General features: G+C 41.4%; 2 protein-coding genes and 1 long non-coding RNA gene across 4 annotated transcripts; 2 read left to right on the top strand and 1 right to left on the bottom strand.

Moving 5' to 3' along the window:
* The first annotated feature begins 148,018 nt into the window (after positions 1–148,018).
* On the top strand, positions 148,019–422,975 carry PIP5K1B (phosphatidylinositol-4-phosphate 5-kinase type 1 beta). Of its 2 annotated transcripts, none has more exons than XM_046664880.1 (15): positions 148,019–148,491; positions 249,668–249,752; positions 256,606–256,674; positions 296,671–296,801; positions 307,952–308,069; positions 316,523–316,675; positions 321,369–321,668; positions 345,520–345,731; positions 347,101–347,184; positions 347,304–347,352; positions 349,938–350,022; positions 361,596–361,751; positions 367,412–367,556; positions 409,564–409,681; positions 422,246–422,975. In XM_046664880.1, exons 3-15 carry the CDS (start codon positions 256,606–256,608, stop codon positions 422,246–422,248), a joined length of 1,623 nt encoding a protein of 540 aa, XP_046520836.1. In that variant the 5' UTR covers positions 148,019–148,491; positions 249,668–249,752; the 3' UTR covers positions 422,249–422,975. The 2 variants fall into 2 exon arrangements, with proteins under 2 accessions (XP_046520836.1, XP_046520837.1); XM_046664881.1 differs by lacking the exon at positions 148,019–148,491 and adding an exon at positions 153,405–153,423.
* Positions 215,008–216,390, top strand: PABIR1 (PP2A Aalpha (PPP2R1A) and B55A (PPP2R2A) interacting phosphatase regulator 1). Its single transcript, XM_046664882.1, has one exon. The coding sequence runs from the start codon at positions 215,011–215,013 to the stop codon at positions 215,998–216,000; it is 990 nt and encodes a 329-aa protein (XP_046520838.1). The 5' UTR covers positions 215,008–215,010; the 3' UTR covers positions 216,001–216,390.
* On the bottom strand, positions 308,077–313,245 carry LOC124241253 (uncharacterized). Its single transcript, XR_006889153.1, has 3 exons — positions 313,148–313,245; positions 309,743–309,826; positions 308,077–308,716 (listed from the first exon to the last, which is right to left on the bottom strand). It is a non-coding gene; the product is annotated as an uncharacterized LOC124241253 (long non-coding RNA).
* Positions 422,976–424,894: the final 1,919 nt, after the last annotated feature.

The following is a 424,894-nucleotide window of genomic DNA, read 5'->3' as shown; positions in this document are numbered from 1 at the left end:
ATAATTTTCTTTTTTTTTTTTTTACTGTGATTCTGCTTCCATTCTGAACTCCATACATCACCGCTCTGGGAGCATTATTCCCCTTTGATGCCTCAAAAATGACAAAGCATAACTAAAACCAATGACTTGGAATTTTACAAAGGTCTTATTGCTCTGGTTTGCCTGTTATTTATGCTGTGGTATGCCCTGTTTTCCCACAATCACAAGCAGCAAAATGTTTTTGAAAAGTAAAAATGAAAGTCGATGTGTGCTTGCTTCAGTGATGGTGAGGTAGCACAAACTGAGAGAAAGCATCCTGGTCTTCATCGGTCCTGAAGGGGCAGGGACCCCAGAAGAAGAGCAGTTGTAATGACAGGAGGAAAAAGCAGGCCAAATCTTCAGGACTGGGGAAAAAGAAAAAGAATCCAATAAAGAGCCAGTCAAACACCAAAAAATCACCCTAAAGAGTCAGCATGAGGACACCTTTGGCCTTTGGCTGGGCTTCCTTAGGTCCTGCTGTGTCTTCTGGGTCTGCCTTCACACCCAGGCCGACTTTCCTGTCATCCACCTCGCCTGCCACTTACCCAGCAGTGAGTGTGAGTAACAGGCCAATAATACTGACTCCATTTAGAGACGGAGAAACTGGAAGAGAAAGATGATTCATCCAGTTCATGGAGACCACACGGAGCTGATGGGAAGATGGGTACTCTGGGAGAAATATGGACAGAGGCCCACCGTCTACAAAGAAACATTGTGGGACCAGTGGAAGCCAAACCAAAGTCCTCTGATCCCAATTCCCATCCCCTCCACAAGAGATCCACCTAGGAAATGAGGTCTTGCTTTTATACCAATTTATTTATTTACTATTATCATTCTCCAAAAGAGCCTGACTTGGCAGTAGGTAATAACATGTTTGGCAACCAAACAATCTTAAGACATAATCCCTCTTTCAACACTCTGTTCCTTTGAGCATGACTGACCCAAGGGCACTGTTCTGAACACTGAGTGCAGCTGAGTTCCAAGCACTGTTCTGCCTTCTACGTCAGAGGCCCCCGAAACCCACCCTTCTTTCAAACTGGCCTGTGTAATACCTAAATGCCTGGGAACATAGCCCTCTGGACTCCAGTCCTTGTTTACTGGGCACATGGGCCAATCCCCTTCTCTTGAAAACAGGAAGAACATATTGCTCTGGATGAGGAGTAGATGGGGACTTGGGAAGAAAGTTAAGGGTGTGTAGATGCTGTTGCATAGGAGAGGCACGGGGCCAAGAGCAGAGGCAGGATGGCTGGGTTTCAGAAGGTCACTTTGGTTTAGGAAGTGAGGCTTTGTGGGAGGTCAGGAAGGTGAGCATGTGCGTAACGAGCGATGTCACCTGGATCTGATTTCATGGTAGTGATTTAATGAGTGGTTTTGGATTAGCCTTTCACACATTCAGGTTCACTGAGCACTGGCCACTTCCTCCTCCTCTCCTTCTTGTTTTCTTTGCTTTTGAATCTTCTTCCCTACCCCTTTTTTCCCCCTCACTCCCTCAGGAAGATTTAGATGAAGGCATTCTTAGGTTGGCAGAGGACAAACAGCTTCTCAGAAAACGTGTGGCATTGTGAGGTAAGGTGATATTAGACCAGCACGTAAGGTTCACACTCACCCTGGAATGAACCTAGCGAGTCTCTAGAACAGAGGACTCGGAGCAAGGCCAGAACTGGGTGAGGCCCATGAGACACTCGCCTAGAGTGTAAGACTAATGGGGGTGCCAAAAAACTTAGTAATCATAATAAATCATTTCTTCAAACAATGTTTTAAAAAATTAAGTTGGCTCATGGGCTGGCTGCCTGTTTCTGTAAACAAAAATTTTGGTGGGGAGATTGGGTCATGTCTGTGGACCAAACAAGAAGACAAATTCTGTTCTAGAGAGAGCTCAGCTTCCAACTTAATCCACAAATAAACCAGGAGAGATTTAATTGCTTTGTGGATCCTCAGAAAACTAAAAGGAGACCATACTTCTGTGGCCTCTTTGGATCAGAGCAGAAGCCTCGAGACAAGGCGGAATTTGATGGCCTGAGTTTACACCAGTTGACATGATGGTCAGTGACTTGTAAATATGATGTGGGTTCTGTGTCCCACCTCATGAAATTCTAAGATTGATCTTCTATTTCCTACCTCCCTAGTTTCTAATACTCTTGAAGAGCTTAAATGATAGCAAAATTATTGTTCCTCAAAGATTTGGTAGAACTCACTCATAAAACCATTGGGTCCAAGACCTTTTTTTCCTCACTTTTTTGTATCTTGTAATTTTTTTATTGAATTCCAGGTACCGTATGTAGGACAGTAGAGACTAGGATAAGGCGTATTTGTGTCATGCCTGGAAACGGGCACATCTCTTCCTATGCTCACCTATCAGTGTAGGAGGTTGAGTGAATCTAGTCAAGATTTGAGCTGAGTTTGGGTTTTGCTGTCCCTGTGGTTACCTTCAGTGCTACTGGTTTCAAATTCCTCTTGTGTTAACTGGTGCTTGGGGTGAGGGTTGCATTGCTGGAAATTTTCTTCTCAATGTTCCTCTCCCGCTCTCGAGTTCAGACCTTCACTGTGTGCCTGCAAGGGGTCTTCACACTCGCCCATTCCCTCAGCTGTAGTCTGCTGTTGCTTGTTATCAGTGCTTGCTGGCTGGGTGGTGGGGTCAGGGGGTTCCCTGTTTTCCTGGCCCACCTCAGTCTTAGGTAGGCTCTGTGGTCCTGGATCTTTGGGGTGGGGGCTTTCTCGGTGGTCCTAAACTTTCTCTAGCACTAGTCTTCTCCAATGACCTGGCCTCAGGATGGTTTCCTGACCCTCCCTAGATGTAGAGGGTTTTTTCTTTTCACTTACCCCAGACCCATGGGTTTTCACCTCTGCCCTGGAGGAAAGAGGGTTTGCTGTCCTTCTCTCCCCAACCTGCAGCTTAATGGAGTTCTGGTGGGGTTTTGACTTTCATGCAGCAAATTGGTAAAAGTCCATGAAGAATAGTCTAGAAGTGGGTGCAAACTCCTTGTGTCTACACTCTCAAGTTAGCCCACATTTGGTGTTTAACAATTCACTAAAAATTTCAGCTGAATTCTTCTTACCAGCTTGTATGACACTCCATATCTCTTCTTCCTGTCTCTATTCTCTGTGACTGACCACAGGTGAGCCAGGACTTATGTCCCAGCTTTCGTTGGAGGTTCATGTCTTTCCTTAGATTTCCGGATATTTGTTTTCCCTGTAACCTCTGCTCTCTGATGGATTAAAAAAATGTATGATTTTTCAGATTATCAGATGTTTTCTTGTTGTTAGAGTGAGATCAAAGCTCTTTCCAGCTTTCTATATCCTAGGCAGAAACAGAACATCCTTGGCACCATTTTTTTTTTTTTCTAGGAAGATTAGCCCTGAGTTAACTGCTGCCAATCCTCTTTTTTTGCTGAGGAAGACTGGCCCTGAGCTAACATCCATTCCCATCTTCCTCTACTTTTTTTTTTTTTATATGTGGGATGCCTACCACAGCATGGCATGCCAAGTGGTGCCATGTGCGCATCTTGGATCTGAACTGGTGAACCTCAGGCCGCTGAGCGGAACATGTGAACTTAACTGCTGTGCCACTGGGCTGGCCACCCGCACCATTTTTTTCAAATTGGTAAATTTTGGTCACTTTTTCAAAATTGTCTAGGAATTAATTTAAGGTTATCTCTTTTTCTTGGATCAATTTTTATAATTTATAGTTTCCTAGAAAACATTCCATTTATGTACTTACCAATTATATATATGATATATATGGCCTAAATCACTGGACGCAGCTGAAGAACGGATCTCTGAGCTAGAGGCCATATCAATAGAATCCTTAAAAATAAAAAAGAGAACCAAAACTGAAAAAAAATTATCACAGTAATATATATCATGTATATATGATATAATTGGTAAGTACATATATATATGTATGTATGTATATATGTATGTATATGTATAAAACTCATAATTTTAAAATCTCCTCTGATTCTATAGGTATGTCACCTTTCCAGTTCTTAACGTTATTTGCGTCTTTCCTCTTCTTCCTTGATGAGACCAAAGTTATTTTTCTAGTTTTTTCAAGCTGCTTGTTCATATATTGATCTTTTCCAAAAGTCAGCACATTTGGTTTTATTATTCAGGCCTTTTTCAAAAGGACTTTGTTTTGTTTTATGTTTTATATTTCATAGTTTTCTGCTTTCATCATTAGATCTTTAGTTTACTTTTAAAGTTTTCTTTGTTATTCTTTCAGTTGTATCTTCAGTAAATTAGGCCTCTACTGGTTTATTAGTTTTATGGTTTATGGTTTTTTAAAAATGTTTATTAGGTTTTTTTGGTTTATGGTTTATTAGGTCTTTCTGGTTTATGGTTTATTAGTTTTTATGGTTTATTAGTTTTATATTTCATAAATTTCTGCTTTTTATCTTTAAGTTCTTTAGTCTACTTTTAATGGTTGTTTTGTCATTCTTTTGTAGTATCTTCCATAGAATGCTAATTTAATTTATTGGCAATCAATTGTTTTCTAGTAAATATATTAAGGCTATACATTTTCTCCTGTGTGTCACTTTGGCCTAGATCACACAAGATTTTATGTTCTATGCTCTTATTGTCATTCATTTCCAAAGAATAATTAATTGCACCCAATATAAAAATGAGCAAAATATGTAAACATATAAGTGATAGAAAAAGAAATGAAAATAGCCCTTAAATAATGAAAAGATATTCAACCTTATTTATAATCAGAGAAACACTAAAACACCATTTCTCACCTATCAGATTGGTAAAAATTTCAAAGTTGACAGCACATTGTGTTGGCGAGGCTGTAGGATAAAGGTAGGTCCCTGCAGTGTTGTGAGATGTACCTCCAGGAGTCCAACCAAGTTCCCACAGTAAACACTGGGGAAAAATCCCCTCATGCTTCCGGCAGGGGGAGGGGGAAAAGAACCATTTTGAAATAGTCCAGAGCACTCTGTTCTTCTTAACAAAGTCTACCCTCAGGAGAAACTAGTCAATGGGAGCCTAGCCTGCTGGGCTTTTTCTGAGCCTACCCAATGTAGGAAAGTGGAAATACTCAACTTTAACTGACTCCGGCCTTTGATATGGGAGAAGGGAAATACCCAAATCCAGCCTTCTAGCCATCCTCTCCCAACCAATTGCAGGAGGAAAAGAGAGCTGAGAAACATTTGTGAAGCTAACAGCCCAGAAGCACAAGCTCACAAAAAGCCTGGGACCTAATCACTCTCATACTATAGGACTACAGGACACTTCTCCTCCCCCGACCTCACCACCATTACTAGAGGCCAATTTACTGCAGTTTCTTTTACCTGGTCCATCATACCCAGTTATCAAGAAAAAATTACAAGGAATAATAAAAGGCAAAAAACCTACCACTTGAAGCATCAAACTAGACATGGTAAGGATGTTGGAATTATCAGACCAGAATTTAAAACAACTATGATTAATATGCTCAGGGCTCTAATGGATAAAGTAGACAGCATGTAACAACAGCAGGCAATATAAGCAGAGACATAGAAATCCTAAGGAAGAACCAAAAAGAAATGCTAGAGATAAAAAACACTGTAACGGATATGAAGAATGCCTTTGATGGTTTATTAGACTGGACTGGACACAGGTGAAGAAAGGATCTCTGAGCTAGAGGACATATCAATAGAATCCTCAAAAATGAAAAAGAGAACGAAAACTGGGGGGGAAAAAAAGACAGAATAGAACATCCAAGGACTGTGGGACAGCTACAAAAGGTGTAAAATATGTGTAATAGGACTACCTAAAGGAGAAGGACAGAAGGGAACAGAAGGAATATTTGGAATAATATGGACTGAGAATTTCCCCAAATTAGCATCAAACACCAAACCACAGATTCAGGAAGCTCAAAGAACACCAAGCAGGAAAATGCCAAAAAACTACACCTAGACATATTTTCAAACTACAGAAAACCAAAGATAAAAAAAAAGAAGAAGAAAACAAACCAAGCTCCTTATCAGGTTGATTAAGTAAATTTAAAGTTCAGTATTTTAACTTAGTGGGAAAGACTCTAATGTAAAACAAAACCTACAAATAAATTCTAATAAACATTCAGTAGCCTTATTTTTAGTGAGAATATATTGTTTTAAAATTTTTATATGTATGCTGTATGATAAACCAAATAAGTTAATGTTAGTATGGACCAAAATTTTTAGCATAAGATGCAAATAAAAATCAAAGAAGTTAAGTAAGATCTGCACAATCTTAAATTTTAGCTTAGGAAAGCAGTGTATATTTATGATTTATTTTGCTGTTTCTGATAATTGCATATAACCCAGCACTGAAAAGACTTTTAGAAGTGATGACAACCCAGCTGAATGAGCATCCATAGCGCTCAGATTGTGGTCTCAACCTAGCATTTCCCACCAAAAAAAATCCAAGCATCTTTGTAAAAATGGCTGCTTCTAGGTCTCAGGCAGAAGACCTAGGAGACGTAGTCTTGAACCAGAAAGCAAGGAAGCTAACAAAAACTCCAGGATTCATGCCTAAGAGGTGCAAGAGCCCAAACAAAAGGGCCCCCACTAGCCCAGGGCTTCTCATCCTCAGCACCATTGACATTTTGAGCTACATAATCCTTTGCAGGAGGGACTGTCCTGTGCATTGTGCCCTGTTTAGTAGCAATCTTGTCCTCTACCAGCTAGATACCCAATCATAGCACCCCAAAATGTCTCCAGACATTAATAAATGTCTCATGGGGATCAAATTTGCCCGTGGTTGAGAACCAGTACACTAGCCCCACATGGGACAATACGAGCACCAAAGTTTCAGAAACTGAAATGAATTGAAGCAAATAAGAAACATAAAAATTCATAGGTGCCTAGTGTTTCTTCAGCACTGAAAAGCAGTCCTCTCTGACTTCTGAATGCCCTTCCATCTATTCCTTCTCTTCCCTCCATTAGAAACTCTTCAAGTGGCTGAAGGAGCCTCTAGAAATCTCTTTCTCTCTTTTGCACTTTGTTCTGGAAGAGTCCCTTGGTGCAATGATCCAGCTCATTAATTTAATATTCATCTGTGCCTGTTTGTATATGCAAGCCAATTTTTAAGTAACAGTGATTAGATTTTCAGTAATCCAGAAGTCTGATTCTTTCTTCCACGTGGCTGCTGTTCTGTTTCTTGGCTGCAATAATCATCCCAGTGTACGAAGGTTCTGACTGCAGGAGCCAGCTTCCAGGGTGTATACAGCAGAATCTTGCAGATGTGTAGGGAGATGATCTTGGTGTGGGAGTTTCCCCCTCTCCGGCATGCGGGGTCTAGGAACCTCTCATATCAGAAGCATTTCATTGTTTCCTTTTCTTGGCGCCTCTCCCCATCCCATCTCTTATTGCTGTATGTGTAGAGCTACCATATTCTGCTCTCCTTTGTCCAGAGTCAGCACTTCTGAAAGGAGATCACCCATGTTCACTGTTTAAAGCAGTTACTGAGGCTTTAACGTGGGAGCAAACACCACTGTTGCCAGACCTTCAGCATACGAAGGACATGGGTGGATCATGACAGGCCCAGCAGTTCATAATGCAATCTTTTAATGGATTGGCCAGATAATTATTGGCAAGTCTTCTCCCAACATTGTACTACTGGTTAACTCTGAGCTTGAAGTTCCTCTGGAAGACCAGTGTACAAAATATCTTCTACTTTTGCACTAGCCCTCTTCTGGCTTTTCTTCTGCTTTTATTGTGGTGTCCATCCAATTCTATCTTTGTTCTGTTTTCCAGGAAATCTTCATATTTTCTGATCTTTGATTGTACCTTTTCTTGTTTGGCATTTCAGTGGAATTTGGGGAGGGAGGAAAAGCAGACAGATGCACTCAGCCTGCCAACTTGATCCCCCAAATTTTTCTGAGTGTATGAGGACATGAGAGAGTGTTCTTTACAAAATTAGGATCCCGTTGTGTACGTAATTTTGTATTTTGCTTTTTTTCACTAGAACAACATATATTTTTGAAAACGTTATATTTAATGATTGCATGTTTTGAATGAGCCTTCCTAGTTCATCATACTGGAGTATAATTACTAATTTTCTTTTATTTCTTCAGTACTAAATAATAAGGTCCTTGAGGACAGAGAAAAATGTGATAGATCCTTAAGACCAGTTGAAATGTCTGGCATGTAGTAGCCAGATTTAATCTGATTTAATCCGATTTTTTTTTTTTTTCAGTTGAATAGATGAGGACCAAGGCAGAGTCTTGGAGTAGGGGGTGAGGGGGAAGCAGGGAGGGAGGTTGGTTTGGGGAGTAGAGAACACTAACTGTGTGCATTCCTGTCATTTGATTTGATTCCTTCTCTCCTAAATTTTTGCCTCTATAACAGAAGTTGACTCTTGGTTGGATTAGGAAATATGGAAGTTGCAATTTTCCTCCCTCTTCTTAAAGCCCTAGAAACAGAAAGCTATTTTTGGAACGCAATGTTTCTTTCAGCACATTTCACAATGTGTTTAAAATATTTCAGCCGGGGTGTGTTTCTAAGTTACAGGTGTACTGAGAAGGATAAAGATGGTGTTGATCTACCCAAGTTGCTATTTACTGCCTCAGAAGGATGAGTCATTCTCCGTTTATGTTGAGGGACTGAAGTTATGTCTCCTCACAGCCAGGAGCGTAATCAAGTTGTGAAAATGCCAGGACAGTAACTGTAAACTATCATGGGACTGTGACATTCAGATTGTTAGAAACCTTCGTTTAAGCCCTATTGGGACGAATAGTTCACTACGCTTGAACAAGCGTTAGAAATCAAACCGAGACGGCAAAAGACATCATACTCACAGAGGAGATTTATCGTCAAACCCAGGATTATATTTTCATATTTTATAAATATAATTGAGAGCCTCAAAAGCAGGTGATTCCCATTTTCTATCCACAAAAACTGGAAAACAAATTGAGAATCTTATTTTTTCCTCTTTCCTTTTTTCAATGCATTTGTTTATTTAATGAGTCACCAGTGTCTAGCATAGAGGGAAATTGAATAATTCATTAAAAATATTCCTCTCTCTGAATGAGAATGTGAGATTTAGACACAAATTATTATATCTTCACATAGAGTGGTCTCACAGATCTTTTAAAAAAAACAATATGGACACAAATTTATTTATTTTGTGAAAGATGAGTGAAAGAAGAGTGGAGAGGAACTGCTGTGTAGGAAGGAGTAGCAGCGAATACCTTGTTTAAATTGAAATACATATAGTTTTCCACACTTGGCATGGTTCAATGTGAAAAATACATCTAAAACAATTGTAATAATAATTTGAGTATCATCATTTAGATCCAGTGTGCAAACCCACATGTAACTGGTTCTATATCATACGCTCTTCATCATACATACGGTGCCTCTCTTGACAGCTGAGTTTAAGACTGGAAATTTTACTTGATTAATTTAAAATTGATAAAATTATTAATTGCTGCTTCTAATGGATTTTTTTAAAATTGTGGACTCATGATATTTACTGTACACCCACCATTTACAAGTCTATCCGTCAGGATGGACTAGGCTTTGCTTTGTAGCAAACAACCCAGTTCTCGGTGACTTTAAATTCCAAAAGCTTATTTCTTGTTCAGTCACCATGTCCATCATGGGTCAGCTGGGGCTCTGCTCTAAGTTGACGTCATCCCAGCTGAGGGAGGAGCTATGCTCCAGAACGTTAATAGTCACAATAGCCAAGAAAAAAGATGACACTGAAGGGTTTTGCATTGGTAATTAAAATTTTGGCCCAGAGGTGTCACACCCCACTTTGCTTACAACTCGTTGACAATAATTGGCCACCTGTCCCTATCTAACCATAGGGGACCAAGAAGTGCAAACCTACCAGAGATCCAGAAGACTCTATTGGCCAGAAATACTTGGTGAGCAGCGTTAACTCTACCTCGCCGGGCATGCCCCAGGGTGCTGAGGAGACACAAAGAATAAGACATGGTCTTTGTCCTTAGGAAGCTTACTGTGGGACATGCAAATAAGCAACCACAGCACAAAGGAGAGTAAGTGCCAAACCGTGGTCTGAGCACTTGTCAGAGGAACACAGAGGCAAGAATGATGAATTTTAAATGGTAAGAGTACAGAAGCCTTTCCAGGGGAGAACACAGGTGAGCTTTAAAAGCTTGAAGGGTTTCAAAACATTGAAGGCTATTTCAGGGAGAAAAGTCTTCCAACTAAGAGAAGTGCATGAAAGGGTTTGGCATGTCCAGGCAAAGATGGGTAGACCGATGGGACAGGAGAGGCAGTGGGTGAGAGGAGCAATGAAGTAAGAGATGGAAAAAGTCATTTGGGCACAGACCACGGAAGTTTCAAGGCCACATAAGGAAATAGTGTCTGTATATTGAGGTTGCTGCATTTTATCAAAACCACATCAGAGATGTTGTCTCAAATGAATTAATGTTGTTTCAAATGAATTACCAACTTGACATGTTTGTGATTCTTAGAAGGATATGTTCTCACACTGAGTAAAACAACAAGATCGTCAGAGCGGAGTGTCTGGTACATAATAGGTGATCAATAAATCAGAATGAATGAACAGGAAGAAAGTTGAGAAAGTCATTACATGATAATCCTTTGACAATTTGTCAAATTACTGAAAAGAACTGCTGGGTGAAGCCTCAGCAAAACGTCACTCCATTCGACACGTTTAATGACCTTTCATTCCTCCTTTCTTCAGCCTATGTTCACTTGTTTAACATTTCCTCTTAGGTTTGATCCTACAATTCTTTAACCAAATTTGTTTTTCTTTGAAATTTTTTTAGGCCCTCTATGTGTCTCTAAAAGTCTCACAGCCTCAAATGCTGGACAGGACTTGCTAAATGAAGAGTTTGCCCTAGTACTCAATATTCTCTGAGATCTCTGGGAGAGATCCACACTGCCTGCATGTAGAAGTTCTCGTGCCAAATATGCAACCCTGTGGTGTCAGTGAAAGGGGCTCTGCCAAAAAATTTAAAAACAAAACAAAACCCTCAAGTCCTGCCATTGTTATCAAAGAATACAGAACTTTCCAGCAGCCAAGTGACATTGTCAGTCCCGGGCTAGGATTTCACACCTCATAGGAATAGGGTGATGGTTTGGGGTGGTCACAGCTGGAAGGTTGCTGTGTTTATACTAAAACTCTGCTCTGCTTCCTCACGCAGAAAGTGAGAAGAGGACCTGTGAGAGTAAATTAAGCAAAACCGTGGAAAGCACGTGTGGCACTCAGAGATTTGTGATGGAAGAACAAGTGAGAAAAGGAATAGACAAAGAGCAGGGCAGCAGGAGGCGCTATGGCAGACTGCCATGGGAGTCTCGGCCGGCGCTTCTCACATCGCAAGTCCACGTGAATCACCTGAGGATTCTGAGAATAAGCAGATTCTGATTCAGCAGGCCTGGGGTGGGGCTTGGAATTCTACAGCTTTAACAAGCTCCCAGGTGATGCCAATGCTACTGGTCCCTGGACCACACTTTGAGTAACAAGTAGTCCAGGTAACTGCTTTTCCTAGCCCCTTCTTTGTTAGAGCCCTAAGGGGCAGGTATTCACTCTCTCCTGTGCTCAGAGAGGGTGACCCCTCCCCAGCCCCATGGAGAGAGAATGTTAATCAGCCTGAGCCGATCACGGAAATTCTACTCTCTTTGCCAGTGATTGGCTTGGGCCTAAGTCATGTGACCAATCCAGGTCAATGAGATAAAAGGGAAGGCTAGTTGGCGCTTCTGGGAAGCATTTCCTTGCTTTAATAGTGGGGCTAAAGGTAGAGACTTGCCACTTCCTGGCTTCGGAGTTGCCTGCTGAGGCTGTGATCCTTGGAGCTGCTGTATCCATCTCACAAGTGTGAGGAGAGACCTCACTGGCCCCTGGGTCTTTTCCACCCACCTCTCTATCGGGTCCTCTCTATCTTCTTTGTAGGCACCACCTTCTCTAGTTGAGTCCTAAACACCGCAATCCCTCAGGGGTCTATTTTGGGCCCTCTTTTCTTCTCATCATGCATTCTCTAAATTAGACTTTTCAAACTGTGGGTAGCAACTCACTGTCAGGCCACTAAATCAGCAGAAAAGGTTATGACCAGCACTGGAGAAAGAGCAAAGGTGGGGATTGTTTGGGGTAATTTGTTTCTGGTGTGTATGTGATGTAAAATACATTTCTTATGGTAAATCCTCACAAAAAAGTTTGAGAGCCACAGGTTTATGTAGTCTCATTTATTTCCATGACTCTCAAACCTCTGTCTCTACCTTTATCCCTACCTGCATATCCGTATCAGTTCCAGACCTGTATCTTCAGCTGCCTGCTCAACATGTGCACTCAGAAAGCTCAGAGAAATTCGCAAGCACAGCTCCACTTGTTATCCTCCCTTTCAGGCCTGACCCCACTGCCCCCACCCACCCTCACCCCACTGTCTACTCCAGACTTGCTTTTCCTCCTGTTTTTTGCATTAGGAAAGACACTACCATGTCCCCATCTAGGCAAACTAGAACCATAGGAGTCAGTCTTGGCCCTTCACACCCAACGTTCTCTCCAAATTTTATTTCACCTTTATATGTTTTTCAAAAAGGTATCTTTGAAATATCTTTCACCCCTGTCCATTAGATGCTACCATCCCAATCCAAACCATTGTCATCTCACTGCAGGACAAGAGCATTTTCTCCCTGACTTCCCTCTCCACGTCATCTGTTATCCCTTTCCAATTCATTTTTCACTCTACAGACAGAGAAGTCTACTAACCATGTCATTTCCCCACTTAAATTGAAGGGGAAAGCCACAGTCAACAACTGGGCATGGAAGGCGCTCCATAACTGGTCCCTGACCATCTGCTCTGCCTAGCCCTCATCACTTCCCACCTGGGGCCACTCTCTGCTTTTTCATACGTGCCGTACTGTCTCATGTTTGGGCATCTTGGAGATGCTTTTCTCTCCTTATCTCTTAATGTATCCAACTATCCTTTACTAATTGAAATCTCAGAAGGCTGTTACCTCCTTAGAGGTCTCCCTTGGCTCCTGAATAAGATTAAGGCCTTCCAACATAACACACAGCACAATTGTAATTATTTTCTTGGCCGAAGGTCTGTATTCCCTATGAGACTATGAGCTCCATTAGGGTATCTGCCTTGCCTCTTCCGCCTTGGTACTACAGCGCCAAGCCCAGGGTCTGGTACACAGCAACGGCTCAATCATTCTTTGTAGAATAGATAAAAGAATGAGGCCATGTTAAAGACATTTCTTTAAATAACTATGGTGGCCAATTGTGATGTTACATCTTTAAAAGAACACCTGATTGCCTGAAAGTGGAATGTTGCCATTTGAAATATTCTGGGAGGTTTGGGCCTGTTTAATATTCCAAAGAAGAACTGTCAACTCTGGCTGAACTTCACCTAACAGAAGCGTGTATGTTCACCAGGAGTCTGATTTTGCCACTCATCTGAGAGTAAGATGCTGGCTAATCAGATTCCTACAATGGTTCACTTCCAGTCTGACTTCTCTGTAGCTCTGTTAATCAGAACACACATTAAAAGATGTGACTTAGTGACATCTGAAGTAGCGTGATTGTCTCATACTTCTGCCAATTGTTATTTTTCTGTCTCTTCTGCTTCCCTGCCCGTGCCAGGGCTACAGACAGCCAGGAGCCAGCAAGGCCACTGACTCATGATAATAGAGAGGCCCCACCTATTTTATTTTTCATGCCCTTCAACACGTTACACCTCCATATGTCCCCGGGGGATACGACAATAATCCCCTTGGCCTTGGCCTCTCTTTGAAGTTGAAAATTAAAATGAGTTTTCTCCAGTTGCTTTTAAGTAACAGAGTTAAATATTACAGTGTGGTTGACCCCTGCCTCCCCACGTCTCCCCTTTGACGTGATCCTGACTTGTGCTGACCAGCCTGCTGATCAGACAAACATGGGTGAGCTGCAGAAAGGTAGAGGGAAAGGGACGTGTTATACTTTAATGAAAAAGCAACTTCCTGTTCCCCAAAGAGTTATCTTAGGACAGGCCACGGAGGCTCATGGACCGGATCCTGTAGAAACTACAAAGGCCAAACCTCGCCCGGGATCCATCTTCTCTTCTGCACCAACCAGTGCAGTAGACAGTGGAAGTATAGACTCCTGCTGGGGCAGCTGAAGAGCCTAAACAATTGGTTCTCTTTCTTAGCTAAGCTAGGCTAGCAAGGTGTCAGCAGGGGCTGAAGTCTGGCATCCTCCTTCTGCTGCCCCCGTGAGCTGGGACTCTGTCAGCATCTCCATCACTTGGAGCCCCAGCACTGATCATCAGGGAGGAAGCACAGGCTGTTTCGCTGCTATTCCATGCCACTGGCCAGATGTGAAGGCAGAACAGGTGCTCATTCCCCCATTAGCCACGGGGAGGCCTCTGCTGATGAAGCAAGTTCAAGTTGCATTCAGATAAAGTCCCTGGCGCTATTTCCCTTGCCCTGTCCATTCAGGCTTTGGGGAGACAGAAAAGGCTGAGGCGGCTGCTATGTCTTCTTGGTCTTAGGGAATGACATCTGCTGTGGGTCATGGAGAAGCTGCAGGGAAGTCACTATGCTCTTAATGACCACTTTGCTTCTGGTACCATTCGCTTCACCTCCACTTAGTATTTCATAGAGACCCTCCCAGTGATTCTCCCTCTCTTTAATTTGCTCTTACTCTTTCACTCTCATTTCTTTCCTCTCTCCTCCAGGTGAATTTTTTTGGGGTGGGGGGGCGGTGAGAAAGATTGGCTCTGAGCTAACACCTGTTGCCAATCCTCCTCTTTTCACTTGAGGAAGATTGTCGCTGGGCCAGCATCTGTACCAGTCTTTCTCTATTTTGTATGTGGGATGCCACCATAGGATGGCTTGATGAGCAGTGTATAGGTCCCTGCCGAGGACTGGAATCTGTGAACCCCGGGCCGCCACAGTGGTGTGCATGAACTTTACTACTACACCACCGGGCAGCCCCCAGGTGAATATTTTTTGGCGAGGTTGGCAGCCTTTCTATTTCTTCCCATGCTTCCTGTATGAGTGTAACGCTCTATACATCAAACTAAAGCAGGCTTGGCTTAGATTGGATTCCCTGGAAACAGACTCTGAGATGAAGGACTGCATGCAGGGTTATTGGGGGGTGCTCTAGGGGGCTCCCTGGTAAGGAAGTGAAGAAGGCTGCTTTGGGCAAGGGGACGAGATGACTCACAAAGGGGTTGCAACCCAGAGGCCTTAGCCAATCCTGCAGGGAGCTCTGGAGCTGCTGGCCCTCCAGAGCTGTCCCAAAAGGAAGCTAGGGGTCCGGCCTCTGTTTCCCTGCTCAGCCAGTCATTGGCCATAGGCTGTCCCTTGAGAAGAGGCTTATTCTTGGATCAGCTGGTTCTCTTCAGGGGAGTGGAGATCCGGGGCTGGCTGCAGTGTGAGCCGCCCATGGGTGACGTTCCCAGTGCCTGGAGAGGGGTGCCTCAGCCCTCACCTCGGGGAGTTCCACTGCATCTGCTACAAGGCTGAGTCTGGTCTTCAATATACATATTGTTCTTTTCACAATGTCTAAAAAGTGCGTGATTCCACAAAATAGATATTCGGTTTCTCTTAAAATCAGAAGAACTAATGGATCAGTCAGAGTCCAGTCAAGTAAAGAAAACCCACACAGGGCATTTCAGAGATTTAATAGAGGGGATTCATCAAACACGTCTTGAGGCCTAAAAGTAAAAACAGGGGACACTGAGCTAACCCTTATCTAGTAAGTGCAGGAAGGAGCCTCCATGCTAGGTTGAGGAATGAAGGGCATGAATGGCGTGATCAAGACCCAGACGCCCAAAGAAGGGGCGTCTGTGGAGCTGAGGCCTCTGAGGACGGGGAGCCACCTGGCAGCTGCTGGTGCCTCTGTGGGGGCACAGTCAGGCTGGTTCTGGGAATGGGAAGGCAAGCTGGAATCCGAAACCAGCTGTTGCTGCGGGGTGAAGGTAATTGCCACGGTGAGGCAGGTGGTTCCAGCAGACAAATAGGAGGGAGCAGGTCCCTTGTGCCCATCTCGTGCCTTCCAGGCTCCCTCTAGTGCCCCCTTCTGGCGGTACCCAAGGGGAAGGCGGTTGACAAAGGAGAAAGGCCCCAGCATCACTCCACAGAATACGGGAAAGTAGATAATAACTTACCAACCAGCAGACCTGGCAATTCTGCATCCACGGTCCTGCCTGGGAACAACTGAGGAGATGCACCTCTGCTGCTTTTTCAAAAAGAGACAGGTGCGTTCCGTGCCCTCCATCCCTCCCCGGCCAGGGGCTCACTCACCCACCCTCCCAGCTGAGCCCTTTGTGGGCCTTATTTGCTACTTGTATGAAAAAACTGTTTCCCCAAAATTATCCAAATCGTTTTCTGAGAAGCATTCCCAGAATAAGCATGGGCATGGGGTTTGGGGCCCAACACTTAACTCACAGCTGGTACCACTTCACGATGCTGTTTCTCCTGGGACTAAATTCCTCCCGGGTCTTCTCGCCCAATCCACAGGCACGCACCCCCCCGCCCCCTGGCCCCTCTTGCTGAGAAAAGTCTGGGGCTTCCCATTCTTGATTTATCTGCAGCTTAGTTGCACCCCTCAGCACGGGTTTTAACCTGGCACCTGAGCTCCTGTTTTGTTTTCCCATCGTTATCTTTCTCCTCGGGAGAGGAGGCTGGAAAGGCCAGGCCCTTTTCCACAGCATGTAGCCTAGCAAGTGCTGTCTGAAGGGAATCAAAATTCCCTTGAGACAGACCAGAGCCCTGAGTAGAACTATTTCCCCTTAGTACGGGTTTGTTTTTTTAGAGAATTGATGTAATCAGGGCTTGGCAAGAAAGTCACATTTTTCTGGTTTTCTAAGAAAGGCCACAAACGTTTTAGCGAATTAGTAGATAGCATTGAAGCCAACGATCGTTTTGGAAATTAAGATCCTGAGGCTTAGAGCATGGAAATAGGGGTTTTATGTCTTCAGGGCCTTCCAACTCTCAGAGCCTGGAGCTGGCCCTTTCAGGATAAGGAGGCTGATGGAGCACCAGAAGAGCACAGTGTGGTTGGAGGGGCCTGTCTGGCTGACTCTCACTGCTAGTCGGCCACACTCAGGGTCCTGCGCCTAAAGGCTCAGAGTCCTGACCTATGACCTGAGGGGGACTGGATTCTGTGATTTCCTTTGTTTTCCCACAGTTTTAAGATATTTAAATTTGAAGTTTCCTGCCTCTCCTTACCACCTACTTAGGACCCCAGCAGAGGAGCAATTTCCTGGGATCAACAGCCCTCCAAACATCACTACCTTGTCACCGCTGCATGTGAATTGTCACACCCACCCCACCCCTAGCCTGGCTCTGCCCCACTGAAGCAAGAAGATGCAAGAGAGCTCCTGTCTGTGCTTTATATCAAGCACAGGATGAAGACATGTGGCGTGTCTTTGACCCAAGAAGTGGCTACAGATGATAATGATTTTTTGGTACCTACTGTGTACCAGGCTGCGTGTATATGTTGTGTCTGAGGTTGTTCTCATTTTCAGATGGAAAACTGTGGCTCAGGACAGTGAAGTGACACAGGGCGAGGAAGGGACAAAATCGGATTTGGAATCCAGAGCACACAATAAGAAAATTGTTGATAAGTCTTTCATTCATTATGATTATATCAAGGAGAAAGTCTCACTCTGGCATTAATAGGTATTTTAAATTTTATCTTTTATTTGTTTTGTTTTGTCTCTATATTTTGGCTTTAATATATTTTTAACACCTCTATGGCACTTGCTTCTCTCCACTCCCCCCTTCCTCCTAAGAAAGAGAGAGCAAATCTGTGATTTTGGTAGGCAAGACAATCAAGCTAGAAGTGAATAACGTTGTTTTGCATTTGTTGTACCCATTTTCATAGTTACCCCCTATTTACGGCAAGTGACACTGACTTTCCATTTGGAGTTAGAGACATGAAGTTTCCTTTTGAAATAAACTTAAGTTTAAAAAGAAAACTACCTCAAGTTAAAAAAATAATTCAATACCTAATAGCAGAGGTAGTATGTGGCTGTAGCAAATAGCACGAAGGGATGACTTTGTATAATGTGGGTCTCCGTGCCTCAGTTTCCCCAGGACAAGAATAGTACTTAGCTCCCAAGGTCGTTGTGAGGGTTAAATGTGCTACCCTGTGTCGAGGGCATAAAGTGGTAACTGGGACACAGTAAGCACTATACAAATGCTAGAGAGCGTTATTATTAAGCAAATGTGTGACGTTTAGAGAAGACGGTCATTTGGTTCTTGGTTCTTGTGTGTCACCTGAGGAAAGCATGCTGGTAATGCAATGACAATGAGGGTCAATCTAACTTATAAACATAGATTCATTGGTAAAAGCTATACCTAGTTTCACACTGGTCCGTAAAATTGCGGAGTTTGGGGGAAATCTTACTGTGATTTATGGTCATTAGCACGCATTTTTTTCATTTTTAATATTGGAATTGTGTTTATTACTCTATTACTTTATTTTTAACACTCTTCCCCAGCCACCTCTCCTCCTCATACCCACGGGAAATTGAGAACAGTAGTCAAATTATGGAGACTGCTTGCATAATCATTTATCAAGTACAAAACTTAAGAAAAAGTCCAGAGACTTTCAGAGCACATATTTTATTCACACGGGGCATAATTATGAGGAGGGAAAACTTTAATGACGTCTTCGAAAACACGCAAGTGTCTGTAAATACATAGTGAAATCTATGCGTAGAAGGGAACCTTTAAAAGAGCTTCTGGGACATATTTTAGTGTTATCACAGAGTTCCAGGAGGAATTAACTTTCAACAACCCGCCATGTCATTTTGGAGGGTGAAGGCTGGTATGGGATGTTGGCCTGGAGGCTGAAATGAAGCTTACCAGGGCTCTCGGGTGTGAGCTATTTGGTAGTCAAAGCAACAATTAAGTTCTCAACATAGAAAGTAAAGAACATACTCCATGATATTTGAGGTATAAGGATCTGAAAGGACACAAAAGGAAAGGCATACAAAGACTGCTCAGGATTATTTTGAGGGCAGGTACCAGATCTTGCTTATCTGTAAACAGATCTCTGGCATCCATCAATATCTGATGCATCTGTACTGAAAGAAGAGACAAATGAATTCAGAATGTGAACAGGCACACAGATGAGTAGCATGTCCATCCTAGACCACGCCAGAGCATAAAGCCACTTGCACTCACAGCCTCCATCCTGCTTCCTATCAGGAGATCTGGCCTTTTGTCGTGCACACCTTTCCACATATTTCTCGAGCTGAGCCTGGTGAGTGCTTCTCTGGAGGGAGAGTAAAGAACAGTGGTTAAGGGCCCAGCCTCGGGAGCCAAGCTGCCTAGTTCAGTTTCTGGCACTGCCACTTATTAGCTGTCTGATACTGAGCAAGTTATTTAACCTCCTGATGCCTCAGTTTGCCCATCTGTAAAATGGGATAATAGTGCATTATAGGGTGATTAGGAGGTTTGAATGTGCTAATAAAGACAAAGTGCTTAGAACAGTCTCTGACATATAGCAGGTGCTATGTAATGGACTGATATCACTCTCTTCTGCAAATCTGTGCGAGCTGTCCTTTGCCTGCTCAGTGGTCCCCAGACTGTTCTTCCCTTCCGAAGGTCGCCATCTTCTACCCCCACATCATCTTCCTTTACGTTGATGCTGATATCTCTTCTACCTGGTCTCACCTTCATATTTCCCTACAGGCCTGAAGAACCAAGCCATCCATTACACTTGGAGATATGGTTGAGAGAGAATGCAGAGCGTACCTTCTCTCTCTGGCATGCGCTCACACTCATTTTAGGGTTGATTCCTGAGCTGGCTCACTACTTGGTTCTGGCCTGTTCATGTGCCCAGAGATAGTTCTGCCCAACCACCCACTTGAAGACTCCCCACAACTCAGAATCAGCTCCAGAGAAAAAGGACCATGTTTTTCTTCACCCTAGGCTAGGGTCCACCACTGGAGTGCTCGTGTCCTGCTCCTGGATTGGCTCCTCCTTAGGATGGCTGAGAGTTGAAGCATCTCTTCCCTTCAGGGCAAGTATTACCCTACCCACAGAGATGAGGGACGGCCCCCAAAGCCCAACAAGACAATTCCATTGGGGTCTGACGTAGAGGTCGTCTGGAAGTACAGTCATAATTGCATATGGCCCCCATCAGCCACACCATGCTCCATTGAGCTCCTATTCAGCCACCTCCTCCTCACCAAGGTTTCCAAAAGTCTTGGGTCCAGCCTCACCCAGGGTTGCCCTGAGCTGAGAGAGCTCGGGATTCCAAGAGGCCCGAATACTGTTCTAGGATTCAGAGTTCCCTGTTCTATCCAGGACTGTTTCAGCTATATTACAGTTTAGGAAGAATTTGAGCATCCCTCTGGGAACCTCACTCTATTTATAACACTGTTTCCACGGAAAAATGCGTTCCAAGTGACAATCGATTTAAAACAGAATGCTTAGAACACAGCCTTTTTGTTGCTGGAGGACTGCTGGTAATTGTTTCTTCACACGTAGAGATTAAGTTGAAGTCTTTTAAAAATGCATCTAGTATAAAGAACGGGAACAAGGAAAAAGCAGGTGGTGTTTCTTGCATTTTTGGGGTGAGTTTTAAAAAGTGATTGTTTTAAGAAACAAAGTTTATTTCAAAAGGTAACATTTACTGAGTATTTACTGTTTGCTGGCCCCTGTGTTAAAGGCTGTTTGGGGGCAATCTCATTTAACCCTCACAACAACCCTCTACACTAGTAAATAGAGAATCTGACCCCAGGTCTGATGCGTAGCTTCTGACACCTTTCAAGCCCTACCAGGCCTCTTGTCCTTCTGCCCCACAAGCTTATAAAAAAGCCCAGGTGTTCCCTCCTTTGGCACCGGTGGGAAGTTCAAACCATAGAAACCCCAGCTGGAAGGGGGCACCCCCATCCCAGCCCCTCACTACCATAAACCCCAAAGCCAGTCTCCTTTCCCTGAAACCCTGAGCCATCCTTGGACCTGCTTGGGAACCCACCTTGCTCTCTCCCAGAAAGCCTCATTCTATGAGTTATAAGCCTTTTCAAGCCCTCTTGGTGTCTGTGTGGTATCATCAGTCTTAACATTCAAACCAAATTTGCAGGCAGGAGTCCATCTTATCTCTGCGAGGTGGCTCCAACAGGTGGATACAGCATCCTCTATTTTACAGATGAGGAGACCGATGGCTCAGAGAGATTAGGTTGTGTGCCCAAGGTCATAGAGCCGGATAACAGTATCATCTTAGCCCCTCCGCTCTTTTTCTACTTCAGGTCACGTGAGTTTCACCATTTGAAAATTAGTAAATTTGCAATGAGGGTTCACATGTATTTCACTCAATACTGTAAACTTCTAAAAAGAAAAGCCAATTAGTAGTTGTCTTTGACATTCCTCCCCACAATAACTAAGAGATTGCGTTTTAGACAATGGGGTCTCAACACCTGCCATCTGAATAGCTTAAGATGAGTGGGTGTTACAGAACGAGCAATTCCACCTTTGCCCTAGATACTGCACTACACATCATTACAAACAGGCCAAGACTCTCCAGCAATTACCATGGAAACTCTCTGGAATTCTTGTTCTCCGTCTTGTGCCATCTGTCTGACTAAAGGTGTAACAGAAAACAATGATCTGTAATTTCTCATAGGAAAATACCCCAAATTCACCAGGAAAGAATATTTTTTTAAGCCATCTGCTTTCTCTCTAAGCTTTTCAGTAACTTCTCAACAGCTAATAAATAGAATTGTATGAAGTTTTTCATGACTGATTCACCATACATGGCAACTGGTGCTAGAAACCCAGTTATTTGGAAGGTTAGGATTGAATGGAAAACTGTGAATCAAATAAAATCAGCATGAATTACAGTACCCACAGTTGGAACAAGCATTAAAACTAGTCTCTTATTTCTGTCTGTGAACCGGAGGCAAGTCTTGCTGCCTTTAAATCTTGGCCCTGACATCATCTTTCTCAAAAGCCTTGGGCAAATAGATTTACAATTTGCCCATGAACAGAGCTAGCTAGATAATGGCTTCCATGTGGAACTGTCAAAAGATAAAGGAAACCATGAAGGAGTTTGAGGATGAAAGCTTTACGTAATTATGTGTCAAATATGGTCATTCCTCTGAGGAAATAGATCAAAGCTAGGAGGTGAAGTGGAGTTGGAAGGCACCTCATTCAGTTCACAGGTTTTCAATCTGTTTTGAGGAATCCCTGCATTCTCTCCAATTTCCTTCCACTGCTACCAGAGGTAAGAGGTGAGCATAGTCACCTCTGGACTCACCTACCCAATTTCCCCAGAGCACCTCTACATTTATCTGATTTTCATCAGGATTCCCATAAAACTCATTTCAACAAAGGACTTCATGGCTTAAAAATAATTTGAGAAACCCCTGCTATAATCCAGCACCTTCATTTTATAAATGAGATGAGAAGGTTAAGTGATTTACCAAGTCCTCAGAGATACCCGGAGGTGTAGCTGGGACCAGAACAGTTCTGATTTCTCCTCCTTTTCTTCTCCAGTAGAAAACTGTCTCTTCACTGAGGCCTCTAAAACCTTTTTGATGAGTCTAGGCCACGTAGTTCCCTGACGGCAATCTAGTCTCCTCTCAGGGGTCTTTTGGGCTGGAAATATAATGCTAGTGTACATCTGTCACTCAAAGATGGAGTTCAGGACTCTTCTTCCCAACCCTCATCCTGAACTTCATTCTCTTGTCTACTAACTTCTTCTCTGATTTTATTTTCATCTAGGCAATTGGGTTTGCTGCCTAGCATGGCTTTTTCCAACAACAACCTATTTGCTCTTCAGGTAAATAACTAAGTAAATGTTTATTTCCTAAAAATTCCCAATGCACTATGACCTAGAAGGAATAAAGCCTGCAGAGGCATATCAGTGAGGTGCTGGGTCTTGATATCTCTAAGAAATGGTCCTGCATGTGACCCACTTCAAAGAAAATGCTATTTTTATTTGTAGAGTGGGAAAATCACAAACTTCTCTCTTTAGCATAAGTTAAATAACTAACATTATGACATTTCATCAAAGTCTCTTAGGAGAAAAATTATAATAATAAAAAAGACAAGTCAATGTTGTTTTTGTTAAATGGAACAGTCTCTAGATCATAGAATTGGAACTGGAAGGGACCATGGAGATCATTCCTCCTTCAGGAGAATCAATGGTTCCCAGTAGTGATCATTTTTACCATCTTCAATACTGCTGCCTTTTCTCGAGAACTTATTATGGACCAGGCAACTGAGCTAAGCTCTTTACAAGCTTTGTCATCTAATCTCCATAACCACCCTGGGATGATTATTTTCCTCATTCTTCAGATATGGAAAGCGAGGTTCAGAATAGTTGAATCAGGGCCACAGCCTTGCACAGCTACAGGGAGCATCATTCACTTTGTCTTCAGTGTAAATTACACCTCCTGGAGCACCACGCGGTAGCCTTGGGTTAAATGACTCCCAGCTTCACAGAGCTGGTAACTGGCAGATTCAAGAATCACATCAGGACCGTCAGGATCCAAAGCCCATGTTCTAACCACTTATACAAGTGTCTGCTTCAGAAATCCATGTGTGTTCAGACTCTACAAGTCTTCTATTGATAATTATTATTACTATTGATAATGATGAGTCAAGAAGAAAGTAAATTGGCTGTTAAATATTGAGCATGACTCAAACACAAGACAAGTGCCCAAGGAGACTTTATTCATACTAGTTTTCTTCCTTTTGTTTTTCCCCATATATTGAATAGTTTTTGTTTCATGTTATAATTTCTTTTTCTATTGAGGTAACATTGGTTTATACCATCGTGTAAATTTCAGATGTACGTCACTCTCTTTTGGCTTCTGTGTCGGTTGCATCTTGTTCACCACCAAAAGTCTACTTGCCATCCATCACCATATATATGTGCCCCTTTACCCCTTTCACTCTACCCCAATCCTCTTCTCCTCTGGTAACCACCAATCTGTTCTCTGTATCTATGTATTTCTTTGTTTGTCTTCCACATATGAGTGAAATCATATGGTATTTGTCTTTCTCTGTCTGACTTATTTCACTTAGCATAATACCCTCAAGGTTCATCCTTGTTGATGCAAATGGCACGATTTTGTCTTTTTTATGGCTGAGTGAGATATATATATATATATATATATATAAAGCCACATCTTTCTTTTCCATTTATCCGTTGATAGGCACTTATGTTGCTTCTGAGTCTTGACTATTGTGAATAACGCTGTGATGAACGTAGGGGTGCATATATCTTTTCAAATTAGTGTTTTCATGTTCTTTGGATAAATACCTAGAAGTGGAATAGCTGGATAAGATGGTATTTCTCTGTTTGATTTTTTGAGAAATCTCCATACTGCTTTCCATAGTGGCTGCACAAGTTTGCATTCCCATCAGCAGTATATGAGGGTCCCTTTTCTCTACATCCTCTTCAACACTTGTTATTTCTTGTATTTTTTAATAGCCGTTCTGATGGGTGTGGTGATATCTCATTGTAGTTTTGATTTGCATTTCCCTAATAATTAGTGATGTTGAACATCTGTTCATGTGCCTGTTGGCCATCTGTAAATCATCTTTGGAAAAATGTCTCCTCATATCCTCTGCCCGTTTTTTTATTGAGTTGTTTGTTTTTTTGTTGTTGAGTTGTATGAGTTCTTTATGTATTTTGGAAAGTTATTTTTTTATTTTTATTTTGAAAGAATTTCAAACTTAGAGAAAAGTTGCATTAAGGGTAAAGAACTCCCAAATACTTGTTACTCAGCTTCACCAATTATTAACATTTTGCTACATTTGCTTTAGCATTCTCTCCCTTTCTGGGTACTTGCTAGAAATGCAAATTCCTGGGCCCCACCCCAGAATTACTAAATCAGAAATTCTGGGGGTGGCACCCCACAATCTGTCTTAACAGCCTTCCAGGGGATTCTGAGGTTCGCCCACATTTGAGAGCTACTGTCCTTTGGAAGAAAACTTGGGAAATTATTCTAAGCACTTGCTGTTTTTCTCATAAAAGGAGAGAAGTTGGGAAAAGTTGGAAAGTGTAGCTTAGTGTTTCTAAGATTGACCACGACATGAAGAAGCATTGTTGAATTTTTCTCCACCCCACTGAATTGATTCTCATAAAGGGTCTCTACAGGCTAAGGTAAGTTCTGGGACTTAGTGTTCTAATTAAGAATCAAAAAGGACTTTCTGATTTATTGCCTGGAATGGATTAATTTCTGTGTACTTAACTCCCCTGAAACTGTTCTAACTTTATTGCTCACACTCACACAAAAAAATCTTACAGAAATACAAATATACGCGTTATAGAGAAGCTTAATGATTATATAGAAGACTATGTTCACCAAAGTGGCTTATTGTAATTTTCAGAGGATGAGAGTTTGAATGAATCTACCCCTTCTAAGAAGCAGTTTAAAAAGGTTGTTAAACATTGGGGTAACAAATGAAATCATCAACCATGTAAAATTTCATTAGTCTTTACAATCACAAAATCATATTTCTCCCTTTAAATAAATAATTCAGAGTTTTACAACCTGCAAAGTGAAGATTCCCAGCTTCAAAGCGCCCGCGAGCGCATGCGCGCACGTGTGTGTGTGTGTGTGTGTGTGTGTGTGTGCGTGTATTTGCAAGTGGAGCCTGACAGGTTGACATGGTTACAATAATTGTTTCTGTAGCCTGGGTCGGTTACCAGCCATCATAAAACAGGCTGATTATGATTGTGTATACAGAGCAAGAGATAAACTTCCAAAGAAGGAACACTGAAAAGCATTTCTTTGTGCTGTTAAAGTCTGAGTCCATCTCTGTGAAGCAGTCCTTTTACGGAGATTTCTTCTTAGCTAACATGACAACTAAGTCCCATTACAATAAATTGCTTAAATTTCAAAGCCTACATGATGATCCATTTATTTCAGAGAAGTCAATAAAGAAGAAGAGGAGGAGAGGAGGAATTGGGGGCAGTTTCTTAGACTGTTTTAAAATGGAATTTGACCCGTATTTAGAATTTGTATGGGGGGGGCAGTGTTAAATGATCATTTCCCGGGACTTACAAGCTGTGGAATTTTCATAGTGTTTGTGTATGTTTATTCTGAAACTTAGAGACCCCCATTCACAACATCTCAGACAATAAAGATGGAAGAACAGATAAACAAAGGACATACCCTAATATATTGTGGGATTTTTTACTCCTTTCCTACAGGCAAATCAATCTTTTGGAAAGTAACCATTCCAAGAATCTCCTTGTAATTTTGATGCTGTGCCTCCTCCTCCCAGCAATCTTAGCCATCAGTTGTGTTTATAAGTCTTCCGACCTCCTCTTCAGATGACCCCATTTGGCTCTCTCCCCTTAGGATTCTCTTTGACATTTGGCAACCCCTTTCTCTTTTCTCCTGACTTCAAGCCAAGATCCAGCATGTGAAATCCTGCCTCACGTATCACATTTCTGAGAAGCGATCAATGAAAATTTAACAGTATAACTTTTATGGCAATGTAACTGCAAGGGCTCTGAGCTTGGGATCCAGAAACCTGAATTTGGGTTTGGGTTTGGCTACTAACTAGTTTATAAGCTTGAGCTCATGCGAAAGCTCACTGTGCACAAGCAGAACGGCCTACAGCTAGGATTTACAACTCTGTACTGGGGGGCTTTGGGGACAAGAAGAAGAAGAAAAAAGATTGGCAACAGATGTTAGCTCAGGTGCCAGTCTTTACAAAAAAAAAAAAAAAGAAAGAAAGCTCATTGTCCTCATCTGAGAAATGAGGTGGTTGGAGTAGATGAACTAGAAAATGCCCTGCCCACTCAACTTCTATGGTAACCTTTTCTCCCCTCCAGCTTTATTGAGATACAATTGACATACAGCACTGTGTAAGTTTAAGGTGTACAGTAAAATGACTTGACTTACCTACATTGTGAAATGATTTACCACAATAAGTTTAGTTAACATCCATCATTTCTTTAGATACAAAAAGAATAAAAGTGGTTTTTTCCTTATGATGAGAGCTCTTAGGATTTACCCTCATAACAACTTTCAAACATACCGTATAGCAGTGTTAACTATAGTCATCACGTTGTAAATTATTTCCTCAGTACTTACTTATCTTATAACTGGGAGTTTGTACCTTTCTACCAGCTTCATTCAATTCCCCCACCCTCCACCTCTGGTAACCACAAATCTGATCTCCTTTTCTATGGGTTTGATTTCTTTCTTTCTTTCTTTCTTTTTTGATATAAGTGAAATCATATGGTGTTTGTCCCTCTCTGACTTATTTCACTTAGCATAATGCCCTCAAGGTCCATCCATGTTGCAAACAGCAGGATTTCCTCCTTTTTATGGCTGACTAATATTCCATTGTATGTATGTGTGTATATATATATATATATATATATAAAACTCACAATTTCTTTATTCTTTCATCCATCATTGGATACTTAGGTTGTTTCCATGTCTTGACCATTGGATATAATGCTTAATGCTACTGTGAACATGGGTATGCAGATATTTCTTCCACATAGTGTTTTCATTTCCTTCTGATAGATTCCCAGAAGTGGAATTGCTGGATCACATGATAGTTCTATTTTTAATTTTTTGAGGAACTTCCATACTGTTTTGCATGGTAGCTGCACCAATTTAGATTCCCACCAACAGTAATATAATATTGAATTTGTATCCTGCAACTTTACTAAATTCATTTTTTAGTTCTAATGGTTTTTGGTGGAGTCTCTAGGGTTTTATACATATAATATCACGTTTGTCTGTGAATATAGTCATGAGCTGCATAATTATATTTCGGTCAAGGACAGACTGCGTATATGATGGTGGTCCCTAAGATCAGTACCACCTAGGTGTGTAGCAGGCTGTACCAACTAGGTTTGTGTAAGAACACTCTATGATGTTCACATGATGACGAAATTGCCTAACAACACATTTCTCAGAACGGATCCCCATTGTTAAGCAATGCCTGCCTGTATATACTTCTCTATTACTTAAAGACAGTTTAGAAAGTAGGGCCAAGTGTCACAACCATTTTAGAGAGTGAGAAACTTGACACAGAAGAAATAGCTAACTTTCTCAAGGATTAGTTTTCTGATAGTAGAATTGTGAAGGAAGGGATTTTTCATGGAGCTATCCTGGAGTTTCAGAAGAAGTCAAAGATTCTACAGCGGGCGTTGTAGAAACTACTTGGCTACACGCAGTCTTCTGGGGCGAATTGCAAAATGTACACTCTGAGTTAAGCTTTTAAAACTTCGAGTCCTTATTTAATAAGTTTCAAATGTTTGTTTGGTGTCATATGAGAGACATCCCTCGAGGGATGTGGGGCTGGCTCACCTGCCTGCGAGCTCTCACAGCTGTGCGCACGCACCAGGCTGTGTGGTCTGGGGCATTTACTCCCTAAGCAGTGCATAGCAAGCCTAACTACTTCCTTCATGAAACAGATCATTCATTTAAAGAAAGTGGAAGTCCTCTTTTTCCTAACACTGGCAAAAAAAGTTGTGCAAACCCATTCTGCGAACAGAAGGTGTCACCAAAAAAGACAGCGTCAAAAGAAATGCTTCTAGTAGAATACCAATCAATAAAACTGGCCTGCCCTTTTTCCCAGACGCTGGTCTTTGCTAGGAGATGGGTGTTTCCAGGTTGGTTAATCAAGTAAACAACCCCATGCTACTGAGTTAACCAGTCAGTATTCTATGTCTATAGACAACAAACATCCTGGGTAAAATGCCCAGATCTAATGACTCATAGGCATTCAGATTATTGAATTATTACTGTTTGCAGAGATTTAAAGAATAATAGCTGCTCATTCCAACAGCTTTAGGGCTCTGTAACAAACCAGTGGGGGTGATTTTTACAATTGTACTCATTAGAGCTGATTCATTGCTAATCTGCCCCAGCAGTCTAGAGGCTATCTGTGGTAAATCACCAAGAAGCACCAAATAAACATATTTTTCAAAATCAATGTTAACTTTGGGTTCTTTGAGTCCTTGTTTTTGGCCTAAGCAGAAGGGAGAAACCGTTGTGCAAAACTGTGTTTTGAAATGTTTCTTTTCTAATTGTGCCTTTATGTACACAGTTGGACAAAATGTCTGGTTCCCTTAAAGAAAAAACCAACAGCCATCACCCTTAGAGAAAGAACCAAAGACAGGAAAACAGCTTCTTTCATTTTTGTCTTTATTTCCTTCATTTAATGTTTAATGACTCATTGACCACATAATATACTGGATGCAAGAAAGTACAAAATGACATAAACATAGTTTCTGTTCTCAGAAAATACAAATTTGGCTGGGAAAGACAGATGGATAAATAAATAATCACTAAAATATATGACAGAGAAATTTATTTGAGGAAAAAATGATTCTGAGGAAATGAAGCCTTGATCCAAAGGAATGGGAACAGAGAGAGACAAGGGAGTCATCATAGCAGGGGGGTTGCTGGGATCGGCCAAGCAGAGACTGGGAAGAGGGGGCGGGAACAGAGAATATTCTCCTGGGAATGGCGATCCTATCTAGAGCCCCCAGGTTTTCTGTTTCCCACAGACTAGGAAGGATCTACAGGATAAAGAAGAGATGAACCACTGCTAAGCCTGAGGGTCAATGTCATGTCCAAGCTGAGGGGAGAGAGAGAGAGAGAGAGTGAGAAAGGGAAGCCTTTGGTGAAAGGCCAAGACCCCAGTTGGGTAATAAAGAGGTTAGGAATTGGGAATGAGCTTCTAGAAATATTAAGAAGGAACTAAAATGCCTTCAACTCTTTTTTATCTTGATTTTTAATGATGACCTGGCATGGGAATGGCAGTTTTTGTCCTTTCATAATAGCAATTGGAAATGGAAGTTGGGTTATCATGTTTTTCAGGCTTACATTCAAATTCAAGATTCTGAGGGGACTTTTTCTATTAAAGATTCATTTCTAAGTTACTTCTTGTGAAGCCCACCAAAAGAGGACCCTGGATACACCATTTTAAGAACTCGGTTTAACCCTTAAGCTGAGAGCAGGTTTTATTTTGATAAGGTGGCGTTAATAGTTTGACACTAATACACAATTCACTGTGACCATGTTTGGACATAAACATGTAGGACTTTTATGGTCCGACTGGAAGTTGCCATTGGGCTAAGCCCTTACCTGCCACTTAGCCAACGTATTGCCCTTTTACTCTGTCCTAAACATCTTGTCCTTTATTCTGTCGTTCCTTCTGGATCTGTTCTCTTCTTTTGCTCTACTCAACCACCTTTGTTTTTAGCCACATCCCCTAAAGTCATAGGGGGTTGGATTCCTGCCTTGCTGGAAGTCAAGGTCTAACTCTCATCAACTGGGTTTGGTGGTAGATAGAGTTGTTGGAGGGTGGGTAGTTGGAGGGGAAACATTATAGAGAGGGAAATGTCTAGATAGAGTTCTCAAGGCTGAGTCAGTCACTCTAGGCACCAGTCAGGTCTAGGAAAATAAGCCAGGCCTGTAACAGTCTGAAGGAACTGCCAGGCCCACTAGCAACACCCCTGAATGTGTCTTCTCCAGATTGGGCCTCACCCAAAGGGTACTGGGGACACTTCCTATGGCTCGTTTCTTAGTGCTGCCTCTGCTTATATGGGTTTGGGAGAGCAGCAGCAAGGCAGCCTGCAGACAGTGGTCCTCAACCCGACTGCACAGTAGAGTCTTAGAGAAGCTTTTGAAAGATGCTGATGCCCAGTCTCCACCTTCAGAGACTCTCAATGAATTGGTCCGGAGAAGAATTAAGAACTCATTTATGGGTATACTTTAAAAACACCCCAGGTGATTCAAATGTGCAAGTAAGGTTGAGAAGCCCTCCTCTGGGACACCAACACTACAAATTTACTTTAAAAGCCGTCCATGACAGAAAGGGTGGTCTATATCAGAGGTTACACACTGGTAGCCTGTGGTTAGAATTTGGACTGCAGATGTGGTTTTTCCAACCAGCACAATGTTAAAACAAAAAACAAGTAAGCAAATGAACAGAAAACTCTGAATTTGAATGCCTTTTCAGGAGGCCTGACACTCACCAGACTTTTGGAATTTCCGTCACCCGAGTGACTTGTAGGTATTTGATTATGCAGCTCCTAGTCTGCTGAGACAAATGGACGCACAGTCAGCTGTTTTCCACTCATAATGAAGAACACTGGTGGTGATGGTAATGGAGGATGGTAAAGGGGTCATCAGAAGTGTGCAGATAATCTACCCCAAATTATGACTCCTTCCTCCCTGGAACTCCCAGTCCCTAGTGGAATAGCCCACACTATTTTTGTGGCTAGAATGGGGCTCCAGCCCCAACTACATAGCAGGCTAACCGCAAGGAAAAAAGAGTTCTCATAGGATGGGTCAATTTTAAGGACATTAACTGGACCACGGTGCTAGGAGATGATGAAGGGGAGGAGCAGAGTTCTGAGTCCACTCCAAGGAAGTCTCTCTTTGGACCCTTGGTTGATGAGTTGAGTCTGGGCAGGGCCTCCAAAAACGTTGCTGCAGGCTTCCACTAGCAGCATTTGTTGGCAATGGGGAATATTCCCCAAGGCCGGGGGCAGGGATATTGCTTACATGCAGCTAACAAGACAGCATGGATGGACTCAAATGCTTGTGGCTTTCCTGCCCACTGCAATATTTCTGAAGATGTAGAAAATCTCTTTCTCGAAAACTACTAACACCTTTTATCTCAAGCTTTCAACACAAATAATGGTACTGATTCATTACTAGCCCATCATTTCTATCAGAGATGTTTGCTTTCATTTTCTTGAGACTAGAGATTCTGTCACACTCTTTTCAATCTGCTGCCCCTGCCCCCACACCACTCTCTCCAAATGCAGAGCAAGGCATATCAAAGGTGTCCATGCATGATTGACAGGTTGAGTTTATTTTCAGTTCCATTTTTTATACTTACAGGTTGGGCTATAAAAATCTCAAAATTCCATTACTACTTAGTGGTTAATGCTCAGAAGTAATAATAGCGTGGATTAGCTGTACATTTTCAGACTGCAAACGTCAGCCCAAGTTTGTGGTCAGAGCTTCTATTTCTGCTTCCTTGAAAGGGTGTTACAAGGGTCAGCTCAGTTCTTGTCCTAATCCTTTAAATCAATGTCCACCTGTGCACAGAGGAAAGGACACATGAAGCAGACAGACCTTCTGGATTCCAACATGGTGGGAAGGAAATGGCCTGGGTTCCCAGGCACGCTAACACCTCACTCTTCCTGAGGTCACTTATCCTGTACCCTCAACTGCTGGGAACATAGTAAGAATCAAGATGCACTGCTTTTTGTTTCCTTGTTTGTTTCTAAGACTAAAACACACAAGACTTTTACTACAAAATCTGTATATCAGGATCTTATTTTGGGTATGATTCCTATGGCTATTTCTGCCCAATCTTCTAGACCGGATGACCCAGGACCTATATGTGATCATGCCTCAAATATACACATTTCTACTCCAGCACCACCCATGCTTGGGGTTCCTTAATAGGACATAAGAAAGAAAAGTATCTTTATTTGAACATCACCACCTCACCATAGGCAAACATAGTACTTCTACTAAATAACTACACATTTCAACTAAAATAAACATCATGAATGAAGGTCATTTGGGTTCTAATCTTTCCTCCTTCCCCTGGGATAGTGGGTAGTGGCGTAATTCTCGGTTTATGAGCAGTGAGGACAGAGCCACCATCTTTGAGTTTTGGGGCTTTCATATGTCCATATGTTCTCTTCATCATCGTGTAAGAGATCTACTGCCATAAAAATTATTTCGTAGACTTTGTATTACTGCTGCTGACATACCTGCTCCTCCCAGGGATAATCACATTGATCTCTTCTTTCTCCCTCCTCATGTCGTCTTCACAATCACCTTGCCACGCTGCCTTCATTATGGACCTCCAGGGTCTCTCTTTCTCTTTGGTCAGCTATTTATTAGTGGCAGACCTGGGTCATGTTAGACCCCTTCCTATCCATTTTATGCTAGGTCCATGACCTCCTTGGTCACATCTTTCTCTCAGGTGACACTTGTCATGCACTGGTTATTCCGGTTCTTTAGAAGGTCTGACTCTGGCAATGGACTCAGTCCTGCTGTCTCAGTTATGAGAAGTTCTATGGCCCAGTGTCATGGACAAGGAAAAATCAGCTCTCTAGCTAAACTTTGGTGAAGATTTTCTTCACCAAAATCGAATCCACAGAACTCTAGGAAATGGGATGTAAATATAAATTTACATTATAAATTTAAATAAGTTGTATATAAATTTATAACATGGATACAAGTTTATATTACATTTTTTTGTAATATAAAACAAAAAATGATGCCCCATGTATCTATACAGAGGAATTTGAGGGGCTTAAACTCATTCATTGATTCACTTATTTACCACACATTTAATGAGAATGCTAGGGATCAGATAACCTTCCCAGATCCCCACAGATTCCTTGGTTCTGTGTGCCCAGACCCCGCTTCTGTGGGCTTCCCTGCCAGCTACTCACAGCTTTGCCCTTCTTCAAAGCTTTGACCGTGACTCCTGAAGTTGCCCGTTTAGGGAGTTGAAGTGCCTGGGAGTTTATGACCCGCCGTGCCCTCAGTGGCCCCTGCTACCCAATGACTGACCGTGCTGTGGGAGGGAACGTGCAAAGCTTGCCTCAAGAGGAAACAAACTCCGAGGTGCAATTTATGCTCCAGTGCTCCCCACGGGATCCGGCAGAGCCCGGGACTTTCTCCTGACATTGCACCATTGCTTGACTTCTTCCCTGCCCCCCACTCCCTTAGCAATTTCTCCCAGGGGCACATCCTTAATAAATCATGTGCTCTCACATTTCTGGTTCAGGGTCTGCTTCTAAGAAAACCCCGTCTAAGACAAGCACCTTCTGGGTGCCAGACACTGTGATTACGTGCGAACCGAACAGACCACAGTGAAGAAATGAACAAAATAAATAGGCTTTAAAATGGCATTAGCATCATGGTTCTCTAATGAAATATATGGTGTGTCAGTCAGGATCCTGAAAGGAAAGAGAGGGCATATTCAATCTGAGTAATTTAAGGACAGTTTTATAAAAGGACTGTTTATAAAGGTGTGGGCAGGGTATAGGGATATCACAAGGAACAGCACAATATCCCAGAGCTGTACCAAGAGGGTACCCTTATCCCTGCCAGAGACAGAAGGCCTCTTGACCAAAGCTGTGGCCTTGGTCAAGGGACAGAAGCAGTCCAAAGGGACCATGCCAGGAGCCCAGGGAGAAGGGCAGTGTGGTCTGGATGGGTTGACAAGCTTTTCAGCACTTATGGTGTGTAATTGTCAAAAATTACTTGACTCTAGGAAACCATATTTATGGACCAGCTAATGACAACTCATGGAACACTGTTGTTTTGTGGGACGCAGTTTGGGAAACACGATAGGGGAGCACTGTTTGAAGATAATCCCCTTAAGAAACACATCTGTTTATCTAGGGAATTTGCCTGTTTCAAATAACCCCTCCCGGCCCTTCCCTGCCCCCCTCCTCTGTCCAAGTTATCAAAGTCATTAGGTCTATTCTCATGCAGCAAAACCAGCGTCACATCTAATATGACCACTATATCGAGCTAGCATCCACCACCCTCATCCAGAAATCCAGAATTACCTGGTTTGAACCTCTCCAGGTACCAGACCCTCACTTCTGACCTTGTTGTGTGTGCTCTGGATTACAGACCCAGCTTGCCTATCCTCGCTGTGATCTTTGTTCCCATCTTGACTCTGGTTCCGATTCTCCTCCAGTTATGCTCCTCTGGGCATTCCCTGCTTACCCTCCTTTTATCCTTTCATCTCCTCAGGGCTGGTCTGACATCAGCAGATAACTTTGTGGGAAGCCCCAGGTACAACTTACCTAATAGAAAAGGCATTTTCTACGGCTCAGTCTACTCATAATATTTTCCAGGATATATTAAAAAACCGTTTTCTGTGAAACGGCGACCACGTGCAGTACCCTGCCCTCCCCACCACTAGAGGGCAGTGTTTCCAGCCCAGGGAGCAGAAGCCAGGCACCTGTGAGGAGGCAAAAATCAAAACGGCTGCTTCCAAAACTCCCAGCTCCCAGGATCAGCTGCCCATCCCAAGACGTCTTCTACGATTTCAGTTCTTTTAACACCTTCCTACCCCCTGGGGATGGATTACAGAGGCACTAAAAGATATGCGTGTATTCAGAGAGGAGATTATGTGTTTTGCAAAAGAGGGAACAGTTCAGGTGTTGGACTGGCGTCTATTTAATCTATTGCATAAAGCAGAGTTCTAATGAGCTATGTTACTTCGTTTCTGGTTCCGCTACAGATTAGGCAGAAGGATGGGTCAGCAGTGGCATTGGAGACAGGCAGCAAGATGGTGAGGGAACTGGTAAAAATGGGAATAGAAATAAGACCTCAGAAAGCACTGCAGTCTGCGGGCAGTTCACATGCAGACCATCAGCTTTGTAGGGGAAAAAAGTAGAATCATAGCCAGATTTCAGCCACTTCCCACTTTATTGCTCTTATTCAGGAGCACAGAGTCGATTTTTACAGGGAAAAATTCTCAGTCCCAGAGAAAACAGTTAATGTAGTCATTGTACTCTGTTTAAGAAGGCAGCGAACACGTAATGCACTTTTTGAAAATGTTCATCTTCCCGGTTAAATAGTCATAGTTAACATTTGCTAAGGACAATGAGCTGAGCGCTGTCTACACACCTCACTATTCTCCTTAGATCGTCACAATAACTCTGCAAAGTAGCAACTATGGTTATCCTCACTTTACCAGAAAGGAAAATGGGGTTTCGAGAAGTTAAGTCGGAGGCCCGTCTGCCACAAAGCATGTGGCAGAATCAGGACGGGAACTAGCTTTGTCTGATCAGATCCCAAGCCTTTAATCACTGTTTTCTCTCTGCCAAACCTGACAAAGGTTTTAATGGGTCAGGAGTTAAACCATCAACTCTCTGGAGGGTTCCCTTCAGTCACAGACCATGTCTGATAAACAGGGCAACACTGTCCTTAAACTGGCTAATTCCGAAAGGATGGTCCAACATAACAGAATAAATAGAACAATAACAAAAGGTTTTTAATCAAAAAGCATGCAATCCAATCATCCTAAAGGCATGAGAACTGATTCTATTCTGCTTTTAAGAAATCTCTGAGGGAGAAGAAATCCAGAAGCTCTAGCGGAGGTGACTCCGTGGTTTTCAATCCGTCGGGTCCAGTTTTTCCTTGCTGGTCCGCTGGCTTCGCCCCTGCATCCTGTGTGTCTCTGCCATCTCGAAAGTGTGGAGGCCGCCTCCTCCCCTGCACAAGAGGGCGCTGGGTTTCCCGGGACCGGACGCAACTAGCGCTGAGGGACCCGACGAAACACGACATGACCACTAGAGGGAAGCAGTGAGCTCCTTATGCTTCATTCTTCGTGAGATTCAAATTTGTGTTTGTTTATAATGTCATCATTTTAAAGATGCCTTTACCTAAAAGACGTACTTGATCGTGCATATGGTCCCAGAGAAGACGTGCTCTGCAAACCATGGGGCCACACTTCTGCTCAGCATTTTCATCTCCTCAGGGCTGGTCTGACATCAGCAGGTGGCTTTGCGGGAAGCCTCAGGTACAGCTGACCTGGTAGAAAAGGCATTTTCTACGGCTCAGTCTACCCATAATATTTTCCAGGATGTGTTAAAGCCATTGAAATTTCCCCTGTTTCAAGAATTCATGTCGATCACAAACAGCTGCAAAATATCTGATTCATGTCATTTCTTTTTTGAGGAAGCTGGAGTTAAATACAGAATATAGAAAGGCAAGAGGAGGGCACAAGTCTCAAGTACCCTCTTTTGTACACGGGACTAAGAATGCATTGCTTGAATGGATACACTTAGGTTTTCATACAAATAGTAGTGGAGAAGGTTCAAGATGTTCTTCAATATGGAATAATAAACAGTATTTTAAAAAATGATGCCGAGGGCTATATTTATTGATATGGAAAGATAGTCACAGTAGATTACATTTTCTAAACAGGTTCTAAAACAGTATGAGCCCATCTCTGTAATGTATATTTATATACATACATTGAAAAAAGTCTGAATGATGTATTACCCCTGGATTGTAGAATTATGTGATATTTCTTTTATTTTTTCCTCCTGTTTTTAATCTGTATTTTCAAGTTTTTCTACTTGACCATATATTATAAGTATAATTTTTTTAAGTTTGCCAGAATATAACCTTTTATATCCTTTGCATTTACGAGTTTGTTTGGGGAGAGCCTTCCAATTGTTATACGCAGAATGTTCTCACAGTCGCCCATTTTTCGTCCACCTGTTCTTACCCGAGAGCCACAGGGCTGAAGCAAGCACCGGCCCAGTAGAATTGCTGCTTTCATGTGATGCTGTCCTTGTGGTCTCTTGCTTTCAGAATGAAATGCTGTGTCTCCAAACTGTGCATGCTCCAGGCTCTGGCTCCCCACCCACACCCAGTCATCTTACCCTTCCTGTCTTATTTACTCCCCAAGCTCCATCCTCAGACCAGACCTTCTCTTCCCTGACCCTCCCCTGCATGTGTGTAGCTCCAGGCTTTGCTCAGTTTACCCCACCACCTGGTCCACCTTCTCCTCTGGCCTCGGATGTCAAAATCATCTCCATCCTTCAGGGCCCATTTCAGATGCCTCTTCACTCAGAGCCTTTCCTGAAGCCCTGGGGGAGGGGGAGGGGGGGGCGGGGGGGGGGGGGGCAGGGAGCTCTCCAGGGTCTCAGGGAGGGAGCAGACAGTGCGCTTGTGGTCCCTGGCTTTTCCCAGGATGCTGCTGAGTCCTCCTCACGAACAGTAACCACACCTGCAAACAACCCACCCCCACCCCACTGTTTCAGTGGGTGTTCATAAGGTCAAGTGACATATTTTGGCCAAAGGTACAAACAGCAAACCAAACTAACACGTTCCATTATAATCCAGAGATTGCTTAGGAGTGAGAATTTCAAAAGTGTATCTGAGTATGCCTTTCCCTCTGGAGTGATAGACAAGGTTTTCCTGGAAATGGCTCTTGGCTGCTGCTACCGCTGCTGGTGTAGGACAGCAGGAAATGATGGGCTGGGCACTGTCACATACGTACCAGGAGGAACACCAACACCCTACAAGCCACTGTGGAAATGGGGCTGGTCTCGGGCCTGGCACACCTGCCCTGCACTGGCTCTGTGCTGTCCTGGCCGAGGGACATGGCTCCATATGCAGCTGGAAGACAGCTCCTGCTAGCTTCCTGCACCTGCCCCACCCCAGCTGACGGGGAGAATTTCAAGTGGCCCTGGGGCCCTCCCATCCCTGTTTTCTGGCTCTGTCCCACAGCCAACCAGTGATACTGCCCTTTTCTCCCATTGTCCAAGCTCCTCCCAGCCCTCCTCTCCTGGGCCTCCTCTCAGCCAGGCAGTGGGGGGTCTCACTGGGACGTGAGCAGCCAGGAAGGGCATCACCAGCACCCTGGGTTAGAGGGAGGCGGGTCCTGATCCAAATGGACGCTGTTGCCGTGGTTCCTCAGGCTCTGCCCTGCTTTCCCTCTCCTTCCCACAGTGTTCATGCCATAACCCCTGCCTGGAACCTCTGCCTTGATTCCATTCCAACACCTCCCCATCTCCCAAGGCTGGCCAAGCCCTCTTCCCTCTTCTTGACAATTCCTGCCCTGAGTGCATCGATCCCCTGGTACTCAGCACTGCCTCTTGCTAGCGTTCATTTAGTCCAGGGCTCACCATGTGAGTGAGCACACAGGCTTTACCGTGAGCCTGCCGGGTCCCAGGCCTGGCTCAACCACTTGCTGGCTGTGTGACTCTGGGCACCTTACTTACCCACAGTTTCCCCAGTTTCCTTATCTGTAAAATGGGAATAATCGTCATACCTACCTCATAGGGTTGTCATAGAATTAAATGACCTAGGCCATAATTCCTGCTACATAGTAAGAACTTCGTAAATGTTCACTTTTCTCTGGATAGCATGTATTTCTCAATCTAGTATATTTTTATTTAACTTTCTATAGTTTATGTCTTGTCTTCTTGATGATATTACAGGTCCTTTAAGTGTTATAACTGAGCTGTCTATCTACATGCCTTTTTGTAGTCTTCATAGCACCTAGCCAGTAACCTACACACTGTAGATGCTTAATAATTACTTACTGTTTGACATAGAATACAGTAGGTGATAGTGGTGTCTTGTGGTCTGCGAGATAAACTATACCAAACGGGAAATCAGGGGAGTCAGTGTACTGAACTCTTAAAGGCATCCTGTTTCAGGCAGACCATGCTATAGTACAAACCACCCTAAAACACGGTGGCCCCAAACCGATGATGATTCATTGTTTCTCATGATGCTGTGGGTAGACTGGGGGTTCTGTTGGTCTACAGCATTCCAATGGAGGGTCAGTGGGGCTGGAAGGTCCAAGATGGCTTCACTCATGTCTAGCAGTTGGTGCTGGCTGTTGGCTGGGCGTCTTGGTTCTTCTCAATTCAACTTCACATCCTCCAATAGGCTAGATCGAGCTCCCTCACAGCATGGTGGCGGGGGGGGGGGGGGGGCGTCTCAGGAATCTGAGAGTGTTACAGTGAAAGATATATTACCATCAAGGACTAGGCTCTGGAACTTGCGGCGTCACTTTCACCATATTATTTATCAAAGTAAGTCACAAGCCCATCCCAGATCCAAGGAGTGGAGAAATAGTCTCCACCATTTGATGGTAGGAGTAGCAGAGCCATGTTGCAGAAGAGGTACAGACACAGGGAGGCCTGATCCATCAGGGGCCACTGTTGTAACCATCTACCACACATCCTTAGTAAGAGGTTTGGTAAACTTATGAGATGACAGTCTCAACAACCATTCTCCATTGTGCTTTATAGTTAACAAAGGTATTCACGGCATGTGCTATTTTGACCTTCATAACAACCCAAAATTCCTCTGAAGCAGGAAGAAGAGGCATCACCATCTTTACAACATAGAACAAAAAGCTGAAGTGACAGGGGCTCTCTCAACTCACACAGCCAATAAGTAACAGAATTGTACTAGTATGGCAGTTTCCTTTGTTAGGAGTTATGAAATATTGGCCATACAGAAAGTGTGGAGAATAATACAAACACCCACTGGTGTAACTACCACCTAGCTTAACGACTAGAATGTTAGCAGCTCATTTGAAGCTCCTTGTGCGTCAGTGCCTAATCATATCCCCTCTATTTCCATATAACCACTCCCTCTGGGATAACAGCCATCTTGAATTTGGTGTTTATCATTTCCGTGCATAGTTTTTACACCTTATAAATATATATTTTTTCATAAATAATATGTATCATATTTCACTGGTTCTAAGGCATACATTTTTTCCCACATTTTAGTATCTGATTTAGATTTATCACATTTAGTATCTGATTTAGAAATCAGGATGCTCTTACGATTGATGACATCTTACAACAGCTGTCAGCCAGGTGGCAATTGTGCCATGGCTGTACTACCTGCATATCCTCCAACAGGAAAAAGTGGTAGGAACAAACTTGTACAAAACTGTGGAGGCAAGAGTGGGGTGCTCTTTTTACCCTCAGGAGCCAAACGGTCATGAGGAGAGAGTTGAGGATGTGGTCAATCAGAAACGTTTAGCAATGTTCCAGGAGCAGGACTCTAAAGGAGGTTAGCTAGACCTAATTCCAAAAATCACTTAAGATCCCAATGCCAATGACTTACAGTTCTCTAATGGGTTCTTTTCAGAAATGCTATATCACCAATCCTCTAGTTGCATAGAGGATTTATTGTGTGGGAAAACACAGACATCAGTGACTTTGAGTCAAAAGGATTCAGCAGAGCCAGTCTTTAGATGTGGAAAAGTTTGGGGAACACTTGAACTGATTTATTTCACTTATATTTTCCTTTTAAGAGTCATATGTGGTTTAAAGAAAACTCTACCTAATCAAGTGTAAAGTATCAAATTATAAGTGAGAAGAAAGCATTTTGTCAGAATTTAATTCTCAACATTTTTTCTCTTAATGGTGCACAAAATAATGGTGTGTCTTGGGTCCAGCCCTGTGACATAGTGGTTAAGTTCAGTGCCCTCTGCTTCAGTGGCCCAGGTTCACGGGTTCAGATCCTGGGTGAGGACCTATCACTTGTCAGCCATGCTGTGGCGGCAACCCATATGTAAAGTGGAAGAAGATTGGCACAGATGTTAGCTCAGAGCTAATCTTCCTCAAGCGAAAAAAAAAAAAGGAATAGTGGAACAGATGTTAGCTCAGGGCTAATCTTCCTCAGCAAAAGAAAAAAAAAATAATGGTGTATCTTATAAACTTTAGGTACAGGGTGTCAGGTTGTACCTGTATTTCTACAAACTATGCTTGTTTACTCAACATTATGTTGTTGAAATTTTTCAATTTGATAAATCTAGCCCCCAGTACATCCATCTTAACTACCATATAAAATTCCATTGTATAATTATAGCATGTTTCATGTATTCATTCTCCTCTTGATGGGCATTTAGATTGCTTCCAATTTTTTATTTCAAAGAATGCAGTAATGAGATCTTGTACATACCTTCTTGTGAACAGAATTTCTGGATCACAGAGCACACACATCTTTGACTTTCCTAGACATTTCCAAATTGCTCTGCAAGTGTTTGTCTAATTGACGTTCCTCCTAGCCACGTAGGAGAGGGCCCAGTCCAAGAGTGCCTTAACTGGATTCCTCAACTCCTCTCTGACTCCCTCCAACTCACTCTCCCTACATAGTCCAAGTGACCACTAAAACACACAGCAGATCAAATCTCAACTTGGCTTAAAACCCTCAGTGGATTTCCACTGGGCTTCCTGACAAGGCAGCATGGCTTACCTGGCCATGACTCAGGGTCGCAACAGAAGAGGCTGCAGACCTATCTCCTGCCAGGCCCACCTCCAGCATTACAATCCAGCAACTTCACAATTCTTTTGGTTTCTAGCATGAGACACGTTCTTTCTCTCACCCCTACCTCTGTACATGCCATTTCCTCTCTCTGGAATGCCCCTTCCATTAAAACCACCCCTGCCCCATCCAACACCCAACCTTCCTAACTAATTCTACTTATCCTTCATGTCTAAATGTAGCCATCTCTTTCTCCCTGAAGCCTTTTTTGACACCACCACCACCACAACCACCACTGGAGTAAGTGCCTCCCCAGGATACTCTGTAGCATATTTTACAGGAACTCCCCCATTGTAGCATTCTCACATCGTGCTGAAATGGCCTCTTTGCTTATTCAGATCTCCCCCTAGACTTTATGCTCCCCAAAATAGGGGTGGAGAGATCAGTGTCTATGTTGTTCACTGCTGTCTTCTCACCAATAGATAGTTTAGATAGTGCTCAATAAATACTGTATTTGTTGAATGAATGAGGGAATGAATCCAGTCAGCACTTGAACCCAGGTCATTTGACACCTAGTTTCTTGCATTTTCTATGATGGGTTCCCATGCCATCCAAGACAATTCTTCCTAAATCAGCAAATTACCAGCAGAGGGCCAGGTGGACTACACAAGGCATTTCCTCCATGGATTTCCCACCACGAGTGGGAAATATAAGAGAAGAAATTTGGAATTTGGGTGTCAAATTATAGAAATTCCTTTAGGTTCATTGCAACTGAAAGTCTTGGGTCTAGGCACAGCACAGTGTGTTTGCAGGACAAATCTGTACTGCGTAACGGGGGAGGGAAGGAAGGAGCGAGCGCAGACAGACCTGTTTGCAGGCACCCACAATGTACAGCTTCGGTAACGGAAGGCACATCTGGAGATGTTCGGGAAGCAATTAGCCATTCCATAAATAGGATGGAAACAAAATGGAAAAGGTTGAAGCTGACATTGAGAGATTAAAAACAGTTTGGGATTATTTTGAAAGAATGTGCTCTAGTTTTTTGATATGTTTTTTAAGACAAGAAATGAATTTGCCAGATCCTGACAGCCCTCTCCTGCAACTCAAGAACACACAAAAACATTTTGGTTTTAAAACATCTGTACCAACTCTGGGTTTGGGGCAGTACGACAAAATTCTGGTCCCATAAGATTAGTACCATATAGCCTAGGTGTGTAATAGGCTGTGTCATCTAGGTTTGTGTAAGAACACTGTGATGTTTGCACAATGACGACATTGCCTAACAACACATTTCTAAGAACACATCCCCATATTAAGTGACATATGACTGTACTGATAAATGCTACAACCTGGATGAACTTAAAAAACATTATGCTAAGTGAAAGAAGCCAGACACAAAAGGTCACGTATTGTATGATTCCGTTATATGAAATGTCCAGAATAGGCAAATCCATAGAAACGGAAAGCAGATTAGAGTTTGCCATGGGCTGGGGTGAAGGGAAGCCAGGAGGTGACTGCTTAATGGGTACAGGCTTTCCTTTCGGAGAGATGAAATGATCTGGAACTAGACAGAGGAAATAGTTGCACGACACTAAGAATGTCCTAGATGAGAATGAACTGTACACTTTAAAACGGTGAATTTGATGTTATGTGAATTTTGCCTCGATTAAAGAAAAAGTTCCCAGGTGATGCTAATACTGCTGGTCCGGGGACCACACTTTGAGAGCCACTGGCCTCAGATACAGGCACAGAGAAGGGAAGAGACTGAAGAAAGGCTTCCAAAGTGGATGGACACTTCTACGTAATCTACCAAGTAGGTCTACGGCTGAGAACTCCGGAAGTCTGAAACAGGTCGTTATATTGAAATCTTTGTTCTCCATTTGGGCTGAGACCCAACAACTGGCAGCCACTTCCACGTTCCAGACTGAAGCCTGGACCACCTAAGCAAAGGAGGCAGCTGAAAACCAGTTTTGCCTTTCTCAGCTGATCACTCACCTCTGGCTTATAAAGAAGGTTTTGTAGGGTGAGGGGAAGCTGCCAAATGGAGAGAGAATTTCTTTGGACGTAGGCATTGGTGTTCTGTGCAACTGCATGCGCTGGGGAGGGGATGAGAATTCTTCCCTTTCACTTCACATCTGCTCTGTCTCCAGATAGTTTGCCATCCTAGGGCCACTAATCTTGTCAAAGAACTTGAGAAGGTAGAGACCATTTCATCCCAACTGCAATATGTAAAAAGAGCGTGGAAACTGGAGCCAGAAGAACTAGGTTTTGCTCTCAGTTCTGCCTCTGGTTAGTTGACTGCCTTGTCCAATTATTTACTTTTTCTGTGCTTATTTCCTCATCTGGAAAATGGGCATAAGAATAACCCCTTCACAGGGCTCTTGGGAGCACCAAACAAGATAACTTTTCCTTATCACTGTTATTATTTCCCACAGTTACAATGTCGCTCTGCTCTTGTCCTCATTGATGCAGTCCCTTTGTCTCACATCCTCTGAGTGATGCCTCTCCTCACGTGGAGGGGCAGTTCTTGATCTTTTATAGCTACACGTGAAAGACGGCATTAACGTGTGCCACAACAAAATGTGTATTTGTGTATTATTCGAGAAAAATCAATGCTGCCTTAGAAGCCATAAATGGGAAGTATGGATACGTAGGTTGGTCACCGAGGGGACATGATAGTTTGTAGAACATGTAGATGCCGAACGTAGAGAGGAAAGAATGAAAGGACCAAGAGGCACCTGATATTCATGATGTAATCAATATTCATGATGTAATCGATATTCATGATGTAATCGATATTCATGATGTAATCGATATTCATGATGTAATCGATATTCATGAAGCCTTAAATTGACCCCATATATCATGATTGTCGTGATAGTTTCACGATTGTATACATTGGCCAAAATTCCCAAAACTGTCCACTGAAAAGGATGAATTTCATTGCATGTAAATCATACCTTAATTACAATATAAATACTTCTAAGCCCTTCCCCCAAATATTATAATTCATTTGTTCTGGTGTGGAGCCCAAAGATTGTTTTATAAAAGCTCCGCATGTGGAGAGTATCTGCTGCTGTCCAAAATGGAGTAACAAGACGTGGATCTTCCCTCCCACGTGAGACAACTCAAAAAACAGACAAAATATAGGAAACAGTTTTTAAGGCACTGGACATTCAGGCAACAAAGGACAGTGACCCCTGTAATTTGGGGGTGATAAATATGTTTATTATCTTGATTTTGGTGATGGTTCCATATATACATATATTAAAACATTAAACGGTTCACTTTTTATGTGAGTAGTTTATTGTGCATCAACTATACTTCAGCAACGTCTTTTGTTTGTTTGAAGTTCCCCAGGGTGATGTCAAGTTTATAGCCAGAGTTGAGAGCCATCAGCCCAAACATGTGCACTTACTTGGCCCTGGGATCTAATGACATCATGTGATTCTAATAATTTGAATTCAGTATAAGCTGATTGAAGGACATAAAGTATTAAAGTTTATTAGAAAAAGCACTTTGCTGAAATGGAGCTCATTTTGGATGATAAGTTTGCACGGGCAGGAATGATAGTTTTTGATAATGATTCTTTCGATAGCTCACTGTGAAGAAAGAGAAGCTAGAGCTTCATGAAGAATGTTGAAAGATTAGTACAAAACACGTCAATAACGACTCCTAGGCAATTTGGAATAGGTATTAAAAGCCTTAAAATTGTTCATAATATTTAACCCAGAATTTAAGCTAAGAAATTACTGCAGCAAGGCTGTAATAGCAAAACATGGGAATGAACTCAGTGTCCAAAAAAAGAGAAGTAGTCGCATGAATTGTGGCATGCCAGGAAAAAGAATAGTACAGGTCCATTTCAAATAATGTTGTAGAATATCTGATGACAACAAAAAGTCCGTCAGATAGAATGCTTTTGGTCACAAGTAACAAAAGATTCAAAATAGCATAAACAACAAAGCTATTTATCTCATCATCTAACAAGATGCCCAGTTTGGGGATGGTTGCAAGGTTGGTTAATTCAGAAGCTTAACAGGGAGCAACAGTGCTGCTTCTGACGATCTTTCTTTAATTGGCTGATTCCCTCAGGCTGGCTCCCTCACTCAAGTTTGCAAAATGGCTGCCGTTGTTCCAGACACATCCTGGGTTTGAAAAGGGAAAGTTTGTTTTTGCAAGTCGGTTTTCTTGTTTTTTAAGAGCAAAGAAACTTTTTCCAGAAGCTCCCTACAGGCTTCCCCCATGTCTCTTTGGCCAAAATAATGTCACACGCTTTTTCCCAAGCCAATCTCTGGCAAGATGAGTGGGATTATCAAGAATGGCCTAGACCAATTAAGTTTCATTCCCTCAGGCTGGAGAAGGCCCCAGCCTTCCCTCAGGCACATGGCTGTCCTATATCTGAACAAAATCAGGGTTGGTTGGCAAAGCAGAAAGGAGAGAAATGACTGCTGGCTAGGGTAACCTCAGGTAACACAAACAGCGACTGTGACATAACTCTATTTTTAGAAATAAAAATGAATATAGATAGGCCCAGAAAAAAAGAATGCAATGCTCTACATTTTTAAATGTTATCTCCAGTTGGTGGGATTACAGAGAATATTTGTTTTTCTTATTTCTGCTTTAAAAAAAAATTTTTGTAATTCATATGTAATACATTTGACCAAAAAAAAAGGCCCCAAGAAATATTATTTTAAAATAAAACATTTATAGCCCTCACTATGGCTTTTTGAAAAGCAAATAATAAGAGCCATTATGTAAGATCTAACCCAGGGCGTTCAGCTGAGGTTGGCATCTGTCTGACGCAGCCTCCACGACGTGGGCCTCTTGCACCACAGGAATATCACCAGGACCCAGAGGTGGTTTCTGGGAGATTTCAGCAACTCCCCCTGGGGGCCTAACCCTGCTGCTTGGAAGACTGTGCCCAGTCAGTTCTCTTCGCAAACCAGAGGGGAGGGCAGCACAAACCAGCATCTAAGTCAGTCCTCAGAGCCTGGGGGCCAAGAAGGTACCATAGACCAGACTAAGGACCAGGGTTAGCAGAGAGCCTGCGCCACAAGCAGGGAGACAGGCATGGAGGAATGGAAATGGAAGGTGTGAAAAAGAAGACCAAGAGCAGTAAGGCCACTCTACGCCCCTAGACTGCATGTCCGGTAACTTGGCATATAAGCACATACATGCTGTGGCAAAGACAGACTGGAACTCTCTCCTGGTGTACTATTCTAAGTGTCACCTATAGTCACTTCTCAGTCCATACCTGGGATTCAGAGGGATGAAGGAGACCAAGAATGGCCAAAGTTGACCAAAACCAAGGAAAGACATTCAACAAACAGCCAAGATGTCTCACGACAATCTGCATTCAGTCACCAAAGCTCTGAGCTTCCCTCAAACCCAGCCAAACCTGGCCTTCCCCACACAGCCCGATCTCCACCTCCAGCCCAGTCTTGGGCACACAGAGCAAGCAGTGACCTTGGGGAGATGAGAGAGGCAGCCCAAGCAGACCAGCTTTAGAGTAACACGGACCTCCGTGCATATCTGACTCCACCAACTCCTAGTTGTGCAGATTTGGATGAGCTCCTTCACCTCCCTGTGCCTCAGTTTCTTCACCTGTAAGTTGGGGGGGGGGGGGGATAAGGCTGTTTAGGGCATTAAATGAGCTAGTTCATGCAAAGTGCAACAAACCTCAGCTCTGCGTAATCAGTGAAGAGGCTGGAAGAGCAGCAGTTCCCTGCACGTGCACCTCCAACAGCTGCCCAGGAAATCCTTCCCTCCTGCTCGCCTTGGACTCTGAGCACCGAAGTCAATCGAGCGCTCTGAGGCAGGAGTCTGGGGGGATCAGATTCACGTTTCTGAGTGGAAGTTTCAAGGGAGGCAGATCACAGGGCCTTGCTCTTGCCAGAACAATGAATGATTCTTTGAAAATTATACCCAGCTACCTTCACCTGCTCACAGCTGGACTACCTGGGGTCAGGGAAGTGAGCTCCGACCCTGGAGAAGAACAAATTGTGCCTCAGGGGCGGAAGGGAGACAGTAAGTTGAAATCACTGATCCAGGCATCCATCTTGACGGATTGTGTGGGTGGCGGTGCATGGAAAGGAGTGGAGAAGGAAGAAAGAAAAAGCAGCCAGAGGCAGACAGTGGGGCCAATCCTCTGTCTAGGTATAGCTTCGACTTTGGTTTATCTTTTCTTCACCTCATGAGAGCTTGAGGTGAGGTGGAGAATAAACTCTCTATAATGAAAATTTCTGAACCATCGAAGTGCTTCATTAGTTCCACGCCAGACCTCCTATGCCTGCGCTGGACACACACGGATCTCTCCAGTGGGAAGATTATTCTTGATTGCTTGTCTGGACACTGAGTTCCGGTTCAATAACTATTGAAACTGTCCTGAAGGGGAAAAAAAAAAAAAATGGGGAGTGTGAAAATGAGAACACTAAATGTTGTATTTATTTATCCACATTGCATGCACTGAAAGAAGATCTCTTACCAAGCTTGCCAGGCTGTAAAAATGCTCCATGATAAAGCATGGCCAATATGTCAGAGCCTTTGTACGCCCTTTTTTCAACGTAAAATGTTTTGGTGTGTTTTAGCATGTTATCTGAGAAAAATGATGCGTTTCTAAAAATGAGCTGTCTTTTTCAAGGTATTTTACAAGTTTTCTTTTTTTGGCGGGTGAGGGGAGGAAGATTGTTGCTGAGCTAAAATCTGTGCCGATCTTCCTCTATTTTTTATGTGGGATGCCACCACAGCATGGCTTGATGAGGGGTGCTAGGTGCATGCCCGGGATCCAGGCCTGTGAAGCCCAGGCTGCCCAAGAGGAGCACGAGGACTTAGCCGCTACACCACCCGGTGGGCCCCATAAGTTTGCACTTGATAATAGTGCCTTTGAGATTTCAGAGATCATACAGCTAGCGAGCTCAACCATCCACCTACAGATGGGGAAACTGAGACTCAGAGAGGACTTACCCAGGGTCACAAAACTTGCTAGTGGCTGACTCAGGACTGGAACCCAGGGCTTTATGTAAATATTTATGGATTTAGGTATATATTTATTAGGTTTTAAATCGTAACTAATCTTTATTTTAGAGTAATACATGTCTATATTTTAAAGCGTCAAATAGCACTACCCAATTTATCATGGAAACAGCCTTCTCCTGACTGTAGCTTCTCAGAAGTAACCACTTCTGACCTGTGCCTCTGTGTTTTAAATACTCTGCTCATAGTGCATTTCTTTCTTTCTTTCTTTTTTTAAACACTGGCACCTGAGCTAACATCTGTTGCCAATCTTTTTGTTTTCTTCTTCACCTCAAAGCCCCCTGGTACTTAGTTGTGTATTTTTAGTTGTGGGTCCTTCTAGTTGTGCCATGTGGGATGCCACCTCAGCATGGCTTGATGAGCGGTGCCAGGTCAGCACCCAGGATCCCAACTGGCAAAACCCTGGGCCTCAGAAGCAGAGCCCATGAATCTAACCACTCAGCCACGGGGCCGACCCCAGTGAATTTCTTTTTTTTTTTTGGCTTTTTTTTTTTTATTATTAATGTTATGATGGATTACAAGCTTGTGAAATTTCAGTTGTACATTTTTGTTAGTCATGTTGTGGGTACACCACTTCCCCCTCCGTACCCTCCCCCCACCCCCCCTTTTCCCTGGTAACCACCGATCAGATCTCCTTCTCAATATACTAATTTCCACCTATGAGTGGAGTCATATAGAGTTCGTCTTTCTCTGACTGACTTATTTCGCTTAACATAATGCCCTCGAGGTCCATCCACATTGTTGTGAATGGGCCAATTTCGTCTTTTTTTATGGCTGAGTAGTATTCCATTGTGTATATATACCACATCTTCTTTATCCAATCATCAGTTTCTGGGCATGTAGGCTGGTTCCACGTCTTGGCTATTGTAAATAATGCTGCGATGAACATAGGGGTGCAAAGGACTCTTGGGATATCTGATATCAGGTTCTTAGGATAGATACCCAGTAATGGGATGGCTGGGTCATAGGGTATTTCTATTTTTAACTTTTTGAGAAATCTCCATACTGTTTTCCATAGTGGCTGTACCAGTTTGCATTCCCACCAACAGTGTATGAGGGTTCCTCTTTCTCCACAACCTCTCCAACATTTGTCGTTCTTGGTTTTGGATGTTTTTGCCAATCTAACGGGGGTAAGGTGATATCTTAGTGTAGTTTTGATTTGCATTTCCCTGATGATTAGCGATGATGAACATCTTTTCATGTGTCTATTGGCCATATTCATATCTTCTTTTGAGAAATGTCTGTTCATGTCCTCTGCCCATTTTTTGATCGGGTTGTTTGTTTTTTTGTTGTTAAGCAGTGTGAGTTCTTTGTATATTATGGAGATTAACCCTTTGTCGGATAAGTGGCTTGTAAATATTTTTTCCCAATTAGTGAGCTGTTTTTTTGTTTCAATTCTGTTTTCCCTTGCCTTGAAGAAGCTCTTTAGTCTGATGAAGTCCCATTTGTTTATTCTTTCTATTGTTTCCCTCAACTGAGGAGTTACAGTGTCCGAAAAGATTCTTTTGAAACTGATGTCAAAGAGTGTACTGCCTATATTCTCTTCCAAAAGACTTATTGTCTCAGGCCTAATCTTTAGGTCTTTGATCCATTTTGAGTTTATTTTGGTGTTTGGTGAAAAAGAATGGTCGATTTTCAATCTTTTGCATGTGGCTGTCCAGTTTTCCCAGCACCATTAGTTGAAGAGACTTTCTTTTCTCCATTGTAGGCCCTCTGCTCCTTTGTCGAAGATTAGCTGTCCATAGATGTGTGGTTTTATCTCTGGGCTTTCAATTCTGTTCCATTGATCTGTGGACCTGTTTTTGTACCAGTACCATGCTGTTTTGATCACTGTAGCTTTGTAGTATGTTTTGAAATCAGGGATTGTGATTCCGCCGGCTTTGTTTTTCTTGCTCAAGATTGCTTTAGCAATTCGTGGTCTTTTGTTCCCCCATATGAATTTTAGGATTGTTTGTTCAATTTCTGTGAAGAATGTTCTTGGGATTCTGATTGGGATAGCATTGAATCTGTATATTGCTTTAGGTAGTATGGACATTTTAACTATGTTTATTCTTCCAATCCATGTGCAAGGAATGTCTTTCCATCTCTTTATGTCATCGTCAATTTCTTTCAAGAAAGTCTTGTAGTTTTCATTGTATAGATCCTTCACTTCCTTGGTTAAGTTTATCCCAAGGTATTTTATTCTTTTCGTTGCGATTGTGAATGGGATAGAGTTCTTGAGTTCTTTTTCTGTTAGTTTATTGTTAGTGTATAGAAACGCTACTGATTTATGCACGTTAATTTTATACCCTGCTACTTTGCTGTAGTTGTTGATTATTTCTAATAGTTTTTCTGTGGATTCTTTGGGGTTTTCTATGTATAAGATCATGTCGTCTGCAAACAACGCGAGTTTTACTTCTTCGTTACCTATTTGGATTCCTTTTATTTTTTTTTCCTGCCGAATTGCTCCGGCCAGCACCTCCAGTACTATGTTGAATAGGAGTGGTGAAAGTGGGCACCCTTGTCTTGTTCCTGTCCTCAGAGGGATGGCTTTCAGCTTTTGTCCATTGAGTATGATGTTGGCTGTGGGTCTATCATATATGGCCTTTATTATGTTGATGTACTTTCCTTCTATACCCATTTTACTGAGGGTTTTTATCATAAATGGGTGTTGGATCTTGTCGAATGCTTTCTCTGCGTCTATTGAGATGATCATGTGGTTTTTGTTTTTCATTTTGTTGATGTAGTGTATCACGTTGATTGACTTGCGGATGTTGAACCATCCCTGTGTCCCTGGTATAAATCCCACTTGATCATGGTGTATAATCTTTTTGATGTATTGCTGTAATCGGTTTGCCAAATTTTGTTGAGGATTTTTGCATCTATGTTCATCAGTGATATCGGCCTGTAGTTCTCCTTCTTTGTGTTGTCCTTGTCAGGTTTGGGGATCAGAGTGATGTTGGCTTCATAGAATGTGTTAGGGAGTTCTCCATCTTTCTCAATTTTCTGGAACAGTTTGAGGAGAATAGGTATTAAGTCTTCTTTGAATGTTTGGTAGAATTCTCCAGAGAAGCCGTCTGGTCCTGGACTCTTGTTTTTGGGGAGGTTTTTGATTACCGTTTCTATTTCCTTACTTGTGATTGGTCTATTCAGATTCTCCATTTCTTCCTGATTCAGTTTGGGGAGATTGTAGGAGTCTAGGAATTTGTCCATTTCTTCCAAGTTGTTCAATTTGTTGGCATATAGTTTTTCACAGTATTCTCTTATGATCTCTTGTATTTCATTGGTATCTGTTGTGATTTCTCCTCTGTCATTCCTGATTTTATTAATTTGCGCTTTCTCTCTTCTTTTCTTGGTGAGTCTGGCTAGGGGTTTGTCAATTTTGTTAATTCTTTCGAAGAACCAACTCTTTGTTTCATTGATCCTTTCTATTGTCTTTTTTGTTTCAATATCGTTTATTTCTGCTCTTATTTTTATTATTTCCCTCCTTCTACTGACTCTGGGCTTTGTTTGTTCTTCTTTTTCTAGTTCCGTTAGGCGTCGTTTGAGGTTGCTTACGTGAGCTTTTTCTTGTTTAGTGAGGTGAGCCTGTATTGCGATGAATTTCCCTCTTAGGACTGCTTTTGCTGCATCCCAAATGATTTGGTATGTCATGTTCTCATTTTCATTTGTCTCCAGATAATATTTGATTTCTTCTTTAATTTCTTCAATGATCCATTGTTTGTTGAGAAGCGTGTTGTTTAGTCTCCACATTTTTGCACCTTTCTCTGCTTTTTTCTTGTAGTTGATTTCTAGTTTAATAGCGTTATGATCAGAAAAGATGCTTGATATTATTTCAACTCTCTTGTATTTATTGATGTTTGCTTTGGTTCCCAAAATATGGTCAATCCTTGAGAATGTTCCATGTGCACTTGAGAAGAATGTGTAACCTGCTGTTTTTGGATGAAGTGTTCTATATATATCTATTAAGTCCATCTGGTCTAATTTTTCATTTAATTCTATTATTTCCTTGTTGATTTTCTGTCTGGATGTTCTGTCCATTGGTGTTAATGGTGTGTTGAGGTCCCCTACTATTATTGTATTGTTGTTGATGTCTTCTTTTAGTTCTATTAAGAGTTGCTTTACAAATTTTGGTGCTCCTGTGTTGGGTGCGTATATATTTATAAGTGTTATGTCTTCTTGGTGGAGAGTCCCTTTTATCATTATATACTGTCCCTCTTTATCTTTCTTTATCTGTTTTGCTTTGAAATCTACCTTGTCTGATATTAGTATAGCGACACCTGCTTTCTTTTGTTCATTATTAGCTTGGAGTATTGTTCTCCATCCCTTCACTCTGAGTCTGTGTTTGTCTTTGGGGCTGAGGTGTGTTTCCTGGAGGCAGCATATTGTTGGATCTTGTTCTTTGATCCATCCTGCCACTCTGTGTCTTTTGATTGGGGAGTTCAATCCATTTACATTTAGAGTGATTATTGAGACGTGGGGGCCTACCACTCCCATTTTGTGTCTTGTTTTCCAGTTTTCTTCAGTTTCCTTTGTTTCTCGTCCCATGGTTTAATCTGTTCTGATGTAGAGCTGCTACTCTCTGTTGTTGTCCTTCTACTTATCTCCTCTGCTCTTGGTTTTGTAGCCCCTTTCCTTTTTTGGATTTTTCAGGAATGAGGGTTTTCCTGAGGATTTCTTGAAGAGGAGGTTTTGTGGCAATGAACTCCCTTAATTTTTGTTTATCTGGGAAAGTTTTTATTTCTCCATCGTATTTGAAGGATATTTTTGCTGGGTAGAGAATTCTCGGCTGTAGATTTTTGTCCTTCAGATTTTTGAATATATCATTCCACTCTCTTCTAGCCTGTAAAGTTTCTGCTGAGAAATCTGCTGATAGCCTGATGGGGGTTCCTTTGTAGGTTAGTTTCTTTTGCCTGGCTGTCCTTAATATTTTCTCCTTGTCATTGACTTTTGCTAGCTTCACTACTATATGCTGTGGAGTTGGTCTTCTTGCATTGATAAAGTTTGGAGATCTATTGGCTTCTGTCACCTGAAGATCCATCTCCCTCACCAGATTTGGGAAGTTCTCAGCCATTATTTCTTTGAATAGGTTTTCTGCCCCTTTCTCCTTCTCTTCTCCCTCTGGTATACCTATAATCCTTACGTTGCATCTCCTAATTGTGTCTGATAATTCTCGGAGAGTTTCTTCATTTCTTTTAAGTCTTGCTTCTCTCTCCTCCTCTGCCTGCAACAATTCTATATTGCCATCTTCCAAATTGCTAATTCTTTCCTCCATATTATCGGCCCTACTGTTCAGAGCATCTAGATTTTTCTTAATCTCCTCTATTGTGTTCTTCATTTCCAATATTTCTGTTTGGTTCTTCTTTATCGTATCAAACTCTTTTGTGACATAGCTCCTGAACTCGTTGAGTTGTCGGTCAGAATTCTCTCTTAACTCATTGAGAATCTTAATGATGGCTGTTTTGAAGTCATCGTCATTTAGGTTATATATCTCATTTTCTTTGGGATTGTTTTCTGTGTATTTGTTGCTTTCTTTCTGTTCTGGAGATTTAATGTATTTTTTCATATTGCTTGATGTTGTTGATTTGTGCCTCCGCATGGAGATAGAGTTTAGTTGCTCCTTTCACTTGTTTCAGCTGCTGCGGAGGGAGGAGCAGCTGTTTATATTTCACCAACCAGGAACCCTGTCCATAGTTGCTAACTGGGCCTGGGCCCCTCTTCGTAGCCACAGTCGCCCTTTGGATTCCCTCCTCTGCCCTGGGGGCCTTCACAGGGGGGCTTCAGGCTGCAGGTGCCTACTGTTGCAGCCCACCTAGATGTGCTCTCTCCTTGGGGTCTGCAACGGTGTTATGGGCTTTTCCAGCGGCCAGGGGTGGGATCACTTATATTTGTCGCTCCGTTGCTGTCGGCACCCACCAAATCTCACTTGTCCTCTATAGGTCGCAGGAGAGCTATTGGCATCTTCTACAGTCTGTGGTTAGTACACCTAGCTATGCTGCTTTTGCCCTGGGGTCTTCCAGCCTTGTGGCTGGCGGCTGGGTGCCTTCTACTGGTGCTGTGCAGAGGCTTTCCCTAAGGCTGCTGTGAGCCTGTAGGGTTTCCCCCTAGGCTACTAAGCTGGGTCTCTGGAACTCTCTCCAGCCCCAGTCCTCTCCGAGATCTCCGGCAATCCCTAGCCTCACGGGGTGGGCAACGGCAGCTGGGGGTCGCCCCGCCCTCTGGGATTCTCTCCGGGCCTCTCCCGGAGCCGTGAATGCTCAGCGTGGCCCCTCTGCTAACGGCAGAGAGAGAGTTTTGTCTGCTGCCCGGGTGGAGCCCCGGCGCTTCCCCTCCGGGTCGCAGGACCGGCCTTTGAAAGTTCCCCCCGCCCCGGTCTTCTCCGAGATCTCTGGCAATCCCTAGCCCCACGGGGCGGGCAACGGCAGCTGGGGGTCGCCCCGCCCTCAGGGCTTCTCTCCGGGCCTCTGCCGGAGCCGTGAATGCTCAGCGTGGCCCCTCTGCTAACGGCAGACAGAGAGTTTTGTCTGCTGCCCGGGCGGAGCTCCGGCGCTTCCCCTCCGGGTCGCAGGACCGGCCTTTGAAAATTCCCCCCGCCCCGGTCCTCTCCGAGATCTCCGGCAATCCCTAGTCCCACGGGGCGGGCAACGGCAGCTGGGAGATCTCCGTGCCCTCCGTGTCTCTCTCTGGGACCCTCCGGGCGCCCCGAGCACCAGGCTGGATCCCCCCGCCAATGGCGGGGAGAGACTCTCCCCGCGGGCTCAGGTGTGCAACTCCAAAGTTTCCCTCTGCGTTTAGGAGTAATTGCAGGGGGTTTAGGTAGGGTTCTGGTCACCTGTTTCCACCGTCGTTCCTCTGTTGTGTTCTCGCTCCTGCCCTAGACGTGCGTGGATCCTCTGGGGGCGTCGTTGGAAGAAAGCCGCTTGCAGGTACCAGGCTGCCCGTCGGGGTCGGAGAGCCCTCACCTATTTCCACATCCTCCCGGAGGAAAGTCCATCCGCCTTCCGATGTATAGTCGCGTGGGTGTCTCAGACGTCCTGAGATGCTGTCTGGATATCCTTTGTCAAGCGATAAGTGTCCAAATAATTGTAGACTCGAAGGGCGAGAGACAAAGAGGACTACTCACGGTGCCATCTTGGCTCTTCTCGTGAATTTCTTGATTTACCAACTTTAGGCATAATCTATTGACTTCCTAATTTGCAAGATGAAGATTTACCACTTCCCTGATTTCTGCTCCCCTGTCCCATCTATATTTGGCAGTTATTTTTAAGTTTCTGATTAAATCAACAATCAGCAAACAAATTATTACAACCATGTAAATATTCTTTGCTGCTGAGTCAAGTCATATATTATGATTTCATTTCCTTTCTTTTTCAAAATTTTCTTGTTCTGGAAGTTAAAGATTGCCCTATATTTTTTCATTTCCTTGGTTATCCAGATACTGTCATAAATTCTTTTCAAATTCACCAACAGAATGTACTCTCCCTCCAGCACCATTTTCCACATACAGCAGCTTTCCTACGAGTTTAATATCATTCCTGGTTAGGTCTCCTGGAGCCTCACCCTCGTGCTCCAGGCTGGCCAGTTGCTCGCCAGGCTCTGCCCAGACATCAAAGTGGGGATGCTCTCCACAGGATGCCCTCCATCTTGGATTGGGTCCCCCTGTTTCCTAACTCCATGTGTTCTTCTTGGATGAATAACTCACTCATTTTGGTGGAGTACTTTCTGAGAAAGGGTGCATGGGATGTAAAAAATGTTGTGAAAATGGCTGTATTCTACCTTCATACTTAGCTGATGGTTTGTCTGGGTATAGACTTTTCCTTCAGAATTTTGTAGGCATCGCTCCTTTGACATGTAGCTGCCAATGTTGCATTTGGGAAGTCTGATACCACTCTGACTTCTATTTTTTTTATATATAATCTATTTCTGGGATGTTCTCTTTATCCCTTTGCAGGGGAAGAATATTTTGAGCATCTACTGCATATTAAACATTGTATTTGAAGCTTTACCTGCACTTATTTTGCATTGTCCTTACCAAAAACAAAAAACAGAAAAACAAACCTGATGTAGAAATTACTTTTTCTCTTTTCAAATAAGGGAATTGAGACTCAGAGAAGATAAGTAATTTCCCTGACACCTGGGGGCCTGGCACTGTAGGTTATGCTGTAGTGACAACCCCAAAATCTCACGGAAGTTTCTCGTGTGTGTCACATGTCCTACGTGAGTTGTCTGTGGCTCTGCTTACCATGGGCACTCAGGGACCCTGGTTCTGGAGGTTCTAACTCAACATGCGCTTCCAGGATTAGAGCAGCAGGGGAAGGGAACATGGCCAATATCATAATGGTTCTCACAGTTGCTGCCTGGAAGTAACATGTTCCGTTGGCCTCTCACATGCTATACCTCCCTCTTAAAGGCAGTGGTCATATGTCTGTGAGGGAATGTCACCGTGACATTTTTCCAGAAATGTATGTTTTCCAAATCCCAAGTCCCAGTCAAATTCAGTCAAGCAATTGGGAAAGCAGGAAAAGGTTATGATTCTCCTGCAAGAATTAAACCATAAAGATCAACAGAGCCGTTCCTGGTTTGAAGGACTCACTCCTGTCAAGTTGAAAGCAAGGCTAAGAAACACTGATGCGCAGGATCAAAGGTTGTGGCCGACATTCTCAGGAACCGGGACAGGAGCACCCTAGACGCCAAAACCATCTAATTAGTCTGTCTTGCTAGCATCTGTTGCCATGTTATAAGTGTGTGTTCACGGCCCTGCTGGGTGAGCCATTCTTGGAAATAAAATAAATATCAGTAAGCTTGTACACATAGTACACTTCATACAGATCCTATGAGCGATGTTGTAAAAAATAAGTTTTGGAAACAAGATAAATCCTTACATTGGCAATGTCAACACATGCTTCTATTTAGTGCTATGAACTTGGCTAGGAGATCTGAATGTTACTTTATCTGAACACAACCCAGTAACATTCACTGGTGTTTTCCTGTGTTTGAATATTCTCACTAGGCTACAGTTCTTTCTAAATGCTTTGACTGAAGAAATGCAAGAAACAGATGATGTGAATATTGTTGTGATTTTCGACAGGATCAAAAATTGAACAAAAATCTGAATTAGCAAAAGCAATATCAATTTCAGCAGCACAATCAAAGCCATGGCAAGCAGACAAGAAAAATAAATATTTTTAAATTTCATCATTAAAAAAGAAATGAGCTGGGGCCAGCCCAGTGGCACAGCAGTTAAGTTCGCACGTTCCGATTCAGAGCCCCGGGGTTCACCAGTTTGATCCCGGGTGTGGACCTACACACCGCTTGTCAGGCCATGCTGTGGTAGGCGTCCCATATATATATATATATGTAAAAAAAAGGGACACGAGCTTATATAAAGCAATATATACTCTAACGCTCAACTGAAACATGCTCTTGGATGCACTCCTGACAATTGAATAAACATCAAAGCAAAAAAGGAAATTGCTTAGGCAATTAATGCTTTGTGGGATCTAAATTTTCTAAAATGTAATGGTAACATAGAAATATTTGTAGTATATTCAATTTTGATAACTTTTATTTGGTATTTATCTGGAGTTACTGTCCCCTTCTTTTAATATTTTCTATCAAATGTCTATATAAGGAAGAGATTATTTTTACATGTTATTGAAATATAAAATCTTGTCACATCAATTCATAATAATGACAAACCAGGCTTTCATTATTATATCATTTTTTACAGAAAACTTCTGACAGTATAACCCTATCACAGAAAAATGATTGTGTTCATTATTATGGTCACTCATTATTATTTAGATATTTGTAAATAAAATGTCATGAAAAATACAGAATAATTTATGGTTTCAGAATTCCTGGGAATTCTGATTTCTTATTCCCATATCCCAAAGACTAATGCCTCAGGAATTTAGAAACACTAAGCAGTGGGAGATATAGAACTACCAAGTGCCTGAAATGACCATAGCCAGAAGTATTCGGTGAGTAATATTAAGTACCCCCCAAATGGTAGAGCCAGAATCCAACTCTAACTTTCTTGTTCTAGAACTCGTGTTCTGTCCTCTACCTGACACTTTCTCTATTGTCACTGACTGCATATTAGTATTCATTTGTTCATTCATCCATCCACCCATCCGTCCATCCATCCCACAAGCATTTACTGAACCCCGTGTGTGTGGGAATCATATTGGCCTAGCACAGAGATGTTCAATAGGTATTTGTTGACCACCTGACTACCAGGCACTAAAAGGTACTCTACCGTGAAACAGTGGTCATCCTAAAGGAATGAGACACGAGATAGTCCACTTTTTATTGGGCAGAAAAGGTAAATAAATTATAGAAAACAATGGGACTATTTGGATCTAGAGTATGGCAGATGGCTGCTGGAGTCATACCCAATACTGTAAGTGTGTTCACGGGAGGAAGGGAGAAAAAGGGGAAAGTCCTGAAATGGAGACAATGGGCTTCTAAGAGAAAGATGAGAGGTTGCTAAGACACATAGCACACTGAGTAGTAAAGTGGACTTTGATATCTGATAGTCCTATGAGACGTCCCATTCAAATCCTGATTTTCTGATCTTAATCAAGTTGCTGAAGTGCTCTGGGCCTCGATTTTCTCATTTGTAAAATGAGAACAATAATATTTAATTTCAAAGCTGATTATATGAGTTAAGTATATTTATATTTACTTATGATACATATCAAACTCTTAGCATAGTATCCATGACCTAGTAAAATTCTCAATAAGAGGTAGCTATTAATCATATTTTATTATCATTTTGCCTGATCCTCAATATTCTTGAGAATTTTCTAATACTTATGAGTAATGTGCCATACAGAGTTTTAGAAGTTTCTTCAATGAATCAAGAGTTCTTTCCTAAAGAGAAACCATTTAAAATATGGTCTGACTTTTGGGAGAAAAAAATAGCAGGAGCTCTCATATTTCGTTTTTCAGTCAGTGATGGGAAAGGTTTTTCTTAGCATGTTTGTCCTGAAACCATGGATACGGCATAAAAATAAAAGAACGTGTGGCTGCCCTGGGATTTGGGATGCACGTGGTAGTCAGAAAGCATAAATAAATGTATCTCATATGTTTCCAATATCTTTTCTTTCTAGATAAGATAAATGTGGAACCCATGCCTGCTCAAGCCTGTTGTGGGGTCATGGTGCGCCCTCTGGTGGTCCACCTTTTTCAATGGCTGCACCTGCCCAGATGAGCAAACTAAGGGACTAACTCCTGGTGAGTACTTCTCTCTTGAATTAAGAAGGAGGATCTACAATTTGGGGGCAGCTTTCTATTGTCAGGGTCCTGGAAATAGCCAGGTCAAAGGTGCTCCCATAATTTCCTAAGGGAAGATTGCTTTGCATGTGCACATTGAGGCGTTGCATATGTTTTTTCAAGAACACACTCCATATGTATGTCACCTTGTGCCTGTCTTGATCCGTCTTGCCAGACGTGAGGCCAGTAAGTAAGAGGTGGTGCCATGATGAAAAATATCACAGTTGAAGTGGACCAACTCTAAGCTGCAGGGGCCTTGTATACCATGTTAGGGAGTTGAGACTTATCACTTTAACTACACGATCCTTATAGCAATGGGGAGTTACTGAAGGGAGACACATGATAAGATTTATACTGCAGAAAGGTCACTCTGGTGGAAGTGAGAAGAATGCATTGTAGTACACAAGATCTTGGAGGCAGGAGGACTGTCAGGAGACGATCGCGGAAGAGCAGGTGAAAGATGATGGTAGTCTGGACCAGGTGGTACAATAAGGCTGGAGAGAAGAAGATGAATTATTGGAGATGTTCAGAAGTTATCATCATACAAGACTTGGTTGGTTAATTAGATGTGAAGAGTAGAGAAGAGTCAGGAGTAGAGAATGCTGCCCAGATTTTTGGCTTAGGTAACTGGGTAGATGGTGGTGGCATTCACTGAAATTGGAACTCTGGAGGAGGCATAGCTTTGAGGGAGTGACGTCCTCAAAGGAGTTCAGTTAGGGACATGTTCATTTAGAGGAACCTGTAGAATCTCCAAGTAGAGATGCCAGGTCCTCTGCTCATCTGACGCTCAAACCAAAGCTCTTTCTGCTGCACCATGGCTGTCTCATCCTCCCGGCATAGCTCAAACTTTAGATGGCGGAAAGAAGGTGCCGTCAAGGACCTTTAGTCATATTAGCCCAAGTAGTTTGCCTGGAGTATCCCTAGGGGAACACAATCGTTCAGCCTACAGCAATTCCTGACAATAATATTAATATGTATATGTGTAGAGAGAGAGAGAGAAAGTAAATTCGGTAAAATGTCAATTAGGAGAGGAATGACAGAGAGGGATGCAGGGAAGAAACTTCAATATTACAACATTCCCTTTTCCAAAAGCATCTACCACCATAGTGATATTGTAATTGATTCAGACAAGGACCATCAATGGATGCTAAAACCAGTTTGTTTGTAAATGAGCTATCTACATGGTCTAAAGGATCTCTCTAGAGATAACAACAAAGGGAAAAAGTTACCTCTAGAGTGAAGAAATTTAGGTGACATCATCAATGTCTACTCGTAGATTATTTATTAGTTATAAAAATGGAAAGATTCCCCTAAAGTGGAGAGATCACCTGGATACCACTTTAACCACATGATCAAAGTTACTATCACCAAGAATGGGACAAACTGACAGCAGGTGCCTCCTAATGTGATGTCCTGAGAAGGACACAGCATGTGCATAATTTTAATTTCATCACAAGGAAACACCAGAAAAACTCAAATCGAAGGACACGATAGGAAACCACTGGCCTGTAGCCTTCATGAATATCAATATCACAAAAGACGAAGGTCAAGGAACTACCCTGAAATAAAAGAGAGTAAAGAAACATGACAACTAAGTACAAATATGCAATCTTGGATTGGGAAAATGTTATAAAGGACAATATTGGAAAGAATGGCAAAATGTGAATATGATTGAGCTCAGTAAGTTCAGTAAGAGTATTACCTGCATGTTAAATGTCCTAAATTTGGTCATTAGACTCTGCTTGTCTTCTTAGGAGACGCTTGTTCTTAGGAGAGACACGTTTAGGTGGGAATTGTCGTGATGTCTACAACTACCTCCAATATTCCCTCTCTTAGTGCCTGCAGGCTACTATAACAGAATACCATAGCCCGGGTGACTTACAAACAACAGAAATTTATTTCTCACAGGTCTGGAGGTTGGAAGTCCAAGATCATTGCTCCAGCATGATTGGGCGAGGGCCCTCTTCCAGGTGGCAAACTTCTCTTTGAATGCTCACATCAGGGAAGGGTCGAGGGAGCTCTCTGGGGTCTCTTTTAGAAGGGCCCTACTCCTAATCACCAGGGATCTGCACTCATGACCTAATCACCTCCCAAAGGCCTCACCTCCTAACACCATCATGCTGGGGGTAAGGATTTCAACATATGAATTTGGGGGGATGCAAACATTCAGCCTATAGCAACTCCTGACAATAATATCAATATGTATATATGTATATAGAGAGATAAAGTAAATATTGTTAAAATGTCAATAATTGGTGAATCTGGGTAAGAGAATATAGATCTTCGATGTGCTCTTTTTGCAATGTTTCTGGGTTGGTTTCTTTTTTCAAGATAAAAAGAAAAGAAATACATCTATCCAACCCATACACAGTAGGGGATTCTGAACACCGAAAAATCTAACCAATGTCTCTTTTTTTAAGGTCAAACATAATACTGTTGTCTTTCATAGCCACTAAATTCCATCTTGATGAAATATCAAAATAGGAAATGGGTGAAGAAGTAATTTCCTGCCCTGCCAGGCTCTTAAGAATGTACAGTATTTGCTGTCAATGTAGAACCTGCAGTGTTTAGAGAAGGATTTGTTTTCTTTTAAATCGTGGTACCTAAGCTGAAAGCGCCCAAGGTCCAAAGGGCAGTTGGAACATGCATTGCTGCCTGCAGGCATTCCTGTCCACCAGCCACGTGTCCAGTGGGTGGCCTCGGGAACCAGCCAGGCTGCGTGTTCACCGGCTGTTCCCGGTGGGGGTGGGAGTGGGAGTCCGGGGGCCATTTGGATGCTCCTGTTCACAGGGATCCCTCTGGATCTTGCTCGCTGCCCAGCTGAGCATGCGCAGGAAGTCAGGCAATCAGAGCGCTGAACTGGATCTTGGAAGCGTACAAATCCGACTCTCGCCCATTTCCCATCTGTAGCCTTAATCTCATCTACAACATCCTAACGAAGTGGTCAACCAACCTCTGGTGGAATGTAATCAGTGACTAAAACTCCTGGACAGCCCCTCCATTTTTGAACAGCTAAACTCATTTGAACATCCTTTCTCTTAAGAACAGGTATCAGAACAAAATGTCCACCTCCATTTTTCAAGGCGCCTAAAAATGAAAAAAATGTCAAAGCACGTTGACTAAAACGGTGGGACACTTCAAATATTTACAGTCAATAATTAAAATTATATATGACTATTTCAGATCTTTTAGCAAGGCAGCTCTGTGTAACATCATTCAAAATAACAGAAATTTACATTTGAGGGCTCTTCATCACCTCCTGAGATATGCCCATTTTATGGCTGTATTTTTGAGAATACAACAAAAATAGAGAAAAATATATGTACACATATAGTATGCATATGTACATGTACAGATGGTGTGTTTGCACGTGCATAGATGGGGCCGTGGGAGGATAGATATCTCGGGTTGTTCTGAGGAGTGGCATTGGGCAGGGAGACTGGGACAGGAGAAAACGAGGAGGCCTTTTACTTTCCACCTTATATGTTTTGCTATTGTTTGAATAATTTTTTTTTTACAAAAGAATGTGCTATTTTTCTCTTTAAAACATTTCTCTCAAATTTTAAAAAACAGCAGAAAAGAGAAATCATTTAAATTGAGCTGCAATCTGATTGCCTGGAGTTTCCATTTTATACTGCCCTTGCGGCAACTCAAAATAAGCCTGTTCCTTCTTGCATGTGGCAGTGAGTCAGTTATCTGATGCCACCCCTTGGGGCCCCCAGTTTTCTCTTCTCCAAGCTAAATGTTCCTGTTTCCTTCAGCTGTCACTCAGTTGACAGGGTTTCAAGTCTCCTTGACATCCTGTCACCCTCCACTGAGCTGGAGCATATCAAGTGGGCTCAGAGAAAAATCCATTTGGAAGTTCCGATTGCAGTTGGTCATCTGTTGAAAATCAGCAAGTCCGTGGTTCCCTGGGTTGTGCACTAACTTGGCCTAATTCTGTGGGGTCTCAGGTGCTCTGTTAAGTGACCATATCAGTGATGGACAAAGGCAGGTCTGTAGGGCCCCATACAGTTCTTATCAGAAACCACCACAGGCTCTCCCAGCACTTCCAAAGCCTGGCTGACATATCAATGCCAACGGCGGACAGGAACAGCAAGGGTGTCGCATGATATCCTAGTTGCGCTTACCCAGAATAAAATCTCTGTCATAGCTTGAAGATGCTAGTTCTATGTTCACTCATCATGACAGTGACCACACCTTCTGTTTGCCCAGCTGAATCTTGGTTTAATGCCAATTTGCCCTTGCATAAATTTTAATAATGCCTCCTTTTAGTCTTAAACTTGTTGCAATTTGGATGATGAGCTATATGGTCACCCCACTTACATCATATATCTGATAATAATATTTCCTTCACACAGAAATTTTCTTAACATTAGAAAAGGAATTTATCCCTGGCTTCAGCTAAATCCAAAGCATTTCTGAACGTTTCAGATGCATAGACGCCAAGTTTCAAGAAGAGAGACAGCTGCTAAGATAGTTTTTCCTCTCTGAAGTTACATAACCATCTTTGAAATGGCGGTCCCCAAACTTCATATTGGGAAGCCAAGAACCAGATTCCTTGAGACAACTGATTTAACTTGTCCTAAGGTTAACAGAGAAGCCATGGTACATTTTATCTTTCCCCTCCTACTTAGCAATATGCATCCCTTGAAACTCCATCCTCACCTCTCCCACCCAGGAAAATTTAGTCTTCCAGGAATCAGGAGAATTAACAATGGTATAGCCAAGAGGTGCACATTATGTCAGCATGTACCAAAGATGAGCACACATGACAAAAGTGGTCAAGAGTATTGACTCTGCCACTTACTTGGGCAGGTTTCTTAACCACTCTCTGCCTCAGTTTCCCCAGTTGTAAAATGAAGATGATGGTGGTACCTACCTTATACAGCTGACAGGAGGTTCAAATGAGTTATTTTAATACAGTACCTGGCATGTAACATGTGCTACTTAAGCATTTGGAAAATAAAAAGTAAATGAAGCAACTTGACCTTGATTCCATGGTTTCAAACTGGAGTGGTCAGAGGAAAAAATATAAACATGAGGTGTGTGAAAGGATCTGCTGGCGAATTTGAGAATTAAACTGGGCTCTGTTTAGGAAACATAACCGAAGAATAGAGTTTTATCAGCTGAAGCATCCCACCCATTGGAAACATGGAGGAAATTGTCCTTTCATAGGTTAGTGGTCTGGACACCTGCCTGCCTGCCATTTCCTCCTTGTCAATAAAGGCTAAAGTAGATCAACCTCATTAGTGCCAGGAGACACAAACAAATTAAATGGTTGCTACACCGAATCCTGTTCGAAGGTACAATGACTGAGGGGGAAACAACTGCCATTCCTAGTTATTGCCACTCCTTCCGTTTTCATGAAACCCCAATGAGTTTTTTCGGGGCACAAAATTGGAGGGCCTTTCTCTATGATTTTCACCTATAATCGATCATCAAGGTTTGTACATGAGCAAGGTTGGATATTTCAAGGAGCCAGCGTTCTCACTGTGCTCAACATATCAACAGCATACAAGGTACACTTGAACCGAGTTTTTTCTGAGTCTGAGTTCTTCTTCCGTTCTCTTCAGCTTTCCATCACATCAGCTGGTGTTTCCCCCCTTGGCAGTGGGAGCCAGGCACTGCCAAAACCTTCCTCTCCAGATCTGCCTTTCCCATGCTCAGTGGTTAATTTGTCTTCCTTTCTCATCATACCTTCCTTGTATGCATTTGCTAATTCACAGATTTTCCTACAGTCATATGGCTGTTCTGGGAGGTTTCAAGGATATTATGAGTCAGTTTCATTAACTGAACTCTCAACGTTGAAGTAGTCGATCTTACTTCCCCTTTTCAGGTATATCTCTCATGTACTGCCTATGGTTTATTATAAATTTTCTTCTTATTTTTTTAATACATTGTACTTTTGTGAACGAAAAATAAAAACAAGAAAAGATAACTACTTTTGCCCTGAATTTAGAACCAGACTCCAATTCTTGTTCCAGACTGTCATGACCACAAGGAAATGAGGAATATCCTCTTAGAAAATGTTTCCCTCATGATTTCTTTCAGATGCTTCAAAATAGTCAGACGTTTCAAGTCTTTCTCTGAGCAAAGTCTGGTTCAGGTTGTATATTTTCTCCATGCCTGGGGGTGGGGTGGGGTAGGAGGAACAAATAACATTAGGAATCTATTCTAACTGGGGTTGCCAGACTTGGCAAATGATATTTGAATTTCAGATAAAAATAAATATATTTTTAGTATAAGTCTGTCCCATTCAAATTGGCAGTATCTGTAATATATACTAACAAGTTATTTCTTGTTTGTCTGAAACTCTGGTTAACTGAATGTCCTGTGCTTTTTTTTTTTCTCTTTTTTGCTATCCTAATTCCAACCCGCCAGGTAAAAGGCACTTGTCAGTGGCCGCTTCAAGTGTATCCGGAGAGAGAACGCTCTCGTTAGGGTCTGACAGTTGTGGAGGGTGAGGAGGAATACTTTCCGCACAGACTGATTTGTGATTTGTAAGGCTTGAGCCTTGAGCATTCCCCAGGGATGGAGCGACATCTGTTAGATCTCTATGATCTTCCAGCCCACTGTCCTATCAGCATCTGGGGATAGGGATCAAAGAGGGGGAAGCTGAAGGAAACCCTTCGCTGCCATGTGCTTTCAGAACAGGTCTGAGGTTTTAGAGCTAAAATATAGTATGTTGGGACAAAGAGTGTCAAACAGGAGATAAAATAATGTATCTGGTAAATTGGAATTATGTACATATCGATTAGACATAAATGGACAATCTCCTCTCTACCTGTCATTTTACAGATGGGAAAACAGAGACCCAAAGCAGTTTCCTTTTCTCTCTCTCTCTCTTTTTTTTTTTTTCCTGAGGAAGATCTGCTCTGAGCTAATATCCATTGCCAATCCTCCTCTTTTTGCTTGAGGAAGATTCACCCTGAGCTAACATCTGTGCCAGTCTTCCTCTTTTTGTATGTGGGATGCCACCACAGCATGGCCGCTGACGAGTGGTGTAGGTCCACGCCTGGGAGCCAAAGCCAGGCTGCTGAAGTGGAGCACGCTGAACTTAACCACCAGGCCATGGGGCAGGCCCCTCAAAGAAGTTTCCTTTTTGGAATGAGATGGAAGGGGTGTGTGTCTGTGTGCATGCGTGGACGCATACGTGTGTGTGTGTGTGTAATAGTAGTGGTAGGGGGAGGAGGAAGTGAGGGAGAGGGAAGGGAGGGAGCGGAGAGCTGAGGCAAGAATACCTGAAGTCCAGATAACTTTCAGTTCCTGCCGCAAGTTTGCATGTTTCTATAACTTTTAACACCCCTGTTTTGCCCTGGGGATGGACCCTCAATCAACGGACTCTCATTTCTAGTGGGACTGCCAATCCAGATGTCACATTCTTTGCGGGCAAAGCAGTAGGCAGGTGACCACTCTGAGATTTCAGTCTTCCTCTAAGTGAGCCTCTAGGACTGAAAATGCTCTAGTTCCTTTGTCCTGAGAGGAGAACCCTAAGGAGATCACCCGTTAGTTCCCATTGCCCAGACAGCTGGAGCAGCCGTGGGTCCTGGGCCTTCTGAGAATTAGTTCTTCAGATTTTCCCTCAATTCATTATGGTAAATCAATTGCATTGATGGTCCCAATTAGTGGCCTCCATACCCAAGCCCCTTGCAGGAGGCTGAGTCCTCTGAAGCAGTGGAGTCTAGTTCTGGATCTGGAATGCCTTCTGATTGCTTTGGCCAGTGGAAGGCAGAGGAAGTGAGGGTGTGCCAGCTCAGAGCCTAGGCTTCAAGAGACCTGTGTGCTTCCCCTCTCCTGGAACCTTGACTCCACTATAGGAACAAGATTGACCTAGGCTCCTGGAAGATGAGAAACCATTTGGAGGAGAGACCAGGGGCCTCAGCCAACTTGTAGAATTAGAACCCCCTAATGGACATGCAGCTGCCCTCAGATACATGGGGAAGACCGGCCTACATTACTGAGCTAAATAAATTGATTTTGTTAAGCCACTAAGTTTGAAGGGGTTTGCTATGCAGCAAGAGCTAACCAATACTGCTGTAAACTTCCACATCCTTCCAATAAATTCCTTTTCTTGTGAGCCAGAGTGAATTTCTGTGGCTGCAAACAAAGAACTCTAATGGACATTCTCCATTCTTTTACCAGAATAGTATCATACCACATATCCTCTTTTCTAATCTACCTTATTTCGCCTAGTAACTGATTTTGAACATCTTTTCTTAATAATAAATTGGGCACAGTAAGGAAGGAAAATCTACCAAATGCCACTTCTAAGCCTCAGCCTAAATCAGTTTCCATCATGACATCATGGCCATTGGCCAAAATGCCATTCTTAGATAGGCCTACCATGATCTGTTCCATTCAGCAGCAAGTGCCTTTAGCCTATTTCTCAGCGAGATAATTGGACAGCGCGACGATTTTTCACAGCTTGATGACCAGGAGAAGGACAGAGTCATGCCTCAGAGGTGCTAGAGAACATTGACATTTCCAGTCACTGTTTACCTCTTTGGAAAAAGAAGGCAGTAATTGCACTCAAAATGTTCTATTCTTTTCAAGTATATAAGACTGGATGGAGAAGACAGAAAAAGAGATAGATATTCCCTATAATGACTTTATTTTCTGAACAAAAACTGAGTCATTGAAGCTCTCCAGTCCTTTTCTTGCTGGTCATCCTATCTCCATCATCTTCTTGTTTTTTTGACCAAATGGTAGCTTTAACTCGAGTTATTATTTGTTTGGAAGAGTAGGACAAGCGGAAGGCACAATGCTTACCTAGTAATCCCAGTCTTTATGCTAATGGAAATACATTAACATTTTCCAAGGAAAGCAAGTGTTTGTCAAAATGGATCCCCTGTAACTCTCCAAATGTTTCTCTGGGAGGGAATTCTCTGAATGCTTTTCTACTTTGGTCCTTTCCAACACGGTGCACACCTGGAAGTCTATTCTTGTCTTGATGACTTTGTCTTTGAATTTGATTTTCTGCTGCTAGTAATAATAGCTAGCATTTATAACACTTCCTATGGCATTTACCTCATTTAATCCTCACAAAACTCTGGGAGGTAAATATCATTATTCCCCTAAGGCCTAGAGAAGGTAGATAAATAGTGCAAGAGCCCATGGGTAATAGGCATCTGGGCTGGGATTTCAGCCCCCGTTTGTCAGACTCCCAAGTCAGAGGACTTGAACTTGATGTTATGCTGCCTCAATCACTATGGAGTTTTAAATAAGGACATAAAAAAACCATATTAAATCATCAAAGTATGGGTTACATACTTTGATGCCTGTTTAAGTGGGAAGCAGTAAGTAGTCTTAATGAGTTGTCTTCCAATCCTAAACGGGTATGATGTTGAAATCGTACCTGATCGTCCCTGTCTCTTTCTACCCTAAGCAATTTCCTCAGGCTTCCACACAAGCCTGAGGGGGCAGGAGAACACACTATCTCTCTGAATGAGACCACAGGGGACCCTGGTACAGAACCTCATGTGGGAACTTAAGAAATGTCCACAATACTATTGCAGGCAATTTGCTTAGGTACTCGATGGTGAGGAAAAATACACAATATATAGAATAAACTCTCTCATTTTTGGAGTGGAATTGACCTTAACGGGTAAATACTTATGGAAAACACAAGAGCACCTACAAGAAAAACCGGAACTAAGAATTATAGCACATTCTGTACATCAGTGCTGTCCAACAGAACTTTCTGTAATGGTGGAAACGTATTGTATCTGTGCTGTTCATGATGATCACCACTGACCTCATATGGCTATTGAGCACTTGTAATGTGGCTGATGTGATGGAGGGACTGGATTTTTATTTTAATCAATCTTAGTTAATTTTAATTAACTGACGCTTAAATGGAAATAGCTACATGTGGCCAGTGGCTACCATATGGGACAGTACAGCTCCAGATGACCATGGACATGTGGTCAATGAGATAGGTGAGGGTGGTTGGAGAAGGTTTCACCAAGATGTATTTTTGGCAGTTTCAGAGTAGGGTAGGGAAGAAAGAAAATGCAATTGAATGGAAATGGAAAAAACGAAAGGGAGAAAACAAAAGCTGTTTCCTAGTAGAACACCAGGGTTACAAATTCAAGTGCCTACCTCATGGACCATGAAAGTAACCTAACCAAGGGAAATAGGTTGGGACTAAGAAACAGTAGGATGTGGTGGGAACTATGGAGAATTAGAGACCCTACCCCCATCCTAAGCGGCAGTCACTAGTCAGCTCCAGCCAGGTATTGCCAAACAGAAATGCAGACCCAGTGTTAACTACCTTCTTAATTTTTGAGAAGTCAGAAATTCAGATTTTTAAGTTAAGTCATCTAATTTTAAACGTTGGCTGTGTAGTCTAAATGTAGTCAGTGTAGGCTAAATGTTTTTAGCAGAAGCTGTTGGTGCCCCACTCATGTCCTCTCAGCACTTGTCTCTGCACGCCAGGCTGCCTGCTGTATATGGTTTTAACTCTCTCTGAAGACATTGTGTACACAATTGGCTTTCTTGCAGGGCAGGCCCAGAATGCTGAAGAGGCAGTGGTCTTGGAAGCACTCTCTACCAATGACAGATATGGAGGGAGTGCATAAATATCCCAATCTCCTCACCTCTCAGTTGGGATAGATCTGAGGCATCTCCTGTATTGTCTCCCAGAGTTCCCATGTGAGACCAAGCTCCAGCTGCCCACAGCAGAAACTGATGGAGACTGTACATTCCTTGGTTTCCATTCCTTCCTCCTCTCTCTTGCCCACTCCTCTATTATTTTTCCAGGGATCACTTTCAAATAAACAACTTGCACCAATCTGTAAACTATGGATACCAATCTGTATCACAGAACCTGATTATGGAGGGACCTAAATAAAGACACCATTGTAACAAATTCAAAATCTCAGTGGTGAAGTCAATGAAGTTTTAATTTTCACTCCCGTTACAGCCAATGTGGGTCATGGTGGAGACTGTCCAATTATTCAGGGACCCAGGCTCCTTTGCTCATGTGGCTCTGCCTCTTCTATGACTTTTCTTTTCTGCATTCAGCTACAGATGGAGAAAGAGAGAGAGCACTGGGAGAAGAATTTTCACTGGCAAGGCGCAGAAGTGCTGACGAGAACTTTTGCTCACATTCCATTGGCAGAACTCAGTCATGTGGTTCTTCCTACATGCAGGGGAAGCTGGGAAATCTAGTACAACCATGCAACAATTACAAAAGGAAATAGCAGTCTCTGCCACTGCAACTTATTTAGATTTTGCAGAACACTGTTCAGGTCAAAGAAACCATGTCTGTGGACCAAGGTCAGCAAAGTCGGCCACCAGTTTGGAATTTCTTGCCCACAGATTATTCCCTAAAATTTAAAAAAATTGCTAGAAAGTCACCCAACAAGTTCTTAACTTACACAGAAACAAATGTGGCACATTTTATCCAGTTGTATGATAAAATAAGTATATGGAAATCCAGTCAGTTCTTCATTGACTAATTTTATAATTCCAGGGAGAAAATTCTAATTTCATTTCTGAAACTTCTTACATAAACAGTGGTTCTCAACAAGATAGCTTTCTCTACTTCCTGCATTTTTTGTGAAGTGATTATCTATCTGTAAATAAAAGATCATTTAAACATAGTCTTACTCCCACTTCATCTTTGACCACTCTCCCCCTTGCTGTTTACACTCCAGTCATGCTGCTTGTTTCTCAAACTTGCCAGACTTTTTCCTACCTCCAAGTCTTTGCAGATGCTCTTCCCTAATCCAAGAGTGTGTTCCTCCTCTTTCCTCTTCTCCTTTCCTCATGCATTTTTTTTGCTAATGAAGATTTGCCCTGAACTAACATCTGTTGCCAATCCTCCTCTTTTTGCTTGAGGAAGATTCACCCTGAGCCAACGTCCATGCCAGTCTTCCTCCACTTTGCACATGGGTCACTGCCACAGCATGGCCACTGACCAGCAGTGCAGGTCTGCACCCAGGAATTAAACCCAGGCCACCAAAGTGGAGCGCACTGAACTCAGCCACTAGGCCACTGGGGCTGGCTCCGTCCTTTCCTCATTCTTTACCTAGCTGGCCCCTCTGTATCAATCAAGTTGCAGTATAAATGTTCTTTCCTCAGAGAAGCTTTCACTGGCCACCCAAAATCAAGTCAATTTCCTCTGCCCACTGTTGTTCCTGCTCATTCCATTTGTGACAATTCGGAGCCATGTCTGCATATTTCACATATGTCTTCTCCAGAGACTGCTTAGTTCAGCACCATACCCACAACACTTAGCACAGTGGCTGGCACATGGTTGGTGCTCAAAATAGATTCGTTGAATAGATAAATGAATACCGAGAAAAGTTCATTGCTTTAAAGAATTTTGTAAGGATACCTTTTATAATTAAAATAACATCTCCCAATCTGTTTTGAAAATTTAGTTTAGCTTTATTGGGATTGAAAAAAGAGGAATATTTAGACAACAAATGCTACCTGAAACAATGAAATAAAATAAAAATTCTTTCTTTATCCCAGAAATACTTGAACCAGTCTCTTCTAAAACTAGCCTCAAGAAAACTCAGTGGGATCGTTGATGTCAACAGGAATGGAGGGATGAAAGCTCTTTGAAAAAGTGGAAGAGGCATTGCAATGTGAAGGGCTATTTCCTAAAAGCATAATTGGCCTAAATAATCCACCGAGTTGCTAGGGAGAAAAAAAAAAAGTAGGAATTAACCTCGCTTCTTCCCTTTTCTTTACCCTGTGTGTTCCAATCCATCTGCCATCATCCTGAGTTGTACTCAAATGTAGCCCCTTCTCCCCGCAGAGATCATGGTCTGTATGGAAGTCAAGGAAGGGAATTATGTTAAAAGATGGTGGAGTTTCTTAGCAAGAGCGTTTTCTTCTCCATGCCTACACTAAATTTTGTCTTCCATTGTTCTAAAATGGCCCCAGGGGGAATAACACAGAGATTAGGAGTCAGCTAGTCAGACCACTCAATTCCAGGTCTAGCACTTGCCACTCATGATGTGGGGCAAGTCGATTAATCGGGTATCCACCCTAATCCCTCTTGTGTAAAAGCAGGATATTGTCACTTCCTTCATAAGGTGGTGATAGCCGCGAGTGAGTATTGCAACATGTGGACACTTCAAAAAAAGAAAGAAAGAAAAAGAAAGGAAACCTTACCTTGAATCTACTATGAACTAGTTATATATTTAGGGATCTTAAACTCTCTGGGACTCACCTATTTTTTCTAAAAAACCAGATGAAGGGGTGCTGGATTGTAGGACTCCTATTGTGCTTTAGCGTTGTTGACATTCTACAGTTCATGGTAAGTGAGAAAAGATCTGGGGGTTCTGCTTTTGTCCAAGATTGTGTCACCCCAAGCCTCCAAATGCATAAAAAAGACTTCTATCTAAGAAGCACAGTAACTTGTTTAGTTAGGAAGGTGATTTTAGTTTCTGGTTTTGTTTGGGAGGGATTCGTTGCCAACTGGTGGGATTGGAAAGTGTTTTCCCAGTAGGAGGCAGATTCGGAAGTCTGGCCTGCTAAGACTCTTTTGGAAGCTGAAACTAATTAAAATATTTAGTTTAGCTCCCGTAGCTAAGACACAGCAGGGGAGAGAGGCCAGCATTCATTTTTATGAAGGTGTAATTATATATACTAGCCACTTGTGTGCCCCATTCAGCACCTGCCCCAGGGCCACCCCACCTGCTCAAACACCTGCCCAGTCTGTGAGTATTCAGTAGAACAGTACTTAATGCCTGACCTAAGGGCACCTTGGGTTCTCCACCCCCACCCAAGACAATAGAGCCTTATTCCACCTTGCATTACCTATAGACTCTCCTCTGAGTGAAGCACTTCCTAGTTTCACCTTCAACGACATCTGTAAAGCTGCGCAAAAGAGAAAGAGAGAAGAAAGAGAAAAGCTAAAAGATAAAGTAATTGAGCATCAATTCTTTGTGTGGTATCACAGGGGTTGAAAAAATACAAGAACACTGAAGAAGTGTAAAGTCACAATACAAGACAAAACTAATGTAAACCTTCACTGTTTTTGAATGGTGAAAACCAATGATGATTGAACTTTACCTGAAAACAAGTGTATCGGGATGAGGCTGGGAGAAGATCAGGAACTACGAACGCCCACTTTGTCCACACATGGGCAGATGCTTCACTTGCATTACCACATGACTCCTCCCTACCCTCCACCAAAGGTGTTTTTACGAGTGTTTTACCAATGAGGAAACTGGGACTCCAAGAAGGTCAGTGACTTAGGAAGTTCTTAGCGGCTCAGAACATAGACTTAGTGGTCACATGGACCTCCAAAGTTGGTGTCCCAGCTCCACTAATGACCAGCTGCGTGACTTTGGGCAAGTTACTTAATCTCACTAAACCTCTGTTTTGTCATCTGTAAAAGGGATGTGATAACAGTTAGTCAACTATCTTTCTTGTGAAGATCCAGTGAGTTAACACATGTACGTGCCCTGCACACCACCTGTCACAGGAGACATGCTGACTCAAGGTTCTCCATCATCATCCTCAATGACCACACACGCCTGGTGGGTGGCAGAGCCAGGATACCAACTTGGACTGTTTTGTTCCATTCACAAAGCTTCTGTATGTTCAGTTTTGTAGGGCAGGAAGACATTTCCTCTACCTGCTCTGGGTCCTTCTGTCCACACAATGAATCAAATTCACATGAGACAGAATAACAGGAGAAAATTAAACAACTCTTTATAACATGTATACATGGGAGAGACTCAGGCAAACTGAGCAACTTGCCCAAATGGTGGAAGTTCTCATCTTAAATACCACCCTCAGCTAAAGACAAAGGAGAATGTTGGGGGCGGGGGGAGTAAGTTATAGGAGATTACCAGAAAAAGTGCAGTAAACAAATGTAAGGTTATTATGCAGATTTAAGTCCTTGCCTTCTGTTTTGATAAGAGTTTCTAGAAATAAGGTCATCCCCCTTCTTCCTGGTACAGAGAGGGAGACACGTTTACAGATAAGAGATTTCCTTTACAAACGTAAATGTCTCTTAGAAAGTGTAACTTCTGCTTTTGAGAGTTTCTCTCATATCTGCAGTTTTTAAAAGTAACTAGACCCAAATAATCCTCATGCCAAAGAGACATATCTTGGGGTGGCAAATTCCAGTCCCCCACAGTTTTTAAAAACTAAGTTCAGAGAAAATAATCAGAAGTAGAAGAGGATAGACAGGGAGAACAGGAAAACTGGAAAGAAATAGACCAGTCCCCTTACCTCCAGAACATACCCTATGTGGGTCCTTTGACTCCCATCCCAGGTTTTAGAGAAAAATCTGTTTGATGAGCTGAGATGTATTTTGTTTTTATCAAGAGACTGTAAGCCTTCTAGAATTCCCAGGCTTGATGGTGAAGAGAAATTACAATGTACGTATTATACTGTTGCAAGTCTCCAAGACACTTCTCACACCCCTTCCCCTCTCTCTCCTTCTCCACCTCTTGACATTGGCCTCATTCTTCAAGGGTCAGTTCAAACACCACCACCTCTCCATGATTCTGGTCTCCCCTTTCCCTGGATGCTGAAACATTTATTTTTAGTTACATTTAATTGATTTTGTATTTCATATGGACTAATCTCCCTCAAATAGATTGTGTACTTCCTTTGTCTACCCCATAGGGTTTGATACTAAGTTGAAAACCTACAAGGCTCTAAACAGAGATGCACTTTGTTGTAAATTCTTGTTGCAGGGGCTGGCCCTGTGGCCGAGTGATTAAGTTTGCGCGCTCCACTTCGGCGGTCCAGAGTTTCACCACTTCGGGTCCTGGGCGTGGACATGGCACTGCTCGTCAAGCATGCTGAGGCAGCATCCCACATACCACAACTAGAAGGACCCACAACTAAAAATACACAACTATGTACCAGGGAGCTTTGGGGAGAAAAAGGAAAAATAAAATCTTTAAAAAAAAATTCTTGTTGAGAAATAGACTGATTACAGCATGTGAAACACCCACTAGCAGTGAGGACCGAACTGTGAACTTGGCACAGAACTTTAAGACTTGATCCCCATCCTCAAGATACTTCATCCCTAAAGAGAACAAAACTCCCAGCATTTTATAACTGGGAGACACCGTGGCAAAGAGGTTAGCAACAAGGGTTCCAGAGCTACTTAATTTCCCTTGCTTTTCTTAACAGTAAAATGGACGTAACAGCAGTCCTTGCTCCATGGGGTCTTTGTTGGGTTTAAACAAGATAAAGCGAGTTAACCTCCCTGCAGAGTCTAGCATGTTCTGAGAGCTCAAAAATAGCTATAGGTAGGTTCAGGAATGAGAAAAGCAATTGTTCGAATGCCAGGGTAGAGCAACAAACATCTCATGCTCAAGAGGCTCCGTGGATATATTCCAGGGACAGCCCGAGCTGCCGTTAAATTATTTTTAAGGCTTTTTATGCTAAGTACATAGCTCACAGTAGGAACAGACACTTCTTCCCATGCCAAGTTTCTATGCAGCAGGGCAGGGGAGAGGGAAAAAGAGCTGAAGAATTGGAGGGAGCTCGCTTCTGGGCTTGGGATGTCCCAGATGGGAGGTGACTCTGGAACTCAAGGCCATTTATTGTCCTCTCCTACCTGCAGTACAGGGATGGGTAAATGGGAGACACATGAAGCGATGGAGTTCCAGATAGTGGACATGAAGGAGTTGTGTTGCTGTGTGCTCCATCATAAGGGGAATGGAGAGCTGAGTACACTGAGCTGCAGTGGAACTGTGTTTTACTTTTTCCAACAGTGGTCCCATTTCAACACAGGAAATGTTTCCCTTTTCTAAGACTGCTTTGAGGAAAACAAGCAGGCAGATTTGATATTACTGAGCCAGAATCATCTGGCCTCCGACGCATCTTGTGGAACAGCAGCCTGGTTCTGGTAGCAGTTGTGTCCAACATTGACACAGAGGAGGGGAGAAACCAGCTCTTTGGGAAATGGTTTTGGTCCACATTATTGTGCTCTACTAAGGGGGCTCTGGGAGTCCTTCGAATAGGTATTGACTTGGCTTCCGGCAGTTGCTCGTCCTGTTGGAAACACTTACAAGCTCCCTCAGCAATTGCGTTTAGCAAAGGGTGCCACAAATAGCTGAAAGGGGGTTCTGGTTTGAAGACCCTTGTTCCAAATTTAACCTGTGTTTTTGGTGAACTTGGAGGGTGGCGGGGTGGACACCTGCCAAGAGGGTCTCAGGTTGATCCTATTACTATGCATCCTGCAGCTGAGGAGGTTACAGTGCTCAGTTGCACGTGGTTGAACTACGGTTTTGAATGTGATCATCCTCCTCGCCTGAATGAAGATGAAAGAGAACCGCCTGCGATGACAGATTCAACAGATGCGTGTGCTGAAATACCGAGAGGAAGCTTTGCAGGCTCAACAAGGATGAGCTGAAACTCTTTTAAGAAGGTGATAAGGTAGATGTCCTAATAACCACTACAGAGAGCATCTCCTGCTTGCTTCCTCTGTGCGCTGTGCTCCAGACCGTAGCTGCATTACCTCAGCATTCTGGCCGGCATCCTGGGAGGTAGGGACTATGATCTTCCTTTTAGGTTGAGGCAACCGAGGCATTGAGAGGCCAGGCGCCTGCCTAGAGTCACACAACCGGAAAGTGCAGGGGCAGGACTTGGGCACAACTGGGCCTGTTTCCAAAGTCTCCGCTCTTTCCTCCAGGCTGCCACGCCCAGTCAAGAATCCAGGCTTCATTGACACCAAGACACATTGAGCGCCTACTGGGCGTAGAGCAGGACACAAAATCCCCAGCGGGGACAGAAAGGAGTATAAACCCAACTGAGCCTGCAAAATAGTTTTTTAAAAAACAAGGAACTGTTTGTGTGGTTACTAATTGGATAAGAATGAGGCCATCTCCCAAAGAAAATAGTAATCCTTCCTAGGGTGGAGACCACCTCTGCTTCCCACCCAGAGTGCTCCACTCAAAAGCCTATGCCTAGAAGGCACTGTAAACACCTCCTGATGCTGAAGGGAGGGGCAGGGTGTCGGGGGAACCAGTCAGGTCTCGGGGCTGAAGCTCCTGACGTTAAGGTCCCAGCCCTACCCTGAACTAGCTCAGAACCCTGCACAGGTTACCTCACCTCTTTGAGACTCAATTTCCTAGTTTATAAAAAGGGAATAATAAAAATGAAAATGCAATGTATGCCCTGGCCTACTTCACAAGGTTCAGTGGAGATCAAATGAAGTAACTATATAAACATTTAATAAAACACTCTAAGACATTTCTTAACTGAGCTTGGTTCCTTGGAAGTGTTGCAGGAAATCAGGGAGGAGAGATCACTGAGGGCTTAGTGCTTAGAGGTGACCTCATAGATGAAGAGGACAAAGGAAGCTATAGAGTATTCTGGATTCAAAAGCCTTAAACGGGTCAGCTCTCATTTTATGGTAGATCGTAATCAGGTTTAATGCCAGGCGGGCGAAGGATGGGATCCAGAATTCTGTCCAGTTCTGAATTCAGTGAAAGTAGCCTTGTCACCTCTCCTCCCTGTGAGCTTTGCTGGCTTCCTCCTCTGCATGGCTCTCCGCACCTAAGGAGTGACATTTCCTGGAGGCAAGGTAGCATAGTGGTCAAGACCCAGGGTCTGGATTGGAGTTCTGATTACAACAGATTTCTTCACCGCTCTAAACCTGTTTCCTCAGCAGAAAGGAAAAAAAAAAAAAAAAAAAGGAAAAGAAAGATGATACTAGTACCAACTTTATAAGGTTATTGTAAATATTTAAATAAAGTAATTCCTATGAAATACTCAGCCTAGTACATGGGAAATAAATATAGGTTATTGTTAATATTATTATTACATTTATAATTATAACTACTCTGTAGTTCCTGGTCTTCTTCTGCCAGCCTCATGCCCTAATACACTTGTTTTCAGTTAAATTTCAATATCCTTCAAAGAGATTTTGAGGCCTTGGGAAAGGTTAGTAAGATCGGTGAACCCAAAGTCACTCAAAAGTTCTAAGTCAAGAAGGCAGAAGCATCACATTCCCCAGGTCCAGGATTTTCCCCAATAATTTAAATCGAAAAACATAAATTAAGGCAGAGATAACCTGCCTCGAAAGATTATGAAGAAGTGACATCAAAGGAATTTTATATTCTATAGCCCCTCAGTTGAGAGCATTGGAAAGAGGAAATTTTCTTGTGAGGCAATCACTCATTTACCTTAAATTTTCAGGCTTGTATAACCCCAAAGTCAGCCCCCTGGCACCCTGGGACAAAAGCACCCTGAATAATTACATGTCTTCTCAAGTTTCCTGATTCAACCTCTGCAGAACATGAATTCCTTCTGACAAAAAAGCTGAAGTGAAAGAAGAAGGAATTACAACAAAAAATGTCTATTTGTGTTATCTCTAACTTTCTTTAGGGTTTATAGGTTTGGGGAAGTTTTTCTTTTTTGGGTAGAGTGGAAGGAGGGAAGAAGAGAGGCTAAAAAGCATTTCTTAGATTTCCAGAAATAGTGATAGAGAATCCCCACCCTGGAGGCTTCGTTTCTTTCTAGAAAAACAACACTCCTGGTGTTTCCCAGGAGAACCCAGAGACAGACGTCAATTATTCCATCCTCCATTTTGCTGGTGGAGTCACTGGAGCTTAAAAAAAGAGGAAGTAAATTCATGCGCATATCCTCTAGCTACGGGTCAAATTTCCCTGAGGTCTATTGAAAATGACTGAAGACCTGCCCTTCGGAGAAACTCTGGGCAGCCATTTTGTCTCAAGGAAGCTGCCCAGATCTAACGTGCTGGATGTCTTGGATGTGTATGGCATTTCCTTGAAATAAGCAAACCTTTCTGGAAAAGATCCATAGGTCAGAAGGAAGAGAAGTGCTCTGTGGTGAAGTAGAAACAGACATTGCCTTTCAGACCTGGCAGATATTTGCCCTCAGGCTGCACAGTAAAGGCCTGGAAATCCCAGAATAGCAATTGGAAGTCCCACCTGGTATGTATTTGCCCGACCATTTTTATGGTAATATTGACACTTGTCCTTCTGTTTATGTAGATTAACCTTAAATAAACTTGTTCCCTTTTTGGGTGGCATTTCTGGTTTCATTTCTCTTGATTTTTCTTGCCTTTCCATTTCATAATCATTTCCATTCCGTCTATGGCACTTCAAGAAGAGAAAACCTTTAACTAAGGGATAATGCTATGATCGCCTTCAAGCCACACACACAGGTGTTAATCTTGGGTGGAAGGATGCCTGGCTCCCTGCTCAGACTGGTTATGTCTGAATTGACTTGTCAATCAGCATCTTTTCTGGTAAGGCTTGTAGCCCAGCATGGTAGTAAGAATCCCGCAGCAGGCCGAGATAACACTCTGAATCCTGTCATTACCACTGAATAGGGCATGATCTCAGACCAGTTACTCAGCTCCTCTAAACCTCAGCTTCCTGATCTCTAACACTGAGACTACAATAGCATCCACTCCACAGGGGTGTTATAAGGATTACACGATTTTACGAAGGTTCAGTAAACCCTAACTCCAGCTACAACGTTTTATCGAGGTCTTGTTGAACTAGATGCCTGAGAGAGAGAAGATGAAATGGAAGTGCTTAACATTTTATGACAACTTTAATGTGATCTGCACTTTTCCCAAGGATTATAATGCTTTTGTGACTTCAGTTTCCCTAAGACAATCTACTTCGGAGAGAAGAAGGGCAAGATATTGTGCATCCTGAACTGCAATATCTTACTATTTGACCCCAAATCCTTGTCTGTCCTCCAATTTTAGTTACACCTTCTCTTCAACCTCTTTAGGGTCACCCCATGACCTGTGCTTTGGATCCCATACTCTCCCACCTTTTTTAGGAAGAAACTTTAGATGTATCCATTATCCCTTCTCTCCTCTCAGCTAGGTCTTTCCCATTAGTATTTAACTCCTTTTAGGCCCCTCCATATTAGAAAATAATCTCCCTGGGCCATATTCCCACTCCTGTTACTCTATTTCTCTCTTTCCCTTCAGAATCAACCTTTTAACAAATTGTATATTTATTGCTACCATTTTTCATACCTGATTCACTCCTTAGCCCATTATAACTGGTTTCTAGCCCAAACATTCCTCCAAGAGTCCTCACTAAGATCCCTAATGGTCTCCATGTTGTGAAATGCAGGACATTTTCAGTCTTCATCCCACTGACCACGCATGGGCATTGGACACGGTCTCTCTTGCTTGGACTTTCTTGGCTCTAGGACATCACCTCTTTGTGTTCCTTCCACCTCTCTGGCTTCTCCTATTTCATCTCTGTTTTTGGCTCATTGTCCTTCGCTTTTCATTAAACGTCAGATTTCCCCACGTCTCCATCCTAGACCGTCTTCTCGCTTTGTGCACTCTCTCAGGGAAACCATTATCATTATGATTCGATTATCCTCTACATATCAGTGGGCACCACCTTATATCTCCGGCACAGACTGCTTCTCTGTGATCCGAGACCTACATGCCCAACTACCTATGACATCTCCATTTGGAAGGAGTTCCTCCTCAACACATCCAAGACCAAGTTCATGATCTATCCCAACAAATCTGCTCCTCTTACTTTGTCCCCTATCTCAGTGAATGGCACCATTTTCCATCCAGCACGTATCATCCTTGATGCCTTCTTCTCCCTCACTTACCACACCTAATTTATCACAAAGGCCTACTATCTCTTTCACTTCCAAAATATCTCTGAAAACAATCCCAATTCCAGTATTTCCATAGCTATCACCCTAATCAAGGCTGCTGTCACATTCTCTCTGTTTTACTGGAATTCTTCCCCATGCACTCTGCTTTCCCAGCCCCATTTCTTTCACTACACTGCAGCCAATCCTGTCATGTCCTTCCATAGAACTTGTCACTGACCTCCTATTGATCATAGGAAAATAACCAAAGCCCTAATATGGTGTGGCAAAGACTGCCTGTCCACAATATCCATTTTCCCCTTCTTCCTTGCAACAATCTTATATTATCAGGGTAGCAATGTATCTCACATACACACACAAAAAGACATTTCCTAACCTCCCATACAGAGAGGTTTAACCTATAAGATGTAAGCAGAAATGGAGTGACTAGGAAAGTCTTTCTAACCTTGTCCTTTTAATTCTTCATGCCTGAAATGTGGATGTGATGACTGGAATGCCAGCAACCTTCTTGAGAACTTGAAGATGGAAGCTAGAACTAGAGATGGTAAGGTAGAAAGATGAAAGAAGCCTGCATCCTGATAACTCTGTGGAAACACCATATGAGACCTGACTGTCTACTTCTAGGCTTCTTGTATATGAGAGAACAGAACCCTTATTGGTTTAAACTCACTATCATTGGATTTCTGGCTCAAGGAGTTGAACTCAATCTCTGCTTGATACACACAGGATTTACAAGGCCCTACATGGCCTGGTCTCTGCTTGACCTCATCAGTTTCTTTTTGCCCCACTCTTACCCTTATGTTCTTCAGTACACACTGGCCTGAATTCAGTTGTTTAAATACACCATGTGGGCCTTCCTGCACGGGGCCTTTGTATACTGTTCTTTCTGTTTGTAGGACTTTCCTTCTTGACCCTTTATCCTCCCGCCTGACCTAATTTACCTCTACTCCTCCTTCAGATCTCAGTTGCACCAGAACTTTCTTAGGGAAGTCCTCCCTGAACATCCCTCTTTCCCTCTTCACTCCCTCCCTCCACCAATCTAGAAGAGGTTCCTTGGTTATGTGCTGTCATAGAACTATATTCTTTTGCTTCAGAATACTTTTCTTAGATTTATTTATTATCCATTCATTTATGTAATTATTTGATAAATATCTGTCTCCCCTGTTAGATTTAAACTTCATGAAAGCAAGGGCCATGTCTGTTTTTGTTCAACATTTTATTCCCAGCATCTGGCATAGTCCTTAGTGTGTGTGTGTGTGTGTGTGTGTGTGTGTGTGTGTGTGTGTATTTGGTGCCTAATAAATAATAAGGTGAGTGAAAGAACAAAGACCCCAAGTCCCTTTTTCATAATCTGTATCAGGCCCCCTCATTCCCTCTTGCCTCAACCACTCTCTTGCCCAAACTCTCAACCACCTTACACTAACATTTTCATAAGTTTTATGGCTTCAAAACACCTTTATACAAATTATCTCATCCTCAGTCTCTCCAACAGCTCTATAAGATACTTAAAAAGTGGCAAGTCTTTTTCCAAACAAGACTTTCAACATAAAGTCAGTCCTTACTAATCCGTTTAAATGGTTACCTGAGTGTGTGACCTCATTCCCTTTCATTTAAATCTTAAGCCTCCACAGTAAATTGCAATTTTGAGAATTTTTCCACTGGTCTGTGGCCATCCAAAATAAATATTTAAACTAAAATAAAAAAACCAGCTAGGGAAGAATCTCTTAACATTACCTCCCAGTCCTTTCAACATTGTTTTCTGTATCCAATTCGATTCTCCTGGCCTGAGATCCCGGGTGACGCTGGTGCTGGTGCTCTGCTTCAGGCGTGCCTTGAGAACCACCGCTTTAGTGGCTCCTCAGGGAAAGAAGATGTGTTTCTTTAAAGGAGCCAGGAGTGGATAAAGCTGCTGCTCTGCATTTTTAACAACAGCCTACAGAGCATGCCAACTTGGGTATAATTTCTAGCTCGCCCAGGACAAAACAGTAGAGTTGTGATGATCCTGAGAACCACTGAGCCCTTGTATATCACGCAGTGGGTAAGGAGGAAGAGATGCCATCAAACCCCAGTGGGGAAGCCCTGAGTTGGTGGGTGGCTTGCCTGGACTCGTAAACCTACCTTTCTCCCCAGACTACGGGTCTTAGGAGAGCACAGCAGGATCTCTGTGTGCTGATGGGCAGCCTGTGCCTCAGTCTCCATTTCAGCAGCTCCCTAGCGCAGGCCAACAAGAACTGCTCCTCGAAACACAACTAGTGTGAAGGAAGCAGGATGGCGTCTCTGACTCCACTTTAACCCTACGCATAAAGTGGAATTGTTTCCTCTGTGATCCTAGCCATCCACCCTAGCCTGATACCCTTGACAATCTTAATATCTGTGCATTCTACAATTTTTCCCCACCAAGAGGCTCATGTTGTTTCACACTTTTAACCTCCATTTTCTTCCTAAAATGGTCTGGGGAAACTGGTTTGTTCCTAAAGTACGGTTGTGTCTACTTTCGTAATTGATTTTCAAAACTTGTTTTGGGTGTAAGGCCCGGACCAAAATAAAGACTAGTAAGGTTTAGCTGTTTCTTTCATTCATTCAACAAATCTTTGTTAAGTTCCAGGCTACGAAACCATATATCTGATAAGGGATTAATATCCAAATATACAAAGAACTCATACATCTCAACAACAAAAAAACTAACAACACAATTAAAAGATGGGCAAAAGATCTGAACAGACATTTCTTCAAAGAAGATATGCAAATAGCCAACAGGCACACAAAAAGATGTTCAACATCATTAACTATCAGGGAAATGCAAATCAAAACTACAATGAGATATCACCTCACCCCTATCTGAATGGCTACAATTAACAAGACAGGAACAATAAGTATTGGAGAGGATGTGGAGAGAAGGGAACTCTCATACATTGTTGGTGGGAATGCAAACTGATGCAGCCACTATGGAAAACAGTATGGAGATCCCTCAAAAAATTAAGAATAGAAATACCATATGATCCAGCTGTTCCACTGCTAGGTATTTATCCAAAGAACACGAAAACACGAATACATAAAGATACCTGCACCACTATGTTCATCACAGCATTATTCACCATAGCCAAGACTTGGAACCAACCTAGGTGCCCATCAAGGGACGAATGGATAAAGAAGATGTGGTATATATACACAATGGAATTCTACTCAGCCATAAGAAACGATGAAATCCAGCCATCATGACAACAAGGATGGACACTGAGGGTGTTATGCTAAGCAAAATAAGTCAGAGGGAGAAAGTCAAATACCATATGATCTCACTCATAGGTAGAAGATAAAAACAATGAGAAACAAACACATAGCAACAGAGATTGGATTGGTGGTTACCAGAGGGGAAGCGGGGAGGAGGGAAGGAAAAACGGGTGATTAGTCATAGGTGTATGGTGATGGATTGTAGTTAGTCTTCAGGTGGTGAGCATGATGTAATCTACACAGAATTTGAAATATAATGATGTATACCTGAAATTTATATAATGTTATAAACCAATGTTACCGCAAAAAAAAGTTCCAAGCTATGGGAGGTTCCACGCTAGACAATAGACACACAAAGAAAGAAAAATGCCTCCAGTGCTCTTAAGAAACCTCTCTGCAGCCTCAGTTTCCTCACCTAAAAAATGAAGATGATAATAACTCTTATCTTACACAGTTGTTGTAGTGCTTAAATTAGATAATATACATTAAAATTTTAGTAGAGTGCCCAGTGCATTGTAAACATTCAATACAAGCTGGATGTTATTAAATTAGGTAGAAAAATAACACCAATGTTTCAACTGATAGATAAAAGTATATTATGTCGTTGTCATGGTTTGAATAAAAAAGTACTTAAAAAGGAAAGTGTAAGATTGTATTACATCTCCCATCGCCAACATTACCATTCTAATGTTTACTTATGTTATTACCCCTGACTTTTGCTTAAGGTGGCTTGCATATTGCCTATAAACCAGCATAAGTTGTATCTTTACAGCATTACTGTTGCTACATATGTGATTACTACTACTATCAAGTAATAATAACTACTGACATTTTTCTTTTAGGAAGATTAGCCCTGAGCTAACTGCTGCCAATCCTCCTTTTTTAGCTGAGGAAGACCGGCCCTGAGCTAACATCCATGCCCATCTTCCTCTACTTTATATGTGGGATGTCTACCACAGCATGGCTTTCGCCAAGCGGTGCCATGTCAGCACCTGGGAACCGAACCGGCAAACCCCGGGCTGCCGAAGCGGACTGTGTGAATTTAACTGCTGCACCACCAGGCTGGCCCCTACTAACACTTTTTGAACACTTACCATGTACCACGCACTATTCCTAAATGCTTTGCAAGTATGATCTCATTTAACCCTCAAGACCACATTAGGAAAGAGATAGTATTTTCCATTGCCCTTTTGCAGATGAGAAAAATGATACCCAGAGAATTTAATTAACACAAATACCTCACACATGGTATGGCTCTTACTAGACACATGTATAATACTCTTCAGATACGTGCATGCATGTGTGTCAGGAGGAAAATTATCAAGCACGTAAGTGTTCCAAGGCTCATAGTGAAGAAGACTCTGGTTCTATCTGCTTCATTTCTTCTCCTCCCCCCGCTGAGGTAGGTCCCAGCTTGCCAGATGGCCCAATATGTTGGGCTTTTGTACTACAAAATGGGTAAGACAGATGGGGTGAGAAAAGAATAAGAGAAACTTGAGTTAGAGTTGTGGAGGAGTTTGAAGAGTGTTGAGAAAAGAAACACGGGTGTTGCTACAGTGTATGTCTGAAATGGATGAGAGATAAAAGAGGAATTCTGAGAGGTATGCACTCTAATGTGTTCTCAAAAGACAGGTAAATATCTCGAGTTATTTTTGAATGATCTTTTTGGATGCCAGTCTGGGTTTCTTTGAGAGACCGCTTTGAAATTGGACAACGCGTATGAGCAGCTTTTAAACATTATCGGTGTATGTTTAGAACATTATAACTTTCTCAAAATTCTCCTGATTTTGTGTGTTTGTTTGCAATATAACACTGCTAGTGACAACAAGTTTTGAAAAACTTTGTTCTGCGGTAGTGTTTCTTGTATTTCTCATGGGTCAGAACACCTAGAAATTACAGTGCCCTTTGCAGAATGCTATGAAATATCGATATGTCTAATTCCCTCATAGAATGACTTTAACAAAGTCATCAGCTGGGCTGAAAATAGAGTAATGAAATTTGAGAACTGGAAAGTACCTTAAAGGGTTGGAAACTCTCAGGTTCGTAGAAAGGTTTACTTCTGGCAACAGAGAGTTTATTACGTAAACTGTGTAGGTCTCTGCTCCTTCGCGGAAAAGAGTAGATACGATATCCTTAACAAATCAAGTTGAGTTTTTCTGTTACTAGAAGTTTCCTACCAATTCATCCTTTTTTAAGTAGTAACTAACAAGTAATTCTGGGTCCACAAATATTAGAAAAACACCACGAGGAAATTTTTTAAATTGAGAAAAATTGATATTCATTAGCTATGAGTTCTCTGCAATTTGTGGATCCATTATTTCATATTGGTGGTAGAACATTTTGGTTCAGATCACTGAAAACTAGTGTTCTGTGGGAACAACTTATGAGAACCACTGAACTAAAAACAAAGATAGTTACAAAGAGATCAATTTGAGAGTTATGCCTTTCGAAGTCAGGAAATAATGTACCTAGAATGCTGTTTAATCATATACATGTTTTGAGAGTGGACATCTAACTGTGAAATGTAGTTAAGAAACAATATTTCCACTCTCAAGAATCCCTTTAATTATTTTCCCCACAGGAACCAGAATGTCTAATGACACTATCAACTGTCAATCAGAATACCTAATCCACACGATACACCAATATTTTTCCAATTAAAGGTTGATGTTTTGACTAGCTTATGGATTTAGATATTTAGATTAATATGGACTTAGATGAAGTTTTTGGAAAAAGTAGAATTAGACCAGGGGTTTCTGTCTCTGGCATTCTGCCAAACTGCATAGCCAGAAAACCCTTTTAATACAGACCAGATAGAAATCTCAGATAAACTACAAAAACGTTCTCTGAAATGGATAGTGCTTGCAAAAGAACTACGTAAATAAAAATAAACAAGGAAATTATCAGTGGTCCAAAATGAAGAGGAAATTGACAACTAGACTGACAAGCGGATAGACCAACACCATGGAAGCTTGGGAAAGAAGGGTCCTGGGAACTTAGGGTCTTATGTTTTCATGGCTTTGGACTCCTGCAAAGTGGGGAGTTGAAAATGAAATTCCTACGTAAAGCCAAGACCCCTGAAGGGCCACAACTCTGCCCACTGGTACGAGGCCACAACAACCAGGAAACTTCTTGGCTTCAGTCTAGGTATTGGCAGGAAAAAATATATCTCTATATATCTCCCCTAAGAATTTTTAATCACAGGAATGTCCTCACATGGAGTAGGCATGGGTTGCGATTTCGAATTTACATGACACACGACTCAGGGAGCCTTAAACTGAGAAATAAAGATCAAAGAGGTCTCTGCTGGGTCACAGTACTGTGTGCACGCGCAGATCTTCTCTAGAGGGACACAGAAGGTGAGACTCCCAGAGTTTCAGAAAATGCAATTGTCTGTTAGTGACTATAAAATAAATTTTTAAAATAATTAAGACTTAAAAGTAAGAAAAACATATGAAAAGAACAACTATGAAAAATGAACAAGCTGAATTGAAAATTGACCAAAAAAATTTCTAAAAACGTAAACGTAGTCAACGATATTGAAAACTTAAGGGAACAACAATATAAGTAAATGCAGAGGAGAAGAATATTACAAACTGGAACGAGGATCAGAAGAAATTACTTAGACTGTAGCACAGAGAAAGAGGTGAAAAGTATTAAAGTGAGGATAAGAAATAGTGTTTCCAGAATAAGAAGGTCTAATATCCATCTAACAGGTGTTTCAGAGGGACTGAATAGGGAGTAAAGAGAAGCAATAGTCAAAGCAAGACACTTAGATACAACATAGTATAACTGTGGAATATGAAAGGCAAAAATAAAGAAACCAGAGATGCTCTATTAACTGAAGATGCCAAGAAATAATGACGAAATTCCATCACAGTAAGCACCCCTAGCATCCATTTTTCTTGATGCAAAAATACCAGTTTGCACCAAAATTAACCAGGCTTCCTTGGAGACACAGCTAATTCCAGATCTGTCCAATAAATATCCAAAATGAACCTGGAATATCTTGTCATACAGACCACAGGAACTGTCAGGTTACAATGACTTAAGAGCCAACCTGAATAAGCTACCATTGACCAAGATGGGACAATTTAAGCAAGAATAAGGATAATAACTAAAATGAGGTAAAATAAATTAAATGTGGTAAAATCCATTGCTTCATAACTAGTACTTCAATGATCACCTTGGAGGATGCCAGGGTATGATGATAGATATACAGATCAACCACATTATTTTGAAAACCAGTAAAACAAAGAGAAAGAATCCATCATTTACCGTAACTTTCCTGTGTGAACTGAAACTCAGGGTAACCAAAAGTATTTACAAGAGAATTTATAGAAGAATTTAGCTGATAACTGAAAAAAGAGTAATAGCATTAGGATATCATTATTTTACACACTTTAAGGAAATAACGGATCTAGACAATGCTCACCCAAAACTGCTAATATCACAAAAAGAGAGACAACCAGACATTACGTACCTCCTCACAGAAACACACAACACCAACCATGGAGGGGTCTTGTAAAACAAAACACAGCAAAACAAAACAAAATAAAACAAAAACATGATCTGATCAACCTCTAGATTAACTACCAACTTATAGGAAATAGAAGGGAGTAGGGAAACTTAACACCTTGTGAGTGCAATCAGCAAAATCCAGATTGTGGGAAATTCTACAAAACAAACAAACCATGTTCTTCAACAAAAAAGTTTCAAAAAAAGAAGAAAAAAGGAGGAATCCATAGATTAAAAGAAATTTATGAGACCTATGAACCAACTGCAAAGAATGGGTCTTACTTGGTTCCTGAATCGAAGTCTGAGAAACATATATAATACAGTCAGAAAAATGTGAACACGGACAGGATAGTTAATGATATCAAGGTATTATTACTAGCTTTAGGTATGTTAATTATCTTGGTTATGTTAAAATGTACACACACACACACACACACACACACAAGGAATTCTTACAGTTTCCAGCTGAACACAGTTTGTTGCCTTTTTACTTAAGAAATCAAAGACACCTAGGAAATCCAGAACAAGGTAGTCAGAATTGATGGGTACTAATTTGGTGGAACAATGTATGATAACCAGTGAAAGTAGTTATTGCTTATGTTCAGGAACAGCAATGAAGAGCTGATTTCTATGCTACTTGGGAACATGATTACTGGGGGGAAATCTCCATTTAGAATAGGTCTCTCTCTTGAACATCAAAACACACTTCAAGTGGGTTTTAACAAAACTGTGCTTTTTAAAAATGATAGTACATGGGAAGAAAGTGAACCATTTGACATTCAACTTGATATCCTTTCAAATAATGCTCAGGAAAGCTATGAAGGCGTAATAATAAACCTCTGGATGAATCTTTCGCAGGAAAAAAAGAGTATAAATTATGTTTTCACACATTGAAGGAGATGTCCACTTTAGGTCCATTTTATTTCCAACATCGTATAAAGTACCAACTTTAAGAAACTAGAATGATTGAAAATATTACATTAGGGATATCACGATGGGAAAAAACCATTTAAAAAGTATTCACGTAAGCGCCTGCAAATTGCAGAAATTATGGGACTTAAAGGGTGGAATTCAGAGTTAGAAAAATATTGAGATTGACTCTTCAAATTATTTTGGGTTGATTTATTAACAGTCAGATGTTTAAGTTGTTTTCTTGATTTTTCCTTAAATGCTCATGTCTTATAAAGATCTCTTTTCTTTTGGAATTGAAGTGCTTTTTATAGTCATCAGAATGCACATACACATGATGTGCTATTGTTCAGAAATCAAAAAATAATCTTTAAAAAACAGATCTGTAATTACTCCTGGGTCAAAGAAGAAATCATAATGGAAATTAGAATTGCTTAGAATTAAACGTAGGCAATGAAATTAAAAGCTCAAGGGAATAGTACTACAACTAAATGCAGCTGAAAGGAACATGAAGTAATCCAAAGGAAAAGGGGACCACATAATCAAAAAGAGCACAAATTAGTAAAATTAAAAACAGAAATATTGCTGGAGTTTGAGAGAGCCAAATAAATGACTTTGCTGTTCTCTCACTAACTCTGAATCCATGAGACATCAACAACGAGTCATAGGTATGAAGATTGTGATAAACTTTATTGATGATAAACACTTGGAGGGTGTGACTTTGAGCAAGAGTCAAATGGGTCTACCAGTACTCCCTGCCCAGGCTCCATTTGTAGAACTTGGAACTACACACTAGAGAGAGTGAGACGCACTCACCCAGGACTGTTATCTTGCACTAGTCTGGAGAGTGGAAAGAGATCCAATTCCTAGTGCTTAGTATGTTTGCTGGTCTACACTCACCCAATCAAGAAATGAGAACCAATGCTATCACCCAACAACAGATACCGAAGTTCACCTTCATGCATAGGCGTAAGGAACTGGGTGGGGGGGGAAAGAAGTCAGGATTATTTAGGGAAATCTGTTCATACCTAAACCACAGGAGTGAGGAACAAGTATTTCCTCCTGTTAAACGTAATAGAGAGGATCAACGAAATCAAATATTTTAAGTTTAAGAAAGTAGACATATTTGGGGAAAAATTGAAAAAGTATGAAAAGGAGAGAGATGGAGCACAAATAAATATATTAAGATGAAACAGGGAATATAAACTAAGATAAAGCAGACATTAAAATAATAAAAGAATAACATGAAGTTTACACAAATAAATTTAAAAATTTAGACAAAATGCATAATTTCCCAGGAAAATATAATTTTGCATAACTGAGTCAGAAAGAAATAGAAAACCAAACAGACATAACCATTAAAGAAATTGAATCTATAATTACATTAAAAAATCTACCCCAACTCCCCAAAACAGAAGAGAAAGCAGAGGAGGAGAAAAAGGAGAGAGGAGGAGGCAAAGAACCATAGCCAGGTTAAAATTATTTTAGTGGTGAGTTTGACCAATTATTGGAACAGGTAAATCCAATCTTGTACACACGGTTCCAGACAATTGGGACCACCCAAATTTTTCTCAAGGATAGCTTATATTTCTTCTCTGAGGAGGAACAATTCCGTTTTCCTTTAATTTCTTGATTGTGCTTTGATAACTTTTACTTTCTTTTTGTAAAATATTCGAAGAGAGGAGAACAGGCTGTAAAAATATTGTTCTTTCATTTAATGGAAAAGTGGCCATTGTGAAATGGGAGATTGAATACACATGTTATATATATATGGGAGTAGTCAATATTAATTTTAAAAAAGGTAGGAGGGGACCACTACACATCTATTAGAATGGCCAAAATCCAGAACACTGACAATACCAAATGTTGGTGAGGATGAGGAACACCAGGAATTGTCGTCCATTGCTGGTGGGAATACAAAATGGTACAGCCCCTTTGGAAGACAGCTTAGCAGTGTCTTGCAAAAGTAAACATACTCTTACCTACAATCCAACAATTGTGCTCCTTTAAACTTAAAACTTATTTCTACACAAAAACCTACACAGAGATGTTTATAACAGCTTTATTCGTAATTGCCAAAATGTGGATGCAGCCAAGATATGCTTCAGTAGGAGAACGGATAAATAAACTGTGGTATATCCAGATAGTGGAATATTATTCAGCACTAAAAAAGAAATGAACTATTAAGCCATGAAAAGATATAGAGGAAACTTAAGTGCATACTAGTAAGTGAAAGAAGCCAATCTGAGAAGGCTACATATGGTATGATTCTAACTATATGGCAATCCAGAAAAGAGAAAACTATGGAGACAGTAAAAAGATCAGTAGTTGCTAGAGGCTGGGGGGAGGGAGAGATGAATTAGCAAAGCACAGAGGATATTTAGGGCCATAAAAATCTTTTTTTTTTTTTGAGGAAGATTAGCTCTGAGCTAACTACTGCCAATCCTCCTCTTTTTACTGAGGAAGACTGGCCCTGAGCTAACATCCATGCCCATCTTCCTCTACTTTATACATGGGACACCTACCACAGCATGGCTTTTGCCAAGCGGTACCATGTCCACCCACCCAGGATCCAAACCGGTGAAGCCCGGGCCGCCGAGAAGTGGAACGCGCAAACTTAACAGCTGCGCCACTGGGCCGGCCCCCAAGGGCCATGAAAATCTTTGTGTGATACCATAATGATGGATACATGTCATTATACATTTGTGCAAACCCATAGAATGTACAACCTCAAGAGTAAACCCTAAGGCAAACTATGGACTTTGGGTGATAATGATGTCTCCATGCAGGTTCATCAGTTGTAAGAAATGTACCACTCTGGTGGGGGATGTTGATAAGGGAGGAGGCTGTGGATGTGTGGGGGCAGGGGGAGATATGGGAAATCTTTGTACCTTTCATTCAATTTTGCTGTAAACCTAAAAATGCTCTTAAAAAATAAAGTCTATTAAATTTTTTGAAAAGAGGAGACAATGCACCCATAATTAAGGTCAATTCATTTGAGTACCTGTTTGAGGCAAAGTTCGTGGGAGGAACGGGTGGAAATTCTATGTTACCCCGTCAACCAAGAAAAGCCAAGGAGTCCCATTCTAAGCTCACTGACATAAATGATCACATTTTTTTTCAAGAGGAGAAGATGACCCTTTATAGATGTTAATTCTGAATTGCCATCCTGCCCGCTGTTTCTTTTCCAGCCCATATTGTCTTCTGCTTGGGAATTTTGCTGCTTGAGAAGTCCTAAAGATTCCTAAAACATTGTCCATGAGCAGCCTTACCCAGATCCATCCTATTTACTATTGGCCTGATTGTGGTGTCATTATGAATTCTCATCAGTGTCCCTTTCCTTTTAATTCCCCAAAGTCATGAACTATGGGATAAAGCGTGTGTAGCAAAAAGTCACTGATTAAGAACAGTGGTCTTGATCTCGCTCTTGGCCACCTGTTTATTTGCTTCCAGACAGCCTGTGACCCGTCACTGTGAGGGGGGCCAGTTGCCTGGGTTGCCCGCTCTGGGTACCAGCAGAGATGGGCTTGCTATGTGACTCTGAAGACCTTATGTCTGTTTAATGGGATTTCTTTTCCTGCTTTCTGTCTAGAACTCATCTCTGCAAAGAGTTCCATTTTTTGGTTAAAGGCCTCCTCCCCTATTATATGTCATCATTCCTGGGCAGGGAGTAACACCATAAACCATACAACTGAGTGGCAGACTAGGATGAGCTTAATTTAAGATGGCACTTTGCAAGGGGTGGAGTTGGGGGGCTGAATGTCACCTGGGACCAGCCACCGCCTCCTTCCCCACAAGGTGCTCAAAGGAGATTGATACAAACAGTAGGCAGAGCAAGAAAAAGTGATGCTTTCGTTTAACTTCCTCAGTGACGACGTGCTGGGCTGGGCATCAGGGAGGGCTTCCTCTGAGACCCACCCAACATGTCTAAATATGAACATCAGAACCTATCATTCCAATTAAAAGCCGTACACCTCCAACGTCAGAGGAAAGGGAATTCAGGAACGCTTAGAGCTGGCTCCCTCTTCCTCACTCCACTCTTCTCCCCAAACCTCTCAGGTCTGCCTGCTGCACAAGAGAGAGAACGTCTAAAGAGAGAAGAAAAGGCTGATGCTGTCCCAAGAAGCCCCATGTAATCTTACCATTCCACCTGGAAGGAAATTCGTAAAGAGAGACACACACCGTTCCGTGGACTGTCCTAGAAGCCCTCCAGGGTCCCCTAGAATTTCACCCCGTTGTTGTCGGGGATGCTGATCAAAGCAGGCTAGCACATCCTCTCTTCAGTGTAGAATAAAAGTTGGGAGAGAAGAAGGGAATAAAGATCTTCTTTTCCTAAAGGTCAGAATTTACCTCCTATGTCATTTACACATTAATATGAATTAATTAATTAGAGGAAGTTGGCAAATAAACATACACTAGGAAAGGGTGAGAGGAAAGAGTGCACCCAGGGTGAGGTGAAGGAACGTGTGGAGGTTCTGCTGTGCTGACCTGTGCGAAGTCCCAAAGCTGGTGGTTGGCAGAGGAGGGATTTCTATCAAGTCCCTTTAGATTTCAAAGATTATGCCCTTCCTACCACCCTGTGTAGCAAAAAAATGTCTAAGGAAGGCTTGAATGCACCTCAGCTACCTAAAAAGTTATCACACTAGGAAGTACTTGAAAATAAATTCCTGTGTTTGGATCTAACTTAATTCTTTCAGGGTACCCATTCTTGAGAACTGCCAGAAGAGGATGAATACATCACTTTATTTGATTAAAATAAACATGTTAAAATAAACATGTCAGAAAAATTCTTGAAAGAGCTATTTTCTAATCCTTCACACCTATTTTCTCTTAAAACACAGGATTAAAAGAATGGAATGTGTTGTCACACATTACAGTTCAGCACAGCATATTTCAAATGCCTGTTCATGATACAAGTTGTTCTGTGTTGTCAGCTGACACCTCAAAGAGATCTCAAATGGCTACATTGAGTTCTGAAGAAGCTGATAACTCTTCAAGGATTTTTGAGCCTCTCAACAAGGCAAGCCACCCATATTATTGAAAAAAACATTTCTAGCCAGCCCTGATGGCCTGGCATTTAAAGTTTGGCATGCTCTGCTTCCACGGCTCTGTTCACGTGGAACCACACCTCTCATCTGTCAGAAGCCATGTTGTTGCCACGGCTCACATAGAAGAACTAGATGGACTTACAACTAGAATATACAACTATGTGCTGGGGCTTTGGGGAGGGGAAAAACAGTTATATCACGTGATGCCAGCAGTGTGTAGAGAACAGTCAAACGGCATACCATGTCATTTATTTTCAAGAGAAAGAAGGACTGACATAGAGTTTATTATGGAAAGGAGCCACTGTGCTGTCCTATTGTCAACTGAGAAATATGTTTCTCAGAATCACCTCCCCTGTAATAACTCGGAGAGCTAGCCAAAAGTGACATTGTCCAAGATTTGGGAGGTGAAAATAAAGCAGCTGCCATTACTCTGAAAGTAGTTGTTGACTAGAGGTGACAAGCGACAGCTTGAAAAGGCCATTGTTAGAGGTCTGATTGCTTCCAAGAGAAGTTAGTACCATCCTACTCTGACGGGAACTCAGATTCCAAAATGTCATTTCAAAGATGGCATAGATTCTTCAAAATCACACTGGTGGAAGAGTCAGAAGCTTGTCCTGGTACAGTTAGTAATAGTGCACATTTATCGTTTGCTATGTGCCATCCTGCTCTGAGCTTCATATTAAATACCTCATTTAGTCTTCACAACAACCCTATGAGGTAGGCACCGTAATTGACCTCATTTTACGGATGAGAAAACAGAGGCACTGAGAAGTAAGCAACTTGCTCACGGTTGTACAGCCTGTCAGAGGAAGGCCCAGGCTGTTAAGTTTCACTGAAACTCCACATTTCTAGATATGTGATTGTGGTCCAGTCACTCCACACAGTGAATCTCATTTTCTTCACATGTTAAATGAGAGAATTGTACTGCATGGCCTTTAAGGTCCCTTCCAGGCCAGCTGTTCTATTATTCTACTTCCTTCCTATTAGAGAGTGACATTCTCCCCAGGAAGAATTTGATGCCATCCACTTAAAATTCCTTCATCAAAATCACCTCTTAGCTACCAGCCCAGGAAACTCGTTCCAGCTGATTTCATCTTGCCTTCACCTTTCCGTCTTTTCATACAGTATCAAAATGCAATGGAAGTCAATGAGAAAGAGTGATTCTATACACCAGTATTTTTTTTACACAGATCTTCTCAGAAAATTATTTAAAGTGAGTGTCTGAATTTTCTTACAACCTTGGCATGCCTTTGCTCTTCCACATTCTGGAATATAACAAAATTCGTAGATTAACTCCATGTCCTGTCACTAAGTACCCATCGTGTGACTTGTTTTCAGAGATTCAATACCTCTAATATTCCTGATTTTCATTTTGATGCAAAGAAGGAGTTGTGAAACTGTGCTGAGAACGAGGAACAAAAGGAGAAGAGCTGGCGTTCCGTATCACCCTTGGAAATACTAACAAGGCATACAACTTGGGAAATACTTGGCATCTTTCAAGTTCAGCAGGTTTCACAACACTTAAGTGGGCTCAAGGATGACAACTGCTTAGTGAACACTTTTCTATACACTTGTCAGTAAAGACCATCAGAAGCTATTTGCTTTCAGCTGGCAGGCTCAGCAATATACCTTCACTGTCCTACCTCAAGGCTCTATCAACTTTCCAGTCCTCCGTCAAAATCTGGTCTGTTTGGGTTTAGATTGTCTCTGCATTCCACAGGACATGACACTGGTCCACCACGTTGATGATATCATGCTGTTTGGACCTGGAGAGTAGGAAGTAGCAATTACCCTAGACAACGTGGTATGACATGTTCAGGCCAGGGGGTGGGAAATAAATCAGACAAAAAATCAGGGGTCTGCCACCCAGGTGAAATTCCCAAGAGTCTGGACCATGTCGAGATATTATTCCCAAGGTAAAGGGCAAGTTGCTACATGTGGACCCTCCTACTACTAAGAAATAGGCATAATGGGCCTCTTTGAATTCTGGAGGCTACATATATCTTATTAGGGAGTGCTACTTTGACCCATTTACCAAATAACCCAAAGGTTGTCAGTTTTGGTGGATATCTAGGCAGCCATACAAGCTACTCTGCCACTTGAGCCATATGGCCCAACAAATCCATTGGTGCTTGAAGCATCTGTGGCAAAAAGGGATGTTGTATGGAGCCTTTGGAAAGGCCCCTATACATGGATTACAGTGCATATCTTTAGAATATGGGAGTAAATCTGCACCATCCTCTTCAGGTAATTATCCTTTTTATCGTTTTTTTCTTTTTGCTGGGAAAGATTTGTCCTGGGCTAACATCTGTTATCAATCTTCCTCTCTTGTTTTTACTCTCCAAAGCCCCAGTACATAGTTGTATATTCTAGTTTTAGGTCCTTTAGTTCTTCTATGTGAGCCGCTGCCACAGCACAGCTACTAACAGACGAGTGGTGTGGTTCCATGCCCAGGAACCAAACCCAGGCCACCAAAGTGGAGCATGCCAAACTTCAACCACTAGGCCATCAGGGCTGGCTCAACTATTCTCTTTTTGAGAAATAGTTTCTATCTTGCAACTAAGTCCTAGCATAGACTGAACACTTGACCATGGGCCACCAAGTTGGCATGTGACCTGAGTTGCCTGTCACTAATTGGGTATTGCCCCACCCATGAGTCATAAAGTTGAGCATGCAGAGCAGTACTCCATCAAGTGAAACTGACTCATGCGTGTCCTGAAGGCAGAAGCAAGTTGTCTAAACAAGCAGTTTAGAATGGCTCCTGCCCTTGCTATCTCCTTCTTTTACTGACCTGCATCCACATCCTCATGATCTATTCCTTAAGACAGTTTATTTGGAAAGAATTATTTAGGCTTAGTTTCAAATTATCTTACCCAATATTCTAGCATTACCTGAAAGTGGACAGCTAGCTGAGCACTACACCCCTATGCAAAGGCAGTCCTTAAGGACAGAGATGACAAGAAATCCTCCCAGTGGCAGAACTTTAAGCAATGTGTTTAGTTTATCTTTTTCTGGAAGGAAAGATAATCAGGAGTATGAATCACCAATTCATGTACAGGAGCTAAACAGTTAGAAATTTGGAAGGAACACGGTTGGAAAATTGGTGACAAGGAGGTCTGAGGAAGGGTTACGTAGATAGATTTCTCCAAACGGGCACAGAGTATGAAGATACTTGTCTTCATATAACGTTCTTCATGTAAACGTTCACAAAAAAACAGCCTCAGCAGAGGAAGATCTTAATAACCAAGTACACAAGGCAACCTATTCTGTGTATATCACCTTCTCCTCCAACAACTCCTGTCTGCTTAATGGGCTGATCAACAATGTGGCCTTGGTGGCAGGGAAGGTTATCCACGGGCTCAGCAACTTGACTTACATTCACTGAAGACAACATAGCTACAGCTGGGTACCAAATGTGCCAACAGCAGAAATCAACACTGAGCCCTGATTTGGTACCATTTCCCAGAGATCCAACAAGTTATCTATTGGTAGGTTGACCAAATGCCTTCCATCATAGCTATGGATTTACTATTCCTATTCACAATTCTGCCAAAAGCACTACTCTTGGAATTACAGAATGCCTCATCCACTGTCCTAGTACCCTACACAGGATTTTCTCTGACCATAGACCTCATTTTACAACAATTCAGCTGTGGTAATGGGCTTATGCTCATTTAATTCACTGATCTTACCAGGTTCCTGAAGCAGCTGGCCTGATAGAATGGTGGGCTGGCCTTTGAAGACTCTGTTATGGGGGTGACATCAGCAAGATGGCAGAGTAGGAGATCTTAGCTTTCCTCCACCCGCCCCCCGCCGCCACCCTCGCCAACACACATAACAGTTAGACAGCTATCCATTAATGAAAAAAGCTTTGGGAGGGCTGAGGAATCCAGTTAAGAAGCAGCAGCAACACAGTGAAGAAAAAAAAAGAGAGAGAAATAAAATAACCATATGAAAAGGATAATAAGAATAGTTATATTTTGCCTGTGTCACCCCATCCCCCAGGGCAGCACAGCTCAGTGCCAAGAGAGAACTCCCCAGACCATGAGTTTCTCATGTAAGGGAATTGAGAGTAGTGTGAGTAGCCAACTTCTTTGACAAGAGTGCCAAGAATACACAATGTGGAAAGGTAGTCTCTTTGACAAATGGTGTTGGGAAAACTGGATATTCACATGTAGAAGAATGAAATTAGACCCTTATCTCATACCATACACAAAAATCAAATCAAAATGGATTATAGGCTTAAAGATAAGACCCGAAAGCATAAAACTGCTAGAAGAATACATGGGGGAAAAGCTTCTTGACATTCTGGGCAACAATTTTTTGGATATGACCCCAAAAGCGTATGCAACAAAAACCAAATTAGACAAATGGGATTGCATCAAAGTAAAAAGCTTCTGCACAAGAAAGGAAGTAATTAACAGAGTGAAAAGACAATCTATGGAATGGGAGAAAATAATTGCAAACTATATGCTAATGAGGGGTTAATAACCAAAATATACAAGGAACACAAATAACTCAATAGCAAGAAAACAAATATCCCAACTAAAAAATGGGTAAAGAACCTAAGTAAACTTTCTCAAAAGAAGGCATACAAATGGCCAACTGGTGCGTGAAAAGGTGCTCAACTTCCTTAATCATCGGGGAAATGCAAATCAAAACCACAATGAGATACCACCTCATACCTGTCAAAATGGCTATTATCAGAAAGTCAAAAGATAACAAGTGTTGGCAGGGATGTGGAGAAAAGAGAACCCTTGTGCACTGTTGGTAGGGATGTAAATTGGCACAGTCATGGAAAATGGTATGGAGGTTCCTCAAAAAATTAAAAGTAGAACTATCTTATGATCCAGCAGCCCCACTTCTGGGTATATATCCAAAGAAAAGGAAGTCAGTATCTCAAAGAGATACCTGTACTTCCATGTTTGTTTAATCATTATTTACAATAGCCAAGATAGGGACATAACTCATATGTTCATTGACAGATGAATGGATAAAGAAAATGTTATAGATCGTGGAATATTATTCACCCTTTAAAAAGACGGGAATTCTGCCATTTGCAACAACAGGATGGATGGGTGAAATTGAAGGATGTTATGCTAAGTAAAACAAACCAGATGGAGAAAAACAAATACTGCAGATCTCACTTATATGTGGAATCTAAAAATGTCAAACTCATAGGAAAAAAGAATAATGGTTACCAAAGGTTGTGGGGAGGAGATTATGGGGAGACATTGGTTGAGGGACACAAAGTTTCAGTTATGTAAGATAAACTAGTCTTGGAGATTTAATGTACAATGATGTGACTATAGTTAACAATATTGTATTGTATATTTGAAATTTGCTAAGAGAGTAGATCTCAAGTGTTCTCACCACACACTCAAAAGTGGTAACTATGTAAGGTGATGGCTATGTTAATTAGCTTTATTGTGGTGAATTTTTCACAAAGTATACATATTTCAAATAATCAAGTTGTACACATTAAATATATACAGTTTTTAATTGCGAATTAAGTTAGAAAAAAATAGATTCAGTTATAGTATTATCTATGTGGCAACACTTTTCAGAGGCAGGGTAATATCCACCAGGATGCAATATGTGTTTGAATTATCAACCAATGGATGGAAATGTTTCTCCCATAGCCAGGATTTATGTGTACTGGAATCAAGGGGTGGAAATGGGAGTGGCTTGTCCCTAGAGATCCATTAGTAAAATGTTTGCTTTTTGGCCCCATAACTTTCAGCCCTGTTGGTTTAGAGGTCTTAAATCCCAAGAGAGAAATGCTTTCACTGTGAGACACAACAAAGGGTTTTTTTTTAATGTAATTTATTTTCATCATTGTTGGGAAACAGACCTGTTTCTCCACTGTTAAGGACTTTACATAAGAACATCTTCAGTGAGCATTCTGGGGGTTTTGTTTTGTTTTGTTTTGGTGAAGAAGATTGGCCCTGAGCTAACATCCATTGCCAATCTTCCTCTTTTTGCTTGAGGAAGATTGTCCCTAAGCCAACATCTCTACCAATATTCTTCCATTTTGTATATGGGATGCTGCCAAGACATGGCTTGATGAGCAGCATGCAGGTCTGCGGCTGGGATCCAAACCCGCAAACTCAGGGCCGCCAAAGTGGAGTGTACATAGTCAAGCACTATGCCACCAGGCCAGCCCACAACAGTGGGTTTTTAACTAGAATCTGAGATGCTCTTCTGATCATTTTACACAACTCATGCCAAAGGACAAATACCTGTCTCCCCCCTCCCTCCCACCAAAGTCTTGATTTTACTGGCTGGGGTGGTTGATCCTGATCACCGAGGAGAATTGGAGGCAGGGAAGGGCATGTCTGGATCACAGAGGATCCTCTAGGCTGCCTTTTAGCCATCCCGTGTCCTGTGACAAAAGTTAATGGAAAACTACAACATCTAATACAACCAGGATTGCTAACGGCTCAGACCTTTCTGGAAGGAAGGCTTGGCTCACCCCATCATGCCAGATGATGACCTGCTTACTGAGGGAAGAGGAAGTATGGAATATGTCAGTGAAAGAGAGAAATAATAAATATCGACTATCACCACATGATCAGCTGTAGAAATGAGGAGGGTAGTACTTATGCCTGTTTCTTCCTTGCTTTGATATGAACATATTTGTAATATATATTAACCAGCAGATTTTTATTTTTCCCTCTCCAATTCTCCTACTGTCTAACTTAGGTTGTTTTAGTAGCAGTTGACTTTATATCTCAGTATTTAAATTAATCAGATGGAGTGTGACTCAGCTAGAAGAGGATTGAACATCATCCAGTGATGGACAAAAGTGACACACGAGCCTCTGTGCATCCTCTTTTGGCAAAAGGGTTTGCAGTTTTCCACTGTATGAGGGACACCTGCATCATGTTATATGGAAGCATGATTTCACTGCTGTCTTTATTTGAAAATGTAGTTTAAAAAAAAAAAGATGTGTATATGCATGCCAGGCTGATGAAGAGTGCATTGTGGTGGTTTGTGCTGGATCAGCTTGATTAAACTTGGAGCTACATTTCCCAGAATAACATTTTGGGTATGGTTCCAGGTTATGGTTGGCCAAAAAAGGAACTTGTATGAAATTTAGGCAGCAGAAGTGAGGCAGTAGCCCTTAATCTCTAATGGTCATTTTCTTGTCCAGTATGATAACCGATGGGGGATGCAGAGGTGCCCAACAGTTTCCAGCTGGAACTCACTCTCTTTCGTTGCATGTCCAGTTCTCCTTCCCAACCTCTGGCCCTGCTGACCCACCTTCAGATGCTTGGCTGAGGACTCCCAGAGGTGGTGCAGCTTCCTAGAGATCCCTCCACGCTCCCCCTTCAGTAGCTGAATGTACTTAGCTTTTCAAAATGACCAGATGTCGGTGCTTTTTCTGACCCTCCAACTTTTCACGGCTCCTCCAAGAATGTAAGGTCTATTTTTCCACAATAAATCCTTTATTCTCTAACACTCACAATAACTTGGCTCCCCACCTCAACTCTGATACAAATGAAAAAGAAGCATCATGTGCAACTTCTGGAAAGTATTTGTAAAGGGAAGAGACTTTCCCTTCTTTATCTACTCCTTCTTCCTGCAGCCTAGATTGCAGAGGTGATGGCTGGAGCTCTAGTAGCCGCTCTTGGACCATGAGGGAGCAGTTACAATCTAAGGATGGAGAAATAGCAAGAGAAGGAAACTAAGTTGATGATTGTTGAGCCACCATCTCAATCTGCTTGCCTGTGGCCTTTGTTTACATGAAAAGAAATACATTTCTGTTCAGGATATTCTAATTTCAGGTTTTATATCAGTCATAGCCACTCTAATTTCAAATTATCTATCACTCATAGCTTAAACTTAAAAAGTCTACCTGAAATAGTACTTGATGATCTTCTTTATTCATTTTTATTTGCTGCATGGTGTTCCATCAGATTAATATACCATATTATATTTAACCACTTATCCCCGTAGATGGGCAGTGAGGTTTTCTCCAATGTTCTGATATTATAAATAATGATGCAGCAAATATCTTTGGGAATGCACTTTTGCCCTTCCTTATTTACAAGTCTCTTTTTTCTACCAATCTACACAGCTCCTCAAGGAATTTTACTGTCCCCATCTTAGTACCCCTAGGTGCCTGGAACACTATAGCCCTTCAAGTATGTTTGGGCACAAATGGATAAATGAATACAATGGATAAATAAAAACAAACGGATAAAGTCTGCATGGCTCTAGTCACAGTGTTGCAATGCTCAACCAGTCATAGCCCTTCCCAACTGCTGGTCCTGCTGACCAAGTTCTTACCTAGGAAGCCACAACCTACAATCACCTCGAGCCCAGGAAATACTTACACAACCCCAAGAGGCAAGCTAATTTTTGTCTTAACATCAAGTCCATGCCTTTTATGCTTTTATCCATCCACCCATTTATTCATTCATTTCTTCAACAAACATTTATTGAGCCTCCCTATAATGTGTCAGGGATAGTCTCTGATGCTGGGGATGCAATAATGAAAAAGAATGAAAAAAATAATGGAAAAGTCCTTGCACTCAGAGAGGTCACAGCCTAGTGAGAAGATCATCAGGGAGGCTACTAAAATGCGAAGGCACAAACACTCTGATGGGATAACGTTCAGGTTGTGGGTAGATAGGAGGCCCTTCAACACACTCAGGGCAAGGGAGAGGAGGATGTAGAATTCTTCAAGGGCTCAGCTCCCCAAAGTGGTGGAGGAAGATGGAGGGTATTCCCAGGAAAAGAGATAGCATGTCCCCCAATTGCCTGCACCTAGACTTTGCTTTCTTGAGTCGTGTTCCTGATCCATGGTAACTCAGAGACACACAAGGTGATGGTTCACACTCCCAACCTCACTTCCTGCTGTTTTTTACCTGTATTGTGTTCTTTACTCCCTCTTACTGCCCCATCCCTCTCCCTATGCTTGAAGTCACTTTGTCTCCTAACTTAGAGCCTGTGTTGGTTTCCTAGGGCTGCTGTAAAAAGTACCATGAACTAGGTGGCTTAAATGACAGAAATTTGTCGTCTCACAGTTCTGGAGACCAGAAGTCTGTGATCAAGGTGTCAGCAGGGTTTGTTCCTTCTGAGGGAGAACCTGTTCTCCGGCTTTCTTTGGCTGGTGGATGGCATTCTCTCTGTGTCTTCACATCGTCTTCTTTCTGTGCATCTCTGTGTCTAAATTTCCCCTCTTTATAGTGACATCGTCATATTGGTTTAGGGACCACCCTAAGGACCCCGTCTTAACTTGATCGTCCGCAAAGACTCTATTTCCAAATAAGGTCACGTTGAGCGGTACCGGGTGTTAGGACTTCACCATCTTTTTAGGGGGACATAATTCAACCCTTAACCTAAGCTCTCAGCTCCTGTCTAATTGTTCTTGCTCTGCTCCCACCTCCTGCAATGTGACAATTAGGAAAGCCATCACTCAAAAGTCCTGATATTCATGCTTAGGACTTTTTAAAAATTGCATCTCGTCATTAAGGTCCTCACATTGTTGCTGGTTTATTCTTAATGAAATTGACTGCCTCCTCTGTGGGCCTTAATTATAAGGCACAGGAAATGAATAACAGAGAATCCAATCTAAGGTGGCAGGGAGGCCATCTCCATTTAACTTCTTGCAGATCCCCATCGTGTGCTTCAGTCTCATAAACCATGGAATCAAGCACATGAGGCCACTGGGTCAGGCCTTACAGCTCACTGCTGTCAGAAGGAACGTCTGGAGTAAATAATGATAGCTGGATCACGTGCACAGATGGCGCTGTGGTAAGCTGTGCAGGCTGGGTGCAATCTCAGCGTGGAGGTCTGCTACAGGCTGCCTGGGAGCGGGCCCACTTCAGTATCTGCTCAGAACTTTAGGCCTGAGAGCACAAGCAAGCTGTCCACTGCTTAAACAGAGCAGCAGGCTATTGCAGCTGGAAGGGATGTTAATAGACCTCTTCCAAAGGCTCTTAGCTTGCATGCGTGGATGAGTTTCTCAGGATCTATAGCAATGTAAATGCCCCACCCACATCCCCTCGGCCCATCCAGAGATTACCTTCAGCTTCAGGGAACAATTCCTGTAAATCTGGAAGCCTTGTGCTCAAACATCTGTCTCTTCTGCCTGAGAGCTTTCTGTGGCTACAGGAGCACACTTGCCCATGGCCATAGCAGGGTGGGACAGCTGGAAAGTTCACACCACAGTTCTAAAGGATGTTCTGCACATTGTATCCGAGGACCTCCAGCAAAACGGAGCCTCTGTTACCCACCCACAGTGGTACCTGCTAATTAGCACGTCCTTTATTGGGTTTCCCCCCTTCTCTGTTTTACTTCCTCATCCTGTTCCCTGGGATTGCCTCCCAAGCAAACTACTCATACCCAAATCCTTATCTCAGGGTCTACTTTTGAGATAACTCAAATTAAACCAGGGTTTATAAACCCCCGAAACTATGTGCAAAAGTATGCATGCCTGTGCATTTTTCTGGGAAAGGGTACATACCTTTCATCAGACCCTCAAAAGTTCTTACTCAAAACCCCAAAAAGGGTAAGAACCACTGCTCCTCATTTCATGCATGAGAAGAGTTATTTCTTTCAGGTCTAATCTAATCGCTTTCAGTCTGGGAAACCAAAGGGAATGGAATCAACATTTCAACTTGTTGACAGATCAGCATCATGGGAACCAGGATGGCAAAGAAAACAGCATCCGTGTGTGGGAGTTCAGAACAGGAAAGATCTTTACATACAGCCTCAACTGCTGTTTCCAAGGTCGGTGATTGCCTAAGGCTAACCTGATGCGCGCGCGCGTGTATGTGTGTGTGTGTGTGTTTTATTTTATGTCCAAGGTAGAAGGGCCAATCACAAAAAGTCAAAAACTGTATGATTCCACTTATATATAGTACCTACAGTAGTCAAATTCAAATTCCTATACTAATGCCACCAATAATTAGATTAGAGAAACATATTTGGTCCAGATTTTGGTAATTCAGCAGAACCAACAAATTTGAAGAGACTATGATAACTTTTCAGAGTATATAAAGCAATATAATATTAAAGTTGCCTTTTACTTTTGGTTAAATATAAGGTCTGATTACCCTGAATTAGCAAACAAAACTTTATTGTTATTGACATAATTTTGTACAAAATACTTTACAAATAGGCATTATTCACATTGATATTTATAGAAATCAAAAAACAAGAGTGCGATAAATGTAGATCTGGACTTGTTGACTTTTTTTTACGTTTACCAGTTTATTATAACGGATACAGAGGAACAGCCCGATGAAGAGGTACATAGGGTGAGGTCTGTAAGGGTCTGGAGCACTCCTATGGAACTGGACTGCACCCAGCCTTCCGGCACGTGGATGCCTTCGCCAACCTGGAAGCTCTCTGAACCCCGGCCTTTTGTGTTTTTATGGACATGATTGATTAAATCATTGGCCATTGGCAATTGATTCAACCTCTAGCCTCTCACCTCTCCCCAGAAGTCAGGGAGTAGGGCTGAAAGTTGTTTGTCTTTTTGCTACTGAACCTGACATCGACAATTTAGTTTTGGCTAAACAATAACTTCTATAACATTAATTTAATATTATAAATATGAAGTCGATTGGTTTCTTGTCTTGGTTTGCATTTAACATATACTTTTTCCCCCTTTGTCCAGTGTGTGAGAGATACTAGCACAATGAGAATATACCTAGGTTTACTTGTAATTAAATAATATTATAATAGAAGTGCTTAAATGAAGCCTAGGGAGTCTATGAGACTTCGTTTTATTAGAAGGGCTTTGTACTTCACTCAGGCTAGAGAAATACTGTATTAGAGACTCAGTGGAAGGTGATATCAATGTAGTCTCGGTTATCAGCTTGGGAGACCATTCTCTGCGGGACTCTCATATTTCTTCACATCTTGTGAGCAGAGGCACTGACGGCCTTTGTTCTGCACAATATCTCCAAGGATGTTTGTATAGTGAACACTGTTGGCAAATAGAACAATGTCTCTACGAAGCAAAGTGCAGATTTGCTCACAGCATTGGAAGATAGAGATGGTAAAAGGGAGATGTGCTTACTGTCCGTTATAAAAGATTCAGATTTTCTAAGCTCTGTGTTCCTCTCCTGTAGTGCAGCCTGCCGTGTATGCAGGTGTCACCTGGCCCTTTTCACATTACCCTGTAGGCATCAGGGTAATTGGGAATTGGCACAAAAATGCTGGTACTCTGGCTACTACTATTGCTGTCAGTAAAAAACTATCCTTTGTCTCTGATCTAGGAGTTTCATGTCTTCTGCCACATCCATGAAACTGTAGCTGGTTAAATTGTTGGCTTGCAAGTTGGGCAAAACCTCAGGCCCTTCAAGAGTTCCAGACAATCAGATACAATTAGCTTGTGTCTCTAATACAATCAGTTTGGCCCTATGGAGGAAATGGAGTTTGAGCAGGACCTGAAGGGTGAGTACGATTTAGCTAGGTGGATGTGAGACTGGCATTCCAGCTGAGTGAATGTCACAAAAATTTAGAATGGGAATTGGCTGTGGTCTGTGGTAAGGAGGTGAGTTGATTAGCCTGACTAGAATAGAAGGCTGTGGCTAAGAAGTACAGAAAATTAGATTAGAAAATTAATTTGGGGCTATATTGTCATGTGTTTAAATGTTAGGTTAAAACAAATCCTATATGTAATAGAAAACTTTGAAAGTTTCTAGCTCTCTTTCCCCCAAGTCACTGATTTATCTATTTATTTACTTAAGTTCCAAGCAGGGAGATGACATATTGAATGTCAAATATGATGCTATAAAAGAGTACAGTAGGATGTAATAAAGGTCACAGATTTCTCATCCTGACTCTGCCACTTACCAGCTGTGAGACCTTGAATAAGTTGCTTCTCTGAGTCCAGTGTTTCCACCTGTAAAAGGTGGAATAACACTCACTTTAGCTTAGGGAGGAATTAGAAAGGTTGTAGATAATGTCTCTAAAATGCTAGTGCAGTGCTAGCACATAGGGGGTCAATAAATGTTGAAGATGTTCAACTAGCTATGTGCAGAACGCCGAAGCAGCGAGGGCGCAGGTCTCCTCTGTTGTGAAGCTATTACAGTTCTATAAGGACAAGATCATGAGGACCCCACCTAAGACAGTGATGGTGGTAACAGAAAAGACCCTGAATAAATGAAAAAGAACTTGGGGATCAATTGGACGTAATGAGAGCTAACATTTATTGAGTGCCTAGTACCTGCCAAGTGCTATTCAAAGCACTTCAATATAAGAACAGTTCTCCTAAAAATGCTAGAAGGAGATACTGTTATTGTCGCCATCTCACAGTTGAGAAAGCTGAAACTCACTGAGATGAAATAACTTGCCTGAAATCAAAAAACTAAGAAAAAGCCAGCAGAGACTCAAACCCAGAAGGCACAGTACCAAGGCCTGTGGGCTGAACTATCATTCCACACTGTCCCTGGCCGTGAGAAGCAGCAAGGGGACAGTCAGGGAGGACTCTGCTCTGTAATCCCAGCATCCCTGCCACATCTGGTTCTGATTCTTGCTGTGTTTCTTCAAATGGTGTTTTTTGCCTTTTAGTAGGCCTTGTAATTTTTTCTTGATAGCCGGACAGGATGTACTGGGTCAAAGGAACTAACGTAAACAGGCCTTTAGTAACATGGTGGTAAGATGTTGAGGAATGGGAAGCATTCTATAATCCTATGAGTAAGTCTCAGTCCTTTAGTATAGACTGCACTGTGAACTTCACAAGTGTTTTGCAGTTTTTTTTCTCCCCCCTTAGGTGGGACATGATGGCTAGAATGGGCTGGAGTTGGGTATTTCCCTTCTCCCAGGACAGTTAGGCTCTGATAATACCCCAGCAGGTTAGGCTCCAGTTAACTAGTTTGCCCTGAGGGCAGGCCTTGTTAAGAAGACAGTGCTCTGGTGTATTTCAAAATGGTTCCTTTTTCTCTCCTGCTGGCGGGAGACAGAGGGGATTTTTCTGATATTTACTATAGGAACCTCATTGAGCTCCTGGAGGTAAATCTCACAATGTTGCTGGGGCCCCAAGTGGGTTCCCCCAGAGTTTTTAACTCTCAGAGTTGTCTGCACTGAGTCTCCAGCAATTCATCGATTACAGTTCAGGTTTTCCTCCCCAGCAATGTGTCCTGTGAGGGCTTCTGTTCCTGAGTCTTGGCTCCCTCTATTCACCTGTCCCTCCGATCTTGGGGGCAGTGGTTTGCCTTGTGTTCCCCCTCTGTTATGGATCCAAGAAGAGTTGGTTTTTCAGTCTGTTAGCTTTTTACTTGTTGTTGGGTGGAGTGGTGATTTCCAAGCTCCTTACAAGCAGAACTAGAAATCAGAAGTCTTCCTTACCTGTCTGGGAACTGAGGGGGGAAGGAGGAGTGGAAGTTTACACTGAGAAATGGTGCTGTGTGTCCTGACACATTGAGGCTGTGGTGGGGGAACATAGAAGTGGAGGTGGCCTATAGTGCCCATGCGAGAGGTTGGGTCTCAAGGCAGAGATGTGAGAACCAGTTACCACACAGGAAATGCTTGAGCTCTTCCATCAATAGCATCCTCTTTAACGTCAAAGGAGCATGACCTTGCTCAGAGACTGACTAACATAGCTGACGTAGGAATTGGAGAAGAGATAGGAACACCTGGCACCTCTCATACTGGGGTTGGAGGAGGTGGTGTTGCCAGCACATACTGTCTTCTCCGAAGGCCACTCAGGCCCCTCCTGCCACCACTGACTCTATATCTCAAGAGCAAGAAGGTAAGACCATGGTCTTTTCCCTTTAGCCCTTTAAGCCCCATCACTGCACTGTCTGCCATGTTGACTGCTCTTCGTTTCTCTATGATAGACATCATGGTATAATGAAAAAGCTCCAGAGTTGGAATTAGACGGATCTGGCTTGAAATTGCAAGTCTGTAACTCACTAGCTCAGACATTTTGTGTAAGTTAATTATAAGTCATTTAATCTTGGACATGACTTTTTTAAGCTGTAAAATGGGAATAATAATACCTTGCTCACAAGGTTGTGGTGAAATAACTATGAAAAGCCTTTAGTAAGTGTTGGTTCTCTGCCCCTAACTACTCTATCCTCTTCTTCACCCTCCCACCCCACCCCATTCCCCACCGCCGGGCTAATTTTAAGCCATGGCCACAAATTCATTGACACCCTTCCCATGGAAAGGTGGGGTCTATGTCCTCTCTCCTTGAAGCTGGGCAGGCTCATGACTACTTCAACCCATAGAAAAGGGTCAAAGTGTCATTATGTGACTTCTGTGGCTAGGTCATAAAAGACGACACAGCTTTTGCCTTATTCACTAGAATACTTGCTCTCAGAGCCCTGAGCTACCAGGTAAGGAGTCTGACTACACTGAAGCTGGCATGCTGGAAAGCCATATGTAGATGCTCTGGTGGACAGCCACAGCTGAGCCCAGCCTTGCAACCACTCCTATCTAAGTACCAGGCAAGTGGGAAACCTGAAGTGGACCTTTGGAACCAGCCCAACTGCCAGCTAAATACTACTGAGTGACGTCCATTGATGCTGCGTGGAACAGAAGAATTACCCAGCCAAGCCCAAATTTCCAACCCACAAAATTGTGAGACAGAATAAAATGGTCCTTTTAAGCCATTAAGTTTGGGGGTAGTTTGTAACCCAGCAATAGTTAACTAGAACAAACTCTTTTATTTCAAACCCTCCAATCCCCCAGCCTCCTTACCTGAAACTGCCAACTCTGAGTATATTCTGATTTGAATCCCCTTCTTACTCACATCTCATTCTGTAACGTGTGATCTGGGGGCAATTCATTTTGTCTCCCTGTGCCTCCTTCTGTCCTTCCCTCAGTAAGACTTTCCTGAGTGTTTCCACTGCGTTGGATTGGGCATGATCCCCTTCCTCTAGGTCATGGATCAGCAAATTTGTTGAAAAGACCGGTGAGTATACAATTTAGGCTTTGCAGGCAACTACCAAACTGCTGTTGAACCACAAAAGCAGCCACAGATGTAAACACAGATATGACTGTATTCCAATAAAACTTCACTTACAAAAGTAAGTGGCAGGTAGATTTGGTCCACAAGGCCATAGTTTGCTGACCCCTTCTCTAGGTGCTTAACACCTGGCTGGGAACATGTTATCTCTACAGATGTCTTGCTGGACGACATGTTGTACGTGCCAGCACTATCTAGAGGCCAGAGAAAGAACCTCCCGCCACCCCAGCTCAAATGGGACCTGGGATAAGCGGAGTCTTGGCTGACAGAAGGATGGATGTTCAGATGCAGAGATCAAGGCATGAAAGCATGTGGCCCAAAAGCACAAACAAGGATGTCAAAGAGGCTGATTGAGCAGGAGATGAGAATGGGCCTGGAAGCAAAATGAGAGATAAGGCAGGAATGCTTGAGGAACTCATTTTCTAAAATTGAAAGAATGCTTCTTCAGCTCACTCATTTTTCTCTCCAAGGAGTTGTAGGACAAATCAGATAAGGTAAATGGCTGTGAGCTCTGCAGATGCCTGCCAGGTGTTATTGAGGTTATCATCTTTCCTTTTCAGAAAAATAGCTCCTTAAAGTAGACGTCTTTGGAAGAGGGTATAAAACCTCTTCCCCTCCCTCCAACAGAGCTGGCATTCACTGGAGGGAACCAGAATAGCATGTAATGTTCTAACAGCTCTTCCAGCAGTGAGACTGAATACACATAAACTAGTCCAAATTTGTAACTGCTGCGAACACGAACAATGACACAATGTCGTTCTGCTATGAGGTTCATCTGGACAAATTATATGCAAAGAAGGGATATGCATACTCCATCACTTTCCTGATTTTTCCAACTTCGACATTATACCTTCATGACCAAAAGAATAACTCTGGCTTCACTTTTATTCTTCTTTATTTGGTAGCTTTGTTATAAAGATAGTGAATCCAGATTGAGATGGAAATGGAAAATGTAGAGGAGATACAATACAGGTTTTTCTGGCTATCTCAGCTTTGTATCTTCAATCAGCTCAGTTTATCTCAGTTAAAGGGGTTATTGGGAGGTGACATAGGGAAGTGAAGAGGGAAAGTTATCTTCTCAGAGCTGCAAAGCCAGGTGGTGGCATGAAGAGCCAACGAAGCGTGGGGTCAGCAGTAGCAATATTCCTCCATCCTAAGGTCGGGGAACCCAAGAGCAAATGAGCTGTGCTTCTGACTCAGCTCCTCCGTCCACCTACTGCCTATCACTACTCTTCTCCCTGCATCTTTTGCCTGGGGCCTTTGTCTTATAGTTTTCTTACTGTCTTCTTCCTCAGTGTCTTTTGGCTTATACTTCTGTTGCCAACTGCTGACTGTCTCTTTCTAGGTCTCTCATTAAATCTCCATATGAGAAAGGGTGTGATTAGGGCAGTCAGTCCTATTAAGAGTAGAACACATCTGTGGGAAGAACAATGAAGGACTACCAGACAGCCTGTAAGTGATAGCTTAGGGTCCATTACTCATCCTTGGTTCCATGAGGTGGGGCTGGGAGGTGGGGATCAGGTGGTACAAAGCCTGATAACTCAGCTTTCCTCACAGACTCCTCTCCTAACCCGGTTCAACACACCCAAGCTCCAGTGTCAAGCCATGGCACCAAGAGGCAATGCTCCAGGACCTACCTACGTTGCTCCCACTCTCGTCCTGTGTCCATCAGTCTTCTGACTCTGAATCCTCTCTTAATTGTGATTCCACACCTGGCCACTTGTGTTTGTATCTGTTTTCTCTGGCTTTTGACTCTTCAATACCCTTCAAAAGCCTTGACTCAGCCTTATTCTGCCAACTCTCTCCATTTCACATTTCTTCTGAAATAAATCCAGAGCCAGTGGGTCCATTGGCAGTGAAGGGTACAGGCTAAGCTGTTGTAAAAAAAGACCCAAAAAGTATGGAGGCTTAAATAAATATGAGCTTACGTCTCCCATGTGACAGTCCAGAGGTATGTGGTCTATCATTACCGGCTATCATTAACACCTAGCTTCCTTCTCTGGGTCCAAGGTGGCTGCTCCCATTAATGCCTTTTGTCAGTTGGCGGAAAAGGGGGAAAGAGAAAAAAGAAAGCGCACACTCTTAGAAATTGCTCACATGAGTCGTGCTCCCATCCCACTGACAAAATCCTAGTCACATGGCCCCACCTTGCTTCTAAAGAGGCTGGGAAATATAGTCTCTCGATGGGCAATCGTGCCCCGCTAAAACCTGGAGTGGGAGTGGGTGCTTGAGTCATTGACAGGAATGAGGGAGAATGGATCCTGAAGGACCAGTGGCCCGGCCACAGGGAACAGCTTTTGGCCCACGCTTGGGGGCAGATCCAGATTTTATGGGGCCTGAAGCTTATGCAACTCTTCGGGCCCTTTTTAAAATAAAAAAACGCAAACTGATAATCACAAAATTATGAATACAGGACCTTGGAAGAAGCCCAAGCTAGGGAGGGCCCAGAAGGCTTAAGCTTCATCAGTTTCGTGGTAAACCTGGCCCTGCTCAGGTCCATTAATACATGTCCCAATCAAGCTCTCCCCACTCCTACAAAGGGTGGTTTAGCCCATTTCTATAGGATGGATTTTGTACACTTTCAACACCTGTGCCAAAGAAGGTGGCAGCATTTTGCTAATTGATAAGAAAACAAAACAAAACGTCTTAAATTTGTTCTTCCTGATGCTTTCCCTGTAGTCGCTACCTATAAAATGCAGTATGCTGGTGGGCGGTCCCAGCAAGGGTTGAAAAATGCTCTGCCGCTAATGGTGTAACTGGGTTACAGTCATAAAACCTGCTGCTGTGATTTCTCCTCGGGTGCAGTCTATCTCCTAGCCCCTGATTGGTGGAGAGACCTCCTTATTTATGGGCAATTATTCTGTGCGAACAGGATACCATAAGAAGCCCGTTTGGCAGCTGCTCATGGAAACTCTTACTGTGGCTTCATTTTCATATCAGTAAGTACGCTGTAGGAGATGAAGAACAGACTGAGGACTATGGCATTATCCTGCACACAGTCGATCAAGACCGGGCTAATTAGATTTTCCAGGTGCTTGGATACTGTGGGACTGCATTTATTACACAGATAAACATTTCCAGCCATGAGGACGCAAGAATTGCTACAGAAGGCTGCAAAATAAGTCTTTAGAAAAGGCTTGTTTTCTCTTGTTTTCACAGTCTCACTCTCTTTCTCTTTTAGGAAACATAATGAAACTTCAAGACAAGTGAAATGCTCGACTTGTGTATTATTAATGAGTTTCACAGGGTACAGCAGCAGTGTTCCCCCAAAAATGAAAATATACATGCTGGAGGTTAGATGAAATCAAATATATAAATACTAGCACATTAGGGAAAATATTCAAGAACAGTTAGCTGTGAGGGATAATGATTGCTATTCATATCTGTATTCGTATCATCCCTCAACTACATTCTATCTTCCTGACTTTATGTCAGAGACTTTTTTTTAAAATCAAGTTCTTCATTCATTAAAGCTACAGCTGCTTCTGGCTATTGAGAAGCTATGGGTCTAGTGGTAGGCGAAGGGCTCATACACAGGCAACCTACTCTTCAACAGCCTTAGCATAGCCTACCCACCACCCCCGAATACAAACACCAGTATCTGCGTATCTGAGAGCATTGTGACTTTGTGACTTCTTCTCTGTGAATATGGGCATCTGGGTATTTGCCTGGTCGCTTCACCAGCATTTCCTCTTACGTCTTGTGTGGCTTTTCCTCCAAGGTCCATCCTTAGTCCTTCCCCCCTTCTTTAATTTAACATTCCTATGTTGTTTTTTCATGCTTTATCTTCAACTCAAGCCTCTTTTTCCTCCCTGAACTTTGAATAGATTCTATGGGATATCTCCACTTGGATGTAACACCAGCGCTGCAATCTCAAACATTTCCAAATAAGAACTCATTTTCCCCCCAACCAATCGGCCCTCGTCTCATACTCCATATCTCCATGAATGGCTCTGCCATCCCACCCGTCTGGGAGCCACACTTGCCTCCTCCCTCTCATTTCTCTCACTCTCCAAGCTCAGTCACCAGGCTGTGTTGATTCTACCTCACTAATTTATTTCACATCTGCCTACTGCGCATGCTCCCCTGTGGAACCTTCAGCCAGAGTCTCCCTGTCTCTTACCTAGATTACTGAGCAGCTTCTTGTCTCCCTGCTTCCTACTGCCAGGGTGATTTTTCTAAAGACACATATCAGTTATATTACTGCCTGGTCTAACATCCTTCACAAGTCCCCACAATTTTTAGGCTAAAGTCAAAGGTCCTTAGCGTGGCATTCAAAGCTCTTCATCTTCTGTCTCTTGCTTACCTATTTGGCAAAATCAAGTTACATCAGAGCTCAGGAAAGTCAGTGCTTCTTTGTTCTCTGGAATTTTAGCACCCTACCCTCTTCCCTTGGAGGTTTCACCACCTGCAGGAAGCTTCCTTTCACCCACTGCACTGGTTTGGTGCCTCTTCTCTGTGCTCTCATAACCCACTGTGTCTCCCTGGCCCATGGTTCCTGCCACACTGCATGGGTACTGCCCGTGCTTTTTTGAGTACCCTACGCTTAGACTAAGCCCTTGAAAGGACTCATTCTTATCAGAAATAGACACTGTGTCTTGTTCTCTGCGGTGTCCGCATCTTTGCATGGTATGACTCATAATAGGCACTCAAGAAATATCTACTAAATGAGTGAATTTGGTAGAAGAGAATCAAGTATTAGGTGGATGTTTGGACTCAACTGGAAATTTCTAGAAATTATGCATATAAAATTCACTGGGTGGATTCTACTCTACCGTCTAAGCTATCACTTTTCCCTACTTGCAGGTCCAAGTTTCTTATCCCTTAAACAATAACTAAGTGTTTGATGAGCACCTACTGTGTGTCAGAAACTGCAAAGTGCACCAAGTATGTCTAGGATGTTGTCTGTGGCATTCTCTCTCCCTCAAGAATCCCACAGTGCAGGTTAGAGACATGGCTAATAACAATTACATTGCAATGAGACAATTACTATTAATATAATACAGTTGATATGGGAAGTCAAAGGAAGCAATGCTTTGTTTTTCAGAGAAGAAAATAAGGAAGAGGTTAATTGGAATCTTGAAGACTGAGTTGGTGTTTATCAGGATAATAAAGGGTTGGGCATGGGCCTGGGGAGTATGTTACAGAGGGAAATATAGCCCCTAGGTTGAGTGTATGACTGAATCCAGGGGTGGGGGTTGGAGAGCTCAGCTGGACAAAATCATGAAGAGCAAGGCAGATCACGCCAGGAAGTTTAGACTTTGCCTTATTGAGGACAAGGAACCACTGAAAGGTTGTAAACAAGTTTAATCCAATGTGCATTACTGAGGGATCATTTGGGTGGCTATAGGGAAGGTTCCAGAAAAAGAAGAGAGAAGAGGCAGCAAGAACAGCTAGAGACCACTGTAGTATTCCAGGCTAGATTTCCACAACGGAGGCAGCATAACCTCGTGGTTATGCATGTAGACTCCTGCGTTCGAATCCCAGCACTGTTGACTACTAGCTCGGGCAAGTTACTCAGCTTCTCTGTGCTCATCTGAAAATGGTGTTTGTAATAATAACTGATGAGATAGCTGTGCAGGGTTAAATGGACATTTTTACAAAGTGCTTAGAACAGTGCCCACCTAAAAGTATTCTATGAGGGCCTGAACCAAAGAAGTGAACATATAACAGAGGAGAAAAGTCCAAGAATTACTTAGCAAGTAAAATCAAAAGCATTTGGAGTATGATAATATGTGGGGGTGAAGAACACGGATAAGTCAAGGATGATCCCCAGGTTTCGGGCCTGAGCAAGGAAGTGGGAGATGGTAACTTTCACAGGAGGAAAGGCAGGGATCTTTTCTTTTTTTGAAGATCAAGAGTTGTTAGTGCATTTGATTTTATAAATGTCAAGTCTGAGTTTCTTGCAGTCCATTCAGTAGGCTATTGGGAATACAGATCTGGGCTCAGCGGAGAGATCCCCAGGCTGAAGATGGAGATTTGGGATCTGTCAGCTTCCAGGTGGGGATTGAAGCCAGGAAACTGTGTGGCCAGATGGCCTAAGGAGACAGTGCAGACTGAGAAGGGAGTTGAGGGCAGAGCTGTGGGGGACACTGACACCAAAGCAGTAGCTGGAGGAAAAGGTCCTAGAGAAGGAGTCTGAGCAAGACAAAAGAGAGGAACAAGAAGAGACTCAGAGTGCGATAAATCAAAGAATGGATAAGGCCACCTGTTGCTTAGCAATAACACGAACAGTAGGTGCCTGATCACACACGGTACCAGAGCAGCGGCTCCAAATTCCAAATTTTGTGAAAATTCTTGTTTGTCTGTAGCCTGGTCTATTGAGTCCAGCCTCACATCTTTGAAGCTGCAGATTTGTACCAATTTACTTGGGTAGTTTGTATCCCAGAAGCAAAGCAAGACTGTGATATTGTTGCCGCAATCCTTTGATTTTCCCTTTCGGGAAGCAGGCTGTAGGTAATTCCATTTTCTAACAAACACTCGTTGTTTGCTAAATCAAGAGCTTAAACACCTACGAGGATTAAATCTTTGACAGAGCAATTATACAAGCGATGGGGAAGGGGCCGTGTGATTCTTTGGTTTGCCCTTTTGGTAGTTCAAGAATTCAGAATCAAATTCCCCGGGGTGACTCATTTGAACCAACATTTAGTCTGTCACCCGTGAAAAAAAATGATCAGTAGGTGATACTTGCTCATGAGGAAATCAGTGAACACTATCCAATAGAATTCTCATAATTGGAAATTGTCCTACTGAGGATCTAACAGAAGCCACAATGAAAAATCCTCCACATGGAAATGCATCTACTGAGAATTTTAAGATTCTTCTAAAGATTTGGGGTTAGAACATGCAGTGTCAGCCTGTGTGTGTCCTTTTGACTTTCGTTTACTCATCATATGCATATATCAAACTGCCACTTTTGCCAGGCACTGTGCAGAGTGCAGGGCACACGCTGCACTCAAGGCAGCTAGCCCCAAGCCTTCATGGAGCTCATGCTAATGCAAGGACAACTCAAAAAAATAAGCAGAAAAATAAAAATTGTTTTAATTTGTAATAAATGCTGTGATGGACAGAAGGGGCTGAGCAGAAGGATTTCAGAGAGACCCTACTTTAGTTAGGATCCTTGACCTAGGGTCTCTCTTAGGAGGTGACACTCAAACTGAGCATAAAGACAAGACAGAGCTAACCCTGCAAAGAGTGAGGGGAAAGCATTCCAGAAAGCGGTAATAGCACATGCAAAAGTCTGCTTGGCGATTCAAGCAAGAGACCGGTGTGGCTGTGTTTAGCAAACAGGATTGGTGGGTGAGAGCTTTGAGAAGGATCGTGGTAAAGATTTGAATGTTTCTCTGAATGCCTCGGGGAGGGTTTACATGGCTTAGTGTTTTAGGTAGTTTAGCTTCTTAATGTTTAAGAAGTTTCACCCAGGACTTGGGTAAAATGTTGCAGCCATCCATATCCCACAATGCAGCAGAGGCCATTAAAAGGGCCGAGAATCTTTCTTGGCAGTTCCCACACTGGCAACAGGTGGTTATGAATCTAAATACCAGTGAAGGGCACTGAGCACTCCTTTGGAGCCCTGGAACGCTTCATACCTTATGTTGGGGAGATGTTTACTCTGGCTCTTGACAGGTTTGGGTGGCAGGTTCTATGGCCCTGAAGGAAAGCTTCCCTGACCTCACTTGTGAACTGGTGTTCAAGTCAGGATGGCTGCCCTCTATCAACCCACCTGAGAAAGGCTCACATTCAAAGGAAGCATCGAGGAACTGGGGTGGTGCTAGCAGTCCTATCGACAAGATTTTGAGAAAGTAAATGAATTTTAAAAGGGTGTAGGGTGCTCTGCCACTTGGTGACAAATATTTTTGTTGTTTTCAGCATACAGCTTAGCGGTTGGTAGGTACAAGCTGGCTGGCTGGCTGGCTGAGTGAGTGAATGAACTTGGCATGACTTGGGAGGCAGCCTGGTGTAAAAGAAGGCAGCTTGACTCTAGAGGCAGCCAGACCTTGCCACGCTGGGTTTTGGGGACCCTCTGCTTTTGCACCTGTAGTGTGGGGACGATGGTGCCTTTATGGAAGGTTGGATGAAGACTGGAGATAATGTATTGAAGCATCTGGTGTACTAACTAGCATTGATAATTTGGTTGCTGTTTTTATTATCATCATCTCAGGCTCCTCACTTAGTGCCTTTAGTGCTTATCCATCTCCTAAATCACCCAATTGGGGTTTCGTCCTGCCCCCTCTGGTTGCCAGCTTATCATCTCCTGAGCTGGGTTGTTTCACTCATCTCTTGTCAATCCCTAGTTACCCTTCACCCCAGCCCACAAACCCACCCTCACCCTTAAGATCCTCCAACTTCACCGCCATTCTTCCAAATAAGCCAGATTACTTGACAATTCCTTCTTGTCTAGATCCCTCTTTCCCTCTTTCCCCACCTTCTCATCCTTCAAGACTGGGTGACATCCCTGAGGCAGTAAGTTGGGGCCTAACATTTAAGTCTCAAATGAAAACAAGGAAGCAAACGCACGGCAGCCCCGTTCCTCGTCCTGTTTACCAAACGTGCTACTGGAGGCCTCCGGTGACCTAAGATATTTTCATGGTTAGTGACTCTCTGCATAGAATCATATTAGGTTTGGTTATTTTTCATATCCTTCCTCATAAAGCTGTGTTTCACAGCCCAGGGTTACAGGGGGAGAAAAATACCACTTCTCTTCCCAGAAGGAGGGATTCCCAGTTTGCACTGGGGAAACATGACTCTGTGAGTCATACCCTTTGTTAATCTAAGACACATCAATAGTAAATCGTTGGGTGCACTTCACCTGCTCACAATAAAAAACTGGGTGTGAAGCTTTAAGAGCCTAAGAAATGCACTTATAGTTGGTAAAAACTGAAGAGCTAGTCAAATAAGAAAACTCTTACATTGGATTATTAAGCTTATGAATGAAGCCAAAGAGAGGTGGTCCAGGAAAGGGGTCCACTAGACAACAGTGTAACCAGAAAGCCATCTTCCCTCTTTATCTCAGCATCCCTGGCTCTACAAAAGTGGTTCTGTATGAGTTATCTCTTCGTGAAGAAAGATTTGTAACTCATCCAGTAAACAAATTCCTTTCATCTTTAAAATAGGAATGGGAACCATGCCAATAACAGAGAAATTAAGTGACAGTAAGTGTACTGAGTACTTAATAGAGACCTCAAGCCCTCTTCTCCCATTGGTCTTCTAGAACATTGGTGGCCAACCATTGACCCTGCAGACAGGAGATTTTAAGCCTCTTCTCCAAAGGGAATCTGGCCAGGCCAGGAGGAATGACTCTAAGATGCTGGCATCAAAGTGCCCCCAGAAAGCCTAGCCAGATCACCCTAGAGGGATGCTCAGAGTTACCAGTGCTACCCAGGCCCTCAGAGATTCCAGTCAGCATATTAGTACCCCCATTCTTCATCAGGTTCAGACAACCAAGATCACCAGACAACTTAGGAAAGCTTCCAATGATCAAAAGGAACAAATGAAAACATAACTAGGAAGAAACAGGCTATTCAGGGAGAAGAAAACTTCATCTCCATAAACCACAATAAATATCCCCAGAGAGACAGAAGATACTGCATCCATAAAATCAGAACAGGATGCTATAATAAAGGAAAATTTATAAAACAAAAAGAGCTTTTGGAAAAAGAGCTTTTAATGGCAGAAACGAAAGTAATTCAAAAGAAGGAATAGAAGATAAAGTTGAGAGAATCTCCCAGACAATAGAGCCAAGTGACAAAGAAAGAAAAAGATAAGAATATAGAAGAGCAGCCCAGAAAGTTCAACAATTACATGACAGGACTTTGTGAATGAGGGGATAGAAAAAACAGAGGGGATAAAATCATTGATGAAATAATTCAATAAAAGTGTCCAGAACTGAAGGAGATGCTTTCTAGATTCAAAGGACTCACAGTGTAGTGAGCGAGAATAGACTCACACTGATGGACATCATTATAAGTTTCCAAAAACACTGGAGACAAACATAAGATCATAAAAGCATCCAGAGAGGGAAAAAATAGGTCACCCACAGAGGAGCAGCAGTAAGAATAGGTTTAGACTTCTCAACAGTAACCCTGGAACCAAGAAGGTATGGAGCCACACCTCCAAAATTCTGAAGAAAAATGATTCCACCCCAGAATTCCATACTCAGCCAAACTATCTTTGTGAATGAGGGTAGAATAAGGATGTTTTCTGGAATGCACAGTCTTAAGAAATTTACCTCCCATGCACACCCCACCAAAAAAGGGAGTACACCAAGAACAAAGGAACAGAAAAGATGGGATACAGAAAACAGGAGGTCCAACAGCAAATGGGTGAAAACACCTCCTGGAGAGCGGCAGAGAGAGAGCTCAGGGTGACAGCTCTGCAGCAGAGAGGGCAACCAGTTCAGATGGAGCAATGTGACATGAAATGAGAGCTATCATCCTCACGATGCTTGCTGCCACTGTCCTCTCTCTAACTAAAGGCAACATGTCTGGGTGAAACTAACCTAGAGTCTTATCTGCACTTGGCCTGTCTCCCTTCCATGCCCTGCTCCCCGGATAAGCAGGGACACCTGTCACACTCCTGCAGATGTGTTCTGCTTTGCCCTGTTCCTTTTTTTTTCATTGTGGTGAAGTACACATAACATTAAATTTACCTATTATTAAAAATTTAACTATTTTAAGTGTACAGTTTAGTAATGTTAAGTCCATTTTCAGTTTTGTATGACCAATCTCCAGAACTCTTTTCATCTTACAAAATTGAAACTCTATACCCATTAAACAACTCCCTGTCCCCCCTTCCCTAGTCCCAGGAACTGTCCTTCTACTTTCTATCTCCATGAATTTGATTGCTCTACATACCTCACATAAGTAGAATTATACAATATTTGACTTTTATGACTGGCTTATTTCACTTAGCGCAATGTCCTTAGGGTTCAACCATGTTGTAGCCTGTGTCAGAATTTCCTTCCTTTTTAAGGCTGAATAATATTCCACTGTATGTTCATACCATATTTTGTTTCTTCATTCATCCATCAATGGACACTTAGGTTGCTTCCAACTTTTGGCTGTTGTGAACAATGCTGCTGTGAATATGAGTGTACAATAGTTCTGTGAGACCCTGCTTTCAATTCTTTTGAGTATGTACCCAGAAGTGGAATTGCTGAATCATACGGTAATTCTATTTTTTCCAGCTTTATTGAGATATAATTGGCATATAACTTGGGTAAGTTTAAGGTGTACGATGTATTGATTTGTTACACTTATATGTTGCAAAATGATTAACACCATAGCGTTAGCTAACACCTATATCATGTCACATAATTATCATTTCTTTTTTGTGGTAAGAATCTCTAAGATCTACTCTCTTAGCAACTTTCAAGTATAAAATACAGTATTATTAACTGTCATCCTATGCTATACATTAGATGCCCAGAACTTATTCATCTTATAACTGGAAGTTGGCACCCTTTGACCAACATCTTCCCTTTTCTCCCACCCTTGTCCCAGCCCCTGGTTACCACCATTCTAGTCTACATTTCTAATGAGTTTGGCCTTTCTAGATTCCACATATAAGTGAGATCATACAGTATTCGTCTTTCTCTGGCGCATTTCACTTAGCACTCAAGGTCCATCCACGCACTCAATAATATTCCATTGTATATTTGGTCCACATCTACATTATCCATTCTTCTTTCAATGGGCGTTTAAGTTCTTTCCATATCTTGTTTATTGTAAATAATTCTGCAGCGAATATGGAAGTACAGATATCTATTTTCATTTCCTTTGGATATATACTCAGAAGTGGGATCACTGGATCATATGGTAGTTCTATTTTTAATTTTTTGAGGAGCCTCCACACTATTTTCCATAGTGGCTGCACAAGTTTACATTCCCACCAACAGTGCACAAGGCTTCCAGCTTCTCCACATCCTCATCAACACTTATTTTCTGGTTTTTTGATAGAAGCCATCCTAATGTATGTGAGGTGGCATCTTATCTTGGTTTGCCCTATTCTTGAGAGCTGGGGGAATCCATGGTGAACTCAGGAGACACAGATTGGAGACCACACTCCCTTGACCACAATTCTGTTAGACATCTAGCGTCTAGGCCATTCTCCAATACTGCCAGATGCCCCCACCATGGTGATATGTATTGAGTTCACACAAAATGTTGATTTGTCTAATGGGACTATGAGAATCCTAGATCTTATTCAATATCAAACTTTACCAATGATTCAAAGCATCTAGACAAGCAACAGGCACAAACAGAACATTCTTTTCCTGGAGGGTGAAAAACCACTAGCTTCCAAAAGCTGTCCTTTTCTCCTGCATTAGGACACGTTTTGGCATCAGATCAACAGATGAGTTTTGAACAATGGATGCAATTACTCTCAAAGGAAGTTATATCTCTTTTGGAGCCTCTTGGTTTTGTAATTCATTAATTATACGGATAGGAAGTGCTTACCTGACTACCATGCCCCCCTCCCCATTCTCCAGCCAGCCATGCTCCTTAATCCATAAATTCTACGTTTCTTTACAATGACCAATCTAAACAGAGCAGATAATTTCTGTTGAAAACATTTTACAGGTAGAGTCTCCCCATGTCTTTCTCCTCCTAAATACCCTTGCCTGGATTACGGGGAGGTCTGGCTGAGGCACCCCCAGTAGGGAAGGGGTGAGTCACAGGCCTGTGTTAACCCTTTTTCTCCCACCTTATTCCCCAGGACTCAGATATGACCTTGCCTGCTGACTTGTCTAGAAAACGCTCCTATACACCCCCAGGGAACGTGATGGCAGACTCTGGTTCTGGGACTCTTCAGCTTATCTTTTCCTGGGAGTCTTCATCTAATAGAGGTAAGATCGCCCTGTCTTTACACAGCTGGGTTTGTGCTTGCTACTCTGTGTTTTAAAACTAAAACGTATTTTGTTCAGATACATACATATAAGTAGGGAATCTGTAAAGAACAGCAAGGGACTGATTAACCCAAAAGCAAGGTAAATGTTTACTTCAAGGTGGGAGGGAGGGGATGTGGTTAGGGATGGTTGCACACGAGGCTTCTAAAGTGCTGGCAATGATCTACTTCTTAAGGAAGATATTGCATACATAGTTTTCAAACTGTGCAATTTTATACTCTTCTGGGTGTATTATTCATTTTACAATAAAAAATAATTAAATAAATTTTAATATCCTGGAGATATCTTAGTAGCTAGAGACATACGCCGGTGAATTAGTATGGAAGCAAGCCCATCTTTGTGACCTGCCTGTTCCGTGGCATATTCCCAAAAGTCAGCATAGGATAGGGGGGTAAGAAAGAAAAAAAACCTAACCCAAGAAAAGGCAGGGCCCCTGGGATCCTGACAGGCTGCCCTACAACCACAGCTATGCTTCATTGGACAAGTTGCTTACTCTCTCTGATCATCAGTTTGCTCATCTGTAGAATGGAATACTAACGCCTGCCCTCCCGGTGTTGTGGTGAGAAGCAAATGAAGTAAAATATGAGTGTGCTTTAGACTCAGACTTTTGTTCTCTTATCCTGAGCACTCAGAATGTCCTGGGTCCTGTGGCAGGCGTTGGGGATACAATGGGGGATAAGGCTCGGGTGCTGCCATCAGGGAACTTAGAGACTGGTGGGGCAGAGAGGCCGGGAAATGCAGGCTCTGCGGGTGCTACCATGGGGGAAAGCAGAGGGCACAATGGGAGCGCAGAGAATGGATCTCTACCTATTAATCACAATTTGAAAATAAAACGGTACTCTATACTAAATATATGTAATGTATATTATTTTTAAGGGAATTTTTATACATTAGGGTTTAAATAGAAGCTTCTTTATCTTGCAAAATATGGATAAAGGCTCACCTTTGCCTCTCTCTCGCCTCCTACCTCCATACCTCCTGCTTACCCACCTCAATTACGATACTTTTCACTTTGTAGTACAATTGTTCATGTGTTTGTCCCTGTCACCAGATCATGGCCTCCTGAGGGCAGGGCTTGGTCTTATTCATCTTTATGTCAGAGACACTTGGCACATGAACTGCTGTTTCCCACGGACTGAGAATCAAGTCTCACCCTTCATCATGGCCTCTCCCTACCCGCAGCCCCTCTCTGCCTCTCTAGTCTCTTCTTGTACCACCCTCCCTTGCTCAGTGAAACTCCAGACACTCTGGCCCTCTTCCTGTTCCTCAGTCATGCACTTGGGGCCTCTGCACTTGCTGCTGACTCTCCCTGGAGTGCTCTTGTCTCAGTTTGTTCTTGTCACTCAGGTCTCAGCTTCCCTGCTGCCTCTTAAGAGAGGTATTCACAATCACTGTGTCTAATGCCACCCTCTCCTCTGACTTCTGGCCTGTCCCTCTGTCCTGTGACCTTCGTTTATTCCCTCCAAAGCACTTTCACTACCTGAAATTAGCTTATTTACTTGTTTGTTTGTTGTCTCCTCCATTAGAGTAGGGATCTTCTTTTTTTGTTTTTTCTGCTACATCTCCTTTAGCTAAAGTATTGCCTGGCATATAGTAGATACTCAATAGATTTTTTGAATAAGTGGATTAGTGTATGGGTACTCTATATTTCTATAACTGAGGTGAATAACTGCTTCCTGAAGAATTTTGCAATGAACAAAATGGACTCCAGATTAGTATACCAATCTGACACATTATACACATTCATCCAAAGAATGAATATACAGAATATATAAAGAACTCTTGTGAATCAATAAAAAAAACCCCAAACCAATATATAAATTGACAAAGGAAAAATTTTTAGAATTAACGGGTTTAGCAAGGTTGTGGGATTCAAGGTCAAAATACAAAAATTAATTGTATTTCTATATACTAGCAAGGAAAAATTGGAAAGCAACATTTTTAAAAGTACCACTTACAAGTTACACCAAAAAAAATACTTAGGTATAAATCTAACAAAATATGTACAGGATCTGTGGTGAAAACTGGAAAACACTGATGAAAGAAACAATGATCTAAATATATCAAGACACATACTATGTTCATTGTTAAAATGTCAGCTGTCTCCAAATTGATCTACAGACTTAACACGACACTAATAAAAATCTTAGCTGGATTCTTTTGTAGCTATCAACAAGCTGATTCTAAAACTTATATAGGAAGACAAAGGAATTAGAATAGTCAACATAATTTTGAAAAAGAGGAACAAATTTGAAGAGTCATGCCACCTGATTTCAAGAATTACTATAAAGCTCTAGTAATCAAAACAGTGTGATATTGGCAAAAGGATAGACATATAGGCCAATGAAACAGAACAGAAAGCCCAGACATTGACCCACATATATATGGCCAATTGATTTTTGACAAAGATGCGAAGACAATAAAGATAGTTTTTTCAACAAATAATGCTAGAAGAACTGGACATCCATGTGCAAAAAAAATGAACCTTGACCAATATCCTGTATTCTGTACAAAAATTAACTAAAAATGCATCATAGACCTAACCGTAAAACTTAAAAATATAAAACTTCTAGAAGACAATGTAGGAAAAAAATTCTTGTGGCCTGAGGTTAAGGAAAAATTTCTTAACTATGTCACCAGAAACACGAACTGATGAAATTGGCTTCATCAAAATTAAAAACCTCTGCTCTGCAAAAGACACTTCAGAGAGTGAAAAGACAAGCTACAGACAGGGAGAAAACATTTTCAAATCACATATCCAACAAAGGACTTATATCCATGATATATAAAGAGCTCACAAAACTCAATAAAAAGAGAACAAAACCCTATTTTTAAAAAGGCCAAAAGATTTGGACAGACACTTTATCAAAGAGGTTATATGGATGGAAAATAATCCTGTGAAAAGATGCATCTCACCATTATTCATTGGGGAAATGTAAATTAAAACTAAAATAACTCCAACTTTATGTCTACTAGATTGTAAATGTAAGTTTGACAATTCCAAGTGGTATGGAAGATATGGAGAAACTGGAACTCTGGTGCCCGAATGGTAGAACTATAAACTGGAACAATTTCTTTAGCACACAATTTGGCGCTATCAGTTAGGTTGAAGACTCACATACCCCATGATCAGCAATTCCTCTCTGAGATAGATTGAGAAAAACTCTTGAACGTGTTCACAAAGAAAGAAATATGTACAAGAATGTTAAGTACATGGAATGGTTTCCAAGGCCTTCCTGGGTTATAATCCTCACTCTGGCTCAAGTAAAATTCACCTATTTCTCTTATCTGTAGAATGGTTATTGGCTATTTTGTGTCAACATTTCTTGGTGTAGCTGTGGCAGGATTTCAGAGAAACCCACCAGAAACCAACTGGAATCTACACTGAACAGGCATTCAGGCCCAATGAGCCGCCCCCTCACCCCCCAGGATCACTGCATTCTTCAGGTGACCTTGAGGTGTTCTCAACCAGTCTACCTAGGACCTCTGATGGCTATAATGCCCCCACAGGTGAACCATCTGATGTGTTTTGAACTCCTTCAGCATCTGAGCCTGGTTGATCCTTGAGGAGAAAGTACTCACCTTAACGTACCCTGGGTGCACATCTACCTTGATACCAACAGAAACATTCAGAAGGATATATACAGTGAAAAGTAAGTCTTTCTGGAAAACAATGGAGCAAAGATAGTCTCTTCAACAAATGGTGCTGGAACAACTGGACATCCACATGCAAAAAAAATGAATCCAGACACAGACATTACACCCTTCAGAAAAAGTGACTCAAAAATGCAACACAGACCCAAATGTAAAAACACAAAACTACAAACCTCCTGAAGATAACACAGGAGAAAATCTAGATGACCTGGGGTTTGGTGATGACTTTTTAGATGTGACACCAAAGGCACAGTCCATGAAAGGAAGAATTGATAAGATGGACTTCTTTAAAAGTAATATTTCTGCTCTGTGAAAGACAACGTCAAGAGAATAAAAAGATAATCTTCAGGCTAGGAGAAAATATTTGCCAAAGACACATCTGACAAAGGCTATTATCCACAATATACAAAGAACTCTTAAAATTAAACAATAAGAAAACAACCCAGAGATACAGAAAAATACAAAGAACAGATTGGTGGTTGCCAGATGTGGGGTGGGTAGGAGGTGGGCAAAATGAGTGAAGGTGGTCAAAAGGTACGAACTTTCAGTTATAAAATAAATAAGTCCTGGGGATGTCATGTAGAACATGGTCACTATGGTTAATAATACTGTATTGTATATTTGAAAGTTGATAGAGTAGATCTTCAAAGTTCTCTCATCACGAGAAAAGAAAAAAATTTTTATAACTGTTAACTAGACATTGTGGTGATCATTTTACAACGTATAAAATATCGAATCATTATATTGTACACCTGAAATTAATATAATGTTATATGTCAATTATAGCTCAATAAAAATGAAAACAAATAACTGGGTTAAAAAATGGGCCAAAGACTTTAACAGATACCTCACGAAAAAAGATATATAGATGGTAAATAAGCATATGAAAAGATGCTCCACATCATATGTCATCAGGGAAATACAAATTAAAACAACAATGAGATACCATTACACACCGATTAAAGTGACCAAAGTCCAGAACACTGACAACACCAAGGGCTGACAAGGATGTGGAGAAATAGGAATTCTCATTCATTGCTGGTGGGAATGCAAAATGGTACAGCCACTTTGGGAGACAGTTTGGAGGTTTCTCGTACAGCTACACATATTCTTACTATATGATCCAGTAAATGCGCTCCTTGGTATTTACCCAAAGCAAGTGAAAATATGTCCACAAAAAACCTGCACATGGATGTTTATAGCAGCTTTATTCATAATTGCCAAAACTTAGAAGCAACCAAGATGTCCTTCAGTAGGTGAATAGATAAACAAACTGTGGTACATCCAGACAATGGAATATTATTCAGTGCAAACAAAACAAATGAGCTATCAGCCATGAAAGGACATTGAAGAATCTTAAGTGCATATTACTAAGTGAAAGCAGTCAATCTGAAAAAGTCACATACTGAATGATTCCAACTATATGACATTCTAGAAAAGGCACAACTATAGAGACAATCAAAAGATCAGTGGTTGCCAGGGGTGGGGTGAGGGGAGGGATCAATAAGAGGAGCACAGAGGAATTTTAGGGCAGTGACACTACTCTGGATGACACTACAACGGTGGACATGTGTCATTATACATTTGTCCAACCCATAGAATGTACAACACCAAGAGTGAACCCAATGTCAACTGTGGACTCTGGGTGATAATGATGTGTCAATGTAGGTTCATTAGTTATGACAAATGCACCATTCTGTTGGGAGATATGGATAATGGAGGAGGCTGTGCATGGGTGCAGGCAGGGCCTATGTGGAAAATCTCTGTACCTTCCACTCAATTTTGCTGAAAACCTAAAACTGCTCTAAAACATAAAATCTGTTTTAAAAATGAAAAAAAAAAAAGAACGTTAGCTACAGCATTATGTAGCAATGGGGGAAAATATAGAAAAAATGTCCATCAACAGGAGAATAGATAAATTGTGGCTTATTCCTTCAATGGCATACAGTATAGTAGTGGTTAGCAAACTATAGCCCATGGGTCAAGCCCAGCCCAAGCCCATTTGTGTAAATAAACCCTTGTTGAAACAGCCACCCTCATTCTTTGACATAACGTCTATGGCTGCTTTCATGCTACAATAGCATTATTGAGCAGCTGCAACGGAGACTCTGTGGCCCACAAAACCTAAAATATTGACTGTCTGGCCTTTATAAGCAAAGTTTGCTGACACTTGCTATAAAGCAATGCAAATAAATGAATCAGGGGTACATAGATGAGTCAGGGTTCAACCAGAGAAAGAGAACCAGAGGAAGATATATAGTAAGAGGTTTATTGCAAGGAATTGGCTTATATGCTTGTGGGCCTAGCTAGGCAAGTCCAAAATCCCTAGGGCAGGTCATCAGGAAGGGCAGGCTGGAACTGTCAAGTATGAGCTGAAGCTGCTGTCCACACACGGAATTTCTTCTTCTTCAGAGAAGCCTCAGCTCTGCTCTTAATGCCTTTCAACTGATAGAATCGGGTCCATCCAAATTACCTAGGATAATCATCTTTACTTAAAGTCAACTGATTAGGGATTTTAATCACATCTACAAAATACCTTCAGAGCAACACCTAGATCAGTGTTTCATTAAATAACTGGGGACTGTAGCCTAGCCAAGTTGACACATAAAACTGATCATCGCATGTGTCTATAAAGACAAATCTTGTAAATATAATGCTAAACAACAACAACAACAAGTTGCAAAATGAGGGGCTGGCCCAGTGGCATAGTGGTTAAGTTCACACGCTCCACTCTGGCAGCCCAGGGTTCATGGGTTCGCATCCCAAGACAGACCTACACACCCTCATCAAACCAGGCTGTGGCAGTGTCCCACATACAAAGTAGAGGAAGACTGGCACAGATGTTAGCACAGCTACAATCTTCGTCAAGCAAAAAAGAGGAAAATTGGCAACAGATGATATCTCAGGGCCAGTTGTCTTCACCAAAAAAAAAAAAAAAGTTGCAAAATAATACTTGAGGTATGGGTAACCTTTATGTAAAGGCTTAAAACAAGCAAAACAATTTAACAAAGTTGATGGATACATGGATATATAAAACCATGTGGAAGAATGAAAAATGGCTACTTTTTGATACTGATTGCCACAGAGGAGGAAGGAAAGGAACGGGACTGGGGATGGGCAAAAATCTTATTAAGCTCGACCATGGTTTACTGCATGAAACAAACAATTTCAATTGTTTATTGTATTATTTTTAGTACTTGTATGTATGTTTGCAATCTTTCACAATAATTGTTTTTTTAATCATAACGATATAACCTAGAATAAATGGATGAATTCCTAGACTCATACAATCTCCCAAAACTGAATCAAGAAGAAATAGAGAATCTGAATAGACCAATCACAAGTACAGAGATTGAAACAGTAATAAAAAACCTCTCAAAAAACAAAAGTCCAAGATGAGATGGCTTCTCTTGAGAATTCGACCAAACATTCAAAGAAGATTTAATACCTATCCTTCTCAAACTATTCCAAAAAATTGAAGAAGATGTAATGCTTCCTAACACATCCTATGATGCCAACAGTACTCTGATACCAAAACCAGACAAGGACAACACGAAGAAGGAAAACTACAGGCCAATGTTGGTGATGAATTTAGATGCAAAAATCCTCAACAAAATTTTGGCAAACCAAATACAGCAATACATTAAAAGAATTGTACAACATAATCAAGTGGGATTCATTCCAGGGACACAGGGGTGGTTCAACACCTGCAAATCAATCAATGTGATACACCACATCAACAAAATGAGGAACAAAAGCCACATGATCATCTCAATAGATGCAGAGAAAGCATTTGACAAGATCCAACACCCATTTAAGATAAAACTTTCAATAAAATGGGTATAGAAGGAAAGCACCTCAACATAATAAAGGCCATATATGACAAACCCATAGCAAATATCATACTCAATGGGGAAAAACTGAAAGTCATCCCTCTGAGAACAGGAACAAGACAAGAGTGCTGACTTTTGCCACTCCTACTCAACATAGTACTTGAGGTATTGGCCAGAGAAATTAGGCAAGAAAAAGAAATAAAAAGAATACAAATTGGAAAGGAAGAACTGAAACTTTCACTATTTGCAGATGATATGATTCTATACATAGAAAACCTTAAAGAATCCACTGGAAAACTATTAGAAATAATCAACAATTACAGCAAAATTGCAGGGTACAAAATCAATTTTAAAAAATCAGTTGCATTTCTATACACTAACAATGAACTAGCAGAAAGAGAAACCAAGAATGTAATCCCATTTACAATTGCAACAAAAAGAAGAAAATACCTAGGAATAAACTTAACCAAAGAGGTGAAAGACCTGTACACTGAAAACTACCAGACATTATTGAAAGAAATTGAAGAAGCTGTAAAGAAATGGAAAGATACTCCATGTTCACGGGTCAGAAGAATAAACATAGTTAAAATGTCCATACTACCTAGAGCAATTTACAGATTCAGTGCAATCCCAATAAGAATCCCAATGACATTCTTCACAGAAATGGAACAAAGAATCCAAAAATGTATATGGAACAATAAAAGACCCCAAATAGCCAAAACAATCCTGATAAAAAAGAACAAAGCTGGAGGCATCACAATCCCTGACTTCAAAACATACTACAAAGCTATAGTAATCAAAACAGCATGGTACTGGCACACAAATAAAGAAACAGATCAAAGGATCAGAATTGAAACCCCAGAAATAAAACCACACATCTACGGACAGTTAATCTTTGACAAAGAACATACAATGGAGAAAGGAAAGTCTCTTCAATAAATGGTGGTGGGAAAACTGGACAGCCACACGCAAAACAATGAAAGCAGATGGTTATCTTGCACCATACACAAAAATTAACTCTAAATGGGTTAAAGATTTGAATGTAAGACCTGAAACCATAAAACTCCTAGAAGAAAATATAGGCAGTATACTCTTTGACATTGGTCTTAGCCACATCTTTTCTAATTCCATGTCCACTCAGGCAAGGGAAACAAAAGAAAGAGTTAACAAATGGGACTATATCAGACTAAAAAAATCTTCTGCTGAGCAAAGGGAACCATGAACAAAATGGAAAAACAACCCACCAACTGGGAGAAAATATTTGCAAACCATTTATCAGACAAGGGGTTGATCTCCAAAATATATAAAGAACTCATACAGCTCAACAACAACAACAACAAAACAACCTAATCAAAAAATGGGCAAAGGATATGCACAGACATTTTTCCAAGGAAGATATACAGATAGCCAACAGACACATGAAACGATGCTCAACATCACTAATTATTAGGGAGATGCAAATCAACTACAATGAAGTATCACCTTACACCGATCAGAACAGCTATAATCACCAAGACAAAAAACAACAAATGTTGGAGAGGATGTGGAGAAAAGGGAACTCTCATACACCGCTGGTGGGAGTACAAACTGCTACAGCCACTATGGAAAACAGTATGAAGATTTCTCAAAAAATTAAAAATGGAGCTGGCCCCATGGCCAAGTGGTTAAGTTTGTGTACCCTGCTTCGGTGGCCAAGGGTTTCACCAGTTCAGATCCTGGGTGCAGACCTAGCACTGCTCGTCAGGCCATGGTGGCATCCCACATAGCAGAGCCAGAAGTATCTACAACTAGAATATACAACTATGTACGGAGGGGTTTCAGGGAGAAGGAAAAAAAAAAAAGATTGACAACAGATGATAGCTCAGGTTGCCAACCTTTAAAAAAAATAAAAAATAGAAATACCATACAATCCAGCTATCCCACTACTGGGTATTTATCCAAAGAACTTGAAATCAATGATCCAAAGAGACTTATGCACCACTATGTTCATTGCAGCATTATTCACAACAGCCAAAATGTGAAAGCAACCCAAGTGCCCTTCTACAGATGAATGGATAAAGAAGATGCGGTGTATATATACAATGGAATACTACTCAGCCATAAAAAAAGACAAAATCATCCCATTTGCAACAATATGGATGGATGTTGAGGGTATGACGTTAAGTGAAATAAGCCAGACAGAGAAAGACAAACACCGAATGATTTCACTCATATGTGGAAGATAACAAATACATGGACAAAGAGAACAGATTAGTGGTTACCAGAGGGGAGGGGGGTTGGGAGGTGGGTGAAAGGGATAAAGGGGCACATATATATAGTGACAGACAAAAACTAAACTACTGGTGGTGAGCATGATGAAGTGTATTCAGAAATTGATAAATAATAATGTATGCCTGAAACTACACAACCTTATAAACCATTATAATCCCAGTAAAATTACTTGGTGTAAAAAAAAAAAAAAACTACTTAAAAAATTTTTTTAAAGTACTTAAAATCAAAAAAAAAATCATAATGATTGCTCTCCTCTGGACAAGCCTGAAAAGCCCGTTCACACTGGGCAGTCAACTTTAAATCAAAACCACACTGGATAGCACCAGAGAGTAGAAGATTCTTTTTTTCCTAAATGCCAAACACCCCTTTGGTGACTGCTTCAGGGTTTTTTTCATGGATCAATGTGTCAGAGAATGAGCCTTACCTCCTGGGAGCCGAGCCTGGAAAATCACAGTGTTCATTGTACTCCAGCCTGTGCCCAGAGGAAAGCACGGAGCAAAGGGTGAGTCATTCTTACTGGTGCCCTGACCTTGGCTGACCTCCATAGTGTCGAGGTCTGTAGCCAAATGGAACTCCTGACTTAAGGAGTTAGAGATAAAGAGGCGGGTGGCCGGTCACATGACATGTGGCTGCTGATGGAATGAGACTTGTCAGCCCCCCCAGGGGGCTTTCACCAGGACCAGCCTATGCGTCCACCCACTAAGGATCAGGGAACTAAGAGTTCTTCCTGAAGAACGTCAGATGCCTTCTGATTTAAGAGGTGCTTATACCCAGATCCAGAGATTACAATGTGCCACATGCCTGCAGAAATTGATTGACATTTCATACAGCATGTTAACATAAGTCGTTTTGCAAAAATTAACTCCTTCTTTTACAATTATTAAGAATGCGTGAACTTTGTAAAAATTTGGAATATCAGAAAAGCTGGAGAAAAGAAAACAAAAGTCTCCCGAGAATCCCACTACCCAGTGTCATTGGTGGATACCTTCTAGTCTTTTTTTTTTTCTTTTTTGGTGAGGAAGATCATCCCTGAGCTAATATCTATTGCCAATCTTCCTCTATTTTTTTTTTTCCTCCTCAAAGCCCAGGACATAGTTGTGTATCCTAGTTGTAGGTCATTCTAGTTCTCCTGTGGGATGCTGCCACAGCATGGGTTGATGAACAGTGTGTAGGTCTGCGCCTAGGATCTGAACCAACGAACCCTGAGCTGCCGAAGCAGAGCATGTGAACTTAATCACTCAGCCACAGGGCCAGCCCCCATCTTATTTCTTTGTCATATATATATATATATTTTTTCCTACAGTCAATTCATCCTTCCAACAGTGATTATTGAGCACCTACCATGTGCCAGGCTTTATCGTAGGTGTTAGAGATATCTAAATGAACAAAGCAAAGTCCTTACCCTTATGGAGCTAAGAATGAGGAAGGGTAGACCAACCACAGAAAAGCAAATATATAAATACGCAAGACAAATTTAGATAATATGTGGTATAATGGAAAAATAATACCTAAAGATACTGAAGACTTATAACGTGCTATTCTAAGCTCTTTACTTCATATATATTAATACATTGAGTAAGGTTGGGGTGTGTGTGTGTGTGTGTTAGATGGAAGGTGGTTACCACAAATCTTTCAGTACCATGGTCAGGAAAAGTCTCATGGGGGAGATGACATAGGAATCAAGGTCTACATGGAGGGAAGAGGGAAGAAGAGAATCAGGGGAAGATTCAGGTTAAGAGCCTTCTTGGCAGAGAGAATAGCAAGCTTAAATTCCCTGAGCGTAAAGTATTTCAGTGTGTTGATAAAACAGAAAGAAAAAGACAAGTATGGCTGGAACTTTGGGGGACAAGGGGCAGAGTGGTCTGCAATGACACCAAAGAGGTATATTTTGTGATCAGATCCTGTAGGGCCTTCTAACACATTGGAAAGCCTTTGGAAGATCTTAAGCAGTGGAGTGACAAGATCTGATGTCCATTGTTTAAAAGATCACACTGCATAGTGTTTGGCAAATGGATTTTAAGGAGGCAAGAGCTGAAGCAAGGAGACCAGTTAAAAAGGTTCCTGTGGTCATCCGAGCAAGGGATGGTGGCCCTGTGGGCCAGGGTGATGGCAGAATATATGAACAGAAGTGGAGAGAATTAGGATTTTATTGAAGTGATACTGTTTTTGTAGTTCTACGTTTACCCTGCTTATTTTGCTTAATTTTATTTTTAAAAAGGATTTGAAAAATTCTTTTAAAACATAATTTAAAAATATATCAGCCACAATTCAGGATACCCAAATTGGAGAACAAGCAGGGAAGCCTAAGAATGATAAATCCTAAGAAGATGGAAGGGTGACCCCAGGACTGTCGTCCTCAGGGGCTCCAAGGAACCCTTGAGAGCAGCAGAACTAGGCCATTTTTTCCAGTGGTTTCATTCTCTCCCCATCCCAATACCTGCCTTCCCACTCTCATTTCTTTTCTTTTTCCTTTTTTTTTTCGGCAAGGAAGATTGGTCCTGAGGTAGCATCTGTTGCCTATCTTCCTTTTTGTCTTTTTCTCCCCAAAGCCCCAGTGCACAGTTGTCTATCCTAGTTGTAGGTCATTCTAGTTCTTCTATGTGGTACACCGCCACAGCGTGGCTTGATGAACAGTATGTAGGTCCATGCCCGGGGTCCAAACCAGCGAGCCCCATGCCACCGAAGCAAAGCGCACCAACTTAACCACTTGGCCACAGGGCGGGCGCCTCCACTCTCATTTTTGTGTGAGTAAAGGACTGAGGTTTTGTTGGAAGCTGTAACTCATGGAACAGTTGAGACTGTTAACTGACACATCTCCTGTACCTTTCATGCCAACATCCTATTTGAATTTGAAGCTCCGGGGCCCTCTTTTCTACAGCTCTGCCTACCCTTAAGTCCATGCAAAGTTGAAGGCAGCTGCAATTGGGGTTTTACCAAAGGCCATAGAGGCCACATTATTGATTGCTACACAGAAGCCATTCTCCAATACTTCCTCACCTGAGAGCCTGCCCCTTACTATGAAGAGTAACAATGCCAGGTATTTTTCCTAGCCTCTCTGGCAGCCAGATCACCAATGTCAGAGTATTTTCCTGGTCCTTAGATTTGCTCCCTAATGACCACAGGTTGGCTGCCTCTGTTTCATGACAGAGCTTCTTACAGTCTGGATTTTGCAGACTTTCTCTTCATGATACAACTTCACATGGTCTTCTGTTCCCTATATTTCCTATAAAATGGTAATCGTAAACCTCAACACATATAATCCTTACAACAACTCAGTGAGCCAGGGCTATTAATGTCCCTAATTTACAGTGGAGGCACAAACTGTAAACTCAGTTTACCATCTGAGGCACAGAAAGATAGTATACTAGAGGTCGTGTACCAGAAAATATAGGAGCCAGAGTTTGAATCCAGGCAGGAGCTTCTAACATCTATGCTGCACACAAAGAAATATATCAGAAAGACATTTATGCGACTCCCTTTGGTTGGACATTCTCCAGGAGTAGATGACTGGTTGGCTTGTAAGCCCGCAAATCAATTAACTCAATTAACAACAGTTACTGAGCATCTACAGCATGTGCTGGGCTAAGCTGTGGGAGACCAAGACGGGCAGGATGATGCTGGAGATGATGATAGCCGCCACACTAAGAGCTTCCTGTCTCCCAGATCCGGCGCTAGGTGCTGTCATACAGCGGTGACCGCCACAGTCAAAGGGAATTTCATTATGGAGCTCAGTCTTGGGAAGGCTAAACAACAGTGTGTGACATGCTATAATAGGGATTCTTCAGAGCTGTGTGGTACAATCCAGCAGTCGTTAGTCACGTGTAGCTATTTAAATTGAAGTTAATTACAATTAAATAAAATGTAAAATTCAGTCCCTCAGTCACACTAGCCACTTTTCAAGTGCTCAATAGCCACAGCTGGCTGGTGGCTACCTTTGGATAGCACAGATCACAGAATAGCGTCGTGGCACGAAGTTCTATCAGACAGCACCGGCTTAGAGTGTTGGAAAGCTCAGAGAAGAGACCCTCTGCCCCCCCCATCTGGACCTGGAGGGGAGGAGGAGTGTCTGGAAAGGGATTGGAGCAAAGTAATATTTAAGGTGAGACTTGAAGAATGAGTGGTTTTAATCCTTACTGTATTCCTTTGAGATGTTTTCTATCCCTATTTAGTGAACGAAAAAATGGACTCAGGAAAATTAAAAAACTTGCCCAAAGTCACAAGAAAAATGTGAGAGGGTACATTTGATCCCAACTCCATCCACCTGCTGAAAACACTAATGCTTGAAACACTAATACTATAATGAAAGGAACCACCGGCAAAAGAGACCTCTTTTGGAAGACATGGGTGACAGATTCACAAATACTGATTGAACCCTTTGTGCTGTATTTCAAAGCGTTTGGTTCCACACTGATGTAGTATGGGCAGTTTCCACAAACGGGGACCTCTTGCCACACAGAGTTTGCCATCTCACTGCGAAATGGGGGCAGAACACATGAATGTATTCTAAACGCTACAGGAATCCCAAGAGATGGTGATGGCTTGCTGTGAAGGCTCCTCAGAAAGAGGAGGAGTTAAGTGGGTCTTGAAAGACGTGTAGGCTGTGACTATAAGCAGTATTGTAGGTTGGAGGAAAGGCTTGCAGGAAGTCTTTGTGGGGGGCATGCAAGGCCAATGCCAAGGCGACAGGTGATACCTCTATCAGGTTGGGGATTTATGAAGATGAGATGACACATCCTTCTGCAGGCGTGGACTTTCAATGCAAATTCTTCTTGAATGGCATTTATGAGTGCGTCTATAAAAGAGATCCTTTCAAGGGCAGGGCAAAGTCATTGCTGATTTCCCCCTGATCTCAGAGAATTACTCATTTAACAGCAGAGTTTGTCTCTTTGCAAAAGGAACGTCTTCAGGAACACCAAGAGAAGTTTCTGGGGCCACGCTTCTTTGTTTTCACAGTGCACCATAGTGCTTCCCCTTTCTTCACACCTCTCTTCAAGTCCTCGAATGGAACCCAGCTCTAGAGAGCAAAGGACATTTAATCAGAGAGTGCAAACATTAGTTTTTGGGATTTTAAATCAATATACTTACTACATTTTGTTTATCTACTCATCAGTTGATGGAGATTAGGTTGTTTTCACTTTTTGGCTATTGTGAATAATGCTACTATGAAAACATTTGTGTACAGATTTTCACGTGGATGTATGTTTTCATTCCTCCTGGGTGTATACCTAGCAGTGAAATTGCTGGGTCATAGGTAACTCTGTGTTTAATCTTTCAAGAAACTGTCAGTCTGTTTTCCTTTTTATATTCCCAGCAGCAATGTATAAGGGTTCTAGTGTCTCCATATGCTCAGGAGCACCCATTCTTCTGTTTTTCTGACGCTAGCCATCCTAGAGGGTGTGAAGTGGTAGTTCATTGTGGTTTTGACTTATGTTTCCCTAATGGCTAATAATGTTGAGTATCCTTTCATGTGCTTATTGACCATCTGTATGTCTTCTTTGGAGAAATATCTATTCAGATCCTTTGCCCTGTGCATGTGTTATGTTAACATTATAAAATGTTTGAAAGCATAGTAAGCAAATACCAAGTGTTGGAGATGGTAGTCTCTGGGTGAAGAAAATTAGGTGATTTCTTTTTTGCTTTTCTAAATTTTTCAAACATATGTAACTTTTTGTCATTGTCAAATATTAACATTTTCCCTCAATTATTTATCTTTTTCTGATTTAAAAAGGTGGCACAAGAAATTTTTTAGAAAGTAGACACAATACTAACCTGAAGGCAACAGCAGCCAACATTTTAGCAGATTTCCCTCCAGGACATTTTTCTAAACTTTCTATACTATTCTGAGGTTGTGGTATATGTGCAAGTTCAAATTGTGCCTTTTATTCTTATCATGATATCATAAATAAGCCCCTGTATATTAAGTAACCCTCTTTAACCATTTCTTCTGCAAGTCGCTAGAGGCAATGCTACTGTATCTCTTGGTGTGCAGAATGGTCATGAGAGAGGACTTCATTCTTACAGTCATTATTTTAAAATTAAGGAAAAAAAATTGTCACATACGTACACACACTGTCCCCAACCCATGGAAAGTGTAAGTAAACCCAGTAGAACTTGGAGAGGATGCAGCCAGGTCCTTTGCTGCGATCTTACTCTCTCTCTCTCTATTTCACGTAGTATGAAGAAGCTGGGCAACTCTCCAAACTTTTCTACTTATATCTTCATAGTATGGCTTTGCCTTTTGGTTGAAAGTATTTGTAAATTCCCACAGTCTCGCCAACTCCCATATTTTTCTTTAAAGGGCATTTGTGCTAGAAAAACTACATCCCTCTGCTTACCCCGTCCTCTTTCTCTTCCCCTCATTATAATCCTTTCTCCTGAGATCACCCGTGCCATCAGGACAAGCTGACTGCACATAGAGCTATGACTTATGTTTCTTTTCATCTTTTTTTTTCCTCCCAAAGGCTCCAGAGTTTCCAGTTGCAGCAACTTCAAAAGCTGATTGCACAGATTCCACTTTCTCTCGTGATAATGGAATAAATAGCACTCTCCTCACAGTAAGAGCTCCAGAAGAGACTTCTTTTTACACTTGCTTCAAGTGTTCAATTTTCTGTAACAATATAGGCTGTTGACTCTTTATGTTCCCATGTATGTCCACAAACACTTCCAAGACAGCAATGCCATCCAAAACTACACACATACAACAGGTAGCTTCCAATCCAAAACACCAGGAAAAACACCAGGATACAAGCAAGGGAGAATAAATCTGACTACTGAAGATTCTCCCTCCTAAGTGTCCAATCATAGCTGTGCAAGAATAAACTCAAGAGGAATGATTTGCCTTTAATTCAGCGCACTGGGGAGAGCATATAGTGCTCACTGACACCCATGCTCTCTCTTCTTCCTGGGCACAGCACTTAGACATATTTTTTACAGACTTCTTGCTGGTAGATGAGACCATAGACTGAGTTCTGGCCAGTGGAATGGGGGTGAATGTGATGTTCGTCACTTCCATACCTGGCATCTTAAATCCTTTACTCTCTCTTCCAGTTCAGCAGGGATTTTGGAGGCCACTTGTTGAAGATAATGGTGCCACAAGATGGAAGGACACAGGGTCCCTAAATGACTGCATGAGGCCAACCCCACCACCAAACCATCCTGAACAGAGACATGAGCCAGAAATGAACCTTTATTGTATTAATCCACATTAATTGAGGATTGAAGGTTATATCTTACAGCAGCTTGCATACCCTGATTAATACATTTCCTTTTTCTATCTCCCACTGCAGCAAAATATTCTAGGTTGCTGTGACAGCTTGTAGACAGTGTCTTTAAAAGGGCATCAGAATAAGAGCTCCATTTCGCTAGCAAAGCATTCAAATTCAAATACCACCAAGAGGAGAGCCTTGCTAGTAAGGTTCTGCCTAAATGGTTGCAAGTCTAGGAAAGTCCCTAAGTTTTTTGAGAAATAAAAGCAAAAATCAACACTGTCTTCCCGGTGCTTTCACATAGTGACATGTCACAGAAGACTTGTGAAATCTTAATGCAGGCTTCATTGGTGACTAAAGTTAACATTCACTTCTCTTCAGCAAGTATTTATTGCGTCATTAGCATCATGCGTATCACCTCCCTTCAGAAGGCAAAGCTGGAAAACTGCAAGTCTTGGCCCTGGAAGCTGCCCCTCCAGACAAGGTAGGAGCTCGTCTCACTCACTGTAAGCACTCAAGCCCTTCCCAAGGTGGCTCCAGGAAGGTTTCAGCTATGCTGATGTCTTGAGTGGCCAACTATTGCTTCTACTTAGGAAGCTCGGGTGTCTTTGTTGAATTCATTACTTTCCTTCTTTTTCAGCTTTCCCAGTAGACTCCGTTGTTTCTTGGTATCCTTTTATTGTGACCCGTTTGACATCAAACGTGTTCACTATTGATGAGAAATTTTTTTAATGTTTCAAAGAGGTAGAATACAGAGTATTTCACATATTAAAACAAAGAAGGTTTGGGCATGAGAAACCTGTGTTCAGTCATGAAGAATCCAGGGCCCAGTCTGCAGATCACCTTCTGCTCTGAGGATAAGAGGGCAACTCTGGGTTTTATTCCTGGTTCTGCCTCTGGATTTTGTGACTTTAGGTAAATTGTTTCAACACCCTGTTCCAATAGATTTTGTGACGTTTGGAGGAACACTGCTGACTCATTTCTGCCTCCTTCCCCTATGTCAAGCTTTTAAACCAGCCTCTTCAACCAAATGGGGGTTTCTTTCTCTTTTATGAAGAGCTTGACTTTCAGGTTCGTTAAAACCCAAGTTCAGACTTGATATATAAAATGTGTGTATAAATTTTACACGCCTTTAGGATGCTTTCTGAAACGCAGCTTGGTTCTCTATGCTATTCTGCCAGTTCTCTATTTCTTTTCCTTCTTTCTCCCCTCCATTCTGAAATTCTCTCACTTCTTGTTCACTCTTCAAATCAAACACTGTTACGTTCATGTTGTTTTTGTATCTTCCGGGAAAGGTGAAAGTTCACCTAGAAAAGGCATGCATGTGAGTCTGTTTGTGACAAGAAAAAGATAAGGAAGAGAAAAGGAGTAACTGAACTCAACAGAGAGCAGACTGTACAGGAAATCAGACTAGAAGTTTTAATGGTGTATGCATTATTTTTTAAATGTGGAAACAACATAACATCAAAAAGTTTTAAATCTTTGAATTCTCCCACCCTAGCACAAAACTTTAATTGTTCTCTTTCAAGTGTTATTCGTGTACATGTTTTTTCACATAATTATAATCTCAATGCATATAATTTTGTATTTTGGTACAAATTTGTTAGGGAAACCTTTCTTAGCTCTTTTTCATATTTCGTAGATGAGTTACCAGGTATTTTGGAGAACTTTTTTAGGGTCAGACCTGTATGCCTGCTAACATTGGGCTTCCGGTTTTCACGTTGTTTCTGGCTGAAGAATAGAACCATCATGTAGTTTTGAGGACAGTTAGGATGATGCTAACTTCTGGGCAAAGAATAATGAGTTCAATAGGGCTTCTGGCTGGTAGAGTTGCACGTTTTCTAATTAAAACAAAAACTTGGGAAAAAAGTACTGAGGTATTGGGAATCACTTGAGAAGGGTTGAGATACATGGGCACCTCTTGTAAAGGGTTCTGGGGCCGTAATATTCAACCCCCTTGAAGCCTTGCCACTGAATGTGTTGCAGAAGGTGTGTAAGGATTGTAGACTGTTAGGCTTGTAAGTGACCTTTCAGAGCATCTCGTCCAACACTCTCAAGATACAGACAAGAATCTGAATCCAAGGAATCCAAAGCAAAGAGAGAAAGCAGACTTCACTGTCGCAGGGACATAGCTGGGATGAGAAAGCAGGAGGAGGAAACAGGTGATAGATAGGATTAAGGAAGAAAAGATGCAGCAGGAAAAGAAAGCAAAGCTAGGGAAAAGAGAAGATGGCACAAAAGAGAAGGAAGGGAATTGGGGGTGAGGTACTCAAGCCTTTGCTAAACTTAAGAGCAAACTTGAACTTAGAGCACGTAGTGCCCCAGGGTAAACTGGTCCTCTGAGATTACCATCTCGAGTTATATAGGATAGCCAGCTAAGCATTCAGCTTTTCTTGTCTGCTTAGAAATGAAGTTTATAGAAAGAGAAGGTGATGTGATGAACGATGATCCTTCAGGAGTTATGAAGGATGCAGGCCCTACTTTTCTACTGTGTGATGTCCATGGAGGCAATGCATGCGTTTCACGTGGATTCTTGGAGTTTTTCTAGTGGAAGAATAAATGGCAGATGAACTGCTAGAAGCTCCCGTAGCTGACCAATGCTCCACAAATTCCTTCAGGAAATCCCTTTCTGGATATTTATTGGACTTCAGTTTGCCCTTGAGATACCACTAAAGAAAAGTTAAATATGCAGTAGCGACAGAGAGAATCTCCATCTCCCTCATTTTGTAGAAAGGTCCAGAAAGGATGTATAACTAGCCCAAAGTCCCATAGCTTAGAAGAATATGTCTACTATGGAATAACAACCACCCCAAATCTAATCAGGTGAGGTGATCTCCCAAAATGGCTGCTATCAGGCCCTTTTCTTCCTGTATATACATGCTGCCCCTCAAATCAAAAGGTAGAGTCTATTTCCCCTCCTTTTGAATCTGGTTGGTCTTCTGACTTGCTTTAACCAATAGAATGAAGCAGAAGTAATGTTCTAGAACTTCCAAGCTCAGTCCTTAAGAGAACTGGCAGCTTCTAGTTCCTCCCTCCTGGAAGCCAGCTGCCATGTAAGAAGTCTGACCCCCCTGCTGAGAGGACCACATGCTGTGAGAAAGCCCAAGCTAGCCACGTGGACAGAGAGAGGTCATGTGGAGGCAGACTGAGATACCTGATGTGTGAGTAAAACCTCTCAGACCTTCCAGTTCAGCTGAGCTGCCAGGGGCCACCTGAATGCAGCCCAGTGAGTGACCCTAGCCAGTGCCGAGCTGAGCCCAGTTGACCCACAGAATTATGAGAATTAGTAAATGGTGGTAGTTTTTGCTGCTAGTTTTGGGGTGGCTTGTTATACAAGAACAGATAACTGAAGCAGTAACTTAAAACAGCAACCATATATTATTAATTCTCATGAAGCTATGAGTTGGGCGATGGTGCTGTTGATCTGGACCAAGCTTGGCTGATCTCATTTGGACTTGCGTGTACCTCTGCAGTCAACTGAGGGCTGGCTGGTCAAGGATGGCCTCAGCTGTGATGACTCAGCTCTGTTCCACAGGGTCTTTCATCCTCCATTGGGCTTCTTCTCCCGGGGATGGCAGAACTCCAAGAATGGAAGCAAAAGTACACAAACTTTTTTAAAAAATAGACTTTATTTTTTAGAGTAGTTTCAGGTTCACAGCAAAATTGAGAGGAAGGTACAGAGATTTCCCATATATGCCCTGCCCCCACATATGCACAGCCTCCCCCATTATCAATATTCCCCACCAGGGTGGGGCATACATTTGCTACAACTGATGAACCTACACTGACACATCATTATCACCCAAAGACGATAGTTTACATTGGAGTTCACTCTTGGTGTTGCACATTTTATGGTTTTGGACAAATGTATAATAACATATATCCACTATTATAGTATCACACTATACTAAAATTGTCTCACTGCCCTAGAAATGCTCTGGGCTCTGCCTGTTCATCCCTCCCTCCCCCAACCTCTGGCAACCACTGATCTTTTACTGCCTCTGTAGTTTTGCCTTTTCCAGAATGCTATATAGTTGGAATCCTACAGTACGTAGCCTGTTCAGATTGACTTCTTTCACTTAGTAATATGCATTTAAGTTTCCCCCATGACTTTTCATGGCTCGATAGCTCGTTTCTTTCAGTGCTGAATAATACTGGATGTGGATAAACCACAGTTTATTTATCCATTCACCTACTGAAGGGCATCTTGGTTGCTTCCAAGATTTGGCAGTTATGAATAAACCTGCTATAAACACCCATGTACAAGTTTTTGTATGGACCCAAATTTTAAAGTTCTTTGGGTAATTACCAAGGAGCACAACTGCCAGATCATCTAGTAAGAGCATGTTCAGTTTTGTAAGAAACTTCCAAACTGTCTTCCAAAGTGGCCGTATCATTTTTGCACTCCCACTGGCAATAAATGACAGTCCCTATTGTTCAACATCCTCCACAGCATTTGGTGTTGCCTGTATTCTGGATTTTGGAAACTTGAATAGGTGCATAGTGGTGTCTCATTGTTGCACAAAGATTTTTTCAAACTTTCATTTACATCAAGTCTGCTATTGTTTCACTGGCCGAAGTAAATCATATGGATGAGCCCAGAGTGGGAGGGGACTACAAAGTTGGAGGGAAAAGACTTGGATAAAGGGAGGTCATTATGTGGGGCCATTAACGCCATCAAATCTACTATAAGGAATCTATGCATGTTTCTCATAGAGGAGTATTAAATTAGCATTACTAAGATTCTGAACTAAGATCTGGAATCAACTGGAGAAATTATGTTTGAAATTAAGTAAAACAATTAGATGAGTATTTTTTGATTTTTAAATGTTTCCAGATTTTCTGGCCAAGTCACTATTGCTAGTGATATTGAGGTTGTTTTATCTCTAAGAGAGGGTAACTTTCCCAAATTCTTGTTGATAGATTTAGACATAGAATCAGGAAGAAATATCAGGTCTCATACTATATGGTCCCTCGTTCCATTAATTAATTCACAGTAATGATCTTAAGGCTCTTGTAGGAGTTCCTTGGAATCCTATTTAACAAAGTAATAGAGTTAGCTCTCTAAATAGCCAGTGGGCAGTCTGTTTGTGACTTCTCTCCGGAAACCTAAGGCTGTTAGCATCTGTGCTTTACAGAAAGGAGTCAATCAGGCTCTTAATAGGGAAGGACAGCTGTGTGCATTTGTATGCGTGGATTTGTATGTAACGTGTTTGACCACCTCTGATCCACTTTGATTTAAGTTGGGTTTTACCTGTTTTCACCTCCTCTGCCTTCCCAGGAAATATTGACAACTGACTTTGCATTTTCACTTATCACTCCCTCTCTGAGAAGCAGATTTGATTTCCACTCCTTGGACTTCAGAGCAGACATCTGAGGAGCAGAGAGGGGAGACAGGGACTACCATTCCCCTATCCCAGCCAGCCTGCTCCTTAGAGCAGTGCGGTGCTGCCCCCTACACAGTGACTCACACCAGGCGCATGAAGGGTTCTTTGATCTGTTCCGCTTTCTTCCATTGTCCCCTCTATCGACCCCATCTTGAACCTTGTTAATCCAACATTTCTGTTACTTATCGTTCAGTAATTGGGAGTCAAGGAACCTGTGTTCTGGCCCTCGGGTCACTTAATGTCTTTGGGTCTTAGTTTTCTTATCTGTAAAGTGAGCAAGCTGGGCTAAGACGTGTGTTTCCGCTCTGAGCTTTGAAGAGCCTAGGATGCCAGGATAAAACCAGACACCAGTCACAAGGTCCTAAACAAGTGAAGACCTAAAACTCCCAGTGATGGCCAGACACATCTGGGAGTAGTCTGGAAAAAACGGGCCTAAGAATAATAGATATTTGCATTACCAAGGAATTACTGCATTCCATTCTAAACTGATATTAAACCACAACAGACCTACCCAAAGTGCAGGGTGGGAGGTACAAAAAGACTTCAAAACTGAAACGTTTCATTTGCCGAGAACTAAGAGAATATCCTTTCAACGGCAATTCATTTTGGCTCACCAAGCCAGGGATATCTGAGGATAAGGACCATGAAATGTTGGTCGGTCTTCCTCAGACAGAATGTACCCCACGTTCTCCATCAGTGTGTTTGATTTTTAAAGAAGGGTAAGGTGGAAGGAAGCGATGAGGGTGAGAAATACCACTTGCTTCGATTCAGCTGGAAGAGATCCTCTACCTTTCGGTTCCTATTAAGAAAATTTTGCTACAGCTTCCAGAACAGTATTTTTCCAAGAGATTCCTATAAATCTAGCGCCTACCCTCTCTTCTCTCCACTGACATCAGGTGAGATACAATTTGTAAATGCCCCCAGGCCCACTCAGCACTATCAGTAAAATTTAGTTCCCACCCCATCACAGTCCATTCGCTCTTGACGTCCCTCCAGCCTTCTCTCTCCTACGACCCCCTCGCCAACCTACCCTGCCTGTTGGGTAGGTCTCACTTCCGGGACACACCTGCTCTCCTAGGGGAGACACCATCGCCTTGGTAATCCTCGCCTGTCCCTTCCTGGTGGAGGTGGCACCTGTGCTTAAGTGCGGGCTTCGCCGCAAGTAGAGTCCAGCGGGCAGGCAACCAGGCGTTGCCGAGTTCAGTGCCCTGAGGAACGGGGAAGCTCTATCCCAAACACAGCCCTACGTATCGGGGCTGCAAGACTTTGAGAACCGCCGGGAAGCCCTCGGCGAGCCTTGGAGGAACCGACCGAATCTGAGGCGCCCGCCCCACCCGCGCTATCCGTCCTGGGCACCCTGGGGCATGACGGAGCACAGTGTCCCCATGCCCCGACTCGGGCGCCCAATCCGACTGCGGCGGAGACTCCCGCCGCCGCTGCAAACCGGTCTGGCTTCTCTGCAGGGCGTGCGGGGATGGAGCAAGGGGGTGGAGAGAAAAGGGGAAGAGCCTGGCGGCCGGCAGGCGGGGCCTGCAGCCTCCCGGAGCCGCGGCAGCAGCCGCGCAGACTGCTCTCTCAGCGCCTCGCTCAGCCTCGGGCGCGCACTGCGCCGGGATCCGCGCCCGCGCCGAGCCCGGGGCGCCGCTGCTCCCTGGCCCCCCGCCCCCGACCGCGCCGCGCCGAGGCTGCGCCGGGCCGTAGAGCCGCTTCGAGCTGCCGGGGCTTGGGCGGCCGCTCGCTGCCCAGTCTGGCCGAAGGACGGGCGGAGAAGGAAGGGGAAAGCGGGGACACACACACTCGCCGCGGCGCGCGCGCGTTGCATACTCGCAGCCGCGCGCACCCGCCGAGGCGCGTCCGGGCCGAGTTTGGCCCCAAGGCTCGGGCCCGGCACCTGCCGGCTCCCGGCGCTGCGCCCCGCCCTCGCCCCCGCCCCGCCGACCCTCCCGCCCCTGGCCTGCCCCGCTCTCCCTTCGCGGAGGGGAGGCAACAACATCCCGATAACTTGCAGACTGTGGCGCAACTGGTCTCGACAGCGGAGGCGCCCGAATGCTGCCCGGGTGAGGTAAGTTTCCTGCGCGTCCCCGGCCCCTCCTACCTAAACCCTCCTCTGGCCTCAGGCTCGGAGGCTCTGGGTCTCTCATGAATCCTGACGGGCTCGCTACGCTCCCACTTTGTCCGTCTTGTGCTAGGGGTAGGGTAGAGGGGGTGCGCGTGGCCATGGAAGCGGGACCATCATTCCGCGGGGGCCACGGCTGCGCGCTCTCCGCGGGCAGCCACCCGATCCCCGGGGCCGCAGTGACACTCGGGGATCACTCTGGGCTCACTTAAGCAGGAGCCCCCTCCCTTTTAAGGGGAACCAGCTGAGTTTGGCAGCAGCAGGCGGGCTCTCCCACCACCCTCCCCGGGAATTAAACAGCGGCGAACTTGTTAGGCGCCCTTGGGATCTCCAGAGGGGCTTGCGAGTCTGTGTTCTGGTCATTTCTGGCGCTGGAGCCGGATTGAACAGATGCGGTAAGCTTCCAGCCTAAATGCAGCAACAGACTTCTGCGTCTCCTCTGCTTCGCTCCCCCAGCCCCGTCAACGTGACGCTTCAACAGCTGGGTCGGGGGGTGGACGTGTGGGGGGAACGGAGAGGGAGAATGCCAGGGTTTGATTTGCCAGGCCAGTGCCAGGAGTCGCCAAAACAGAAGACGACAAATGTCTGCTTATCTCTCATCTATGCAGATGAGCCTGTTGTCATTTTATCCCCCACGGCTTACTTGTCTCTGGTGCCCAGCGTGGTTGGGTAGAAACCTGTTCCAGAGAAGTTGTTTGGATAGGCTGATGAATTCATTCATCTGATCTGCGGAAATCAGGGCTCTCAACAAGGAAATGCTAGTTACTCTGATGCTTTTGAAAGGCAGAGTGTTGCAGACCAAAAATACCACTCCCTCCCACCCCCCCAACTATCTTTCTATGACATTCTCATCCTGCTGGAGACTCCAGCTCTAAGGTGAATGGCCGTTAAGGGACCAGTTGTGTCAGTCTCCTGCGAAGAAGTGGTCCTCTCATAGGTACTCCTGCGCGCCCATGTGGGAACCCCTATTGCCCGTCTGGTGAAGAACATCCACCAGACTTCTCTCTTGTTCTGTGGAAAGGCAGAATGTTCTGCAGTTGTCGGAAGGGAGAAAAGCCGAAGGGTTGGTTTCATTACCGCTCTAATGTGAAGCAGAATAGTGTTCATGGAAGCTTTTGTCAGAACATTTTCAGCTGAAAGGAGGCCCTGGAAAAAAACCCTTCTCAGCCAAGTCCGTGCCAGTGGGAAGTTGAGTAAGCATCATTCATGATCTGTGAGCTGAGGGAAGCGGTGCGTTCTGTGTCTGGTAATGTGAGTGGAGAGGTATGAGGACCCTTGAGAAAGCTGATCAGTCTGAGACTGATACGGCTTAGTTGAGAAGGAAAACAGTTAAGAACTGAATGATAACCATGTTACATTTTTGACCAAATTAAGACTAAAGAGATTTAGTAGTAATACCTTACATTTGCATCAATGCCTTGCTATTTGTAAATGCTTTCCAGTGTTCTCGTTTAATTCTGTTTCCGAGGGAGGCAGGGCAAAGATTATTAATCAGGTTCACAGGAAGAGCGTCAGGCCACAGGTTCAGGGACTTAGCGAGGTAACAAATGGCTGGAATTAGAGTCACAGCCACGTTCTCTGAAATCCCGCACACCCCCACTGTCACCACCGGATGCTGGTTCTGTACTTGCATATGGTTTTTACAGTGGCCACAGTGCTTCTGCGTTTATTGTGGTCTGCGCAGTCTCACTGTACACATTTGAGGAAACTGAGGTATAGACAAGTGATGGGAGTTTTCCATGGTATCGTATCTAACCTGGTGGAGTTTACAAGCCTAGAATGCAGAGCTCCTGTTGTCTGGTCCATTGCTTTGTGGAGTATGCCATTGTTCCATTTCTGATAGCAATGAGGACACATTCTGGATACTGCAGTACACTAGGGACTGTTAGCATGCCTGCTGGTGACCTGGGTTCTGGTCCTGGCACTGTATTTGGCTCTATGACCTGAGCCAAATCATGTCACCTCTGAGCCTCGTCTTCCACATATAAAACAAGAGGTTCATACTGAATTATCTTTCTCTTTCTTGTTTTAGCATTCTATAATGCTTATCATTATCTTTGTAATCCAATGTTATTTCCTTAGAGGAAGAAAGCTTTTTACCCTGTATTAACTGATTTAGCTAATTATCTATTCCACCTGTAATTTACGCCCTCCTCCCCTTGACCACATTCCACTTAATGAAGAGAAAGAAAATTCCAAGTACATTTTGCTTAGCATCTATATTTTTTAGGATTACTATTTGACTTGGAAATATTTTGAGGGGCTGAACTACTATAAAATACATGTCAGGGATTACTTGAATATTCCAGAGAGTCAGCTCATACTTATTTTTAGCTTTAGGGTTTGAATACAGTAAGTACTGAATACATAGCTGTTGAATGAATGAAGGATGTAAATGAAATGACTAAAAAAAAACATTCTGTAAAACATAGAAAGCATCTCATCCTGTAAATTCCCAACAGCTGCTGACCCATAAGATCATTTACCTGTAAGAGGTGTGCCTCCCGAAGCTGGCAGGTCCAGGTGCCCGTTGTTGCTCTCCTTCCTGAATATATCATATAAAGAAGAGGTTTTCTTTCTCGGAGTAGACAGTGGGCTCACATCAGCTATATCATACTCTTTTGCTTGCCTCCCCCCTTAAGTTGTTAGTAATGTGTAGCTGGCTGAAAGATACATCCCTAGAAATTGACTTGTGCCGTTTTATGAAAAAGTATGTCTTAAGATCGACAAACCAACCACTCTCTTTTTTGATATTTGAGTAAATTTCTGCAGATGCTAATACTAGCTCGAGGTTTCAGAGGGGGAACCTAATTAACAAAACCAACCTATTTCTCTTCCCTTTAAGAATCCTCTTCTTTCCGCTCCTTCTTCCTATATACACAAAAGTAGTTAGTTTATGTTTAAAAGAGGGATGACAAATAATTAGAATGTGTCTTAAATATTATTAACAGATCCAGCCATTGGGGATTGAGGTATATTTCTTTCTGGTAAAGAATTCAAATATTAACTAGTTCAGAGACTCGCACCTTTTGTAGGTGAGACAGGTGAGGCTTACAGAGGTGAATTGGCTTGTTCACGGTCACACAGATGTTTATCAGGAGGACCAGAGCTAATGTGGAAGTCTTAAGGTTCATATTCAAGGTTGTGCCAGGGTTTCTATGGTGAAGGTGCATTTTCTGACTTTTAGAAATCATAGGGGTCAAGAGAAAACTTCTGTTTATTAGTGATTATTTGTGAGGCATCACATTTTTAAATGGTTTAGTATTTATTTATAAATTTTCCTGTCCAAACAGATACCATTAAGGAGAAAATGTTTGTTCATTTTCGTCTATTCACTATACTTCTCTTGACTTATATATACATCACCAGACTCAGAATTAATACTTTGCTCCAACCACTGCTTGGAGAGGGGAAGCTATTTGAATAGAAATTCAAACGTATGCTGCTTTTGCAGGCTTCTCTTCCTGGTAAATAAAGCCAGAAGCCAAAGGTGGCCCTGTTATACAGCAGGTAAAGTCATAAATATGTATACATTTAATTTGCATTTTCATTTTGCTTGTACTTCTGTTGAATGGTGAGTCAGAACATTTAATATCCTGGAAAAGTATTTTTTTCCTATGGCTAGAGCCTTCTTTAGTTACTCTGTTAAACATCAAGTCCTAAATGTGTTTGTTGCAGAAACATGTTCTCTTTGTGTAAGGTATGTTAACTGGAGTTGGAAACAGTCCTTTTATTTTTTAGATGCTGCCCGGTTAGAACACTACATTATGTAGCTCAGCTGTTCATTTGTGCGCTTATCTAAGGCAGTTCTTCTAAATGCCAGGGAAATTGGGGTGGGGGGGGAAACCTAGCCTTTGTTTTATTTAGTTTTTTCCTTTTGAAAATAAACAATCTATTGATGACACTTTTGAAGTACTGTATATAGTAAACAATTGGCTGCCATTGATGAAGTATTTTATTCTACCAGGTTCCTTTCAGCATAAAAGAGTAGGCCGGGGAAAACAGGCTTGATTTTTGTGTTTTGCACTCACCATTGTATCTACTTCCATCTAGCTTCATCAGTGGCGTATAAAGGAGACGATGATGAAGGAGAAATACAGGAATCCTACCCAAACTAGGTTACTCTTGGGAAGATTTGAAATGTAGATAATAGTGGGGATATGGCTACATGATTAATCAGCTGGAAGTGCCTTGGGATTCTCATTTTAAGTTAAAACAAGCTGGTCTTTGAATGGACAGCTGTGTGAGGTGTGTCCTTGTAGGAAGTCTTCGGTGTTGTTTAGGGAGCTGGATAAACAACGGGCGAGCAGTTTGTTTTGAGGAGTTTACATAATCGGTGAGTAGTAAGTTCTTGACGCTTGTTTTCTCTAAGAAGTTTAGAAAGTCAGTTGTGAAATTGTAATGAAATAGAAGGTACTGAGAATGCAGTATTGCCCCCACGAGAAATGGGCATGTGTGTCTTTCGATTGAGGTTCCGGCAAGGGTTGGAATTGCAAGCACTGGGGGCCTAGGGAGTGTAATTACCTTGAATTGAGATGCAAGACAGCACTGTAGAAAGTCCATCCCTTTTGTAAGAACTAGGTGATGTTTAAGTCTTTGCCGTCCGGTAGCGCTGAGCAAGAGGTTTGGCAGGAGGATAGTTACAGCTAGCCATAAAAATGTGTTTCTTTGCTTCATAGACTGGCAAAAGAAACGCAGTAGATTCAACCTGTTGGGTAGTGGGTTCCAACATTCAATAGCCATTTTTTTCCTTTCTTTTTTAAACGGTGCTCACCATCATGATCTCTGCATCGTTCAGTCGTAACATCTGTTGATAAAGGAAGGAAACAAAATAGCAGCAATGAAAAGCAGCAATGCTGTGCCCTGCGTGAGGGACCGGTAAGCACATCAGAGGTGTTAAGCTAATGTTTGTCAGTTGAAAAGGTTAGGCATCATATTTTACTTATCTTCTTGGAACTTAGCACTATGCCTGGCAAATGGCAAGGATTTAATAGTTATGCATCCAGATGAATATTACTCTTCAAAACCTTGGGACGTTTCATAATTCTAATAATTCTATTTTCCAGACTATTTTAGAACTTCGGGCAGTCTGATAGACACTAGTTTCAATAGTTCATAGTAGTTCTTCATTTTTTATCATAAATGATATTTATTCACCAGACCGCCAACCTTCTTTTAGGCAACACGCCTAGGAATGATTCTTTTATTTTTCTTCCTTAGCAGAAAAAATAATCTAAATATGAAATGTGATATTCTTTTTATTATTTATAAGTGCCAGCTAAACATTTTTAAAGCACCAAGGGTGGCTTAATAGTGAGTTTGGCTCAGACTACACAGACAAGAAGGGACTTTAAGCTGCTCTAAGTTAATCAGTTTAAATGTCACCTCCTCTTGGGGCCCTCTCTGATCATCTGACCTAAAGGGGACCTTCTTCATATGTTTTCTTATCACAGTGGATACTTATTTGTTTGTGTATTTTGCTTGTTTTTCTGTCACCTCTGCCCAAACTCGCACTCAACCCAAGATTGTAAACTTTTGGAGGGTACAGGTCATGGTTTTTGAACATTGTTTTGCTAGTGCTTGATGCATAGCAGGTACCCCGTAAATATTTAAATGAGTCGATGAATAGTCCCATCTATCCTGTCAAGGTGAACTGGGCCACCAGTGAGGTCACTCAAGCTGACCTCAGGTTCACCTGTGAAGACAGTTCTTGAAGGCCAGCTCTGGCAACTCCATGAGCATGACAAGCAGGTCTTCTCAAAGGAGGAAGCATTGCTCGTTGAGGTGAATAAATTCTGGCTTGTGTATGAAGCGGCGTCTCAATTTAAAGAGTTCTTCCTTTTCATTGACTCAAACATGACTAGTAGAGAACAGATAAGCAGAAATTATCACGCATAAAACAAAACGTTGAAAACTGTTAAAATGGGATCTAAAATACCTAAATCAGAAACATATGCAATTCTTAATTAAGGCACCTTGGTGTTAACATGAAAAGCAAATCCTGTGACACTTCAGGTCAAAACTTCCCAACCTCAGCCGGTTTTTCTTTAAAAGTGAGGTACATCGATAGCCTGATACCAGGGAAGAGGCCAGGGCGGTGGTTCTCAGGTGTGGCCCCTGGACCACCAGCAGCAGCATCACCTGAGAACTTGTGAGAAAAGCAAGTTCTCATACGGTACCCCAGCCAGGTGAATCAGACTCGGGGGATGGGGTTCAGCAAGCTAAATGTCAACAGGCCTCCAGGTGATTCTGATACACACTCAATATTGGCAGGAAATGTTGACCATGTTGCTCCAAGTATAAGCCTCCTGAAGTGCTCAGTATTCCCGGGTGAATCCTGGGGTGTGTGAAGAGCACCGCCATCTGCCTGCTCCACCAGAAATACCAGGGGAGAAATAAAACCAGTCTTGGCTTTTCTCAGAGCTGAGGGGATCACAAGAGAACAAATTCATATGAGTGGATTGGTCATCTAGGACTTTAGATGATACAGAAAAGCTCTTGATGGTCACTGGCCCTGCCAAGTGGTTGGTACTCCCAGGAATGGGAGATGGATGAGGGCGTGTGGGTGATGAGGGATAAGATACTCTCCATGCATAACTTGTGTTTGCACAAGTTCAGTAAGATGCCAGGTGGGGAAATGATTTCGAGAGCTAGTGGTTGTCTAGGAAGAGGAAACAGTGGTTTTCTGACAATTCTTAGAATATTGCAGGTCAGTTCAACATACTAGATATTGATGGACCTTTTGGCCAGGATAGTACCAGGTGCTATGGGATATACAAACAAGGATGAACATGGCTGAGAACTTACTCTATTCCAAGCACTTCTCAACGGCTGTTTCTTTTCATCTTCACCATGCTCCTGACGGTGGGCCATAGCATCCTCACTGATAGAGAAGGAGATGGAAAGCTAGGCAGGATAGGTATGTGTTCATGGGCACAGAGCTAGTAAGAGATGGTTCCAGCCCTGGCTTTTGTGATTTTTGAAGGCCACATTCTTTACTCTGCTTCGTTCAGTTGCACCTCAAAATGTAGTTTTGGAACAAGAGTTTAAAAAAGGAAAACATAAGTGCATCTAAAATCTATATTTCCAACCCAGGCCTCTCTATGAGCTCTAGATTACATAATTGACATTACTCTTGGGTATCTCAGAGGCACCTTAAATTTTACATGTCTAGGGCCAGAATTGTGATCTTTTCTCTCCATCTCTGGTCCCCCATAGGGTTGCCTAGCTCTGTGATGGGCACCACTAGCCACCTCCTCTCACTAGGCAGAAACTTGGGAGTCATCCTTGACCGTATCCTTTTCATCCACCGCATCTAGTCTTTTACCCATTTTTATTGATTTTGCTTCCTGAATATCTCCCCATCCCTCTGCTTCTCATTGTTTCTGCTGGTTCTGTCCTAGTCCAGCTTCTCATCTCTTTGCTGGATTCTAACCATAGCCTCCCTTGGCTCCTGAGTCCACTCTGGCCTTCCTTTAATCCATTGTCTGGACTGCAGCCAGGGGAATTGAGATCGCTGGAGAGGACCCTAGACTCTCCTGGCCAGATCCTCAACTTCCACACCAAGCCAAGCCCTCATAGAAGCAGATCTTTCTGGTCCCCAGGTCTCTCCAGGTTGGTGGCCTTTTGAACCCTTACACAGCCTCTGAGGACTTGCTTTTCCAAACTGCGTCCTACTCTGATGTTCTTGCTCTCCTGGAGTGCGGTCAGTCCCGTGTTGATAACTCAAGTCAGCTGCTCTTGCAGGCACAGGATGAAGACTCCAGTGTGGTCCTAGGGACTGCCCAACCCACTCCGAATACCAAGTTTTTAGTGTGCTCTGGGAATCCCCGAGGTGCACGCACTCATTTTAAGAGGAACTCAAGACTGCTAATTAGATGAGAGGAAAGCAGCTGTTGTGGAAGTAGTTAGTTGGAGGCTAAAAGCATTATCTTTGATGTTCTAGGCATCTTGGGATAGAATAAGAGGCAAGATTATAGGATCCTGTAGAAACTAGTTAATATAAATTAGCCTAAGCTCAGCTCGCATTTAATCTTTGCACATGGCCTTTTTAGTTACTCAGTGTCACTTAAACTATAAGGAGAAGTACCAAAGTACCACAGATTGGGTGGCCTGTAAACAAGAGAAATTTATTTCTCATGAGTCTAGAGGCTGGAAGTTCGAGATCATGGTGCCAGCGTGGTTGGTTCTGGTGAGAACCCTCTTCCAGGTTACAGACTGCCAACTTCCCATTGTATCCTCATGGCAGAAAGAGGGCAAGAGAGTTCTCTGCGGTCCCTTTCATAAGGGCGTTAATCTCATTCATAAGGGCCCCCCATCTCATGACCTAATTACCTCCCAAAGGCCTCACCTCCTTATACCATCACACTGGCAGTTAGGATTTCAACATATGAATTTTGGGCGCATAAGCATTCAGTCCATTGCACAATCCTTTATGGCTAAGACAGTGCCCTTTAAGAAGCACATTCTATGTTGAAACCTAGTTTAGACATGAATATATAAATAATAAATATATTCAAAATGAAGGTTTTATGGAACAGTGCTTAGCTATACTACCTGAGAGATGCTCTGGTGTTTCCTGATGCGTTCCCTCCCACCTCCAACCTCTACCAAACACTAGTCATGATCCACCAAGTTAATTTTACTCCCCAGTGATGAGCTGAGACCTGCAGTTTGGAAAACACAAATCTATCTGTTGTCCCCTCCAGTGCTGCCTGTGCAGAAGCTCAGGCCAGAGTCCTGCATTTATGGAGGAGCTGACCACGACTCCTCATGCAGTGCTCTTTCCTCTCCTATGGGTTCATGGTGGGTTGTGAGTTAACTCCACAAGGTTCCCCCTCAAAGTTTTAATTTCTATCAAAAAGGCATATTGAAATTTGGAGATAGAACTTGGAGTTGAGGAAAAGTAACTCATAAGACCGACCGCCTTGTCTGTTATACAGGATAAATAAGCTACGATTATGAAACATGGCCTTTAAACTGGGGCATGTGTATATTTTTTCATATAATGCTCACCCTAAAGTTCATGCTAATTTATTTTAACAAGAACTTAAATGCTGTAAGAAAAAAAAAAAACCTTACTTTAAAAATATATCAAGAACAATTTGACATCATATTTTTTTCTTTTTTTGCCTGAAATTCATTAAGACATCATGCTCACCCATTTTAATTGACCATTCAAGCACGAAAGGAAAGGAGCTTAAAATGGGGAACTCTTGGCTGCTTAGAACTTTCGGACAGGCTGTCTTACTTCTAGAGTAAATTTCCTGATTGCTAAGGGTTTGCTTGCTCCTTTAAGTGTCAAAATTTATCAAAGCCAATTTTTGTATAGAAAATTTCCTTGAAGTTATCACTCTCGTGATTCTTTAATAGCTTATGTCGAATAGACTATGAGGCTGTGCCTTTTATGCTGTAATAAGGTGATGGCTTTTGGCTCCATTCAGGGGTGCAGGGCTCCTTGTCCCTATACCAAATGGCCCCACTTTGCTATTTTTGAAAATCTTATCTGCCTTTTATTGATTTTTTTTTTTTTTGGCCCTGTGGCTTTTAGCAGTGATAGCCCCTTCACTCATTTTTTGCTGTTGAAAATCTCTTGTGATCTTGGGAGCCAGATAACACCCATATTGTGTGAATTGTGTTTCACAAAGAGACTCATATGATGCATTGAAATTGAAATTCTTTTAAAAAAGGAAAAAAGCAGTTTTTGAAGGAGGGCCCCGAGTTCTATTTGTAAAGCAAGCAAGCTTAGTTCTTTTTCGTTCACTTAATTCGTTAGCCAATAAGGAGCATGTTTTTCTTATGTCCTGTTTTTAGGCTATTCAGATAAATAAAGTGCTACCTTTTAGGCTGAAATAGTCGTGGTTTCTTTTTTCTTTTTATAAAGTATTTATGTGTTTACTACATTGTGGTCTAAAGCACACTTTCCTATACTTTTTCATTTAACTTAAACAGAGTGGTAATTTATGGGTGTTTTGGTGTTGGTCTCATTTTTAATGTTTCCTGCCTTTAGAGGTTATAGATTGCCAGAGGTATTTCTCTTTTCCATTGGAGAAATTCCATAGAAAATTGCCTCAAGTTTCCTGGTATTCATCTTCCATTGGAAAACAAACTTTAATACCTACAATAATGCAAATAAGGTGAATATGAAAAATTTAACTTATTTTTAAGGAGTGATGTGAACCAGACTGTTCTTAGACTTGTGGATTCATAATATGGAAACAGAAAAACAGTGGTGTCATTGCTTTGGCAAGCTCTATTGAAATGATTCCCTTTTATTGTTTTTTCCTAAGTCATGGTTTAGACAGAGTGGTCAAGATTTATGGAAAGTGGAGTAAATGGGAAATCAGTCTTTGATACTAAGGGTTAAGAGAGAACATGACTTTAGTTTGTTTGTTTATAGAAAACAATGGAAATTCAGCTTTTAGGATTTGTGTACAGTTGGGCTTCGTTGTTTAGTTTGGCAGTTTCTCAAACTCCCTCTCCTACGTGGCAATTTATAATGTCAACGTGATGCATCATTCCATTTTGTGCAAAGTTTGTATAAGGAATAGTCATTTTCCACATATGTCAAAAGACTTCTGGAAGCGTTTTAGAACTGAGTGTTAAGTATCCTTACATGTGCGCCTAACAGCTTTGGAGATGATGGTCAACACGTCCTGATGTTACATTTTGATTGGCTTCTTCACGGTCTGCCTCCTTTACTGGAAAGTTCTTCCAGGGGTGGGACTGTGTTCTGTTCATCCTGTATTCCTAGCACCCAGAAAAGTCTCCAGCGCAAAGTTGGCTCTCAATTAACATTTGTCGAAAAAATGAGTAAATGATTTCTTAGGCTACAATCGTCTTCAACTTCCTAGTTTCCCTTTGCTTCTTAAAATGTCAACAGCCTAGCTTCTAGCCTGGCCACTACCTCAAGTTCCTTTGAGCCATAACCCGATGAGCAGCCTTGTTCACGGCCAAATTTTAGGTTTTTTTCCACCTCTTGCTTTTTGGCCTGTAGCATTTAGAGCAGTTTAACAACACACACCTGACTCTCTTGTCGCCACTCATCTGTTCTTGTGATTCCAAGTCTTACCTCTATGAAAAGTACCTCTATTGTGAAGTCTGTACTTGTAGCTGTCACCTTTTAAAAACCTGAATTTATCTCCTTCCCCGAATTCTAAATTTTTATTAAAGATGCCCTCATTTTTTTTAACCTACTTTTGAAATTTGAGGAGTCTTTTTATTTTGTTCATTCTTGTTTCTGTGCAGTTGCCAAGTTCCGAGGAATTAAAAAAACATATTCTCCGCTCTCCTCACTTATATTTCCTATGTTAATGCCTCTTCCTTGGACTTGTGGAGCAGCTTCCCAAACAGCTTCTGTACCTCCCTCTCTACCCCCTTTGAATCAGTTGTAATACCTGCTACCAAGATTATAATTTTGTCACTGCCATGTCCCAAAATCTTTAGATGCTTTACCATGCCCGAAATCTGAATGCCTTGGTTGGTCTGTAAGACCAGCCACAGTCTAGCCCTAGCTGACTGTTCATCATTGTCATCGTCATTGTTGTCCTTTGATAGTATAGAAGTGACAGTAACTACCATTTCCTGACCTCTTAGTTCCGGGCACAATATGTAAGAAGACATGAAGTCATAAAGGTTGTCAGTGTGTTTTGGAGCTGTGTAATCTGATGATGGGTAGAATGGAGGCAGGGGGAAGGAGATAGGGCTGGCGGGGTGTGTTGGGGCCAGAACATGGACATCTTGTTAGATATGCTCAGGAGTTTGAACTTTTCTTCTATAGGCAGTGAGGCAACAACTAGAAGATTTTCATGGACAAATCATGAGCTCATGTTTTATTTTAGATCAGCAACATGGGCTATAGTTTGGGAGATGAATGAGCCGGGAAAGGGACTAGATACAGGGAGACTAGTCACAGGAGATGATGAGGACCTGAATTAAGGTCATGAGGATGGGGCAGAGGGAGCAGATTTGAGATTTAGGAGGGAGAAGTTGGAGGGCTTGGTGACCACTTGCATATGAATTTTGAGGGAAGGGGAGGAGTAAAAGAAGATGACTCTCTGGCTTTTGGCTTGAGTAGGTGGAGAGATTGGAGAATGATGATCAACTGAGAGAGAGCACCAAGAAGAAGCAGCATATATGTGGTGGCAGAGGTGGGAGGGCTGTGATGGTGAGTCCAATCCTGAACATGCATCTGCGATACTTGTGGGATATCTCGGTGGAGTGTGGCTGTAAGGAGAGCAGTCTGTGATGGAGACACTGGCTGTGTTATGGTCACTGGTCTCTGGGCGGTGATTCAAGCCATAGGAGTGGATAAGATTGAGATACCTACAGAACATCCAGGTGGAAGATCTAGAAGGAAGCTGTATGAATGTGGATGCAAGGAGAGAGGCCCATGATGGAGACAGTGTTGTGATCTCTCACCAGTGGTTAAATCCATGGGATTAAACGAGACTTCACTGAAAGAGTCTGTAGACTAAGAAGAGAAAATGTCTGAGAACCAACATCATTCCTTCATCTTCATTTGATCTCATTTGCATGTCCATTTCTCCATACTTTTGCTCATTCCATCTTTTCTTACTAAATCTGTTTTCTTCTCTGTTTAAGGAAATGGCATCAGATTTTCATGACACTGCACATATCCCACTCTTCTGGAAGGCTTCTCTGATCCCCACACTCACTCAGAAGTGATTTCTCATGCACACCTTCCCTTTGGCATTCTTGCTCTTACCCTTCCTTTGGAACTTTCCCTCGAGGGTGACTTTTCATTTGTTCTCAGCTTACTTCTCCAAGCCGACTCAGTCAAGACAGCTGGGACCACGTCTTCTCCCATGTGTTTCCCACCCAGCCAAACAGCCCCAGTGCCTTCTACACACTAGCTGCTCCTACTACTTTTTGATTATTTTTTTTCTCCTTTAGGAGAATGAGTAGAAAGGTGAACAATTCAAAGTTCTATAAGGATTTCTATCAGTTGATGTACCTTGACCAAAATAGCAAGTGCCTGCTTACAATGTGTTTGTAGCCCGTGTTCTATTTCTCACTGAAAAAAATTTACTTAGCAGAAATGTCTACAAAACCGGTGCAGAATTCTTGTCCTTTATCAGTCTCACTATTTTAAACTTTCAGAGGAAGAGAATACATCTTTTGGCTGCCTCCCCCACCAATACCTACTATTGCTTATTGTGAGCAGAGTTTATCTCCTAGTTTCATTGAGTTGGACTTCCTGGGTTTTTAAGTGACATTTTGCATACATTTGCACAGGCTGAATTTGGATGCAGCAAGAGCTCTGGTCAGAGAAGCAGAGATTCTGGCTCATCCTGCATCTCCTGACACTTTGATGACCTCTGGTCAAGTGGCCTGATCTCTGTTGTGCCTTTTTTTTTCTTTTTTTCCCCCCATCTGTGGAATGAGAATCTATACACTGCCTCCTGGCCTCTATCAAAGGCACCTTGTGAGACCAAATGGAATGATGACCTTTGAGTTCCTTAGAACAAAAGCATCATGCACATTAGAGAATTTGTCATAAGAATTACAGAAGGAAGTCAGGCTCCAGAGCCACCTTTATAGCGCATGGGCAAGCAGATCTGAAGCAAAGAGTGTAGCATCTGCTGTCATAAGGTTCCCGTAAAAGAATTCTCCTCCCCTATCCCCAGAGGCCAAGGGTGCAAGTGGGATGCTTTGCTAACGTCTGTCTGATCAGAGTTCCAGAATTTAAACATACGCTCAACATGGATGAGGAGAGCAATGTGCTTTTATCTTTAAAAAGGGATGAATCTTGGATATGGAGGTTTGTTGAAGAAAGTGAAAAAACTCATGTTTACTTGTTAAAGAGAAGGAATGCTGGTGGGCAGCAAATAATTTATATGATAGAGTCTAAACTAGGACATGCTGCTCAATGTAGTAAACAAGTTCATTGCTTATTTAGTTTAGATTGTATGATATGTGGTTGTCGTTATCACACCTCCCACAGTACCTAAAGCCATGCCTCACATCCAGAGGTGGTCACTGTTTCAGTAGTGCCTATTTAGATGGAGTAGGAGAAGCTCCTAGAAGTCATCCAGAAAGCACTTTTAACACTTGTGAAATCTCGAAGGCTATTTGAGGGTAACTGGACATTCCTCAAATGCTAATGAAAACTTCAGTTATATCATAGAAATATTTATAGTTTGATGACCTGTATCACATGGCAGAGGGGTTTGGCTGCAGTTACTGACATAGGTAATACCTGATCAAAAATGAGGGGAACTCATAGAGTTTAACATCATTGGCATAGGAGTCACAACACTGGGTCTGTAGTCATGACATTGGATCTATAATAAGAGACAAGTCTTAATTCCTTACTTAGTCTGGCAAAGGGCATAGTGGCATAATCATAACCACACAGGTGTTGTTTCTGAGTCTTCTTCCCTTAGAGTCAGACTGGACTAAGCATGGCGGATTTGGTTATGCTTGCAGGCTAGATTGCAAATGGTAGCAACTTCAAAAGAGTAAAAGTGTAGCTGACAGAAGCTGGGATATGAAAGCAGAGAAGAGATGATAAACATGCTAATATTCTCATCTCCTAAAATGGGAGAGTAAGATATAGTGGTTAAAGTTGGTGGAATTCTGGAGTTGTCGTGCCGTCTTGCATTCCCACTGGTGGCATGTGAGAGTTCTAGTTGTTCCACATCTTCATCAACACTTGGTATGATTAGTCTTTTTGATTTTAGATATTCTGCTCTGTATAGTGGTGGCTCACTGTGGTTTTAAATTGTATTTCCCTAGTGGCTAATGGTGTTGAGCATCTTCTCATGTGTTTATCTACCATTCTTATATGTTCCTTGGTTAGGCGTTAAACTCATGTGTTATTAATTCTGGTAACTTTTTTGTAGCATGCATAGAATTTTACAAAGACAATCATGTCTGTGATTAAAGACAGTTTTACTTCAAAAAAAAAAAGGTTAGTGGAAACACAGATGAAGACTTGAGTACTTAAAATTACAAAGGTAATGAACAAGGGAATTGAAACAATAATGTATCAAACTTCAGGTGGAGGCCAGGGCAGTCTGAGGAAAGTCCCTGATATGAATCAAGAACAAGAGATTTAAGCAAGTTATCAAGAGTGATGGAGATAACCACCAAGAGACCAAAACAAAATTTTAGGAATGGTTGTCTTGGGAGAATGGAACTAGCGGCAGGAACAGGAAAATCATCAAGTCCTCGTACATCATTTGGTATATTACCTTGTTTGTACATGCGTTTCTTTGATAAAAATAAATCATCGGTATATTGGTAATTAGAACATAAAGATAAAAAGCAGCTTGAGGTAACTAAAATGGGTAGAGGGTAAAAGCTGATATTATAAGAAATAGTGGGAAATAGTCTAGGTTTAGAAAGTTGTATAAAGGAAGGAGGGCCCTAAAATGACAGTCATTGCTAATGAGTACCCAATACTGACTTGGGTGCTTATGACATTCCAGGTACTTTCTAAGCAATAAGTAGGCATTAAACTTGTTACATATTCACAGCAACCCATGAGGTAGGTATATAGTCATCATTTTATAAGCGAGGAAACGGTGGAGCAGAGATAGTAAGAGAGAGTCACACGGCCAGGTTTCAAAGCCAGGTGGTCCAGCTCCAGAGCCATCTCGCTTAGCCATGATACTGTGTTGTGTCTCTGTGTTATGATACTGTGTTATGTCTCCATGTTATTATACTGTTTTATGATGGTGGGTGTGACATGCCACAGTACGTGCAGTGCATGCTCCTTGATCCTAAGATGACTTGTTCTCCAAGGCTGTCTCCTAAAGAGGTCCTTTACTTGAGTTTATTCATAATTCAACAAATATTGGAGTGCCTGTTAACACCATTCCAGGTACTAAGATTATTCCTTTCTAGTGGGGAAGGCCAATGATAAAGAAAAATACCTGTCATTTAATGCAAGATGCTGTGGAGAAAAAATAAAGCAGGATAAGGAGTAGAGTGAGGGTAGTGGTGGTGAAAGAGTGTTATTTTAAAAAGCGAGGACAGAGAAGCCCTCTCTGAGGGCAATATACGTGAACATCGCAGCTCGGGCTGCTCTAAATATACCACAGGCTGGGTGGCTGAAACTGCAAACATTTGTGAAGGTGCCGACAGTGTGGTGTCTGATGCGGGCCCGCTTCCTGGTTTGCAAATGGCCACCTTCTCGTTGTGTCCTCACGTTGGGGAGAGCACAGGGAGAGGAAGCAAGCCCTCTCAAGTCTCTTTGATAAGGGCACCAATCTCATTCATGAGGGCTCCACTTTCATGGCCTAATTATCTCCCAAAGGCCCTGCCTCCTAATACCATCCCATGGGGGTTAGAATTTCAACGTAGGAATTTTGGAGGGATGCAAACATTCAATCTATCACAAACATAGATCTAAATAAAGTGGAGAAACGGACTATTCAATATTTGTTGAATTATGCTGGGAAAAGCATTCCAGGCAGAAGGAATAGTAAATACAAAGCCCCGAGGCAGAGCTCCTTAGCCCGTTTGAGGTACTGGGTAAACGGCTGGTACTGAGGGAGTGGAGGGGAGTAGTTGGGGTCAAGGCAGGTAGAGCCTTATAAACCTGATGGTGACTTTGGGTTTTATTTTTAGAGTGATGAGAAGCCAGTAGAGGGTTGAGAGAAAGGAAAGGACATCAACAAGAACCTCTCGTGTTGTATCTCATGAAGAGGCAATACTTCAAGAAGTTTTAAAGCTGGGAACGTTTTGCTGGAAAGTTTGAATGAAAGAACTGCTAGGGAGTCAGGTCCTCTGTGAACAAGGGAAGGTGTATGCAGTCACTACACTGACGTGTACCTTCCTGAAGGGTACCAATATTTAACAAAAGCCGTTATACTGAATATACCTTTTGATCTAGTAACTTCTCTTTTCAGGGGAAAAAAATTAAAGGAGAAACAAAATCTTTGTTAGATCAATGTTAATTTTAATAGTGAAAGACTAAAAATAACATTAGCATTCGGGGAAAGGATTAAACAAACTATAATAGCTCTTAACAATATATGATTATTTGCAGATAAAATACTATGGGAAAGCCTATGTAAAAATAACTGGAAAGAAAAAGATACAAATTAATGAAAGTATTTATAATCAAGTATGCTGATTAGGATGAGAAAGCATAGAGTACTTTTGTACAATTTGCTTTGATGATTTTGTTTACCTTTTTGTGTATTTGGTTGAGAGGAATATGATATGCAGAATATAAGAGAATATAACTCACATAAGAAAGGCTGTCATATGATGTAGAAAGTAATATTCAGGGTCAGCAAGATTTGGAGCACCTGATACCAATAGCCGGGAACTGGGCACCGGTGACAGTCCCTCTATGCTTCTGATAAAGCTGAGGATAGGACAGTGGAAGAAATATTCCTCAAGACTAATTGGAACTAACATCAGTTCCCAAAAAGTGAGCCATATCAGCAGATGAGATTTATTTTGGGATTAAAAAATTGCTTCAAAGAAGGTGGTTTTAGATCTATTATGATAACTCATACCCAATGACAATGTTTTTAAAAATTCCATAAATAAAAACACATTTCTCAATTATTAACCAATATCACACTTTAAGTACTGTCATATACAACTAAATCCCAGAAAAGCAGAGAATTTCAGTAATCCCACAGGAGTCATTATAATGGAATTTGACCTGGGCGATGTTGAGAAATAAAACTCTTGAGCTTGTCACATCAGATTGTATTGGAACTGGACAATAAATTCCTACGATGTCATTGGGGCCTTAAAATGGGTCCCACCCATTTTATGTATACATTAAGTACAAATACAAATCAAATAGAATGGAAACAGGAAAAAGAATAATAGATTTCCTGATTGTTTTGAATGTTTAGGATGTTGCTCCAGTATATTTCCTTTCTTCATGAGAAAGAGCTGTCCCTTAGATGGGGCCAGACTGGGGCAATTTTCTTGTAGTCTTAGTTGAAAGTTGCTCTTTCTTACTCATTCTTCAATCATTAACAAGTCGCCAGCTATGACCTCCGTGGTCATCACTGCTAAGGAAAGTTACCTTTAGCACAGAATTATGGATCCTTTTGATAGGTGTGATAATTTAGTTTCAAGGGTCATGTATCATGTTCAAACGTTGCTTTAGAGTCTTTGAGGTTGTTACAGAACTCTTGATGTCTAAAAGTTGTATTTCAATTTAACCTCAGTTTATGAATATCTCTTCTACCAATATGATTTCTGATCCTCCTCGTGTCCGGATGGAATGTGTGTGTTTTGCAGAGGAAAGTGAGGAGAGACGAACTTGACATTGCATTGTGTATGATGGACAGGATCTAAGGTGATCCAATCCCTTTGTCTTCCCAGCAAAGAACAGCCTCTCGAATGAGGCTGACGTTTCCCACTTCAATGGATTGTGAGAGGATTTAAGGAATATGGGTAGTAAGAACTAAGTAAATGCTACTTCCTTTCACTTTTTATGTGCAAAGCTTTTTGTAAGGTGCTGAGGACAAAAGGAATAGCATTGAGACTGAAGGCGTAGGGTGGGGAGGCAGTTGCAAAAACAAATGAGTGGTCCTTGCCCTCGAGGAATTTACCATAGATTAAGGGAACCAGGCCTCTTTTTCACTGTATTTCAGGAAGGATTTTATAATAAGCAAGTTGCAACCCTTTTGATAATGTGGATGAAAGGAGGTGAGGAAGTGAGTGAGATGACTTCCAGCTCTTCCCAGCTCATCTTCATCTTACGAGGACTCCCGCGCTTCCACCACAGCGTCTGTTAGCGGGGCTCCCATGAAGTAGTCCCAAGGTAGAAGTGCTTCTAGAAGCTTCTGAAATCTTTCCTGTGACACTGGAATAGTGAGGTGGCTGAGATTAGCATTTTTTTAATACCTCTCTTATGGGACTTATCAATTTTCCGTGTGTATTCTCAGTTATTTGCAGGCATATCTTATCTTCCCTGCTGAATTATAATTCCTTGAGGGGAAAAAGGGTCTCTTGTTTATTCTTTAATAAATAAAACTTTGTCCAAAGCAATTTCCTTTACCCCAAAGTCTTGTGGACTGATTGAATTACATGGATCACTTTTGTTTGTTTAATAGTGCGGTTCAAGAAGTATCTGAAATGGCGTATTCATGTGGTTTTTGGCATATTTGGGATTCTAACTTATGCTCTGCTGGCATTTTCCCTTCAGTCCGCCTAGGGATCAGCCACCATATGTTTTAGTCTTCATTCATATTGCTTTGGAAACTCAGAGCTGCGGCCACCTACTGTTTGAGAAAAGGACATCAGAAGAAGAGGCGCTGGTCCTGAATCCGACAGCTAAACCAGCTTCTGGTAGACAGAAGCTAGTGGGACCCCAAAGAAAAGTAATTAACACATCTAACAGATGTCGGAAGGCCAGTGTTTTCCTAGGCAAGGCTTTCTGGGAGTGCTCAGAGTTAAGTAGCAGCTAACATGAGAGACACGGCAAGAACACAGCAGAGTAGAGAAGTCTGCTTGTCCCTTAGGCAAAGTCTGGTAATTCTTGTTTGGATGGAGTGGGCATTACAATCTATTGCTGGCACAATTTGCAGGCATTCTTTAAAAGCTCATTGTCTGGTGATGCTGCTGGTGGTGATGATGGTGAGAAATTGGAGTGTTATAACTTAGATGCTTTGCACCTGCTGAGGAGTTCAGCACCTTCTTTTCTGTAATAGAAAGGAAGATTGTTTAATTTAGGTGTGGGCCACCGGGTGACTGTAAATACTCATGTACTTGTGTAATTGAATTGATGGTAACTTATTTTTAGAAGCCTCCTAAGAAGCTGATCATCCAACCACAAAATTGCCAGTGGGAAATGAGGAGCAGATGGCTGAAGAGAACCTCACTGTATGTTGTATGTGCTCACGCAGAATGGTGCTGGGTGCCTCTTACTCCTCCAGCATGGTGCCTTGTCTCTGCCCAATTTCCTCAAAGAGCGTGCCAGCCTGGCATTGCAGTTCAAACTGTGCAGACGTGCATTATTTGTTTTTCTCTGTTCATTCTGTGTCCATCAGTCCTTCTAACGGGTTGATGTGTGAAGAATGATGGGTGACCACAGTGCATCCGAAGGAATTTTTTTAAAGTACTGCCTCCCTTCAATCCTATTGTCTGTGCTGTATACAAACTGTGTGTGACTTTTAGGTTTGGGGGAGGAATAATTGAATAAAAATTTTGCAGTTTGGGGCCCACAGATCAAGGGTTTTTAATTTTCCTTCTGAGATCACCACTTATTAAGATACCTAGACTCTGTAAAGGATCATTTAACTAGTAAGTATTTCTTAGGAGGCAGTGGAATGTACTGTGGTGATTAAGAACTTGAATTTGGGTTCACATTCTGGCTTTGCCACTTCCATGTGACCCTGGGAAAGTCACTCAACTCCTTTATTCCTCAGTGTTTTCAGCTATGAAACGGGAGTAATTATGTGCCTACCTCATTGAGTTGTGAGATAAACACTCAATGGCAAGCGCTCAGGTATTTGCTAAAGTTGACTGAACAATTTGATTGATCAGTGCACAAAGTTTATATAGAAAAGTAGATGAAGTTCGCCCCAATGAGGAGTCTGCAGTGCAGTTGAGAAGATGTGCTCATGAAACACAAGCAGCAGTGCTGGGAGGGCAAAGTAAGATGGGGCTTATGAGAGTTCAGAGAAGGGAAGGATCCCCCTGTGTGGAAGGCCACAGGATTAATCTAGAAGAAAACAAAAGAATGGGGACATGTCCTAAATGGAAGGAAGGACAAGAAGAAGAAAGGCTCAAAGCTACACCCAACATATCTCTACTTCTTGGTTAAGAACTCGGCCAGTGAGGACTGGTGGTAGTAGGCAGTGAGTTCAGAATGTGTCAAGAGGAGCAGATATAGAATGTCCTGCTCCTTTTCCCGTATACCATACTTCTTTTCTTTAATGTGGTCACTCACACTTCTTCCCCTGGCTTCTTGCTCAGGTGGTCCTGAGACTCACAGGAATGGGAATTTCTTTCCAGAATATGGAAAAGAGGAGAAACAGGATTGATAAAGAAGGGAGAACGTGCTTATCTGTAAATCTGCAAACTGATGAGGAACGATTCTGCATAGCATTTGGTGAGGTTAAAAGGACTAGAAAGCCTATCAGTTTGATTGTTGTGGGGAGCTTCTGCTAACCAGACAGATGGAGGCTGAGGCTGATAATACCTTGTTGACACAAACTACAAAACTAGAAGAGGCAATAGGAGATGACCATCTCAGCTTCTGCTGGGTGGATAATTGGGCTAAAAAAAAAATCTAGTACCTTTTGGCCTTTTTTGGGTCACTCATCAGAGTACAACAAAGGAAGTTGCTATATTGAACTTAACACTGACCACTAAGGAAAAAAGACTTTATCATGTGGAAGATGGAGGAGCCTTTGAAGACAGTGATCATGATCTCTTGGAATTATTTTAAACAAACTTTTTTTTTTTTTAAGAAATGAATGTTGTTCTTTTTTTTTTTTTTAAAAGATTTTATTTTATTTTATTTTTCCTTTTTCTCCCCAAAGCCCCCCAGTACGCAGTTGTATATTCTTCGTTGTGGGTCCTTCTAGTTCTGGCATGTGGGACGCTGCCTCAGCGTGGTTTGATGAGCAGTGCCATGTCCGCGCCCAGGATCCGAACCAATGAAACACCGGGCCACCTGCCGCAGAGCCCGCGAACTTAACCACTCGGCCACAGTGCCAGCCCTGAACAAACTTTTTATTTTAGAACATTTTTAGATTTAGAGAACTCCTGAGAATATAGCACAAAGGATTCTTGTATGCCTCACACCCAGTTTCCTGTCATTGTCATACATTAGTATGGTACGGTTGTCCCAATTCATGAACCAGTATTGATACATTATTATTAACTGAAGTCCATGGTTTATTCAGATTTACTGTTTTTCCCTACTACCCTTCTTTTTGTTCCAGGATCCCATCTGGGATGTCACATTATATTTAGTCATGTCTCCTTAGGCTCCTCTTGGTTGTGACAGTTTCTCAGATTTTCCTTGTTTCTGGTGACCTTGACAATTTTGAGAATTACTGTCAGGTGGCTTATAGAATGTCCCCTAATTGAGAGGTGTGTGATTGTTTTTCTCGTGATTAGATTGGGGTAATGTGTTTGGGGAGATAAAGTGCCGTTCCTCTCACACCTTATCAAAGGTATGCATACTACTAATATGACATCAGCTGGGTAGTCAAGATCAACATCAACAGTGAAGTAATGTTTGTCGGGTTTCTCTACTGTAAAGTCATTCTTTCTTCCTCCTCCCTTTCCATTGTGTACTCTTTGGTAGGAAGTCACTATGTGCAGCCCACACTTAAGGAGTGGGGAGTTATGTTCTTCTTCTTTTAAGGAGGAGTATCTATAAAAATGAGGTGGAATTCTTCTGCATGGGAGATTTGCCTGTTCTCCCTTATTTGTTTATTTGCTCAATCACTCATTTACATCATTGTGGTGTCATGTTTATGTTATACTTGGAGTTACAATCCCATGCTACTTTATTTTCTCACTCATATACTTCCAGCTGTGACTCCTTTTTGGTTTCCTCTTTCGGTTGGCTCCTGCATCCCTTGATATCTCCCCGTCACCATGGAGTTTTGCTTGTTTGTTCTTGCACCCCCTTATTTTCTGACACTACAAGATGCTCCTGGCTCATTGGGTATATTTCCTGTCTTAGATCTCTTGGAATTTTTAACCATAGAGAAAACTCTGGCCGTAAGACATGATAGCAGGGCTTTAGGAGAGCAGATTTTAAAACATTCAGTGGAAATACCTTGGATCTCGTGGCTTTTAAGGGATATATGACCTAAAAGGGATGAGAGTTTCTGAAACCTGAAATTCTGATGACACAAATATGATGAAACTTCATGAGAGAGATGAGGAGACAGCATCTAAAGGAACTAGTGTGGCTTCAGAGGACACTTTCTGATTAACTTGGATTTTAAAAGGCATACACAGAAGACTTGTGATTGAACTGAGTGTTTCTAAAAATAGCATCAAAAGTTACTTGCTGGTTTGTTAAAATAATTTTGTGACTATACTAAATGAGGTTGTGTGGTTCACATCTAAACCAACTATATGAAAATGGGAGCACTTTTCACTTCTCTGAAGTCACCTCTAATCTTAATTCATTCACTCAACAAGTATTTATTGAACACCCGCCATGTGAACTCATTTAGGCACTGGGGACACATCAATGAACAAAGCTGCCGAAGTCTGTACTCTCGTGGAGTTTACATTCTAATTCAGGGAGATGGATAATAAATAGGTATCTTTTAGTGTGAAGGATTTCCATCTATAGCATGAAGGATTACATGCGAGAGAGAAGAGTAAAGCAGGGTTGGGGGATGGGGAGTTCTCGAGTGGGACAAAGGAATTGTTATTTAAGATGGCCAAAGAAAACCTCTTCATAAGGTGGTGACATTTAAGCAGAGATTGGAAGAAGCGAGGTAATGAATCCTAGAAATACAAATGACATACTACACACACTACACACTTAGACACAGACACACACGCACACTAACACCAAAATGATTCAACCGGGCCAGTAAAGAAATTTAACATAACAATTAACGTCATGTTGTAACATGCTCATATATTCATCCTCATATACTTACTGATAAGGTAACTATGTATTTGGAGAATAAATACATAAGATGTTCATGCTCTTTGTTCCAGGAAGCCTACACCTGCACATTTAGTACTTCAGGCAGAGGGAACAGTGAGTGCAAAAAGTGTGAAGGAGTGTTCTTGATGTGTTCCAGGAATAACAAGTTGGCCAGTGAGGCTGGAGTGGAGTCAGCAAGACAGAAAGTGGGAGGCGGAAAGGCCAGAGAGAGGGGGCGAGTGAGGGCGCATACCTGCCCTGGTAGGGGTGTCCTGCACACTTTTAGGGATGTCAGTCATGTGAAGTATGTATGAGTGGCTCTCCCCACAGCTATGCCCTGCTGTGGACCTGGGCTTTGTAAGTCCTTCTCTGCCCTTGGGCTTTTTCTTTGAGATGACAGAAGCCATTGGAGGGTTTTGAGCAGTTGAGTAAAGTAATCTGATTTCATATTTGAGAAGGACCACTCTAGCTGCTCTGGGTGCTAGGGGCTCAAGGGCAGAAGTGGGGAGACCAGTTAAGAGATCTTTTAATCTATTTGTACATTTCAATCTTAATCTATTAATCTTGATCTATTTGTATGTATGTTTTACATAGTAGTGATTGTGTACATACAGTTCTCCCATCTGCATATGTTAATATTTTTCTTCCCTGGCTATATAGTCCTCAGGTTAATAATTTTTAGTGGCTGCATAATAGTTTGTATATAATTTTCCAATTGCTGCTGTAAAAAGTTACCACAAATTTAGTGGCTTAAAAGGACACAAATTTATTATCTTACAGTTCTGGAGGTGAGAATTTCTAAAATTGAAGTGTCGGCAGGGCTGTGTTCCTCCTGGAGGCTCTGAGAAAATCTGCTTCCTTGCCTTTTTCTAGCCTCCAGAGGCAACTATATACTTTGAATCATGGCCCCTGCCAATATCCTTAAAGCCAGTAGTGTAGCATCTTTAAATCTCTCTCTCTCCATCTCTCGCTTCTGACCTCTGCTTTTGTCGTCGTGTCTCCTTCTCTGACCCTCCTGCCTCCCTTTTATACAGAACTTCGTGATGGCATTGGGCCCCCCTGGATAGTCCAGCATAAGCTTTCCATCTCAAAATCCTTAATTTAATCACACCTGCTAAGTTCCTTTTGCCATGTCAGGTAGCATATTCACAGGTCCTGAGGATTAGGGCTTGAACATTTTGGGAGGGGCCATCATTTGGCCTACCCCGGTTGGTGTTTTGTAGTTCATTTAACCATTCCCATTCTCGAATACTTAGACTGTGTCCAGTATGGGGCTATTATGTTATTCCCAAAAGACATATTTATATACTTGGAGCTTCTTTTATTTTGGAATGTGTCCCTTAAGATCAGTGTTCAGGTGTAGGTTTTCTAGAACAAAGGGCATGAACATCTTATGTATTTGCTTTCCAAATACATAGTTCCATTATCAGCAAATATGAGTATGTCTGTTTCGTCACAACATCACCAGCATTGCTTTCTTGTCACTTAAAGGTGTGTTTCCATGGTTTGCCACAAGATGATATTTCGTTATTGTGTTAATTTAATTTCTTTACTAGCTAGGTTGAACCTTTATGGTGTGTGTGAGTGTGTGGTGTGTCATTTCTATTTCAAAAATAGTGTCTTAGTTTGTTTTACTTTTTTAGTTGTATCTGGAGCTAGAAGAAGGGAGACAGAGGTAACCTATTGTGTGAGAAGGCGATAAGGCTGGCGTTAATCAAGGACATTTTTAGAGTTATTTTGCTTTCACTTCTCCAGTAAAGAGAATGATCTTCAAAATGAAAAAGGATTCATTAACAGGGATTTAGAAGATGGTGAAAGAGCATCTAGGTAATTTGAATGAGTTCACATCTCTAGGGCATACTTGATCATATCTCAGGGTGTTGAAGGCCTTAGCAGATAGCATCTCTGAGCCACTGCCAGTGATTCTTGAGAAGATCTTGGAGAGTGGGAGAGGTTCCAGAAGACCAGAGGCATGCAGATGTTTGGTGTAGCTTTTGAAAAAGTTGAATTCCTAAAACTATCAATGTAGAAATGCTCCCTTGCAAAAATTCTGAATTACCGTCATATAAATGATTTATGAGCCCATAGAAGAGATTGCATTGATCCCTAGGAAGCAGCATAAATTTACTAGTGTGTAGTGACCAGATCATCATATTTCCTTCTTAGGTAAGGATTTTAGATAGGTAGAGGAAGAGAATGCCATAGACATAGAAGCGTTTGACGAAAATCTCTCACAGGTCTCCTTATGTACATGATAGAGAAAAGTTGGAGGATGATGGAATAATTAAATAAATTCACAGATGATTCTGTTCATATGGCATAGCACAGTTAATGACTGAATGTCAGTCACTCTGGGAAGAAGTTTCCAATGGCAGGCCGTCAGGTTTTTCTTTGGCCCCCACTTAAGAAAGATCCTTAGAACTTGTATGGAAATCTAAAAAAGTCATATCTTTTCTGTGGCTGATGACACAAAATTCAATGGCTTAGCTAAACATGTAGAATAAATATTCACACTATGAAATAAATATTCACCAACTATGAAAATGGAAAAAACCAATTAGATAAATTTAACAGAAATACTGAGAATTTTTAAAAACTGAGGTTTGAAACTGAAGTTGATTTTCCTCCTTTTTTGGCTTTCCTGAATTTCCTCCAGTTAACAATAAAAACAATAGTACTTACAGAGTGAAAACGATCATTTGAGTTTAATTCATGTATGATGGGAGAATGCTGGGTCCACCTACATGTGGTTGATATGAGAACATGGTATAATGTAAAAATTGCTGGAATGAGAAGAAAAGATCTGAGTACTAACCCTGGCACTGCCACAAACTAGTTGTCATTTTGGGCAAGCAGTTGGCATCGCCTTTCTGGGTCTGAGTTTTCTTATCTGAAAGTTGGGGGCGGCAAGGGGTGGGGCGCAGCTAATCACTTTGCCCCATTCCCGCTCTCGTGTTCTATCAGGCAGTTACAAGTTCATCCTCATGTTCCTCACTGAGTTTGGCCAAATTTCTAGACTAAATGGAATGTTGCAGATTTCTCTGAATTAAACAGACTTTTTCAGGCCCTCTCTCAAAAGGCTTCCATTTTCTTTTAATCTGCAAGTTCCTTCAGATCTCCCTCCTTCAGGGTCTTGTTAGACCACCCTTGTTTTCAACCCTTTGATCCAAGATTCATTAAGCCCTGCACTTGAGCCCCTTCTGATCTTAGGAAGACCCAACATCTTTTCTTGTTTAGGGCCCAGGTCTGCCCTTTGGGGTTTCTGGATGAGACTGGAGCCTTTCCTTCACCAGCCCAAAAACTTCTCCATGGCTTTCCCCAAGGGGCCCTTGTCTTCAGCATCTCCATTCGCCATCAGCGTACCCCGGATCATCCTGGCAACCATCAACTCCTGATTCCTGACTCTTCTGCTAGTTTTCTCTCAAGCACCATTATTTTGATTTAGTTATAACCATGGTGAACATTTAATTTTGAATTTTAAACTTCATATTTCTCCCAGTTTGTATCTTGATGTTGGCACTTCTAGGGGGGTTGAAAATGTTTCATGGGCTTTAATTTACTCTTGTCTAGTCTACTTTTCCCCATCGGCAGTCATTGAATATAATCTCGTGTTTTGATTTTTGCTCTTATAGAACCCAATGTATTATACGTCTCCATACAATCTAGCCTTTTGCTTCTTTTGTCTTATTCACTTAGATTACATTCTCAGAGTTGAGAGTCTCTGAATGAGGGGTGTGTTGGTATGGTCCTTGTTCCATTTGGGGTGCCTTTATTTTGAGAGAACAAAGAAGAGAGATCACTTTCTCACATTACCATCTTTCCTTAAAACTTTAAAATATTTAAGAAGTCAGCATTTATGTTTAAACATTTGAACTTCAGTCTCCTTCTAGGCCTTTCCTCCATACCCTGTTCCCCTCCTCGCACTTCCGGGAGCGGTGTTTGGCAACCCAGGATATCTCCGGTTGCAGGACTTTCCAGCCTACTCTTACTAAATTTCTCCTTGGCCTGTTTCTACTGTGAAATCGTCCCAGTATCAGCATTTTCACAGCTCATTCCAGGCACTCCCTGCTCTGCTGTGCCTATGCAGGCTCTAGGCTTTGCCTTATCTCCATGTGACACGTAGGGCTAACTTCAGGTTCTAAGTCTAACTTAATTACTGCTTAACTCAGGTAACCGATGTATTGTCCAGACTCCTGCACACTCTCTGCCTGCCATAAATAGATCTTGGGTTCATGTATTATGTTTCTGGTTGGCGCGTTAAGTAGGAAATGAGCTACCTGCTGCGGCTGTCACCGGGGGTAGAGTCCTCTTTGCTTATCTGTAAAACTGTTCTTTGACTTGCCACCTGTGGCCACTCCTTCTCTGCTACTGTGTCCTTGGAGGCCACCTCCCACCCCTTGCCTGGAATGCTTTCCCAGCCCAACCAGCTCAAGATAAAAAGCGGGTTAAAATAGGAAGCCACTTCGGTGTGGCCCAAGGCGCTCTCTGTGTATGTGTTTGCACTGAATGTCTGAATTTTCTCCCTAAGAAATGAAATATCTTAGAACTGATCTTTTTGTCAGATTTAGATGGTGCTTTGTTCCTAACCAGGCTTCATATTTATAAATAGGAAATACTTAAAGTCTTTAGGATATTGGTACTTTTGAAGAACGTTTTCAGTCTGTCTGCTTTCTGTACGTGTTTGGGGCTGGAGAAATGTTAAGTAGTTCTAATACAGCATGATACGATGGAATGGAAGCTAAGTGGCTGATATATGTGTAATTAGCAACAGTAGAAGATGGAAGTAACCCATTTCTTCTCTATAGTCACAGAGATGCCCAGCATAAGGACAGCGGTGCCTTCTGATTTATTTTTTATCTTGAAAGTCTCTAAAAGTGGGCTTCTATGCAATGTGAGAGTAAAAACTATGTAACTAGGACTCCGGTTCTGTAGTCTGATGAACTAACCCAATCTCTTTTAGCAACGGAGTTGTTTGCATGTCATAAAACTATGATACGACCGTAGGCAAATATTTATTTAGTGAGAAGTGTAGGCGTGTACAGTAAGATTTGCTCCTTCCTTATGGAGTATTTCCTTATGGAGTTCATTAGTGCCTGACTCTAGGACACCATGATATCATGGGAGTGGTACAGACCATAAATGTCACAAGATCTGAGTTCAAGCCGTCTGTGTTCAAATTCTGTCTGGCTAGTTGTCTACTAGTTGTAAGATGTCAGGCTCATAAGTTACCTGAGGGGCCAGAGGTGTTTTCCCTACAAAATTAAGAGGCACTGGAGGAAACGTTGAATTAAGTCATTTCTAAGGATTCTTTTAGATTTAAAATCTCTAGTTAGTGTTTCTAAATGCCGTTTTACCTCTTTTTATATAATTATTAATTCAACCAAACTTAGAAAATACAGAAATTATAAAGAAAAAAATATATACCTTGTATTTCCGTAACACCGACAAAATAATTGTTCATATTTTGGAGTATTTCCTTCCAGTCTTTTTTCTAAAGAGATCTGTGTAAGAATATGTAAAACATAGGGTATGCGTATATTTCAAAATCAGAATCACGCTGTATATACTCTTTCGTAAAATGACTTGTTTCATTTACCATTGTATCATGAGTATTATCCCACGTGATCTGTGTAGTGCTTAGAGCTTCTATGCAAACTAGATTCCCTTGGCCATTTCTGCAGTTTCTTCTGAATTTTCCATGTTGGAGACAGCATTAAAGGCACTTGCCAAGCTGAATACACTGGCTTGTGGGCATTCTGTAAGTACAAACAGCAGCTTATGCCGTTCCAAAGAATTAGCAGGAAGGAGCAGCCCAGAGCACTGTGTGCCTTCTTATTGTCCACTGCATAGGCAGAGGCTGGCACAGCCAGGGGTCAGCGAGAGGGTCGAGGACAACCCCTACAAAGTCGCATATGCATGTGACCCCTCAGTTTCTCAAATGACCTCCACGAATAGTTTTAATTTGTGCACAGCCAGGTGAAATGGGGCTGACCCTGGGCCAGGTGGTAAGAGGGAACCTTGGTAACCAAGGCTTTCCTTTCTGTGCTCTGCTCCACCCCACATCTTGCCCCCTTGACCAGAGATAACGGGGAGCAGAGTTATCTCCCTGGTATCTCTTTTTCCTCCAGGGGCCGTTGCATTTTGCTCATGCTGCTGCTGAAGTTCTCTTCCCATATTAACTGGAAGTTTTTGGTGGCAGTTGTTGGGTGTGGGGAGGGGGAGGGTGGGTGCTGAGAAATTTCTCTCTCTCCACTTGCTACATCAGTGAATTTCAGAATTGGAAGGTAATCTTAGTTAAGGTTAGAAGAACATGTGAAGATGAAATATTATTGAACATGTAAAAATCATTTGTGCTATTTTTTGTTTGCTGGTGTGTAGTATTTCAACTATGTTATAAGTTATATTAGTTTTGCTGGGCTTGCCTGGAACTTAAACCCCAGAGAGCCTATATTAGGAAATGCTACCTTTAGTGGATCACTTGGTGCACTTTGAGGTGCCTTCTAATTCTAAAGTTCTATGATTTATAGCATTGTTCCTATGGGAAAATGCATTCCAAGTTCCAAACACCTGAGTTTTGGATTTCAACTCCTTTCAGAGTTGCAGACTTACCTATATCTAAAATCATCTTTAAATATGCAGGTAGGTGGATGTAATTCACTTTATGTGTAGATAACGGTAATAACAGTACTGTTGAGCCCTTTTTGTGTGTAATCAGAGCCTCCATACATTCCTGCGTTCTCCCACAGTGTTTCTTTGAGGTATCTCCATTTTTTTCTGCTGAGGAAGATTCACCCTGAGCTAACGTCTGCTGCCAATCTTCCTCTTTTTTTTTAATGTGAGCCGCCACCACAGTGTGGCCACTGACAGATGAGTGGTTGGCGCCCCCGAACTGAACCAGGGCTACCAAAGTGAAGCGTGCTGAACTTTACCACTAGGCCACCAGGGCTGGCCCAGAGGTATCTCCATTTTACAGATGAGGGAACTGAGGACCAGCAGAGCCAAGACGTGACTGCGAATCTGTGCAAGTCCTAATCTTGTGACGTTTCTTCTTTGGTGCCTGATGCTGCTCAGCCCTGTGCTAGCGAGCCTTTCCTCTTTGTGCTTTGCCCCCCAAGGTCCTTCCACAAGAGATGTGAAAGTGAATTCTTTTAAATGTATCTATTTTATAGCAATATTATTCCCTTTGGGAAACTTGAAACATCAATCTCTTAGGTAGGGTCACACACCATGAGGGATCTTTACTGTTTCTCAGTGAGGGTGAATGGGCAGTTGGCATGGTCTCTGGCCGGTAGAAAGAGTAGCCTTAGAAAAATCTTTTATACAAAATAACGTTAAGGTATCTAATTATAGGAGTCAAATACACATACTAAAAATCTTCTGTAGAGAATACAATGAAGTAGTCAACAATGATAGTCTCTCCCATTTTTTTAAACATATTCACAGTATTTACATAAATCTGAGTTAAAGTCTATGCCAGGATATTCTTTCTTTGTTCATTGACTTATCAGCATAGGACTTCATTGAACCCTCTTATGTACCAGATTCTTTGCTAGACCCCAAAGGATGCAAAAGTAGTTGAGAAACAGTTTCTGCCTTCATGGAGCTCAAAACGTAGTGGGCGGCTGGCACAGAAATATCTCTTAAAATTATCTAGATTTTAAATGAGCTCTCCCAAGAGTAGGACATATGTGTGAGGAGAAATCTATTTTATAGAGTATAGATTTGATAAGCTGTATTTTCAATAATATAAGAATTTGGCCAATGTGGGCTGATTTGCTAAAACCCACTGACATATAATGATGCTGAAACCGTTGACTTCTGCACATTTGCTTGACCAAAGTACCTGTTTATTGAAGAGGAGTTCTGTTTCATTTTACCACTCTCCATTCTAAGATGTGCTTCTCATGACGCTTAAGACAAAGGGAGAATGAATGGAGGTGGTGGTTGATGTCCTTGGGTTTACTGCTGGGTATGAGTTGAGGCTCTGGGCTTCTCAGCTGGGTCTGGGTGAAAGGAATTCTATTAGGGTGACATCTAAGGAGAAGACTCATGAGGCTTGAAGTTGGAAATTCAGTCAGAGCCTGTTTCACACAGATCAGAGCTGAATATGGTGGTGGTTCCTGGAGGCAGGGATCCCTACCTGAACCATCTTTGTGTTTCTGGAAGAGGAGGAGCGTGTAGGGGACAAGAACTTCTGCCATGGGCAAGAGCTCAATATCCTCAGTTGCTACAGCTGCTGAAGACTCTGCATGGCCCTGCAAAGGATGGAGGGTGTTGCAAGGTGAACCCTGAAACCACCTTGATCTTGGTGTTCAAGCTGGGGCATGAACATTTTTGGAAAGTACATTTTCCATGAGATGTGCTGCCACAAAGAGGTTCCATGCGTAATCTGCCTCGAACAAGAAGATTCCATGGGATACCGTCAAAAAACAACCTTATCTAGTCTCCCACTCTCCCTTTAAAATTTATTCAGCAGAAAGCATTTCCCCTGTTTCTGGATGAAAACATATCACATGACTATTCTGATTCCTCTTACATAACAAAAAGTCCCACTTTAATTTGCCAGATGCTGAAAATGTCTAGTATCATGTACTAGTCAAAGCTTCCAACCTCATTCCTCTTTACAACTGCTCCCCTTCCTCCAGCCGGGGCCTGCTACGGGGAGGAGGAGCTCTGGTTAGGCACTTGCTCACTTGCTTACTCAGTAGCTGTTGCTTCCGGCTTGGAGTGGGCTGGGGAGGACAGGAAGAGGGGCAGGAAAGTGTTTATTGGCAGGTGGTATCACAGGAGAGCTGTCTGTGTGTTGCAAGTATTTAGAATCAGTTCTTTCTCTGGTGGGACCTTTTGGTGTGTTCTTTGGAGATATCCCCTCATCCTGTCTCTGGGGACCTCTCACCTCCAGTGTCCTTGGGATGACTGTGGTACTCTCTCTTTTCTCCGTCTCTGGAAAGTCCACGATCCATTTGTACTCCTGTCTACTGGATTCCATTGCTGTCCTGGTGGCTCTTGTTGGTCAGAACTGGATACAGCCCTCTGCATCTGCTCATGGTGTCATCAGTGTCCGGTCCATGGGAAATACACATCCTTTGCTCCCACAAACTTGGGGCAAGCAGGCTGATCCCAATGCAGCTGTTATTTCCTTTGGCTTCTCCATCAGCATCCAGCCAGCCTACCTCTGTTCCTTCAGATTTCTCAGGCAAAAGTTGCCAGCAGGGTCACGGTGTCTCTCATGTTGCAGGAGTCTCATGCTCTCCAGCTGGTCCTGTTGAGGCCCCTTGCTAGGCTAGAAGGGGGAGGACAGGTACTCCCACGTCTTCCCTTAGTCCTTTCCACTACAACCGGAAGTGCTGCCTACTTGCTTCCATCATTCCCTCCTTTTAGCCGCCAGCAGCCTGACCTGGGCCACCCTCGTTCTAGGTGAAGAGTTCAAGATCAGTGAAGATGGTTTGGGCTATGTCCTTTGAAGAACTGCATCGAGGCCTCGCGCTTCCCTTTGGTGTCTGGTGTCTCGTCTATCTTAGTGGCTGAGGGGTTGACACATTCATTTAGCATCCTCTAAATGAATTGCATCCTTGGGAAGCAGTGCTTACCACATCCGCCACTCTTAGAGATTCACAAGACCCACGGCGTAGAGATCCAGGCCCCCTGCCCACTTGGCCCCAGCCTCCTCCCCTCACCTCCCCACTCCAGGGCCTGTGTTCAAGCTGTGTCTTCCCCCACACGCTCCCCTCCCTGCTCCCGCTTCCTTCTGTGCCCTGCCTGTGGGCTCCTGCTGAGCCTTCAAGATTCCCGAATGTTGCTGCCCCTGAAAAGACTTCCCTACCGCCCTCCAGCTGACTAGATCTCTCTCTAATTTTCTGCCACTGCATTCTCTTCATTTCCTTCACAGCACATATTACAGATGGTAATTTTTCCAGATAAATTATACAGACTCTTCAGTATCTTTGTCTCCCATCAAATCGTAAGCCCTATGAAGGAAAAGTCCATGTCTGTTTTATTCAGTAGTGTATGCCTAATTGGCGTGCACTACATATTTGCTGGATTGATGAATGAAGGCATGAATAAAAAAGTCAACTTTAAGTCATCGTTTCCCAAATGGATCTCTTCTTTTGTGTTAATTCTTAACATCTGGAGTCTTGGTTACATGGGAGCCATGGGTAGGGGTTAGGAAGTGCTGATAGAAGACAACTTTTGGTGTACTTTTCTATTCATTATTCCCCCCCCCCCCCCGTCCTTCACTCTTACTTTAGCTCATTCTCTCTTCTAAAAAGAACTTTGTTTGAGGCAGGCGGACGGGGTGGGGCGGGATGGGGCTGTCACTTTACAGATAACCACACCGAGGAGTAGAAGTCTGGTGGGAGATCACTGAAGGTGTTCATGGGCTGCATGGCCCACAGCTCAGCACTCCCAGCTGTCTCCTGGGCTTGTCCTCTTCTGCCTCCCCTGCTGTCCCTCTTGTCACAGCTTGCAGCAAGGCTGTGGCCTGGCCCACCACTTCCGAATCCCACAGAGATGGACACCGGCCCGGCCTCAGTTTAGATGGAAAGACTAGTTCCCAGCCCAGAATCCATCTTGCATGGTGTTGGGCAGGAGAATTTCTCTGGAGATTCAGCCCTACGCAAGCAGTGCATCGACAGGTGGCAGATCCCCTCCCTGTCCTGGCTCGTACAGCTGGAGGTTCATGGCGGGTGGGAAGGTCTTCCTCCCCAGGGAGAAGTAGCAGCTGGATTCTGAAGGACAGTGCTGGGCTTGACCTAGGCTTTGGCGATGGTCTCACCTTTCATTCTTCCCCTGGCTGATCAACAGACTGTCCTGACCCTGGATATGAGTCAGAGAACTTCACGTTCTTTCTTTAACTGGTTTTACTCCACGTGGAGCCTCTGGGACAGTCCAGACTCCCTGAGGCGACAACGTTGGTGGACTGGCCTCAGGAGGAGGGAAGCTTATCTCCAAGTGCACATTCTTCTGGTCTGTCCTATCTGCCTGTTATCAAATCGAAACTGCAGCCGTTGACGTGTTTTGCTTAATTACTGTCTGTCCATTGTACAGTAATAGCCCACCAATTTCTTTGATTAGTTACTACTCCCATGTTGTTTTGAAGTGCCCACTGCAACATGGCAGCATTTTACTTTGTGCTGCCTTGTCGGTGATATTATCATTGTTTACACTAATAATAATGCCTTACATTTGAAATGTGCTTCAGAGTTAACAGAGCCCTTTCATTTTATTATCTCCTCTGGCTCTTTTATAGGAAATCCAAGTAGGTAGCTTATTTTCAGAGAGTGGGAGGTAAAGCATTTATGCTAGGTATGAGTTGACTATACCTTTTGGCATAATATAGTTATTTTTTACAGCAAGTATTTCTTTAGTAGCAAAAATTAAAAAGGGAATTTAAAATTTTTATGACTTCCGGTTCTTTAAACTTTCTTGTCAAAGTCTAGAAAGCAGAGGAGTAGGAGGTGGATTCTGTCTAGGGTCATATAAAATAAATCATAATTTCTTAGCTAGGTGCCACTCCTCTAGGATTTGAACCAGAATATGATTTAACACTACATTGTAAAGAAATGGGTTGTCTACCTGAGAGTTTGCTTAGCATAGAGGCCTCCATTTATTTATTTTTATTTATGCTGAGGTGAAATTCACGACTTTTTTTTGTTTTGAGGAAGATTAGCTCTGAGCTAGCATCTGCCACCAATCCTCCTCTTTCTTACTGAGGAAGATTGGCTCTGACATCTGTGCCCATCTCTCTCTATCTTGTACGTGTGACATCTGCCACAGCATGGCTCAGTAAGCAGTGCGTAGGTTCGTGCCCAGGATCTGAACCGGCAAACCCTGGGCTGCTGAAGCGGACCACATGAACTTAACCACTATGCCACCCGACCAGCCCCTAAAATTAACCATTTTGAAGTGAAGAACAGAGGCAACCGCCACCTCTATCTAATTCTAAAACATTTTTGTCACTCCAAAATAAAATCTCATTCCTCCAAGCAGTCACTCCCCATCCCCACTCCCTGTAGCCCTAGGCAACCACTGATCTGCCTTCTGTTTCTATGGATTTAACTATTCTGGATAGTTCATATAAATGGAATCAAACAACATGTGTCCTTTTGTGTCTGGCTTCTTTCACTTAGCATCATGTTTTCAAGGTTCATCCACGTTGTAGCATCTCTCAGCACTTCATTCCTTTTTATGGCTGCATCCCCAGTATTTTTAATATTTCTTGGGTTATGACAGCCCCAGCCCCCACCCGCACATAGACCCACCTTATCCTTCCCTCCATTGGCAATAGCTTCTTCTCACAGTAGGCTTGGGGTTTTAGTCCATAATAACGTACAAATCCTAAAGGAGCAGGTGCAGTTAAAGCTGTAATTTGTTGCATGTTATTTAGGACTCAGGAAGACGGTTGTAGGCCTTTCTCTGCAAGGATTATAGGTGATTCTCTGTATGATACGACACCTGCTAGGGGACAAATGTTCGCTAAATTATGTAGAGAAAATAGTCAGTGCAGATTTTCTCAGTGCTTTCAGTGCACCCAGCCGAGGCGGGGCAATGCTGCAGCACCAGGAGTAGGAGAAGCCGGGGACAGTTCTCCTCTAGGGCCTCCCGAGGGAGTGCAGCTCTGCCAGCACTTGGTTTCAGCCCAGGAACGCTGGCTGTGGACTTCTGGTCACAGGACTGTGAAGGAATGGCTTTCTGAAGCGTTAAGTCACCAAGTTTGTTGCGATTTGTTGCAACATTATCAGGAAACAAATGTACTTCTTTATCAGGCAGTTTATAAACTGCCTACGACTGGCTGTTATAGTTAGTTTTCCTCCCTTCTGTGTTTTGATCCAAGGTGGTGTTTCTCAAACTTGGAGTACTGTGGTTTTAGCTCTAGAGCAACGTTTCTCAGCTTTGTCACTGTTGACATTTTGGGCCAGATGGTTCTTTGTTGTGGGGCCGCTGTCCTCTGCATTGTCGGATGCTTTGCAGCATTCCTACCCATCAGATCCTAGTAGCACCTTCCCTCCAGTTGTGACCACAACAACAAAAAAAATCTCCAGACATTGCCCGATATCACCTGGGGAACAAAATCACTCCTTGTGGAAAACCACTAACCTGGAGTATGACTCCTGGGTTTGATCCCAGCTCCATCACTAAGGAGCTGTGTGGGCCTGAGCAGGTTACCCAACCTCTCTGAGCCTCAGTTTCATTGTGTATAAAATAGTAATATCACCTACATCACAGGGTGGTTGTGAAGATAGTGGAAGTGATGTAATATACTTACAGGCCTCAGAACAGCGCCTGGTACCTAGTAAAGTGTTTAATAAATGAAAACTATTATTAACCCATGTTCTACCACACTAGTTTATCACACTGTATTCTGTAGTTTCTATTATAGAAATAATGGGCGTTTAAAACCTTTTCCAAATAGTAACTTCTATTATAAAGACCGGTGTTTGAAATTCAACATCCTTCTTTCATTGCCCTCCTCTCGCACTGGCGGCTCCCCAACACTGTGCCTAAGAGTTGGGGAATCATGGCTTGATTTGTCTGCTTGGCTTGCCTGTCAGTCGTGCTAACTCACTGAACTCTTCATATAATTCCCTGGGGAAGCTGTCACAACAGGAAAACTCCCTTCCATCTGTCAGTGATATTTCAATTATTCCATAATTACGGCTTTCTCCTCAGTGACGTAGCTGTTGAATTCACTTATGGATGTGTCAATGTCTCCATTCAAATGTGTGAAATATTTAGCAGCATTTAGCAGTTTTTGGTGAAACGTTAGAAAGTGTTTTGAATAGATACCATCATCTACTTTTGTAAGGACGAGTAATGTGCTCCAGCTGTGGTTTAGGCCGTTGTGTTTCTAAGCACTGGGGACACAGAACTGAATAAAACAAAGATTCCCTGTTCTCAGTGAGCTTATTCTTTTCCAGCACAGAATAATAAAAATATGCACTATGAATAAGTCAGTGGTATATAGGATAGTAGATGGTAATAAAACCTATGGGAAAACCCATAGTCTAGGGTAAGGGGGATTGGGAGTGCTGGGGATGGCACTGGGGACAAGGTGCGGGCTTGAATAGGGTGGGAACGTTGTGAATATTTGCACAGGGATGGAGGAGAATGTCTTTGATGTGGATTGAAACCAACGTTTGCTAATGCTCTTCTGCTCATGACGAGCAGTTGGAGTACCTGAGTCTTTCAAAGGTGCTGCGCCTCTGCTCCTCCTCCACGGTACGGCCTGGAAGTGTCTTGCAGAGTTAAGCTGTGTGGCTTTGGTTTATCCCAGCTGCCGTGGGAATTCTTTATAGAAATGGTTCAGGGATAATTATTGGCGGTGCAGTCTCAGGGAAGGAGCATGCCTGGCAGGTCAGAGTGTTGTTTTTTTTACGTCAAATAGATCATCTTTTTAATTCTGGCTCTGCACATATAGAGGGGATGACTTTGGGCAAGTCATTTAACCTCTCCATGCCCCAGTGTCCTTATAACCTTTGTCAGGATTAAATGAAATAATGTATTGAAAGTATAGACCTGTGTCAAGAGCATCAGAAACCCTCAGAAGGTGCCGGTATTTGTAATTTTACGATTAGCACAATAGAATATTTCTAAGGTAGCATGTAAATAGTCCTGGTAATTGTAAAGTATATTGTAATGGTCAGTTTCAAATATAAGCAAACATTTCTCTAATAAACCCTGCCTGCAAAATGGGAGGTCTACATGGAGAGCCTATGAACTGGCCTCTTGTGAGCTTGGGCCCCAGACACAGTTTGAGAACTCTGTGCAAACTTTCACAAAGGCAGATTGAAATGAGAGAATAGAGGCAGTGAATAATTCAGGTAATAAAAGTCCACGTGTTAAAAAATGTGATTAATTAGTTACCATGATAGTTCCATTGATTGACTTTTTTAGGTAATTGCATAGCTATTCACTTTGTGGATGGACACTTAGATATTTGTTAAATGATTCTGGAATAGAATGAGTTGGCCAGTTATGCCGAATGGCTTCCAAAGTTCCTCAAGGAGTCAAAGGCTTCGTGGGGAAATCGGTCAGGATCGGGAACGGAGCATATCTGGGGTGTATTGCCGCCGGCAGGAAAAGTTTTGGAACTAGTGGGAGTGGCACTAGCACAACATCATGAAGGTACTAGATGCTGCTGAATCGTTCATTTTAAAATGGTTAGTTTTATGTTATGTGAATTTCACTTCACTAAGTTTTTAAAAAATAAATTTCAACCTTGTCAGAACTAAAGGCCAGATTCCCCATCTGCCTGTCTATTCTTCTGAAGAGTTTTTAAAGAATATGATAGTCTTGCATTTTTATCTATGGAATCACTTTTCTTTACCTTACAAATGTGCTAAAAGTTCGATGTTTTGGTATATCCAACACTTTGTGCCTGTTTGCTTGTTTATCAAATTCAGTCCTCTCAGCTCTAAAATTTTGTGGTTCTATATCAGTTACATAGATAGAGGCCAAAGTTTTATCCCTACAGTACCTGTCATGGAATCTTGCCCATAGTAGCTGCTCAGTAAATGTTCATTGAGTTGAATGAATATTGTTTCCCCTTCAATGGAAGTGGAGTTGAACTGTACAATAGTAGAAATCTTCAAGTTCAACTTGCTCTAATATGAGTATCCTAGTTCCTGAGAGGTTAGGTCGATCACAATGTTATGGGCAAGGCCAGGATGTTGTGTTCTCCCCCCCCACCCCAATTTTATGGAGATATAATTGACATATAGCACTGGATAAGTTTAAGCATACAACATAATAGTTTGACTTATGTATATTGTGCTATCATTAGCAATAAGTTTAGCTAACATCTGTCATATCATGTAGATACAAAAGAAAAAGAAAAGTGCTTTTCTCCTTATGATAAGAACTCTTAGGATCTACTCTCTTAACAACTTTCGAATATACCATACAGCAGTGTTAACTATAGTCATCTTGCTGTACATTACATCCTTAGTACTTATCTTGTAACTGGAAGTGTGTGCCTTTTAACCACCTTCCTGCAATCCCTCTCTCCCATCCCTCGCCTCTGGTAATAACAAATCTGATCTCTTTTTCTATGAATTTGGTTTTTCCTTTTTTTTTCTTTTTTAAAGATTCCACATATAAATGAGGTCATACAGTATTTATCTTTCTCTATCTGACTTATTTCACTTAGCATAATACCCTCAAGGTCTATCCATGTTGTTGCAAATGGCAGGATTTCCTCCTTTTTTATGGCTATATAATATATAAATATATAATTTATATATATATCACATCTTCTTTATCCGATCATCCGTTGATGGACATTTAGGTAGTTTCTTTGTCTTGGCTATTGTAAGTAATGCTGCTGTGAACATGGGGGTACAGATATCTCTTTGACATAGTGTTTTCATTCCTTTTGGATATATTCTCAGAGGTGGAATTGCTGGGTGATATGGTAGTTCTATTTTTAATTTTTTAAGAACTCTCCATACTGTTTTCCATAGTGGCTGCACCAATTTACATTCCCGCCAACACTGCACAGGGTCCCCTTTTCTCCCAGGATATTGTTTTTAACTTAATATTTGTGAAAACGTGTAGGTAGGTCATTCAACCATAGCGATTGAAATATGATTTGGCACCCTTTTTTCTTTCCCTTTCTTTCTTTTTTAGAGATTCAGGTAACCTGATGCTGTAGAAAAATCGCATTTCTAGGAACGTAAGACCAGGATTTCATTCCTCCTTTTGCAACTAGTTACCAATGTATGTTTTGGCTGGTTCTTCTCCGAGTTTCTCTTACCTCACCTGTCAAGAGGGAAGCGTTGTGCTTTCCCTGCCCGAAGGGCCAGGGACAGGACTAGATTTCCTTTTGAGTCCACATCCCAATTTAGTGATTACTTGGTGGGTTTGTTTCGAGCTGACTTAAAGATGAGGGAGTATTGCAGCTTCTGTTTATAAATCTTGACTATTCTTCATATTGTTTTCATGATAGTGGTTGAGAAAGGATATAGGAGGAATGGATATTGCTGTGGAAGAGGTTGAAAAGGGTCATTATCTAGCGTACAGACAAGGATGCTATTGCATTTTAAGTTCAATATAACAAAACGTGGTTGGTTGAGATGAGAAAGTTTGAAGGGGGGTTGTAAGAAGCAGGATCATTAGCAGTGGGACATAAAATGAGGACAGCAACTGTGTCCTAAACAAACAAGGTAGGTTTTTTTGTTTTGTTTTTTAGTGGAGGAAACATATTTTTTTAAAAGGGAAATAACCTAGAGACAGCAGGCAGGAGGAGAAAATGTAGAAGAGGAAATGGGCAGGAAAGATTCAGTAAAAATGAAGTCCAGCGCCTCAGCTTCCTGGCTGGTGTGTCCCAGGTGACCCTTGCAGTCTGCAAGTTCCATTCCGTCCCTTCGTAAGTTTCCCCCCAGGAAGATCTGCTGTAAATCTACTTTGCCTAAAAAATTATGTATTTGTTAGTATAAGAGAAATACATTGCTCATGTAGACAATTTAGAAAACAGAAGTGGTGGAAGATAAAAACCTCTTATAACCTTACAATTCAGGGTAACCAATTTACTAATTTTACTACCCTTTGATCTTTTCTATTTGCATTCACTTGCAGATCTTTTTAAAAACAGAATCATAGAGGACATACTGCTTTAGAATCTGCTTTTTAAAAACTTCAGATGGCATGAGTATATTTCCTGTCATTAAATAATCTTCTGTAATATTTTTAATGGTTGCATTTTTAATGGACATAGCATAATGTATACAGATTACTAGTGTTGGAAATTTATTTTAATCATTAAATATTTTAAATATGCTTTAGACATCTGTGGTCATTTCCATGGGATAAATTCCTGGAAATGCAATTACTGGATCAGTGGGGGTTGCAAAACATTGTTTTTTTATGTGCATTGCCAAATTTCTCTGCAGAAAAATGATACCTGTCTAGAATTAGACCAGCAGTTGGAATGGCCAGTTCCCTCTTTGCTTGGAAACACTGGATGTAATCACTTTTTAAAAATCTTTGACACAGTGTAGAAAACGTTGTATCATGTTTCAATTTGCAAGTATTTGATTTTAGGTATGTTTGGATATTTTTGGACGTTTGTATGATTTCTTTTGTAAATTTTCTTATGTCACTTGCCTATTTTTAAAAGCAAAATTTTAAATTAATTGACAAGAGCTCTTTACTGGTTAAGGTTATTAACTCTCTTTCTGCCATATATTGCAAATATTTTCAATTTGCCTGCCTTTTGGTTTTGTGTTGGGTAGTTTTATTTTTCTCAAAGATTCACCTCTTTATGCTATCAAATCTAATAATATTTTTCTCAGTGATTTTGGCCTTTGTCATGCTTAGACAGTCTTTTCCACCCCGTTATTATATAACTATTTACCTTAATTTTCTTCTAGTACTTTTTCTTTTGCGAGGAAGATTGGCTCTGAGCTAACATCTGTTGCCAATCTTCTTTTTTTGCTTGAGGACGATTGTTGCTGAGCTAACGTCTATGCCGACATTCTTCTATTTTGTATGTGGGATGCTGCCACAGCATGGCTTGATGAACGGTGTGTAAGTCTTTGCCTGGGATCTGAACCCACAAACCCCAGGCCAGTGAAGCAGAGTGTGCAAACTTAACCACTATACCACCAGGCCAGCCCCTATTCTAGTAGTTTTGAGGGTTTGTTTTTAAATTTTATTGCATCTGAAATTTATTTTTGGGTGAAGTGAGAGATGAGGATCAAACTTTACCTTTTCCAAAATGAATACCCAGTTGACCTCCTCATTTAATAATCCATCCTTTTTGCATTAATTTGAAATGTCGTGTTAATTGTATGCTGCTTTCTAGACTATTCTTGAATGCTCTTAACTGGTAAGAACAGAACAAGTTTCAATTCCTATAGCTTTATCATACATTTTGATGACATGTTTTGATATCTGGTAGTGCTGTCTCTGGCTAATTACTACTTTTTTCCCCAGATTTTCTTGAGTACTCTTGATGATTTATTCTTCTAAAGGAACTTGAGTAGTTTTGTCACGTTCTAAAGAAACTTCTTATGAGATATTAATTCTAACTGCATTAAATTTCTAAACTTATTTGGTGAAAATTGTAATCTTTGCAATTAAGCTTTCACACTCATCACAATGGTACATTATGTCATTAATTTAAGTCTTCAGTGTGTCTCACACTAAGTTTTATGATTTCCTTTATGTTGGTTCTGTGTGCCTCTCTTTAAATATATTTCTGGTTTAGTATCTTTTTTTTCCTTTATGAATGTGAATTTTACCTCCATTGTATTTCTAGCTGGTTGTTTCTAGATATTAGGGAAACTATTGACTTTTGTGTATTGGCTGATTTTTTTTTTTCAGGTGGTTCTACTGGGTTTGATTAGTGAATTATCATATTTCCAAATAATGTTAATTATATCTTCCAGTTTCCATTATTTATAATTTTTACTGCTTTGGCTAACACTTGTAGAAAAATGCTAAAATAACAGAGGTGATAGAAAGCATCCTTGGCCAGTTTCTGACTTTAAAGGAATTGTCACTAGTGTTTCACCATCATACATGGTTTGTGGTTCTCTACTTGCGGTACTTAGGCAATGCCAGTGTCTTTCTTCTCCAAATAAGAATATGTTATTTGTGTGTGGGCTTCTTGATGAATAGCAGTTCAACTCTGAAAATAATTACATTTACCTAGAGCTCTATGACTGAAAGGTGACATATCAATCTAATAAATAAATACCTTCTATTTTAGATTCTAGGTGATTCATACCTCTCTCTCTGCCCTGCTGAACTTTTAAAAATCTGTAAGAAATGATTTGAAATATATCATACTCAAGTTAGAAAAGTGGGTCAAAAATTCATGTAATGTAAAGCATTAATGTTTCTTGCGGTATTGTCAAGACCTTAGATGTACAGTGTAATTAAGTGGGAGAAGTTGACACTCAGACTTCAAAGAAGTAAGTTTTAGTTTTATTTTGTCTTACTTTGGAGACTGTTTTCCCAAAGAATCCATTTTTGGTTTCAGTACTGATCCTATTTTTTGGATTGGCAGTGTGGCACTTTTGAAGGCACGTTTATGAGTACACCTCTGTTTCATGATGTCGCAAGCAGTTTACAGAATGTGTTAGGTGCTACTGTCAAAGAAGTGTGCTAATTCAAAATATATTCAGGTACCTTTACGTGGACCCTTTTTATTTTTTAACACTTTACCCTCATACCAAAAAAAAGGAAAATTGGCCTGTATAAGTAATACAAGTTTTTCTCCCCAAAAGTGTGGGAAATATTAAAAAGTCTAAGGAATATACTCCTACCAGTAGAGATGACCACTGTTGGCATTTATGGTACCTTCCCATGTATCTGTATCATTGCTCTTATGCTGCATAGATAGGTTTGCATGTTGTCCTCTATCTAAACATTATAATCACATGTGTTTTTCCTCAGTTGGGAGCATTAAATAGGAAAACTGGATTGTTGGGCTGTGGAAATCTGGAGTGAGGGTGATCCCCGCCGCCTTACAGGTGGCTGGAGTCCTGAGGATGAATCCCAGGATGGCCTCAGCATGCTGCACCATGGTCCTCAAACATCCCTGACCCGGGTTTCCTCAGAGGGCCTGGAGAGCAAAGCTGAGATTATTCTGCATGACCTCTGGGAGGCTTCGGGTCACCTGAATACAACACTCCTTTTCTCTGAGTAACCGGCTGGCCTCTGAAAGCTGACCTCACTCTCTGAGCCACAGTGTAGACTTTGCTTTGACATCTATGATCAGTCATCTGACACACAGGGGTGTTACTGGTATAGACTCACTCCTGTTGTGCATAAAGAATAGTGTGAAGAAGGATGTTGGATAAATTGTCTTACTCCAAAGGCCAAATTCCAAGAATTTTTTAGGGCCTTTGGCCATGTGACATTTTATGTAAATATTTTTAAGACCCCTGTTTGACAGATCAGCACGCCTCCCTCTGTGGTGTTATGTTAGTTCTAAAAACTTATAGCTGATCCATTACTGAACTCAAAAAATGGGAGAGCTTGAATTAGAAATTTAATGTGAAGAATTTGTGAATTGCTTGTATTCTCATTTTGTCAGCTTGACACATTTGTGGAAAAAACAGATTTCTAAAAATGTATAGTGGCTGTTGTGTGGTCTGTGTCCTCATCCTTCATTTACAGATTTTGTTTTACAAGGTCGTTTGTAAATTAAGGGCCAACCAACAAACAAGGGAAGTTTTCAGAAGAGTAATTTTTTGCTGTCTTTTGTCCTAATCATCCTTGTATTCTAATTTCTTCTTTGCATCCAACAAATATCTTCTATTTTTGCCTCTGTTTCCATTTTCTAGAATTTCAGGTTAAAATGCATGTGTATCTCAATCTATTCCTTTAGAACAGCATTGTCTGATAGAAATATAATGAGAGCCACACAGAGAACTTTAAATTTAATTTAATTAATTAATTTATTTATTTGAGGAAGATTAGCCCTGAGCTAACTACTGTCAATCCTCCTCTTTTTGCTGAGGAAGACTGGCCCTGAGCTAACATCTGTGGCCATCTTCCTGTACTTTATATGTGAGATGCCTGCCACAGCATGGCTTGCCAAGCAGTGCCATGTCTGCACCCAGGATCCGAACCAGCGAACCCCGGGCTGCTGAGAAGTGGAACGTGCGCATTTAACTGCTGCGCCACCAGGCCGGCCTGGAACTTTAAATTTTATAGTAGCCACATTTAAAAAGTAAAAAGAAACAGGTAAGACTAATCTTAGTGAAGTATTTTATTTTACCTAATGTATCAAAAAATATTATCATCTCAACATTTAATCATATGAAAAATCAATGATACATTTTATGTTTTTTCTTCAGACTATATCTTCTAAATCCAGTGTGTATTTTACACTTACAGCACATTCAAACACTGGATTTTCATCAGAAATACTTGATCTATATTTAGATTTCATAAGCTTTACAGTTGAAAAACTAGACCCACGTTGTTCCAAATATATTTAAAAATTTCCCAATAATGGAAATGAGCCTACATTTCAGTTACATACATTTCAAGTGCAGTTTTAGTTTTAGGCACAGCATTTAATCCTAGTTACCAGTAGCAGAGGGAATTGGAAGAGAATTGGCTTGAGAGGGAGAGAGAGAAAAAGGATTTGTATTGGCTCTGTGATTGATTAGCTGTGCAACCTGGAGTAGTGTACTCCCAAGGCCTTCTGGCCTGGATGTCTTCATTTATAAATTAATTATAGGGAATGGACCAGATACTCTTCTCTGAGGTCCCTTGGCGCTGGTAAAATGTTGTATGCACAAAGCCTCAAAATGCCACACCAGTTTGAGAGTATTTGAGACCATTTCTGTGAAATAGATAGTCGAGAAGTGTTAGGTTGCATGATGTCTGGCTTAGGTGGGGGTGGAGAAGGGAATGACCACGTCAGAGATGTTAATCTGCAGGAGCTCTTGGCGCTCCTTTTGGGGGACTAAATGTTCCCACGCTTTAGGAGTCATAGAAATAATTGATCTCTTCTCTCAGGTGAAATTGCCTGTGTGCGTTTCCTATTGCTGCTGTAACAAATTCCCGCAGACTTAAACAGTTGATAATTTATCTCCTAGTTCCGGAGGTCAGAAGCCCCAAATTGGTCTCACGGGGCTAAAGTTAAGGGGTCCACAGGGCTGCCTGCCTTCTGGAGGCTCTAGAGGGCAATCTATCATCTCCCATTTTTCAGATTCTGGAGGCCAGCAGCATTCTTTGGCTCCTGGCCTCTTTCCATCTTCAAAGCCAGTAATAGCTGGTTGAGTCTTTCTCCCATCACATCACTCAGACATCACCTTTTCTACCTCCCTCTTCTGTTTAAAGGACGTTTATTATTCCATTGGGCCCACCAGATAATCCGGGATAATCTTATTGTAAGGTCAACTGATTAGCAACCTTAATTCCATCTGCAACCTTAATTCCCCTTGCTGTAGTCACAACACAGTCACAAGTTCAGGGGATAAAGACATGGACATCTCTGGGGGACCATTTTTCTGCCTCCCCCATTGCCACGTCTCTGAGGTTTCATTGTTTTTACCAGTAATTGCAGAGCTAGCCATTTTTTGTCTCTCAGCTCCTTTTTCCCACTCCAGGTTAGGCAGCAGTCAGTTAATAGAAGGCAGGAGGCAACTGAAGAAATTAGGTCTATGTAGCAACTTCAAATGAACTGAAACATTTCAGTGAAGCCTGCCTCAATCTCTAGCTGTTTCTTAAAGGTAGTTATGTGTAGAAGGTTCTTTTACCTAGGGCCATGTTCCCATCCATTGAAGGATAGAAACTGTGTCCTTCTAAAGACAATAGGAATGTCTTGCCTAAGCTTGATTTTTTTTTTTTAAATCTAATCAAAGATATCATAAATGTTTGCCGAAGTTCAGTGTGCAGGTTTTTTTCCGCTGAGCAGGTGGTTGAAAGTTGTGGAATGTTGTTTTTCTGAATATAGAATTATAAAGTCCTTGTGAACATGCTCATTAAAATAGAAAAATTGGACTGTATTAATTTGCATTTCAGTCCACTCTTTTGGGTAGATTTTTATATCTGGCTCTCACTATAATCATTTGCATCTCTGGTGAAAATGCCACATCCATTTACAGATTAATTATGCCATTATCAAAGGCTTAGAGGAAAATCTAAATTCACCGTTAGCATGTAGAGAAAATGTACAGGAGGCTGATGTAGAGGAGATGAGGCAGAGATTTTCTGAGGGTCTGAATACCGAGTGGGAAAACTAGCACTTATCTTTAGGTTGACAGTGTTGTTTATGCTTTATGAAGTATTGGTTTGGAGAGTAATGAACTGGTTGGGAGGCCTCAGTGGTTAAGCTCCATCTCACATTTGTTGTGGGATCTGTCTCAGCCGTTAGTCACTTAGAAATGTTTATGAGTGCATGCTCTGTGCCAGATTCTTTGAAGGGCAGTGGGAGTACTGTCCTTAGAGCTGCCATACTGCACAACTCTAGGAGTCACCATTTACATCACTCCTTAGTCTATGTGAATGGCACCCCCTGGAGTTGTACAGTGAAACACTGTGAGGCCTTATGCCGTGCCCCTGACATTGCCCAGGAGAGAGCCTGCAGCCCAGTGGGGGACAGATGTACACACAGACTCTTACAATTCTCATGTTATGTGTGAGTGGCTACATGTGGTAATGGGAGCACAGAAGAGAGAGCAAATAACTTTTCTTAGGAGAGTTAGGGTATCTGAAAAGGTTTCTCAGAGGAGGCCCTACCTAAACTGAGTCTTGAAGAATCGGTACAAGATGGTCAGATAAGAAAAAGTCAGACAGTTTTCTGGGCAAAGCCAACAGTGTGCAAAAGCATAAGGCATTTGCAAGACCTGCAAATATTTCAGTATGAGTGAAGTATGAGGTTCGTGTGGGAATGTGATGAGGAAAGCATTGAGCGTTTCCGTGCCTCAGGGTCCCCGTTTAGTAAAACAAAACAACACTAGCTGTTTCGTGAGTTTTAAATAAGCCATCATAAGTAACATGCTTAGGACAGGGCCTTAGTTATAAAAAGCACTTAACAAATGTCAGCTGTTGATGATGATCGCAATCATGTTACATGAGGTTGAAAAAGTAGGCGAGGTCTGCAAAACCCATGCTAGGGAGTTTTGGCGTAACATTGTTGGCATGGGGAAATTGTTGAAGGATATTTTTTTAAAATATGATTTGCAGCTTTCTAGATTTATAAACTCCGTGTTGTCATTTTGCAAGGCTGATTAGACCCTGGTAAAATGATTCATACTACTCAAACTCATCAGAGAGACTGATGAAGAAAAATGCCATTTTATCAATTTATGCTCAAAATGGAAACCACTCAGCATGCTGTGATAATTATGGCAATGAGGCTGTGTATTTTCTTCCCATGAATTAACAAACCTTCTTGAGTTCCTGTGTTAACATCAAATGGTCCTGTAAGTGAGGATGAGGAGGCAGAGCAGATGCAGATGAATGCTTTGAACAGATGAATGTTTCAACAGATGATGCCAACCCAGTGATCAGACTCGCTCACTGCATGTCTGCCAGACAGAGGAGAGTTCTCAGTGCACTTGGTTCAGGGCACCAGCCTCTGCGGAAGTGCTGGAGACATTCTGATTTTCTCTTCTCTATCCTTTTACAGATACCCTTTTTTGACATACCCCTGGCCCCCTTTTTTTTTAAATCATCACCTTTGTTTCAGCATGCTTTCAGGAGATGTCACTGTTTTCCACTTTATCTTGATTCTCCTTAAGTTGGCTACTCTTTGATGATATTTTGGGGTTTACCTTAATGTCAACAATAAACCTTCTCCGTAGTGGTTATTTTTTCACTGCATGCAGGAGCTAAGTGCTCAGTTACTTTTGAGAATACTCAGTTAAGCCCATACATTGTGGGCGAATGCAGAGTACTATTAATTAAATAAGGTGGCCTTTCCATTTCTAAGTGTCATCTTATTTTCTTAACCTGTTGTTTTAATCATCTCTTACCCTAGATTTTGGAATCCATTATATTTGAGGACCTGTAGTTCAGTGAATGAGTTGGGAAGATAAGCTTTTTCTCTTGAAGTTACTGTGTTTGTATAGTAATAAAATTCTTTTATCAAAGTACTTTTGTAGGACTTCAGAATTTTAGTATCTTTCTACTGAATACTTTAGGAATATAAACATTTATTTCACTGGATTTTCATACTATCATTTAATGCTATAATGTTACTTTATACATTCTATCAAGCATTGCAAAATTAAGCAGAGTAGGCAATAATTTATCAAAACAAAAAGTAAGGGGCCAGCTCATTGGTGTAGTGGTTAAGTTCATGCGCTCCTCTTGGGTGGCACGGACTTCTCCAGTTCAGATGCTGGGTGTGGACCTACGCACCACTTATCAAGCCATGCTGTGGCAGGCATCCCACATATAAAACAGAGGAAGATGGGCACACATGTTAGCTCAGGGCCAATCTCCCTCAGCAAAAAGAGGAGGATTGGTGGCAGATGTTTGCTCAGGACAAATCTTCCTCTAAATAAATAAAAGTAATACTACTAACAGAATGTATTTTGGTTATGCTTGATAAAGTAATTCTTTTCTTGCTCTCACCTTTCTTATATGATCTCTTAGTACCACCTCTTAAGCATAAATATCAAAGTATCCCAAAAAATTGATTTTATGTTTCAAATTGTAATTAATTACCTTGACTTCTTTTATGATAGTTATTAAAATCAGTGAAGCATTTCACACATGATTGATGTGTGCCTTTTTTTTTTTTTTTTTGAGGGAGACTGGCCCTGAGCCAACATCCGTGCCCATCTTCCTCTACTTTATATGTGAGACGCCTGCCACAGCATGGCTTGCCAAGTGGTGCCGTGTCCGCACCCAGGATCTGAACTGGAGAACCCCGGACTGCTGAAGCAGAACGTGCAAACTTAACTCCTGGGCCACTGGGCCGGCTGGTCTCATGACATGTGCATTTTTAAATAAAACTAGAGTTTAAAAAAAAAAAAGAACAGAGTAGAGGGGCCAGCCCTGTGGCCAACTGGTTAAGTTCACCTCCTCCGCTTGAGTGGCCCAGGGTTTCACAGGTTCAGATCCTGGGCACAGACATGGCACTGCTCATCATGCCTGAGGCGGCATCCCACATATCACAGCCAGAAGGACCTACAACTAGAATATACAACTATGTACTTGGGGGCTTTGGGGAGAAGAAGAAGAAAATAAAGAAGAAGATTGGCACCTGAGCTAACATCTGTTACCAATCTTTAAAAAAAGAGAAGGCCCATATAAATTTGCTTTTGGAATATGTATTCTGATATTGTTTTTAAACATTTAAACAAAATGCTTTGATGGAATGCTACAATCACTGCTCGTTATCTGGAATGCACTTGCAGGTCATTTGTTCTTAACTGTTTAAAAAAAAAAAATGTTCACCGTGTTTCTGCTCCAAAGGAAATCAGTCACAATTGTTCATAATGGGTGCTTCTTTAAAAATGAAAAGGCTGAAAAAAATAAAAATGAAAGCTCTGAGAAAGATTGCACTCCTAATTTTTAATGCTTCATATATTACAGATGTTGACATTTTGGTGAAACAGAGCTTGCCTCTAGTGTTATTTTAGCGGTCCGTTCCATGGGGCAGTTACAGATGAGACTGTATGATAATGAAATGTTTATTAAAATGCTTATACTGTACTGAAAAGTTGGGTGTGTAGCTGTGCTGTACTGAATTCTGTGCTCTAGGAAAACTTTTTTTTTTTTGAGGAAAATTGGCTCTGAGCTAACATTTGTGTCCATCTTCCTCTACTTTCTTGTGGGACATCTGCCACAGCATGGCTTGACAAGTGGTGCGTAAGTCCGCACAACCAGGATTCGAACTGGTGAACCCCGGGCCGCTGAAGCGGAACGTGTGAACTAACTGCTGTGCCACTGGGCTGGCCCCTAGGAAAACATTTTATAATGATGTTCTGGTACATATTTATGTAAATACAACATAGAGAAAATGTTTGTTCTCCCTTACTTGGAATAAACTTGAAGGAAAATTCCAGCAAGAGCACCAGAGCTATTTCTAAAAATGCAAGGCATGTTTTTCTTTTTATTTTTTTAATTCTCTGGCAAAATACAATTTTAAGAAATAAAAATAATTTATTATGGCTATTTTGTCTATCTGCAGGTAATAGATCGTATAAAGTGAATTGCTGACTTATTGTGAAGGGCCAAGGAGCACATGAAAAAAATGACCAATTTGTTAACTTTTAAAATGCAAAAAAAAAAACCCCCAAAAAGTACCCCTTGTTCTCTAAGTTTAAGTTTAAGAAGAGTGATAATACCAAGGTTGGGCGGCTATGGAGAGCAAGCCCTCAGACTCTGTTAGGAATGTCGATTGATGTACATGTTCCCAGGGTGGTGTGTTCATCAGAAGCCTTCAAGGAGGGATCCTCTGATCTAGCCATTGCATTTCTGGGAATTTAGCCTAAGGAAATAATTGAACAATGGGGCAAAAAAATAATGACAATGATATTCATTGTAGCATTGTTTATAATAGCAAAAATTGGAAACATCTCAAATTTCCATCAGTAGATAATCAAATTATGGTTCTTTTATCCATTGAATACCTTATAGCTATCTAGAATGATGCTGTGCAGGAAAAGATGGCATAATATGGTATATAAGTTAAAAACTTGTTTGTATAATATGGTCTCATTTATGGTTGAAAAAAAGTGTGCACTAAGACTTGGTGGCTATATATCTAACAAAATGTTAAAAGCTATCACTGGATAGTGGATTTCAGGAAATCTGCTCTTTGCTGATTTTTTTTCTTTGCTGATTTTTTAATATAACAAATAGACATTTTTTCAAGCAAAAAAATATTTTTAAAATGTATCTATCTTTGGCACTTCTACTTTTAATAATCTGTCCTACATTGTGGTATAACTGGATGAGCATGCAAAGATCTTAAATAATACTCAACACAGCATTGTTAAAAACAGTTTTAAAAAAATTAACCTATCTACCTATCCCTTATTGTCAGGAATTTAAGTAAGTCATGGTATAACCATGCCTCACAACCATTAAAATTGAAGATATAAATCTGGATTTATGGATACAGAAAAGGCAGATTGTAAACATTTTGTGAAGGTAGGAAGGTGGGTATATAGACAGGTAAAAGTCTAAAATGTTATATGACAGTGTCAATGATCGTTATTTCTGGGTGATGGGATTATGGATAATTTTCGACTTTTTATTTCTATGTGTCTTTATTGTTTTAATTTTGTACAATGAACAAATATTTTTTATTACAAGAGAAAGTAAAAACCAACAAAATTAGAGACCCAAAAGGAGAAATAACCAAAAAATATCGTGAGGTATTATGTGAAATTCTCTGGAGATAGCTGAAGTGGGTGGCATTTTGAGGAAAATTTACTTTATCAGGGTAGCTGCCAGGAGAGAGAGCCTAAATCAGTAACCATGGAAGAAATGAAAAAGTTACTGTAAGATGCTCTCTAAATTCAAAATTCAAGCCGTAGATGACCTCAGTAAATTCTTCCAACATTCAAGGATATTAATATTATCAAGTAGGGTGACCATATAATTTATTGAAAAGGGCTTTAATTGGGACAATCAGTGTAAACCAGAACTGTCCCATGTAAACCTAGATGAATGTTCACATTACTGCTTCAGCTTTTTCTAAGCATAGAGCCAAAGGCAACCTTCGACGTTTTTTTAAGATGCCAAAATGATCTTCATACCAGAACTTCAAGAAGATAGTGTGGGGGCCGACCCCATGGCCCAGTGGTTAAGTTCATGAGCTCCACTTCGGCAGCCCAGGGTTTCCCTGTTTGGATCCTAGGCTCGGACATGGCACTGCTCATCAGGTCATGTTGAGGTGGCGTCCCGCATAGCACAACCAGAGGCACTCACAGCTAGAATATACAACTATGTACTGGGGGGCGCTTTGGGGAGAAGAAGAAGAAAAAGAAAAAAAAAAAACAAAGATTGTCAATAGATGTTAGCTCAGGTGCCAATCTTTAAAAAAAAAAAAATGTGAATGCACATACACTGCAGATCAGTCTTATGAATATTGGTGCAAAATCCTTGAATAAAATACCATCAAATAGAATTTAGCAGTGCATTAAATAAATACCATGATCAAGTGGGGTACATCACAGGAATGCAAGCTTGGTTCAAAATAGGGGAAGCTAATCTCCATATGAGATGGATCAAAAAAGAAAAATTATATGGTCATCTTAATAGGTGCCAAAAATGTTTTGCTAAAATTCAACATCCAATGATAGATTGATTGTGGCAGTGCTTACATGATTGTATACATTTGTCAAAACTCATTGAACTGTATTCTTTAAAAGGTTGAATTTTATTGCATATAAATTATGTCAATAAACTTAACTTTTATAAGAATAAATAAAATCAGTCTGTGGTAACAGAAAAATATATCCAACACACATTCCTGATTAAAATGAAAAAAAAATTTAAAACTTAGTACAACTAGACTAAGTAGAGTTTGTTACTTTTGTTGCTTTATTTTAAATATATAGTCTCACACCAAACCAGCATCATATTTTGTGAAACAGAAGAAGCATTCGCATTTAAATCAAATGCGTGATAAGAATGCTCACTTTCACTGAAATTATTACACCTGACTCAGAAAGTACCAGCCAGGAGATAAGAGAAAGAAATAATAGATATAAAGATTGGGATGGAAGTTGCAAACTTATTATTTGTAGATATTTGAAGTGCATACCTCGAAAGTAGAGAATCAACTGAAAAATTACTAGAAACAACAAAAGAAGTCAGTAAGATGTGTAGCTAGTTAGGACTGGTGCTGTTGGGGATAGAAGTGGGAAGAAGAAAACTGGATGCATGCGTCATGCACTAGGAGGTTTCAAAGGTGTCACCTACTGCCATTCATTGGCACGTGACAGGCACCAGGCCCTATGCTAAGCACTGCAGGGCATTCTTGCACCTGTAAGACATGGCTGCTGCCCTCTCTTAGCGTGTGGCCGGAGACAGGGGTTCAGTATAAATAAAAATGACAGAGGACATTATGGAAGGACTAGAGGAATGACAGTCCTGGGGAAAGAGGGCCAAGACTAAAGTAAGGAGAGAAAAGAATGGGTTTTCAGAGATCATGAGCTTGTGCCTCAGTCTAAGGCAGCCTTTATACCCTTTTGATCAGTCCCACCCAATATGTTAGCTTTCTAATTTTTAAAAAATTTAACATCTACAAATTACAAGAATTCACATTTTTAAAAATCTGGACTTTCAACCTCTCCTGAAAAATTAGAAGCTCTGGCAATGCTTGACACCCTTTTCTGCCAGGGCAACAGTTGGCTGGAAGTGAGCAGTGTCTGCCGCCTCCTTAAGATGGCCAAGGGCTCTCCGGTCTAAGTGCAAATGCTCCTTCTCTAGTGCTCTCTCTCCTTCGATCTGCCTGCCCTTGGAAGCATTTCAATCGTTGACAAAAAACCAAAGAGAGATACCGGGCAAACTTGCTGGACTCTTAGTCGTAAAGCAGTGGTCTTTCTAGGAGTTGACTGAGTCACCCTGTTGGGAAGAGTGATGGAAACATTTGAAAAATTTATGAAATATTTGCTTCATTAAATGCACAACTTGTTCATACCCAATAATACAGCCAAATTTCCCTCATCTTACTTTAAAATTGAAAATCTGTTATTTTTCAAATTCAGAGAGCCCGTCTTTGCCGGGAACTGGCCGTTGTCTCCGTCTTCCTCAGTGCGTTCTTCCTTCTGAATTCTGCAGTGTGTGCAGAATTCTTTTTAGCTCAGAGAAATCCTGCTGCTCTTTAACACAGCATTAAGATTAATTGGGCCTTTAGGTTTTACACATTCCAAAAGCAAATTAAGTGGGAAAAATGGCACAGGCTTTCACTGTCACTTATGCTGTGGGGGTTTTCTCCCCTAGCTTATATTCTATGTCTGGCTACCAGATCTGTTAGGTATTCTAGAAGCAATAGCATTAATTGCATTTTCCCTTCATTTTTGCAGAAGAAAGGTGGAAGTTGTTATGTTGTCAGTGATGGAGCAGATTAAATGTCAGAGGCACTCTGAATCTCAACTAGCTATTATTTATGAAGAAAGGAACAAGGTAGTTTTCCCAGATTCGACTGATCTAAAGCTAAAGGTTATTTGATAGACTTTAAATGAGTACTTATAATCTATTCCTTGTGCCCTCAATTCCCTCTCCTTGATGCACTCCAGGGCTTTTCATCTCAATTTTCTTTATATCACCTGTATTTCTCTTACCACTAGTCACTGCTTAGGATATAAAAAATATTTAAGAAATCCTGTCCTTAAGAGCCCTTCCATGACCCGTCACTGGTGACATTTTATTGCTTGCTTTCCTCTAAGTCTACGCAAAAGCACCTGGCACCCAGTCAGAACTTGAAAAATGTTTTCTTAATCAGCTGAATCTTTCAAAGCATAGTCTATCTGGCTGCCTCGTTTCTTACTATCTACTTAGGGTGCCCCTCCTTCACTCTGATTTTTTTGTACATTCTCTCCCTTTGCCTCTACTAGAGTCCTCTCTCCAAGATCACCAGGTGTCTTCCAGACACTAAAAATACCCCACAATCCTTATATTCTTAAGCGTGTCTGCCACATTTGACAAGTGTCTGATATCCTATGTGTAACAAGCAGGACTCATGGGATGTAATTGGAACTCCTCTTTATTTTTGCCTCTCTCTGGATGTTTGTTCAATGGCGAAAGGTCTGCTCTCACTTCTTAGTGTAAAGCTCAGGAACCTGGCTGCTCGCTCTTAAGCAATAAAATGTTCTACTGTCATTTTATTTATTTACTTTTTTGGTGAAGAAGATTGGCTCTGAGCTAATGTCTGTGCCAGTCTTCCTCTATTTTTTGTGTGTAGGACGCTGCCATAGCATGGCCTGATGAGCAGTGTGTAGGTCCATGCCCATGATCCGAACCACGAACCCCAGGCTGTCAAAGCAGAATGCACAAACTTAACCAGTATGCCACTGGGCAAGCCCCTCTACTGTCACTTTATGTCACTGTTTCAAGCTGGTATCTTAGATGTCAGATGCCATACAATTGGCGAAGCCTCCAACTTCATTTCAGCTCCTCTCTCTCCTTGGTAAGGGTCTGCTGCAGGCAAACATCTCAGCTGCTAAGGAGGGATGCCCTTCTCCTCCTCTCTCTCCCTGCCTTACACATCTTGTTGAGATTCTGACCTCTCCAGGTCAAAACAGGGATAGAAAGGAGCCCAGATAATAGAAAAACAAAAATTCTCAGTCGAAAGTCTTACTTAATTAGTACTATTGTAGGATGGCTTCTCATGCTCCAAATTGGCAGGTTAAAGTGGACTCTCTTGGGGTGATTTTTTTAAGAATTCTTCATAGACCTTCTCCTCTTCCCTGCACTTAGCTAAGAGCAATCTCCTTATTTTCTAAACTATTCATACTTCAATAAGTACTTGTGAGCAGTAGACATGTTGTTTACTGCAGTAGTTTCCAACTTTGGGAGCACATCCGATCACTTGGAGAATTTTTTTTTTCTTAATAAAAATGCCACTACCCTGCCCCAGGCCTGTTGAGTTGGAATCTCCATATTGGGACTCTTTTGTGTTTGTTTTTAAAAATTCCACAGATGCCTCTGATGCTCACTAAAGGCTGAGGGCACAAGATCTAGACTATATTATAGTTAATAATGTGCAGCTTATCTCTTTCCTGGACTCTAAACTCCCCTCAGGTCTTTTTCATCTTTATAATACCCTGTAAGAGCCTTGGTCCTAACAGATTTAGAGTGTGGCATGAAGGAATTTGAAATCTCAGGGTTCTAGCTGAGCAGCTTTGTTACCTGTATTTGTTCAGTCTTCAAAGTGAGCTGCATATAGTTCCAGTGCTCAATAAATATTGGATGAGGAGCTGGCTAGGTGGGCTGGTGCCTAGGAAGGAGAAGCGAGACAACAGTCTAGTTACATAAGATGTACTGCTTATGGTTCCAGGATCTGTTTTGAGGAATCTCATGTCTGGCTGTGTTCTAAGAGCTTCATGCATATTACTTCAATTAATGTTCACGACAGCCATTTGATAGATGGACCATTATCCTCATTATTTAGATGAGGAACTGAGTCTCAGAGAGAGTAAACCCCCACGGTCACACATGTGTAAGTTACAGTCAGCAGGTAAACCCAGGTTCTCTGACTTCAGAGCCCAAGTTCTTAAATACTGTTGTACTTTTCATTCAAAGGGAGTAGAGCTTGAGAGAAATGTGGGGAGATAGTAGGGTTAGCTACTTCCTCTCTTCCTCCCTCCCTCCTTTTCAGTCTGCTTTCCTCTCCGTAGTCTGCCCGCCTGCCCTCCTGCCCTCCAGAGAGACATTAATGGAAGAATTTTAGCAAAAGGAAGGGAGTGTACCTTGATGAGATTATTTCAAGAAATTCACTCTGGCAGCATTATTGTAAATTGGGTAAGGTTGGAGCCATCCTAACATGAGCAAGACTCAATTGAAGCTATTGCAGTGGTCGGGAGTGGGGACAGAATGCTTTAGTAATAGAGGCGGAAAGGAAGGGAAAGATCCCAGATGTTAGGCAGGTAAAATTGAAGAGATTTAGTGATGGATTAGGTGGGAGACATGAAGGAGAGGAGAGATCTAGAATATGTTGAGTTTTGATGTGGTTGTCTGGAGAGATAGTTGTGTAATTCATTCTCAGGAGAAGTGACAGATTTGGGGTAGGAAGAAGTGAGTTCATTTGTGGATAAGTCTGAAGGACCTGTGGAACATATGGTGGAAACGTCCAGTAAGTAGTTATATATTACAGTCTATAGATAGGTCTGCCTTTTCTAGGGATATAAATCTGAGAGATATCAGCACATTGGTCATACTTAAAACCATGGAAGTGAATACTATTGCTTAGAGAAAGAGTTTAAAGTGAAAGGGGAAACCAGTGAGCAAATGTTAGGAGGCAATCCCTACAAATTTAATAAAGTATTCTGACTCTGTCCTGGATGCCTTTTTGACCTTGAAGAAATCATTAGCTGTCTTTGAACCTCAGTTTCCATGCTGATAAAGGTTGCTGTAGGGGATTTCTAAAGCCCCTTTCAGGTTGAACATTCTGTAGTTCTAATCTTTTGCATTAGTTTTCATGACTGCTTTGGGACAAATAGGGCATTTATTAATTGCTTCATTTTGTAACCTCTGTAAGCCCATGCAATTACGTGAACCCTTCATCTGCTTTCTGATAAGCAGAATGATTATCTTGTCCATGTCAACTCCACCAACGTTCTTCGAAGATAACCTGGAGCACCATGAATGTGGCAGGTCAGAGGCATCCAAGAGTATTTCATGAGAGGCAGTGGGGATGGTGGTTAGAGTTCAGCCTCTGAAGCCAGACCCCTGGGCTCCAATTCCTCTACCATAACTGGTTATGTCATCTCAGGCAACTTAGCCTCTCTGTTCCTTGTTCATCTATAAAATGAGGATACTAATCCTAGAGATGGTATAGGGACTAAATGAGTTAAATATACACACAGTACTTAGGTGGGTACCTGGCACATATGCCCTCGGTAAATGCAAGCTACTATTTATGATGATGCTAATGACAACAACATTGTCTGGTGAAAAGTGTCTTAATTGTAAGGGCTGAAGGAGTCCATCTTAGACTTTTAATTTTGAAAAGGAGAGTAAAGAAGAAAACTCTGCACCACTTCCTAATAAGTGGAAACTCACAGATTTCTGAACTCCATGGGTGGTAAAAATTCATTTCCTACTAACAAATCGAGCTGCAGGTGGAAAAGGCATACTGATGCTGAATTACAGTAGCACTCAGTCCATGAATGAGTCGGTTTGGGGGCGGAGGAATTAGAGCGCCCTTGTCTTTAATACTCTTGGTTGCATTTACTTGTCATTGTTAGCCTAAGGTAAAGCCGGGTGAAAGAAGAATAAATTGTGAACTGCTGTCTTTCTCAGTAATAAACCTTGCCATCTTAAAGTGTCTTAGAGGTTATGTGGCTCTTGGCTGTGCAGTTGTCACCCTCTAAAGCCAAAAAAAAATTTCCCTACAGCATGTAGCTTATGAATCTTTAGGTCTGGGGACAGCAGCTGCAAACTTCTTTGGAACATATGACCTGCTCCTCAGAGCATCCCTACAAGGTATCAGCTACATGGAGGGAAAGACACGTCTTGAGGACTGGTAACATTGAAACTCTGTCCACTTTCTTCCCTTTTACTCTTCTCATTTTGTCTGAGAGAAGCCGAGTTCAACTTGTTTGTCAGGCAAAGGCAAATGAGTGTCCCTGTGCAGTTTATCATATGCCAGGAAGGACAGTAGCAGACAGCAGTAGTTCAAAACAGGGTTTAAAGTGAATAAGAATAAGCCTGTGGGATTAGTCCCAATTGAAAAGTTTCACGTGACCAGGGAGGGGAGCTGCTGCCATCGGGATTAACAAATGGCTTGCTGCGGGAATAGTATTCACTGATCCAGTCCCATTGTTAGTTACTGTTGGCCTCCCTACCCCATGGCTCCATCTCTTCTCAGACAGACTCAGAGAGGGAAATTCTTCGAAATGCGGCATTTCTTATTTCTTCTTCTCAGAAGCTGTCTACCTGATTGCAAAGCAGCCCTTCAATTCATATCTTTTGGACCACAGAAATGTATGCCTCTAAAAATGACCACGATGTCAGGAAAGAAGATGAGAGAATTTTGTTCCACAGAATCAAACTGAAAGCAAGAAAGCAAGGGAAGCCCTCTGGTGAGAGTAGTAGACAAGTGGGCAGGCTCATTTTGTGATCATTGCACTGAGGATTTTAATAGAAACCAGTTTGTATAGGTCTTTGCTGTTTGCGAGGCCTATTATGGACATTGTGTCATTTGGTCCTTACAAAGAGGTGGTGTCCCTACTTCATAAATGAGAAAAGTGAAGCCCAGAGAGGTTGACAGACTTGTTCAAGGTCACAGTGCCAGCAGTCTGATGGTCTGACTCCAGGTTTTGAACTTTTTTTTGCTGTCATCCTGTTGTGCCCTAATGTGTGGAGCCCTTATCGAAGTCTCCCAGACACTCAACTGGAACACACAGCTAGGTTTGCAGCTTTTGCATGTTTTAAAGTTAACTTTATACATTATCCATAAAGCCATCAGTTCTTTTTTCCTTCTTGTCAGATGGATTAATCCTTCAAGGGAAAGACAGCAGACAGGCAGAGAGAAGCATAAAGCCACAGAAAAGGACACCAATCATAACCCTGGTTTTTTGCCAAAGGGAAGCACTAAAAATGGACACTGCCTAAAATGTATAAAATCAGCGAGGAACAAAGAGTGATACCAACTCATCTTTCTATTCTATTCAAAAGACTTAAGAGAGCAGAGTGGGGGCTAGCTGGCTGTTTTTAATATCTTCCCTGATATTCTCCTTGAAAAAACTGAAGAAAGTCAGTACAATCACGTTTATTTGTTTAGTTGAACTTTGCTGAGAGTCTAGGCCGTAAGCTTCTTCCAACCAGGCCTTTGAGGCCCTATCTACGTTTTTACTTCCTCCATCCGGTGGGCGTGGGTCCAAGCAAGTGGTGTGATGGCTTTTAGCTGTTACCAAACATGAAAGGTGAGAGGGGTCAAAAGCCCCTTGGTAAACTTCTGCTTTGATTTTCAAATCCTTGTTGCTTTAAAGTTCTAAGGATTAGATGAAGCAACCTCGAGGGTAAATACATATCTGCACTTAGCTGGCTCTCAGTCATTGGAAAGTGAATGGTCCATAAGTTTCTGAGATCATCTACTATTTTTCTTTCATCATGATAACAAAATAAGTTCCTTGTGGCCAAAATTGTGTCTTTAAACACAATTCTCATTCTTCCCATGTGTAATAACAGCCCCTGCTGAGTTCTTTTGATGTTAGTTTAACTCTGGTCCATTTCATGGATTATGCTAGGAGGATATTGCAGAGCCAACTTTCAACAGAGTACACAAAGATTGCAGTTGAGAAAGTCAAAGGCTATAAAATAGGCTTCATGTCCCCCTTCATAGAAATAACTTTGAGGGCACCGTGGGAGCAGGACTAAGGGTTGCCAATGGTTCTGTTGGTGATCTGTAACAGGTCTCAGACAAGTATCCAGGGTTTATGTGAGGCTGCTGGGGTCTATTGGTGTTTAGAGCCCCAGGAAAATGTAACTTGAGGTGTGCGTCTGTCTCCATCCTTTCTCTTGTCAAGGCCAGCCAGCTGGTCTTCCCCTGATGCTGCTGTGCATCAGAGAGATTTGGAAACTCAACATCCCAGTTTAGAGTTAGACTTGTGGTTAATGTTTGAACAAAATATCTTCCTTCCAATTGAACCACATTCTTATTCTATTCTGTCCTCCATTTACATTCTGAGTTCCCATTCTCTTTTTCTATATTGATAGCATTTTGAGGTCTGACTTCATATAAAGTGTATACATTTCAACTATTTAGCTTAATAAATTTAAATACATGTACACCTGTGTAACCAGCACTCAGATCAGCATATGGAACATTTCCTTGTGCCCCTCCCAGTCATAGTCCTAAGGGTAACCACTGTTTTGACTTCTACCACCATAGATTGGTTTTGACTATTCTTGAACTTCATAAAAATGGAGTCATAGAGTATGTACTCTTTTGTGTTTGATTTCTTTCATTCAACATTATATTGTAACTCACTCATGTTGTTGAGTAAAGAATTCTATTGTATAGTTTATTCACCCATTCAACTGTTTATGAACATTTGAGTTGTTTCCATTTTGGGGCTATTATAAATAATAATGCAAGGAACATTCTTGTACATGTCTTTTAGTAGACATAAGCATGCATTTCTCTTGGGTATATATCCGGGAGTCATAGCACATGCATATATTTTCTTTTGGTGAGTACTGTCAAAATATTTTTCCTAAGTAGTTGCACCAGTTAACACTTCTAAGTTCCTATACTTTGAAAGTACAGTTTTCCTCTGCAATATTTTTATTCTAGGTTGGTGACACTGGATGACGTGGGATGTTGAGGTATTTGCCAGTCCATCTCAGATTATACGTGTAAATATACACGTCCATATTTGACATTTATGGATCCAGAGGTGGATATTTGCCTTGCCATATGCTTAGAGATTTAATAATGAGAAGTTGCCCATAGAAATTAAAAGGAAATTGTTAGTTTAAGAAAATATAGTATTAATCACAATAAAGTTTAACTATTGAATAGATGTCAGATTTTATGATTTAGGAATGAGCATGAATTTCAACTAACTGTGTTATTTAATTCATACCCGGAGTGAAACCAGAAGGATGAATTCACTCAGAGACAATTTCCTGAATCCTGCCTCTGGCGTTATTCATTTGCAACAGGCTGAATTGCATTTTACGGCTGCTGTTTTTTCTCATTTCTCTTTTATTCCTTTGAGAGGAAGCAGTAACTAAATATACTAAACACTGCTTAGAATCCTCAGCACCAGGCGTTTTAATTCTATCAAGTGTGTATCAGCATATGATTGAAAAAGAATGGAAATTTAGGGTTCACATAATGGTTAGTTCAAGTAATCTACCTGTGTGGGCTGGAGGGCACTATAATAATAATAATCTCCACATAAGAAAAAGAATTGTCCAAGTAGGGAGTACTTAAGAATCAGTCTAGAATAGCCTGTTAAGCTGGATTTTGAAATAATGGAGTTCTCTTCCCTTTTGCACAAAGCTACGTTAGTCCATTCATTCATTCACACAATGATGCAGCCACTACTGATTGACTGCTATGTATCAGGCCCTGTTCTAGATACTAGTGTATGGCAGGAAACAACACAAAGGCCTCGCTCTGCTGGAGCTGACCTTCTTAAGGATCAGAGGCAAGAAAACAATACGTACATATGTGCCATGTGGTGCTCTGGAGGAAAATAAAAACAGTAAGGGGCGTGGGAGTGAGTGTAGGCTTGGTCTTGGGAACTGCTGATGCTTTTTATAAGGTAAGGTCAGAGAAAGCCTGTCAGTCAATGACATTTATGCAGAGACCTGAAGGGATGAGGCAGTGTGAACATCCACTGGAAGAAGAGTAAGCCAAGTGGAGTCGGGAGGTGCCTGGTGGGCTGAAGGACAGTAAGGAGTCCTCGGCAGTTGGAGGGGAGGCAGTGAGGGAGAGAATAGTTGGAGGTGAGGTCAAAGGGACAGCAGGGACCCAGAACAGATAAGGCTCTACAGACCATTACAATGACTTACAATTACAGACATTACAATTACTTTTTCTCTGAGTGGGAATTCACTGAAGGGTTTTGAACAGAGAAGTGAGTATTCCAGTCTTTTTTTAAGGATTGCCTTGAACATTGGGTGAACTGACTGTAGAGGCAAGGGTAGAAACAAGGAAACAGTGAAGATCTCTAATAGGTGTGTTCAGGCAAGAACCAAATGGCATAGATGTTTGATTTGGAGGACTTATCACCATCTCTGTGCTTTATTACTAAAGATGATCATTGTTTATCCAGACACGGATGAATAATGTCAGCACAGTTGAGCCACATTAGTAATAATTTAGTAATACGCAAATTAGAAATATGCTATGGATATTATAAAGTAAGTTCTAGAGTTAATGCTTTTTCCTCTTTAATATTAATTTTCTTCTGGACGCTCTTACTCCTCTCTTCCCTGTTTTTATTTAATAATGTTGTACCATTCTTTCAGCTGCTCATACTTGAACTCTAGTCATTTGTGACTCCTCTCTCTTCATCCTCTGTACATCCAGGCCGTCAGGTGCTGTGGTTAGTCCTGTCTCCCAAATCCATCTCCTTTTTCTGCCATTCCCAACTTTAGATTCTCCTTTTATCCCAGAGTTAGCAATCAGATTCTCCTTCTCTAATCCATGGGAAATGCAGCAAAAAGAATATATGTTTTGAAGTGAGACCTTGATTCAGATTGGTTTAGCTCTTTGTTCTTCCATGTCACTGTAGCGCCTTTTTCACTTTTGAACTTCAGTTGTTCCTCTATAAAATGAGCATAACAATATCTAATTTATAGGATCGCAATGAGGATTAAGTGGGACTATGGAGGGTTTAAAGTGCCTGGCAGGTTGTAGGCGCTTAGAAAATGTTGGTTCTTTCTACCTTCTGTTCTTCCACTTGACTCCATCCCTGATCTGTCTGACAGGTCCTAAAGTGTAGCTCTCATCGTGTCATTCCTCTGGTCAAGAACCTTCAATGGTTCCCTACTGTCTCACATGTTAAATATAGGCACTTTTGCCTGGCATTCAGAGCTCCAATTCTCTCATTCCAACTTCCATTTCCAACTTTTTGCCCATTACTGTTGTTCTCCATGTACTTCATGTATTAGCCAAATTCACTATTTTCTTTTCATGCTGCCACTTCTACATAAAATGTCATTTCTCTGTTAAAATCATACCTACCCTTCAAATCCTGTCTCAAATACTGTTGCCTTCACAAAGCTGCAAACAATCTGGAAGTGGTTTATCCCAGTCCTGAAACGTCATTATACTTGGAGGAAGCAACATTGTGCCCAGTCTCTGGAGCCAGAAAGCCCAGATCCTGCTACTTACTGTCATCCTGGGACATAATCTCTGCATCTCAGTTTCCTCTGTAAAATGAGGACAATAATACTTACCTCTTGGGTTGTTGTGAGGATTAAATGAGATACTACATGTGAAGCACCTTGAATAGTGACTGGCACTTGAAAAGCTTAAATCAGTTTCTAATTAATTATAGGAGTGAATGATCAACATTATTTTATCATCAGGACCTGTATTTTACAGGGACCTCAAATTAAAAACTGTTTGAGATGCAGTGGAAAGAGACATGGAGTAGGAAGCAAGAGACTTGGATTCTAGTACTGGTTCCCAGCACTAAATAAGCTGTGTGATGCTGAATATGTCACTTAGCCTCTCTGAATCTTAACGTGAGCTGCAAAATGAGAGGAGGAACAAAAATCACTAAGCTCTCTTTCAGTTTGGATCGCCACATGGATATCTAACAGCCACTTCCAACTCAAATTGACCAAAGAACTCTTAATTTCCACTTCTCCAAACACACTCCTTCCCTATCTCAGTAAATGATACTACCATCTACCCAGTTTAAGTAAAAAAAACCTATGAGTTGCCTTTGAATTATGTTTCTTTCACCATCTAAATCTAAGCCATCTGCCAATCCTATTGGTGATACAACCCTAGTCCAGTAATCTCTTCTTTGTACCATTGCCATAGGTTCCTAATCTGTCTTTCTGCCTCCCCTCTTGCCCTCTTTCAGTCTATTTTCCACAGAGCTAAAGTGATACTTAAAACCTAAACCAGATAATATCACTCTCCTACTTGAAACTCCCCAGTGGCTTTTCATCATACTTAGAATGTGATCCAAACTCATGTACCCCTTCACACCCTTCCCCCCCTTATGCTTCAGCTGCACAGCCCTTTTTTGTTTTACTGCCAGTTCACCAAACTCATTTATTGATCTCTTTTCCCCCGGTAGAAATTAATCTCCTCATATTAGGGCCCATTTCCTAGCACAGTGCCTGGTGCATAGAAGGTATGCAGAAAAATCTTGACTGACTGAATACATGAAGAAATAAATATAGACCCATTTTAATGAGATGTCAAAGTGTCTATTAATTACATGAGCCAAGTATTGTGTTTTTATTTTTAAAGTGTGAGGACCTATTCATTTTGTCTTCCTTTAATCCTTCATACTGAATGAACATTATTGAGCACGATGCTTATGCTGAAAATATAACTGGAAATAAAATAATAGTAAAACATTTATAGGTTGGTTTTTTCCCCCTAACCCAAATAGTTCTTAAATTTAGCATTCTCTCCATCTCCTCTCCCACAGTACCACCTTAGTGCCAATCATCATCCTCTCTGGTCTTTTTCCTGGAGGTTCTAGTCTCCCAGTAATGTATTCTCCAGACTGCAGCCAGCGAGCTTTTCAGTCGCTATTATAATCATGCTTGAAAACCTTCAGAGTTTTCATTGTTCTCAGAATATATGAAAAGCAGAATGTGGACCACCTCACATCTTGTCAGCCCTCACTCTCCACTCCAGGCCATACTCCCTCACTTCCCTCCGTTCCTCCCGTCCCTCCTGGTTTCTGCCTGCCACCTGGCTGGGAGCCCTAGCTTCCCGCTTCCCGGACAGTTGCACATCACACCTGTTTCGCCTACTTCTTCAAATCTCAGGAGATTGTCCCTTCCTCGGGGAAGCCCTCTCTGGTTAGGCCACGCCCCATTCCCCATTATACAGCTCCACATCACCTCTCTTTCAGAGCTCTTGTTTTTTAAATATATACTCCCGAGTATAGCAACCTCATTAACACGCGTTAATGCGACGTGCGCGCAACAGCTATTTGCGGAAGAAAAGCATACAGACTAGCCGCCCAACCACTCCTCGCCCCTCCCCCTAGGGCTCCGGCGCAGCTGTTACGTATTAAACAGGCGCTGCGACGAGGGAGATCTCAGGGCGCCTGCGCGATGGGGCACGCATGCGCAGAGGGCCGAGTCCGCTGACAGATTCCCGGTGGCGGCGGCAGCAGCGGCGGCCCTGGACTGCGGGGAATGGGAGTTCTAGGTCTCTGACTGAGCACTGCCCCCGCCTCCCTGCCTCCGACATGGCTCAGGAGAAGATGGAGCTAGACCTGGAGCTGCCTCCGGGGACGGGTGGGAGCCCGGCGGAGGGCGGCGGCAATAGCGGCGGCGGGGGCCTCAGGAGGTCTAACAGCGCCCCCCTGATCCACGGCCTCAGTGACACTTCGCCGGTGTTCCAGGCCGAGGCGCCGAGCGCCAGGCGGAACAGCACGACGTTCCCGAACCGCCACGGCCTGCTGCTACCGGCCTCCCCCGTCCGCATGCACAGCAGCCGCTTGCACCAGATCAAACAGGAGGAGGGCATGGACTTGATCAACCGAGAGACGGTCCACGAGCGCGAGGTGCAGAACGCAATGCAGATAAGCCACTCCTGGGAGGAAAGTTTCAGCCTGAGTGACAACGATGTGGAGAAATCCGCCTCCCCGAAGCGCATCGATTTCATTCCGGTGTCACCAGCGCCGTCACCCACCCGGGGAATTGGGAAGCAGTGTTTTTCACCATCCTTGCAAAGTTTTGTGAGTAGCAATGGATTGCCTCCAAGTCCTATTCCCAGCCCAACGACCCGATTTTCTACCCGGAGAAGCCAGAGTCCCATTAATTGCATTAGACCAAGTGTTCTTGGACCATTGAAAAGAAAATGTGAAATGGAAACTGAGTATCAGCCAAAGAGATTTTTCCAGGGAATTACCACCATGCTTTCTTCTGACGTTGCACAGCTGTCAGATCCTGGTGTGTGTGTGTCTTCAGATACCCTTGATGGAAACAGCAGCAGTGCCGGATCTTCTTGTAACTCACCAGCGAAAGTCAGCACTACCACCGACTCTCCTGTGTCGCCTGCCCAAGCGGCCTCTCCGTTTATTCCCGTAGATGAACTTTCATCTAAGTGATTCGCCCACCCATCCTGAGACTCGGTTTTTTGGCAATAGAGAGAAAAATCAAGTTGGAGCAAGCACTGAACTTTGTCGATTAATTGGAGGCTATTTCCTATTTGACCCTTTTCCTTTTTTGGAATTTCCTGAATTGTCGTTATTCTAGAGAACTTTTATGTCAGGTTCCTGCGGATGCCCTTGAATTCAGTGTAGTAATATTTTCAGACGTTTTCCCAATAAGTGTGTTGAAGCATACATCTTTACGCTGCTAATGTGTCTAAATACATATGTTATCCCTTGATTTTTTAAAATAATTGAGAGCTCTATTTATTTATGGGATTATTAAGTTCTGATGCAAATATAAATGTTGAATTAATCAGCATAGTAAACTGATGTTTTAAAATTCCATACTTCATGCCCACACTAATTTTTAATGTTATTTTCAGTGATTGCTAATTTCTATTTGATAAAGAACAACAAGTTACCTATTTACAGCCATTTTTAAAATGTTAGTTATGTCAATCCAGTGGTTGTCTGTTTTACCCAGGAATCCTTGGATATTTAATTTTCTGGGTACAGAAGTGGATGGGAGGGGGAATGATAAAAGAACAAAATATAAGAGTTTGCAACAAATCTTTTAAAATATATAAAAGTAAACGTATTTAAGAAAAAGATTTTCTAATGAAATTTTTAATAATAATTCTAGTAAGTCCTACAAATATAACTACTATACAGAAAATGAATTTTTTTTTTTTTTGCCAGAAAGTGCATTCTCTTGGGTATAATCCTAAAGTGAAATGGGACAGTGCCTTGCAGTCTTAGCCCACTGTACGTAGGCTGAGGCCAGGTTCTCTCTACCACTGCAAACTTAAAAGTTTTTCAAGTGTAGAAAATGTGTGGGAAGCCCTGTTAAACTTCAGCAGAGCACCCAGGCAGGTAAAACCCTCTCAGTCTTTGATATGCTTTAAAATATCCAATTGTGCCTCAGTGAAAATCCTTGCCAACCAGGAGCCAGAGCAACTTTTGGCTGCTTTTCTGCTCTGCCCATCTGTCACCTTCCGGGTTTTCCTTGGCTCAGGAAGGAAGCAGCTGTTTCCTTGCCAACAGGTCCTTCCTCTCCACCTCCAACCAAACTAGGGCATCATCAGTTAGACAAAGGTACAGTGTGATTTGGATCTCTGACGGTGAGCAACAACAGGACTGGATTTGTTTCAGGCACCTCTGTGGTTAAAGCTACAGCTGGAGTTGACTGCCTTGAGGCTATCAGTTAATTAAGGGTCAATAACTTCCAAGAGAGAATCAGTGGAGAGTCACATAGGTAAATCATTATTTAACTTAGGTTTTATTAAAGGTAGAATTGTGAAATGTTCTTCTCTTTGCCTTTTACAATTAAGACAAAAATATGAAAATATTTGATAACAAAGGGTTTTTTTATGTTATACTTCCAATATCTTCCTTAACTTGATAGATAGAAAGAGGGAAAGAATAGTAGACAAAAGGGGAAGGGGAAAAAAAATAAAAGACTAAGAGAGACCAAGACAAAAAGCTCTGGCTTACTTTTTTAAGTTGTCGCCTACAGAGACTTTAACGATTCTGTGAAACTTTTACAACTATGAGAATAAATGGAACTGGTCAACTTTTGACAGTTGCCTCAAGAATTCAGTGAAATTACATCAAGGGTAAGATCGTATCCACAGGATTAAAATTCTCTGTTCTGGTTAATAGTATTCATGTGCTCCAGTCCTGACCTTGTTCCTCAAATTCAAAGCTATATATCCATCTTCCTGTTGGGCACCTGGACCTGCTTCCAGAGGTACTTTGACCTCAGCATCTCCAAAACAAAATTTATTATCTTTTCATTTAACCTGTTCTTGAATTACCTAAATCGATGCCATCGCTATCTAATTTCCTAAACTAGAAGCCATGGGAAGCATCTTTGACTTTCCCTTTTCCCTATCTGTCACATTCAGCTTAATCCACCAAGTCCTGTCTTCTGAAATGAATCTCAAATCTCTCCCCTTCATACTCTCAGTTGCCCCTGATTTAGCTTAAGTTCTGGCCGAAGTGATCTCCCAGCCTATTTTCTTACCTCCCTTTTGGCCCAGACTTCACACTGCCTCTAAAGTGATCTTTCTGAAATGTAGACTTGATTTTTTTACCCTCTTGCTTAAAACTTTATATGCTTCCCTATTTCTTACAGTTTAGGGAACGCTTTCTTTAGCCTGGCGTTTAGTAAGTTCCTTTGTGAACTATTCTCTAACACAGCTTTAATCCTCTCCTCATCCTCTGCCAATACACATCCTTCTTGCTCTGCAAACACTGGACTGCTTGATATTCTATAAATATGCCATGTACTTTCACGTGTTTGTACCTTTGTATAGATTGTTCCTTCTCCCTAATATGCCATTCATATGCTTTTCAGCCAGGCAGATACTTTATTTCTTTATATTGAGTGTGAATTTAACTATGAAATAATGTATACTTGTTGATTATAAAAAAATTTAAACAATGCAGATATCTATATAGAAAAAAATCAAAGTCTGCCTTTTACTATGTAAAATTTGTCTTCCCTTCCCATGGGTAATTTCTTTTAATAATTTGGTATATATTGTATAAGTTGTGTTACTCCGCATTTGATGTATATACGTATATAAATTCAGGAAACCAACATGTCATTGACATCTCTCTTCTTTTCTTTCCCCCATGTCTAATCATTCACCAAGTCTTACTGATTTTATCTTCCAGAGTTTTTCTCCTTATTTTCATCTCTACTGCCACCCTGCTCCAGCCTACCATCATTTCCCTCTTAGGCTTCTGAAACAGCCTCCTAAGCCCCATTTGTCCCCATCACATTGACTCTGGTTGGCTACCCATTCATTCTCCGTATAGCAACTAGAGTAATCCTTTTAAAATTGCAGGTCTGATCCTTCCATCATCCAGCTTAAAGCTTTTCATTTGCTTCCTGTTGTTCTTATGGTGTACCAAAATGTATTCATTCTGGCCATGAGGCCCTGTGGGATCTGGCCTTTGCCTTGCCCTCCCCTTGTTTTCTGTGCTCCACCCTACACTGGCTTGCTTGCTTCTTTTTAAATACATCATGTTCTCTCCTATTTTAGGTCCTTTTGCCAGATCCTTTTCCCCGAAGGTATAGAGAAACCTTTATTTCTGTAAGCTTATTTTTCTGTATAGGCCTTAAGTTTTAAATCAGATGAGGCTCTGCAAGTTTAAATAGACAATTTACATTATCACATTCTTGTTCATAACTTCAGTCATTACTATGTAGAATGTAAGGGCTTAGCTCATGTAAGAATTATCCTTCAAAATACATTTTTTTAAAGTGTTAGTATTACTAATCTATAAACTTTCTGCTAGAAGTCCCAAAGCACATATCAACATTTAAAGTACCATTTGTCGCATGTAGCAAACCTCTATGGTACATTTTCCTTTATTGTGTTTGTTAAAAATACAACGTAAATGGAAAACATAATTAATGGTCACCAAATCTGTAGCTGCTGGATGTCGGAACCTTTAAGTATACGTAAAAGGTTGATGGAATCAAGAATCACCGGGATCAGGTTGTCTTCCAGTGGTCCACATCTATTAGTTCAGTGGGTTACATAGCTACAGCAAAAGACCACTCTTAGAGATTTGGCAGTAAGATGGGGAAAGGATCAATGTTTCTGAGGGAAACAGGACTGCGTATTTTTTCATATGGACATGTTTATAGATGAGTAGAGAAAGTATGAAGGTCCAACAGAGAAGTGGAAGATGGAGGATAGTTGCTGGAACGACAAACCAAAGAAGATTATGTAACCTGCATTTCCTGGGTAGCATCAGAGAATAGAAGAAAGAGTTGACCTTGGAAAGGAGGTGTGGAAGCATTTTTTTTCCTTTTGAAACAGGAAGGAGAGTGAAAGCCTAGGCAGAGATAATCGGTAAATGTTGAGTTGATTTGCTGTTGCAGCACTTTAGGGGTGTGGAGGAAGGTATATGAAAAGTGGAAAGGATTTATATCCAATTGCTTCTGTTTTCCAGTTATTGAGGAGTCTAGGATATTTGAGGATGGGGCAGGAGTAGATTTGGAAGCTTGAGTGAAATAAAGGTTTAATATTGCCTCTATGAAAATCTGTAAAGGAGTGACTTAAGGGTGAATAGAAGGTTTATATGTTGGATGCCAGGTTGCAGTTCGATGGCAGGTACAAAAGACGTGGATTGGATTGACCTCGGTTGGGGTATTGGTTTAGTAGGTACTAGGTAAAGTCCAACGTGAAGCAAATAAGGATTCTGCTGAAAGTGCGGTTGAGTGACTGGCCAAGGCCTTGAGGATGGTAAGAGACATCAGTAGTGGGTGATGGACTACGCCACTTTTTGCAAGGTCTTACATCACAATCAGTCATGACCAACGGTAGGGGGAATTTAATCTCTACTGACCTCTCACTTTAGCAGTTTTGACCATATTTTTCATGGCTAATTTTGTTCAGTTAGAGAATCAATCCTAAATCAGCAAGCCTTGAGTTCCACTTACTCACTGTAGCCAAGACCGTTCTTTATGCCTTCCCTAACTTGCCATCCAAGTGAAAAATTTTCTTAAAAGTTGAAACAACCTTTATATAAAAAATTATAAATACTTGCTACATGTTAGGCACTGGTCTAGGTGCTAAACAAATGTGTTATTTCATTTAATATTTATCACTGTTATCTGAGATGAGTGCTATTATTATCTTCATTTTATAAATGAGGAAATGGAGGCACAGAGAGGTTAAGTAACTTGCTCAGGATTCTGAAAGTGGGAGGTAGGCAGCGTATGGTAGTGGTTCAGACACAGACTATGGAGCCAGGTGGCTGTGGTAAGGATTAAGTGGGTCACTATGTGTGAAGTCCTTACAAAAATGCTGGACAATTTCTGAAGAACTGTCACCTTATTGTTATTGTGGCGGTGGTGGTTCTCATTGTTGTCATCCGGCGTGAACTTGCTAAGGAACATTGTCTTTATCATCCTTGACTGATGAAACTCCTGCTTTCACGCTCAGTAACAGGCTAACAGTAGATTCTCTACCCTTCGAGGTAGGCTGCCCTTATCTAAGGTGAGTGTTCTCAGCGTTGGAGAATCTTCCCCTGAGCGGACACTTCCCTCTGTAACTTCCACCATTTAATTCAAGCCCAGCTCTCTGGAAAATGCAGAACAAGCCTTATCTCTCTTTTTTAGATGATAGCCCTCCCTTCACAAGTCAGAAACACTGATCTCTCTGTAATTACCTCTTCTTGCTTCTGGGTTTGAGAAATCTTGAGCAGTTTTTTCAGTGTACTTCCTCTGTGAAATAGAGCTATGGTTGCTTGGCAGCAAAGACTTTCACCAGATTGTGATCCCTTTAAGACTGTTTGCTTTCCCTAGTGGGAAGGCAAGAGATAGCCTAGTAACATGAGCCATTGCCAACAACAATAACAATGATGATAATAATAATAATTAGCGCTCATATTTATTGAGCTCTCAATATGGGCCTGGACACTGCATGCAGTGCCCTGCATGTGTGAGTTCATTTAATCCTCCTGACAGCCCTGTGAGGCGGGTGCTATGATTGTTCCCATTTAACCGATGGGAAAACCAAGTACATTTTCTTAAGTCTCTATTACTTTCTATTTTTTTTCCTTTTGAATTTAAGTCTTTTTTGTCTTTTCCTTATGAACAGACTTTTGTTCTTATTTGAGATAAAGCCTATTTTCCAGCATGCTAGTTCTGCCACTTCTATTTTAAATCAAATGATATGTTTATTAAAAATGATGGCTTTAGACATTATAATCATATTAGAAGAAGCTCTCAGGATTTTCTTTTGTAAGAGGTAAAACAAAGTGGTATAGAAGGAAATCATGGTTTACGTATATTTAAACATTTGCTATTTGAAATAAGAAATCCCCAAACCACAAACAAATTTTAGATTATAGTTTATTTCATTTTAAATATATATACATATATACGCTATGTTGTATTTGAGTTACACAGTATCTTTGGTTGTCCTTAGATTATCGTTCCTAGGGAAATGTAAACAGGAACCATTTTGACCCTCTTCTCCCCTGCCCAAAAACCCTGTAAGTTAAAAATATGTCATTTTTAAGAGGAAAAATAACAGCAGGATTTAAAGAATTGAGCCAAAATCTTTTATTACCTAAATAATAACAAGCTTGCTTTCTTTCTCTACAAATGTACACGCACACAGCTGACTGACTGTATTAGCCTTGCTCTGTGTGCTTGGAGCCATCTTTAGCTTTCCTCCCATTTTAGATTTCCTTTTCTCCTCCTCGGGTTTCTTAGGTAGGTAGATTGGACTTTGTAAATCACGTACACACACATGAACAAGTACTATTGGTGAGAGTGTTTCGTGCTTTTATTTTCCATCAACTTTCCAAATTCCAAGTGTTGTCCTAAAAGAGAAATAGGTGTTTGATTCTTGTACCTAAGATCTCTTTGTACCTGATTTCTCTTTGAACTTCTGGAATAAATACTTAGGGAGCTGTGAAAATCACTCATTAACAAGTTCTAAGGTAGTATGACTGAAACTAGAGAACAGAGAACCTACTGCTTTTATTTACCTGCGAAAGTTCAGTTCTCTGTCAGTGCCAGGGACAGTTCTGGTTCTTTTCCAGTTGCCTACAATGGTCTTCCAAACCAAACGAACATCTAAGGCTTGGCCAGCGAGGCATGTTATGAAAGAAGATAATTGAGAAAGATCTTTTGTGCCCTTGCAAAGTAAAATGGTTTCTTGAAGTATCCGTTCCTGTGATTCAGGCAATCCCTCCCCCTCTCTTTAAGGACAAAGAAGTATTTTACTGTTACAATGCCAAGAGGATTACCGGAACTCCAGAGCAACAAGTAGCTATTGAGTGTTGGTATCTTTTAGAAAGAAAAATATGAGATGTTCAGGAGGGAAGGGGAGTGGGGAGATGATGGATGGATTGGGTATTTCCTTTGTCAGGTGAGCCCTTTCTTGAACTAGAATCGTGAGCTCCCTGTTGAGTAGAGAGTGACACTGGTGGGGGCTTTCTTCATGAACATTTCTTAACCCTTTGTTCCACTTCATTTGGGATTTGGAGTTGAATCCAAATGTGTTTAAGAGTTTCTCTGAGCATCTTTGCCTTACTTAATGTTCTCTTCTTTTGAGTCTTCTGAAAAAATTGTAAATAATGATAATTATCAGGTTACTTTGAGTCACGAATTAAAATTCTTGGCGCACTTTACCTTACCAATTTATACTAGGTTTCTAACTCTGAATTAAAATTTTATACCCATCTATATAGTCTTTCTCAAGGCCCCCTTTTACCATACTTCTTGCTGCCAGATATTTTTAAAATGCAAACCTGAAATGGAACTTTAATGGCTACCCCTTAACTTCAAGATTAAGTCAAACATGCAGTATGAGTGAAAGAAGACCTCTCTACCTCCACATATCCGCTGAACTCCAGGACTCAAGCCCCTCTGAGCTGCCTGAGGTTCCCCAAGGCTTCATGCTCCCGGGTACTGGCTGTGCTTCGACAAGCTGTGTCCTCTGCTTAGAATGGCTCTTCCTCTCTTCTTTGTCTACAGTCCCTACCAACTCTTTCCGTATCTACTACTTAAAAACCTAGCCCAAGGGGCACAGCTTCTGGAAAGTCTTTCCTGATGGCCCCTCCTCTCCAGCCTTGGTCAGTTAGATGGCCTTCTTCTGTGATCCTTTGTACCCAGAGCTTCCTTCTATAGAGGCAATTAATGGGCTGAATTGTACTTGAGTTACACACAGTATCCTTGGTTGTCCTTAGATTATCGTTCCTAGGATTACAAACCATTTGTCTGGTTTCTTCTCTTTGCCCTGTGCAAAAACAAAGCTTTAGCCTTTTACTTATGTCCCTACTGCTTGTGCTAGCCCAGTATAGTTACTCAAATTTGTACTGAGTGGATGATTAATGGATGGATATATGGATGAACAAATGGCACAGATTTTTTTTTTTTTTTTGAGGAAGATTAGCCCTGAGCTAACTGCTGCCAATCCTCCTCTTTTTACTGAGGAAGACTGGCCCTGAGCTAACATCCATGCCCACCTTCCTCTACTTTATATGTGAGATGCCTGCCACAGCATGGCTTGCCAAGTGGTGCCATGTCTGCACCCGGGATCCGAACCGGCGAACCCCTGGCCGCCGAAGCAGAACGTGCACACTTAACCGTTGTGCCACTGGGCCGGCCCCTGGCACAGATATTTTAAGAGAAAGGAATGTAGTAAGATTCTTAGTGGAACAAGTCTATCACATGACCAGGCTCTTTATAGTTTGCTAAGAGACTGGAAATTCATTCACTAAGCAATTTCAATTAGAGTACCTGTTATGTGCCTCACACTGGCTGGTCTCATAGGATACATCAGTGTACAAAACAAAGACTCTTGCCCTTGTGGAGCACACATTCTGCTTATATTGTAACAGGGCAGAGGGAGGGGTGACAAACGTAATAAGTAAATTACATGATACATATAGTGAGCAACAGCAAGGAGGTCAGGGTGGCTGGAGCCGAGTTCTTGAAGGGAAAAATAGTTGGAGGGGCTTAGAGAGGTGGGTGGGGGTGGGGATTGTTGCAAACACGGATGGCATAGGGTCTTGTGAGCCACTGAAGGACCTTGGCTTTGATTATAAGAGATGGAGAGCCATTGCAGGAGTTTGAGCATAGATGTGGCATGATCTGTCTTAGGTTTTAAAAGGAACACTCTTGCTGTGTTGACGGTAGACAATGAGGGGCAGTGGTAGAAGCGGGGGCACCCATTAGGAGGCTTTCCGGGAATCTAGGTAAGAGGTGATGGCGGCTTGATGAGGGTCGTAGTGGAGGTGAGGAGAAGTGGTTAAATTCCAGATGTGTTTTGAAGGTAGAGCCAACAGATTTTCCTGACGAATTTAAGGTGGGAGTGAGAAAGAGAAATGTTAAGGATAATACCAAAGTTCAGGGCCTGAGGAACGGGAAGGATGGAGTTGCCATCAACTGAGCTGTGGAAATCTGTGAATGAAGTAGGATTTGTCTTTTCTGGGTGTGTGAGAGTCGGGGCATCAGAAGCTCAGTTGGGGATATGTTAAGTAAATGATCCTCATTGGACATTCAAGTAGAGATGCCAAGTAGGCAGTTAGATCTCTCAGTCTGGAGTTCAGGAAAGAGAGCTGGGCTGGAAGTACACAATTGGAAGCCACCTGCCTGTGATCATATTTAAAGTCAGGAATACGTGACATCACTAAGGGTCACGTGAATGTGTGTCAAGAAGAGAAGAATAAAGGGCTGCCCCTGTGGCGTAGTGGTTAAGCTCATGCCCTCCGCTTTGGCGGCCCAGAGTTTGCAGGTTCAAATCCTGGGCGCAGACCTAGCACCATTAGTCAAGCTACACTCTGGTGGCATCCCACCTAAAATAGAAGAAGATTGGCACAGATGTTAGCTCAGGGCCACTCTTCCTCAAGCAAAAAGAGGAAGATTGGCAACAAGTGTTAGCTCAGGTCCAATCTTCCTCACACACACACACACAAAGAATAGAAGAATAAGAACAGAGACTTGGAGCATCCTGGGACATTAAGAGGTCAGGAAAAGGACACTGAGAAGGAGCAACCAGGAGGTAGGAAACCAAGAGAGCAGGTTGTCCTAGAAACTCTGTAAAGAGAATGTGTGAAAGAGGATAGAGCGATCAAGTGTGTCAGTTGCAGTTGATCTGACAAGGAAGGTGAGGACTGACCATTGAGCACTGGATTTAGCAACGTGTAAGTTACAGGTCACCTTGGTAAGAGTCATTTCATTGGAGGGGTGGGCTGGAAGCCTGATTAGAGTAGGTTTAAGAGAGAATAGGATGAGCAGAATTGGAGAGAGCCAGATGGCTGAAGAAAAAGATTGAGGTCTTTTAGATCCTTGAGGATAAAGAGAAACGGAAGTAAGAAGTCATGCCCCTCCCTTTCTTATTGGTAAATTGTTATTAAGGGTTTCATAAGAAATATCCCTTTGCATATATATGATTATAATTTGGGATAAAACTTAGGCCAAATGAAACAATTTTCTTTTCTTTTTCTTGGCATTATTGCGGCGGGAAAAATCTGTAAGTAAATATTTTTATTCCAAACAGGAGTAAACTCTTCAAGCAAAAGGCTTTCTGATTCACTTCCTTCATGAATTTGTCTGGTTCATTTTATTCCCTTGTCACCTATTTCTCTTGATGGCTTTTTTCCACTTATAAATTGAAATTTAGTTCCACAACTGTGACACAATTATTTCTTTAAGTTTGGCCCAGTTTCTTAACCCAGAGACATTTTCCTCTTCAGTGAGTGCTGTGAATTTTTTTTTAAAGTAGTTCATTGTCCTCTTAGGTTTTATTTAGAGAGAGATCTTTCTGTCCTTATTCCTTTTCAAAATTATTGCTGAACGGTGAGAGAGGAGAGAAGCGGTAATGATAAGAAAGCAAGCAAGCTTTCTTTGCCTTGAATTGCTCCGATTTCATTCCAATCATAAAATATGGTCAAGTTCATTTTTGTGGGTTGGGCCATCTGTCCCAGTCCTTTATAGAAGAGGACTGAGGGACATCCAAGCCATATTTGTACCAAGAGGGAAGAATGCCTTCTCCTGGAACGACTTCTCTCTCCTGATACTGCATTTCTGCCTTCCAAGACTCCAGTCAAGTACTCCTCACTCCGTGGAGCCCCCTCTGCTTCTCCTGGCTCCAGGTAGCGCTGGTTTCCTCTGAGTCACTGCACTGCCTGCTGCTGTAGCCCTTCCTTTGTTGGGGGGCGGGGGGCCGGTGGCGGGATGCAACGTAATGGTTAAAGGCACAGCCTCTGCAGACTGGTAGAACTGCATTCCAACCTAGCCTCCCCACTTCCCAGCTTTGTGATTTTAAGCAAATTGCTTAATCTTTGTGTGCCTTGATCTTTTCACCTGTTAAATGGGGAGCAATTCCTACCTCAAAAGTATTAAGGATTAGAGGGGATAAGTCACGTAAAATTATTTACTATCAGAAAACTGATAACTTGAAACAATGGAGACCTGAAGAATCTATACACGTAATATATGCAATAATCCCCTATCTTTATGGCAGATTTCCTAAAAGAAAGGGACAATGGCTTTCATATCTTTCCTAATACCAATTCTTATCTGTAGAAAGAGCTCAGCCAGTGTTATTAATGGTGATAGATGGTGCTTGGGAAACGTGGAATGTTTGCTCATGGAAAACGGTGATATGGGTGTCATAATGGATTCATTGTTGCACATTAGTGAGTGTGTTAAGCTTTAGGAAATCTTACAGATGAAAACTCTTAGAATACACAGTCTAGGGAAGTGATGTTGCAATTTTGATGGTATATGATGTCAGTAAGCTTTCCTTTTAGTTTTCCTAACACTCATGAAAATTGCTGGGTTTTTTCCTTCTTATTCACATTTCACATTCCAGAATACAGAAATTTGCTTAAACTTGAACACAGTCCATTAAATTCTGTATATTTAGGAAAGAAACTTAGGTGACATTTACTTTTAAGCAACTTTTCATAAGTCATGTATTTTAATAATGTGAAAAAAAGATTAGATAGAAGGAAAGAACCAAATAGGTTAAAACAAACAAATTACACCTTCTAATGATAAAAGCAATACAGGTTAATTTTAGAAACTTTAGAAAATTCCAATAAGCAAAAAGAAGTACACTTTACTGAGATGCCACTGTTTACACTCCCATGTGTGTTTGTTCCAGGCTTTTTATGTGATTAAATATGCCTATGTAATTTTCACACAAAAATGGCATCATACTGTATGGTTAGCTCCGTCAACTGCTTTTTCCCTGTAGTATAAAGTGAATGTTTTAAATATCCTTTTGCATCATTTTACCCTCTCTGGCTGTACTGTAGTATAGTTAACCAACTGTTTTTGGCTGTTTAGGGCATTTTTAGTTTTTTCTCATTTACAAACAATGTTCTGATGTATATTTAAACATCTAAAATTTAAAGACGACAGAGCTTGCTTGGACTTGCCAATATAAAATAGCTGGTATGTTAACTTCAATTCAATTGTGTCCATTTTTAAAACATTCTTTTCCAAGTCAGTATTGGGTGATTTATTTGATGATCATGTTTGGAGCTCCTGTGTGTGACTGAAAAAAAAAAAAAGTATAGTTCTCTGAAAATAATGTGAATTTCAGATTTTTTTCATGAATCTAAGACAAACTTTTCCTCATTTGCTCCAAACTAGAGAGTTCTGATAATATCATCAGGAAAATGTTGCTCTGGAGTCTTTATCTCCTAAAGTAGACCTGTCTGTAATTCAGTGTTAGTGAGGTCGCCAGTAGCTCAGTTATACTGTTCTGTCGTTTCAGTGGAAGAAAATGTGGAGCATGTGGGTGCGTAGGTGGGTGGTGATGGAGGAGGAGGCCAGAGTTAGATAGATATCTTCCCCTCCTGACTGAAGGTCACCACCGTTTCCATCTTTCATAGCTAACAACTTGAGATCCCACATTTTCTAAGTTAGTCAAGATATCAAATACTGCCTCCAGCTGCCCATTGCAACATCTCAGAAATCTTGACATTAAAATTAGCATATTTCTGTTTCATGCATCTAGAAATGACCCGAAAATCCTTAATGACATCGTGTTTGTCAATCTTAGCGTTATAAAGTATGGGCACCAAATTTATAGATCCTAGGAGAAGGCATGATAGAGATGATTTAATCATTCATTTTTGAAATAAATGTCCCATGAATACCTACTAGTGCCAGGCACTGTGCTTGGGGCTTGTGTTACAGAGAGGAGTGAGCACGCCCTTAGGCTGCTCTAGGTGGGGTACACACACACACAAATAAAAAAACCAACAGTGCTTTGTCATACTTTATTGCAGTATATAACAGATTTATTTTCCGAGATGCTACAGGAATCCAGAGGAAAGAAAGAACAAAGGTGTTTACAAAAGAAGCAACTCTTTAGCAGGTTGATAAGTGGCTAGGCATTCTCCATGGAGACAAGGGGAATGTGGAAAGTGTCCTGCAATGTGTGCAAGGGACGGAGTATAGTCTAGGAATTTCCAGCAAACAAGAATTGCAATGTTCATTTAAAACAAATAATTAATTCTTAAGTTAAAAAAATTTTTTACTAACAATGTTTTCTTATTTCTCTATATTTCTGTTTGATTAAAAAACCTAATTGTTTGTTTATTCCTTTTTAGGAAATTATTCAATCATTTGATCCTAGGAGTAAATGAAATGGACGTGGCTTAATAAGGTGTTCTTGTAACTACTTGCTTATCTCAGTGACATACTGTTTTTCCCGCCTTGGATTTAATAGCTTAGAAATTATAGCTGCAGATTCACAAAGAGATAGAATAGACAAAGAATATGTAGTTTGAATTATCTGCTAAATTTTTCATGCTCTTAGTGATACTCCAAAGCATGATCAAGATCACTGTACACATCTGTTCGTCTCAGCATTGGAAAAGCCTTGGGCTGTGCATTCTGAGATTTCAAACAAAGTAGATTTATAGTGGAAAGGAACCAGAGGTTTAGACTAAATAGATATGTTGTAAGAGAGCCATAATGATCTTATTTAAATATTTTCCACATTAAATAAGGCATGTAGTACTGTTATGTTACCGACATGATTTTTTTTAATAAACGAATTTGCATCCATGATAGCTTTTTAAAAATTTCTCCATGGAGTTCTCCATAACAGCCAATGTGAATACTTGAAGAAAATAATCTATTGGAGCCCAGATTAAAATTAAACTTCCTCAAAGTGTAATAATTCCTTCATTAATTTTAAGCTTGTTTCATAAGCGAGGATTTTTTTTTTTTAATTTTAGGAAGCCTAATTAACAAAAGTCTGGAGAGTGAGAGGGGTGAATACCTAGTATGGGTGTCCATCGTTCACTTGGTGAATAGTTCTTGAGTACCTACTAAGGTCCAGACACTGAGCCTTCGTTAACAATTTTATCTCTAGTTTCAAACAGCCATGTTATTCCCCCGGCTTCCTGGAGTTTATATTATAGCCAGGGAAGATAGACCAAAAATAAATAAACAGAGAGAGAGACAAATAATGAAATCATTGCCAGTTACAATGAAGGTTAGGCAGGAAATACACAACGGGCTGAGACAAGCCCCTACTTTGGATGGGGTGGTCAGGGAGAAGCATCACAGGCTGGGAGTAGCATGTGCAGAGTCCTTGAGCAAGAAAGACCTGGTGTGTTTGAGGAATGGACATCAGGCTCTAGGGAGGCTGGAGCCCAGAGAGTTGGGGAAGAACAGTGTAAGATGACAATGAAGGGCAAGTTGGGCAGCGGATCATGCAGCGTCTTACAGGCTGTAGTAAGGAGTTTATATTTTATTCTAAATGCAATGGGAAGACATTAAAGGATTTTACACGAGGGACTAAGCTGAACAGATTTCCTTTTTATGATCATTCATGCCTTGTAGAGAATGGAAGCAAGGAGACCAGTTAGGAGGCTGTTGTATTAGTCCAGGCAAAAGATGCTGGTAACGGGGCTGAGAGCGAGCGAGGATGGCGAGGAGAAGGTGCTTATGAGAAATCAGCAGGACTTAAGGAAGGGCATGGTGAGGGGGAGAGAGGGAAATCAAGGATGACTCCTAGTTTACTGACTTGAGTAGGAAGGGGAATGGAGTGATATTGAATGAGATGGGGACGTCAGAAGGGGCAGGAGTAGAAGTGTTTGGCGTCTGTCTTTGTCATATTATGGGTCTAACATGCTTGTGAGAAACCCAAGGGGAGATGTCAGCTGCGCATGTGAGTCCAAAGCTAAGGAAAGATCTGGGCTCTGGCTAAAGTTATATTTGAGGTGACCACACTGCCCATCAGTATGTTGGCTTTAATAGATTTTTCAAGAAAGCATTAAGAGTGTAATTGATAACGCTGAAACTCGCTGTCTGTAGTACACACCCTCTCTTCATCAGGGGCTCAATTAGGGCACTTGTCAGTCATGAAGATGAATGAAGTCCTCTTTGGTGACCCTTCTGTTATTCCAAATACCTTACTTAGCATGGCATACAAGGCCTTCCCTGCAGAACCTTCCAGATTCATGCCAGGCCCCTCCCCAACACATACCCCTTTATTTCCACCATGGCAAATCACTAGTAATTTCCAGAAGACACCATGTTGTCCCACCTCCATGCCTTTGCAAATGCTACTCCTGTGCCCTGGAAACACTCATTCCAGCTTTTTCTACCTTGCTCTCTGCAAGTCATTTAAGATACATCTCAGGTATGTTATCACCTTCTGAAATGAGCCTTCCCAGAGTCCAGACCGCGTGCCCCTTCCGTGTGCTCCCCTGAGCAAGCTGTATCCACCCTATCTGAGCACTGATTACACTGTTTTATGACTGCCAGTTGACCCTTCTGTCTCTTAGGCAGTACTGCTCTTAAACCCAGGCCAGAGGGGCCTGCCCTGCACCATCTAATCTGGGTCTTATACTTGAAAGGGTCCCACTCTGGCCCTCCGGTGGCTGTACCTCTTCTCTGTGGAGCAACAAGTCTGAGAAGCCAAGGAGATGTGCCTAGCTTGAGCCCATGTACTCCTTTCTGTGCTACACCCCATGGAACCAGGCCCCCAAATCCCGAATTCTTTGGCCCAATGACCCTAAGCTTGCTTCGAGAGCCTGGGGCCTCTTTCCCAAGTCCATCCTCCTGAGGGAGAACCGGGCCCCAGTGAATATGCCCTTGGGTGTGAAAGATGATTAGCAGTGTCTGCGGGGTTGTCTACACACGTGTGCACAAAGCCCTTTGAGATGTGGGACAGGACTGCAGGGGGAAAGAGAAGGCAGCATGCTAGAGACCGAGGGCTAGCCCATTCTGGCCCCAAATGCTCAGGAGTCTGAGAATTCTAAATCCAAAGCCCAGCCTTCTCGCATCAGGTTCCTTTGAGGATTTGAGATCAGTGATGTTGATGGGGGTGGAAGTCCATGTGGGCAGCAGGGGCCCAGTTTAGGCTGGTGAGTGACGAGAAGCCTCACAGCATATGGTATGTGGGCCTCCATTTGTTCTCTTGCCTGGACCCTGCAAATGTTGGGAGTGGGCCTTTCCTTAGACTGCCAGCATTTGAGGTTTGGCCCAAGCCTTGCCCCCGGCACCTAGCACAGGCCTGCCCATGCACGAATGTTTGATAAATGAAGGAATAATCCCGTCCTCCATGGATCCTCTGGCCTCGGGATGAAGCAGGGGGAGCTTGAACCTCCACCACTCCTTTCTTACTGGTGGAGCGCTGACCTTGAAGACCAATCCCACCCTACCATCCGTGGTAGGTAGTCCATGTCGAGAGGGTGCAGGCTGCTCTGTGTGGTTCTACGAAGGTACTCTGCTGAACGGCAGACGAAGGCTGCCTTCCAGCCCACACTTAGCTGCCAAGCCCTGAACCTGCTCATGAAAAAGGACCTTTTTCTTTGCAACGTTGAATCTGCCCAGAAGAGAGATCTTTTTCTCATTTCCTACAGGCAGGTGGGCTTTTGCTAAATCAGAAGAGGTGCTTTTTTGTCATTCAAACAAAGGTATCCTAAGCTTTCCAGGGTTGTGGGAGGGTAGGAAATTTGGGTACCCCACTCCAAATTCTCCATTACTGTTAAATTCTTGAGGTGCTTGCGCTGTAAGTTTTCCATACGTCAGAATGTTTTGAGCTATTTTCTCTGTACCTGCCTCTCCTCCCCGTAAATCCCAGACAGGATACTGTTGATCTAAGTGATGGGTTTCCATGCCCCTTCCCAGTGCTCCCAGGCCTCTCTCAGTCAGCACCTGCTGCTACCACGTAGATAGATTGATCCCTAGGTATCTGAAGCCATCACTGTTCCCAGACTCCTCTGCCTGCCTGCTGATAAGGTGAATTGAAATTGTGTGTATGGCGGAGAGGAGGAGCTGGGTGCTTTCCGTGAGTCAAGACGGAGTCCTGGGTATTCTACTGAAAACTGCCAAGGGGGGCTCCCCAAGGAGGAACAACAAGCCTGAGCAGGAGAGAACCTGGAATTCCGGGGAGACTTAGTGGTATTAGCACCAGGAAAGGGCACATATTTTTCCTGTGGATTTTGCTAATAATCACCATAATCCTAAATCCTTCCTGGATTTCTCTCAGTTGGGCTGAATTTAAGAGTCATAGGTTTACCCTGTTCCTTGATGCTAAGAAAAGGGGGCGTGTTTAGTACGAAGCCGGCAGCACAGTGGTGAGCGTTGAGGCAGCCTGCCAGGTGTGTGAGATTTGAAATATATCCTAAAGCTGAAGATTTGGGATGTTTTTTCCCCAACTTTCAAAACAATAGGAATTGAAATAGTTTAATAATAAGATTAAGAGTTAACTCCTGCACACTTAATACGCCACTTGACAAGAAGTCTTTGCCAGAGTAGACTAAGTTTCATCCAACAGGTAAGTGAAAATCCAGAATTATGTTTTCGCTTAAAGGTAATGTTACTTTACAGACTGCAGTGCCATAGATGCCCCCAAGTAGGGTTTGAAGAGGAAGAACCACAGCTTGCTCCCAGAGAAGCCGAAGCTCAGGGTGGAGTCTTCACTGTTTAGGGCAGCTGCTACACAGGGCCTTCTTGTTTTGTTTTGTGACTTATGCTGTGTTGAATTCTGATGGAAAGAATGACGTCGGTTTGCCCCAGCGTGTTACGGCCCATTTCAGCCTCCTGTGCCGTTCTAGAAGCAGTGAGGAGATGGAGAGCAAAGTCAGTGTGTGAGCATCGCAGAAAACCAATTACTAGGAGATACGCCGAGGCATGAACTCTGGGCATCTCTGGATGGTGAAATGGTTGGCCGCTTTTATTTTCTTTGTGACTTTCTGTGTTTACCCAATATTTCTATAACAGATATGAGTTGCATTTATAATCATATTTTTTAAAATATTCAAAAAGAGAATCCATTTGAAGAAAGTGAGAGAAACTTGTGTGAAATGAATCTAAACCAGGAAAGAAAGGAAGGAAGGCAAGGATCTCTCGTGGAAGTATTTGGGATGCTAAATTGATCACCAGCCTAGTGTTTCATCTTATTTTGTCATTCTGAAAACTGAACATTCATTTATTATCCACTGCTAAAAGGGAGGAAGAAGAGAACATTAAGCCTTGACTTAATGTGTCAGGACTGAAAATAAGACCTTTTCTTGGGGCTGGCCCCGTGGCCGAGTGGTTAAGTTTGTGCGCTCCACTTCAGCGGCCCAGGGTTTCACTGGTTCCAATCCTGGGCGTGGATGTGGCACCACTCATCAGGCCATGCTGAGGTGGCGTCCCACATAACAGAGCCAGAAGGACCTACAACTAGAATAGACAACTATGTACTGGGGTGCTTTGGGGAGAAGAAGAAGACAAGAAAAAGATTGGCAACAGATGTTAGCTCAGGTGCCAATCTTTAAGGAAAAAAAAGACATTCTTTCGCACTCAAGGTGGCTTATCTAAGAAATGTGGCAGACCTACTCACACATACATTCATTAAACTTTCAATTTTAGAGTCTGTCCATGTGCTAGGTTGTGTGATTTACAGATTTACATAATGTAGTGGAAAGAAATAAAAGTTAAACTGATGATTACAGTATAGTCAGTAAGTGTCACCATAGGGGCAGGCCCAAGCCACCTGGGGAGCACAGAGGAGAGGCACTGAACCCTGACTTTGGAGGAGTAGGGGTGGATTCATAGAAGGAAGTGATGTCTGAGTTGCATCTTGAGGGACAAGGAGCACCCAGTGGGGAGAGAGGGCTCTGGAGTGAATACAAAGGCAGGAGGCAGGAGAGAGTGATGGCTTCTGGGAGCTGCAAGTCATCCCATATGGCTGCAACTGTGTCCGGACGGGCAGCGAGGAGAGATGAGTTACAGAGGCCAGGTCACGGGACGTCATGTGCTGTGCTAAAGACTGAGTTCCACCCTGAAGCAGTGGGAAACCACTGCAGGATTTTAAAAGAGAGAGGCATAGGCAGATTTGCATTAGAGAAGCATCCCCTTAGCGATGTCGTGTCCCAGTGAGGCAGACTAATTAGGAGGCTGAGCAGTAATCTGTGCAAGAAATGATGAAGTCTCAATTAAGATAGTAACAGGGAAAATGCAGAGGAAGAATCAGAACCAAAGAAGGTGAAGGAGATTGACTGGAAAGAACTTGATTGATGGCCTGGGGGCTAAAGAGGAGTCAGGATGGCCCCTTGATTTCTGGTTGGAACAGCTAGGTGGATAATGGTAGGACTCTCCCAGCCGGGTAGTGGGAGATAAACTGCAGTTGGAGCATATAGAATTTGTAGTGCCTGTAAGACACTTAGGAGCCCTAGGAATGACTGAAAATGGAGATCTGAGCTCAAGAAAGAGATCTCAGCTCAAGAGTTATTTGGAGTCATCACAAATAGGTTGCAGTTAAACCTGTTGGTAATAGAAGAGATTATTCAGAAGGAGTGAGAGAAAAAGAATACGGAAGACCATGAGGAACACGAATATTTAAGAAGCAGAAAAAGAAGAGGGAGCCTGCCAAAGACACTGAGACATGTTCAGAGAGGTAGGGGGAAAGCCAGGTATATGTGGGATCCTTCTCATGCTTGCTCTCAAGTCTGCCATCTGTGGGAGAAAGGGCAAAGAGCAAATGACGAGAGGCAGAAATGCCCATGCCACCTGAGTTTGCCACTTTAACAAGTCTCCCTGGACATAAACATCTCGTGGCATCTCATTTCCAGAATGTCTGGGAATACAAGTTTTTGTTTAACTAGGCGCATTGCCTCTCCAAACAAAATCAGGGTTCTCTTAGTAAAGAACATGAGGAAAGGGATTTGGGGTGGCGCGTGACAGTGTTGGCCATGTGGGGTAGCCAAGGGAGGAAGGACTCATAGTGAAAGAGGACTGGTCATTCATCAGTTCAACAAAGATTTCAGAGCCTACTGTGTACAGGGCACTCTCAGGTCAACGCTTCAGAGAAGTCCAGGAAGATAATCAATGGAAAGACTGCGTGGGTGAAGCAGTAAGGAGTCCGCCTGTGAGCTTGGGGTAGTTGTGGAGAGGCCAGATTGCTGTGCGTCAGAAGTGAATGGGGGAGAAGGAAGTGAAGGCAGCGAATCTTTGGAGGATTCACGTTGAGTGTCAGGGGAATGAGACAAGGTTGCATCCAGAGGAGAGCCTCAGGGTGAAGGAGAGGTGCCAGGAGATAGGGTCTCGAGAAAGAGTTAACGTGCTCATATTCCTAAGGTAGAGACCCGGATGAGCGAAAGAGGGTGAAGATCCAGGACAGAGGATAACTGACGGAGAGAGGGCTCTAGACAGGTGTATGTTGGAGGGAACACAGAACACACTTTAGCTGTGCATTAGAGAGAAAGAGAGATCCCCAGACCAGAAAGAAGGATGGGAATTGGTGCTCATGAGTTCACAGGTGGAAAAGGCAGCATATAAGGGGACCATTCACGCCTCTGTGTTCTTCTAGAGTAGAAGGAATCAAGGAAGTCCTCAGAGAAGAGAGACACTTAACTGATACCTAGGGTCCCAGAGAGGCTACTTCAAGTAGACCAAACACTGTGGGCAGGAGTGCGCTCTCTTAGACTTGAGAGGGAGCATGTGAGGTGCAGGGAGCAGTGTGTATAAAGGCTCCTGCCACCTCGTGTGAGGGAGGAGTGGCTGCAGCGGAGCAGTGAGCACCAGACTTTGCAGGGCCTCGAATGCTCAGTCTTCTTTGTAGCCACAAGCAGTTTGGAAGCAGAGCAGTGACAGGATCCACTCTGTCTCTCTGTGCTCTTCTGGTGAGAGCGGCTCACAGCGATGGTGACAATGATGATGAGGGTAACAACAATACTAAATTTCTGGAGTGTGTACTGTGTGCCCAGGACACTGTAAGTGCTCTACATGGGGGTCACTCTTCACAATTGCCCTGTGAGACAGGTACTGTTATTTTCCCTATTTCTTAGATGAGGAAGCTGAGACACCCAGATTAAGTGACTTGAGGAGGCCATACAGCTGGTGAAGCTGGGCAGTGTGATTCTGGAGCCTGTTCCCATACACCACATTGTCCCCACCTGTCCCAATTAGGGTGTAGCTCAGAGGAGACGATGACAGAAGATGGGTGATGACCTCGGCTAAGCCTATGGCAGCTTATTGATAGTATATTTTTTGTCTTAGTCAAGAGAGTTTGGCTGTAAGGATTAGAACCCCCTCTGCAAAGAGCTCCATGAATGGCAGATGTATTATGAAGATACAGGGGCCCTCCCGGAACCCAGCTGCTGGCTGGCGAGTATGGCTAGATTCACAGGGCTGGAAAGTTGTCAGGCAGTAGCACTATCTCTGTCTGTCTGTCTGTCTGTCGGTCTGCATACACAGGGTCTTGTCTATGTGTCTTTCTACTGATTAAACTGAAGAGTTCTTAGTTTCACTCTCCTATGACTTTGGCTGGCGCGGGCTCTATCTGACCTGACAAGGCCAAGACCAACACTACTTGACCCACTCTGTCCCTGTGTTGGGGAACAGTTCTCAATCTGGATCATTCAATGGTTTAGCCTGGGTCAGGCGTGCCTTCTCAGTTCATTCTACAGCTGGGCTGGAGATGGGGAGGTACCACCAGGGCAGAGAGACAGCTGCTCTTAGAAAGATTGAAACTTAGTCATCTTTGACTTAATGCCCTTCTCCTCCGACCCAGTCATTGCCCACGTTCTGAGGATGTTTTCACTGTCAGCACCACACACGGCTCCTTCCTCTCAGTCTCCAGCTCGACCCTGGTCTTCGAGGTTCGCAGCACCATGACCACTGCAGCAGCTGCTAGATTCACTCTCTAAGTCTGGTCTTCCCTTCCCCTTTCATCTTGTCTCCTCTTGAGCAGTATTATTTTTTAAAATCTTATTGGCCTCCTGCTCAAAAGCTTTCAGCAGATGTTCCCTAATTTGTCATGTCTGTGGTTGGCTCCCAAGGCCGTCTAACCTGGTAGTAATTACTGTCTCCAACGTGATTCCCCACTCTTAGGTCAGGAAAATTGTCCTCTCACCGGGCCTGTCTTTCCCAGACACACAACAGTCACCTCCTTCTACACTCTCGCTCTTCCCTCATGCCCGGACATCTCACCCATCATTAGAACTGCTTCCTTGAGACCCCTGTCACCTCCCTCTCCTCTGAACAACCCCTTTCAGCCTTGATTTTCCTGTTAAACTGTTGGTTTGTTGAAAGCAGCTCTCTGCCCAGCGTGTCTTAAACTTGTACACAGCCAAGCACATGTCAAACACTTGGGAAATGTAATATTCAGTGATTAAAAGCTGATTTATGATCTCTTGGCCTGGGCTTTTTGCTTTTTAATTGCATTTTTAGAACATTCCATATAAGCTCTCTGTGATAATTGAATACTTTTAGAGGCAAAGCCAAGTAAAATGTATTAATTCCTAATCCTGTGAAAGCCTTTCTCATTATTCCGTGTGCTTGCATTTTGGCTTCTCTTTTAAATGCCTTGACAGTGGCACCATCTTATTCAGTGTTGTATCCCCCAAAGGACCTTACCTAGATGAGTGCTGGAGTAAATGTTTGAGGAAATGAATACCCTCTGGGTGAGGAATATAAGTAATCATCTCATTACTGTTTTCCCTTGATCTAGACATTTATATTTGTGCCTAGGGTGAAACCCCTTTTCTGTTGACAATGAGGGTTATTAGCCCAGAACTATAGATAATTTGTGATTGGACAGGATTTTTCTCCTGCACAGTGGCTTTCTACTGTGAGCCGCATCATCCCTCCTCTCTAGCCAATGCCTTTCTTCTGGGATCCTACCTACCCCCTCTATGTTCTTTCAGAATTCTCCACAGTCACACAGCCCCCTCCACACCTGTTCAGAGGAAGTTCTTGGGGTAAACTCGAGCTGTCCTTTGTATTTGGGGCACATCGGAGATCTGTGTTGCTTTGGCTTTCTCAATAGAAGACAGAATAGGCCCAGAAACACTCTGCCAACTGCTGCAGGAGCAAAACCAAATAGATTTCGGTTATTTACTTCTGAGTCCAAACAGCTTTCCACCAGTCATAACTGGTTAATTCATGTATGGTTTACACAGTTATTGTTATTGTTATAATTGGATAATTCCTGAAGCATATGCTCTTAGGGAAAAAAAGGAAAATAACTTAGAAATAAAACGTGGATAGAAAGCATAATCTGGTAAATTAAAAAAGAAACTTTACAAAGTAATAAAAATACGATGTTGTGACATCTATCTGATATCAAATATCTAGCAAAAACTGGGGAAAGAAAAATGTAAGCATTATATACAGAGGCAAAAGTCCAGCTATGTAAGATTCTTAGTGATTATTCCAGATGTCTCTGGGAAGAGAGAAAAAAGTAACAATGTTAATTAAGGCTTCATGGATTCTTTTTCCACACGCCAAACGGAAGCCCAGGTATCTTGACTATATATGTATTTACTCTCCTGGCTCTCAGCCTTTCCCCCACCTTCCAACACTGCCACCAAACACACACAAAGGCATACTTTTCCTTTGTGTATTTAAAATGAAAATCGGGGCAGGAGAAGATTGGGCAATCATGGTGTTTTCATGAAAGCCTGTGGGTTACACAGGCCTGAAAGCAACACATCCCTCACAGTTATTTTCATGGGCTACTTTCTTCTGCCTAATGTTTGCAGTGAAGGCTTGCTTTGAAAAGGCATATGGATTCTTTGAGCACAACCTTTGTTGGGAAAATGAATTACACGAGTGGTTCATTTTATGCTGAGCCTTTGTCATCGCCATTTATAGCTATTCTGTTTATTCACTTTGCGAGAGCCATTCTGCGAGTTGATGAGTGTATTTCATGAGAGAATATAAGAGCCCTACAATTTGTTTTGATTGGTCTCCATTTGGATTCCTAGCGAGCAGGTGCCATCATTTGGAATTGGTTTTGGTGCTGGCTTGGTTATATAAATATTAGATACATGCAATGAAACCTCATTTAAATTATTTTCATCGGTAAGAAGAGGGAGCTTTATATTGAATGTAAGAACACCATGGTTCTATTTTCATAGCTTCTGAGCATACAAATGTGTAACCGACCATATGTCTGAACATATGTGTGTATAGGTGGCCTCCATTGTGCAAATATTTACCATACAGATTTTTCTGCATTTCTTTGAGAGTTTATGCAAATATCCTAAGGGAAAAAAAGCTTAGCCTATGATTTATTAATGTAACAAATTTTTCCTGGTCTGAAAAATATAGGCATTTCTACTTTGGAAACTACATTAAGGATTGTTTTTAGTTTGGTGTATTTTTGTTGCTTGTATTTATGCCTTAGAAAATAATCCATTGCATTTTTAAGCCTGTGATTGTTCCTGTGTATTTTATTATTGTTGTTTATTGCCAAAACCACATTAAAAGAGTATCAAACCTCTTCTTAAGTGCACTGGAAGAAGGGCTGCCATACTCCCCAGCAAAACTATTTACAAGGCTGACATTTTCCTCAGAATGACTTTCTAGGTTTTCATGAAAACATGTAAATTTTCACAAATGTGTTTTTATTCAGACAAAGGATTTATTCAGGCACTTATGATTATAGATGGAACGAGCCATCCGGAAGTCTGTTTTTAACCCTTTAAGTAACATCCTAAACCTTGAGCTGCTTTTGGATAAATTCTTAAAATGCGGGATTTATGAGCTCAGAATACACCCATGAAAATATGTTAAATATGCTCCTTCATGCTGCTGGGTTTTTCTTTACCCAAGATACCATGGTGCCTGGCATCTTCCTCATGCTCTCTCCCTCAACCTCGTGTCCTGGGAAAACTGCTCCAAGTCCATTTTCAGTGCTCCTCATAAATGAAGCTTTCCATGATCCCCGCAGGCCGAGTTGAGCCGTTCCTCCTCCAAGAACCCAGAGTAAGGCATATGTCACGTTGTGTCGTAGCTGTCCCCATGTCTGTCTCTCTTCTTCGAAGACTAGGATCTGTCTTTGTCTTTGTGGCTCCAGGGCGAAGCTCACTGCCTGACATGGAATGCTCAGTAATTGTTTGTTGAGTGAATGAAAGAGTGAATTAATCTGCTGGCAGATAATGAAAATGAATTAAGAAGAGCATAGTTTAAACAAAGATGATTAACATGCAGGCATGACCAAGACCCAAATTATTTTTTAATTCTTTATTGGAAACATTCTAGGAAACGTTAACGTCCGTAGCCTGAAAGGCATGAAAACATTTGAATATGGCTATCTTGTAGACGATCACTTCCCATAGGGCAAATTGCACTCTATAATAATCAGATAATTAATGAGACTCCTCCTCATTCCAAGGAGAATCTGAGGTGAGGCTCTACCTAAGAAACTTGGCAATGGCACCAAACCAGAAGCACTATCGAATAGAGTCAGCAAAATTCATGGTAGAAGAGAATTGGATGAGTCCTCAAGGTCACCGAGAGTTAATAGCAGAAATGGACATAAAATCCAGACCTTCAGAGTCCTCCTCCAGTGTTCTTCCCGTTTAGTTCTAGTGGCTTTGCTTCATCAGTGTTTGTTTTTATGGGAAGACCAGTAAGGACTCATGGCTGGTGTCCCTCACCTGTTGTGTCTACCGGTTGGCCTATCTAGTTGGGTAATGAAATAATTAGCTGTTTTCCCCCCTCATTTGGCCTTGCATGAGCAGCCAACTCATCTGTGGCAAATTAAAAACACCAACTTCTGTGGCCCTAGCTGGAAAATTAGAGGTTGAAACGATTGCTTACAAGTAACTCAAATATGGCCCCCAAGTGTAATATATCTAAAACTTTGGGTAAGTATAAAGTGTTAAAAAGTGCCCTTACCACCTTGGAAATTCAGAAGTGCGCTCTAGGTTGAGACTCACTGATATGGAACAAGTTTTACAGGAAATAATTATGTAAATTAATATTGTTGGCTAACCTTTTGATTATATTTACAAGTTTAAAAAGGCAGTGCAATATTTATTAGATAATCTTCTAATTGTTTTGTCAAATAACTAGGAGAGAGTGTGATGTGGTGGAAGGAGCAGCAGATTTGAAGTGAGACAACTCTGGCTCAAATTTCAGCCCTACTGTCTCTTCACATGACCCAAGGCAAATTGTCCCAGTCAAGCCTCACTCCTACACTTAATAAAGAGGCTGCAGTAGACCCTGGCGACTTCCTAGCCATCTGTTTAAGCCCTTTGCAAATCCCCAGAGTCATAAAAATAGAAATATTTGTACCAGCTCCTAGCCTATCTCCCAGTCCACATTACTTTGAAAACCATGCTTCTTATGCATGTCATTAACTCGTAACTGCTTTCCCACTTTCATTACAGTTTTATATTTCATTCTGAGGCCCATCCTTGGCTCATTTGTCCTCAGAGCCACTCCTTACTCTTCCCCTGCTCTGTATCGTCCCCTATAGGATGCATTTCTCAGGCTCCCCTTGCTAGATGGTTTTCAGTGGGCTGGCCGGTGGAAGCCACAGACAGGGATTGACAGGTGGAGGGGGAAGGGAGAATCCAGGATGTTTTCCCCCCTCTCTCTGTCTTGGGTGATGTTTGCAACAGTGACTGTCTTCTCCATGCCTCCAAACATACCGTTGCTTCTGGAGTTCCAACTTCTGCCAGTCAAGCCTCACCATGATGTTCTGGCCCTAACTTTTGAGGTCTGTTAACACTCCCTCCTTATGGTGTGCCTCTAGCCCTAAAAGCATTAATGGCTTCCTGCTGATGTGTTTCATCACCGTATTTGCTTAGCTTTCAGCTCACCCCATCACTTTTATAACTAATTCCATGTATTAAATTCCCTCTCTGTAATACACCCAGAATGGTTTCTGTTTTCTCTACTGGACCCTGACAACTCTCTTGAAGTAATAAATCATCTTTATTGCCTTTACTAGTCAGAGCAGCTTAGATGACCTCAAGCCTGTGAAGTGTGCTGGAAATACTGATTCCCCAGACCTACAAAGCAGAGGTAGCAATTTAGTTGTTTGGGTGCAAGGCTCAAGAATCTGAATTTTCAGAAAGTTCCCAGGTGGTTCTGATGCCCAGCAGTGGAATAGAGAACAACAAAGCTAGGCTGTGATGGAGGTGCTCGGGGGTCTCACTCTGTTCATTCATCCACTAAGGGCTTCACTTCTACAGCCCAGCCTTGCAGCAAGAGAGCCTGCCTTGGCAAAATTAAAACTGACTACATCCCATGAATGTTAGAGGATGATCAATTACAAGTGTTAAAACAGCACAAGCTAATTGGAGAATGCCAAGGGATTCTTTGCCGGATTAAATGAGATCGTGTATGTGACAGCATTTTGCACATAATTGTCGCTCAATAAATGATAGTACCTTTCCTTCCCTCAAATTGAATGAAAGCATAGAAATGTAGAAAGCTATAAAATAGTGCAAATTATTTATTCCTTAAGCTAACAGAATCCAGATACTAAATACCAGAAAGGGTAGATAAGCAATCAAATAGTCAAAAAAAATTTCATTGCTTGGCATGTATTATTGTTAGCTGAGCTGGTGTCTTGATGATCTAATCATAAGACACCATAAGTTGGCTCTGTTTAATGTCAGCAATCATTTAAGAAAATAAGTTCTAACTGGGAGTCTCGTGTCAGATTACATATTAATGCACTTCCTAAGGAGACCTGGGTCTTATGATTATGCCCTTACTTGGCCACTAGTTTCTACATTCCAGGCTCTTGCCAGAGACTATAACTTTAAGTGCTCCACTGTTCAATTTTTATCAAAAGATTGGTTATGAGAAATAATATTCATGGAGGACTGCCTGAAGGATATGCAGTCCCTTCATTTCTCATCTAGAGAGCCTAAATATTATTCATGGTTTAAGTCAAGTCATCAGATTTCCATGTAATAACTTCTTGTCAGTTTCCCTTTACTGGACAAGATTAATGAAAAAAGATACATCTATCCTTATGGGCTTGTTGAACTGTGTGTTAACAGAGAAAACTCTCATAGGTTTCTAGACAGAGAAAACCAGTAAATTACCAAGACAGGAGCATCAGACTAGCATGACACTACTCATCTGTAAGCCAGGAAGCAAGAAGACAGCAATACCATATTTACAGAGAGATGAAAGAAAAGGACTATGAGCCAAGAATCCTGTGCCAGCCAATAGGTCTTGTCATGTATGAGGACAAAAGAAAGACATTTTTGCATGGAGTGACTCAAAGTGGACCATCAATGTGCCACTTCTTGGTGACTTTAGGAGTGTTCCAACCAAATGAAAATTGAATCAGAACAAAGGTGTCAGGATAGGGGAAAATGAAGAACCAAAGAAACAATGATAAGCAACAAACTTTGTAAAACTTATGATCGAGTCTAAATAAATGATGACAATATGACTGTGGAACTATAAATTGTTAATTAAGATTTCTTAAGACGGAAGTGCTGTGTCCACTAAGGAGATATTTAGTAGTGTAGAATGGAGCAGTCAGGGAGAGAGTACTCCTCTTGTAGACAAGGTAGAGAGAAGAGATGTCATGGGTTGGGCCCTTTGGAAACAGTCACTGGGACAGTGTTTTGGGTACAAGATGCTGATTGGGGTCAACACCTGTGTTATGAGTTGAATTGTGTCTGGCAAAAAGATATGTTGAAGTCCTTAACCCCCCAATATCTGTGAATGTGACCTTATTTGAAAGTAGTCTTTGCAGATGTAATTAAGTTAAGATGAGGTCATTAGGGTGGGCCCTAATCCAATATGACTGATGTCCTTATAAGAAGAAGAAAATGCCATGTGAAGACAGAGACACATGGGCAGAACTCTGTGTGATGACAGAGGCAGAGATAGGAGTGATGCATCTGCAAGCCAAGGGAACACCAAGGATCAACTGCCACCCGCAGAAGCAAGAAGAGACAAGGAAAGATTTTCTCCAGAGCCTCTGGTGGAACATGGCCCTGCTGACACCTTGATTTTGGGCTTCTAGCTTCCAGAACTGTGAGAGAAGAAATTTCTGTCGTTTTAAGCCTCACAGTTTGGAGACTAATACAACTGTGAAAGGAGGAGGGAGGAAGCACGGTTGGGGAAGCAGAAGGAGAAGTCAAACTCCCACGCAGGACCCACAAAACCAGAGGCCAAACTGGTCATTCAGTCACAGGATGTGGGCAGCCCCAGGGAGGCCATGACCCACGGTGAGGTGGCTCTCAGCAGAGGCAGACCCCGAAAGGGCTGACAGCTGGAGGTGTGTGCTGACTACACTGTCGGTGGTGAGCAAGCTTCCCTCCTCGAAGAGAGATCTGGGTGTGCAGCTCCGTGTCCACCACAGTAGGCCAAGGGGAAAATATCTGGGCAGTGGGGGTGGCATAAAGTCATTTTATTTAATAGAAAAATATAGATTTTTTTTAATGATTTAAAAATAGAAAGATAACTGACAAATGTATGGGGAATAAAATTTTTTAATTAGTAGGAGGAAAAAATGGAATTATAAACTTGATTAATCCAGCATAGAAGGAATGCATAAAAATAAATGTAGTAACAGTAAATGTCATTAATAGTAAACAAGTATGATGGAAGCAAACCAAATATAATCTTATGACAATAGATGTGAATTTGTTGAAGTCCCCTTTCAAAAGACAAAAACTCCTAGATTGGCAAAAACAAAACAAAAATTCAGTTTTAAGCTATTTGTGAACTTAACCACTCGGCCACGGGGCCGGCCCCAAGCTATTTGTGAAGAAGACAGCTAAAACAAAATGACAACTAAAAATGTTGAAGATAAAGAAATGGACAAAGGATATGCAAGCATATACAAATAAAAGGAAAGCAGAAGTGGGGATGTTAGCATCACCTAATGGAACCCAAGACCAAAATTATTAAATAAGTAAAGATACTTTAAAATTAAAGAGTACAAGTCACAAGGACACTATTATATGCATTTCCTTTATATACTGGCCGGCATAATTACGGACATTTTAAGGCAAAAAAACACAAAGTGAAAATACAGGGGAATATACTGAAACTATAATTAGAGAATTTAAAATTATTTCTTTTATAATTTGACAAAGTAGAGAATGATATAGGGTGGTACTAACATAGTGATTTTTGTACCCTGTAAACAGAAAATGTGCATTTTCCTCTTGTGCATGGAATATTCACAAAAAAATCTGTTTCGATGGCTATAGGAAAAAGCTTAATAAATTTGGTGAGAAAAAAGATATTTTACTCATCCCATTTTGTGACCCCAGTGTGATAAAATAAGAAATTGACAATGAAAGAATAATAATCAAAATGTAAATTCTTGAAATTAAGAAAGCCTATTATAGATGGTTCCTGGATCAAGTTGAAAATCAAGTCCAAACAAATTATCTGGAAATAAATTAAACAGAGCACTTCACATCAAAACTTATGGAGAAATTATTAATATATTCAGGAATACTATATAGCCTAAATGCTTTTGATACTGTCTTGAAAAAAGAATGAAAAATAAACTGTGTTGCATCTAGGAAATTTTTAAAAAGCCAGAAGAAAGAAGATATTATTAATAGTAAAAGCTAAAATTAATGGAACTGGCACAAAACAAATAATAGAAAGGGAAAATATGACTCGTGAAAAAATATATACAACGTTAAGAATATATGTATAACATATATAATCCACATGCATACACTATCCACACACACACACATCAGGAATAAGGAAAAAGACATTGCCTGGATCCCAAAAGGGTTAGAGGAATTCAGTAAGAGAATATTATGTGCAACTTTATGGCAACAAATTTAAAAATCTAAAGGAATTGATGGTTTTCTAATAAAATATGTTACAAAAATTTGATCCAAAGAGAGGTTATAAATTCTAAGAAATTAATAATTATAGAAAAAATCTGAGTGTATATAGAGAATGCCTCCCAATTTCATGAAAAGTATCGATTTCTTAATACCAAAACCCAGTAAAGATGGGACAACAGTCATCCAATTTTACCCATGAAAATATCCTTTCAAGAATGATAACTCAAATCCAAGTTAGAGTTTATTCTAGAAATATAAGAATGATTTTGCATAATGAAATCTCTCAACATTATATATTGACACAGCAGAATAAAAGAGAACAATTGTATGATTATATCAACTCATGCTGAAAATGCATTTGATACAGACGTTTCTAATAAGAAAGAAAATAAAATTAGCAGGGCTGGCCCTGTGATGTAGTGGTTAAGTTTGCATGTTCTGCTTTGGTGGCCTGAGTTCACTGGTTCAGATCCTGGGCACAGACCTACACCACTGGTCAGCCATGCAGTGATGGCAACTCCCATTCAAAATAGAGCAAGACTGACACAGAGTTAGCTCAAGGCAAATCTTCCTTTAGCAAAAAGAGGAAGATTGGCAACGGATATTAGCTTAGGGTGAATCTTCCTCAATAAAAAATAAATAATGAATTAATTGATTAATTAAAATTAGGATATAGCAGAGAGAACTAACTATGCCACCAAAGAAACAAAAGTGTTGTGTTGGGTGGTGACTACTGTAGGCTTATGTTGTTAATCCTGGCACTACTGCTATTACTCGAGCTATCATTCAGCACAACATTGTTTTAGAAGTTCAGTAATATAATAAGAGAAGAAATAGAAAGAAGCTGTATAAATATTACAAGTGATGTAATTGAGCCTTTAAATCTTTTAAAAATTTTTTAAGAGGATTTGGTAAAATGACTGGGTAAAAGATAATAGGTGAAACCCTATTATTTTTCTTTGTATGAATTAATAACCAGTTAGAAATGCAAATAGAAAAATCCCAGTTTAAAAGAGTGACAAACCAAAATATCGAGGAATGAATTTAGTAAGACAAACACAAAAAAAATGTAATATTGTGGTAAAAGACGTAAAATAACATTCGAAAAAATAGAGAACTATACTTGTTTTTGCATGAGAAAACTCAAAATTCCAAAGATATCAATCCTTCCCAAATTCATCTATAAATTTACTATAATTCCAGTCAGTATCCCAACTTGGAACGGGGACACGTTGGATCAATCAATTTGGTTTTCTAAAAATATATAAATGCGAGAAAATTGCTAAACATAAAAGAAAAATAGTTGGTAAGGGGAACTTGTACCAGCAGATATCAAAGCATACTGTCATATTACTGTATTTAGGACAATATAATATTGGCTCAGGAATCAACAGGTAGATCTTTGGGATATGGTAGAGAGTCCAGAAATAGATTGAGTTATATAGGAAAATTAATGTATGCTAAAGCTGGTATATCTTTCCAGTAAGGAAAAGATAGATTATAAAGTCAGTGGTGTTGGGGCAATTAGCTGTCCATGTAGGGGAGCATGAGGTTAGATTCCATTTGGAGTAAAGATCCAATGTTAAAAATGGAACCGTAAAAGTATTAGAAGAAAATATGGGAAAATACGTGTATAACATCAGGTTGGTTATCTTACCAAGTAAGACAGTAAATCCATAAAGGAAAAATTAGCAGATTTGACTTTATAAGAATTTAAAATGTCTGCATGACTAGATACCATGAACAAAACCAAAAAGTGAACAATAGCTTGCAACTCATGTGACAGAGTTAATGTTTATAATATACTGGGAGATCTTACAAATTGATTATAAAAGAAAAAAGATAAATAGTACTGTATAAAAATAACCAAAGGGCATGAACTGGAATATAAATCACCAAAAACCTGTGAAAAGGATAAGCTCCATAAGTGGTGAGAGAATGTGAATTAAAACAACTGAGAGGCCATTATCTGCCCATCAAGTTGGCAAACATTTAAAGATGGCGAGCATCCAGTGCTGATAAGTATGTCAATAAATAGGTACTCTTCATGCCCCGTTGGACTAATTGCTTCAACCTTTTTGCAGAAAGGAATGTAGCAGTGGCTTTTCAAATGGTTAATATGCTTATCAAGTTTGGGCCAACTTCTAGGATTCTTTCCACAGAAATAAAAGTGCTATTACTATAAAGATGTTTGAATAAGGCTGTTTATTCCTGCTCTAGTCATGGTAGCCAAACCTGGAAACAGTCTGAATGTTCATCGACAAGTGAGTGGTTGATTTAATGATAGTAAATCCATCTTGTGGAATGTGATAGTTATTTAAAAATGAGTTAGATATATATATTTGAAAAAACATAAGATATACTGGTAAGTGGCAGAAATAAACATGCGTGTGTGTATACATGAGCAAGCATAGGGAAGATTTGGGGAGGGTATACAATAAACTGTTAACATTGGTTATCTCGGGGAGATACGATAGGACCTTATTCGTTTTTACTTCACACCTCTCTGTATTTTTAAAATTAGTTACCGTGAGCAAGCATCTCTTCTGTATAAAAACATAATTATAGCAAAAGAGGTTTGTTGAACTGTTCTTTAAGATTGTGTCATCTAAACAACCTTCATGAAAATCAAAGTTGATTTGTCACAGGGTTAATATTGGAAAATTGCCCACACATCTCATGGGGTCTCCTTTATGAAGACCCCCAGGAGAAATTTCCACTCCAGCCTTAATCCCCCATACCTGTGGTTCATTTGAACAACTGATTTGCTTTTTTCTTATGGACATTGGGCATTTAGGTAACTGATCATTTCTTCCTTTGCTGTGGCCACTAGGAATCTCCGAGTCGAACTGGAGACTGTGCAGGGTATTCAACTGTACAGGGTCACATGGCTTACATTCTATGCATACCCTATATTGCCGGCGTCATCTCATTCTCCACCTTTATTTTTCCGTCACACACATTCCTTCCTTTATTTTAGTTTTAACTGGTTACATTGTATGTATCCCTACAGCCACTCTGATCCTTTCTGGGAGATGAGGTGGAGATAGGTGTAAATAATAACCAGTGATTTTTATTTTAACAGGAACCTGAGAAGGAAGACAGTCTCAACAATGAATAGGCCACCCGTCGCGACCAACTACAGATGACTTGCCATTTCATTTACAAAGGTAAGAAAATGCAGTCTATGGTGACAATTAATTCCAACTGACTCATTATAGAGCTCTTACCTCTTTCATATTTATTTACACATGTTCTAAATCATATATCTAGTTCATGACCTTTAACTTTGACATTATCAAATTTAAAACAAACAACAAGCAAATAGAAACATGGGAAACTCTGTGAATGTCAGCATGCCTAAAGGGACAGAACCCAGGAGATGTGATCTCTGCTATTAATTACTGTGTGTAGTTAAACTCTTTAATAGCATTAGTGTTCTCTTGATTTTTAAATGCTGCAGTGCTCGCTGCAGAATGCTTGGAGAATATAGCAAAATATAAAAGTGAAAACGCAAAGCATTCATAATCCCATCATCCGTGGATCATCACCAGTACTTCTGTGAATTTCTTTCGTCCTTTTTTGTGTATGTAGAAATGTATATGATTATAATGTTTTTAAAAACAATGTTTTTAGTCCATACTTACCTTGGCTTCCATAGTTATGAATGGTGCACCTTAACTGGTGCAGGAACATAGCAAGTCTAGGAACAAATAGTAATGACCACTGTGACCTCTGTGATAGACATTTGCAGTTTACCAGAAGATCCCCAAGCATCTCATTTTCGCCATATACAAAACACCTGTAAATCCAGGTGACTTTTCATGCCCTCCCTTTGTTGTTATGGCCTATTTTGTGCTGCTTACAGGGAATTGGTTTTTTAAAAATAGAAGTTTACCTCCTTCTTTCCTCCTCTTCCCTACTGTCCAGAGGTAATTTACAAAGCAATAAAAAAGACCATCTCATCATCTGACCTTCATTCATGCCAATTAGTCAACCCCTCATTAAGGTTGTTTTTTCAAACAGCCTTCAGAGTTGCTCTTGAAGTTTTTCAGTTTTAAAAGCTGCAAAGTCTTCGAGGTGAAATTACTGAAATGGCATTCTTCAGCTAGGTCTTCATTCTCTTGTCTCTGTTAAACAGTTGAAGGCTAAGGAAAATCTTCCTCTTACCTGTTATCATTAGTACATGCTAAATTGGAGACACAAACATACCCAATATAGAAATGGGGTGAAGCTTTGTACAGACAATTCACTAACGAAATACAAAGAACCAAATAAACGTGACAAAAATGTTCATCCTTACTGTTAATCATGAAGTGCAAAATAAAATGATATTTTTGCCAGAAGTTAAATTGGCAAATATTTTGTGTTTGATTTTAATTGAAAATACTGCTATAAAGTAGATATGCTATTTTACCCAATAGTCACTGTTCTAGGACTCTATGGCAGCTCGGTTCGACATGCTGCTGGAAATATAAGAATACAGAGTACAGTTTTATTTGTAACAGAAAAATAGGAAGCATCTTGAATGTCTGTTAATAAACATTGAACTGTGATGCGTTTATTTGTTTGTTTTTTGAAGATTTTATTTTTCCTTTTTCTCCCCAAACCCCCCTGGTATAGTTGTATGTTTTTATTTGTGAGTCCTTCTAGTTGTGCTGTGTGGGATGCCGCCTCAGCATGGCTTGATGAGTGGTGCCATGTCTGCACCCAGGACCCAAACTGGCGAAACCCTGGGCCACCAAAGCGGAGTGCGTGAACCCAACCACTTGGCCACAGGACCAGTCCCTGCAATGCATTTTTATAATAGAATTATTCAGACGTTAGACATTGTTTCTGGGGGCCAACTCTGTGGCCAAGTGGTTAAGTTCATGTGCTCCGCTTTGGCGGCCTGGGGTTCACTGGTTCGGATCCTGGGTGCAGACCTACATATGGCTCATCAAGCCATGCTGTGGTGCCATCCCACATAGGAGAACTAGAGTATACAACTATGTACTGGGGCTTTGGGGAGGGGGGAAAAAAAGGGGAAGATTGGCAACAGATGTTAGCTCAGAGCCAATCTTAAAAAAAAAAATTGTTTCTAATTAGTGTTTAGTGATGCAGAAAATATTTCTGATATAAATTTAAGTGAAAAGGGCAAAATGGTATAGAATGTATGGTCCCAGTTTTGCTTAAAAAAATTGCATTTGGAGACGATCAAATGGTAAAATAGCCACATATTAACAATTATTATTTCTGGGTAGTTGGATTAAAGGTAATAGTTTTATTTTCTTCTTTGTATATTTTTTTCAAATATCTGTTTTTCTTAGGGAGAAAACCCAATATTTTAAAATTCTAAATTTAAAATTAGTTTTAAATTTTAAAGTGATTGAAAAATAATGAATAGTTATACATTTGATTAAAATAACCAGGAAGCCTTCCTCATATTTTTTGAAACTTGATTTCATTCCAAATGAGTTCACAGATAGTTTTGAAAGCTGGTTATGTCAGGAAAATGAAAATGTGGCATATTCAGTAGCATTTTACATTTTAAAAAATGGCTTCACTCCTACATGGAGGTTATTTCTACTGAAATACTTCCAGCCTAAGTCTTTTTCGTTGGTGGAGGAAGTTATAAGGAGTTGGTGATACTGCCATTTATTCCATGACAGCTATCTTAAGTTCCCAAGCTACTGGCACCTTCTAAAGAATCTATGTGATTGATGGTGTCAGACGCCTAAGTTATGTCTTTATCGCCCTCCTTCAGGGGGTCAGCTCTCTTCCCCAGCACCAAACACCCAGGCAGACGGAATCAGATGCTGCCTACATTCATCTAATGGCATCTTTTTATCTTCCTTATCAATTTATTTATTCATTCATTCTACAAATATTTATTAAGCACCTACTATGTGCCAGGTACAGTTAAGTGTTTGAGGTACATCAGTGAACTAAAGTCTCTGCCTCTGTGGAGTTTAAATTCAGGAGGAGACAGACCAAAAGAACAAAAATTCACTATAATCAATAAGGAAACTCTGTAGTATGTTAGTCTCTGGTGAGCGCTACAGAAAAAAAAAGAAAAAAGAAGACAAGTTAAGGGAGATGATGAGCACCGGGGCAGGGAGGAGCTGAACAGGTTGCAGTTGAAAATAGGCTGGTCAAGCTAAGCATCAAAGAGAAGTTGACATTTGAGCAAAGACCTGAAGGCGATAAGCAGGTGTCTGGGGGAGATGGTCTGGGCGGAGGGAAGAGCTGCAACAGAGCTCTTGTGTGTTTGAGGAAGACTGGGAGTGTCTGAAGCCCAGTGAATGAGGGGGAGCCAGGGGAGGACTCAGAGGAGCCGAGGTCAGGGAAGGAATGGCAAGAGGGTGGGTAAATCGCATAGGGCCTTACAGGCCGTTGCAAGGACTTGGGCTTTTACTCTGAGTGAAATGGAAAACCATTGCAGGGTCTTAAGGGAAGAGTGGCATGATCTCATTAGGTTTAGAGACAGATCACTCTGGCTACTATGGTGAGAGTAGACTGTAGGAGGACAGGGTGGCATCAGGAAGCCCTGGTAGGAGGCCGTGAAAGTCATCCCTGCATAAGAAGATGATGGCTCTGTCCAGGAATGTGCAGCAGGAGTGGTGAGAGGTGACCGGATTCTGGATGTCTTTCAGAGGCTTTGCTGCCACAGTGACTGTGGTATAAAAGAAGGAGGACTCTGAGATTTGGAGCCTGAACAGCAAAAGGTTGGAGATGCCATTAACTGAGATGAGGAAAGTATAAGTGAAGGAAGTTGGGAGAGAATGTCAGGAATTCAGTTTCAGATTTACAAAATTTTAGGCGTCTGTTTGAGATCCAAGTGGAGATATCAAGAAGACAATTGGATATGCAAGTCTGGAGTTCGAAGAGAGATTTAGAGATCCCCCAAAAAGCGAGTATGGATAGAGAAGAGACCCAAGGATTCAGTCCTGGACACTCCAACCCTAAGAGGTTAGGCAGAGAGAAGGAGGAACCAACTAAAGAGGCTGGAATGTTACCAAGAAGATAGGGGGAAAAAAATAAAACCAGGAGAGTATGGTGCTCTAGAAGCCAAGCGAAGAAAATCAATCGAGGAGGGCACGACATGTGTGTCAGTAATCTGATAGATCAGGCAAAATGGGGGCTTAGAATTAGCTCTTGGTTTTGGCAACATGGAGGTCATTGGTGACCTTGATGAAGACGTTCTCAGGGCAGTGGTGGGAGCAAAACCTTGATTGGAGTGTGTTAAAGAGAGAAGATAAGAAAAGGAATCAGGGATTGAGAGTAGAGACATCTTTTTCAAGGAGTTTTGCCACAAGGGTGAATAAGGAAGTGAGGGGGAAGTGGAATCAAGAGAAGGGTTTTTATTTTTTAAGATGGAAGAAATGACAGAATGCTGATGGGAATGAAGTAGAGTGAAAAATTGACGATGAGGAGAGAAAGGGGAGAATTGCAAGAGTAATGTCTGGAATGGGTGAGAGGGGATGGAATCTGCACAATTTAAATAAGCTTTTTATGTTTGGGAATTTTTCACGTTTGTCACATTCTTTGCCATGTTTTCCAACTTGTTGCTTGCCTTATGATCTATTTTGGCAGTAAGAATTTGATAATTTTGGATAGTCAAATCAATTAATTTTTTTTCACTTGTGATTCCTCTGCAACTTTTTGTTTTTTTTTTTTTTTGGTGAGGAAGATTCTCCCTGAGCTAACATCCGTTGGCAATCTTTCTCTTTTTTGGCTTGAGGAAGATTATCCCTTAGCTAACGTCTCTGCCAATCTTCCTCTATTTTGTATGTGGGTTGCCTCCACAGCATGGCTGATGAGTACAGTGGGTCCACACCCAGGATCTGAACCCACGAACCTGGGCCACTGAAGCAGAGCACACGAAACTTTAACCACTGGGCCATGGGGCTGGCCCCCCTCTACAACTCTTAAGCTTATAAAAATCTTTGCCAATTCAGGGATCAAATATCAGATAAATACCTATATAGTCTTAAAGTAATTGTATAATTTAAGTTTTTTTGGAGGGAGATGATAGAGGGTTTGGATTTTTTTTTTTTTTTTTTTTTTACCCTGAGCCTGATATTACAAAACTTTTCAGACATTTTAATTCCACTTACATATATTCAAAATTCACCAAAATATTATGAAGACACTAGAAAGACCAATTATTCTTTAAACGAATTAAGCAGATACAGCATGGGCAGCAGTAGTGTATGAAACATCTGTCTTTGAAAACTCCGTATTCTGATATGGACAAATTGAATGGACACGAATGGAATTGAAAATTGATCTAAGGGGATGGTTTGAGTGGTGGGCAGTAATAGGTATGGTGAGGTTGGCTCGGTGTGGTCCATTCTTTCATCTTCCTGGATGGTTTTTAGTCACATCAGCTTCATGGCAGTGGGGGTAAAATCAGTCATTTAGTTCCAGTGCAGAGAAATGGCTGGCAAATTCTAAGGTTTGGCACACACTTTGTTTATTAAAGGTCCAAAATTTAAAATGTGCTTCAAAGGCTTGTGAGAAAGTCAGAAGTTTTGTCCCTCTGTGGTGTCTAGAACTTTCTAGCCCTTCATGCAGTTTAACATAAGACCCTTAAATATGGTTCCCTGATTGTGTAGCTATGCTTGTTTACCGCAGAAGTAACTGGCTTTAAAAATTCACATGAATTAAAAGTTAAATGCAAAAATCTTATCATTAAAAAGTGACAGGAACCCATGTTTAAACATCTGATAATCTCCAAATGAAAAAATATTTATCTAAAAGCATTGGGAAGAAATCACAAAAGTATTCAATGGTTTTGAGTATGAAAAATACGAAATTTCTTCATGTCATAATTATAAAACAAAAGACAGCAGCATGGAAAATAATAATGCACTTGGAAACAGATTAATAACCTTAATACATAAAAATCAATAAGGAAACCACTAATATCAATAACCATAATAGGTAACTAAAACACCAAGACCCCAACAGATAAATGGACAAAACAGTAAAAAACTCAAAAGAAGAAATACAAACAGCTAAAAAAAGATATGCAAACAATGTTAACCTTCACTGCTAGTTTTCAAAGATGCAAATTAAAATCAAGAGCTGCTTTCTTTCACCTGTCAAATTAGCAAAGATATTTAAAATGATAATACTCACTGCTAAGCCTGTCATGAAACCAGTTCCCACTTGCTGCTGATAGTGTGAATGGGTATGTTCTTCTTGGCAAGAAATTTAGCAATATGTTGTAAGAGCTTTCAATTTTTCAATGACCTAGTGATTCTAGGAATCTAATCCCAGAAAACACTGAAGTTGGACAAAGAAAGAAGCATGAAATAATTATTGTTATATTACTTCTAGAAGCAAAACCCATGGACCACCTCAACTATCCTTCCATGTTAGCATTATTAACTAAAGTATTAACACACAATTGTGTTCACACAGTGGTGTAGCTTACAACTAGAAAAAATTATTCTTATGATGAGATTTTTATAATCAAATGGGAAAATGCTTATTACATAAAGTAAAAACTTCAAGTGAAAAATGCTGGGTAAGATGGTATCGTATTTTTAGTGTGAAAGTGCATGGAACAAAAGGGGGAAACAAATATACAAAAATCTGAATAATGGAGTTGCCTGAGGGCAGCAGAATTGAGTAATTTTTTCTGTCCTCATTCATGTTTTTTGGTACTTTCCAGATACTTTTAGAGGAATCATCTATAACCAGAAAATAAGGGTTATTTTTTTTTAAAAAAAAGCTTTGTAGAAAGCAACTTATCCACATGATATGGGCTTGAACTTACATAACATCTTTCTTATAGCATATGGAGTAAAGCATACTACCAAAATGATCTGGAGGCAAAAATTTACTTTTGAAAGATTGGGAAACAAAGATTTGTTTTTAGTATTGTGAGCAATCACGTCCTTTCTTGGCGACAATAACAATAACAACAAAACCGTGATTAACCAAAATAGATCCTCTAGTTGGCAATATTATTAGCATATTGTATTTCAGAGTAGAGCTGTAAATTCAAATAGGTATGTTTTTCTCTTGTAGATGTCGTCTGCTGCTGAAAATGGAGATGCAGCACCTGGGAAACAAAATGAAGAAAAAACCTATAAAAAGGTGAGTGAGTGTTTTATTCTCTTTCTTCAGCTCAGAAAGAATACTTTTACTGTTTGGAATGTTAAGATCGTCATAGGCCTTTCTTTCCTCCAAAGCAGTCTATGTAAGTTACTGCCTTAGTTTCTATTGCTGCTGCAGCTAATTACCATGAGCTGAGTGACTTAAACAACACAAATGCATTATCTTATGGTTCTGTTGGTCACAGGTCCGGCATGGGTCTCACTGGGCCAAGATCTAGGTGTCTACATGGCTGTGTTCCTTTCTGGAGGCTCCAGGGGAGAGGCCATCTCCTCCTCTTTTCCAGCATCTCAGGCCACCTGCATTTTCTGCATCGTGCTCCCTTCCACTTTCAAAGCCAGTCAAGACTGGTCTTTCTCAGGCTGTTCACTCTGACACTTCAAAGGACCCTTGTGATTACACTGAGCCTTCCTGGATAATCCAGGATAATCTCTTTATTTTAAAGTCAGCTGATTAGCAACTTTAATTTCCTCTGCAACCTTAACTCCTAACTGCCATATAACATAACACAAAAATCTCTTTCCAGACTTCCCAGCGTGTCTTACCTTACCATTCTTTGACTTTGAATTCTTGTCTGCCAGCAACCAATCTAATGTTCAGGAACATGACTGGGTACTATATGCCCCCAGGCACCATTGCTTCTGATTTTAGATTGACCACACATTTTAGCTTTTAAAAAGTTCTTGCCCTCTTTTCCTCTTAGGAGTAGGAGGTTTGTGTATTGAAGGTTTATTATATCTTAACTTTTCCTTTTGTCTTTTACTCTTGAATGAATAGCTAGCAAGAAGTTTTGTCATAAAGTACATGAGCCATCTGATCTGTCCACATATTCAGGTCATGGAACTAACATGATGTATTTCCTGTTCAATTTTCATGCGGGAAAATATGCCCCTTTTCCTGGTGTATCTTTTCTTCTGACTTTCCTACTCAGCCAAACCTAGAAATATAAACAGAGAGGTTGCCACTCAAAGTGATGATGTGTTTGGGGAACAGGAGGGTGAAGACTCAAGAGCTTGGAAGTCGTGTTGTATATCTTACAGAATTTGTGCATCTGGCTAAACGCAGAAATACGCTATTTAGAGCCAGCCCTGATGGCCTAGTGGTTGAAGTTTGGCCCTCTCACCGCTTTGGCAGCCCAGATTCATTTCCTGGTTGCAGAACCAAACCACCCATCTGTCAGTTGCCATGCTGTGGTGGCGGCTCACGTAGAACTAGAAGAACTTACAACTAGGATATACAACCATGCACTGGGGCTTTGGGGAGGAAAAAAAAAGAAAAAAGGAAAATTGGTAACAGATGTTAGCTCAGGGCAAATCTTTAAAAAAAATGATTTCTACTTAAAAAAAATATATACTATTTATTTTTAGACACAGGTGGAAAACCAAATCTTATCTCTTTTACCCAAAACTCCTTGTAAATTCAGTCAAGTATGAGACCAATGTAGAGATGGTCACATTGCCAGCCTGTTATTACTTCCGATCAGTTTCAGGCAATTTTCCCTATCAGCATTGAGGCACTAAATTCTTGACTGAATTCTGACCTATAGGTGTTCTTTATTGATATAAAAGTAATAGAAAGAATATCTTGGAGTTTGCTAAGTGTGCCCTGCCCAAGAATTTGGTAAAGTATGTTTTCAATCATATTATAGATATGATTCTATGATTAATATCTCTAACAGAATATTGAAATCAGCGATGTTGGGAAGGTTATAGAAACTAAAAGTCACATTCTAAGATAGCAAATAATTCTGAAAAATAAGAGAAGATGCAGGAAACTTAAGAGGAAAAAAAACCATAAATGATTTTTTTTAAATGTGTGATGACATAGGGATCTTTTTGATGATCTGATTTTAAAAGGAAGGTAAGTAGTGGAGGAGGAGGTATTTAGCTTCTCTGTAAGACAAGCACCGAGAAGAGAGCGCAGTGCCTAGACCTGAGCGCTTAGTAAACATGGTGTTGACAGGCACAGCAAGAAGGAATCACTAAGGGAAGGTGGTGCTTTAGTAGGTAAAAGCCAAGCTGAACTATTCAATTTAATTCTTCTCAATGAAGGCAAAAGATCTTCAAACTGGAGGTGTTAATGGTGGAGTTAGGAGAGATGATAATAACTGTTACATTAGCTATTGCAAATCTATTTGCCTCTAGGCCCAGGTGAACCATTTCCCAGATGAAAGAACTCAGAGCTGGAGTAGGGAAACTACTGAGTGTGAGCTTAGAAAAATCAGGAGAATGGGAGAGTTTCAAAAGGCAGGAAATAAGCACATATCATCCTTATTTTCAAAAATGAGGAAAAGATACATTCTGGAAACCAGATGTAAGTGAGACCATTGCTCAGCATAACTTGAGCATAGGTTAGTAAAGATATGGCTTATGTACATTTGGAGAAGACACACGTGTTTCACAAACCTGCAGAGCTTCGCAAAGATATAGTTTATGTCAAATTAACTACATTTCCTATTAAGAAGGAGTCATTAAATTAGTCGCAGATAAGGAGAATGCTCAAGTTTGATGAATCTTGAATTAAAGGCACCTGGAAGATTCTTGCAGCATCCTTTCAGACAAGGTGGAGAAGTAGGGATTAAATATTATGGTTAGTGTGTTTGTACCCAGTTGGACAGAATGGCAGTTTTGCTCCCTATTCACTTAGTCTCTACAGTATGGTACAGAAGTTGGCCCTGTATAGCTTAACGTTTTTTACCCATGACCTTAATGAAAACATGAAACTTGTGCTTTGGAAATGTGCAGCTGCCAAAACACTGAGAATGATAACTAACAGACTAGATGAATGTCACCAGGGCCACCAGGCGTTTCGTTAACTATTGTGCCTTTTACAAATACCTTAAAGTTAATTTTCTTCCCAGTCCTGAAGCACTGACCATGGGTATGCCCCTTTTTTATAAGGAGCTTTGATAACCCGTTAGTGTTTGCCTGTGACTGAAGCCAATCCATGGACCCCAGGTTAAGAGCTCCCTGATCTGCTGTGCTAGCCGTGAGAAGGATAGCAAAGAGTGTATAAGGAACTTAATGGTTGAGTGGGAGAGACAAGACACGAAGACAGTTTGACAACACAGCAGTCTATAATGAAGTGTTCAAAAGAGGAGAAATCGATATGGGTTAGAGTGAACAAGTTTAGCCTTTCTGTGTGAAGCCGCAGATTCACTGGGCAGCTGCCAGCAACACTCAGCATCATGAGTGCTGTGATTTCCATGCATTTGGGGGAAGCATTCTGTGTTCATGGAACAATGTTCTACTCTGAGTTGCAATTGTTTGCGTGTGATTATTTAGGCTGGCTGCCTTCTGTTCTTCCAGTTGACCATTTCCCTAATCCATTATCAGTTCTTGTGGAGCCCAGGAAGAATAGCTAAAATCAGCGGGTGAGGTCATGGTCTTCAGCTAATGGCTAAAATAAGAGTTTTGTTTTTAGCTGCTTAAAACAAACATGTCGCCCATTGAGACAGGCAGTAAGGGCCTCCTGGCTGTGTTTACAGAGTGTAGTTTTTCCATTCTCAGTTCATTTATCGTCTTCCACAAGAGTTGTAAACGCAGAAGCCTGCAGGGGCCAGGCAGGAAAGGAGGGAGTGAAATAACCAGAGGGAAAGTGATAAACAGGAGAATACGTGCCGTCTTAAAAGGGGGTAGGTGGCACTCAGCTCCAGCTAATAGAGCTATGCAGGAGTGCTCACCCAGGGTTGCTAGAGTTACTGATTTTTCAAGAAACCAAAAATGTGGATTCTGATGTGAAATCTCCCAACTTTTAAAGGTTGACAAGTGATCCAAAATTTTTCAAAAATATACTCTGGACAAAGCAACATGCTATTGATCATATCCGGCCCTCACACAGTGACCAATTTGCACCCTCTGCTCTGTTTGGGTAGAGAAGTGAGATAGGAGAGGAAGATGCGGAAGAAATGCATGCAAGACCTGCTCCCTGCTCCCTATGTCCATACAGTATATTTAAGAGGAAAAAGGATAGGCCCCTGTGAAAAAATTAAACAACTCAGATTGGTACTGAGTGCCAAGAGAAGTGGCATTTCACTTAATCCTCTAGCAAGTCCTGACGAGCCTGAAGCTCATTACAGTCTTATGAGGAAGAGTCCTTTTCTTGGAGTTGTTTGTTAGCAGAACATTTTGCTGGGATAAAAATTTCATAGATACCTCATTGCCTTTTGTCATGGCAGAAAATGCCGCTCCTTAGGCGACTTGACATTGATTTCTCTACTCATCTGTGTCAGTGATGAGGAACCTGGTGAGCAGAGGCACAGAATCAGGGGTGAACATGATTTGTCGGAGGGATGGGAGAGCCTGGCCTAGACAGAGCTCAGTGTCAGTGTTTGGGGAAAGTAACCGGCAATTTTGGAAGTATGGGCTGGCTCTAAATGACAGCCAGCCTTGGTTGCTGGTTTGAGGAGTTTGGATTTTAGGTTCTAGGCCAGCCCTGTCCATTAGAACTTTCTGCGATGATGGAAATGTTCTATAATCTGCGCTAATACGGTAGCTACAAGCTGTGTGTGGCTATTAAGCATTTAAAATGTGGCCAATGTATCTATGGAGGAATTTTTCTTTTTAAGTTAAATTTAAATTTAAATAAGCACATCTGGCTAATGGCTACCACGTTAGATAGCACAATTCTAGGCAGTATGGTACCACGACATTGGTTTGGAGATTAGCGACATGGTGAAATGACAGTACAAATCGCAGTGACGCCTGACCTGAATGATTCCAATCAGAGTAACTACTAGAAATTTTCTGCCATTGATGGAACCGGAGAAGTTTGAAGAAGAGGAGTTTTTTTTTTTAAGAAAGTGATAAACTTAGCAGAAAACAGGGCATCATTTCACTTTAAGAATGGTTTAACTCAGGTAAATTACCAATGCCAGAGACCTGAGTTTTCTCTCTTTTCTATGTGAAGAAATTGCCCACCCCAGCCCCACCCTTATAGAACAAACAGATGTCACTGTGGTTCAGTGGTTTATCCCAGGTCACCTAGCAGTTCTTTGTCAGGGAGATGATTAAAATCTCCAGCCATATCATGTCCTGATTTTGTGACTTGTCCATCAGAATTTATCTGTGTGTCCCTATCACCTGGGCTTGGGCTGACACAGGAAATTTTTACTGCCACCGTTTGTTTTTCTTCGTCTCTCCACTTTCCACCCAAAAGTTGTCATTCCAGGCCTGTCGCCCCTCCTCTCTGTACTTTTCCTTCCTTCCTGAGCCTGCCCACAATAGGCCCCCACTGGGAGATTCTGGTTTTGATAACTGCTGCAGGCTGCCATGGCTGTGGAGATCACCCGCCTTTGGTACTAGCACCCCAGCTTTGGGTGTGCCGTGAATCTCTAACTGATTTCCGCCGTAACAGGCCCACTTGATGACAGCACTCAGAATGCCCTAGCAGGAACCTGACCAGACTAAGACACAAACAGGGTTCTTGATCAAAGTTCCCCATTTTTTTCCATTTTCTTTTGTTTTATTTTTCAAGACCTTGGCTGTCATTTAATTCCAGTGTCTACGCCAGTTTCCCCACCAGGGGAGGCAGGCAGTGATGATGTGGGAAGAACAATGCCTGCCCCTTGCCACACTGCAGGGAAAGGTGTCTTTTATGACTTCTCAAACACGAGTGAGGTAATGACTCAGAGACACTTTCCTCTAAGAGGAAGCATTCATTTAAATACATGCTCGTTTATAATATACTCTGGGAAGATCCATAGGCAGCTGGTAACGTTGGCTGCCGCTGCGAAGACCCAGGTGGTGGGAATCATGAGTTGGGGGAACTTTTCTGTATGTACCTTGTATGTGTTTTTAATTTCGAATCATGTGAATGTTTCAGAAATGAAATGAGTAACATTTTAAGATTAGTGGGGAAGGGCTGTCTAGTGTCCTGTGCCCTGACCACTCTTCCTTTCCTTCAGATTCTACAAAGCCACCACTTCCGTAAAACAAGGCACTTGCTTTCTGCACTGATGGAGGTACACTCTGTAGCTTAACAGAGACATCCGTGTCTTTGCATTGAGCAGCAGTTGTCGTGAATAGCAACCACACTGGTCTGTAGGAAGAGTGATCCTTTGGCGTTCCAAGTGTTATTCTCAATTCACCTTAATCCAAAACACTGACCAAGTTGTTCGCAACCAGCACCCAGGGAACATTTGGTGATGTCTGGATACGTTTTGGTTGTCACAGTTGTGAGGCTGGTGCTATTGGCATCTGGGAGGTAGAGGCCAGCAGTGCTGCACCCTACAATGCACAGGACAGAGCTCAACAAAGAATTATCCAAATCTTAGTAGCAACAAGGCTGAAAACCCTCACCCAGACCAAACTGCCCTTTTAAGTAGAGGGTGGATGTGAGTCCAGCTCTTTTAGATACTCGTTATACAACCGTAGGCGTTCTCCCTAATTGATCTGAATCTTAATTTTTCTTATTGACGAAATGTAATTAATACCTACCTTGACCGGCTCATAGTGCTGTGAGGATCAAAAAATTTAACAGATGTGACCACATCATCCTGGGAAAAGTAGAACACCAATGAGTGATGTCACTGTTTCTGTTCGCAAAAGCAAGATCCCTCAGCCTCTGATTGCCAGTTGGGTTAGTTCTGTTAGAACTGAGCTTGGCAGCCAGTGTGACTACCTCTCCCGGCACTGGGCTCCTGAGGAGAGCAGTCACTTAGCATCCTGGTGCCGACTCCGGTCTGTCCTGGGCGTGGGAGAGTAGACAGTGAGTGCTGGAGCAAGACACTGTTTCCTTCCCAATGGCAGTAGCTTCGGAAATAAGAGAGAAAGATGTGCTCCTGATGATGGGCTGCTGTGGTGTTTTTAAAATTACGCAGCAAGATGAGCTGCATCGTTCAGAGAGGGAGAATTTTTAAATAATCTCACTCGATTTAGAAGTGTGTATAATCATGTACCATTACCATCCACGCCGCTGTGCAGATCTTCCCTCCAAATCCCTCAGCTTCTGTGTGGGATCCCCTGTGCTTCTGTCTTCTTCCTCGCTAAGTCCTAAAGCAAGCGATTTCAAATCTGCCTTTATGACTTTTAAGCAAGATGTTGCAGATAATTAAGCAAAAACAATTGGCAGCTTCAGATAGGAGGAGAAGCCAACCCTCCTATTGGGTTGTTTCCCTGAATTGTTTGTTTCGAAGTGACCTGTTCTAGCATTCGCTTTGGAGGGAGTATCTGTATTAAGCCACGCAGGTTTGCTGCACTTCTGCCTTCTGGATAACCATGGAAACTCCATCTTTTGGTCCCTGATTCCAATAAACATCACATTGGTGTTCCAAAAGCACTGACTCTAGGAGATAATATCCTACCCCAAGCTTGCTGCACAGCTTCCTTCAGGGGCAACAACCACCACTGCATTGTTGAGTTTGGTGTTAATGGGACGCTGCGAGGCTGGAGTTTTCAGTGTTTCTGCAGCCAGTTGGGCCATCTGAGCTGGAGTTTCTGCTCTCAGGGCACAACGTTGCTTTTATTTTCAAGTTTAAAGGCTTCATATGTGCAGACGATCCTCGTGCCTTCCTACACAGCTTGGCCAGCAGGGTTCTGGTGTGGCCAGCAGGCTCCTTGTCGCAAGGCCTGTGGCTGATCCCTCTTTATCACTCTTCCCTTGCCTGGAAACTTAATGGAGATTTCTAAAGATGGTTCTTAAGAAGTTGTTTAAGAACAGAGAAATTTAAGATTCTGGAATTCTTTATTCTGGACTCCAAAAAAGAAAACCAACGTTGTAGCTTAGCTTCTAGTCTTCTCTCTACTTAACAAACAGTAATGGGACGTATGCCATGCGCTTATTCAGAAATTGTGCACTTTTATGGAGTTACACTCATTGGTTGCTGGGAGAATCTTATTTATCAAATTGCATTGAGTTTATTCTAGCCAGAAACCTATTAATTCAGCAAATTAAATCATAATAATTACCAATCAGAAGCAATTTTAAAAGCTGTGTTAATAGTAAGCGCTAACAGTTATTAAGTGCTTGGCACATGCCAGCCACCATTCTAAGTTCTTTAGAATCGTCAACTCATTTAATCTCAGAGCAGCCCTGTGAGGTAGTACGATTATTTCCATTTCACAGATGAGAAAACTGAGGTACAGAGACGTTTAGTAACCTGCTCCAGGGAACATAGCAAGTAAGTAGCAGAATAAGGCTGGGATTTTAACCCATTATTAATCTCTCTCTCGGGTCTGTTGGACCCTAACCACTGCAGTATTGTCTGAACGCTGTCATGCCTATGACATTAAAATGGAAAATAGTGGGGGCCAGTGACACAGATAAACCCAGCCATCTTTGGGATGGGAAAAAAATGAATAGAACTGAACAATTTGAAAACGTTTCCCCTCATTCAATGGTTCAAAAGCCAACTTTCCTCTACCAAAGTGTGTCTCACCTCTGAAAACGTAATCTGAGCTGTAGCCTCAAGAATACCTTTTTCTAGAAAGTACATAGTAATTTCAAAATGAAAAACAAATCAATCTCTTGGGCACTGTGTGAAACCCTGGAAATAAAATGACGAGTAAAGTAATCATTTCAAAACTTATTCTTAAGTACAGAACTCAAAATTGACAGTAAGAGATGTAGGATCCACTTGGAGAGAGTGACATATTTTGAACTGTCAAATTAGGAGAAGAACACGTTTCAAACCTAACTGTTCTGTAGGCTGTCACAGAAGGAGGAATAACTCACTAATAATCTGCTCAATAGCAAAAAAGCTCTGATAAAGTATCAGGCAGGAGGGTGAATATTTTGAAAGTTATTTTCCCCTGTGGGAATTAAGTTCCTTCAGACGGTACTCCCCTATTTTCTGGTGAGTTCAGTTGACTGTCTGTGGATCGTGTGTCTGTGACTTTTATTATATGAGAGGAAGATTGGGCAGCTCAGCCCTCTGCATGGAAGCTGTTGTCCCAGAGACATTCAAGGCATCATTAAGGAGAGAACAAAAAGGTGGTTGTGGTCTCTGGGGACTGTAACATTAAGTTTCTCAGTCTTCCGGTATCTTTTTTGCCTAACTCCCGATACATATGTACACCCAGAAACCCAGAGACACAAATTGGGTTCAGTTATAAGGAAATTTTTTAACTGTTCACAGGGTCTAACTGTACTTTTTCCCCAGTGGAGAGAAGATGACCTGCTGTTACTTTTATGTCAGTGCTTTCTACTCATCCAAGATGTGCTGCTGTCTACACTGCATTATGGATCAGGGAGCATCTGGTTATTGAGTGCAGAGCTGAAATATAGGCTGTCTAGGTGACCTTCTAATTCTCCTGAGCTAATTTTTCATATTGTGGCTTTGTCCTTTTTTTAAGGGTGTGGTTAGTGCTTAGGATAGAAGACATACATTTGATTGTCCATGCATTCATTCATTTATTCAGTTGGCAAATATTTATTTAGCTTGGCACTGTGCTAGGCCTTGGGGGTATGCCAAGACTGACAAAGTCCCTGCCCTAATAATGCTTTCATTATCTTCATAGAGACAGACCAAAAAAAGTAAACATAATAAAATAATTACTGACTTTACAAGTGCTATGAAGAAAATAAACAAGGGCGGGGGTGCTGCCTTTTAATAATGTATTCAGGGGGGCCTAAGGAGGCAACACGGGAGGCTGGGATCACAAGCATGAAGGAGCCAGCCAACAGAAGAGTGAAAGCAAGAGCATTCTTGGCAGAGGGAGCAGCATTTGCCAAGCCCTGGAGGCAGGAAGGAACTTGGTGGATTCAAGGAACTGAAAGAGAGGCCTGTGGGATGGAGGGTACTGAGCAAGGAAGAGTGAGGCAAGGTGGGGTGAGAGCAGTGGCTTTCAACTGGGGCTGATTTTATCCCCCAGGGGACCTTAGACAATGCTGTCACAACTGGGGGAGGAAAGTGCTACTGGTATCTAGTGGCTAGAGCCCAGGGATGTTGCTATACTCCTACAGTGAACAGGACAAAGAACGCAACAAAGAACTATCCAGCCCCAAACATCTGTAGTGCTAATTTGAGAAAGCCTGAGTTAGAGAAATGGGTGGTGACCTAAGCTAAGGTGGTAGACTAGGAAGAGGAAGAGAGGAGGGGACAAGTTTGAGATATATTTCAGAGTTACTATGGACTGGACTGGCTTATGGTTGCCTGAGGGGGTGAGGGCATGATAGGAATGATAGGAATAATTGACGATCCCAGGATTCTAACTCGAGCACCTGGGTAGATGATGTGGCCATTTATCAAGGATGACAGGGATGGTGTGGGGGAAAGGTTTGTGAGGGAAAATCAAGTCTTATATTTGGACATGTTAGTTTGGGGATATCAGTGAGCCACTGAAGGGGAGAGTCAAGTAGGCAGTTGGACGTGTGGATTTGCAACTCGGTGGAGAGGGCCAGGGCTCTGGTTTAGTTTGTCGAGCCATAGATCCACAGGAATTAGTGGGATGGATGGAGGAGAGGACTGGGTAACATCTCCATTTTGATGTTACCTTCTTTTTTTTTTTTTTTTTAAAGATTTTATTTTTTTTCCTTTTACCCCCAAAGCCCCCTGGTACATAGTTGTATATTCTTCGTTGTGGGTCCTTCTAGTTGTGGCTTATGGGACGCTGCCTCAGCGTGGTTTGTTGAGCAGTGCCATGTCTGCACCCAGGATTCGAACCAACGAAACACTGGGCTGCCCGCAGCGGAGCGTGCGAACTTAACCACTCGGCCACAGGGCCAGCCCCTGATGTTACCTTCTGATACCCTCCTCCAGAGAGTTATATTCCTAAAATAAACAAAGCTGACCAAGTTATCCTTTATAATCTTCCATTGGCCTTCTGTTACTTCGACACATGGGTAACTCCAGCCACTCTGAACGTGTCCATCTCTGTTCCATTCTGTACATGTTGATCACTCTAGAATGTCTTCTTTCCAGAAACGCCTCTATCATCCCCCTTCTCCACCCTCCCAAACAGAGATGGTCAGCCACTCCTCCCAGGCCTCCCTCAGCGCTCTGCGCTTACCTCTGTTATATCATAGATGACTTTGTTTTGTCATAATTGTTTGCGGTTATGTCCTGCCAACTGCACCCTGAGCAGCTGGAGAGGAGGGGGCTTGCCCAATCAGCTTGACGTCCATAGGGTCCCACACACTGCCTGGCACATAGTGTTCAAGAGATGTATCGCTTTTTTCTTCTTAATTCTAAAATTCTTATAGACTTTCCAGAGAGAGATGTTCTTGAGCCTACTGTTCCAGATCTGCAATTAGAGGTGAGATATGTTGGGGAGAGGGAGTTGGGGAGGAAGGGGGTGAAATTTTGCTTTGAATATTTGAATCGTAGGAAGATTTTGAAAGAGCTCAGTTCGGTTCTTTTGGCTTATTCTGTTTCAAAGATAATATTGATTATCTGTGTCGTCGGTATGGGTATTGGAAAGTTGGCTATTAATGATGTGGCATCCTTAAGTCCCCTTGTCTATGGTCTACAGACTGCTTATGACCAGCCATTCATAAAAGAGCTTTAACAATGAATTTTAAAAGGCAATCTTTTCCCAACTCTGTTCCTGATAGGTTCTATTCTTGACAGATGTTGGGCCAATTAAAGGCTACCCCTAGAAAGATGCCAGTAATTGCCGGGGGTGGGGGGGGGGAATCAGGATTTGGGATTGATTGGCAGAACAATTTCTCTAGCACAGCAGCATAGTAAACATACTTTTCTTTGTAATGTGGAGAAAAAAACAGGATCAATGATTTTTCAGATTTGCTGTTTCAAAGGGAGTAAGAGGAAATAATAACCTAGCAGTTTTAAAAGCAGCTACATCCCTCCAAAATTGTGGAAGAGTGTAGACTTTAAAGCTGCGTTCAGGACCCAAAGACAGGCAGTGATAGAGCAGACAGGACACTGGCCCTTTTGCTCTTCCTTCCTTCCTCACCAGCGATGGGCTGAGAAGGGAGTCTGGGGGAGGCAGTCAGGCTGGCTCTGCCATTTATGACCTCAGCCTCGTGCAAGACACTTAATGTCTGAGCATAGCAATACCACTGGATGGTTTGAGTATTAAATCTGAGGATGTATGAGAAGGCACTTGGAAGACGGTAGTTGGCTATACAAATATTAAATTGCTACTAATTTTGCTGGATCCCCACTCCCCCTCAATGAACTTGAGCCCCATGAGAACAAGGACTTGGCAGACAGGGTAGAACTCAGTACTTAGTCAAGGAACAACTGTTACTTCCACCCTTTTCCATACTGGGACACTGCCCAAATTTGGAATTCCAAATGGCTTGGGACCCTGTTCTCTCTTGATGGTAGTCCCTACTATTGATTATTAAGGTGATTTAGTTTGAGAAAACTATAAGGAGTTTCAAGAGCACTTTTCCCTCCTCTGTCTCTGCCTTCACACGTTCTAGCGTCTCTTCTGGGCCAGTGGAAGTCTCCTGGGGAAAACACAGTGTGATTTTCGCTAAGGACACAGACAACAATAGAATGAGTGAGGGTGTGTCATTGAAGACAGCAGGAAAGGGGAAGATGGGGGTGGGCAGGGAAGGTCCAGCTTTGCTTTGCATGCATTTTAAAGAAAATCACGGAAGAACTAAGCACAGTCAACACAGTCCTCCCCCAAGATAATTTCCTTATTTTAACTTAATTATTCTAAAGTTGGAGACAAATCTGTTTCACCATTCCTTCTCCTCCTATGTTCTGTGGAAGCTTTAATTTGAATGTAACTGTAATATTATAACTTAGGGGTATCTTAAAGTTGTGAGTACAAAAGAGATTTTGAAGCAGTGAAGTTGCATTTGTGAACAAAATCTGAGATTCCGCTTGGTAAGATGAAATCTTGTCTTTCAAGGAAGTACTCAACATAAGAAAAACGTTCTAAGTTTCCCTTTCCTTCGGAATTTGGAGTATGCCAGCTTAAGCTGCCTTTGTGTTTAACTCCACATTTTTTATTCATGTATTTATTTATTTTTAAGCAAGTTTTTTTAAGCATATTGGACACTTCCATTGACATATATCTTCCATTGACATATTCGTATTTTTTCGGATTATGGAGTTCCTGAATTGTTTCAAGTGAGTTTACAGATGGGTAGGAAGAAGCCACATAGTATGATCAGGCTCTTGATTGACCTAGCCAAGGGAAAAGGTATCTTGCCAGAAGCCAGGTGGCTGCACAGAGCAGAAGCAGATGCGGCAGTTCTAATGGGGCATCCTTGGCCCTCAGAGTCCCTTCGGGGACACACATAGTGGCTGATGCACAAGGCAGAGTCTGGCCGAATCTCGGGTACCAGGCCATAGCCCTTTACCCTCAAGCTCCCATCCCCATGAAGGAAGAATTTAACAATCTACTTTTGAATAGGAAACATTGCAACCACCCTCATCCTTCCTGCTTAGTGACCCAAACTCATCCTCAGCAAGGTCACCTGGACCAGAGAAGTCAGCACCCAGTGGTCTGGTACAGCATCTTTGTTCTCAGCTTTCCAAGGCCCCAGAATGCTTATTTCCCCACGTCTTCTCGCTCACTAAATACATCTGAGCTCCTACTTGTGTTAGGCAGCAGGGATACAGAGTGAAGACAAGGCCTGTGACCTCGTGGAACCAAGTTAAAGGATCTGGATATTTTAGCACTATTACTGAATTACCTTCAAAAAGATTATCCCAGCTGAGCCTCCCTCCAGCTGATTTAGGGGAGGGTCTGTTTTCCCAGGTCCTCACTAATGCTGAGCACTATTCTTTTTAAGATTCTTTGCCAGCTGGACAGGTGAAAATGCCTTAATTTTCATTAGTATCCATTTTTATCACTAATAAGTTTGACCATTTTTTTCCAGATGATTTTTATTCATTTGTATGTTGTCTTTTGAGAATTATCTGTCTTATTCATAAGAGCTACTTATATACTAAGGGCTTATATTTTTGTTGCAAATGTTTTTCTGGTTTTAAATTAGTCTTTCAATCTTGCTTGTTTTTTCGTTTTTGACTCAAGCTTTTATAAAATCAAATTTGTTAATATTTCCCTTAAGGCTTTTGTCTTTGCTCTCATTTTTTTATTTTGTGCTCGTAATGCTTTGTCTGAATTGTAATATTTGTAATGCAAGACTTCCCATGGTATTCTTAATTTTCAAAAATTTTCTGATGATGTTTTACATTTATTCCTCTAATTGAACTTCAGAATTATAAGATCATTACCTCTAAAAAGATTTATATTGTGGTTTTTGTTGAAATTTTAAAAAAATTTTTAATGAATTGAGAGAGAAGTAGCATCTTTCACTATTGAGTCTTCCCATCCAAGAATGAAATGTCTATATATTTATTTTTATGTTCCTCAGTAAATTTTTATTTTATTCTGAGATTCTATACCTATTTTTAGTTAAATATACTTCTGAGTAACTTTTGTGGCGTTCTTTGTTATAATTATTGTGGGGGGTTCCCTATTGTGAGTAGGATTCGTTGTTTTTCTAATTACATTTTCTAGCTGGGAATATATAAGATCTTGATTTGTGTGAGTTTATTTTGTAAACTGCCAACTTGATTTTTTTATATTATTCTACTAGGTTCTTGATTGATTCTTGGCAACAGTGATGTCATCTGTAAATTGTAACTTTTCTCCTTCTAACTAACGTTTTGTATTTGGTTTTCTTGTCTTATTTTATTAGCTTGATCTTCCAAAATAGTATCAAAGAATCTCTGTGATAAAAGGACAGCCTTGGCTTGTTCATGATTTTAAAGGACAAATGGCTCTTCTGCTGTTTCCTAGAGTGCATTTTTCGGCACACACAGGTTATTAATAGATACATAAATGAAAATCCCTTGGTCGCAAACGTTTGGGAAGTGTCCTTCTAGTGTTTCCAATAGTATAATGTTGTCACTTAGCACAAGAATTGTTTTCCATATTAAGAAAGTTTCTTTCTGATCCTAGTTTCACTAAAAGTTTCTCAAAATTTTCATTGGATATTGACTTTTTTATGTAATTGATTTAAGCAGACCACAGAAAGGCAGTCATTGGAAACACAGTTAGCTTTTTCAGATACTCCAAGTATTGGAAAATAATAAAGCCATGTTTCTCATAAAATATTATTTAATTTAGATTTTGTATCAGTCCAGATGGACAGGGTAATTGTATTATTTCCTTATACTTTGGGGCAATTTGTAGAGTTTTTTCCTATAAGCCTGCTGATCTTTCCTCCATAACAGATTAATCTGTGTGGAAATTATCCTAAGGTTTAATGCTTTTCACAAGCTATTCTGGCATTAGGCAAGTTGTTGAAACCATTCTGCCTGAGAAATATTGTTTGGGATAAGAAACAAACAAAGGTGGGTTTTTTGTTTAGCCTAAGATTGTTTCTTTATTCATCTCAGTTTTACTTCTGAATCTAATTTCATGGTATATTTGAGCTTCCGTTTCGCCATTTGTAAAATTGAGGGTGTGGATGACCACTAAATGCCCTTGAAGTTTCTTGGGTTTTTCATGTTGATTTTGTGTTTTGTTTGTTTGTTTTTATTCTGTGATCTTCCCCTGCAGCAGTTGCTTTGTTCAGGCCATGCAGGATGCCGTGGAAAAGTGAGAGAGACAGAGGTGAATGGTCGTGGAGAGGTTATGCTTTATTTCTCATCGGTTTCAAGAAAGTCTGAGTTGGTTTTTCTTTGGTGCAAAGGCAATAACATCTTGCCTATTTTCCTACCCTTCCTTAAATACCCTGTCGATTAGAAACTCAAATGATTCTCTGAGCTTAAAAAGATTAATTCTCTATGGGAAAAAGTGGAGATTTCCTCTCTCTTCTATGTTGCAGGGAAATGAACACACCAGAAAATTATCACAAGTCTGTCATGAGAGTCTCAATCTTATAGGAAAATAAACTGAAGTGTGCATAAAGCTTGGTACTGTGTCCCCCACCCGTCTTGCTCCTCAAGCCTAGAGGAGTCCTGCCATAACCAGAGCCTAAGATGTAGAAGAGGTCCTGTGGGAAGAAGAGGAGGAAGCCCAGAGGACTGGATTCTTGTTGGGTCCAACCTTGGGCATCTCTAGTCCAAAGAGCTCCTGTAGAGACCTTCTCCCATCCAGAAGCCTCAAGTCCATTCTTCCATTGCAAAGTCATCACCTGCCTGCTCATTCGTTCAAGAAATGATCAGCTAGGGCTTTTGTACCATGCACTGGGACCACAGACATGCAAACCCATCTCCTTAATTTAGCCCAGTGCAAATTAGCTGTGAAGAGTACCTTGGAAATAATTATTTGTAAACATTGAGTTTAAAGAAAGAGATACTCATCCGACAATCAGTCCCTTTGGTCTGACTTGACTGTGTTTAAACACACTGTATACTAATGGGCACATGTGACTTTTGTCTTAAAGACAAAAACTGATTCCAAACCACTCTAGACAGGTCCCAGTAGAATATCTTGTCTATAAATAGATCCACCTTTTGGGGCTAGTGGAGAAAAGAGTGAAAAGGTTGGGATGCCTTGTATAAATAGGACCTAAAAGTATTAAGAGCATTTTAAAATGGATATATGCATTAATCTTTTTTTGCTGTTGTAACGAATTACTGTAATCTTAGTGGCTTAAAACAATGCAAACTTATTATCGTACAGTTTTATAAGATAGACATTCAATATATGTCTCACCAAGCTAAAAGCAAGGTGTTGACAGAGCTGTGTCCCTTTCTGGAAGCTCAAGAAGAGAATCCATTTCCTTGCCTTTTCCAGCTTCTAGGGGCCACTTGCATTCCTTGGCTCGTGGTCCCATCCTCCATCTTCAAGGCCAGCAATGGCAAGTTGAGTCCTTTTCACACTGTATTTCACACACCCTCTCTTTTGCCTCCTCTTTTTTCACTTTTAAAGACCCATGTTATTACATAGGGCCCATCTGGATAATCCAGGACAATCTCCCCATCTCAAGATCAGCTGATTAGCGATCTTCATTGCATCTGCAACCTTGTAAGGTAACATTTTCCCTTCTAAGGTAACGTACTCTTAGGTTTCACAGATTCTAGGGATCAGGACATGCACATATTTGGGGCGATTGTGCTGTGTACCACAATATAATTTAACAATGTTCTCCTCTGCACACCTGGAGCACTCTGCCATCCCTATATCATATACAGTCAGTCTGTCCGGGACTCCCAGTAGTCATTGACTGAGGTCCTGAAGTGTGGAGACTGTCTCATGTCTGTATTTCCTTCTCCTCTTTCCCATCCCTCTTCTGTTTAACTCCCTCTCTTTTTTTTTTTTTTTAAAGATTTTATTTTTTCCTTTTTCTCCCCAAAGCCCCCCCGGTACATAGTTGTGTATTCTTCGTTGTGGGTTCTTCTAGTTGTGGCATGTGGGGCGCTGCCTCAGCGTGGTCTGATGAGCAGTGCCATGTCCGCGCCCAGGATTCGAACCAATGAAACACTGGGCTGCCTGCAGCGGAGCGCGCGAACTTAACCACTCAGCCACGGGGCCAGCCCCATTAACTCCCTCTCTTAAATCAGTAAGCATAATAAACACACCTCCAGGACCTAAATCTCCCTGTAATAAATTTGCATAGATAATAGATCATTTTACAAGGTGTAAGCATGAAACTGGGCTTCTGATGCTACTCCATGTGATTGAAAAGCAAACATGGTTCATGTTACTACTATGGCATGAAGCAGCCAATCTTTGAAGATAGTTTTGAAAATCAAATTTTGAGCTCACTGCTGGAGATAATATGGACGGTCTCCTTCATTTCCTGTATTATTATGCATCTCCCGCAGTACCATTTGCCGTGTTATTTCTTTGGTGTTTACTGAAGCACTTCCTGTTTATGAAGCGTGTGCAGAAGAAGGAAATGATACATGGAAAATTCTGCATAGGGTATAGAGTCAGGTGGTCCCTTGGTTGGAGTCAAGAGCTATAAATATTCTGATGACTTCATAGGTACCATGGGACTGGTATTTTCCATTTTTCAGCACACAGTTCAGATAGACTTGGATGGATCTTTTTAATAGTTCTTTGAAAATGGAACATTAGCTATCCACAGAGATTTAATCTTGGGTAAAAAATAGGAATAAGGTCATCACCTCTGATGACAGGATTGGTCCTTTTTCTTGAAAGTAATTGGATATCCTGTGTGTTTTTGCAGTTTCTGTTGAATTGAGAATAGTCACCATCCCTTGAGGTGGAAATAGCAGAAATGATTAATTTAGAAAGGAGAAGGATTGTAGGGTGGGTGGAAGTGACATTTGTCTGCATTATATTCTTAGAAACGTAGACTGTTAGAGTTGGAAAGGCCTCTGATAGAAGTGTTCATTAGCATGTGAGGAAATAGAAGCCCAAATACTTAGGTCCCCGGCCAAGAGTGTGCTGAGTGCAGAAGCAGTGCTGGAGCTCAGTTGCAAGTCTCTGCATCCTCTGCCTTGCTCAGCGTGCTGCACTCATCCCTAGCGCCTTTGAGGCCCGTGCTGGGTGACCAGACCAAGCCATCTGCCCCAGAAATGCCCTTTGTATCAATTTCCACTTGGGCATTTCTCATGCGCAGATGTCAAAAATACTCCCTGTGTAGTTTACTCTTGAGAACTAGAGTGTCATCTGCCATGGGACCCAGTAGCCCCTGTGTTTGTGTGTCCGTGCATATGTATGCGTGGAAGGTAGGAGGGTGGGCAGGCTTGTTTGTGTACACAACGCTGGCTGCATTTTAAAGGACCAGATCAAGACAAAGGTGAACAGTATGTACTTTCCTGTCCTGCTTCCCTATTGTTGGTTTTTTTGTCTTTAAATCACTTCAGTACTTGTGTTTTGCACTTGGCCTGATGAAACAAAATGTGAGTGAAAACAACTGTGAAATTTTAACACAGCGTTCTTGATAAACCAAAAATACGAGGCATTCCATTGACGTGAACGGCATATATGCAGACCACAAAACAAGTTTTGGGGTGGAACATTCACCTGTGGGTAGAAGGGTGACTCATCTTGGTGTATATGATGAGAGTGTTGCCCTTAGATGAAGCTGTGGTTCTCAGTCCGGGCTAATTTTGCCCCCTTCCCCTCAGGGAGCATTTGGCAATGTATCAAGATACTTTTGGTTGTCACGTTTGGAGGAAGTTACTATTGGCATCTAGTGGGTAGAGGCCAGGGCTGCTGCTGAACATCAGACAAGGCACAGGATAGTCCCCCATATACAGAACAAAGAATTATCCAGTCTAAAGTGTCAGTGGGGCCAAGGTTCAGAAACCCTGGCTTAAGGGAATCTCTGACTTACCTGATACTTGGCTTTAGAAGACTATGTAGAGAGTAGATTAATTTAGAAACAGCTCAGCTTATGGAATAAACATACCAGTACAGTATGTGCCTTAGGGAAATTTCTGTAGTCCAGTGGGTAAGGGAATGAGTTTGCCCAGCAGTCCCAGAACTGCTCCTGTGCACTCTCTCAGGTCTCAGTTCTCACGGACCGGAATTGAAAATCAGCTTCCCTCTGCTCTTCACATCTGGATTCTGTAGTTGAGGATTTAGATGTATGTTTTTGTTTGGGGATCGTGATATAGTTTGGATAACCAAACACAGAAGTAAAGAAGATGATTAAGAATATAAAGAACTAAGAAATGCCTTACCCTTGTCCATTCTTTACAAAAATATCCCCAATCATGGAACCCTCTGGCAGGTGAGGACTCGGGCCTCAGCATGGTCAAGTCTTGGCAAAGCCTACCGTGGCAGCAGTAGTTGAAAAGGAGAGCAGTCCTGGAGGGAGGAAATGGTTAGGAGGCTGTGAGAGCCCTGCCTGTGTACTGTGTTCTGCTCAGGGACTGAGTGTTATAAGAATTGTTTATTTCCTTGTTCCTTTTTTTTTTTTCTTCTCTCCAAAGCCCCCCAGTACATAGTTGTACATTCTAGTTGTGAGTGCTTCTGGTTGTGCCGTATGGGACACCACCTCAGCATGGCTTGCTGAACAGTGCTACATCCGCGCCCAGGATCCGAACATGCAAAACCCTGGGCCGCCGAAGCAGAGTGCGCAAATTTAACCACTTGGCCACGGGGCCGGCCCCTCCTTGTTCCTTTTTGAATCTTTGGAAAAAAATTTCCGTATTGTTTGGGTTTTTCCTCCATTGGCAGGTGGTTAAATTCCAAACAAATTAAATCATGGGATAGAGACACAGGTATTTCCAATCATGCTCATTTTGTAGGGCTGATAGCAAGTGGTTCCCCTCTCATGAAAATAACACCCCTTGACCACACAAACCTGTAAATATGAGCAGCTGTGGTGCTTGGCATCAAGACCACCTGTGCTGTTTTCCAGCCGTCCTGGTTGGTGGTGGTTGAGCAGAGAGACTGGGACCGCTTTCCCTCACTTCAGTTCCCAGTGAGACACTGCTCCTCTTGGGAAAAGCTATTCTCTTACCCAGCTGGACTGTAGAAATTTCCCCCAAGCTGTATACTATATCAGGTACGTCTATTTCACAAGCCAAGCTGTTTCTAATCAACCCTCCACGTAGCCACCTAAAGTCAACTGTCAGACACAAGGGTAAAAGAACTATGCACAGGAACAGGCTGTATCAAAGGGGCTTGGAAGAGCAGAAGTTGAAGGAGTGGATCAGAAGAGGGGTTATCAGAGGCTGTTGGAGGTCAAGACAAGGTCGGGAATCAGCCAGTCCTTTTGTACAGCAGACTCAAGGAACATGCGAGAGAAAATAACACAGAAATTTCTAGACAGAGAACCGCTTGCTTATATGCATCATGAAAGTTTGGCTGCTGCAGGGCCTGAAGAATGCGATCCTCCACATTAGGGGTGATATATCCATAGCCTCATAGACTCTTAGGGTTGAGATGGTCTTTCTCCATCTCATATCATCTACTCAGGCATTCAGCCAACACCGAGTTGAGCACTGAGCAAGGCACTGTAGTTAGATGGCACATAGGTTAGTGTAGTGGAGAGAGAGTGTGGGGTCAGAGGTCTGGGCTGCAGAAACCCACCACAGATTCTTCCCGCTGTTAGCAGGGAAGGGAGAAGGAAGCACCGCTCTGCTGAGCAGTGGACTATATAGGTCCTATATATAGGGCTATAGGTCAGGCACCTTCACTTGTGCTATAATAGCAGGTCATCCATCAGCTGGGACCATCAGTGCTCCATTTTGGGCTGGGCCACTGGAAGACAGGTTTGTTGGGGTCAAGTCAAGAGGTTCTAAGAAACCTGCTGGGAGCAGTCACGTAACCTGACAGTCCAGAAAGGTGGTGGTGAGCTCTGGTGGGAAGAATCCTGAACTAGGTGTTTACCTGTTGGTAGCTCTGATACCAATTATTTTATTTCTGGTGAGGAAGATTGGCCCTGAGCTAACATCTGTTGCCAGTCGTCGTCTTTTGCTTGAGAAAGATTGTCACTGAGCTAACATCTGTGCCAGTCTTCCTCTATTTTGTATATGGCATGCCACCACAGCGTGGCTTGATGAGCAGTGTGTAGGTGTGCACCTGGGATCTGAACCTGCCAACCCTGGACTGTTGAAGCAGAGCATACCAACTTAACTACTATGCCACTGGGCCAGCCCCTGACACCAACTTTTATGCCCTTAGGCAGAATCAAAATCAATTTAATAATGCTCTGAGTTCGAGAGAAAAGGACTAAACAGAAATAAGCAGCACTCTTAGCCTCTACCCAGCTGGCACTTGTGGAAATTGCACGTGGGGGATGCATATGGGTGAAGGGAGGTTGCTTCCTCCTGCTTCATCTGTGGGAAATGACTCCCCTGTTCTCCTTTCTTGGTATCAGTCTTTCTTGCCTTAAGAATTGTCATCCAAAATAGGCAACATGCAGTTCCTTTCTGTTATATTTTTTAATGGAGCGACTATAACTGAAAAAAAAGCAGAAAATGTTGGAATGAGATATGTGAAACCTTACAAAACAAGTGCCTTCTGGTTGGTGACTGTATATACTGAAAAATAGGAAGTAGACTAATAGAATTTTAGATGTGGAAGAAATTTTGGCAATCGTTTTTGTTGAACGCCTTTATTTTATAGATGGGGAAGCTGAGGCCCAATGATGGCCTGTGATTTTCTTAGAGTGTCACAAGTCCCTGGTAACAGAAGGGGCCCCAGACTCAGATTTTTCTGCCTATTACTGATCCCAAGTGTCTATCCATGTTTGCAAATTAGTATAGTAGGCCTTATGAAATGAGCATAATAGTCGTTGCTTGGGAAAGCTTTTGCTCCTCTCTTTCTGCGTTTGGTCAAAAAGCTGGTTGGTGGCGGAGCTACAAGTGTCTTTTCACTTGTTTCTGGGCCTCATCACCTATCCTGTGCCCCCAACCTCCGGCTCGAGTGACAAAAAGAGCGAGCCTGGGACAGTAGGATGGTGGCACGGTGCCATGGAAGGAATCTGGGAGAAGCTTCTCTGATGAGCCAGAGCATGGTGAATACAGAAGCATCTTAGGCACACAGGACCCCATAGTAGAGCTTCTCAGGGACACAGGGGAACATACTGGCCCCTGCCAGTCCATCACATTCGTCTCAGTGCCCGGAAGCCCCCTGGTCAAGGACTCTTCTCTTTCATCCCTATTTGCAGCCTGGGTGCCCAGCTGGGTTTTGATAGTGCTTCTATTGCAAAGACGTAAGGAGCTTTCCTGGCAGAAGTGCTGATCCCAGCTTCTGGGACCAGGAAAACCACATGATTTGAAAGGCTATGATAGAGAGATCTGGAAGGCAAGGGAGGAAAATTCATCAGACATGGGGTGAGGGAGCTGCAGGCACATAGAAGAGTCTTGAGCACCTCAAATGGCTGAGTTTTTGTTTAAATATAGGATTCTAAGAGGATTTTAGAAACAACATTCCTGGGTTCTAAAAGAGAAAGTGTGTAGAGAGAAAATCACATCTTTAATGCAATGTAATCCTAGATCTTGAAAGATAGGGGTTACGTGGGCAAAGAAAGCTTAATCCAAACTTGAGAGTGTGGGTAATATTTAAAATTATCCTCTAAATTGGACACTTTAACCTGATTATAGAGATTCTTGAAAAATATGTAAATACCCTCTGATTTATCAGCCTATATACTTTAAATCGTCTTTTTGTGAAAAATGACCTAGGATTTATCTTTCAGGGGTGCAATCTTTCTGAACTTGAGTTTATTCTTCTGTAAAATGGAGGTAATAGGGTTATGGTGAGAAGTCAATAATACAAATAACTTGACCTGGCACGTAATAAGCACTTAAAACAATTACAGCAGAATTTAAGGCAATGTTACATAAATAAGTGCATAAATATATCCCACAAAAGAAATTATTATATCAGACCCTTTGAATACTTAAAACCGATCTTTTTATATTAAGGAAACACCAAAATTCCAAATTTTTAAAGCCCATTCAGATAAATACTGGTATTAACGTTTCAGATCTTTTTGTTTAAAACTCTCTTGGCATTGATTTTAATGGCTTTCCAGAAAGATGAGCAGAATTACCAAGCGAGCAGTAATGATACTGGTAACAATTACTATTACAATCATTTAAAATAATTTAATTGTGAAAGGAGGGATAGCTTCGCTCCCCATTCTTTCAGAAAAGACAGCTTGATCATGGGAATTGGAAGAGAAGCCATTTTTTCCATCCCTTATCAACCCCCATCATTCCTTAGCCCTTACATCTGCTGGTCCCATTCTATAAGGAGCGTTGAGGGCCTACAGATAAAAAAGTGGTTAAAGACTGGCAAACAGCACATGGCTAGCAAGTGATGCTCTTCATTGTCAGCCCGTAAAAATCGCTGTATTTTCAGTTTGTAAAGTTATGTTTGTTTTATGTATGATTGTCTCATTTTAGCAATCATAGCCCTTGCCCTTTCTTCCTTCTAAATCTTGGATCCCTGAGCTTTGCCTTTCTATTCCATAAATATTATTTATTCCTATAAAAATATATATGCATAGATGTGTATATTTTTCCATAAACATTCGTTTCTATAACATATATGTATATGTTATATAGATCATGTGAATATCATATATATGAGATATGTTTATAAAATTTCCTCTGACCCACTTATAGAATTTATCATGAAAATTAAACTAAGGGGAAAAAAATTGGAGAGATTTGAAAGGAGAAGCCAAGATATTTTTATTTCTTCTAGCCTGTGTCTATACCATTTATTATTTTCCTTATTTTATCTATTTTCTACAGATCAAGAAACTTAGTTATTAAAAAAGTTAAGTGACTAAAATAAATCAAGGCACGAATGAAAAAAAACATTCCAATGATTCCTGTCCCCGTAAGAAGTTTCATTTCTGTTTTTGTTGTCTTTATTTAGGTAAATGGATAGCCATTAAGCAATTAAGCCCTTCCATTTTATGAAGTCAGAGAATTTACCTTCTGAATTAATTAACTGCAAAACAGTGGCCAGTGGCCCTGCCAACACTATCAGAGCACTGAGAGGTGAGGGCTATTTCCCGTCCTTGGCTAATCCGTTCTTCTTTTAAAAACGGAAGAAGTCAGTCAGTGGAATGAAAAGGCAAAGTCTCTTGGAGTAGGTGATAAAAGATGTGACAACAAGATCTTGCATGCCACTGGTATTCCAGAAGTAGATGAAATTTCCCTGCAGGTCTGAGCTTCCTGGAAGGAGTGGTGATTATCCCCGCCCCTTCCCTAAAACAGCCACAACAGCCGTGTGTGTCTGTGTGTGTGTGCGCGCGTATGCAGCAAGAACTTGGGGACGCAGGAGGTGTAGGGGCAGGGCGAGGCCTTAGTCTGCTCTCAGAGTGTGTGGGGACAATATAAGGCCAGAAAGGATGGATGAGAAAGTGGAGATGGCTGAAGGGTTTCTTTTGGGGAGGTGGGGTTGGTTGTTTGTCCTAGATCCATCCTATGGAAAACCAGTCCACAAGCCTGGATTCTAATTCCTTTTCTAAAGCTTCCAAAATGCCAACATTGCAGTGAAACCTTTCCACTTTGGCCCCATCTAGGATGCCTTTCAAATTAGTGCTCATGTCTCCATGAACTTGAACTGACTGAGTTCTGTGAAAACGTCTCCTGGAAACTCTACAGGAATGAGGCTTGGCTTTGGCCCTGAGCCACCTCCACACCTCTGAGCAAAGAGAGTTAACCATGGACTTGCTGGTCAATGGAGAATACAAAAAGAGGAAGAGAAGCTGGCTTGGTATTGCCTGGAAATAGGCCCACCCAGCCAAGGAACAAGTTGTTCGGCTAGCCCTAGAATTTATCTGGGCCTGTGCTGAATTGAAATGTGCAGTTGGCAAAGCTGGTATCTCTGTGTCTCTGTCCAGTTAGGATGTTGGATGTGATGATGGTGAGGATGGACTCCCGGTTAACAGATCTGGGTTTAAGGACCAGCTTTGTCACCGCCTCACTGTGGCTTTGTCTTTCTGAACCAGTTTCATCTTAAGTAAATGAGGAGTAATAGTCTTACCTTCTTGTCAGTTGTTGTGAGGATAAATGCACATGAAGGAGAAAATGCCCCTAAGGCACTTAATACAATGCCTGGGTCACAGTAAGCTAATAGAATGGTGAAATGGTGTCAAGATGCTCCGTTCATTACCCCCAAAAAGGAATGAAGCAGGGTTGTGACAAGAAAGATGCTACCATATTGTGAAACAGTCCTGGCTAAAGCGACCTGATTGCTTCTCAGGACGGGGCACAAGGCCAGTCCTGAAGGTCCTTTCCAGGCCTCCGTGTAAGACTCCTAAGGACAGGTCCTCAAGCACGTTTACAGTCGCTCTCTCTGCCCAGGTGTGTGTCTCAACCCCATACCTCACCCCCAGGCTGTTGTTATGTGTCTCTCCAAGACAGTCCCTTTCCCAGTGAGCCAATTATGGAGTACATTTCTTATTTGTTATTGCATAAAGAAAAATTTAACTGTGAATATGAGTATAAATTCTTCTAAAGTACTATTTCAGATTTTAAAAACTATCTGGAGAAGTGCAAAATTTTATTATGGTTAAAACGAATGAAGAAGAACTATTTGGTGATAAAGAATAGCTATAGTTTCTGCCCGGTGAGAGCTTACAATTTCAATAATAAAAACTCCTACGAGCAGGCATGGAATCTTATTGTTTTGGAGCTTCCAGAAGGATTATTGTGTAAGTGCAGTTTAACTGTAATTAGCATAAAATACTTGAGCTTGGTTATTAGTGTATAACCATAAAAAAAAAGAAAATTATGAAGTTAAAGGCACATAATACACTGAACACCCAGAAGGTCTCCCTCCCTAGTGATCAGGAGAACGAGAACTAAAACAGCAAGATGAGCAAAAATTGACAATATTAGTGATACCGGTGTTGGTGAGTGTTTGGTGACAAGCACAGTCTTGTCACTCTTTGGTGAATGTATAAATTGATGAAATCTCTTTTAGAAGACATTTTGTCAGTACCTACCAAAAGTATAAATGTGCATATCCTTTAGCTTAGCAATTCATTTTCTAGGAATCTATGCTGCAGAAATACTCAAGAAAGAAGTATGCAAGGATATATGAGCAAGGATGTTCATTACAGCATTATTTGCTATTAAAAAGAGAATAAGAACCCTAATGTCTATCAATAGAAGAGTAGTTGGAACAGTTGTGTTATATTCAAACTATGAAAATCTATATAACCATTTAAAATAATGAGATCTGTATAGATGGACATGGAAGGGTATTGTGTGAAAAAAACAAACCATGATAAAGCATTAATAGTAAAATCCCATTTTTATTTTTTAATGTATATACATGTGCATATATTTTCAATGTGTAGAGAAAAAAGTCTAGAAGGACACACACCAAAGAAGTGACAGTAGTTAACTATGAAGAGCAAGACTGAGAAAGGCACATTCGTATTTTACTTTCTGTAGTTGAGTCGTTTTACTTTTTCTCAATGAGCATGATTACAATTTAATTTTTTTTTCTTAAAGATTGGCACCTGAGCTAACAACTGTTGCCAATCTTTTTTTTTTTTTTCTGCTTTTTCCCTCCAAATCCCCCCAGTATATAGTTGTATATTTTAGTTGTGGTAAATTTAATTTTTTTTAATTAAGTTTTCTTTGAGTTTAAGATGTTTTTGAATCTGCATCACTTTTCAGGTAAAGAACATTTGGTCATAAGTTCATAGCTTGTAAGTTGAAGTGTGTGTCTCTTTTGTATAACAGTGCAGAGGTAATTTACTTCCTCTGCAGAGTCATCAGGGGCCCAGGTTTCTATTTTGTTTTTCTGTCGTTCTCAATGTACAGCTTCTAAATATGCTCAAGGAAGGCTGCTTCATCTCCAGCGATCACATCGGCTGAGAAGACTCCCCCTCCTGTGAACAGTGACCTAGGAATTGGACACATCATTTCCTCTCACGTTAGTTACATGACTACCCCTGGCTGCAAGAGAACCAGGCAAAACACCCAATTAAAACTTCTGTTACTGTACAATAGGGTTTCTTAACCTTGGCACGGTTGACATTTTGAGCTGGATAGTTCTTTCTTGTGGGGTCTGTCCTGTGCATTATAGGATGCTTAGCAGCATCCCAATAGATGTCAGTAGCACTCCCCAGTTGTGACAACCAAAATTGTCTCCAGACACTACTAAATGTCCCCTGGGGGACAAAATCAACACTCATTGAGAACAACTGCTAAATAAGGGCAAATAGATACTAGGGACAACTAGCAACATCTGCCATAAGCATTGTGGTGTTCCCCCAAAACAGTACTTAGCACCAATGTAATATTTCATCATTAAAATTGACAACTCCCTTACCAGAAAACGTAACTCTCTAAGACAAGGTGAAATTTGGTTTTGTTGATTCTAGAAGGATGAAAAATCAACCCTTTCTTGTCTTTATCTATCAAATCTAAACTTATACTTGTATCAGATAAATGCTATTTTTATTTGAAAATACAAACAAATAGAACTTTCTTCCCTAGTGCATAGCAATAGGATTAAGGATGTCATACTGTGCCACATTTATGATGAATGTCTCAGTCTACACTCTAATATTCTGAAACAGTAATATAGCAGCATTCCTAATGCTGTTCTATCCTAAATCAAAAATTTCATCTGCTGTTGATGGCATATCTCTTTTAAGGGCAATTAAGTGTGCATAATTTGCCACTGCTGAATACCTTAAGAGTACAGTATTTTTCTGTTGATGAGAAGTGTTTGCTTAATATGCTTTTCCATTCCGATGAGAGTATGTGCTTCACTGCCAATCCTATCAATAAGGCGGAGAGAATTTAAAAGAGCCATGAAACACCTTTTCTTTGTTCTGCCTTTTCTATCACATTTAGAGAATTAAATCTTCCTTTAAACAAGTGGATACACTGGGATCTTATTAAATGGCTGCTTAGTAATAAAGGAAAATATAAAGTGACTTTGTCTTGGGCTTCTTCCAAGGTTGTTTAGTCCTATTGTGTCAGAATGACGTTGTCATGAGGCAGATTCACCATGTGGATGGTCTGTGCAGGCACAGGGGAGGACATTATTATAATGGTATGCCAGTATTCTTATTTTGGAAAACGTAGATGGCTTCAGAAATTGTGTCAGAAAAGTAGTTGCCAGCCATGAAAGAAATGGAATACCCCGAAAGGCATTTATGAAGCCACTCATACTGGAGAAGGGAGGAATCGTGTCTGGCTGCCATGTGAACAAAGGCTGTCTGGAGAGACTGGTGGTAGACCTGCACCTAGAGGAACAGGTGGGAGACCAAAGGGAGAATGGGCAAGGACAAGACTGAAAGCATGGACAATGATGTGTGCCGAGACCAGGAACCACAGGCAAGTTTAAGTGGGATACTTCAGCTAAAGTTGTGGGTTTGTGTAGAGGCAATAGGATCTGTGGTGTGGCTAAGACAGCAAACTGTCCAGCAGAATTTGCGGTCCCTCTTCCATAGCAAAGCTGGAGCTGGAAAGCAGCTGCAAAGCCAGCCCTCCTTGTGTCTTGATGGGGCAGTGTGACTCATCCTTGCTAATGGACTATGAGTGGGTCATTATCTGGAGGGTCTGGACAATAAATGGATGGCACACTCAAATTGCGTAATTTGAAGAGAGTTTAAGAAAGGCACTGTTTGCAAAGATGTAGGAAGAGTATAAGGAAACTACAAAGGATACTATAGTGTCTTGAGGCCAGAACCTACCTTGTTACCTCTATTAGGCCTGAAATATAAAAGAATGGTACAATTTCTGGAACGGAAAATAGGAGTTATCTGGAGAGGCCCACAAGAAAGGGGCTGTAGCCTTCAGAAGGACACACCAGTCTGAGTCAAACCTGTGGGAAGGGAAGGAAGGGCATAAACACCCTGCCGTCATTCTCAAACCTCCCTTCAGTCTGTGGAGGTGTCCCACAATTGGAAGCCAGAGGGCTAGGAAGCCCTTTAATGCAGCCGCACAGGGAGTGTCCTGGGACACACAGTAGTGTGGAGAAGGGTTGAGGAGCAGTCCTGGGGTAGATAGCCTGCACTGTCTTCCCAAAAAGATAGTAAGAAGTGGAAAGTGGGTGTTTCTTCACCATTCCTGTTCTCCTATCAGCCGGCTGGATTTGCAGGACTTTGAGACCCTAGGGGATGTCAGAGCCACAAGGATGCAGGATACCACCCAACAGAGGAAAGCAGAACACCAATCAGGGACACCCAAAGTGGACAATTCCTGTTTAAGAAATAAACTTGCGTTGAATTAGGATACCAAATTTCAAGGGTGTGGTTTTGTTACAGAAGTTAACATTTGGGGGACTTAGTTATTACTGCAGTTAACATTAGCAGGAATTAGATAGTAGAAAATCTTGAACGCCAAGCAAAGAATTTAGATTCATTTCTACAGATAGTGAAAAAAACAGTGAAGATTTTTGTGCTGGGAGGTGGTATTAAAAAAAAACCCTGAGAATGATGAGTCTGGCAGTCATGTGGCAGGTGGAATGGAACACAGTGAGCAATCGGCTGATGCAGCTGACCAAAACCCCATATTATTAGCAAGACCCATGAATCATTGTAGGTCAGCACAAGCTGAAAGAAGAGTAGAAGCATTTTAATCACATTCCAAGGTCAAGTGCCAGCCCACCATGGAGACCTTGGGGAAGGAGATGGTCTAAGTCCAGTTTAGTGATCATCCTGGGCCTATGAAAGAGCTTGGCTGGCCCTCTGTGAGATGTGGAGACTAGAAAAGGAATTCTGGAGAGAACTGTTAGTATGTCATGAGTAACTCCCACAGGGGGAGTGCTAGGAGAGCGTCTGCCCATCATCTCAAGCCTAGAGAACTGGGCTTTGATAAGACCAGTGAAGAGTGTCATATGTGTTCCCTGGAGCCTTAGGCTTATAATAGACCTTAGTATTTTCTGGGAAATTGAAAGAACAAGAGAATTGCTCTGATGGTGGCAAAGCTAAGAGAGGGTTCTTGGGGAGGGCAGAGGGACTGCTTATCAACTCCCAGAGTTTCAGGATAAATGGTATGTGGCCAGTTAAGGGCATTGACCTGGAGATTAAACTGATATGTGGTCATCTCTGAGCCTGTGCAAGTGAAGACCTGGAAGAACATATGGAACTACCAGCCAGAGATGTGTTCTTCCCCTAAAGGTGAGAACACAGCCACCATTTAGAGGGGATAACTGCAGATCCTATGAAAGCATCCCACGAGAGAGAGATGTATACACCTGGCAAGGCTTTTGAGTGCCTGGGACATCTTAACTGTACTCCTTAAGTAAGAACTTGCCTGCTCCCTCCAGCAATCAGTGGGAAAAGAGAAAAGAAGCCCCCAACTCTTCCCACTGCTGGTGGCCAGCTTGTGCCAGACCAGCTGGGGGAAAGGGAGATGTCTACTGAAAGGATGTTTAAAGTTTTTATTATTAAGTGGACTGGACATACCAAATCCCTACGTGAGACCACTTTTTATGATCTGTGACTAGAAATGAGCAGAAGACCTTTTATTCTAGGAGTCACCAGAAGGGTCATAGACCTGCCCTAAATTTCATCCTGGGACTGGGGAAGATCTAACCCCAGAATAAATTTAGAGAGACAGTGGGAGACAAAAACTAAAGTTTATTATGGGGCTGGCCCAGTGGCTTAGTGGTTATGTTCACATGCTCCCCTTCAGTGGCCCGGGGTTCACAGGTTCAGATCCCGGGCACAGACCTACGTACTGCTCATCAAGCTTTGCTGTGGTGGCATCCCGTATACAAAATAGAGGAAGATTGCCACAGATGTTATCTCAGGGACAATCTTCCTCACCAAAAAAATAAAATAAAAAAGTTGATTATGATTACACTTCATAAGCGTATAGAATTTGCATCAGTTTCTAGCATGGAGCCTTGACCTAAAAGAAAACGAGATTAAAAAATGAGCAAATCCCAAACATGCCTTTGTCATCCTTCAAAATGTATTTCTAAGCATAGTAAGAGTACCTTCGTTGGAGGACATTTCCTTTCCTATACATAACACAAAATTTATAAAACCTGAGAAGTAGAAGGCTTGAAAGTAAAAATCACCCAACATCTCACAAGCCAGAGATGATCATACGGCTTGATATACAGTCGTGTGTCACTTAACAACGGGGATATGTTCTGAGAAATGCGTCATCAGGCGATGTCGTCGTTGTGTGAACATCATAAAGTGTACTTACATAAACCTAGATGATTAAACCTACTATGTGCCCAGCTCTGTGGTACTAATCTCATGGGATCACTGTTGTCCATGTGGTCCCGTCATTGACTGAAACATTGTTATGCAGCGTGTAACTGTGTTTCTTTCCTGTCTTGTTTTCCTCTGTGGATGTATACAAATACATTTGTGGGGTTTTTCTTTTTCAAATTGTATTTCATGTATTTTGTGTTCTTTTTTAATTTAATATTTTTAAAGTTATAGAACATTGTAAAAATATGGTTTAAATGATGGCATAATTTGGAGTTTATCAAATAATTTTGTCAAATATTGTAGCTCTAGACTTGATTATGAATCAGTGATACAAAAAAGAAAGGAATATAGAATTTAACCTGTAACTCTTGATATTCCACCAAATGGTAGCATTCATGTTATCAAGTGAAAGAGCCACTTGTTGAAATTTGTCACTCCTTTCTTCAAGTTCTCTTTTCTTGGTTTCTCTGAAGCCATATTTCCCTGATTTTCTTCTCACTCTGGCAGTCGTTCCTAAATCTCCTCCAAAGGTTCTCCCTCCTCTAATTCCTAAATGTTGACCATGCTCAGGGCCTTCTAGAGTGCTACCCTCTCTCCCTAGCTTACTCACCTAGTCCCTTGGTTCTTAATACCATTTATGTGCTGAAAACACTCAAATTCAAATTTTCTAGCCAAATTTCCATTCTACGCTCCAGACTTGGATCTTGACATCTCCAGTTGGATGTCTCATTGACACCTCAAATGGGACTCTCAATCTGCCCCCCAAAACCTGTTCTTCCCTTCCATCTCCCTCAGTAGAGCGACCTGAGTCCTCTCAATTGCTCAAGGAAAATGCCAGGAGGCATTTCAGTAGTTTTGTCTCCCTCATTTCTAGCTCATAGCAAGTCCTGTTTCTCTCCTTCCAAAATATATCTGAAATTCAACTCTGCTGTCCATCTTCTTGTTCATCACCCTACCCTAAGCCATCCACATCTCAATGTGAAACCTACAACTACCTCCTGGTCACTTTCCCTCATATATTTCCTCCAGTCTATTCTCCACAGGGAAGCCAAAGTGATCCTTCTCAAGTTAGAATGCTGTTCCCTTATTAAAACACATCAAACCCTTAGCATGCTGTATAAGGCCCACATCTTGATCCATCTCATCTTTCCAGCCTCCAATTCTGACGCTTTCCCTGTTGCCCACTATAGTTTACCCGTAATGATTTGCTTTCAGGTCCCTGAATTGCTTCTTGTCTATGCCTGGAAATTGATCCCCCCAACCTCCTAATGTGACTCTCAATTCCTCGAGGGCAGGGACTCTGGCTAGGTCACTTCTGTATGCCCAATTTGTAGAAGAGTGTCTGGCATGTGGTGGGCACACAGACAGCCTTTATTGATATGACTTGCAGATGGCTCAGTCTCACCTCTCAAGTCTCAGCCCGCATATCATTCCTCAGGTAGACCTCTCCTAACTCCACCACGCTAAATAGGATCTCCACCCTTTTGGCTTCAGTCGCATCACCCTGTTGTTTATATCACGGACTACAATTGTCCTTATGTATATCTTTATTTAGTATCTCTTTCCCCCACTAGGCTAGAAACTCCCATAAGGGCAAGAACCATGCCCTTTTTTTGATTCGTGCTTTCCCCAACACCTAGAACAATGCCTAGCTCACAGAAAATTCTCAAATCTTTGTCAAACGAATGAACAGCATCTGACTGAGTGAAGTTCTGAGGGGAGCTCTTCTCTTTGCCTGGGCAACACTGGAAAAAATGCCAGAGTTAATCCTGAAATAGAGGAGTATGGTGCGCAGAATGAAAGGACTTCCAAAGCTGTCCACGTCCTAATCCTTAGAGCCTGTGAGTATGTTACCCTGCATGGCAAAAGGGACTTCACAGGTGTGATTAAGTTCAAGATCTTGAGAGGGGGAGATGATCCAGGTGGGCCCGATGGAATCACCAGGGTCCACATAAGAGGCATTCGGGAGGGCCAGAGTCAGAGAGGAGATGTGGTGACAGAAGCAGAAGTGAGAGAGAAACAGAAATTTGAAGATGATGCTGGCTTTTAAGATGGAGGAAGGAGCCACAAGTCAAGGGACTCAGGTGGCCTCTAGAAGCTTGCAAAGGCAAGGAAACAGATTCTCCCCCAGAGCCTGAAGAAAGGAATGCAGCCCTGCTGACACCTTGATTTTAGGACTTCTGACCTCAGAACTGTAAGATAATAAATTTGTGCTATTTGAAGACACTAAGTTTGTGGTGATTTGTTATAGAAACGATAGAAAACTAATACAAGGAGAGACTGGCCTGGAGGATGGTTTGAAAAAGCTGAAGGCGAGAGGTGGTCCCACTTCCTTTCAGGAGGCATTAGGCTTGCCTGCCCACACACACCCCATTTCCATAGTCCTACAACCAGTTTCATGCAATCTATGCCTCTTTCTTTTTCCTTAATTCCATCGTTGGGACAAATAGGAAGTCCGTGGCCTTCTGTCTTGAGTATAAGTCCACAGGCAGGAGGGAGAACTTGGATCTGGACTTGAGCTGTAGAAACGGGGGGTGGGGTAAGGGTCTCCCTGGCTGGACAAGGATTGCCTCCTCGTGCTGTTAAGAGGTGTTACTGAGCCATTTTTCCTTTTTGTGGCCTAGTCTAAGGTGCCTTGTCAATGAACATCTCTAATTTGGAATCAGGCTCTCTAGATCTGTGGTTTTGGGAAAACAGACCCTCTGAGAAAAAGAGAAAGCGCTGGACCCCCTCCTTGGGGAAAATACACACAAGCAGAAAATTTCTCATGCATTTGTTAGGGGTTCATGTACCTGTCAGGTCAACTTGCTCAAAGGATAGAGTATGTGTGTTCGAGATCTTTTTATATTGGGATGCAGGAGTCAGTGGGAGGTGGGGGGCAGTAATATTACAGGGTGTGCTTCCCCTTCTTGGCAAGCTAAGGGATTTGGACGTTATCCTGTGGTGAGGGCACTAGGGACCATTAGAGCTTTCAAGCAAGGCGGTGTAACACGATTAGATCCGTACCTTTGAAAAAAGTCTCTCTGGCACGTATATATTGGCTGTAATCCAATAATTAGTTCATCAGAGTACCTTAGGAGGAAAAATGCTACTGATGTGAAATGTTTTAATCCTTCCTTTAAAGCCAGTGATATCAGATGGCCTATTAAGTGATCTAATTTCGTAGACAATGTGCTGTAGAAAGCAGTTTCCTGTAGCCAATGTAAGATCGGTAAAATCTTATTGTTGTCAGGATCATTGCTCCCCTAATGGCGGGTTTACATAGACATTTAGTCTGATTGTTACTATCATCATTATTATCTCATTGTGCAAGCAGTTCTCAGCTTCAATTAGATCCATCGCCAGCAGAGAAAGTTCAGGGAAGTAAAGCAGTGTGCAATGGCAGAGCGCCGAACTGGGGGCCTTCCAGAGCAGGGTGTCCTTCCTCGCTCTACCACACACTAACCAAGGGATTTAGATCAAGTTACTCTCCCAGAGCCACAGTTTCTTTATCTATAAGATGGGCATTATAAACCCTACCTACCTGCGTCACAGCTGTGATGATCAAATGCAATTATTAAAAGATAGTGCTTTGAAAAATGTAACGTATTACACAAATGCAAGCTGACACTCATTTTCTTCTTAGTATTACCGTCATCTCCAAACAAGTTCGAGTTAGTAGAGAGGAGCTATGAAAGTGTTTGTGGTTTGCTTTTGTGATATTATATGGTTCTTTCTCCAAGTAGCAAACGCTTTAGAGGTTTTTCTAGTATCTAAGCAACATGTTGTCTCCATTTAGCCCTGAAAAGGCCTGAATTGAAAATAGACTCTGTTTTGCCATGTTCTGAAATCTAGAGCTACTATATGTTTTAAAGGCGTCAAAGGTCCCCCTTGGAGCTAGAAGGGATGGTGATCATCACGTCCAGCACTTTTAGAGCACATCTGTAAAGCCATGCAGAGAAAATTGGAGGGGCTGAGTGTGTGCGTTGAAGGTGCGGGCTCACTGCAGACTCGCTGGTCTGGTGGTGGCATCCCTGAGGAAGGAGGAGGGGCTGGTGGCTCCACGTTTGCAGGGAACGAACTGCTGGTTCTAGAAGAGCAGCCGCCAGCACTACACACAGAAGTTTCTTTGTCGTCATCATGATTTACTAATCTCGTCAGACGCTCCAGGTAGCGTTGCAGTTTTACAGTTTTACAGCACATCTTGCTCAAGAGGGGTTTTGTTGAAAATGCTACGGCACCACCCATCTGCCTGTGTGCCTAATGTCCAATGGGAAAGTGTCAGGTGATGGTGACTTGAGAAACCACGTAACAGTGAATACAATCAGATGTTTCCATGAAGTAGACTAGATGCTTTTGAATCATACTCTAATGCATCAATGCTGAAGTGTTTAATAGCACGTGGAGATGGGGAGGAGAAAAACTTGTGGCATCATTCCTCCAGTGGCAGCAAAGTATCTCCTGTTTATACCTCCCCGTGTTACTAATAGTGACATTAATGATGGTGATTATACTGGTTTACTAAGTGGCTTACAAGTTTTCTTTAGGCTTACCCATCGTTGGGTATGATTAGAAGCAAATAAAATATTTTATTCCTATTTCATCAAAAGGAATGGCTCCCACAGAGCTGCTTCCTTTGCTGAGGTCAAACTGCCAGACTTAAAAGAGAACTTCTGACCTTGATTCTAGGCTCCTCTTGGGAAAACAGACGTGGAAGCAGCAAGGGCTTTGCAGCCAGACTCTGCCACATGCTAGCAATGTGACTGGGGCAAGTCACTTCACCTTGCTGAGCCTTAAATCCCCACCGGTAAAGTGGGTGCGATTGTCACTATTCTTGAGGGTCCTTGAAAAGGTTAAATGAGTTCAGAGATTCTGACATTAGAGGCAGCAGTGTACTTGTTTATAACTTGCCCTCTGGAGCCAAACTCCCCAGCTATGAGTCCCAGCTCCACCTCTTCACTAGCTGTGTGACCTAGTATAAGTCACAAACCTTCCTGAGTCAGTAAAATGGAAATAATGACAGTACGTACCTCATAGGGTCATTGTGAGGATAAAAGAGTTAATATAACCAAAGCCTTAGAACAGCGCCTGCCAGTTAGTCAACACTCTTTAAGTATATGCTATGATTATGACGGATTGTGATCATAGTCATCCATGTATCAAGTGCCTGGCACAGATAGTTGATCAAAAAAGATTGACTGTTACTACAATTTCTATTATTTCTCCCATTGGAGCCCTTGAATTTTAAGGAGGCTGAAAGGAAAGTAATACTATTACAAGTCTGTTTTTTGGTTTAACTAAACAGATGTCAGCGGAGTCCTTTCCAAAATCTTGTTCCTTCAGGAACTCAAAATTTAATTTTATGCCATAACAGAAAGATTTTTTTTCAGTGTTCCTAAGAGCAAGACCAAATTCTTGAGCCTCACCCCAGACCTTCTGAATCAGAAATTGTGGGGATGCAACCCATCAGTCTGTTTTTGCTTTTGTTTTTCAATGCTCATTGACTTTTTTTTAGAGTAGTTGTAGGTTAACAGAAAAATTGAGAGGCATGTATGAGATTGCCCATATAACCCCCTGCCCCCACACATGCACAGCCTCCCCCGTTATCAACATCCCCCACCAGAGCGGTGCATTTGTTGCAGTTGATGAACCTGCATTGACTCATCTTAATCACCCCAAGTCTATAGTTTACATTAGGTTCACTCTTGGGTTTAGACAAATGTTTAATGACATATCTCCTTCATTGTAGTATCATACAGTGTGTTTTCCCTGCCCTGAAAGAGCTGTGCTCTCCCTCTTCATCCCTTCCCTCCTTCAACCCCTAGAAACCACTGATCTTTTTACTGTTTCCATAGTTTTGCTTGAAGTCTATTTTAACAAGTGTCCCAGTGATTCTCATGCTTTCTCAAGTTTAAAAACAACAGATACAGACTCCTACAACTTTGACCTCCTTCCGTCGCTGGGGGTGGGGGGTCAACAAAGAATTGGCACTCTATCTGGAACGTTGACAGGTGTTCCAGCCCAAGAAGTGTTAAATTACTGAATTAAGCAGAAACACAGGTAGGTCTGGAAAGCAGACTCAGGGTAGGATCTGGAGGGGGAAAAGCGCTTTGAGAGCCTGTGAATCTGTTGATGAGTCTGGAACAGAACGTTCTGGGGTGTTGGGTCTTCTGCAAAGTCCTGGTGTCATATCTTGTGCCATACTTCTCTGAGTGATGGATAGGAAAAGAGATGGCTTTTGAATTTTTATGTGAGGTTAAAATGAGAAAAGTCCATTTCAGCCTTCAGAAGTCAAAGCTATTGGTACAAAAGGTCATTGATGCCAACTGGCAGCATCACGGAGCTCAGAGAGGGAGTATTAAAATAGCAAACTTGTTTTTTAAGCACTAGTTGCACTATGGGCTTGAGTCTCAGTCTTTTGCCATCTTGCTGCCCTGGAATCTTAAGTAAAAAGGCATGTGAAAAAAGAAAAGCACTAAGACGTTTTCCCACCTCCTGCAGGGAGGGGGTGGGTAGTTGTCCTCAGACTAAGGGTGACGTAATATTTGCAGTAGAGCAAGCAAAGTGATTGAGTGACTCCATGGGAAAGCGACTGTTACTAGTTGTATAGTGGAGCTCACTGAGCAATACTGATTGACCTTGCCCATTTCGGGTGAAGTCAACATGGGTTTATTGGGGACCTAGCCCTGTGCTAGATGTGGTTTGTTTGGGGTTCAATCTTGAGTGACAGAGGATTACAGTGCCTTGGGAAAGAAAACCAGCCCTGGGGGTGGAGTGGAAAGGTTGTAAGATATTAAGTTTGGTTCTGTATGTACTATGTTTGTGAGGATAGAAAAGCATTGAAATAGGTTTAAAAGGTCTAAGAGTCATCCATGTAGAGGCAATATTGGAAGCCATTAAGAGTGGATTGATTATCTACATAATTGAGGATCTGAGGAAATTAGGGAAATCTGAAGATCAAGGATCAAGCATTCAGGGCCCCTGAAATCATAGCAAATAGAATATGAGAAGTCAGTGAATAAATGAAAGGAGACACCATCAGAAAAGGTAGAAGTGGCCCCGGGACCATGTTCTATCATAGAAATGAAGAGGATAAATTCTTTCAAGAAGAGAGATGTATCCTTTGATGTTACAAAGCGCGAAGAAATAAAAAAGAATAAAGTATGTGGGGAGGTGGGGATGGGTCTTGGACTTGCTAAGTGAAAATGTTAACTGAAAAAGAAAGTATTTTTTCTATAAAACAGATGATCTTTTACATTCATTTAAGTGAGGATTTCTCCACCTCACCACTATTGATATTTTGGGCTGGATAATTCTTTGTATGAGCAGCTGTCCTGTGCATTGTAGGATGTTTAACAGCATCCCTGGCCTCTACCCACTAGATGCCAGCAGTGACACCACCACCACCAGTTATGACAACCAAAAAATGTCTTCAGACAACGCCAAACATCTCTGGTTGAGAACCACTGATTTAAGTGTTTATTTAGCTCCCACTGTGTACGTGGTACTACATTAGGCACTGTAAGGCATAAAAATATGATACCCTTTCATCATTAAGAAGAATGCATTCTAATTTTCCTAAATTGAGTTATTCTATTTCTCCTATTGTGTTGCTTAAAATTGTACACACACGTACATATATATATACATATACACATATATGTGGCAGTCCCCAAGTTAACATTATGTCAATTTAATTATGGAATGAAATGAAGAAAGGTAGTAAATTGGAAATGTTGCCGTTCCAGTGCTATGTCTTTGATCACAGATCAGTGTAGGAAATTAGGATTATGGATCCATGCCAAACTAGCAAGCAGTTTCCAAATTAAATTTTGTATATTTCAAAGATTCAAATTATTTTTTGCTTTCTCATCCCTTATGAAGATAAAATACTCTTCCTGATCCATAGGTATGTTATAGAACTTCTGATTTTTTTAAAAAAGTGACTGTACCATTTATCTTTTTTGGGGTTTTTTTGGTAGAGAAAGATTCGCCCTGAGCTAACATCTGTTGCCAGTCTTCCTCTTCTTTTTCTCTCTCTTCTCCCCAAAGCCCCAGTGCGTGGTTGTATATCCTACTTGTAAGTCCTCCTAGTTCTTCTTTGTGAGCCACCACCACAGCATGGCTGCTGACAGACAAGTGGTGTGGTTCCACAACCAGGAAACGAACCCAGGCCGCCAAGGTGGAGAGCGTGGAACTTTAACCACTAGACCATCAGGATTGGCTCTCTACCATTTATCTTTTGGTCATAATTTTGGTGCAGTATATTGAAAGTGTTCTACCAAGTTTCTAAGTTCTTAATGAAATAAAGATGGAGATTTTTTAGACTGTAATTTGACCTTAGAAGCATTTGTAGAAAGATTACCACAAAAATAATTTCATGACAAGAAGGGTCTTTAATATTTGGAATAGACTGTCCATCAAAAGAAGCAACCTATTTTCCTTCCAAACCTAGTTTCCTCGTTGCTTAGGAACAAGAAAGAAAATCTAATCTCCCTCTCCTGTTTTTGCTGCTTGTGACATTGAACAAGGCCCTGACTGTTGAGGCTGACGCTGAGACCCTTGTTTTCTTTGCAGACGGCATCATCTGCCATTAAAGGTGCTATTCAGCTGGGAATAGGATACACCGTGGGCAATCTCACCTCCAAGCCAGATCGAGATGTTCTCATGCAAGATTTTTATGTGGTGGAAAGTGTGTTCCTACCTAGGTAAGAACATTTTTATTTGTGATGGTTTTATTGTGACATCCTCGTATTGCAGACTTTTCTACCAGTGTGTGTACATGTACTGATGTTCATGTTGGAGCCGGGGCAGGGCCAAAAGCGGTCCAAACCATTGTTACTTTCTGTTGCATCAGGTGGCTTGCATTTTTTATATGGAGATAGTCAATAGGTTTCATCCTATGGGGGCCAGTTGTTATCAGTTGTGATAATGCCTGGAAGACCGTATGGAGAAGAGAAAGAATGCAGTAATCACAGAGTAACGTCTGCACAGGTTAAGAAAAAGAGGACACCTAAGAAGTAGCAGCTGGTGCCAGGTTTTCGCTACTCCTAATTTAAAAGATGGGGTGGGGGGCCCCCAGTTGGGCCTCATTTTTGAGTTCAGTCGTATAGCTCCTCTTTTGTGATGACTTTAACTTAAATTTCCTCTAGAAAACTTTATGAGAATCTTGCTGTTTTGACACCATATTTGCAAAAACCCCAAAGTTACCCACACATATCATCTCTAACTTTATCGTATTTTGGGGAAAAAAATCAATTCAACAAATAAATCTAGAGACATGTGGTGGTGATGGTTGCACAACAATGTGAATGTACTTAATGCGACAGAACTGTACACTTAAAAATAGTTAAAATAGTAAGTTTTATATTATGTATATTTTACAACAATAAAAAAAATTTAAAAGTCTATTACTACCTTAGTATAGGAAGAGAAGTAATCATTATTAAATTGGAAATGTCACCACTTCTGCCAGGATTTTTCAAAGAAAATGGTCTAGCAAATAAAGGTATTCAATTTAGGGAGTTGAGGGGAAATATTTTGTCTTTGGGCTATGAAGATTGACTTACAAGACACATTTATATTTAAAATAAATATTTCTCTCCCAAATAAGCCATTTTTGTTACCATTAATTACTGAGCTTGGATGAGAATGGCTATGGTGACAGATTTACCCTCAGTGTCTTCATTGCTTTATTAAAAAAAAAAAATCTTCAGAGAAATGATACATTTATCTCTATGTCCAGGTGCCAACTACCTAGAAATAAAATCTTAGGTGAGTGTGGCCATATAGTCACAAAGGAGCCCAAATATATAAAAAAAAGTCAGCTATGAACCCAGATAGCCTAGTTTTGCTTTAAATGCTCTTGGCTGAAAAGTGAAGTTGATCTATCAGAAGTTTTGAAATTGGCTTCTCTGGGGCCCTCTAGTAGCCACCAGAATGAGTTTCCAGACAGAAAAAGGACAACCCCAAGGCCTAGGATATAATCCTGTTTGCTCGTGGCACTATTCTCCTTTCTGTAGTTGGAAATTGTCCTGTATATATGTTTGTTTTTAGCAGTCTATCATTCCAAAAAAGTGTGATTGACTACATTTTTCTCTTAAAGTCAGGAGGTCACGAGTTTATCTTAATGTTTCGGTATGATCTGTTAGGTTCATAATTCTGGTAAATGTGCTTGCAGGATGTTGTAGCTTTCATGGTCTTCTAGGGCCTCTACTTAGACGTTTCAACCTTATTTTTACTTTGGCTACAAAGAACAAGAGGAATAGAGGTCTTTTGTGGGAGGGGGCCTGGCAGTGGGTTCAGACACTGGGAGCAGTTACAACTGAAGATGAGTGTATAAAGAAGGGCAGGGTGCTCCATCCTTGCCGATTTCTTCTACTCGCATTGTCCAGTCAACAGAGCTAACCACTGATGGGCACTGGGGGAAAGCATGGCCCAAACGTATGGTCCCCAGACCCACAGCATCAGCATCACCTGGAACTTGTTAGAAATGCAGATCTATGGGCCCCACCCCAGATCAACTGAATCAGACACTCTGGAGGTGGGCCCCAGGAATCTGTTTTAACAAGTCTTCTGGGTGATTCTCAGCACATAAAACTGAGAACCACTGGCCTAGCACCTGACTTTCCATTTTAGAGTGCCAGTCTTTCCAGTGGATACCAAATTTTGTTCTTGGAGTTATTACGTGATTCTTGCAACTAATAAAACTCCAAATGGTTTTTAAATTAATTTTATTTTGATATTTAAGATATCTGTTTAGCAACTAAAGTATACATGACACTGTACGAGATACTTTACAACATAGAATGCGTAACTAAGGTCCTCATAAGCACTTTTAGGCACTTTCTCAGTGCCGTGAATCCTTTTTTCATGGACGATTTATGATAAGCATACTGCATCTTTATCATGAAGACAAAATGAGATCTTTTTTCACCTTTTTCTTCAGGAGCAGGAAGGTAAAGTTGTAAATATCTGGAATTTGTGTCTTTGACCTTCACTCTACCCCAAGGTAGCAGCAGCAGCAGCAGCGGAATGGGATGGGGACCAGCTAGCTAACGTACCCTATTCAGAGGAATGCACTGTCACATTTAAAATATATCATCTTAAGGTATTTATAGCTTTTAAATGTCATAGGACATTAAACATTTGATTCAGACCAAGAATTTCTTTCAGCAAATACTATATTTTTTGTTTAAATAACATATGTTCTCCATATGTATTTACATAAAAACAGAGGAAACTTATGTGGGTCTTGCCTCAGTTTCCTCATCTGGGCTAAGTTTCTTCAGTGGTTGAGCAAAGGGATTGGGCCCAGTGTTTCTCAATGGAGGCGCTATTGGCTTTTTTTGGATGAGACAACTCCATGTATAGCACTGCATGGTTCAGAATATTTATGAGCCCCAGGCCATGCCAGTAGTACTGTTGAAAGTGATAGATAAATTCAATATCTTGATTGTGGTGATGGTTTCATGGGTATATATACATGTGGAAATTAACAAACTGTACGCTTTATTGTATGTCAATTATACCTCAATAAATCTGTCAAATAATGCTCCCTCCCTATCCGCCCATTCTTCTAAACCTGCCTGGGGGTGAGAGTAGGGGACGAGGGCAGGGCTGGCCCTGGTTGTAGGCAACCAGAACATTGTGAAGTCTCTGGTGGCTCTAAAATTCAATGAATCTATCTGGGTCATAGAACAATTGCTTAGGGTGCCTGGAGATGTTTTAATTTACTACTGCTGTGAAGCTGCAGAGTCTGTTTCCCTTAGCAACAAAATGCATTGTGTTATGTTGTATTTATTTATTTTAAAGTGGCTCAAAGTTATTTTTAGATATTATGTATTTGTTCTATGGATTATTTCATTTTGTGGATGGAAAAAGCTCTGGACCTGTTTAAGATTTGAAGGATGATATAAAATTCCTTCCACCGATCTGGCTCCATGATCTTCCAAAAACACAAAGTCAATGAGTAAGAGAACCATGACCATACCTTAATCATTTCACCCCAAATTCTCTGCTGCAATCATAAACTCAAGGTTATAGATAAATTTTCATGTATAAATGAGATGAGGAAGAAAGAGGATGTTTTATAATGTTTCTACCATGTAAACAAGAACCTGACGTGGCAAAGGGAGACCAAGTTCATAAGTCAACTATGAACCAAGCATAGTTTTACTGATACAAATTTATATGATATATAATAAGTTATTACCTTTCATCTTTATAAGAAAATTTGCGTATGAAGTAACTAAGGCCCTGAGATATTAATTGGCTTAACCCAAAGCTATAGAACCAATAAATGGTAAAGCCAGACTTGAACTCAGAGTTGACTGGCTCCAAAGTTTTGTTTTTCCCTACAGTATAGTGATAAAACGCAGGAACAGTATTTCTGCTTTTTTGAATCAGAAAAAGTGTCCAGCTATTACCTTAGAATTATAAACTTAAATCTTCCTCTCTGGTCCCTTGACAACCAGCTCTCATCCTTTCCTCTGTTCCCCTCCAGGAGACACCATCACTGCCTTCTCTGGGATGGAAACTATGGTTTGAAAGCTGGCAGTAAAAGTTTATGTGTCTTTCCATATCCAAGAATAATTATCTAACTGAAGAATTTATGAAAGCCTCCTGCATTTTAATCTCCTCACTTGTAAAATCAAGCTAAGCTTGGTGTGAGGATCATTGCAGAAAACAGCCCTTAGACTAGACAGATGTGTTCTTTGGGATTTATTTGAATTGCCAGGGAATGCCCTCATTAGGGGAGAGAATTCCACAGAATTGCTGTAAGGGTAAAACATGATTCTAAATGACAAGCAAACAAATCTATCAAATGTTCATGTCAGCCTTCCCAGATATCAGCACTAAATGTTAGGTTTTGCCAGACAAGCCATCTACCTGCATTTCAAGTGACATGAACTCATCCAAGAATCTGTCTGTACTGTGAATCAGCACACTGCAGCCTCTCGGACAAATCCAGCTCCCTACCTCTTTTTGTAAATCAAGTTTAATTGTAAAACAGCCATGTCCATTCATTTACGTGTTGTCTGTGGCTGCTTTTCCAGTATAACAGCAGAGTATAGTAGTTGCAACAGACACTCTAAAAAGATTGCCCACCCTTGATCTATACAGACATTCTGTATACGTGGGTAGAACTCAAAGCTGCCAGAATATTCTTCTCAGGGTTAAAGGAGATATGTGGCTGTTGTTGGGCAAGCCAATGATATGATGCCCCTTCAAGTCAAAATTCTTTAAATATGTGTTCAACATTTATGTGGTGGGCATGGGAAGAAACTGATTTCTCTTAATAAAAGTTACATACTCCTTCCTTTAGTTCAAAATAAAAGCTGTATTACACACAGTGAATATTATATAACATTTTGACTTACTTGAAATTGCCTTCAAAACACAATTTCCAAGTGTAGAAATAACTACTTGGTAGGTTTAACATTTAGGTAATCGATGATGTCACATGTTCCCAGTAAATGACACCCCAGAATGCATTCTTTGGTTTTCAAATTTAATCTTCCACTGACTTTTAAAGACTGGCTGTCAGCTGGTTGGCCTCAAAAGATGGCTCAGCCTCCTGTTGCACAAGGCATCTCGTATGTACCCGTCGCAAAAGTGCTCAGTGGAGGGAGGTTGGCACCAGCAAGGAGTGTGTCTTTTGTTCTGTTTTTCCTTTGAAGACCACTATCTAATTTGGCAAGAGAGAGAACCAACTGGTATTTCACTGCTTAAATAAAGAGTCATATGTGGAAACTAAGACGTCTCCACTTGCCTGAAAAGACAGAGGCAATTAATAATGCCTAAGGCTGCTCCTATGCACCCTGACTTGCAAAGGTCAGGTTTGAAGACTGGGTGTCACCACTAGTTTGTTACTGGCCTGTAGTGTCACTCATCCAACTGTACTGCGACTTAAATTTTCTTTGTATCACTGTCTATGCATTAGCACGAAGGACCTTTCACTCATCCTGCTTCTTGGTGGGGGAGGTCATGCTTGCGGTGATGGTTAATTTTATGTGTCATCTTGACTGGGCTAAAGGATGCCTGATACCTAGTAAAACATTATTTCTGGGTCTGTCTGTGAGGGTTTTTCCAGAGGAAATGAGCATTTGAATCGGTAGACTGACTCAGAAGATCACTTCACCAGTTTGGGTAGGTGTCATCCAATCTGTTGAGGACCTGAATAGAGCAAAAAGGTGGAGGAAGGGCTAATTTGCTCTCTGCTTGAGCTGGACATCCATCTTCTCCTGCCCTCTGACGTTAGTGCTCCTGGTTCCTGGGCCATCAGACTCAGACCGGGATTTACGCCATTGACTGCTCTGGTTCTCAGACCTTTGAGTTTGGACCGGAACTACATTACCAGTTTTCCTGGGCCTCTAGCTTACAGATGGCAGATCATGGGACTTCTCAGCCTTCGTAATCACATGAGCCAATTCCTCATAATGAATCTATCATCCAGGAGTTGTTGACCCACTTGTTTTCTCAAGAGGCTGGAAACATGACTGACTGTTACAATTTGAAATCAAGGAAACTCAGAAAATATAAAATTCTGCCTCTAAACCATCCAGGTTCTGGCTCTCAGCTCCAAAACTGGACCCCTTAGGTGTCCTGGAGATGCTAAATTAGTTTCCCCTCATTCTTTAGCACCAAATCTCTCCTCCCAGAGTCACCAAAAATAGCACGTGGTTATCAGACTCTGAAACCACATACACAAAGCTGAGATGTTCACAATACATAACAGATGAGAATGCCTGTGTGGCTTATCAAGCTTCTAGAAGCTGAACTCTGCCCACCTGACCCTGTGGTGTAAGGCCCTTGTGGAGAAGTAACTGGGCTATTTGGGCAGAGAGTACCCTGAAGCCTGTAACTGAATCCCGAAAAGGAAGACTAACCTAGGAACGTCAGGTTCAAGTTAAGGCGTACCTGTCTGCTTATGACTTTCCCAGTGCTCTGGTGTGGATCTAAGCTCCCAGTCTTATTTGTGTCTGACCAGTTTAAGCCATTACTTTCCCTCCCTGAACTCTGATTCTTTATCTGCTAAATGGGAAATTCCAGATGGTGGCTAATGCTTCATCAAGCTTTAACATTATATCATTCTAAACATCCATTGCCATTAAGAAGTACGTATTTTTGAATTTAAGACAAGCAGCGGTTTTGGTCTTAAAAATTGAACTCTACTCAGAAGAGATGAATGTCAAAATGCCAGAGCTAGTCCTTGATCAAACTTTGACTGCTTCCTAGTGAAATAAGGGAGAAAAGGACAAGACAGAGAAAGTACTGTTCTTTATTCGAAGTTTCCTCCTCCTTTAATGGAGTTAATATACCATTTCTTTTATAACTTGATAGAGATGGTACCGTGTGTTTGCTTAATTGTTTAAGTTCGTACTTAGAAAAATAAGGTTGGAAATCCCACGTTGGCCTCCAAATTTTTATTGTTGAAATGTTACTGCCTAGGGGACCAAGCCTCTAGAACAACTACTTGAAACTTCACATTTGAAATTTCCAAAGCCTCAATTTTATGCCAAAACAGGAAAGTGAGGTTTTTCCCCCTGAACACTACATAAATCCGTTGAAGGAATATGATATAAATCTTAAATTGTGAAGAAATATTTTTGGGGACTTGGTCTAGGTGCTGGGTGGTGATGGAAACCACCCAGGCTCAGGCAAGGAAAGCCCGCAGGAATCTTTGGTGGGACTCTTGCACTGGCTGGCAGACTAATGCTGATTGCAGTTGTGTTTAACTGCCTTAGCTAAGCATTTCATACATGGGCTGAGGAGCCTCTGTGCTAGACGTCTTTGGGCCAGCAGCCACACCCACACCTCTACCCAGTAGGTCTGCCAATGCACGACCTTAGAAAACTCTGGTTGGTATCGCTGGCTGACCCACACTGGGCCTGCTGTTTGGTTCTGCTCTTGTGTAGTCTTAACTCCTGACGAACTCCAGCCAGGCTGACAGTCCCATTGATTTGCCTTTCCTTCACTAGAGCTTCATTCAGGTCAAGCTGATGATTGTCCTTCACTGGTGCAGCTTAACATGCAGAAGCAAACTCTCCTGCTGTGGTTCTGAGCACTCAGAGCTCTGTTTTGGGATGTGTGTATGTGAGGTTATAGCTTTTAACCCTAACTTTCAAAACTTATTTTATGTCTTGAATGGTAATACATAGAAGAGATCATCCTTTTGGTGCTTTAAGAGGGATGCTGTGAAAAGTGTCCCTTTTGTCCCTGTGCCTTTTTTACCCAGTGTCCAGTTCCAATGATCACTGTTCAAGGCTTTTTTTAGGCATATACAAGCCAAAAAAATTTTTTTCCTTTTGTATACAAATGATAGACGCCATACACAGGATTTTGTATCATGCTTCTTTCACTTAATTTATCCCAAAGATCTTGCCATGTCAATACGTAATAAGCCCCCTCATTCTTTGTTTTTTAAAAGCTGCATACTGTTCCAGTATGTGGCAGAACCATAATTAATTTGACCAGCCGTCTGCTGAGAAACATCTAGGTTGCCTCCAGTCCTTTGTCCTTACAAACAATGCTAAACCGAATAACCAAGTACACAAAAGTCATCTTGTACATATGCCAGTTTATAGGATAAATTGTAGGCATGCATTTGCTGGATCAAAGAGTTAAATATATTTGTAATTTTGACAGAAGTTGTAGAAATGTTGTCCATAAGAAAAGTATCAGTGTACTTTCCCACTAATAATGCTTCAGGGTGCCAGTTTCCCTTGAGCTATATCAAAGCTTTGGATTTTTGCCAATCTCATAGGTAAAAGAGTCCCTCGGTGACATTTAATTTGCATTTCTTTTGTTATGGGTGAGGTTGAACATCTTTTCATATGTTTAAATCAATTATACTTCCATTTCTGTGAAGTACCTGATCATATCTTTGGCTATTTTTTAAAAAGTTAACTTTTTGGCCTTTTTCTTTACTGTTTATTGGAGTTCTTTATGTTGGGAGATTAGCCCTTTGTCTGTAATATGATTGCAAATATTTTCCCATCTTGTCATTTTCTTTTTCCCTTTTTTTTTTTTTTAACTACGTGGTCAACTCATTCTTCATGAGAAGTGTTCAATCTGGGTTGTTTCCCGTCGTTGTACAGCTTCAGTCATCCAGACATACTGAGAGCTCCCCACATGCCAAGCACATTGCCGTTCATGTTCCCATTGACTTTGTCATTTCATTTCTAGAGGTTCAGTACCAGGCCTCAGGAAACACAGCTTGTAAATGGCAGAGATGGAACTTGAACCGGGGTCTCCCTCGACTACAGGGACTTAAGAGCATCTTAATTACCATACAGCAGATCCAGTATGATTTAAGAGAATGCGAACTAGTCTTAATACTAGTCAAAGGACAGCAGAATTCATTTCCTCAAATAAAAAGAGGAAGATTGCCAACAGATATTAGCTCAGGGCCAATCTTCCTCACACACACACACACAAAATAGTAATAATAAATACTGTATGCTCTCTGATAAATCTTGAGTAAAGATTCCCAACTGCATAAGAATAATGCAAATATAGGTGAGAATAATGCAAATAATGTAAGTGGAACATGGTGTTTCATCTTCCTCTTTGCATGTTGAAGGTAATCTGCTCTAATGGAATGAATTACTTTGATTGCATGAGATAGAAAGGAGGAAAGAGTGGAAGAAATAAGAAATTGGCCACAGTCTTAGCCCACTGCAAGCACCCTGCTTCAGAACCCAAGGCATTGTGATTGCTTTCACTTACTTATAAAAATGAGGAAGGATGTCAGAGGTCACTTTCAGTCTCTTTGATTTTACCCCTTATTTCTATGTAGTTCACATTTTCAAATCATTGCATGTTATATAAGTTCCAGAATTATTCCTTTTGACAAACTCATAGGATCTATAACTGAGTGTATGTCCCCTTATAAATCCAAAATATGGAATGAGGAAATGTTTGGATATAATACCTGGCCATCATACGTACATTACGAATATTGAACTATATACTTGCTTAGAAAAACAATAACCATTTAAAAGAGTAGGTGATTGGGGGCCATTCCATCCAGTGAGGCTCAGCTGGCGAGGACCACTCTTCTCCCTGTGTCACTCCGCTCTTAGCTCTTATGTCACTCTCCTGAAGTGCATGCCTTACTGCTGCCTGAGTATACTCCTAGCCTTTAAAGGTAAGATTTATTATATGATGATGGCCCCTAACAACACAAGCCAACTACTTCCTCTGGAACTCACCAAAAGAAGCAGTCACCTGTAACTGTGCGGGAAGAAGGACTGGCTCACTGGATATGTTGAATAGATAATTTCCTAAATGGTTTTCAAGGATAATTTTTGACTATGGTGGTTTTTTACCTTATGTGTTGACTTTGGAACCTAAGCTTCGTGTAAGAATCAACTTTACTGTATTAGCGTTATCTTGAAAATGAATTCTTTTATTTAACAAATACTTATTGAATGTCTGTGTATGCTGGATACTGATATAAAAATCTGACTGACCTCAACAAACTTAAAGTGTAGTAGATTCCAAGTGTTCGTTGTGTGCTGAAAGCCTTTTTATTTGCAGTCCTATTTGTGTGGTATCCTGAAAACCAGACCAAAATAAACTTGCACAGAGCCCCGGTGTCCCAACTAAGAGTGTGGTAAAAATAGATCTTGAACCTCTATGTAAAATTATATTATTCTACTGCACTAATTTTTCACAATGAAAAATTTAAGTACAAGTCGATTAAACGACTTGTCTGATGTCGTGTGAAGTGTATTATATGTAGTCAAAGAATGAAATGAATAATAAACATCAAAATTCAGGCTATTGGATGTATCTAAGGAGAAGGAAGGCTATGTGATCAGTAAAAAGTACAGAAGGTGATTCAACTCTATGGATAGCATTTTATTTCTTCAGCATTTTGAATTCATGAGTATTCACTGGTCTATTTCTATATACCTTTTATATATCATAAATATTGCAGAACAGTTTTCAAAGATGAATTCATAAGAGGACAGAAAAAAAGGTAATGATATATTTGAGGATGGAAATCAAGTTTTTAAATCCCTAAAATGTTTAAGGTCTCTTTTCCTGTAAATATGGATGTAAGAAAGAGTTCAGATTCAGGACTCATCTATTTCCAGTGGAATGATTCTCCCTGTTGGTGTGAGATACCTTAAAAATTGTTTTACTGGGGCCAGCCCAGTGGCATAGTGGTTAAGTTCACACACTCTGCTTCTGCAGCCTGGGGTTTGCAGGTTCAGATCCTGGGCGTGGATCTCTGCACCACCCATCAAGCCATGCTGTGGTCGTGTCCCACATACAAAATAGAGGAAGATTGACACAGATGTTAGCTCAGGGACAATCTTCCTCAAGCAACAAGAGGAAGATTGGCAACAGATGTTAGCTCAGGGCTAGTCTTCCTCACACACACACACACACACACAATTATTTTACTTATTTATTTCTAGTTTAAAATGTTTATCCAATATTCAAAATTCAGGGCCAAAAAAAAGTACATTTTTGAAATTGTCCCACATACTAAGCCATAGATCTTATACCTAACACATTACAACTGTGATTTCACTGGGAAAGATGGAGTGATATTCCCAGGAAGGAGGCACAGGAGGGATGATAAAGAATTTTCAGACTAAAGCCACACTGTGAATGTCAGGGAATGCCTCCTGGGAGTAGCCCTCGCTGAGTTAGCGTCTGTGTTTAATTGATGGCCATTGGCCTTTGTGATGTGAGCTTAGAGAGCCCCACTATCAGAGGATGTTTTTCCAGAGGGGAAATTGGCCCAGGACTAGTAGAGCTAGAATTTGAAGTCAAAATTGTCTTTGCTAATGTTCTCTCTCTCTCTCTTTTTTTTAAAAAAATACTTTAACTGCAGCGAAGGAAGCAATCTGACCCCAGCACATCACTACCCAGACTTCAGATTTAAGACATATGCTCCGCTAGCATTCCGATATTTCAGAGAACTTTTTGGTATCAAGCCTGATGATTACTTGGTAAGAACCTGTAATTTTCCTTCCTTCTCCAGAAATGTGTGATGTAAACATTTGTCTCATAGCAACAGCGACAAGCGGCTTGTGTCTCTTATTTTATAAAGCTCTGGAGCATAGGAGAAGTTCCAAGTTTTATAATGATTATAAATTTAACTGCAGGAAATGTGATTTGACTCTGCAACTTTTACCTGATAACTACAAAATCTGTTCCGGTAATTGATATTTAAATAACTGTGATATTGGTTGCTACTTCAGATAATTATTCTAACAGATCTATTAAAATTAGTTCTAAATACTCCTGTGAATTTTGCTGATTGGATTCTGTTTGAAGGCCTTCCTATTTTAATTGCCTTGTTTATACCATTCATTGCAAACCTGCCTTGGCCCACAACTATTTTCCCCTTGACCTACAATTTGAATACCATTTTAAAGAAGCTGGATTGTTTTGTTCTCAGCGTCTCTTCATGCAGGCTCTTTTTAAATGTATTTTTATTGGGTACAAGGACATGTTTTATGCTTAGACTTATCTCTTCTCCCTGTCTTCCTTCTGGCATGCAGCAGATATAAACACAACAGCCTTATTGTCAGGTAATCCGATGTGACCTCAGAGTTTTACGTTATTCCTCTTCAAGGAGCCAGGAACTTCCTTTCTGTTTCAAGAGAAAAATGGTTTATTTCATAATTTGATCACTGTTAACACCCTGGGGCTCTTCCAGATTGGTTTTCAAGAAGCTGTAGGAAGGATGCCATCAAATATTTATTGTTCATCCCATTCGGGATGATCTTAATAAGACTTGAACCAGATCCTGGCATAATGCTTTGCAGAGGAAGTATAGCAACATTTGTCACTTGTAACAGAGTATTTAAACTGCGTCTTATAATTTGGGTAAGATGTAAATGATTGACTTCAAAGCTGATTCTGTTCTGTGCTGATGAAAACCCATGAATGACCCTCTTCTTAGTTGGGCCCTAGAGAATCATATGACTTCTGCCGGATGAGATAATACTGCTTCCTTGAGGCACATTAATAAGTCTTCATAGAGCAGTGGGAACCTAGTAGAAAATTCCTGGGCATCTGCTGCCCTTGTATGGTTGCGTGCCTGTAGCTCTCTGCCTTACTGCGCCCCTTAATTGAGATGTCAGGTGCCTCTACCCAGCATTGCCAACCCTGCCCTCCCAACCACTCAAGTACACAAACACACACATTGTGTGTGTGTGGCGGGGGGGGGGGCGGCGGTTAGGGAAGATTCTTTGGTTTCTGTCCATTCTGTGATTACTGAGGGTCACTGTCATTCGGAAAACGTGTTTGGGAAACCCGCTGGGGTCTTGATATTGTAATACTGAAAACAGCATCCATCCCTCATCTTCTGCCACACACAAGAAATTAATGGATTCTCCTTCTGAATTTCCTTGAGCTTCTGCCAGCCAAGGAGATGCCACAGGCTCACACTTCACCACACAGAAGCAGTCAGTATGATGACATGGCTGCCTGTCTACCTTCACCTGAGTAGGTCTCTCTTTAGCCCTCCCACGGCCATTGACCTGCAGGCTGGGAGGCCCATTCTTTCACTCGTCCTGTCTCACAAAGTTGCTGTCTTTGGCAAGGGCCTTTTTCTGAACAACTTCTCACACGGCTTACACAGTTTCCTAGTGAGTCTTTAAGCTGGAAAACTTACTTTCATGATGAGGTTATAGCATTTCTAAGGGAGCACAGGAGACTAAATGATGTCTTCTTAGAGCCAAAGTCCTCCTCCATGTACCTGGCAAAAGGTAAACTAATCAATCACCGGGTATTTTCAGCACCTATTATAACTAAAATACTCTGCTAATAATTACAGGGAAATTTTTTTTAAAACTATGAGTCATGACACTTAGAGAGCTTAGAATCTAATTGGAATGGTGATTTGCTTATGTGGGCAAACAACCAACTCTACCAGGCAGTAAATCAAGAGACTGAAATGAAACGTTAAATGCTGCGGGATTTCAGAGGAGGGAGGGGTCTCTCTCTGTTAAAGTAATGATTAGGAAGACTTCTTGTGGGTGTGGTGTGATTTGAACTGTGCTTTAAAAATTACAAGGAGTTTGAGTGGGTGGGAAAGAAGAGAAGGATTTTCGGCGAGGGGGGAGCTTGTTAGGGATGTGCGACCAGAGATGCAAATGCCTTAAACGTTTAGAAAAACTTTGAATGGACCAGTATGGCTGGAGGGGTAGGATTTGATCAGAAATATTAGAAAGATAGGGCCAGATAATTTGAGTAAAGTTCTTTTTTTTTTTAAATTATAGGAAATTAGAGAAATGTAAAGACTCACTAGATATTTGATGATGTTGACGAATTATTTTCTTGGTGGGGTGATATTGTGGTTCCATTATAAAGAGGGAGTCCCTATCTTTTGGAGACATATACTGAAATATCTATAGATGAAATGATTTGATGTTTGGGATTTGCTTCGAAAGAATCTTAGGGGAGTGGTTGGGGGGTGTAGAGGAAACAAGATTGGCCATGAGTTGATAACTGTTGAAGCTGGAAGACAGACACATGGATGTTAATTACACAATTCTCATTTCCTTTATTTGTGTTTGAAATTTCCCATAATACAAAGTTAGGGTTGGGGCTGGCCCAGTGGCACAGCAGTTAAGTCTTCACATTCTGCTTTGGCAGCCCGGGGTTCACAGGTTCGGATCCTGGGTGTGGACCTACACACCACTCGTCAAGCCATGCTATGGCAGGCGTCCCACATAAAATAGAGGAAGATGGCCAGGGGTGTTAGCTCAGGGCCAGTCTTCCTCAGCAAAAAGAGGAGGATTGGCGGCAGATGTTAGCTCAGGGCTAATCTTCCTCAAAAAAAAAAAAAAAATATATATATATATATATATATATAAAAAGGGTGACAGGGAAAGATAGGGCCTGGCAGCTAAAAGTTGTGCTTTTGTTTGATTCCAGTTTTCCACCTCCCTTATTAATGGTACACACAGTTCAATATCAGGTCACATCTCTGGGACCTGCAAGAAACAGAACAAGGGCAGTGGCCCTCTACCTAAACATGGCTGCCTGGTCCCCAATGGCTACAGCCACCTGCCTGCCCTATATTGGGGACACGCACAGCCCAGGACTAAGGCAGCTCCCCCTACAGGTCTTGGAGCTTCTGGAAGCTCATCTCCAAACTATTGGATCTGGGGACCCCACCCAATGATCTGGAGTGTGGTAGATGAGGAAAGAGTCTTTTGCATGACACAGCTTGCTTCGGAGAGTTGGGTTTAACCCTGAGAGACTTTTTAGCCCAACCCTTCATTGTAGATGAGGAATCTGAAGCTGGGGTCAGGGAAGGGATGGTCCCTAAGGTTACCCACGTTGGTGGGGGCAGAGCCCAGACCAGAACAGTGGTCTCCCATCCTCCCCTTGGTGCTCTTTTCCCTTCCCAGCTGGCTTCATGCTTCCTAACCCACCAAGTCTCAGACCTCTCGTTAAATGTGGTCTAAAGGTAGCCACTCCCTTAGCGCATCTAACTGTGAACTGTGATTAACCATCCTGAAAAATACAGCCAAAAGAGGTCAAACAACCCTACCAAAGCACATTTCAGAAGAGTTAAGGCCAAATAAAGCACAGAAAAATGAAATAAGATGTCCCTTGAAAAACTGCGTGATGAAGAAAAGGATACAGTGCAAATCACAAAGTACATCCTGGCATCTGTCAAACTAAGGCTATTCAAGCCCAAATTTGTAAAGATATCCTGATCTACATGGGGGGGGAGGGGTTAACATTATGCAACGGTTGGTAACTTTTTAGATAGATTTGATACTGGATCCCGTGATATGTGTGTATTTCTACTTAGTTTTGTGCTGTTGCATCTGGATTTCAGCCTGAATTATTGTGTTTATGTTCTTAGTTCCCTTAAAATCCACCATGTGCATGCTGATTACAAGTTCATGTTGAAACGTGCATAATTTGGATTGTGAGACAGAATGATGAAGCAGCAGTGGGGACACATTCTTTCTTCCTTATTTGTTCCTAAATAAACGCCTCCCAAGGGAAGGCAAAGGGACCCCAGAGCGTTTTTTCCCATCTCTGCTTTTGAGCAACAGGCCCTTGGTTCATTTCCCCCTCCACCAGGTGCCCTGGTATTCCAAAATCCAGGGTGATTTATCTGATGTCTTTTCAGGCTCACTGGCAACAATAAGAAAGAGAACAGGGTGAATATTTAGCACTATCAAGGGGAAGAAATGGCAGGAAAAATTATCTCCACCACACTGCACAAGTTGACATTGTTAATTTGCCTTGGCAGGGCCCAGCTGGCTTGTACTTTGCATTCTTTCCAGTGGGTATGGTAGGGAGGGCCTGCAGGAAATAGAAGCGAGAGATTGAATGCATTGGAACAGCTTGCACAGATGAAAGCGCCTGGAAGGTGCCTGAAACCCAGGAGCACACAAGGGGGCTTGTTGATCATGGCTAATTAAAATGTTCCCATCTCTCCTCTTTATTTGCTCTGAAAAGGCAACATTTCAGAGAAGGTAGCTTGGAAAAGAGCATGATAACCAAGTTGCAGGGTGAGAAACCAAAGAATTATAGATGGCAATGGTAATATTCCTGTTCAGTATCATAATGCTGGTTTATTGCACACTGATGCTGTGCTATGAGTGACCCCCAAAGGGTTATGAAAATGCATCAAAACAATTTATTTTCTTATTCATATTAATTTATAAATTACATAGTAAAGGAGTATTTTACAATTAAGTAACCCATGAAATAGTCTCCATATTATGTCACTGCTTATAGAAGAATTTGAGACTTTAATTGGAAGCAGATGTTCAGGTCTGAATCCAGTTTTCTCTAGACAGCTCTTCCTGAATCACCCCCTAATTTCTCTATTTGCAGCCTCTAATTTCCGCGTTCTTTGTTGTTTCTGTACTTTCATAACATTACTCCTATCCATAAGAAGCTTCTGTACCAGGAATTCAAACCCCATGGAACAAAGAATCAGAATTTCTAAAGAGAGAGTGGGGTCTGCTCTCACTCTTTGTGAGAGCTTGGGGTCCGCGCTTTTATTTTCCAAGATCTCAAATTTGTGATTATGTAAAAGACCCACCTTTTTTCCTGCTTATCTGAGAATGTCTCAGTGTACCCTTGGGTCGCTGTCTTGTCATTGGAGTTAGGCTGGAACCCTCAGGACAGCCTCAAGCTCCGCAGCTCTTCCTCACCCGCCTGTGGAATGTGCGTGACGCAGGTTGTGTGGCCTTCTCCCCTGCATGTGATCATGTAATAAAAAATAGCGACAGCAATAACTAAGCGGTCCCTCTTTGCCAGGGGTTTCAAAAGTGCCCACTTTTTAAACTTTCAGCTGCTTTCAGATATATATTATCATCTTTATTTTAGAGATGAGGTTCCTAAGATTCCAAGATGCTAAGTTACTCACCCAAGGTGACACAACTAGCCACTGGCACAGCCACCATTTTACAAACATCAGTTGATTCCAAGTCCCATACCCTTCCCACTACTCACCTTTTCCCGTGGACTCTGTATACACGGCAGGATAAGTGCCCTCTGCTTCCTCTTGGCTTTTATGCCATCCTGTTTGCAGTCTGATGGCTATTTTTGTTTTCCTGCCTTATCCTCAACTCGTCCATAAGTGCTGAGGCTCAAATGCTGCCTAGCAAGAGAGCGTCAAGAAGCAAGGCTAGAGAGAGGAGGAGGTAGAAGATGGAAGTTGCCAGTGACTTTTAGGAAGCCAGCAAACACTTGTTTCTTTTCTTGGGCAATTTTGTTTCCTTTATCCACAGTGCTGCCAAAGCAAGATAATTTAAAAGGTGACATCTAGAAACTGCCTTTTAATCATTTTTCTCCCAGTTTCCCTCTCCCACCTCCTCCCACCATCACTTCCTCCTCCTCTTCCACCCCTCCTCTCAGATTTTTCTATCATAAGGATTTAAATATTCACAAGCCCAGATAAAAAGCTTTGGGAGATGTTCAGCCCAGGTGTTTTCAGATGCCTCCATCCTCAGAATATGGTTCTTTAAATCCCCATTTTTGCCACTCACAGCATGAATCCCACACATTGTCTCCTTACCTTTTTCTCTGGCCACAATGTCTCTAGTAAATAATGTAGATTATTAGTTAATAAACAGTGAGCTAATAATCAAAAATTGACTTCTCTGCCAGGTTTTGGCATTTTGGTGAGATTTACAGCCTTTCAGTTGTTAGAGGAGTTCGTCGTTTATTTGACAGAAATTTATTGAATGCCTACTGCGTGCAAGGCGCAGGTCCTGAACTGTATCACGGTATAAGATATTCATAGTTTCTGCCTGCATAGAGTTTCACTGTCTAATGGGGACTCAGAATAGTAAATAGGCAATTAAGATATTTTGTGGTAACTTCTGTGATGAGAATGTGCAGTGCAAGGAAGCAGTTGATCTAGACTCAGGGAAGCAGGAAGAGTCTTCCAGAGCAAGGACTGTCCAGGAGGTACTGAAGGCCAAAGCCGCTGTGACAGCCTCCTCACTGTGCTCCCTGTGTCTTTCTTTTGTCCACCTGCGGTGGGTTCTCAGCACAGCAAACAGAGTGGTCCTCTGCTCCAGACCCTCCAGTGGCTTTCAGCTCCCTTGGAAGCCCAGTGTCCTTACAGTGGCCTCTGGCACCCTACTGGGTCTGGCCCACTCCACCCTTCTGGCTTCATCCTTTCAACTGTCCTCATGGCTTACTCTGCTCCGGCCTCTGGCCTCCTTGCTGTGCCTTGAACTCTCCAGGTCTCAAGACCTCTGCATTTGTCCTTCCCTCTGCCTGGAATGCCCTTTCCCCAGATCTCCACTGGCCTTTGCTCCAATGCCACCTTCCCAATGAGGCTTTCAGTGACCACCTTACTTGAAATTTATTGGAACCCACTCCTCAGTCATTGTTAATATTCTCTGCCTGCCTTTCCATACTTCATTTTGCTCCACAGCACTTACCACATTCTGATGTATAATGTACTTGTTTGTTTACTGTCTCTTTCCTCCTTTTAGGATATAAGCTTCATGAGTGCCTGAGATATGATAGATATTTTTTGAATGTTGAATGAACGCATGAATGAGTGGTAGTCAACAAGCTGAACGTGGAATGGAGGTTGTTTCTGGTAGAGGAAAATTGGGAAGCCCGGTAGTAAAGAGTGTGTGGTACATTTGAGAAAATGAAAAGTAGCTTCCTATGTCTAGACCTAAAGTTTAAGGAGGGAAGTGATCAGAGAAAAGGCTGGAGGGCAGGGCTGGGCCATTCATGGCCTTGAAATTTCTGTTACAAAACTTGGGTATTACCTCCTATCTAGACAATGGAAACCATTGAAAGGTGTGAAGGCATGGAAGGACATGATCAGACTTGCATTTTAAGAAAGATCCCTGGTTTCCTGGTGGAGAATGCACTGGAGGGGTCAAGAGTGGATAGTGGACACCAGGGGGAGCTTACCATAGTAATAAAGGCATGAAATGATGAAATCATCTAACTCAGGGTATTGACAAAAGAGATGGCATGAAGGGAGCAGATATAATCAATAGCCTCGTTATGCGAGGTGAGAAAATGTGAAGAGTCAAGGATGATGCCCAAGTTTCTGGTTTGGGGAACAAAGTGAATAATGTTTGTGTTCTCTAAGATAGAGAAAAGAGAGGGAAGATAGATGGTAGGGGCAGATGATCTAGAGAAACCATGTATGATTGTGCAGGGTCTGCACTGCCCAAGAATACCTGGCTAAGGTGTAGAAGTGGGCACTGGCATCCACCCCTTCGTCTACTGACCAACCTTGTATCTGGCCCAGAGCTGCATCTGCCAGGAGAAAGAGGCACCTCTTTCTAACTACCACAAAGGCACCATATGGACTAACCACAGCCCTGAGATTAATTTGATTTTGAACTTGTTACATATGATGTGTTTGTGGTATAACCAAATAGAAATGTCTATTAAAAAGTTAGATGTGCGGGTCTGGAGCCCTAGAGAAAGATCTGAGCTAGAGATACCAATGTTAGAGTCACCTTATTGTTGAAACCATGAGTAGATGACATCCCTTGGGGGAATAAATAGTGAGAAGAGAATAAGTCTTGATGTTCACGTGACAAATCCACAGTGTGAGTCACACCTTCGCTTTTTCTTCTCTGGGCACCTGCTAGAAACAAAGGACCGTAGTTAACACTGCAGTTTGAGTTATTTCACTGGACAGATATGATGATTCACGGTTATCAGATGGCACTGGGGTGGGAGGGCATTCTATATTTCCCTTCATAGGATTATTAAGATGAACAGATCAATCAAATTTTTAGAAATCTCTCAAAGGCCCTTCTTAGTATTCCTGGAGCCTCCTTTTAAAGCTCAGAGAGAGGACTTCCTGTTTCAAAATGGTCAAGATATGTGGTACTGTCAAGATATGTCATACTGTGGTTTTCCTCCTTGGAAGCATCACGTACCTTTCCTGTGTTTGTAAAAGTTAATTTATTTTCCCTTGTAGTATTCCATATGCAGTGAGCCTCTCATAGAGCTGTCCAACCCCGGAGCCAGTGGATCCTTGTTTTTTGTGACCAGTGATGATGAATTTATCATCAAAACAGTTCAGCATAAAGAAGCTGAGTTCCTTCAGAAACTACTGCCAGGCTATTACATGGTAAGTGACTGCACATGGTTAAAGCTTCTACTTGAGGTTTAATCACTTTCCTCAACAGTTTTTCTCTATATTTTTTTAGTGATTCTGACACATTTCTTTCCCTTTGGTGAACTTTATTTTGCATTTAGATTATACTATGACGTTCATCACATAGATTTTTTTTTTTAAAGTAAACTGGAGTTGAGTTGTAGAGCATAGTTGTTGCCTCACTCAGTCCTGGGTTCAAATCCCAGCTCAGCCATCAACTATGTGTGTGACTGTGAGTAAGCAACATAACCTCTGAGCCTGAGTCCCCTCAGCATTTAAGAGCTGGGAAACACCTATCTTCTGAGGGACTTGTGGTAAAGAAAGGATACAGGATGTAGGATAAAGGAAGCAAGGCATTGCAAAGCTCTTTGCACCCACCTCATAGTAGTAGTAATAAGAATGGTTAACATTCATTGAGTGCTAAGATGTGCGTTAAACACAACTCTAAGTGCTTTGCATGCATTAACTCATTAATCTCCACAGCAACCTTAGATACTTCAGTCATTGCTGTTCTATAGATGAGGTAATTGAGACAGATAAATGGAGTGACTTGCCAAGGGTTATTCAGCCAGTGAGCTACAGAGGTGGGACTTGAACTCAAGTAGTAGGATTCCAGAGGCTGCATCTTTATCCCCTGCACTGTGTACCAGCATGTATTCAATATTAGCTGTTCCTAGCACTACACTTCAGAGTTTAGGATTTCATAGGTTAATTCTGATAACCTGAAAATCATCTTGTATGTAATGCTTTAGAGACAAAGAAACAGTAACCTAGCCCAGCCCAGGTGGATTTACTAGACATTTGGTCCAATTTTAACAAAATGAATACTTTTCCTTAAGCAGTCTTATCATTTTCATAGCTCCAGTTTCTTTGTACTTTCATAACAGTTATTAATTTTCTGTGATTGGAGTGGCTACAGGAACAAGTTTGGATTTCAAAAGCCCCAGTTCTGCCATTCGTTTGCTATGAGAGGTGATAATTGACATCTTTGTTTCAAAACAAAATTGATGAGATGTCACACAGCTCATTTGTATGTACAAGTATTATCTAATTCCAGAATCTCCTAGAGACAATATTAAATGCTATAAATGTCTCACATATAAATATAGGTATCAAAAATCTAAATAAAAATCTTAGTGGACCAGCATGCACAGATTTAAAAGGTTTTGATCCTGAAGAAGTAGTTTGCTTTTTCTTTATTTTTTAGAGCAAATTGTGTACTTTATATTACAGAAAATAGAAAATATGGAAAAGAAGAAAAAATGCAACCAACTATAATTCCTTTCCCAGAGATACGTATTACTATTATTTGATGGTGTATATCTGTTCAGATGTATTCTATTCATATATACATTTTTAAATAATCTAAAATTGGGATCAAACTGACATTGCTCTTGATATCAAACCTGAAGTGAGTTGGCTCATCCATTGTACCCAAGCCAATCGCTGACACCGGGTATAGTGAAAGAAAGTAGGAATTTTATTATTGCACAGTGCTGAGCAAGGAGAAAGAGCAGCTAATGCTGAAATCCCAAACTCCTTGAAAAACTAAAAGTAAGGGTTTTTCTTGGGGTTTTAGGTAGGGGAGGGGGAGCATATGGCCTTGCCAGGGGGAGCTTTCCCACCAGCCTGGGGAGGCTGCTTGTAGTGGGGAGGAGGAGGAGATAAAGAATCCAGGTGGCTGTCCTTGGCCATTTGTCTCCATGGTGGATAGTGGATTCTGCAGCCAGGAAGCCAGGGAGTGAGCAGGGAATTAGTGCTTTGGTTTTAACCCCATATATGCTGGGTTCAACGGATATCAGGGCTGGTATCACTCTCTTTGCTAGTCTGCTAAGTGAGTAAATCTTAAACTTCTATGGTTCTAGGAATAGACTAGTCTCTTCTTCTAGAACTGCATTGTCCAATGTAGTAGCCATAGCCATTTGTGACTATTAAATTTAAATTGATTAAATAAAATTTTAAAATTTAGCTGAAGAAGTGGTTTTATCCCAATTATGTGAACTAGTATAGCAAAGAATATAATTCATCACATTAAGAAGAAAACATGTGAACATCATGTGGTTATCCAAACAGATGTTGAGGAGAAACTAAGGCACTCAAAATTCAACATCTTCTCTTAATTAAAAATTGGCAGGGAGCTTTTTTAACATAAGTAAATGAACACAAACATATTCTACATTTATCATCCTCCAAGAGCTCGCATAATAGCTCATGGGGAAGAACAAGAGCCCCTTCCCTAGAAATAATAGAAAAAGACAAGGATGCCTTCCATCAATGGTTCTTTCTGATATATTTGCTAGAATCCTTAGGAATAACTTTTTGAGTATGAAAATAAATAGAAGAAAAGTATAAACACTGTTCTCTGCAAATGATACAATTGAAAATGAGCAAAGCTTGAGGAAAATAAACCAACAGTTTCTAGAGGCAATGAGAGTCCAGCAGATTTGCAGGATGTAAGATAAGCCCTCAAAATCCATTGTATTCCATTAGGTAGATCATATAGAGTTGAAGAATATAAGGGAAAAAAGAGATCTCATTCATGATGACAATAATTTATAATGAACTTTATTGAAAAAATAAAGATATAAATAAATGAAGACATACTATAATTCTGATTGGGAAAGCAAGTTATAGTAAATATAACACGTGAACAATAATCCAAAAGGAATTGTTATAATAAGAACTCTAAAATACTTAGGTCTATAAAAACCCAACCTTATATAAGACCAATATGAATGAAACTACAAAGTGTTATTGAAGGACATCAAAACTATATGAAATAATGAAGACATATGCATCATTCCTGAACTCAGTTTTGTAAAGATTTCATTTACTCCCAAATCACCTTATAAATCCATCTAATTCAATGAAAATGACAATAGGATTTTTCCCTGAAGTTGACAGAGTTGATTCATTTGAAAGTGAAAACAAATAGCATGTTAAGAGCATTTCAAAAAATAAACATTGGAAGAGAAATGTTGTAGGAATGGACAAAACATTTTTTTGTGTGTGTGAGGAAGATTGGCCCTGAGCTAACATCTGTTGCCAATCTTCCTCTTTTTACTTGAGGAGGATTGTCACTGAGCTAACAACTGTGTCAGTCTTCCTCTAGTTTATGTGGGATGCTGCCACAACATGGCTTGTTGACTGGTGCTAGGTCCATTCCCAGGATCCAAACCTGTGAACCTGGGGCCACTGAAGCAGAGTGCACAAACTTAACCACTATGCCACCGGGCCAGCCCCTGGACAAAACATTTTTGATGAAGAAGAAAAATGGTGGGCCTGCCATAATATATACTAAAAATCTATGAACCTATACCATTATTAAAGATGTGGTATTAGTACAGTTCTAGACAAACAGATCAATGGATTCGACTAAAGCGTCCAGAAATAGATCCATGTCTTTTGGACAGCTTATTGTATGATGTAGGAGAGACTTGATGAGGAAAGGACAGACTGTTCAATAAATGGTTATCCATTTGAGAAAACAAATTAAATTCCGTAATTCAGATCTTCCACACATGAAAAATAATTTCATGTAGAGTAAAAACCAAATGTAATGACCAAAGCTATTAAAAGTTTGGAAGGAAAGAAAAGAAATTTATAACCTTTCGGTATAAAAAGCTTTCTCAAACAAGAAGCAAAAAAAAAAAAGCACAGGAAACAAGTACGTAAATGTAACTACAACAAAAGGCATAAAAAAATGTGTATAACAAAAAAATACTGGACAAAATTAATATAAGTAAAATTAATATAAGTAAATCAAATATTTCTAGAATAATAGAAAGTAGAATTAGTAGTTTCCTCAGAAGTTGGGGATTAGAGGAAGGATCAGGCTTAGGACATTTTTCATTTATAGATAGATATGCCCTTTAGTAAACTGTTTTTAATTTCTTGCCTACTTTTGAAGTGGAACAAAAACAGACATGTATTCCTTATTTTTATAATAAAAAAGACAACATACTGGGAGAAAATACTCCATGCAGAATAGGAAAATGGTAAATATCCAGAATATATCAAGAATTCCAACAATGACAAAAGTCTATAGAAAAATGAGCAAAGGATATTAACTTAAAATTATCTCTGAGGTGGCTAGAAATAAGTTAAAGAATAGTGAATTTATCTAATAATCAGTGGTATTCAGATTTTGAAAAGCAAGTTTCTGCTTTTCACCAACCATGCTTACAACGATCTTAAAGGTTGGTGATCTTCAGCCCTGGTAAGAGTGATGAGACATATGGGATCTTACAAAATGTGATTGTAAATTGGTCTAGCCATTTTGGAAGACAGTTTTTTGGGAGCTATTAAAATTTAAAATGTTCATTCCTTATACCCCAGCAATTAATTTTCTCTTTAGCTATCTTAGAGAATAGTCACACAGGGCACTAATCAATTCTCTGTCTGTTTTTAGTTAGAGCTAATTTGGGAGATTCTGTCCATTTTCAGTTCAGTCGCTTTTAATGCCCTTAGTAGAAAGATAAAGTTGATGTTTTAATAAGCCGACTTAAGAACTAGATTAAAAACAGCAAAATTTTAGCAATGGCTATTAATAAAGATAATCACATTCCATTTTTAATTATCATATTAGATGAAAACACATTTTTAATGGAGCATTATTTTGTAAAAACAGGAGATTTTAAACATTTTTTCCTTTTTCTCTTTGTAGAATTTAAATCAGAATCCAAGGACTCTTTTGCCAAAATTTTATGGACTGTATTGCATGCAATCAGGGGGCATCAACATCAGGATCGTGGTGATGAACAACGTCTTGCCACGTTTCATGAGAATGCACTTTACTTATGACTTGAAAGGCTCAACTTACAAGCGAAGAGCATCCCGAAAAGAGAGAGAGAAATCCAACCCCACGTTTAAGGATTTAGATTTCCTGCAAGACATGCACGAAGGGCTGTATTTTGATACTGAGACATACAATGCACTCATGAAAACACTTCAGAGAGACTGCCGGGTAAGGAAGTGTTGTTGCTTGATTTCCTTTGAAAAGTCATCTGTGATAATGTAACCTTTGTAAGGAATGTCCAACATGGACAGGGAGAATCCCATTGTTCCCAGTCCTGGTGCTGATCCTTGCTTCCTTGATGCTGAAGGAATTGTTGGATGATACAGGAATTGTCTGGAGTCTCTGTTGATTTTACTAATAAGTTAAGTCAGCTTTCTTTCATAAAATGAAACAAGAATTTTTTTTTCTTTTCACCTTCTGTGGGAAAGGTAGTTAAACTGGAGGGGAAAGAAATTTAGGTTTAATGCAGTAATTTGCAAGAAAAACCATATACAAATCTTGGAAGAGGTAAGATTCCGACCAGGGAGAGAAGTTTAGAGAAAATGCGCTTGGAGGAATTGATAAGTGGATCCCTGGATATTCGGTGTGGATGCGGCACCAGGAGGTAAGCAGTACCGTTGCTGGAATTGTCTTATGTGATCTGAGTAAGAGGCGATGAGGAGTGAGGCTCGACAGTTGGAGCAAAGACCATTACTACAAACTTAGCCAGAGTGATTGTCAAAAGTAAGGAAGAATTCCTAGTTCGAAGTCCCCCAGCCTGCAGTACTTAGAAAAAACAAAAGGAAAGCCAAAACCTGGGAAAGATTTTTCTGAATTGGTGAATTTACAGAAAATAGGTAAAAGTTCTTTTGGAGAAAAAGATAAAAATGCAACTCTCATGGCTTCTGAAGGATGATGATCATTTGAGTAACAATTCTCAGAAATATCATTTCCTGTCCCAGATGAACTTGGGAGAACCGTCTAGATTCTCAGCTAAGTTGGGCATAGTAGAGGTGGGCAGAAGGCATGATGGTGCAGGGTTGGGCCCTGGCCTGACGAGGGCTTTCTGGAAGAGCAGATAGGACTCACAGGGCCTGGTCACTGGGAAATACGAGGTATGCCTTCCAGGCTGTGGCTTCCTGGGCCTTCTGTGGGCCTGGACAGATGACCTGTGCTGCTTCAGGGGAGGGGGTCCCTTCTGTGCCAGACTCAAGCTCACCTGAAGGTGAGGAAGGCAGTATAACTGCCCCATGTGACCTATAAAGTGAGGAATCCTCACTGAGAAGCAGTCCTACTATTTATGGGTCTTTCTTTCTACATATTATAACGTGTATGAGAATGCACAAGGGTGTGTCCTTGAAATCTTTTGTTTTATTGATAGAGATATAACTCCACAGCTCCTATTCTTTGGCTATCATTTATCGGGTGCTTAGAGTATGCTAGGCTAGTCTACGATTTTTTAAAAAATTATTTTATTGAGGTCATATTGACTTATAACATTGTGTAATTTCAGGTGTACATCATTATATGTCAGTTTCTGTATAGACTGCATTGTGCTCACCACCAACAGTCTAATTTTTATCCGTCACCGTATATATGTGCCCCTTTACCCCTTTCACCCTCCCCTCCACCCTCTTCCCGTCTGGTAACCACTAATCAGTTCTGCTTATCCATGTATTTGTTTATCTTCCACATTTGAGTGAAATCACTTTCTTGGTCTGGCTTATTTCACTTAACATAATACCCTCAAGGGCCGTCCATGTTGTTGCAAATCAGATGGTTTCGTCTTTTTTATGACAGAGTAGTATTCCATTGTATATATATATACACCATATCTTCTTTATCCATTCATCTGTTGATGGGCATTTGGGTTTCTTCCATGTCTTGGCTATTGTGAATAATGCTGCAGTGAACATAGGAGTGCATAGATCTCTTTGAATTGTTGATCTCAGGTTCTTTGGATAAATACCCAGTAGTGGAATAGCTGGATCATATGGTGTTTCTATTTTTAATTTTTTGAGAAATCTCCATACTGTTTTCCATAACAGCTGCACCAGGTCACATTCCCACCAGCAGTGTATGAGGGTTCACTTTTCTCCACATCCTCTACAGTATTTGTTATTTTTGGCCTTGTTCGTTATAGCCGTTCTGATGGTTGTAAGGTGGTATCTCATTATAGTTTTGATTTGCATTTCCCTAATGATTAGTGATGTTGAACATCTTTCATGTACCTATTGGCCATCTGTATATCTTCTTTGGAAAAATTTCTGTTCATATCCTCTGCCCACCTTTTGATCGAGTTGTTTGGGTTTTTTTGTTTTTGAGTTGTACGAGTTCTTTATGTATTTTGGAAATTAACCCTTGTCAGATATGATTTGCAAATATTTTCTCCCAGTTGATGGGTTGTCTTTTCGTTTTGTTCATGGTCTCCTTTGCCTTGCAAAAGCTCTTTAGTCTGATGTAGTCCCATTTGTTTGTTTTTCTTTTGTTTCCCTTGCCTCAGTAGACATGGTATAGTCTATGATTTTTTTAATGCATCGTTTCATTTAATTCTCTCAGCAACCATTTGAAGTCAGTATTATTCATACTCACATTTTAATTGATCAATAATTAGGCTCTGAAAGAGGTTAAGGAACCTGTCCAGCATTACTTAGCACGTCAATGGCAGAGCCCACACCTGTTTGGGTACAAACTACATGCTCTTAACAATGGAAATTTAAAGATTTACTGTAAGCACTTTTTAAAATTATCTTTTCAGAAGTCGGGGGAAGAACAGTGGGAACCAAGCAAACAAAAAAGTGTCCAGCTGAGCTGTTCAGATATCAGAGTGGATATGAGTGATTCATGTTTTTCTTTAAAAAAGAAAAAACAAAACACACATATTTTAGTAGAAACCTTTTCCGGTGCTTTTTCTGCCCTTACAGGATGTGGGTGAAAAGTAACTCTCGATTCCCCAGAGTTTAGTACAAGCCTCTCCAGTTTTAGATTTGCTTTCTTTTTGTGTGTGCGCGCGTGCACGTCTTGCCTCTTTAATATGGAAAGCCTTTTTCCTGCTGTCTTCCAAAACCACAGGCTTCTACGCCAGAAAAAAAGGAAAGGTCAAATGTAAAGGAGTCGTTGCACAGGATTTGTCTGTTTATTAGTATTTCCTGAGCCCATTACTGATAGAACGAGGTCAAACATGACTCTTCATCAGGAATGAGACCCTGGAGATTTGCCTTTTTATTTTTCATTATTTGGAAGATTTGTTGTCCTAAGGAAGGTCAATGGCGAGGTATTCTAAGGCTGACTCCCTCTCACTGATTGCATTTGATCTTGTACAAGATGCAGATCTCAGAACTTCCTTAAATTACGCACAATGTTTATCTTCAGAAAGTCTTTTCTCAGGGTGGGAGGGAGTGTGTACATGCCTCGCTGTGGGGGAACCTGAGTCTCTTCCATGATCTGCCTCGACTGTGACCAAGGCGTCTGTGATCTGGAGTCAGCAGCTGGTTCTGTGAGCAGAGCTGCCTTGAAGAAGGCACGTTTCTGGAATGATAGGTCTTAATAATTAATAGTCATGGACCTCTTTGCAAAACTGATGAAAGCTGGGAGCCATCTCCCCAGAAAAATGTCTATCCACACAACAGTTCATGAATATCTTAGAGCCCATCGTCCCCTGACACCTCCCCACCCCAGGCTAAGAACCCCCTTCCTGGAGCCGTGCAGTAGTCATCTCTCTTTCTTCAGGCCGTCCTCTGAAGGGCCAACACCCTGGATGGCTGGAATGGAGTGTCTGCTTGACATTGCCAGGAGCATCTCTTGCCTTGACATCTCCCTCACTTGCAGAACTGAGCTTTAGTGCTAGCTGAGGTGCTGGGAGATCCAGGGAGGACGTGAGGTCACCCCAGGGCTTGTGCCAGCGCCAGATGATTGGGATTCTTTGCTGTTAACATTCCTCTAAGTGAGGCAGTACTGCTAAGGCTGTAGAAACAAACCAGTCGGGACTGCATTACTGTGTCAGCGCCCAGCCAGAGAAAGGTGAACTAGACCCATATTAGGATACATCCTTTCACTCACTTATCAGATATATATTGCAGGCCTACTATGTGCCAGCATAAGGTGAATGACCTCCATTTTTAATCAATTGCCAGACAGTGTATTAAGTACTATGACAATGTTCTCAGACCTGGGCAGGATCAGAGTAGCTGACAGCATACCTTGGTTTTGAGAGAGAAGAGTTCTCCAGGTAGGCAAAGCAGTAGAAGTGTATTTTGAGGAAGAGAAAACAATATAAGCTAGGCATGAAAAAGCATGACGTGTTCCAAGAACTAGAGTTGTTTGGTGGTGCAGCAGTTAATAGTAAGGGAGAGCATGTAAGGTGGGAGAGGAAAGCAGTCAGGAGCCAAATAATGTCAAAGACCCTTTCTGGTGGTGCCAGGGACCTCTTAAGGGCTTAGAAGTAGCAAATCTGAGAATTCCAGACCTTTGGACCCCAGCTTTTCTGTCATTCCCAGGCAGTACCGTAAGCCTCCTGACCTCTTGCTGACCTGCTCTTGCTTCCTGCCCTGCTCTTCTTTCATATTTTTGCCTGACATCTCGGGCCCCAGGGTTCCATTGCTCTTGCATAACTGCTGGCCAGAAGACACCTGCATGACTTATGACCCAGCTTGACCTCTGAACGTTGTTGCCTGCTCCCCACAGACTACTTCCCTGATTCCCAGTCAGAGCTGCTGCTTCTGGGCTCAGCATCTGAAATGCCCTGAACCGCCTCATCCCACAAGGAGCCCTCTTGACAAATGCCATCTTCCCCCACATCCCTGTCCTGGCTTCCTCAGCGTGGCCTTGGGCCCTTGTCTATAAGCCTGCCGCCTATGATGGTCCATCCCTAACTCCTCCACATAGCATAGTCACCACTCAGAACTCTTCTAGAAAACTGGACTCACTTTATTCTTCAATCCTGCTGAGCCCACTTCGCCAAGGGATTCAGACAAAGGGCTCTTTCCAAAAGCAGGGATCCAGATCTTGGGTTCTCTCTGACCCCTACATTGCTGTTCCCTGTCAGCCGTGTCTGGGGAAAATGGACATGTAAATAATTGGGTTCCCTTTCTCAGAGCATTTCCTCTCCTTTGGCCTCATCCTCTACCTGCTGTGACAGCCATCTACACCTGTAAGTGAACTTGGCCCAGGGAAAGAGTTGTGACGGCAAGGAAGAAGTACTGCCAGGACATCACAGGTCACTTGCTATCAAAAACAGGAAGTAGGATTGACTCAAACCACGCCCTATGGTGGTCCCCATGTGACAAACAAGCTGAGATGCATGTTCTGTTTGAAAACTGCTCTTCCCAGGTAGTCCATCATCTAACCCCAAGGCCACTCCTCATCCGGTTGTCCCTGGCCTGGGGAACATGGTCATCATGCAGCCAGTTACCTACATCAGTACCCTGAAGCTACCCTTTCCTTCCTTCTTTCTTCTTCTCTTTCTCCACACTCAGTAAATCCCCGTGTCCCATCCAGTCTGCCTCCTAAATAACTCTTGGATCTGCCCTCTCCTCTCCATATGCATGGCCATGGACTTGATTGAGACCCTGATTATTCATCACCTGGAGTTTTGCGGTAGCCTCTTAAGTAGTTTTCGGTATCATTGCCTTCCAACACATCTGCAACTGCCAAAGTGATCCTCAGATCACAAGACCACCACCTCCTAATGATCCTCTAGCTGAGGTTCCCCACTGCCTTTGGGCCACAGCCCATAGTTCCTAGCTTGGAACAGTCAGATCCTTCCTGATCTGGGCCCTGTCACCTTCTCCAGATGCTCCTTCAGCTTCCTTCTTCAGCTTCTTGCTCCCTTCTCCAGCCATTCTGCTCTACTGGACACATTGTCTAAAGGTTTTGGTCTTTTCATGCGTGCCTCACTCTGCTGGGTCATTCTTCTTCACTCTTCTCCCCCTGGCCCTCATCTGCTCATCTCAGGACTACCCAGGCATCACTTCCCTGAAGCCCACCATGCTGTGGGTCCCCAGACATCCTGGGTTTACCTCTTTAGTGAGATTTAACACACTATTTCACTTATTCACATGTAGGTCCTTAAGCCTGAGGATCAAACCATAATCTGTTTTCAATCTGCATGGCCTGGTGCTTAGTAAATGTTTATTGAAATATGCATTTGAACAAAGGAATAAATGCAGTAAACTATCTGATAATAAAGAGAGACAGGTTTAGGTGCACTTCCAAGAAGATCTATCTTTAGTGACTTTTATGTAGCCAGCTGTTTTTTAGGTTCTGCCTATTTTGGAGGAAGTATCCAGTATGGTTACAATGCCTGCCAAACATGGCATTGAGAATTCCATAAAGCAGATGATCTCCATTTTGAATCACTTGGGATTATTTGAAAAACTGTACTATTGTCTCCATATTATACATCATTTGTGTAACAGAAGTGTATTATATTTCAGTTATTTTTCCATAAGAAGCAATGTTGTAAATAGTCATTAGACTTTATTTTATTCAGTGCTGACCCCTGTCTCCTTTGGGTATATTTACTGTCTCCTCAGCTAGACTGTAAATATCCCAAAGCCAAAGCTCAGTCCTTCTATCTGTCTACACCTACAACACCTGCTTATTGCATGCACTTAGTACATGTTTCAAGATTATGATAAAAACTCTTTTGAATTGGAAATTTATGTATTAATTTTGGAAAAACAGGAACTATTTTCATATTCATTTTTGACTTGCTATAATTGTTTCTTCTCTGACATAACTTATCTATCTAAAGAGTCCCATGTCATTTAATTAATTTGACAAATTATTTCATCCTGCAATATTTATTGATAACCCTGGGAAAATGACATTGACACAAAGCATATTAGTGAGAACTTGTGTTTATAATCCAAATATTTCTTATTCCTTCAAGTGGGAGTCATATCAGACAGTCTGGATAATTAATGACCTAAATGACTTATTTTACATTTATTATCATTTTTTGTTGAGCAGCAAAGTTATTAATTTTTAAATAGTGTGGAACCAATTTTCTTTTTTTCACACAAATGTCTGTCACCATAAATATTAATAGGTCCTCAGAATTTAATGAAACCAGTCTTAAGAATACTGAGACTTTTTGATGTGGAAACTAGGATCTTCCTTTCTAACTATGTTTGGCAAGATCTAAATTTGTAGATCAGTTTCCTCTCAGCTATGGGCATGTTTGTATGGGTTACAATGTGAGTTCTTTTCTAGAATACTTAATGTAGCATTATGACTAGTGTTTACCCCTCAGCTGTAATTTCATTTAGCATTAATTTTTTTGCATTTAGTTTTGACAGTTCTTTTCTTTTAATATTGTTTGCCTTCCCAGTTATCATTAAAGAGCAAAAAGTGCTTTAGACTTACTAGAGAAAAGACGTACAGCTCTTCCTGATGACAATGCTTACGTTTAAGCTATTTGCTTTCTTGGTAAGGAATTGGATTTTGTTTTTAGACTTCAGCTAAAACCTGAGCACGGGATAGGGGTATCATCGGCTCCAATCTCTGTACCATACCTTGAAAGATTGCCTACCAAATAGTTATAGATAAATTCACTGTCTTTCAAATTATGTTTTATAAACCCTGTAATCCCATGATATATTTGATTTGTTCCATTGTTTTAAATTGTGAGTTTTGCAATCTGTAATAGTTACTTTGATACCATTGCAATATAAACATAAAGCTAAGGTAAAGTTGGTGAACAAATAAATAAATTAAAGCCATTCATAGAATCAAAGATTGTTTGAGCTGGAGAGAATCACAGAGTTCTGTGAAACAGTGGAACAATGCCTTCCACACTCTATCCTGAGAGAAAATGATTTGGGACATAGATGTCTATGCCTAGCCAAGCCAGATTTCCTTGTGAGAATAGAAATAAAGACATCGTCATGTATGCAAGAACTTTAAAAAGTTTTCTACCTACAAGTTCTCTTCTATGAATGTTACTTTGAGATGATTATAGATTCACATGCAGTTGGAAGAAATAATACAGAGAGATCTCATATATCCTTCACCTGGTTTCCCTACTGGTGACATCTTGTATGACCTTTGTACAGGAAAGGTCATACATCTTGTATAACCTTTGCAACCAGGAAAATGACATTGGTACAATCCACTGACTCTTTTCAGATTTCGTCAGTTTTACATGCACTCATTTGTGTGTGCACTCATGCGTGCACATGTGTATACTTCTCTACAACTTTATACACATGTAGATTTATGCAACCACCACCACAGTCAGATACAGAACAGTTCCTCCACAAAGATCCCTCAAGCTACGCTTTTATATATAGCCACAGCCACCTCCCTCCCTCAAGACCTCTCCCTAATCCCTCATAACCACCAATCTGTTTTCCATCTCTATAATTTTGTCATTTTAGGAACTCCATATAGATGGAATCATACAGTATGTGACCTCTGAGACTGGCTTTTTTCACACGGCATAATACCCTGGAGGTGCATCCGAGTTATTGCGTGTATCAATAGTCTGCCCCTTTTTATTGCTGAGTGATATTTCATGGTAGGGATGTACCACAGTGTAGCCATTCACCCACTGAAGAACATGTGGATTTTTTCTAGTTTTTGGCTATACAAATAAGGCTGCTGTGAACATTTGCATTCAGGTTTTTGCATAAGCATAGTTTTCATTTCTCTAGTATAAATGCCGATTGCAATTGCTATGCCATGTGGTAAGCACACGTTCGGTTTTGTATGAAACAACCATACTCTTTTCTGGAATGGCTGTGCCATTTTACATTCCCACCAGAAATGTGTGAGTGATCTAGCTTCTTCTCATCTTCACCAGCATTTGCTTTTGTCACTATTTTATTTTAGCCATTCTGAGAGGTGTATATTTAAGTCTCTTGTTAAAAAATTACTTGAGTATATACTCCAGCAGAACAAAAGATAAATCCAATAAAGAATTAGTATGGGGGTATATGAAACAGTGGTGAAAAATGAAACAGAAAAACATAGTTAAGTCTAATGGCTGATTATGTGTCTGTGGGACTTAATGTGATTGATAGGGATTCCTAAGAAGGAGGCCTAAGGCATAGGACTTCACCATGTGTGCTTCTAATAATAAGCGTTTCTATGAGACTTTAAATACTCACAGCCCTTCATCTAATTCTACTTTATAGCCATTGGTATTTATATATTATATTGTAATTACTTGGATACATATTTAATGTTTGCCTTCTAAAGTCTGCCCTCCAGGAAAACAGGAACTATGTGACTTCATTTTCCTACCCTCCAAAGCACAGAACACTACCATACTAGGCACGGTTTGGTATGAAATAGAGTCAGAGCAAATCATCACATCAACGTTGTGGATAGTTGTCTGAAGTACATTTATATTGCTCACTTGGCCACTGTCTGTTAATGACAGTAAATTGGTAAATTGCAACTGTGTTGACCTCTTAGTCTACTCAGTTGTTTATTTAGGTGCTGACTGGTGTCCCCATTTAAGACTGTCTGTACAACACAGCTGTTCATCCGTCCTGGAAAGAGGCTGATGTTTGTCCAGGCTTTTGCCAGTTGTTGCAGTTCAGCTCTAATGCAGGAGGGTGATGGAGAGGAGCTCCTCATGGCAGTAACAGAAGGACAAGATAGTCAGTACAAGAGAGTTTCAGGGTAGCTACAAAAATCAAAACACTCTTCTATGTTGTTTATGCCTGACTTTCTACTCAGTAACAGATACCTCAATTTGAGCCAGACAGGTAATTCTCAGTATTTCAAAACCAGCTATTCCAGTTTTGGGTGGAGGGAGGGTTCCATATTAGATATAGCCTAGAGATATCAAAGTAGCTTAATATTTAGCATGCATTATACATAATAAATAGTCATAAAATACATATATACCATACAGTTCTTAATACATGATTTCATGGACGGAAAAGACACATTTCCAAGGCTCAGTTCATCCGTAGGTTGATTCAGTTAACATTTCTGTGGACTTTCGCTGAGCCAGGCAGTACTTGACATTATAGATAGATTTTCTCATTAGTCTTCACAACAACTCTGCAAAATGGAGACTCGGGAGAGGTTAAGCTTTACAGGGTCTGCAGAGCTTACAGTGCTGGATCCAGGATTTATACCCAGGCCTCTGTGACTCCAGAGCCCAGGTTCTTTCATCAGTACACTCTCCTTAAGGGGTTTGCAAGTGTAATCAGGGAAAACCTCTGAAATGAAAGTGTTAAGTCTTAACATAGACAGATACAGACAGGATGGGCTGGAAGTGCCCACTGACTGCTTTTCTAACCCTGACAAGGAGCTCTTGGAGAAGGTGCCGTTAGGAAAGGACTCTATCAAAGTAGAGAACTTGGTTTGACAGAGCAATGAGTTAGTAAAACCTTGCAACCTACTTTGAGAAAGGAGGGAAAGAAGAAAATAGTGCCAAGTGACTGAGGGACACAAAGTAAAATTAGTAATCTGAACATTTAATTTTGAAAGTTTAATGAAAAGCATAATCAAGTCCATTGACACTTGCCACCTGTTACCGACATGTGTGCGCATAAAATCCTATTAAAGGTAAAACTTCTTTCTGAGAAATGTGATGGTTACAGTGGAGGTGATTGTTTTTCGAATCTTGTGGAAAGGGAGATTGGGGACTAAATGTATGCCATTGACTCCTGTGTGAGCAGCTTTTGAGAATTCTCATTAACTACGGAAACTGAAGGATTATTGAGCCAGTAGTTGTTTTTTTAATCCCTCACTTCAAACCAAATGGAGTATTATAAAAATTTCTACAGAACGAATGGAAATAGAATACTGAAAATATCTTCTTCGGCCCTAAAAAGTAAACTCCTTTTTCTTTTCTTTCTAAAAGAAATATTACCTAGAGATTAGGAAATTCAAATATTTCCTGAGGTGGTAGTTGTTATCTGCCTAGCTAGCTTTCATTTTAAATAACTTATCACACAGAAATATAAATATGCAATAATTCAGCTTAATGGAAGCTAAAGTCTTTGGATTTATGAAATAGAATGATGCTAGATCTAGTATATGAGGGTTCCCTGCTTTTGTGTGAAAAGAATCTACCTGTTTTGATTTTGTGGATGACCTAAAGTCTAGAGGTAAGATCAATGTAGGTCCCAAATGGAAGGACTCACAAAGTACCTGAGTGGAGGGAGAAAAGGGAAGAAAATGTCCCCATAGGCCATAGCCTCTTCACTATTGGAAATCCTGGGAAACCAGAGAAGAGAGCTGTAACAGGAAGGGGAAGTGACAACAGGGGGCATAATGGTAGCAACCTTGGCTTTGAAGATGTGCCTGGAAAAGCTTTGAGGTTGGCTAGTGCGGATCCAGTTATGGATGCTGGTGTCAGTCACACACAGGTCACCATGTGAAATAGCGCAGGGTTGTAAATACCCAGACCAAAGGAGACAGAAGAGTGGCAAACCCTAGCAACTTACAAAATGGACGTAAGCCTCCATAGCTTAGAAGAAACTTCTGGAATCTGGTGAGGGAACTGAGTTACAGAGGCTTAAGGAGTATTTGAGAGTTTCTAGGGTCTGGAAAAATGCTACAAAATTTAGGAAATGGTTCAGAAACATGCCCTGTGGTATGTTACCTAGCTTGCTGTGCATTTGTCAAACATGGTCTTATGTTCCTCCCAGAAGCTTTCAACGTAGGCAACTGGGAACATTTTTGAAGAGGAAAATTGGTTTGATTTTAACAGGGCTTTATTTTATTCATTCCACACCTAGTGTCCATTTACTGAGTCCCACAGTGCTGTAGGAATGGGGCCTGTGTGACTGCCTTGTGAAAGGCAAGGTATTTCTTTGGCCACATACTGGTTCTAGTTCTTTCCAAAAAGATCAGCACATACTGGCTTCTGAGAAGCTTTCGCTCACAAAAATGGCTCTTCTTCCCTGTCAGAATCAGTCAGCATTTTTTATATTTCCCCCTTCCTCTGCAAGTAAATTTCCCTTTGATGTCACCAGTGTTAACCCTTCAAAGACATTTTTAAATTTAGTATTTTGGTCAAGCAAGTGTGACTCTTCTCTCCTCACTTTTGTCCCCTGAAATTCTGCACCTCTGTAGCTGAGGAAGGAAATCTTCATGGAGGAATTTCTGCTCCCCTCATAAGAGTGATGGCTAAGAACAACCTGTTATTAATGAATGTATATATTAAATTTCAACTTTTTATTAAAAAGAATACATCTGTGCACTTTTCTACATGTATACTTCAAAAAAGTTTTTAAAAAGGGATAAGTAGTCCACTGGATAGCATCAGTTGTCCATAGCAATTAGAGATGCAGGGAAGTTAAAACCTAATGTTTATTTACAATATCCTCATCCAGCCTGAATGAGAGCCCGGCTGGTGTTCACATCTCGTTAACTTCTCTTCGTTTCTCCACACGAAGACCTCATTTGTAAACTTTGCCTGGATTCAGCTAGGTCCAGCTGTTCCAAACTGTTCCAGACGCAACTCAGCATTTGCTACATTTTCACAAGCACCTGGTAATCTGGCTGCAGATGATGACATATGTTCTCTGGAGGTGAAGATTTGCCATCCTCTTTCTAAAAGAGCTATCCAACTTTTTTCTAAGTTATTAGCAATTTCAGAAAAAATGTCAATGACCTAATTTTAAAGGAACAGAGAAAGCACTGATTCCAGGTTGCAAATTTAATTTCTCTGTACTCAGCTGTGTAGGGAAGATAGTTTCTTAATTTTCCACAACTAATCTTGCTTACTAAAATCCACTTCCCCAAACTTGAACTTACCAATTTCACTCTCTTCTGGTTTAAACAGTTGCCTCTCAATTTAAATATTCTCCTTATTCAAAGTTGAATTCCTTCTCAAGGCTGGTATAAATTGTCTCTCTTTTATCACTCCATCTTTTTAGGTAAACACCCTTGGAAATGTAGGGTCTTGATCACATGGTAACACATGGACACAAGAACATTGCCACAGGCCCCTCCCTTACTATATTCTATTTCCACCTCAAACCATGACCCTCAAGCTATGTGGGATGTGGCCTTGTGCTATCTGGCATTGAGCCACTTTCATATACTTTCTTTAATTTTGACCACTTACATTTATTATTATTTTAAAAATAAAATACCTCAAGACCCCAAAGAATTCATTTCTAGTGACACCTCTCATATTCTTGGTTTTCTATCACTTCTTAAAACTCACCCCATAGGTAGATCCTTGCTGTTCTTCTTAAATTGTAGGCTTTTCAATACCAGTGGTGATTTTCCCAGACCAGAGATTCTTCCTGCCCTGTGGAACCTTTTATGATCTCAGGGCATGGACCAGCTTGATTTCTCTGCCTTCAAACCACCACAGGAATCTCAGTTGACAAATCCTGCCTTACCTTCCTACTGAATTAACTACATGTCATTTAGCAAATAGTTTTGAATTCTTGCGCTATGTAAGGCTCCATGCTAAGTCTGTGGGAGGTACAAAAACTGAATAGGCTATGGTCCTCTCTACTAAGACGCTTAGAGTTTAAAGTTTAAGTCCAAACCATCAAGGTCTTATTTATCATGGACAGATTCTCCCATTCTTCTTCCCTCTCTTTGTCCATTAAAGTGGAGAGAGGAAGAGAGAATCCTTTTTGCTCTTTACCCAGGGAGGCAGTTTACCAGACGGGGTGGATTACAATAGACAGTGATGCAGATTCAGGAGTTTCACCTTATGCGTTGAAGTGGATGTGGAAACTTGGACCAAGCGTAGCCTCTGAGTCTCATTGAGCAGCTGGCCAACCCCTGGGCTCTCAGCCATCCCACCAGCGAAGCCACAATGAAGCAAATCATGGTGGAGCCAACTAGGAGATATATACTAATCAGAAGGACTTGGCAATTTTAATATAACATATTACTTTTAAATATGTCTATTAAATAATTTAATGAGACATCTGTATTTGTAGAAACATGTCTACAAAACTCATCCAATGTAAAAGCTGATGAATATAGTGTATATATATATTCATATATAATCGTTTAAAATGATAGATGGCTATTTCTAATACCTATAAGGTATACTTCTATTATTTAAAGCTTTTTAAGTGAGCAAAAATGGCATTGGTACAGGTTAATCCATCACAGCTCAGAATTCTAAATCATTGCATTAGACACAGTGAAAAACACATTATTGCTACAAGTAAGCTAAGGACTGGATATTTATTTCAGTCTGCTTTGCCAGCAAAAATTGTCTGGCTTGTCACAGCCTGTTTTTCCTCTTTATTATATTAGCAAAGAACACTCGGAGCTTTATTGAGGAAATTAAATTAAATTTAAAAGGCAGCAGTCAGCTTTAACTAGACTTGTACATGCAAGTAATTCTGGAACTGTACTCCAAAGGATCTACTTTGGGAGGAATGGCATACTCTTGGATTTATTTTTCCCTAAACTAATGTGTCCAGGAATGTCTATTTCCATATAATCTCCAGGATACTCTTTTGAATTATCTTATCTTGTTGAATTAACACAAGTATTTTTGCCAATCATTTGAATACTCTTTATTCAGGACTAGACTATAGGCCAGTTGGAAAAATTACTCAGGGCTCTTATTCATCTTCCTGTCAGCTCCACATTTTGTTTATTTGGTTATTCTTTAGATCTTCCATCAAAAAATGATGAGGTGAGGGTGGGCCCAGTGGTGTAGTGGTTAGCTTCACACACTCTGCTTCAGTGGCCTGGGTTTCATGGGTTCGGATCTCGAGTGCAGACCTATGCACTGCTCATCAAGCCATGCTGTGGTGGCCTCCCACATACAAAGTGGAGGAAGGTTGGCACAGATGTTATCTCAGTGACAATCTTCCTCAAGTAAAAAGAGAAAGATTGGCAACAGATGTTAGCTCAGGGCTAATCTTCCTCACCAAAAAAAAAAAAAAAAATTAGGTGAGGTAAGTATAGAACATAGCAAATTTTGTGCTTTAACCACTTTAGTTGTGATCCCAAATTTTCATTTTTATTTGTACCATCTCTAGCCTGTCATCAGCAGAGATAGTGGTCAGTTTACTCTGAAGAGATACGTAAATGCATTTCATCTAAGCATTTCAAAGCAGTGTATTAAACTTTACTTTTGAAAAGTTCAAACATATACAAAAGTAGAGGGAATACTACAGTGAACCCCCATGTACTCTGTACCCAGCTTCAACAACTCCGTCTTGCATAAGGCATCATTTACAGATTACTTGCTTTGCATTGTCTTTGCCGCTCTTAATATCTTCTGGTGTTGGGTACCAGTTTTTTTTAATTTATTTTTTAAATTTTTTTTCGGATTTACATCATAATATATTTCGAATTCTGTGTAGATTACATCATGTTCACCACCCAAAAACTAATTATAGTCCATCCCCTCACATGTGGGCCTAATCACCCCTTTTGCCCTCCCCCCTTTCCCCTTCTCCTATGGTAACCACCAGTCCAATCTCCAATGCTATGTGTTTGTTTGTCGTTGTTTTTATCTTCTACTTATGAGTGAGATCATATGGTATTTGACTTTCTCCCTCTAACTTATTTCACTCAGCATAATACCCTCAAGGTCCATCCATGTTGTCACAAATGACTGAATGTCATCATTTGTTATGGCTGAGTAACATTCCATCATGTATAAATACCACATCTTCTTTATCCATTCGTCCCTTGATGGACACCTAGGTTGCTTCCAAGTCTTGGCTATTGTGTATAATGCTGCAGTGAACATAGGGGTGCGAGTATCTTTATGCCTTTGCGTTTTCAAGTTCTTTGGATAAATAGCCAGCAGTGGGACAGCTGGATCATATGGTAGATCTATCCTTAATTTTCTGAGGATACTCCATACTGCTTTCCATAGTGGCTGCACCAGTTTGCACTCCCACCAGCAGTGAACAAGTGTTCCCATCGCTCTACATCCACTCCAACATTTGTTGTTTCCTGTCTTGTTAATTATAGCCATTCTGACTGGAGTGAGGTGATACCTCACTGTAGTTTTGATTTGCATTTCCCTGATAGCTAATGATGTTGAGCATCTTTTCATATGCCTGTTGGCCATCCATATATCTTCTTTGGAGAAATCTCTGTTCAGATCCTTTGCCCATTTTTTAATTGTATTGTTGGGTTTTTATTGTTGAACTGTGTAAGTTCTTTGTATATTTTGGATATTAACCCCTTATCTGATATATGGTTTGCAAATATCTTCTCCTAGTTGTTAGGTTGTCTTTTCGTTTTGTTGATGGTTTCCTTTGCTGCACAGAAGCTTTTTAGTTTGATGTGGTCCCATTTGTTCATTTTTTCTTTTGTTTCCCTTGCCCAGTCAGACATGGTACTTGAAAATATGCTGCTAAGACCGATGTCAAAGAGCATACTGCCTATGTTTTCTTCTAGAAGTTTCATGATTTGGGGTCTTACATTCAGGTCTATAATGCATTTTGAGTTGATTTTCGTGCATGGTGTAAGGGAATGGTCTGCTTTCATTCTTTTGCATGTGGCTGTCCAATTTTCCCAACACCATTTATTGAAGAGACTCTCCTTTCTCCATCCTATGCTCTTGGCTCCCTTGTCGAATATTAGCTGTCCATAAATGTGTGGGTTTACTTCTGGGCTCTCGATTCTGTTCCATTGATCTGTGTGTCTGTTTTTGTGCCAGTACCGTGCTGTTTTGGTTACAATGGCTTTGTAGTATATTTTGAAATCAGGGAGTGTGATACCTCCAGCTTTGTTCTTTTTTCTCAGGAATCCTTTGGCTATTCGGGGTCTTTTGTTGTTCCATATGAATTTTAGGATTCTTTGTTCTATTTCTGTGAAAAATGTTGTTGGAACTTTGATAGGGATTGCGTTGAATCTATAGATTGCTTTACGAAGTGTGGACATTTTAACGACATTAATTCTTACAATCCAAGAGCACAGAATATCTTTCCATTTCTTTGTGTCGTCTTTGATTTCTTTCAACAATGTTTTATAATTTTCAGTGTACAGATCTTTCACCTCTTTGGTTAAGTTTATTCCTAGGTATTTTATTCTTTTTGTTGCAATTGTAAAGGGTATTGTATTCTTAATTTCTCTTTCTGCTACTTCGTTGTTAGTGGTTTGAAATGCAGCTAATTTTTGTACGTAGATTTTGTATCCCACGACTTGACTGTATTCCTTTATTGTTTCTAAAAGTTTTTTAGTGGATTCTTTAGGGTTTTCTAGATATAAAATCATGTCATCTACAAAGAGTAACAGTTTCACTTCTTCTTTTCCAGTGTGGATCCCTTTTATTTATTTTTCTTGCCTGATTGCTCTGGCTAGGATTTCCAATACTATGTTAAATAAGAGTGGTGACAGTGGGCATCCTTGTCTGGTTCCTGTTCTTAGAGGGATAGCTTTCAGTTTCTCTCCACTGAGAATGATATTTGCTGTGGGTTTGTCATATATGTCCTTTATTATGTTGAGGTATTTTCCTTCTATACCCATTTTCTTTAGAGTTTTTATCATAAATGGATGCTGTATCTTGTCAAATGCTGTCTCTGCATCTATTGAGATGATCATGTGATTTTTATTCTTCATTTTGTTAATGTGGTGTATCACATTGCTAGATTAGCAGATGCAGAACCATCCCTGCATCGCTGGAGTGAAACCCACTTGATCATGATGTATGATCTTTTTAATGTATTGTTGTAGTCAATTTGCTAGTATTTTGTTGAGGATTTTTGCATCGATGTTCATCAGTGATATTTGCCTGTAATTTTCTTTTTTTGTGTTGTCCTTGTCTGGTTTCAGTATCAGATAATGTTGGCTTCGTGGAATGAGTTAGGAAGCCTCCCCTCCTCTTCAATTTTTTGGAAGAGTTTGAGAAGGATAGGTATTAAGTCTTCTTTGAATGTTTGGTAGAATTCACCAGGGAAGACATCTGGTCCTGGACTTTTATTTTTTGGGAGGTTTTTGATTGCTGTTTCAATCTCCTTACTGGGGATTGATTGGTCTATTCAAATTTTCTACTTCTTCTTGGTCCAGTTTTGGAAGGTTGTGTGTTTCTAAGAATTCATCCATTTCTTCTAGATTATCCAATTTGTTGGCATCTAGCTTTTCATAGTATTCTCTTATTATCTTTTGTATTTCTGAGGTGTCCATTGTAATCTCTTCTCTTTCATTTCTGATTTTATTTGAGCTTTCCCTCTTTTTTCTTGGTGAGTCTAGCTAAGGGTTTGTCAGTTTTGTTTCTGTTTTCAAAGAACCAGCTCTTGGTTTCATTCATTTTTTCTATTGTTTTTTTAGTCTCTGTATCATTTATTTCTGCTCTGATTTTTATTATTTCCTTCCTTCTGCTGATTTTTGGCTTTGTTTGTTGTTCTTTTTCCAGTACCTTTAGATGCGCTTTTAGATTATCTGTTTGGGATTTTTCTTCTTTCTTGAAGTAGGCCTGAATTGCTGTAAACTTCTCTCTTAGAACCGCTTTTGCTGTATCCCACAGAGCCGCCATCTTAGGGCCAACACCAAGCATTCTTGGATGGTTAAAGGGTCTTTGCAGTTGACCCAGCTTGTGATGTGCGCTCCTTACAAAGGTTTCCTAAAAAGAAATGTCATCTTCTTACCAGACTCCAAGCTCAACCTAGTTTATAGCAAAACAAGCTTGCCTTTTATCTGCCATTTAGTTGTGTGCCTACTAAACAGCAAATTAAAAGACTCTGTAAATTACAGCTTGATTTTTGCCCTCGACACAGTGTGTATAAATACCTCTGGTGTGGGTAGGTTTGAAAACACTGTAGACTTTTATCTTTATTTTTCTGACAACATAGAGTGCCTAATCACAGTCAATATTTTCAGTGCTGAAGATTTTTCACACGCATTGTAATCATGAAGCTCAAGATCAATGAAGTCATGGAGCCTGAAATCCACATTAGAATGGTTTCAAATCAAAGAAGTGAGGAGAAAGAAATGCTTTGGGGGAAGTAAGAATTTAGGGTTCCAGCAAGACGGTGTATAGAAATTTAGAAATGTCCAGAAGGCCATTGGAAATAGATAGGGCTGGAGCTTAGGAGTGAGTTCAGACTAAAGGTAATGTTATAGGAATGGTCTGTAGAGGGATGATAGTTGGAATCTACCACTAAGAGATTCTCGAATCTATCCACATCTCCTGCAAGCTCCCCTGCTGCCACCTCCTTCAAGTGTCATCATATCTTACCCGCACTATTGAAATAGTAGGTATCCATTATGTGGGGTATCTCCACGGCACCCTGATTTTTCCTTCCAGGCCTTATTCTTTTTTTTTTTCCCTGCTTTTTCTCCCCAAATTCCCCCCGTACATAGTTGTATATTCTAGTTGTGGGTCCTTCTAGTTGTGGCATGTGGCACGCCGCCTCAACGTGACCTGATGAGCGGTGCCATGTCCACGCCCAGGACCCGAACCGGCGAAACCCCGGGCCACCGAAGCGCAACTTGCCAACTTAATCACTCGCTCATGGGGCCGGCCCCAGGCTCGTGTAACTTTGAAGACAGCATTCTTGTCTGTTTTACTTCCCTCTGATGATCTGGAGCAGACTAGGCACTCGATTTTCTTTTCCCTAACAAGGAGAGTTAATGAATGTCACTATTGGGAAGAAAGAAAAGAGTTGAAGAGAGAACTTTGGTGAACATCTTTAGGGCACAGAAGGAAAAACAAATAGGAAGGCAAAGAACCAAGAGGAGGCAGGACACAGTAGCTGAGGGCAGGTGGAGATTCCGGGGGGTGGTAAGCAGTGACTGATTCTACAGGTGGAGGAGTGTCAACAACAGTAAGAATAGCTAACATTTATTGGGTGCTTTCTGTATGCCAGTTACTGTCTGTCCTAAGACTTGATGTGGATTAACTCAATCTTCTTAGTAACTCTGTGAGATAGGTGTCCCTATTATCTCTATTTTACAGATAGGAGTACAGGGCCCAGAAAGGTTACATACTCTGCCCAAGGACAAACAAATGGGGGAACCGTGAGTTAAACCAGGCCACCTGGCGCCAGAGCATGGAGTCATAACCACCATGCAGCCACTCCATCTCCTTCTAGCAGTGGGGCAGAAAACAGTGTGCACTGGGATAAGGAGTATGGAGAGAAAATAGAAAAGGAAAAGGAGGACTGGCCACTCATTATGACCCTTGGCCACGAAGAGAGGGTATCAGTGCCTATCATTCTGAGTTGGGTTATCTCCCAGGTTAGGTCACCAAATCTGCAGAAAGGGTATGGAATAAGTGCTTTCCTGATGCATCATGGCCATGCGAGCCTGCAGAATATGCTTTCATTTCAGGAACAGATAGTTTTGATCCTGTCTTCAAGATATTGTCCCAGCTGCTTTGACATTGACTTTTTTACTACATTCCAATATTATTATTGACTAAATATAGTCCTTGAGAGAGAAGAGAAAAAATAATCTGGCTTTGACAGGAAAAAGCGTTGTGGTATTCCTACTTGCTTTCAGTTTTACATATGTCTGTGAATCATTCCTGCTTTCTTTTTTTACAAGTGGGGAAATGAAGTCTTGCCCAGCTAGATAGAAAAGCACCTGTGTTTGCATTGCAGCGTGCGTTTTGCATAGCAAATGCACAGATACAGGATCCACCAGCAACAGCCGGGTCAGGCAGACATTCTGGAAAAAAATGTGCGCCCGAGTGACAGGCTAGACTGATTGGTGTCTGTCATGTTGCAGAATGTTGCACACTCTCAGTGCTCACACATGTTAAGATTTTAGCAGATTTATTGATTCCTTTAAAGAACTGGGAGGATATGAATAGCCGAATTATTTTGTTCCTAATTGATGCAGATCTGCAATGCACGTGACTAAAATCTGTTCCCAGAATTTTTCATGACAGAAGTTTTGGAATTTGGTTTAAAATATATGCCTATATATTTATCTTTTCCTTCCTTGACATTTTTTTATGGATGGTGACTTTCCCTAACCCACATTCCAACTATCATGCTCAACTTTCCATACAATGGGAATAGAATTTATCTTTTTTAAGCCTTTCATTCTGAAAGTAGGAGCCTAGGCTCCTGAGGACAATCCAGCATCATTCAGGGATGCTGACAATCCAATTTAAAAATACAGAGAAAATGAATCTCTTTTTAAAATTTATTTGTAGATTTTTCTTAGTTTATTCTCTCTTGAGGTTGTTGGCTTTATTTTAAGTAAACAAGGACTAATATTTGACCACTTAAAGCATTGAGATAGTTTCTCACTTTATCTAACAGTTAAAGTTGGACCACAGCCTGACCTCCTATCACTTATGAAATGCATGTGCTCTCCTTGGCCTGTCCTTGAGCAGGAAAAGACTTTGCATCTACAAATGGAACAGTTTAGGTTGAATAGTGCATTAAAAATATAATAAAAATTGTTTTACAAAGAAAGCTTTTTAACAAGCAGAATTAATTGGTGGAAACTTTGCAGAGAAATGTGAACTAAATATGATGGTATCCAGGAGTGCCTTTCAATCTTTACCACTCTCCATGCCCATTAGGAACAGTCACAACGTTGTCACAGGGTCTGATTAGAATTTGCTTTGGAAGCCACTTCACTGTTTGGAGGGAACATTTACCAGTGGGTAGTCTGGGCTGTGCAGAGCACAAGGCTGTGATTTTTGCCCAGTGGAAATGGGACTGTTCCCACAGACAGATCATGGGGCCATCATTTGATAGCCCATTGACCAGAATTGCTGTGGCAGCCAACATTTTCCTGTTGAACATCCAAGCGATACTACTGGGTACCCACCAACCCAGAACTTTTAAAGGAGTCAGGACTTGCCAAAAGGGCACTGATAAGCAGGCTAGAAATGCAGTCATATTTTTGTTGGCTTTTTATGAATTTTTATTTTCAGAAGTGTAACTCTACAGGTGGTTACTTCAAGCTGACTCCTATAGTCTCTCGCACACATGTGAGCAATGAGTCACCATGAATTATAATCACGATGATGATAGCTGGCAAGTAATTGAGCACTTTCTCTGCACCAGGAATTGTTCTAGGCAATTCACCCGCATTACTGTATTTAATTTTCATGAGCTCCCTATGCAGCAGGTAATATTATTGTCACCATTTTATTGAGAAGGAAAGTGAGATACCGGGAGGTGATATGACCTGCCTAAGGTCACGGAGTCGGTGCTCTATCCTGCACGTCCCCAGCTAAGAGTCTCTCTAAGAAAGGAAGCACTAGCACAGGTAAATGTGAGTAGGAAAACTGGCATCTGCAGATGCAGATCACTGTGCCGGGTTCATGAAGCTCGCTGGTGGCCACTACTTCCAAGCCGTCCTTTGTGTGTGATAGAGAATTAGAAAGGCTGAGATCCTTCTATCTCTGTTTCTGTCTGAAGAAAGCATCCAGTATCTGTTAGTGTTTTCTTTTAAGAGGCTGGGTCCGTGGCGACCCTGACACAGAACTGAAATCTTGTTTTCTTCCATGTTGGAAGTAAGGCGTTGATACACCTCCATGGAGAACCAACCAGTGGGTCTGGTGCTGGAGCATTGGGTCAGTGGTGAGGAGCTTTTCGTATCACCCTTCCTTCCTCCTCCAATCTTGGCTTCACTCCTTAGGTTAGGGAAGCTGGCTCCCTGTTGCTATCGAGCCACTCTCTGACCTCTTGAGGTAGAAAGTTCCATGGCCTAACCTTCTTAAATAATAATTCCACTCTCCTTTCTTGCCTGCCTCCTTTCTGGAAGTACTCAGCTTCGTATGTTGAAAGATGAACATGAACACTCTGGAATAATTGATACTTATCTGCAGCCCACTCTCACTTTTCCTCACTTATGCAAATGTGCATAAGACACGGGTGTAAACATATTTTCAAAGGCTACGTATGCCGTCCTTCCCAAAGCCTGCTGTCAAAGGACGTCCATTGAAGTGGCAGCCACAGATACTTGAATCCTCAGGCCTGACCTCTCTTTAGTACATCATAAATGTCTGATCAAAAAGCAGTTGGCTCAGGGAGAATGAGAAGCATACGAAATTCTGGATATTCAATCCCTGATGAAACAATTATCTATAGACTCTGATCCTCAAAGGCATTTCCTAACTAGGGTATAGTAACAGATTATCATGTTGTTTCAGAAGCAGCTGTCTGCCACGCAGGATTGTCTTACTTTCTGGGCTGTGCTGTTTTGATTTCCTGAGCAGCTTTGTGTGAGAAATGCCAGGCATTAAAATATCTGTTGTAGAGGAGAATATATACAAACTACTAGGAAAAGAGCTTTATCATAGGGGAAAATACCCCATTTTTAAGCACTCCTCCTCCATCAAAGAAGGGTCCTGAGTGTCAAAGTCCCTCCTCCACTGGGAACCCATGTCGACTGCCTCTTATCTTGACCTTATCTCCTGTTATTTTCTTGTCAGAGTATCGCTAACTTCTTTGTCTGGCCACATCCAGCTGCTTTTAATGCCTTCTCTTTCCTACTGTTTGATGAGTCGACAATTAAGCATTAAGCCCTGTTCTCTGTCAAGATCATAATTTTTAAAAAGACTTGCTACAGAGAACAAAATAGCAACTTTGAATAGGAGATCCCTGAACTCCAACAAGATTAAGATTTTGAGAACAGAATCCAGACAGAAACACATTCCAGCTGAGTCTTTGTGCTGAAGAAGGTACAAGCTTGTAGAGATCATTGGTTTGTTGGTTTCTCTCTTCCAGTGCTTAAGGGCGTGGATGCTGGAGTTGACTACCTGGGTTCAAATCCCAGCAATGCCACTTACAAGCTGTGTGATATGGAGTAAATTGCTTTATCTCTCTGTGTCTCAATTTTGTTCATCTATAATATAGGGACAACAATAGTACCTAGCTCAAAGAGTTGTGAGGCTTGAATCCAAGTGAGCCACTAAGCACTTGGAAAGTGTTCAATAAATACTATTAGTGAAACTGTCATGGAGGGTTAAGAAAAGATATGCTTACATTAAATTTGCATAAAATATCATCTTGGAGCCATTGTGGTAATCCTTACTGCACATGACCTAATAATAACCTCAGATGTTTTTATTTTGACTTTTCCTCTATCAGCTACCCTCTGGGAAGGACGCAGGAAGCGTGTCTGCAAATCTAGAGCTCTCTGATTCTGTGCAAATGAGACTTACAAGCCATTTGAGTTGACCGGCCTCCTGGTTCTTTTGCTTACTCAGGTGCTGGAAAGCTTCAAGATCATGGACTATAGCCTTTTGCTGGGAATCCACATCTTGGACCATTCCCTTAAAGACAAAGAAGAGGAAACCTCACAAAATGTGCCTGATGCTAAGCGGCCTGGGATGCAGAAGGTCCTCTACTCAACAGCAATGGAATCTATCCAGGGTCCAGGGAAATCTGGAGATGGGATCATCACAGAGAACCCGGAAACGTAAGTGCAGCCACCTGCCCGCTTCATCCTCTTGATTCTGGCAGCTGATATCATTGGGTAATTAAACACAATCATGTTCCCCTCATAGTGGCTCTTTAGGAATAGATTCCTACCTGGTGCTAAAATGCATTAAGCCAGCCTTCATTTCTGTACATCTATGGATAACTAGATGAGTGCCAGTTCTTCAGGTTATTCTTTCATCCACATGGTTTCTTTTTTCAAATGGCTCCATTTTTTAACAATGGCTGGAAATGTTTTTACCCCCATTTACTACATATTCAAAACATCCACAACAGGGAGAATATACTTTGAATTTGAATAAACACGTATTCAAGCAAATACATGATAGGAATTAGGTTCGCAATTCAGAGCTTTTTATCTACATAAGAAGATTCTGTTGTTCTAGTCCTACCCCCTGGCAGATGTGGTCTCTTGCCTCAACCGGATGTGATAGTAACTGCAGGATTAGTTTGCGTGTATAAAGTGCATATTGACTAACAGAAACAATTACAGCCAATGAAAATTATTGAAATAGTTGGCTATACCACATGTGTACTAGCTGAGCAGGGAGACTGACAGGAAGAAACCATTTTCCTTGGGTGTAAGTGACTGCCTTCTAGGATTTTCCAACAATGACTAAATCACGGACATGTTTCACTTTTATAAAGGAAATTCATACATATTAAACATTTTTTTAGTCCTGGCCTATAAATCCATCTAAATGTCCAATAATCGATTAAACAAATTATTCTATATCACTATAGTGAAATACTACACAGCCATTAAAAAACATATAAGCATTGACGTTGAGGAAATGTTCATCATTTAGCGAGTGAAAAATTCAGGTTATGAAACATAAATAATCACTTTTGTGGATTAGTGAATATATGCACATGCACACGCATGCACACACAGACACACACACACATGTACTGGAAAGATGTACCAAATTTTAGTATAGTATTTGTCTTTGCATCCTAGGAATGGATTCTTTATATATTTTTTCTTTGTGCTTTTCTATATTTCAAAATCTCACAGTGAATATATAAAAGTGTTGCATTTTTTTAAAAAACAATATTTAAAATACTTTAAAAATTCTTGCTCATCGTTTCAAAATAGGAATAATTTTTTAATTGGCTTCTTCCCATCCAACTCTTCACAGTTGACAACTAGGGTATTATACTCCTTTGTGGGAAGTACATCATTTGGATTTCCAGGGAGACTTTAACTGAGGCCAAAAAAAAAAAAATGATGGAGAGATAGTCCAGAATTCTTAAAGATTGTCTACTTTCACTTATAGTCTATTTATTAGAAATGACTTTTAACTTCCTTTTCTTATAAAATATTTTTGCTTTTTCTCTATCAACAGAATGGGAGGTATTCCAGCTAAAAGCCATAAGGGAGAAAAACTACTTTTATTTATGGGCATTATTGACATTCTGCAATCATATAGGTAAGAAATTTGGGGAAACAGTTTTTTGTTATTTCAAAATAAATCAACAAAGGGTTTGGAAAATTCACCAAATGGGTGTGATTTTACATTGTAATTTTTATTTTTCTGTCTATATTTAGATTAATGAAGAAGTTAGAACATTCCTGGAAAGCACTGGTTTATGATGGGGTAAGTGCCTTATGTTCCTTGTTAAGCTGTATATATTTCTCATTTCTAAGAGACTTCAGAGGGTGTCTGAGAAGCTGTGTCACTAGATTTGAAGAGGCGAAGAAGTATAGATCTTTATAACCTTAGAATCTTAGCCTAGCAGATTGGTTCCAATCTAAGAACAAGGACAGCATAAACTTGAATAGCTATTCAAATAGAGAACATCCAGCCTGGTGGCTAGATAGAGGCCAGGAAAACAAGATGAGGTCTTGTTTCTGCATGACATCTGAAGAGCCAAGTTATGAGAGGATGGTGAGAAAAATGAGGAGACTCTTTTGATAGGCGCTGGAAAGATCAGAGGACAGCTGAAATAAAGTTCTCATTAGACCAAGCTACAGAGGGGTTTGAACCAGACTTGACGGCAGACAGCCCTGGGTTTGAATCCTCATCACTACTTTACTAGCCATGTGACCTGCACACATTGCTTGTTATTTGACCTCTCTCAGCCTGGTTTCCCATTTGTACCGGGGGTATAGTAATAGTTCCTAGTACCTGCCTCATAGGGCTGATGTGAGGATTGAATAAAATAATGCACATTATTGTTCTACGCCATGCCTTACATATAACAGCATGTAGGAAGCAGAAACTTTTTTGTTACAGATTTATACATGACTAATGCTGACTGCTATGAGGGATGTCTTTTGGACCCAGAATCAGCATAACAGAAGAAAAAAGTCAGTTACAAAGGGCAGTCTCTCTTTGTCTCTCTCTATCTCTATCTCTCTCTGTCTACCACACACACACACACACACACACACACATGCACACGCATGCGCATGCACGCATTCCCATGTAGATGTTAGACGTAAACCTCCTGCTGCTGACAGAACGTTTACTGGCCTCAGCCTCCCTCAATTAACAACTTGAAGTGACACTTCCAAAGAATATATTGGTCAAAGATTTGCTTACACGTCTTTTTCAGATGTTAGCAGAAGCTTTCCTTTGAAAGAGGGTAAATTATAGATGCTACTTTCTCAGTTCTGCGGAGGAACGGTCATAACCTTTCAGCGATAAAAGATCTGCATTTGGTCCACAGGCTAAGGATTGACCTCTGTCAAAATGCACTTTTAAACAAGAGGTTCACAAATTTTTTCCTAAGAAGTAAACTTAGGCTTATTTTTCAGATTAAAGATTCCTTCTATGAAAGGCCAAGATGGTGGTTAATTTTTTCCCTTCCTGCTAAGAAAAGTTAGGGACTACGTAATGCCTTGAACATGGAAGGGAGAGAGAGTAAACACTTTGTTGTGTTCCCCTCCTGTTTTCTGAGACAACTTCAATTCCCTGTTACCAGATAAGGTTTCTGATCTGAATGGCCTAGTGTTCTATTGATCAGATGCTTCTAAGGGGCCCCTACTTTTCTCTAGTTAAAACATATCTTCTGTTTTTTGGTGTTGGTTTTTTTTAGGAAAATCTCTGTGCAGATTATGTATTTGTGAAATTGTAAGCAATAATTCTTATTTTTGTTTGTTTTCTAATGTGCCTCTTATTTAAACAATGTTTATTCATACTGAAGAGAACCATAATCTAACTTCTCTTGGAAGGCAAGAGCTGAGTCTTAATCATCTTGCATCCTACGATATTTCTAAATTACTGTACTTGCTGTGAATATGTGTCCGCTTCAGACAGGAGCTGCCAGGATACTGGGGATAGTGCATGTCAAACCAGTGGGGAATCTCCCACCCATCTACAGCATCACTGGTAGTCTAGAGGACCATTGTAACGTGGCTAAGGAGGGTCTTCCGTAGTGTGTCCTTCATAACATGCTGATTACAGAATCACCTTATGCCTCGTGTAACACCGTGTTTCATCGGTGAAAACACTGAGGCAACGAGACACTGTCTCTTCTCCGGGATCACACAGCTTTTTAAAGTCAGAACTAACACCAGAACCAGGTCTCCAGACCTCTGGTCAAAGGCGTGTTTTTTCTTCCAAACCCACTGTAGACACTTTATAGTATCTAATATAGTATCTAATTAATAATAATTCAGCATAACAGGGGTCATCAGTCAACCTTGTCTGCTAGAATCTTCCCAGTGTCAAGGCACCTTGTTACTGGGAGATGAAACCAGCACACTTCTTTTTTTGACCCAGGTGTCACTCTCACATTAGTGTTGTTTTGCTTGTTCATGCCCCCAATTTTTGGTTATCACTAAAAGTGTCCTCCTTCCTTCCTGATGACACTCAGGGCACTGGTTGCCTGTCTGTAAAAATGATGTGTGTGTGCCTCATGGCACACAGTGGAATAAGGATCCACTGTTCTGATTGATAAAGCAGAGTCTTTTTGCTGTCTCTCCCCTGCCCCTTTTAATATTCTATTTCATTCTGAGTGTCTAGAATCTTTGCTCCGATTGAGTCTTTTGCCCTCCTCCCCTAACCTGACTCCTGGGCCCTGTGAGACACTGGGTGTTGCTCTTTTCCAGCTCTCGACATCCATGCCCTCTAGTTAAGGACATTGGCCAAGAGAGAACCAATTGAGTGGATCTTTCTTCTAGCTCGAAATGAAATATCTGAGAGGTAAACCCATGACTCTTGATTTGTCTTTTCAGGACACTGTTTCAGTTCATAGACCAAGCTTCTATGCAGACAGATTTCTAAAGTTTATGAATTCCAGAGTTTTCAAGAAAATTCAAGGTAAGATTCTTATGAAAGTTTTTTACTTTTAGCGCTTGCTCACTGACTTCACTATGTGTATTTTTGCAAGATTTTTATTGGAAGAGTTGGAGCTCTTTATCTCCCTGTAACAGTAATCACTTAGTAATTATGGTTACATATCTCAGTCAGGTATTTATGGATGCCATAATCATTAGAGTCCTATTTTGTGGTGAAAAACATTGGAAACTGCTAAATGTCCAACCATATAAGATATTGACGTATCATGATACTATCAAATAACGGAATAGTATGCAACCAATAAAAATGGTGTGTTGAAGGTACGTTTAGTCCTTATAGATTTATTCACATATATATATAGTTATTGGTTTGCATACCTAGTTGCAGGACAAATTTTAATGGGACATATGAAACTGTGAAGAGTGGTTTTTCTCCAGGATAGACCATATGTTAGGCCACAAAACAGGTCTCAATAAATTTTAAAAGACTGAAATCATACAAAGCATCTTTTTCAATCACAGTGGAATGAATCAATGAAGAGTGAACACTGAAAAATTCACAAATATGTGAAAATTTAACAGCACACTCTTAAACTACCAATGGGTCAAAGAAGAAAGCACAGGAAAATTAGATAAAACTTGGAGATGAGTGAAAACAAAAAGGCATGTGCCAAAAACTTATGGGATGCTGAGAAAGCAGTGGTCAGAGGGAAATTTATAGTTGTAAACACCTTCATTTAAAAAGAAGAAAGATCTCAAATCAATTCCTAACTTTAAACTTTGAGGAACTAGAAAAATAAGAGGAAACTAAAACCCAAGCTAACAATGGTTCTTCTGAATCAGGAGATTATGTGGGATTTTATTTTCCTTTACATCAATATTTATTAGATTTTCTATAATAAATATGTATTATTTATGTAGTAAACTGTGAAAAGGAGAAAATAACCCTATTGTTACATATGTTATCATTTAGCTACTCTGTGGTCCAATTTCATCACCCAAAAAATGACGTTAGCCACACAAAAAAACCCTGAAAAAGTAGAATGTTTGTATTTTATATTTATATGAGACAAATTTTTCTTGTAATATTTATTGAAGTTTTCTGTTAATGAAAGTAAAACACTTTCTTTTTTTAAGGATTTTTATTTTAGTTTTTCCAACTTTATTGAGATATAATTGACATATAACTGCGTAAGTTCATGGTGTATAATGTGTTGATTTGATGCATGTATATATTGTGAAATGATTATCACAGTTAGGTTACTTAACACATCCATCACCTAATGTAATTACAAATATTGTGTGTGTGTGTGTGTGTGTGTGCGTGGTGAGAACATTTAAGATCTACTCTCTTAGCGCTTTCCAGTATGTAATACAGTATTGTTAACTATAGTCACCATGTTGTATAGCATTAGATCCCCAGAACTTATTCATCTTACAACTGGAAGTTTGTACCCTTTGACCAACATCTCCCCATTTCCCCCAGCCCCTAGCCCCCAGTAACCCCTCTTCTACTCTCTGTTTCTATGAATTCGACTTTTTTAGATTCCACCTGTGAGATCGTATAGTAGTCGTCTTTCTCCATCGGTCTTATTTCACTTAGCATAATGCCCTCAAGGTTCATCCATGTTGTTGCAAATGGCAGGATTTCCCTTTTTTAATGGCTAAATAATATTTCATTGTGTGTGTGTGTGTGTGTGTGTGTGTATACCACACACCACCTTATCCTTATCCATTCATCTATCAGGGGACACTTAGGTAGTTTCCGTGCCTTGGCTATTGTGAATAATGCTGCAGTGAGCATGGGGATGCAGGTATCTCTTTGAAGTAGTGATTTCATTTCCTTTTGATATGTACTCAGAAGTGGGATTGCTAGATCATGTGGTAGTTCTATTTTTAATTTTTTGAGGAACCTCCATACTGTTTTCCATGGTGGCTGCACCAATTTACACTCCCACTAACAGTGCACAAGGGTTCCCTTTTCTCCACATCCTCACCAACATTTATCTCTTATCTACTTGATAATACGCATTCTGACAGGTGTCAAGTGATACCTGATTGTAGTTTTGATTTGCATTTCCCTGATGATTAGTGATGTTGAGCATCTTTTCCTGTACCTGTTGACCATTTGTATGTCTTCTTTGGAAAAATGTCTGTTCAGGTTCTTTGCCTATTTTTTAATCATATTGTTTTTTGTCATTGAGTTGTAGGAGTTCCTTATATTTTTTGGATATAAACCCCTTAAGGAATATATGGTTTGCAAATATTTTCTCCCATTCAGTAGGTTGCCTCTTCATTTGGTTGATTGTTTCTTTTGTGCAGAAGCTTTTGAGTTCGATAGAGTCCCACTTGTTTGTTTTTGCTTTTGTTGCTTTTGTTTTTGGTGTCATATCCAAAAAATCATTGCTAAGACCAATGTCAAGGAAATTTTTCCCTGTTTTCTCCTAGGAGTTTTATGGTTTCAGGTCTTAAATTTAAGTCTTGACTCTATCTGAGTTAGTTTTTCTGAGAGTAAAACACTTTCAATGTAAAAATTTTAGAAAATACAGAGAGATGCAAAGAAAAAAACGAAAAGTACTTGAAATCCCACAACCCAGAGATATCCACGACTACTATTTGATATACTTCCGACTAGTCTTTATCTCTGTGCTTTGTGTATTTGTATGAAACTGGTAGCATAATGGTGTACAATCCTATGTATATGTCCTCTACTTTTTGCATAATATTATAACATGAATAGCTTCCTATATCATTGTGTATTCTACAAAGACATCATTTAAAATTGCAATACAACGTTAAAATTATATGGATGTGCCGTAATCTATTTATTCTTTCAGTATTGGGCATTTATATTGCTTCTCCTTTTTCTAACTAATGTTTTTATGAACATCATTTCAGATAAAGTTGTGTCCAAACTTATGATTATTTTTAGGAGAGATTCCAAGAAGGAGTACTATGGGCTGAAAATGCCCATAGCTTCACAGGAAGATTGTTGTTGTAGACTTCCACAAGAGTCTATATTCTTCTAGCTCTTAGCCATTATTCTTCTAAAATTATGCTACTCTGATAAGTAAAAAATGTTATCTGACTGTTTTATTTTGCATTTGTTGAGTACTGGTGAGGTTCAACCATTATTCATTTTTATTACCCATTTCTAATTCCTTTGAGAATTGAGCTTCATAATATTTGCCCTTTTATTTTGGGTGTTTATTACTCTTCCAAATGATTTATATGAAGACTACATATTAAAGGTGTCAGTACCTTTTCAACTTTATTTCACTCTAAGCAAAACTTTTATTTTACATTTTGCTTTCTCAGTAGTATCTTAAAATCACTCTCCAATTGAGACCACTATAAACTAAATTCTCTAAGGATTCTTTTTGGCTAAGATGAGCCATAAGATAATATTTATTCAAACTGCAAGCCAGTGTGAATACCAACTTGTGGTTTAAATTTTCAGGGAAGATTTTTCTGCCTGCCTTCACCCTGTACCAAGGTTGAAAAACAGGAATTTTCCACTTTTCCTTCCAGCCCCTAGTAGGTTTAGGGAGGATGTGGCCCTTGGTGTCCCAGCTTTCGTGAGGCTCCTCCAGGAGGCTCCCCATCTTGGGGATTTTTTCTTTCTTAGTAGCTTATAAATTAATGGTACAATCAGTGGCATCTTTAATTCCATCAAATATGGTGTGTGTTGCAAATCTTTCCCGTTCATATAGTTTATCATGTTTTTAATGTAACATATCTTTTACTTCTCAAGTAATCGCATCTATTGACTTCTTCCCATTTTGATTTCTTAGTCTACTTTTTATAACATCTTTATTGAGGTATAATTCACATACCAGGAAATTCACCCTTTTAAAGCATACAATTCTGTGATTCTTAGTATATTCACAAAGTTGTGCAACCATCACCACTATCTAATTTTAGAACATTTTCATGACCCCAAAAAGAAACCCTATACCCATTAGCAGTCACTTTCCATTCCTTTCTTTTCCCTGCCCTTGGCAACTACTAATTTATTTTCTGTCTCTATGGATTTGCCTGTTCTGGACTTTTTATATAAATAGGATCATACAATATGTGGCCTTTTGTATTTGTCTTTTTTTCACTTAACAGTGTTTTCAAGGTTTATGCATCTTGTAGCATAGATCAGTACTTTATTCTTTTTCATTGCTGACTAATATTCCATTGTATGGGTATACCACATTTTGTTTATCCATTCAATAGTTGATGGATATTTGCATTGTTTCCATTTTGGAACTATTATGAATAATGCTATGAACATTCACATACAACGTTTTGTGTGGATATATCTTTTCCTTTCTCTTGGGCATATACCTAGAAGTGGAATTGCTAGGTCAGATGGTGACTCTGTTTAACATTTTGAGGAGCTACCAAACTCTTTTCCAAAGCTGCTGTACCATTTTACAATCCCACCAGCAGTGCATGAGGTTTCTAATTTCTCTATATCCTCACCAACAAATGTTATTGTCTGTCTTTTTTATTTTAGACATCCTAGTGAGTATGAAGTGATATCTCAGTGTGGTTTTGATTTGCATTTCTCTAATGACTAATGGTGTTGAACACCCTGTTATGTGCTTTATTGACCATTTGTATGTTTATTCAGATCCTTTCCTCATTTTAAATTGGGTTGTGTTTTTGTTGGTGAGTTGTAAGATTTCTTTGTATATTCTGGACACAAGTTTCTGTTATTAGATACAGTCATGTGTCACTTAACGACAGGGATACCTAAGAAATGTGTCATTATGCAAATTCGTTGTTGGGCAAACATCATAGATTGTCCATACACAAACCTGGATGGTATAGCCTACTACACACCTAGGCTATATGGTACTAATTTTATGGGACCACCATTGTATATGTGGTTCATCATTGACTGAAATGTCTTTAAGTGGAACATGATTTACATATATATATGATTTACATATATTTTCTTCCATTCTGGGGATTGTCTGTTTACTTTTTTCATAGTGTTCCTTGAAGCACAAAAATTTTTAATTTTGATGAAGTCCAGTTTTTTTCTTTTGTCACATGTACTTTTGGTGTGGTCTAAGAAACCATTGCCTAACCCACAGTCATGAAGATTTACTCCCGTGTTCTAAGAGTTTTATAGTTTTAGCCCGCCTATTTAGATCTATGCTCACTTTTAAGTTAAAAATTTTAGTATATAGTGTGAATTAGGGTCCAACTTCATTCTTTCGCATGAGTGTATCCAGTTTTCCCAGCAACGTTTGTTGAAAAATCTTTTCTTTCTCCCATTGAATTATCTTGGTACCCTTGATGAAAATCAGTTGTCCACAAGTGTTAGGATCATTTCTGGACTCTCAGTTCTATTCCATGGACCGATATGCCTACCCTTATAGCAGTACCATAGTGTCTTGATTACTTAAATGTTGTAAGTTTTGAAATTGGGAAGTGTAAGTCCTTCTACTATTCTTTTTCAAAATTGTTTTGGCTATTCAGAGTCCCTTGCATTTCTGTATGAATTTTGGAATCAACTTGTCGATTTCTACCAAAAAAAAAAAGCAGCTGGTATTTTGACAAGGCATGTGTTGAATCTATAGATCAGTTGAGGTGTCTTTCCATCTTAGCGATGTTAAATCTTCCATTCTAGGAACATGAGATGTCTTTCTTTTTATTTAGGAGTTCATTAACTTCTTTCAACAGTGTTTTTGTAGTTTTCAGTGTACAAGTCTTACACTTTTGTTAAATTTATTCCTAGGTATTTTTTAATGTTGTTGTAAATGGAATTCTCTTAATCATTCTCATGTTTATGAAGAACTTCACCATGGAGGAATCAGATAAATGGTCACCGAAATTTTTCTTTTACTCTGCATGGATTGGTTTTTATGTTACGTTTTCTCTAATCTATGTCGTATTATTTTGATGTATGAAACGATGTAGATCAAACCTTGTTTTCTCCCAAGTAGTTAACCATTGTCCCAGTACCATTTATTGAATAAAGTCTTTTCCACTTCTAAGCACATTCAAATATTATATCGCTTTTTCTTATTGCATAGATAGTAATGATAATGCTTGTAGTCTTCTGGTTCCATGCCTTAGCCTTCAAACTGTTTATGCTCTTACATGTTTAAAACAAATCTCCTCAACTCTACATCTTTCTCCGGCTCCTGGTGTATCTTTCTCCCCGTCATAGTCACTCTATTTGAGAGTTGAACCCACTTGCTGTCTCACTTCCTTATTTCTTGTCACTCTTCAGGGCACTTCAGTTGGCTTTTAACCCCACCACCTCACTAAAATGTTCAAGATCGTCAGCAATCATCACTCAAGCCATTGACCAACTTTGTTTTCTTAAAACTACAATATTTAGACCACTGATGTCAGTTCTCTGTGCAATATTCTCTTCACTTGTCTTTCATAATTCAGGACTCTCCTGGTTCCCTTCCAGCCTCTCATGCTTCTCGTCGTCCTTTGGCTGTTCCTTATCTCTGCCCTACCCTTATATGTGGGAGTTCGTAAGGGGCCAGGCTCCAACTTTGTGTCTTCCCCTTGGACAACTCTCTCTGGGTGATTTCTCCATCTCCCAAGACCTCAGTTACTGTCCACATACTGACAGCTCGCTCCCACACTGCCAACAAAGCCTTTTGCCTATCCAGCCTCTCCAAGTAAGTGTCCACCAGATTTTACAAGCTCAGCGTGCTCAAAATTGAATTTGGCTGCTCCTCCATCCCAGAACCTGCCTCTTGTCTTGCGTCCACACCTCATTGAAGGCCACCGCCATCCACGCAACTATCCTCAGAAATGCTGGCGTCATGCTTTAACTCCTTCCTTTTACTTGCCACTCACCTGCCGTCACTCACCAACACCTGTTCTCACTCTGAAATATCGGGAGTCCGTCCCCTCTTTCACAGTGTGTCTCCTAATTCAACCACTGTGTTTTTTGTGATTTTGCTTTTGAGTTTTTTTTTGCCTAAAGTTGTGACCCCTATGCTGGTCTCTTGCCTCTCATCGTGTCCCCATCCAGTCCAGTCTCCCCACACTGCAGCTGGAGACATCAGTTTAAGATACAAATCTGTTCCTGCTAATTTCCTGTTAAACACTTCCATGCTAAAGAAGAAAAGTTTTTTTTTTTTTTAAAGATTTTATTTTTTCCTTTTTCTCCCCAAAGCCCCCCGGTACACAGTTGTGTATTCTTCATTGTGGGTTCTTCTAGTTGTGGCATGTGGGACGCTGCCTCAGCGTGGTCTGATGAGCAGTGCCATGTCCGCGCCCAGGATTCGAACTAACGAAACACTGGGCCGCCTGCAGCGGAGCGCGCGAACTTAACCACTCGGCCACGGGGCCAGCCCCAAGAAAAGTTTTTTTTAAAAAAACTTCCATGGATTCCCTAGTCCACAAAATCCTGAACTTGGCTTTTAAGTCTGTCTGTGATGTGGTCTCTTTCCCTTCCCCGTGACTTCTCCCATGCCACATTCCACGCCATACCCTATCCTCTAGGCTCCACTAGCTCTCACCTCCTTGCAGTTGCCCTAGACATTCAGGCTGCCTGCGCATCTCTACATATTCTTGTCCCTTTGCCTGCAACGCTCTTTCCATCTTTTCCCTGGTCTTCCTTCAGGTCTAAGCTGAGATGGTGCTTCCTCCATGGTACTTACCGTAGTGAATAACTGAGCCGATTTTCTGTTTCCCCCACTACACTTGAGTTCCTTAAAAGTAGCAACTGTGTTTGGTTCACTCATATCTATTCCCAGCACCTAGCCACATTCCCTGGCACGTTGTAGGCGCTCAGTCATTATTTGATGAATAATTGAACAAATGAATGGAATGTTCGTCTAATACAGCGTTTCAAAGGATAGCAATTTAATTAGTAAAGTTGACACTTTAAATCACAACTTCAAGATGCTTTATCAACTCTGATCAATTTAAAGCCCTTAATGCCTAAAGGAATACTTTCTTTGTAGGTAAAATCTCTCTCCCTACGCTCACTCCGAAGAAGACTGAAGCTGGTCTTCAAGTTTCTTTTTTCAAATTAGCTTTTTTAACCATTTTGAATCCATTCATCCCGCCGTAGAACTGAGTCATGCTGCCAGTGTAATAATGTCTACAAAATCCTATAAATATTAGTCACCATAATGTTGAAACCTCACTGAAATTCTCTACCCAGATAATGTGTCTCAAGTACTAAAACTTGGTTTCCCAAAAGGAATATAATAGTACATTAATTTGTTAAAAATCAACTGTCCTAAGATTCCAGAACAGTAATACAGTCATTCAACCAACATTTGAGCAGCTATTATGTACCTAGAGCTATGCTAAGCATTCATAATATAGAAAGCTTTTTTAAAAAAAAAAATTAATTCATTCTTTCTCAGTAATTTCATAGTCTGTTTTGGGTCAGGGATTGGAACATGTAACAGATTTGACCAATTCTTCCAAAAGAGAGCTTCACAGAAGAATATTTAAACTAAGTTCTGAAAATATAAGCCAGCATTTATTAGGAAGGGAGGAAGAAGGGCATCTCAAGTAGAAGGAACAGCATGTACAAAGGCCCAGGTGTAGGAATGAACATGGTACGTTCAGGGAATGGCAGATAGGTGAGCTGAAAAGCAGAAAGGTCTTAGAGGCAGTTGAGTGGCAGTACATAGGGCTGGAAATGAACACAGTATACCTACCGCCAGACATGGTTTTGCCAACGACAAATCCAGGAGTTTCTGTGGCATAAAAGAAGGTAACCAGCAACCCAACCCATCTTTTGAGATATCAGTCAAAACAAATTCCTGAGGCATTCAATTTCTGCAATATTCAAGTCCTTATCTCGTGAGTGAGACTCAGATAATTCCTTTAAGGAAGATTCACCGTTTAAGACAGAAGTACAGTTGGCCCTCTGTATCCGCGGATTCAGTCAACCGTGGATGGAAAGGCCTCCCATGGTTGCATCTGTACAGAACATGTACAGATTATTTTCTTGTTATGAGTCCCTAAACAGTACAATATAGCAACTATTTACATAGCGTCTACATTGTATCAGGCACTATAAGTAATCTAAGTATGATGTGCATAGGTTATATGCAAATATTACAGCATTTTATATAAGGGACTTGAGCATCCAGCAATTTTGGTATCTGCAGGGGGTCCTGGAACCAATCCCCTCTGGATACTGAGGGGCAACTGTAAATGCTTTCTTAGGCGCTCTGTGGTCCTGTCAGGTCCTCTCTGCTCCTTGTTGTATGTGATGCTGATAATGAACAAAGAAGCTGTTCCTTTTTCTGGGCTCTTGGCTTTGGCTCCATTATATAAGCCATAAGTACAGACAGTTCTCTGAGTGTCTTTCCTCATCCACGTTTTTTGGTGCCGGCAGCATTCTTTGATCCTAGCTGTTTCTCAGTTTAGAGAATTAGCGTTGACCTAAGAACTGTCCAATTCTCAAACCTTTTGGTCTCGGGGCCACTTTATACTCTTAAAAGTGACCAGACACCCCCAGAGCTTTTGTAGATGTGGGTTCTATCTATCTATATTTAACATTCTAGAATTTAAAATTGAGAAAATTTTAAAATATTCATTAATTCTTACAAAGTAACAATTTAAAAACCATTGCATGTTAACATAAGTCAACTTTAACATAAAGTAAAAAACTTTAACATAAAAAGTAATTATTAAAAATAATTATACTTTCCAAAATAAATAATTCAGTGACAAAAGTGGCATTATTTTATATTTTTTCAGATCCCTAATTCTGGCTTATCCCTAAATCTCAACATCTAGATTCTTATATCTGCTTCTGAATTCAATCTGTGCTGCTGTCACAGGTCATGTAGGATCCAGAAAACTCTGTACTCATGAGAGAATGAGAATGGAAAAGGCACATAATGTATTAATGTTATTATAAAAATAGTTTTAACCTCGCGGACCTTCTAAGAGTGTCTCAGGGACCCCTAGTGGTCCCTGAACCACATTTGAGATCCTCTGAGTTAAAAGTTTTAAAATACTGTATTAAAAGATGGGATTGGGGTTTATAGAAGTTAGCAGATAGAATGTTAGAGCTGAAGTCAGCGTGTGCCCAATTACTTCAAACCTGTAGAGTAGGTGCGACCACTGTTTGATAGGATGGGAGTTAAGGGGAACATGACTTATTTGGTTCACTTATTTAAATCAATTTTAGCCATTTTTTAAACGTTCAAAATATCCTCCTCTCAAAGAAAAACTCTAATTTTACCTCCCCCCCCCCCCCCCACACACACACTTTAACCAGAAAACAGAATGCCTAAGAGCTAGGGAATGAACCATTGGTTAGACAACTTAAGAGAAAATGAAAGACACCTGGGGTTTCATGCTTTCTAGCTCTCTGACCTTCAGCGGGTCACAACTTTCAACTCTCCGTTTCTGGACTTATAAAAGGGGCCTGCCTCCCTCAGATGACTGTGTGGATAATTTGAGATATGGAGTGGGGATGTTAGCTTCCAAACTCTAAAGCCCTCTGCAAAAGTTATTTATGATGATGAAGATACCATTATAAGACCACTCATGGGACACACAATTCTTCCTTTCTCTTTAAGTGGAGAGACTGCCCTCCTCTCTTCCCTCATTTGTGTGTCCCAAAGTCCTTCTCCAATTAAGTTCTTGCAAGCTGCCTCTGGGAAGGCCCCAGATGAGCAGTGCAATCTAAGCTCTGAGGTTCCCAAAGCCAAATACAATTACTCGAACGCATCTGCTGTCAGCTTACCCCCTTACACAAACCTCCCAAGGAGGAGAGACACTGCCAAAATCAAGTTCAGGGGGAAGCACAAACAAGCCTCCACTTCCCTCTCACCCTGCTTTCCAGGGAAATTCTCTAACAGTGTTAAGCCAAGAAGAATGACTGCAGCCAAGAGAGAATATCAATAGGGATGGTCCAGCTGCAGCCAAAGCAGCTCCCACTGCCGTGTCCTAAGTAAAGTCACAGCATCCAGTGAGCATGATTGATGGTGAAGTACACTTGCCGTGGTTCAGATTCCCAGCACACATCTGAAGTTGTAGAATGGTGTTTGGACAAAGATCGGGAGTGAATTATACGTCTGACGTAACCATGACCTAGAAAAGACCCAAAGGACAGGAAATTTCAGTGGAAAGTCACTGAAAGAAAAAAGCAAGCAGAAGTTGCTTGGCTAAATTGGGCAACATGAGTATAAGATTAAACACGGGCATGTTTAGAAATTCCCAGTCCCAAGTTAATAAAACTAGGGTCATGAGAATTCTCCGTACTTTACCATCTGCGTTGACCAACCCACCCGACCTCCTCCCAGCGCCGGAAAAGCATGGCTTGGAGGAGGAAAAATCCTTCTTCAGCAACAAAACATTTGAATCGCGCCTCAAATCAGACTTGACTTCAAAATCTGGAGAGGCATTTCAGCTCAAATTTATTCTAGAATATTCTGATTTAAGTCAAGTCATTCTGAACTGATAAAATTGCCAACGCACAATTTCGTCTCCCTTTCCTCATGTCTATAAAACAAAGCTTCTTGCATTCTACTCAAATAATGACTAAAATTTTAATAAGTAATAAATAAAATCTTAATAAATAAAATGTTAATGTGGTTTTACAATATGTGTCTTCGTCTCTCCTTTTTCCTTCCTATCTAGCTTTGAAGGCCTCGCCTTCAAAGAAGCGTTGCAATTCCATTGCCGCCCTGAAGGCCACTTCACAGGAGATCGTGTCCTCCATCAGCCAGGAATGGAAGGAGGAGAAGCACGATTTGCTGACTGAAGGGCAGAGTTTTAGCAGCCTAGATGAAGAAGGTAAGGACATGTAACTTTAAAAAAAAAACAAAAAGTTCTGTGATTTTATTTACACAAGTGAGGTAAACTTGTAGTAGAAAAATTAGAAAACTACCTGCTCTAAGAAACCATCTCTGTTAATTTTTAAAAGGATATTTACAGTATGACTCAGTTAATGTAAAGTTTTTAAAACATGTAAACAATGCAATATATGATTCATGGTAAAAAAAAAAATAAAATTAGAAGATGCTAAAAATATTCAAAAACAAACATCTATCTTCCCACTACTGAAAGGTAACAAATCTGAACATTTTGGTGTTTTTACTGCTAGAGTTTATTCTGTGCATGTATATCTGTATATATATATATTTTTCAAACATCTATACATATATGCACATACTTATACATGCATGCACACACAATGTAACAATGAATTATCAATTTATTTAGGTTCTCTTTAGTGAATTTAATAAAGGTTTTATAATTTTCTCCTTGCATGTCATATATACCTACCTTTTGTTAGATTTTTTTCCTCAGATGAACATAGAGATATAGATATATATTTTCTGTCTTTTCAAATAGTATCTTTTTAAGATCTGGATTTTCTGGCTGGCTGTTGCTACTGCATAGCCCTCACAGCTTTTTTTTTTTTCTTTTTTCTTACTTGCTGGCTAGGACTTCTGGTACAGCAATGACTAGAAGAGGTGACAGCCTTGCCTTGTCCTTATTTTAAAGGGGATGTTTCTAATATTTGCTGTTGACAAAGAAGTTTGCTGTATTCGATACCCATAATCAAGTCAAGAAAGCTCCTTTTTATGCCTGGTTGGCTAAAAGTTTTTATCAAGTATGAGTGCTGAATTTTATCAAATACTTTTCTCTATTGAGTTGATCATATGGTTTTTCTCTTCTAATCCTATAGAAAGAAAGTGACATTTTAGATTTTTTTATTGGTATAATCTTTTGGGAATCCCAACATTTCCTGAAAATTTCTTCTCCTTCCTATGGAAGATTAGGTCTCTTCTCGGGGTTTTCTTTTCCTGAGTTGGTGGAATTAGGTGTTATTTCTGTTCACTTCTGCAGCACTTATCCATCTGTTCCATGTTGGGTTTCTTTCTTTGTCATCTTCCTGTAAACCAACTTTTTTTTTTTTTTTTGGATTTAGCTGTGCTTTATTGACTATGACGCCAAAGCATGTAAAACAATAAAAATATAGATAAACTGGACTTCATCAAAATAGAAAATTCCTGTGCATCTAAGAATTTTATCAGCAGAGTGAATCAGCAACCCACAGATGGAAAAATATTTGCAAAATATACATCTGATAAGGGATTGATACAGGGAATATGTAAAGAGCTCCTACAACTCAACAACAGAAAATTAATTTTTTTATTAAGATTATGATAGATTACAACCTTGTGAGATTTCAGTTGTATATTATTGTTAGTAATGTTGTGGGTACACTATTTCACCCTTTGTGCCCTCCCCCACGCCCCCTTTTCCCTGGTAACCACCGATCAGTTCTCCTTGTCTATATGTTAACTTCCACCTATAAGTGGGGTCATATAGAGTTCGTCTTTCTCTGTCTGGCTTATTTCGCTTAACATAATACCCTCAAGGTCCATCCATGTTGATGCGAATGGAACAATTTGGTCCTTTTTTATGGCTGAGTAGTATTCCATTGTGTATATATACCATATCTTCTTTATCCAGTCGTCAATTTCTGGGCATGTAGGTTGGTTCCACGTCTTGGCTATTGTAAATAATGCTGCGATGAACATAGGGGTGCATGGGACTCTTGGGATTGCTGATTTCAGGTTCTTAGGATGGATACCCAGTAGTGGGATAGCTGGGTCATAGGATATTTCTATTTTTAACTTTTTGAGGAATCTCCATACTGTTTTCCATAGTGGCTGCACTAGTTTGCATTCCCACCAACGGTGTGTGAGGGTTCCTTTTTCTCCACAACCTCTCCAACATTTGCCACTTTTGGTTTTGGATATTTTTGCCAATCTAACAGGTGTAAGGTGATATCTTAGTGTAGCTTTGATTTGCATTTCCCTGATGATTAGTGATGATGAGCATCTTTTCATGTGTCTATTGGCCATACTTATATCTTCTTTGGAGAAATGTCTCTTCATGTCCTCTGCCCATTTTTTGATCGGGTTGTTTGTTTTTTTGTTGTTAAGCTGTGTGAGTTCTTTGTGTATTATGGAGATTAATCCTTTGTCGGATAAGTAGCTTGTAAATATTTTTTCCCAATTAGTGGGCTGTTTTTTTGTTTCAATCCTGTTTTCCCTTGCCTTGAAGAAACTCGTTAGTCTGATGAAGTCCCATTTTGTAAACCAACTTTTATCCAAATTTAGTGATTTCCACAAGAGTTAATGAATTGCCCTTGCTCCTCTCTCTGAGTTGATGGCTCCAGTTCCTGGCAGGCATCCACCCTCTTTCCCTGAGCATTGGCATCTCTCCTGCCACCCTGCCTGGTCTTCTTATAGCAGACATAAAACTGCAAGGTGTCTGCCGTCAGAAAATCGGATAAACTCATTTCCAGACTGTTAGTTAGACTTTCAAATAGCATGCTCGATATGACTCCTAAAGTTAAAGCAGTGAGTCCAGTTGTTAACCTGGGGGAAAAAATTATACTAAATACTACGTAGCATCCAGAAATCCTGGAAACATGGAAGGTAGTACACATATTGTGCTTTTTTTGAGAGGAACCGTTGGGCCCATTGCTTCAAATATAAAGGTACTTCACCTAGTCTCTCAAGATTGAAGGAAAACCTACTGAGCATATTCTTTGAAAATGTTAAATACTATTTTAAAATGAGTTTATCTTGAAAATTCACTGCATCTATGAAGTTTCCTGCAAGGTTCTGCCTTTTCATAATGCTCTGGACTTGAGGACTTCCCTTTTCGTAGTACACCAAGTCGTCACCACATTTCCCTCTAGTTTTTAGTCATTTGTTTTCTGTCCTTCTCAGTATGTCTGGGTTGTGTTCGTTTTCTATTGCCATGTGACAAATTACCAGAAAGTGAGCAGCTCCGTTTATTAGCTCACGGTTCTGTAAGTGAGAAGACTGGCAAGGCTTGCCTGGTTCTCCAGCCACAGTTTATGGGGGTCTCAAAAACTGGGCTCAAGGTCTCGACTGGGTTCTCATCTGGAGGTGCAGAGAGGAATCACCAAGCTCATGGTGGTGTTGGCAGAACTTACTTCTTTGCAGTTGTGGGGTGAGGACCCGTGTCTTTGCTGTCTGACAGCTGTGGGCTACGCTCAGTTCCTAGGGACCATCCACATTCCTTACCATCCAGCCCCCTCCATCTCCAAACGGAGAATTTCTCACAAGTGAAGCCCCTTCACACTTCAAATCTCTGACATCACCATCTCTGACCTCTAGACTCAGATTTAAAGGGCTCATGTGATTAGGCGAGGCCCACCTGAATAATCTCCCCTTTGACTAACTCAGAGTTAACTGATTAGTAACCTTAGTTACATCTGTGAAATTCCTTTTGCTGTATAACATAAAATAATCACAAGAGTAGTATCTCATCGTATTCACAGGTTCTACCCGCACTCAAAGGGAGATTTTACAAGGGTGCGGGTCATTGAGGATCATCCTGGAATTCTCCCTACCAACTAGTTTTTTAAAAACCGAAGGATATAGCAGCATGAGGAAACAGTTCTGTGTTTCAAAGAGCTGCTCCTAGGGGGTTGAGGGGTCAGCAGTCCAGTGTTTGGGTGATGTATGACCCGCCCCAGTCACTGCACAGTCAGCGTTTTTCTCTTTCATATCACTCAGGTAGCCTCTGGTTTATAAAGTCAAGCTGGGGATGCCCAAGGCCTGAGTCTGTATTAGTTATTCCAAGTCCAGCTCCATCAGCCTTACATTTCGCGGCAAGTCATTAAAATGTGATGTGAGATTATTTTTCAGACCCAGTTTTCAGTGTTATTGAGAGTTTTCATATGTTTCTCTGTATTTAATGAGAAAGTGGGAAAGATAGATCTGTTTAAGTATGTTGAAGATTTCTAGCCAGCCGTCCTATTAAATTGAAGCCTTTCTAATCTTTGCGTGTTGGGCACTTCTGTTACTCATGCTTTTGTATGATTATCCTCAGTTATTCATCACGGCGGTTCTTTGTTTGATGTGAATCGAGGCAAAGCTGCACCATCTCATACATTTCAGTGTGTGTCCCATCTCCTAGTCCAGAGTCCAACCCTCCTGTGTGGCCCTTTTCCCTCTCTGCCTCGCTCCACAGCCCCATCTATCCCCCTCCAAATCTGAAATCCAAACCCTCAAACTCACATGATAGTGCCTGTTAGGATCATTTTCCATTCACACACTTCCTGAAAACGTGATTTTTGAACCCGTTGTGCCTGTAAAGGAATACCAGAAAGACCTAAGGTTATATTGTATTTATCATCATCTGTTTTAGTTTGGTTTCGGGGAATGATGAAAAAGAATCCCCAGTACAGCATGGTAGCTGTAGGTAACAATGTTGTATTGTATATTTGAAAGTTGCTAAGAGAGTAGATCTTAAAAGTTCTCATAACAAGAAAAAAAAATGTAACTATGTGTGGTGATCATTTCGCAGTACGTATGTATATCCAATCATTGTGTTGTACACCTAAAATGAATACAATGTTACATATCAATTAAAATGTTATACATCAATAAAAATTTTAAAAAATAAAATAAAAGATCTCGCTAGGTAAAGAAAAAAAGAAAAAAGAAGAAAAAATCAGCATGTGCCCAACTACAGAACTTTAAAGAAAGGATTCGCCCACACCTGTTATAGCCACAGTGTCCTCTCTCTAGGGAACCGCGTGTCTCTTTTTAAAGAAGCTTTATTCTGTGCAATTGGACTTTTAATTAAAACATTATCTCTAACGGGCTGGCCAATAATGGATATAAATTTGTCCAAAGTTTAGGGTAGCATGATTAAAAATGATCCAGATTCAACTCTTAAAAAAAAAAAAAAGAATCCCCATAGACTCAGAGAGAATGGGCGTGGGTGCCTGCTCAGCCTTGAATATTCCGCTTTCCTGATGAGAGAGAGCTACCGCATAAGTATTTTCGTGGGCATTTTAAGAAGAAATAAGAGTTTTCTCATTTTTAAAAAGGCAGACTTGCTGTTAAGATATAATGTCAAGAAGGGCTGTGGCTAACATTCAGAGATATGTGTGGGCTCCAGCGGGGTTAAGGTATAGCTGGCTGTTGGTTGGTGGAACGTTTGTCTCCTGGCTCTTAAAAAGTCTACGTTCTTAGATGCAAATTGAGAATCATAGATACGTGCGTGTCCTCGGGAGGAGAAGCAGGTTCCCTGTCTGTTTATACGCTTGCCAATCATCCTTTTAATCTCTGTCGAATTATCTCCTTAAGCTTCTAGGAGCTTTTATGTCATCTTCTGAAAGAGTAAATCACTTTATTAGGGTTTTAAAAAAACATTCATAATGTCATTTCCATAAGCCATTTTGTAAATTAATGCAATTTCGTTTCTGTTTAACCTGTTTGCAAGAAGCTCTTTTGCATTTCTGCTGCAGTTCAGAAGAACACAGTTAGTTCCTAATTTGATTTTCAGCCTGATATGTAAAATGAATGCTTTTTACTCATTTAAATTATTACAGATACGAAAGCAGCATTTATTACTGAGATTCACGAGTGTGTTTTGCTTTCGTTCCCCAGCACTGGGATCCCGACACAGGCCAGACCTGGTGCCTAGCACTGCATCACTGTTTGAAGCTGCTTCCTTGGCAACCACAATTTCATCTTCTTCCTTGTATGTTAATGAACATTATCCACACGACAGGACTACGCTTTATTCAAACAGGTAATACTTCGCGTGATCCAACTACCAATGTGGCTATTAGCACATCAGCATCACAACTAGCTAGACCAGTATCTCTGAATGAGATCGTGTTGTCCCTAACAACCTGGATCTGACCATCACCTGCCCTGTAAGTAAGAGAAAGAAAGAACATGTTGATTTTCATTATGGCAAGAAGTACATCTGAGGGAAAACTCTCCTACTTTTCTTTACAGTTAATCGTTATGTCCTGTAGAAATTATATACTTGCTTCTCTGGAAGAAGACAAATCTTTCATCGCATTTGTTTTAATAATCTCTTAATGAATGGATTCTTTTAAGCAAGCACTCTTGGTTAATATCGCACACGTAGCTGCAAAGATATTTGCATGTTCTTTTTGTATGAGTGGGCTTAGTCGCTACTGTAGACAGAATAACAGCCCCCCAAGGTTGTCCATGTCCTGATGCCTGGAACCTGTGACTATGTTGCCTTGTAGAGCAAAAGGGACTTTGCCAATGTGATTAAGTTAAAGATCCTGAGATGGGAAGAGTAGCCTGAATTATCCAGATAGCCCCATGTAATCACACGGTCCTTCTAAGAGGAAGAGAGCAAGACTTGAGTCAGAGAAGAGATGAGATGCCAGAAGCACAAGTCAGGGAGAGAGAAATGTTTGAAGATGCTAAGCTGATGTCTTTGAAGGTGGAGGAAGGGGCCATGAGCCAAGGAATGTGGGCAGACTCTAGAAGCCAAAAAAAGGCAAGGAAATGGATTCCGCCTGAGAGCCTCCGCAAAGGAATACAGCTCTCCCAACACCTTGAATTTTACGACTTCTGACAGCCGGAGCTGTAAGATAAATTTGTGTTGTCCTAAACCACTAAGTTTATGATAATTTGTTAAGAATAGCCATAGGAAACTAATATAGTGACTCTCAAACGTTTAATGTGAATTTGAGTATTGAGATGGGTTACTGAAATTTCATAGATAGAAAGTTAATTTGTTATTAGATGTTTCTCCTTTTCTTTTGAGGACGATTAGCGCAGAGCTAACATCTGCCACCAATCCTCTTCTTTTTTGCTGAGGAAGATTTGCCCTGAGCTAACATCTGTGCCCATCTTCCTCTATTTTGTATGTGGGACACCTGCCACAGAATGGCTTGTTAAGAGGTGTGTAGGTCCACGCCTGGGATCCGAACCGGCAAACCCCAGGCTGCTGAAGTGGAGTGCAAAAAACTTAACTGCTGCACCACTGGGCCAGCCCCAATATTTCTCCTTTTTAAACAAAATGTCCTTAAACGTCAGTTCTAATAATAGAAAATAATATCCCTACAAAGAGATCACAACATGGTGGAATTAGCTGTTTTATTTTTTCCATTTTTATATATACAATTTTCTAAGTAGCCTCAATTCTAGGATGGGGACGATTATGCATACATTCTTAATAATTCTCTGTTAAATGTTGAACTAGTTCTTGTTGAAATCTAGCTCTCGGGAGTCAAGTTCAAATTTGTGCAGGTAGAGTGCTTCTGATAGTCAGTCATTCCCACCTCCAGGCTAGCAGCTTGGTTCACTTCCAGAAAGTGGACTCCAGATGGTAGATTCAGTTTTACTATCTGCCTAGTTGTAAACTCTAGCTTGGTCTTTTGGCAAGTTAAGGTTTGGTAGTTGGAGCTTCTGTAGAAACGCTTTTTTTGTTGCTGTTCCCTTCTCGCTCGGCTAGGTACAGGTTAGGTGGTAGCAGGTGAGGCTGCCAGCCCAGGTCTGGGAAAGTGGAACAAATGCCAAGGTGAGCCACAGATCTTAGCTGAACTTTTGTGGATAGCTCTGCTGCAAGGACCAACAAATAAGGCTCCATTATAAATTATTCAACTCACGTGAACTGTAAAAGTAATTTGGTTATCTTCCTTGGATTAGAAAAATTTAAAGTGACTTATACCTAACATTAATGTGTTCCTAGAGTGTTCAAAAATTTATTACGTAAATTAGCCAAGCAACAGTTTTTCCTATCTGTATGGTACAGCTTTTTTTTTTTTTTTTTTTTTGCTGAGGAAGATTTGCCCTGAGCTAACATCTCTTGCCAATCTTCCTCTTTTTTTTGCTTGATGAAGATTTGCCCTGAGCTAACATCTGTGCCAATCTTCCTCTATTTTGGATGTGAGTCACCACCACAGCATGGCTGCCAACAAGTGGTGTAGGTCCACACCAGGGATCCAAACCTGGGTTGCCAAAGTGGAGTGTGCCAAGCTTAACCACTAGGCCACAGGGCTGGCTCCCTGAACACCATTCTTTTGCTCTCAAATATAAATAGCAGCTCCAAAGATGGCTGGGAAGTCTCAAGAAGGTCTTTGCAAGGTCAAAACAATTCTCATGTGAAGCCATGGTGGTTTCTTACCATTTGCTACTGTTCTCATTATTAAGGGCATATAATTGGATATGCTATCAAATTATTTACTAGAATTTTCATCACACAAATAAAAGTTTTTTTTTTTTGGTTTGCTGTTGTGGTGATAGAGTTTGTGGTTAAGTATCCAGTCTCTTGGCCAGAAGTATTCAACTCTTGGATATTCGTGAGCTTCCCCCAGAGTCTGGCACTGCCTCCCACTGACGCCCAATCCTTCCTGGCCAGCTTGGGAGCTACCTCTGTGTGCCCCACCTCTACACACTCCAGGGCTGTGGTAGAATTCTTGATACTTTTATTTATATCGATACTGGTTATCATATATGTATTTGGATGGGAAAAATGTCAAGATTATTTATGATATTTTTCCTTGTCTTTTTTTGAAGTGAATTGTTTGAAATAAATCTTCTCTGGCATTGTATCTCCACGTTGCAGTTTAATATCACATTTAGCTATCAGTCTGGGTTCAGTAGCAAGAACAAGAAACCACTCCATCTTAAGCAGAAAGGGATATGGTGCGGGGAATTGGGTGCTTGCGAAGTCTCTGAAAAGGCTGGGAGAGTGTGCTCGGGCTGGGCGTCAGGAAATCAGTCCTGGGACACACCATGGAACTGGCCCACCAGCAGCCCCACGGCCTCTGTCACAGTCAAGTGGATGCCCTGCCAGTGGAATGCAAGCCGGAGGAAAAGCATTTTGGGGAACCCAGAATATTTTCTAAATAAGCTAACATTTAAATGATCAAGCAGTTTCACTAAAATACCCAGATTCTTTTGAAAAATCACTAACTTTGATTTAATTTTGAGAAATCACTAGCTTTGGCACCGCTTGGCTCCATTTCCTCCTAGTACTTCTAGGCCAAAGGGGAGAAGCCTGAACCCTCCAGGTGACCGCTTTCTGCTTCATTCATCTCTGCTGTCGCCTGCCTGCTCCTGTGGGTGTTTCTGCTTTTAGCCTTGATGCTTAAGAGATGCCAAAGATGGGCTGCCTCGAACTTATCACCGCCTTAGGGAAATCGTAAGGAAAAGGTGCGAAAAAAGCACAAAAGTGCTGAAGAGAAATAATGGCATGCAAACTCCTGGGTGTCAGTGTCCCTATTTCCCCACCCACCGTGCCCAACCCTAAGCATCCAACAGGGAGACCTTACCCCCAAACTGGAAAGAAACTGTCATACTCGGTTTCTATCATCTTTTCCTTTAAAACCCTCCTTGTCCTTTGTGGTATCTCTTGCAGCAATAGAGCGTATTCTAAGCCTCATCTGGCCTACTAAGTTTTAAAACGTAATCCAGATAGCCTGGGAAGAAAATGAGTTGAATATTGATGTTATAATGCACGTGTTAGGATTTTCTCTTTCTTTTCTAGGAATCATTTTTCTGTTAAGACAAAGTGGTCGGTTTTCCTACTTCGACATCGTGTGATACACATCTGCGCTTACGCTGATATGTATAACAGCAGCTATGTAACTTTCAACTAGCAGTTGTCATTCTGTCAGTCTTTTTAGAATCCTTAACTTTGAAAGGTGTCAGTTAGTGCCTGGATGTCTCCACTCCTAACTTATATGCTGCAGTGGGAAACTGCTGTCTTTTAGAATTATTCCTTTTTTAAAGGATTATTCCTTGTAACTTCGAAAACTCCGATAATGGGGCTGGCCACGTGGCCGAGTGGTTAAGTTCACACACTCCACTTCGGCGGCCCAGGCTTTCACTTGTTTGGATCCTGAACAGGGACGTGGCACCGCTCATCAGGCCACGCTGAGGCAGCGTCCGACATAGCACAACCAGAGACACATCACAACTAGAACATACAACTATGTACTGGGGAGCTTTGGGAAGAAAAAAAGAAAGAATATTGGCAACAGTTGTTAGCTCAGGTGCTAATCTTTAAAAAGAAAAAAGAAAATCTCTAATAACAATCCTTTTTTTTTTTAAGTGTACTCCAAAAATTGACTAGGAAGCAAAGAAAAAAATTGTCATTTTTAAAGTATATATTTACCTGATGATTAGGAGTACATGTTTTCAAGTTCCACCGTAGAGGCCTGTATTAGAGCGTGCAGTTCGCAGGAATAAAGAGAAACCGTTGTGGGTACATGCTTCCCAGCCAAACAGTGGGATTTAAATTCTGAATTTTGAATCCTTAAATTTTTCTTTCCTAGTAGTGACTCTGTTCTTTTACAGGAGGTATAAATTGAGCACTAAGAAATGCAGAGGCAAATGTTTTTTCTCTCAAAGTTAATAACAATTTGATGTTGTGGAAATTGGTTACATGCATGAATATTCTTTTCATGATTTCCTGCACGGTTGGTAACAAAGCTGAAGGTCTGATTATGTGTAAGGATCAAAAGCTCTGCTGCATTCCAGTGAATCTATACTGTCCCTATCTAAGATGCCTTTACCAACATCACACTCTGTCCAGTCTCGTGACTTGATAGTGGCTATTTCTAATAGTTGGCTCACCCTAGAGACATCTGCAGTATTGTGAGAAGGGGAAATACGTGAGAGGAAAAGCCACTGGTCATTTGCACTTAGAAGGACAGCTGGCGAAGTCTCCCTAAATGAAGAGTCCAACATCTCAGAGCCTGATCTAGTGGATAAGACCGCAGTTCTGTGCCCCTTTCTTCCTGCCAGCAGAGTACCATAAACCTAGGAGAGGGGTGGAACAGTGGCCCCAGCCACAAGCCCCTCCCCATAAATTGCTTACCACTCAAATTTAAAGACATGCAAGTAAAGCCACCCCTAACAAAGCTAGAGACCCATTATCCTACAGGTTTGTCTAAAAGATAAGCTAGGAGAAGTGCAGAGACATATGCATTATGTGACACATCCAGGGTCACACAATGGGCTGGTAGGATTTAAGCTCGAACCCAGGTCTCTGGGGTCCAAGCCTCCTGTTCTTTCCACCGCACCATCTTTTCATCACGGCCTCCAAATACTTCCATTCTTATCGTTGCTGTATGTGCTACACATGGAAGGTTGATTGGCTGTTTTTTCCTAACGTGAGTTCTGGCCCTGTGTTTGTGCCATCTTTTGCTGCTTGATAACTAACGTATTTCTAGTTGGCAAAGTGGGGGGCTTAGGTTAATATCTTCCTTGGTGTTTTTTCTAGAAGTCCTTGGCTAAGTTTGCTTATTAAAAACATCATGGCTCTGGGAATTTTCTATCATAGTACTAGTCATACTTCAAACTGTCAATAATAATTTAATAATAATAATAACTACAATAATAACTAATTTTTGGACCTTATTAAGGGTCTGTGGTAAGTTCTTTACATGCATCACGTCACTTAATTCTCATAGCAATCCGTAAGGTCAGTATATTTATTATCTCCAGTTTACAGATGAAGGATGCTTCACAACATTAGCTAACTTTCCCGAGGTCAAATGGCTAAAAAGTAGAGCCATGGGGCCAGCCCGGTGGCCCAGTGGTTAAGTCTGCACGTTCCGCTTCTCGGTGGCCCCGGGGGTTGCTGGTTCGGATCCCGGACATGGCACTGCTTGGCAAAAGCCATGCTGTGGTAGGCGTCCCATGTATAAAGTAGAGGAAGATGGGCATGGATGTTAGCTCAGGGCCAGTCTTCCTCAGCAAAAAGAGGAGGATTGGCAGTAGTTAGCTCAGGGCTAATCTTCCTCAAAAAAAAAAAAAAAAAAAAGTAGATCCATGATTTCCACCCACATCACTGACAGAGAATATAAGGCACTAGCCCCAGCTATTCAACAGCTGCCGTCATCCATATTGTCACAGCTCAGACAAGATGACTTTTAGATGACGCCTTTAATGGAAATTCAGTAACATCTGCATGAGCTCTCTTCCTATCTGTTTTGCATTTTCTGTTTCCATTGATTTTGAATGAGGCTTTTCACTTCCCAAGATGTTGGAGACTGAGTGTTCAAATGCTAAAAATATGGCATATTAATTTAAATTCCCAGGAGACCTGAGATAGCTGTTTCCTCACGTTTTTATTTCCAGTTCTCCAGGTGGACTCCCAGTCATTATGTGATCAAGAAGGGGCTTGTGTTAGCTATGTTTCTGCCTGATTAGAAAATCCTGTAGCTTCTGCTGACATAGTAAGTTTAGCAGGAACCTTTATTACTTACAAAATGAGGGGAGAAGAACGTTGGTTGCAGGAACTTCCCAGTAATTCCAGTTTTCTAACCATAATCTCAAGGGAGGGCCAGCTCACGCCTGCAGTGCCTGCCCTGGACTAGGCAGCTACCTGCTGTACCTAGATGCCAACCCAGGGCTGCACCAGCCCCTCGGGAGGTCTCCGCAGCTCTCCTGTTGATGCTGAATATTGAATCTGAGCTCTCCAGACCCTCTGTGCTTTTATGCTTCTTAATCTGGTTACTCCTACCTTGCAGACAGACCTTCTCCCAGCATCACCACCACCACACTGCCCTTGGCCAGGTCTTTCTCTTGCACTTTCATCATTATAAATCATCTATTAGGGCATTAGCCCTCAAACTGCCACTTCTAGCCATCTAACATTGGGCAAGTTACTTTACCTTTATGTGCCTCAGTTTCCTCATTTGTAAAATATGGATTATTGTACTACCGCCTCAAAGGGTTCTTATAAAGATTAACTGATATAATAATTGGAAAGCATTTTTATTATAATACCCCCTGGCGCATAGTAAGCACCATCAAAGTATTTGTTAAAATAACCAAGAGATTCCAGACCCTAACATCTTGCAGCTTTCCGGTAAGTTTCCCTGGAAGGGACAAGATGTCATTGTTCTTGGCAAAAAGCCATCATAGAGTACTTTATTAGTTCTGACTAATAAAGTTCCAGTCAAAGGAACAGAAAACACACTTGGAATTTCAAAGGAAATTTAGTAAAGGGAGTTGGTTACAGAGTGTGGGGAGGCTGCAAGAGTGACAAGGACAAGCTGCAGAGACCCCGGTAAACACGTGCAGGAAGCAGCTCCTGGCATTAGCCCTGCCACCTTACCAGAACCTAGACCCATGAAGGAGGGCCCGGCCTGGGGACCTCCTGCCACCTTAGGAGCAGGGACAATGGAGAAGGATGTCTCCTAAAGAGCTGGGAGAGGCAGCTGCCTCCAGAGACACCACCCAAAGAAGGACGAAAGAAAAATGAGAGAGAAGAGACCCAAAGGTTTCTCTCCCTCCCACCTCTCATCTCTGGCCAGTGTCCTCCACTGGTGGAACCTGGCAAAGGAGCCTGAGGAACGTAGTTTGCCAGCTCCTGGCCCCAGCATTGCAAAGTAGAGTTGCGACAGGATATAAATAACAGCCACAATACACAGAGCAAAAACTAGATAGATGTAAGATCTTTTACGAAAAAGAATTGCAGAGATCAGAGCTTTACAAAGGTAGAGTGTGTGTGCAAGAATAGGAATCGATTTAGACTCTCACAAAAGGAATCAAAGGACAGTGATTACCATGCCAATATAATCGTGGTATGTAAAGTAGCTGTCATTTTTTTTTAATGATCTGTGCAATTAGAGACGCCAGTGTTTACCAACAAGTCTGTCTGACAGTCAATAATGCTCTCCCTGGTACTGTGCTGGAGTAAATACTGGTCATAAATACTCACAGAAATGTCTTAGCGGGTTCTAGCACAGGGACTACATAAAAGGATTCTTCAACTCAAGAATTCTGCGGAGATTTGTAAGCCTGGGGCCCCCAGGTGAAACCACCTCTGAGACAGCAGCAGATACAGTTTGGTGGCAGGATAGCTGTTACCTGTGCCCTGGCAAAACACTTTATTACCAATATCCCACCCCATCTCATCAACTGGATATAACTCAAATATGACTCAGTCTGGTGCAAACACACATCGAGGGTTGAGGGGATGAGGTGTGGCTGCCATTCTTCTTATGGTAAAGAGAAGTCCACTTTCCCCAGTATGAGGAAACTAGGTCACCGAGCAAATGATGACATGTTTTGGGGAGAATAACGCTCCTCAAAATCCTGAAGCAGAAACTTGCTTTGTTACTGGCCTCCTAAGAGAAGAATGTCTCATTTTAGGAAGTAGGATCATTTTAGCATGCTGGGATTACAGGCAAACTGAAGAGTTGTGTCACATCTCTCTCCAGCTGTCACTGGGGCACCTGCAGAGAAAATTGAAGCCCGATAGACACTGTAATATCCCTGTTAGCTTAGCTTCCCCTCCCTGACCCCCCCCCCCCAAAAAACACTGGATTTTACTAGATGCTTTTTTGTGTGTGTGACAAATTATAGAATTACTTCTGAAGTGATTAGCTTTTCAAATGATCCCTCGTATATTTCTGCATGGGCAGGAAACTGAAGTGAATTTTTCAGATATTAATTCAGTATTAATTCAAAGAACACTCACACTTTTTGATGAATTGGTGCATGATATTATTTCTAGGTGCTTTTTGTGCATTAGGATTTTTTAATGGATCCAATTTATGGATAAGTCATATTGCCAAAAGAAAGTGGCAAAATGTTAGCCAGCCTTTGGCTATCCTAACATATTATAAATAACTTATTTTATCCATTTTCTGCCTCTTAGTTCTGGGACCAGAAAACTACGTCTCTATTTCCCTTGACTTCAGCCACTCGTTCCACATCTCTGAAAGAATGGTTTGCTAATGGTGGATGTATCTCTGTAAACCCTCCCCTCTCCTCTGCCCTCCTTCATTGACCTTCTAGAGAAATGCTTCTCAACGTATGATTGGTTCCTACATCTGGGTTTTAGCGTGCTGCTCAAGGAATTCTTAGGAACACTAGAGTTTAAGAAAAAAGTTCTTTGGAGATATTCCTCTCCTTCTCTATCCTTACTGAGGAGTGAAACAATTTCTGTCTTGTCGTTCAACCGAAGCACAGTTGGGCTCATTCAAGGAATTAAGAGGACATAACACGTAATGCCCGAATTAGGAAACCACAGCAAAGTGGACGGGTGTTCAGATTATAGTGAGGAGACAGGACCTCCATTCCTTTCTCTTACATCAAACCTATTTGGACGTATCCTAAAGGTAGGTTAGCAACACCTCTGGGGAATACTCCAGCCTACCCCAAACCTGCTTCCCAGCTCAGCCCCTGCGACCGTAGGCCAAACTACATTTCTGCTCAGTAATTCTCACTAACTATTCTTGACCTCTCTGAGTCTACAGAGATCCTTGACTCCGTGGCCAAGCAAAGTCATTCTCTTCAAGGTTTCATGAGCTTCATGACTCTCCCACTCTGCTTAGAGTTCAGTGTGGTCCTTCTGGGCCTCTCTCAGTCCTGACCGTTTCCCTCTGTCTGATTTGTCCACATCACACTCCAGTTCTGTCCTTTGGTTAAGCTAGTCTTAGGCAAGGTGGTGTCTCGCCCTAAGCAGCTCCTGCCCAGGCAGCCCCACGCAGGATGGCACGACGGGCTTGTCCACATCACTTCAGCTGCCATGACCTCTTTTTGAGTTGCCCCGTTTTGGCCCACCCATGGCATTCCCACTTGCCGTTGTCTCTTGTCCAGCTCTGATATCCCATACAAAGTAGTGGTGACTGACAGGGCCTGAGATCTGTGATGGGTGAACTTCTTCCAGGCTCACTTTACCAACTCCCGCCATTCCTGCAGCCAGGGACCCTCTCTGGTGCCAGACTCTGCCAGAATCCCCAACTTAATTTTGCTTCTCTAATACACTTCATTTCTACAGAAAGAGTAACAAACACAGTTTATTCCAAGGCAAGAAGAAAGTCGATCCCAACATCCCCTCTTTAATCCTTCTGTTATATGTGGAATTATCTTGACAGTAGCCCGCTTTATCTCCTGTAATTTAGATGACTGGTTGATCTTTAGGGGAGAGAATTTCACAGTGGAAGTCCACAAACATAACCGGCCACTGAGAACTCATTAATTTGAGAAACTAGCAGACCGACCCCCCACAGGCAGACAATGCATCTACACAACAAGCCTTTTGCTTTTAGCTCCCGATAGCCTGCCTGAGCGTCAGGAGAATTAGGTAAGGATAATGAGGGAATTAGGAGGCAATGATAAAAATCTCAAGTCAGAATAATATTAATCCAAAATGTAATCATTTATTAGCCTGCTTTCAAGGATAAAGTAATAAAGATGAAATAATTAATGACGTAAAAGAGCTCGTTATTTTTCTGGCCAACCATATTAAAAATTAGTGTTTTGGAAAGTTACAAAAGAACTTAAAAACCACCAGACTTGTTTTCTCGACAGAGGATTTGGCTAAAATGAAAATGTCATTCTGGTGGCTACTTGGAGAAAATACATGTTAGAGTTTCTCTCTCTTTTCTTTCATTGTTTCTCGCCGCGCCAGAAGAGTGCTTCTGAATGTTTAGGCACTTAGTCTGGGAAAGGTTTTTTCTCTTATATTTTTGTGTGTGATGCATCTGGATTGGTGCCCTAATATTTCTGACTGCCATTTTCTTTGTCATCACTGCGTTGTGACAGGAGAGGAGGCAGGCGGTGCCCAGGCCAGGGCGGAGCCGATCTGTGAAATGGATCACGTTTTTACTCCTTTGACTTCTCCCTGCCTACCCTCTGACGCTGGGCCAGTCCCAGGCAGCAAAACTCGCCCTAAAAGAATCACGGAGCTTTGGAAATGGAGAAGGGTCCTTTTGACATCTTATCATCCAGCCCTTTTATTTTCAATTTTTGTATCAAAATTATATGCAGCAAGTTTAACAGTTAAACAGTTGTATCAAGTTTGTTAGGAAAAGGAACAGGTCTTCGTTCACTCCACCTACACTTTACTGTCCCCAGATGCAGCCACCTTCAACTCTTTTAGCCGAGGGCCCAAAGGCCCCAGAGCTCCATGGCACATGGGGAGAGCACCCTCACTTGTTAGAGGGGCCCCAAAGCAATACTACTTGGGCGCGATGTTTTACAGACTTTTAGTAAAATAGCTCTTCGTGGTTTTTCCTTAAAGCTCTCTTGCCTGCTGGCGCTCTGCCTCCGTCTCTCCCGCTCCTTCCCCCGACTCCATGTTTCTCTGTGTGTCTCTCACCCCAGGAGTCAAACATGAGTCCTTGGGGTGAGCCTACCACACCCATCTAGACATACCCTCTGATAACCAAGACGTGATACAATTCACGTGCTTTCATGGACCTTCCTCAACCCGTAGAAGATAGACTTGCACTGGGCCCACCCAGCAGACGGATCTAAATCCTACAAGTGAACGTTGCTTCATCTCAGTATCTCAGGCCGGGATCCTGACCACATCTGTTAGTACAGATAACTCACATACTTTAATTCAATATCCCCAAACATTTGTCTAGTCACAGGACCTTTCCTTATATAAGATGCTAGAGAGGATGGAAAAGATGGAAATTCTTTGCTCTTGAGAAACTGTAATATTTGTATAAATAGATGCAACAGAAGGAGAGTGGTATTCAGCTCAGTGAAAAATCTTTGCAAAGTGAGTTAGGAGAACAGAGTTATGAAAGATGACTTCCCAGAGCTGTCTGTGATGCCCACAGCAAACGAGGAGAGCTGAAGAGCTAAAACACCAGATCTCTGATAGTACTGTCCATTGTCTTTGGAATAATAAGTGCTCAGAAAATGTTTCTTTGTTATCCAAATGCAATACTTCAGATGCTTTTGCTTGGTTGAACTAAGAAGGGAACCTTAAAAAGGGAAAGTTAGTTTATTAAAAACTTTAATTCCAGGAAGATGTGTATTGATCACTTGCTTCTAGCCAGGCATGTGACAATAATGAATCATGCATTTGGCTCATCACCCCAGGCACTGGGAGATAACAGAGTTCCCCAGTTTGCTCTTGCTCGTCCTTCAATCCCAAGTGTCATTCTGTGGTTGAGACAGATTCCAAATTCATTTCCTTGCCTCAGTGACATAGAAACAATTCTTAATAAACAAGAGGTTCCCACATAAAGCCCTCTCAGTGTGATCTTTGGAGAACTAGGCAGCTGGATATTTTTGTTCAAGAACACCCAGCTCTTGGACGTCACCGGAACATGGCACCTCTTTGCCAAGACAGGAAGGCAGGTCACCTGGGAACTGGCCTCAGGCTGAAATAATTACATGAATTCCGGGGGATGGTGAGAACTCCAGATTCTAATAGCACTTTCTAATAATATTTACAAAGTATTTTACTAAATCTAGAAGATAATTTTTTTGAAAACTGATGAATTATGGCTACCATTACAGCACAATTTTTATATTTTTCATTTATTATAATAATCCTGAGAACATGTTTTGGATGGCTGCTCCTTACCACGAAGTCTGCCAAGCACTCTACAGATATTATTTTATTTAATGCACTGTCAACCCTGTAAGGTAAGCACTGGTGGAGCTAGTAAAAGGGACTGACTTAGAAACGTACATGACGGTAACATAGAAAAGACAATTATTACCAAGGGCATTCTATACCCAAATCTAAGACTATATAAAAAACATAATAACTTGACCCATAAAATAAACTTCAGATGCTAATGAAATTTTTTTCCTCTAAAATCTATAATTCTTCAACCATTATGAATATATTCTCAAGTGCATCATTTGAAAGTTTTCCTATTTTTGGATCTCATGAAATGTGACCATAGTCAGTTAAGAAGTGGCCCCATAACTAACAAAAAAGAACACAAGTTAAATAGCAAATGGTCCAGTCAGTGGAATCATATGATGTGATTTGGCTTAGATCGGTGTTTCTTGTGTATTAATACATTACTAGAGAATATGTATCTTATGAAATCTCATCACTTTGCATTGAGAAATGGAAGTGAGCCCAATATTAGTTAAAAATGCTAATTTTCAACCAATCAGGGGCCAGCCCCAGTGGCCTAGTGGTTAAGTTTGGTGTGGTCCACCTCAGCGGCCCGGGTTCAGTTCCCAGGCATGGACCAACACCACTCACCTGTTAGTGGCCATGCTGTAGCAGCAGTTCCCATACAAAAAAAAGAGGAAGATTGGCAGCAGATGTTAGCTCAGGGCATATCTTCCTCAGCCAAAAAAAAAAAAAAAAAGGAAAAAGCTTTCACTCCAAGCAACAGAAAACCTATTGGTAAGCATGGATTAAACTAGAACATTCCAACCTCTACGGTGAGGCCCACTGGTAAACCACAAAAAGATGAGCAGAGGTATTCTCTCAGTCTTCAGGGTGGTGAGGGGGGCCTAGGGCAGCCAAAGCCCCTAGGGTTATCCACCTCAGGTGCCATCAGTCTCTTCCATGTTCCCCAGAGAGTGGCACCAATATTATCATGTCCTATGAATGTCATGAAAAAAGGGTTGGGCAGTACAAGCTTAAAATATAATAAAAGATATGTCATTTATTTGATTTAAAGTCTGGAATTATGCAGTCCAGGATGGGTGCAGCTACCCAGTAACATTCGCAGGGATCCAGGCTCCTTCCATCTTTCTGTTCTGCCACCCTCTACTTTTTCTTTTTGCTTCACTTATTTGTTGCCCCATGGTCACAAGGTGGCTGCCACAGCCTCAAACATCATGTCTTCACTCCAGGGATTCATGCAGGAAGGAAACAAAAAGGAAGCAAAGGGGAAAAGGGGAGGGTATTTCTCATTGCAAGGCTCTGTTCTTTTATCCAGTGGGTAGGGAAACTGGGGGGAGCTTTCCCCGTCATGCCTCCAGCAGCATCCTCTTAACAGCTCATGGCCAGAAGTAGATCACATGACCACCTCTTGCTGCAAAGGAAGCTGGGAAGAGATCAGGTTGCCCTAATCAAACTCAAAATTTGGGGTTCTGTTAGCAAAGACAGGGAGCTGTGGCAGTTGCGTGGGCACCAGCGGTAATGCCAAACACAGCCTGTGAGGGAAAAACCAACATTTCTTTTTTCTTTTTAATGAGACAGATTTTCAGCTTCTTAAATAATTGTTTAGACTATTTCAGCTAAAATGCCACCCACAGAGTGATTTACCCCTGAAACTAAAAGTCTCTGTGGAAGTGGGTTTGAAACAGAGCATCTTCTAGATAAGAGAAAGGTTTGTGCAAATATTAGTCAAAAAAATTTAAGTTTTCTTAGTATCCATTTTCGTTCAGAGACATCCAAGCAGTATTTATGATTCTGTAGATTTATGATTCTGAGATGTAGAACTAGGTATGATTTTTTGCGTTTTTTTCTTCTATTTGACATTTTACTAATCTTTTCATTGTGTATTTCATTTGCAATGAAAAGGCATTAAGATTTTAAATTATTTTTTAAATCTGATGGGCTCTTTGGAATGTCGTGTCAGATGTCTCAAGAATTGGGCCACAGAGCTGGTTTTGTTTCATTTCTTAAACATTAAAATGAAAGTCATTGTAATACAAATGTCTCAAAACGCAAATTTTAAAAGATTAACTTTTCTTTGTTCAAGCAGTATTAACATTGGATAGTTGGAGATATTTTTTCTCATTTCCTTGACAAAGCAGTTATTTTTATTGTGGTGCAAGGACTGTATGTGAGATTCATGGCACTGAGTGGAGAAACTAAATGTAATCAATACCTTTGATTAATTGATCATTTTTAGGAGGTTAGTTCATAATACTCCCAATGTTGACTTGGAAGGAAGGAAGAAAGAAAACATCAACCACCCAGGATCTTTCCTTGATAACTTAAAATCTTAGATTTGAAAAATAAAAATAATTCTGAGCCAATTTGCAGTCTATGAAAACGAATAAACTTTTTCACCCTTTTAAATTTATTTTCTGATTATGATAGTTACGTACGAACTTTATAGTATAGAGAATTTGGAAAAGAAAACCATGTTCTTGATGCTCCCACCTTGATAACAACTGTTGATGGCTTTGTGAACCTCAGGAAAGCTCGTTTCAGATATGTGTGTGCTTCATTGTATGCTTGTAATCATAGCGTAAATACTGTTTGGTATCATACGTATTTCTTTGGCACTAAATATTCTCTTCATATTTCTTTCCGTGTTTTCCTAGGTTTTATTTTTATCAAAGACACACTTTAAAGTCAAAAACCACCAACCCATCCACTCCCCATCCCCATTTCCTCCTCACCAAAGGCAGTCACTTTCACCTTTTTTATCTGATTTTGGGAGGTTTTTTTGTTTGGTTTGGGTTTTTTTGCTTTTTGGGTTTTGTTTTTTTTTTTTTTTTTTTGGCTATTTCTCTCCATCTCTCCAAACAAAGTGGTTTTTGTTTTTTTTTTAAAAGATTGGTACCTGAGCTAACATCTGTTGCCAATCTTCTTTTTTGTTTCCCTTCTTCTTCTCCCCAAAGCCCCCCAGTACATAGTTGTGTATTCTAGTTGTAGGTCCTTCTGGTTGCGCTATGTGGGACGCCACCTCATCATGGCTTGATGAGTGGTGCTAGGTCCGTGCCCAGGATCCGAGCCAGCAAAACCCTGAGCCGCCAAAGCAGAGCACGTGAACTTAACCACTCAGCCACAGGGCTGGCCCCTAACTAAACAAAATGTTGATGTTGCAACTTCATGTTCTCACTTTAAAAGAGGGTACTCTAGCTCCCTTTTGTCACCCCTACCCCCAATCCTTCTCCACCCTCCTCTCCTCCTAGTAAAGTTGCACCATAGTTTTGGTTAGATTGTTATTTACGTATCTTATGATGTCATAAACACTCTTCACAGCTGGGCCCTATTATAAAATCTCATTATTTTCCCTTGTATTATTCCCCAAAATGAATGATGTCCTGTTCGGTTTTGTTTTGTTTACTTAGTTGTCTAGTACTTCTTCCTAATTGCATCTCACGCTCTTCACCACGTCTGGTCGGTCCAAATACATCAGACATTGCGTCACTGTCATCCACCTGAAGTGTGTCTCCCTGAGCCTTCTGATCTGACCCAGTCTGCTCTCTCTGCCCGGTGCACACCTGTCATCCTGGGAACTTCCTTCAGCTTTGCTCTGGGGATTTCCTGTGTCTCTGATGTTGGTTCCCCTGCTTCATAGTTCTCATATCTTCCTCTTTGTGCTCTCTTGTTTTTGTGGAGCACATCCTCAAGTATCTTTTTGAGAAAAGCCCTTTGAGAAGTTCGTTTTTTGAGATCTTGCATGTCTGAAAATGTCTTTATGCTAAGCCCACTCCTAAGCAATAGTTTGGCAGGATATAGAATTTTAATTTGGAAATAGTTTTCCTTTAGGCTTTTAAAAGTATTATGCCATTGTCCTCAGGCTCTCCAGGTTGCTGTTGAGAACTTCAAAGTCATTCTGCTTCCTGATCCTTTGCATATGACCCACTTTTCCCCTTCTCTGAAAGTTGTAAGAGCCCTTTTTCCTGATAAAGTGCCTTGGAGTGGGTCTTATTTTCATCCGTTGTAAAATATACTCAATGGACCTTTTCAGTCTGCACACTCATGTCCTTCAGGTCTAGGAAATTTTCTCTTTTTTTTTCTTTTGTTTTTCCTTTTTGGTTTGAGGTCTAGGACATTTTCTTGATGATTTCTTTGCCCCTGTTTTCTTCTCTCTTTCTGTATCTCATTTGAAAATTGGAACTGCTGGACTGGCCTTTCATGTTTCTCTTGTTTTTTCTGTCTTTCACCTCTTTGTCTTTTTGCTCTTTTTTTGGTGAGATTTCCTCAAATTTTCATACAACTCTGTTATTGCATCATTTCTGCTATTACATTTTTACTTTCCAAGACCTCCTTCTTGTCCTATTTCTCTAAGTATCATATTCTTTTATTTCATAGTTACAGTAATTTATCTGAGGATATAATTGATAATTGGGTTATGGGTTTCTGGCGTCTTCTTCTCCCTACATAATCTGTTTCCCTCCAATTAGCTTTTTTCTGTATTTTCCATCTCTACCTTTTACAATAGTGACTTTTCTCAGATTTCTGGGAACGCTGGGTGTTCTACTCATACCTAGAAGTGTGCCACACAAATCTATAGAGACAGAAAGTGCCTTAGTAGTAACCTAGTGCTGAAGGGGCTGGGGAAAATGGGGAGCAAGTGCTTATGAGTACAGTTCTCTTTTTGGGGTGATGAATATGTTCTACAATTGTTTGTGGTAATAGTTGCACAACTCTGTACTAAAAACCGTTGAATTGTACTTTAAATGGATCAGGTGTGTGGTGTATGTATACTCAATAAAACAAAACTGGGACACTAACAAGATGATGAAAAGCTCAAAGTGCATGGCTGGGGGTTGTCATCTGTGGGTTTCACTGTAGGGTGATCTGGCTGAGCTGTTTAGTTGGGGGAACCTCTGATATCAGAATCTTTGTCTTTCTTCTTGGGTCGATTAGATTCCCCAGGAAAGACTCAACCAATCTCTCCAGCCTGGAGGATAAAGCCTGGCTGCCAGCATTCTAGGAGCTGAGTGAAGGAAGAAGACTGTCTCTGAATGCAGCAGGCTAACATCCACCTTATCTCCCCATTCTCAGTATTGTCCCTTAGCCCTCCACTGTGCTTGGAGACCCCCTAGTCCAGAGACCGTATGTTCTACCCACTATAGAGAATAAATCTCCAAATATTTTTTTGGTCAGGATTGAGAAAGGGCAGTTGCCCTATGGTAGGGAGTCAGGGAGATGACCTGCCTGCTTCTTAATCAGACTTGCAACCAAAAATACTTATCTTAGCTGTCCCTCCAGCTAAGATACATACAGGCATCTACATACTAGGATACATACACACACATACACACTTTCAGAGTTACCTGGTGCCTGTAATTCCTGAGGTTTTTTTTTTTTTTTTTTTGAGGGGTCTGTGAATCAGATTGGTTCCAGGCTTTTTCTTCAGTTTTGAGAGTTTTGGGGTAGGAAGCAAAAGTAGAAGCATGTGTTCACACCGTCTTTACCTGAACACAAATATGCATTTTGCCTTCTCAGTTATTCAGGATGATAATAATATATATTATTAAGATTAATTTTTAAAATTTAAAATTCTGATTTAAAAAAAAAACTACATAGAATAAACATTTGCCTCTGGACAAAATACTCCTGTTTTATGCAGAATCCAAAGATTGGAGGATATTTCTCCACTATCAAAGGAGGAGAGATTATTTTTCATATGCAAATAAAAAAATCAATACTCCCTGAATTCAGGGAAGCAGTTAAGTGTTCAGAATCATAAGGCTTGTGATGAACTGACAAGATAAATCGACGAAGTAAGCTTCTGCTCAGGTCATGAAGCATTTCTTGACCTTAGCAAGTGATTAAAGTTCTCAAATTCTGACTGCCTCATAAAGATTAGATAGATTTTATTGTTAATTTTCCAGAAATAAAATTAGATGTTTAGTACTTGCCTTAAATATTCTCCTCATGTGGCTGTTTGATTTGAAGGGAGTCATTTAGTTGCTCTAGACTGAATCTGGAGTTCAGGGCATTAAAATGGCGAGGAGGTGAGAGGGCCAGTCCATGGTGTTGCTGTTAAGTTCACAGGCTCTGCTTCGACAGCCAGGGGTTCATGGATTCGGATCCCGGGCATGGACCTATGCACTGCTCATCAAACCATGCTGTGGTGGCATCCCACATACAAAAATAGAGGAAGATTATCAACAGGTTTTAGCTCAGCAATAATCTTCCTCAAGCCAAAAAGAGGAAGATTGGCAACAGACGACAGCTCTGGGCCAGTCCTCCTCACCAAAAAATAAAAATAAAAATAAAATGATGAGGAGGACAGTGGCCAAGCTTACCACCCTCTGTGATACTGGACTTTGAGGCCAGGGGCTGACTTAATTCCTCTTTGCATTTCTGGTGCCTAGAATTGCACCTCGTATCCAGTTAACATTTCTTAAATGCTTATCAAGTGAATAGCTAAGAGAGGAAACCATTTGTAGTCAACAGCACAATTGTTGTCATAAATATCGACAACTTCCAGACGATTCTAAATTGTCTCCATCTCCAGCTAAACATTTCAATATGATACAACCTTGGGCCAAATTCTGCTTGTTAATAACTGTGCTCTCTAAGATTACCACAACCTATAAAACCTTGTGATTCTGTTTCTCAGCCTAAAATGCCACCCTTCTTTTACTTTTAAAAAGAACCTTTATCTCACTGTATTAATAAAAAAAATATATTTGATTTAGATTATTATGTATAATCACTTGACCTTTCCAAAGCATCACAACCATTCAGGACTGGCTGCATAATTTGCAGGATCCCACGCAAGATAAAAATGTGGGGGCCAGCCCAGCGGCATAGTGGTTAAGTTCGCGTGCTCCACTTCGGACATTCACTATACAGCCTTCCCCTAAAACCCTGCATGTCAGGCATATCCTGGAGTTTGATCACGCAGCTGTTACACTTCAGACAATAGCTCCTTGTACTGCCTGCTTCCCACCCTTGGCGTTCAGTGTTTGATGGTGGTCATTTTCAGGTGCTTTCTTCCTGCTCTGACAGTAGCTTTCAATGGGTCAACTTCTTCAAGCCAAATTAAATTAAAAGTCGAGATCTGATCCCCAAAGGAAAAGAAACTTGAATAAAAACGTGTCTCCTATTTGTCAGCTCCTGGCAGTTGGTAGAGCTCCTCATTTTCCCCCATCTCGTTTGTTTTTCGCCTCCGTGCATCTGAGCACCTGCTATTCACATCAGAAGGAAATGAAATCAGTAGCATTTTTCTTCCCCGGTGGCAGTCTTTAAACTTCCTTCTCTTTTGCCAATAAGTCATCATTCTTCTTCGAGACTGCTTTTATATTCAGGCATGTCCAAGATTTCCTTGACCTGTTTGTTTTGAACTTAGAATCTGATAGACACCTAGAAATTTATGTGGTTCCACCCTCATCCATAGAGGCACTTTACATGAACACAGTGGACTGAAATGTCTCTTAAGGGTTTACAAAAGGGTGATTAAGATGCCATTAAGAGAAGTAAAGGCCCTGAGAGAAGGAAAGAGCTAAGATTTATTCATCAGAAGTAAACATCCGATCTTTGCTATCTCAGAACAGGCACATGTATTAATACCCTGAACTTTGAATGAATTGGTGTCTCAATTCTATGGTTGACTTGCTGTAAATGGTTCTCCTCTGGATCTGCCGCAAAGTAAGCAGTTCCTGACCCAGGGCTGGCCTGACTCCCCGTGGAGTCCGGAAGCTGGTGGGGCTGGCGCGTGGAAGCAGGCAGAGAGCTCTTCTTCCCGAGGGGGAGAGTCAAAACCCCTGCCTGCAAGTTACAAAGACATGATTGTTCTATAGAAGGAAGAGTTTAATAATGTGGTTAAAGAAGAAATAGGCTACCTCTGAAAATGCTCTGCCTCTCACTGGAGCCAAATGACCATCTGGGAGAAGTCCTGCAGAGGGGAAAGAAACATCACGTGGCTTTTTAAACTAGAATGCCTGTAGTTTTCCTTGTAACCCAGCAATTCTGGGTTTCTCTTAACTCCCAAAGAGAAGAGAACTTGATCACAAAAAGTACAGAGCCTCATGGGAGGCGAAAGAAGTCTGTTACACACGTAGAACCCCTCTGTTCCCTTCCTTATGAATGGAGTGAAACCAAACCTGCAGGTGTGTGACCTTAAATAGGCCTGAGGCTTACACTGCCCACACTTGGCACAGTATGCTTCCTTTGAGGAAAGCGTAAGATTATATGGCTGTAATTTCCAGCTTGGACAGGTAAGCTAGCGCTGGGGCCTTTGAATTAGAACGCTGCTCTGGGGGCCAGCCCAGTGGCGTCAGGGTTAAGTTTGCACACTCCACTTTGGCAGGCCAGGGTTCACAGGTTTGGATCCCAGGCATGAACCTACGCACTGCACATCAAGCCATGCTGTGGCGGCATCCCACATATGAAATAGAGGGAGATTGGCGCAGACATTAGCTCAGGGACAATTTTCCTCAAGCAAAGGAAAAGAAGGAGAGGCACTGGCCCAGTGGCATAGTGGTTAAGTTCACACACTCTGCTTTGGCGGCCCAGGGTTCACAGGTTCGGATCCTGGGCACGGACCTATACACCACTCATCAAGCCGTGTTGTGGAATAGAGGAAGACTGGCATAGATGTTAGCTCAGGGCCACTCTTCCCCAAACAAAAAGAGGGAGATTGGCAACAGATGTTAGCTCAGGGTCAATCTTCCTCACCAAAAAAAAGAAGGAGAAGAAAGAATGCCACTCTGCCATTCACCATTAACTATGTGACTTAACCTCCCAGGCCTCAAACTCCTCACCTGTAACAAGAGAATAATGATATCTACTCACAAGATTGTTGTAAGGATAAGATGAGAAGATGTATATGACTATGCAGTACAGTGCCTAGAATGTAATGTATACTCAAATATCCATTTTTTCTAATAAGATAGCCCTTCAAATATTTTTGTAGACATGCTATGTGCTGAGCACTGTGCTCAACTAGCAGGATCAGAGGATACCTAGAACTCTCCTGGGTCCCCAAGGGTGAATAATTCCGTATTCTGTCTACAATGGCCCTGGACCTCCAACCTGGAAGCTGGTGCCAACCAGTGACTGTGAAGCTGTGATTTAACTTGAAAGTACCAGGTGAAGTATAAGGGGGCATAAATAACTATGAGTCAATACTGATATTAATATATGATCGAACAAATAAATCAGTGGAGGAAGAGGGCTGGCCCTGTGGCCGAGTGGTTAAGTTCACGTGCTCCGCTGCAGGCGGCCCAGTGTTTCGTTGGTTCGAATCCTGGGCGCAGACGTGGCACTGCTCATCAAGCCATACTGAGGCAGCGTCCCACATGCCACAACTAGAAGAGCCCACAATGAAGAATATACAACTATGTACTGGGGGGCTTTGGGGAGAAAAAGGAAAAATAAAATCTTAAATAAAAAAAAAAAGGAAACTTGGAAATTAAAAAAAAAAAAAGTTAGTGGAGAAGAAGAGACAGATCTTTCATACGGAAGAATTCCAAATAACTTGTGTAACCGCTCTGCCCTCAAAGAGGTGGAAGGGCTACACTTAGTGACTTGCTTCCAAAGACTACAGTGTGGAAAGGGAAGTGGGGGTAACTTTCCAGTGGAGAAACCTGCTAAACACCATCTTGGCCAGGTAATCAAGGTTAACCTCATCAGTGATAAGTTATGTTAATAGTATATACCCTTGATATGATCTGATGAGAAAAGCACTTTGCCTCTGTGATTGTCCTCCCCAAAACCTATAAATGCTGTCTAACCATGAGAAAAACATCAGCCAAACGCAAATCATGGAACATTGTACAGAATACCTGATAAGTACTCCTCAAAACTGTCAAGGTCTTCAAAAACCAGGAGAGTCTAAAAAACCATCACAGTCCATAGGAGCTCGAGGAGATATGATGACTAAATGTGTTGTGATATCCTGATGGGACCCTGGCATGGAAAAAGAACATTAGGGAAAACTTACAAAACCCGAATATAGTATGGAGTTTAGCTTTAAAAAAAAAAAATAAATAAGGCTAGTCCTTGTGGCCTAGTGGTTAAGTTCAGTGCGCTCCACTTCGGCAGCCCAGGTTCAGTTCCCAGGCGCAGACCTACACTGCTGGTCAGTGGTCATGCTGTGGCAGTGGCCTGCATACAAAATAAAGGAAGATTTGCAACAGATATTAGCTCAGGGCAAATCTTCCTCAGGGAAAAAAAACAAAGTAGTGGATGTGTCTTCCCTCAAAGTGACATCACTGAAACTTACACCACAATCATGTATTACAGTAGCATTTAGTTATATGTGAGTGTTGGAATCGTGTTTTAAAACCTCCTCTTGGGGCTTTCCTTGAAATGAAGTATACTCAATATACCAGTTGTGTACACAAAGACAACTCAGTAATCTGTCAAATAGTATAGGCCTTTTTGCAGCTGAGCTTAACTGTGATTAATGTATCATGCAGTTTATATTTTAACCTGGCACAGACTCTCAATCCATACAAGGCTGGATATGGATAATTTTGGCTCTTCTACCTCAGACTTCCCACTGTGCAGAATTTAGGGTTGGATCAAAGGAGTTTTTCGTGCATGTGTGCCAAGGGTAAGGAAAAGTTTCTTGCTTATGTTTAGCTGTCCATATTGGACATACAGACAGCTGTAAATTCTTTCTGTCCCAAATATAGAAAACCAGTCTGTGTCTCTCCTGAGGGGGAAAGGTCCATGTTGTCAGCTCCTGTCCCAGATGCTGCAGGCTTATGAAGCTTAGGAGACTGTTGACTTGGAAATGCTTGTCATCAACATTCCTCTCATGTGCTCTTTTTACATCAAGTCCAGCCTTTTCCACCCTCAAGGAGATGAAAGTCAAAGCAAGAAGGCATATGATTTCTCTGAGATTGGCTCTGTGCACATGATTGATTTTTATATCTTACTACGTTTCCTCAGAAACAGTCAGCTCATCTGCTCCTGAGAAAATGTTCACGTTTCCTGTGAACTCGTGTGCTGTTCCCATTGGTTTCACTGGCGTGACTGTCCCTGGATAAACCTGTGGAAGTTAGTCTGACAGGATGAATCAAGTACAGTGTAGAAATAAACTACTTTCCCACACACGTTAGGTGGGTTTTTTCCTTGAGAACCTGTCTGCCACTTAATAAATTATCTCTCCTAAGAGGTTATTTAGTTCCTTGATGCTCCAACTGATGCATTTTCATCAGCTTCCTTCTTTGGGGTGAGAATAGTGGGTAAAATGCATTGCTTTGGAATGCATTTGGAAAATAGAACTCCCTAAGGCTGTGTCCTCAAATATTATGGCACATGTAACAATTCTGTGGAAATAATAGGTATCAGATAGTGTTCTTTGCTTGCGAGCAAGAGAAACTGGCATTGCAAAGAAAATCACTGGGAAAGTAACAATTAGTTCACATAATTTAAAGGAAAAGCTAAGTAAACTATCCAGCCAAGGGAAGAATATAAAACGCGCTAGCTCAGAGGATTCCTTCATTCACTGAGCAGTATTAGTGAACCTCTGCCATGTCCCATGCACTCCAGGGTGAGGATCTAGCCACGTGGGGAGTCTATCATGTGTTCCCTTCCATTGAGCTTGCTTCCAGAGGATCTCAGACTCACGGACAGCTTCACAGGTGGCTGCTGCTGATTACTGAGCTCCTACACTTTTCATCCGTCATTCATCACACAACCCAAGATTCAGATTCCTCAGAGTTCAGTGAGCATAGGTTGGGTCAAAGGGTCACCCTCATGGAGTGAGATGCTGTGATGTGCATTCCCAATAGGACCACGTGGAGTGAAGGAAGCTTCGTTCCCTAGAGGCTGAGTGGGCTGCTCTTACAACAGAGGAAAGGAGTGCTGGGAGGGCAAAAAGAGAAGTCCACTGTACTTAATATTAATAGTGTGAAGAAAGGAGTGAGAAGACTAAGATCTGGGTTAGAATGCTGGTTAAAGCCACTTACGTGTAAATAAGGATAACCTTGGATGTGTTTCTCTAACATCTCTAAGGGTCCCTTTCCTCATCTATATAAAGTCAGAATAATAACCCCTACCTCATAGAATTGTGTGTATTGTTGTTTTTCTCAGAAGCCCTCTCAAGGCCCTTTGCAATCACTGTCCCCTTCCCCCTTCCCAAACGTCACCACCCTCCTGATGTTAGTTTTGCCTCATTTTGAACATTGTATAAACAGAATTATACAGTGTGTTCTCTTTTGTATCTAGTGTCTTTGCTCAATATGGTGTTTGTGAGTTTCATCCACGTTGTTTCGAGTGGCTATATTAATTCTCATTGCTGAACACTATCCATTGCACCAGTATACCAGTATTTGTTTATCTATTCTGTTGATAATGGACATTTGAGTTGTTTCTGGTTCAGGGCTACTATATAAAGCTCCTAAAGACATTTTCCTATGTGACTTTTTGTATCATGTTCTATGGGTTATATACCTAGGATTGGAATTGCTGAGTCAAAAGGTATATGCATGTGTTCATCTAGTTTGCAGCTTACATTGCCCCCACAATGTAAACAATGTCATTGCGTCACATCCTTGCCAGCGCTTGGCATTATCATAGTTGTTTAGATGTTTAAATCTGGATCACACGCAATGGCCAGTTGAGAGCTTGTTCTGATAATTGCTTAATAAAAGTTAGTTGTATTTTCACAGTTGTAAAATCTACATGGCATCTACAGATATTTTCCATGCTTTCTAACAAATGGTATTTCAGTGCATTCTGCTGGTATAGTTTGTATCTTAGCACGGAAATCCTTAATGGGTTGGACAATGTGTTGGACAATCTTTACTGGGTTGGATTCTTTTTTGCTTGTGTTGATGAAGCTTTGCTTAGAAGTGTCACATTGGCCACTTCAAAATGGGCATCCTATCTCAGCTCCCCACTGTGTCTCATGAAAGATGTCAGTAGAGACATCTCCAGGCGCCGCATCTCTCCAAGCCGTTCCACTGCTCTCTTCCCCATTCGAAACCAAGACGGGCATCAGCCTTTCTTGGGTCGCACTGGCAGTTTTATTTCTAGTGGCAGGCAGTGTAAGGAGGGTTACGTACTTACTAGCATGCCAAACCTGGGTCTTTGGGCATAGTACTTAGCTTCTCAGAACCTCATTTGCTTCATGTATGAAACCGTGATGATAATATGTATCTCAGTGGGATGCTAAAATTGCAAATGAGATAATATATGTAAAGTGTGAAGCTCAATGCCTCAATAAGGGCAGCTATTACTGTTATTAGAAGTGGTGATTATTATTGTTTGATCTCAGGCATGGTATGCTTAAAACTATACAATTTTTAAATTCTATAGTGTTTTAATAAAGACCACAGACTCAGAATTTTAAAACAAGACTTAGACATTTATAAGAACTGCATTGCCGGAAGGCAGAAGAAAAGCGCTCACCACACCCTGTTTTCTTAACACGTGAACGTTATAAAATATCTTTTGTACCTGAGCCTATCCTGCACCTCCCACTCCAGCCTCTTCCAGGAATTGCTTTTTGATCCACCAGAAAAGAGAGCCTTGTTCTCCCAAGTAAACAAACTTCAATAGCAGAGACTGATGATACACATTTGAAAGAAGGTCAAATGTACATTTGGAAACTAGAGGAATCAGTGTTGTTCAGAAGAACAAAGAGGAGTGTGACATTGAAAATCTGTAAGAGGGTCTTAATGGTAGTTCAAGGGAGTAACATTGAGGATATATTTGTTGAGTTTTTAATTTGTTGTGGGACATGAAATCCTTTTGATTATGGAGGTTGATTTCCTCCTTTTAAAAAAACTGGCCCTTGTTTAGCCCAACGCTAGGAAACAAAGGTGCATAGTGGTGACATTATTTGTTCAACATCACTCAGGTAGTAGCAGAATGGAGACCAGAATCAAGGTCCTTCATCTCTGAAGCCAGTGACCTTTTCATTGATCTTTTCTTAAATATTGTAAGAGATGATGCCAACTTTCTGAAATCATTGACTGCTGAAGTCTAAAATTGCTTAAAGGAGCATTTGTTTTCCCTTAAATTGTTTTTCACTGAAACTCTGAGCCATCTAGAATTATAGCTAGGGTTAATTATTGGTTGTCAAGACCAGGCATTATGCCAAGTCTTTTAGATGCTTATTCATTATGTACTTGTAACAGGACTGGCCTAAGCTTTATGATTACTGTGAGTGTTTGGTCGTTCCTGGCAATTAGAAGGAAATTGTCCTGCACAAGCAATGTGGCATAGAGTGGGTTGTCTGAGATCATCTTTCCCGCAAAGTGAGGGAAAATGTTGGTAAGACAAAGTAGGTCATTAATACCAAGATAGATGAACTTTGTTCATCCAAATGTTGTTGATTTTATTCCCTTTGTATATGTTATCTTCCATACATGAAGGTGTACACGCTTTTTTAGTGTTCAGTTTTTAGAACTGAAAGAAGTGGGCTCTAACTCTTCAAAGTCAAAATGTTCATGTAATTATGTTTTTAATGTCTGTTGATTAAGAAATTACACATGGACATATGGATTTGGATGCCCCTTGCAATTATTCTGGAGTCCCACCAGGCTCTGTGCTTCACGGACTGGTAACATTTTTCCAGCCGCCATACTGATTCCAGTGGAAGCAGCAACTTCAATAGATGGTGCTAGAAATGGCTCTGAGGTTTTCATTTTGCCTGTGTGAAGTGGTGTGCTGGAGCCTGCTCCTTCTGGCTCATAGGACTCAACTGTCAAATTTTGCAGGCCATTTATTAAGCACAGCCATTATTAGAAATTAAACTACATAAACTTACAACTAAATGGGTTTAATTTTTTCAAAGGTAATACTCAAAAGTCATCCCTTCCTAATTATTTTACAACATATCTACTATCCCATGCTCTTGAGGTTATTTATGTATCCTATCTGTATAGTGCAAATACTATATAATGACGAACTGCTGTACATTTCTTTCCAGCTCCTCACTCAGTGACATCACATTGGTCGATTGAAATAGAAATATTTATTCCAAAGTAGTTGTCAAGCGCTGTAAGTCAGGGTTTTGTTTTGTTCATTGTCTACTTTTTAAACTTAAAAATGTGTTGATATCTATAGCTTCTACATTGTCAATAGCACAAAAAATTGAGAGAATATTCTTCCAGTATTTGAAATCTATTTTCAAATTCAGCAGAGAAGCAGCTCATATCCTTGACAAGTGAGTGACGTTCTGACAGATGTCTTTATTTTATTTTTGTCTTATTAATGTAAGGGAAAATATCAACCAGCATCATGTTGGAACTACACATTCACTAATTGCAATCATAGGTCGGCTATCGATGCAGAAGTTGTACAAAAATCAACAAAGGCGTTCTTTGACGATCAGTTATGTGGAAGTTACATTAAAGACTATTGCGTGTTTTGTTATTTGTAAATTGTGTGCTATACATTCTTTGTCAGTAAAATTTATAATAAACTTACATATAATTTTTTTCCCAGATTGCTGGTTGTTAAACATTTACCAGTACACCGCTCCTTTTTTGCCACTGAAGTCCATAAAATGTCTGTTTCTTTGTTATAATAATCTTCAATGATAATAATAATGACAGTTAAAATGCGTTAAACACAAGTGACAGACTTTCTAAGAGTCACCTCACTGAATCCTCACAAATGCTATCATGTTGCCAGAGACAAGGAGAGAGTGAGGAAGGTAAATTCAGGCACCTCCAGCTTTAGTGGAAGAGGACATTTAATAGGTGCCTTCCAAGGGCAAGGAGCATGGTAGACATTGCATATGAATTATTCACGTCAACCTTGTGGTAAATAAGGAAAGTGATTTTTATTGCTATTGTGTGGATAGTGGATATGCATAAAGAACAAGCTCAGAGAGATGGAATAACTGCCCAGGTCGCAGCTAAGTAAAACTGGTTAGAAATGGAAACCACGAGGGGAGAACCAAAGCTCTCAGGTGCCTCCTCCTAAATCAACTCAGATGCAGTGGAACAACTTCGTCTGGTGAAATGCTGTGGAGGGCTCTCACTGGCAGATGCTTTGAGATCATTTTTGCTAATAGCTATTGAGAAATTTCATGTAAATAGGACTTAGACGTGCGTGTGAAAGATAGACATTATCCAAAACATCTAGAGCTTAAATCAGACTTCAAAAACTGGATAATTTAGATTTCTTAGGAGTAGGTAAAATAAATGGGAAAGGGTATAATTTCAGTGACAGGTTTTAAACATTGATATTTATATTTACAGATTGCTAAGCGCTTAACACATAAAAAGATATATCAACAGTGTGAAATAACGGGTAGCGTGTTTCATGGTGTTTTACAAAACACTTAACCATTTATTAGTTTACTTAAGTGTGCTTCCTGGAAGGTAGAATTTATAGAGTGTGACACATACATACCTGACCCCAGGGAAGTCATTGTATTCAGAGCTCCTCAACACCAGCCAGGTCCAGGCTGTGGAGCCAACTGCCAACCTCACAGGCGCTCTCAACACCAGGTGCTCTCAACACCAGCCGCAGAGCAGATCCAGCACTGGACCTCGGCAGTGACCGACATCCTCCTCATTCTTTGCCAGACTCCCCAGGATGGGTCATTCTGGTCCTCAGTCATTCATAGAGGCATACCACACCTGCACATCTTCTAGACTGCACATCTTACTGCCTTAGCATTCTTTTAAGCCAGTATTCTTTTTTTGTTTAGCTTTTAGTGTTTATTTATGACCACCTGATACATTAATTTTGAATGCCTATGACAGATTTCTCCAAAGTGCTATTTTCAAAAAAGTTACATAGGAAATCGTACATAGGCAACTCATCTAAGTTTTATCATGCTAAATATATTTGGAACTCATTATATTTCCTGTTCTTATTTTGCATGGGTGATTGCGAACAGTTCACCCTCAGGACTCTTTTTGTACAGTATATGTTTTTAAATAAAATTATACTTAAGATGTACAACATGATGTGATATACATAGTGAAATGATAACTACGGTCAAGCTAATTAACATCTCCCATCTCCTCACACAGTTACCTTTGTGTGTGGAGGTGGGGGGGGCGGGGGGCAGGTGAGAGCCCCTGAAATTGACTCTCAGCAAGTGTCCAGGATGCAGGCCAGTAGTGTTAACTGTAGTCACCGTGCTGCACATTATAGCTCTAGATGTCTTCATCCTGCGTAATTGCCACTCGGTACCTTCTGACCAAAATCTCCGCAGCTCCTCACTCCTGGTAACCACCATTTTACTCTCTGCTTTTGGGTAGTCAACTTTTTTAGATTCCACATATAAGTGAGATCATGCAGTATTTTTCCTTCTGTGTCTGTAAGTCAGTATTTCTTAAAGTATGGCTTCTAAAACCACCTGCTTCAGAAACAGCACATTGTTAAAAATGCCGCTTCCTGGGCCTGTTGGCGATTCTAATGCACGATCAGGTTTGAGAGCCACTATTTAAGCAAATGGGGTATACTGACCTTTGATTCTGAAGCACCTGGTTTTGTTCCTTAACTTACAGGACAGGTTTTCGTGTATAAAAGGACCATTGCCAGAGATTATTAAAGCTGAGCTGTGAGTTGAAAACCAGAATCAGTCCCAGTTCTCCTCAGAGATGCCAATACCCTATACCTCCCAAATGATCTCAGCCGGGGACCTCCCAGTCTTTGCCTCTGGGAGCTCTGTTCGATTTCTCTCTCCCTAAACTGCTTATGTTCCTAATGACTCAGGACAAGGCGTTGACCTCCAGCAGAGACGTAGTTTCTGTGACATTTTCCGATTATTCAAGTCAGAGCTTATAATTAGTTTGGCATTGGCCAAGCCACGTATGAGAAACCTTCCTGTCACTCTGCACCTCTTTGAAGCTAGCAAGCACACTAAAAATCAATTCTGCTTATGGTTTTCCAATAGTCCTGAACAGTTATAATTACACTGTGCTTCTGTGATAGCAAAGCTGCCTTGTAATCTGTTCTCATCTTATTTTTTTCCGGCAGCTTCTGCAGACTTGATGGTAATTTGGATGTTGACTAAATGATGCCACTTATATACTGAGGGTGGTCCTTTCAACCCTGTGTGTTTTTAGCACGTTGATATGAGGAGTACCCTAGTGAAGTCTGAAAGCTAAGGCACAAACACTGCCTAAAGATTCCTGATAAATAATAAAGGCTCACCCAGTGTTTGGTGGATTTTACTGAAGAAGGGCTTACTTTTTAAAGACAGGAAATGTGGTGTTTAGCAAAGACAGGAATGGTACTTTTTTCAGCTACCCAAAATATAAGTTTCCTGAAGGTTACAGTTACTGGTGTTATGGCCTAAAGAAAGGAGGGGAAATTAGTGAGCCAGCCTGTTGGCCAAGGCAAGGTTTTCCTTTAAAGCATTTGTACCACCCAGATTCATTCGCTGGAGCTGCCATAACAAAGTGCCACACACTGGGGGCTTAAACAACAGAAATGTGTTGCCTCACAGCTCTGGAGGCTGCAAGTCTGAGATGTTAACAGTGTTGCTTCCTTCTGAACGCTGTGAAGGAGAATCTGTACCATGCTTGTTGCCTGGCTTCTGGTGGTTTTCTGGCAGTCTTTGGCACTCCTTGACTTATAGAAGAATCACCCCACTCTGCCTTCATCTTTACATGGCGTTCTCCCTGTGTGCATGTCTGTGTTCAGATTTCCCCTTTTCATAACAGACACCCGTCCTACTGGATTAGGGCCCCCCTATTCCAATGTGACCTCATCGTAACTAGTTAAATCTGCAACAACCCTATTCCCAGATAAGGTCACTTCTGAGGTACTGGGGGCTAGGACATCAACATATGAATTTTAGGAGGACACAGTTCAACCTATAGCACCATCTGTCGGAATAAAGCTTTCTTTTTCTGGATTTTTTTTTTTCTAATCTTAAGAGGAAGTGAGTGTAAAGAGATTGCAGGACTGTAAACCACTCTCCGTGGGAGTTATGTCGCTGAGGGGCCGTATGGGGATAATGGTGCTGTGGTTGAGAAGTATTTGTCACTTTATCTTAAAGCTTTATTGGTCCCATTAGCTCACACAGCAGAAGGCGTTTCCATTTTAGCAAACTGTATTTCTGCTTTGTTACTCTGACCTCAAACTTTGGTTTTCTGGGGAAGTTGAGACAGGGCCAATCAAGAATCAAAGCTTTTGGAAGGTCAAAGAGCCTCATCAAATCCAAAGTCCTGATTTTTACAGGAGAGCAAGCGGGGGCCCAGGGAGGTTAAATGGCTTGGCTTACCCAAATACCACACACACAGCTACTTAGCGCCAAGTTAGTCCCAGACTCAGCTACCCTGCCCTTGCTCTAGCACGTGCTTCCACGTACCATGCTGCTCCTCCCAGCCATGGAGGCCGTGGGTCACCTGTGATAAAAAGGTCCCCAATCCCTGGTGCCTTTGTGAGGCTTTTCTCTAGCCAGAGACTACAGTCAACTCTGTTTTCAGTACATGCCACTCTCTGGGGATGCTCTGTGGACTGCTCATACTCCAGTTTTCTTTATCCCCCTAAGCCTTACCTCTGGGACCTGCTTAAATATATTGTCTCTCTACTCTGTGGATAGGAGCTCTGGGAAGCAAACTAATTTTTTTTTTTTTTTTGAGGAAGATTAGTCCTGTGTTAACTACTGCCAATCCTCCTCTTTTTGCTGAGGAAGACTGGCCCTGAGCTAACATCCATGACCATCTCCCTCTATTTTTTTTATATGTGGGACACCTACCACAGCATGGCTTTTTGCCAAGTGATGCCATGCCCTCACCCAGGATCCGAACCCAAGAACCCCGGGCCGCAGAGAAGCAGAACGTGCGAAATTAACTGCTGCGCCACCAGGCCGGCCCCGTAAACTAATTCTGATATTAGGCTTTGCCATATATGAACAAGAAAACACGTTTTCCAAGAGAGCAGAAGCCATTCAGGATTGTGAAGTCCACTAGAAATGACTTTGATTGTCAAGGGTTTTTTTTTTTTCCCTAGGTGTGGGTTTTTTGCATTTTTATATTTTATAATAATGATATATGTAGCTATATGCTTCTTTTTAACATTTATTATCTATCTCCCCAACGTTTTTTTAAAAGCTCCTTAAGTCAGTGACCCAGCCATGTCTGAACTATTTCCCAACTTATTTTTCACTTTTAACACAGTCCCTGGGACAAAGTGAGCGCTCAGGATACATTTGAATGGATGATTTATAGTTTTGTGAGTGGAAAAGCAGAGACTGTTTTTGATGCTGACAGTTCATTACTGAAATACAATTTTTATATAGTAAATTGCACAAATCTTCAGTGTATAGTTCCATGAATTTTGACGATTGTGTGCACTCCAGCAACCATCACCCACATCAAGATGAAGAACATTCCCATCACACCAGAAGGTTCCCTTCTGCCCCTTCCGTGGTCGTGGAGACATTCTCCTTTGTTTTCTGCTAGAAGCTTAATAGTTTCAGCTTTCATGTTTTGTGTGTGATCTATCTTGAATTAATTTTTGCGTATGGGGGTGTCAGAGTTCCTCTTGCTGTTCTTTAATATCTATTGCTGTTCCTCTTGATTAAATCAGATAGTCAAGACTTGCTTATAGTAATAGATCTATTCTTTGGAAATGGATCTATGTATCTACTTTCTTTTATAATCGAACCTTTGTTTCTGGGGATATCTTGGAAACACAGCAAGGGCTAATTCTGTGCAGTGGTCGATAGCCTGAGGCAGTATGTATAGGACATGGCTCCACACTCAGGCCTGGGGTCAAATCCAGGTGCCACCATTTATTAACTGTGGTTAGACAAGTTAGCCTTAATACTCACGTGTACAAAATAAATGGGAAGAGACCCAAGCTAACAGGGTTATCTTTAATGATTAAATGAAAGAATGTCTGTAATACAATCATCACAGTATAAACATCACAGTGGATGACTACTACCCTTAAACATGTTGGAGGATGTCAGAAAGAAAAATAAATCTCAGAGGTGTATGGTAAAAAAAAAAAAAAAAACAAAGAAAAGGTGCCTTTTTGAAAAGGGTTCTCCCTCCAGTCATCACCCACACACATACACACATTCTGCTCAGAGAGAGAGAGAGCCCTCATCTTGCTTCTCTGCTTGGTTCTAAGGCTGCTGGTGGCGGGAGCTCAGTTGCTGCCACCTCTCTGAGCAACTGTGGCTTCCTGTCCCCAGAACGAATAGACCTGGCAGCACACTGTTCGCTTCTCTCTCTGCCGGCTGGTTCAAAGTGCTGCTCTTTGTGCTGTGTCTGCAGCAGGCCTCATGCCTTGGGCGTTGACTTACTCGGGGAGAGAGGAAAGTTAAACCCAGGCACTAGACTCACGTGGCAGCCATCGGTCTCTTCCAATGAGAGAGGCTGCTGCTCTGCCTAGCTTCGTTAGAAACAGGCAGCTTCCTCATCTAAAAATAGCAAAAGCGGGAGAGCACGGAAGAGCAGCAACTGTGCCCGTGGCTGAAAAAAAGAAAAGACAGAAAGAAAGCAGCAGATCCTCTTCAAGCCCCCTGTTTGGCAGGACAGGTTAGGAAGATGGGTGGGGAACAGTCTGGACACAGTGACCATGGCCAGGGACTCCGCATCTCTGGTCCATGCTGGGGAGTCGGGAAGTCTTGCCTGCACACTCAGCAAGGAGCTCAGCATGAAGGAGAAGATCTGTCCTGGCAGGTGCATGAGATTTTCTGCACAGTGACGCTGTCCAGGCTGCACTTAGGAACCCCAGTGCCAGTGCTTCAGAATTCCATAGCCTACAGCAGCCTCTCCCCACCAACCCACCCTCACCAGAGGTGGGCTCTTCCAAGAGGGGCACGTGGTGTTGGCTGGACGATCACATCAGAAGTGCCTGAGCCATGTTGGAACAGGCCCTCCCTTAAGTAGAACATGACTCTAGGACTGAACAAGTACCTGCAGCCTTTAAGTGAGACCAGGCTGCATTTGTGGGTTTTCTCTGCAAGTAGAAGCCTTCCTGTCCACATTGGTTATCAGTTAATGTTCCGGTAGTTAAACTTAGAACAGCAGAAAAGGAATTCTTTCCAAAGTGTTATGATAGATCTGTCTATGCAAGCAGACCTCATCATACCCTGCCTCCCCCCAGGAAATAGGCAGAGTCCCAGAGGTAAAAGTAATAGTGACTCTCCTGTTTGTTTATACAGAAGAGGCTGTGTGTTTATACAGAAGAGTGTTACCCTCTGTCGGCCTTTCTTTCACTTGCATTATCTGGCTTGGTCCTCTTGATGGCCCTGTGTGATGGGCTAGGCAGGGACTGTCATTCCCATATTTAGAGGAGGAACCAGGATTCAGCGTCAAGACTTGCCCGGCATTATAACTAATCATTGGAGAAGCGGGGCTTGTTTCTAGGCCTCCGCCTTAGTCCAGATGCTCTCTGGGTTTTCCTCCCATGGCATCAGTCCATTTCTAAAGGGCAAAAACCTTCTAACCTGAAGCAGCCTCATGTGTGGCATGAATTTAAGCAAAAGCTAAAAAAAGGAAAAAATAGAGACTCCATTTAACCTTGATGCTGGGAACATTTTTCTTTGCATGGCTCAGCAATCATGACTTTGAACCCAGAGAGGGAAATATAACCCTAACTCACTCTTGGCCAGGCATTAACAGTATCTACATAGTCATATAATGTAAAATGTATATATCGATTTTCTAATTTTAGAGCCAATCCATGGACAAAGCAGGAAAAATTTGATTATCATTTCAAAATAGAATATAAATAGTAACAGCCATGACAAAGTAGAGATTAAAAAAAAATTTTTTAACTGTATCTAATACAAAGTAAGAGGGGAAAATAGGGCCAAAGAGGAAATAATGTGGGACATTAAAGGATGCATGGTTGATGGAATAAAAAAAGTTATTAACTATATTATTCACAGTAACAAAATAAATAAAATATAAATAGCAAATGTTGGAAGGAAACACAGAGCAGAGGAGGATAAATGCCCTTCTTATTGAATCAATAGATGCTGCCTTAGGTTGAGATTGTCTTTTATTCCCTGATTCATCTAAAGATATGAAGGAAACCGCCAGAAGAGCTCCAAAGAGAAATTGTAAAAGGAGCTGCCCCTGGAGGGATGACGATGGGGGTGGAGGCAGGAGGTTGTTTATTTCCTCATAAGTCATCTTACTTTGATTAGAAAAAATTAAGGCAGTGAGAGGATGACTTTTAAAAGACAAAAACTGTGGATCGTACCATATGTTCTCTGAGCAAATGCCCTCCTGAGAATTAGCTGTAAAATACTCTGTAGGTCTGCAAACAGAAGTCAGAGTGTTCCAGGCTGTAAAATTATCCATGACTTTTTCAACAGTCCGGCCACACTAATGCTCTCTGATGAAACCAAACTAACATTGCTGGTAACAGAAAGGGGCATTTTTGTAAATGACGAGGGGCCTGCGTGGCGGAGAACCACTGTCTGCTCCCAGAGGGAGCGCTAGGACGTGACATTCCCCCTCCTATGCTGCTCTTACCTGTGACAAGTTTGCTACGTGTGCAGAGAGCAGAGCACGGAGCAGCTGAGGAGTATTGGCAGCTCCACTGCTGTTACTAGGGGAGAATAGAACTGGATACATTAACAGTTTCCTGAGCACCTTGTTGCAAATCAGGCACAGTCAGTCCTCAGACAGTCTGAATTGAGGGAATTGTGGCAAAACTTGATGGTGCAGAACCCAGGCAGGCAGCCAGACTCTTAAACTCGGTCACGTAACGTTGCTCCTAGAAATGGATCTTCCCAGGCTGTGAGGCTCAGGAATGGCTGGCCCTCTGACTTGACCGCTGGGTTTTGAGGGCATTCCTCCCAAGAGAGGTGCTCTCACTTATAAGTGAACCCTAAGACAGAATCTGGGAAGCTCTCAGCCAGAGAAATTAGAAATTGATTCGAAATAGGCTGTGCCCAGAAAATCAACAGTACAGTAAGGAGACAGAGCAATAGCAAGAATATTTCCCAGTGTCAGAATCGAAGAGAAACAAACATGAGATTGGTCAATGGCACAGACATTTAAGTGAAAAATCCTTTTCAAAAGACATCTTACCTTTACTACTTGGGGCATCTTCAAGGAGGAATTTGCTGTAGGCTCTAGATGAATTTATTCGGGTTGGATGGTTTATTCTTGGATTATCTCCCTACTCTTTTAATGATTACGTTTCATTAATTTTTATTTTGTTTTTTCTTTTTGGTGAGGAAGATTGGCCCTGAGCTAACATCCGTGCCAATCTCCCTCTATGTTGTATGAGGGACACCACCATAGCATAGCCTGATGAGCAGTGTGTAGGTCCACGCCTGGGATCCAAACCTGTGAACCCCAGGCCACCAAAGCAGAGTGCACAAACTTCACCACCACACCACCAGGCTGGCCCCCTCATTAATTTTTTTTTTTAGATGCAATGGACATATATATACATGTTCAAGTAGATAATATAAAGGTTCTTAAGCCCAAATAACACTTTATGTCCTGTGTAAAGCATTTCTTGATTAGGAAAGATACCCCTTTAGCTTCAATAACGTGATAACCTTTACTAATCACTTTGCTAAAAATAACATAACAGAACATTGAAATGGAATATTTTTACTATCAGTTTCAGCTGAGGCCCAAAACAAAAGCAAGGTGTGTGTGAGATTGCCAGTCTTGCAAAGGAAGTGGTCAAAAGACAGTTTTGCAACTGTTAACTGACCACTCCCCTCCAGCCTTTAAAAGAAGTCAGAGAGGCCAAGGAAAGGTTGGCAGTCGGAATGTGATCTTTGGAGAGCTGTCAGGGAGTGGAGGTGCCTGTCCCGGCCCAGGGGGAGGGGCTGTAGTCAGATACTTTGGAGAGCTTGATATGTGTCACATGGAGTGTAGGGGACATCTGTGTGTCACCCAGTGTCTGATTCATGTCCGGGATCCTAAAAACTCTGAGGGAAGAACAAGGAGAGTCTGCTGATGGGGATGGCCTGCATCCCTCACTCACTCCCTTCTATCCCTTCATGTGCTTTATTTTTCTCCTTAGTGCTTTGGACTAACATAATATATATTTTAAATATTTATCTCATTGTCTGTCTTCCTCAATACTCTGTAAATCCTGTGAGGCAGAGATTCTTATTTGTTTTGATCTCTGCTACCTCCTAGCACCGAGGACACGATGTGCTTCAGTTGGTGTTCATGGCGTACGTTCATTATCACCAATCGCTCCACAGCCCTGCACGTTTGCTATTCTTATTCTCATTTTACATGTGGGAAGAGGGGTTAAGAAATTCATCCAGTATCATACACAGCTAAGTGGGAGAGCCAGAATTCAAAGCTAAATCATCTGATTCCAAAGTTCATGCTCGGCCTGTAATGCTTCATCAGCTCAGGTGTCTCCCTAAAATATATTCTCATCCTTTCTTGGGTGGTGGATAGTACCTAATCTAAGATTTTTAGGGAAGTAACATGCCAGTTCTGTACTCTGGTCTCACTCAGTACATACTGAATAATGAGCATAACAAATATAAAGATTAATGAGCTGGTTATGTAGCTTTCACTCAATGCCAAGATGTATTAATGTCAGATTATTCAGAATACATTTAATGGGACTTTACTATATAAATGCCTGATTATTTATATAGGGCAATATGTTTTACAGAGTTCTTTCGTATATGTCATTCTGTATTAAAGTGTTGGAAGCTTAAATATCTTTATTGCTCTTGTTAAATATTAGTCGTTATTTTTTAAAATGTTGCTTTTTTAAATTGTGCAAAATATACATAGCAGAAAATTTACCATCTTAATCATTTTTAAGTGTACAATTCAGCAGTGTCAAATACATTCAGATTGTTGTGCAACTAGCTGCCAGAACTCTTTTCATCTTGCAAAACAGAAGCTCATTACCCGTTAAACAGCTCTCCATCCGGGCCCACAGCCCCTGGCAGCCACCCTTCTACTTTCTAACTTGATGAGTTTAACTATTCTGGGTACCACATGTAAATAGAATTATACAGTATTTGTCTTTTTATGACTGGCTTATTTCACTTAACATAATGTCCTCAAAGTTCATTCACATTGTAGCATGTGTCAGCATTTGCCCCCTTTTTAAGGCTGAATAATATTCCATTTCGTGCATCTACCACATTTGGTTTATCCATTCATCCCTCCATGGACACTTCGGTTGTTTCCTCCTATTGGCTACTCTGAGTAACACTGCTGCGAACATGGGTGGATTAGTTTCCTCAGGCTGCCATAACAAAGTACCACAGACTAAGAGGCCTAAACAACAGATATGTATTTTCTCAGTTCTGGAGGCTGGAAGTCCGAGAGGAAGGTGTTGGCAGGGTTGGCTGCTTCTGAGGCCTCTCTCCTTGGCTTGTAGATGGTCATCTTCTCCCTCTGTCTGCACGCATCTTTTCTCTGTGTATGTCTGTGTCCTAATCTCTTCTTATGACACCATTCATGTTGGATGAGAGCCCACCCCAACGATCTCATTTAACCTTAATCACCTCTTTAAAGACTGTATCTCCAAATACAGACACAGTGTGGAGTACTGGAGGTTAGGGCTTCAGTATGAATTGGGGAGGTAGGGGGCACACGGTGCAGCCCATAACACTGAGTGAACAAATATCTGAGAGTCTGCTTTCAATTCTTTGCGCTACATACCCAGAAATGGGATGCTGGATCATATGGTAATTCTATTTTTAATTTTATGAGAATCAAAAATATATTGCTTTGTACAGCATATTTTGCCTACTTACTTTTCCTCAAACCTTTCTGGCCATCATTACTCTTCTCAAAGATCTCTCCAGCTCACATCAGGCACCACACACTGCATTTGTTTTCACTGATTTACATGATTTTTTTTCAAGCTCCTAGGCACATTTGCCTTAGTTACTCTGGTTTCTACAATGGCGAATTTCTAAAATTTCAGCAGAGATGACCATAGAAAAGGTGCTTAACTGGAAACAAAGTTCAGATCCTAATGCTGTTCAACTGCGGTGTGACCTTGGGCGAGTCACTGTGCCTTCCTGAACCTCAGCTTCCTAGTCTGTGAAGTAGAGGTGTTGGGCTGACAAATCACAGAGGGACCAGGCAGGGATGATGCAAATGAATAGAACAGGCCAGATGTGGTGCAGAAGAGGGTGGTGGGGAGCCTGGAGAACTGAAGAGGACATGCCCAGTTTAAACGGGCAGCCACAAACTCCTTGCCACTCATAAACGCGGGCTCGGAGTTGCCAGCTCTTCTGGTTTCTCATAAGAAGCGGTGGAAAACTGGGGTTTTGTGGGAATTTCCTATTTCTTAATTTAGCATTAATTCAAACTAAGAAAATCTCTTTGGGCCCAAAACACACTTCTCCCAGCCAGATTGGATCTGTGGGCCAGCAGTTTGCAACCTCTAGGCTGGGCATCCTCCAGGATAAAGGTCCCCTTCCCATGTTCTATGCCACACCAGCACTGGCCCCATGACGTCGTGGATGGTCTCTCACCTCAGGACTTGCAATCTCAGAGCCCAACACTCATGTTGTCAGGTTGACTAGAAATTTTTAATTATACAAAAAGTGAACCAAAAATAAAAGTCAAAAGTCATGCCACAATTTTGTATTTTCTGACCACCTTGTTTCTTGCTTTGATGTTTAAGTAGAGAATTCGTCTTTCTCATAAGGCTCACCTAGGCAGGATCGTTTTTCCACCCATAGGAATAGTGAGTGGCGTCTTAACAGTTGAAAGCCAAAAGCCAATTAAAGTCCATCACTGCATCCTTGTTTTTGATCCAGAAAATAACCTGAGCATCAAGGTTTATTGCCAAACAGTACCTCTCAAAGCAGCATCCCGTGAACTGATGGTTTCTTTAACCCAGGAAAATCCGTGATGGTTTACAATATAGAGCAATGCTTGATGGAAAGAGGCCACGTTCACCCTGCTCTTTAAAATCAATTGGAACAGTCTCTGTTTCCCATATTGTATCCCCATTTAGATTTTTGAAAAGCAAGAGAACTTTTTTTTTTTTTTTACTGTATCCAGAATTTAAAAGAAAATGTATCAAGCCAAAAGTAAAGCGGCTTTAATCCCACATTCTCAAATATCACCAAATGGAGGGCCAGTGGGAGATTCCTCCATAACCTTTCCTCCCACCACCAGTCTGTATTTTTACTATTTTTTCATTATATCATTTATGATCAGAAAAAATACAAATGCACCTGATCTGTTAAGATTCAAAACATTCTTTTGACAAGTGCTTTTTTTTAATATTGAAAAAGTCGGGATTTCTAACTATTTAAGGTGTCTTCAATTAATGGGTAAATATGTCCAGAAATAGAGTTATATGTACTTCCCGGACCAGGGGAGCACAGAGGATTGGAACGTCCTCAGCAGTCTCTCGTCCAGCTGGGAGGCTCAGACAGGAAGCTTGGAGGGTGATTTTAGATGGCAGTTTCCAGAAGGGGTGGCAGCCATGGTAGCGGGGAAGGTGAGGAGGAAGCCCGTCTCCCGCCCGCAGCCCTACGGCCCAGGGAAGGCCACTGCCCACTGCACAGGCTTTGTTTGTTCCATGTGGCCCATGGCCACCCGCTTCGCCCAGCTCTTCTAACACCAATATCACACTCTTCCACCACTGTTTGCGAATATTTTGTTCCTGCAAAACCTTCAGATGGCAGAATGCCACAGGTTAAAACATAACTTTTCAGTGGGGAAAAATGGTGCATCCCTGAGCCCCTAAATTAATTCCCAATTTAAATCCTATCAAAATGGACCAATTACTTCAATAGTTGACGGTGGTTATCGTATCATGACAAAACAAGGTGGTTTCCCTTCATAAATGACTCTCTAATACAACCGTCTACCTGCATTCCTTTGGCTTTGTTGTTGTCATTGTTACTAAGGGCGCACCTAGGCTAACCTCACAAAGCACATAATAAAGTGCCTGTATTTATGTCATTCGTTGTTACTCAAAGTATAGGCCTTGATTGGCAGCAGGAACATTACCTGGGAGCTGGTTAGAAATGCGAACTCATAGGCTCCAATGTCAGACCAACCGAATTGGAAACTTGAGCAATGGGGCCAGGAAAATGGATTTTACCAGCCCTCCAGGGGATTCTCATGCACATTTAAGTCTGCCAACCACGGATGTAATTGAACTTTTCTTGCCAAGAAGACAAAGGGAAAAAAAAACAATAGAAAGAAATCATCAATGCTAATGATGCACAAGGTTGTCTTTATAAACTAGCAAAGCATGAATACTGTGCGAGGAGAGCTTAAGCATCAAGAACCAACTATTCAAGGTAAAGGTGACCGGTAGGCCTCTAGATTCACAGCTCTCCACCCTCACGAGGCATGGGACCCACAGATCACCTCTCAGAAATGTAAAGAAGTGTCTCATGCACTGAAATAGACTGAGAAAATACTAGTGAAACCAAATTCTTTAAACTCAAGTGAGAATATCACCCCATAAGACCATATGTCCTTGGAACTCTCAAAAAAATTTTTCATCCCCAAAAGTTTTCCCGCCTCAGCCTCTTCGGCCACGACTTTAGAGGTGTCCTTGGATTTCGCTCTGGAGACCACATGCTCATTCTTCTTCTTTATTTTTCCAGTAAAGGGTTACCTTCCAGTTCAACATTAACCTTGGAAGAGAGGACCATCTACTTGACTTCTGAGCCCAATGCTCTGGAAATGCAGGACGATAATGCCTCCGTGCTTGATGTCTATTTAGTAAGTAATTTTTAGTTTATTTTCCTTCCCTTCTGGCTTACAAAGGGACCCAGGCCATGGCTTACACAAGAACGAGTTCTGTATGACCAGGCATGCTTGGGTTTTAAAAGAAACAGTGGCACCCTGTCACTGCTACAAATGGTGTGTCTTCTCACGAGCCACGTTCTCCCACAGTTCATATAGAACATTACACAAAAGAACATGTAAGGTAAGAGCCTAAGCCACTATGTAATAAGCAAACAGATCCCCGATGGATGAGGCAGAGTGGGGCTCCTGGGCGTCATTCCCAACAGCGTCATGTCGTCTTTGACTCGGCTGTATCCACTCGTGTGTGAGTCTTCATTTTGGGGTTACTGCCTTGATAATTGGTAGCTTAAGAGGCACAGAACCAGGTTGTGGGAAGAACCTAAATTCAGCACCAGAGAATCTTGGCTCAGTCTTTCCGTCCATTGTCACAACCAGCTGGGCAGAAACCTCTCCAACTGTGTGTCCTTATCTGCCAAAGGAGGCAAATAATGCCCACCTCCCAAGGCTGCGTGGAGGATCGCGAGCGACCACGTGTGTGAACACCCCTTTGTGCCTGTCAGGTTGTCTGTAGAGGCTTAACTGAATTGTTAGATGTGGTCTAGAAAGATACCCTGATGGGCTACACAGTCAAAGAGCAGACTGAGTGTCTTCCCGGCAGGGTACATCTCACGCATTCTCCACGTCCTTGTACGCCTGCACCAAATCACATGAAAGAGGTGACGTGCTGATTTGGAATTTTCTACTTTTTAGTTTGCCAAGCCTGAGCCAATATTCTCCATCACTCTTAGTAGGCAAGCTGGACGTCGGGAATCGGTGCCACTTGATGCATGTCCCAGAGCAGCACATCTCCACACCCCATTTTATGCTTCTCCAGATCCCCCCACCTAGCACTGTGTTCCCTCAAGTGTCCTCTGCAGGACGTCAGTCACCCAGAATGTGATTCCTCAGCCTGAGGCCCTCTCATATCCTCCCACCTCTCCCAGAGTAAAATACAAAGTCCTCAAGGCCCTAGGCCGGTCTGGTCCCCCCACCTCTCTGACCTCGTCCCCTGCCTCTACCCTCCTTGCCAATGCCGTTCCAGCCACACTGGCCTCCTCGGGGTTCCTCTCACAGACCGGGCACATTCCTGCCCCTGGATCTTTCCATTTGCTGCTCCTGTCTGTTTACTTTTTTTCAGCTGTCCCATGCTCCCTCACATCCTTCATGTCTCAGCCCAAACATCTCCTCCTCAGGTAGGCTTTCCTTGACTCCCCTATATAAAATAGCAGCAGCCCCCCAACCATTGTGTGAACAGATTTTTTTTTCAACCCCTGAATATCCTGGTTGTGGCACACAGAATTTTTTCCACTGAGCAATGCTCCTCCCTACACTGCCCTCACTTTTTTAAAAAAGTGAGTTATAGTATATTGCAAAATCCTTTCAAAAGAGTTGGTTCCTCTCCATAACCAAGAAGATAGGGAATTAAATAGGAAACAAAATTATACTACTTTTTTAGTCCCATGGTACAGTTTGGTTTCATCTAGAAGTAGAAATCAGGAAAGCTGAAATGTGAGAGACCAAGTGAAACCTCATCTTCAGGAGCGCAGAGTTCCTCCCACGTGTGTCTTTACCAAAGCCAGACCTGCACCCACCAGAGGCATGAGACGCTTCCGAGGGGGATGCAGAATCATAGGTGCTTCAGTGGCTGGTGCCGCTTCCGTATCCGCTGTCCCCTGTTCCTTTGGCGGGAAGGTTATCTTAGTCATTTTGATTGTTCCTCCGTGGTCCTATCAGTTTCATTTGTAAGAATACTGCTATTTATTTGGTTTCGTTAGTGTCTAACTTGATTGCTTTTTTATGTATTTATTTGACTTGCCTCAGAAGCCAAAGGGAAAAGCCATAGTATTAATTGTTGGTTGTATTGAGGGCACCTGAGGACCAATTAGAAGTAAAGGAATCATGGGAGGTTAGAATTGAAGGAGATAATGATGGCGGTGAGCCGGCTGGCGTGGTCCGCTTCCAGGCTTCCCAGCATGGCATTTGGCATGGTTCAGAAGCATTGGAGGACAGGAGAGGAAAGGGAGAAGGTAACAAGACAGACATTTTTCTCACCAAGCTTGGAGAAAAACTGATCTAGCCTAATCTTATTTTGTAGCTAATAACAGTAAGCTATGAAACATTTTTGAGTGTCTCCTACATGCCTGTCACTGTCCTAAATACTTTATCTGTATTAACTCATTTACTCCTCACTGCAACCCCATGAGGCTGATGTGGTTACTAGCTCCATTTTACAGATAAAGAAATCGAGGCACGGGGAGATTATGCAGCGTGGCCCCGGTTATGCAGCCGGTCATCCATAAGAGCCGGGATTCAAACCAGTGGAGACTAACCCAGAACCACACCCTTCATTGCTGAGCTGTGCTGCCTGGATGAGGAATTATGCTGCCTTTGCAATACTCAGATTAGACCCAGAGAGGTTAAATGACTTGTCCAAAATCAGACGGCAAGGTAATGCAGCATGAAAAATTTAGAGGAAAAAGGATACAGAGACAAATTTGGGTTAATAAGCGTTCATTCTTCTTGGAATCAATACGGAAGGTGAAAGTTCAAGAAGAATAGTGGAAAGGAAACAGTTGGGTATTGTGGAAGAGCGCAGGATTTTGAACAATAACAATAATGACCCAACGGAGCACATAGCGTGAGCCAGGCACTGTCCCAGTCTCTTCTTCCGCCAGCTCTTTCCTGAGGGCAGGTGCTCGCTCTGTCTCCATTCGTACAGATAAGGACGCTGAGGCTTAACTGACCAGTTCTCAGAGCTGGGAAATGGCAGAGCCAAAATCAACCCAGGCTCCTGCCTGAACCCGAAACCATGAAGCACCGGTCACTGTAGTCATTACTGATTATTGTTCCAAGTCTCACATCGTCTTGTTGGAATCATGCTCCTTATGAAGGTGAGAGATGTATTCAAAAAGGAAGGAGTGGGGTTTTTCTGTTGTGAATAGTTTTTGTAAAATTCCGCTTTCATCGTTTTTTCCTTTCTGGATGTTTTTTGATGTTCTACTTCAGCAGTTCTTAAACCTTTTGATCTCAGGACCCCTTTATACTCTTAAAAATTACTGAAGATCCCAAAGAGCTTTCATGTATGTCGGTTTTATCTATCAATATCTCATATTTTAAAAATAAAAAATAGTTTGTATTTATTCATTAATTCATTTAAAATAATAACTCTATTATCTTCAATACACTTTTTTTTTTGAGGAAGCCTGGCCCTGAGCTAACATCCATGCCCATCTTCCTCTACTTTATATGTGATACACCTGCCACAGCATGGCTTCATGAGTAGTGCATAGGTCCACGCCCGGGATCCAAACTGGCAAACCCTGGGCCACTGAAGTGGAACATGCACACTTAACCACTGCGCCACTGGGCCTGCCCCATCTTAAATATATTTTTATGAAAATAACTATTTTTCCAGAACAAAAATCAAATTAGGAGAGTGGCATTATTGTACCTTTTTGAAATCCCTGATGTCTGGCATCATGGAAGAGGCTGGATTCTCGTGCCTGGTTCTGCAATCATCTGTTGTGATGTGGCACGTCATTGTACTCCTCTGTGTACCCACAAGAGGGAATGAGAAGGAAGAGGCAAATAACAGCTTGGTATTATTAGGAAAGACCTGATGGATCCCTGGAAATGGTCCTTCAGACAATTGTTCTAGTACTTTAAATTAGTCCCTTCATCTGTGGCAGAACCAAATGGGACAAATTAATTAGAGAGAAATAGGCTCCCAGATTTTGTGCTTATCTCTGCTCTCATTAATCACTGACCTTGAATTAATCGCTCTTCTGGGGCCTCAGTTTTCTCATCTATAAAATGGATCATTAAAGCACCTCTAAGACCCCTTCCAGCTCTGACCGACTGTGACTCCTTCTAAATTACAAGGAGTTGCAGAAATAAGGCTTTTCCAGAGGAGCGACAGTGTTTCTCCAAATGTCACTGTTTCATCACATATTCTACCATAACCTTTCACAATATTTAAATTTAAATTTTATGTCAATATAGCCAGAAAGTTCTGCACCATTGACTTGTAATTCCGGGCGTGTTTTCATGCTGGAGATTTTTATTTTTGATTTTGCTTGATCTTCCAGATCTGAAAGGATACAGCTCATTGGCCTCCCTTCTCTGTTTTCATTTGCTTCTACCCTGTGAAAGAGGGAATGGAAAAGGAAAGGGCCAGAAGGGAAAACCAATCTTGTCTACACCTTCGTCTCTCCTTCCTCTTGGCCTGATTAGAATCCTCTTAATCATAGCCATCCTTATTTGAAGGGCAGTGGGGGGCTTCTGTGATGACATTGTGTTCAGTGTTGTAGCCACACACAGTCAGATTTCTCTTGTAACCTTTCTCCTCCTTTAAGATACTGCGTGTCTCTCTTGGCAGTTGCAACCTAATCCCCTGGTGCTATTATTTGTATACTGATGGACAGAACTGTTTATATCCCTTTAAAAATATGATTTAAATCCAAATGATGTATGCACACTAGATAACATATGAAATTTCCTTTTTAAGGATGCACCCACATTAGGTGCATGTAAATTAGGCCAGTTATCCTGCTTTTTCCTGTGATTGGACATGAAATTAAAAGGATAGCTTCCCTTAAAAGGCAGCTAATTGTTCCATCGTCCTTATTAAGCATTTGTTCAGGCTTCCTGCTCCTAGCTATCCTGCGCGGCTTTGAAAAGGCCATTCACCGTCATGCTGTAGAGTTCCAGGCTATCTGATTCATTTGCAAATATTCAAATCAAGGGAGGTGTTTTTGAGGATGATTTTCTCCAATAACCAAAGATGTGCTTTCCATTGAATTTTGAGTTGATGACACAGATTAGGGTATTTAAAAGAATACAACAGAGATGAGCAAGCTCTATTGATTTAAAATGGGCAATCATGCCATCTTCATAATAGAGCTAGATTCCACTTTTTGAATTGTCCCAGATATTCTAAGGACTGACGTTGTCACGGTAGCTGTTATTTCAGTTCCTAAGGCAGCTTCCTTGCCTGATGTAGAAGGCAATTTGGTGTTAATGGGAAGAGGAACAACCAGCAAAGCCACTGCCACTGAAAAATGTCATGGGTGAGAGTATCCTTTTATGACTAGCTGGGAATGGATGGGTAAGTGGGAAATAATGGGATTGCTTTTTTAATAATAGAGAAAGTTGAAAGATGGCTGCCACAGAACAATGACTTTCTTCTACTATTTAGTCCTGATGTTATGCCCTTTGCTTTTTTACACTTTCCATATGAACATCCTCTCCATAATATCTACTTTCATCCACATATGTGTCTCTGCAGAATGGCTGTTTGAAATGCAAAAAAAAGCTGTGGGCAAAGGCGAAGAAACAGTTACTCTGTTTTTTTAGCCATGCCAGTTCTGGAGATTACTGCCCTGACGTGTGGCGTTTGGACAGCTTGATTATTTAATGTGTCTCTGGGGTGGTTAATAATACTCTTTGATTACAGGATGAAGGGTGGCAGAGAAGTGAAAATGATTGAATTAACGGCTTATCATGCTATTATGTATGAGAAAAGCCTGAGAAAAAGAAGAAAAACACTTTAAATTAGGTCACGGGGGTCTTAGAAAATTCGTGGAACTTTTTGGCAACAGAAAGTGCATTTCTGGGTTTGACTCCGCTGGCACTGAGGTTAATGACTTTCATGGGAAGTAGTGGGTCTCTTCAGTCACTCATTGTTTGAGCCAGTGTTGGCTGCTGCAAGGGGTGTTTATTTGAAACAGTGGCAATTCTATTGCTTCTCAGCAGAGTTAGGTTCCCCACCAAGCAAAGATGCTGCTCGAGTTGGTAGATTTTTGTGAAAGCAAAGTAGGAAGAGAAAAGGCCAACGCTGCCTTTGGCTCATAAGGCATTGAGCCAGAATGGCACCATCCTCCTACCATATGACCACGTTGTGGAGAAGGAAGAGATTTCAGAAAGGGCAAAATGGGGCCCTTTCTCTCCAGAAATGCTTGGCCCCCTTAGTTATTGACCAAATAATATTTCCAAGATACATGGAGGAGCTGAAAAAATGGATCCCACTCCTTGAGTCCCAGAGCACATACAAGGGATTTCTGTACTGAAACAAGAGTGGCGCAAGCTTCAAATTAATGAGGCAACCCATTGGTCTGGATTAGGAGGTCACCCGTAGGTTTTGAATTTTTTTTTGAGGAGGAGGATTAGCCCTGAGCTAACATCCTCTGCCAATCTTGCTCCTCCTGCTGAGGAAGATTGGCCCTGAGCGAACTGTGCTATCTGTGCCCACCTTCCTCTTTTCTATGTGGGTCACCTGCCACAGCATGGCCTGATGAGTGGTGTGTAGGTTTGCCTGGGATCCAAAATGGCAAACCCCGGGCCACCTAAGCAGAGCATGCGAACCTAACTGCCACACCACTCAGCTGGCCCCAGTTTTAATGTTTTTAGCTATGTGTAAGGATTCGTTTAGGAAATTGGAGTTATATTGGCTTTTCAGTTAAATTAGGCCCAGATAGCAAGCAAAATCACAGTTTGCAGGGCTATCATAGCAGGTTATTTTTCTGTTATGTCCTGGCTTTACAGTGCATCGTGGCCTCACAGGCCAGCTTCATTTCTGCCTTCTTCAAGGCCAGTTCTGCTCTTCAGCCTGCCTGCGCCTCCTAGTACATCCAGGCCCTCCACAGCAGCCCATCATTTCTCCTCCTTTGCCTCTTCCCTTGCCCACTCCCTGCAGACTCTCCCTGCTGCTTCTGTTTCTGCTTTCTCTTTCTGTCTTCTCCCTTGTCACAGGAAGCCAGTGTTGGCTGGTCTCCTGAGCCTTTCTAACTCTTGGGAAAAGAGTGTTTGAGGAAGAACAGTCTCTAATGGTATGAACTTGGGGTCTACCAGGCCCTGAGTCTGCAGGAAACAAATAGCAAACTCAAAAGGAACCAGATTAGGCACATATGAGAATTGTAGAGGAAGCAGCTTTAAATCATACCTGTGGACCTAGTGAACAGGGCCAGCCTCATCCATACCATTCGCTCTTCTGGGATCTGAGGAGGAATGGGAAAATGTGCGGAAGGGAGGATGTGTGAGTACTGTCCACTTGACACAAAATAAGCCCCCTTCAGTGTGATGAATGGTGGGAAGATGGCTCAGAAGTGGGGATCTGAGGACTTGGCTTCCTTTTGCTTGATCTCTGCCTGTGTTAGTTGCCTAGGGCTGCCCTAAAGCAAAGTACCCCAATCTAGGTGGCTTGAACAACAGAAATTTATCAGGTGTCAGTAGGACTGTATTCCCTCTGAAGGCTTTAGGAGAGGACCCTTCCTGCCTCCTCCAGCTTCCAGTGGCTCCATGTGGTTTTGGCATTCTTTGATTTGCATCACTCTCATCTCTGCCTCTGTCTCCACATGGCCTTCTTCCCAGGGCCTCTATCTCTCTGTGTCCTTTCTTCTTCTTGTGGGGACACCAGCCATTGGATTTAGGGCCCATCCTCATCCACTGTGACCTCATCTTAACTAATTACATCTGCAAAGATCATATTTCCAAATAAGGTCACATTCCAAAGTTCCAGATAGATGTGAATTTGGGGGGACACTAGTCAACCCCCTGTGCTGCCTTACTGAGGGACCTGTGGATTGTCCCTTACCCTGCCTGCTCCTGTTTTCCCGTTCACGTCTCCTCTCCCTGGCTAAATCCCTGTGAGGTTAGGTAGATAAAATTACCCTTGACTCCTCACAAAAAGATGTCAGGTAAATGAATGCATTAACAGACACAGTCACACAGTCACCTGTTAGGCACATACTATGTGTTAGAAATAAAATCCCTGAGGGTGGACCACGGCTTTGGTATTTTTAAAAGCTCCCTGTACACCCAGCGCTGAGATCCATTGAGCTTGTTGACAGGGTTCTTGGACTCCGAGCATCCTATAATTCTTCTGGGCTAGATGTAAGGGAGAACTTTGTCACTCTCCCAGGGCCCCTTCTAAGATGTTTGGCTAGTTAGAATCCAGTATATTTTTCCTCTAACATAAAGCAAAGCTGAGCTGAACCCCAGAGGCTCCTGCTACGCTCGGCTATAAATTGGGCTCGTGATTGTGTTCCTGCTTTCAGCAAACTCTGCTGCCACCTTCTGGTGGAAAGCACCTCTGAGCAAGAAGGATGAGGAGCCATTGAAGTGCTTGAATTGAAACCTAAATAGGAGCGAGAGTGCCGCTCAAAGGACTGTTTCCCCTCCATGTACAGCACTTCATCACAGCCTCTCAGTGCGGTGTGCGCACGCTCGGCAGGGGCCCATCTTCAGACGTTAAGGGCAGCTCCCTCTGAAGGCTCAGCACCTACAACCTTCCAGGTAGGATCAGAGGCCACAATTGCAATCAGGCACAAAAATGAAGGTGCTGGTCTTCCCTGGGATCCCAGTGTGCCCTTCTCATCCATCACGGCCGTTCCACCTGAGCCTCTTTGGAAGGGCCCCTTGGCAGTTGGGGGATTCAAGAAGAAAATGCTTCTTGCTACTGCTTAGGCAGCAACTTTAACAAAGTATCAACAAATATGGGGTGGAAAAAGCCTTTTCTTCACTTTCCATCTTTGACAGGTCGTCCCTCACAGCCGCTCAACTCCCCAGTGGCTGTAGCTTTCGAAGTAACCCCCAACAGGTTATAGGATTAAGTATAATAAAATTCAAATACAGATTCTTATTCAAAAAAGAAAACTTTCTAAATCTCTGTAAAGGCTACCATATTAATTTCCTGGTGTTCCCACAACAAAGTACCACAGACTGGGTGGCTCCAAGAACGGAACCACAGTTCTGGAGGCCGGAAGTACGAGATCAAGGTGTCAGCAGGGTTGGCTCCTTCTGAGGGCTGTGAGGGAATCGTTCTAGGCCCCCCCCTTAGCTTGTAGATGGCTGTCTTCTCCCTGTGTCTTCACACCATCTTCCCTCTATGTATCTGTCTCTGTGTCCAAATTTCCCCTTGTTATAAGGACATCAGTCATATTGGATTAGGGCCCACCCTAAGGACCTTATCTTGATTGCCTCTGTAAAGACCCTATATCCAAATAAGGTCATATTCTGTGGTATTAGGGGTTAGGACTTCAACATGTGGATTTTGAGGAGATGGAATTCAGCTCATAATGGCTATTGTGTGCTTTTATAAAGAAAAATGGTACCTGTAAAAAAGAAGGTAGCTGAGGGGAAAGGCTTCATGGGGGTGCAGCTTCTGTTTCCTCCCCTCTGGACCGTGGCCTGGGGCCTCTGGCATCTTATGCTTTCCTTCTGCATAGGTGAGAGAAAAGCCAGGGGCCTTATCCAAAGGCAGTGCTCCTTTTCAAATGAAATCAGGACCATGTTCGACCCCACAGCATTTTCCAAATGTGACAGAAGCAGAGATCAGAGTGATTTTGGTTGTGGCCCCGGGGCTATATGATAGATAATCAGGTAACCATTGGGTTTACAGTTAGCAGAAGTCACTCAAGTGCTAGAAAGTCCGCTGTAGAATTGTCAGCCTGTGTATATCATTGATGCCCTCAGGCTTCTCTTGGGTCTTTGGAAAACGAATTAATCAGGCAGGGAACTGTGTTGAAATATTGCTGCTGCACTAACAGTTTTCAAATGAGAGGCCATAATCCTACATCCACCCCGTGAGACATCCCATGAGTGCCAGCTTTTTCCTTGGGTCTGTTCTCCTCTTATCAGTGATCTCTCTGCTGGTCGGTAGGGAACCCTTTGAATAGGGCTTTGGGGGGTTGGCAGAAGGCCTGGCATCCATGTGTTGCCAAAACTTCAGACTTCAACATAGTAGTTTTCATCTGAATTTTACACACCCTTCAATTCCCCCCTTTTACTCAAGGCTTCCTGCTTAAAGCCCTGTGGTCCCTGGTCATTGAGAAAGAGTAATGTAACCTCTGATTCTGAATCTAAATATTTTTTTAAGTGCAAAGGTAGGAAGCTTAGAGAAGCTTGGGTCCAAGGCTCCTTGCCTCTATAAAATCCCACAGCAGTGTGACGTGACGCCGTCCAGCCACTCTGTCCTGATTCCTGTAGCACTAGCATCTGTAGCCCTCTCGGCTCCTAAGAAAAGGGTGAGCTTTTGGATTCCTGCTGCTGTCGGACAAAGAGACCTCCCACTTCAATCCACCCCCAAGTGATTGTGCCTTGTGAGGTAACCCCCACTGTGAGGTAGATACGAATATAATAAAATGTAAATATAGAACTTGAGGTTAAAAAAAAGATTCAAGACTTCCCAGAGCCCAGTGGTGGCTGCTTGGTGTTTGAAATTCAGGGATCTCTGAGAAAGCAGTCTGGTGAACCCAGAGATGGAGGGGACTCCAGAGCCAAGGGGATGATGTTAGGTTGAGGCACCGAGAAGCCTGTGTATGCATTTGTGGTGATGCTGTGGGTTTAGACGAAAACGAGTGCAGCGAGGCAGGACGAGTTCCTGTGCTCTCATGGCAACAGGAGGAACATCGGCCAAAAGATAAGAACAACAGAAAACAAAAAAACAGAGCGAGGCTGGGGAAAATAGAATCCAGGAATTGCTGACAGAAACAGGGGCTTGGTCTAGGAAAAGGAAATAAGGGACATACAGCCCACGGTAGCCTGGAGAGAAATCCATGCTTTCCCGGGAGGTATTTTGGCAAAGAATTTCCACTTGAAACCACGGTGAGGGTTTGGACCCAGAAAGGGGAGGATCCTGCTTCCGTGGGGCCCTGGGACTGACCCCTGAAGTGGTTGTAGTTAAAAAGAGCCTCGCCCCTGAGGGTTAAGAGCTCGCAGAGTGTGGAGGCCCCATGGACTCGGCCTATCCCGCTATCATGAAGCTCTGCCTTTCGTCTCAGCTCTGCCCTAACATTTCCTCACACCACATTCCTGATCTTATGAGATTCTATTGGCTCACTGTCTTTTAAACAGTAGGCTGAAGGTACGTATGTGTTTCAGGGAAAAGGTTGAACAAAAGGGAGGGTTGGAAATGAACCTAGAAATGAGAACTCAGAAACTTCTCACCTGGCTCTGAGAAGTGAACTTAGACCTCACTAGGTTAGGAAGCCCTACTTTTGGGGTCCCCCTGAGGGTATCTGGCTTCCCTGCAATGCAGTCCGCCCTCGTAAAGGGTTTCTTCTTGGTTAGTGAGTGAACAGACTGTGTTTAATTTGCTCTTTTCCTTTATTTCTCTGTGTTTTAAATAATTTTAATATTGAAAAAGCTTTGCAGTCTTTGACCACGTGTGTGTATTAGAGTCTAGGCGGAAATAAAAATACACTCTCTCACACACACACCCCCACACATAAACACACATATGTGGAATAAACAACAGTAGGGCTTAAGGCCACAGAAATACCTAAATACTCTCCTTTTGTTTACTTGTCATACCACCTGTTATCACGCCTTTACCTTCAGGTCTCAGAATTTAAAATATATCGTGGATTCTCAGAGCACTACGTGCACAGGAAGAAACTCTGGCATCTTTGTGGACAAATAATTGTGTGTGCACATCCACACAGCAGTTCAGCAGATGACAGAGCTGAAGTGTCGTTCTGTCTGTCATCCCATCTCTGAGATCTGGCTGTGTTCTCTTGCCAAAGCACCAGATCCCATTTCTGTTTCTGAAGCCACCAGGTCAGGAGCAGGTTGGATCCCTGAGGAGCCCATCTTTGTGCTGGGAGCTGGAGGGACTTACACATGCCACATTTTTAAGAATAAAGTCATGTTATCATTTTCTTCTAAGATAGACAGCTGGTACTTGTGTCTCTTCAGTGATGGGCTATGTAGGACTTGAGGGTTATAATTTGAAGAAAGGAAAATTATAGCACACACGTATATACACACATATACACACTGTATCTCTCCTTAGAAAACTTTATCCCTTACAGCTACCCTATAAAGTAGGGTTTATTACCCCCATTTTACAGATAAAACAAATAAGGAGCAAAGAAGGTTGAGTTACTTGCATGATGTCCTATAGCTGTACTAATCAGGAAATCAGTGGGTTTAACCCACTGTGTCTGTCTCTAAAGTCTGAACGTGGTCCCATTTCCCCATGTGTATCTTAGCACAACTAGCACAGGTCGGATTAGCTGCCTCTGACCTTAAATGGTTACCATTTTAGGTTAAACATTTGCTGGACATACTTTCACTCCCCAGCCGCAGGGATCGCGTTTGAAAATGAATACAGCGTTCGTGAGTTCAAGACCATGTTCAGGTTCCTTATTGGCCTCAGGCCTGTGATGTACCACAGCACATTCCCAAAGCGCTGCACTTAGAGGGCAGGGATGTGTCTTAGCCAGCGTTGTTGTTTTCTGCGTCCCTAGCACGGTGCTGTGATTTAGTGAGAACTTAAATCTTGGTGTAATGAACACATGGGTCCACCAGAGAAGCGTATGCTATGCTAATCCTTGCGGAAGCATCCCCAGCCTAACGCACCCCACTTCTACCTGCACGTTTCCCAGGCGCAAGTCATTGGGAAGAATCATGAACATGTGTTCCTACTCATGAGGAGCAGTTATAAATTGATGCCAAAACTTAGTCTTACGGCCGCTTGCTTTCTTTTTCTCCCCCCAGTAAGCGACAGTGGAGACCACCTAAGCCAGTGGATGAGACATGAACACAGTTGTGGGAGAGAAGTTTCTCTACTCCAGAATCACTCAAAGGAACTTGGCTGAGCCCCACGATACACAGAGTAATGATCAACTGGATTTAGGAGTTCGAGACGTCAGGGGAACCTTGGACCATAGGCTGACCAGCAGATGTGATGTGAAAAATACCACACTACTCTGTCCTTTGCTGTTGCTTGCTGAACTGTGGAGAACTGCATGAACTATATTTAAGCTGCTTCCTATACCATTGCCAATCACCTTTTTGGACTTGGAAGTGCTATTTTCCTATTGACACTTGCATTATGTCATTTTGCATGCATCCAGTCATTATACATAAGCAACATATGTAACCTGCTTATATATTTTTTAAAATCCATCCATGCAAAATGGTAAATAAAGTATAAATTCTCTTTTTCGCAAAATTATAATCATAGCCCATGTCATTAAAAGTTTAAATTGGTTTCATATGAAGATCAGTGTAATAGGTCTGCATATACTTTATAGAAAACTAGCTTCTATAAAGATTTTTTCACTGTTTACTAGTGAAATGAGAAAAGCAAAGCTATTTATAAAAGGCCTTATGTTGTGTACATACATTGTCTTTGAAATATTTGTGATTTAGTTTATTGCTTGTAAAAGAGAAATTATATAATTTATTTAGTAAATACTATTGTAAACTATAGTTTTATTGAGAGAAATAAAATATTTTGTTCTCAGTTGTGGTAGTACATTAATTCCAATGATTTATGGTCTTTACATTTCTTTATTAATTAAAAATAACCTAGGCACTCTTCATTTTTAGATATTCAGGAAGCCTATATAAAGTGACTCTCATGACAGATGAAAATGGAGAGAAAATTCTCAGGGCCTTGAGAAAAGACTCAATAGCAGATTCTGCTCAACTCGTCCAAGAGACTTTCTCAGATGTCCTGGTGTATTAGTCAGCTTTCACTATGTTATGCTGTGATAGAAAAGCAAACATAAATCTCTGGATCCCCTAAATCTCTGGATAGGGTGTCCAGAGCAGCCCCTATCTAAGACATGCCACTTGAAGGCACAAGAAAAAAAAAGTGATAGTGGAACCAAGCAATGGGAACTCGTAAAGCTTCTGCTTAAAGGCAGCTTCCAGTACTTCTTGCATTGCACTGGCCAAAGCAAATGACATTGACAAGTTTGACGTCAAAGGGGTGGGAAGTATACGTCTCACATAGGAATGGACTCAGCAGAGAGAGGCCGTGAAGAATTTTAAGTAATTAATGCATCTACACCATCTCATGAGTGTCCCAAGCAGCAGATGCTTAAGAGGTTGCACAATCCTACGCTGGGGGGAAAATTATTAGAAAGCAAAATGACCAAGGCTGCAGAAAGACATTCCTGATGAGTAAGATGCTCAGTGTAAAATACTACAGGTTAAAGCAAGCTGATTCTTGTAAGCAAACATGGTATTAACTTTTGTAAGTAGAGCCTAGAGCCACGGTTACTCGGTATAAGCAGTAATTTTACCTGCAGACTTGCTGCTGAGAATCTGTCCTGGGTGGGGATGTCAACGGGAAATTCTACTGAAGCGGATTACTGAGGATTCTTTGCCTCTCTCTCCCTCGTATTCTTATGTGCTAGCAGATACTCTCCCTCACTACAGGGGTTTACCTAGCTGGAATCCCAACCTTGCCCCTCCCATTTGTAAACCTACCCACTGATCTAGGAAGGAGTCCTTAGCCCAGGACCCACTGATTCCCAAGAAAGTCATAGAAGGATATTAATAGGGCCATGAAATAATTACACAAGTTGGGTATACCTTTGTGTATCCAAGGGGTTTTTAATGAAGGCTATAGTTTCCATCAATTCAGTGACCTAGACCTGAGAAATGTTAAGAACCATTATTTTAAAGCCTAGCTCAAATACTATTTCAATGCCATAGAGCTATGATCCTCAATCTTCTACCCCTACCACCATCACCCTTGGTCAGCCTGTAGTCATCTCACTTGTCTCATAAAACCTCAACATTTTGCTTAATAATTGAGATCATTTACATACAGTAGAGTGCACAACTGTGTAGTTCAATGAATATTTACACATGTATACACGCATGTAACCGGCACCCAAAAGAAGATATAGAATATTTCCGGCTAACCTACAGGCTCTTTCATGCCCCTTCCCTGTCAATGCCATTGGTAAGATTGATGCCTCCCCATGAATGCCCCAAAGGTAGCCATTACTATGGCTTCTATCATCATGGATTCATTTTGTCAGTTCTTGAACTTTATATAACTGGAATCATACAGTAAGTAACCTTTATTTGGCTTTTTGCTATTGTTGCTCAACACTATATGAGGTTCGTTCATTTTGTTGTATGTAGTGAAAGCACATTCTTTTTCATTAGTAGTCTATTGTATGAATATTCCACAATTTTCTACTCTATTGCTGGTTGACATGTGGGTAGCTTCCAATTTGAGGCTGTAAGCATGCACCTTGAAAGATGAACGATGAGACTCCCAGACCTCTTCCTCCACACAGTTCCTAGTTGCAGACAACTTGACTTCTAGTATCCATACTGGATGTGGAAGAATTTTCTCTGATAAATATCACTACCAGGAAGTGGGTGACTATTCTCTTA

Source organism: Equus quagga, chromosome 6 (assembly GCF_021613505.1).
Source record: "Equus quagga isolate Etosha38 chromosome 6, UCLA_HA_Equagga_1.0, whole genome shotgun sequence".
In the NCBI taxonomy this organism is placed as follows: domain Eukaryota; kingdom Metazoa; phylum Chordata; class Mammalia; order Perissodactyla; family Equidae; genus Equus; species Equus quagga.
The sequence above is the reverse complement of the archived record's forward strand: the minus strand, read 5'-3'. Positions and strand labels throughout refer to the sequence as shown.

Coding starts and splice junctions, on each gene's coding strand:
- PIP5K1B (XM_046664880.1), top strand. CDS start 256,606: ATGTCGTCTGCTGCTGAAAATGGAGATGCAGCACCTGGGAAACAAAAT. Junction 321,669..345,519: donor CACTTCAGAGAGACTGCCGG/GTAAGGAAGTGT, acceptor TTGCTTACTCAG/GTGCTGGAAAGCTTCAAGAT. Junction 345,732..347,100: donor ATCACAGAGAACCCGGAAAC/GTAAGTGCAGCC, acceptor CTCTATCAACAG/AATGGGAGGTATTCCAGCTA.
- PABIR1 (XM_046664882.1), top strand. CDS start 215,011: ATGCGCAGAGGGCCGAGTCCGCTGACAGATTCCCGGTGGCGGCGGCAG.